General features: G+C 41.5%; 1 protein-coding gene and 6 long non-coding RNA genes across 20 annotated transcripts; 5 read left to right on the forward strand and 2 right to left on the reverse strand.

The window, feature by feature from the left end:
• The first annotated feature begins 81,831 nt into the window (after positions 1-81,831).
• Positions 81,832-92,346, forward strand: LOC311444724. The gene is made up of 3 exons (XR_014698016.1): positions 81,832-82,066; positions 87,910-88,014; positions 90,792-92,346. It is a non-coding gene; the product is annotated as an uncharacterized lncRNA (long non-coding RNA).
• Positions 92,347-105,456: 13,110 nt separating this feature from the next.
• LOC311444732 lies at positions 105,457-118,099 on the forward strand. Its single transcript, XR_014698026.1, has 3 exons — positions 105,457-105,558; positions 106,481-106,587; positions 117,166-118,099. It is a non-coding gene; the product is annotated as an uncharacterized lncRNA (long non-coding RNA).
• A 36,046-nt stretch (positions 118,100-154,145) lies between these two features.
• LOC311444734 lies at positions 154,146-221,539 on the forward strand. The gene is made up of 5 exons (XR_014698028.1): positions 154,146-154,368; positions 196,312-196,371; positions 203,628-203,743; positions 219,627-219,687; positions 220,780-221,539. It is a non-coding gene; the product is annotated as an uncharacterized lncRNA (long non-coding RNA).
• Positions 204,812-479,692, reverse strand: EBF1 (EBF transcription factor 1; the record flags this gene model as incomplete). Of its 14 annotated transcripts, none has more annotated exons than XM_084536052.1 (16): positions 204,812-208,015; positions 213,715-213,909; positions 216,644-216,823; positions 218,341-218,518; positions 219,122-219,187; positions 238,255-238,343; positions 271,180-271,306; positions 279,145-279,278; positions 300,879-300,996; positions 308,904-308,985; positions 460,660-460,728; positions 467,148-467,221; positions 476,522-476,577; positions 476,828-476,891; positions 477,197-477,353; positions 478,720-479,688. In XM_084536052.1, 16 exons carry the CDS (start codon positions 478,851-478,853, stop codon positions 207,984-207,986), a joined length of 1,755 nt encoding a protein of 584 aa, XP_084392178.1. In that variant the 3' UTR covers positions 204,812-207,983. The 14 variants fall into 14 exon arrangements, with proteins under 14 accessions (XP_084392178.1, XP_084392179.1, XP_084392177.1 ...); XM_084536053.1 differs by having other exon boundaries at positions 279,145-279,275; positions 478,720-479,687; XM_084536051.1 differs by having other exon boundaries at positions 279,145-279,275; positions 300,855-300,996; positions 478,720-479,687.
• On the forward strand, positions 390,931-392,097 carry LOC311444826. Its single transcript, XR_014698091.1, has 2 exons — positions 390,931-391,232; positions 391,765-392,097. It is a non-coding gene; the product is annotated as an uncharacterized lncRNA (long non-coding RNA).
• LOC311444729 lies at positions 424,019-445,721 on the reverse strand. Its single transcript, XR_014698023.1, has 3 exons — positions 445,451-445,721; positions 444,097-444,886; positions 424,019-424,771 (listed from the first exon to the last, which is right to left on the reverse strand). It is a non-coding gene; the product is annotated as an uncharacterized lncRNA (long non-coding RNA).
• On the forward strand, positions 468,132-469,873 carry LOC311444733. Its single transcript, XR_014698027.1, has 2 exons — positions 468,132-468,360; positions 468,791-469,873. It is a non-coding gene; the product is annotated as an uncharacterized lncRNA (long non-coding RNA).
• Positions 479,693-487,587: the final 7,895 nt, after the last annotated feature.

The following is a 487,587-nucleotide window of genomic DNA, read 5'->3' on the forward strand; positions in this document are numbered from 1 at the left end:
GCCAGAGAAGCTTCTCGCCATGCTGAAGGGGGCTGTGGTGCCCTTTGTGCTGCTCTGGCCAGGACTGGCCTCCTCCAGGGAAGTCCCTCTGGCTAGGTGCTGTGGTTTGGCATGGCAGTGAAGGCCTCAGTAGTCCCAACGGAGAGAATGTGAGTGCCTTCATCACAGGAAAACATTTATTACAATATTTGGAGCTTCTCAGGAGATGCTCCATTCAGAGTGGATTGTGATCAGGTGCACTGTTTTGACAGAAGGACGTGCAGCTTGTTTTCCCCAATTCATAGCCTACAATGAGTAAATGAGTTCAGTACAGAGGACGGATGCTGCACTGTGATGTTCAAACCATGGGCTGTTGACTCCCATGGTATTCACAGGAACTGTCAAAAGGATTGGCAGAGGAAATCAAGAAAAACAAGCCTAGAGCCACTCGACTCACATGCAGCCCTGTCCTGCCATATCTTTGGGGGGATGTGCAATGAGAATAAAGTTGAAAACCACAGGTAGAGAATATCCCACAATGAGGAAGAACTGGGGCCTGGGGAGGGGACCATTCTAATGTTCTCAGGTACGCTGGCAGGTCTCTCATTCCCTTGCACGTACCCTTTTTGCCTTGCATATAGCAGCATCCCATCAGTTTTCTTTCCTTGAGGAGTCCTCCAAACATGCCAGTATGGTTTCACAATTACTCAGAGCTCAAGACGTGTTTTAGGGATGGTGATCCAATGAAGAGAAGTATGAGGACATGGTTCAACCTGAAACCTGTCTGTGTGTTACTCTTGAGGTTCAGGCAGAATTTAGGTAGTGCTCAAGGGTGAATCCCCATGAGATGCTCCTCACTCCTAGTGCTGCATGTGCTGCTGTTGGGTTATGGCCATTTAAAGTGCAACGCACTTTTTACAAAATTAATGTGACTTTAAATAGAAAATGACCTGTTTGTTGCGATGTGCTTCAATGGCCAGTTTCTGGTATATTAATACCTTGTTTCCCAATATATTAAACTGCCTTCCTTCCCAATAGGAAATGAAGGATTTCTACAAGGACGCCAAATCCTCCCTGCTACAGTTGCATTTCTTCCCACAGTCTTTGCTGTCAGGGGAGGAGGGGAGAGGAGAAAAAAAAAAAAAAAAAAAAGGAAAAAAAAAAAAAAAAGAAAAATGAAAGAAAAAGAGAGGGGAGCCTGATGGACTGAGCACAGAGCAGGAGCTGAGATTGTTTTTTCTGGCTGACACACTTCGTGTTGCTGGTGCGTTTGCTGCTTCCTTGAAAGGCCAGTGGGGGGAAGAAAAAGAGATTAAGGTCATCAAGATAATGCAAAGAATATTCAAACTAGAAGCAGAGGGGAAATATAGAAGGTCTGTTTTTCCAATAGTAAGTAATCAGAGTACAGGAGGATGTAATTTGCAGATTAGGAAAATGAACAAAGACTATAAAATTAACTTTATGACAGAGAGGAGAACAGTCCATTTGAAGGGGGGGGATAAACCAACCTCCATAAATCTTTATGGCTGATACAATCAGTAGGTTGATTTAAGCTAAATAAGAAATATCAGCAAATGATCAAACATGGGGCGGTCTTCAAGCCCTGGTTGTGTTGTAATCTGGCTTGGATGTGGCACAAAGCCCAAGGCTGGGATTTTGGGGCAGTGAAACCTCCTTGGGTTGCCAGTCCCTGCTGTGCGGGCGTGCTTGGGGTGGGAGCAGGAGGGGAGAACAGACGTGTGCCGAACCTGCCGCTGGCGGCTGTCAGTCACCCGGCCTCTCTTCCTCTGGTGACTTTTCTCTAAGCAAACACAAGCCCGACCCTGTAAATGTGCTTCCTCCACAGTGAAATCAAATTGTCTCTCGCACTCGTGCCAGCCTGGGAGCAGCTCAGTGGGTGGATCGGAAACAAAAGCTTTTAATTAGCAAGGGGACTGCAAGTTAGTTACAGAGCAGGTTGCTATAACAGGGACCCCCCTGTCTCAGCATGATAGAAACTGTGCTCTGCTCCGCACAGAAGAAACCCTAGACATCACCAAGAAAAATGTCTCATTTTCCTCACAAGAGGAGCTCTCCACTCCTCTGGAGTCAGTAGGCACTAGCTCCCACTCCGGCCCAAATGGATGGCACTGTCAAACTGGAGCTGAAAGAGATTTTTCTTACAGGACCTTCTGTTTCATCCTAATTTTTATTCTTTTCATTGTCATTCTAGTTTCTTCTTCACTTTTTTTTTTTTTTTTTTTTTTTTTTTTTTTTTTTTTTTCTTAAGGTGAAAAGAGGGGAAAGAAAGAATAACTTGCACTTGGTGGATTCTGTTGTTCACATTATTCACGCCTGTAAATAATGTTTCCAGTAGCCTACGAGACTACAGCACGTTTTATAGGACTCAAATGCAAGCCCTCAGAGGAGCTGTAACTCCAGGGCCATGTTCTCCAAAGGACAATTCTCTTATGTCTCTTTGCTTTTTCCACTTCCTAGCAGAGGGGAAAATACAAAGCAAATTAGCAAATATAACAAAAAAATGCAATTGAAGGTCTGATTCTGCTCACATGAAGGCAGAGGTAAATAATTAGGAGGAGCTCCAAAGGTTTCAGCGAAGTTGCCTGGATGTTAAACTGTTGTAAACTGCTTAAAAAGAAGGAAAAGCAAGTTTGCCCAGGAAGCAGGTTTGCTCAGGAAGGGAAATCTCACTCGTGTGACACAGATCTCACAAAAAGATGCCCAGCTGTATACACTTTTTTCTCTTCATTTTCAATAAAATACTGGATTGGGAGGTTTCATGGTATTATCATTGCCAGGGTCTATTCACTCTCTCCAGAAACAGCGAAACTCTTAATACTTGGGAAAGGTCAAGTGACCTCAATAAGATACAAATAGACTCAAATCGTTGCTCAAACAATGCAGGACAAAAGTATAAAAACCTTGAAGAACTGAATAGTTATTTTAGTAGGAATGGGAAAGTTCTGTTTCTAACATTTGTTCAGTTTGCTTTACTTTTTATCATCCCCAGAGTTGTTGTTGTTGTTGTTGTTTTTCTCAGATTCTAAAAGCACAAGGGGCTGGAAGCTTTGTGTGAGCTTCCCTTGTCTTGAGCTTTTGGGTTTGGTTTTTGCAAAGTGCCTACCTTCAACTTTGTAAGCAGGATTAATTGAAATTCAGGAAAAATCTTTCTCTAACAAATTTTGAATTTCCTCATAAAAAAAGAATTTTTCAAATAAATATTTAACAAGCTCTGTGAAATCCTACCTAGTCATCAGCAAAAAAAGAAAAGTATAAAAACACAGCGTGCTTTTGAAAATATGCAACCTGCTTTCTTTGTGCAAAACTTTTGGCAAACATGGAGCTGTGTTTAGAATTAAGAAAGTGATTTTGTCCCATTCAAGTCTCAGCGAAACATTCCGAGCCACTTTTATGGTAGAGTTTTTGAAGCTTTGCTAGTTGGGTTTCATTAAACAACCGTGCTTGTCACTTAGATGTACATCGTACTCCTTTCATGGGTCGGCTTGCCCCTTGTGATTAGAGGCGGAAGCGGTTTGATATATTTGTCAAAAAGGCTGTCCTTTGTGAGCCAAAATAAAACGGATTCTCTGATATGCAAGAAGTTAAATACTTTTACACTGCCTTGGCTTGGGATCTGACATCTTTTGCTAATACTTATTTTTAGGTGGAATCAGTAGTCAGAGACCTTAAAGGCAAGGGCAAGATTTTAAACTAGATTTATGCTCTCAAACACTTTTAAAGTGTGTGTGTGTATACACACATATATCACTGCATTTATAGTACCATGCCGTAAGTATCTGCGATACTCCAGCTGCAAAGCATCTGAATGCCATGCGGTCTTCAGTGCTTTTCACCTTCATAGCTCCCCTGGGAGTTAAGGAAGTGCTGCTTTTCCTATTTTACAGATGGAGAACTGAGTGGTTCGTGGGCAAGTAGGAAGATTGTGACAGTGTGGGGCATTAAGCGTGACTCTTCTGTGACACGAGCTGCTGGAGTCTGAGTCTCGGGATCCCAAAGATTGGGCTTCTTCACTTTGAGGTGGGAAGGGTAATTTGAGAGGCAAAAGAAGTCCCAGGAAAGTTCAAGATTTATCTGCGAAGAGGCAGACCCCTCCAAAGAAATAGTAGTGTCAGTGCCCCCCAGAGCCAGCTCTCCCTTGCTATGGATGATCCTGCCAAGGGGTTCAGGGAGAGGTGGGGATGTGTGGTCACGGGGCAGGAAAGGAAGAGCTCCCTGGTGTACCCGAGCTCAGGATCTTATGTTGTTTCATAACCTGGTGGTTCTCCCACTGACCTCCAGAAGTGCTGATGTTCATGTGGAGAAGTGTATTTGAAGAAGTGATGATTTTAAAGAAGACGACAAAAAAAAAAAAAAAAAAAAAAAAATCCAAAGCTTCGATTGCAGATGTAATTTATATAATATTGATATTGCCCATGCCATAAGTCTGAATGTCTCAGTGAGACTGAGTATTCAAGCTGGGGTTGTGAGGAGCCAGTGGGACATTTGCACAGAGATGGGCAGAAGGATTTTGCACCATCTGTAGTGCAGCGCCGTGAGCTTGGCTGGCGTGCAGTGCCTGGTCACCCAGTAACGAGTGGCTCGGGACACTGGGGGGACACAGGACAAACCAATGGCTCCAATCCCAAGAGACCGCATGCTGAATTCCTTTTTTCTGGCTTTAAGGTATATAAGCGTTGTTAATTTTTCCAGTCCTTCCCAGACTATTATTTCCACTTCAAACGTAACACATCTGGATTGTTTGCGTGGAAATGTACATAAACCCAGGCCTTCCACCCTGCTGAGATTTTCGCCTCATTTGACAGCACAACGATGCAAGTCTATTTTGAATGAACCTTAACAACCCCCTCTTTCCTGCTTGATTTAGCCTCTGCTCGTACTGTTTAGAGCTTTGGCTTGACTGACTTAGATACTGACTTGCATGCTGACTTCTTCCTCTTGAAGAAGCCTCTCAAACAACAAAGAGGTTGGGTTAGCACCAGTCCTCCCCACTAATGTTGCCATTGTCCTCCCTGGTGTCTTGATCCTGCATACAGATGTTGCACAGATGATGAAGCAGTGCCTGTCGGAATTGACTCAGCACAACCAATTGCTTCCAGTCCATCTTCACGGGCTGTAACAGGAGTGGCATTGCGGCCCTCTGCAGCTGACAGAGGCAGCACGGTCCTCTGGTGGACCGGGATGGGCCCCTGCCTAACCCCTCTCTTTGTATTATATACATGGTATTTCTGGACCTTAAGGGCAATGATTTCATGGAGAAGCAGCTGCTGCTGGTTCTGCTCTTCTTTGGTACTTCGGGAGGATGCAGGCAGCGAGCTGAGGCCATGCAGGGGGAGAGGAGGGTTGTTAGTGCCTGCCGAAAGCCCAGGCAGGCAGCGCTCGCTGCAGCACGCAATACGGCAATTCATAAAATGTGACATTCATGTTGGCGGGACACTGCTGGGAGCCTATTTTACTCCGTGATAAAGACTACATCTGTCAGGGTTCATCTCCTCGTTGCCGGGTCTGTCGGACGATCACGCAGGGCAAACTTGTTACGTGCAGGGGACAGGATTGGCTCCGCGGCGCGTGCACCCCGAGCGGTGGTAGCGCATTATCTCCTGGAGGAGTTCCTGCTGCACAGCCCCGTTACACAGAGCCTCATCCTGCGGGGTGCTGGGCGGGATACGATTATCTAAACCTCATTGGGAAGCAGTCAGCACCGCGCTTCCTCGTGGCTTGAAACGAAAAAAAAACATTGTGCATTTCAAAGCCAAGATTTTAGGAACAAAAATGAACCTTTTAATTGCATTTTTCACATAGGAATGTGAAGGAATCACTGCGAACCTTGAAAGTTTGATATGTACCAGACCAGTAAATAGATTTGGCTTTGTTTTTTTTTAATGTTTTGCATATTTTGTTTTTCAAACTTTCACCAGCTCTGCTTTGTTTCAGTTAATGAAATTCTTCTATTGCAGCACTGGGACTTTTAAAGCATTTTTCGTAACCTCCCGTCTTGGTCTCCAAGGTATAAACATTATTTTATAATTAGCCTTCACAACTATGTTATACATTTGAAAAGGAAGAAAAAAAATGTTTTTCCCCCATTTTTATATAGGGGAATTACAGTTTCTATCTAGGGACTGAAAGAATGTGTGTGTGTATGCGCGCGCAGAGGAGAGAGAGAGAGATTCAATCTGTCGAAATTTCATCTCCTGCCAGTTACACATGAAATCATCGTTTAGGAGAGAGAGTGGGAAATTACTGAATACATTGGAAAAATCCTCACTCTGTTCTTAATGAAACTACTTTAAAATAGGGTGGGAGAGGGAAGAGCTGGGGACGTTTGCGTTCTACCAAAAAGACACGGGAAAGCAATGCTGACTTTTGCCCCCCTGTTATATAACTTGGCATCGGGCTATGGCTGGCTGATGCTGATGGGAACTCATTTGTCTCTTGGCCTTGTTCCTGCCAATCCCCAGTGGTGTTTTCTTATGGCAACTTCATATCAGAGTAAAGCTGTCACCAAGGTAACCAGATGTGCATATGCACAATCATGTACGCGCACGGCGCAATTAAGTCCGAGTGCAAATGACAAAACTCACCACGGTGCCCGTGTTTGAGCAGTGCTGCTTTAGGAGCCCTCGCTGTTTGTCTTAGAGGGTTAAACCTCCCATTTTTTACAAGATGGGGAAACTGAGTCACAGAGGAGCAAGGGAGACCCATGGGTGCAGGGAGAGGCAGAGCGTCTATCCAGCAGGGACCTCGGCCTCCTGTGCTGTGGGGAGAGCACCCAGCTCTTCCCATGGGCACCCTGTATTAATGCAGCTGCTGATCTTTAAGCTTGAGTCCTTTGAAGTGTTTCTGCCAGGTTCCCTCTCATCCAGGCACCATTTGTTGTGTGTGCAATTAGTTGCAGACAGAAAGGCTGCTCCTCTGCCCAGCCTGGGGTGGAGGCCCACAGACTCGTGTAAAGATCCGTGCCTTGACTTCGGTAAAATTTGGATTCAGTCCCAGTGACAAGAGCCCCACACAAAGAGAAGCAGCTTTGAACCACTTTTGAAGTGGTAGCTTCCCTTGCTGTAATCAATTTTCAGGATGTTTTCAATGGAGAGAATAAATCCATAGGAGAGGGATGGCTTAATGGATTTTGAATTTTCAAATAAGGAATGTGACATGTCCTTCCCAATAGAAATGTCCCCTTGAATCTTTCATTCAGCTATATGACAGATGCCTGAGCTATGGTGCATTTCCAAATGTTTTTTTTTTTTTTTTTTTTTTTTTCCTTGATTTTTTTTCCCCATGGAGAAAGCCACTGAGCCGAAGCCTAATGTAAAGCGAAGCCTTTTCAGATGAAAGAGCGATCCTAGGAAGGGGAAGATGTGGGAAGCAAGTGGTTAATTTCTGTCTTCAGCAATGTCATAGAGAAAATACATGTGAGCATGGAAAAATATTAGTCTATCTCTTTTGAAAGCCTCCAAAAAGATTTGTCTGAAGCGTGCATTTAAATGGGAAGGATACAGGTGTTTTCAGAGCTCTTCTAGCCCATGAGCAGGCCTGGGGCAAACCTGAGCATTCGGTATAATGTAACGAGAAACATTCCTCCATGCTTCAGTGGGAAAATGCAAATAGGCTCATTTCCTCTTTTGAGGAGGGCTTCAGATAAGGTGCTCCTGGAGCAAAGTAACCTGCTCGGTGTGCTCCCTGTCTGCGACGGTGGGCAAGCACACACACCGAGCTGCCGGCGGCACGAGGATGCGGCCCCACGAGGAGGGATGCTTCGGCCAAATTCTCCCAGGCTCAGCTATCCGGGAGGTGTGTCAGGTGCCAGTTTTGTGCTGCTGCCTCTGCCCGTCTCTGTTTCTCTCTGCCGAAGTCGTCGCGTGCATTTGGGAACCAGTGCAACTTGAAAATAAGCTGCCCAAGTGAGAGGCGCAGCAGGGACGTGTGCGCCCCGAGACTGCTGCCTGCTGCTGAATGAAGCACCCGTGTGTGCTGGAGCCTGCACGCCTCCTGCTCCCCCTCCTCCTCCCACCCTAGCCCTTTCAAGGAAAGGCTCTGAAATATGTTTTGATTTCATTTTGCAAGCAGTCTGCTAAAAACATTTCTTCTCAGCCTTTTCTCTAAGTTTGTTTTCTTTGCTAGTTCAGCCTTTAGAAGAAACAACAGAAACAACAAGTTTTTTTTTTTTTTCACTTTTTTTTTTTTTCCTGTAAGCATTAAGAATAATATTTTCAGAAGTTTAGGCAGAAACCAATAGCATAAGCTTCATTGCAAGCACTAAAATGGGAAGGGAGCTCTTTTAAAAAAGCTAGCCCCAGTTGTGATTGCTAAGCTATGCAGGTAACCAGCAAATAATTAAGGCTACCACTGAAATTCACTATCAGTTGGGTGACAAAATTCCCTTTCCCCAAAGAAAATCCCAGATGTAAAGAGGATTATTTTAATTACATTTTTTTTTTTTTCAGAAGGTTTACGAAGTATTCCCCCTTCACCTCTCCCTGAATAATTTTAGTAACTGTTGGAAAATAACCATTACCATCAGTTCCTGACTTTTTTTTTAATAATTATTCTGGCATAATCCATGGCCATAGTTGTCCGAGTAGTTAATAAGTTTCCTAAAGCTCCAGCTCCAGGCACCATGTAACTACCTGCTTTCATGGAAAAGCAGAAAATATGCTAGCAGGGGGAAGAACTATGATTAATCCTTGTGCTACCTTAAATAAAAGCAGAAAAGGTTTCTAAATATTTTTAATTATATTTTTTAAGCAGTGCTCATCAGATCTGGGGACCTGATTTGTGGTGCCTGAAGACTTGAGCTTAACAATGCTACGTTGATTGTGGTATGATTTTTGTCTAATAGAGCAGAAAAAGGACTAGACTTGAATTTTGCTTGCCTAACTACATGTTGATGCCTTTCATCAGAGAAAAATACTGACTTGCTATTTCGGGTTGCACAGTTGAGTTTACAAAGCAAGCCTTCTATTTTTAAAAGTTAAAATATTTTTCGTATTGCTTTAAAAATAAACTGACCAGCAACCAACTAACCAACCAGTAATACATCTAATTTGTACAGACGTTTCAAGGAACTAAACGAAAATGGTAAGCTGAGTATAACTGTTCCCTTATATAAAATAAATCTTTTCAGTGCAAGTTTCCAGCTGCTTCTGAAATATAGGAAAATCAAAATTATCACTGGCATTCACAAGCCAATTATTGAACTCAACGGCACGATTCTGAATTTCCACTGATTTAATTAAGAGCAACATTTGGCCCTAGCTAGAAGCAATAATAAGTGCTTCTTCATTAGGTATTTTCAGGGTAATTTCTTAAGGGAAAAGATAGATGCTTCTAAACCTGTCATTTGGTGAACTGTTCCATGTAATATATTAGAGCCATTGATTAGTGTAATATGGCAAAAAGCAAAGCCTGATCGATCATCCATTGCAGTCAATGGGTGTCTTTGATTAAGTCCAAAAAGAGCAATATAAAATCACTGTAATTCCAGGCAATATAGAGACGCGCTCTTGGCTCGCATCCCTAATTCCACTTCAGGGTCTGTTGGTACCTAATCTGGACTTCCCGGGGAGCAGCAATTCCATCTCACGGCAGCTTTCGAGGCTGCAACATTTCCCTTTTGTTCTACAGAGGAATGAAAACCGGACTCATTAAAGTAACACGCACACGAGCTGTGTCGAGGCATTCATTGGCAGCTGCTAAAGGTCAGGGGATTTTGTTTCGTGGGAACATGGAGGAGAAGGGCCCTCCTGGGTCAGCAAGTCAAATCTCCACCTCTTGTGGGCAACTGAGCCTTGAAGTCTTGGTCTTCACTGCTCTGAAGGTGTCTTGGAGCTCAGAAATCCCCAGGAGTCCATCTACAGGAGGTATTTTGGCTTCTGTGCCGGTGTTAACATCCGTACACCACATTTTGCACCGACAATGTCATGACCCGCTCTTCCTTGAACCCTCCGGAGTGCTGCGGGCTTGAGTGAGGCTGTGTGTGGTCACAGCAGGCGTTAGCACATCCTCACACGGGACGGGATGTGACCGCTGAGAGCTGTTGCCTGTCCGCCCAGAGTGCTGAGCAGGGCCGCTGCTGTTACATAATTAGTTTGCTCAACAAAACTTCAAAAATATTTAACCTGGCCTTCTGCAACCACATGGCCTGGGTTCAGGCTGCTTGGTTTTACATGGGCGCTCAGATGGACATCGTTAGCCCTTCACCCAGCTGTCTGGTCATGCTTTTTTCTGATGTGCCGATGGAGCTAGGTTTTTTTTTGAAGAGAACACAGACCCTTGCCAACAAGCAGTTACAGGTATTTACAGAAGGGTTAAGTGAATTAGGTGCCTGATTTCCCCTGCTGTTCATTTAGGATTAAGCACTTACTTGCCAAGTTGTTTTTGCACATCCTGCTGCATCCTTGACTACCTACAGACCTTTCTAAACTGGCTCCGTAAGCTTTTGATCTGGCCTCTCTGTTTTTCTCTAAAGTACAAAATGTTCCTTTCTGCTAAAGCATCGGTATGTGCTCACTATCTGTCTGGATATTGTGTGACGAGGAGGGGAGGGAAATGGCCAGTGACAATGATTTCTCTTGCTGATTGTTTTTTTTTTTTTTTTTTTTCCTCCACATAATTTAAATCAAAATATCTAAACCTCAGACCTGAAACCAACTTCACAGTCTTACTTTGTATGTAAAAATATTCCATTTAAATCAGCAGTAAAGCTAACATGAAAGTGCCAATAAATAATATATGCAAAGAGTTTTTTTTATCAATATATAAAGAAATGTGGAGTTGTGAAGCTGCTGAAAACAAGCATTAGGAAATGTAATGAAGCAAGAATTAGAACAGCATAGTTCCTCTGGCCATTATAAATGAGAACGCCAGGTACCTGGAGAACAGGAAAACTGATGAGTACAGTCTGTTCAGGAGAGAAGGAGGAAAATTTCCCCCAGGAACACATTTCAAATTACTTATTTATGAACTGATGAACTGGGAGACCACCTATAGAGAGACAGGAGCAAGCAGTCTGCTGCAGACAGCTACAGAACTCCAGCTAATTGTGCTGCTGTTTTCTGTTATAACTCCTGCTCTCCAGCTGGGCTTTGGAGGCAGGAAATTTAGGCACTGACTAGAAGTTGCACTTTCCCTCCTTCTTGTCGGCATAAATATATACATGTATATTTTAATCTGCCGGAATAATTCAGCGAAGGCTTGAGAAAACAGCTGCTGCCTTTGTTGTGACAGGGCGTTTGTGGGGTAGGGCATCCAAGGGAAGAGTTCCTGAGCATGGGTCCATCCGTTGGCAAGGGTCACTCCAAAATTCAGATGCATGGCCTGAAATGGGAAATGCAGAACATACCTTTTAGGTTCTTCTCTGCATTTAACTTTCAGGATATTAAGTACAAATAAATGGGCAAGGCAAGGTGCACGTATGTATTAACAATTAAGTACAATGTGCATTAGATGGCTGAATGTATAAGTGTGTAGGAAGTATATCCAGATAGACTTCATATACATTTCCTAAATACATGTCCCTGATGGCACATTTTTTAAACTCTCCGTGCTCATATATACATAAGCATCAAGATGTTATTTCATTTACATTTGTATAAATATGGAATGGCTCCAGTTTGCTCCAGAATATGGGAGATCAGAATGTAACCCAGGTTAAAAGAATTGTTTAAGCCTATCAGAAAGAGAAAGTAATTTTAGATACTCATTAATGCGGTATAAAAAGATAGGGGAGAGAGATTTTATTTATTATATATATTCAGTGGTTGAGAATTAACTTCAGTAGACCTCATACCAGTTGAAGCATGGGAGCGCTTACACACAGAATTCAGTCCAGCAGCTTAGACAACAGAATTTGTACAGATCATTTGTGCAGTTCGACAATCTCAGCCCGTGTTGTGTTTTAGCACGTGAGCTCTACACAGTGGTGTCCAGTGACTTGGTTCATGGCCGAGTAAAAGTCCCCCAGCCAATGGCTCGTAGGACATGGCGTGTGTGGCCAGCCTTGAGGTCAAGCACAGAAAGGAAAAGACCAGCAGACTGGGGAACAATGAGCACAAGACCGTATTTGCCTTCCATGAGGCAAGCAAACTTGATGCTCCAGATGAAAATCAGAGCAAACATCTTGCTACTTTATCACTGAGGGTGCTGTGCTCCCAGGAGGTCCAGGTGGCTGAAGGTTGGTGGCTGTGCACCATGACCTTAGGCTGTTCCTGGCATTCATGTGGTGGCCAGCGCAGGTCACAGAGCAGTGGCACAATGTCCTGCCTACATGAACTGCCTCCTAAGAAGTTGTTTGCTGGATTCAGCCCTGGCTGCAGCTTTCAAATGCAGCTCATTCAGGGTGCACCACATTTAGACCTCGGCAAAATGATGAAGGCAGAGAGCGTAGTGGTGGGAGAGATGTCTGAAAGAAGAGGATGCAATCATTTGCCATGTACTGTGTAATAAGGTGTGCTTGCTGAATACTGAAACCTGGCGCCCTAAAGAGGGTTAGAAGAATGTCAAGGATTCAAACCTGCCAAATACTGAGTGTGTTTTCAGTGTGAGCACAGAGACTATATTCCTTTCTTCCTTCCTGTAGCTACATTGCTAGTCAGTATAGAGAAAATGTGCAGGGTGTTGTTGGTCTTGCATGTGTTCCTTGAATAGAGAATTCAATTTCCCATTCTGTCATTTATTATAAGATGCTATGGGACTGCATTTATTTTTATTATAAAATGAATGGGACTGGAGTGACAAAGTGGATCTATGCCTTTTCTTCATTATGTTGGACACGAAGAACATTTAACAGTTTGCTGCAATAGGACCTACAAAAACTATTAACCCCAATAAAACCCCTGTAAGAATATGCAGAGATAAAAGGGAACTTCAACAAAGTAGGAATTTTTATAGCAATGAGACAGAGGGAGAGAAGGGCATCAAGATTTATTGCAAATGTCTCCAGTAGCAAGAAGTTCAAGCATTAGCTAATCTTTATTTGCTTCTTTTATCATAAAAGTAGCTGCGTTTCAAATAATCAAGGAATTGGTGATGATATTAACACCGCTTCAATGAGGCAACTTAAACACTTTCATTTTTACTTCTATTCTTAAAAAAAAAAAAAAAAAAAAAAGAATCCTGCTGAAATGAATATGTAACAGAGTCACACCTCAGTGAAACTTTTTTCTTTAAGTATTCAGAACATTTTGTGAGGCTGATCAATTGGGATTTTTTTTTTTTTAATACCTGACTTGGTTACACTGGCAGGTATTCACAAGTGACAATTATTTCAACATTAATTTGATAGCTCCCGACAGCCTCAGAGATGGGATAGAATCACCTGGAAGCTGGCATTTTGCATTGTACCACTCTGTCTATATAGGAACTGTCATCTTCCATTCAATATGGTAAATGCTATCTGCATACAGGCTTCTAAAAAGTTATAATTTCTTCTAAGTGATTGAAACTCATAGATCTCTCTCTCTTTCTCTCTCCCTTTTCAAGCTACACCTGAGAGGTAGCAATGATGACAGGCTGGTTTAACGCAGCTCTTGCCGAGATTAAGTAGTTGTCAGCCAGATATCATTGGAGACTAAGGGATTGCTTTTGGAAGTCATTCTGAATTGCTAACTAACGGGGAGCTTGTTCCTAGACGGGTGTCGATTCTTTTGTTTCCAGGGATTGACACATCTGCAATAACAATGGAGCATGCTCTCGTTGCATGGGATGTGATTTATGCTGGTCACCTTTCTATCTGGAAAAGAGGATCTAATGAATGCCCCTTTCACAACTGATTTGCAAAAGCAGAAAATGCCCAGAGCTGCTATTTTTGGACCACTGGTTTAAGAAATGTTATTATTTATAGCTCTGTAAAAATGTTTGCAGCCATAGAATTAGTCTGTTCGAGCAGGGTTATATATTGGATGAATCTACATGAAGGTTCAACAATAAGCTCTCCGCTGTCAGCTTTGCCAGTTTTTAAGGAGGCTGTTTGGAAGGAATGTGTGCATAACTGCCTGGTGTATTCCGCTCACCTCCTGTTTCATACACAGCCAGTGACAGACAGCCCCCGACGAACAGGGAGTAGCTGAGGCTGACAGGTCAGCTGTAACACAACAAGTTGTCACTGTCATGGGAACATGGCAAGTGAAAAGTAGATGAAGTTGCCTAGAGGATGTTTTCATCAATTTAGTGTTATATACAAGCTAATAAATCTGCAGACACTCTTGTTTCACCATACACAATGTGTGTGAGAGAGAAAATGACTGAGGTTTGGCTGGGCTGGCATTTACTGGACCAGCTGCAGTAGCCACTTGAGCTAATAGTGTGAATGATTTAACTCACTTCACTCTGCCTTTCCTAACAAAGCATTTCCCATGAGACTTTAGACTGAGAAGTTTATTTTTAAGCATGGGAGAGAGATCAACTCTCTAGAGAGCTTAGGAAGTTGCAGGGGGACTGTTTCATCAGAAGACGACTTTGGGAAGAGGCACGGGGATGCCTCCACCACTGGAACCAGAAGAAGAGACGACTCATGGGGCAGGGATTTCTACTCATTTGTCGGAAATCCTGGACAACACCCCGGACCCACAGAACTGCCCATGCTGTCTGTCTGGACATTCTTAAATTGATCCAAATTTCCAGACTCTTGTCATGAGACATTAGTAGGAATGAGTAGTTTTCATCCCCCCAGCCTCAGATATTAAAGGATAAACCCCGGTGTAGCAGAAACTAACACACTGGGGGATAAGGATATTATAATAATAACCTAAGGAGCACTGCTGGATATTCTGTCATCCTTCTGGATTATTTGCAATGTGTGTGCTAGTTTATTAAAGTATATTCTTTATAGAACAGTGGAGATTGTTTAAATTATATGGTGAAGTGTTTTACCTTTATGAACAGCTCATGGGTAATTTGTATCAAATATTGAAACTTCAAAATTGTGCTGTGTTGTGTTCGTTTAATAAATTGTACAGTATCATTTCTCTTTCCTGCATGGCTGACTACTTATTCAGTTGACACAGTGCAAAAATTGAGTGATGCAATCAAACAGACAATTTGCAATCGGCTTTCAATGACTTTTGAGTATTTATGCTGCTGGATGAATGTAGGAAAACACATTGCTCTCTGTTAGATTTCTGTACTGCTGGCTCCAGCCACCACCAACTGATTCATAACATGTATATTGAGCATTATCACTTTTCATCTATTAGCATTTTTTTGTCTACTGGAATCCTGTGATTATTTCAGTGGTAATAAAACTTGCTCTCAGCTATGGAAGGGTCTTGACCGACCCTTGCACTGGCATCAAGCAAATGGTTCCACTGATTTCAAATAGACATTGGTAATATATTCACTGTGGCATTAGAGCTTTGTTCAAAAGAAACCTAAAATATCCCATAATTTAAAACTTTTTTTTTTTTCATTTTCTTTTTTTTTTTTTTTTTCTTTCTGTAACTCTCACCTAGGTCTCTTCTTGGTGCAGAACTTAAGCAAGTCATTAACTCTCAGTTGAAAGTTATGTGCATTGAATAACTTTGTGAATAAGGCTGAGATTGCAGTTAAATATGCAAATTCAACCTCAATATTCTCAAAATGCTCTAGTAAATCAGTGTTAATGATAGTAATTTCCCATAGAACATACCTAATTCTTCCTCCTCAAAGCATTTTACAAAGAAACTCCATTTTACAGTAAATATACAAAAGTGCATATACAGAATACAGAAAAGAACAGGAAAAGCAGAGGGAAAAGTAAATCAGTGGTCTAAAGAAATGGGGTTAAGAGGTTTAGAAATAATTTTCTTAGAAGAAAAATTGAAAATTTGAGATTTTAATTATTGTGACTATTTCTAGTTAAAAAATGAAGATCACAAAACAGTTTGGAAAATTGTCTTAATTTCTACCATAACAAAAATGTGAGAGCACGGGTAGGCAGACTGATAAGTGTGGTTTCAAGTGGGCATTGGCAGTGAGAGCCAGCCACTCCCATTGCCTGTAAAATAGCATTTGCCTTCAGAAATGTCACAATTTCAAATAAGAAAGAAAAAAAACCACAGCATATGTTAAAATCTCTGAAAATAAAACAGCCTATTCTGCTTAGACACTGTTCAATAGTGTAGCCTTACAAAGACCGGCCATGCTGACATATGACTGCTCTATACGGTACTGCACACTGTAAGCTAATCTGCATACGTCAGTTGACACAAGACAATAAGCATAATTATTAAAACAAACGTGCAAATTATGGATAGCTAAATAGTCATAAATAAGCCTATATTGTCTTATACCAGTGAATTTAGTGACACCAGAAGCGGTTCACTCCAACTGTTTCTATTGCCAAATGTTCTTTTAGATCTCAATTCCAAGGCAAAAAATAGCATTACAGAGTAACTTAATCTATCTCGTGATTATGTTCTTCTAACAATACCTTCAACACACCAGACTAAATTGTCTTTGCCAGTGAAGATTTTGTCCCTCATAATCTACCAAATCAAGGGCATGCAAAAACCAGCAGCTTTCTGCTATAACATAAACAAGAGAATGCATTCAAAACCAGCAGAGCTTATGTATTTTAGGACTCCCTATCAGACAGTGCATGTCAGAAAAGATTTAAAGCTCTGCTAACTTTTGTTTGGGTCACTTTTTTGCCCATTGGCCTATGGGCGGAACAGAGGTGGTTACAGCACTGACACAAACCCATTTATTCTGCTTCTCCCTGCTCCCTCATGAAGTAAAAAAGCAATGCCTGAGCCTTATATTTGAATTTTCTCTTCTTCTATTTTTCACTGATACTTCCAGAAGAATCACGTTATGGCAAATGAAGTTTCCTAGGGAAATGTTTATTTTTTGGCAAGGAGAAGGTCTAAAAAATTGTATTCACTTCATATTCGTTCACTGAAGGAGTCTGAAATTTGCTCCTGAGCATTGCTTCACTTTCACTTTCTTACTCTTACCCCAAGTTTCCTCCATTAGGATGGTTTATGACAAGAAATGGCTCAAAACACAATCAATGTGGGACTTCTATAGTTAAAAACCAGTTTGCAACAACAACAAAAAATAGCTGTTGTTTTGTACCTCCCTGATAAATGGATGTCTATTGTTCTTCTACCCTGGAAATTAATAATAACTGGACCAGTTGCCTTAGAGACAGCCAGGCAGCCATTAGCAATCAGTAAAAATTAATGTACCGCAGGGAATTTAGCAAGGAAATGTGTTTAAGTGTGTAGGGGCACCTTAACCACCCATCCAATACGGGTGAGCGCCGGCAGTCTCCACGTCGTTACTGCTGCCTTGCCGTACAAATGCCCTTCGATGCAGACAAGATGCTCTTACAAGCGGGGGGATTTCCACCAGATGCTCGTGCCTTGGTGAGGAGCGTTGCCTTTTCAGTGCTTCCTTTGCCTTGCAAGCACGCCTGCTTCTTTGGGCAGCGTCGTAACACTGAGTTTTCACAGGCAGAGGTGAATTTGGAAATGCGGAGGGGCGACAGCTCTTTATTTCCCTGCAGCACTCTGGCTCTCCCTGCCTGCATGACTGCAGCTCCTGCCCCATGAAATGTTCTCTCAGACGGGTTAGCTGTGCTTTAAAAAGTCCCTGAGTGCTTTTAAAGCTGTCAGCACCATTATCATTCATGATGCAACTGGTTTCCAACCCTGCTTCTGTTTTTCCAGTGGGCAGCTAAAGTCCCCCTAGATAATTACCTTGGTTGTGCAGTAGCCGGGCTGCTTCGACCAGGCCAATTACGGGAGGTTTCTGTGATGCCCCAGCCCCTCCCAGCTCTGCTTCCCAGCAAACGATTGCATTTGCACTGCAAGGAGTCCCCTTCCTGCAAGGGCAGCAGCGAAGCCTCCTACGGGGTTTGCATTTTACTCTCACCTCCTCCTGTTATCGTGTCCCTGATAAGAGCACGCTTGGTATGGGTGCTTGCTGTCCAGGGGGTTAGGGCTGAGCCTGAACCCTTGGCTGCCTGCTGGTGGCTGTTCTGCCCCCTGGTAGGTAGGACAAGCTGTCATTAAATGGTGACAGAGCGTAATTAAAAGATCTGGTTTGCAGGGGCACAGAGAGACCCAGCAAAGGATAACCACTGCGTGTGTTATCTCGCTGCCTCCCTCCTCAGATCCTCATGGCTTTGGGGAGAGGGTTGGCCTCTGCTGCCACTTCACTTACAGGGGAGTTTCAGCTCAGTGTTGACCACATGAGGTTTAGGGATATAACAAACCTGCTGGCAAGTGTCCTCCCTGGGGAACTCAGTGCTGCACAGGAATGAGCACTTCTGTACAGATGCTTGGGTCAGAGCTAGGCTGATCCAATGGTAACGCATGCAAAAGTGCTGGTGAAGTCAGTGGGAATGGTGAATCAGTAAATGATGATGGAATTTGGCACTTTACTGTCCAGAAGGAGGATTGCTTTAAGCAATGGCTGGGGTAGGTGAGTTAGTAAGGGAAGCGAAGCTCTGAGAAATAGGGAAGCAAAAGAAGAAAGTTTTCAAATGCAAAACACTGATGGGTTGCTGGCGGTCACTGCTTCCTGTGAAATCTGGCAAATGGGCAGGAGGTCTGCATCAAATTATCTTCTAATTCTGGGGAGGACTTAAAATATTAACAGGAGAGTGTAGTCCACAGTTCTTCAGCAGAGCTAGAGAGCAGCATCCAGAAACCCCTGTCCTTGAAAGCTGGGGTATTAGGAAAGAGTATCTCCCAAAGCTGATGGTTTTCTATCATATGGCATCAATGGACCAGTCACTCAGGAACACCAAGAAGAGTTAGACTCACAGAAGGGATCTCTGCCACATTCAACTGGCAAATGTGCTGGTCTGAATGGAGATATTCTCCCAAGAACCACATTTTTTTTTTTTTTTAGTTTCTTGGAAAACTTCTTGTGTCATTGGTGTCAGACGAGCCAGATGGGAGTTCTGAATTGATGATCACATTCTGAGGCTGGAATGCAACATCTGGAGTTGATCAGCATTCCTCACAAACTGATCAATCATTAGGTGGAACTGATTACTACCATCTCCTCCTTTTACTCTTGAATCACTTAGAACTCTTTTTTTTCTTTCTCTTTCTCTTATTTTTTTTTTTTTAATGAAAAAAAAGACAAAGCATGAAATGCAGCTGCTTTATAGGGACTGAGGTTATGTGAGTCACAGTGACTAACTCATTACACATATCTCTTGTTGCAGTATCAAATGGAGCAGGGATGAGATAGCTCTGCTCTAGTAAATATAAAATATCATGGGTCATATTACTCAGCAACAGTGATTTTGCAACAGCAGCAGTTTTGAAGCAAGACCTTTTCTCTTCAATATCTTCAATTTCTCTTCAGTATACATCGAAACATTAGGACTGGTGCTACTAGTCTCAGTCTGAGATCAGGTTTATTTAGGAGTACGCTAGGTTTGGTACAAACACAGCATTGCTGCACCATGCTGTGCCAGCCCCACCACAAGTTAAAACAGAATTGCAAAACACCCGAATCATTTTCCAGCTTCTGAAAAGTCTATTATCTTCCTTGCATTTGTCTTCCAGAAAAGAAAAAATGACAAGGCAATGTGCAAACCAGGCCACATGTGTACTCCACTGTCCTCACATGTGTTTCGTATATCAGCACTATTGTCAGACACTCTGCAACCACTTCCCAAGCGGTGATAAAACTGGCTCCAGCGCTGCTTTCCAGGAGAACCACTGCCTTGCCTCTCTCCATGCAGCCCAGGGGTGTGCTGGAGGACCAGACCTTTTGCACTGCCAATATGCCATGTGGCACAACAAGTACACACTTCAGGTCTGGGGTCTGTGTTTTCCAGTGCCAGCATGTGACTCTAGAAAGTGAAAGGCTGAGAGAACTTGCACGAGCCAAGTCTAACAGTTGGGTCCTCTGTGCACATCTGCCCTGAGTTTGGACCTCCATTGTCCTGGTGGATGTTCCTGCACCCAGTAGGGTTTGTGGAGATGCAGATAAATACTTAAGAGAAAATAGACTATAATTGAAATTGTGCAAAATATCCACTGTGTTCAACCAGAAAGTGATGCCATTTTAGGACTATCTTGATTTGACTTATTTACTTTCGCTTCTTTCTTTTGTGATCAACAAGAAACTCAGGCCAGGTTCACTGCAAAGTTCCTGGGTACTGTCAACAAGGATCTTCTTTGCTTACTGTGGCATAAATCAGGAGTTTCCCACTGACATTAGGGGAAGGTTTGATTAGCATCTTTTGTTAAGCCAGCTGATGTTTTTTTCATAGAGAGTGCAAGCATTTTGTGGATTTTCCTGGATTTAAAACAAAGACCAAAGAAATGTGGTGGTTTCCAATGAGTTTCACTTTGAGGTTCTGGGTCTGTTCATCATTTCATGCCCAAAATGAAACATGAGAAGTGAAAAAACATAACTCGTGTCGTGAAACTAAGCAAAATGTTCCCATGAACTTTATGTGAAAGAAACGACAGAGTAACCTGCAAGCTTTAGAGGGATGTGACCATGCAACTCGCCTCCCGCTGCTGAGTCAGGGTTCCCATGCGGTACTGCAGTGCCGAGCGTGGGTTGCTCCACTGAACCTCCCTGACCAAGTCTCTTCCATCTTTTCTTTGTGCTCCTGGCATTGACTGCTTGCATTCTGGGAACCCTGCAAGCTCTAAAGCCAGATCTAAGTTCCTTTGTGTTAGTGGCTGGATGTAGAGAAAAGTGCTCCACAAAGATCAAAGAATTTATAATTTAAATATATATATATATATATATTTTTTTTTTTTTCCCATCAGTAAACAGTTATCTGAATAATTTTCCTGATAAAGACTCAGGCATTTCTTGTGAAAATAGTTGTATACTGGTGAGAAGAGAAGGTTATTTATCTGGTTCTAAAGAAACAAAGAATAGAAAAATTAGCAGATGTTCAATGAGTCAGCTAGGGTCACTCAGGGGGCTTTTAGCAAAACCAAAAGCCAAACTCTATTCCTAGCCCCTGCCTGCTGCCTTGTCACAGGCACATCTCTCCATCCACATTAATTCTGAATTTGATGCTGTGCATTTTGAGTTGTACATTTTTAGCAGTTCAACTTTTCAAACCATGTACTATTCTAGAACAATAACCCTGCAGCAGTGAAGGCAGCTGTAAGCAAGGAAATGCAGTGATGTTCCTGTGAATTCCTGCAGCCCATTCTATCAGGATCTTCATGTGCTAGCTCTCCAAGAGAGAGATGAATTAAAACATTTAAGTCAAAGCAAGGATTTTCCCAGGGAAAGGAAAAGGGTTATGCATAGTTTTCTCCCTTATAAAGTGACTTTGTTTGTTTATCATTCTAAAATGATTGCAAATGGTTTTCAAAAAAGGGATAATGAAGTAGCAGGGAAGATGACAAACAGCCGATTGTAGATAAAAGCTCCTTAACAGCAATATCAGCTAGAGCAAAAGGGAGAGAATGGTGTTTAGGGACATTAGTTGGCATTGGCAGCTTGCTCCTCTCCAGAGATTTGATCCCATTCATGCCTAAGCTGTGATTTCCCCAAGAGGAGAGCCTATCCCCATGGTGCCCAACACAAGCATCTGTCTTCTCTTGTAGCATCACAGTGCACCCACAAATTTCCTGGCCAGGAGTATGCTTGGACAACATGCCCAGGACATCCCTAAGTGCTTCATGTTTCTGGCAGTCTAGGAATTAAGTGATTTAGGATTGCCATGCAGAGCAGGGGGTCCCCTTAAGTGCAATATGGCCAGCACTGACCCATTGTGAGGTGTAGTAAAGTATGTCTTAGATCTGGAGTTAGGAGGCTTGGGTGTCTTTACTGATGAAGCAAAAATACACAGCAAATGTAACCAGTAGTGTGCACAACCACGAGACAGCCTACAGAGCGCAACACATGGGATTCAAACATTCCTAGCTGAGTGGTTTTACACCCAAAAGCTCCTTCAGCTCTTGTATTCACAGTCATATGTGAAATTCATCTGAATCTTGTTTCCTTGGCCTATGGGGTATTTTCATGTACAAATTAGGCTGGCCAACATTCCCCTTCTGCAAAAATTCCCAGGGGTACAACTTAAATGTTATTAAAAAGCCTAATAAAAGAAGAGTGCACATTTAATAATGTTAGAATAACACAGCCATTGCAGCATTGGTGTGCCTGCAGTTCAGGCAAAGAGAGAATATGGAGGCACTTATGCACTTACTCAGATAAAAAAAACAACATAATTATCAACTGCTAGGAAGGACCACTGATACCGTGTGGAATGCAGAGAAACATTTTCTGACCCCTGGTCTGGAGCTTGTCTATGACCTTCTGAACGGGGGCTGTCCTGCTCCTGTGGGACTTTAAGAAAAGCCGTGGCCTCTGAGGCCAAAATTAAAGTGTTTTCATCAGCTAGCAATGCTGTAATATTACTCCACACATTTTTCTTTCACCTTTGCCCTGTCATGCTACCATCTATCTGACCCTGACATCTATACTTCTGCTACAACACGTAGTCCTCTCACTGCTGTGTCCTACGATGACGTTTCTCCAGGGCACAAGGCCCACCACAAGGCCTAGGCCTCAGCTCAGGCCCACTTGTTGGAGTGCTCAAACAAGGTCCTTCCTTGACATTAAGGAGCAACCACTCCTTCAGTGGGAGCAATGAAATCATGCATGAAACCTCCGACAGGAGGGTGGGTGGTTTCACTGAAGGGACGGGAAGAGAGGCTGCGGGGCATGACCTGCCCCAAACCACAGCTCAAGTCTCCATACTCTACCCAGTGGCTGTGCCCAGCAGCCCACACTGTCTCCCCAGAGCAACAAGCAACATCCTTGGAAAAGCGAAGCCTCATGAACCATAAATTATGCAAATAAATACCCTATGTAAGAAACAAACCTTTAAAAAAGAAAACAAAACCTGGAACAGCGGGGCAGTATCTGAGTTTTGAATAGAAATGGGTTTAGTTTGGCTGCGGCACAAGGACAGCAGGAGCGTTCAAAGCGCTGCGAGCCACACGCGGGGACTCTGGTGGGGATGCTTCCTTCGAGGCAGGCATTTTCGCGCACACAATGCCATTGTTACGCATTAGGCAATTTTTTTTTTTTTCCTCATGGGGTGTGGGGGCGTGATGGGATTCAGGAAGGCTTGCTCGCTCTTCGATGTGGTCACATCAGTCATGCTATGTTTGCTTAGAAATGACTGCTCCCCAGTTTAGTGCCGCACTGTTTTTTTGTTGTTGTTGTTTTCAGATTAAACGGAGAACAGAAAAAGAAAACCCCGCTGGCTCACTTTGCAGGAGGCAGGCCCTACATGCTGGTGTTTCAGGCTCTTAATAAAATCCTTAAATTTGAGGAAACTAAATGAAACATTGACACTTCGCTCCTGCAAAGGAGAAAGGGAGGAAGGAATGGGACAGTGAGAAGACGCTTGCATTTCCTTGTTGCTTCTGTGGTTCAAAGTGATGAAAATAGAGAGCAGTGCAACAGGAGAAGGCCTTGTCTTAGCAGATGCTTCTCTCAATGATCCCATATGCGTTTTTGCCATGACATACAAATGGTGGAGTTCCATAGTTCAGACTGCAGCAAGCCTCTACAGCCTGTTTTTCTTGTGTAGCTTCATATAGCTATTTTTTTTTTAGAACATTTTTGCCTTACCCTCCTTCTGACCTGCTAGTTATCTTCTGCAGAAAGTTAAATAAAATTAAAATGTATGTATGTAGGAAGCCAATCAAGCTGGTTTTGAGTCACAGGTCATTAAATCTCACTGTAAGATGAAATTTTTACTGTATAAACACTCATAAAACCTAGACTACCAGCCAAGTTCACCCATGAACCATAAGAAACCTAGAAGCTGTGGAAGCAGGTGAAATTCATCAGATCTTCCGTGCTGGATGCTTGTGTGATGCTTTCCTTGTTTGTTAAATGAAAAGAGCAGTCAAAGACACTTAAACATTAAAATGGAATAATATTGGGTTTGGTTACTTTAGGTAGACAGGTTGACACTTCTTCCTGTAGGCTTTTTGTGCCTAGTAAAATCTAACCACTGAAGGATTTTTTTTTTTTTTTTTTTCCTCTGCTTTTACATTTCAGCTCTAACATTAGCAATTGCAAAGGTAATGAGATTTTCTGTCTTTTGTAAAATGAATTTTACAAGTAAAGTTCCCTGAATTATTTGAATATGTCGCTCAAAGTTTTATGGTCATATCCTCCGGGATTATTTAAAACACCTTAGGTTTGAAGAATATATTTTCTTTTCAAGCCTTATTTGTAGCAAGTATGGGAAAGAATGGGTTAATTTTTTTTTTTCTTTTCCTGTGGCTTATATGTAAGTGAAATGACATTTTAACAATCTCTTTAGTATAGCCTTGCTGTGCTGGGACCTCTGTTGCCTGCTGTCTTACTTCTTGGCCTCTAAATAGAGACTTATTTTCAATTTCTCCAGTTCCTAATGTTTTAAATGGAACTACTGTTCCCCTTAGAGCACCCAGTGGCTGGCTGGAGACCTTTATTGATATATATAAATTACTCCAATCCCCAGGGCTGGCTACAGATCCAATCATATTGAGCTAATGCGCATATAAATAAAAACCTGGAAGTATGGTTTATGGCAATAAGTAGTGCAGTAGAAGTTTATACCATCCTGCAAAGACACCTTGATACATTGCTGATAATCTCTATAATGTATTTAAAGCGGCAGTCTGTAGATTCAAGGCTGAAAATTTCACTCATCAAAGTCATAAATCTCAGTGAGCTTCTGTTGATTGGCCTCAGAAAAAGAAGGAATTTCCCCAATCCAGGGAAGAGCCAAAACGAAAGGCACCAAGCAGGGTGATGCCAGTGGGCAAGTCAAGTGCATCAGGCCCAGCAGCTGGGCAAGGTTAAAGATCTTCCCTGACATCCTGATGCTCGTCCAGCTGCCAGCTTTTGCAGTTCACAGACGGTTCCCACTCTTGAATGGAATGATTTGCGACCCTCTAAACAAAACAATAATAGTCTGATGTCCAGTTGATAAAGCTGACAGCAACTGAATTATTCAGGCAAGCAATCATTTCTCTAGACGGGTGAAAACAAATTTCAAGGGTTAGGCGGAGCCTTCAGGCTAGCCCTGGCACAGAGAGCAGCGGGTGAAGGATTTCTGCATAGGACTGGGAGGAAGTTCAGTGCAGCCTTGGAAACATGAGGCTGCTTGTGGCAAGGCAGGAAAATGGGTGAGGGTGCTTCTGTGCCATTCATCCCACCATCTCCCACACATTTACTGAGTCTGGATCTCACTAGGTTTGAACACCTCATCTGTTAAAGCTAATTAACAGAGGGGCAGTGATCTCCTGGGCAGGGCAAGTCCTCTTGAGTGACCTGTGCCACGTCTCAGTGCTGAGTTCTGGGGAAGAGACTGTCCTGTGCTTCCCTGTAGCATCCATCAGACTGACCATGGTGCCTCATCCCTGTGGCTGTGCAAAAAGAGAAATGGAGGCAAACCTCCAACTACTGGTGGCGATGACAGTAATCCTTCTTAGTAACCAGAAGTGCCTTGAGCAGAAAAGGTCATGGGCAGTCCCAACATCACTTCTTGGGAAGGTCCTGTGAATGCCTGGGGGCAACCGAAAGGAATCAGAAGGGAGAGGGAGAGTTATTGATATGGCAGCCCAGGCGATAATCCCATGTTTGCTCCCTGTTTGCTGCGTTGGAGTCACCAGAAGCAGATCAGTAGCTTTATTATTAAGCTTCTATACCATGGCACAGCAACTGGGTCATGAGGCAACTTGGGCATTGCATATATAACTGATGCTCCGTGAGCACTGTAAGAGACTGCCAACTTCACACAACTTTGTTCCTTCATTTCTGGATCCTTCAGGCACCAATTTTACTGCTTCAGAAAAATGATTGTAACTTAAAGGAAAACTCTGGTATGAGTTGTCAAAGCAGCCTTTAGAAATACTTGTCACTCCTTCAGTATCTTAGTCTGTGCTGCTGTCATTGCTGTCTCTGGGTGCTGCCACTGCAGTGTCACCTTTTTGCTCTCTCTTCAGAGAGCCATGGAGAAGCCAAAAAGGAAAGTTAAAAAGTTCTTGTTAAGCCTCGTGGAGCGTCGAACCCAGCAGACTCCAATGAATGTGAGAGCTGCAGAGATTTACACTGGAAAACCATTTATCATCAGTCCGTTGCAGAGAACAATTAAGAAAGCAAATATATCAATTTTGGAAGTGATTCTAACTGAGTGTCAATGAGCAAGGTTCAGCTTATTTAGCTGGATGCCGTGTCACTATCCTATATGTAGTGATTTTCCTGTATTTAAAGCTTTTGCTGCACTTAAATGTAAGGTGGTTTGACTGAAATTGAGTTTAAAACTTGTTTTAGTTAATCTTGGGCATACTACTCCATGGCTACTTGCAGAACAATTTAAAGTTAGCACAGTTTAATTTAGTAAGAAATCATGAAGCCAATTCAATTTAAAGCCATTAAAACAATTTTAGAGTGTCTGCCCAAGGGTTTTGCATGTTTTCACTAAATGAGTTTTAAAAATACATTTAGTTAAACTGATGGAACTTTAAGTATCAATAAAGGCTTTATCTTACAAACACTAATGCTTGTCTTCAACAAATCCTTTGCATGTGCTTAGATGTCTGTCTCCAGGATCAGGGCTTTATCAGTTTTTGTATTTAAAAAAAAGCTTGTTTTTGATCTCTTCCAACAGAAATCCTTGAAAGAAATGTAGAAGTGTCTCTCTACTTGCCCTTCCTTTTTTTTTTTTTTTTTTTTTTTTTTTTTTTTAAGGATCAAATCTTTGCTTTCCCAGGCTAAATTTCTTGCACTGAAACCTCTGTCTTGCTTCTAGCTTACGTGAGCCTGACTGGCATGAGTGGGCACAATGCCCAGCAGCTTTGGACCACAGTGAAGGTAAATAACTTGGGCAGAGCCTCTCCAAAAAAGCGGTACCTATTTATCCAAAAGGTGATAAGATACTTATATCTATTTCTCCTCAATAAAACTTTCCTCTTCAGAGTTTTCTTAAAGCCCAATTAACCTAATGGGTGGTTGGAAAAGACTTGCTTGTTTCTGCAACTCATTTTTACTTTTTCTCATCTGCCCAAGGCAACTCACTTCGTGCAAGTTATTTTTTGGACATGTTTTTTGAGCCTGGGTCTAGATTAGGTGTAGGAAGAGTGGCTCTTGCTGGTCTGGATCTCTGAGATTTTGTCTCCTGACTGCTGCTCTGCTGTGAGCTCTGCATGTGCTTGAGAAGGGCAATACTAAGCAGGTGAAGTGAGGTGTATTTATGAAAAATAATGTAGCAACTCAATCTTTTGTGGTCCCAGTTATTTTCTTCACTTCCAAAAGTTATTTTCTTGACTTCTGAAAAAAAAATAAATAAAAGAGAAAAGTAAATATGAGTTAGAAAAGGAGAAACAGTTTTTGTGTCCCTGGATCCTTGGGCTCCCACAGAAACCTGCAAGATCTCTGAGGGATTTGTGTATGATAAATGTTGAGGACAAGGGAACCAGCAGCTTTTCTTTCAATTAGCAACACAGCAGCATAAGACTGGAAGGCACCTCCTGAGTTTCTGAGTCCGGTGCTTTGTGGTTGCAAACAAACAATGACACATAATCCCTTTTATAAAATGATCATGTCCCACCTTGAAAGCCACTAGGTTTTGGGGGCAGGACTGATCCCCACTGCTAGCCCTGTGAAGCCCAGAACAAATATCCAAGCTCAAGATAATGCTACTTACAACAGGATTAAATCCCTGCTGGGCGCTCTATAGTTGCAACCACAGGGGAACTCTGCCAGTAGCAGCATGGCTTTGGCACTCCATGTCCATGTAAGGGTATAATTTGCTCTATTCTTCCTCATAATTAGGTGCAGTGACTAGCCCAGGCTTCATATTGCATCATACTTGCTTCTATGCAGGGGCAGATGCAGCATTACGTGGAGAGTTGAGCAGCCACATGACATGGGGACACGTGTGGTGAGAGGCAACACAGGGGGGATGCTCCCTGTTTTTTTTCAGCACCCTCGGGTTCACTGTGCTCACTCTGGGTCAAAGCCATCAGTTCTTTTTTTTTTTTTTTTTTTTGTATCGCCTTCTTATGAGCAAGGCTGGCTCATGGTCACGGGGGGCACCTGTACAGCAAGCGGGGTGCAGGCAGAGGTAAATGCTTGCTTTCTGCTGGAGACGTTACTTTTTTCTCCTTCTTTTCTTGAAGGACCAGATCCAAATGACACTGAAGTCTGCGGGAAAAGCTTCCGCTCTCGCTCAAGGCAGATTTGGATCAGTGCCCGGGGCTCTTCCGCTGCGGGAATTCCTGCCATGCCTTCTCAGACAAAGAGGGCGACCACATCCTTGCATCATGCAAGTTGTTTAGTTTGGACTGCAGGAGCCAATCTGTCAAACAGGCAAGCAGGGGGGCACGAGCCAAGGACTGGCAGCAGAAGCGGGATGACCCAGTGGATAGGGTATCGCTTGGGCAACAATGTTCCCTATAAGACCATATGGAAAACCCTCGTTGACTTATGGTCCAGTTTAAAATAGGGGCAGCAGCAGTCCCATATCCCATCCGGCTCAATATGAGCAGGGGTAGAGGGAGGGTGTGGAGGGATGCAGCCCACAGCGGGAGCACGGAGAGCTGTAGGGAGGAGAGCACAGCCCTGGTGCCTCCTGGATGGAGCCCAGCATCAGGTCTGAGTGCTGGCCTTGCTCGTGCCACTGCAGTTAAGGCACTTGGCAAGAGTTTAAAGGCATGGAGAGCAGCAAAGGCAGCCACAGGGCCTAATGGCACCTGACAGGAAGCCCACACGGTTACCATGGCTGCTGGGTTTTTACTGCTGTTCTTGAAGGCCTAGCCTGCTGCCCTGAGCCCGGCCCTGAGCTCCTCACACACCTTTCTGAATCACTACCCTCTGAGTTGCCTTGTTTGTAAGAGAAAAGAGTTCTGGACAAACAAAAGCACTGCTTCTTCTCCACCCTGAAAAGTGGAGTCCTGCAGCAGGGGTGGGAAGTGGGTGCTGTGACTGCAGGCCTGGCCCCGCTGCCAGGGAGCAGCTTGTGGGGTTTGGGGTCAGCTCAGGGGAGAACACAGGGACTGGGAAGGGTGCAGGTGCTGGTGGTTTTTAATGAAAGGTGATGAATGTGGGAGAGGAGAGTTAGGGGTAGGAAGTGTTGCCATGACCATGCACTTGTTCTGAAGGTGAGCAATTTAATAGAGAGAAGCACAAAACCTCTCCTACTTCAGTGGGGACAGCCCACCAGACACCATCACTGCCACACTAGAAGGCCTCCTTCAGTTGCTCACACCCCGCACGAGCATTAAACTCATGTTAAAGGGGCCAAGAGGGAAAGAAAATGAATATTATACACCGCCTGGATTTCAGAGATCCACACTATCTATCTGTATCCCTCAAACCATCACAAGCAATCTTGGAGCAGTCTCCACAAGCGCATGCAGACCCAACCATTAACATAATTCTCTCTTTTATTCCTCATCATTGTGGTACCGTATGCTACAGTCTTAAACATTATTTGTTTTACCCACTCTTCAGCATTTTAAGCTCATACTATGCTGGCTAAAAAAAATAAAAAAAATAAAAAAAAATCCCATTTTTATCTCATCTGATTTGATATTCATCTGTCCCTCGCTGATTTTTTTTCTCCCCCTTTACCATCATTTTGGTTGGTATTTTTTTTTACCTCAGAGAACATTGAGAACTCTGTCTCAAGGCTTCCAGATTAGACAGAAGACTGATAGGATAATGATGATAGTATGTTAAATGCTATCTATGTAAATCAGCTCTCTCCATCAATGGATACAAGATGCAGCTACATTAGATCTCTTTTTGACATACATTTTCATTTTTTAAGGAAGAGAATATTGGATTGTTATTAAGCTACTTTAGAAAAATCTTTGCATTACCAGGCACATTACTATTGTGCATAAAGTCATATTAAATTTTGGGATGATGTACAACATCATTTTCTTTTAAAGGCTGCTTTTAACCTCAAAGTATCTTCTTTTTAGCTTCTGCTGAGGGATTTGTTTATGATAACCAATGACTGGGGGAGGGGGAAAAGGGTGTTTTTTATTAAGCTTCTTGTAGTAGATAAATCTGAATTTGCACCTCTGATAGGAAACTGGCCCTGGCTAGGGGATGAAACTGCAGTTATATCTCATCTGTTTCAATGCCTGGGAAAATAGCTCAGCAGATAGCCTGAAAGTCAAATTCAGACTGCCTTGGACTCAGTTGGAAGCCAGTTGCAAAATCAAGACCCATTCACTGGAAACATCTTACCAACTAACCCCTCCCACTTCAATTTTTCTTTTTGAAAAAGGCTAATTTTGTTTTCCCCTTTGAAGTCAGAGATGGATGAATGAATATATTCCCAACAATAACAAGGAGTGATGTGGTGAAATTCAGCTTTGCTTTCTTCACGCCTTTGGAGTCATGCTGATTTTCAGTGGCAGAGGAACTGGTCAACTGAAAATATAGCATTAAAATTCATCTTCAGCCTGTCACCAACACGGGGAATTTCACCTCAAATGTAGGGTGGGCTTTGTTTCCTAAGTTCTGAGAGCATGTACAGGCAACTCTTAGAGTTATCTTTGGCTGTGGTGGCCCAGATCAAGCTCTATCCACATTATATAATTTTCCCACAAACAGCAGGATTGGTGGAGCTGAGAGTCCAGCATTTCTTTTCTACATCGACTCGCTAATGTCTAATAAAGGGCGGGGTTATTAGCATTTTCTCTGTGGGAGACATTAATAAGAGCAGTTTCCTCTATCCAGGAATCTTTTTTTTTCTTTTCATAAAACCTGCGTGAACTTCATATCTCTGAGACCTCAGCTGCTTTGTCAAATTTACTTTAAAATTAGCCATTGCATCTTAAAGTTATTAAATGGAGACCTACAGAGGTGAACACCCACAGTTGCACAGTGTGATAAATCTCATTTCTTCATTAGCCAAGCAATGAGAGCACAGCAGAAAAGAGGAAAGTAGTAGTACTGGTGATCCAAGACACAACTGCCAGACTGGTGGTGATCTGAGTGGAGACACAACCTAATGGAAATACCGTGTACAGATGTACTGTTTCCAAGGTAGGCTCATATTAGTCAGCTGCAATCTCCTTGCATTTGTGATGTCACTGTCCACAAGTATTAAGGCTTGGTGAGGAGGGAGAGGTGTGGTAATCCAGGCTAGTGGTTTCACCTGAAAGGATAGGAGGCTTTAATAGGGCTAAGATTCAAAATGCAGGTTGTGAGTGAAGCTGAGCTTTGGAAGGAACTAAGCAGACATAGAGCAAGAAGCTCAGGTAGGTGTCAAGCTCAGGTGGATGTTGCTACTCTCCAGCAGGTTTTGTCTGCCGAGTGGCCCCATAAATCTGTCACTCAGGGACGTGGTAGTGGCTTGAATTAATATTTTGCTTTGGGCAGAGATATGCCTGAAAGTAATGTGGGTGATCTATCAATGAACGATGAAGTGTTAAGTAAAAATATAAGACTGTTTAATAGTCATGGCAAGCATGTGTGTGTATGCATAGCTGTGTGTATCTTCTGGCACAAGGCTACGTTTCCATTGTGATTATACAGCTTCAAGTCTGTAAGTTTGAAGTGAAGTTTTTAGGCATGTAAAATCTTCACTACATCTCAGGAATACTGAACTGAATGCTAAGATGACTGCAGCAGGAGATAGTCATTTCTAGCTTGGGGGGGGGGGAGAGAAGAGAGGAAGAGTGGAGATATTATTACCTTTCCTTTTAATTTATTTATTTATTTGTCCCTTAACTAAGAAGGCTCCTATGAGCACCCGTCTCTGCATCTGAACCCAGCCCTGTCGTCCTGTCTGTTACAGCTGCGCATCCAGCTGTGTGCCGGGGTTCCTCAGGTACACATGCTCTTAAACCATGGGCCTGCTGGTGCCCTTATGTCAGAAGGGATCCAAGCTGGAGTCACTCTGAAGGCATAAGTATTTTTCTTAACACGTCCTAAGTGGCAAACTCACATTGAATAATTTTGGTAATAAATGGCAACCTAAATATGTCAGGAATGATTTAGTACCCATGAACCATGTAGCTGAAATGTAGATGAGGCTAATTAGCTGATTCCTCATTGCAGCCCCCCTTTCCTTCCCTCTCTCCCCACCAAAATGTCGTCTTTTCTCTGCTGTTCTCAGAACACACAGGGTTGGGTTACAGCTTTGGCACTGCTCTGGTGATTTTGTCCATGTGTCCTACTCTTAACACAAATAAGTAGAGACATGAGGCTGGAAAGCAAGGTAGGCAGCCAGATTCAGAGTGAGTAATGCAGGCATCAAGGCAAAATGAGGTCAAAAAGAGCAATTGCAGGCAATGCTATGCAGAAAAGATGCTTCACTGCTACCTCTGCGCAGAGCACCTGCCGTTAGCCGCATGATGCTCTCACGCCTTACCCAGTTATTATATGCAAAGGTAAAGCAGGATCAGGAATCAATTGCTGACTAGGTCTGATTTCCACCGTATCTCTGTCTGGGCCCGAACTGCGCTGTGCAGTCTGTGTTTTAGAGATGTGTGAATAATTAATTTTTCAGCTTGTTCACCCTTTTAGGAGAACATAAACTGAGTGTTTTTTTCTGAAATAACTCTCACTGCTGTCATCTCTTCTGAAAACTATCACTTCGAATTATGCAAAACATGTTGTTTTGTTTCTGTTTGGAAAAAAAAAAGTATACATCTATATATAAAAAGCTGGAGTTTGAGCAAATTTGGTCTCAAAACCTTCCTGCTGAAATATGGAACTATGACATTTAATTTTTAAAATGTCAAACAAAATGATTGGACTTTTTCCTTAAAAAAAAAAAAAAAAAAGATACATTTTTATTTGGAGCCATGTGGGTAACTTCTAACTGCATTTTTAGATGAGCGAACTAATTATCTGAAAACTTGTCATAGCATCTGTAGCCACAGCTCTCACCTGGAGAGTGGAGGAGTCTCAGGGAGGTGCTTAGGTGGGGTTGCAAACACATGACCTCTGTGTTGCTTAGGGCATTTTCAATATGAATGTCATACAAAGGGACTTATCCACAGTGATTTGTAGTGCCAGAGTGAAGGAGGCTCCAATTGCTGCCTCTTGGCCAAAATAAGGGGGACTGGAGACATCTACAGACCTGCATCCCTTTCATTGTCTCCCCAAAGGAAGGGTGGTTAAGCCAACTCCATAAAAAAGACAAGGAAAAAAAAAATCACGAACAAGGAAGAAATCCTTTTATATATATATATATATATATATATATATATATATATATAATTTCTTTCCTACAAGGCTTCCCTGTCAGGTCTGACTCGTGCTCACCTGAGATCCATGAGCAGTGGCACCAACTAGCTCAATACATCTGTCATGCAGATGTGTGATGCTTGCTGGTGACAGCCAGCAGCCACTGAACTTACATTGCAGTGATGCTGCAGCAAGCCAAAGAGGAGGATTTTTGCATGAACTGGGGCTTCATCTTTTGGAATTAAGTCTATGCCCTGAGCCACAGCAGCATGTCCTGTTGCTCTTCTCCAGCGCTTAGCTGAGGCACAAGAACTGGCCTGGTTAAGGCATGACAATAAATAAGAACAGGAAGCAACTCTTGCCAAACAGCTGGCTGGCATAAGACGGAGCTCTTGCTAGTTGGAGGCTTGGGAACAAATATTTTTGTTGTGCTTGCTCTGCTGAGCTATGTGGTTGATCCTACATTGGCCCCACTGCTTCCAGTTCAGCCGGCTGGAGCAGTGCTGCTGGCCCCAAATGAATCCTCTTGTCCCCTATGGTGTAGATGCAGGAGTGATGATGACTGGTGGTATCTGCTCATGGTGACTTCGTGTAATGTATGTGCGGGGTGCTGTCCTGGATGTGGGATTTGTTGTGGGTGCTGTCCTGGCTACCTGTCACCAGCAGCTGCAGGTGGGACCCATGTGTGCTCCCCAGGGCTTGGTGGCACCTGCTTTTCTCTCCAGTGGGAAAGGCTGGGGCACTTTGATGCTTCCAGCTTTATTCTCTGCCTTTTCAATGGTGGTGTATGGCAGGAAGCTGAGTTGGGGCTGGTGCCACTCACAGACTGCAGAGTCTGGGATGTCAGAAGCAACGTGGATCCCTGCTGGCTCCTGACAGTGCTTAACGAAACGCTGATTAGGGACAAGCACTGGTTAGAGACAACCACCAGCAGCCATGCTGCCTCCAGAGGGTCTCTGATGGCTTCAGCTCCCAAATCCCATCCTTTGGGACAAGCCTCTGTTCCCAGCTGTGGTACAGAGGAAGCTCAGGCAGAGCAAAGGGTTTGACCATGGGACTTTAGCAATGTGTTGTCGCCTCCATCTCCTGTGATCCATGCTTTGAGGAGCCGGGAGCCCTGCATGTAAACAGAAGCGCATCAGCTGATCCTTCTCCGAGCATTGTTTATTTGGGCCAACTTATCTCCTTTTCAAGAACAGGATGTTTAGGGTAAAATAAATAAATATTTAAAGCCTATCTCTAATAGCCTTAATTGTAAGCCAGCTTCTGTACTTTTAGATTGGAACCTAATTAATCATTGGCTGTACAGGGAATTGATTAATTGCTTTGCTGCTCTTTCCTTGTATAAATCTTTGATTTAGTGATTACTGCATTTTGATTTATCACTTACTATGCAAGTAGTCAATATTTATGATGAATGGATAAACTTAAGTACCACCCATTTTGTAATATCATTTTATATATAATGTGGTATATGAAGCACAATGTGCTTTCAATGTCTATTTCCAATTATCCAGACCTGAAATATGTATCTCTTCACTCACTGCACCGTCTCTTTACTGTGTTTTACAATGATGTAAAGTAGGAGTAACACTACTGAAACCAACACTGAAGAACTGATGAAGAAGGATCAGGTCTAGGGTTTGAGACAGAAAACATTCAGACAGGAAAGGAACTTGTGGAAATAAAAAACTAATGGCGGAAAGGGCTGCTTGTTTTTGCTAAAACCCTTCTAGGGACAGACCATTTACTAGTGTTAACTGCTATAGATCCTGGCCCAATTCTTGTTGCATCTCTCTTTCTTCAAAGTCCTTCAATTCAATGTGAATCTGATCTCGGGGATTATTACACAGGAGTCTGACTGTCTGCAGTCCTTCAGAATTACAAACTAATTGTGGGATAAAAGCTATATATAATTTACTAGCTATGGATTTGTTTTCTTGCTTTCAGAAGTCCCTTCTCCCTTCCACCCCCAGTAGCTGAACATGGTTTGGGTGAGGATGGGACCACAGTGGGGTCAACTCATCCACTGCCCAGTGCACGTGGTCACCCCAGCCCCTGGAAAGTGGGGATAAGATGGAAAGAGCCTGGTTCTGGGTCTGACGAGTTTAGAAGCTCTCTAGCAATAAGATAGGGTTGAGAACACCTTTGTTTTTATCTCACGAGTGATGAACAAACACTGGAATAAGTAGAATTGCCACAGCCCTCTGCTTATTGACAAAATACAGAGGAGGGAACTCATCTGCATGCACCCCAACCAGCTGTGAGAGCAGCATCTTCTCTCTGTGTTTTTGAGGAAAAAACCTCACCGATGAGTCATTGGGCTGGGAGGCCTGGGCTGGATCCAAGGTCGCCTGAAGTTGATGGAAGGACTCGTGCCTTCTTCAGAGGATTTGTGTTGGGGCTTTTGTGCTTGCAGATGCTGTCCAGGAAGGGATGATCCCCTCTGCTCCTCTCATTGCCACGCTGCCACTCAGGCAATGGAAAGCCCAGCGGAAGGCTAAGGCAGGACTGTGCTCTGTGTCCTCTTTCAGGGTTTGTGTTGAAGCTTTGATCCATTTGTGGACTCCCACACACAGCCAAAGACCAGCCTGACACATTCTGAAGCTTTTGGGAAAGCTGGGGAACCAGTAGACACTTCCATCTCACTGCTGCATACCAGTTTGATTCCAGCTGAAACCAGGACACGCTCTGATTTTATTGGGAATTAAGCGTGTGGTGAGAAATGCAACATCTCAGGTTTCCTGGGATCTGATCCACAGTGACAGTGGGACTGTTGGCAGTTTATATACAAGGCCTAATCCTTACCTGAAATAACTCGGTGCGACTTGCATGGTGTTCACATAAGCATGAAAAATTAACCTGCTGCTCATTTGGAAAGATGTGGTGTTCTTTGCTAAAGAATTTCAGTTAAAAAAAAAAAAAAGTGAATGAGTGTTTCTTCACCTTTTTCACCTCCCGTAGCTGTGCAGGTAAAACCAGCTGCTTTCTGTGAGCAGGAGAGGGAAGCTCCTTGTCTGCAGCACGTTTGGGCTCAGCTCTCCTGCTCCAAGCAGCTGGTGAGCCCTGCACGCCTCGTTATTTATTTTGTTCTGGCGCACTGTCCAAGAGTTATGACCAACGTTCTTCAGATACTGATATATATTACATGTGCTTAGAGGAAACCCATTCATCTGTCCCTTGTCTCTCTCCCCCAGAGCCCGGATTTCCTTGATTGTATAGCAAGATAAAGCTGCTATCTTGACTTTAAAGACTCTGGGAAGAAATGTGTTCATGCTCTCCCTCTGTCTCCAGCGTACTACACATCCCCCTGTGATGGACACAATTTTTTTTCTCCCTCCAGTTTCCTCCATGCCTGTCTAAATGACAGAGTTTTCCAGCTGAAGAATTAGGAGCCTCTTTACTCCATGAAGGAATACGTTTCCCACCCCTTTGTTTTTAGATGAGGCAGGTAGCATGTCAGTGTTCCCCTGGCTTTGCCTTATCTCTCCTGAAGCGCAGCTGATGCCCCGCTGGGGAGCGTTAGCCTGGCACGTGCGATGGTCAGGTTACAGCTCTGGTAAAGCAGTCAGGATATCCAGGTTTTAGTTGTATTTGTGGTGTCCTACAAGCTAGAGGATGATGAAAGGGGCCCGTTCTCCGTTGCATTATCACACAAAGCATGACAGCCGCTGCTGTTGTAACCAGGATGGAGAGCCACAGAAGTCTGCCTAGGTGGCGTTAAGGGAGGGAAGGAAAAAAAAAAAAAAAAAGGAAACAGTGCTAGAGTAGCTTTTGCAACTGGAAAAAAAAAAATAATAAAAAAATAACATAATAAATCCATGAGCTACACATAGCCCTAGGGCTTTGTGACCACGAACAGGCATGAGGGAATGACTTGAACTTAACCAAAGCCGTTAATTACCTGGCTGAGATCAAAAGCATAAGTAAGGGATTATATTTACGATGCACCTTACAGGATATGTTTCAACTTTCTAGATTTTTTTTATTAATTGGTTTGATTAAATAGATTTAAAGAGCCTGGGCAGAGGCTCCTAAATCATACTCCGTATTGATCTAATGAAATACTCAATAAATTTACTAATATGGCTCCTTTGCTTTGTGCAGTCTGAAAGGAAATGCCACTCTAAATGGCGATAACTCAATGTGGAGCCTTGGTAGTGACTCATGGCGAGCGGGGAGGATGCCGGGAAGAGGCTCTCCTGCTGTTTTCAGGGGGGCTCCTGCCTGCTTTGCCCACATCCAGCTCCTGTACCAGTTTCCCATCGCTTCCACCAGCTTCTTCTGTGACTTGCACACTTTGCTGGTGCTCGCCAGCTTGCAGGAGTGTGATTGTTCAATATACGGCTCAGCTAAGACCTCCCGGAGCAGAGCTGTATTTCAGAGGTCTCTGCTTTATAAATACACCACACAATGTGTGGTCTAAATAAAATAAATCCTGCTCGGCTCAGGCTAGATCTAATGTAGAAAATGTATGATGTTTATTCCCTCCTGATGCTATAAATTGAGAATGACTGGATGGAAAGTTTAGTTTTTCAGCATTCACTTATATTGATGAAAACCAAGAGTTTGGGCAAGGACAAGCCCAGGGCAGGAGGCTGTTAGCACGCAGACTCCTCATGCTATGGTTCTGCTGGCGGGGGACACTGCCACCTCTGCACATCACTTCCCTCTTGCAGATCTGGCTGTGTCCCTGAGCAGCACCCAGCTGTTTGTATGGGCGATCCTTGGATGTTTTTCTGCCCAAATCAGCTAGCTTAGTAAAAGCTTACTTAAATGGTGTAAGATGCCCTGGCTAACCCTAACTGTGCTCTGCTGGGATTTACCTGAATTATTTCACTCTAAATTTTCTGGGTTTTAATACGTTAATGTTCACTTCCAAACATCTGTGTGATTTCGCTCTTTCCTATGTATTCTTTTTCTCCTTTTCTCTCTCTTTTTTTCCCTTCATCCTTTATTTCTGGGACGAAATTGATTTTTAACTATAAACATAAATCCTAGAGAAGAGATCCCACTGGTGATGTATTTACTAATGGCTCTGAAAATCAGAACCAGAGAGAGACAGGAAAGGAGGAAGATGGCAAAGACAAATATATTTGGAAACAGCTAACTGAGGAACAAATTAAAAATGCCCTTTGAGTAAAAACAAAACAAACAAAAGAGGCTCCCCTCTGAAGAACATAACCTCAAATCTTTTGTCTGCCTTTATTGCATCTGCATCCCCGGATCTTGGGAACTGCTTATAATTTTTGTCTGGTAGAAAATAACCCTTGACATTAAAGAAAAAAGTCACAGCTTTCTGGGTCTCACAGAATCCGTAGTCCTCTCCTCTGAAGGGGTGCAGTTTTATAATAAGTTGTGATGCCTCAAATTCTGAGAGTGGGAATGAGAAGGGATGAGGATGAACCATATCTTACCAGCGAGACAACTTAAGGCCATAGCTTTGAGGGGGACAATGCAGGAAAAAGCCCACCCAGGCCTGCTTCTGCTTGCACTGCTCTGATGATCGGTTAATTTTGGCACGATGGATGACACCAAATGTATCCCATTTGGCCCCTGTGTGGCTCCACACCTGCGTGTTCCAATGATTGTGTTGTGGCTCCCGAGGTAAGGAATGGTCACAGGGACTCTGGTGGCCCTTAGTTCCACCTTGGTTCCACCTTGTGCCTCCATCTCCACATGGGTTTCTTTGCTACAGCATCCTGAGAAGATGAGAGCTGGCTGTGCCTGTAGTGAAAAGCCACAGCAGTGCCCTGAATCCTTGACGATCCCCAGGGAGTCGATTACAGCTGGAGCAAGTGCTGCAGATCTCCTCACTGGGGTCTTGCCGATATTTGGCTAGACAGGGCCAGGATACAAAGAGGCACGAATGATCCCAGGCAGTGAGCGCTGCCCACATAAGCAAGAGGGCCCAGGAGGGAGCTGGAGGCACTTACATGGCTTGGTCTGACCCCGATCTTTTCTTGTTCCATGTCCTGTTTATTGCACACCTCGTAGTGTGCTGCACCGGGGCAGATGTGCCTCTGTGTTCATACAAAGCTATTCCTCTGCTGACTCCTTGCAGCAGGTGTTTCCGTGTGTTTAGTTTTCTTCCTTCTACTCTCAGTTGTTACACCTGAGCGGACAGCTAACCACCCTGCTCTCAGTCCTTTATAGAGAGCTATGTGATACCCACGCTACTGATGCTCTTTGTTTCCTGGCTTCTTTTTTCTTGGCTCATAGAAACATCTATTGCCCTTCTTCGTATTCCCTCTGTATGGGAACTGTGGCTGTTTGGAAAAAGTATTAAAGCAAAAGGAAAAGATGACCTTGCTAGCACTGATACATGCAGCAATGCCTACCGGTGTCAGGGGCTGGCAGCAGGATCAGAGTCAGAGCAACGCCCTCTTTCTTCTTGGCAAATGTGCCCTTGCCTGGCTGTGCGTGGTACAGCCCTTCCTTTCCTTTTAGCACCACCGTCTCATTCCCACTGATGTTATCAAGAGCAGAAGGGCCTCTTGTGTTTCCAAGAAACAAAACAAAGAGGGTTCCATAAATACCATGCCTAGGTATTTGTTACAGGGTCATTTTAAGTTTCCGAGAGAAAAAAGACACGGAATACACCTGAAAATAATTTTTGGCAGCATACAGCTTCTCAACATGTGATCAAACCTTTCTGTTTCAGAAAGTAAACACAACAAAAGTCATAGGGGAAAGAGCTGATGAAGTTATCGGATTTTTGCATTCCAAAAAAAAAAAAAAGGCAGGAGGATGCTCTAGCTGTGATCTCAGGGTACGTGACTGCTGCGTGGGTCATCAGGGGATGTAACACCTGGACAGAGCGTGGTCCTGAGGAATTCACCGCCTGCCTGTGAAAGGAGCCAGGAGCTGTAATCGACTTACTCACTGCATTTGCTCCTGCTGTTCACTAATGAATGGAGACAAAGCAAACAGCACACTTTAAACTCAGTCATACTGAGATATTTACCTGTAGCCCGTGAGTCCCTAATCAAAATTAAAGCAAAACAGGAAAAATTAGCTTGTTAGCATTTTTTCTGTTAGCATTGGAGAAATGTCACTTTTTGCCTAGGGCATTTTTGGTAGCTTTGCCATGAAGGGAAAAGCTATTGTACTGGCTAAATCCCTAAACATTTAGTCCTGGGCAGTCAAACGTAGCAATAGTGATGATATAACAATTCTCTATTAATTTATGCAGAAAAGGAAGGAGACTGGGGACAGAGCAGACTGGTCCTGAGCAAAATGTGTAATGTGGCTGGCAACATACTAGCACTTCTCAGTCTCTTTTGGTGTATGGGTTTCTACCTTGTTTTTTATAACAGGAATGATAGTCTCTAGGACAAATTTTAGCCAACTGGAAATGGATTTGCTTCTCTTAGTTACCTTTTCTATGTCCTTTGGGAGCAGTGCCCACAAGCTAAGGATCTGATTTTTTCCCTCCTGTTTATTACAAGAAGCAGCATGCAAGTTAGGGCTGTTTTGGGAGCTGCTTGTCCAAGGCCACTTGAGAGCCAACAGCAGAAGACCTGTGTTAGTGCTTAGGGAGAAGACCTGTCTTGGGGAAGGATGACCGAGAACCTGTAAGAGCTGTGTTCAGTTCCCATCCCTGCTGCAGTTTCCCAGTATCAAGCTCAGGCGAGTCCCTTCTCCCTCCATGCTACAGCTCCCTGCCTGTAACACGAGGAGAGCACCAGGTCCTGTCCCACAGCCTGATAGGCAAGTGAAACAGCCTCAAGCGATGGAGGCTGGTTCAGCAGATGTGCTGATTTTGGGGATGTCTTCTGGTGAGGATGCTGAGGTTGTTCTATCACAAGAGCTCTTGAGTTTGCAGACTGGTGCAAGGAGAAACAGAGAGGTCAAAAAGCAGCCTGAGTGAGGTGAAGCTGTAGAAGGTGGCATGGATTTGGGAAACCCAGAAATCTAGGTTAAACCAGCAAGAAAGAGTCTTTGTACACAACTATGTTGGCATTCATAGTTAAGGTAGAGACCCTGCCAGTCCTAAGTCACCCAAAAGGACTCAACCCTGCATGCCAAGTCATCTGCTACCAGAACAGTGATGACAGCAACTTCTTTAGATGTCACCTTATCGAACTGTTAACTATGAGAGGGGTTTCTGAAAAGACAATGCCAAGTCCCAGTGTTCGTGATGTCAATGCCACAAGCAGAATAACTTTGTGTGCTTAATTCAGATCACTTCTTCTACAAATTGCAAACGTGCAAAGAACTGCTGGGTCTCTGTGAGCAAATACTGCAGGAGTCGTAGTGACCACTTTGCTGTAGCTGTAACTGCTCTAGTGTCTTATAATATCAGCAAAAACATCGCCAAAATTGGAGAACGCCATGTGTAAGGCACCCCTTTGAAGCATTGTTGCCTGCCTAGCTAACTCTACAGCCGGTTCATTATATAGGGTAACAGAGGGCAGGGGGCTGTGGAAAACTCAGATGAGGGCTCTGTGTCCAGGTGAGGAGAAGGATTCTGGGTTTGGGTGAGTGAAAGGGTGCAGCTGAGTTCATAAATGCCTGCATCTGAGATAACATCAGCCCTGCTGAGACCCCAAACCAGCCTGGGCAAGCAGCTGGGGTGCTCAGCCCTTTGCCTGGGTGATGCACAGGGCAGAGGAGCCCCTGGGGACAGCAGAGAAAGGATTCTGCCTGCCTCTTGGTGCTGAGCCTACTCATAGAGGCATGAGGTCTGTGCCAAGACATTTTCTTCCAAAATGAAGCCCTGTTTGTATTACTTGTCCAAAAAACAACCAACCCTAAACGTTCCCTGTTTTATATATTTTCAATAGCAAAGTTGATATAAAGGACTTTCGGAATAACATTAACATCTGGGCTGACCCCACCTCCCTACCAAGTTTCAGCCTGATGTTAATTAAAACAGGCAAGTTATAAACCCCAGGAAATGGCAGCTGACCCTTGACTATGAATGTAATGCTGTAATAATATGCAGTAAAAAAAGAAAAGAAAAAAAAAAAAAAGGCCTAGTCAAACCGCTGCCCAGCTCGCTCCTAGAGTGGTGATCTTTCTTTCTCACCACTGCTCTGAGAAGTGAGACCATTGCCTCACCAGCACCTCTCCTGGGCTGCTCTCTGCTTTTTGGGGCAGCTGGTGGCAGGGAGGCTGCCAGGGCTCTGAGTCCCCCATGAGGGAATGATCCCAGATTGAGGGATCTCTGCTCTTGGAGAAAATTTTCCCCATGGAAATCTGGGATCCAGTTCACAACCACATACGGTCACTGAGGATCCCGTGATGCTCTTTGTCAGGGTGGAGTTAGCCAAAGCAGCCCTAATATTTGGCAAAATATGGAGGATTTAGTATTTTTTTTCTTTCTACCCCGTATTCCCGGTGGTTTCAGCTGGATGTGCGTGCGGAGGTGGAAGAGGAAGGCAGCAGGAAGGATGGATGTAAGCCCTAGAGAGGAGGGCAGGGAGAGGTCTGCTCCGTGCCGCCTCCACAGGTGCCACCTTGGCTCTGAAGCAGCAAGAGGCAGAGGTTTTTATTTGTATGCAGCCATCGTGGTAGCACGGGCGGCCTTCTTGTCATGGGCCGTAGGCGAAGGAGCCCAGGTGGCTCAGGGCTGAGCCAGCTCGCAGCTGGGAGCCAGGGCGGTGAGGTGGGGTTAGGGCAGCGCTGGAGAAACCTCCCGGCACATTGCCACGCTGCGCTGCCTCAATGGGCCACGCGATTTGGAAGTAATTAAAGGGACCTTTTTGTTGTTGTTGGAAAATGCCGTGCTGTTGAAATCGGAGTGTTTCCTCTCAAGATGTTGCTTTGTGTCAAGCTATGAATGAAAAAGCAAACAACGAAAAACCCTCGCAAAACAAAACAAAACAAGCAAACCCCAAATCTAAAAGGCTCATTGCTCTGCAAACCCCTTCGAATAGACCCTACAGGTCTCAGTTCCCAGAGAATATGGTCCCACTGTTTGTAAACAAATTAAACCGGCTTTTGAGCAGATATATTTTATCTTCTCTGTGAGCTGAAGAAACCAGGATATGAGCCTTCGAAAGGCTGGGTTGTAATGGATACACCCTGCCCCTTCTCTCTTTGAGGCATGGGAAAGGTCAACTTTTGTCCTCTAAAATGTGTCACTGCTATAAATATGACTGCATAATTTATTGCAAATTGTTTAGCAAATTTATTGCAAACTATTAATAAACCTCCTTGAAACAGCACAATGAGCGCGTGCAATAAACAAGGAAAATATTTGCTTGATTCAAACCACATTGGATGATGTTAAGTGACTGCTGGATAGATACATTTCGAAGGCCTAAAGGGATGAGTGCGACCCACGGCCGGATGCTGCATGGCTTGCCCAGAGCACACATGTCAGAAAATGTCGGGGAAGTGACCAAACCTTTTTGTCAATGGCTTAGAGCTGAGATAAGCCCCGAGTGTTTAAATTGGCAATTCTAATAGCTACCTGAATCCAATTCAATTCGCAGCAGCCTGGCTTGTAAGGCAATCGGTGATACAGTGTTAATGCCAACTAATCTGATAAAAATTGACACAATGACAACGTTGGGCCATTAGTTACCGGCAGTTTTTATGTCTGTGTAAATCCATCGTGTTTTACAAGGTACAAGGGATTCTGGGAGTCAGGGAATCTTTTTTTTTTTTTTTTTTTTTTTTTTTTTTTTTTTTAGATCGGTGGAAATAAAGTGGTTTTGGCGGTGCAACAAACTCGTCCTCTTCCCGTGTACACCGCCTCTGAGCGCGAGAGTGTTAAATGGCAAAATTCATCACAGCTAATTTCTGTTTGCCGTCTATTAGGCTACATTGTTTTGTCCTCAACGTCAGGTTAAATAATGAACCTCTCGGAATAGAGTAAATTAACCTCCACTTTATGTTCATGTCATTGTCAAATGGAAACATCACTTGTACAAATGAAAAAGATTCATTAGTAAAGCTAATGCATAGGCTCCACTCCAGTAAAAGATAAGAGCGATTGAGGCCTTGTCATAATGCAGTGTCGAACTGCTGGCTTGTTATTTATGATGCCTGCCATAATCTTTGGAGATTATTTTCAGCAATGGTAATTAGCACACAATGCATCAGGAACAATTATGGAACAATGTCTTAGCTTGACAGGTATGCCACCCTGCTGCAGGCGAGCTATGATCCATGAGAAATTCAATCAAATCTGCATGCTGCAGGGAGTTTATTAATATTTCTCCTTCCGAGGCAGTTTGAAAGGCAGCTCTGCTTGACCGGCCACCCAAAAATACTTAGCAGCGTGATATGAGTGTGCTCCTTGTTAACACACGCCTATCTGCACAGAGCCTTCCTATGCACTTAGGGCTGATTAAAATAATATCTGTAAGTTTGCTGTTTACCGCAGCGAAGAGAAAATTGCTGCTTCTCCTAGCTGACCACTGGGCCTCACTCGGGGTAGGCTGTTGCTGAAGGAGCTCTGTAACGAAGTGGCAAATTCCTGCACTGACACAGATCCTGTGCGTCTGCTCAGAGCGGTGGGACTGTGCTGATTTACAGCTTCTTACATTCCAGCCTAGCAATCAAAGTGTCCCTGATGAAGGCAGTTTTCTATTGAATAGCACAAATGGAACAGCATGGAGGTTTCTTGTTCCAGGCACCCACACAGCCTGGTGTGAGGCCTCCCCAGAGAGACCTGGGGCACTGGCAGCTCACTGGGGAGGAGGCTGAGGAGAATTGTACGTGAATGGCAAGTGTGCAGGAGGTTAAAGGCTGCTGTTGAGGAAAATGATCTTCCTTGGAGCAGTGGTGGCTATTGGGCTCCTTGGGCACAAGCAGGGTAGACCAAGAGGAGTCCTTCACCTTTGCTGCCTGTTTGAGCTCGTTTCTTACAACAAAACCCCACCCCATGGCCTGGTGGCTGAATGCAGCTCCCAGCGCAGGATGCCCAAACCCAAGGCCCCGTGGTGTAGCTATGGGAGCCACCAGCTCCTGTGAAAAGCTCATGGGAGAGGAGGAGGAGCAGGGAAGTATCTGAGATTCCCTTCGTAGGCATGGGCAGGAGTGGATTTCTTCAGCCTTGTAGATAAAGACATCCCATGTGGATGGTCAAATCCGGACCTTTGGGACACCAGGAGAAATTGTTGGCTTTTGCTGACCAATTCACACCCACATCTCCATGGCCTGACGGTGCCTGGAAGGATGGCTATGGATGAGCTCTGAAAGATGGACAATGCTTCTTCCTTCGTGGTCCTCTGCAGACACCTTGCCCAGCCATCATCCCCAGGGTGAAACCCCATCAGTGCAGCGCGCAAGCACTTCCTAAAGAGACAGATACAGAGATCATCCCTGACCTGGGAGTGCCAGCAAACAAGTCGGGGGGTCTGAGCGGCAGATGGAAAGTGGTGGCAGAGTCACTGCTTAGCATAACTTAGCAAGGGTAACTTGCCAGCAAGTGTTAAGCAGCACAGGGCAGCTTTTTATTGCAACTTGCAGATTCCTGAGAGCCAGGACCAGCCATCTGCAGTAGCTGTTGGTCGCTGTAGCTGCAGATAACTGCGGCTGATCTGCCAGGAGTAATCTTTCTCCCTAGGGCTGCAGAGCTGCTGCCACGGGGCTGCTCGTCCTGGCACTTCCCTGAGCAGTCACAGGGCTGCTGTGAGCATGTGGCACGTGGTGGTTCTGGTGGGCTCAGTCCAGTGTGTACACAGCCTCTGTGGCTACAAGTGATTGTAGTACCTGATGAGTAATTCCTCTGCTTTTTTAAGGAAATCTTCATAGGATTTTTTTTTTTCCAGTAGTCACATGAGGATCTTCCAGCCTACTTCTAGATCTCCCCATGAATACACAGCAGAACTGCAAAAAAAAAAAAATGGGACCGAGCTGAGGTGGTCCTATACACAGAGCAGTGTTCATAAATATTCTTGTTCCAACTTTTACTGAAAAATAAATCTACAAAGCCAGAGAGTTCTTTGGCCAGGTCTTGCAGGACTTTGGTTTCATGTCTTCGTGGTATGCAGATTGAGAGAACCTCCTGAGAAATACTGTTTAACATCTTCTTTGGTTACTAATAGACTGGGATATACTTAATCATCCCCATTTAGTAAAAATACATCAGTCTGCCTCTTTCTAAATACAGAAGTGGAAGTGCTAACTGCATGTTTCTGCCCATTCTGCATCATTGTTAATGATTTATCATTGTCATCCTTTAATAGGCTTATATCATGATTAGGTTTTCTTTTGTTCTTAATAATGCTTAAGGATCATTAAGAAAGCGAATTCATGTGCACATGTCACTGGGTGAAGAGACACCCTTAAAGCAGGGGAGCAGTTCTGGGTGGATGGTGGGAGTGTGGGAGGGACGGCTGGTTGCATTTAGCAGCACCGACCATATTATAAAATCATCAGTCAGAGAGGAATTGTTTCTTTTTGTTTATTTTAACATTATTTTCCATGGGGACTGCTGCTAGGGGCTGAAAGGCATGTCTAAGTTGTTTTTATTTATTTATTTTTTTTTCCTAACGCAAACATTGTTTGGTATTTCTGTTGCACACAAGCTCTTCCCTTCCTCTTGTTTGGTATTTAAATGTATGGATGGCTTGTGATTAGGAGCAGGTGGAGGGGGAGAGCAGGACAAAGTGATTTTAAGTCACTCCTCTTTTGTGCCACCATCTGTTCCTGGGCTGGAGTGAAACTGAATGCACAAAAAACTGATCGGCACCATAACTTTCCCAAAGAAAATGAGGATGATCAGGAGAATCCCAAGGGACGTGGGCCTGATGGGAGAGGTCACACCCTCCTCCTCTATACCCTGACAGATTGCTGCGCTGCTTTTCTGCTCGGAACAGACAAGCCGCCATTTATTAATTATGGGTTGTTCTGCTGCTGAACCTAAAAATCAGGACCCCCCTGTGCTCGGCGCTGTATTAACACAGAGCTCAGAGGCAGTCATTGGCCCCAAAGACCTTACAGTTTGCATGTAAGAATAAAGAAAACAGATGGATGCAACAAACCGACTGCAGGAGCATGAAGTAACCATGAGACAATTATGATCCGTTAAACTATTCAGGTCAGGAAATGCGCTGCAATACTATCCTCAATTGAAACACTAGAAGGATGCTAAATGGGCAGAGGGCAGAGTGTAATGATTAGATTTGGGACAATGGATCGAACGTTCTATTGCAGAGACTGCCACAGGATTTTTAATGACCAGTTGTGATCATGGTTTGTGTGTTACATACTACCCAAGGAAATCCCATCTCCAGCTGCTTTATACCGTCTCAACGTGCACCTTTCAAAGGCCTGGAGGGCTGGTATTTAACAATTACATTAATTTTGATGGGATAGTGTGCAATAACAAAGCAGCAATCAGCACTGACTGATCACTGCAGCTCGCACATCCTAGGAGTTGAGTATCTCACTTCAGAGAACAGCTTTTTCATTGCTGCAGTCATCTTTGCAAAAATACCAGCCACTCAGAGACCTAAGAGGACTGGAATTTTTGGGGGAACAGGCTCAGGATGCTCCAAGAGCATTTGCTCACCATGTCTGTAGGTCAGCTCTAGGTAAGGGACCTTTAGAGGGCACTTAAAATACCTAGCTGAGCTTCTAGCTTTGGCAGTGATGTCTCATGATGCTATGGATGTTGCACACATCTGTCCACCCTAAGGGAGTCTGAGGTCCTTCAACATCTAAGTGTTGGCTCCTAAAAGGACTGCTCAGAAGGTGATGCTGGTCTGAGGTCTTTAATGATGCCTGATACAAATATCCAGTTAATTAGGACTAAGCACTGATGGCCCTACAGGCTTTGGATAATTCCCTGGTCAGAGCAAAATGCCTGCCTGTTGCTGGAAAGAGCCTGCCCAGACCGTGGGGTTCAGTGTACTCCAACTCACCTTCTATAAATGTTGGAGTTGGCTCCAGCTTATTGTTGCTCTCCAGAGTTTTATGCCTTTTGGTCAGGGACTCAATGGTCTTTAGACTCCATGTTGGTCCACACAGCCCAATCCTGACAACAACTGTTTAATGCTTTATGCAAGTATTAACAATTCCAGCCAGAGATGCTGAGTTGAAGAACCAAGCTAATTTCATGTGCTTCTCCAACACCCCATTATGACATTTATGACATATTTTTCTGTTTAGAAGGATGATTTTTTCCAGATGCTAGCACATCTAAAACTACCTAATGAGATTTCCACAGATGTAGAGCTTAAAACCATCTACGGTATTTTTATTTTTCTCTCTAAGTGATGATGCTTTCCAACTGAAACATTTCTCAAATAAAGCACTAGAAACAGTTGAATGTCTATCAGATTCGTAGACAGAGGAGCTCGCTCATTAGAAGGCAGGTATTGCGATTGAGTCTTGGCTTCTCTGCCACTTGATTTGAAATAAGTTTTATTTTCTGCTTCTTCGGTGTTGGTCAAGATTTAAAGAATTTCAGAGCCAGAGTTTAGGGTTCAGGGAGTAGTTGAAAGGCTTTGCAGCTCTTCTCTGCAGTACCACCACCTCCTTCCATGGTGCACTTTCAGCTTTGCACGCTGCAAGGCAGCTGTTATTGACCATGTTTTACACTGGGGAAAGACAGGAACAGAAAGATGAAATGACTTTCCTGGGGTCACCAGGAGTGTACAGCAGACCTCAGTAAAACACAGGACTCCTCTGTATTGCTCAGAAAGTCTGGGAACAATTCACCACCCACACAGCCTGTGCTTCTTACTACTGCAACTGGAAGCTCGCAGTGTGTCCTTACAGGACCAGTGGAAATAACAGCACTGCCCAATGGGTGAGTCTTCCTCCTCTCTTCATGAGTGGGAGAAGCCCGTGTTTCCTTGAGAACAGTTGATGCCTTCTCTGTTTTGTTCCTTTGTCCTTTGGGGAATAGTGATGATGAGTGGTTGGTTCAGGATGGATTCTACTCCTCTTCTCCGCTCCTTGCTCTTCTCCCCTTCCCCAGTCTGCCCACTTTGTGGGAGGAAGCCAGGCAATGAGTGTGCCCCCACCAGAGGAGGGACAGTGCAAGGTCATTTAGGGTCCTCAGAAGAAAATGGAGGAGATTTAACACAGTGGATATTTATCTGAGCCTTAGCAAGGGGGAATGTTTATATCCATGCTGGATGGCCACTTTCACTGCTTTTCTTCTTCAAATTTTTATTTCCTAATGCCACTGATGAGACATATAGTTTGTTCAGGATCAGGAAAAACATTTGACTCCATGAGAGCCATTCCCCTTGTGAATATTGAACAATACAATTAAAGGATCCTGCATTATCCCGTGGCTGGCACTGGGCTTACTGGCTTGGGTGGGATGCCCAGGATGCTGAGACATGGGAAAGCTGTTTAATCTTCCATTGGGTGGGTATAAATCTTGCTATCTACTGCTTCTCTACATTTCTCCTGCTTTCACACAGAACAATTATTATATTCTTTCAGTGAAGAATGACCTCTATTACACTTAAAATAAATTGCAGCATTGTCTGGAAATATTTAAGCTGAATCTCTCTTGCTCTTGTAAGAGCAGAACACCCACAACCAAGGAAGGGAGGCCGGGCTGTTCCAGCACTGAACTCAGCCGTGCAGATGTCTGTCACCTGTTTCTAAGGAAATGTGCAAGTGTTTGGGAAAGAGCTAGGCTTCGTTGTTATTGTGGGAATCTGAAACCACTCTGAACTTTGCCCTTCTATCCCCTTTCCAATTTTTTTTTCCCTTTTTTTTAAAGAAGAGAAATTGCTAGGCTCGTACTTCACTAACTGGTTTGCATTAGGGCTCTATTCTGCAAAATGCCAAGTGATCTCAGCTCTTGCCCAAGCTGAAGTTGCTAAGGTCCTTGCCAGAACTGAGCCATGAGATTCAGATTTGGGCCATGAGCTAGAAGTCAATCTCTAGCTCATGTTAACTGATCTCTTCGGACAACGCCCCACTCCTGGCTTGGGAAGGGTGTCGCTTGGCACGACACATGGTATTAATACATAAGAACAGACTGTACCTGCAGCAGCTTTTCATCCGTGGGGCCTGCACCTCTTGCTTGACCAGGCAGTGTGCTGGGCAGGAGGGTAATGGGGAGTGTGCCTCCTACCTGCATGGTGAGGGCTGCGAAACAAAAACCTCTTCTGCCCCCATGGAGAAAGCCAAAGGCTGGATGCCTGCAGAACTGGAGCAGAAATCTGAACTTCTGATTCTGAACCCGCTCTTCTTTCAGAATAGACCAAGACTATGCTACTCCTTTTGGCCTTGCACCTACAGCACACAACTCCTCTCTCCTCTCCATCTTTAGCATTGCAATCCTTCACCCCCAGGCTTGGCACTGCTCATCACCAGGAATCTTCCCAAACTCCAGCTACTGTTACGAAGGAGTCTGTCCTTCTGAGCCCTAGTAAAATGATGTCTTGCAGGAGCTGCTTTCCAGGCCCCGAACTGTGTGGGCAGAGCTCAGCGAACTCCACCTCTTCATGGGGAGCACACTCTGCAGAGCTGGATGCTGGTTTACAGGCGAGGCGCTCCACATCAGGCACAACCTTATGGACACCAAGCTTAATAAATGAAGAGCAAGATCAAGACAATCATTCAAATGCTGTATTGGGTGGGACTGCCAGCTGAGATCATGTTGGATCCAGAAACAGGTTCATGGCCCAGCTAACAAAAGAAGTATGGGTTTGCTTGGAGTTAAAATCAGCTTGAATATCTGCCTACCACTCACTCAGTGGAATGTTTTTAGTGTTAGAAACCATCTTGAAGAGGGTGTGAATATTGTGCACCTTTGCATTTTGTGTAATAAAACAGTTCCTGGTCAGCTACCCTGTCAGTGAAGAATTATGCATCCACTGCTTTGCATGATTAATCAGATGTCAGGATGTGTGCGCTCTCCCAGCATATCATCCCATGGCAGGCAGCAGCACATTTACAAATGTAGAAAGAAAAAAAAAAAAAAGCAATAATAGGAAAAAGAATTATTTTTATGTGTACTTGTCTTAAGACATATTTTTCCATTCAGTAATTTGAAAAAAAATAACCATCTGGAAAAAATCATATTATGGACAAGGCGTGTCATGACATTTACAGCAAATATTTTTGCTGCTAGTATCAAAACCAGCTCTTTGCTCTATCAAGGCCTGAATATTCATACACACATAAATGTTCAGTAAATAAAAGGGCCTCTGCAGAAACTCACTGCTGGGCAATCCTGTGCTCTCAGCATTCACATTCTCATTTGTTTATACTTCTCCCCAAACCATATTTTTTGCATCTCAGATGTAAGTGCCTGTAGTTCCTTTCCCTTTGCCTTTTCAAGGCTCATGAAGAAGTCCTGGTGTAAGTAAAGGTATCAAGAGTTTATGAGTTTATCAGCACAAATGAGGCAAATTTTCCCAAAAAATCACCAAGATGATTTATAATCATGGGCAACCTTGTTCAGCCAGCAGGAGAAATGAAATGTGTGCCACGTGCACCAGGTTTTGAGGGGGAGAAGAGAAGGAAACCAAGTGACTAGAAGCTGGCTGGAGCCTCTTTGGCACTCCTCATACTGAGGAAGAAGAGGCTCAAGAGTCTCTGTGCTCCTTTTAAGTCTGGAGGCTAAGATATGGTTTACAGGAGGTGTAAGCCTTGCTCAATGTCTCTCCATGTAGGCAGGTTTTGTGCCCGGCGTCCACTCTGGGGGCTCTGCAGGCTGTACATCACACAGGCACCTTTCTCCTTGGGGCACCCAGAGCACATTCCTGGGGTGTTGCAGTCCGGTATACCTGCATCCACAGCCCTCTCCAAAACAGCAGCTCTGAGGCTACCATTTCAATAAGGAACGTGCCCTGAAAAGGTGAACGGGAGTGGGCTGTCAGCTCTGTCAGGGTGGCAGAAGGAAGGAGATGATGTCTTTGGCTTACAGAATAGGGACAGGGCAATGGTGACGCGGACAGCCAGGTGTTCCCAGGGTGTTTGGATGCACAGGTTTCCCTAAGGCTAACCTCCACCTGTCAAGAGGTTATGGACTGCAATGTCCACGACTACTTGTAATGTCCATTTAGTACAAGGACTTTAAATGCAGATACATCATAGGCTTTAAATATCCTTATAAAAGTGTAATCTAAAGTATTAAATAAAACTACAGAAACCATAGGATAGTATTTATGTATTTCTTTATTGTATGTATTATCATGCTTTTAAAATCTAAAACGTTCTAGAAATTGTTTTGCACAGATTTTGAACATAACCTACTATTTTAAACAATGTATATAGCAAATATTAAAGTTAATTTTAAATATATTGCTTTTTAAAATCTCCTGAGTACTGTCTCTTAAAGTGCCTTCAGAAAACATGGAGGCAGCAGACAAGCAGCTGTTTCGTTTAGTCCAGGCTCAGAAACCCCGGATATACCAAAATCTCCTTGAGATGGCAACGTGGTAATTCTGAATCGCAGCATGTTACTACTTTGACAGAAAGGAAGAGTGTTTCTTTCTCTGGGAGGAGGGTCACCTGAAATGAATCTCCTTAACAAAAATCAATACTCCAAAATTTGAAATCAGTTGATGCAACTATCTGCTGTTCAACTGGCTTATTAACAGACCCGGCCAATCAGCTCTGTGTGCTCCCTGTTGCCAAGTTGCCTCCATAAACAAATTGATTAATTGATTTTTTTTTTTTTTTTTCCCAAGGCCTTTTAGTGTATAAGCAGGTCAGGCAGCTATGATTTCATTTTGCTCATCTACTCAGCACTGGCTTTGTAAATCAGTTTGTAATCCCAGTTCTTCATCTCAGAGATCAGCAGTGTCATCTGCAAACTCAGGCGGAGAGGTGGCCCCAAAGATAAACTTCAGTTCCCTGGGAAGATGGGGGCTGGATTTCAGTGTGAGGCTGGAAACCCTCCACACCTTCCCTGAATTTGAAGCACTTGGGTCAGAACCCATCCTTACGGCTTCAGGTTTGGGTTGAAACTCAAAAATATTTTTATTATTTATTTTTAATTTGAATTTTTCTTCCAGCTGTTTCTGAGAGACCTTGACTGGAAATCTGTTTGAACAGGCTAATATTAACCTGTTTTTATAGTTTGAGGCCAAATTCGAGTGAGAACAACTCCTGAGATCTTAGAGATGTCACACACAGCCCTAGGCCTCAGTTTGCTTTTAAGTCTCATTTAATTTCACCTATATAGTAAGGCTGTCATTGCAGAGTTGTGGTGGCCTTATTGCTGGGCTTGCATAAAAGCTGGGTCTGTTTTGCTCAGTATGTGTCTGCCTGAGATCTCGCTGCTGTGTTTCTGAACCTGTGCTCACAGTGCCAGGCAGAAAGGCCACCAGTGTCAGCCTGTTGCAGTTTCAAAGTCAGAAAACAGGAATATTTCCCCAGTATCCAAACAAAGTTAGACAAACAAACCATGGGCAGAGATAGAAAGAGAGAAAATCTAGCACTTTCACTGGGTCAGCAATAAGAAAGAAGAAACGAAAGGCCAGGTCTGGAGTTAGCATAGCCAGACAAAAATGAAAAGCAACCCCCAGTACATTTATATCTCCTTAGAAGTGGGGAAGGAAACCTACTTTTAAATGGAAATGGAGATACAGGCTGGGCTGAATGACGCACAGCTGCCTTAAGTCAGTAATGATGCAAACTGCTTGCATGCAACCCTTTTTATAACTTCCTCAAACCCATTTTCTCTTCCTCTGATTCTACCCTACAAGATAGCCTATCTTGAGAGGTAAGAAAAGCACCTTGCTGAATGGCCTTGGAGGCTTGTTATCATTAGCAGAATGCTTAAATCCTTCAAACCAAAGGTTCTTTAGGCTGCTATTTATTTATTTACTTAATTAGTGCTAGTTGTATTGAATGAATCCCTCGTCTTAAAGCTGGAAGGAAAGCAGCTATGTTCAAGGACACAGCTACTGCAGGCCCAATGCAAATGGCAATCGTCCCTGTGGAAATCTGTGAAGTTACTGCTAGTGTGTGCCTTGACAGGTTGTTAATGGGGGAAAGCATTGACCCAAATAGATAGTATTTTAGGAGACTGGCGAGATGGGTTTGTGTCTACAGGATGTCCTAGTAAAGAGATCAAAGCCAAAATGTTTTACCCAAAGTTTAGAGTGCTTTTAATGGTAGAAATGTATATTTTCTGTATCTAGTAACACGATAAATTGGGTATCCACTGGATATTTGGGGTTAAAACAACAATTTGGCTATGTTATTAATTTGTACATTGACACTTCAGATATTTTTTTCTTTTCTTTCCCCCTGCACACTATGTAGAATAAGCAATCAGAAAATGCAGTTGTATCCGTATAGTTTAGGAATGGTTCCCTCTCTGCCTCAGTCTTTTTTAGTTTTCTTTAAAAATGAAAGCTTTTTTTTTTTTTAAAAAAAAAAAAAAACTCTTCAATTGTATCCAAACTGAAAAGCAACAAATAGAGAACTAGAAATAAATAAATAATAATAATAATAATAAACCAAACATGCAACAAACAAAATTGTGGAAGCATCAGTCATTTCATCACGTTTGTTGGTAAAACCTAGTGGAAAAAAGAAAAAAGCAAAAGTCTTAAAGAAAAAAAAAAGACCCCAAATATTTCAAAGTGAAAAGTTTTGGAAGAAAAACCATGAGATTTTTTATTTTTAAGTCTTTCTATTTTTTTAAAATCTGTTCTACTGCTATCAAGTTAGCTTAGAAACATGAGTGTTAGAGTCAAGAGGTTCAAAAATCAACCTTTTCAACAGAAAATTGAATTTCCAGAAGGATTTCATGGTTTCTGGTAGAGCAAGATTGATGCTCTTTGGGAGTTGAGGTTTGGACTAGATTGGGGGTTTTAAAGCTGAAAACTTGCACACTTTGTTTCTGTTGATTTTTGGCTCCACAGCAGCGAACATCTTGATCCATTATCTCAATTTGCAAAAACATCACAAAAATAGTTGCTTTAATGAACTGTTGGTCCTTTTCCCATTTTAAGTTAGATGCAAAACCAAAATACCAGTGGCTAATTCTGTTCTTGGGATTTCAGCCTGAATTTATCCCAACATTCAGAAGTGTTAATCTTCAAATATTTGGCTTTTACCTATCTTCAGTCAAAATATGTTTCACATGACTTCATCACTTAGCTAAGTAAATTGAAGGCAGTTAATTGTTTGTTTCTTTCTTTATTCTCAAAGTAATTAAAAGTTAATTCGCTCTGTAGCTGAAACAATACTATGAGGTGGAAAAAAAAAATAAGTTTTTTTTATTACTACCAAGGGTTTTGTTATTGATCCTAACAATACAATTATGCCTGTCTTCAAGGTGATTCAAGGTAATAATGCCCTTTCTCTGTGGATTTGAGGTCTCACCAAACATTAATTGAATACCTGACCTATGAAAAAAGATGGACTAAAATTTGTGCACTACAGTGTGTGTTAGTATTTCATCAGTTTTAAATCTAGACAAACTGGGAAGTAGTATTGCCAAAGGAGATCTATAAGCTTTGCTCTCTTGGCATCCTTACAGACAGCCAAAAGAAGTTGTGCAATAGCCCTAGGGCCAGTGCTGGTGCTGCCTTTTCCTTCAGCAAGACCACACTGGTGGTCTAAGGGCCAGTCTGGATCCCACCAGCTGGGACAGCTCTGGGCTGTGCGTTGTTTCACATAGCAGGCAAGACCCAGAGCAGAATGCAAAAGAAAGGTGACAGGCCTATGTATGTTCAGGAGAAGGGAAATGTCTTTCTGTTTCCCTCCATCCTTTCCCAGGTTGCCAGCAACAGCATCAGACCATCATCGGGACACGACATGGCTTACCCCTCCTACCGTATGACACAGCTCCAGCCTTCCCTGGTACTTGCTATGTTTTTCTTCCCTCCTGCCATTTTGACCCTCATATACATATTTTTACTGTGCTGGAAGTTTCTTTTATATAGCAAAGAAAGGAGCTTTGAAAGGTCCTTTCAAATGCCAGAACATCAGAAACAGTGGAGAAATGTAGCGTGACATTCAAGTTTAGGCATGTTTTTCCTTTGACTGCATTTTTCATCTCTAGAGGAAAGAGGGACCTTTCAATGTGGGTCTTGTTGGGTGTTCATTTTCTTTTCAAAGGTAGGGTACTAGCCCTGCCATCCCCAGCAGTCTACGACCTCTATCCCTCAAAAAATCAGACAGAAAAAACCACCCATCATCATTAATCTTAAACTTTATCTCTGATTATTGCGTCAACAAAACAACCTTTTCTTATACCACCCTTTGATATGCTGGACATATGTCAGAAAGACATGGGCCATCCATATCTTATCTTACATTAAGAAGAGTTATCCAGAAATGTACCTTCATTACTGCGACAGTCATGTCAAAAAGAATCGATTTATTGTCAACGCATCTAACCTAACAATGTTAATGGACTCTTCAGACATCTTCTCCTTCTCATTTGTTTCCTACATGCCTATCAAAGAGACAAAGCAAGATAGTTACCAAGCTCTGGGGAGTGGTGTGTGTATGTGCTAAGAGAGTCCATGACAGCTCCTTGGGCTGCCTTTAATGAAGTGAGATGGGGCTGGAGGAGGAGGAATCGGGGTGAGGTTTCTCCAGCGCTAGGACAGACCTAGAGTGCTTCTGCTGCTGCTATATTTTCCCAAACTTTAACAGTTCTTTTGGGGATTAGTTAACAATGAGGTTGGTTGCTCTGTTGGTTAGCAATATGTGGAAAGCATTTACCCGTGTTTCACCTCTACGTATCTATCTGTGGCTCTGATGCAGCCAGAGGCTTAGGCCAGTGGTGCTCAGTGCCGCTGTGAAGGATAGATGTCCTCTGGAACTGTCAGAAGGTGAATGTTTGATATTGGGCAGAAGTGTTTTCTACGTTGTGTCTTTGCCAAGTCAGTCACTGGGAAACCTATTCTGAGAAAGGCTCTGCATTCCTGTTATGAATGAACTCACTTTTTGCCAAAGTCTGACTGGCTGTCTGGTGCTAATCAGTGGTAACAGGATGACCTTTGCAAGTGAATAGAGCAAAAGGCAATTTGTCTTATAGAACTTGTACAACTGTTATGTTTAATGAAACAACATGATTATAATCTTCCCACAAAGGCACATAAACAATTAAAGTAAATCTCCCTCACATGTTGCTAGGTGTTTACATAACTCATCCTTCTCCCTTATCGAATGATGTGTACAATGCACTCCTGACTTGCAGAACTTGGATCGCATAACTTTAATCAAACCTGATAAACAAATGTGTTTCCTATAATGCTGGAACAGCATCAGCACAAGTCAGCACACATTTATTTATGCACCCAGATTCTGTTTTAAAAAAGGCTTCCAGTTGCCAACATGCAGTATTTAAACAACCGGGGGGAATGCAGAAACATATACTGGTTCTAAGAGTGTAGATACTGCTCACTCGGTGCCTGTTATAATATTCACTTTGTCCCAGCTGCCAGTTTGGGGCTTGAGTTTGTAATCTGAAAGATGATTGAGAGGGCCAGGTTGTTGGCACCTGTATTTTTTACTTCAAGTCAAATCTATCATGAACTTATTTGTTTACAAGCATTTAATAAACATGCACTGAAGGTGGAATGTGAAAATTTTTGCTGTCCACCTTGATGCTGTGCTGAGCTTGGTTCATTCAAATGTCATTTCACAGGGAGTGAACAGAATGACAAAAATGCTCATGGAACCTGAAGGTCTGAGCCTTGAAAGTTTTCTTTCTCTTTCTTTCTGTTTTTTTCCTTCTTGCTTTATGTGGGAAAACTACAGAACTTACTTTCAGCGGACAGGAAGAAGTGTGTTAATGTGCCAACATCAAGTGAATTCCTTGAGTCTTCTATTCATTAAACTCCCAGTTCCTCCACATATAATTTATGTTAGTTCAGTTATGCTCCTCCAGGGTATGCTACTAAGAGAAAAAAAGTAAGCGGTATTTAGCCAAAAAGAGGTGTTTTTGGCTCCAGAAATCAACTTACACCTACTGACAAAGGAAAAACAGACATGTTTTGCCAAAAAAAAAAAAAAAAAAAAAAAAAGCCCACAAATAGCCAGGCCTACTTTTTTAAAGCCTGCAGTTAGAAGGCATAACATTTACATTGTTCTTTAGAGATTCCCTTTTCCTAACATATGCAAAACAAAATATTTTTCTGCATGATCTGCCTTGTACATACATGATCCTGTTCATAACAACTAGTGGTGACTTCATGCTTGCAGAGGACTGCTCGGTGGCGAACCTGAACCAAAGCTGGGGCGCAAAATACAGCACGGCAGCTGGGAGCAATCAGCTCTGCCCCCAGAATTTGACTTGGGCTCGCTGATAGTGAAGCTGACTATTGGATACTGCAGGACAGAACGAGTCCAAAATTCCTAGCCAAGTAGAGTAATGTTAAAAGCAAAGGACTAAATTAATTCTGCTCATGGAAAGTACTTCCACTGCTAGTGAAACTTTGAGATTTCTGTTCCTCTCTCCCCTCACTCTGGCCCCCTCCCCAAAACCAGCTGGGTCCTCCTGGGTTCCCTTGAAGGCTGATCTGGGGGCTGGGGAGAGCGTGTGAGGCTGATTCGCTTGGAGGCATCAGGTTGCACAGTGCCCTGTGTGAGGCTCATTCTCTAAGTTAATTATGCTAATTGGAGCACTGAGATTCCTCAAACCTGCCATGTTCAATACGTCTGCTTCCTCTTTGGCACAGCCCAGACCCAGCACAGTACGAGACCCTCTACAGCCATATGGATGCAGGAGCAGATTTATGCTCGGAGAGAGGGACTGGCCGCTGGTCTGCCTTGTGATGGGGGGAGAAGGAGATGTGCTGCGAGAGTATCTGAACCTCATTTCTGAGGTTCTGCCTGGATTCGTGTCACTTCCTCCATAAATTCTGGCAAGCTCTAAAGCCTCCTCCATAAAAGAATGTGAGCTATGGAGAAACTCTGAAGACAGGTTCTGAGTGGGTGGGAGGCTTGATTAATTGCAATGTCTGACAAAAAGAGAAGGACGTATTTTAAAGTAACAACAAGGCCTTTCCACTGAAATAAAGTAATTCTTAAATCTTCTCCGTTACATGGGCATTAATCTCCAGTCCCTCCTAGAAAGCCAGTGGAGGTGATGAGGGCTGGTCAGAGGGAAGTGAGCCCAGGATCTGGCACGTAAGCTCAGAGAAGCAAGGTTAAGGAGAGGAACATTTTTTCTTTCTTCGAGGTATTTCATTGACAGGCAATGGGATAAACCCTTCCTATTGAAGCAACATGCCACGCTCCAGCCTCTACAGCCTCTTTTTTTTTTTTTGTCTTTTGTGCTTTCATCACATGCCACCAGTACAAGTAACACTTTCAAACTGAATTCATAAAGTCAAGTTACTCTTTCTGGTTTTAGTATGTGGAACAATCATGTTTAAAAACAAAAAAACAGGGAATGTAATTTTTTCAATATCAACTCCTCTATTAATTTATTTTAGGGGAACTCTGTTATGCAGCATGAAGGAAACTATATGATGAAGACTTTATCTCTTGAGGTTGGAGTCCCCCTCCTTTCCTACGTGTTCATTCAATAAGCAGCTACTGAAGGGGTGGGTGGGGGAGAACCTTTCTTACTTCTGTTAGTTGTGTCCACAAAAGTCCCATCTCTAATTTCTCATGGGAGGAACTAAGGAGTAGCTCTTTGTAATGTTTAGAGGTTTATAGAGCTGGAGACAGTGAAAGCATTTATTGTTAATGGGTAGCATCATTTGCAACAATTGTCTGTGCTTTGGGAAGTTACATGGGTAAATCTCACTGAACATCAAATCCCATTCCTGTGGAAACAGTGGTGTAGACTGCTGAAGCGAAAAATACGCTATGGGAGGAAAAATGTGTTTAATTTCAAGAAACTTTACCCAAACATGTACAGGTTAAGAGGTTAGAGTCCTCTACGGTTTAAATGCCATTTACCTTGCTAAGGTGCCCTGGTTTTGATTTAATTTTCTTTTAATGCTTTTAAGGTAAAGCTGGAGATAAAAGAGCATGGTTCGGAGATCATTGGTGTCAATGGGAATTGCTTAATTCACTTCAGTAGGCTTTGGTGTCAAACTTAAATGAAGACATCTCATGAATCGGGATGCAATCTACAGCCCACTGAGGCCAGTGGAAAGACACTAATTTTATCAAACTTTGAAGAGGACCCTGAACACCAGACCAAAACAGACTACTGGGGTGGGGGAAGTTAAATGCATTTGTGCAGTCTTGAGGAGCAAAGCTTAAAAGCATATTCAGAACAAAAACCTGTTTTTAATGAAAGTCCATCTGTCATCAGACAAAACCCCATAGATTTCAGTGGAACTAATCCCAAATTGATGGAGAGTCAATATAGCCAAATATCTGAACAGCACTTTCTCCTTCAGTAATTATTAATCAAAATATAGCCTCAGAACTGACTTTCCAGCTATTAAGATACAAGTTCAGGATGAGCTTCCCCTGTTCACGCTGATGATATGGTCTGTACTGAACATGCCAAAGGAGCTGTAGAAGAGTGCTATCCTTTAGCTGTTAATCAGCTTACCAGTTCTTGCACAGAAAATGCTGTATTCTGGACTATGATCCTGGCAAATAACCAAAGGGGAAGTGGATTTTCAAATGCTTATTTTATTAATCTTTAAATATCACCTCGCTAGGGCTCCAGGTGCTGAGTGGTTTATAATACTCTAAATTGTAATCATGGATAATTCTGAATCCTGTGCATACATTCCCTACTGTAACTGAATGGGGATCTCGGATACTGTAAAATGCAGAAGAGCTGCCTTCTACTGATCTGTTTCTACTCTCTGGCACAGCAGCACAAAGGACATTTTCTGCTAACCCATCAAGTCCTTGAATGATTGGTAAAATACTGTAAGAATCTGAGAGCATTTAAAAGGAGGAGAAAGATACAGAATCACACGTTCCTGCCCCCAGCACATCAGCCAAATGGGACCTAATCCAACCACCCCCTGTAGTTAAATGAAGAACTTGACTAATTTTTGGATCAAACCCAGGTAGTGCGCTGCCTCACATTAAGAGCAGTTCCACTTATCTTTGAGTTGTGTTTTCCTTACTTTGTTTCTGTACAGCTAGCTATTTGCTTGAGGGCTGGAGGATTCACAGAGCAACAATGTTTGAGTTTTTCACTGCTACTATCTTCAGTTTCAGGCACGTTTTTACAAGGAACTTGGGAGCTTTGCATTATGACATTAAGTTTATTAGGTTGGCACAAGAGATATTTACAGAGGACTTTGGCTCACCCTCTTTTCAACATTTATTAACTCAGGGGTACAAGGCACAGCCCTGGTTCACCCATTGACTGTGGCTTCCTTCCAGCAGAGGAAAGCGGGTGTAAGTGATGATTTTTAAATTGCGGAAAGCATTGGATATAGGTCTGTTTGATTGAGGAATAAGTGTTCGCGGTAAAGGAATGGGTCTGGCAGCTGGCAAGGTTTGGGGAGACGGGGGAGAATTTCACTGCAAATTAAATTATAAGAGGATCTATGTGATAAAAGGAAGCCTCCTAATGGAGGTTAGTGCTCATTCCCTGTGAAGAGCCATCAAGGTTTGGATGGCTGGCATTTCTAATTCTGTTAAGTGTCAAAATCAATGCTTGATGGGTCTGTGGGAGCCAGGCAGTGGGCACGCCTATGCTGAAATATCAATTTGGTACGAGAAAGGATTCAGGAAGGGACTTCCCAGAATAAGAGTGAGATGTGTCTTCAAATTTAATTTGCTTAATAAGGTTTTAAAAGCATTAAAAAAAATAAAAACTCTAAATAGCAAGGCCATTTCCACCCTCCTAAAATAAACCTCGAGCTTCGTTTGCAGTTTTCCACTTGTAAGCGACACATGTAAGCAGAGGGCCTGTTGTTGCAACCCTGGAATGCTCCCAAGCAAATGATGCTTCTTTATTGAAAGCAAATGAAGAAAAAAGAGAATCTGTCAAGGAGAGAGAACGGTTTAATTGGATTAAAACCTATGAGCATGTACAGTAGGGGAGGAGAGAGCTCCTCTATCCCTGATTCCTATGGAGAAGGCGAGGAGATTACTGGGGGGTGAAGCGGGAGCTACGCGGCACAGCACAAGCAGCCATCCAAAGCCTGGAGTTAGCCAGTGCAGGGGCCCCGGAGGAATTGCCAGCTTCTCTTCGGTGGCTGGGGAGTTCTCCCTGGAAAAGGGTGGCTGGCAGAGCTCATTAGAGGTAGCGCGGGTCTCCTCCGGCACTGAATGCAAATTACAGAGCAATGTTTGTGTTTGTGGTTCATTAGCAGTCAAGTGGTTTGTCCAAAATACATTTTGCTTTTTCTCTAAAGGGACAGCCTGTAGATTCAAGCCTGAGATGTCTTATGCATTTCAAATGACTTACTCCAGCCCTGGTCTTTCATCCCCACACTGTTATTTAAAAGAACCCTGAGTTTTGGATTCCTTTTCATCGGCTCTGGAGGAAGCAGAGACTTTGCAGGGGAAGGTACAGCCATGCTTTACAGTCAAGGTGGGAGGATGCAAAAAGTCACCTGGTGTCTTGCTCTTGGGTTAAAATTCGGACAAAGAGGATCTTCACAAATTCAAAATCTTATTGCAAAGCCACAGCTAATGACAGTCCAGAGTGAAATGACTTTGCCAAAATATTCCTGAGATCTTGGGCTGCTATCTCACTGTCAGACCCTGTAGATGCAGTTTCTGAAGGGCTCAGCATTTTGTACGCTTTGCTCAGCTGTGGGTCCAGAGCCTTGGAAATGTGGGTCCTGAGCCGTCTCTTGGATAATGCTTGGGGCACATAGAAGACCATGCCAAGGTTGCAATTCTGAAGTCTGGATGTTAACGTAAGCTGAAATTTTGAGGCTGGGGTGTTGAGTATGAAACACTTACCCCACACCCACCCCGTGCCAGCAGAAGGGACAGAAAGTAAAACTTGGCTGGGTGCTTGCCCAGGACACAGGGACAGGGAAGCAAGGAAATTCTGCAGGTCGGGTGGGGGGAAGGGACTTTGACTTGAATACGAAGAAGCATTTGGAGCCAAACCAGCAGCAGATTGTGGTACCTTCTTAATTCTGTGAGCCACACATGAATGACCTTTTTGTCTGCCTCCGCCTGCCTGCAGTGGGGGGTTCCCCCCCTGCCTTTCCCCACCACACACACTCATTGATAATATACATGTGCTAAATAGGATTAACTCTCCCTCATCTGCATGAGTTGTTCCTCTCCCTTGCACCACTCAACCCCCTCTCCCCTCCCGCACCCTTCAGCCCCCCAGCTCCTTCTGGAGCTCCATGTGGGCCTTGTGTGGAGTTTAGCTCCCTCATTGTAGGGCAGCTGGTAATGTGAGCGGGGCTGAAAAGCCGGCTGTCAGGCTCAGTGCTCAGGAAGAATAGGCGGACGTCTGCTCCGCAGCTTTCCCTTTGATAGACGAGGATAATCCCTGCTATGAGAAGACTGAGTCAAATGGAAAGGGAGAGCGAGTCCAGTGCCCTCCCACAGCCCCGAAGCAGCACAAATTGCAAATCCTGGGATTTGAGGGGGGGGGACAGCTCATCCCACTAAGCACCTTGTGATGGATCCATTTCTTCCCGGAGAGGGGAGGGAGGCAGCTAAGCCCTTTTTGCAGCCCAAGCAGGGAAAAGCTCTTTTCTGCCCAGGAGCTGTGGGCAGGGTGCAGGGGACAGGACCGTGCTCTCTCCCTTTGTGCTTTCATCAGACAACATTCGTGGCTGCCATGTGGAGGGCTGGGACACGGGGTGGTGGCCAGGACAGGAGTGAGTCTCAGGGGAGATGTGGTGGTGTTTGAGGGCCTCCTGGGTGGCCAGGTCACAAGGCCCTCCAGCCAGTTTGGGAACAGGACAAGGGGAAATACTGCTGCAGAGGTGGGAGCTGAGTTTTTGAATCTCAGTCCCATTTAGTGAGATGTGAGGAGTTAATGGTACCCTGCCTGTTAGGGACCGTCCCAAAGAGGCAGAACCTCTGTTCAGGGTCCCTTTCTAACCTGGACAGTCTGGCAGCTGGGTTTCTGTCCCTTGGGTGAGTGCCTCACCTCAGTCAGGTTGGGTATCTGTGACTAGATCTCACTTTCTACAAAACAGCTTTGAAAAGCCTTGATTGAGACATTCATCTGTCAAGAAATGGTGACTTAAAACAATCAGGAGGGGAGGGAGCCTTGTTCTTTTTTGCATGGAAGTCGTATGGGGCTGGCATTCCTTAGCGTGTACCCAGAGGTTTAGGACAATGTTGAGGCAGGATATTAAATAACTTTATTCACTAATATTTACAAAAATCTATGGTTTAGCACTTGGGACAAGTGTTACCATGTTGCTTGGTAACACCCCTGGCCCACTGAGAGAAGAAAATGAGGCAGAGCCAGAACAAGAAAGGATAAACCAGTGAGAGGCAACCAGGGCTGAACTATGAATTTCTTCTGCCTGTTGTTAAATCCGTTTGCCCACTCTGGGTGCATCCAGTCCTTAAGAGGTACAGAGTTGAGACCCAGGTTTAGGTCCAGGTTAAACAGCTTGTTCCCTCACCTTATCCAGTGCTGAATATTTACCTGTACTCAGAGAATCTTTTTGATGTTTATCAGCTTCTCGTTTCCACAAGGCAGGTTTCCTGCAAGGTTTGCTAAGCCCCTGCTTCCAGCCCGGGAGGGCACCGCAGAAAGATGCTCTCCCAGCGTTTTAGGGCCCATTCTGCCAGATGGAGTTTGAAAATGGAGAGGCAAATGGGTGGCACTGACTGAGCACTTGAGAACCTGGAAGGAACTTTTGTTTCCAGTTCAGCTTTCAAAAGAGGCGAAAGGCCAAAGGCTTTTGCATTATTTATTCCAACCCATTTTCCCATCCTTACTTGAGGCTCAAACAAAAGTGGCCCATGCCGAGTCTTGCAGATGGATTAGCAATCAAGCATACAGCTGCACATACCTGGCACTCAAGCACTCGTGCTAGCCAGCCTCGTAAGAGCCGATCTCATTTTTGCTTTTTGGGTGCGGGAATGTGGGAGTGGGTGGAAGAGCCAGGATGTGAGAAGCATCCACAGATGTTTTACGAGAAGGAAATGAATCTATAGTTTAGGCAATCTGATTTACTTGAATCTCCAGATTGTTTTCTTGGAGGGTTTGGATTTTATTTTTCTTAAGTTTCCCTGGAATTTCTGATGGAGGTTTGGGCTGTAGCTTATTTTATTAGAATTGATTTTCCCATATCACTTTATATAGCCTTTGTCTGTTCTTCTTGAGGCCATCTTGTTCATCTGGAATTGAGGCACTGACCTTTCTGTAGAAGCAATGAGAGATATGGCAGCTTGCCTCCAATATAAAAGTCTCGACTGCATGAACAGCTTCATCTTTATCAACATCAATATACCTTGGAAGAATTTCCTTAATTAATTTCAAAATGTTGAGCTTCCTTATGATTAAGGACCTACCAACTGAATACCAGCTGACTACAAGCAGCTCTGTCTATCACCTTGCTCTATTAATCTAAGGGAACAATCTGCTGGACAGCAATCTCCCCACCAGAGCAACGAAGAGCTTGAAATACTGTCAGCAATTCAGGTAAAATTTGTAGGCTTGCTACAACTGTGAGCTTAACGTTGTTGAAAGACTTGCATGTGAAACCTGGCTGACAGCAGGCTCAAAACCTCACGCTCCACATATGGTTCCACCTAGCGTGGACAATGAGCGCAGCAGTGGCTGCCAGGGTGGAGTGAGATTTCAGCTGAGATTTTGGCATTGTTCAAATCCAGACACTTCAAAATGCAAATTCAGGGAACGTGAAATAGAGTAAGTTGGAAACAAAAGGCAAGGGGCTGGATTTGCCCAAGGAATGTGATGTGGAGAAGTGCAATATGGCTTCATGGCAAGTGGTTTTCTGCTGGCTTTAAAATGCCCAATCCAACAGAAATGCTTTGCCACTGGTTGTACTGAGCGAAGACTGTCGTCCTCCGGGTTTGAAAGACAAACATTACAACAAGATGCATAAGGTGCTCTTTCTGCAGCCAAATCCCTGTCTTTCTCCAGGTGTTTTGAACTGAGGTCAACAAAATCTTTCAGGAAAGATGCTGCATGCCTGTACGCACACACCAAGTTGTAAAAATCTGTGAAACTTTCATGGAAAACTAATGGACAGGCCTCCCTGTAATGCAAAGCAGCCTGTGTTCTGTTTGCACTTGGAAAACTTGGAAATAAGAGTGAGGTCTGTGTTGGCACAGGGAAAATCTTGAATCCTCACAGCCAGCAGTGCTGGCAGCCGGAGATGATCATTGTCAATAATATGCAGGAAGATTGAGCTCCATTGTTGCGGTTCATTATTAAATTACATAATTTTCATTTTTTCCATCCTTAAGATTTACCACTTAAAATGGTTTGTCCTATGCAATCAAATGTGATCCTTGAGCCTCAGCTTAAAAAACCAATAACAATAAGCATTCTGTAGAATGGAAAAATGGAAAGAAAATACAGGGACTATATAGTAATTCAGTTAAACATGAGTAGAATCTAGCAAAGATTTAAAAACAAACAAACAACAAAAAACACCAAAAAAAAAAAAAAAAAAAAAAAAAAAAACCGAACTGCATCCAGATCACTGCTTTGGATGCACAGATATAACCTCTTGGTGTGAAGGTCAACCCAATCTCCTCACCCCAGGGAGAAATACCTCTGACATGGAGGTGGGTATTGGAAAGATAATTTTCTCAGGGTCCCTACTAGCTGTCTGATGAGAAATTTGGTTACAATTTAATCTCCCTATCACAGTGTTTTGCAATGGACTTTAAGTTTTGACTTGGTGGCTCCCTATGCCTCAGCTGGACAGAGGTAACTTTTAAATTTTAATTAGTACAAACAATTGTAATGATGTCTGTGAAAGCCGGGATGGGGATACTCGTGTTATTAGTTCAAAGCCCATAGAATTGCTTGATTAACATGGCTGCTTTTCACAACATAGGAAGCATCCGTGGGGGGACTAAGTTGAACACTAGTGGGGAAAGAATCTGAACTGCCGAGTTATAGCTTCAAGCAGCTAAGACCAGTTCTCCTGCTCCACCAAAAATTGAAGCTAATGGCTTCATGCATGTGTCCAGATGCATTTTTAAATGCCAGCAGCTCTCTGTTTTACAAACTTGTGTGTTGTGAAACATTACTGCAATTCATTCCCTGAGATTTCAGCTAACCAAGACTCTTGCTGTAGTTGATGCCTTTGGATGCTCTTCCTTCTGGATCCAGTTTGTGCTGGTTTTAATTTGGGAATTTAAATCCAACATCTCTGCTTTCTCCCACACTATTAATGAAAGGTCTTATGGTGGCTGAATTTGGATTTCCAACCTTGATCCATCTCTAATTGTGGAAAAATAATGTGATTGTGCGGATATTGGAAAGACAGGCTCTGAATACTTATCTTTAGCCCCTCAGTGGCCATGCTTGTTTGGCGTTTTCCTTATTTTGTCCAGCTGGAATGGAAGATGTGTAGATGAGTTGGTGGTGAAGGATTAAATTTATATTCCACAGACAATGTAGGGGGAGAGTAGAACAGATATACCACTGTGGCAGCAGGTAGAGATGGGAGGAAATGCGTGAGTTTTTCCAAAAGCTGTGGCAGGGATCGTATGTGATTGATTTATTTATTTCCCTGAATGGGGAGATTCTGACCCCGGAAACCCCAAATGAAGAAAGGAACGAGGAAGCGAGCCCATGTATTCTGCAAGGGGAAAGCAGGGGCAGGGTTTTGCCAAGGCAAGCAGCTTTGCAGCAAGGATCTAGATACAAACTAGTGGTTTACACAGGAAAAGTTATTCCACTTTTTCTATCTTTCTTCCACCTCCTGCCTCTTTGTTTAGTTTTGTTGCATTGCTCCTGGGATGTTCAGAGTGACAATAAGGCAATTGTTCCTTCATGAACAGGGCTCAATGAAACAGTGCAGAAAAAGTGACACAGCAAGAAAATATGACAAATATTCTTTACTTCTGTGCGGAATACTGCCATTTCCTCAGTATGTATTCCTGAGCAGAAAAATATCCATCAAGATATTGATTTTAAACAGGGTGTTACCAATTGTGTTTCTCCTTTCTGGAAGTATAAAGCTCAGATCTCTCCTGCCTGCCCTGTAAAGAGAAAATGCACCTAATATCAATTACATTTTTAATCTCTAAGACCTAGTCTGTGAATGTGTTTGTGTCTATGTATACACACAAACTGTTTTCCCTTTGTCTTCCTATCCAAAATGCAAAAGCATCTCAGATGTTGTGATTCCTCCAGGTTTTTCCCCCGTGGGAGGATGGAAACATGTAACATTATCTTCTAGCTGCCTCCTGCCTGTCTCTGAAATTAGCATTTCAGTGACTGAAAGGTAGTTAGTTTCCACACACACACAAAAAAAGAAAGAAATAGAGGGTTAGTACAAGGCTGACACTAATAGTAATAGGAGATGAGGGAGAGGGTACGGGACATGTTCGATTACTAAATGAAAACCGTGATTTTACCAGACGTGCGAACAGAACAATGAAAGGGGCTTTTACAGAATGAATTAACTCTTTGGGTTTCTGTAATTAGCTACCTCAGGAAGGAAAAGCCTCAAAGGGCACGTTAACCATTAACACAGAGTTAAAGGACGGCTCTTTTACCATCCTAAATCTTTTTTTTTTTTTTTTTTTTTTTTTTTAGTATTTTGTTTTTTATTTCTGGTATATTCTCTATATGAGCAAGGGCAGAGTATATATGTATATGCCCCTGGATGCCGAACTGAAGAACAACGCTGATGCTCTGATCCCACGTTAATTAATGGAGTCTGTTGTTTATGGCTGTCGTGCCAACAAATCACCCCTTGTGCAAAAATTAATCTCATCTCCTGTGTGGGGCTGTGGGGCTGGGTGGCTTGGCTTCCCCAACAAAGGCTGGAGCTGAAGCGCCCACCTCCTGAGAGGGAGCAAGGGCTGGAGCTGCGGGCTGGCAGCCGGCCTGGCTGGGCTCAGAGGGGCAGGAGGCGGAGGGCAACTGAGGACAGGAGGCTGCTGAAAATGTTTTGTCCTTCCTCCTTTCCTACAAGTCTCCATTTCTGTTTTTGATGGCTGAAGACGCTTCTGTTCCAAATCGGTAACAAAAGGCTTCCAGCCTTCTCCTTTTGCTGTTAGAAAGTTTGTTTCTCTTGCTACCGAGTAGCAGAGAGGGGAAAATGGTGGAAATCTTGGTCCTGGCTCTTTCTTCCCGGCTGAGTTCTGTTCAGAGCCTGTAGCCAGGGGGGAAGATTTGTTCTGTGCAGCTCTTCTGAGCAGAAACCCTCAGGGAGCTGCCGGCTGCCTATGGAGATCAGAGGGACATCCCCGGCGTGCGCCGGTGTCCTTCAAGAAGCTTCACAGACTGGCACTGCTGGTGGCCAGCGGTGTCATGTCAGGCACCGGGTAGTTACTGACAGTGAACATCCAAATAATGCATCAGGGTGGGCTTAAATAGCTGTTCCTGGAAGGGACTCGGTCACTGGGATAAGAGCAGGTGCAGAGGTGGGAAGTCCCTGAGATTTTTCTTGGATTTTTTTTTTTTCCAGTTTTAATTTTAAAAAGCCTGAAAAACTTCTGAAAAGATCCCAAGCCAAACACATAGGGGATAGAATTGAAAGGGGAGGGACCATATTTTTGAAATCCCACAAAAAATGTTGATGACGTTGAAGGAGGAAAAAAAAACACAACAAAACAAACTTCTTTTTCCCCGATGTGCTTATTAATTAGGCAGCTTTAAGATCGGTCCTTGCACAATCCACCCTGCTCCAGTAGATTTCAGACACTCCAAGAAATAAAATGTCACTGTAAGGATACACAAACATGGTAATGTTTCTACTCTTGGATGTTCCAGTTCCAGCCGGGTTGGTGTATGGGTAGAAATACTGTGAAAAGCTGGATCCTGCTGTGCTCTGTGGATGGCTGGTTCGCTCAGGCTGAGCTTGTTCTGCAGTATATGGTGTACGAAATTGAGTTTCTCTGTATTTTAGGAAATGAGTTAGAACAATAATAAATGGTTCTGAACTTTGAAATATTCAGAAGCTAGGTCTGTATGCAAGTTTCTTAGAATTACTGCTTTACTCCGTGAGCTCCTGCCCAGTAGAGCCTCAGCCTTGGGTTCTGGAGGTTCTCCAGCACTGTCTGTGATTCAGGAGGTGGGATGGGGGAGGAAAAGGCAGTGCAGTCAGTGTCCATAAAATAAATAAGTAAATAAATAAAATCTTTCTGCAAGGTGTGGAGAGGCATGGGATATTGCGGGGCGGGAGTGAATCACTTTGGTTTTGTGGGAATGTAATAGTTTCTGGCCTGCGGTGGAAAAACAATGAGTCTGGCTGTCCCCTTCTGGAGCAGAGCATTTTCCTTTTGGTTTTGCCACTGTATGATCGTGGCTTACCATGAAGCCTGAAATAGACCTCAGCCCCTTCTCTGGCATCTCGTATCAGGACTGGGTAACAGCCTGGCAGCAACTGGGTGAGACTGGCTAACGCAGCATGTGTTATCCCTGCTGGGATGGTGGCTTCCCAGCTGGCCAGCAGGGACAAGCCGGTACTGTCAGCTGTCTTAACCTGTTACAGGCACCCTCCACTGGCTGCGCTGCAAACGCTGCTGACGCAGGGGCTCTGCAGGCTGCGGGCACTCTGCATCCAGCAGCAGCCCAGGGCTGGAGCTCTCATGAGCTCATATCCCTCGTGGGGCAAATCTTGGCACCAGAGGTGAGAAAACCCAAGGGAGAGAAGGAGGGAAGAGCCCATGGGGGTGGTTAATGCTCTCTCCTGCAGACAGTGTCCCCTGCAGTGGGAAATGGGGCTGCTGGCCACCAAGCACAGGCAGATGTGCCCTCTGTGCTCAGCTCCTACAGCTGATGTAAAGAAAATCAGTGTTACCTGCCTCTAGCAACTCAGGAAGAACTTTGGGGGAAAAAGTAGCTTTTTAAAGACTTTATAATAGTACATCACTTTTCACCCAAAGGATTTAAAAATAAATGCCTGTTTAGTGCTTGAATCCAGTAGGTAAGCAATGGGTGGTGCGTTTATGTGTACTTCTGTTGGGGGTGGATGGCGCTGTTTGCTCTGCGTGGTGAGGAGCCAGGTTCAAAAGCCATGTGAGCATAGTGTGGGGCTCGAGTTCTGTTCACGGTAAATAAGCAGTCATCTGCTTACAGAGATTCCTTTATTTTAGCTGGACCAGGATTCAGATGCCTGATTTTTAGGCACCCATTTGGGAAGTGAGTGGGCTGGATGCAAGACTTGCAGCTTTCACCAGTATCCGAGACCCAACACAAAACCACAGCTCTGGAGGATGTTTTTTAGTTTTCCCTGCCACAGTTAAAAACGTTGCATTTAATATTGAACATACATTTATTTTAAATCCAGAAGCCTGTCTTTCTGCTCTCAAATAACCCATTCGTAACGGGTTCTTCATCCAAGCAGGGGAAAGAAATGCTTGGTCCTGAAAGCCAGCTCCGTAAAGAAACACAAAGAGCATCTTTCTGAATAGCACACGAGTGTGAAAGGAAACGTGCGTTTGCTGGAGAAATTGAATTATTTGTGCTCAGAGAAGGGAAGGAAAAAAAAAAGCTTTTCAAAAGAAGATCTGTGACTGAAGCTCTCCAGAACTGTTTAACCTGTTGGGGATATTTAGCAGATGAATTCTGACCCACGTTCTCCACTTTGCTGTACCCTGCGACAGAGCGACGCAGCATCTGCCGCTTGTGTTCCTCTCCAGACATGCTCACAATGCCGGAGGAAACGGGGGAGAAAATTATGCAAATTGCTCTGAGCAGATTACTTTGACCAGCTGCTCTTCTTCCTCCTCAATCAAAGGTCTGCCTGGGAAAGCCAATCTAGATTATATATGTCAGTCGCATACGCTGAGGCTGCTCCTCGGGCTCTCGCTTTCTTTCTCCCCAAACGGGGAGAAGTGAAACATGAAGCGCTGAGGCTATCAAATGCTCCAAAAGGGGCACAAGGGGATGGGAATTCCTTTTGCTTTTTTGCTTTTGCACTGTAGCACCTCGCCAGGCCACTTGCTGTTGTTTTTCAGGGCTATTCCCAAGGAAAGGGGTTCATCTCCATGCTAGCAATTATTGAATTTTATTATTAAGCATGATGAAATATAGCAGAGAAAAAAAACTGAGCAAAAAGGCTCCCTAGACAGTGTGTTCACAGCATGGCCTTAGGTGGTGTTATTAAGCACATGGGTTGAAAGCTGAGTAGATTTACCCTATGCAGCCAGGGGTGGTGTTGTGGCTTTTTTTTTTTTTTTGGTTGCTCTTGCAAAGTGAAATTTATTCATGAACACAAAGCGAAGGCCAACCTGCTCCTGCTGACGTGTGCCCAGCACACCCGCCAGATGTGGCCGTGACGTTGCTCCCACACAGACCCAGAGCCCCAGCCGTGGCAGGCTGCAGCTCCTCTCCCTCCCTGCCCCTCTCCTGCCACGCGCTGCATACCCTGCACCTTGAACAGTGTTTGCCATCCTGACGAGACTCCACAGCTTCATCAATGATTAATATGTTTTTCGTTTACAGATAAATAAATAAATAACATGTCACCACACCAGAGAGCACCTAACCCTGGCAGAAAAAAAAAAATACAGTCCTGTCACTGCCTTGTGGCGAGCCAGATTTCACTGCATTAAATCACCATTAAGGTTCTCTGTAAGTTTGATGGAAACTTCTTCTTTTTTTTTTTTTTTTTTTTTTTTTTTTTTTGAATCCCATATACAAATCAAAGAAAGTCCCATGTTAGCGTGTGATAAAACACACACGCATAAATATGTGAGCTGAACGATGCTGCAGATCTGTTGGGATGCATCCTCCAGAGGGTGCAGTTCCAGTAAGAGAGCCCTTACTGTGGTTTAGAGAGATTAATAATTCTGTTGCCCTGGTTTATTTTCTATCGGTCCCATCCCATAGATTTTTCCCAGCGGATGCTGGGGTTGCTGAAGATTTTAGCATTTCAATACCCATCCCCTCCCCTGAATTTCTAATCTGATTCAGCGAGGCGCTCGGCGGGCGCTGAGGAGCCTCCCCCAGCAGGAATACGCAGAGCCTGAGAGTAGCTTTGCTGCTGTGGGGTCTTGGAGTGCGAGGTTTGGCAGTCTGGCTCACTTTTTGCTCTTTTTACCTGTTCTGTGATCCCCCAGTTAGTACGGGAGTGGGTGTGATGAGTGTAAAGAGAAGTTAGTCAAGCAAGCAGCGTTTAGTGAGGGGGTTTCTGACCAAAGCTGCGTGTGCCAAGATGCTCAGGGCAGTCAGCACGCCAGGGCACACCTCTCTCTACTTTCCACCCACGCTTTCCAGTGGTGAAGATATTTTTTTTAATTTGAACAAATGGAAAATATTTTATTTTTTTGAATCATTTGATGCGAAAATATGCAAAATAAGTAAATATAATTGAATGCAAAATTCCTTTTCCTTCTCCCCATCTTAAGCTATGTTTTTAAGTGGTACTTAATGAACCCTAATATTTTTCAAGAGTTTAAAACAGCCAAGATTTGATTTTAGCCTAAGGAGTATCCTAGTCTCGTTTAGTGGGATTATCGGTTGTTATTTGTTTCTTCATACCATCCTCTTACCATTCTGTGCAGAAAATCTTTATAAAAAGGAGACAGTGACAAATAAAACCTGCTGTATGCTTGCCCTATTATTTCTGGATTGCCCGTAGCGCTTGCCTTGGCGGCACGCAGGATGCGCGCTGACAACAGAGCAGTCCGAGGGACCGGCTGCTCCGTCTAATTTCTGCTTGCTGCCGGATGAGTCTGAGCAGCCCGAGCTCAGGGAGAAGCTGCAATTATAGCTGTGATCTTGACACCAGAGTTCACCTGCTTTTCGGGAGAAGTTTGCGGAGGTTTAGAAGCTAATGAGCTGCAGCTAAAGCAGGGGGAGCTCTGCTGCTACTTCTTTCGGGGGGTTTAAGAGCTCCTCAGCACCTTGCGGTCTTCAGTTTTTCTGTCTTGCTCTAGGCCCGCAAAGTTCCCTTTCTCGCTTTATTTCACCTAGCATTGGCTCTATTCTGCTTTAGCATGACTGTGTTGTACAAAGAATTGCTGCAGTACATTGATGGAATGAAAGTTACTAGTTAAAAAAAAAAAAAAAAAAAGGGAAAAAGAAAAGAAACAACCCTTGAGATATGACGAATTAGCTGCAATTTCGGTGGTAAAAATGGTCTCTCGTAGCTGGCTATTAACTGCACTCTGGTGAATACATTTTCATGCAAGAGATGGTTTGCTATTTTAAAGGAGTCTCGCTGAGACTTGATCAAGTTATTTTCCAAAGTTTGAGGTATTATGAGAAGGTAAATCGTACTGCTCAGTTTTATAGACACGTATTTTTTATTTGCAGTTGCCTCTCTGTGTACACTCACTGAAGCTGTCTGGTGGGTACCGGAGGAAAAGTGAAGCTAACTTCCCTGTAGAAACTGGAAAAAATAGACATACTTTCCTGTTACACTAGTGTAGAGGAAGTATGACCTTGTATTTCATGGTGCTGTGGAGTAGGCTGGAAATCTCTCCCTTGCCAGCACGCTTGCATTTTTAAGCTGCAGCCAGGATTTTCCTTATCTTTTACGGTGCACAGTCACTGATGTGCCATTATGGGTCATTTGTCAAAAAACTCCGCTTGCTATTTTTGACACGCAGTCAAGAGTTTCTTTTTGCTGTTGTTTTATTTTGGTTTTAGGCTAACAATGAAGGGAGAAATCAAGCCAGCTTGGTAGCTCAAAGTTAAGCAAAGTGATTGCCTGTCACATCAACATCTCCAAAAGAGGAAGGATCAAAAGAGCAGGGATCAGCAGAGCCTGAGAGCCCATCAGTGGGCACGTGGGAAGGAATGACCGGTCCTGAGTGAGCATGGGAGATGGGCATTACTCAAAAGCCACCGATCAAAACCATTAGTAATTGGCAATTCAGCGGAGTGGCTAATGAGTTGTGTGTAAAGTAGCAACCCTCTCACCTGAAGAAAGAAGTTTCTTTCAGGATCTGTACTAAAGTAGCCCGGACTGTTCCTGCAGATGATACGAGGGCATCTCAGATGCACTAATGCCATCGGAAATTTGAAATCCGTAAGGTATTGGATCAGCCTGTATTTACTGTGTGTCTGCAGGGAACCTTAATTGCCAAGAGGAAATGACTTGCTGGCATTTGCGCTTGCCTGCGTTGATGTTGTTTCATCATGGGCAATGTTTTCCTTGTCTACTTCCAGTTTGTTTGGGCTGTGACATCAGTGGATCGCTTGCTCAATCCCAGTTAGCTCAGGCTGGTGCCTGGCTGGGAGACCTCCCAGGAAACTGAAATGTTGCTTTCATTTATGCCGAACCAAGGGGATTTGGGGGACACATTCTTATTGGGTTTGCTGCCTTTTGAATGATACGTGGTGAATTACTTGTTTGCATTCAGCTAGTAAATGTAGGGTAAGCTTCTGTACTCTACCTATATTCTAACTCCTGCCCTCCCTGAAACCTGTAATTTCAGGCAGATAAACTGTATTTCAGTGATCTATGGCTATTTTTTCCTGATGTCAATTCTTCTTTATCTTCCCTCCCAGAATTTACTGCATGTCACTATGGAATAGTCACTAAACAGATCCATAAAGTTATAGACAGCTGGATGATGCTATGAGCTTGTTTTTTTTGTTGCATACAAGCATTAAAAAGTTGTGTTTTTTTTTTTTTTTTTTTTTTTTTTTTTCATACATGGTCTTGGGGAAGGTGCTGACTCAATACAGAGCTGCCCAGTTGAAAAGCAGTCTCAGGCCTAGCTGTACTGCTGGATGGGAGCACGGGACATGCAGAAGGGCAGGAAATGGAAATGGAGGCTGGTCGTGTTGCAACAAGGATGACCTGGTGCCCCTTCTCCTTTCTTCTGTCCTCTGAGGTGTCCTTTGGATCTAAAAGCTAATTTATCACGGTGGCACATGGCTCTTGCTCTCAGGGTGCCTTGTGACTTGGACCCAAATAGGATGTGAGTTTTTTATTAATTCAGGAAGCTGTGTGTGGCACTGTTTTGCTCAGCCTATCACCCTGAAGTGCACCACAGTCTGCTTGCTGAGCTCCTCACTGCTTTACTCTAGTGCTGGAGGGCAACGTGGATTTTTCCCATCACATTTTCAGATGCACAAACCGAACTTAGTGCTGGAATCAGTGGATGCAGCTTTTCCTGGCCTGCAGAGTGAGCTGGTTTGATAGGAACATCAGCAAGAGAGAATAAACATAGGCAGCACATGATCACAGTCACTCGTAAAGCCCACTTTGTGATGCTTCTGAGCGGGATCTTGACAAAAGCAAGTAAGCAAGGTGTTGTCCCTCAATCTGGTCCCATAACCCCCTCCCTCTTGTTTCCCTGCCCCCTCCCCAAAATCCACAGGAAGGCAGTGAAACCTGATAGGCAGCGAAATCAAAGACCTGTCCTGTTACCAGGTTACCCACAGCTAAATCTATGAGGGACTTGGGGACATTGTGTGTGACTGAACAAGTGACTGTTCTGTCCTGGGGGTATAAATCTAATGTGAGCTTGTCAGCGTAAGCCTTATATATTTATGGGAAGCTTTCAGAGGAGCTGCATGGGATCAGAGTTTCTGTTCAGCTCTGAGACAGAGCTTCTCCTGGCGTGGCTGTGAGGGGAGAGGCATGTCCCAGAGCTGAGCCCTGAAGAGCAGCAGTGCATTTGTACTGATTTGTCGCTTCTGCAGCTAGCGTAAGGGACCTGGAGTGGGAGCATGAAGGATGGAAGGGACACCGGGGTAAGGGCAAGGAACATTCACACTATATTTAGGGCAGGAGCTGATAGTGGTAACAATTGCAAGGATCATATATAATGCAGTAAAACTGTCTACCTGAAATATAAACAAAAGCCCTTTCCTGAGGCGCTGAGGGGTGATCAGTCATGTTGACAGTCTCCTCAGCTAAGCAGCCAGGACATCTCATTCAGAAACACGGACAAAGTCTAGGACACGGCTTATTCCTTTAATAGCATGCTGGAAATGCTGTCTTTGCTCTGGTGCAGAGTAATGAGTCCTCTCTAGACATTTACGTGGGCTTCATGAGTGCGTGCCAGCACCTTCGGTGTTTGCTGCACCCTGGGCAGGATGAGGATTGTGCACGTGCTGGGATGCACCAGATGATGGGAGATGCTGACTTAGCGTATGCTCTCACTGAGTTGTCTGAGGACATATGTTGATCAGCTGTATGGGATCCCAGGTCAAAAGCTGTTAATGTAATTCCTAGATACATTCATTTTGCTTCTTGGGTATTTCCTTCACACCCAGCAGAACTTAGTCCTGCACAATTGTGCTTGAGACCTGAGGAATGGGCTCTGTTTTGATATGTCCCTTTCATGTATTTGATTTGACATATTCACATATGTCCCTTTCACATATTTCTTAATCCCACATGGAGCAAATGTACCGACAAACTGCATTTTTTACCCTTCCCAAGACATCTGGTTTTGGCTACTCTTGGTGAGAAGATGCTGGCTCAGACTCAGTTAGTACAGTTTTACCTATGCTGTGCTAAGAAGGAAAAGTGTCCCTGTTATTCAAGGAGTGGAAAGTACACAGCTGCTGCCCATTGCTTCACATGGTGATTCCCATATTCTGGAGAGCACCGTCTTTTCCAGGCACTGCCAACAACAGTGACAGAAAGCCCTCTGAGCTGCAGGCCGCTTGGTATGCTCCCTGTTTCATGCTAATTCTTCACTCGGTCTACTTCTAAAAGTCTCAGTAGAATGAAATTCCACTCTGAGATATCCAGATACGATTCAAGAACAAACCCTTCAAAGTCAGAGATGGAAGGTAAGAGATACAGGGGGAACCTGATCCCAAGCCTCGGCACACAGGAGGAAGGCATTTGATTGCAGCTGTATTGTTCTGAATGTCAAAACTGATGGATTGTTAGGAAGAAGGAGCTGTCTCCAGGGAAAAGCAGCCCGTGGCCAGGCTACCAGTGGCTGCTCCGGGTCCAAGAGAGGCAGCAGTGGGGCTGGAGGTGGCAGCGCCTTCCTGCAGCTCCGACGAGCAAAGCTCCCTACTTCCAACCTGCTCCCAGCGTTGGCTCCCAGCCCATAGTTTGCTCCAATAATAAATTCCCTCATTAATTGGAAGAAGTAACTCTGATGAGCTTTTGATAGAGTTCAAAGGAGCAGCAGCCAGTTTCTTGATTCCCAGGTTGGCAACTGTCCTTCCTGGGTGCCCTAAAATCAAAGCACAGCACTTGCTCCGGCAACTGCAGTTCTCTGACTTCTTTTGATCTGGATGCAGAAAGGTAAAAAAAAAAAAAAAAAAAAAAAAATTACAGCCAAAAAACCTGTTTGGATCTTTTCCCCCTATTATCACATCCATTACTCAGCAGAAGCCTTGAATGCCCTTTCATTCTTACACAAATACTTCCTTTTGGGATTCATTTGAAGTTTCCCTGTGCGAGCAGTGGTCACTTGTCAGCTCTCCACCTGAAGGGGTGAGGCAGAGAAAGCCCAGTCAGCGAAAAAGGAACTCTGACTTCAAGCATTTAAAATGAATATTGACAAAAAGAGGGGGCGGGGAAGAGTGGAATCAAAAGCCTGAAAATTGCTGACTAGGCCAAAGCTGGCTGCCTTCTGCCTAGGGTAGGAAATGGCATCATTAGGAGGGACACAGCTCCTGGTCGGCAGCAGCGAGAGCACAGCAGTAACTTCCATGGTGGGCACAGGGACCAGAAAAATAGAGGGTTGTCCTTTGGTCTGGCTTACAAAATTTTAGCCCAATTTTTTTCCAAAGCCACCGGCTATGGCAGATCCCATGCTGGCTGACAGATATGGTCCGTGCAGTGCAGGCTCTCGTGCTCAGTACCGGGGGGCAGTAGGCACACTGGGGGTTTTTCATCTCCCTGTTGCAGGTTACCTCTAGCCCTGTGTTAGTTCAGCCACAAAGCCCAGTGTTTCTCATATTTTACTTCTAATCTAAGGGTGCCATCACCAACAGACCAGGTGACTCCAGCTCTGCTGGCATGGACCAGAATGGAGCAACACTTGTGCTGCTGGAGATGGGGGCTGAGGATGTGGAGAGCTGAGCATCCTCCAAGAGCTTTCTGCACCCACGCAGTGGTATGTAGGGCTGGGGTGCCAGTGATGATCAGTTGGTATGTGTTATTAGGTGCCTCACTGCTAATGAACGGTGCTCTCAGGCTGGCTGCATCCAAAAAAATGTAGAGGAAAAGCACCAGGACTGGCATCTTCTGGCTTCGCAGTGCCAAGAGAGAAGAAAGACAGAGTTAACCATTTTTTTTTAAAGCTCCAAGCATTTACTGCAAGTCAGGGCTGAGACACTGGGGGGAAAGAAGCAGCATTGCTTCCCGTGTTCTCTCTGCTGTGCTGAGCAGACCCGGGCCCCTGGGATATGGATTTCAAGAGCAATAAATTCATTCTAAAAATTTAAAGAGGATGATGCAGAAAACTTTAAACAAATAAACCAAGCAGCTCCACACAATAAAAGCCCCTTCTCTCCTGATGCCTCTCTCTAGTGACAGCGTGACACATCAAGGTTGGATACCCTGTCCCACAGGAGCACGGTTTCGTATGGGGTGAAAATTGTCCCCCGATGGGGTGTGATGTCTGCTGTTTCGTAACGATAAACCACTTACACAAAACCCAAGGTACTCATAGAGGAACCTCATTTATAGCAAGCATTCCCTCTCACAGGGCAAGGAAGCGCTGAGCTGAAATGCCTTCAGGAGGTAGGAAGTGTCAAAGAGATATTTAACCTGAAACTGCTGGCTCCTGTTGTCTAACTCCTATATCACACTGCCTTCCTCGTGCAGGGGAGGGCTCACATCTGCAGCTCAATAAATTAGCCATTCATACCAGGAGGTTTCTTTCTGGCAGAAGCTGAACTCAACAGCAAGAATAATAATCCATATGTTTGTTATTGTGATCAGCTCCTCTGGAAGATAAAATTTAGAAAGCTCTGCTGGAGCATCGTGAGTGCCGCAGTGCTGAAGGCCTCCGATGCTTTGCGTCAGGAGGGGGGAGAGGAACAAGCAGCCCCTCCCTGCCTGGAGCTCTTCCACCCCACCAGCCACTTCCATGGCTTGTTCAGCTACCCTCCCGTACGGATTTTCAGAAAAATCTCATTTTTTTTTGCTTTTAATGCAATGGCTTTGCTCGTGCATAGTCTCCTAAATGAATGCACAGGCTGTTTCTGGCGTGCTTTAAACCTTCATGCATTTTTAATGATTTACAAGGAAAAGAGTTTTTCCTCTCTCTCTCCCTTTTCTCTACTCCCTCCCCCCTCCCCCCCCCCCTTTCCTCCTTCTTGATTCCCTTTTTCTTTACTTAAAAAAAAAAAAAGGAAAAAAAAAAAAAAAAGGAAAGAAAAAGGAATGACTTAATACATATCAAGTGGAATTGTTGGTTTGTGGTGACTGCTTCATAATTCCAGGTTCAAGTTTTTCTATTTAATTATGCACAATAATTCTCAGGAACTATAATGCAATAACAAAAGCATGCACCAGAGTTGGCATAAGTCTGTTCTTTATTAGCATGGGTACGGGTACTGTGCTTTATGTGTGAAATAAAATATTTGGAGCTAATGCTGAGTCTGTTTCTTTAGAATTACACAGAACACTTCTTCCTTTAAAACACTGAAACTGGGGCTTTCTGTTCCCTGCTTGGCTGGCTTCTCACCTGATAAATTCAATTTTACTTGCTTTCATGATGCCTTACTTGTTTGTAACTGCCTTTGTAATACCTTAATTGAATAGAGGGTTCCTACATTAACCCGAAGTCCTCTATAGTATCTTAATTTATGAAGGTTAAAAGTGATTAACTGATGAAAGGCTGCTTGCTGTAAATATTGACATTCCTGCAACCTGCCAGGGTTTTGATTAGCTCCTGAAGTTGCCTTAACATTTTTGTTTATCGGGTTATCAGCGGTTCCAAAAGCTTATGAGCATCAGGACTTTCCCCATGCCAATTACCACTCATGTTTCAAACACTGCAGGCAAACGCATAACAATGTATGGTTGAGTACATTCATCAGTTTTGAGTGGGAATATGTGTGTAATATTAAGCTTCAGTGTAAATATTTGCACAAATGGGACTAATTTTGCAAAAATTAATTTCTCTTTCTTGCAGGCACTTTATTTCCTTTCCATTCAGTTTTGATGATAGTGTTTGTAAGTCATTCTGGGTTTTTGGAAAGAAGTGTAGTTTCTGAAGCAAGCAAGATTGCTTTTTACAGCTGCAAATGGTTTATGTGCAAAATTCTGCCTTGCCCAAAAGCAGCCTGGATTTGACAGCAAGTGCTGGTGAACTTTGCAATGGTTGTAGCCAAAGTATTAGAGAACTTCTCTGAAATCTGCCTTGGTCCTGGCTCTGACCTCCTCAGCGTTTCCAAAAGCATTCCTGGCAATGAATATTTAACTCTTCTGTTGACCAACATGCTCATAGAGATTAAAATCTTCTGAACCTGTAAAAAGTCAGATTTTTTGAGACAGTTGCCTTTGAAATGCCTTGTAGGTAGCAGAGCAATACCAGGTGACTTTCCCTCTCTTGCAGCCTGTAAAGCAGGGGTACTAAAGAGGCATACTTTCAATTCTCTGCACTACAAACTGCTCACAGGTGACTCAGGGGCTCTGAAACCTTCCCACCATCAGCACTGGTGCCAGGGCACATCCAAGTGGGGCAGTGCCTCTGAGTGACCCCTAAAATGGGGCCATGGAGTTGTCAGCACCTATGCTGGGACCCTGCCCTTCTTTGGCCTCCAGTGAAAACCCTCCCTACCCTTTGCCAAGTAATTCCCCTCAGCTATCAGCTTCCTTATTTATAATTTTATTCACCGATTGCTGGTTAAGCATCCACCCTTTGCACACCTGTTCCTCCCATATGTTGTGGGGAGGAGGCTGCCTTGCTTTTCTTCTACCTTGGGAACACCAGGGTGTGCTGAGGTTGAAAATCTTGTGATCACTGGGATGTGCTGATGGTTTTAACCATCTCTAGTCTTCTTGCATGGCTTCTGTCCTTGTAAAGTATGCCAGGCTGTTTCTCGCCAAGCAGCAGCCTTAAAGCAGGTGATGAGGATTGTTAGCTGCCTCTTATTTTTATTTTCTTTTCACACGGAAGTGATATTTCTTAGCTATAAGAGGTAAGATGCTCTTAACCATGAAAATGGGTATTTAATGTTATTATGTTTTACTTTACAAACTGCGACTTGGGTTGTGATGTGGCCAGCCTGAAGGTGTTTTCCTTCACATTTAAGAATTCTGAAAAATCTTTTTACTGTACTTGTGGTTTTACCTCCAGCCATGGCAAAGGCAGGTGTACACAAGCAATATTTCTAAAACTTTGTACAAGCAAAGCAATTTGGAGTAAAAAAAAAAAAAGATTTAAGACAATCTTCACTTTCTGGGCTAGGAAGTCCCTTTTTTTTTTTTTTTTTGAGGGGGATTTTATTTTTTATTTTTTTCCTCAAGTTACTATGCATGTGTTTGCTTCTCTGATCCTGGTCTGAACTTCTCAAGGGCTTACGTTGCACTAGAGGAATGAACGCTGAAAATATTAGTTATGGCATTCATAAACTTCACTCTTAAAAGCTGTGAAACGTTGCAGACCCATCTGTGAGTGAACAGAGAATTTCCCAGTGAGTCCCAGACCTGTGGCACCCTTAAAGAGCGGTTGCAAGCAGAGCTGTGTGTTGCAGCTTACAATGAAGCATAAAATCCTTTGCTTTTTTTAAGGAATGCAACAATAGTTTGGGTTCCTGATATTTCACTGATTCAGTGCTGAGAACACAGGACAACGCTCAGCTGATAGCAAGATGTGACAGTTTTGGCTGAATTCTGCTCCATCCTTGAGGGGTTTTACTTTCCCACAGCTCCTTAACTTAACTAAGCCTTCTTTGTCCCCTGCATGTCACCTCCATTCAGGCAAAGGGCATAAACAGCTGGACAAGATACACTTCAGCTTCATCAGCCAGAAGCGTAGGCAAGCAGCAGGCAAAATTCTCCAGCCCACGCATTGTCCTGTGGCCCTGGGGAAAGGGAGGATAAATAAATCACCTTCTTTTTATGTATAAATGCCATTCACACTGAAACAGCACTGCATTTTAACAAACACGCTATATGGAGTGCCACTTTAATCCTAAGAGGAAAGCAATTTTTTTTTTTTTTCTTTTTGAACATACTGCATGTTCAGCTGCTGTTTTATTTTTGATGGGGACCATTTTGAGAAGAGCTGAGCTCTCCTCAGCTTTGATGCCCTTGTTGGTGTTTGTGCTGAGGCTTTAAGGGAAGCCTGTGGGTGAGTGCAGGAAAGGTGCAATGACTTCCAAAATGCCAGCTTTACATACATGGTGCAGTCATGCCACTGGTTGCTCTGTGGGGTGGGTAACCTGATGTCTTTGCCAGAATCTTCCTGGTGTTAATCTCAAGCATTTAGGCAGAGGGTTTCAAAGGCATCAAAACCAAGTTCATCTGACAGCAAATTGGTGTGTGCCATTTCCTTGAAAAACCTAGGCCCTGTTTGTTGGGGAAAGGAAAGACACTGCTTTGCATCAGCACCATCTCCTTCACCTCTCCATGATGCACTGAGCAATAACCCTGTGCCCCCTGCAAGAACAGATCTCCCTGAATCTTGCAAAGGAGAACATCCCAGTTCATCCTGCAAGGGGGAACCACTCACATGATGATTGCTTACAAGAGTAACGATTGCAGAGTCATCTTGTCCCTTTGACTGAAAGGTGTTTAATGAATATCCTCTTACATATATCTTGAATGAGTAACAGCTGGGCAGATGAATCCACACTGCTGCTGGGTCTTGCAGGGGAGCACTTTATGCATCTGAGCCTCTAGAAGGATGAAGCCAGGATGCTTCCCTTGGAGCAGAACTTGTGCTCTGCCACGCCGGATGGCACTGCAGCTGCAGCAGCCCCATCTCATCCTGCTATCTCACCTGGCTGGCAGCAGTGTGACACCCCACGGCTTGGTTTGCTGCGGCATGGCACAGCCTAGCCCGGCAGGATGCATTATTGATGTTGAGGAAATGCAATAGCTACAAGGGCTTTGTTCAGAGATGCTGAGCCAACTAACAGTACAGAAGTAGCTAAAAGCAGGGAGCACCCATAAATTCACAAATGCTCTCATTTAGCCATTGGTTTAGATGCCTGGACCTTTGCTCCTGTTGCCCAAACCTCCAGTTGTGTTTTTCTTCTCTCTGAGATGAGGACTGAAAGTGTTACAGGGAATCTTGTGAGGAAAGCAAGACCTCAAAGGCAGCTGCAGAGAACTGGCTGCAATGCCAGCCTTGGAGACTAAATAGGAGTGAGGAAAGAGGAATGTGTGTGTGCCCATGAATGTGTTTCTAGCCACCAGGGAGGAAAAGGATCAAAATCTACAGCTAAATAAATCTGTAGGATTTCCAAGTATATTTTAAGTTGGTGAGGGCATCAAAGCCCAGAGAGCATCCCCGAAGAACTGGCAGAAGTGCCCAGGTGTGCCAGCAGGTTCCCAGGACGCGTCCCCATCTCTCCACGTACCTGTTGGTGCGTGGTGCTGGGGAGCTGCTGCCTGCTGCAGGGCACATGCTGCTTGCTGCCGAGATTATGAAAGTCATAAAAACGTCAGCTTCTGTATTTCAGTTCTGTAAACTACCCGTGCACAATGCTCTCATCTGATCCTTTACAACCAGTGAGGGTTGCCTCTGGCTTTTGGCTTGAATAACGATGAGGACATCTCCCACCTGCCTGGCAGGTCTCACCCGGAGGGGACAGGGAGGCGCCGGTGCTTTGCTCCTAAACACGAAGGTGTGGTCCCTGCACTGCTGCCACCATGTGTAGCTGTGTGTGACGGGGAGCACCGAGCCTATCAACCCCTTAAGTGCATGCTTATGTTAAAAGTCATTCTGTGTTTAGGAAAAAAACAAAAACAGAAGGGATTGAAGTTTAGACAGATGCTTGTTGGCTTCCTGGGCTGGACATAGCTGTCGTGTGGGTCGTGAGTATGCTGCTGCTCTGCCTTTCATGCATATCTGCATCAAATAGGTTTGGCAGCAAACCACACTCCCTTGATCCCCCAAAGCACTGGTAAAGGGGAGTTGAAGAAGTCAGGAGCATGCACAACTGCTGCACAGGAGATCAGGTCTTTGGAGCCTGATTCGGGTTTAGACTCTCCTCATGAGCCTCTCCATAGATTTCAGGGCTTTGCATTGGTCCCCTATCTGCGATTAAAACTTTTTTTTTAATGGAATTTGGCATGAAAACCAGGTGTGAGTGTAATGTTCCTGGCATGCAGCCAGTACAGCCCCTGTTCTCCAAAGGTTGGTGGCCTTGGGTTTTGCGTTACTTTGCCTATTGTTAGAGCAGCGTCCTTCTGTTACGGACAGTTTTTGCTATTTGCAGAAGTAACTGGCTTTGCTGCACACATGGAAGTTTTAATAATTATTCCCAAGCAGCTCTGAGAGTTTTTTAACATGGAAACAAGTTCTACATTACTCGTTAAATTGGTCAAATTTCAATAAAGTCAGGAAAACATCTTGAAAACAGCATGAATATAATTTACAAAGAAAACAATCCAAGCGTTACTGCCAAAGAGTTTTCCAACAGGAAGGAAGAAAGAATTTCTCTTTCCCCCCACATAGAATGACTGTACTGTACATTAAATTAGTGGTTTTTGGAGTGAAGGAAACCACCACAGGACCCACAATGTGAATAAGAGCGAAGCTGGTACCCGACGTGAAGATAGGTCTTGCTTCTTTGTTATCTCCCAGGCAGGTTGTACGAATCCTGGCTGCCAATATTCATGTTCCTGTAAGTAGCTCTGCTGAGCCTCTTTATCCTAGATGAGCTCTTGCTTGCTGTGTTTTTAAATCTAGCAGTAAAACTCCACGCAGGGGCTGAAGCTTGGCAGAGGGGGTCTGGGTTGTCAGCAAACATGGAAGTGATGAGATGACCTCTTTCCCCTAATACAATGCTTTCCTCGGAAGTGAGGAAAGGACTTTGTACATGTCTGACACTTCTCTGTACACTGCTGTCCATCTGACTGTGGTGTGGTAAATGGGGATATCACATCCCACAACCCAGCAGCTCTGCAGCCCACAGCCAAACCAGTAGCTGGGGTTACCCAGCAGGCAGACGGACTTTGGTTCAGCGCAGAGGTCTGCCCACAGTCAACCCCCAAGGGCACGGTCTCCTGCTTGGCGATCACAATAAAATGCTTGTCCCAGAGGAAGAGAATGGGACCCAAGACTGAACTTAAGGATAGGCTGGAGGAATTTGTTGATTCAGAGCCTGCATGAGCCAAGTACAAAGCTATGGGCTGGTCTGCCCACTGCAAACCAATTGGGGTTCCTCAGGACCAGCACCATGCAGCGAGGCTGTGCCTGAACCACTCAACAGTAGCCTTGGTTAAAGGGTTTCATTGCAGATGAAAAACTTGCTGGTTTTCCTACTCAGAGTTCCTAGTAAAAAGATGGGGAGCGTAGCAGACCATTGACGGCAAATCTCATGCATATTTCTTAATGAAGTAGATTTCAATGTGTACAGAGGCAATGCTATTCGCATGTACATGCCCGTATGAAGGAATTGGCTGGTAGACTTTGACTGGAGACATTATTGTTATAAATGCTTGTACTATCAACTCCACTACCTGAAAGGGAAACATAAAGCAGACCCAAGCTTCCCTGATGATAGAGCTGGATGTAAAACTACAGCCATGTCTGGTGACCACATTTTGCAATTTTGAGATTTTTCTGCGCTGACATGAAGAGAAATCTTTCCAAGTTGTTTGCAATATAAAACTCAGACCTCAAGATCAGGGTCTGGACTGACTGCATGTTCTCCCCTGAAGTTTGACCAGAGTCACATCCTGAACTTCAGTATCTTTTCTGTTTCTTTTCTGTTGTAACCTCAGGCAAAATCAAGATAATTTTTGCAAAGCATTTTAGCTTTGGGAACAGAACTTTTTTTTTTTTTTTTTTTTTTTTTTTTTTTTTTTTTCCTAAAGCCACAAATTATAAAAACAAAACAACAACAACAAAAACCACCCATGCTTTCAGTAGAAACAGCTCCAGCCCATTTTCTGTGTCAGTTTGTATATAATCTTCCCCTGGGGTTCCTTTGCAACTGATATGAATGCAGAGGGTGTGGGGGAGATCCGCTGCTCAGAGCCCACAAACACATTTCTGGAAGTGCTGCGTTTTGAGATGAGGCTGCTGCATTGCTTAGTTTGACGCTTTCAGAAATTTTGTGAGGTTTAATTAACTAAAGCACTTTATCATCATTAGAGAAATGGAGTCCTAAGAGGTTATTGGTAGATTTTTTTTTTTTAAGGGCCACATCTGTATAGGAAAAATTAAAATCTCAAGCTATGTTTCTTGCCAATAACATTGGAGGGAGAAACATGGAAAGGGCACAGATACTAATTAAATTATTGTGCTTTTTTTTTTTTTTTTTTTTTTTTTTCATTCACTGTTAGTTTAACAGCTGTGCTTCATCTCTGAGGCATATTTGTCTTTATCTTTGGCCACTTTGTCAGAGTTGGCAGAAGGAATCTTAGGTGGGGTTGTTCTCTGAGCAAATTAAACAATGACCAAAACTTTGCTCATTTATTCCATCATTATTTCAGATTTCCATGCCTTCATTTTGACTTAGCAATATAGAGGCAGTATGTCTCTGCTGTCAATACGGAGCAAGGGGTGGGGACAACTCAAGGGCGGTAGGTCCTGCGAGGGTCTGCATTTTTCATGAGAGTATTCAGAAGGGACTGCTCCATGCACCGCACCACCCACCTATGCACAAAGATAAAATAGTGTTTTTACAGCATTTAAGTGCACAGCAAGTGCCCAGGTCTGTAGCTTGTGCTCAGGCAGAGTAATGTCTCGGTGAGTTGGATTTTATCTGAGATAAGTAACTACTAGGAGTAGTAAGTACTATTTAATGTGAATACAGGCTATTTGAGATCCATAGTTTCAGTATTTTCTTTTTCTTAATTTTAGTGCCAAATGGCCATCAGAGGATTTAATTTGTCAATAGGCTGCATGAATGCCCAGGCCACCTCCATCTGCTGCTGTGACAGAACACAATTAACAGGAAAATCCCAGGTACTTGCCTTCACTAATTTTTCAAATCTCTTTCTGGCTAGTTTGGAAAATTTGCATAAGAAATCTAACTTTGAACCTCGGGCTTATGTTCAGGCTTTATCTTTCGGTTGTGTTGGTTGCAGTGGAGGATGCAGGCGAGTGGGTAGAGCAGAGCAAGAGAAAGCACAGAAATGTCACAAGATGAATCTGAGCAGAATTCAAGGAAGCAAAATGGTCAGATAGCGGGAACGGTGGGAGGAGAGAAGGGAGTGAGGGCTGGAGCATGGAAACCTGGATGCTTTGTGTCTGTTGGGCACAAAGTCACAAGTCTGTTGTATGCTGGGGACCTTGTGGTGATGGCATGGCTGCTTATTGCTGTGGATGACAGATTTCAGGGATGTCCCATGAAGACTTTTCCATCTGACATTCAACTGAGCAGAAAAGAGAGCCAGGTTTGTGTTGTCTAAATAGAAGCAGGTCCGTGAGCCCTGGTGTTAGCAGGCCTGTGTGTGCTGGGTCAGGTTTGGATGAAGTGTGTGCTCTGCACTCGCAGCATTGGTTTGTGGCTGCTGAGGTCTTGGGCTGAGCTTGATCACAGGGTGACAGCTGCAGCCTGGGTTTCCCTTCCTTTCCCTTTCCTTTGCAGAAACTTCAAAAATAAATAAGCATAACCTCCTGGAACAGACAGATGAAACCACCCGCAAACAGCTCCAATTTTATTTTTTTATTTTTTAACACTGAAATCTGAAAACATCTCTGGGTGTGCTAGGCAAGGTTTTCTGGGCTTAATGATCCTGATAGTTATGTTGGGGTGTATGGATGGAGACATCCTAGGAGGCTGGGGCAGCACACACTCTGATGCAGTCTTTCTCCAGCTGAACTTGATGTAAATCTGCAGGTAGCAGGAGCCATCCCACTCGGCTGCTGACAAGCACCTCCCTGGGAGCTATTTCCAGCTGAACTCCCAGAGCTGCAGGTTGGCGCATCCGTGAGGATGGCAACTGGTCTGGTGGCATGAGACATGCCCATCTCCCACTGAAAATACAGCCAGTGGCTTCACATGACAAAACCACGCTGAAATAACCTACTCACCCCCTGACACTCTCCAGTGTCCCCTATCACTCTCAGTGGTGGCGTGCTGAAACGCCAGGTGGATGTTATGCTGATCTTTTGGCAACCCCCAATGGAAGAAATAGAACACCAACCTAAAACACAAAGAAAAGGCTTGAGGAATCTATCATTATTAATCCTGCTGTCAGTTTTAATTTTGGGGACATTACCTCACTCAACACTCATTGGAAAGAGCTGCCAAAAATGATGATGTCATCATCAGCAGGCACATCTGACCCTGGCTGCTGATTGCCAGTGTTGAGTGCAAGTTAATAAATCCCCTGGTACCTGGATGCATGATGGGATTTTATTACAATGCAGGCATTCCATGATACCCTGGTAATTAAACGGTCTGGGGAGGAAAGAAACAAGCCACTACTTTCTTCTATTTAGAAAAGCTGTGAATATAATTGTCTTGTGGATCACCTTCCTTCAACTGTCCTGTAAACCTGTGTTTTGGTTGAACTGAATGGCCTGGTGGAAAAGCTGGATGTAGGCAGGAATGGGAGATAAAATCGGGAGTGGTCAGTTTGAGCTGGGACCAAAGTGGTTCCTAAGTTTGCGGATCAGGGCAGAAGCCTGCCATCCCAAAGCAGTGAGGTGGTATCTGTGGGACCTGCTCGGGGCAGGGCAGCTCTGGGACAGCCCCCCGTGTGTCTGTGAGTGCAGGTGACCACCAGCACCCATCAGTCTGTGAGGTTGGTGGCTGCTGTTCTGAAACCCCGCTCCATGAGGAGATGTTGAGCGATTTTGTGATCTGGCTGGTGAAGCCTCATGTGAAGGCAGTCACCCCTTGTCAGCCTGAAGCCCCCCTCATGCCCTGATACCTACAGATATCCACATGGTGTGGTGCAGGCAGAGCTGGGCCATTCCCTTGGGCCATTTCCTTGGACTCCACACCCACCATCATGCCTGTGCTTAGTGGTGCTGCCTCAGGTTCTTTGCCTTCACCCTGCAGGTTGCAGGGTCTGGCTCAAAGTGCTGGACAGGTCCAACTTGTGTTGTTCCCATGGTCTGGGCAGAAACAAGAGCTTCCCTTCAGTTAATGAGTGTGTTGAGTCTTCGTTCCCCCAGAATCATAGGCAACATGGTCCCAAACATGGTTTGGAGTGGCCTCATTGTGTGCCCTTGGGGACTTCCAGTGTAGGTGGTGAGGATGAGCTGTGAACCAAGTCCGACAGGCAAGGCACTGCACTTCCAAGAGCTAGAAATATTCCTTTTCCTATTGAAAACTGCAGTTTGGGCATCTCCCTGTGGGCTCAGGGCTAGTGGTCCCACAACAGCCATGCCTGTACCGCCCTGTCTGTCCTTAGACTGGCCTGCAATAGGAGAAATAAATATTTCTTTTAAGTAGTGGATCTGCATTTTTACTCTTAGTCCATCCCCAGACAGAGCCACAAGATGAGACAGACGAAGTATTCATCAGGTTGCCACATTCCCATGGCAGTAGCAGCATAACTACTCCCAAATTTATAGAGCTCATTGAATAAAAGAGCAATTGAAAGAGAAGTCATGTTGATGAAGCAAAGCTTTAAAAGTGGGAGCAGAGCTGGGGACTTTCATGCTGGAGAAAGCTTTCAAGTTGTCCTCGTTTGGAGCTGACATCTGTTTACCTTTAAAGGTCTATAAATAATATTACCTCTTCTCTTTGCTGACTACTAGTGATGATACTTTGCTTCTGTTTACAGACCCTTTCCTCCTCTGTCTTGATACTGGAGTTTTCTGGCTGAGCGATTTGACATCATCATCATTGCAGACGTTTCCCCTATCTCTATAGCAACGCACGATGATGCCACAAACAGAGGATTATGCAATCTGTGTAGGCTCAGATGGAAGGAGAGGCAGGGCTGGGAGCTCTGATTTATACACAAATGTCTCTAATAGCAGCAAGGGGAATACAGAAACTTCTTGGCCAAGGAAATGGTTTTTGTGTAAACATTCTCATCTTCCAAGTTTCTCTCCGGTGGGAAAGTCCCTCCTTAAAGTCCTCTTATACATATATATATGCTGTATATACACATTCACACACAGATATGTATATTTGTGCATGACGGAACGTAATGATTATGCAAATGTAATATTGTTCCCAGCATTGTGCAGGCAGGGATATAGCCAGCCCCCTATACACAACCTCTGACATATCCAAGTTCAACCGTGCTTTGTTCACCCCAAGCACAAAGGTGCTGTGGGACTGCCCAGACCTCGTGCTCTCTCTTCAGCAGAGGGCTGGCCTAGAAGATGCTGCTGAATGTCTTTTTTAATACACGCTCTGGGAATGTTTGGGTCCTTGGCTAGATGGGATCAGCATCCTTCTTCTTCAAATCCACTCTATCATTTCTCTAGCAACTTTGTCCTGTGGTTAAGGCACAGGAGGAGAAGCATAAGGGCAGTTTAAAATCTCTGCCTTCCCAAAGGCTTTCTAGCTAAGCCTGTGGAAATGTCTTTGAAGCCCTCCCTGTGCCTCAGTTTCTCCTGCAATAGGACAAATATATCTCAGTTCTTAACGAGGTGGTGAGTCTCAGCACTCTCATCTCTGAGTGCTCAGACTCTTCAGTAAGGGGGTCCATGGAGACTCTGGAAAACACACTTGTGGGTGTTTCTTCTCTGTTTATCTAATTTTTATTGAACATACAAATGAATCCTATCTAGCACATGTCAGAATCAATAACTGTGCCTTGTTAGCAGTTTTTCCATTTATGGCATGTTGTCCTGACATAGCTGTAAAACCTCAATGAATATGGTTTTAATAACTCAATGGTATTTAACGTACAATCGCTGTCTTATTAGGTCTAAATTAAATCCTTACTTGAGACACTTAATTTAAAGTGTGACTGATCTTTTCCTGGCCTGGAAGGAGATACTTAAATGACACTTCTTCCAATTTGGCCACATGGCTGAGGGGGTGGGATTTAAATAATGTATTTTGATGATACTACTCATCTGGTTAAAGCTGAATTGCATCATTTTATGAACACTCAGAGAGAGGATCAAATTAAACCCAACTTCCCACCAAGTTAACTCAGCTGAGCTTTGGAGCTTAGCACTGTATTCAAAACACACACTTATTGTGACTATCCACTCATCAGCATCTGCTTGGCTTTTCCAAAGGAAAAAATGAAGTGCTCCATATTTTTCTACTCAGAGCCTCTTGTGGGGTGCCTTTTGAGTTGACAAAGACAAGGCTTACATTCTGCTGTGGGCACACTAATAAAATAAACCTAATAAAATAAACATTACATGCAATAACGATGCTACTAAATCTCAGTTCAATGAGTAGCTAAAGTGTTACCCACAGATCTATTTAGAGTGATGTGCCTGGACTTCCTTCCCCAACCCGGAATCACATAAACATTTGCTAAATCAAAAGCATCATCAGGACCAATGGGGGTTCCACAAAAAACTTCAACACATGAGAAGCTGAGGAGGGTATAGAGCATATATAGAAGATGTGCCATTACTTCTGCATGTTGAGGCCACCACTGAAGAATGGCCACTCTTAAAGGTCTGGAAGAAAAGTATTGAATAAAAACGTGTGGGAAGACAGTGGAAGTTATTGAGCACTTTGCTGCTTTGCGTTGTTTGGTTTCACACAGTGAAGTTTTTGTTGAATTAATGCAAGTTGTGCAGTTGAAGGTGCACAGGAAAGGACAGCATCCTTTAGTATAGGTACATACTGGGTCTTCAGGTCAGTCTCTGGAAGACAGCACAGCCAAGTGATGAGGAAAGTGAGCTGGGAGCCTGCAGAAATAGGGGCATTGGACTGTGGAGTGATTTCTGGCAGGACTTTGGTTTCCCCTTCTGTTTAGCCTCTCAGCCTTTGACAGCATTGATGGAAAGTTAGGCAGTGCTATTAGTATTGAAGCTTGCAGCTCAAATTCCAGCTGCATCCTAAACAAGTCTCTGCATTATTTATTGGAAATAAATTCTGGAATATTTTAGTTCATTTTCAATACAAAGTGGAAGCTTCTTCCAAAAAGAAAATAGGATAAAGCATGCCTGCAGTTTCAGAAACATTTTTATCTGTGATTTCAACTTTGTTTAATAAATAAATAAATAAATCCTCTGCAGGTTTAGCTGCTGTTGTGCTGAATGAGATGGGTCAGCCCCCAAGCTGTCTGCCAGGTCCCTGCTCTTGGGCCGCCACTGGGAGGACAAGGTGGCATTCACAGAATCGCAGAATTGAAGGAGTTGGAAGGGACCTCAAAAGATCATCGGGCCCAACCCCACTGCCGAAGCAGGTTCCTTAGAGCAGGCTGCCCAGGTAGGCATCCAGATGGGCCTTAAATATCTCCAGAGAAGGAAACTCCACAACCTCCCTGGGCAGCCTGTCTCAGTGCTCCGTCACCCTCACCATGAAGAAATTATTTCGCGTGTTGGCGTGGAACTTCCTGTGCTCTATCTTGTGGCCATTACTCCTGGAGTTGCTGGGGCAACACACCTCACCTTCACAAGGTGGTCTGGACAGGCTCCGTGTCACAGTTATCTCTATATTGAAAAAATTTGTGGTTTGCGCTTGCTTTCCAGTGAGCCTGGTGGCTTTGCCTACCTTTAGAGTGAACTTGTGCTTTGCAGTACTTACAGATCTTTTTTAATTGAAGCCCAAGCTGCTGGATTAATAGGATTATACAAGAATTTCTGCTGTCATTCAGAAAACCAAAGGGAAGACTCAAGTCCAAGTGATGCAGGGGAAGGGTTCAGAGTGTGACCAAAGCCAGAGGTAAAGTATTAGGATAATGTGAATGTATTCCTCCTTTAAAGACCTCAGATATCTGTGAAGCATTATCATGGATACTGTAGAGGCCTGACTCTGGTGTCAAGCACTTAGAATTGGCAGCAGGGCTGCTGCAGGGAAGTCAAGGGGCAGGACAAGGTCCATTCATCGCAAGGGTCCCTCTAAGGTGGCTCACTGGAAAGGTGCTTGGAGGTCTGCTTGCAAGGCAGCTGCCAGAGAATCATTAGGGTTGTCTCTCAGAATTAAGAACTGGGGTTTTGCAATGCCTTTTACCAGGTGCAACCTCACAAAGGACTCAGGATAAAGAAAGCAGCATTACTACATAATAGCCTTTAAAACGCTTGATAGTCTTTGAAAGTTTCAGTCCGTCCTGAAAGCAAGGACAATGTGCATTGTTTAACACCACATCCACTACAGTCTGTGCTGAGGGCAGCATAACACTTCAAGTTGAAATACGTGTATTTCTGTTATGTCCTCTATCCAAGAATTTAACTGCTATTTAGTTCAGTTCAGTCCTGATGATTGATTTCTCCTGGATGCTGGGGTGAGAATTGTTTTAACAGTTTACAGATGGGCAAATGAAACAGGGAGGTGTCCGATGGTTTGCCCAGCATTGCAAACTATGCCAGTGGTAGAATGATTGTATCCCTGTTTGATCCCAGCCAGGCTTGATCCTACTTTTTCCTTTTTGTAAAAATTTGACTTCCTCCCCAGCGTGTGTATACTTTAATAATTGAATCACAGCTGTAGAAAATGATGAGACTGAAAACACCAATGAAGACCTTTCAAAGTGATATTTATTCTTCTTGTTCTAAGTCTGGAACTATTCGTATTGCAATAATTCCAGCACAGGGAGATATATTATCTTTGCATTGTTGTTGTTGCTAGTGCTGAATCTATTTATTTAACAGTTTTTCAAATAATGTACTGAAGCTCAAAAGTTTTAAGAGTTTCTCCAGGATGAAAGAGAAAAGAAAGGAATGTGTTCACCCAGTGTTTTCTCTGTATTGCTTTTGTCTCTCATTAATTAGGAACAGTTTCAAGTGATAAAACCAGCTTGTTATTATAAGTCATCCACATGCTAAATTAAAGTGGGCAAACTGACATGGCAGTTAAACCCTCAAAGCCCGAAGTCAATCAATAAAATCTATGGAAAATTACTCTGAGCACATTAACATCCCTTAATACATGAATGCAGATTTATTTATTTATTTACATATCTGTGCATAATAACTACGCATAAATTTCTTGCTCATCCCAACCCAAGCAGCACGCTTTTCTCATTCCACCAGTAAAACTTCACAGGAGGGAACACCTCCCCAAGGTGGAGTGGAAGCTGGGGTAAAGCAAAAGGTCTACCTGGGATCATGGGTGCCCCAGATCTAGCCAGGCTGGCTGTGGATGCTGTGCCCCAGCTCCTTGGCATTCAGTGCTCTCAAAATGGTCATGTTTAGGAAAACTTGCTAAGTATTGGAGCTAATTCAGCTCTTTTTGACAGAGCCAAGCTACACAGCAGCTTCAAGCAAATGGGAACCTTAGGTGGGCATGGAGGGGGCAAAAAAAGGATGATGCCCAGAGGCAGGAAAAATTCCTAATATGTGTTTGCTGTGCTGCTTCCTGCAGAATTTGTGCCTGTTCTCTGTTAATATTTGTGTAAATCCATGGGTGGGCACAGCAGAGAGGAGCTGGAGGAGCAGGCTGTGGGGAGCCAGCCATGGAGCCCAGCAGCAGCAACCCAGCCTGGGCCCCTCACCACCCCCTGCCCTGACTGTGGGCTGTTCTCGCTTTCTGGTAGATTTTATCCAAACCATCCTTTTGACTCTTTCCTTAAATTTGCTGGTTCCAACCTCAGTGAATGCACATGCAGAGAAGAAAACTGGATGCAAACAACGTTGGAGAAGAAAGCCGGGTTTGCAGAGCAATGGGACTTAATGGTTTCTGGGGGCTAAGGACACATACTATCTATCTTTCTATGTACTCAGCATTAATATCTGAGGGCCTTTTAGTGCCACTGAAGAATTTGTTCTCACAACGCCACTGGGAGAAAGAGGATTTCATCGCTCTTGTTTCAGTAGAAGCAGGAACTGAGCCACAGAGCTATTGCTTTCCACTTAGATCCTGTCTATGGATTTTGTCAAAAGATTACTTGACTAGATAGATGAACAAGAAAGTATCATGAATTTTGTTCTCTTCCTAGGCAAAAGCATTTCTAGAGGACTCTGAGTATACGTAATTGTTTCAGATCATTTGGGCTAAGTGACCCCAGATTCAAAGTGCAATAGGCCATCAAACTAAGGACTTTGGGGTATTTTTAATTGCACTGTCAGAAGCTAACAGTTTGCTGAAGGAGAAAGACGTCTATGGTTGTGAAAAGGGGCAATTCATTTCTCTGCCACTGAGGCTTTGAAATGGGCTTTCTAGGTGTTTTCAATCAAGAAATTGAACTAATAAAAATTTGTCTACACAAATTGAAATTTTCTGCAGGAAAATTCTGACTTTGCTGAGTAGTCCCTGCCCCTTGGGAAAATGTAAACAGAACTTCCTGGCTTCCTGTTGGGAAGATTTTTGTCAATTTTATTTTCTGCCTGAAGGGAGAAAAACAAATTTATGCAAATTTTCCAATGGCCAGCAGGACTGGGAGGAGAAAGGGAAGGCCAAGTGCCCTGTCTGTCTGTCTGCACAAAGCACAGCCACCTCTGTCCACTGGGGTAAGGGAGAGAAAAGGGAGGCAGGGGTCCTGGAGGCCTGGTCTCCAAAAGCCTACATAAAAGTTTACTGTTGGTTTGATTTTTAACTTGTTTTTTTTTTTTTTTATTTTTATTTTTTTTCAGGGAATGGAGAATGCTTTTTTTTTTTTTTTTTTTTTTTTAATTTTCTTGAAGGGGTTTACGTCTTCTAGCCTGCTCCCCTCACATGAGAGATACAAGAAAGCTGAAAGGACGATTGTTTTTGAGCAGAAGTTTGCAATATCTTGGCAGCTGGAATTCCATCAGATAAGCAATATTTGATTAATATTGGACAGTAGGAGGAGACAAAAAAGGATAGTATGGACGTATTGGAAAAGCACTCACAAGAGCTACTCATGGATTTGCAATATTCCAGTACAGATTGCCAATGTTGCATTAAAATATTGCCATAGAAGCATTTCCCCAGACCCAGTGCAGGATAAGCTGATGAACAACTCCCTCCCCCCACAGTTCCACTCCCTTCTGTGATATTTCCACCCATTTCCTCCGTCTATTGCCAGTGGCTTGAGCAAGGTTGGTTCAAATGAATTTAAAGCAGGGATAAATATTGTCATTTCAAATCACAGCTTTCCAGCTTGTCCCCAGGATTGTCCCTAGGGCAGGCATCCCTGGCTGAAACAAGACATATTCTCTCTCTAGATGAGGCTGTTGAGTCATGAAGAAAGAGGTGAGGGGTAGCAAGAAAAAGGGAGGGAAGGGAGAAATCCAGTAAGCAAGCAAGCAATTCATGGAGAAAGGAGGACATTCGAGCTTTTGTGTTTCTTTCCTCATTGTAGTTTATTCTGAATCCTGTCACAGCCTTCCTGGAGGAGGGGGAAGGGCCTTGCCTGATTTGCATCTTATGTTACTGCTGACAGTAGGAGGTCTTAATTGGGGCACCAAAGAGCAGGTGTATGCTAACGTTAATCTTCCCTTTCACCTGTCACTCATGCAATGAATATGATCTTTCCCTCTCATTAGCAGCCCTCTGTCACATGCCGGAGAGCTTTGGAAGGGTCCCTCTGAAACTTGTTGGGATTGATTTTCCTGCCTGCTCTGGGTTATTACCACCAAACTGTGGACAACCACTCCCCAGGAGCACATCTGTCCAGCAGGGGTATGGACGAACACTCCTAATAGTCTCAAATTATATGTGCCTTGGAAAAATGAATGTTAATTCCTACATTGGCCTTACCATAAGCAGACAGAGACTGACTAATCTTGAAAATAACACACCGTGTGCTTGAGTGTTGCGGAGATGACCTTAGGAGGAAAGTTAATTTAGCAAAGATATTCAAATTGGTATTATCTCCAAATGTTGATTCCTGGAATCATTACTCACTATTTAGTCAGGCAAAACTTCCTAGGATTTTAAGGACTCCAGCTGGAGCCAAGAGGAAATTGGCCTCAGAAAGGATAAAATTGTAACTCCAGAATTTGAACCTCTGTCTTGCAGTTCACCTATAGCAGCAATAAAAGGCTAATCCTTTGCTTGAGAGATGCAGAGTATTAGGAAACAACCATGAACAGCCAAGAGCAACTAAACCTGCTTTGTTTTGCTCTCCATGCACTAAAGAGCAAGCACTGCAAACCCTGAGTCTTGTGAGGAACCTGCAGAAAGGACCATGATCTCCATCTGCCTGCCAAGTACTCCCTGCAAAGAGAAGGAAAAAAGGATCTCACAAAGAGTTTATCAGAGCTTTTTACATTCTTCTAGTGCTGCTCTGGAACAAGTTCTGCTTTGGTTCATTTGGAGGTGAAATAAACAAATAATTGTCTTCAGGGGAAAATATTCACATATTCTGAGAACAAAATTTGTTGGCTTGAATGTGATTCAGGGGGATGCACATCAGCTGCAGCCCATGCTCTGACTCAGAGCTGTCCCACGGGAATCACGGCTGCTTCAGGGCCCTGGTGTCAGTGGATTTTCTTTAGGGTGATGGTGATTGGCCTCTTTTACGTTTATCATTCTCATCAGTTGTTGGGAGGTGGCTCTTTTATCATCAGATTCCTTCCAACAGCAGTAATACTGTGATTCAATAAAATGGAAACTGAGAAACAAATGGGACTGACACATTAATAATGTAATGCTAACTCATAATCTGGTTTTGCTTTGCTGAGATTGGGTCATGAGTTGAGACATTTTTCTAAGATTAAGAAAAAAAGCCCGGTAGTAGTAACTAATTCCTTAGTCATTTTGGGGAGCAAATACCTCTGGCAAAGCACTTGGAGGAGCACTAGCTTTCCCTTCCAGAGAGTGGATTTGGGAGCAACCTGTCTTGTTCAGAAAGTTTGTCAGCAGTGCAGAACACCTACTACTGCTTAACTAGAGAAGATTCCCCATCAGCCACATCCTAAATTTAATTACACTCCCGATTTGCAAGTGTGTTATTTGGATCAAACTTTCCAGGACTAATCATGTGTAAAACTGAGAGTAATTACATCCCATAATGGTCCGATCCGCAACAGTGAGATGAAGTGAAGAGAAGGAAAGTGAGCTCTCTTTAGCTGTGCAATTGTCTTCCCCAACGGTCTGGAGCAGATGTCCTCTGCGCCTGCATCTTTCTTATCAGCTTGGCAGATACCGACGTCAATGCACATCTTCATACTTACGTGTTGTTTTTTTTTTTTTTAATTGCCATAAACTGGCCTGAAAAATGGATGTAGGAACCTTTTGGCCTTTTTCACATGCAATTCCAGAAGGCCGGTGTTGATGTGAGAGCCACTGACCTTACAGAGTGCTGCAAAAGAAGGTGGGGGCCACAAACTGGCACTGCCATGTGCTCCGTGAAAGCCTATATGAAGGAAACAAATATTTCCCATGAACATTTTGGAAAGAAAGGTGTTGTTTTTAAACTCTTTCATTTCGCTTTTCTCCAATGAAAAATGGAAATTTCATTTTTTCTTTTTCTTTCTCTCTCTTTTTTTTTTTTTTTTTTTTTTTTTTTTTTTTTTTTAATTTTTACTTTCAGCTCTCCAGTAGAGGGAAACATGAATCTTTATATTTGATTGAAGGCAGGGGGACCAAAAGTTTTAAGACAACCCTACTCTATTTGTCACTTCACCATCAGACAATGGAACATATTTTATTTTAAATTCATAACCTCCTTGTTGTCTTTTATTGAACTTCAATAAGCATGCTCTTTGATTCCTGTATTTACCTAGTGTTCTCTAGTCAAGTAATTACCAAAATTATGTGGAACATTCAGAATCACATTGCCTAAATGCAGGAACTAAAACCCCGTGGTTGATTTTAAGCATAAGACTACTTTTACAGATTTCATGTGCCTGGCAAGGTGGGGCAAGGCAGTGTCAGATGGAGAGGGATACCTCCTATGCCTAAAGTAAGCATGCACTTAACCGTTTTCCTGAACTGGGAGTCTACAATCTCTGTTATTGCAGTCTGTGAATGTGTTGTCTTGAAATGTACAAGCTGCAATTAAGAGCTATTGGATAATAACCATGCCATGGAAATGTCCTAAACTATTAAAGAGCTGAAGATGATAGTGTGCTTTTAATGTTTCACATAAACCATTTGGGATTTGGAGAACTTTCAGCGCTCATGAGGAAGTCAGGATATATGCTTGCTTGGGTTAAAGGGAAGGAAGAGAAAAAGCCCTGAATTAAATTTTTGAGCTTGACACCCTCCACTTTTCTACATGTTGCTCAATTCTAAACAGGGAAAATAAAATCAGCTTTGTTCATGAGCATATGCTTTTGACATTTTTTCTTCTTGGAGCCTGTGAATTATTAATAAACTAATTTCTCTTTATAGTTCAATCTTTGGAGACTTAAAGTGCTCACTCAAATGCACTGAACAAGAGGAATGCTTCAGCTCCAATCAGCTCCTGTCTTCTTTGGAAATGCTGGCCTTGAGGTATCTTTGAGTCTTTGAAATCAATCTTTTATTCAACCGGGAATTTCTGATGGCTTGGAGGTCTAGCCTGTTAATTCAGCCTAATGCCCTGTTTAAGTTTGGGGCATTTCAATCACCTGATTTTCTGCTTTTATTTTGCTAAGGGACTAAGCGCATCCCTTTTTCCTCTTCACCTCACCCGTGTCTTTTTCATCAAGTGGAATCCAGAATGTTTATTGGGTTCTACAAATATGGGGGAAAGGAGAGGGGCAATCTAGAAAAAATCCAAGATAGCACCTAGGTAAGATGTCATTAAGTTTTCATAGCCAATTTAACACAGCTTGATCTTGAGGGGCAGTGAATATTAGCATGGGGCATGTAAAAAAAGTCTGTTTGCCAGTAATCTCAATCTGTAACACTATCAATGGGACTCTAACCATTTGATTTATCAGAAACAGGAGCAAAGCCATGGTATTGAGTGGACAGGAGGTAAAACTGAGAAATCGGTGCCATTAGAAGATATGAACTTGGTTTGCAGGACCCCTAGTGATTGTTGGCCTAAATTCCCTTGAAGAGGATGACAGAAAGGTAGCAATCTTTCCCCCCTCTTCTTTCAGTGTCATTGCACTTGAAGGAAGTGAAGGGTGCTCATTTTCCATCAGCATCAGACGTTCTGCAAAGGAGGCTGACAGAAGCCCCTGGTCAAGGAAGCCCAGAGGTTTGCATCCCTGCCTGGCAGTCCTTTGCCACCACTGCCTCAACTTGGAGTTTCTGTGCTTAACCATAGGATAAACACGCAACATTTTCCATACAGTGCAAACCAGAAATTACAAAATTGGGAACCTTTGGGACTAAAATGTGATTTCCTCTTCACTCTTCACTATAGTCTGGTCTGAGAGCTAAACAAATTCACCAGTAACCCTGTGCACATGTGAAAAAAAGGTCTCAGTGATAAAATAACATTGTTTGGTCCTCCCATTCTCATGCTTCTAAAAAAAAAAAAAAAAAAAAAAAAAAAAAAGGACTGAAAAAGGGCCACATGAAATTTAAAAATAGGCTAAGGGACTACGTTACAAGTTGCTGAGCTCCATGCGGTCAAATAAAACCAACAACAACAAAAATAACAGTGCTAAATTAAGCTGCACAACAATTTCATTTACCAGAAATATTTAACTGGAGAAAAGCACATTAAGGCATGGCCTCATTAACAAAAACGTCCTATGCAGAGATAGCTTTCCAGTTAACATTTGGGGAAAAAAAAAAAAAAAAAAAAAAAAAAAAAAGATCTCTGAAAGGAACTAAAAAAACATGGTTAAAGAAATAATGTCTGTTTTTCTTTTACATCTTTGATGTATTTCTTTATGTTAGTCCTCATTTCCAAGGCTATTTTCATGAAAATTGTGGTCCAGACTCGTGTTCTCCTGGGGTAAATATGGACTAACTGCGCCAGGTCATGCAGAGCTCAGGGCAGTCTCTGAGCTCCGCTCGTGCACACTCAGAGCACAAGCAGAGATGATGATAGCACAGAGGAGCACAGACCTGCTTTCTGCATGTGATGTGCTTCCGAGCTGTCTCTGTGAGGTTGGGAAAACACCTATGAACCTGAGAAAGGGACACATTTGCTTTGCTGCTGCACAGGGGGATTCCAAGCGAGTGACAAAAGAGATTTGGTTCCAACCTCCCATTGAAGTCAATGGGATTTGTGCACCTCAGTCCATGAAGGTCTTTAGGAAATTCCAGCCATGAAGGTTAATTATAAGCCTTTAATTAATCAGACGTTCACTGTGGGCTGAAGTGGTCTGGCTCTCTGAGCACCACCCCGGGAGCTCCTTAATTAACACCACTGGCTCCCTGCAGCAGGCGAGCCGGGGACTCGGAGGCAGCCACGGAGCCCCTGGGCAGGGCAGGCTGCGTGGGATGGGTGCTGGAGTCATGGGGGTGAACAGATGATATTTAGCAGGAGAATGGGTTGTAGAAGAAGCATAAAAAAATGACCTTTTTATTATGCCTTATGCACCAAAAAATTAGAATAAATGGGTAGCTGGAATTAAAAACCCAAACTGTCTAACTTACATAAAGGAGCTTTTTAAAAGAGGTTTCTTATTTTAAAATTAATTAATATTGCCAAAAATTTGAGGTAGCAATAAGTGACACCTTTGAACTATTTTTATTTTTTATTTTTTAAGTGTAAAGAATAATTACTGAATTACACAAGAGCATAGGAGCATAGCACCCATGGTTCTCATCAGCCAGCAGATGTGTGGCTGATGCTCCAGAGTTACCTGCAGCAGGGAGAGACTTGGCTCTGTCTGCAGAATATTGCCTGGGAGAGATCTTCTGGCCTCCCTCAAACTGATGGCAAAGTAGCAGTGACTTCAGGGGATCTGGGATTTCTCTCCAATAATAATATTACCGATGTTTCAATACTCTTTAACTTAATAAAAACAAAATGGTGGCACTAGAGAAAACTGCTGCTGAGGGAGTAAAAAAGCCATTTTGCTTCTCCCAAAATTACAAGAACTCTACTTTTTTTTTTTTTTTTTTTTTTTTTTCTTTAAACATATGCTGTATTTCTTAGCAAGAAGGAAAAATATGACGTGGGAGAAAATAACTTTCAGTTGATGAAATGAAACATTTTTAACTATCAAAATGATGGAAGCCGCATCCATGAGAAAATGAACAAGGACTTTTAAAACAATACAAGGCCAACAGGAAAAAAAAAAAAAAAGAAAAGAAAAAAAGAAAAAAGAAATATCCCTATTCCTGGAGGATGCCTGTTTCTTTAAGCAGCTGTTTCTTGTCTCTGAGGTAACAAAGTTGTCATGTGATGCATCTGTTACCATGGCAATAATCTGTAATTGTGCAGAAAATCCACCAAAGTAGCGTGCAACTCCTTAGTGAATTGGACGGAGAGAAAAATCACCCCTGTGCAAGCCTTGGATTGATGATGTTGTGAAACTGCATTGGCCAAGTCAGCCCAGTTTCACCTCCAATGAGATCCCTGTATTTATTTGCTCAGGTTCTGGTGTCTAGCATTTCCTTGGTCCTTAAATATGCAGTTCACTTCATGCTTAGGACTGGTAGATCGTGTGCATCTTCCTGTGCACTTCCATCCTACCCTGTTGCATTCAGGGCATTTTCTTTAACGTATAGGATCAGGGAGCTCCTACTATTTTGGCCAGAGGTGCAGGACCAGGAACTATTGAGCCATTGTTTTCAAGCATAGGTGATAAAATGACATTAAGTATTGTAAAAAATTACAGTGGGAAAGGGTTTTCTATGTTTAATTCATGTTACTATCCCAAAGTGGCAGCCCCCAACACCTGCACTGTTTCTGTTTCTTCACCAGGATGAGTTCTACCAGTACCGCGGGAACAGCTCCCTCCTCCTCCCCCTGTCCCGCCCCCCCCCCCCCCCCCCCCCACGCATGCACTTGAAATATATTTATATATAAAATATACATTTAAATAAATTTTCTGCTAGCAGGCCAAGTTCAATGTCCTTTAAAACTAACTGGAAATAGAAACACAGAAGGATGAGAAGATGAAATCTGCAAAACTTTCTTCCCTGCATTAGTCATAAAATAAACTGCTGGAATTTACAAAGAAAATCCTTGAACATTTTGAGTCATCTGCTCATGATATCATTGGGCTAAAAGTGCTTGCTACTATCCAAATCAAAATGCCAGAGAAATCTCATGAGAATATTCCTCGTGGGCAAATCCCAAAAGGAGAACATCTGGATTTAAGATGCCATTGCCCTGTACTTAACCCTAAGCCACTGAGAAAAATGACTGTTCTCCTGCTCTCACTCTCTCTCTGTTATTAGTAAATATTTATATTATACAAGCACCCAAAGGCCTCGATTGAGAGTAGATTTCCATCCTGAGGTTTGTGCAGGCCTAACAAAGAGAGGAAGCTCCCTCTGCTCTCAAGACTTTGCTCTTTATTTATTTTCCCTTTCAGCTCTGGTGTGATAAGATGCCCCATGCACAGTGGCTGATGATTTCATGTTATTGGCTACTAGATAAGACCTTCAATTCTTCCATAGGATAACAACCACAAAAAAAAGAAGGTGTTTGGTTCAGTAGTGTTGGTTCAACTGAGGCAGCTTAGCTTCAGTGTAAGCAATATTTAAATTGTGCCCACAATGGCAGTGCCAGCCTTAACTTTGCCTACCTATTTAGTCTTCATTAATAGCATGCAACTGCTTTGTCTTCCCTCCTAGTTCAGAAGGTGTTAATTAGATGTGGATGATTTAATACTGCCATCAGTGTTGTCATCACACTAAAACTCAAGCCTAAAACCATAACTTCTCACAGCCCAGAATTTTTAGTGAGTAGATTAGGTTTTCCCCCACCCCTGCAAGTCTCTGCCAGTGTTTTCAGGGTCAATGCAAGAGCCTCAGATGCAGAAGTCGGGCTCTGCCTAAGGTTTGCAAGACCGTACAGAAGGGCATTTGCTCACTCGTAAGTGTCCTGCCAACTGAACCCAACCCTGCTGAGATCTGCCTTTTTGCGGGCAATTTTGAAAGAGGGATTCTGAAATCTCAGTTGTGGGAGCTGCATCAGATTGTAACCTGAGCATCCTGCATCCCTTTCTGAAGGGGAAAGGCATGAACTCAGTATGAAACAGGAGCTTCCAAACAGCCACAGCACTTTTATTTCACATGGAGAGTTTGCCTCCAGACTCTTTTACTTGATGATTTCTAATGAGATGAAAAAAAAATTAACAGAAACATCCTGGAGCAATGTCCCCACTTCTAAAAATGTCCTGCATTTCTGTACTCCTCAGCACACCTGACAGAGGGAGGGCACAATTAAAATAATTGATTGGAGCTGGGCAAGAGTTGTGCTTCTTCATCTTGGTTAACAAGAACCCAATAAGCCTAATACCTGAGCAGCCTGATCTTATAAAGGTTTTAGGAGGAACAGAAGGGAGATAGCAGCTGAGATGTGCTTCTGGGAGGTGTTTTTTTTTTTTTTTTCTTTCTTTTCCTTTTTTTTTTTTTTTCTTTTTTTTTTTTTCTCCTGTCTATGAAGTTTTGCTTCTGCTTAGATGTAGGAGTGTAGAGAGGTGCTTGAGAATTAGCCAGCCATCGTGTCATTAAATTCTTCTTCCCCTGGGGAAGCTGCAGAAGAGGTGAGGGGGTGGCACGTCTACATGTCAGGTTTGTGAGGTTTCAAAGGAAAGTGTTGGCTTGGAGCAATGCAGGACTGGGTCCTCCTGGGTTCCTAATGGTCACCTTCATCGTGAGGGTCTGTTCCTCCTCTCCCATCTCTTTGCAACTTTTCTGCTGGGTATGCTGGGACTTTTCACCTCTGGAAAGAGCCCCTTGGGATGAGTCATTGTGCCCCCCTGCCCTGTGAGATAGGAAAGCTAGTGTGGCTGCTGTGGGAAGCCAGGAAGTGGGAGCTGAAGCGGAGCTATTCTGAAATAAGTGCTTAGGAATGCTCAGACCTCTTGCCTCACTGAAGCACCATTTTTTTTTTTTTTAATTTATACATTTTCTTCATTGAACACATTAAAAGAGCTGTTTGTACATAGCTTTAATCTGTGTACACACATACAAAAATTCAGCCTGGGAGGGGGGAGAGGAAAAAGGATCACGGTTCTGCCAATTGTAGGCGTTCTGGGCTCTAGACAGCTGTGACAAACTGCAGCCTTTTTACTACCTTAAAAAACATAATGGACCACTTTTGTAATTTTAGCTGTAAATGCACTTCTGCTGTATCACAGGACAGTGCTTCAGTACGAGAAAAGAGAAATACAAGAGCTGCAGAAATAATGTGGTGACAGGCCAAAGAACAGAGCTTATAACACACCCACAGAGTGTTTCCTGTGAAAACAATATTCTCCCAGTTCTGTCTGAGATGCTCTTGCTTGCCTGCTTTAAGGAGTAATTTCTCAGAGCTGTATTTTAGATGTTCAGATCTTGTAAACTCTTCACAGTTTAATACATTGCAACTTTTCTGTTTTCTGAGTTTGAGTCACTGGATTAAAATTGCACCCACCACCACAGTCATCAACATTACTGTTAACTTCCCATCTTCTCTCATCCCAGGCTCTACATAATAACCTGAGATCAAGATCCCAGCTACATGCTGCACAGGCAACTAAAGATGCTCATAGATTTGTCTTTCCAAGATATGGACAAAGCAGATAAATAAGGTGAGAGTTGCATGTGCATAAAAGTGAATTTACATGAAGTCTCATGAAGCAGCAGAAGCCCTTGTGGCATGTGGTCATGGCCTGAAAAGAAAGGTGAAGACTGATGGTGTCCCCAGTGTGGGACTGGGAGAGGGAAGGATTGTAGGAAGGGTGTCTGCTGATGTCCCACAACCGCTGTATAGCAGAAGCACAAAATCCTGGGTTTTGTGGAGCACCTCTGAACTGCAGCCTGGGGTGACTGTTGAATCTAGTCAGGAAAGAATTCTCCTGGATGAAGTTACCAGGGTTGTTGCCATTGCAGATGTAGTACTCAGGTAGGATTTCCTGGGCACATCTCACCCACTGAATCCCTGTCCCTGACTGGGTGTTGCTGGCACTCGGTCTCCTGTTGCAATCGCAACGCACCGACGGCAGATGCCACGCTGCTGGTGGCAGGTGCTGTGAGGCAGTGCAGGCCCCGTGAGGCATAAAGGGCTCAACTGAGGCATGCGAGGGCTCCTAATTTAAATCTGTCAACTGGAGGTCGAAGGAGATATTGACTCAAACAAGAAGCTGAGTTGTGGCTGTGTTGGGCTTTATGTTGTCACTTGCTGGTCAGTAGAGACTGATTGTGAGGTAAGCTGTGAGGCGGGAAAAGGCTTGGGAAGGGCTTCATTAGCACCATTGAAGTATGAGGCCCTGCTGGCCGTTAAATGCTCTGGTAATTTATGCAGTAAGGAAGGTTGTAGTTTTGGTGGAGCCTGAAAGTCCAACACTGAGCTTTGGGAGGCCCTGGTGTTTAAGTGAGACCAAGTTGGGCTGTGCTAAATGGAGCTTGGGATGTGGGTTCTGAGCAGGAGGAGATTTTAGGTTGCTTAAATCTTTTAACAGAAATCTCAAGGAAAAACAGCTATAAACTGAAACATTTCACTCTAAGTCAATAAAAACGATCTGTTTTTTGTTTGGAAAAAAAAAAAAAAAAACACACACACACACCTTTAACCCATTAAAACAAACATCTCAAATTCCATAAGGAAGCCCTCTATGCAGACTTTTTTTTCCATAGGCCTTACTGGCAAATGGTGCCAGTTGCCTTCCCTGTCTTGTTGAACTTCTTGGCTTTTCTGACACCTATTCCTGATACAAGTCTTCCTAAAAGTGTTCGGGTCTGCACGCAATCTGAATGGTAGTGGCTAAAGTATTCCATGTAGCTCCTTGTCAGGAGAACGCAGGGCTGGGTGTCCCAGGAGGCCATTTTGTCCCCCGTTCCAAGAAACTCCCTGTTCTACCCCAGGCCTGAGCACCTGCATTAATCTGCCCCTGCTGGGCTCTCCGTGCACTCTGATTTGGATGGTAGAGAAGGATGGAGCTGCAAAGGATGGAAGAGAGGGAATATATTTCTTTCCTCCCAACTTACAGTTTTGGATACTTACAGACATCTGTAATTTACCCTTCTCCCCTTTCCTCCTAAGCCTTGAGGTTTGGGCATAATGTTTTTATATTGCTTCAGAAATCAATCTGTTTGGTAACCTGACTGGGAATAAGTAATGCAGCTACATACTTCTGAATCGTTATATGTGCACGATCTGTTTGTACGATATGCTCCAGTCTTCCTAACATCTGGTTCTAGCCAGTTGCTATCAGCCCCTTGGTTTTATAAGCACTAAATTCACTCAGTTTTTAATGCAGGGGAAAAAAAAATACAGCCCAAAGAGCATAACATTTACAAGCATTTTCTGTGGGAGTGGAGACAGGAGGCCAAGTTCTGCTCTCAGACAGAGTCCAGCCTTTGCATTTTTGGGTGGGCCTCTGAAACCTTTTTTTTTTTTTTCTTCCTTGAGATGCCTCCTTTTCAGCCAAACTAAACCGATTCCTGTCAACTATTATCACTCCAGTATGAATGGGTTTGGCATAGAGACTCGAGGGAGAGTCAGTAAGATGGCTTTTGGGGATGTTCATCAAATAATAACTGAAGTGTTATACATAGAGTATGCATGTGTGCCTTGACTTCTGGGAAGGGGCAGACAGGGTTCATGTGGTTTCACATTTCTGGTGGCCTCGCCTGCCTCCTTTCGCACCTGATGTACATTAGCTGCTGTGTTCAGTGGAGATGACGCATGACTACCACAGCGGGCTGCACAATTTCTGCCCATCAGGGTGTGCCTAGGCAGGCTGTGGCATACTAGGGCACATCCCTGGGTGGCTTTTTCAGTGTAGCTTTGAACATGCGAGGGAAGAACTGTGTACTCCAGAGACTTATGCTTAGGATCAGCAGAGACAATTGAGGCTGGATTTTCATTGAGCACATGTGGCAGAGGATGATCCAAAAGCAGAAGGCAGCCTGACAAGTTCATTGAAATCTCTCCATAAGAAACCAAGCATCAACAAACCTGCTGCTGCCAAGCCAGTTGCTGACACAAAGATAAAAAGCAAACCCATCAATAACTAGATATGCAAAAGCACTCAAATCCTTGGAAAACCCAAACCCACATTATCCACATACAGCTTACAAAAGGGTTGAACAGCTGCTGGATGGCTTGCCATTGAAGCAAATTTACCTTTTTACTGTTACGTTATCCTTTGTCCCCTCATCCCAGTTTGGTGTTCATCTTCTCCTCTTGTGTTGAGACTCGAAGGTCTGAATAAGACTCAAAGGGATGAGAACTATCCTTAAATAATTTGAGTAATTACTGCCCTGAAAATTTTGAATCAGATCGTTAAAACTTAGCACTGCTAATTCTAATACAAATATCAACCACCAGAGGTTGGTTTGCTCAGCAACTGGAAGGGGAGTGCATTTGGGGGAGAGAGGGAAACAGCAAACCAGAAATTGCTTGTACTTCAAGTCACTGAAAGGCCACATTCACATATGGATGAAATTTGGCTCTGGAATAACATAATGTAGTTATAAGTGGAATAAATCTGGCCTACTAATTCTTTTTCTGCCTGTTTTGTTTTAAAAGACAAACTGTCTTCATTTCACATATGCACATAAAACATGGGTAGCTGAAGCAGGTAACTGTGTAAGTCTCTGAGAAGGACTTGCTGGGTTATTTTGGCAGTGCTTCACTTTCTGCAGAGGATCAGAGTGAACAGACACGACCCTTGTAGAGGTCCTGCCTGACAGTTCCTGAGGTGGGACTGGTAATGGTGTGGCACTAATTCAGCTGCTGCAGAATTGCATATAGGTTTCCACAGTTATGTTTCTGTTGTTACCAAACACTCAAAGTAAGGCTGTGCTGTGGTCATATAGACAGGAAAATGACATCATGCTAAAAACCACTAATTCAAAAGCTTTGGAATCTGAAAGGCAAAGTATTCTAATTAGGAAGAAAAAACATTGACAGTTGAAATGGAGAAATTTCTTGGATTCTTGTTATTATTTTTAAATCCTCCCCTGGCTTCCCTTCCAGCCAAAGCTGTGACAAGTGCATTGGAGCTGATAATAAACATACACCTCTGAGGTCACTATTAGGATTTCTAATCTAAATAAATAAATAAATATGGATGAAGTTTCCTGTCTCCAGGGATCCAGCACTTGAGAACGTGCAACACAGACTGCTCTACAGTACAGGGTCACTGTAGAAGTGTTTTTTTTCTTCTTCTTCTTCTTCTTCTGTTTAGCATAGCTATTTTTTTCCATTATATGAAAATACAAATCAGCCTTATTTTACACTTCTCCTCCCTCCAAGATTGGTAGGTGGTAATGATAGACTTGGGGATGGTGATGCTTTGTAGGGATTATTCACTGTGTGGGAAAAAACAGAATTACTCACAGCAGCCACACTGCTTGAGGAGGTCAGCAGATGTGACCAGCTCATCCTGCTGTGGATGACTACAGCTGGCTAGAGAAATGTTGAAGAAACCATATTGTATTGACTGTCAGGTTCTGAGTGTCTCGATGCTGCTGTACCTTCTGGAAGCAAGTCAAGTTTGTTTTGGGAAGAAAACAGTGGAGGAATTCCAATGATTTTAAAAGTGACATTGAGACGCACATAAAAAAAATGTTTCTTAATCTGAAAAAACATTAAGTTCTCAGTATTTTATTTCAAGTGTTCTAAATGGAAATTAATTGAAATAGAAATGAAGTATTTCACTTAATCCAGGAAAGCTGCTTGTACTTTTTTCCATAGAAACTTCTTCTGCAGAGAAGTGAATTTTGAGGGAAGTGGAGGGTATTGGCATTAGAAGAAAACAACACTTTGAACTCAAAATTATAATTTTTTTTGAGAAATGCACTTTCCATCCTTGAACCTGATCAGCTCATTTCCTTCTTGAGACAAAGTCATTGCTCAAATCCAACAGAGCCTACCATCATTTTTCACATTCTCCCAAACGATATACCCATAATTCCCAAAGATGCATTGCAGAAGCTGGTGCCTACAGAGACACTTGAACCAATGCCATGTGTCATCCCCACTCTAGAAATTCTGTTTGAGTGGCCCCTTGTTTTTGCATGATCAGTTACATTGCAAGTTAGGCAAATGGGCTCTCCATCTCTATCCTCAGCCCCCGCTCACTTTACCACTATCCCCATCTGGAGAACAATATAATGAGAATAGTTACAGAGGTTGTTGCAAGGAATCACCTACTATCGTGCACCTGCCGACAGGGTGGATTAACTGTCTGGTTCTTTTAGGAATAGAATAAATCCTGACATATTTTGAAAATGCATCCTCACTTGCTTCTGAATTTCTGTTCTGCTTGGTTTCATCTCAGTCATAGCTGGTTTTCTGAAAGTGCCACTATTCATATTGAATTTGCACCTTGCAAGCACCTGCAGGCTTATTGCTTGGCGTGGACTGTTCTTTATTGATTTGATTTTTCTTTTTCTTTTTTATTTTGTTTTATAACATTTCACGGTGTAAACAGCAACTTTACGGGTCCTGGGCCAGACAACTAATTGGTTTCACATCTCTTTGAGTATGGATTTAGCAGAGTCTTTGCTGGTTCTTGCTTGTTTCTTTTTCTTTTCGGAAATGAAAGCAAGAAGCAGCTTGATAATGTGATAGTACCATTCATTACTTCCTACAGGTGAACAGATTCTGCCCCTGTGCAGACCACTGAGGTCTTTTTGTCACTGAGAGCTGGGAGAGGGCAGCTCACATGAGGTCCTCTAGGCTACCTGTTCCACGTAGCAAAGAGGGTCTCTTCCAGTAAAAGTGGAAGCGAGACCAGGCCCAGGATGGGATACTAAATGCACAGATAGATTTGAAGGGCAGCACAGGAACTACAGCTGTGCCACTGTAATAAAGCAGATCCATAGAGGAGCAGGCTGGGTGTGGAGTACACAGGCTCTGCAGGACAATGGGCAGGCATAACTTAAGTTATTAAGTCCTTAATATTTTGGGGATCTAATTAAAAACAAATAAAGAAAACAGGGCTATTATTGCATATTTGCAGGTGATCTGACTAATTGAAATAAAGTTGTATCGCAGTTATATGCATCATGTTTAATGTTACCAATGTTTATTGAACTACTCATATTGCAATTAGAAGACAAATAATCAAAGTTCTGCCTACTTTCCACTGCTGTTCTTTTCAAATTGCTGTAACAGCTACCAGCACACGTAAACAGTGTCCCCTTTGTCAAATGATTGTAGCCCCTGTTTGGAGACATGATTATAAATTAGAACCCTTGCAATTTTTACATATTTATTTTTTTAATAAATCGTTGGTGACTTCATGTATCTTCCCTTATAGCAGTTCATTCTAACTGCTAGAGGGCGAGATGTCAATGGACCTGATCTGATGCCAGTTGAAGCTTATGGGAATCTTTCAATGGATGTTAAATTACTTTGAATCAAAATGATCAACTCAGTGTTTCTTCTATGCTTTCACGGTGTGTGAGGTAAACTGTCAAAAGCTTTGGCTATAACGTGGGGAAGGGCTGTGACAAAGCTGCCTGGATTCAGGGCAGTCATGCCTGTTACAAACAGTGCTTCAGCAAAGTGGAGAGCTCAGCCTTGTTACCTCCAGATGAACAAGATGTTGCTTCCCAGTGACTGCTGTTCCAGTTCTGATGGCAGACTTAATGTTTTCCTAACCTTTTCTAAAACAGACTTTTTAAAAAGTGAAAAACAGGTTTCTGCATTTATAAATTGCAATTAAGTGATGAATTTATGCATACCTGCATGTTCATTTACTACAGTTACTGTTTTGGAAAACTAAACATGCCCTGACAATATTGTGTCTCCAGCTTTGACGTATGTGGCAAGCAGGCTTTTCTAGAGACTATTTAAGAAAATGAATGTTGGGATTTTATCACTAGTTTACTTTTGCCATCTGATAATGACAATGGTGCTTGGTTATGGGGAACAAAAGTCAGACGAAATAAGACATTCTAGTTAATAGCATATGCTGTTCTTCACGGTACTTAAGACACACACGAACAACAATAAAACAGCTTTAGGTGAAGGGCCAGTGAATGAGAACACTAGGCTTCATTCTTTTTCCTTCGGAATAAATTCCCTTCTGTCTGCAAGCATCTCATTTGCTGTTTGTACAGAAAGTCCTTTGTTAGTCATTTCTCATTACAGCTATTGATAAGGCTTGTCCAAAAACATGCCAAAGTGCTTTTGTAAGTTAGATATTTTACATCAAGTACCAACAGCTAGTAATCATATAGTGGGTCTCTCTTAAAAACTTTTTCACTCTTGCATTTTTATTTAGATAACATTGCCGTGATACTTACAGCAAGGGAATAGAATGAATACTTCAGTGTGGTGTTTAGTCAGAAAAGCAGCTGAGAATGCTTTAACTGTTATGAAGGAAACTTGACTTTAATTAACATGATTTCAAATTGGCTGCTTCTACAAGAATGGGTGTCATGTATTACAGGGACATTTGTTTCAGTGAAAATAGCACTGAAGATAAGAACAACTTTTTTCTTTGTTCATAAGGTATGGTCAGAGACAAAAATATATTTAGTGAATAGTATTTTCTCACATTTATACAGCTTTAAGCCTATGAAAATATTAACAATTCATTTGAATATTTATATACATATATATGCAAAGTAACTTCTCTAAGTCTGGTCTCTCTTGCAGACCTTTGCACATTTGTTTGCAATTTGCAATTTCTGTACTTTCCAATATTGTCTATCCATTGCCAGTCTAAAATCAGCATTGATATGGAAAAGCGATTGTTGGAAATGGTTATTAGTTATTTCTCATAATTCTAAACAGTACCAAATGAAATGATTGCGCAACAGGCTGCAAACAAACAAAACCCACTTTTTCATGCAATGTGTAATTAAATTGTGGAACTCATTGCCACAGGATGTTTCAGATATCTAAAGTAAAAAGTTCAAAAAGCGACTAAGTGAATGGAAGCAAAGGTCTCTAAAGGGCTATTAAATGAGATGACGCAGATGTAGGCTACAGCTCAGGAAGTCCTTAAACCACAAATTACTTGAAATGGAGAAGATACGGAGAATTTCATACTTGCCTCACTTCTGATACAATTTCTCCTAAATGCCCATTACTGTCCACGGGCAAAGACAGGATAATGTGCTGAGTGGGCCTTTGGCATGACCTGGTCCATGCTTTGTACAGTGACAAAAACACACCCTGTGCCCTGGGGAGCACGAGAAGGTTCATCCTCAGGCACAGGGAAAGGAGCAGAGGTTCTCGTTCAGGTTAGACACAGATATTTTTTTCAGATTTGAATAGTGTAAAAAACCCTCTCCTTTTAGGCACATCAGATGTCTTCAGGTTTCCAGCTGCCATGCAGTGAAGTACCTTGGGCTCTGCCAATTCGTTTAAGCTCAGCTGTTTGGGGAGAGAAAATTAGAGGATGTTATGTATCAGGTTGGAAAATGGCTGTGTTCTTGGGAAAAACCTCCAAGAGTACGGTGTGAGAACCACAAATGGAAAAATTGTGGTAAGCTGTTGCTGTGCTAAGAACAAGGGGAGGTGACAGCCTGGCTAAATTACTTATTATCTCTGCTCTGATGGCCATGCTATGGCACAGAGTCCTTCAGGTCCCAACTAAAGTCAGGTCCCATTTACTTCAGTAGCACATCTGTCTCCCAAGGGTTTCCTTGCCTAGAAAAGCTAATCATGGGCTGAAGAAAAAGATGAGGAAATAATGCAATCCTTACCCTTACTTTAGAAGTTTCAGTCTCAAGCTCAGACAATTGAAGTGATTCTAAAGAACATTGGATTTGGGGGATTTTTCTTATTTTTTTTTAGGGAACATGAGACATTTTCTTTGGCAGTAATTGTGATGTAGAGTAATGAAGATGGTATTCACTTTTATTTTAAAGCAAAACCATGCATCTCCCTTGAAGAAGCAGGTTAGGTGTATCAGCCCCCATCAAGCCTATTTTAAATTGACTTTAAGGAGACCAATTGTGGGAAGCAAAAGACCTCCTCTCCTGAAAATAGATGTTAAGCTTCCCCCGTTGGCTACGAAGCAAAACAGTTACATTTTCAGCCTCCAGCTGCCAAGGGCACCTATGAGCATTTTCCTACCACAGACATTTTGCAGGCAATGTGGAAAACATGCCACATGCCAAAGGCATTAAAAGAAGGAGCCAATCATGAATAATTCATTTGGAATCCACTATAATGGCATTAGTCATAATGAAACCTAAGCTGGTATTAACATGTGGGTAATAGGTACAGTACTTCCTGAGGAATCACTCTTAATGAGGAGAGAGTATTAGAGAGAGCTTGGAAAAGGAAAGCTCTTTCTACCATCACGATGCGCCAGTCTATAGAAAGGGGTGTCTGATCATCTCCAGGCAAATATACAAACTGTGTTGGTTATGTCTTCAGGAGCCTAGTTTAAAAAGGGATTGCTTACAAGATGACTTTATGGCAGCTGCTCAGAGCAGCAGTAGATGTGCCAGTAGAAGTGTTGGTTCAAATGAATAAGCAATCTGATCATATTTCTGTTCCCTTCTTGTTCTTCTTCCAGCAAGCTTCCGTGCAAATGAGGTGTTTTTGCATTTGTTTCACAGCTGCTGGGGGAACAGGAGCATGTGTTGTTGCGTGGGGAGCGAAGAGGGTTGGTGTTTGGGGCTGGCCTTTGTCCTGGCTGGTCTGCAGGGGGGCAGAGCCTGGGGTCCCCAAAGGGAGGTGAGGCACTGCTCTGGCACACAGTCATTCACCGCAGTGAGTGACTCACCAGGAGAGGAGAAACCTGTACTGTACGGCTTTAGTAATGAGGTGATCCAGGATCAGTCAAGCCCTTAAGGATGTGCTTATGCCCTATTGAAAGCCTGTGATGATGAGTTTGGGGCTTTGCTGTAGACTGAAATACCTGAGCAGTAAGTGTGTGTTTAGAGTTCAGTGCTCTTGAACTGGGACTGTAATCAAAGGCAGAGGAAGGGTAAATGGCCTTTCACAGGCCACTCTAGTTGAAATATATTTGCATAAATTTGTTACCAGAGTCAATCCACAGAACAAGATGTGAATGATTCAGAAACAGGTGTAAGGGCTAAACCATTGATGCTAAATAATTTGCTTTGCTTTAGCCAAGACTGTTCTAAATCTTAGCTTTGTCCAGTCGTGTTAGACCAGCACAAGCTCTTAGTTCACTGAACAGACAGGTTTACAGCACAGTTTTTGTCATTCCTTCAGTTGCCGTAATCCTTACACACTGACCACAGAGCACTTGCTGAAGATGCCTTGAACTGAGAAAGCAATCTGCGCAGCAAATGAAGATCCCACAACATGCAATTACAGGACCTTTGCCTTATGAGGTGGAACTAATTAACACAAACACTAAAATCACCATAAAAGTTAACAATAGTTATTTAGTACAATCAAGCCCTGCAAAGTATGCAGTTGTAATACCACACATGTAATTCTCAGGTGCACCAATACACATGGCTCAGTGTGCAGGGCCAGGAGGATGCCACACCGGTCTGTTGGAGTCTTCCCTGCTGCACAGGATTATTTGTGCACCAAGCAGTACAGCTCTATTTCTTCAGTTTAAGAACTTGCAAAATAAAGGAGAGAAGAAAGAATATTGTTCCTCTTTCCTTTATTTTCTGACACCAGAACTACAGGTGTGAAAAAAACAAAGGGCTTGACATTTACCATTCATAAATTCTGCAGAAACAGAGATCCAGGCTCTGAAGCTGTAGGAGTGAAAGAATACAAAGTTCATCACCTGCTGACACTTGTCTTGAAAGGAGAGCGTCAGAGACAAATCCTGACAGTTAGGACTGAGTGCCCAAGAGAAGTGTCAGGTTCCAGATCTTTTACAGCATGAATAAGATAGGTCTTCTATTGTGAGCCTGCAGAGATGCCAGGACCTGCACATGTCTGGACACAAAAAGGACAAAGCCCTTTTTTCCCTCCTTGAAGATTATGACTCAGCTGGGCTTGGTAGGGACCCTGCGGTCATCACAAGGCTGCCCCTCAACCCACCCTGTTCCAGGCGTACCCAAGGGCCATTCATTGCCGTGGAAGTTTTTTAACATTTTGTTTTTAATGAAATGATCCCAGGTTATGATACCTGCTAGGATACTTGTTACAACTAGTGGAATGACTTTCTGTTCACTTAAAAAAATGTGACTTGCTCAGAGGTAACATTCTGGGTGGATTCTCCATCGTTGATGAGGCTCTGTGTGTGTGTTCGCAGGGGACACCCGGGCTTCCTACTTGAGAGCATCCTGCATCAGTGGTACCAATGCTTTGGGAAGACCAGTGACTGCAAGTTCAAGAATGCTGAATTTTCTAGTTCAGGTTTTTATGAAGTACTGTATGATTTCCTGTTTTATCTTCCTCATCTTCACTGTTAGCAATACAACCTAGCTAGCCCCTGGGGTTTTAAACAGTTCAATGTCAGTAAATCGAGGTAATTCTGATAATTTTAAACTTTTATTTTTCTTTGCATTGTCAGTTATGGTATGATCCTTTACTAGATGACCATATGATACAAGATACAAGCAAGGCATTCTTTGGAGGATGTTGAACCTGGGTGGGGTTTGTTATGGAGTAAGGGCAAATGAGGATTTGGATTTCCTTTCTTTTGAATGCAAAATCCTTCCCTCTCCCCCCTCCCCCAATGGGAATCTACTAGAACTTTCTCCTTGCTACATTCACTTTGCTTTGCTCAGATTGGCCAAAAATAGTTGAGATTGTTACTTATGCAAGTAATTCAGACCTACTACTGATTACAAAAATCATATGTAGCTGTAAACATCTTTAATTCCAGTAACTTTAAACAAAACAATTAGCAGTTTAACTGAGCTTCACAACAACTTTTTAAAAAGCGATGGCTTTCCCAATTTTACAGATGTTAATTTGTGGTGTACAGATGATATGATTTACTGACGGTGACACACTGAATGTGCAGTAGAGCCAGAAAATGGTTCCAAGACTCTGATGAGGACATGAGCAAGCTGTCTCAACAGAGAAATATTTGCACCAAAAATAGAGCTCAGCCAAACATTATTTTGGTGTGGGTGGGAAAGTGAGTTTCATTGCATTTGTCATTTATGGGGAAAACTGTAACAAAAAGTAACCTAAATCATTATTTTAATGTCAAATTTTAATTTTGAATTTTGAGAATAGTTATGTTAATACTTTCCCATTTATCCAAGTGATTTTCACCAGTGGCTCTGTTGGAATGAATTTTACTTTGGAAATTGGAATCTTGTTTCCTGTCTTTCATTCCCATAATTTCCATACACTACATTATTTTTTGTTTCTTTTTCTAAATTGCTGCATGATCCCCTCTGTGTACTTGAAGATCTCCAGTAGGTTTCCCTGTGATGGATGTTAAAAAAAGGTGGTTTGTGTTTTTGATTTTTGTTTTTTAATGTTCTATTTAAGTCTTTTGAATGGATTATATTATCTGAAGAAAGAGTTTGACATTCATTTAAGGCTAGATAATGCTGAATCCCTTCAAGCTTGTAAAAATGGCAAAGCTAGCTAGTGTTCTGTGTAGCCTATTTTCTTTACAGGGGTAGAACTTGGGCTGTCTCCTGCTCCCATCTTATAGTGTGCTAAACTTACAGCTTCTGGCCTTTTTGATACTGGAGATCTGAATTTTGTGGTAAAACAACTATAGATTGGCTTTTTGGATTTACTTCAAAGGTGGGCTTCCTTGCTGTCCTGAGGAAATGTTTTAGATGAAAAAATGTTTTTTGTTTCCATCCCCAGTGTTCAAGACACTGTCCCTCTGTGCTGTGCAACACATCAAGTAAAAATTCAGAATTTTCACTGAAATTCATGCAAAGTATCTCTTCTTAAGACAGGTTGCTTTGTTAGTAAAGGGTGTGGCAAATGCATAAAGCAATTTCTAGGTCAGTTTGGGAAGCAAAATTCAGAGACTCACTTGACTAAAATGGAGGAGTTCCTATTCGTAGAGTGTTACTTTTTTATAGCATATCTCTTAAATTTTTATTTATTTATTTATTTTAAGTTATATATATTGCAGTTGATGCCCTGTAGATTTTTTTTTTTTTTTTTGTACAATGGCATATGTTAAGGAGCTGTGCTTTGTAATGCAGAATGGAGTACAGGAATGTATATTATCACTTTATTTATACATGTGTTTTGGACATCCTCATTTTATTTATATGTAGCCTAAGAAAAATGACACTTTCAGTGCTGCCAGCTAAGAACTGTTGGATTCCTGTAGTGAGATTTGAAGAAAAGTATTAAATTATGTAGACACTTCACTGAGTTCTAGTAGAACTAATAGTGCAAATTCACGCAATTTGCATGAGCATGATTAATTTTTCAGTTAATGATCCTGCTTGTTATGCTTATAGATTCCACATGTGCTTTGTATACAGCACACAAGCAAACAAAATATACATATGGGAGTGCTGCAAAAGCATACATATACATGCAGTAGGTTAAAGGCCTGATTCCATAGCTGCCTTTGAATGGAATTCCTGGGAAATTTGCTTTAATGGTAATATCATGGGAAGATGCAAAATATCTGCGGAGGAAGGCTCTAAGCTAATGTAGTTCCAGGTAACTCGTCAACTGCAAGGCAGAACAGTAAAATGACAAAGTTCAGAAGCCATCTTAGGAACTGATAACCATGTGGCAAAGCTGTACTCATTTGGAATATTACCAGAAACAGAGAAAAGTGTGTAAGGATAATCAAGTATTTCCTCTGCTGTGTATTGTATATTTAATGGACCACACAAGATTTTACCAGAAAGGCCTATTTCACAAATGTTTTAAAGCCACAAATGCCTGGTGATGACATAACCATAAAATACAGCTTTTTAAAATCCTCCATCAAGGGGATAGGTTCTCTGATGCATTATATCAGCAGCATTGATTTAAGCAATGAAGAATTGATTACAAAATTGGATTCCAATTTGAACTGTGTGAGTAAATCCAGATCTTTGCTCAAACCTCAGTTGAGCTGAGAGATCTGGACTGTGTTTGGTTTGGGAAACAGAACCTCTGGTTCTTCAGTGAGGTCCTGCTGCCACTGTTAGGGAAGTTGTTTACATAAAATTAAATGAAAATTAATCCAGGCAGAATTTATGAGAAATCAAGTTTGACTGGATGGTGGGTACAGTCTATAGGTGGATACCTATAACCTGCCAACGCTTAACCATCTTTTGTAACACAAGTAAGTGTTTGTAACACCTTGATGTGTATTTAACTTAAATTTGGGAAAATACATTTCTGTATTGGTGGGGAACGACAGCTCTGAAAACTTTACATCTCGGCAGTTGCAGGCTCCTTCTCAGAGTTAGCCCCTACAGACCCCAGGGCGGGCAGACAAAAGGTCAGAGATGAAAGGACAAAACTATGATGTGCCGACAGCACGTTGCCACCCACAGCCACGGGTTGTCTTGCAAGTGGCGAAATTCTACCCAAACCAATGGAGCTTTATGGCTTCTTCCATCTCTTAACACCATGGCATGGGTTTTTATTGCACAGGTAGCCTGACTTCAGTTCCAGTTGTTGCACTTTTTCTGGGGAAGCTCCTCTCAAATGTAAAGTTGTCAGTTTGATTCTCAGGTTGCTCCTGGACCATAAGCTCCTCCCGTAACCTGTCATCCCAGTGCGGCTTTAGATGCAGAGTGCTTTGCCTGTGACAGCTGGCTGCAGCAAAACTGCTTGGTGTGACATTTTGCTGCATGAATCAAGTCTTGTAACGGTTGGCAGGCGGTGTTTGGTCACAGCTATGTTTGTTGCACGACTTTGCACTACATTTAAAATACCTTCCTTTTCTTCTTTGGGCCAGCATATTCCCAGCTGCTGTGCCTGTGTTTGCATGCAAAGAGAAAAGGTAGAATGTCCATCATCCTTTACCTAACCCAGTTTGTTTGTATAGCTACCATCTGACATGCTGGGGAGGAAATCTGTGCTTTCCAACACTGGTAAGGCATAAGCTGCCTTTCGTGGTAAGCTAAGAAAAGCCCAGAGTCTACAGCAATTAGCCCTGAACTGGCGGGGAGCTGTAGGAAGAAGTCTGACCCTGCCAGCCCCTCCTTTCAGTGCACCTCCAACAGCTACAAGTGACTTTGGCAACCCAGATGAAAATCTGGTGATCAAAATGTTTTTATTTGCCTCTGCTGGGCGCTGGATCAGCTGGCGTGAGGCAACCCAGAGAGGTGCTGCAGTGCAGTATAACCAGCTCAGTTAAACCTACCCATCTGTCCAGGAAGGGAGTAAATCTGGTGGACCTTCTGGTCTTCTGTGCATCTCCAGGTGTGTTGTCACCTTCTCAGCATGCATTGGACTTTCGCAGCAATCCAAGGTTCTGCAAGTGGTGAAAGGCAGGAATTCATTCCTGACCCCATGAGTCACCCTCCTATGTCAGGGAGCATGCAGTTTCATCACCCTGGCCATTATTTTACCTTTCAGCTGAGTAGTTACAGGTACCATTAATCTATAAAATAGACGTAGGCAGACAGGAGGACGTCATGTAAAGTCTGCAGAGACACAGAACCAACAGACAAAAAAAAAAAAAAAAAAAAAAAAAAAAGAAAGAAAGAAAAGCCAGCTTGAAAACATGACCCCAACTTTTACTGTTCTGTGTTCCAGGGAAATGATTTATTGTTGGCATGTACCCATGTCACACTGGTACTCAGGACAAAGTAAAAGTCATGGTAGTCACTCAGGCCCTTGCTTCTGTCATTGTATTTTCAGATATTTCAAGGAATGAGGTAATGACTTTTAGATCAAGGTCATTTTCAGCTGCATCAATTATTTCACTTTCTCCTGGCAAAAGCATCTGCATACCTCTGCACAACGTTAACTACCAGGCAAATGTTTCACTGGAAAACCTGACTGTTCTCAGCCATACGGAGTGCCTGGTTCATACATTAAATGAGTTTAATCATTTAAACTTCTACTATGTAACTTGGAAACTGGTATGGAGCAACGCTGCATGTTCCCAATTTAATGCATTTAAAACAAATTTTAGTGGGTTCCGATGTACTTAGTCACTGCTATACAAAGGAGAGACCCCATATTTCAAATAACAGGGCTTCAGCACAGAGATGACGTTAGTGGTGGGTAATAAGCTGAACTATCTATCAAGATATCAAGTATGAAACAGATGGTGAGAAAAAAAAAGGTCCAGATACATTTACAAGCCTCTTAACATGCTCACCCATTTAACTCACCGCAAGGTCACAACTCGATGTCTTAGACATACGATCCCCACTTCAGCTAGAAATGAAAGCAGGGTTAATAAAAAGGACCGTTATGGAAGACATTGTGGGGCTTAGCCAGCCTTTCTGGAAGGGGAAAATGGTCCATTGTCAAACCTTTCAGGTCCCTGCTTGCCAGCACCGAGTCTTGAATACATGATTTGTAGACCTGCATCTACTGACTGCTCCACTGGCTCAGTATGTTAGGAGCGATTTGCTCTAATGACTTAGCTCTGAAAAAAATAATTCTCTTCCTTCAGTAATTTGGGGGACCAGGGTGTTCTTGGTTGTAGCTTTTGTGGTTTTGTAATCATAAAGATTTGAGGTTAATCAGTCAAATTGTCCTATATCCAAATCTCATACACCACTGTAACTCAGTCATGTATCCGAGTGCTTGTCAGCTGGCCATGAAGGTCATCCCTCTCTGTTTATGGGGTTACCTCTGTTACACCGCATTCTTGAATTCTCATGCAATGCAACCTGACTGTACATACTTTCTTACAGCATAGATTAAAATGTTTAAGAACCTCTGGTAAAAGTTATACTTTTATTTAAAGCCTTCATTCTAGTAGCTAGGGAATTGATGTCAGATAGAAAATGATTTCCCAATGGTTTGGTTTTGTAGCAAAAGTCTTCAACTTTTATGTAGATAGTCTTTGAAGTTAGAAATTGTTGTTAGACTATCAAATATTGTTTGAGGTGTCACTCATTTTTTTTTCTTTCTATTATGGGAATGGGATCTTAGCAAAGAATTATTGTGGTAGAAAATGAATGTATGACTGACACTGGAAAGAAAGGTGTTTATGGGGCATATACAAGGGGAATTGTTGTGGAACCTAGACCTGTCAATATAATCTCAGTTAATTCTCTAAGTGTCTGGTTTCTCACTGAAAGAAGGCAGGGTTAAATCTCCAAAGACATAATACTTGAATATGTCATCCACGGTGTGGAATATTTTCTAAAATATATTTCTGCTTGTGTAATTTCATGTTGCTGGGTTATCTGAGCCACACCCCTAGTTTGAAACGGGGGTGTGACTGCCTTTTGGGCTGCACTTGGCTCAACCTGCCGAGAAAAATACACTTCCTTTCCCTGTTTTCTGGATAGTTTGGTCGTATGCGATCTTTGGCCTCCCACCTCCTGTTTTCTGGCCCCGTGTGACTCTTCCACCACTGTTTTCCTATGAAGAGGAACTGAGCATGGATTGGACCGATAGGTGGCACACAGAGAGCTATTAGTAGGCTAAAAAAAAAAAAAAGGAAATAAAGAGAAAATGAAAATAATAAGACTCCAAATACCACAAAAAAAAAGATTCCAGTTCTGGGTTAGTTTTTCTTTTTTTCTTTTCTTTTTTTTTTTTTCTTTTTTTTTTTTTTTTCCATTTTTTTCCTTCCCCATCTTCTGCATTTTTATTTTTCCTTTTGTTTTAAAACTTAAGTGGGGTCTGGTTATCCCGACAGGTCATTAGCACTGTTCTGCTTGTCGAAAAGTGAATGTACGTCTTCTGTGCAAATAGCCACAACACAGCTAGTGCCTTAGATACTTACTTGTTATGTACATTGCTTTGGCATCTCAAGACAGATACTCAAACTGTAGAAGCACACACTGCACAGTCCTTTTGTCCTAAAGAGTTCACCAACAAGATATAAGTCAAATGGTACAGGCAGGAGGAAGAGTACAAAGAAAAATATGGGACAGTTGTGAGCAGCATAATAGGCATTAAAAATATTTGGGTTAAGCAACAACCCAAACCTCAGAACTAGTTATGGGGGGGGCGGGGGGTGATTTAAACTATTTCATCAAAAACAAGATTTGCAAGCTCTAGGGAATGTCCTGTTGCCCTGAAGTCCTGCAGAGAACAAGAACACTGGTTTGGATTTTTATCAGTGTATCAAATTCTCTTCTACGTCTTTAGCCTTCCTAAATGGAGCTGGAGCTTAAAGCAGTACCGCCAGAATCAGAGCGTTTGATAATCTTTTCTCTGACTCCCATTGAACATGGATGGCCAGAAAATGCATAAACCAGTCAGCCACATAAAGGACATAAGAGCAGCTAAATTTGGACAAGCAAAGTAATAAGTTGGTGGAGTGTATGCAGATTAGACTAAATATGAAAGAATATCTGGGTTCAGGCAATACCATCCCTAAAGAACCTACATCACAAATCTTCAAGAGCACTGCAGAAGTTTTCATGCCATTCTCTGTAAGCCTCCTTGGGAAGGAGTGCAGTCAGGCTCTGTGTATTTTCACATCTCTAAAAGCACAGGAGACAGTCAATAAAAACAGGATGGCTGTCTTGAGATTACCCCCCCTCCTCTATGTTCTGAAGGCGACAGAACGGAGTGGATAGCGAGCAACCTGCTTGCCTTGGGTGCAGATGGCTTTAATTGTCATTCCCAGATGTTCTGCCTCTTGAAGGTCAAATTCACCTTGTATAAATCGGGCTGGAACCATCCAGAGAAAGCACAGACATTTTATTTGAAAAAAAAAAATGTAATAAAAGAATGTCCTTCTTTCTTGTTATTTCCTTGTAAATTTAAAGGGAACAGATTGAGAGGGAGGCCTGGCTGGCACAGGTCATGGTAATGCGATATAGAAGCTTTTGTCTGGAAGATGTGTGTTCAAATCCAGCTTTATATCACTGCGGTTAAAATATTGTTATTTTTTTGGCTGGTGGAGCTCAGCTGTAGGTGTCAGTCCAGATTCAAGACTCTTGCTGCCTACATTTGACAGCATTACTTCTTAAACATGGTGATATGAAAGCCAAGCTCAAAAGAGAACTGCTGAATGAAGAATCTGTTGGATCAGGAAAGGATACATGTCAGTAAAGCCAGATGTGCAAGGAAACTGATGAGGCCTTTACCAAGTCTCTACTTGTTCTGTAGTGGTGGAGGTCACTTTGGTCTCCAACCTGGTCATGTTGTGTATTTCCTCCACGCGGGAGACTTGCATTAATCTTAATATTAGAATAATGCAGGCTTCTGCCAGTCTTGCATAGATGTCACTACTTGATCAAAAATTGCCCTCCTCGTGTACTGGGTTATGTTGTTACCTCTGCCTGTGCTCTCATCTGAAACCATCAAACTTAGTGCCAGTTTTACAGAAGTAGTTTTGTACATTCTGCCTTGGGACTGTTCCCTTTTAGTGCAGGTGGTTGCACTAACTATAGTGCAACTACTTGGCTGACTAAAGCTTTGTAGTGTTTTACATTTTCAAGGATTTGTTTTGAGTTAGCTAATCAAAACTGAGGATATATATAAGATATATTTTTTTTAATATATAAGTGAGAATGATGTCTTTTGCTCTCCCTTCAATGACTTTTTTTTAAAGCAGATGTTTTAAATATCATGAAACACATCCAATTTTGTTAACTATAATAATAAATGTATAAAATACTTACACTGCAGGAACATGAATCACATGGACTATCAAATACATTCCTTTGCTGTATTACCACATCATGTAATCCTATTCACAAAAACGTATCAATCTCCATCGTGAAACTAGTCTGACTGTTCATTTCTCTTTCCTCTCCTTTTTCTGTCAGAAGTCTGGTCTATCAGCTCACTCCATTGGGGTTGGAAACATTTTTCTTCTGTCCAGTGTAATTTATTAGCAGACAGACATATATTCACTTGTTTTTGTGTCAATAATGCACAGCTTATTTTTTAAGTGTACTGTAATTAGGTGGAAACATACTGTTATGTCAGGCATCACCAGATGGGGCTTTTACACATAGTCTGCAAAGCTTTTTTTCTTTTTTTTTTTTTTTCTTTTTCTTTCTTTTTTCCATTTTTTTTTTTTTTAAAGCACATGTGCAAGCTTTGACTCTGGGGAGGACATACTGCAGAGTTGTTTTCAGTTATTTAGGCAGCTTCGGAAGCAAGACCGTTGAGTGAGCATTAAGATGTTATTTTTCTTGAGCTTGGATTAGAATCAGTTACTGAGACAGGAACCAAACTTCAGTTTTAGAAGTCCTCAGATGTCTCAAGCAGCACCAAGAAGTGAGAGGCAGGCAGAACTACCAGACATCTTTTGAAATCTCAGATAAAACCTGTATTTTTCCAAGATGATGTTGTATTCCTATATCTTCTCATTTTTTTGCAGAAGCAAAAGAAATGATTTTTTAGGATTTCAGCCTTATCCTTTGATGATTTCTCTGGGCAATTTTGGAAGAAAGGAATGAAAATTATACATGTGATAAATGTGTATTTTAATGGAGAAACAGCTAGAAATTCTAAAGGTGATTAATTAAAGGAAAATTAAGGTGCCATTAAGCAACTGTTCAGGGTAATTTCACACTGGAAAATTTACAGATTCAAACACAGCACTTTGTAAATATAAGCCATGAGATGAATAGAAAATTTTCATACGTGACATTTATTCCCTTACTTTTCTTGTGGACTGAAATATTTTGCCTCCATGATCTCAGAAGTTCTGAAATCCCGAATACCTGTGATTCATATTCCCATATTTTATGCTGCAAGCAGCGAGCCTTGGAATGAGACGTTTGGTGGATAATTCAAGACACTGAGAAAATACATCAAAGTTGTTGTGCATGCTAGGTCCTGTACTGTAAGTTGCATTTAGGGCTGGAATAATCATTGTCTGCTACATACACAGATCCCAAACGCTAGAGTGCTTTTTGCAGCCTGAACCCAGGACAGAGAGATGAGTATGAAAAGCAATAATGTCAAATGCTGAAAATCTAGAGAGGATACCAATCCCCAGTAAAAGAAGCCTTATATAAAGTAATGAGCATGGAAGTAACTGTATGAGAGTGCAACCAAAACTAGGAGCAAGGTCAGAGTTTGGAGAAACACTTCTGGGTGTGTGGAAACTAGGAAAAATGGAGTTTGTTGGCCAGGTGCTTGCAATTTAGCCATCTTCCACCCTTGGTCTGTTGATCATGTTGGTGAAGAGATTTTGTGGGGTTTATTTGCTGGGAGGCTAAGTTTAGCTATCATTAAGGGTCTACATCATGCATCTGTGTGGTGCAGTGGAAGCTTGTGAGTGGGGTCGGTGTGGATTTGGTTTGGATTAGAGTTTTAGGGGAAGACAAATGCACACAAAAACCAACCAACCAACCAACCACTGTCTTACTGATCTGTTGTACATTCATGAGGTGAACTGTAACACTTGGGGTAGAAGTTTTTATTCATGCCCATTTGTCAGCAGAGAAGAGGACATTCACCATGGATTCCAGGGTTCATAAAACCTATCTTCCTTTTCGTCTTGATCTTTAAATCATATCAGGCAGGCTATGGTCTCCTAGCCTTTACCTGGACTGACATCACGAGTAGAACTGTCATTGTATATGGTAATACATGAGTGCAAGGGACGGCCTAAATTAGAGTCGAGCAGTCAGAGGGGCCCCTATGCACACACTACACACCACAGCTCTCATTGCTTTTGCTAACACTGCAGACATATGAAGGGGACAGGTTTATTCCCAATACTGCTTGGGAATGTTAATGTCTTTGCTAAGCTCTTGTTACTTTTAATGTGTGTTTTAAAAAATGCACTGGAAATGAACTGGCAACCTTGGAAATGTGCATTTCTAAACTGAAGTCAAACAGGCTAGCACAGCAGTCATCAACATCAGCAGATTGAAGTTCACCTTTTTTGCATTGTTCCCATAACAGGTTAGCAATGGTCCCTGTAGTTCCCCAAAAATCTCAGCTCAGTAATGGTGAAGCCACCATGTGGATACTTTAAACTAGTAAGGAAGAAAAGACAGGATGGAAGGAACTAATAAGTACACAACAAAACTGTTCTGCTCTGCAGTGTGTTTGAGGAGGGGAAAAAAAAAAAGATATAAAAAATAAATAATAAAAAAAAAAAACAACACAGAAGAAACAGATGTATCTGCCAGAAGTTAAATACACATCTGTTAAGGATGCTCTTCTCATATTTGGGGTCAGAAAAATATGTACAAATGTAGCACCTTGCTGATTGACAGAAAATCCTCAGTTCTGGCACTGAGAATCTTGTTTTCTTGACAGCACTTTGTTTTAAGGCTAGAGGCAGAAAAATGTCTTATGCTTGTCCTTAAACTGGAAGGCCCTTTGTTCAGGATACTTATACCATTTGCAGATAATGATGTGCATTGCAGTTTCAGCTGTCTGCATATGCATTTTTATGTTTTTTTATGACAGCTCTGCGTACTGAACTAAAAGGCCATTTAGAGCTGTCAGGAAGTGACAAGCATTACCCTTTACATTTACAATTCTGTTAGCATGCGTTGTCAGGTGGGCTCACCATTCCACCGACATATGATTTTCTTTGAAACCTATGTATGACTTTAATTTAATACAGCAGTCTCAAAAAAAAAAAAAAAAAAAAAAAAAAAAAGGAAAAGAAAAAAGAACCTTATTAAGATTTCCTTTTCCATTTATCTTTTTTTTTTTTTTTTTTTTTCTTTCATGTAGTTCTTTTTTCCACTCTTTTTCTTTTTACTGTTTTCTTAGGCAAGAAACAGAAAGAGACAAAAGTAGCTGTCTAGGCTAGAATACGGCAGCAAGCTCCTCCATTCTAGCCTGTGATGTTGCACAGAAAAGAGTTGATTTTTAGTCCATTGACTTATGGAAAAAATAAAATAAAAATTGCTACCAGCATATGCTAAATATTGAACCAACTTCTGAAAATGGAAAGATCAGAATACCTGTGGCTTACAATCATGAGATGAACTACAATAAATGTATATGATTTTCTCTTAGCTAGCAATTCAACAATCCAGATGAGACCAGTTTCCATCCCTGTGGGTCAATTTTGAATGCGCTTACTCCTGTTGAGGTGCCCCACAATCTTCTTTCTGTTGGTACACGTTACTTTCTAATACAACCAGAGAAAAAGTCCTGCTCCTGAAGGCACCGACCATCAGAGCCAGGATCTCCTCTGCTGAGCATAACGGTCCGAGTCAATAAGCGCTCGAAGCAAGGGAGGGAAGCGGAGCCACTGAGCTATGGGGAAGGTTCAGCTTTATTCTCAGTTGGATAGAAAGTGGTTAGGAGTATCCAAGTGACAATTAAAGCAACAATCTCCGTGTGAACAGATTTTTGGCTGTATTTTTATATGGTGATGATACGGATATATTATTTAACTGCTGACAGTATGTTCAGTCTCTCACAGGCCCCAGCAGAAGATGCATCCCCAAAGAGCTCATAGTCCGGGCAGCAGAGGCTGTCTCAGTCGTGCTCCCTGGATTGCACAGATTGTGACTTGTTATTGAGGGTAGTGTTTGACTGACTCATACCGCTTCAGATCAAGTCATCAGTATTGTGTGGCTGGAAGGACTGGATAATATTAAAAATAACACAAACATTTTTCTTGGTAGGGTTTCAATTTGCCTGTTACATTTGTCCTGATTTCTTTTTTCTATTTTTTTTTTTTTACGTGTTATATGCAGGCCAGCTCAAATGACAGGGCTATTAGCTCAGTAAATCCGGTTGTTATTGATAGGTAGTGTGGAGAGATCTGTATGGATAGTTTTGTAGTTCAAGGAGGCATCGGAAGAATTAAGGATCAGAGCACAGTGTGCTTTGGAGTAAAATAACATGTGGCTAAATGCTGAGGCAACTTTGACACTGAATTCCTTTCCTGTCATTGCATAAAGGCAAACCCTAAACATTATTTTTAAGCAGCTGTTTTTATGCATACTAACTGACACATCTGAATCCATGTTTCTATACTTCCTAAGCTCTTCATCTGTCTTGAATATATGCTACAGACATGTTGCATACCCAGGCAGACACAGGCTCACCGAGGTCATCTTTGTCTGTAAACTACCCTCCTTTTCTTCTGAGGACCTCCACTTTACAACACCATAAGGTATTTTTTTCTTCTTCTATTTTGTGAGTGTGCACAATCATCTGGGGCGTTTGGGTAGGTAACTTGATTCTGATTCACCTGAAGTCACCAATAGTATCTCGGCTTCAGTGGAAGGAAGCCAGATCCTTCATGTTTGAAGAAGGAAAACAGAAATAAATATCCAACAATCTTATTGAGATAGAGATTGGCAATGTAATTTACTGATAGAAATTCCCCAAGGGGGCTGGCACAGGGAGTGATGATAATAAAACTGGTATTTTATAGTATATCCTCAAAGACATAGTCTGAACTTTGTGATCCCCTGCCTCCCCTGAGCCACTGTGCAATTCCCATTGGCCAGCACTGAGATCCCCACATAGTCTCCCTTGAAAGTTTCTTGGGCAGCAGGAAAGTAAGCACTCTTTTAAATTTTCTGACTCTTATCTTGGTCTCTGCTTGCAGGAAGAAGCAAGAACCCCTTGTGCCAGCCTTCCCTGATCCTGCCTGGGCTGGGACTTGCTGTTCTTAAGAAAAGGGGGGAAAATTCCCATGCATTCATCCCTTCTTTTCCTTTGTCGCTACCTAACATTTTGCCCTAACCTGTAATACTCTGCAGGGACCAATTACATTATGCCAACATAGACATTTTCCATTAACTGCCTTTACAAGGTTTTCTTATTCTCTTCATCGACATTCTGACTTTATATCAAATTTAAGCTCCATGCAGGTAAAGAAATAGAGACTGTATGTGCACATAATCCTGTCTGCATATAAATGTGTATATTGAAGACAAATATTTGTCTTAACAAGGTAGTCTTGAATATGGACCAGATTCCTTCTTTGCAGATATCCATTCCTAAAGGTCACAAAGAATTTAGCAATGTTTTTTTACCTTTTATATTTTCTTATGCCTTTTCATACAGCTAATTCTTAAACTTACATTTACTTGTTTTGTTTTGTTTTCCCAAGAGTTACTGAGCTAGTCTGGTCTTTGCCAAAGTCCTGAAGTTATTAAACCTTCTCTTCATTCACTACATTTTACTCTGGAGTTTTATTTGTTATTGGATCTTCTTCTATTCACAGTTCTCCAAAACTGTCTCAGAAGTGTGACCTCAAGACAGATTCTCAGAAGTGCTCTAGTGGCATTCTTCCCTTTTAGTAGATGTCTAAGCTTCAGAATATATATTTTTTTTAATTGTATGACACTTTTGTAGTAAGGCTAGAAGCAGAGCCTACATCTTGAGACTCCAATGCCAAGCTGCTACTCCTTTTTGTCACTGTCTGGGATACTTAGCTCCTGTGGGACTCCAGTGACACAAGGGACTCTGTTGCCCAGTGTAGACAAGCTACCAGTCACCTGAGAGCCAGCTGTTTCTGAGATAGGGCTTGGGAGCGAGAGATGTTCCCAGAAGGCTTCTCTCAGACCAAACTGGGGTCCCAGAGAGAAAGGCCCCCATGGAAGATCCCTCCCCACCTCTGCCAGTCCTTCACCTCTTTCCCCTCCTGCTGGTGCTGCAGCCTGCTGCAATCCTTAGCGTGTGTTTAGCAAGGACAAGGACGTCTTCCATGTAGGAACAAGACTGAAATAATTATTTCATATAAGTTCGCTAAAAGCCAGGCTTCTCTTTTATTGCTGAACCACCAAAGAGACTGGTTAAGGTTTTCTGTGACTGAGCCCTCTGTGACATCAAACTGTAATTTTAATTGCATCTCATTTTAACAGCCTGTGCAGGGATGCACCCATAAACTGGCAATCCACACCTAAATGGTGGTGATGACAGTTGCAAAGAGGTTATATGATCTTTTCTCTTGGAGACATCAGTTAACCTGCATTAAGTGTGAGAGATATTTCGCAGCAAATCTGAATTATTCATGGCATCTCTATGGGATCATAGGAATTGCCATGGTGGATCAGATTGCTTGTCCATCTAGTTCAGTATCCTGTCTCTCATCTTGAAGAGTACAAGACAAGACATTTCAGAGAAGGATCCAAGAAACCTCAGGGACAGCAGCCATGGGATGACCTGCCTATGGGGAAAATTTCTTCCTCCCTACCTTCCCCTCAGGCAGCTGGTGGGTTGGATATGCCCTGCGGCTTAATGGCTTTTATCACATATTCAGATTTAATCCCATTATTTTTATTTGTTATTTGGATTGCAGTAGCTCCTAGAGGAAGTCAGATGGTCAGGTCCCCTGATTGTAGGCACTGTACAAACACAGGGAAAATGACAGTTCCTGCGTAATATCTTTGTAGATGCTCTCATTATTCATGTTATCATCTCTACTTATTCATCATTTAAGCTTCTTCTGGAGTTGCTTCAGCAATTCAGAGAAATTCATCTTGCTATATCTCTAAGACTCCTTAAGTCCCTTGGTATTTTGTTAGTTAATCCCTCCCGTTTGCAGACATCCCTTTTAAAAGTTTGGATGGGAGGAGCAGTGCAGTTGTGGTGGAAGTGCATCTGTGTTTCTGAAAATTTAAATTAAAGAAGGAAAACACCAAAACCCAAAACCTGTGATGACATTTACTCACTTCAGAGGCCCCTTCCGTGTAAGTGGACTCAGTCTACAATTGAAGTGACAATTTTCACTTGTTGATAAATAATTCCTGTTCAAAGTTTCTACCCCTCAAGTCTTCTTTCTGGATGCAGAGGGATTGTTGTCCTCAGTCCTCTTACAGAGTGAGCTTTGTGTGCAGTCTTGTTGTTGAGTTTGGTTTGGTGACCCCTTTTGCGCAAAACCTATTACCCTGTTGTAAAACTATCAGTTGACATATTAATGCTACCTCCTGGTAAAAGACGCTGTAGCTTCATTTTAGCTACAGGTATTACCAAGCAGCTTGTAAAATGATCTTTTTAAGAACTCTGAAAATTCACTAGGAGATTGTGGGGAAAGCTTTCTGAGAAGGCAGCAGCAATGCTGCACTGCCAGTTTCCTGAAAGAAAATCACAGCACAGCCTCTTTCCCAGGGGTGTGTGCATCTACTTCCAGAATAGGGATTGCCCTCAACACACAGTATGCTTGTGCTCCTTTAAGTGCCACCATGGAGAAGGCTAGGAGTATAAGTTCTCCTGAAGTGAACGTTGATCAGATCAATGTTCTGATTTTTTTTTTTGCTACTGGGCTGAGAGGATTTTATTTATTTATTTTTACAGTTTATCAAAATATTTAATTTTAATGCCAGACCAAACCACAGAAGCTGAAATAAAACCTGCTAAACAAATCCCAAAGGACTTCCCCTTCTTGAGTTTTTGTCTTTTCAATTAGCTGAAATCAATTTTTTTTTTATTATTTTTAAATGAAGGAAAAAAATCCTCATGTTTGAGATTTTTTTTTGTTCCTAAACCACTAAAAGTTTTTAGAAGCTTTCAACCAATTCTACAGGTGTTTTGCTGGGATTACTTTCACAGGGGACTTATTTCTCAGCTGTTTCATCCTACAGCTTTTGGCATTACATGTTTCTGTTGGCCTCCTGTTGTCCCCATTCAAAGTTATGCAATTATAAGAGGACAGAATTTTTAAGTTATATTACTTAAATATTAGTTGAAGCAATCTCCATCCCGCTGCCTTCCAACTGTCAAAACTGATGTCTTGTAAATGGTGAGCATTTACAACCCTTTATTCCATGTCCGAATATGAATTTCAATTCAGCTAGTAAGAAAGAAATTAAACATAGCAAGTAGAAACAAGACCCCAAATATTTTAGATACAATCTGTTCGGGTAGGAATAAGATAGAAAATAGTGATAGATGCCTGAAGTCCAAGAAATGTGAACTCCTACAGTAGCTGTAAGTCTCTTTCAGAGAAAAAGGGGGAAAAACAAACAAACAACAGTGAAGCTTTTTCTTTTGTGAAATTTCACTGGAGTCTGAACATCAAGCGCACAGAAAGCAAATGATTATTTTATAGGTTTACACATTAAATGACATGTATTTCCACAGCTTGTCAGAGCAATTAGAGTTACAGATAAGATGGCTGAAGACCCCTTGATGTTAAAACAAGAGGTTGGCATGATGCTCACAAAGCAGCTTTGGAGCATCTACTCAGGATGTACATGGGTGCTCAGGATTGCAGCAGTGGAGCATGGCTTCCCTGGGATAATGTGGCCCCAGGAATGTGTGCTGCTTCCAAATTGCTACTCCCTAGGTCAACCTGAACTTAGGCAGAATATTATAATGGCTCAGACTTACTGCACAGTGATCCTGTTCAGCCTCCCTTATGTGTCACAGGAGCTGGGGAAGCAGGGTAGAGAAAAAATTTGCATTGCCTGATGGGTCTGGTACACTGTGTTTGGGGACAAATATAGTAAAACCTTTATTTGCTTTAGAAGACTTGCTCTCTGTTTGCGTTTGTATTTCATTTCTGCCTGCTCATTTTCAGGCACTGTTCTATTTATATCCACATCTTTTGGGAAGCAGAAAATTGCTTTACTTGGACCTTTCAATCATGATCTTTTCCATATGAGTTGATCTTTGCAATTTTCCAAGCGCAGGTAACTCTTCCTGCAACCGCCAGAACTTCTGTCTGATAGCATTTTGTTGCAAGGAGAGATCTGAAGGTCTGCTGCAACCGATGGCCAAGCACAGGCTTAAGTAGTCTCTCTTCTTGTCCTCTGGAAAAACTGATTGGCACACTAAATTTACTATATAGGGTGTTCATAATAAGTCCCATGCTCACAGATTGCCTGGCTGATGTAGAACAGAAATTTCTAAACTGTGATCTAAGAATTAGCACTATTTATTTGTACACTGCAGCCCTGGGCTAAATTCAAGGTCCCCCTGTGATAAGGGCCAGGCAAACACACTGTCAGCCCGATTCGCCCCAAGGTTCTGCAGCCTAACAGGAGACGCTGGAGCCAGGGCTGGAGGAGGGCTTGCTGGTGGTCTTGAGAGCACTTGCTGGAGTTCCTCAAAGCTGATTGATCACACGGTGCTGGCAGGCCTCCTCCTTTCCAGCTGGTAAATGTCATTAAAAGACAGCTATAAATACATTAAATACTTTCCTAATATTAGTTTTCCATGTGATCCACGGCTGCTGTTGCCACAGGGAAGCTGATCAAGAATGTGAGAGGAGGTGATGTCGGCAGCGATGAAGACGAGAGGAGGGCTGTGCAGTTCTGCCTCTCCATTAAGACGTGATCCACGTGGGGCAATAACCTGCGAAGGCAGAGGAGAATTAGTGAGGGAACATTTATCTGTTGGTTACTACTCATTGATTACTTAAGACAAAAATCTTGGCTCTGGGTCTTTGCTCAGCAAATTATGTCATTCTTGCTCACAAAAGGGAGAGCTCACAGTACAGTTTCTAAATTAAAGCTGGTGTTTCAAAATTAAAAGCAGACAGGGCAGATGTGCCTAGGAGAAATTTATATCCATATCTTTTGGGAATCAGCTAATCACTCTGCCAGGACTTAAAATCAACCTTTCCTGTGTAGGACTCAATTGCACCACACCTATATAAGCCACATTGAATAACGTGGAATTAAAATGTTACCAGATATTTCCTTAACTTTGCCATGTGAAAAACGAGGGCAAATACTGATGAAACCCAGAAATTCCAGGGATCCAACAACATGATTTAATAATACTCAAGATGATTTTACAAAGAAAGAGAGGGTTCAGAGTCCAAGTGATCGTCTCTGGCTTAATAGGCAGACATGTAAGATACTAAAAGATTGATTAAAACCATCTGAAACTGGAACATATAGTATTACTGATAATTCTTGTAGAGATATTGTGAGACAGATGCATTTATTTTGGATCCCAGGTACATTACAGTGATGCTATATTGTTTTATAGGAAAACTTGGCCAGAACAGGTCAGAGAAAAATCATTCTTCTCCTCTTTTCCCCCAAAACAGACGTTTTATGGAAGATGTTAAAAATGAGAATCTGCTATTAATTTGCAGAGTTCAGAATGGACCCATTTGATGTTTCAGTTATATTTTTCTTATATCTTCCCCTTTAAGAATAGCCTAGTCAAACTCAGGGTTCATTAGTGAATTGGGACGTAATTGTGATAAAAAGCATTAATAAAAATATCTGAAGAATTCATTAAATTAGGATTTTTTTTAATAAGGTCAAATATATTTGGAAAATGTTTCACCTACTATAAATGACTTGTTATATTCCAAGAAAAAACTAATTTTCTCAAAAATTTTCCAAGACCCTTGCCTGCAGATGTGTTATATATCAATGTATGAGTTCAAAAATAAGCAAGCAAGTATCATAAAAGTACACAGTTATTGGCTTCTGATGTTAAACTTGTCAGCCATAGAATCATTTAGGCTAGAAAAGACCTCTAAGATTGTTAAGTCGAAATGTTAACCTAGCAAACCTAGTCAGTCAACTCTTGTCACTCAGTCACTGAAGCTGGCTGCCGGGCTCTTTCAAAGGGCTTGTGCTAAGAATTTTATTCCAGCTCCCAGAGTGTATTGGAGGGGATAAAGTGACTTAGCAGTGATGAACATCCATCCTGCCACAGACCTATGCCTTCAGGGGCCCTCGGTGACTCCTTGCTGTAGCGTGGCTTCTGGTTGGAAATGGCTGGGGTCTGGACTACCTCGTTAGCAGCCTTCATTACAGACCTCAGGATGCCTGATCCGCAGCAGCCCAACAAAGGATGAGGTTTTCTTCCTCTTCTTGAGCATACACTTCATGTATGTGTTGCACTGTGTTAAATCACATCCTTCAGAATTATTTTCATCGGAAGTATTTTTATTTTTTGTAAATATATTTTTTAAAAAGTAATCAGACTGGTTTTTAATATACCTCCTTAAAAGTTGTGGATTGTTCTGTCAGGGTGCAAGGGATGGAGAAAAATGCTTGTTAAACACCTGAAAAACAGCATGAGATGGCTTCTTTATACGGTAGAGATGTCACAGCTGTAAAGGTAGCTAGCTTGGATCCTTCTTGGGGATCTCTTCTTTCCAATAATATAAAGTTTGATAAAGTTTCTAGCCCTGCCATTTCGTGAGATTTTGAACTGTAAATCTATTCCTGCTTCGAGAGTCAGACTAAATAATCCAACAGTGGGCCCCCGGCCAGTGTGATTGCTGGGAGAGGAAATGGTACTTTTAGAGGACGAAAAAAGGAAATATTTCTCCTGCGGGTTTTCTTTATTATTCTTATTTTATTTCTGAATTGCAGCTGTGTGAATCTGCTGATGAGCTTGGAAAGTTGGAATCGGCCCTGGGGGAAGGGACTTGCGTGCAGCACACAGGTGGAGCAGGTGGCGGGGGGGACATGTGGAGCCCTGCGCGCTCCCAGCACTTGCCTTTTCTAGGGGTGCAGCCAGGAGGGTCCCCGTGAGCTGTGTGAGGAGCCTCTGTCATCTTCTCCAGGGTTTCCAAAGCACAAGGACCTGGATGGTGCAAGGACACCAGCTCACCTTACATCTTCTGGGATGCTGCCCAGTGGCAGCTCCATCATGGGAAATGTCTGTGCTCCCGTGGGCCAAGCGGGCAGCATTGCTGGGCTAGTGCTAGGGGCAGGGGACAGTGGGCTCTCTGTGGCTCTGCCGGATGCAAACTGGGGGTGTACTCATGGCCCATGGGCAGCCCGATCCCATTAGGAGGTGGGCCTGGCCCTCATTGGCAGCACAGGGAGGTCTGTAACAGTGAAGGTGCACAAAAAAATAGGAGCTAAAAGGGCCTTCAGGCCCAGGTCATGAGAGTTCCTCTGTAGGACTGATCTGCTGATGTTGCTGAAGTGCATCCAGAAATGCTTTTTGGTTTGGTTTGGTTTGGTTTTAAGGGCTTTTCATCACCAGGAGAGCTGTCAGTGGGGCTGCCGTGAGAGCAGGAGAAGTGCAGTCACCCAGCTCTGCAGCATGAGCGCTGGCTGCTCATGCTGGCAGCAGGACAGGCTTCAGAAGCCACAGCATGCAAACCCCCGGGCACTGTGCCTCCTGTTTCATCCTTCGGTATAGAAACATCTGACTGAAGTCTGAAGGAAGAATGCACATGCCCTTTGAGTGGGCAAAGAGACCTTGCCAAACCTTGCAGACTCAATGGAAAGAGGGTACAACACACAGCAGAGGGAAAAACATTTAAAAAAAAAAAAAAAAAAAAAAGCCTTCCAAAGCCTCAGTACACCAAGCTGAGGCCAAAATGAAACTCAATGGGCAGTTTGTGTGTGGGTGAGCCCTCACCCCACTCTCCAGGACAATCAGGTGTCACAAAGTGGTTGTTTGTGGTTTCATTTATTACCTGGGACACCCAAGGCACAATATAAATCAAAGCAGCCCGGAGGGACTTGCACAGGGATCATGGCTATCCCTTGCACAGCCCTAGATGTAGGGAATCTAAACAAAAGAAAATTTAGTTTTCCTTAAAAAAAAAGAAAAAAAAAAAAGGTTTAAAATGTCCCTCAACCCAACAACTAATTACCCATGCAATGGTACCAAGCTTGCAGAAGTTGATAAATACAAAAAATTGAGTCCAAATATATAGAAAGAACCACCTAGAACTCTGTGGTGCCCAGAAATAGGGTGAGAGGTTGGACTAGCTTGTACCCAGCAATAGGGAGGTTGGACTAGGTGATCTCCAGAGGTCCCTTCCAACCTCAACCACTCTGTGATTCTCTGTAATGTCAGATCAGAGTTTGGTGATTGTGCTCTTCGTCTCCTAGGGGTCGTGAGGAGTCTCCAAAAAGTATGGTTTGGACAGCAGATGGGTGACTTTAGACAAGAAAGACTTCTCTGAACTTGTAGAGCCCTGCTATTTTTCTAGTCGTGTTAGTTGTTTTCTGATAACAGTATTATTTGCTGTTGGTCTTCTGGGAGTGCCACCGGCATCATTAATCAAAACCCCACGTTGCTTACCGGTACCGAAGGATCCGTACTGCATCATCAATCATAAAAGCAGCGAAGGGTGCGCTCTGGATAGCTAAGGAGAGCGAGAGAGCATGCTGGGGTGAGGGGAAGGAAAAGGGAAGAGGCTTAATTATCCAGTGGTCTTTGGTCCATCGCTCATGTTGGAAACATCTCCACAGCTCTATTTTGGTCGTACCTCCCTTTTAAATCCTTGTAAACAGCAGTTAAGATAGAAAGCTTCATTCCGCTGCGCAGGGTACCCCACTGCTTCTCGAGCTATTATTTTAATAAGGCCTATTTTACAATTAAGGCACCATGGGCTTTAAATTACATATAAAATAAAATGTGGAAATTGAAGCATTAAGCACGCGGCTGCCGTCGGAGCCTCGGCAGCCTCGCATTAAGCGTCTGCCTGTTCTTCAACAGAGCGACAGAAGGTAGAGGTTTTGTGCTGCGGAGGGAGACGAGCAATAACCACCCCTTCCCAGGGGAAGGCACCGCTGCAGGTTTTGCTCAGGGATGTGTCCCCCCGGGCAGGGCTGGATGGGCTGGAGGCAGCAGGATGGTGCTGGGGCTGTGCCGTGGGGCTGGGTGAGGTCCCCGGCACGGCCTCGTAAAGCCCGGCGGTTTCGGTTACGCTTGTTGCCATTGCTGCGGTCGGCTGGGATGCGAGGAGTGACTCTCGCTCCAGATGGTTGTAAAGGTTAACGAGGAATTTATGCAGAGCTATATACAAATCAGACTGAATCTTCTGGCTGGGAACAACAAGCCACCGACATAAATTCAGTTTGCCGAACATATGTAGCTTGGTCACTAAGGGAAACTGGAGAACGGCAAGCTGCTCTGCAGAACGTCACCTCTCGCTGCTGCCGGTGGCAGGGAGGGGACAGCATCGCCCATGGCACGGGAGGGGGCCCGGGGCTTCGGGAGCTGCTGCAGAACAGACACCTCCCTGGGGCCCCGGGACCTGGCCTCGGGTGTGAGATGCGCAGGGGCCTCTCCTGACACAGCACGTGGAGGAGGCGCAGGAGCCTCCCTCCCTGTGCCCTGGTCCCACAGCTCCCTTCTGATCGTGCTTTACCTTCTTTTCACTATGTCCATTTGTTCAGGGCGTTCATCAGCTACCCCACTGTGCCCAAAGCTTGCCTGCTCCTCTCAGAAGCAGTGTTGTTTATGTTTCTGTGACTTTGTTTCTGTTTTCCTATATTTATTTATTTGTCAATTATAAGCAGATTAAAGCAGGGTGCAGCAGAAGCAGCTAAAGGGTTTCCCTTTTCATGTCACATTCAGGAGCTTTGAGGGACAGGGGAACCTTTGGCTTGTCTCTGCTGGAGGTGTCTGGTGTGTCCGCACAGCGTGGTCCTCTGCTGAGCAAGCTGTCGGGTAGGGGACAGGGCAGCTGGCTGGAGTTAAACCTCTGGGTTGTGTCTTCTCTGTGAAAGCAGGGAAAGAAGAGGCAAAGCTTCTGCTTTGCCCCCTCTTTGTGGTCTCCCAGGGCATAAAAGTGTTGGCAAGCCCTCTGCCCACTGGAAAAGGAAAGCATATGCTGGTGCACCTTCTGATACACAATAGGACATACGGGGTGTGCGTTGCTCTCTGCCTGCCTGGCTCCTTTTTTGATGAATGTTTTTCCAGTTTGATGGAGCATAGTTCTTAACTTTCCTGGGTATTTTAACTCCTTGTCTCAAGTGCTTTATTGAATTCATAATTTTGCTTATTTATATTTAAGACCAGTTGTTTACGGTTCTCTCCATTGCCTTGCATGCAGCAGAATGGGGCTGGCGGTGCTTTCCCATTCAGGTACGGGGCACTGACGGCTGCTGGCTGGGGCTGCAGGAGAGGCTGAGCTGTGAATCCTTGCTGCTTCATGCCAGTGGGATGGTGGCTTTCATATAAATCAAAAGCAATGAAAACATTCAGTGCAAGACTGCCCTCGTGATCAATTTTACCTTGTGCAATAGTCTATACAAGCAGAAACACTGTGAGCCTGTTTTCAAGCGTGTGCTCCCCATACACTGATCCCCAATACTCACCTTTGGGACCTTTTCAAAAATGTTTTGCCATGCCCTGTCAGCTTTCCCTGTGGAGCATTTCTTCCTGCTGTGTAGCCCTATGTGTGGAGTCCCCGTGGTGTCAAGCATCGCTGAAGTCCCTGGGTATAGGTGGGATTGACGTGGTTGTAGATCCAGCACTGACCATCAGTACAGGAAACAATTTTAATCCCCATGTTTGAGGCTGGGAAAAGCGTCCCACGACCACACAGGCTGCTTATTATTGTACAATGCTCTGGGCCACAAACCAGATTCATAAAGAGCCCAGCTCCACCCTGTCTGGGCTCATAAGGCTTTTTTGGCAGCATCTCTGTCATTTGAAGATGGGCTTGGGGCAGCCTGGAGGAGACTCCCAGATCTCAAAGAGGCACCTCCAGCAGGAGTTCCTTCCTGAGGAGTGCACAGCTGCCCACAGGTAGCTCTGCTTCTGCTTCTCTGGCACTTTTCTTCTTCTGCATCTGAAGGAAACGACAGACGCCATAAAATACCCGACAGCGCTGGCTCCTTCCCCTGGAGCAGAAAGCCCAGGCAGATTTCCAGTGGCTAACATTTCCATACATACTCTAGTTCACCAGGCTTGAGGCTTGTCAACCCAAACAAGACTGAGGCTTTCCCTCTGCAATATTAAAAAAGCAAAAAAAAAATAATAAAATCATAAATCCTCCTGGCACCGCTGGCTCACGCCACTAAGCTATTCCATGCCAATCCTATTGTTAAACTGTAAGCATCAGTTTCAATACTGTAATAAAATACTGCATTTGAAATTTTACAGTTCCCCATTAACCTCCTTTCTCCCCCTCTCACCCACCTATTACATCATCTCTCTCTCTCCTGCAGCCTGACATTGCTCTGACATAAAACTTGAAGCTTCCCCACCTTTCACTTTTCCATTCTTCCCCTCTTTTTCAGAGCCTTTTGCTGTCACTTGTGCAATAGAACAGCTGAGCCAAAGCAATAAAAGCACTGCACACCGTCCCCAAACACCCTGAGCGGATTTTAAGCCCTCCATGCCAAATACCATTGCTTCCCACAGTCTCGCACACATACGCCCCATCTTGTCCCCAGCCTTGATTTTCCCCAGTATGTGTACTTGATACCCAGATTTTTTTCTCCATGCAGGCACTGTTGGTCTGAAACCAGCCCTGCTTTCACAACTTTCCTTTCCAGGGGAGCGTTTTGTTCTGTCTGTCTGAGCTGCCAGGCTTTTTATTCCTGGGGACGCCCTGTTTGAGGACGCTTTGTGGTCCCCCAGGAGCTGGGTAAACAGCAGTTTCACCAAGTGCCATCTGGGTCCATCGCTATGCTTTGTGCTGTTCTCTCCATCCCTTGGCCTTATTCCTCAACACAAAGGTAACTTCTCTGAAGTCAGAGGAGTCACCATAGCAGAGGAACTCAGCAGATGGCTGAGATCTCCATAAATTATCTTTCACTGAGTAAAGGCTGCATGTTCTTCCCCTCTCCCCACCCCTGTAGTTTGTTGGATAGGAGTTGGGCATCCAGGGAGGTGCTGGGCACTCGGCTGTAGCACCAAAGCACTGAGTCAAGAGAAGACTTTTCCAGTCCCAGCATAATGTCACAGTTGGCCAAATGTGGTACAAACATTGCCACTGATTTTGTTGGTCTTTGTGAAATGAGAGTCTCCACTGCAGTCTCAGCAACTGAGAAATCAGGGAAATAACAGAAGTGGTCCATGAGGAACAGAAAGTGGTTTTGAATGAATGATGCTCGAGTGGCGTTTTTATGCTCAAGGAACCATGTGGATATTGCCTGCTCAGTGCTAACCACCCCGCGGGGTGGCCTGTGTCAGCTGGTTCCCTCCCTTCTTCTTTGGATGCGTGACCTGGGACAAGATGGGGAGTGGTTTGCCTCGGGTGCAGACGAGGGTGCCCATGCTGGGGGTGCCCGTGCTGAGGGTGCTGCTCCTCCACAGGCTGCCACCAGCCTCTTGCCATCCTTGGTAAGCACGGTTGCAATTTACACGCTTAAAAAAAAAAAAAACACAAACCTGTAGAGTATGCTCTGACAGTAACAACAATGTAGAGCTTGTGAAAGTGCCAAATTGAGTCTTTTTCTGCTTTTTATTTTTTTTTTTTAACTTTATCTTCTGTTTGGTTTTCTCCTACTTTCAGTGTCAAATAAGATGAGATTTTTAAACTGCTGCTATTTGAGTTTTGTTTGTCCTGTATAATAATGTGGATTTCTGATGTTTGTTCCTTGCGTAAGAGCTGGGAATATCGAAGACTGGCTGCATTGTGAGCTCTCCCCATTCCTGCTTTTTATACATGCACACACACCTCGAGTCTGACTCTGATCCGCCAGTGATCTCAAGCCTACCTAGACGGACCACGCTCTCTAGGGATCTGTCTGCTGCATCCGCCTCAGGCCTTTCCTGAAGAGAGACAACTAATTGGGAAAAATTATGTTGCATTACGTGTGGTGGCTCTCTGATGTGGGCTCTCGTCTGCAGGGAGCTCAGCTGAGGCCTCCCAAACTTGCTGCAAGCTGATGGCTCAGGAAAGCTGCAAGGGCTGGCAAAGCATCGAGGCAGACGTTTAGGAGGTGGAGGGTTTTAGAGATCCAGGTGAGGGTTCCAGTTTGGCTTCATGATTAATTAACAAACAAGCCCAGTATGTGAGCTAAACTGTTAACATTAGATCTGACAATGGACATCCACGCTTTTCAAATGCCTAATTGATGAGTTTATTTTTTAAAGGCTCAAGGGTCTTATTTACCTTTCAGAGTTTCAGCCTACACGCTGTTTTTATTTTGGGTGGAAAAAAAGTGCTTTGACATAGAGGGTGAACTTAGCTACCTGCATGCTTGCATTTAGCTTGCTTTCCTTCCCAACCTCCCTAAGGGTGCAGGAAAGAGAGGGGGAGAAGACGAAGGAGGCAGTGACTATCAGATTAATTACAGATGCTGGGTTAGCTGCAAAAATAGTGGAGAAGGAGGAAGCGAGGGAATAAAGTCTGACCTCATCCCGTCTTCTTTAAAAGAAATGAGCAGGTAGACTGGTACAGAGGCTGTGAGCGAGACCCCAGCACCCCTCTGCTGATTTCATCGGAGGATGCCCGCTTACACGAGCTGAGATTTAGCCTGCAAAAGGTTTCATAGCCTGTAAATACAATTTAAGGCAAAGAAGATAGGTTTGGGAAAGGGGAGAGCTTTCCCCAAACAAATAGAGACTCATCTAAAAATAGCAAAATAAGATATGTACCTCCTCAATTGCTTTCAAATTCTGTGGCAGGATCATATTTGTCCTCACATTGAGCTTGTCCCCTGTCAGTGACTGGTTGTGGCTGAACAAGGGGACATTTCAGTATTTATTTTCTTTCTGTTGATTTCAACCAGATTGCCCGTGCTCTGCTTAATGTAGTGCCTGCTGTAGAAGTGGGGCAAATATTCAGTCACATTAAAAATAAATCCAGAAATAGCAGCTTATAAATTTGGATTTTTCTCCTATTATTATTTATGAGTGAATCCTGTCAGATGCATAAATACAATATCTTTGTAGGCCGATGCTGGGATTTATATCAAAAGGGTTCTAACATATACTTCATGTACTCAGCTGCAACTATTATAAGCTATTTCATGTACAACTAGAGACAAATGATCTCTCCCATGTTTGTCTTAACGTAAAATGCAGTTGGGTTGCTTGAATTCACTTCCAAACCTTCAGTCTGGGGGAGGGGGACAGGAGATTTATGCCCCTTTAATATAATCAATTCTAAACGTATCTTTAGACAAATAATTTTAAAATCTGTGCATCAAGAAACACCTCTATTAATTTCAAGATACACGATTTTATGCATTTTTCCTGTGCATTAAAAAGGGGATTAAATTTAGAAAATAAAATAAAAGCTCTTACTCTGTTCAGAAAGCAAGTTCTAACAAGAACATTTTGAAATAAAATCCCAGAAGGCAACAATCCCTCCAACAATTAAACTGGGAGAAGGTCCCCTGAGGGCAGACCAACAAAATTTAGTAAAAATAATTGCCGTGCTGGGTCCTTGCTCTATTTTAGCTGAGTATAAGCAGACACACAAAAAATAACCTACTGAGAGCAAGAACATTCCTACATGAAACAGGCTAACAACAGAGCCATGTAACTACCTGGCCACACCACTCGGCTTTTGCTGGCACGCAACACAGATTTTTATACTTCAGCCAATATAAAATAACAATCAGGCTATTTACAAGGCTCTGCCAAATATTAACCTTATATCCAATTCTCTTCAAACCTTTCAAAGTCTCTAATGTGAACCATACAAGTTCCTCATTACTTGATAATATTCTGTAACTACGATGTTATGGGCTAGTTATATTTTTTAAAAGATGGTGTGTTTATGCAAAGATAATGGAGCGGTGCATTTTATGCTGAGAAACTCAGCAATTAATTAATTTATAATCCCCCTTTACTCTTGCCCCCCCCCCCCCCCCTCCACGAAATAGAATAAAATAAAAGATTAATTTGCTGGAGAAAACAGGTTCACGTTTGCCCTTAAGACAGAGGACAAAATGACTTTAGCATGTGCGAAGTTGGATGCTCGCACACTCAAAGCCAGGTGAGAGCTCTTGCAGTTGGGAATGAAGAAAGTGCGGAGCTAACTCTTAAAGACTAAAAGGTTCTCCCCAAAAGCGAGGAGCTCTTAGGGTCGCTAATTGCGAGACAAAGGCATCCTCCCTGACCGTGGGCAGCACCGCACGGGAGGGCAGCACCGACAGCAGAGCTGCAGGGGAGAGCAGGATGCACGGCGCGATGCTCCAGCCCCCTCTTCTCTGTGTCGGACACTGCCCTGCATTTTCCTTTTAATTCCTCTCCTTCCATTTTTTCTGCCGCGCTCTCCCAGAGCCGCTCCGTTATTTGAGGAGCCCAGCGGCAGGCAGGGAAGGGGCAGCGAGGCCGAGCACCCGGCAGTGCTCAGGGAGATGCAGCCCCACCTGGCTCCGCACTGCCCCGGCCGGAGCTGGGCAGGTGTCCAGGGACCCCTGAGCCTCTGCCCAGCCCTTCCCAACCCTCGCCGTGAGTCCCCGGGGGCTGTCGCCTCGCAGGATGAGCTTCTGCCTGTCACAGCCGGGCTCCTCTCTTCTTCCGCAGCATCTGTGAACATCGGCCGGCAAAGGCGCTGCGAGGATCGCCGGGTTTCTTCTCCAAGGGAGCCCTTAAGTCTGTTTCTTTAGACACGTTTTTACCAGCAGTGCTTTTAACAATAGGTTACCAGATCCATCACACAATCTGACTAAAAGCCCGTATTTATTTCCCTAATTTTATAAACATTTAATAGGTCCTTATTAAACACATCAGCCAGCATGATTTAATAACACAATCAGTCTAGAAGTTTAAGAAAATTGAAAACAGGATTTGAATGTAATACAGCCACAATTACCGGAGATTATAGGCAATCATTTCCATATGTCTGCAATGGGGAGCTGCTAATCTCTGTTTGCGTGGAGGTGATTTCCTCTGGAACACTTCCCAGCCTTCAACAGCGCTAGTGCTGAACAAATTAGATTTGAAAGTCCCCAATTTTATGACTAAGGTAATATACTCTGTGTATTTAGAGAAACACTGATTTCCTATTTTAACTGGCTTCCAAATGCTGGACAGAGACCTCTGCTTCATTTAGTTTGGCTCCGCTAGGTATATGGTAAAAGATTTTTTTCTTTCTTTCTTTAAAGGGTCAGCACATGTATTTTTGGGTGTCTCGGAGATATACCACGAGTTCCCTCCGTCCATAAGAGGGAAAGAGTTAGCATCACGATCTAGTGACATCATGGCTGAGGAATGCACGGCAATTAGCCCTGCAGTACTGCAGGCAGCCTATGGCCAGGGGACAAGCAGCTCCCTCCTGCTAAACTTTAGGAGTCCTAACACCTTATTCCCTGACCTACCGCTTATGAGATCCTGAATAGCGTCACTTGTGTTTTGTGGGAATTCATCTGGTAAACTAGGCTTTTTGTGCATGGCCTTGGCTCGGCTTTGGCAGTTACTGTTGAAAATAGGACTGCTGTTGGGAAAGATTTCCTGTTCGGGGCAGCCAGGAGCTGGGCTGATTTCAATAGGAGCCAGTGACTGGTGGAGATGGGAGAGCTGCAGGGAACTTTACAGCTGTGAACGTGCCAGCCCCGTTGGGGAACATCGGGGGGCCTGGCCTGATGGTGTCCAAAGCATTTTTAGAATTTATTTTGTCAAATGATTCACGTTTATGAAATGTTTATGGCAGAGTCATACCAGAGAGCTCAAGAAAGAGAGCAAGACAGGCGAAAGGAAATCTGTGCTAGCCAATAAGGAGGGACGAACAAAGGAAGGAGTGCATTCCTCCTATGTGCACACATTTGCAAACAGCATCACTTGCTTCACCTCCCTGTCACCGAATCAGGGCATTGGTGAGCTCCTTGAATGAACCTCCGAAGAGAGACAGAAGTAGGCTGGGTGGGGGGGAGGGGGGAAGGAAGGTGCACATGCAGCTGAATATCTGCTGTTCTTATCTGTCTAGTGCTCCCATTTTTGAAGCATGTCGCGTTCTTGTACTGTTACAACGGGCCTTTCTTCAGGGAATGTGGCCCCATGGACCAAGAGTCACCCCGCATGACTTCACTAAATCAGAAAGAGGATGCTATTGGGCTGGACTAGGAAATTTAAAAGAAGGTGCCTCCTCTGGACAGACTCATCTGTGGCTAGGTGATCTCCTTTCTCAGTTGAAGGAGGGAGATGTGGCCCAGAGCAGCCCCAATTCAGGACTTTAGCTCATGCTTAACTCCATCACTATTTGAGAAAGCACTTAAGGCACATACCTGATTTAAAACACATGTTTATTTCACCTTGACTTCAATTCACTTGTGGTGCAGAACAATACATGACGTCTGGACACTGACTTTTCTTAGAATGGCATGTGGTCTTTTAGTTGAGCACATGCTTAAGGACTTTCCTGAACCAGAGGATTCCTTAACCCCAAATTTATAATTTCATTTTACCACTTTTGGTTGCAGCAAAATTTAGTATACTTAGGCTGAAAATTTGTAAAAAAATAAAATAGAGAGAGAAGGTAACTTTCACAGTATTCTTGCTAAACAAAAGCAATCAACTACCCCCCAAAAAATAAAAAATAAAAATAAATAAAAATAAATAAAAAAAAAAAAAAACAAGCAAGCAAGCAACCAAAAAAACCCACCAACAAACCAAAACAAACAGAAGAAAAAATAAAAACAAAACAAAACAAAGAAACACCACCACCACAATAAAAAACACAGAATAGAAAACGCAGTCTGGACATACATTTTGATTAAGAGTTGGCTTCTGACAATTGTAAGCAAACTTTTAAGGTTTGGCAGTGCCAGCACTTGTCAACTGCAGTGACACCATGGAAGTCACCAAAGTGGATTTTGTTACCTGTTGTCCCAATACAACAGTTGAAGTGTCGGGGTGACATGGTTTTATCCATAAAACCTGACATGAACTGACCTTGGAAATAACAGCTGAAATTCTATATAATGAATTAAACAAACAGTGACAGGATTCAGTAGATAAAGACTTAAGTGTGTCTTTTTAGTTTCCAGATAGCACAGAACAAACCTGGCCATGCAATGGACAGCTATACTGCAGTACTCATTTGCAAAGCTTGCTTCTAAGGTCTGTCTTCAGCATGGTTAGACCAAAAGGAAAAGAACACATTGGTTCTTGTAATAAAATAAATGTACAATCCCTGCACATTACTGCCTTTGTAGTTGCTTTTACCCTAAAAAATCCAGCTCTAATGCACAGTATATTTTTCATCATAAACTTGCTCATGTATGCATTCCAGATGGCGTGAAGAAGGGGTTCAGGAATTCTAGTGGCAACCGCTACTATTACGAAAATAAAGGTAGGGCCCAGTTTTATGATGAACCTTGATCTTAAGGAGTTTATAACTAGACTGGCTCCAAGTTATACTTGGAATACATGGATATATTTATTACATCAGTGGATTCCTTCACACACTTAAAAAAAAAATCTGCCTTGTTCTTTTTTTTTTTTGAGAGAAGAGGTTGCTTGCAGTTTTAAGATGTTTCATGGCCTTCATTCCATATAGAAAAAGAGTTGATTAAAAGGAAGTTGGCAAGACAGCAGCTTCCACTATATTGTAATCACTCTCCATTTGGAAACAAAACATTCTCCCACATTCCAGCCATCTAGGTTAATTAACTTTGCAAAACGTTATGGTGTACAATAGTGCAAACTCATTTGGCTGTGTAGTTTTGATATGAAATACCTTTTGATATGAATAACTTTTTCCTTGGAAAGGTCCATTAATAAGTATTTACATCAATACACAAAAATATGGCAATTAAGGATGCTAGAGTGGTCTATTAAGCTCAACTTTTATAGGAAAAGTGTTTTCCTTCTTTCCTTTTTAAGTTCTTGCCAACAAGAAATATGAGCTCAACTGAAATAGGTTTTAAGAAGAGCAAGGCAATAGGCCCCCATTCAGGAAAGGCTTTCAGCACAAGCTTATGCTCCATTGCTTTCACTGGGATTTAAGCACATTCTTAATTTATTTGTGAACAGAGTTGTTTTTTTTTTTATGGGGAAATCTTTATGGTGGACACTTTATGCTAACTTTTCTAGGGCTACAGCCCTGTAAACTGGAATAAGGGTGGCATGGTGTGAGGCAGGAGACAAACCTGAGAGACAGAAACTGGGATGTGAGGCTGGGCATGCCCAGAAGGAACACAGGACAGAAAGTCCATCAGGAGAAAAGTCAGGGGTATGGCCATGAGGGAGTACCACCGTGGGCCTGAGAGAGTTGCACTGCAGAGGCACTGCAGGTAGAGGTAAATTCTTCTACTTTTAGTCAAAGTACTTTTCTAGACTATGCATAATCCAGAGGGAACTCACCCCACCTGAAGGTGATTGTGTCTGAAGTGCTAGCAGAACATGCATAAGTTGCTTCAAAAGATGTTACTCTTTTTTTATTATTTTATTTTTTTTTATTTTTTTTTTTATGGTGAAAGGAGCATGGTTGGTGGCTCTGGTGGGGAGAATCCCATCCCAGCTCTCTGACTTCATAGCTCTTCTTCTTGTTTCCATGAAAAAAAGAATCTGTCAAAAATGCTTGTTTACTCCTCCAGCAGTAACAAGAGCATGGTAAGGAATGGCATTATTTAGTAAATTATTTTTTGCTACACAGTTAAGTGGATTACCTTGAAACCAGCTTCTATAGAACTGGCTTCTATTGAGTTCAGCCTATACTGTTGAGCACGAAGGAAATAGAAGCTGGTCTGTCTGTCTGCAATGCTTCCTTGATTTCCAATTTGTCTTCTATGCTGTGTCGTAAAGATTCAAGCACATCTTGGAGTAAGGCACAAGCGAGTGAGCTAAACATGAGGCAGAAGCCTTTGCAGTAAATATCCTGGCTTGTGTTATTTTTTTGCTCTTTGAACTCTAAAAGCAGTTATTTGTCATTTATTTGATATCCCTTGACAATAAACATGACGTTTGTGAAGAGCTAGTTACTGATAAGCTATCCAATAAGGTCAAAACATGCAAACAAATGACAGCAACAATAATACAGATGTTAACCACTGTTTTCTTTTTTTTTTTTTTTTCATAACTTTTTAGATTGTATACTACTGTATTTTTGTTGGAAGCATGTGGTACTATTGCTTCTACAATAATTTGTCTTCATGCACAGAAAACAGAAAGGATTTCAGGCATTTTATTTCCTTGTCAGCTACAATAAATGTAAAATGATTTACCTTAAAGAGCAAAATATCAGGACCAAATTTTTCAGAGCTTGTTGTTGTCGTCATTCAGAAAGCAAGCTGTAACCCTGTAAGTAGACAAACAAACAAACAAACCCCTTTTATGCATAACTCATAAGCTCATTTCCTTTGATTCCTGCGAGTGATGTCATGGAGCCCAGCTGTTGTGTTTCTGTGATGATTTCCCTTACTCATGTTTCACCCAGCCATTTCAGGCCCTAATGGAATTATTTTGAGTGAAACCTGTTTTTTTCATGGTTCACCTCCCACATCAGCTGATACCAGGAACAATTCTCTGGGCTGTATAGAGGGTAGATACAGGCAATTAAGTAGATTTTAAAGATTGTTTTCCTGTTTTTTTTTTCTAATCACCCCATCACTTTGATGCAGATCAGCACACTGTGGGTGTGAGGGCTCTAAAGGTTGCAGATATTAAGTTTGATGTTGTCTAGTTTTTATACACTTAATATCTGCAGTGGCGTCCAGCAGCCTGGACATGTGCTTTGGTCTCCTACCTATTGCAGGAGAGAGCGAGGTGCTTCCTAGTGATATTTGGTGTGAGGGAGGGAATCTGGATAAATACCTGTGACCAGTTTTATTGGCTATTCTTTGCTCATAAAAAACACTGCACACGGGGATGGTCCTTGATTCATACCACGCAAGCATCTTTCTGAGCTTCAGTATGGCACCTTTGCATACTCATGAAGAGATTCTTCACTGACAAAATGCTTTCTTTAAAAAACAAAACAAAACAACAACAACAAAAAAACACGGTGATGGAGATATTACCTTTCCATACCACCCCCTAAAGGTGACAGTGCACCCTGGGTTAGTGGGGAAAATAGTTCAGTGCTCTTTTGGTGTGGTTCAAGTCTACATGTCCACTCTCCCAGGAGACTGTCCAGTGCCACTTGGGTGCAGTCATCTGACCCCATGCACAGCAGATAGGCAGCAGCTAATAGGATTATCTGCCAGGTGGCAGGATTAGGGACCCACAGAGCTGTTTAGACGTGGTGCTTTTGGTGCCTGAGACATTTACAGAAAAATTAGGCTTCGGTGAAATATGTAAGCGGTGCGTGCTTTCTGTTGGAGTAATTGCATGAGAAACTCTGAGATTAAATGCTGGTGTCATTTCTGTCCCTTGTGACCACCTTGTGCTGATCTAGAGCAAGAATTCTGTGGACTTCTGAGCACTTAAATTTGTAACACTCTTGGTTTCTCCATGGAGCCATTGTAGAAGAAACAATCAATTGTGTATGAGTGTGTGTGTGTGTGTAAATGTATGTGGGAAAGTATCTTGTTTTCATTGCTTTTTTTTTTTTTTTTTTTTTTTTAACGTTGCTACTGTTTGTTCTTTACCTGCTGCTGAGATTTTATTTATTTTATTTTATTTTATTTTATTTTATTTTATTTTATTTTATTTTATTTTATCTTATCTTATCTTATCTTATCTTATCTTATCTTATCTTATCTTATCTGTTATTTGTACTTCCATATTGGTTGGAGGCATGGAGAGATGCAGGGGGACCACTGGCACAGGGTGGTGCAGGGATAAGCCAGTGAGTGCCGAAAAGCACGCATCCCCCCTGTAGTGCTTTAGCCAAGGGGCCTGTATTAAGGACACACTTACACTTTGGTTCCTGCAAAGCTAGGAGGCAGAGGGGCAGCTCCAGACTGACTTAGCTCCATCAAAGACCTGATTTGCAGATGCTTCTCTTTCGCCCCAAGTAATCTGTCTGTAGTGACTCTGGGGCTGACTTGTGCAGCCCAGCCTGCTTTCACATCCTCTCCCACCCAGTCCCTACCCCAAGTGAAGACCCTTTCAGCCTTCCTCCCTCCCAATTTAGTGTGGGGCCTCTGCCCTGCTTTGCAGAGAGAGAAAATAAAATAGATTACTATTAGAAAAAGATGGAGCATGAGGAATTCCAGCCTGAGAGGGGAATGTAAGAGAATTAATCTCTCCTGGTGAGGAGGAAATTATTTTTGTTACTAGCAAAGGTTGTTTTTCATTGGAATTTTTCTCCCAAAGCTTTCAGGCATCCATCAAAAACCCAACAGCTTAATTTTTGTAGATACAATGTTTCACTTTTTAGTTGCCAAATAACCTCATATATTTAATTTTCCAGATTTTTTAGATGCTTTCAGGAAATTGTCAAAAACGACCCTCCTTGGATAAATTTCCTCTTCCAAGAAAGACACACACACAAAAAAAAAAAAAAAAAATAGAAAGGAACAAAGCTGATTCAAGCAGTTTTGTCCTACTCAGAAACAATGCTGCAGCAAAGCTCTGGCTGCCTTTTATTAAACTCAGTCAGAATCTTTCTGGCCCTTTTCATGTGCTGGGGTGGGGCCCACTGACCTGCCCTGCTCCCTCCGCAGCCCAGCCTAGCCTGAGCAGGGACCCCTACTCACCACCGCTGGGCTGTGCTTCTCCTCCTCTCCCCCTTTCTTTTCTGTTAAATGGAAGTTGACGTAACAGAAGAGAGGAGCCTGCCAGGAGGGTGTCAGAGTCAGCAATGATCACAATCAGACATTGCAATCAGATTGCTCTACCAACTCCTAGGAAGAAATAACCATCTGTTTCGATGGATGCGGGGGAAACAAAAACAACATAAAAAAATGGAGCCATGTCCAAGATTTTGCATTCCAAGCCTTGCTTGGTCCTGAGTGGAAGCGTCGAAACAGGGTTTGATACTAGTGAAGTTTGGGATCTTTTGTACCAGTGGCGAACACCCAGCACTCAGCTAACATGCGGTACAATTGGGTATGGTGCATTCCATTTTCCTTCTGGGACCCGCACTGGCTAGTAGCCTGGGGCATCTGTGGAGTAGCCTTAGCCATTTGGCCAATGGCTTTCCACCTTTTTTTTTCCTTTCTGCATACACTGAGACAAGTCAGTTGCCATAATCACCAGCAGCTTGGTCTGCTGGGGTAGGCAGGGGTCCACCACCTGCCCCTCGCCTGCGCCCCATCCTGCGCCCTTGGCTGCCTGGTGGTGCCTGCACATTGGCCTCAGTGTATGATGTCCTCAAAGCACGGTAAATATTCCTGGCCACAGAGTGCTACCATGCATGCTACAGAGGCAAAATTCATTTATTCACTCAGGCAGGTGATGGATAGTCTGTCAATGTTTATACAGTAGACACAAGCCTAATTTTCGGGTATTAGTTGATTAACACTTGAGTCATAGTGTGTGTCCTGTGTCCAGTAATGTGGAACATCAAATGTGTGAAAAAGATTAATAGTGTGCACAGATGTTACTCAGAGGATCAATTTGTCTGGAGTTTGAAGAGGTGGTACCCTGCAGATCAATAGGAAAGGAGAAAATTAGAGTAATGTGTTGAGAGAAATCACAGCTGACTCTCTGCATGGCTGGGTTATCTGCTCCAAAAACTCAGCTTCTTGTAAAGACTTTCAAGGACTGCAACAAAACATTAAGCACTTTCTCCCATAATTTTTTTTGTTACTTACAGACCTACAGCTTCCCCAAATGGCAAGCCCTTAGCAAGGGACACAAAGCAGCCCTTGTGCGACGTGCTGAGCAGCCCAGGAAAACTTTTCCCTGGCATTTTGTATGAAAAACGCTTCCCTATATTATAAATAGCAACAGGCAGGAGGGCAATAGGAATAAATGTTGCTCTGTAAATAAGGGAACCAAAGCTGGACGGCAGAAGGGCCCTTTCTGGATAAGCTCAACTTTTCCTAAGTTTTGAAGGAGAAATGTTGTGGCACCACTTTTCCTACTGCCTCCAAGCTCTGATGGATGGGAGCTGCAGAGCACTTTGAGATCTGTAAGTCTGTGGAAAGTTTCCCCCTTGGGAGAGGGCCAGATCCCTGTTACCCTGCGTATCTACACCACGCTGGGCAAAGCAGTGGAAGAGAGTGCAAGAAGAACCCTACATCTCCACATTCACCCCCTTGCTCTCTCCTGTTTCTTCCTGGGAATGGGATGGGAAGTTGGAAAGGTTTAGCAAGGAGGGAGGAAGCGTTTGGGGCGAGTTCTCCTGTGGGTGATGCTGGTCCCATCTCCTGCCTGGCCTTCCGAGGTGCCGAGGCTGCACCTCCACCCATGGCTTGGCGCTGGCGGCAGGACAGCTGCGGAGCGAGGAGCAGCCTGCTCGCGGCTGACGTGCACGCCCTGCCAAGGAGCGGCGCAGAGGTTCTGCACGTCTGTTTATCTCTGCTATTCAAAAATGGTTCCTTGCCACTGAGATAGAAAGCAGCTTTGGACAGAAATTTCAGCACATGATGGGAATGTCAGCAGTGTTATGCTCTTTCGTATTTTTTTTTAAAGCCTGGCTTTCTGCAAACTGACATATTTACATGCTTGCTTTATAACATTGGCATGGGATTTATGAAATCTCCTTAAAATTAATGTCTATTTCTAACAAATTTAAATTAGAAATGACCATACCCACATGAGGAATAGGATAGGAAATTTAATTTAAGGGAAAGCTGGGAATGTGTATATTTTTCAATAGACTATTTCTGTTGCAACCTAATAGCATGTGTGACTGAGTGCCTGATCCTTCAAACTTAACCTATGGAGGGTTGTGCTTGCACAAAAAGTTGCTTTGTGAAATTAGCAGGAAAGCTCAGAAAGTAAGAATTATATTTAGTAGCAGATTTTCGCAGAAATCTGGGGCTCGCTCACCCCAAAGAGAAGGGGGGAGGAAAGCAGGGTGAGGAGGGGGGTCAAGGGCCCAGGCAGGTGCTGGGCTGCGGAGAGTGGGAGGAAGAGGCAGGGTTAACAACAGGCTGGGCAGAAATGCTTTTTTCCTTCCCGGCAGCAGGTCCAGGCCAGCTACTCGGTGTAATTAGGAGCCCTTCATATATATTCCTGCTTCCAGAAACAACCATAGCTTCCTTGCTGAGGAATGGAGTAAGCTGCTCTGAACCATCATAAAAATGGTATATGCTCAATTTCTCCACACAGCCAGTAGCAGCTGAGCTTACATGCCCCAGACCAAAGTCCAGAAGCCACGCTTGGCAATAGGTTTCCTGCACAATATATTTCTATAGACAGCTAGCCCATTGCTAGTCTGCTGGCAGTTTTGCATTTTTCTTGTAAACTGTTCTTATGTGCTACAACACATCTGGGCATTCTTAATTCTGCGTCTCACTTCATTACCTTTCATAAGAGACTCTGGGTTTACAGCAAAAGAATCAATAGTTTGAAAGTTTTTAAAAGTGCAATATTAAAAATTTAAAAGAAACCAGGAAATCGTAGTCTCCATTCAGGGGGAAAAAAAAAAAAAGACAAAAACTTTTTCTTTGGGTAAGGATCGGGGGTCAAAATTAATTATCTTTACACATAGCAGTTTTGGATTTCTTCAGATATTTTACTAAATCTGTGTGTGAGTGCGCTTGTCTTCTGGAATCCACATTAAATATATTAGAAGCGTTCAGACACTGCACGGTTTGTTGGCAGGGGTAGTGTGAAGTGGACTCCAGCACACAATCTGTTGCTGTTTACGGGGCTGGGAAGTGGGTTTGGGGAAGCAGGAGGGCTGAGCAGCACGTCCCGCGGCCGAGCCCCCGCCTCCCGGCGCAGGAACCCCAGCACGATGTAGCTGATTTCAGCGGAGGATCAATTCCCCGCTGCAGTATTTCTTTCCCTGGAGCAGATCTAATTGAAATCAGATCTTTGTGCTGCGTTAGGATTCCTCTGGCAGAGCTGGTCTTGGCATTGTTTTCTTTACCATTTTTCCTATTACTGTTAGTACCAATCACCAGAACAAGGCAGCATGGAACAGAAGAGAAAAGCAACATGCTGTGAAATTGTTGAAATAATTCAAAGGTTTCCACAGGAAACATCATCTCCAAATGCTTGAACGCAGCCTCCCAGATACAAATATAGTGCAGAGAAAGAGCAGAAGGGGGTGATAAGGGAGGGGAGAAGGAGATTTAGTGATATTAAGAGGCTAAAGCAATGGTAATGATTTGTAAATCATACAGCCGGTCGCGTTCCGTGTATAACGCGCTTCGTGTAGCACTAGAGAGAGGAGCAGATGTCTCAACAGCGCTGAGCAGCCTCTAGCCTGGCTCTGTGGTCTGCGGCACACTCGGTGCTTTGTTTTAAGCACTGTCATTAGCCTCTTTCTGTTTTTTTCTTGTGGAGATTGAAGTTTGAAAAATAAAAGTTGATTACGGAACAAAAGCATGTCTGGTTCAAAAGGGAACTACAGCTCGTGCAGAGGGCAGTATCAATAACACCCAAGTATTTATTGATCAACATTGTTCAGTCATTCAAGTAAACATTTTGGTTTTAGCAGATGGCATTCTTTCAGTGTAATCCATTCAAGCTGGTAGTATCTGTATCATTTTACTGTCTGTAACACTAAAATACGTTTTACTTTAAAGTTTTAAAATTCAGCTTAAGACAGTTTAATTATTTTAAGAAACAAAGCCAGCATATATATATTTTTTTTTAATCCTGAATAGGTAGGTTAGGCTTCCAAATTAATATTTTGGTTCTTAGCTGTAATGTATTAGATTTACAGAAATGTACATTTTAGGAACAGTTAAATAATTTTACATCACAACTGTTTTTAATGGAGAAATAACTATTCAGCTAATCAGGATTTCCCAGAAGTAACGCTTACACTGTTTGGAGAAAATCTGGCTTTGTTAGCAGAAATGGAAAAGCTTTCTGTTTTTGAAACCAGCATTTTGGAGTTTTCTTAGTTCCGTTTGAGCAAGAAAGATATATTCTACACAGGACCATTTTAATGAAATTCATTTTTTATTTCATTTGGCTGCAATTTTATAATGAGAGGGAGGGGATCTTTCTGCAGCCAGTGCTTCTGATCAGCCAGAAGTCCCCTTGCCGTCCGTGGGAGTAGCTGACACTTTGGAAATTAGCCGTTCGTATTTAGGTATTTGATGGTAAACAGCCAGGTCTGAAGCATTTGCCATAGGAAGTTGCCTTACAAGAGCAGAAAATCCCTCTCTTCTATTGTCTTTGGGAGCTCAGCAATTTCTGGGAGCTCCCAGCGCCCCGCACACAGGCTCCCTTTGTCTGTAAACAAACTTCAGCTCGGCTCCCCCCCTCCAGCTCTCTAATCCTTTGCATGAAATCATTACCAGCTACTTGCAATGAACATGCCATTCTTCAGCTCACAATTATTGTTGTCAGCTTCACATAACAGTTCATCCCTTTTCTGCTTAATAAGAGGCATTAGATTTCAGGTATTCATGGAAATGGAGAAGAGTTTTGAGGTTTCCAAATACTTCTCTTAATGAATCTTGTGATATTTTTAACAAAGAGGTCAGAAATACATATTTTCTTCTTTTCTAAATGTTAACAAAATACAGAAAAATACAGAAAGAAGGGGTGGGGGGAAGCAAGTTTCCAATGATTTTAGTCTGGTGACTGGATGTCCTTTGTGCATCTGTTCAAGTATTTTGTGGTTTGCATTTACGTCTGTATTTGCCCAATTTACAGCTTAAAAAAAATCAATAGTAATGTTATATTTTCATGAAACCAGCATTTTTTTCTGAGATCTCATGAGAAAATTAAATTTCATCCAAGCTGGATTACATCCAAGTTGGATTACAGTTGCAGGCCCTGATCCTGCAAGTGCTTGTGCACATGAGTATTCCTGCTTAGTCTTCACCTTGGGCTGGGACATGGGAGACCTGGAACCAAGTTCTAGGTTTGCTATCAATCCCCTCTTGCCACAGTCCCTTATTTGGTCTGATTCTCTATTTCTATTTACTTAAAAAAATAATTTAAAAAAAGTGTTAATATTCCCAGTCAATTTAATGGTGATGTTAAATATATTTATCAACATTTATGAAATACCACTTTCTATGGTCATATATGAACTATAAAATCATAAAATATATCAAATATTACAGTAAAAAAGGCCTCGATAACTATGCTAGGCCCCAACTATTTTGAAAACTATCATTACCCTGTGACAGAAAAGCTCCTGTTGAGGGTTCTTTGCTTGTTCTTTGGTATCCTGTTGTTTCTGCATCCTTGTTCTCCTGGCAGAGGCAGACAATTTAACGCAAGCAAGAGCATGGCTAAACTCTTCCATGCAGGGATACTCTTTTTTTAAAAAAATCTACTTTTTCAGTGCCAACAAGACAGCACTGCCATATTACAAACAAATACTAATAATAGGAATAAATTCCATCACAAAGCTTCAGAGAAGCAAATAGTATGTCAAAAAAAAAAAAAAAAAAAAAAAAAAAAAAAGACTCATTGGAGCAGATGGACACGAATGCTATTGCACAATGTACAGAACAAAATTGCCCATGTAGTTGAAAGACAATCTTTGCTGTAGGCAGTTCTCTAGGTTACTACATAAGGTAGTACATGAATTAAAACTGGATCCTAAGCCTTGGAGACATTATATGTGACTTAATATATTATTTTGTGTCAGCTGATCTACTGTAACTGCCTGCCTATGCCAACTCTGCTTCAACACCTTTCATGCCAGGCTTGGGGAAGTGGTACCACCCTGCAACTGCTGTAAGGGCTAAGAGATAATATATTGACTGTTGCCATAGCTCAGCTGAGGTATGCCAATTTGTTCTGCCACAGTAATCTGGGCTCGTTTCTGAGCCCCTTGTGATCTGTGAAGGTGTCAAAAGTAGCTTGAGGGAAAATGGGGAGAAGGAGATTTACCCATTTGTTCCTTTGCAGCACGATAAAATAGCATGCCAAGCCATCTTTAAAAAAGTTATCGGTGGAGAGATTGCCTACTGAAAGATGGAAATATCTTAAGAATGATGTTTTTACCATTCACCATAGCATAGGTCATAGCACTTATGGAACAAGTGAGAAGGGGTCCCACTGCAATAGACCCCGTGCAGGCAGAATAGTAAAAATCCAAATCCCTGAAGAGCTCACAGTCAGCAATGATTAACCAGCCCAAGGGCCTGGGAAGTAGGAATGAAACACACTGCTTAACCCTTCCCTGGTCTGGAAGCCAGCGTAGCATTTGGCATGCAGCAACTTTCTTTTGAATGTTCAATAAGGTTACTGTGTTCCTTTGCAGTTTGCAGTGTTCATTGTGGGTGTTCTGTGACATGGCAAACCCTGGACACTTTGTCCCAAGGTGGACCCAAAGTTTATCTGATCAAGCCCAAGCTCTAGAAAATGAATTTTGCAGATAAATAATTAAATGCAAAACAGAGGCAATGAAATTAATTTCACCAAACATTTTACAATGTTGCTATCCTTATGAGAATGAACTTTGCAAAGTAATGCAGTTTATCAGATATTGGACATTATGTATACCAAAGTACATGCCTACATTCTTCACTGTAATAACAGATATATATAACGACAATTTCTCTATAAACCCTACGCATCCGACACATCTTTTCCAGTGCATTACATTGCTATTCCTCCTCACCAAACATCAATGACTGCAGGAGACAGACCTCCCTTCCAATCAATGTATGCACATCCCCTCCTTGAAAGAAGACCATTATCCTATGGTGTTTAGGTGAAAAAGCACCCGATAGGATCTTAGAGTGGTTGTGGCAAAAAAAAAGATCCACTGTGATTTATGCGAGGTGCATTGGGAACTGTCTGATGTGAAGTCAGCAGCTGAAGGGCAATGAATAATTCAGCATTAGGATCCGTCACATCATCTCTCTTCCCATGTTATTGCTGTTTTTACGTAATTGCAAAGTGAAAAATAAATTGATGTCATAAAGAAAGCTGCATCATTTGTCTGGAAATACACATAAGAGTTATAGGTACATTTCTGCTGCTTTGTGAGCCCTGTATGATCTTACTGTGTGCAAAATTAAAAATGTGTCTTTATTAACAACTTCTCTAGGGTTAGATGAGTGATCCATGCAGCATGTCATCTTTTACGTTGGTGTTAGCAATCCGCATTGATAGAGCATGATGTCTCTGAATTGCTTCCTTAGAGCACTCCAGTGCCATTGCCCTTGCTCTGTGCTTCTCTAGCAAAGCTTTAAAGCAGACCTGGAACTGAGGAGTCTGCCTGTATCACAAGGAAAATTTTGTTTGTTGAACTGTGGACAAAAATAAAGCCAGGTGGCAGAGTTCACCTGCCTCAGGGGAGATTCGGTAAAAGAAGTTGTGTATAAAGTTGCATTTTTTTAATCTGTGAATCAGAAAAAAAAAAAAGAACCCAACAAAAAGATGGCATTTGGTAAGCGGGCATTCATGTACTGCACATGGAGCTCAGTGGCTGGATAGAAATATACATATAGAGATATACACATCTTGTGCTTTCATTGTGTTCTTCTTGCTCAAAGGAAATGGCAAACAGAGGAACCATTTCAAGGGATGGTTTCCTTGTCAATGGATTGTTCTTATGTCTGGTGCTGGCTCCCTGCACAAGGTTTAGGTAGCATGAGAATCTGAATTGCCCTAAAGTTCTTGTATTTGGAGCTGGAGGTTTGAGTTTTACCTCTAACAGAAAAAGGTCTGAAAAGCAAAGTTCAGATCAGAACCAAATAGATCTCAACATGGGCTGGGAAAAGGTCTGACTTTTTTTTTCTTTCTTTTTTTTTTTTTTCATCTCCAGTGGTGGAGAGTGCATTATTCATCATTGCATTTAAGTATGACTTTTGCTCTATGTCTTTCTTACTGTTATTATTTCATGACTGGAGGAAAAAAATGACTTTGGTGTATTTCTGCCTTTTAATCTGAATTGTTCCAAAACATGTCATAACCAGCTCCAGCCTCTGACTCTCCTCTCTACTTATAAATACAGTCCCTCCTCTGTTCTTGACTTTGTCCTTGCCTCACTAACACAAGGCTGATGTGAGCAAATGCTATTTCTTAGGAAAGTTCTGACTCAACAATGTAAGCTTTTCAAAGGAGAATGAATGCAATCTGTGAACTGAATTGGCAATGCAGGCAGATTAGAAGAAATGCTATGCAATACCCAGATCATGCCATTTTAATATCTAAAGATGATTGCTTTTAGGAAGGAGACAATAGGTTTAGCATAGAGGTGACAAAACATATTCTTTTTGCCTTTCCTCTTGGTAAACAAACTTCTTTCAGAAATGAAATGAAGCTGTATTATGCAACAGTGATGGAAAGGGAAAGACATGGCATGGGGGCTGTCCTCCAGCTGATAAGATAATAGGTATTTACCAACGGGAACCAGCGGGCTGCTGAGACCTCCTGATACCTTTCATATTGCAGGGCTTCACATTCTTTAGGTTAGGTTGTCAAAACTGAAGGGCTCTGTGGTGTTTTGTTTTTTGTTTTCCCCTTCATATTACTTGCTTTTCTCAAAGTTCAGGTCAGCTGGAAAAGTCTTCAGCTTTAAGACAGAGGTCCTTCAGAAGTCAGGTTCTAAAGAGACTTGATTAATACTCACAGGTTTATTATTTCTATAAAATGTTTCAGATCTTTAGGTATGCCTTATAGGCATATATTTCTTACTGGAGTTAAATTAGGACAGAAAAAGAAAAAGAAGAATATTATAAGTTTCTTTTTGTTTTATAGCAATCTGTTTTCTTTTTCTTATGATAATTTTTTTTTTTTTTTTTTTTTTTTTTTTTTTCCCTGCTGACGCTATTAGTTTAATGCTGCAGCTGTGGCCTTCTCTACCAGGTCATCTTCTTCTTGCTGGCCCTTAGCTCAGCTTCTCCCAGTTCATTCAGTGCTCTCAGGTCTCTCTGGTTTTCTTTCTCTCTATGGCCTTTCCAGACAACATTAGTAGGTGAGCATCTTCTGGATCCTGCACTGTCATCCCCTTCCTCTGCTTGCAAAGATAGCTCTGTCCCATCTTTCCTGGTCATCTACTTCCCAGCATGGAGGGATTAGCCAAGGCATCTCCCATTAAAGGATGAAAGGTAAGGGACCACCTTGATTTTCACTGGTCTAAATAACCCTGCACCAAAACTATTTTATTTCTGAACTTTCCCAAAGACACAACAAAATGGAGATCCAACACAGTGTTTACTACAGTGCTAAGTAACAGGAATTACTTTCCTAGTACAAGCAAAATATTATTTTTGTCCATGATTCCTGGAAACTTACTGGTAATCGAAGCAAAAATTTCCCCATATGAACAGCTACAAAATATTTTTCCAAGGAAAGAGAAAAGTGACACATCTAACAAGAAAAGTTTGTAGTTAGCCTCCAAAGACATCTTTTTTTTTTTTTTTTTTAATGTAATGCTAAAAAAAACCAACAACATAACCCAAAACAACAATAATAAAAAGCAACACTGAAAGTGTCCCTTATATCTCTGAAAAAAAAAATCAAAAAAAAAAAAAAAGCTGCTTTACGATCTTGAAAATAAAATCTCAAGCAAATAACAACCTCCTCCTGATCACCCCCATAATAACAATCTTGAATATTTCAGGGACTGTAAATAATGAGGACTCAGTTATCTTCATGGAGACAATGATGTTGTTCTTGAAAACACTTAACTGGGGTCTTGGTTTTAAAGAGGAATATTCCTCAGTGCATTATTGCTGTGAATTGAAGTGCTGAGTTTCCTAGTGTTTCCAAGTGCATGCTTCACATTAAAATGTAGGGTTTTCTTCTAATTTCTTATCCATTAATGGATAAATTCTACTGGGGTTTTGAATGCAAAGACATCAGAAAAGCACATTGATAATTTATTGTAGTTTATAAGCAAAGTTTTCCTGAAGTCCTTCACATATATTATCTTGTAGTTTGTCATGCAAAAAGTAAACCAGAAGTGTCACCTGAATTCTATTTCATTACATGTACCTTTAACACTGAGGAATTGTATAATTCAATATAGGACATAGGTGAGAAGAGTCTAATCCAAACCAGTAGGTGATATCAGATTCCTTTTTCTGATGCTTAATGTCTAGCAGTTCCATGAAAAGTTATGTAGACGCTTTCCTGATGTGGATAATAAGGTCAGCTCAAGTGCATGTTACCTGGACTGTGCTCTTCTGGATCTGTTTGGGATAGTGGAAAAAAAAAATACTTCTATCTGTTACCAGAATTGTTTTGCACAAAAGTTACTGGGGCAGTGGAGGTGAGGGGAACCAGCAGTTCAGCAGTTGTGTTCTTGTGAGTTTAATTTGGAGAACAATCAGATGTTTCCTATAAAACCTGTTATAGCTGTTGGGGAGGAGACTGGGGAAGAGGTCTTGTTTGCTTTTATGCCTGGTTTAGTTTCAGAGAAATGCTTTCCTTTCCATTTGGACAAATAACTGAAGAACGGTATTACTGAAACCTGAACACCAGTGAGCTTACCTGGCCTACTCTTTCCAGCTCCGTGCAAGTCCCAGGGATAAATAAACGTAATTACTGAAGTTTGGTGTGCCAAGAAAAATCTACCAGGACTGACCATCACTGAATCGGAGCTTTGGGAACAGAGCCTTTCCTCTTTGACTGTGTCTGACCGAAGCAGAAACAAGAGGAGGCTGGAGCGGAGGCTTTAAGCTGGGACTTTATTGCTTCTGTTGCTGTTAACATATAGTATTACCACAAATTGCGCAGCCCAGGCTGCTAGCTTTGAGGCTCCAGTCTCAGCCTCCGTGTACAGCATTTTCATTGATCCTTATCTAGACGAGCAACTTGTTCTGCTGCTAGGATTATAATCTTCTTTAAGAGAGTGATCAGCACAAGCCATGTTCTTTCCTCCAGCGCAAAATATACACTAATTAAAAATGTTTCTAGGCAGCTGGCACTGGTGTATGAGACTAAGAGAAGTTCACTTCCGTGGAGAAGAAGAGGAATCCCAGTAATAGAAGAGTTTATTGTCAATCATTTAAGGTCAACATGAAGGCTGCAAGATTTGGGTCTTTTTTTTCCTCTTGTTAATAAGAACCATTTAGAATATGACACTTTAAAGCAAATTCTATTCACAGAAAACACAAAACAAATGAAACTGGAGTGTTCAGTTCAAGCCTATAATGTGGCATACAAATTAGTGTATAAAAATTAATTAGTGTAAGGAGGAGTAACATACTGTGGGCCAAATTCTTTGGTGACTTCAATGGGAGCAGTGCCTGTATACCTGAGGGTAGCATTCAGATGCCCCTTTGATCTTAATTTCTGGAGCTCTAGTGCCAAACTTTATTGAAGATTAATTCTCAGAGCCCATTTTTAGATCAGGGACAACCATTCCCTGTGGCTGATGGATCCAGCCTGTGGCTGGCGGGATGTTGACTCTACAGACCTTGCAGAAAGCAGCTTCACAAGGGCTGGGGACCTTGGCAGTGCTAAAATGTAGCTTCAGACCCAGTAACGCTGCTTCTTCCAGCAAATTCACAGCTGATTTTTGTTCTCTTGAGACAGCCAAATGGTGCCACTCTTATGGACAGTTAGACAAATAGGCAAGACTCTAAACAGTTGTCCTGTTATGTCAGTCATTAGTGGACATTTATAATTAAAGAAAGAAATACAACACCGCATACAGGCATCTCAGATATGGCTCTTCAGTGACAATGTGTTCATTGATTTTTACTCTCTGTTTTTACCTGGTTTACGTTTTTTACATTGATCTAACACTTTATTTCTCTCCTCTAGTCCCTATGTCACACGCCCATCCCTACCCCTGGGGCTGCTGACCCACAGCTGGGACAAATGCAGAGTCAGCAGCTTGTGTGCCAGTGGCCTTGTGGACACAGAAGGCTGGTACATGGGGGAGTAACAACAAGTTTTTAAATGTCTTTCCTTTCAGATTAGTTCTCAGTTGGGTTTGCGGGATTTAAATCTCTGATATCAGGCAGTTGCCTTCCCGCCTCCCTCAAATGCTTCAATAAGTCCCCTTCCCGCCCCCCACAAGAATGATAAATTTGGGTATTTATGGGTAAAGATATTTCACCGTATCATGGGTGTAGTCTCAAATATAGTGTGGTAATATGTGTAATCTCAAATATAGCGTGGCAATATTTGATGCACGTGCTGTCATCTGTCTTCTGGGTCCTACTGTTATTCCTGTTTTACAGATGAGAGGCCAGGGAGGGACACAAAAATCAAGGGTTTCTGCTCTCACAGAAATCAAGGGTCAGGTGCTGAAATATTTTTTCTGGCTCTCTGTGTATGTAATTTGACCATGGTGATGTGGGAAAAGGGGGACTGGGAAGCTCCTGCAGAAAGTGTCCTGGTGTCTGCTCTGTTGTGCTGGGAGATCTGTCCCAAGAAAAGCTATCTCATGATCTCGGAGTTTTATCCCCAGACAACTCCACTACAGGCATGGGGCAAACTTTCTTCTACAGCAGGTAGAAACAGATCCATTGCATTTTGTGTGCCCAGCATGGTGAGGTCAGATGGGTGAGATATGTGAAAATAAGCACCTTTGGAAATACCTGACTTGGTAGTGACATCATTCTTGCCTGTGAATGAACATTTCACTTCTTCAAGAAAATGTTTTTGGCCATATGATTTTCTGGAATATGTCTTTTATTTAATAAAGGGAGTTTTATTTGTTCACCTTTGGATTAATGTAATTTGAGCTTGTGACTCTTCTCCAAATGGTGTCAGAGTAGCTGCGGTGGGTATGGAAGGTCGGAGAGGTTTGGGCGATGCTCTCAGAGTCCCAGCAGAGATGTGGTTCTGTGGTTCAAGGGCTGTCCTCTTCTTGTTTGGCAGATAGAGTATTGGATGCTGATCCAACATCCTAGGAGAGTGATCCTGTTCTTCCTTTGCATATCTCCTCAGCTGCTGAGCAGCTGAAGAGCTGACAGAATTAAATTACATTGCTGCTGCTGCTATTAACAAAGAGTAAAGAGAAACTGTTACATCTGGCTCCACTTCTTTGCCAGAGTCTTCATTTAATTGTTTTCTAATTTGAAGAAAACCACAAATGACAAGATGAAACTGCTAGAAATGTAAATACAAGAGTCAAATTGCTCTTGTCAGATTTCTAGTTCACAAACCACGGTAATGTGATTCTGCATATCTGACCAATAAATAAGGGTTGCAGCAAGTGGATGCTGTTGATTTCTCTCTCCGCATTCGCAGTCCCCTCACTCACAGTCACAAAAATGCTTTCATTTGAAAGAACATCGAAGATGCTGACTTTGAGGATCCAGCCTGACAGCTGCAGACTTCCTCAGTGTATGCTCCAGGACAGCGTTCCTCCTTGGCAGTAAGTGGGGAATCCAGATTGAGCTGGCTGGAAGAGGTTTCATTATTTATACTTTGCTACTTCTACAGCGATGTTTTTTTCACCCTCAGTTTTAGTGAAATGGTGAAATATATTTGAAGAATACAGAAAGTCTCACAGACTGTAGTATGAGGGTTCATCCAATTTCTAAAATGCATGATCAAAAGGCAGTAAAGTAAATCTAAAAACTCTTGCCTGAAAAATACAATCAAAGTAGTACCACTGAAAAAAGATTTTTCTTTAGCAATTTTTAAAAAAGATTGATCTTCAGACACAAAAATTAGAGCAAAGTACTACTGAACAGGTAGTTGATGAAGAAATAAAGTTTATCCTTTGGAAAGTTCCTGTGAACAACAAAGTAGGTTAATTTACAAGCAGCTTGTTAGTGAAAAATGCAACGAGGATCTGCAAGCTAATGCTTCTTTTTAAATTAATGTCTGACACTTAGAAAGTTACAGGCATGATCCTGAGCTCCGCTGGGCACATTTTCACAGTCAAACAATGAAATCAATCCCTACCACGGGATTCCCTGGCTAACCGAACTTCCCAGGTAACGTAAGGCCCCTTTATTCCTTTACAAACATGTCGCAGCCGATCGGTGCTGACAGTGTCTGGCAGATAGCTGGCCCTTTTGTGAAACGTCCCCATTGCAGCTTTGAATGACACAGTTGGCCAAGCTGCTGAAACTCATATATTTCCTTTGAAGCTGCCTCATTGTGGAGGCTAACAACCTTGCTAGATTGATCCCTATCTACCGCTCGGGTCAGCTGGCAGGTCGGTTTGAAGGACAGCTTGTTGGGGCTGCAATGTCATGTGTGGGGTGTTATCAAAATGCTGCGTTTCCAATCTGTTTGAGCTCAGTTTGTTTGCTGTGGAGTTGTTGCAGCAAAGCTAAACATTGCTCGTGACGTGACTTAAACACAGAGCTGCAAGGAAGGAGCAGAGCCCTGGGGGGGCTGAGAGGAGAGCAGCCAACAAGCACCAGTAGAAAGTGCAGCTGTCATGGAAGAGAGAGAAGTTAAAAAGGGAAGGGGAAAAAAAGCCTTGACTGTCCCTCAGGGGCAGGGGCTGCTGTCGTTCCAAATGCCGACAGCTTTCCAAACCTAAACCAAAGCTATAAAATATGAAATATAATGAACAAAAGTTGGCACCCACCCATGTGTAGCTGTCAACCTAATAAAAACAAAACTATCTGGCAGCTGGCACTTAGGTGCTCGGAGATGCCAGCTCCAGACTCCTGCAGAACAGGCCCTGCCTTTGCCTTCTACTTCTGAGTGTTTGCTAGATTTTAAAATGTGCACCGGCTCAGCTCCCACACAGGGCACAAGGAAAAAGAGGCACTTCCATACCTAATCAGCTATTGTATCTCCAAGTGAACATCTCCAAATGTATCCCCTCACTCTTACCTGCTTAAGAGGACAAGCATGTCATGGAGACTGGATGTTACCATATTTTGGTTCCACCTTCCCTGTCTTTTACTGGTTAAGCACGAATCCAAGTTGTCAAGCTAGCCATGGTGAGTGGATCTGACTTGCATTTGATGTGGGCCTCTAGCAGATCTGATGACACAAAGCTGGCACAGGGCAAAAACTCAAATCCAGGGCTTTTATCAGTTTCCTAAAACAAATCTTAAAATAAATAAATAAGATTAATTTCTAGATGGTCTATTAAAATAAATCAGAAGTGGGCTTCATGGGGGAAAGGGAGTGACAAGCCTTTCCTTATACCAGTGTTGGAATAAGTGTAGGTTCTTTCTACATTAAAAATTAATTCTGGATAGTTTGTTAGGTCAGTAGCTCAAAGCAGATGATGTTGACAGCCCTACATCTCCACTGCATTACAGCCAATATTTTACCCTGGATTAAATTTAGTCTGGGTTAGATGTCCTCACTGCATATATGATTTAAAGAAGTTTGAAGGACCAGCCATCAATGTGGATTTTGTGTTCCACAAGAAGTAGAGGCACATTTGGCATGTACCTGGTCTGAAGATTCTCATACAGTTTCCTGTAAAAGGGATTTCACATGTGGACAAACCACTTTTTGTTTAAAAAAAAAAAAAAAAAAAAAAAAAAAAAGCAATGTGTGATGGATGGGGATGAGCAAAAAATGCACTCCAGAGCTGCACTGTTCCACCAAACTGAAATACGAGCATAGACACAACCAGGGTGTTGCACAATCCTTTAAGCAAAGAACATTTCAGAATCAGTCATTTGGGAACTTAGCACATTGTGATGCTCAGCTTTTTTAGCCTGTGCTCACTGGGGAGGCTGGCTCCCCAGCCACGGCTGAGAAGCAGACTGTTTTCCAAGTCTACACTAGCAGAGTGAGGTACTGCGTGTAGGAGGAATCGTGGCAAAACCAGCCCTTTGATTCCTAGGTAATCCTAAGATGTTATAACCACTTTGTGCCCCCACACTCCAGGAATAAATAGCTACCTGCAATCATATTGCAGGCATATTGTTTTACATTTTCTTTGAAAACTCCTCCTTATTACAAAAGAGTCTACCTTGAATGCATCTCACTCGCAAACAAATTGTTTGATGAACTCTCCTGTGAATCTGCCCCTCTGCAGGTTAGGAAGTATTTGTTCATTTTTATGAAGGGCAGCCTCTCGATATTTAGTGCAAACAGGCCATCCCTCAGGCACCTGACACTCATGGCAAACAGACAAGTCTTTCGGTAAATGACAGTGCCCCTGAAGAGTGGAGAAAGCAGCTGGTTACAAACAGTCAAGGGCAGACAGCAAAGCTTTCCATCGCAGGGACAGCACGTTCATGCCTGGATGCAACTTCCTCTGCTTGTCTGCCAGCAAGCCCACCCATGCTTTAAGGGCCTGGGAGTTGCTCCTGTTTGTAATAAAATAGGTAACTTAGGTGCTGGGAATTGGTCAGCCATCCCCTCCCAGCTTTCAGTGGCGTTGAACCATTCTATACCAGTTGTCTCAATGGTTTGTGGGCTTTCGTGGTGGTAGAAGCCAAATTTCTGGTAGGAAGCATATTGCCTAATAGTGTATGCTCCAGCAGTTATATGGACCATCACAAAAAAAAAAAAAAAAAAGGAAAAAAAGGAGAAAAAAAAAATGATTCTCCATTGAGAGAAAGTGAAAGGATTTCCTATCATCCTTTTGAATTATAACATTTGCATTGAATGTGATGGTTGGACTTAATTGGACTTAATCATCTTATGGATCTTTTCCAACCTAAATGATTCCGTGATTCCAATATTTTAAAGGCACCTCAAACAAAGGAATTCTGAAAACAGACACAAATGCAGCACTTCATGTGGCATCAAAACAATGGTAATGAACAACTGGTTCTCTTTCCAACACATACACACCATTAGATGTGTGTCCACATACAAACATACATATATAAATACATACAGTTAATCCTATATAGCTGTTTAGGAGCATTTATGTGAGCTCAAAGGTTTTTATGGCTGAAAAGAAATTGTCATTAAACGTAACCTATGTGAAGATATAATCTGTCATAGCCAGCCTAGTAATGGTTAGTTGCAGTACACCTAAATAGGTGTGCTATGTATTGTTTATCTGCCTCTTATATGTAATTAGGGTTGCAGTAGAAAGATTTGCTTCCAATTAACTATGCCTGTAGGTCTGTCTAATGTCTGCTGAGATCCCTGGTTTATGTCACTCATTGCGACTGGGAGGCTATCAGAGTCTGCTCTTATACTTCCATGTGCTCTTGTGTCAAGAAAATAAAGGAGCAAAAATGGACGTGTGCTTGTGTAGCAAACCTGGAAATCCAGGTGAAACTATAAAGCCAGCTAGTCTAGGCTTAAAGCATAGATCCTTAAAATTGGCATTTTAAACACCAGATACATAAATCCTTTTTTTCTGACACCTAAGCTACGTGTCCCTTATCCTACAAAAGCAAGCACTGAGAGAAGCACCTTCAGAGTCAGTCCAGCCAATCTATCCTGAGATCTGCTGAAATCTGTGCAGAGCTGACTTCTAGATAGTTAAACTTTAAGTTACATTGAGTTAGTCCTGCCCATAGAGGCTTTCTTGGTCATGTTTGCTGAACCACTAGCTTCCTGGTTTAGGTGCCTAGGTTGCTGACTGCATGTGTGGGATGTGCAATACAGCGAGTCAGGTTGGATAGCGGGTCAGGTAATCACCGTGGTCCCTTCCATCCTTAATAATTTCAGATTTGAAGATAGGGCCTGAACTATTGTAAGCAACTTGCATGTTCCTTTGAAACAGCTGGAACTGAGAGAGAAGTATGATCCAGAGAGGTGCTGTCTGAAGCTGCTGATGCTTTTTCAGATAGGAGATCCGTATATGGGGTGAGCTCAAACAATAGACCATTCAGGATGGTTTCTCTGGGACAGCACAGTGGCTGTTTTGGCTGCCAAAAGGATCTCCTTTGGAGAAGATATTATTTTCCCACTCTTGAGAAGGGGAGACAGAGCAATGTCACTAGAACAATGCCTTAGAAAGACCTTCTAGGGAGGTTTCTCTTTAGTCCCATTTGAAATGCTAGCAGCCCATTTTTTTTTATTATTATTTTTTTTTGTGTGTTTTTGTTTTAATGATACATTCTTGCAAGGACTCAATCTGTCATCAGAGGGTGTATGAAATTCCCTTTGACAATTATGGGGGTTCCACCCATAGATCAAAAAAAAAAAAAAAAAAAAAAAAAAAAAAAAAAGGAAAGAAAGAAAAGAAAAGAGAAGGAAAGAAAGAAGAATAGCTCCTTGTTCATCAGCAGTCCAAGCCCAGCAATTGCACTGTGCCAAAGGCTTCACAGCATGTAAGTTTTTGTGATCATTCCCATCAGAAAACAAAATTGTTAGCTAGAAACAACTCAAAAGATTTTGTATGAGTAGCACTTGCACGCACCCAAATTAGTAGCAGGTGTTCTAGCCTATTGTATGTTAGTTTTGTGGTGGAAAAGAAGCGCTGCCAGATCAGACATAGAAGGGGTTCATGTCTCCTTTCCCCCCAACCCATCCTTTAGCTTCCAGTCCACACAGATCTCTGGCTTGGCTCTCCTGGATGCTTTCTTGTCATCAACACCATCAGTAATGGTTTCCTCGCTTCGGGTATGAGTTGGGTTGTGCTCCGTGCCAGAATGCTTTGGAAGGAAATCATTCCGAGTCAGCCTAATGCCATAACAAGCTCTGCAACAGCTGCAGCAGTGATATGCTGGCAAGCTGTGTTGACCTTTTAAAATGAATAAAGAATGACTATTTCCACAGTACATATAACTCTTGTCCCAGCCCCTATCTGTGTGCCCAGACAGTGCAGGCATGCCGCTGAATTTGCAAGGAAACATTTTATTTTTTTTTTGCTTTTTTAATGTCAAATTTTATCAAAGCCTGTAAAATTATTTTGCACAGATTAATCCTCAGAAGTTTAAAGTCAGAATATCCCCATCTAGGAGATGGTATACGGGCTCTGGGAGGTTAAGGAATTTGGTAATGATCATACAGTGCACTTGCAGCAGGCACAAGAATATAAGCTGGGAAATCTCAGTTCTCTGTTAATCCAAGCTTCTTCCTTTAAAGCAATGTGTACTTGAAGAAACAGGTTGTGTATACAGTGATCTTTCCCAGCAGTTTAGATGTTTTCCAAGACAAGGCATCGAAAACACAAATCTGTGTTTACCACAGCTGGTAATCTGCCACCATACTTTGCAGAAGAAAGTCTCTACTGAAAAGCTCCAATTAAAAACAGTTGTGTAATAATTTAGGGACCTATCCTAGACAGGAGGTTATGAAGAAACTGTGTGGTGTCCCCAAGCTCCTGATTGTTTTTCAGCTCACCTGGAAAGGTTTCCAAGGACCTCAGCCCTACAGTAAACCAACAGGGAGACTGTCCTGGTGTTCAGGTCCCTTGGGGTACCCAGGTACCCATTGCCCTGCAGGAACCCTTTGGGCTGGAATGCAGTACGTCCTTTCATGTTTACAATTTTGAAATCTTGGGATCTCCATTTCAGTGTAATACAAAACCCAAATATTGAGGTAGTTTTTTCATCAGTGAGCGCTTACTGATGAGAGCAACCTGGGAGCCTTCCTTTCTATACCACCAGTGATGATTCAGAAATTTGGAAACCTGGCTGCTGCTTTCTGCTCAGTCAGAATCTTACTGCACAACCCAAAGGAAAGCACTATTTATACTCCTCAGTGACTCTCGAGGAAACAGGAGGCACCATAACTTCTTCACCTCACTGAATCATGGTGATGTACTTAGTAAGGCACTCAACTTCTAGGGCTGCATAGGGTTGTACAAATGGCCTAGGTATTTTTTTGAAATTTAGCTATTTCATTAATGTAGTAGGAAAAAATCCATCTATTGATCCAAAGCATAAGATACACCATGGTTACGGGGAATAAATACATTTCCATCAGCGTACAACAAATATTACAACTACATTCAAAAAATGTTGATGAAATTGCTACAACTGAATTGTTGGAAATGTGGATTCATAGAAACTGCTATTTTTTGCTGTAAAGAAGGTGACTTTAACTATTTTTAATTACTAACTATATATTAGCTACTATATTTAAAACTGTTAACTATATTTTTTTACACATTTGAAATTAACAAAGTGCCTTCTTCCAATATTTTCCAAATGCAAAAAATAAATCATTGTTTCTGGCTTTTTTGTTTGTTTGTTTCAAAAGGTCACTCAATGACTCCAAAAAAGTAATAATTAAATTAAATATTTTACAACAATTTGAGACATAATGTTTCACTTGGCCTTAACTTGTATCCCACTCACAGCAATTGTCGTGTTAGACTTTCATCTCAATTCAGGATACATCTTTTTTTTCCTAAAACTCTGATTATCTTCATGGATGAAAAAAAAAAAAAAAAATCTTGCCCAATATTAATGTCCTCTTAACAGAACAAAAGCTATTTTTCATGAAGATGCACTAAAATCAAGGCTGTTGTCAATGAATCATGAAAGTGGGACTCCTTGTTGAGGTTTCCACAATTCTCTAGGAAATCTTATTTTTCTACCTCACTCTGTACAGGCAAACAATGTATGCTGGAGACACTGTGGTCCATATGGAGAGGAATGTTGAACCCAAGCCAGATGTTTGTAAACCTTAACTTTGAAATGTGGCACAATACCACAAGCTGTCAAGTTGTGTAAAAGCTTAAGCAAAGACAAAAACAGAACGTAATATTTACCAGATGAGATTTCTCTGTAATCTTGTTGGAATTTTGGGAGTATCCAACTTTCATGGATTTCGAAATGAGCCCTGTATCATTTTTTCCCCCCCTCTCTCTTATGAAGGATAGAGAAAAAAAAAAAAAAAAAAAAAAAAGAAAACATGGTAATAAAAGGGAAACATATTACATGGGCAAACAATGGATATGAAATGGCCCTGGGCAATTTCAGATGGGTATATATTTCCTTGAAGACTGGATCCCATGGAAGATGCACATTTTTGGCATCATATTTAAAGAATTTTCCTGAAAAAAAGTCTATTTCTGGAACAATTTACTAAATTGGTAGTAAGTAGGACAATACCATAGTATTAACAACATTTTTCATAATGCCTGAATTATTGCAGTAACATATGTTAAAACAGTGCAGGGCTATCCAACACATTTTACATCTTCTGCCAAAAATAATTTAATTCATCCATATAAAGAGATGAGTAAAATATTTCACTACTTGAATTAAAGACATACGACTCAATCCAGAAATAAAATACTAACTCAAGGAGTCTAAGGTGATATTTTTTGCTCTCTGCTGAGAAACTTCTCACACTTGTTGGTTTCCTGGTTTTAATATTTGCCAGGCCCTGGTATTTCCAAGGTGTTGTTCTCTATGGCACCAGGCTGGCATCTGCTTAGACACCCATTATGGTGTCTAACAACATCTAACTCCACTAATTAAAAGCTAAGACCCTGTCTGTTGATGAGATCCCAGAGCTTTTTGCACTGCTTACCTGACCCCAGAGGAGCTGGGTTCTGGTTGAAAAGGAGCTGCTGAGACCCACGTAGAGCAGGGAGTTCTGAGGACAGCATTCCCCAATTTACAGAGAGATTATTACCTCTCAGCCTCAAATTAATAGTGTCTGTTGGGGGGAGCAACTGGCTTCTGCCATGTCTCAGCTGGCAGAAGACCAGCAAGGGACTCTGTCCAGCTGGCATGATTTATTGCAGCCACTGGGCTGCTCAGTATCACCCTGGATGGGACTGGCATGGATTGTGCTGTAGAATCTGGGATTTCTCCACTGTTTTGACACACCTCCATGGTACTTACATTTGCTGTAAGAGAGGTGCATAGCATGTATGTGGTGGTGGTGAAGAAAACATTTGTTGAATGAGTGACTGAATTGGTGCCAGTAGTTCTGTCTTTTCCAAAATAGCCTCAAGATCCAAAAATAGCAAATGCACAAATCTGCAAAGAATGATGGGCTATTTTGAGGGTAATGTTGGAGCTGGTTTCCAGCATCAAGGAAATGAGAGCAGTGCATTCTGTTGAATATCTGTTAAAACATAACTGGGAACAGTGATTTGTATCACTTTACACTCACCAGAGTCATAGAGATTGTTGTTTGTGTTGCTTTGTTTTGCTGTTTGTGCCAACAGCAATTGAATTTAAGGACTTCATTTTCCAGGAAGTCTCCATCCAGCTACTGAATCAGTGTGCACATCATTTGCATGCTCAAACAATAGAATGTGAATATACAAATAGTTTTTGTGTGCACAAATCAAGTCATTACCATGTTAGATAATTCACACTGCAAATTGAGTGTCTGGCTTTCAAGATTTGGCTCTCTTTAATGCTATAAGGCAGAGGAATAGAAAGAAATACTGAAATCTTGAGACTTTCTTTTCTGAACATAGTAAAACAACACCATTACAGACATCTCTTCTAGTGTATTTAGTTGCATGGAAAATGCAGTTTATGGGTACATATTCATACTAATCTATTTCAGGCAGTCGGAGACCAAAGTAGATGACAAAGTTACTTATGAAGTCAATATGGGAACAAATGCATCCCCAGGTTTTTTATTCAAAGCACATAAATTAGATATCTAAACCAGCCAGAAATGTATGATATGATCACGTCTTTTCTTATGACTGCATTGAACCAATATTGAAATACAAAAGTTTGTCAGCTCTCTCCCTTCCGCCCCCATTTTCCAAAGCATCAGGATGCTGTAAGATCAACTAACAGCTAAGTAGGTTTTTTTCAGCACATGACTGTGGACACAAAGATATCCCTCATTCTGAGTAAACAGTAGCTTCCATTTTCACCAGTAGCTGCTGGTTTGAGATTGTAATGAGAGTTCCCACATAGCAACCCCTCAAGGTCCTGGGTAAGATTTCAGCTGAAAAAGTTTCCTCCTAATGGAGCGCAGTCCTTTATTTGAATGTTATTCGCTTGATTCCTTCCCTAAAGACCTCCCAGTGGGAGTTCCACAAACAAAATTCCTGAAAGAATGTAGCCTGTATTTTGCCTGGAAAAATGAATATTTGCTGAATGATTAGTAAGTCATATGTGATCAACAGGCACTCACTTATGTTATTTTCAGTAAGAAAAAACAACAACAACACAACAACAAACCAAACCAAACAAAAAAAAAACCCTCCTGAAAACTCTAATTCTAGGAAAGGATTAGGATTGCCTTTTCTGGTTGTGCTTGATGAACAAATAAGACTTGTCAGGTTGGATCAACCTTACATTTCACCCCACCTGACACCCAGAATTCCAGAATATTTCCATACGGAAGTGAGGAATTTCTGATGTCTGCAGATGTCAGGTAAACATTTTCCATCAAGAACACCTGGGGATATCTTAGTGCCCAGTATGCAGCACTGGGAATAAGCCTGCAAACAAGAAGTGCAACATCCCTTCTGGAAGCTGTGTATTTTTAAAGTACTTTGTTAGCACCCATTACAGATGTGAGTATCAATGTAAGTGCCTTTCTTATTAATGAGGAGATAGAGAAAAAGGTCCAAAATTTCTGTGTTTTGAAAGTTGGCTGGCTTGGATCACTGCTGTAGGTATGAAGGTGGAAGATAAGTGTTTGAAATCAGAGAAAATTTGGGTGTGAATTGCCTTTGAAAAAAAGGTTTCATTCCTCTCAAGGTGAGCTAATACAGCCTGCGCTAAAAGGATATTTAGAAGGACACTGCAGATGGAGAGTGAGGTGGAAGCATTGCTGTACTAATGCCTTTAAAATCACTTTCTACAAAGTAGATTGTTAATTTAGACTTGTTTTCTTAGCTGCTATTTTTTAATACAAGGCAGAGACAGAAGACACATGAGATGTAATAATTACCCATCAAGACTTGACTTTAAAAAAAAAAAAAAGCAAAAACAACCTGAAAACAGAAATAGAAGTTGTGAGGAAAGGGGGGGAAACAGGGAATGCAATTCATTTATTCAATGCTGGTATTAAGGGAAAACCAAGGTTAAAAAGAAAAAAAGTATGTCTTTGCAAAGCTTTAATAGATATGCCAGATCCTCTCTTTTGCTTTCAGCAATTGTGGTGCATATTGTTGGCAGTGGTTCAAAGAAATGAAGTGTTCGTTCCCTGGGAATTGTCTTTCACACAAAAAAAGTAATTAGGGGAATAAAAGAATATGATGTATTAGAAAATGGGAGCCATAACAAACTACCAAGTAAGCTGCCATGGCTAATTCTTCTTAACATTCTTTTAATCGCTCTCAAACTTGTAACTGCATCCCAAACATTTCACATTTTCTATCTTGTTGAAAAATTCTGTATGGCCCATCTGATGAGGGCAGAGATGTCAAACATCTAAGTGCGTATTGTGTGTCCTAGTGACAAATATGTTCCCTTGGTGTAGGAAAAGGGCCGGAAGGTACAAAGGGAGAGAGAGTAATCTATTTATAACTTTTACAATGCCTTGTAAGAGGAGATCTTGGGAACTCTTCTCCTGGGGTGGCTGATTGTGCTCTCTCTGATGTGGACTCTGCTAAGTACGGGTAGGAATCCTATTACTGACCACTACAAAGGACTGTGTGGTTTAGTTCAGAATATAAAATTCATATTATGAATGCTGTATGGGGGTGGAGGGGGGAGGGAAGTAATATTAGCCTTCTGAAGAAGAGGAGACTGTCATGAATAATGCAACAGTGGCTCTCCGGGAGTCATACAAATGGATCGGATTTAAGATTCCTTTCCCAGTGATAAGGTCATCCATAGGGATGCTTTGCATTTCTGCAGCACTTCCCAGGTACAGGTTTCAAAGCACTATGAAGACCGTAAAAGACTGAGGTTTCACAGAACCTGAGAGGTTAGCAAGTGTTAATACACCCCAGGTCCTGATGTGGGGAAAGGACAGGGAGAGGAAGGACAGAAAAGCAGAGCTGACCACTCTCTTGGCACGTACGGAGCCAGCCCACTTCTGACCCCTGGGTTGTGCTGGTTCTTTGCCCAGGCCTTGTCTGAGTGCCGACACAAAAGTCTATGAAGACAGATGGAAGTTTATGTCAGTGTCTTTGGCCCAAAATAGGCGCTTTGATAAAATCTAGGGCAATTTGATACCTAAAACCAGACACTGGGTCCTCAGCGCTATCAATGTCATTATCACCAACGATTTTGCACAGCACCATACAGAGGAGAGCAAAGGTACAGCCTGATGGCAGTTTTTCACATCCCAGCCATCTTCAGCGTGGACCTGTCAGTCCACAGCATCCCTTCCCACAGTCTGTTTTGAACCTTTGTACCAAAGGCGTCCCACGGGAGCTGAGATTTACCAGGTGAAGCACACAGGCACGTTGGACAGTCCTGGCCACAGCCCTAGGACAGTGGCCAGTGGAGCAGCATGGGGACACCCTTCCCGAGGGATGAGCATGCCTGGGTCTGTCAGCCACCAAGCCAACTTTGGGCACACCTTCTGGTGTCAACCCTGTCTATTCAGCATGGATAAACTAGAAATATCAAAGAGAGCCTGTGTACTGCTTTGCTGGTAGTGCTACAAGCACCTTGGAAGTCAGTGCAGGACACAAATGATGGATTCCAGGGAGAAACACATAACCCTACCGGCTCAGAGAAGGGACATCAACAGAGCCTCATTATGTGTGAACCAGGGCTGTGGCAGTTGCATGCTGACACAATGTTTCTGTGTGTTTCAGGGAGAAAAACAATTTTTTTGCAGCTTTTCTAAAAGTTTGAATTAATGGTAGCAATAACCAAGTGGCAACACATCTTCAGGTTAAGAAATATCCTTGGTAGTTGCTGCTAATGACATCTGCAAAAAATTCATAATGTAATGTGGAAAAAAAAATAAAAGGATATCATCTTCAGACAAGGTTATAACTTGCTTTCTCCTGTGGAGCTGAGTCTATAAGAAGCAAGACCATTTTCCTAAGAATAAGCATTTGACCCAGGAGAGAACTGTAAGTAAACACTGGTAATACAATGTGCTTTAGAAAAGACAGTATTTTTCTGCCCCTTGATCTCACTCAGTCTTAAGCCAATTTTGGCAGGTACTGCTGTATTAAGTGGTCAGTACCCCGTAGTGGTCACACACTGTTTTACTGGAGGTCTGACAGCAGCTATAGGAGAGATAAAATTAACCCTTTGGCTCCAATGGCTTCAATGGATCTTATTGGCCACAACAGGGAATGTATCAAGAATTTCTAGCTCTTGGCCTCATGGGGTTAATGGCAATCTGTTGCTGATTTCCCTGGACAATCAGAGTAGCAAACACTGGGCTTTTTAATGAGCCCCAGAGGACAATGCTGGCACACAAGGCTGTGAAGATCTGGACAAACCAAGGAAAAGTAAAATGAAAACAAACATGGACGTTTATTTTCCTAACTCACCAGTTGCAAACAAAATTTCATTTAATAAACCATGAAATGATTCACAGAGTTTCTGTATATTATTGTAAGAGCAGCTGGGTAATGTAAAAGTTATTTTCCTTGTGCTTTGTTATGCCGTCCTGTATCCAGTTCTCATCCAAACAAAGCTGTATTTATTTATGTGTTAATATATTTATCATCTTACTCCTTACCATGCTTTTCTGAAATGAGTTTAGTTGTGACTTAAGTCATCATCATGTGTAGAGGATCCAACACGGAGAAATCAATGCATCACTGAGGTTGGAAGGGACATCTGGAGGTCTCTAGTCCAGCTCCCCTCCTCCCCTGCTCAAAGCAGAGCCAACTTTGAAATTGCATTAGGTTGCTCATAATAGAGCATGAAGGAAAATCTTTTTCTGGTCATGGACTGGGACAGATTTTCTGGTGAACCAGTTAGAGAAAACAGTTAGCTGAGTTTCAGTTTTCTTTTTCCCCCCATATCTGAAACAAACTGGAATTTACATAAATGTTTTTCAATTATCCTAAGGGAGAAAAATCAGCATGTATTTCCTATATCAGGAAATTATCCCTACTCAGGGGAACACATAAAAAAGTGCTGAATTTGAGCATGTACTTGAGTCCCACTGTGGTAAACGAGCACATGCTTTGAGTTAATCTCCTACTGAAGTACTTTCCTGATTCAGGATGACATACTGCTTGTGAACAATTTTTCTTGTACACATCCTTGATGCATACATAATGCTTCATACCTGATTTTTTACTGATGCCCCCTGTTTTGTTTTTGTTCCTTGATTGGATGAATATAAACTAGTGGAAAGGGCAATAAATCAAGAGAGATTTCAAGATGGCAGAGAAAACATTGTCATTGTAAATCTACGAGCTAACATGAAGTACCTGCAAGACTGCTCTGGCTTTCAGTGAACCAAAAATTCTGTCGTGTGAATTCAGGGGTTTCTCTTGATCATATGTTTGCACACGTTGTACTGTTTGGTTAAAGCTAGTTTGTAACAAGCTGCTGTCCAGAACCAGTGAATGTCAGCTTTGTCTCACATGGTTTATAAGGTTGCATTGAATTATGGTAGAACAATTAGTTGCATTCCAACACGATGAGATTCTTATTTCTTTCAAAACTTCCCTCACTGCCAAATATGCTAGCACATCTATTTAAAACAATACAATTACAATTGCAATTAAAGTAGATTTTAAAAAAAATAAATTCTAGACTTTCAGCCAACATCTCCAAAACTTCCCTGTAAAGGGAAAAAGATCATTGAAAAGATCAATGGGTGCATTTGTAACAGTTCTGTGTGCTTGAGAATGTGATACTGATCTAATCGTGTGGTGTTACTGAAACCCATTCCCACACATCTGGGCATATGAGATAGGACATGAGATAGTCCTGTGCTTCCCTTTTAAACACACGCTGATCCCGCTGGTCTGAGAAATGAAGCAGAAGGGAATTGATTCTATGTAGAAAATTCAGATAAGCATCATGAAGGCATTAGCACCTGTGATTTCATGCACAATGGCAAATGAATGACCAATTAGCAAGAGGGACAGTGTAATGTGGCAATATAATTATGGTCATTAATGGCACTGCAGGATCATATCTCCACTCAGTGGCTTCTATCTTTTGGAAGGGAGCAGAGCACAGATGAAATGCAGCAATTGGAAATGTTTTTTATAGGGATAAAGATAAAAGCAAAATCAGGACTGGTTTTCAACAGACTAAAGATTGGTGAAAGCAAACTGTTGTCAGTAAGCATGAGCTGCTGGTTGTCTGCAACACAGAAGGGTCTTCTGTGCAACACAGAAATATCCTGGGCACTCTGTGGATATGGGTAAAAGCAGCAGCAAAGAGCTCCTGTTTGCCAAATGCTGGATGTGGCGATGGCAGAGCTGGTTCAGCCCAGGTTCAGCCCCAGCTGTGGCAGCAGAAATAGGTTTGTGGTTGTCACACTACATGTCAGTGAGGAGGTTTCCCTGGTCTTCTTATTTGACAGCACAGTTGACATTTCCTAATGATAGTCTTTGATTTATTCTTGAAGCTGCGTTGCTTGCAGTACCTCATGAGAAGCCAGGCTCCAAGCTGCAGAGAGGAACCCATGCCCATGTCTGCCATGGTGGTGGCAATGTGCTGGCCAGACACTGGCATCTTGGTTTGGTTCCTGCACTGACACACATCATCACATCAGGTTTTAAGGCCTCACTGGGAAGAATTTGGTCTACTTCTTGTAGTTTTAACCAGTTTTATATACCTGGAGGAAATGACTCACAAAAGACCTATATCTAATTCTCCTATTTGGAATCACTGCTCACACTGTTGTCTCAGTAGGAAATTGTGCTGTTCAGCAAGAAGAGGTCTAACCTGCCCAATGGACAGCAATCAAATGATGTGCTGGTGGCTCTGGAGACTCTAAAACTCCATGGAGAAGCCAAAGTAACCTTTACAATTCTCAGCTCAGAGGACAGCAAGAAAACTTCCCTGGCTCTCCATGTTCACCTTTAATTTAATTTTGTAATATTTAGTAAACACAGTTGTAGGGCTTCTCATTAACTTTAGAATCTTATAGTCATAATTTTTGATACACAACATTACTTACCAATTAGCTTGTCTTGTTCGTTTAAATTTCTTCGCTCATATTTTAATGGGAGCTAATGATGCCTTTGTTGACTTATTTAATGTTATGTAAATGTGGCTATAAACTGTGAAGGGTTTAAAGAGCAGCTCTTTTTTTGCTTACTCGTCAGTTTTCAGAGAATGTTTGGCATCCTCACAATCTGCACACATCACCCTGATGAATAGGAGTAACTAAGAAGGCAAATAATAATAATTTTGTAAGATAAGCAGTGAAAAGTATTCAGTGTGAAATTTGATTTCTCCTCTTTACTGATGATTACTCTTTCTGGTTTTTGTTTTTGTTTTTTGTTTTTTTTTTTCCCCCTTTTCTTTTATTTTTTGTGAGCCTAAGAGGATGTTGTGGAAGTTTATCATGATATTAAGAAACTGTTAAACATAGGTGGATGTTTAGATTCTGCCATGTTCAGGTTGCCAGTTCATGAGGACACCTTGTTTAATTGTGCTTCACAGAACAGAACCACTCATGGGATTGTACATGTACTTTTAATTCAGTGTATTTTTCATGTTAAACTGAGTTATGAATACATACATATAGGTGTCTATGGAAAATACTTGCATGAAAACACATAACTATATATGACACACACATTTTGGTGTGTTAGATGCATTTAGTTACCTCTACTATATATACATATATACTTATTAGACATAGTGTTTACTCTTGCACATGTCTCTGACATTCAGCCCTCTGGAGAAAGCAATGCAGCATATTCAATATCCCCTTTCTTCTCTACAACTCGGTACTGCTTCCCTTTGTCTCCTTTTCACCATCTTTTACTGGCTACTAAAGGTCAGCCAAAGGGGATTCTTAGAAACTTAGAGAGAAGCAGCCAGTGCAGTCTGTGTTTGGTTACAATTACACTACTGCATGTAAAAGCTATTCTGATTGCTAATGAGTAGAAGGTGGGGAGAAGGGAGGCTTGTGAAACTCTTCAGCAAGGAGTTTGTAACCAATTCAGTACTGGTTTCTCAAATCTGATGATAATGCTTTGAAAATGCACTTCAAACATGTCATAGGAAATTTAAATATTTAAATATTCATTTATTCTAATTTTCCTTTTGATAGGTACCAACCACTACGCATACATTTCAGCAACTATGAAGATCTACAGCTCTCTGTCTATCAATGTGGATTTTAGCACAATTCACTGTAAATTAGGGAATGATTCTCAGCTTCTTATCAATGTTCCAGGAACTCCTTTAAGAATTTTGATATTTAGCAATTGGGGGCTGAGAAGGAACACTTCAGACAATGAATGAGCAAGTTTTACCTCCTATTACTATATAGATCTGTTCTAAAGGTTGGTGAGCATGTGGCTGTCTTTCTCTAGAGCAGATGCTATTTTTACCGGTGTGGATTTACACAGATGACAGGAATAAAAATATATTTGTCATAAACTCTTACAAATTCTTTAAGGATTTGACTTTAAAAAAAAAAATCAAAGGCAAGCAGATGTGACATTTAAATGATCTATACAGTTATTATGATACATATAATACCAAAATGTAATAGTTTGTTGTTAGAGCGTGTCCTGCAGTATGTTGTCAAGACTTCAATAGGCTTCCTACCCCAGCAGTCATATAATAATGAAAGTAATATTAGCATATTAAATTTGACATAGCATATGTGCTAGAGAAACAAATTTAGTGCAGGAGATGTCAGTGGTATTATAATAATGTTATCTTTGATTCCCTGTAAATTGTTTCTTGGATTTTCACTTTCTTATGACAATTGCCAATTCTTTTATAGGCATTTTCAAACTTTCACACCGCTTTTTGTTAAAGGCATTGTTCTGCTGAGCACTGAAAGCATACTTCATTTTTTGATTTAGTATGGCAAACAACAAATATATCTGCATATTTTAGTAGCCAAAATGTGTACATGTATATGTATTCTTCTCTTTGCTTAATTGTTTGGGTTTAGATGATTTCAAATGCTCCTGTCAAATGCACAATGGTGCTATTAGTTTCACTGGTGCGAAGTTTAGTTTAACAGCATCCATTTACAGGTGATACAGTACTCATCACTGCTGGGCTTTGAAGCTCATCTCAAGTGAATGATGCTGAATCCTTTATATCATATCCCAGTAATCCTTAAAACCACTTTGGCATAAAGAGACTTCCTAAGATGTGTTGCTCTATTTATGTTTCCCCTGAATGCAATAGGAGCTATGCTGGTATGAAATTCAGTTCTGTAATTACTGGGAACTATTATCTTGGACCCTTCATTGTCTTTTATTTGTGTAACACAGACATGGTGCCAATTTTATGTTGTGTCTCTTTAGCATAATTCCACTTTCACTTTCTTACAAGCCAACTGATTTCTGGGGTGTTTCACAGTTGAAAGGTGGCTTTTTGTGAGCACATCATCAATGTAAAGTTCTACAAGGTGCGTGAAAAGATCTGAACAAACTGACTGCAAAACATGAGTGCCTTCTGAACTGAATGCTATGACAATGATCCATCTATAATTGATATTTCAAAGGTAATTTTCTCCTTTTTTTTTTTTTTTTTTTAATAATCCAGAAGTTTCTGAGTGTGTGAAATGAAGTTTCTTCATAAACACCCTTCTCTCATAATAAGAAAATAATTTCTAGGGAGGGTACTATTATGGTTTCTTTGTGCATGATCTCTTTGATGAAGGTAAAATAAGGATGCCTAGGTATTAGTTTGAAAGGGATATTTATTAACCTCTGTGCTGACTGGAAGCAGATGTTGGAATTACTGTTCCTTGCTATCAGATTAAATTCATTCTGCCAATCTCACCTGCCCAGCAGTCACTGGCAGAACATTATATAGTTCTGAAATAAAATGGAGTTCCAGTGCATGGTGAAGGGAAGTCAAGTTTATTTAGCTCACAGTTAAAAGGAAAATTATCAGGGCTGTGACTGAACATGCAGATTTCACAAGGTCACAGAAGTTATAAACTTATTTCAGTCCCTATGCTTTTTCTTCTTCTTCAAGCTTGATCTAAAGTATCTTAGTCTCAGGGATCTTTCAAGTAGGTAGAAGAACATTATGAAAACAGGGTTCTGTTATGAGACTACTTCTACTAGCTCTTGCTGAGGTTGCAGGTTAGTAAATAACAAATTCATCTGCAAGCTTGGTTGTAAGACTAGTATTGTTGTATCACCCTTTGCTTCAAAGGGAAGGGTGAAAGAGTGTGCAGAAGAGTTTAATGACCCAGACCATGCATCACAACAAATACAGACCTGTTTAGGTTTGTTACTGGGACCAACCATGCCTTTTGTGCTGAGATCACCTGGTGTGTGCTGTGCAGATACACTAGCAGTCAGGGAGAGAGAGATAGAAGGGTGGGTTTTCCTTCAGGCAGGTAGAAAGGAGGGTAAATCACCTACTCAAAGGACAGTGACAGATAAAAATACATTAAAAAAAAATCCACAACTTCTGCTGTCAGTGCTGAGAAGCCCTCTGCACATACCCCCTTCTTTACTTTTTCCTTCCTTTGTTTGTCATACTTCATCACTGAATTCACTTATATAATGACTTACATTAATTAAATCACGGAAGGTTTAGCCGCTTGTGCCTTACCAGAGCAAAACACCCTGTGATTTTAAAACAAGCACTGTTCAAAATATATGAAAAAGACAATATTCAATCTTACTTCCAATTTAGCAAAATGCAGCTGAGATCTGCAACAGGCCTCTACGCTTCAGACCCAGCCCTGCTTAGCCCACTCCATCTGCAGTTGCTGGCAAGCGAAACCAGAGGCCATTAAGAAAGCTAATGCTTAGCCATTTTTGTTGATGGATTCAGCACTAGAACAATATTTTGCAGGGAAGCTGGACAAAAATGCTGTTAGTTCTCATTAGAGATGGAAGAACTTTGTGAAGCTAGAGGTTTTTGCAAATCAATCATATTGCTTTTTAGGTACGCAAACTGAGTCTGACTTCACAAACCATTTTTTTTTCCTGTCATTGAATTCTCAGGGGTTTTCCCCCTCCCTACACAACCAATGATTAATAAAAAGAAAAAAAATCCAAATGTTTTTCTAGCTCAGGGGAGACCTATTCCTTGTGTTAGCAACAGTAATGCTCACCCTTTAAAAAAGCTAGACCTTGCAGAAAATAGGGTAGGCTCTCTTTTTATTTTTATTTTTATTTTTAAACTTCTGTTTTTCCCAATTATGTTTTTAAATATTTTTCATTTTCTTTGTGATCACTCTCTGTTCCCAGTTGTATGCTAGCCCAGCTCCTCTCCTTTGCACCCATGCTTTCCCCACTCATAAATTTCCCATTGAGGTTTCCATTTGAGTCCAATTTCCAGTTCCATTTTTTCATACAAAATGAGTTTGTCTGCTTACTAAATCTTATGGCTCGTTAAGTGCCATTGTAATAAGACCTCTGTGGATAATGTACATGTTCTCTAGAAGCTCATGATGCTGTTATTATAGCTGAGTACCCAAGCCTCCAGTAAGAGGAAACTCAAGATGCAGGAGAGGGAAGGGGTAAACACCAGACAGATTTACTGGGGGGGCTAACAGGCCTTTCGAGCCCATAATACTCCTCATCTCCTGCTCCCTCTCTGCAGTGCTGGCAGCCCCATGCTCCCAGCAGCTTCTCTCTGGCTGCTCAGTCCCATCAGCTAAATGCAGCTGACTGGCCCGTGACCAATGCATCTGGCACAGGAGTCACTGGAGCAGAGAAAGTGCAGCGAATGCCTCTTTTTCACCTCTCTCTTGATGCCCCCCCTCCAACTTGGCTGAGCATTTCTCCCAGGAGGGAAACATGCCTTCCCCTAGCATTTCATAGGCTGATTTTATCCCATACCTTTGGCTTGAGCTTTGCGTACCTGACCCAAAAGGTGAGCAAGTGGGCAAGCTGGAGAGATGGAGGTGGGTGGCCACACTCTTCCATGGTGTGATGGGATCATGGCCATGCAAGTGAACAGCCCCATGCCTCTTCCCAATAGGGAATAGCTCTGTCCATCCTATTACACAAGTCTCATATATTCTATGGTAGCCCTTATGCTTTGTTGCTCCTGGCGTCCTGATACAATACACATCCTGTGCTGTGATGGCATCGAGCACAAATCATTGGATGTGGGGTTAGAACACACTTCAGCTTTGCAAAACACACTGTTAAATATTTATTCTAAGTGTATCTGTACCATTGTGTGATTAAACCCTCTCCATTATTCACAGCAATAGATCCTCTTATCATAATGACACGCTTGCTGTCTTTTGAGTATTAAATATCTCCAAGTTGCTCTTTGAGTTGTTGTTTGTTTTGTTTTCTTTTTTTATTATTATTATTATTATTTTAACTTTTTAAAGATACAGAGCTATAACAGCGTGTTCCTTACTGAACAAGTTGCTGCTCATAAGTGAGCAATCAGCATTATCTAAATAAATGAAATATTCTTTGGGGCTCAACAAAACGCTTGTTAGATTGAAACTAATCTGCAGGAAATGAATGGTGTTTGTTAGTCTTCGAGAACACAGAAGAGATTCAGTTCGCGTTAGTATTTCCAATAGTGCCAACATAAATGTGCAAGTCTCTACGATACAGAGCTTGTTATTGTTATCAGATGAGGGGTGGAAAGGAATGTGGCATTATGTAATTCAGAATTATTATTCAACATGGAAATGGGCAGACTGCAGAACATACTCAGAAAATCTAGTTAAATGTACAGTGGATGCTCTTTAGTGGCAGAAGAAACAGCACTGTGCTGGGGGATCCCAGAATGCTGCAAACCCAAATTGCTCTGCTGAAGTCCATGGAAGCTGCTTGGACTCAGCACCCTTGAAAGTCAGTCCAAAATGTGATTTATTGAGTGGCTGCTCTCCTTCACGTTGTGTGTTTTTCATTATTATTTTTGCAAGCAAAGACTGGCTGATAGGAGTCACTCCCTTGAGAACCATGAAAAGCGAATGTTCTTTGATAGCAAAGCTGGCCTGCACTGCCAAGGCCTCAAAACTTCGAGAAAGCTGCACCACTTTTAAACCTCGTAACTTCCCAGAGACCACCATGCAGCTTTGTCATAAAACTTTTGATTGAAAACATGCAACATCTTTCATAGTGCTCCATAGCCCATCTTTGGCCCTTTTAACATCTCTTGGACTGCTGCTCACCCACAAAACACTGTTTAGATATGGACAGTGAACGTGCTTGGTTTACTCTCACATTCCTTCCACCAGCATGGGGGTTTCTATGTGGCTTCTTATTTCATTTTCTGTGTTTCTTTTTACTTCCAAAAGACTTTCTTAAGAGTAATGGGCAACTTTGTATTTTGGCTGTTCAGGGACCAGATGCCTCACTACATTTTTCAAGGACTAGTGACAGAAGATCTGCTCCATTGCTAGGGAACTACGAGTAAGGGGTACATCTTGCTTGACAAGAGCCTCATGTGGGACCTTGGAAAGTCATTTAGGGTGAAATAACCAAAAGACTAGGAAGTTTGAGCAAGATGTGTTGCTCTTTGGAGCTTCTGCTTCCACAGCAGCTAGAAAGGAGGCTGTTTAAATTGGTTGTCTGAAGTTAGACATCTGGAGATGAACCCCACCTTCAGTAATTAAGAGATGGAAGTGAGAGACCTGGACTGGTTTCTGACTGTCTGCCGGGGTGAAAAGATCCATTTTCCTCATCAGCCCCTGTGCAGCTCTGAGCTAAGATATTTTTGGTTATAAACGTTTAGGTGCAAAAGCAATTTGTAACTTGGAGGGGAAAAGACCTGACATTTTAAAGGCAAACTATCAACTAAAATAAAGTGAAAGGATTATTATGTGCATATGAAGGATGGGGAATAAATGAGATATTTGTAAGTGACATATACAGATTGTTCATGGAAAAAAATGATTGCTGTGAGTAACATGAAAATTAGCGCTGTACTGCACTTTGGCATGCTCATGCTTTTGCTTCTATCTTTAGAGCCTGCTTTTATAGATGGCCATCTCTGTAGTGCCTTGCCTGTCTCTTACAATCACAGAATATCCTGAGTTGGAAGGAACTCACAAAGATCATCAAGTCCAACTCCTGGCTCCACACAGGACCACCCAAAAATCAGACCATGTGTCTGAGAGCATTGTCCAGATGCTTCTTGAACTCCAGCAGGCTCACGGCTGTGACTATTGCCCTGGGGAGCCTGTCCCAGAGCCTGACCACTGGGTGCAGAACCTTTTCCTCACACCCAGCCTGACCCTCCCCTGTCCGAGCTCCATGCCGTTCCCTCAGGTCCTGTCGCTGTCCCCAGAGAGCAGAGCTCTGCACCTGCCCCTCCACTCCCCTCGTGAGGGAGCTGCAGGCCGCCATGAGGCCTCCCCTTGGCCTGCTCTGCTCTGGGCTGAAAAAAAACAGGGCCCTCAGCTGCTTCTCTTACTCTGTTTTTGAGGACACTTCCTTTGTGCTTGTGAAGTCATTTGTTTATGCTAGGTACCACAATTGTTGATACAGAAGGTGTCAGAACTGACCCGAACCATACAAATTATTATTTTTTTGTTCATTTTTGAGAAGCCTGAAAGATCAGTTGGCAGGATTTCTTGATGGCAGAACAGGTAGTGGACCAAGTCTCCCTTCTTTACCCCCATTCTACAAAGTTTTAAAATGCACCCAGAAGTCCAGCCTGTGCCTTCAAAGCTTTGCAGCTTTCAGCGATGTCTTAGTTACCATCAAAGCCAAATTAAAGCATATCCCTGTACATTTTGTTGGGCAAAGAGCCTTCAGAGGTGTCATTACAGTCCCAGACCAACAGCTCTCTCTTTCCCAGATGTGCTAATCTCCCTCATCAATCTGTCCCTCAAAAATAAACAAGCACCATGTTTCTTAAACAGGAGGATCATGTTGGAAAGAGGACAAAAAACCTTGGAGGAGGGAGGTGTGAAAAAGGATGGTTATTAGGAGTTCGAAGCCAGAGAAAAATAAAGCCACATAGTACCCAGACAGCGTGTTTGTGCGAAGAACTTCCAGCACTGTTTAGTTTTGTTTTGCTATCTGCCATTGACTGTCACATTTCACAAGTTAAGAAACATGTTATTTCTTTGTTTATTTTGTCAGTCTTAGATAGTCTCTGGAGGGAAATTATATCACTGTTTCAGTGGAATAGGTTTAATTTGTTTGTGTCTTGTTGTCTATAGCATCTATCTAACTACTTATCTCTGAAGTTACCTCTCAGTCAAAGGTTTTCTGTTTTGTTCACATTTTAACAGGAGAGAATTTGCACTTGATTGCTTTGAACACTTCCTAAGTTTGGTCAGCTATCTATGTATTTATTTTTCTGTTCTAGTAAGAGAAAATGGGAATTTAAAATGTATGGAGCCAGCAAAGGTTTAGCTGCGATTTGTTTCTAATGTAGAGGAAAATTGCCCAAGTAATCTTATCCCATTCATACAACTAATATGGCTATGAGGCTCTGATGTGTTGAACGGTAAACACCATGCAACATACCCTTAAGAACTGTGGCTTAAAAGATTTCTTATTTTTCATCACACGGTTCTAGCTTTCGATGAATAAATATCAGGTCCTGCTTGTATTAACATCCATTGGAGTTTTCATGGGTTTAAACAGGAATAATATAAGTTGCTAGTTTATAAGTATATTTTATAAAAATGATAGTAATAATGCATTATGGATTTAAATGGTACCACTATGTAGCTGTCTAATGAAGAATATTTTTGATGCAAGCAGTCTACAAAGTGAAACACAGCCTATTCAAATTGAGAATATATAAACATGCTATCAACATTTGGGCGAGGGATGACATCCATTCTCCAGCAGATTAGGTGATGATAATCCAGAATAATTTTTTACTGTATTCTCTAAGAAACAAAAATTAAGAGACCCATGCAGGGAAATCCTGCATGCACCTTTGTAGTATGGAAGATGTATTAGATGAATATGGAAATTTATTTGGGCTTAATATTTATTGGTTAGCTCACCCGCACCTTTACCAAGCAACATGATCTTCGGGCAAATTTAAAAATATACATGTTTGCACACATCAAAATTCCAGGACTAAGACGGAAAATGTAGAAAACATGGGGAAAAAAAAAAAAACAAAAAAAAAAAAACACATACATAGTATGTATGATCTACCATACTGAACCCTATCAACTCTGAGGTAAAATCCTGTCCCGTTCTCATTATTAGTATACTTTTAATCTGCCTCATGCTTAAATATGTTAGTTTCTTTAATCAGAGTCAGTGTGAAGTACATAGGCTAAGTTTGAATCCAGTCTTTGTTTAATTTTAGTGAATCTCTCCTAATCTTCTTTATGATCAAAATATCTTGTAGCATTTGGCTTTGGTATTTCACAGCTGACACTAAGCACATTGTTAAGTGGCAATTTAATTCATCGTCTTGCAGTATTTTAATGGATTGGGACTCATGCACTGCCTCATTCTTCTGCAATGGTGCCATAAACTAACAGTTGGTTAACCTGAGGCTTTTTTGGAAGGGGTGCCTATAGACACTATCCCCACCCTATTTTACATTTATCTTTTATATATTTTTTCTCTGAACATACAAAATATAAACTGTTGCTCGTTCATATCTACACATTGCCTGACTACAGTTCTTTTTCTTGTATGTCACCTCCTTCCATTGCCACTTCCCCACCCTGTCTTTGAATCTTCTCCAGATCCAGTGGTTGTTGAATTTACATTCTTCTCTGGGCTGTTAATGAGTATATTGATTAATACTGGCTCCAGTATCAATCCCTGTGGGAGACCAATTGATACTTCTCTCTCTTTTGACATAAATCCATTGATGATAACTCATTGGTTCCTAGCTGTTGGATAGATTTTTATCTACCTTATTGTATTATTATGCAGGCTATGCAACTCCAGTTTTCCTATTGAGTTCATGTATACTACTAAACTAACAATTTACTAAAAATCCCACTATGTTATGTCTGCCTTAATTAATTAAATTCTCAGTATAATCGGGCCTGAGCTTCCATTCACAGACCTGTACCATCTATTACATTTCTGTCATTTCTGCTTCAAAAAATCAGGATAATTTCTGTTGGAAGGGATGTGGAAGTCATCTGGTCCCAGTCCCTGCTCAGAGTGGGTCTTATTAGATTAGGTTGCCTGGGTCTGGGTCTGGTCAAGTTTTGAGCATCTCCAGTGGTGGGGATTTCATAGCCTCTCTGGGCAACCTGCCCTAGTATTCGACAACTTTCATGGTTAAAAAAAAAAAAAAAATACAACACACACTGATCTTTGTATTTGATGTTCCTTGTGTTGTTCTACCGGGTGTCCTTGCCTCTTGTTTTATTGCTGTGCACCTTCAGAAGGTACCTGGCTCCATCTTCTCTGTGTCATGTGGTTACAGACAAGGGTATGGTTTCCCCTTCATCTTCTCTTCTCCAGGGTGGACAACAACGGCTCTCAGTCTCTCCTCACACTGTGCTCAAGCTCTCAACCAGATCTGTGGCCTCTCTGAGACTCACTCCAGTGTTTCTGTGCCTCTCTCATAGTTGGAAACCTCAGACTGGATGCAGCACTACAGACATGGTCTCACAAGTGCCAAGAGCACTTCCCTGGTTCTGCTGGCTGCTCTCTTGCTAATACAGCTCAGGATGTGGTTGGACTTCTTTGCTGCTTCCTAAAGAGTCAGCCTGCAGTCTGTGTTGTTGATATTTCATCACAGATATCAAGACTTTGCCTTTGGTTTTGCTGAACTTCATGCAGTTTCTGCCAGCCTGTCCAAGTCCCTCTGAATTGTAGCCCTGCCATCTGGCCTATCGACCGCTCCCCCTACTATTTGGTGTGTCTGCAAACTTGCTGAGAGTGCACTCCATCCCATCATCAGTTCGTTAATGAAGACATTAAGCAGTATTGGTCCCAGTATTGATCCCTGAGGGATGCCACTACTTACTGACCATTCTGTTTAGAAGCATGCAATCAAATTTACTTCTCATGGTGGTAAGAATGAACAGTGTGAGCCAGGCACAGTGGAAGGAGATCCTGCCCCACTGGCATTTCCTTGTGAATGAGGAGCTGTGACACTGCTTCGCTCAAGGCACTCAGGGTCTGCCAAGAGAGCCAGGATGAGGCTGCTAGCTGAACAGATGGATCTGAGGACAGACGTGTTTTGGCAGAGACAAAATTAATGTTGCCTGAAAGGGCAGGTTCAAGCAATTTAGTAGATTGGAAATGTGATTCTTTAGATCTGGCATTTCATGGTGTTATCACACACCAGTTCCAGCCCCCAAGTTGAGGGGCAACAGATATAGCAGGGACTGCTGCCATTTCTCAAAGGCGTTGTGGCCCATGCTAGGGACCAAGTTCATATTTCAAGTTGTATGTGGACACACCAGATCAAATGACTGCCCAAGATGTCCATGCTTTCTTCTGTGAGCACAAGATTGCCTTCTGGACCTGTTGCCATGTCAAGCACGCTTAGCAGAGCTCATGTAAATATTTGCTCACGTTGGAGGCTGCAATGTTGCTCCGTATCTGACTGTCTTTCTAAGCTGCCAGAAGCTAGGAAAAGAGTCTCTTTTTAATACATCCAACACAATAAACATCCAGCTCCAATAACTGAAGCCCTGATTCAGGAGGAACCTTTACTGGGGAGGGCTGCTTAAGCAAATTAGATCTCAATGGAATCAATAGGACTTTGGCACATGCTGAATGTTTAAGCACATGCTGAAGTGTTTACTATTCAGCCTCTCTTTTAGTTTCTATTTAATTAAACAGGATCAGATTCTCAATGGAAGTAAATCACTAGAGTTTCTCCCAAAGGAGTTCTCCCAGTTTGCAATAATTGAAGAGTTGATCTAATGTCCCAACTCTGCTTCTTTTTTTTCAGATACCTAGGTATCCATCTGTCTGTCTGTCTATCTGCCCAACCTGTGTTATTTTTACCTCCTAAGTGATAAACTATTCAAGGGAGAGATGCTGTCAGAAGCAGCCCAGAGGGACAGAGGTCTCATTAGTTACAAACGAAGTTCTGAGCCTGTGGTAAATGAAATGAAACTTTTCTGTTATTATTGTTGTTCAAGTCTAAGCTGATATAAGCATCTCTGCTTCTCCTAATACAGGCAAGGATTTCTTTGGAAGTTTAGTGCTTCCACTCCAGATAAAAGCAAGTCATTTGCTTCTTTCATCATGTCGCTACTAATTTCCAAACAGTCAAAGCTGCTGCTAATTTATTTACTGAACACTGAAGCCCTGTTAGCAGGGGCTGCTACTGAAACTGCTTTCTGGCCTTCGGCTTTTGTTTGTTGACAGCCTGATTTCCCAGTAGGCCATTTCCACCTGTGTTTCTGTTGTTTTTAGTGCTTGTCTTTCTTTCTTCTTCCCAGTGACTGTCTCCCAAATGGCTCCTGAAGGCTTTTCTCATCTTCCCTCGCTCTCTCATCCCCTTCTCCCTCCCAGCTGCAAGGACTCTCAGCTCTGCTTTCAGTCATTCTGCAGTTAGTGGTTGTCTACACTGCTGAGTTCCCATGGGGCACTAATTTTTGTTTCAAGGACAAGATTCAAAAGAGTTTGCTACACACAGGTTGCAGGGTGCACCTTCAGATGTGCCTTCAAATAGACTTTGGAGATTTGAATATATGAGCTCCTGAAAATCAGTTTTTAAATTGCAAGGGAGGCCTATTAAGTGCTGTAAAAAAAAAAAAAAAATAATAAAAAAAATTTTTTTTTTTGCTTTTCTATTTTAAAAGCTGCATTAAAAAAGTGGTGTTTTTTTTTTTTTTTCCTTTTTTTTTTTTTCCCTTCCTCTCTCCCATGACATTGGGTGGAAATAGAAATTAGGAGACTGCCATTTCCCTTTAACTTCATGCATATCAAAGGAAGAGAGATGACAGGATAAAATGATTCATAGAGTGGCCAGCATACTCCGTATCTGGAGGAGCTACTGAAGAAAGATATTGAGATGTTGCAATAGTTTCTTTGCAACTAGTCAGTGTACCAGGAGCTTTCAGTGTGCAAGAAAGGTTCTAAGATGTTTTCCATGAATTGAAAAAATTGGTGGCTGTACAGCCTTCAGGATTTATTTATTAAGATATGCTTTTAATTTTGCTGCTTAAAGTTATCTAGCCTCTCTTGTGAGTGCATGCATTTATTGATGTGCACTTTGTTTCCTACAAAACTTCTGTTTTACTTTATCTCATTGGTGGCAACCTGTGCATGTCTTTCTGAAGGCCATTATGAGAAGCAGAGCTGTGGCTGATGTCTGCTACTCCGGGCTTCAAAAATCCTTCCTAGCCGTCAGATTACGTTCAAGTGGGATTTTACTGCTTCAGTTTTACTTGAATATTTGGATTGTAATGAGCCCAGAAAACAAAATACAACTGCTAACCTCCTGACTTAAACTAGGAATTGCAGCTTGGAGGTGTGGGGGTGGTGGAGGGGGTCTTTAGCTAAAACTGTGGGGCCATTGATTTCTCAAACTGGATGGTCACAGCTAGTGGGTGTGTTGGATTTTTTTCCCCTTTGCCTCAGTTTTCCATTTGTAAATCAGGTGTTAGCACTATCGACCCCACACACAGGCACTGTGAAATTGTTCAGAAATAAATATTAATGGGAAAAATTTTGAAACAGTACTCAAAGCAAGGTTTGAGTACTATGCAAGACATCTCCAATGTCCAAAGGTATGCACTTTGCTAGGAGGCCACATTCACAAACAGAGCTAGAAGGTAGGCATTCAAGCTATCATCTTGTGTCCTTGAGGAAGTCTCTTAGCTGCTGTGTCCCTCCATTTCCTAATAATATTGCAATAAGACTAATATTTACTTACCTCACAGTCACATAATAAGAATGAATTAATGTTTATAAAGTACTTGGAAGTCCTTGGATAAATGGTCTCATAGAAGTGCTAAGCAGAGCATGTATTGTCATTATCTTGTAGATAAATATGTAACATCCACATGGATGTACGGAGCTGTTCACACAAGCATATGCAGCGTCTCATCTGACTGCACTCTGGTTAGCACTGGATGTAAGAACAAGCGCAACAGTCCTTGACAATCCGTGTCATTTTCCTTTGAAACGAGTATATTTTCCTTGAGAACAGAGCTTATCATGTAATCTCCAACGAAAGTTATGTTCTGCCTTTTACAGTTGCCATGATGCAAATGTCATTTGTACTCTCCTTCTTTATGAAAGTTAACAGTTATTTCAGAGATCAAAGTTAATTATCACTAAGGAGATCATTTTTACCTATCAACCCACTTTTGTAACCCCACTATCACAAGTAGAAGCTTTATGCTAATCAGTTTTCTAATTTCCATAAATTACTGATAGAATTACTTTTTTTTTTTTTTCCAGCATGAAAGTAGATCTGTTGGTGAAAGCTCTTGAGAGGTAAAGAGACAGAGAGAAAATGAGGTAAGGCATATTTTCAAGAGTTCACCAGCTGAATGTGGTACTAAGAAAATAAAATCCCAATCATTAGGTTCATCACATCACAAAACTTGTAGATGCTGCAGCTTTCCTGCACTGCAGAAATCTGATGCACACACATTGTTTCAATTTAACATGGTGATAGGAATGGAATTGAACGTGAGGATCACTGTGTGACCCTATTACATGTGAAGTGTCTCTATTAGAGCTGCAAAGACAGCATGCCAGAGGAGCTGAAATGTGTTGATAGAAACAAACAGATATATCTTTTTAAAAGCAGCAGTCAGAAACTCTGCAGTGTGATCCAAGCGTGTTCTGCTGGAGAGGGCAAGATAGTCTATCCTAGGGGAAGATGATATTAACAAAGAGAAAGAAACCCCTTCCGCTCCATCGCAGCACTTTCTGTACAGTGAGCTTGCCAAATGGAAGCTGCTACTATGGAAGTTGTTACTGCTATGACTGACAGGTACCGTAAAATAACTTCAGCTACAGCACGGAAGGAACAACAAGAAATCAAAATGAAACAGATGTGGATATTTTGGGTATCCCCTTGGTCTAAAAGTTGAGTAAAATAATTGCTTAGTAATTAACAAGCTTGTTGCTATGCTGCTCCAGCCTTTTAGTCTGATGCTGATGGATTCCAGCATAAATTAAATCATCTTCATTCCAGAGACTGATCCTAGAACTAAAGTTGTATCCCTGCATCGCTTGAGCAACACCACACATTTGGAGCTTCATTTTGACTTAATAACTGGGAAGTTTGTCCACAGTGGGCATCGGTAGACTTCCATTTGACTACTGCTCCCTACAGTAAGGAGAGTACTGGGCTGCCAGTTTGATCCTATTGAAGTCCTAGTGACTTCTGTCATTGCCACTGTATCTATGGCATTTTCTAAGACATCCCAGGCTTTGATGGTGTCCTTGGTAATTTCTCTTAGCAGCAGAATTCCACTCTTCAGTCCTGTCCCTTTTTCAAAATCCTTTATAAAGATTAACAAGAAGAGCTCAGCAGCTTTCTGCCTTCATGGAGTTAGTAACAGCTCTGTGAAGACCTCCTGACTGTAAAATGCTTGTATTTTCCATGTTTTTTAACAACATTGAGAGTTTGCAGGGGAGCTCGCTTCTGGCTTCAGGGAGAAATCAGGAGTTGTGGGTTGAAGCCAACCAAATTGCTCAGCATTAGTCTTTCAAGTGCCTGGAGCACTTTCCTTTCCCCCAGCTGCAGGAAGAGATCTGCTTAGCAATAAGGCAAAGCCCAGAGAGCCCATAACCAGTGCCACGTCCCCCTCCCAGTCACAGGATCCTGCATCCCTCTGCACTGTCTGTGTAGACCTTGGCAGCCCTGTAACCAGGTGGGCCTCCAGAGCTAAATGTAGGGGCACTTGAAAGCATCCCAGGAGCAGGCAGGCACAAAGGAAACTAAAAGGACCTTAGCTTCCCCATGGCTGTGAGTTCTTGTGTTCCTGCTTAGGGAAAAGCAACACAAAATTACATTCCCTCTTGATTTTTTATTCTTCGACCTTCACGTCTCCTGCACGCATGCATCCATTTGTCTTCAAACAGGAGCCATCCCACTGAAGTCAGCAGGACTCTGCTGGTGCTCTAAGGAAAGCATGCATATGCCTGGATCAAGTTGATATTTACAGAAGGTTCCTTTTGAATTGGCTTTTGATTATACACCTGTGTCAGAGGGTGGACAGTGTGACTCTCTGTGACTTGTTTCCATGCGAGAAAGATGGTGAAAGATTGCAAAGATAACCTTTAATATTACAGGCCTTTTTAAACTGCCACGTACAGCACTGAACTGGGTATTTCTGGTTGAAAGGGAACATAAACTATGATGCAGAACACTAAAGGATTTAGAAAACATAACCTTTGTGCATATGGTTTGGGTTTTATTATCCCATTTATTTATTCTGCTGGATATCTGTAGGATAATATGATCAATGAGTTGGAATCCTTCCTTGTTTCTACCAACAACAAATCAAACCATTAATAGGCCAATAAAATCCTGGGATTTGGAGAGAGGGGAGGAGGGGAAGTAATTGCATTGTTCTGATTCTAACGAGCCACATCTATCTTAAAATAACTGATTAAAGCCGATGCTGGCACACAGCCCGTGCACAAAAAAGCTTGTTGCTAACAGGTGTGTAGTGCAGGGGCATGGGGACATGAAGTCACGCTGCGTTTGCTGCATGCTCTGTGCAAATGGGACATGGAAAGCCCCTCTGGCTGGGGCAACATCCTCCTGTTTGACCCTTCCTATACACATCTGAAGCCACGGTGACAGGCTTGCAGCGTGGCCGGCCAGGAGCACACAGGGGTTTCTGGGGCACACTGTGCGGCTGATAAATAGTTCCAGGGATGCGTGATTGCATAATGATAGCCACATTCATTCACCTGTCTATCAAAAGAGATGCATTAAAGTTTGAGCTCTCTTCCCCTGGGTCCACGAAGAGACATTTGAGTGTTAGCTTATAGTCTTTAACATTCCTCCTAACAGTGGGCTAAGTGCAGTGGGGTTAAACAGAGTCCCTTTTGCTTAGTAATCCATTAGCTAATGGGTGTGTAAGCCCATCAATTTTCTGTTTATTCCCTAACCCCATTAGGGTACACCTGCTGTGCATAAAAAATACACCTGACAAATCAGAGTGATAGTTGAAATAAAATAAATATCAAGTGTTGTTATAGCTGATCCATAGTGTTTAAAGCAGAAAGGGCATAACAGTGATTTGTGAGGGCGGAACAAAGTACAGCTTGCTGGCTCATGGTTGACATCAATCCCCTCGCAGTCTCGCCGCTTCACCTGTAGACTCCAGCAGTTGACGTCCTCCTTCCCCAGCCCCAAGGGCCGCTCCGCAGGGCTGCCGTTCACCTTCAAACGCCGTCTCCAAGCGCCTTCCGCAGAGCCCCAGCACTGCTAAGTGATAAATTAATTATTTGAGGGGGGGAGGGAGAGGGTGTGAGAGCTCGCAGGCTGCTCTTCCACGAAGGCAGCCAGAAGCTTCAAATCTGTCTCCGATACCAGGCCATTTGTTTTGTCACTTCATCGGCTTTATTTATTTATTTATCTTACGGCTCCCCTTGCGATTAAAACTGTTGAAACAGCTGTTAGCTGGTAGCAACTTTCATTGTGCTATTTCCTGACGTCAATCAGGTGGCCATGGGGCTGCAGCAGTGATCAGAGCTGTGCCGGGTGCGAGGAGAGGCAGCAGCATCCCTCGCACCCCTCGCAGTCTGTCCCCGGCCCCTCGAGGACCCACGGGGGCTGCCAGTAGCAGCTGCAGCAGCCACACAGCCTCGTGCTCAAGGGGTAAATCAGCTACGAACCTGTGGAACTCACTGCCAAAAGCCAACACTGAATTTAAGAGATGATTGGAAAATTGAATAAAATGCAGATTTATGTTTAAAAAAAAAGAAAAAGAGCACCTTCACACCGACTGGGGAGGCTGATGAGGAGAAGATGAGCAAGGTGCTTCGTTCAAGACAGTCTGTAAAGTGTGGAGAAACTCCTCAGGGTAAATGAATGAGCTTTGAACAAGCAGGTCTTGGCCTTCATGGGCAGGAGCTGGATGCCCTCTGCCATCGGGGTGAGGATGCTGAGCAGCCGGGGCAGGCGGAGAACAACACAAGCAGAAGGGGCAGTGGTGTCTGGGGAAGCCTCTGTGCCCATCAGCCCAGGATGGGGAAGCTTTGCAGTCTTTGTGGCTGTGGAAATGTGGGTAGAAAGCCCCCTGAATGAAAGAAAACTTAGGAATGACTTTCAGGGGCCAGGGGCACACAGCCTAAGCTCATGTGTGAAGGGGGCTGTGACCACAAACATCGCTATTCCTTATGCTGTTGAAGCAAACAAACATTGTGCAGGTTTTCTGCAACACTTCAGGTTCCTCGGGGCTGAGTGTGTCTGTTTGGGGCTGCTGAATCCACAGATGAACAAGCTGAAGAGCTCAGCTTAAGCCTAGCTTAAGGCACATTTAAAGAAAAAGAAAAAAAAAAGAGAGAGACCAGGTGAACACAATCATGAATGGAGCCCGAGAATTGCCAAAATCTTCAGTCTGAGTAATGCAGAGGAGGCAGGGTTTGTGAACATGGCCTGGATTGCCCAATTCCTTAGACTGAAAGCTCTACTGATGGGTGAACAAACAGCGATAAAATGAACAAAGCAAGTCATTGGTGTTGAGTTGTATTATCCGCAGGCTTCAGCATTTTCCAGCCGAATGCTTGCCACTTCTTCCTTCCCAGCCCACTGCTGCTATTATTTTTACATCATGACTGTTGAGGAGTGTATCATTCATAACATACCTATCACAGAGAGATTCCTTTTTAAATGCTTAGGGAGATAGAGGGCTACAAACCCTGGGAAATCAGCTATGCCTAATATATTATGTAGAAGTTCTGTAATCATTATTGAACTAAAGTGCATTGAGTAAGTGGATAAAATCAGTCCCACTGTAGCATAAGTCTCCAGAGAGCACAGATAAAAATGCCTTGTACTTAAGTAGAAAAAGGTAACAAAATATTTCCAGTCCCAGCAACAGCATTTTCCCCCCTGTATAAATAGGGAACCCTCAGGAGAAGGCAATGATGCAGCAGAGGTTGAAGGCAAAGTTAATGGTGGCGCGGTGGGGAGCGAGGCAGTGCCTGGGGCAGGCTGGTGATGAGCAACATGCCATGGAAATGCGAAGGCAGAGCCCTTGGTGGCAGGGGCAGAAGGCAAGGAGGCAGAGGGGCAGCAGGCAGGCCCCCCATGCAAAGCTTGGGGGGGGGCAGCATGAATCTGTGAAAGCATGGAGAAAGGCTGCAGCATGACAGCCTCCAGATGAGCCTGCTACAATGTCTGAGGTCCCCTTTCCTCTAAACACTGCAGGAAAGTGAACGTTTATGTCCAGGGTTCACCGCAAGGCTTACTTTCCAGAGCTTGTCATGGCTCTTGCATGGAGTGACTGGCTCATGCAGTTTCCCACCCCTGACATACACACACCCCTGCAGTTTTGTGCCTCCTGAGCTGTTGCCTTTCTACAAAGCACCCTCACTGGCACGTTTTTCTTGAGGTTATTCTCAAACAGATAACCTGTGCCCCTTCAGAGAACAGCCGTATGTAGCTACAGACACAACTGGCCCTTCCTGCTCTCACATGCATGGTCAAGAGCTGCCAGGCTGCGGTGAACCACCACGACATGGTGCCTCTCTTGTATACCAGCTGCAGCCCCACTGGATCACTTGGAAAGGATTACAGTGTAAGGCAAAAAGTGACACGAATAAATGTGGGAGAATTAGAGCTTCATATACTTTACCCTTTCTGTGACAAAGCAAACAATTTCACTCCCTCTTATAGAAAACTGGCTTTGGCTGGAGTGGACCTATAGGACAGAGTTTGTTCTATGTTTCAGCAAAGGAGTTGGTGATTATATAAATATATTTTTAGGTGAGATCTTCAAACATGCATTCACATTTATGTCAAAGTTAAATGAAAATAGAAAGGAAAAATGTGTTAGAGCACTGTGTTTGCTGCTCCTGTTTTAAGCCTACAGAGAAAAGCCACCTAGAGTTGCAGTCCCTGCTGTTAGGCTGCGACCTGGATAGTCATCGGCATTCGAGTCCTGGAATGACTATATTAAAGTTTTCAAAGATGTGTGCTCTTTCACATGACCTGCCAATCATGTTGGAGCAATGCCATAAGCTCTGGACTAGCTGTATCCTCAAGGGCACCAAGGAGAGGAAGAGAGAACACTGTTGCAGTGTTGGAACTATTACTTATTTATCTAAAGTATTGACCTGACCTCCCCTACTGAAATATCAGCATTAGATGCTGGGGGAAAGGGATGCCAGAGCCAGACCTTTCTGGGAAATAGGGGAAACAGAGATAAATGAGGCCCAAATCAGGCAACAGCCCATTGAGAAAAGGGGGGTGTTGGTTGGAAATAACACAACAAAGGCAGGCAGGGAGGTGGCACTGGCTCAAAAGAGTGTGACCGGTGTGTGGGCAGCAATCAAAATGACCAATGTCTCAAGCACTAGCAAGCACCGGTGTCAGACCACTTCACAGCATCACCGAGATGTGCCCATATTGCACAGGGTGAAATCTGAATGCTTACAGTTAGGTTTTGCATGTATTTGTCACCACATGATAATGAAAAGTGCTTGTGAAGGCCGAAAGAAGCAAGTAGAAAGTGTTGCTTAAATAAAGTCATAGCGGCTGGGGCTGAGCAAGCAAAGGGTCACAGCTCCGAGATGATGAGATGGACACTCCTCTTGGACTCCCCACTTCCCTGTCTGAAATATGCACCCAGGCCCAAGTGAGGAAATTAGCTTGAAGTGGAAAGAAAAAAAAAAAAAGAAAGAAAAAAAAAGCTATTTGGATTCTCCAAGAAAATGAGGGCAAGTCTTCTGAAGACACAACTGCTAGAATTTGTCTTGCTTAGCCCAGCAAAGCGAAGATTGCCAGTGGCAGCATTTGTTTGCTGTGTATCCAAACAGGAGGTCTAACACAGGAGAGCAGATGAGCAGATATTCAGGTGCGTAACCAAGTGTGTAACATTTGCCGTGCACCAGAGGACCACGCTTCAGTGACAGCTTCCCTAAAAGGTGAGGAGGGTAAATGAGCTAAATGCTCATAAGATGCAGTGGATGTGTTCCTGAAAAAGCCTGGGCAAAATTGCCTTTGATAAAACTCTTCTAAAACTGTGAAACAGGAGGTGTCTGGAGCTGAGCTGGGGCCTCCAGGCAATCATGAGAACAGAAGCCTGGTTTGAACAAGAGGACCAGTGAACAAGGGGCAGAAAACAGAAAGGAGCTGAGGAAATCAAGTGTATAACATGAAGTATGTCTTCAGCTAATCCATGAAATGGCAGAAGATACACGGACTGTGATGCTAAGCAGAATTATGTAAATGATTACATGAAGCAGCTGTGGCATGAGCCTGTAGATACAGAGAAGGGCTCCAAAGGGAATAAACAGACACAGACAAGGCCAGGAAACTAACAGTGAAGGGAGCTTCTTTTGCTGAGGTTTCTTTAAACTAGATAAAAAATTAGAGGCATTCCTATACAAAAATACAACCAAATCCCACTGCCAGGCAAATTCTCATAGGATCCAAAAGGCTGCAGCAGAACTCTGGTTCCAGACAGAGAACCATTATGTAACCTAGAACAGGTTGCCTAATATTACATCATTTATTTTATAATATTACATTTTTCAGACTGCTTTTTAGCCACATGTGATTTTTTTTTTTTTTTTAACAGTGCACCAAGTACTCAGAGAGCCCTTGGCTGCAGTGAAGCCTGCCAACATTCACACCGCCTGAACGAGGACTCGGAGAATTATCTCAGGCAGAAGACAGATCTCTTGCATGGACAGAGTAAGTAATGGGCCAACAGCTCTTTTCTCTAGTAACTACTGTGTTGGATTTGCTAATATTGAAGAGGTAGACAAAACTTTATATTGCAAGAAGCTACTTGCAGCTGTTTACATTTGTAGCAAGTTTAAATTTTGTAAGTAAATTTTAATATAATTTAAGCTGAAATCTCAACATCAATATTCCTACAAAAAAAAAAAAAAAAAAAAAAAAAAAAAAAAAAAACCACTCAGAGCCTTGCATGGCATTTAAAGGTTTTCGGTTGTCTGCAAAGCCTTCAGTACGACAGCCACTCTTGAGGCCTAGCTGAGTGCCAGTGTGTCAGCCTTCCTCACCTGAGAAATAAAAATTCTTATCATCCTCTCCCAGTAGAGAAGTATAAAATAAAATTAAACACCTAGAGCCAGTCTAGTGGATGATGGATGTGCCATTTAGGAAGGGCAGTAGAACAGAAACAGTTTACAGGAGCCTCCTTCGTGGTCAAGGAGCTTGTTACAGCTCAACATACTTTGATGCACTTCTTGGAGCTGGCCATGAGGTCCAGGTCACTGAAGATCTGGCCCTGAGTCCCTAAGGAAGTGTTACCATTAACTTAAATGATACCAAGATAAAAACTTAAATCTCCCTGGGTGTCTGGCAGTGCATCTAATATACCTTTGTCTCGTACTTCATTATCACTGTGTTCAGGCAGCGAGCTCTTTGCAGTTGGGTACCTAACACTAGATATAGCCCTGAAAGCCACTAGAAATATAGGTGAGCTCTTCAAGCAATTGATAGAACTAAAAAAAGAAAAAAAAAGAAAAAGAAAAAAGAAAAAAAAATCAATAATGATAATGATATAAGGGTGAACATACAACATTATGTGCCAGCATCCTTTGACATCCATTCGTTACAGAGTAAGAGGAGTTTCAGAGCACCAGTATTTGCAGTGTTTCACCATGAAATTCCAAGAAGTTCTGCTTCTCCTTAATTTCAGAAAGACAACTCTGTAGCCTCTGGCTTCTACATTTTAGTTTTTCTCATCTACTAGCCAGCAGAAGCAGAAAAATAAACACACAACTAGGAGCTGTATTCACAGACAGGAAGTAACTTTAATTAAATATTGTGAAAGTTGAAAAGTTTTTACAGCTTGAATTTCTGCAAAAAAATTATAACAATCTCTACAGTAGTTAGTTTCTCTAACAATAGAACTGTACAGTGTGTGTGTCTATTCAAAAAGATTTAGATAAGAAGGTGAAAGGTTAGTAGTTTCAGAGATGACTTCATTTTAGCTGCATCCTAGTACAACTGTGAGGAAATAGGCATACATTATGCAATCCAGTCATTGTGAAGCTTCACCTTTTTAAAACCGAAATCTGGACGTTTCCACTTAAAGCCATATTCTGTAAACAGCTGCATCTTTTACTTTGTAAAAGATAAGGGTGGTGCAGGGGAATTTTTATAAAGTCCCATTCATCAGATCACTATAAATAGCGGCAACAAAACAAAATTATGCACATTGTCAAAGGATCTTTGGACACTGGTGCAGAAGAAGACTACAAACATAGATGGCTAACACTGGTGTTAAAATCGCTATGACTTTGAGTGGAGCTCTACAAGAGTAATTGATGGTGTCACTGGACAAAATATGGCTTTAAATTTGATTACATTGTCGTGCTGTTGCTTACTATGTGAATTAGAATAATTGCTTGGAATACACAGAAGTAATAAACTGATGTCTCTCACATTTTCCAGTTTTTTCTCCTTTTATTTTCTCACCATGAAAAAAAAAATCCTGTTTTTTTCCCTTCCCCTAAAAGATCACACTGTGACGTTCTAGTGAAAACCATTGCAAAATTCATACAGGAAGCATGCACAGTTGCAGCATCGTTGTAAATGATTTCTTGCTCGACTAGAAAAAAGTTATATTGTTTTAAGGTAACAAAACAGTTCTTTTGTGCTTTTCAATTCCTTTTTTTTTTTTTTTTTCTTAGAATGTTAGTGATGATTGACAGTTCTGGTGCACAGTACAATGTACAAGTGAAATGAATATGATTTGCATTGTTAAGGCATCCAATCTGCTGGTTTATATTTATGTGAAAGACAGAGAAATATACAAGCAGACTTAAGAAAGAAAGTATTTTCATTGAGTTCTATGAAGTTTCTCCCCATATTTAATGCACAAAAATGCGTCACTCCAAAGAGGAGAAATCCCATGCATATTAATAGAGTAAAACAGCATTAGTTTTTGTTAAGCTTCAAAAGCAAAGGATACATTTTTTTTTTTAAATCTACATAACTAAATGCTACAAGAATAATATGCTACCTTTTGCCATATATTGGAAAAAACTTCTTAACTTACAAATAATACAAAAATAGACAATGGCTTTTGGGTGGAAATTAAAAAAATGGAAGCATGATTTTAAACAATACTAAAAAAAAAACTATAAATGAAATGTTTTAAAATCACATTTGAACAGCTAATACAACGGTGAATGACCAAACAAATCAGCACTTTTCACATAGCAAACATACACAATAAAATAAACTGGGGTAGGGGAAAAAAAAGCAATGTACAAATTCCAAAGATAAATACATTATTTATATGGATATTTTACAAAATCCCCTTTAAAACAAACAAACAAAAAAGAAACCCCAGGAAACAAAAAGCTTTTTTTTTCTTTAATTAATTTTGCAAGTATGTGCAAGCTAAAGGTAGTGAGCTCTTTTTGCAAAATATGCAGTAAAATTCTTTATTGTGATATTGAAAAACTGTCTTAAGACATTAAAATGTATAAATAGAACAACAACTTTGGCAAAAAATCACAAAAATCTACAGTATTTATAACTACATACAAAACACAACAGCAAAGAAAAAATATCAGGTAATGTATCTTCAGAGCTTTGCTGCCTCTTTGACTAATAGTTTTTAAGAACACTTCCCAGATAATGATAGCAAAAATTTTGTAAAACAGAAGCTATGGTTCGGATTTGAAATCTTCCTAACAGCCCCACCCCCCCATGCCCCAAACTTGTGTTTTCATTTGACTATTCAAAAGCAGTTACCTGTTGCTTAATATATTATGATACAAACTGAGAGGGTCGACCAATACAGGACATATCCTAGCAGGAAGGTGACAAAAATGTGTGCTTTTACATTGGGAAGATACAGACCTGCAGATGGACCTTTTCTCATTCTGCCCCATAAAAACAAGGGGAACCAAGGTATGACAAAGACACCCAAAGGGTGATGGCCACAGTCTGTGTCTTGTGATGGCTATGCAAATTTTACATGGCATTTTATGCACAGCTCCGGTGACACTAAACTTCAGGAAGGCCACTCATTTAGAGAGTCTGATATATAAGCTAAAGAGAGCCGTGATAATCTAATCCTGCAGTTTTAGCAGTATATCTAGAGGCACTGGATTCTGAGCTCAAGAGGAAATGTGTTTGTTATTTGTGTCCTTACCTAATCTTTCAGCAACTTTTTTTTGTTGCATTATTCACACACTTATTTAGCCCAATAGTAAAGACAGAGGTTACGAATCCCACCACTCATCCCACCCTCACCATTCAAAAATACCAGCTTTCTAGGGAGTGATATCTATTTAATGAGAACATTAAAAATGCATCGTATTAGCAAATCACCACTGGATAAGCAACATGTATGAGCCGACCCTTAATTAAATGGCCATAATTCTTCTACGAAAAACTAACTGGCACTTCTATTCTGTCCCATACAGACTTGTATGTAACTGACACCACTTCATTTTTCTTTACACAGCTTAAAAAAAAATCATAAATTAAAAATGTGGAGTTCCATCACTAGTGTCCCTCGCATAATTGGATGATTTATAAAAGACAAATGGTATTGAGTTAAATCAAGCCTTTAAAAAAAAAAAAAAAAAAAAAAAAAAAAAGAAAAGCCCCCAACCCCAGAAAACAAAAACAAAATGAAACGAAACAAAAAAAGGTGGATTTTTTTTTTTTTTTTATCAACATACAATAAATATATCTCCCAGTTATTTGGGATGGACAGCTTGAATCAACACCTTGCAATTGCAGATTGTTAATTTCAGTATTTGCAAGGATGGTGATTTTTTTTTTTTTGTTTAAAAATCCGCAGTTATTGTAAGATTCTTCTTTATTTCTTTTTTATTTTTAAAAAGGCCTGAGTAAAAAGTTCCACTCTGGGACTTGTATCAGATTCTCTCTGAAGCAGAATTCAACCTCTTCATTAATAAAATTCTTCAAGGCAATTCTTTCACATGGGGGGAACAATCATGCCAGATATAGCTGTCATAAGGAGAGGAGAGGGGGGAGAGAGAGAGAGGGAAAAGAGTTACTTTTGTGCATTCTGAAGCAACTTTTAAAATCCTCAGCATTTTTAAACATTTACTAGCAACATACATGGCCATACTGTGAATTATATTTACATATAAGCATGATGCAGTAAAGACAACTACATGCACATTAATCCCAGGAAGCTTCATTCTGACTGGGAAATGTTGTCAATTGCTCTGCTGAAATCAGTGACCTTGCAGAGTAAATGCACTTCGCCTGATGTGAGAATCATCCCCCAACTTAATTTTCTCATTTTAGTTTCGAAATCTCAAAATGTTCAGGAGACATAAACCTGTCCCAGCCATTGCCACACATTCTATTTTTTAAAAAGAAAGGTATTTGCTCTACATATGAGCAAATGGCTGAAGTCCCATAAGCCCCAAGTGTTACAGATCTGGCAGTGTGTTTGTTGCATTAGGCAGAGTAACAGTGGTTTGTTTTCCTATGCCAGTTTTCTCTTCCTAGTCCGCTGTTCAGCCCTGAGACGTGTATGCATTTCCAGGTGCTCAGAAAAGGACTTAAGCCCTCAAATCCATTTTTTAAGTTGAATATGCCCTTAACTAACTGATGGCTTTGCAGACCAGCAGCTCATGGTTTTATTACACTTGTAGCATATTTCACCAGCTACGTTATGAATAGTACGTTAATGTTAATTTAGAATGGCCTCTCTTTTGTTGGGTAAATTGCATCATCAGTATTCCTTTATTATGCTTTCTAACCTCAGTTTCTATGGAACCACCACCTCTCCTAAAGAAGAGGCATTTCTTAAACGTCAATAGGTATGATCTTCCACCTAGCTTGACCCCCAGGCGGGTCTGGAGTGTCCGAGTGACATACTGTGAGCAAGCACATCATTACAGGAGATAGTCATGTAAGTTAATGAATAGTACGTTAATGTTAATTTAGAATGGCCTCTCTTTTGTTGGGTAAATTGCATCATCAGTATTCCTTTATTATGCTTTCTAACCTCAGTTTCTATGGAACCACCACCTCTCCTAAAGAAGAGGCATTTCTTAAACGTCAATAGGTATGATCTTCCACCTAGCTTGACCCCCAGGCGGGTCTGGAGTGTCCGAGTGACATACTGTGAGCAAGCACATCATTACAGGAGATAGTCATGTAAGTTAATGATGAAAGCTGTAACAACAATGCATCTTTAAAACACCACTTGTATGGTTATTTGCAAAAAGGTAGAAAACAGATTCGCCTTCAGGTTGGCGGCACTTCATGGGCACATTATTTAAATGCTAGAACTGCCTGCCATCTCAGACATCTGGACATGTAATTTCTTAAGGAAGAACTCAACCCTGTGACTGGTGCTGATTCATTGTGCTTTAATTACAGCTGCAATTATTTGATAAGAACAGAGCCAAAGTAAAAGGCTCACAGATTTGGGGTTGGAGGGGGAGAGGAGGGAAATGTTTTCTCCACAAACACCACCATATGTGCAAGAATTACAAGTCTAATCAGCAAGGAGAGAACAGCTCGAGTAAACTGCACTGATTAAATGAAATAAAATGAGAGGAGAAGGCGAGAATGCAAAACACATCCACATGTTTGCAGCAGGCCATCCTCAGAGGTGACATGTTGCAAGTATACAGCAGAATTTTGATTCCTGAATTTATTATTCAGCAACATTTTTATGTGGAATCACTGTACTGATTGTTTTCACTCCACATAAGGGCTCTTCAAGGTGCTGGAAATTAAGATAAAAGGGATAGAGAGGTGAGTTAAGTTGTTTATGCCCTACAAGAAGACACTCAAAAGTGAATTGTATAGCATTTACTGACATAGGGTGTTTTTTTTTTTGTTTTTTTTTTTGTTGTTTTGTGTTTTGTGGTTGTTTTTTTTTTTTTAAGATTCCTTGCCAATTTTATCAACACTGGATAAAACAAAAACAGCTTTGTTAAAAATAAATAAACAAATAAATCCCAAAAGATTTTGTTTCAAGAACGTCTCACATAACAAGCCCTGAATGCTCACAAGTAGGCCTTCCCCTTGTTACGTGTGACTGAAAATGAAGCAAACCCAAGTCAGGCAATGCTCTCACTGATTTTGTATTCAGCTGCTCCCTACTCTGTTCCTGGGTTCCTTACGCTGTAGGCCAGGGTGTGGAGCCTGGTCTACGGACACCTGCTGACATCCAAGGCATCAATAAAATAGGCAATGACAGCGATGGGTACAGTCAACAAGATTGTAATTCTGCTTGTGGTAGCCCTGTGAGGCAGTCACCCACAGCTAAAGGTGAGAGTGTAATTTTCCCTGTATGAATAAAAGCAAGGGACATGGGCAGGGACTTGAGCCACAGGTTGTGGTCCCAGTTCTTCTAACTCACTGTATTACATTGAGTAATTTGATTTGCTTCTGTCTCTTACCTGTGGATAAGTTTTATCCCTACTAGAAAAGCACTTGGAGATTTCAGGGTGGCACTTACTTAGTAGAACACTGAGGTGGAACAGCAGTGTTTGGACATCAGAAATGTACGTTACAGCACAAAGAGCACTGCCAAGAACAGTGCTCCCTCCTTTACTGCTCAGATAAGCAAGGAGTTAAGCAGATGGAAATGGATAGAGTCTTCCTGTATGTGATGAGTGCAACTGAACAGAATCAGATGGCTGATCAATCCTCTGTTCACACTACTTCAACATGCTGTCCTTTTCATACGTCTAAATTCTAAATATAGTGAAATTTTAAAACAAAATGTTGTTTTGCTTTAGAAAAATTGCATGTACTTCAGAAAATGTCAAAATATTATTCCAACAACAACCAAAAAAAAATCAATCTGAAAGATTCATTAAAACCAAATCGATTTCACCAAAACGGCCAAGAATTGCCTCTCTCTTGGGCCAACATAGCTGTCTACTCTGTAGGATCCCAACCAAAGGTGACATAACTGCAATTCCCCCCTTCATGACTTAGATATTTTCCCATAGTTACATATCAGCTGTGCACCTTTTGCCATTGGAAGCAAACAGTACAGATGCAGATCTTAGCTCATTTTTTCAAAGCATTATTGCCTTTGAAGAGCTCTGAAATTCTGAATTAAATTACAAGGCAAATGACAAAACGATCTCTTTTCTGCCTAAAAGCCTTGATATTTCCATTCTTTCCAAGTCTTCATTTATATCACTCTACTTTTATTCCATAAGTGCTACATCTAGTCATGCAAATTCTCTCAGCTGTAGCTTGTTATTGATCCTGAAAACAGAGATAGCAGTGGGAAACACTGTAGGTATGAGATCACAACACCTCCAAAAAGAGAGGGCAGAGACTAGAAAAAATCAGCAATGGGCATTATTTCTTTTATCGTACACTAATTTGTATTTGCCATGAGCAAATTACAGAAATAATGTATTTTGAGTTTTACAAAATTGCATGGCAAAGAGAACAACAGATAAGCCTAGCTGTTGTTTTAGTGAGTTCTGCTGATATCTGAGCTACATAAGGAAAGCTTGATTGCTTTCTGATGTATCCAGAAGCCCAAGAGAGATAAGACAGCCTCCTTATACAAGGTTGTTTATTTAAGCAATAAGGCACAACAGGCAGTGCATTTCTGAGTCATTATTACAAGCCTCGGGTGGTGTCAGAAGGCATGGGGCTAAAGGCTGTATGTCTTTAACTCACCAAGAAGTTCAGCAATGACCTAAAAATGAACCATCTCTTGGTGGCTCATTCCTATTATAAAAACTGAATTGCTAAATAAAAATTAGGGAAAACACTCAGATCTGTGTGGTTTCTGGGCATTACAGATCTGGATGTGACATAATGAGGAGGCAATCAGCAAGCCCCAGTTGCATCCGGCACTCAGCTTATTCCATAATTGCTTTCCATAACCCAGTAGGCGGAATCTGGGAATTCTGTGTCTTGTGAAAGGAAAAACAGTGCTTGAAAAAACCTTCTCCTGTTACTCGCTTTTTCTCTCTAACCTCAACTGCATACTGGGACAAGTAGAAGAGATGACAAAAACATTAATATGTTCAAAAGTTTCTGGCAGTCAACTCTTACCTTCTTTTTTATTTTTAATTTAGAGGCAAAACATTTTTAGCTGCTGCCTTTAACATCTGTAGCATGTCAGCAGTACCGAATTTTTAAAACGCATAAAAATTTATATTCTAAACACCACAGCTCGTCTGAAAACTTTGTTGTGTATGACTCTTGATGCAGTCTGTATTTATAGCAATTCTTATTGAAGGCACCCAAGTGCTGCTTATGTTTTCCCAGTATTTTCACAATTTCTGTGTGTGCTTGTGTGTATGCATACATCTCCAAGGATTCATCCTTCCAATTCATCGGTGTAAAATGCACTGAGGACAATGCTTCCCTTCAGTCACAATGGATCCCAGCTTTTATGAATGAACTCCTTGCGCTCTGCCTGCATATAGATTTTTCAGCTGTAACAGTGCTATCAGCATTATGCCTGCAAGCCCAGTGTCTGTCTTTTCAGAGGCTGTAGAGTGACATGTGGAGTCTGTGGAGCCATCCTCCCCCTGCTCTGTGCAGCTCCTCCTGAACACAGCTTTGAAAATGAAGGATTTTGTTCCCTGCTCAATGCTCTTTGGATAATTTGCACAGGCACGTGGAAAGGAAAATAGACGTCAGGTCTGGGGGGAAGCACAATGCATACCGCAAAATCTTTCCCACCTCTGGCACAGCTGGAGGCAGCTGGCTGCATCTGCTTAAGAAAACTCCTTGGTCTAAGTGAGCATGAAAACATCTCTCAGCACACTAATGCACTGTGAGGTAATTATACAGAGAGGTTTAGGCACAGTGTTGGAAAATAGGCTGAACCAAACAATGAAATGGGCAGTGCTGGTCTTTGCAGCATCCTCAGTTTGACAAGCTTTTGTCTGCCACTCCCTGCGTCAATGCTCCAGAATGGATTTAGGTGCTAATGCTGGAATACTTTGTAACAAGAGGGGAAGGGATAGAGAAAAGGAGCAGCCCCTTACTACCAACATTTGAAGAGGCTTTCAAAGATGCCCTGCATCATTTGTGGAAATTTATTGCCACAGAAGTATATTAATCAGTGCTAACTAATAATTGCCCTGGTATGAGTTACACTGGAAAATGCTGCTGTTAGTTTGTAATGTGTCTTCTATTTATGAAAGGCAAAGGTTTGTGCCAAGCTCTGTAACGGTCTATTTGCTCTCAGTAGAATCTCTGCACAAGTGTACTATGACAAAGGAAAAAAAGGAAGGGAAGATTGAGTGACGTACTTCAGGAGAAGGCCAGCCCCTGGAGAGACCCTGCAGTGGAGTACTTGCTAGAGTCCACAAAAGACTGGTCTGATAATGGACGACAACAGGGAATAAGAGAGGAAAGAAAGAAAAAGGATGGTATTAGTAAGCTGAAATATTACTCGTTTTTATCATAACAGTAGGTCTGTGCTTTAAGAGACACAGCCTCCCAATTCATCAGTATTAGTCGAGTTAGAGGTAGGGTGGTTGCCAAACACCTGCAAGGTACTAGGTGGGCTGGCGGTGGAGTCCAGTTACTCTTTTGGGGAGGAAACTTTAGGACAGAGGCCACCAGGGATCCCCCACTGTCTCCTCTCCCCTTGGAAAACTCAGTGTCGCTTAGAGCCTCTCAAGGCACTGGGAACTTACGGTTTTGAGAGCAGCCTTCTATGTTCTAGAGCTGGTTTCACTTACCTTGCAGGCTATTGCCGTTGGTGCTGGTGCAGGTGGGAGGAGGAGACGTTTGCGGTCTCACAACTGGCGCAAAAGCACTCTTCTGTTTCACCGCTGAGACCATGTTGGCTGGTGAGAAGGAGAAAATCCCAGACGAACTGCTACAGTTTGAGGGGAGGCTAGTGGAGGAGGCCATTGTTGGACTTGATGGCACAACTAGAGGAAAAGAAGACCCCCCCAAAAGGCATACCTTAGTATTAGAATGTCAGCACTACCATAGAAACAAAATAATCCTGCTGCTTGGATGTACTAAGTCTAATTTCAAAGTACCAAGACTTTTACTGCAGTTAGAGTTCTGGTTGCTCACAAAGTGGAATTGGTCACTGGAGGAAGCACTTTTTAAAAAAAAAAAAAAACAAAAAAAAACTTTTTTTTCCCCCTTCTAAGTGCTCTCAAGGACTCCCTTAATTCTCTTTCAATGCAACAATTATTCTAAGGTTTGGCATCAGCCATTGCCCTGGTCAGAACAAGTGAATAAGGAATCCAGATTGTGCAGGCAACTGAGGGATTAGAAAACTGATGGGTGAGGAGAGTGGTACAAATTTGGATCCGGAATTTTTAATGTGGAAAGTTTTTAACCAGCCTCTTAACCAGCATTTTGAGCAGAACTTTTCTTGCTGGAAGATGGGTGCAGAAAGATCTACACTGTTTCAGACACCCTGCACAAGGTAGACACACCCTTAAAACCTTATTTTACCATATGATGCAATAAAGAGCTTTGGTTCATGTACTTATTATTGAGATTTTAAGTGTATTTTCATGAAAATAAAACCATCTCCTTTTATTTTCAGACCGCATTGCTGACTTCTCCTCTTTGAGTACAAAAAAAAAAAAAGTCATTAGTAAATCCTGTGTTTTCACTCTTTGTCCTGTTTAGAAACTGCATATATAGAAGATGGGGCTATGAATAATTGCGTATTACAGAGTAAAATTAATATCATCTGGGCTTTGCATTATTATTTTATTTGCATTTATGTAGATAAAAATCACCCTATTTAAGTTCTTTTTTGTGAATCTGATATCATATTTGTTAACACTGAGGAAATCAATTAATGGAAATTAAATGTTCAAAGTTTCACAGTCTGACAGATACAATCTTAGTCTGAAGTCACTCTATGTCTGGAAGTACTTGCTAAGGGAGAGCAATCAAAGCACCTAAATTGAATTGCTACTATACAGCAATTAGTTTATTGATTTAATTAAGAATGCCACCTTTTAATTTTCAGGTCATGATTGAAGCATTTTCTGATTCAATGGATTAGGCATTAGCAGAATGACAGATCTACCAAGAAAACCTCCCAAAATATAACTAGAATAAAGAACCAGGGCTGGAAAGTGAAGTGCTATTCTAAAGAGGACTTTGTTCATAAATATGGAATTATACACTGCTTGAGTGTTTTAAATGCATCACTGGCATCTGCTTCCAAAAAGAGATGTCTCATCAATCATGTTGTATTATGAATTCAGAGAGTGCAAATTCTATGACAGTAAATTCAACTTAATAAGTAAGTAAGGTACTCTGCAACATTATTTGTTACATTATTATTAGAGTAAAAAATAATAACTGGTTAGCAATTCTTAAGTTATAAGTATTAATTACATGGGTAAATATTTTATTCTAAATTTGTGGCAGCTAAGAAGCTTTGGAGGTAATTTTTTTGATCAGAGTTGCTCCTCCTTTTCAATTCTAAACTCTAGCAACGCAATTCAAAATAATTCATTATTGCTGTTACATCACTAAACTTAAGATTTGATATGTAAACCATGGTATGTCCAGCACTGTTTCTCCTGTCCATGCTAGGGTCTCAGCCTATAAACCTTTTTATATGACAAGACCTTCTGGCCCGATTCTGCTTGTAGCTTTCTGCAGATGTCTGTGGAATCTGTTATACAACACGAGTAATGTCAGAGGAATTGGGCAGGTCCTATTCATTTAATTTTCTCATGTGAATAGGGACTACTGAGCTGTGGCAGGAAAGGTTCATAGGCATTTACCAACAGAAACATATACGTATATCTATATGTGTATATATACATATTTAAACAGGTTGTTAAATCTTTAATATTATAATGCAGAAAGTTAGTCCTACATATAAATATTTCCATAACTGGGACTGTAGAACATACGCGCTTTATGCCATGGGATGTATGTTTTGTATGACCTGAATCTTTATGGCATTCTCTGTACAGTCACTAAAATACAAACTCTAAGAGCCATTGTCACATTTTACTAAGTTCTCAGTGAAGTCAATATACTAGTTACAAAGCAAATGGCATATAAGCAATCAAGATTAGGCCCAATAGTAATTCATAATGTGTATAAAGGTTATGAGCACATTATTTGCTCAGAGGTCTTGGAAACATCATCGTGCAGCTTATGGAAATGTCAGTCTGTGCCAGTATTATAGCCAACTTTTCTGCCCTTCATATCTTACAGTTGGAAACACTATTTTTCCTGCAGCAAATATACTTAGCCTCCTTCCATACTCACTGCAACAAAAAGTGTGCACCAATAATATTTGATCAACTCCAATGGAAATTAAGTCAGTTATGCCATCCCTGCTTTCTAAAATTGTCAATGTTGAAGACAGCATTTCGTATTTAGAGTACAAGGTAAGTTATGAGACCATCAGCCCAAATCATGAGAAGCGTTATTCTTTTTCAGCCTTTATGAGACTTCCAAATAATAACAACAAAACAGAAAAGCATTGCTGGCAACACCAATGTCTTCAAAGTGCTTCAAAGGTCAGTGGGGGAGTGAAAGAGGAGAGAAATGTCCAAGCTCTGTTTCAAATGCTCAGAATAGAAACTAAATATTGAGTATTACAGAAAAGTCACCAACTCCTTGTAATAAAAATGTACAAATACAGAAGAATCATATAATACTCACTGGCATAGGGAGAATTGGCAGCAGATCCATTCAGGAAGGTCGGAGAACCGCCTAAATTTGACATTCCAGCATTCCCATAGCCATTCATGCTTGTTGTGACAGAGTTATAATTTGTCTGCTGAGGGGTGGTGCTTGGCACATAGCCATGAGGTGACACGCTGCTTGAGTTGCGAGTAAAACCTTTTGTGGGGAGGGAATACATTTAGAAATTGGTGTTAGCCCAAGAGAAATTTCATAAACAAACAGCTACAGACAAGTAATCTGGGGCTCCTAAGGCAGCCACGGTGTGCACAGGGAGGGGCAGGACTGACCACTGCTACCACCAAGTAACCCAAATTGTGATCCCTCACTGCCTGGGTCATTGCTTGTGGGAACTCAAAGAGGGAGGAGGAAGGCTACAGCCTTCACAGGCAACCTGTTCTTTCAAGGAGATGACCATTGGGTATTCTTGGAATACTCACTCTAAAAGAGCTGTTTGTAGGAGATGGAGCAAACATGACCTATGTTTTCCAAGTTAGCGGTACATACTGATTTAAGGTATGTTAAAAACATGTGATTTCTGTTAAATGTCTTCTGACGTCTCTCATTTAATGCATCTCAAATTAGATGCTACAGCACACTTTAGAAAACACGGTAAATTTCTCAAAGTAGTGGAAAATCCTAAGTCTCCTTTTCCTAGTCTGATCACTATGTTGGTAGAGAATAACAAAATTTGATTCCAAGTTAAAATTTGAATTTCTACCTAATTCTGGAAATGATGTTTGGAGAAACTCATATCCAAATACCCAAAAATGAGGATTTGTTTCTAGAAGCACAGGAATACAAAATGTATCTCCACTCCCAGAAGATGAAATATAAACTTCTCTTCCCATTGCATAGCATGTCCATAAAATATTATGATCTGAAAATCATTTCTATTTTTTAGTATAATGCAAAATAATTTTTCTGCCCTTCTGAAAAAGCAGATTCCTTCTACTATTTTATCATTAAAATGGAATTTAAGTTTTGTAATAAAGGGAGCTGAGCAAAGGAGAGTGAAAAATGCAAAGATTTTTTTTAAAAAAAGATGTTTGTCACTTTTTTAACTATAGAAATTAAAACAATATTGATTTGATTTTATGTAAAGTGAAAAATGCTCTATCTTAAAAATGAGAGAAGCTCTGAAAATGTCTTTGTAAATATTTCTATTTTTACTCACTTTTAAAATTAAGAAAAGTCTCAACCTCTGAAAACAATTAGCGCCAATATAATGTCTCTTCCAAAACCAAATCAAAAAATAATGAAGTGATACTTTTGTGTTAGAAAGAAATACTATATAAGGCCCAGACTCAGAGATCATCCATGTTCAGGAAAATATGTAAGTATGTACTTAAGATTAAGTACATGTTCAGGTTATAGAAATTCTTTTCAAAATAGCGGGATTTAAACACAAGTGCAAGTGTTACTCTGAGCAGACAGAAAGCGGTCTGATACATGCATAAGTGCTTTTCCAGAACTGGGGCTGAAGTCACTAAAGAAAGCCCCATCTCATGACAGAATTGAGTAATTCAAAGTTTCTGCATGCAGGTGTGACGATGTCTGTCTGGATGTGCTTCTTGCATTTGGTTTTGAACCATCACTCTCACACTGTTCTGTGTGTTTGCCTGACTTTTATCAGAAAAGGTTCAAAAAGAGAGGAAGACGCGTCTTCTCCTGACCCTGATTGGTGGCCTGTGAGGCTTCGGAAACATTGACAGCTAGTTGACCGCTAAAGGAATTCACTCCCATCATTCCTGCGTGGACTGACGTGTTAGCAAGGGCGGGGAGCTGGTTGTGGTTGCGGGGGACACTGTAGAGTGCTTCTGCGATATCTGCTGCTCTTTTCAGGATTATTTCCTAGGGGACAAGAAGGGTAAAAAAGAATAAAAGAGTTACTAAGTCTACTCTGACAAACCTTTTCTTACATAATAAAATAAAACATTTCCCCGTCCAAAGGAAAAACTAGATGCTTTTCTTTCTAAACCAGCTAGCTGACTGATAGCTGATGCTTATAGATCTGCTTCCTTCATGATAAATCCTGACAACTGTGGTAAGAGAGTTGGAAGCTTCAGTCCCAGTGGCCACATTTCTGTATAACAAGACAAATAGGCAGAATGGAACTGAAGCCTAGGCTTACTCCACCTTAAAGCTAAAATATCTTTAGGGTAAGACTGAAACATCACTGGTGGCAAGAAATAATGCATATCATTGCCCATATCATACAGTCTCTGGTGACAGTGGGCAAATGCCCCCAGGGTTAATAACATGTTGCTTTTGCAAGCACTAAATTCACATACTTTAAAAAGAAAGCAAGCAAACTAAACCCCATTCCAGATATAGCATTGCCCTACATATTTATTCTTGTCTCACATTATAGTATCATATACCTTTAGCCCCTGATCTATCTATACATCTAAGAAATAGCCATGTTTTAGAATTGCTGAAGTAGAATGCATTTACCTGGTTATTATGTGGCATACCATAGAGTGCTTCTACTAAATCAGCAGCCCTCTTAAGTATTACTTCCTGTCAATATAAAAACAGATGTGTTCCTCTGAGTTCAATAAACTCTTTGTGGGGGAAAACAAATATTAGAATCTTTTATATTGTTCTATCAGTTGCACTGTGTTTTGTATTGGTTTTTTTTGTTTGTTTGTTTTTGTTTTTTTCCTCCCACCAGGTAGACCTTAATTTTAACAACTCTCAGCAACCACTCAATGGTGTTAAATCACTAGTTCATCCTATTCACACACACGCTTAATCAAGTCAAAAGGTGAGAATCATTGGTGCTGCAAAATAAAATACATCACTCAATTGTCTCTACCATCTGCACCATAAACCACTCATCGGTTTATTGCAGAATACAATCCTGAGGTCATTTACTAGATTACTGCAATCAATGTCATTCAGAGCATGTTATGAATCCCTTCAATGTGTTTATTTTTTTCTTAATTGCATACTGCAGGAATTGTGACCTTACCCAGCAGGCCACGTTCAGAAGATACCCAATCAGTTCTGTGCTACTGGTAATGTAACCTTTCAACTTCTTTGGTTTGTATCTTGATATGACAGGTCAGGGTGGGAGCCATATACACGAATACATGCAATATGTGAGAATGGCCCAGTGCCATGAAGTGTTTCCTTGAAAAAACCCCAGCATGGACAGCAGAAATTAGAGCAGTCTTGGATATAGCTTTCATTTTGGGACATAAATTAACTTTTTATTCCTCTTTCTTTCTCCCTCCATTTTCCTATTTGTTCTTATTTGTACAGCATTTTAAATGGGCAGTCAAGTAATACTAGCATTTCCTGTGTTCTTACATTTTAAAGTGTGGAAAAATCTCTATCAGGAAAGCTGATAGAAAATGCAAAAAAAAAAATAAAAATAAAAAAAAAATTCATATTCTTTAAAAACACCTAGCAGATTACCAATTGCCTAATCAAAAACAGTCCAGACTGTCCTTTAAGCAAAACACCATACTTTTGTAATTACCAGCCCCTGCATGATACCCTAATAAATTAACATGATGTTATTCATCATGGTATATTTCTGTAGGTAGCTTACAAAAATAGTAACAGTTCTGAGTATTTTACAGTTTTCTACAAAGTTAAACTTTTAGAGTTAAAATATTTTACACAATAGCCATATTTTATACCAAAAAGAAACAGTAATGCTCAATTTTCATATACTGTAGAGTCTGATCAGAAAATAGAGATATAATTGCGTTCATTTTGCTGTCACCATAACCTCTTCAAAAATCCTTGAACAACTCTTCAAATGACAAGCTTTTAGATGCATATTAGCATTTTTTTCAATTTTAAATTCTCTATAATATAAGATAAAACAGTTGTCATACTGCAGTAACTACTTATGACATATATAATGTCCTAAATTCAAAAATGAGATGGAGGATTTTTGTACTCCCAGTAAACATTTAGGCTTGCCTTTGCTGCACACCCCTCTCCCAGAACACACATTTAAATTATTTTCCACATATGAAGTGAGATGTAATATATAGATAGATATAGAAAGATTTTTGAATCACTACATTGAAACCAATTCTGAGGAGTTAGTTTGCTACAGCCTTTCTTTTCTTTTTTTTTTTCCCTTCACATAGCTTGACCACAACCATTAGCTGTATAATCATGGACAAGCAGACTACAAGTAACGTCCAGGTACAATCAATCCTTATTGCTTTACCAGAGTCATCAGAACACTAAGTAGCCCTTTTTTCCTCATGTTGAAGATACAAACTGGAGAGTAGAAGTGTTTCTGAAAAAAATGTTATCTTTTTCAGATATGATTGTAGATGGAAAATTACTACACAGGTGTTTGACTTTGCAAACTAGGATTTATTTCACTTCAGTAGAAATTGTTTGCACTATATATTTCACTAATGCAAAATTAAAATGTGATACAGAGCCCACAAACCGCTTTTGAATATTGTTAACCTAAGCTGTCATTATGCCAAATTACTAAAAAAAAAAAAAAAAAAGGAAGTTTAAATAGTCAATTCTGCTCCACCTGACTAATCATAGTTATTTATGTTATGCTGAGCTAAAAATCTCAGAATGCATCTAAAAAGAGATTGAAGACCATGTTAAAAAATTAGGTAATTACATGCAATCTTACAGCTGCTCTACCTAATATCAAATATATTCCAGTTCCTAAATATTGGAAGTTATTTGATGCAATATTACGTTGTATGTAAATAAAACTAATTGTCATGATGTTTTACTGAAGTATGCTTGACAAATAGCATTCAATTTTCCTAGCTAGTCAATGGTTATCTTTTTCCAATATCTTTGTAGCCTGTAAATTTGAGTTTCATACTTTCTCTAACAATATTTTCACACAATAAAAGCATTTCTTGTTTATGACATTTTCAAATCATACAAAGTAGATTTTACACAAAAACTCCTGTGTCAGAAGAGCTGACGGTAGTTCTTACAGACACAAAGTAGCTTTAAAGATACACGGTAAAATGCTGCTACAGGCATGCTCAAGGCATTAACTTTTTGTTTTCTGAATGCAGTTAAACCTTTTGCAGCTCTGCCTAAATTACCGTAGAAGCTACCATTATGACTTCACGTACAAAGGAACCCCCAAAGTCCTCTATAAGTTAGAGCAACAGACCTTGCAAGGTGCTTGGATTGCGGTGACCAGAAAATTGTTCTCACCTCCATGTCATTACGCTCACAGTGAAGCAGCCCCCGAGCATGTTTGTGTTCGGGATCTAATATATTGCCTTTCAATCAGAGCTGAGAGCCACTGAACACATAGACAGAACATGACGAGCAGGTCAGGAAAGCAATAAAGATTTTACAGAGCTGTCCAAGGTGCTAAATTTACTCAATAATGGGTTTGGCACCATAGTGTTAACCTCTCATTTACTACCAGTTTGAGGGACTAAATTGAAGTAGCTGACTTCATTTACCTTGAAATGTATATTTTATGACATTATGTAAGTAGATTGAAAGGGCACTGCAGTTTTAACAATTTAAAGGCTAGAGCATGTTTAAGATGAAGCTTGAATATTTATTGTATATTGCACTTAAACTATATAGTATATTAAAATGCATTGATTAAATTTGTAAAAGGTATTATAAAAAAGGACAGCTAATATAAAAGATCTATGTCTTTTAAAATCCAATTGATACTGTATGTTACCACTGCAATGGTGATAAACAGATAGATAGGTGGACAGAGAAGCAGACAGACATCAAAAAGTGAGTGAAACACATCCTACAAAAAGAAATGACTGCACAAGCTCAAGGTCTGTTATTCCAGATTTCTTTTGTTCACAGAAATTATTCTTTGCCTTCATCACGGAAACATAGATTTTCCTAGCAGTAAGTGGGCATCATGTAAGGTCCTTCCAATTGAATATGCAAGTGGAAATATTTCCTGAAGAGACAGAGTTTGACTAAAGCTAATATCTAATTTATGGGGGCATTTGTCAAAAAAGATCCACTCTTCTACTAATGTTAAAAGTCTGACAGCTTTTGGGTTAGAATAAAGGACTATGCAGCATTTCGTTTGAGGACCTTCTTGTCTTTCATTTTTTGTCAAATGACCATCATTTTATTTCTACAAAATAACAAATGAGAAAATATAGAAAAGAGTAAAATGTTATAATATACTACTTTATTTAAAATATTACTTAAAATATTATTATAGATTATTTAAAATATTATTTAAATTATCATCATATATTACTTTTTAAATTATAGTCTATTACTTTAGAGATTAAATACGATGCATCAGAACTCTGCCCTTCATACAGCTACACAACACAGATCCAGAGTCCATTTCTATTCCAAAGCTGAAGCTGATTTTCTACTGATGGATTTGTTATTATTATTATTATTTTGTGAAACAAAAATGCAATGAACTATTTCTATCAGATTTTCTTCCTGAAAATAGTAAGGGATGTTTACATTAAAAAAAAAAAAAAAAAAAAAAGAACAGGTGGGGTAGTAAAGTCTGCTGTGACTTTGCATATTCCAAAATCACTGTAGGAAGGATTATATAAAGCATACAAGAATGACTGTGCTTTTAAAGCATGATGATTATAATTTAAATAAAATCCTCTTCTGACTGAATGTACCCTGGACCAAAGTTACAGTGACTTTGCATGTTTTGTTTGTGACATGCATTTGTTTTAGTAGGAATTCATTAATATCATAAAACTTTCATTTCAAGTTTTATTACGACAGACACATTTTGTGTCAAGTTCTATCATGATGAACAAATTTTGTGACAGCTTTAAAAAAGATATCTGCTGTTGACATCTGCCTTTTTAAAAAAAAATATTATTATTATTGGGTGTCTAGTGAATATATCCACTTTTGTCCCAACACTGCTGTGAGTCTAATCAGGAAAAGGGTATCTAGAATTATAGTGAGTTATTCAGCTTTGGTAACTAAATTAGACAGTGTTCAAGATACTTGTTAAATGTAAATGAATTTTGTCAAGAAAAAGCTGGCCACAATATATAATACTCATCAGCCACATATTGTATTATTGAGACCACCAAAGGATTTATGTACTTGCGGAGGGCGTGGGGGGGAAGCAGTTCTAGCGGACTGTGAGGCATTTATCTTATGTGTTGTCTAGATATCATATCACCTTCTAATGCTCTTTAGCATTGTAATACAAGAGAGAGCTCATTCATCTTCTGAGAGGGTACTTAGGGATGATGATGTCATTCATACTTCCTTGACTCTTATGTCTGACCTCCTGGCTCTGCCTTCTAACTTCCTACTCTCATGGCTACTTGCAAGAAAAAACCTCTTCTACAGAGTCAAAATACTGAACAGCAGACTCCAGTTCCTTTCTTCACCTTGCAAAGGTCACTTTCTGCAAGTTCAAGTAAAAATTAAAATGTTTTGTGCTCAAAATTTGCCTTTCTTTTTCAATGGGTGAAACTTTTGATATACTGATGTAGGATATGTACTAAAACTAAGTTTTAAACTTAGAATTTGTATATGCACTATACAATAATAATAATAAACGAATAAACATAAAGTTGTGAACACATCTTTTTAATTCTAATGGCAAAGATAGCATTTAGGTAGAGAGCCATTTAGAAGGATGCCACAGATCTAAAATGCCAGTCATCTAGCTTGGTATACAAGAGTTTCAGCCTGCCCAGCACCTCCCATCTTTCCATATCTACAGGGAGCATTGCATTATTGTATCATTCTCAGCAATTATATTTTTATAAAAGACTCGTAAAAGGCATTCAAAATGTAGAGATACTCCATTTACTGTAAAACCGAGCAAACTAAGCCAGCTTCATGGGAAGTATAAAATAGCAGGGCCATTTCACTAGAAAGATTTTTGTACTCACATAAAATGAAAACTTTTCTACTAAACAAACAACTGAATTGTTTCCATATATTATAATTTAATCATACTGAAGAAGTAAACACAATATCACAATGACAGGAAGCAAAATGAGAGAAAGACAACATAGTTCAAAAAAAAAAAAAAAAAAAAAAAAAAAAAAAAAAAAAGCAGCTTCTGCTTACCACTGCCTATAGGATGGAAGTGCACTGAATCAGTCCTGTTACTGAATTTCAATGGCAATTTCCAGAAAATAAGTCTACAGTGGGAGCTAGAACCTTAGTTTTTCCAAGCCATTGTAGTCTCATCAGCCTCCACCCAGACTGAAAATCACAGCCTAACTCTACAGCACTAAAAACAGTCATGCATGACCTTACCACCTGCTCCACAATGAGCCAACCTTATAAATAAAATATAGAAAGCCTATATGAGGCAGCAGGAAGAACAAACACTGATGTGCAAATGTGAGCAGGCATCTAGCCATAAATGTTGAGAATCAATGATTAAAACACCTCTTAACCACAAAGGTGATAAATGAATAGCAATAAGGAAAACACACCCTATTCAAAAAACCTCCATTGGAAATACTGATGACAAAAGAAGGAACAAAATGATGGTGATCATCTGTAAGTCTGTCACTGCAAGTCTCCCATCTTACCCCTGTTATCCTCCCGTTAATTTGATGTACTTAGACACACACAAAAAAGTATCAGCCTCCTTTTTTAATCCACACCACTCATGCCGCTGGCCTTCATTTCCATAAATGATGGGCATGTAACAATGGCAACTGAATTAGTAGCTGGCACAGATGTGTACCTCATCTAGATACACAGTAACGTGGAATAAACTGGCATTAATATAGTTGCACTGGAATAACCCTTTGAATAAACTGACATTTGAGAGTCTGGATGCTCCCACCATATTATCATCAACTGAAGCATCTGGCAAGTAATTTGGACAGTTCTGTTGCTGAAAGCTCTGGAGTTCTCTGCTAATGTTAGGTCTCTAAGTCAAAGAGAGAAGAGTGGATGTGTGAAAGCTGATAAGCAGAACTAAAATCACTCTGCCAGCGTTTATAAAAGTGTCCCTCTTTTAGGGAATTTAGCCAATGGTGATTGAATTATCAATTGGTGATTGATAAAGACTCTCAGCTATATCTCTCAGGTGGCTGCAGAACTTTTGATTTTCCTAAATATGTTTCCAGTATGGATTTCCCCAGATAAATACACCAGACAAAGGCATTTATAGCATTTAGAGATGGAACTATTCAGAGTTGTCAATTTTTAACCCATGAGGCCATACCCACACAGCACAGGATTGGTAGATATTACTACATTCTATTCTCATATCTGTTTACATCCTATAGCACATCAACTGGTGTCTGGTTGCTGTCAGTCATATTTGGAATTCTCTAACACTCTTATTAAGAAATTGAGTAAATGGTAATTCTCTGGCACCTTCTATAGCATTTCCCACGGGTTATCTTGCAAGCTCACACTGTGAGGATCTAAGGACAGATCCCCTCAGTATGAAACACAGCAAAAGCATGAAAGGAAACACATTTTCATGCTGTACAAGAGGTTGCAGAATTTATCCCAACAATGCAAAGACCATTTTCTTCTGCACATGCTTTTCCTTAGTTATGCAATCCCCTCTTTCAAACTATGATCAGTTTGTCAGATCCAATGAATCACTAGAAGACAAAATAATCTATAAATTAATCTATAATCTAAAAATTATCTATAAAATAGATCGTGAATGGATAAATCCACGTAAGTACAATTCAGTGGCTAACACTCTTCACCACCTTTCTTTACAGAAGTTCCTCCATCCTACCAGTTTACAGTGACTCATGCTATTCCCATCTGTTTAGGTTACAAAAAAGTTTCCCAATTTACCCATGAACACGTGAACAATAGAGAACATTAGATTCTTCTCTTCCATCTGATACAAAGGTTGGCCCGAGTGACCTGAAAGCATATTTCACACACTAATTTTTTCTTATATGCCACATCCACCTGCAGTCCCTGGGCAAAACACACAAAGAAACATGCACAGAACAATCTCAGATAGGAAACTCAAGCACTTCTTTTTGAAAATTTACCCCAAACCATTTCTACCAGCACCTACAGTACTTTGAAACAGATGTTCATTATTGAGTTTAATGAGGTTTTAGTTTTTTGTGTCTTTATTTTTGCATATAGAAGACTTTGTGATAGTTCTTCCCCTGCTCTCCATAGTATTAACATTCCTGTCTCTTGAAAACAGATGAGAGTTGCAAGGAAAAAAAAAAAAAAAAAAGAGAGAGAGAAAAAAAAAAAAAAAAAAAGAGTTATTACTCACAGTCTTCTCCTGACCATTTTATACCCATATATTTTTGGAAAGTTGTCAAAGTCCCCTTATGGAAGAAGAAGAATGTTTTAAATTATTTGAAGGGTCTGGACTTAAGCAAACTTAAAAAGAATTTGGTAAAATGAACAGAGACACTAAATTCTGAGACTGTCGTTCAAAGATCCTGCACAGGCTGTTTTAAAAGCTTTATTCTGCAGATTATATTCTTGTGCCAATTAGAAAAATTCCTGAGAATACTGGGGATTAAAAAAGATTAAACATGCCTTGTAATTTTATATGTGGTACAATGTAGATATCCAATTATGTGTTTGTAACAGTGAAAAACATTTTACTTAGCAAATAGGCTGATATCTTTTTCCTGTCATTTTTATGCACAAAGAATTTCCAAACACAGGTCAAGTTGTATCCCTTTTAAATTGTTCTCCTATTAGGTCAAATCTGGAATGTATTGGGTGGCATAATTCACTTGACTGCATTTAAATCTATAAAGATATATAATTATGTTTGGTATTGCAAGGCAAGAATGTAATCTGAATTCAATCAGCAGAGCTATCTAGCAATTAAAGTGTAACTTGTATATATATGTGTTTTGTCTGTTTCATTTTCAGAATTGTTCTGTATTAGTGCTTTTACCCATATAAATATCTGTCATATGTACACCAAACTATGTGTTTTCTGTAAAAAACACATGCTCACCTATATGAAATTAATTAAACAATCCCTCTGCATTTTGTTTTAATGAAGACTGAAAAAAAAAATGACAGAATATTTTTAAGATCTGTGAAACTGTCACTCTGTCAAATAATGAAGATTTTTCTCGATTGTGTGCTTCAGGTAGGAAGTGATAGTAGCTAGAAATTGAGAGTTCAGGTTACTTTTAATAACAGGAAGAAAACTGAAAAATAAGACACACTGAAATTCTGACCTACAATGATATTCCACTATGTTCTGTAGAGAGAGAGTGCATAAAAATGTTGAAATAGAGACTGGAATAACGTAGGTAGATTTTAGTATTACAGTTAAAACACTGCTCAGTCATAACCTCTACAAATGACTACTTTCACTTACATTTTATCATCGGTATAATTAAAAGAAGTCTCTTGAAAGGGGCATTCTCATTACAACGGAGGACCACTTCAGACCCAATTGAAATGAAAAGACAGAGCATAGATTAGGTGTAGATACCAAGTGGTAATTTCTAGGGAAGCATAAAATGCCAAATATGTAACAATTATATTTTATAACTATGTGTTCAAAAGACTTACAATATTTTATTATACAAAGAGGCTTTAGCTCAGAGAGCTTCATTGAAGTGCCTCCTAGTATATATGCTAAAAAGCATTCAACTTTTTTTCATCAGAAGAAAAAGGTATTTTTCTCCTGATATCATTTTTTAAAAATATTTGTCCTTAAAAAGTCAACTAAAATTATCCAAAGTGAGTATAAATGTTGAGTAAGAGTATATGTAAAATATTAAATTTATCTGACATTTCACAGTCATATGAATATCCTTTCCTGAATATTCCCATGATATAAAAGCTTGTACACCATTTTATACTACCTAGGGCTCCTTTTTAGTGGTGAGTGAAAAGATTACTATTTCCATTTCACCACATATTTTATGGAATTGCTTCAAAATTCACCACTGATTTTTCAAAACACATTAATATTTCAGCAACTTTTTTGATCATCAAAAACTCTTAGTTTTAAGCTGCAAAACTGAAAGAAAATTCAGATTACCAAAACATTCATAAAATTTCTTTCCTGTTTATAAAATAGTACTCTTGCACACATTTTATTTGTCAAAAGCTCACACTGAAAAAATTAAGCACTTCTATTCTGAAAAATGCTAGGATTTCCAGAGACAGGATACTAAGTCCAGATGAAATTATGACTATAGAATTAGTAAATACTCATCCTAAAGAACTAGTCCTACAGAACTAAATTAACTGAGACAAATTCCAAAATTTCTGTATCTTAGATCTCCCATATATGAACAAAAAATGTGCAATATATGTGTGGCACTGCTTTAAAAAATACTTCTGTTTTGTTTCCATTTTCTTCTCAGCAAGCATATCAAGTGTCATCTATAGTCAGAAATAGATTCCAAAACATTCCTTAAAACAAAACTAAAATGCATATCTGTGTTTACACAAGTAGCATGAGATTGTATGCTATTGTACTTAGAGGACATTTCAGTCCAGTTGAGTTATATCAACATAAGTTACATGATTGACTTTTACAACAGAAAGAAAAGGTTGTACTCCAACAACGGTTATTGCCTCAATGGAAAAAAAAAAAAAAAATCAATGAAAGTAAAATGAACAAGAGATTTTGTCTGAGTTGCAGTTAATACTACTGAAGAGCTATGGATATTAAAAGGTCAACAAATAAATTAGTCCAAGTGTTATGAAATGAATGATTTGGCTTATAATTGTATTGAGTGCAAATTGTTCACTGCCTATTAGACCAGGTAATTTTTAACCATGGAGCCTCAATTACTGTTCCATAAGCAATAATATAGTTGTAAGAGCCACCGGTTCGATCGAGTGACCTATGAGACGCGCCAGGACAGCTGACTTTGCTATGATGGATCACTGAGCCTGATCTCCAAATGGTGCCAAACCTTCCCTTCCCGTGAGGAGATCTCATAAAAGAAACATTACTGCTTGATTCATTTTACCAAAATGTTTGAGTTTTCAAGTGTCAGCAGTTAAGTATAGATTGTTAAACTCTGTATTTCTTAGAAGAATTACGACAACAGGCATCCTATTGCTTCCAGCACTCTGCTAAATGGCATCATGATGGTAAGGAGGATGCTTTTTCTGCTGCTCAATTGGACTGTGTTGTGAGAAATACACTGCAATCACATTTTACATCACCACGTAAACCACTGCCTAACACCTAAAACCAGGCAAGAAATGGAAACAGTAGGTGAGATTATAGACATTACTTCACACTTCTGCAATGCCCTGCATTCAAAGATCTCAAAGCACCACTTTAATGGGAACCAATTAAACTTCACAACGTACTCTCTAGGAAAACATTCTCTCTCCCCCATCTTCATCAGAAACAGCCTTAACAGGTAGCTGTTTGGCTGAAGTCACAATGGTCTGTGGTTACAACCGAGGCAAGTTTTGTAGGGTGAGGTAATATCTTTTATTAGACCCACTGATACAGGTGAGAAAAGGTACAGCCAGCATGCAGGAAACAAGGCACGTGCACCCAAGAGCTTGTCTGTTTTTTTTTGTTTGTTTGTTTGTTTTTCCAGTTATATCAGTTAGTTTAGTATGAGATTACCACTCCCTACAAATCATGATAGCCTTAAACAGGGAAAAGGAATTAATCTGATATTGCTTTCATGCTATGAAGTAACATCCATGGCACCTCATGAGGAGGAAAGGCAGTAGCTGTGTTTCCCCATTGCTCCTAAGGGCATGGTGTTCCTTGAGAGTCAGTGCTGGAAATACAGCAATAAAGGTCTCACTACACTTCCCACAGGACTGGGCCTTAAAGGACAGCAACTGTGCAATAACTCTGCGTATCTGCTCTTTCTTCACAGATACAATAAATTGAAGACGTAAATGCAATTCCTGAATAATCACATAATCTGTGTAGTAGAAACTAAGCTAATAAAAAGCCTAATTAGAATAGATTGTACCACATACAACCAAATCCTGTTTATATTGTCACTCTGCTATATTTTTGATAAATCACTACATTCAGTCTATTGGGAGGGTGATTTTCTATTTCATCTCTCCATTGAGCAAAAAAGTGCCATGTGACTGGAGTCTGAATTTCAATTTTACCAGCATACAGTTGAACTGAATATTATTTGGCACAATGCAGTGTACAACTGAGCCACTAAATGGCTGATTTACTAAATTATTATTAGATGAGCCCTTGCTGTTCCAAGTGAAAGTGCAGTCACTGTCTCTCTTCATGGTGTGTTCAAATTGTTCTGTGTTTAAATATTCAGCATGAGGCTAATGTGAACTGATGAACTGAGACTACAAACATTCACTTTCAATACAGACAGAGAGACAGAGATGCAACATATCATGTGGCCTGCGGAAGTGAAAATGATTTATATTTAAGGATGCTGCTGTCTACTTCCATTACTAAAAGATATTCTTAATTAGCTTTGTGTTTGAATCAGGAGTTTGGAAATGTAACTAAACAACTCCAAAAAAGAAATAGCTGCATGGACATGAAGGCTTCAGAATTCTGGTGAAGTGGTACATGAGCCTGGGTCTCTCTGCCAGTAAAGCACATGAGCTGCCACTGCAGTTGCATACTTCACTATCTTTAGTATTTGAGTTGCAATTTAAGAGCATCACTTGCAATTCTGTCTGCAGCAGCAGAAATCCTGCAAAATGAAGATGACTGACCATGATGTGCAATCTATGACTTTTTGACACAGAGGGGAGAGGAGGGAGAAAAAAGAATATATATATATATATATATTAAAGAATATATATATATATATATAAAAGGTTAAAAAAAAAAAAAATATATATATATATATATAAAAGGTTAAAAAAAGAAACAATTTCTTTACTGCCACCTGCTGGAGTAGACAATAACCCTTTGTCATACAAAAACAACAAGCATCTTCACTTAGAGGACAGTTACAGCAAGCATTTAAAATACTGTGATCCCAGACACTTACAGTAGATTAGAATTTTTTATTGGTGCTGTGTTGCCATAACAACATAAAGACAGCAGATGACTTAAGCTAAGCTTGCAAAGCAAAAGGCTGCTCATCTGGCAGTTAAAATGAATACAGTTCACTTCACAAGTTCCCCATATGGACCCTTAGTGTATGGTAATGAGGATACCATATGGTGGAAGAAAATGCACAGAGAACAATTGTGCTCTACTGGATGAGTGAAGTGAGCAGGAAGTTATGAGGAAACACAGGAGAGAGATTTCTATGTGCTCTCTAACTCACGGGTTTCTTTCAGAGGGGGGTTCTCTCTCTTCTTAATCTTCCTCTTAATATATACATGCATAGAAATGACAGAGAAACATATTGTACATTTTGCAACATCATTCATCATAAACTGTCAGCTGTGTTTGTAAATCAGCCTAGTAAGATCTTATAAATTTGTAATTCTTAAAAGGTAAAAGTGCTAAGTTTTTAGACAAAGTGCAGGAAAATTTAAGCACTTCTGACAAGTAGAAACATTAGTGGTAATCATTTTAAAAATGCTTGCATCTTTCTGCCTGCATGTTTAGCTGTAAATAATGCCGCAATGAATAAAAGCTTTAAAAAGGGGAGGGGGGGTATGAAGTAGAATAAATATTTTTTATTTCCAAAAGAATAACAAGTAATAGTTGATCAGAACCATATGCATGCTAGATTCTGCTGTAAATGTACATATGCTATACCCTACACTGTACTAACCGGATCCTAAACCTGGTAAGACAGCTTGCTAAAGGCTGCAAAGTCAATTTTGTACTACACATGCTTCATAAAAGATGAATATAAATGCATTAGTTAGACACGGTGAGCTAAATTAGAAGGTCAGGCAGGGCTGGAAGGGCTGAAATATCACACAACCAATGACTGTAATTACTCTTTTTTTAAGTCTATTAAGTGGTGTTGTTCTATCAAGGCTCAGGGGTATAGGACATGAAGTACAAGATAAAGTAATGTGTATTTATTACTCCCACGGGATCAATTTACTAGATATTTTCAGCTCCACAGAGCAAAATACACAAATGCAGCCTTTGTTACTTTCTTCAAACTGTGGTTTGTTCCTTCAAAGCTCTGTTCCTTGAAGAGACCACGTTTACCTGTTTGGTGCCTTCCTGCCACCCTCAGTTCATTGTTGCATTTTAAAATAATAACAATAAAGGATACAGGACTAGACAAAGACAAGGATCAGTCTTACAGGATGCTCAAACAAGTGGTTTGAGTTGCTCAGACGGAATGAGCAGTCTAGAAAATCCAACCCCAGGCATGATTTTTACCCCAAGGCAAAGCAGGAATCAGGAATGGAGAATGGCACAGAGCTCCTTGTCATCGTGTTAGCCCTGATCTATTAAAAGTTTTGTCATAGATTCTAAATTACACCATCTGCTCTAATCATTTGCTGAGTAAATGCTGACCCACTTATAAAGAAAACTCACTGAAATGTGCATGCACGCTGTTGACCTTCAGAAAGGAACGGGCTCCTTGCCAGCCACTTGTACGAGGCTTTGCCCTTCAGCGAGCAATGTGGCTGTCTCTCAGCTCTCCCTCATTTCGGACTCTTTGTGTATTCCCAAAGATGCCCCTTCACCTCTGACATGCAGCACCCCATAAGAAGGATACTTCCATAGTGGCAGCAGACATTTTGGTCATCTATTTCTCAATAGCTTTGAAACTCAAAACCCAAACTTTGAAAACTGAATATTTTCAACAGGATAAATTGAAAATCAAAACCAAACAAGCCTTTCAAACAACTAACTGCCCAAACTGTTAATAAATGAAGAAAAAAAAAAAATCCAACTGTGAAGGATTCAGTGTCAATCTTAAATCTTGTCTCCCATTCCTAAAAATTTTACAGTACAGCATAGAAACCACCAAGCACATCTGATGCTTTCCTTGCTATAAAGATGAACTCCATCAGCTCCTCTTCACATGCCTCCTCTTCCTGCCTATACTCATTATACAAGTTTTCTATGAACCCCTTTGTTACACTGGGTGGAAAACATATACATATGACTAACTTAGGTTAAAATAGCATGAAAACACAGTATCTTGGGTGAGCAGACGGAGATCCATTCAGGAATTTCCACCAGGTCTGTCTGAAGAAGCAAACCTAAGTTGCTTTGGCTTCATTGCTATTTTAACCTCAGCCAGCAAGCCTAGGCCAACCCACCCACGTTCAGAGACAACCTCTGTTTGTAATATAAACAATTCTCATGTCACAGTGGATAAAGGGCAAATCTCTGGGATTTCATGGGGGAAAAAGACAACTATATTTGGCAGTCACTGGTTCCTAATAACCACCTGTCTTCTATTAGTGTCCTAATGAGGAGGTGGGGTATGTCTTGGGGTCTAATGACTGACCAGAGGAAAGGAGCTGAAGGGAAGGTGGAGCCTGGTTACGTGTGCTCTCTGCTCAGCGGGGAGGCCCCTGTGTACTAGAAACAGAGGCTCCACTTTCATCTACATGAAGGGAAACCAGAACTAAAGGTCCCTTTCAGGAAGGATGAGGGGTCTCTCAGAGAGCGCATTTAAGCAGCAGACTGGGAGGGAGAGGACATCAGATCATGGAGGGGGTCGATGCTCTGACTTGCTTCTCCAACACAGAGTGAACAATCATGAGCTTAATTTAAATAAAAGTGATGAGTTGTAAGAGTGGTGAAAATGGCAAATAAATTCTAGGAAATTGCATATAAAGAGGAATCGTTGTTATTAAATCATTTAGGATGGATGTGTTTCAAATCTAGCTCACAGTTGAAACTGTTTTACGGCTGTAGCTGTGGAGTTCTAACAAAATTACAGAATCTCATTGTATCTGCCAGGGATTTATTTTAAGGATTGTAGGATGGTTACATAAATGAACCTCAATAGATTCAACATGTTGTTGTGATCTGAACTCTTCAGTGATTTCCACTGCAGTTATGTACACACGAACCAACAATGCATGCGTTTTTGTGTGCTCATATGCAAAAGCAGGAGACTGGGAGAATGCACACGCACACATGCAGACTTTCTCCCCAGCTCCACAGGCAGCCTTTTTGCAGACTGCTCCTCCAGGACAACGATACAATTTCTTAACATTAGCATCATGGTTTTTCTTTTCACTTCTCCCAAGAGATCTCTTGTTTCCTCTGGTCTGCCTCCTGTCTGTATTAGAAAGGAAAGACTATACTACCCAGCACACTCCTGGTACTTGATCTCACTCCAAGCTTTGGGTGCTAATCCCACCACCCCTGTACTGCTTGTTTCTCCTCTTGGTGCATGCATCTGCGCGTGTGTGTGTGTACAGACAGGCACATCTGCTAGTGACAACCCTAAACTGGTTACTTTTTCTGCTCTGTACACAAAGGGAATGGGACTGTGGCCCATAGCTACCAACATAGCTGAGCTGCCAACATCAGCTCCCACTCTTTCTTCAGAAAGTATGTATTGCATTTCTACTTTAAACACATCTCTACTTTTCAACTGTCATCTCACTACAGGAGGATGTTCTCCAAAGGAATTTGGCCACTCACTGAAGCCAAATTTGGCCACTGGGAGAGACAAAAAAAAAAAAAAAAAAAAAAAAATCAAAATCTGGCTTTTTTCTTTGCCTACTTCCAGCAGATAGTTGGAACATTTCAAAAAGTTCATCCCATGCATGGACACTGAGTGGTTATGAAAACTGCATTTCTAAACTAGCGGAGATCAAACTTCTGAAATTCAATGCCTCAATGGTTTTAGAAATGCCTGTTGACACAAATATGGCTGTTAGCTCCCAAGCTCTGTAGTAGAGCATGTGCTAACATGCAGTTGGTGGCCTCAAGAATTCTCCCTGACTTCAGGATAACTCACACAGCAGAACCCTCTTGTTGGTCTCGTTGGGAAGTACTGCATGGCCTTTTGAACACAAACAGCGTATCCAGTTCTGTTTCTTAAAAATCTCTAACTCATCAGAAACGTTTCAATGGAATAAGAGACACAAACCCTAGCAGCAATTATAGAAATGTGTTTTGTTTTACTTATTTAACAAATAAAGTACAACATTTTCAGCGAGCAGAAGGCAATGATATGCACTGGCAGAACAATGGGAAAAATGGAAGAAAGGATATTTAAAGCTCTGAGCTCTCCTCTCTGCTGTCTTACTCTCTGTCTCTCTCATACATTTGCCCTCTCTGCCCGTGGTTCCACTGTGGAAGCCATATGGCTTCCAACTCTTTTCTAAGTAGCCACTGAGAATTGTCTATAGTGGAATACTGCCAAAGCCCTTCCTGGTTTAATGACATGGGGAAGAGCGCTGTGCAGTGCTCACCCAGCACAGAGACTCGCTGCGTCCTTGATTATGATTCTGGAGCCAGCAAGCGATGCTGGGAATTGAACCATCAGTGCCTCAAATGCAGAAGTCGACATGTGCCAACCCCTGCTGCATTCAGCCTCTGTGTGTGGCATATTAATGAGTCTTGAACTTGAGGTCCAACCTTCAAGCTTGCACACAAGGAATTATCCAAAGACAAAAAAGAGAAAAAAAAAAAAAAAAAAAAAAAAAAGGAAAGAAAAAAAAAAATGGTCCTCTTCATCCCTCTAACCTTGCAAAGAAATACTAGTTTCTTCCCGAAGTTTGTTCAGTTCTTTAAGCAGTAACTTTTTCTTTCAGGGCATCAGTTGCACTTCTGCCTCTATAAATACAATTTATCTTGATTTAAAGACTTGAAAATCTATCTCGAAAAAGTACTCAGAAAAAATACATTAAGCCAAAAGGGTATGTGAGGGGACAGATGACTCAGTATTAACCTTCTTTCTCATACACTATCCATAACACCTGCTAAATATTGGAGTCAGGATATGGAGCCAGATGAAGCTTTCTTCTGCCTGTTTTTATGCTTTATGACACTAGATAGCAGAAATGTGTGATTATTAGTGAAGGAACAGTCTTGGTCTAAATGGGAAAAAGGAGGATGTAGAGCCTCATGGCTACTTTCCCATATCAGGAAAAGAAAAAAAAAAAAAAAAAAAAAAGCGTTGCTGGGCAACCCCCTCAATGCCATGAGCATCTGAAAGGGAGACCAATACCTGTGGAAATCAGTGCTGCATTTCAGCATCCATGTGCATAACCCAATCTGGAATTGCTCAGTCTTATTTTACTTGAATTTTCTCATTTAGAAACAGAAGCCACAAGCATTTAGTAGTCAGCTGGAACATTGGGTACAGGGAAATTTGCAGCATTTCTTTTGGTCTTGCAGATAGCTGGTACGTAATGAAGGCTGACCTCTAATTTTCTAAGAAACAATTCCTCTCTGTGTGCCTGTTTAATGACAGAAGCACAATACAGATGAAAGATCCCCTCCAGAAGGATGCTCTCTTGCTTTGGAAAGGGTTGCACCTCTGGAGGGAAATCTGACAACTTAGGAAAGCTGTCCTGCTGCAAATCTGTCCAAAAGTCAGAGAAAGGGACAGCTTGTAGAGGATGAACGGAGCCAATGTAAAATGTAACTCTCCAGGACAGCATGTTTTTCTAGTGGTAAGAGGGAAGGACAACACATCATCAACCCCCAAACCACAGCCTATAGCCTTCCTAAGCAAAGATAGAAGACTTAACGTGCCTTTAAAAAATCACATCTTGAATTTCATTTTCGTCAAGAAATAAAGTAAGTTACAGTGTTCATGATCTCTTCTCACCTTAGTAGCACTTTAGAAATGTTAACTAACCAAAGCCCACAAGAATCCCCAATAAAAGCCTACGTACAGCTCGGGAAGCTATGGAAAGAAGGTCATAAGATTTATCCAGTCATGCAGGCTATACTGGATGTGCGTTATTTGAGGGGTCTGGCCTGAAACATCAGCTAAAGCACTGTTCTGTGGCTCAGGTTTGCAGCAATGAACAATGAGCAACCCTATTTCAAATACCCCCACTTTTTCAAATACCCCCACTTTTTCTGCAGCATATCTCAAAACTCACTGCAAATTCTTGTCTGAGCAAGGTGCTGTGAAAGCACAGTATGGCAAGGTAGCAAGAAGGGATGTGAGTGCAGACCCAGATAGCATGTTCACAGTATAACACAGAAGTACCAGAAGCCACATGAACTACCCTTTTTTTACTCAGCTTTTACTTGAAAGAAATCGACAAAGAAGTCTCCCACTTATTTTGATGTGAATGAACACCAAATCATTTTGCTACATATTGCTCTAATTATTTTAGAGATCCTGAAATACATCAGTACACTATTATTATCTTAAATCAACACATGGTGCAGCAGCACTAGACACATATTCCCTGAAGACCCAGATTACTTAATTTCATCAATGGTGAACTCAAAATTATGCAGGTACTACTGTGACACCAAAACTGAGAAGCATCGTTCTGCTATGAGTAAGCCACTCAGGTTCTAAAATACCAACCAAAAATATGCTATTTATAAGGTATTTCAGAAGGCAGAGTAAGATTTGATTTTAAGATAGGTAGGAGATTTTTGAGTCAGCAGTGACTCAGAAAGTCAGAGAAGTCTCATAAAGCCTATAATGAAAGTTACTTGACTGGGCTTCATTGGCCATGCCTCTCCTTCAGCTTAACTGGTTTGGGTAGCAAACTTGGACTATAACATTTACAGAAAGACTTGCATTTTCAGGGAAAATTTCAAAAAGGGCTACTTTCAAACAAAAGCATGCAGTAAACAGTTTTGCCATATTTAATAAAACAATAAACTTTGTACTGACCTTTGGCAAGCGTTCAGGGTCACCAGGGTGCCGGGGGATAACCTTCTGTAACCTTTGGAAACCATAGTCAATGGTGGGTTCGTTCAGAGCTGAAACAACAAACAAGGTGATGTGACAAGTGCATAGCAAGCAGGCTCTGTTGCACTGGAACAATTGGCAATGCATTGCAAACCAAGTAAAGGATCACAGCAAAATCTCCTTTTACTGAAATCAGCACTGACTATGAAGTCTTGGTTCAAACACTGTTTGAGGTTACAGAATCACAGAATCACAGAATTTTCTAGGTTGGAAGAGACCTCAAGGTCATCGAGTCCAACCTCTGACCTAACGCTAACAGTCCCCACTAAACCATTTCCCTAAGCTCTACAAAGGTTGGTTCTGAAGCTTTGGTTCAAACGGCAATGCAAACCTTCCCCCTTGTGTGCCTATGACAAGGTTGCTAGAAAATTTGTGGAGGTTGTGTACACACAATATTTCCAAATAGAAAGCAATTATGATCTCTGAAAGACATGATGGAATTCATCTGATAAGTGCTTTGCACCCTGTGTTTCATGTTACTTTTTTCCTCCTGTTTTCTCGTTATGAGGAAGATCCTTTGCGATGGGAAGACAAAAGAAGTAATGACTAGGGTGTCTCTCTTGTTCCAAATTCTATGATACATTTTATATGTTCCATGTTCAATGGTCATGTATAATTTTGTTGTGAACTACGGACATTTGTCTTGGCAGAGGCTTTATTTTTCACTCATCAAAATGAAGTAAATGACATAATTCCCACTGATTTCAGCAGCCCAGGTCAGACCCAATCAGTGCTAAACTGTTCCAAAAGACCTAATGAATTTAAAAAGACTCATCTTTCTCTCGTCCTTGTCCAGTAAAATGGAGTAGAGAAATGGTGGAGGTAAAACACTTGAATCTTCATGAGAAAGCTGGCCTCTCTGCATTAATCACAGCTCTGACTGTGCCAAGGCTTTAAGCACATGCTTATCTGTAAGCACATACTTAAACCCATTTGATTTCAGCAAAGCAAATTTGAGCATATTATATTTTTCATACGATTGCCTGTAATTACAGGGGACTACACTGAATGACCTTCTAGCTATATTTCCAGTCATATGATCACTTTAAAACTCAGATGTTAGTGAGACTTCAACATGTGCTTAAAATTTCCTAAGTGCTTTGGTGAACTAGAACAAGAGTCAAGCATTCTCAAGCATCTCTAAACTGCAGCACATCACGACTCTCCCATGCCAGTAGAGACAACTAAACTTTCTACAGCAATTTGTTAGCTTTTTTTTTTTTTTTGAGTTCAGTGAAAAAAAAAATAGTTTTTGTTTTTGTTTTTGTTTTTTTTCCCAATATGAAACTTTATATTTTTAGTCTTTTTTTTTTGGTGGAAAGGAAAAACCTAACAGTTTATTGTTGTTGTTGCTGGGGGGAGCGGGAGATTCACTTTAAAGTTTTTCTTAAACATATTTTGCCTTACCTTATTAATCACATTTATTTTTATTTTTTTTGCAAAAGCTCTGCCTATGAAATTATGAAGACATTTTGCACCTTGCATTATGATGGTTTTATTACGAACTTTATTATGGGGCTTGAATAATACCATCTGATTCATGTGAAAAGATTTAGCATCAGTGTACCTTCCAGTCTCGCTTTGTGTAAGCACTTCATTGAGGCTCAGTGAGTTACACAGCACCATCAGTCTCATCAAGTGTGGCACAATTTGTCCATATTCCCACTTTTTACGTGAAGAGCGCTTTTTTGTTGTTTTTTTTTTGTACTGCTAACATTAAAGATTGTCAGCAAGACCATACTGTTGTCATGAAAGTAATATCCTGTCCCTGGCTTGTTTTTAATTTAAAGAAACTGTTCCATTTAAACGATTATTTTCAAACCACTTTTCTAGAGTGGATAGTTGTGCTGGCAAACAAAGGATCAGATTTTTGTCTTCCTGGACTGTCAGACCATCCCAACTCTGTGAGCAGGCCCAGCAATGCTACTGCAAATTGAGACAGAAGGAATGTGATGTAGGGAAATCCAGATCTACCCAACAGCGGTCAACCAGAAGTGTACAGCTGATGGGGGATGGCTGGAGATGTACACAGTCCAGCAGAACCTCAGCATTTCTCTAATACCGGAAGTAAATATTCTGAGCGTATCTTGAAATGACTCAGAGTATTATGGTAACACCAGATTAGAAATCTTTCAGGGTGTTACCTTCTGGGCTATTGTCAGAAGTTCTTGATTACCCCAAAGATCCTGATGTTCCTCTAGTCTTCTATTTCTTTTAATGCATTTCCCTTTATCGGATATATCTGAATTTGATCTTTTGTTTATATTCAGGTTATCACATGGAACGGGTGAGAATAAAGCTTTTCCCTTGCTTGTGCCCTTTTTTGAATGGTTGGACCTATCTTTTATTTTTCCAAGTGTTTCCTTTCACACCCTGGCCATACGCTGTCCACTCTGTTCTGTAGTTTTGCAGAAAATATCATGGTACGTGTGTTTGTAAACATCTGATCTCATTACCTTTGAGTTTCCTTACATGGCTTCCTACTGCTGACCCATGTAGTTTAGACCTTCTTCAAATTTTACAGTAAATTAATTTACTGCTCTTTATATTTATTATCAAAACTAGATATCTGAGAAGATTAAAATCTGAGAAGATTAAAAAAAAAAAAAAAAAAAAAAACACAACACTGTTCTAATTTACATTTCTTTTGCAAATACGTTAGAAGATTTTAGTATGCTTCTGTCAAATGTGTTTCTTCTTTAATTCATTCTGGTTTATGGCCATTTTCCCCTTACATCCTTTGGGAAAGTAGTTACTAAATTCTGCAATATTATAAATGGAGGCCAGTTTTGAAATCCCCCCAGAGATAGCAGTCATTTTCTCATATCTTCCCACACATTCGACACATTTGAAATCCACAGAGTATTTCCTGTGAGTATTTTCTGAACTAAATGACCAAAAAAAAAAATGTTAATTTTATGGTCCAATCTCACAAGGCATCAAGCATCCTCTGAGAGATATTGAAAACTTTTTCTGCCTCAAATACCTTAAGCTTTGCTTTAGTTGTGGGGAAAAGGCTGCACACAGCAATTTGCTAGAGTGGGTGGGTCCTAAGCAGTAGTTGTCAAATATCACTCATTAGTCCATATCCATTCAACCCTTGCAGTCTTAGATATATATATTTAAAAAAAAAAAAAAAAGAAAAGAAAAGAAAAAAAAGAAAAGAAAAAAAAAAACACTTTACTGCCTGAACATCCAGCCACAAATTGGACAATATCAACCCTCCATTCCTAATGTCATTGATAATCCAAGTCAAATGCAATTAGTCATATCTCAGAGAAAGAGCCTTGTTTAAATATTTAACCCCAAATTCAGCGTGGAAGACACACTGGTTCCTGAATCAGTAGCTAGCAAAACTCCAAATAAAAGGTTATATTCTAATCTCCTGGCATTGCAGAAAAGCCAGTTCTCAGCCCACCACTCACGGCAGCTAACATGCAAGGTGAGATACCAGCTTCATGCAAAGTTTTCTCTCTGTCTGCTGGGAGAATAAGGCTGGTCTCTGCCTTTGAAGTCCATTCACAACACTTTTCCCAGTGCTCTAATTCAAAGAATATTTTATTTTCCTTGATTGGAAAAAGGAATCAATAAGGAATACAAACTCGTTGTTTATGATCTTGACATCCATACATTAAAAACAAGCTAACACATGCTGTACTTAAAATGCATTCCAATTACCCTAAATTTTAAAAGTACTATTGAAAGTACTACTAACTTTAAAAAACTGTATTAAATTCAAATAGGTCCCAAGGCTAATGGAAGCAATTTGTATACCAACCCAAACTGACTGGCCCACTTTTCAAAATACAGGTATGATAATCTTGCGGTTTTAAAAGGACATTTAAATTGAAAGACTGTGAATTTAGTACATAATTATACCAATAGAACCCTTTAACTTGTCAACTTGTAAATCTAAAAGGCTATCAATCATTTCTAAAGAGGAAATAAACCTTAAAATTCTTTGATTGACAGTGCTTACTTTTTATGTGAAAAAAAAAAAGGAGTAAAGTGGCCAGAAATCCATTTACAAAAGTACATTGTTTTACATAGGTGAGTAAAAAGCCAATAATTACACCTCCAAAAGACATATAAATCAAAGTAAGTACTTTTCCCTCACTTACATATTTTAAGTTGCAGTAAACTTCAGGTAACTTTTTATTAAAATACTTTTCCAAATGCAAAGCTTATTGAAGCCATTAATAGAGTAGCATTTTCATTTAAGCTAATATAATCATTTTTGCAAATACAAGATTTAAGCCATTTTTCTCCTTCCAAACAATAAACTTCCAGCCTGTCTCTTGTGTGAATTAGCTAAAATTACACCCAGGTGTACAAAATCTGTCTATCTATCCTAGTGTATGAGTTAAGGCACAATATTTATTATTCTTACCATTTTATGAATTACTTCTTAAACCCTTGAGGAAGAACTTTCTTTCAAATTAGACTCTAACAGAATAAGCCATGAAGCTCTTTATGCAGTGAGTCTAAAGCCATAACTCCCAAAATCTAAGGCTTTTAATCAAGAAAATGTACAATGCCTATGGAAATAAGGATGCGTACATTATATTCATCTTTTCAAAGTCCAACTTATTTTTCAACAGAAATGTTGCTTATACCTCTGAGAAAAATATTTCCACCATAACTATAAATTCAAATTCTGCTCAAATAATTTTAATAACTGCATGTAGATAACCCACCATCTTAAAAAGTCTTTCTCTTTCTCCTTTTTTTTTTTTTTTTTTTTTTTTTTTTTTTTGTTAAACTAGGCAGTGGAAGATTTTTTTTTTTTTTTTTTTTTTTTTTAATATTTCACATAATGAATTCCTACTGTGTCAATAAAGCTTTGGTCGTTAATTGAATGACTGTCTGATGTATCTGAGAGAGGAATTTGTTTCTTTGGCCATGCTGCCAACTTACAGCAGAATGATCGACACTTAATATCAGCAATTAAAAGGACCTGTTCAAATATCATATGGAATTCGTAGCTTGGGGTAGTGTAGGAGAACTCTTCACCGAGGAAAACTCATTCAGTGAATGCAGAGAGTAATTGAATTAGACACATTTTAACATTATTATTCAAAGAAAAATAAACACACACTACATAGAAGCATTATGGAAATATTTCAGAACGTAAACCATATCCAGTTAATTTGTTTCCCATGCATTCATGGTTTCATTTATTCCTTTTATTTCTCAGCCCTTGTTTCTTTTTCATCCTGTTTGACCCAAAACCAATGAGAAAGTAGCACTTAGACCTATGAACTTCCCATTTTCTTTTCCACTGGAAAAGGCTGCAAGAGGAGAGAAGGGACTCTAAGGGCTCAAATAACAGAAACGAAAAGATACCACGAAAGTCTGAAGGTTACAGACAAATTGGCCTTAGGTCCACAGGTCTATCAGTCCCTATTCCAGATGAGAAATCTGGTCTTGGTTGTTTTAAGTGAAACTCCCAGGGAAGGGCTGCATGTGGGAACTAAATGTCCCACACTGCTTGTTTCTGTGGAGCCCCAGAGAGTTGCTGGTTTTCTTGGCAAGACAGAGGCATCATAGGAGAAAATTTGCAGAAGGCAAAATAACCTGCAGAAGTGGAGTGCTATAGTGGCTGCAGATCACACCACAGGTTATGGCTAAAACAATGGCACAGAATAAGATTATTTAAGCTCTACCTTTGTCTGTACTAGAGTTCACTTTCTTTAAATTTGGCCCTACAACAGAAGGATGTTTCAAGTCCTGAATTATCATGTCAAAGAGACAGGGCTTTGGTGTCTTCAGTGCAGTTGTTTTGAGTTTTTTCCTGTCTGCTGTGAGAATCTTCCCCAACACATAAATAGAAGTTGACTCTGCGTCCAAGGCACAGTTACGTGTCTCAACACCTCAGAGCCATAAAAGACTATGAAGAACTCCATACAAAAAAGCTGCAGCAAACTCATGGCAATAAGGGCCAGGAACAGATTTAACATTTCTGTGCCCAATAATTAAATTAGGCCAGAACATTTGAAGGCACAGAGAATTAACATTTTAAATAAAATCAAGAAATCAAGGGCAGCTAAGGACTTCTTTTCTTCTGGAAACATGGATTCACCTCCAGCAACTCAGATGCCAACCTCTAGAATCATCTCTCTTCTCTTCTGATCTGTACTTCTGACTATTTCCCCACTGTATGGTGTGGGATGCATGTGGCACCAAATGAGAGCAATCTCTTGAACAGCTCTGGGTTCTGACTCTCCACTCTTACTGAGCATGGACTTAACAAGGAGACAGAAAATGGCAGCTCCTGCCTGTTGTAGAGGCAAGATACTGCCACAGAGCTGATCCAGGGCGTTTGTGTTTGCTAGCAGCCTCTGGCTTCTGCCTCCAGGCTTTGGGTGATTTTTGCTAGAAGCTCCTAACAGAAATAAATCCTTGACTCTGAGAGACAGCTGCCCGGAATAGGACAGGATAGACCATATTTTTATCAAGCTCTAGGTGCCAAAATGTCTTGCTAGGGCCCTGCAGTACAGCAATACTAACAATGGATGATATTACAAAGCAACATCTTGATGTACCATGTTGTAAGCAAACCCTACCCAACAACTCATGCATAGTGGTCTCTTTTTGCCTGCTATACAACACAGCAAGAAAAAACCACTTCAAAACCCCATCATCACATATAAATAAAAGTCTGTTTTGCAAATCTCCTTGCAAAGGCTATTCCTTTGCTAATTAAAGATCGTTAAATGAAAACATGCAAGCATTTGAGCTATTTGTTGTTGTTGTTGTTGTGAATTTGGCTTGCTTTTTATAAAGTTTCCTTTCCACTGACTTTCCCTGGAGTGTTTATTCCCACAAGCAATGGAAAACGGAAGTGGGTGGGACAGTGAGAGCCTGCACAGAAAGGTTGGAGCTAGAAAGGCCCTTCCAGAGCTAACTCAGAATTTCCTTGCTTTTCTGGCCTCACTATTCCCTCACTTAAACATATTCTTGTGCGCTGAATTTCCCTTTTAAAAATCTAACTGTGACACGATATCGTATTTTTAATTGGAAATAGAGAAAGCAATATTCAAAATGTAATTCTCATATCTTATTGCCATCTTATGTCCAAAAAGACAACATGTGTATGTACCAAGCAAAAAGAAAAATGTAGAGACCTGTCAAATAATAAATCTAACACCTAGATCTCTTGAGTTTTCCTAGTGACTGCTCTTTACTTGAACTAAAGATGCAATAGGCCAGCTTTTGAGGCAGCTCCAGTGTGTTCATCAGTGTTATTACAAACATGATAGACAGCGTGATATTTTCTTCCCGATAACAATTTTTCTCCAGCAACTAAGAACCAGAGGAGACATTCCCTGCCCACCTAGCCCAGTCTCTGCAGGCAGTGGGGGTGCTGAAGATGCAAGGAATGCATGTCTTGAGCCCAAATTTTGTTATGAAAGTTATGGAATTAAATTACTTGATCTGTCTAGCAAGGATCATGTGTTGGTTTCTCAAAATACATCAACTCTGAATGTTCACTCTTAGCAACCCGCAGCCTGGCTGGGGGGAAAAAAAAAAAAAAAAAAAAAAAAAAAAAAAAGAATCAAACAATTTGTGAGCTTCACAGTTTCTTCTGTCTTTAACTGCACCGACCTCTTGTCTAATGGAGAAAATATGGACCTAAGCGAGTCTGAAACAGAGTCCAGTTTCAGGCACTGGAATTTGAACATACCAATTTCAGAACAGGCTGGTAGAATTCACTAGGGATACGTATACAGAGGGCCAGGAAATTAATGCATCTTGGTTACTTCATCTAGTCATCTGGGTTAATTGATGCATCTTTAGCAGCCATTATAAAAAGGGAATAAACAGCATTTGCACGTGAACATTCTCCTATGTCAGACACATTCTGGTAATATGTGAGCACGCAGCAAAAAAAAATTACTGAAAATGCCTAGATCTCAATGGATTACTGCTTCTTTTAAATAAATGTGCTGTCATATACACAAGCACAAAAACGCATACAGGCCAAGATTTAAAATAATGGCTGCCTAAGGTTGGCTATAAGGTCTATATTTAGGTCTACTTAAAAACATTTAAAAAATAGACCCTGTATTTATTTTTAAACTGTTGGCTCAGAAACAGATACAGAGATGTACCATAGGAAATGCTAAAATGTCACCTCATGTAACCTTTTCTTTCATTTTTAATATGCTTATTTTCAACATCTTTCCTGTGCATGGACTCCTCAGATTCCACAATGAACACACAGATGCCTTTAAAATTTTCATAGAGAGAATTTGGGGTAGCGTATAGGAAGTCGTTTCCTTTTGTTACCCTTCACTAACTCCTTTGAGGTAGACAGCATTGAAAACCATTGTTGTAGCATGTTGGTATGTGGAAGTATTTTCTTTTGAATAGTCCCCTCTTTCTCTTTTAACCCTGCTATTTCTCGTCTTCTTTTCAGATTATAAAAAAGATTATCAGGGTATGCAATGCATAAATGAAACATACAGTGTCCTGCCTCAGCACCAAAGCCATTCCTATTATAAACCATCTTAGCATAATTTGGCTGTTTCTAAAAATTGTAGACTTCTGATGTACAAATGCACTATTGTCAGAGCAAAAAGAATCTTCATGAGAGAAAACTGGAAAAACACCAGCTAACACAACCAAAATGTCTGCAAATGAGATTCATGGAGAAGAACAGGTAGACCTGAATCACAAAAACGAGATGAATTGTGCCTAGGTGTAATGAGCATTGTGTTCTCAGAAGAGACTGACCTCCTGTGAGGTTTAATTTAAATCTTTAATCCTTCTTCATAACTAAGCTTAAATCCCTTGAGAAAACAATAGTTTCCAAACATCTTCATTGCTAAACATTAACTTTGATTTGTCTACATGAAATAGCGATAAGGCTACTCACTCGAAAGTAAAAGGACCATTTTGGCTGTAACCTGGGTGATGCAGCAAATTGTTTTAAATTAAAACAGGTTTGTTTTTTGTAACATTTAAATAGCAATGCGCAATTGGAGAGCTCTCAGTAGTCTCTGATTTTAGCAGCCATTATATCACCTGCTTCTGTAACTGTTCAGACTTTTTTTTCACAAAAATTTTGACAATAACTGTTATCAAGGATAAAAAAAAAAAAAAATCATACCAGCCTGTCTGATAAACATGTTTCCCTGCCCTCACACCCCAGTGAGCACTGTGACACTATACTTTTATCATCTAGTGTGTGCTCAGAATGAGCTTAGAACAGCAATTGCCAGGAATAGGCAGGCGATAAACTGCATTGATTTAACACATCTTGTTTTCAATCATGCTCGGATTTTCTGAGCACGCATTTTTCCTGTACTCCGGCTTGTAGCTTTTATCTGACGAGCTGATCCCTTTTCACTGGAAAATGAAAAGGTCGCACAATAAGACACGGTTTACTGGAACTTGAGCACGCACCAGGGAAAGTATTTTAGATAAATACTGTCAGACATAGTGGAGCTGAATTTCAACAACACAATTGCTAAACAACAATACTTATTACTCTCTAGAACAAGCCTACAAGCAACTTATGGCTCACAGCAGGGGAGATCTCAGAGTTAGGCTCAATAGTTAAAGAAGCTTTATTCAAGTCTCTTTAAAGATGCACTATTGCTTTTGCTTTACACGCACCGACTAGCCATACCTCAGGACCAAATTAAATGCCTCTTAACTGCTTTCCTAGGTAATTTGTAAATGGCAGCAAACCATATCAATAACTTTTTTCTTCTTTACTTATTTATTGGTGATAGAAGTGCAGTAGACTACGTAACTCATTTAATTGAATCACACGGGGCACTGGGCGGTGTTCAAAGTGAGAGTAATTTAACCGAAATTGATTAATTAGGCAAGGTGAGTTGCTGAGGAGGTCAGTAAACAAACAAGGAGTAACGTGGCATGACCTGTCTATGAATGACCAGGATAGAGCAAACACATAATGATAATTGTAATTTGTTTTTCCCCCCATCTGAAGCAACTGTAATGATCCTGACCAATACAACACTAGAAGCAAAGTATCTTTAGCTATTCCTACCAGGAGGGGCAAGTGCACTTACTGCAGCACCTAAACCTACCAAATCCACCTCTTTTTTTTTTTTTTTTTTCCAGAAGAAATTTTTTTAAAACTCAGAAAAGTGGCCTTTCCATCCTCTTCCCCTTTTTAGACTTTGGAAGCGACTTATCTTTGCGAATGCTTCCCAGATTGCTCTCCTTTTCCAGCAATCTTTCTCAGGAGCAGGACCCCGTTTTTCATGGACCCCAAACCTTCTCCCTCATTTACAGGTGCCAAAACTCCTGCCCAGCTCCTTAATGAATAACACAGACTGCAAGTGAGGATGGCAGGTTCAGTAGAAGGATTCCTTCCACACAGGCTATTTGCTGTGGCGGCAGTGGGTTCAGCTGTACGGTGTTATTCTGAACAAATTGTGCCCTGCTAGTGAATAGCACAAACAGTTGATATTCACAGGTGAAAGCAACCCTTCCTGCCTTTTCCCTTTTCCCTGAATATATCATCACTCACTGTTTTTCATAATACTTGTACACAGTTCTTCAATTTCTGCAAAAATAAACCAGGGGTGAGGAACTCCAGCCCAATCCCGTCTGCAGTTTAGAAGAAAGAGACCAGCCTTCCCTGGGCTCTGGTCACCAAGACACCAGCAGCTGCTGGCTCAGCTCAGCCCTGACAGCTGAGATACAGCAATACCTCCCAGTCCTTGTGGAAGCCTGCAATATAAAAGGGATGTCCCTAAAAGACAGCATCATCCCCACAAGCATCCTTCCCATTTTTCAGCAAGGTCAGTGTAAAACTGGTGTGAAATATTTACATTTTCTCTGCTTCTCCTATATGATTACTGAGATGGGGATGTTCTCCTAAGGATTCTATGATTCTCCTAAATGCACTTATTAGTCACTCAAGCCCAGCGTAAACTCATCGCAAATTCACTTTGCCCAAGATCCTTAATCAGTGTAGAGCAGAACTGTTTTGTCAATTCTTCTGAAATGACACTGATTTTTACTGGTTGGGGGTGAGCTTCTGTTTTTCATATACATATCAGATAGCCAAGCCTCTGCCTCTAGTCGGATACATCCATCTTTCTCGGATGTTCTGCTCACATTGTAAGACTGACAGAATGAATATGGTAAATAATATTTAAATTATGTTTTGAATTATAATTTTAAATAGGCAAGTCACAAGCAAAGCGATAGACCTCAAGACAACTATAAAGTAAAATTCAACTTCGTATGCAAGGCCACTTTACATTCAGCCCTGTGAGCCTATCTGCAAGAAAACTCATATAAGCATTGATTTCTCCCTCTCACCTGGCAAGTTTTTTGGTTCTGTTTTTTTGCTAGACAAGGAAGTTGAAAATCCGTGCTGCATTTTTAGGATTATCTCATGCAACACAGGCAGAATTCTGATACGTCTTCTTCATTAAGTGCTCATAATCCCAGAAATGAAAGTAACTCATTTCTTCCCAGGGTGCCTGTTAACTGAGAAACTCATCTTAATTGAATGCACAGATCAGTTAACCATCTCCAGATTCGGAAACCATTAGTGCCCCATTTGCACAGCAGCACGGCTGGCAGGTCTCCTCCCTCCACTGCGCTTGAGGGGAATCTGGGATTCTGCAGAGGAGGGGAGGTGCTGGAGGTGATGAGCAAGCACTGGCAAGGGCTTACACTCATGACAAAATGAGTGCTCTGGGGCCGAGCAGGCCTTTGCTAAATTGTCAGCTCTAGATCACCTTGCAAGTCAATTACAGAGAAATCAACAAATCCTGCAGTTCTGCCCCCGAATACTAGTTAAGGAGCCTCCAAACATGCCTAAAGAGAGATGGAATCTGGAGCCTCACAGGCATAAGAGAAAAGGAAGTAAAAATAATTGCCTATTTCACTCCCTTCTCATCCTGCCTCTCTCCTACCATCACAATTTACCATCTAGAACATACTCAGTACACCAGCAAAGATGCAAATGGAAATTAAAAAAATATCCCATGCGCAGCTGTTGGCCTATATAGCTGATGGCTCAACATAAACAAACAAACAATTGTGAAAGGCTGGGGCAAGTGAGGAACCCAATTGAAACCCAGTGTGCTGCTATGAAACACTTGTGACATTACATTTATACATGTGAACTGACCTGTGGTGGTCACTGCTGAGTCTGGGATACGCAGCAAAACATCTCTGCTGGTTGGTGTTGCTCCGAGGCGGTAACCACATCCTTCTACATTTGTCTGCCAACTGACTGACGCTGTTCTGAGACAGCTGAATTCTTTGCATTCAGATAGGGCTAACCAAATTAGACATTTTTCTTTTAATAGGATTTTTAAAAAGTATTGTGTTATTGGATTCATTTTTCCTAAAACAGAAATATTACAATTTCCCCAACACAAGGCAGAGGTAAAATAAAAACTGTTTAAAAAAAAAAAAAAAGACTGTTAAAAATGTTAAAAACTGCAAGATGATCAGAAAATAGAGTAGAAGATATAAAGATACCACCAATAATCATAAATGACCACAGAGGTTTAAAATCATGCATTTGTGTCTGTTTATGTCTTAATTTTCTACGCATCATTGACAGCCTATAGGAAAAATCATATCTCAGCTCTGAAGTTATCAATAAAATACCTTCAGAGTGACATGGTATTGCCTATTTTCTTGTGTAAAAAAAATAAATAATAACGTCCATGCAATTCAAAACAAAGCCCAAACCTCACAATAATGGATTACATTATTGTTTGGAAACTATTTGTTTCTAGTGGATTTCATGAAAACTGTCATCATTATAAAAAATTGCCACCAATGTGCATCATATTAATATGCCTTAAAGTCCAATACTGACACAAACAGTACCATCAGGTGATAAAAACAAAGATGTTGCAAGTGTGACATGAAAAAGAATATTTCAATGTTAAAATCTAATTTAGCAATTTGCAAATTGCTGGTCTAAAAGGAGGAATTTAACATTAATCATGCTGGAAGTGGCATACTTATCAGTAACTGATTTGTAGCTTTCCAGGCAGTAAGCAATATATATAAATATATTCCTGGGTCCATCAGCAGTATGCAAGAATGCGCTTAAACAGACAAACTCACTAAGGCCCCGAGTGAGCAAAGTATTAAGCACCTGGCTGCCAGAGTTAATTAGTCTGTGCAGATCAATGCACTAATGCTGCTGCTCCTGCTCCTAACCAGCTCTGTCATAACCGGCCAGGGCATCTCTGCTGGAGCTATGTAACTCAACAGCGAAGCTTTCTCTTCCTCCCCCATGACCCGCAAGCATGCCAAGCCCATCACCTGGGTGTCTGACCACTTGTAAGGACACCTCAGCTCACCAAGGAGGACACAGGGACAGAGGCAGGAAGGAATGGCTTCCCGTGCTGTCCCCCAGCTTTGCACATTTAAAAGGAGCTACCTCTTTTTTGGCCCAAGATGCAATTTTCTACAGCGCAAAGCAGCCACCGAGGCTATCAGAAACTGGCTCCACGCACTGAAGAAATTGCCAAAATATGAAAGATGTGTTCAGTTCAATGCTTTGGACTTCCAAACAAAATGCTTTCATTTTGCACTGAAAAGACAGTGTTGATGCACTTGTATCACCAGGCTGGCAGAACCTGGGGACAGCTAGGGGGTATGGACCACACCTTTGATGCTAATCCAGAAAGGAGAATCCTACCAGTGGAGCTTATTACTTCATTGCTATTGATTTTTACGTCCTGTGTGGTCTCTAACCGAGCACATGACACACGTTCAGTGGCAAAGGTAATTATCCAAAATGAATCTAAGTGTAGATGATTGATTAAAAATTGAGACTGAAAATGTACTGTGTCAAATTAAACCCTAATATGCTAGCATAATTATTTGTCTTAAAACATGAAAGATTTGTTTGTTGTGGATTTTTTTGTTTGTTTGTTTTGTTTTGTTTAATTTTACTTAAAACAGGTCTAACAGCCTTCTCTTAATGGAAGCCACAGAAAAATGTTGTGTATGCATGTGTGTGTACAAATGCTTATGTGGCCAAAAATGTGTTATCTGCATCTCTTAGCACATAATTCCAATAACACAAAATAACACAGTAATATCCTATATATGCATGTGTACAGTGGCTCAGAAAGAAGACAATCCTTCCTCTGACCTGTAGCAAGTGGTAGATTACCAATGGAGCAGATGCATCCTAGCCTGAGATAGATAAAACTGAGAAAGACACAGCAATGTTATACTTAGATGTGGACTTGCAAACTGGTAGATGCTTTTTTTCTGAGCAGCAAAGGAAAATATAATGTCACATTTTTCTGCCAAACTTTGTCACACAGAACAAAAGTGAATGAGCAAGAAAAAAGAGGCAACAAATTCCCAAGGGTTCTCCTGCTCAATTCAAGGCGACCCAGACCTGTCATTCCCCTTCGTTCCCTTTCCTTCTGCAGTCTGCCCACACCAGCAGTGTGACAGACAGAGAGCCCTTCAAAAACTACTGTTTTGTTAGTTTGTCACAAGTATAAAATAAAACATGTAATGAAAGACATAAAAAAGGAAAACAAATATATCATCTCCTGTTCCCCTAGAACAAAACTGGACCAAAAAAAATTTTTTTTTTCAACATTCAAATATTCAGAAATGAAATGACTGAAAGGGGAGAGATGGGACTAATCCAACTCTGTTCTAAAGCTTGTTGTACTGTGACATACCATAATATTCCACAGGCAACATTCATCTTACTTCAGCTAATCATGTATGATGGACACCGACCCACCAAAGGCTGGTGCAAGTATCGGATGGCAGAATTCAGTTTCAAGTACTCTCAAAAAATTATTCAAGTTTGACTTTTATTACTTATAACTGCTAAGCATACAAAACATTATTTATTATTGGTTAGCCTCTTCAATCCCACTGGATTAAAGAACACATTACATGATTGGGTCAGATTTTTTTTAAAGCATTAAAATCTCAGTATTTCAATCAGATTATAACTGTGGTGCCTCTAAATTTCAGGGCATTACCCCAGTGTAGATATAGCAGTCAAGATGTTGATGTAATTTTCAATAGCAAAAGTGAAATAACCTCTCAGCAATATTTTTTGCCTTACGATCAGAGCTCTTTCCAGATTATTTGACATCATACATCCCCTGTAATTTACAGCAGTCCTGCATTGGGTCTCGATTTTGGAGTTGGGGAACAAACAGCCATAAAGCCATAAAATTTAGTTACTTATGCCTACCCACTTAGAAATTCTCAGTAGGCACCAAATGAACTCTAAAAGTTCAAAAAGACTCAAAAAAAAAAAAAAAAAAAAAAAAAAGACTCAAAGACTCAAAAAAAAAGACTCAAAGACTCAAAAAGACTCTAAATATAATTCAAGTTCTGACTGTAACTAACAGAGTCAAAATCACACTGAAAGTCTGAGAGATAAAAAAAAAAAAAAAAAAAAAAGCAAAGCAAAAAAAAAGTCTTTCTGCAGTAGGAAGACAGGATACTTTGCTGTTATGGATCTATAGTTTGCAGCATCTGGTAAGTGGTCAGTAGTAACTTCAGCCAATATACAGACCCTGTTATTATTCATGTTTTAGCTGGCTAACGATGTGAACAATCACAAGGAACAAGATTCAAAGTTCTGTTACTCTGTGTTTGCTGGACAATGTTAAAAAGTCACCTACTAGGAACAATTTTTCAGTAGCAAACTGCATAGGAAAGGAGCTGCGAATCAAGGATTTCCTCCCATTCCAAAGCAAATCAAATTTTCTAACTTCACCTTAAACCAATGAGTACAGATAAGTATCAACCCAACATTGTATTATCACCTTCAAGTAGAATTTATCTCATTTGAGGTTTTTAAGTGTATTTACACTCTTAATTTGAAATCTTTGGAAACATGTAACAGCCCAGAAAATTGACATTTAGAGACCATCACTAATTTCATGTTAAAATAACAGGATCTATGACAGAAAATCAGTATTCTTCAATCTGCAGTGTACAAACTCAAGATCCCAGATATTCTGCAAGCGGTACTTGGTGGTCCATGAAAGGGAATCAAGAGAGTCTATTGTCAGCAAGCTTAAGTCTACTGAACAATTAATTGCTCAAGGGTTTGAATTTCCACTGGAAAATATTTAGGTGTCCACAACTCTGAAAAATGTTTAAAAGACACTGCAATAAATGGTTTGTTAGCACAAGCTCTCCTCCCGCTGGAAGCTTTGCTACATACATTGAGGCACCAGTTTGGAAAGCTGTGGATATTTTCTGCTGAATGGGGCCCTTGGAGAGGAAATATTTGATTTACTTCAGAGTTCTCATTTCCTTGAATTGCAAATAAAGTGTAATTTGATTAAATGTAAATGAATCCTACAATACTTTTGGTGGCTTGTCTGAAACAATTGATTGTAATGGGCATCCATCATTTGGTTTGATTTTAATTCAGAGACAAAAAAGGCAAAATGAGGAAACTAAAGCAAGTGGCACTAACATTCTAGAGCTGGAGCAGTTGAGATTTCTGGTGCTGGACTGTCATTTCCATTGTTCTCAGCGAGCAAGCAATATAGAGGAGGGAAATGCAACAGCAAAAGGAAAAGAATTACGTGAAACATATGTAGGAATAGATCTAGAGGAAAATTAAGCTTTTTGACAATGTATTATGTTTGATTAGCTTAAAAAGCACAGATTGTTAAATTTATTGTAACACTGATATTCTAAAATGAATAAGTAAATAAGATAGATATTGTTCTGTGTTTCTCAGTTATAAACAGAAGCTTCCCTTTTTTTTTTTTTTTTTTTTAATAGATCACCCAATTCCTTTTTTTCATCAATATAATGTCCAAATTTCCAAGCGTACAATGCTGGTTTCAGCAGTTCTTGTGGCCTGAAATAATAAAAGGGAAGTGAAATTTCTAATGACACAGGCTTGATAAACTTTTGGTATCACTCTCTTCAAAAGTGGAACTACTTCAACCACAGAGATAATTATAGATGACCAGATTGTAACTGCTTTATTGCTCCTTTTTCCTCATAATTTTTCATTTTGGAAAGTCAAGTGAAAAATGTGGTTTCAATTTCCGACAAATTGCACACAATTTGTTTTTAACAAGAAAATAGAAAGAGATGGTATGGTCTTTGAAGTAAATTACAGAGATGAGTTTGTTTCTTTGTTTTTCAGCATCATCAGAATAACAAAATACAAAATGCTGAAAAGATGACTGTGAAAAAAAGGCAACTGTACTAAGGAAAGCAGCACATAATTCTTTATCTAAATATCCTCTGAGCAATTTAACAAGGTAATGCAATTGCTCCAGCCTTTTTCCCTCTGTTTTACCAGACTGGCGCTTAAAAGAAATCAAGCTGCATACACGTGTTACAGGAAATCTTCTAATAAGAAAATGCTGTGTACATAACTATCTTGCTCTCTCAGAAGGTAACAGCAATTGCCAAAGTGCAGTGCAAAGCATCCCTATTCAGACCATATTAAAAAGGCCTGGATAAATACTTACATGGAACTAACAAAACAAGGGGAAAAATCTAAGCCAATAGAAGACAGAGCCAATATTTGTTTTGCCCAAGAGGTATGTAGGACTCAAATTAGTGCGTGGTTTTACCTACTTTACCCATACCTATAATTACAATACATATATTAGGATCCTAAATCAAATTAAAGGCTACCGAGCTTTACTTTAGCAACAATGGTCCAATAGAGGTTTTAGAGGAGTTGGAAGATGCCCTGGAGCAGGTAACAGCAGCATAAAGCAGACATTCAGAGGGAATCCTGCCAGTGCTGCCAGCACAGGAGCAAGCAGGCTGAGCTCAGGACATACAGGTAGACAACCCAGGTTCAACCAAGCCCATCAATCAGCAAGGCTATGAAATGGGTCAGTGGAGATTAAAATACAAGATGGGAAGTCCAGCAAACATTTGAAGTCAGGCAGTCAAGACTAATTGTAAGGACTGTGGGTACTGTAATTCTTAGTATAATCCCTAGGAATTTTGCAAAGCTTGACATTTAAATTCCTAATTTAATAGGGCTCTTAAGTGACCTGAAGAGTTTCTTCAGCTTTCACTGTGTTATTTAGCTGCTTCTGTGTTAATATGTTCTTGAGACTTAAAGGGTAATAATTGATTAATATTGCTTTTAACCGTAATAATACTGAAAATCACTCAACGATTTACACAAGTATGAAAACTTTATCAATTTTCTTTATAATGTTGAAAAGTGTGCAGAACTTTTGAAAAGACATAGTAAACAAAATAGACCTATTTTTAACAAATTTTAGTGCAAAAATTTTTTGTTCTGAAAGAACATGTGAAAAAGTCAATTTTCCTTCAAAAAAAATAAAAAAGTAGTACTTTGAAAAAAAAAAAAAAAAAAAAAAAGGAAAGAAAAAGAAACAACCGTCCATAAAAATTCAATTTACCAAATTTGAGAAATCTAGAGGGATAAAAGTTATTAGGGAATTACTGCAGAAATCTGAGAAAATAACTGTGATGAATTTCATGCAGCTTCAGACTTTATTACACAAATCCCTAGGAAATTTTTTCATTAGAAAACTTCCATTGGCCGATAACAGTGCAAATCTCAAACTGTTTTCTAAAAAAATATGTGTGCAGCCGCGAAACTGCATAACTGCTCTACTGACACCCTTTGTCATATTCATTTCCTGTGTTAGCCATAATATGCAGTTTCTGTCTGTCCTACGGCTGTAATCAGTACAGAGAGAAAAAAATACCCACACAAGTATTGCCTTGGTTTAAATGGATGCTGCACTACAAACACCTTGACCCTCAAAAAAATAATTCTTTCAGTGGGTAGAAACATGTGGTCCTACTTCTTTCCAGAGGCTGGTGCTCAGCAAGAGCATGTCTTCAGATTGCAATTGTCCCTTCCTGACTGCAAATGCAAAGAGTTTAAGAGAAGAGGGTTTTCTTCACCCCGCATGTCCCCGCAGAGCCAGAACGCACACCTCAGTCATTTATCATCATGCCATCACAACCTGCCAGCTTGACAATGATTTTTCCCCCGGGGTTTCTAGACTAGAAATGTTATTTAGGTTACAAAAACAATTGCATGTTTTCTCCTTCCTGAGGCAGTGTAGACCTGTAAGCATGCAAATGAAAGGACTGAAAGCCTCCCAGGGCTGCAGCCACTGCTCACTCCTCAGCACTCTCACTCCCTGCCCAGGGAAATATACGCTGATGGAGGAAGAAGTTGTGCCCAAGCACGTGGTGCATGGTGAGATGTTATGACCACCGTAACCTGTGCTTGCTTTGGTATCAATGGTTCAACAGTCTTACTGCGTGATCTTACATAAAGCAATTTTCTTCAGCCTCCAAATCAGCTATAAATTATTTTCCTCCTTTCATTTTTCCTCCCCTTCCCCCATTGCTCGATCAGAACTGTCCGTTTCACTCCTCCACCTCCTCATGGATTAAAGGGGAAAAAAGGACAAAACTTGCAAACCCAAGCACATTTGTCTTCAGAAGTGCTAGAATGCTGCCCCGTTCCAGGACTGAACTTTTTTTTTTTCTTTTTTTTTTTTTACTTTGCACAATTTCTTATTATTTTACATAGGTAAATATTACCTGTGCTCATTATAAAATTCTTGCTGCTAATATATTTTTGCCAACCAATCAAATATAATAGCTTTGCAGATATCAGCAGATAAACAGAAATGCAATGTTGCATGATGGAGTTTAATGTTGTGGAAATGTTGGGGCATTTGTTCTAAAATTCCACTGGCCTTTGCTGACCTTTTTTGAATCTTTGCTTATTGCCACAGTAAGGAAGCACTACAATATGATTAGGAACTTTTATACGTAGATCCTGAAAATCAATATTTAAGTGGATATTTCCTCAATTACATCATTTCTGATTACATGCAATCAAAAAATACAGTGTAGGGGTCCCAATTATACAGAGCATAGGAAATATATGTGATACAGAAAATAGATCAAAAGCCACACTATGGGATTGTTGTAAGATAAGCGGAACATGGTAGGACAATGTCTGCACATTGTTACAGCAGGATACTGTGACATTAAGATGTTATAGGTTTGTGGTTATTTGGGGGGGGGGGGTTCCTTTCTTTCCCTGCTGGCAATCCTGGTTCCGTGGGACTTGTGTAAGAAGGCAATAGTGTCTGTGAAATAATGAGCAGGGGAATGCAGTGCTGTTCTTCCACTGCAATGTTAGGTGCAATGTTGCACACTAAAGGACCAGATCAATACTTCCAGCAGCAAGCCGTTCAATACCTCTGAATTATTGCTTCATTTTTCTTCTTATTATAGATGAGTTGTGTTATTATTTTCCCCAAATCGATATTTTACAACCTTTTTTATCCGTTTCTCCATAAATTTTGTGATTACTTTAAACTGGGAATTCCGGTACACTAAATAAGATGCAGTATCTGAGAGGTAGTGAATGTACCAACACGATTTTTTACTCAAGACACTGCTTAAAGGCAGATCCTAATCAATAGCTAAGTAGGAAAATTTTTACGTAAGAAAGTTGGAAGCAGCGCCATTCTTACAAAATCAAAATTCATATTCCTAGAAAATACTAGCTACAAAAGTACACTATTTTAGAAACAGGGGGGAAAGAGAGGTCTGATGGGCACATTGCATGGGAAATTTAATTCCAAACAAACATGCTTTTTATGTTCCCTCAGCTAAAGGGCAACCATAATTCACTAAAATTGTTTCTTACAAAGCAGATAATCCTGTGCACCTTAGAGTGATTTAATTAGCTTCCGTAGCTGTCTCCTGCTAAGTGTTTAAAGCATCTGCAAATCAAATCATGTTAACTCATCTGCTGCACCACTTTCTTTGTTCTATGCATAGGACCTTCCTAATAGCATTAATAGAAGCATGAGTTTCCCTGGAGAGGGGAGTAGCAAAGTGAGTTAATTACATAGTTATTGTAAAATTGTGTACATTAGTCCATAGAACATGCAGGCTAAGTATTACGGTGCTGCACGGAAAGTAATGATAATTTTGGGTGATCCCAAGGACCGCAATTTTGTAATACAAAAGGATAATGCAGATTCCCACTGAAGTCAGAGGAATTCTGCTGAACTCCAGTGCTCAGTGTGCCTGGCCTGCCACTCACAGACTGTAGCACAGGATTCTGGCTGTTCCCCATGTAACAGCTGCAATTTCTACACTCACATTTACTGCAGAATTATAAGACAAAACAGTGGGAGGTAGAGTAATCTTCATTCAATGTGTTATAACACTTTAAAAATTTTTAAAGGGAAAAAAAACATCCCTGGGATTTTACGCTATAAATTGTGTGGATTTCTGTTCATATCTATATGTTCTAATTATGCATACCATCTCAGACATCTCAAAAAGCAGGTCCAGCAGCTCCTTTGGACATGGGCATCAGTACTCCACTGTGGCAAATAATTCATAACAAATCATTCCTTCTCAGTAACTGTCCAGAGACATTTTTCTCTAGTGAACTAGTTAGCTGTATTTGTCAAAGAGTTTTTCTAATCAACCTTAGCCTTACAGATAGAACATTAAGGAGTTGATTGTTACACAATTCCAATTTAAATTCTCCATTTATAGCCTAAGCTCAGGGAGGGCATTACCTCACCTGTGTGTTTGTTGGTTTTGAGTCATAAATATTTTCTGTTTCCTAATAACCGACAGTAAGTTTTACATCCCTTTTTTCCAGACATACGCAAAGTTCACTTTCCATAATACACTCTGAGTTTTTCTTAAAACGAACTGCCTCAGCTAACTCACTTGTTCAAAGATTCACAGGGAGCAAAACACTACAGGGAAACTGGAGGAAAATCATTGCCAAAAACCAAGTGAATATTCACAGTCCTCAAAAATACCCCTATTTCCCAGCTCTAATCAGCATGAACATCTGTGAGGAAAAAAAAAAAAAAAGTCTGAAGGGGGAAATTGGAGAGGGGAGGGGGTAATTTCCATCCTTTCCCTTAGGCCCCAGTTTAAAGCAGGTTCATCTGTCTGTTTAACAGAACTTGCGAGCAATGCAAGGATGAACAGTTTTGGTGAAGAAACGATGCGCAGACTGGCCTTGTTTTTGGGAAATCTGAACTAAGTTTTTCATTCCAGAACAAAAGATACTTAGCACAGTTTCTTGTTTCTGTCCCTGACCTGCCAGACTTGTACCTGGTACTGACAGCCCCTCTATCAATAACAGAGCCTGAACTGACAAAACTACCAAGGGAAAATACAACTTAAGGTAAATAGGTGAGGCGTGTTTCACTCTCTTCCTTTTAAATAAATGGCATGCACATTTCAATGCAAGATTTAAGGGAACCAAAAGTACAGCAAAATTAAAAACAGGCAGAGAAAATATTACTGTTTTTCAATATGAGGGCTACTTGAAGACTTATTTTTAGGAACAGCAATGTAACTGTTATTTCTAGTTGCTGTGCACAACATGCCTGTGAACTTTGGGGAGAATTTTTTTTGGAGTGGCGAAACTAGTCAGAGATGTACCTTTCAAAAAAAATATTTCCCTTGCAGACGTGACCTTTCAACACGTATTCATGCTTATTTCTAACAGTAAAAACTCACCTTTTATTTTCACAAATACAAGCTTGCTGCTAGGACTGCCTGAGCATAAAAATTATATGTTTTTATTTGACACTTTTTAGCTCTCTACAGAAAGCACCCCACAGAAAGCTAGGAATGGGATATAATTGAGGGGGGAGTAGAGAATAAACACATGTATTTCAGAAAGCACCATGGGATTATAATACCTGGGGCAGCAGTCACATTCCTACACAGCACCTAGCACGTGGGGTCATGGAGGGAGCAAATCTTCTCATCCAAGTGAATGTTTGAGCACTTGTTTAGAGCCCATCTATAGTCTGACAGCAGAGAGAAGAGTTTCCTGATGGAGATTCACACAGTGCTAAAATGGTGTCTGAGACAGTCAGGGGTTTGTCCCCCAGAGCTCCCAAGGGAAGGTAGATTTCTAACTCTTTATGCAGATGATGTAAAAGAGGACCTCATCATGTTGAAAAGGGACAAAGATCACCACAGAATATGTCACGGTCTTAAAAAGTGACAGCAAATTGCATAACTGTTAATAGACATCACAGGTTTCCCTCTGCAATTTTCACTGATTTAAAATTGAGAGGTTGATGCCACTTTCTGTTTTAACTAACAAGTATTTTCACTAGACGACTGTTACAACATCTTAATTTCCATGTGCACTTTGTTCCACGAGGACTCAAAAAATACCATTATTTGTTGGTTTTGTGGGTTTTCTCTCTGCTTTTTTTAATTAACCCTTTGTCTGCTGGGAATGGGGTTTCCTCTTGTTAACCACCAATGCTAACACCTGGTGCTACGCAAGAGCAGTTCAAGTCCGCAACTTGATTCAAAATGTTAACCACAATTTATGCCAACAGGAAAAAGGTGAAAAATTACATTCAGGACGGAGGGGAGAGGAGAGAAAGCAAAGAAGATAATGAAAGATGAGGTAACAGTGAGTATGGCCATGCAAATACTTTAGTGCAGACTATGCTGTAGCTCTACAAGGGTAGCTGTCCAAATCCAGGCTCTTTAATGCAATACCTAACAGATGTTTCACGCTTATTTCCTTGAGGTATAAACTGTTATGAGCTGTCTTATACTTAGTAGTAAGTACAAAACAAGTTCACGCAGAATACCTGATGCACTGCAAAACCACAGTGCAATTTAGATCATGCTACCATGTTTGTACAGTAAGACACTAAATAACTTCTGTCCTACCTTGTGGAATAAAAGATCTGCATGGGCTTGGTTGGCAGGATGGTTTTATACTTCTATAGTAACTGTAGAACTCAGAGCAAACCAACAGCAAAAAAACTTTCAGTGAAGATTATATAGTTATACATAGACTTCAAACAATGGAACTTGAGATTTTTTGAAGGGGAAAGGGATGGAAGAAAAAAAAAATGCAACAGAGAAGACAGCACTAACTCTACCATGTTCTTCTTTAGCATGAGCAGTAACTGGGTGATGATTGATGTCTGCCAGAAGGCTCTAGGGAAAGTTTGTTAAGATTGTTGAAACTTCCGTGCAGTTTAAATCTTTAACAAAATTGTATTTTATGTAAGACATTAGTCAACCATTATCATGAAATAAACTATTGCCAAATGTATCAGATCATTTAAAACACCTTGTTTACAATTCACTTCCTTTCTGAGTTGTTTTTTTTTTTCTCTGTCGGCTCCTGTGGTGCCAGCAATACAACATCTCTCCAGATACCAGTGCCTACGAGGGCATGTCTGCACTGCAGACTGCAATGTTACACACAGAAGTATTCAAGCTGACTTTAAGTAAAGTAAAAATGGACATTACAACCTGTACCAGGAAGGAACTCTGCAGTATTTTTGGCAGGGCTGAGAAGCTGTCAGGATTGAGCCTAGTCATTCCGGGACAAAACTGTTTCAGCATCTCTATCCAGACACCATGGCAGACCACATAACTTATGCACTTGATATCTTCATAACTAAGCAGAAGAGCCTGTGTGAGTTCTTGCAAGATAGCAGAAAAGTACAAAGAACTTCACACTCCATGCAATAAATTGGTCTTGCATCCACTGAGATGAAAGGCTGCAAGTACAAGATTTTCCTTTTATCTGTATATTAACAAAAAAGCCACAATCTGTAGACATGGGCTGTATTGGGGCACATCCACTCTGTAGTCACTGCTGTCAGCAAGATTTAACCAGGCTAGATAAGCATTACTGGCCGGGTAGGGATGCTAGTACAAAGCTCAAAGCAAGCGAGGCTGCCCAATTCCTGCCTCTGGGGAACAACAGTTCCACGCCACACTGCCACAGTCAGCTGTACAGCATTCACCGGTGTAAGAAAATGCCTAAGTAAAACGAACCCCCACTAGCAAGCACCTCAAAGGATTAAGCACAGTTTAAAGGGGGCTGTTTCGCAGGCAGCGCTGTAGAAGAGTGTGCCGCAGGTGGTCGTGCACTAAATTCACATTCTGACGTCCTCCCCAGAGCCAGCATGCTGTGCGCTCAGGCACCTCTGACAACCTGGCCCACAGTTTCGCCTTTTCTCAACAACACACAATAAATCCTGCACACGGTTCCAGGCAGAAATCAAAAACTGCTGCACCCCATGAGAAGCGCAGGAAGGATGAGATAGGTAAATATATACCCACAAGATTGCCAAAATTCCCAGTTAAGTCTGCAAAACATTTCAGTGGCAATGCAGAGCCGAGGACCTGGCTTTTTGGTCCACCAAGAGATACTGCCTTGTCCCCCTTTTCAGGGCATGGGATCAAAACACATTAAAGTAACTACAGTAGTCACCGCTGCTATTATTAGCTGCCCATTTCTGTGGCATTTGTCTAATCTGAATATCCATACATTAAGAAACAAGACAGTGAAGCCATGTGTAGAAAAAGAACACAATTGAGGCTTTTTAGAAATTCATCTCATCTCTCTGTTTTATTGGCCATTTTTTTTTCAAGTGGGAATAATATCTTATCAACTGACACGAGCTAAAAGGAGAATAAAAAAAGATTAACAATTTTAGCATGGAATAAGAGAGTTTTGAAGCAAAGGCATGAAAATTTAAAGGTTTTGGTGTGGGGATAAAGAAAAGAATTTACAAGGCTTATTTTTGTGAACCCAGAGGGTTAATTTATCATGGAATAAGTCTGGAACTTGAAAAGCAAAACATGGTTTATTGGCTTTGAAGGTCAGATAACTACGTTATATCATATTCAATAGGTTAAGGTTCCAAGGGTCTACAGGGTTGCATGACAATTGCAGGAATCCTTATAAAGTCTAGTTTATACCTTTATCGTTAATAGCTTTCTAATCCTTTACCACAAATTTATAGTTTAGAAATGGCAACACATCTTAAAGATTAAAGGTATGTGACAAACAGTTCATGTCCTTTAATAATCAAATCACATAGCTTAGATTGGGGGCTTATCAGGCTTTTTCCTACTCTATGGTTTCATAGGTAGAGAATACTTTATATCCCTATTACATGAATGATGAATGGGACCATTGGTTATGGGCTGTTATTTGCTTGGCTGTAGTCAATATGTTTTCTTTGGACAGGGACTTCAGTGATTTATTTCTCTTTTGGCCTTATCACTTATTAACTCAGGGCAGACAGAAAAAGCCAAGGTTGTGAATAAGGACTAGTGCCCATTTAGACTTCTAATATCAGAGAAAATATTCTTTTTAATGATCCAGCTACCCTTTGCTCTGTAGACTCTGATTGCACTTCCCTCTAACTAGAAAATAAAGGTCATATTTCTTGGAAAGTGTATACATAAAATATGCAAAATAATATGTTTCCTTCTCAGCCAGCTTTATTCTGACGGTTGCTGTAATTGCTTCCATTTTGCAGCTGTCCTACAGGTACACTGCACACTTTTAGTGATTGTTTCTTGCAGTGTGTTATGGTGCTGCCAGTGTTTGCGAAATACTAAAGATATAAGGGTTCTGTGTTCCTATTAGCATACAAAAGGGATTTTCCAGTCTACCTCTGCCGCCTCCTCACTGTCTGATAACACCCTTTTCCCCGCAATCAATTCTGATTCCTCCCAGCTTCCATTCCTGAATTGCTGCAAACCAAACCAACAACCCTTCCTAATAATATTCCTAATATTCAACCCTGATGACTGTCCACACTTTACTGTGCAAGTCCTAACAAACACCAAAACAACTACCTTTGTAATGAAAACCAACCCCACCACTAAATAACAAAGATTCCTATATTATTTCATATAGGAGAGCTTGCCCCAAAACAGTTGCAACCATTTATTAGCTTATTTGCACTAAAAATTTCCAGAGAGTCCAGGCAGGCAAGCTATTAACACTGACTCAGCAGAGTCGCTAAGTTAATGGACTGGATCTCAGAAAGGGCCAGGTTTAAGCTTAAACTCAAATAGATTTCCTGAACAAAACTTCTTTTTTCCAGGGAAGGTAACATCCAAGACCAGACCACTGGCATGGGTGCACCATTCCCTCCCATGTTTTCCCATCCGTATTTTACCTGCATGATGCTATGAGGAAAGACAAGACACCAGCTCTTATTTTAAACTTCATACATTGATTTGAATTGAGGGATTTTATTCTGTTCTTCTGTAGCACATGGTGGCTGACTAACTTTTAGACATCTGAAACTTTTCATTCTGCCACACCTATAAATATTTACTAGTGAAAGGCAGATAAAAACTGCTGTTAAGACCAAATGGCACTCATTTGCTAGATAGCAGATCTCGAAGCTGGTAACTCTTCTGGAGAAGTGATGTGCTCTATATTTCATTTCAGATTAATGATCATCATATATTTGAGGGTGAATAATTTTATAAACACATAAGATAAAACACAAGACAGCATCTGAGATGCTGTCTTTATTTTATTTTATATTATTTTTATTGTTCTGTTGACGGTGTCCTTCTCTCCTCATTTATACTAATCAGCTATTTCAGTGTTCATGTTTTAATAATAAACACATATGAATAGGCCATTGTAAAACTAATGAGCTTGTGTAATACTGATGTTGAGAATAACTGTCACTAGGTTTTAACATTTCTCAGGAACTAGCAGATATACAGCTATGGCCAAGGTTAGCTGGTATAAGGGTCAAGCTCTAGCCCAGAGGGATCAAGCAAGGCTCCAGAGGGGCTACAGAAATCTCTTGACAGCCAGTCTGTCTCTTATCACTTTTTTTTTTTTTTTCCCTTTGGTTCTACAAACTCCAGAACTCTCCATTCTGAAATCTGATTGCTTAATTGATTATGTATCTTTTCAACCTTGCACAGTCATTGTTGCCTTCTTGAAAGCAGAAATCATTCTTTGCAAAGGGATCACTGAAGTTTACCAGGCTGGAAACTTTAGGGATAAGTGGTTCCAATTCTGAACAGAGCTGTGAATAAGACTTACATCTCTGCTTCTACAGCCACAGACTGAAATTTCAAATGGCAATGAGCAGTTTTTAGTCTCTTACTCTTGGAGGTATTTGACTTAAGAAATGAGAAGGGAATGATTCTCATTAACAATTGCCCCTACACTTCTGTAAATTAAATCATTTAAAGAGACAAAAGTAAACTTGAAGCTACCTAAAACTGAGGATCTTGAAAATATCACTCAAATCATCTGTGATCTGCAAGGCTCTTCCTGTTTGTACACAGATGCAACTGTTTTTGGAAGTAAGTAAAGGGTGAAATGAGGATGGAGCAGGGATTTTTCCACATGAGGCTGTTTCTTCTTTGTAGCAACTAGGGGAGTGACAAGTTCTCTGAGAAGCCCTATGACATTTCAGAGAAAGATGCAGTTTCCCAGAAATTCTGCAAAGACCCTGACCTTCACAATGCTAGCGTTTCTACACCACTCTATACACAATGGTCCAAAAGTATAATGCAAACATGACCAGCCTTCCCAGTGCTCCACTCTGACCTACTCTGCCTTCATCACAATTACTGCAGTTGGACTAAATGATCTTCCCTTCCTACTGAACTATTCTGTTCTGTTCTGGAGGATCAGCACTCAGCATCTGGGTTAGTCACATTGCACAGCAAGCCCTGTTTGATAGAGACCATGCTGACCCTACATCCCCCTGATTAGAGTCATACCATATCCCAGAGTTTATAAGAAACCCCAAAGGAACTGCAGGGAGACGTGACTGTCTCTCTAGATATGCTGTCAGCATGCAAATGGTTTAGCCCACAGCCTCCCTGTAAGACTAATATACAAAGGAAAATGGTCCCTAAATTCCAACTGGTGTCCAAGCACATGACCAATTTTCAATAATAATAATAATAAAAAGTGTTTGTAGGTAGTACACAGACAAGAATCTGAATTAATCCCACGTCCATAACTTTGTCACTAAGTTGTGAACTTCTGGCTGCCATATAATCCTCTGCTCTGGTTTTGGAACCAAAGCACAAAACCTTACACAAAGCAGGTGGTAGAAGCATAATGCATTTTTTGGACATTCCATACATCCTTTCCAATACATGGTGAGATAATGCTCCTTTCACATACACCCATACATTCCACTCAAATCTCATCATCTAGTAACACCATTCATAGTAAAATTCATCTGTGAAAATCATGCTGTCCATAATGCATTTTTTATTTAATTTGTGCTTTAAAATAAACAAATAATAAATAATAATTAAAAAAAAAAAAATAATAATGATAGAAAGAAAAAAAAAAAAAAGCTCAAAGGCCTGACTAGGTACCACAAATTTGTGTCAATTCTTATCCCTTATTTAATTCAACCATATATGCCCTGAGTCACCTTGGCAAAAGGGATTTGTATACATAATGGCTTCTTAGTTTCACTGCTCCTAAAATACTGGTAGTGACACATACCTGATTCATAAGTTGTGATGTGAAGCCAAATTCATTCAGTGCTCTTCAGTACCTGAAGAGATTTACGGATGAAGGGTGCCACAGAAAAACACTGACCAGCATGATGCTTCACTGGTTTGTGTACTTCTTTCTGCAGTATGAACTTCCAGTACAATTCCAACATGAACATACATATCATATGTGTTCATACTTTTGTATTTCTAGTAACATTCTCTAAGAAATGTCAAAGATCAAAATTTAAGCTCTGTAAGTGCATGCTATTAGCTTGCTTTGCAAATGGGAAATAAAAAAAAAAAAAAAAAAAAAAAAAAGCTATGCTTCCTTGTAAGCACAGGGTTGACACTGGTTTATTTCTTTCAAAAAAATATTTGAAAAAGCCAGGATTTCTCTGTATATATGTGACCTTGATTCCTAGATGGCACATGGACTACTTAGAGATCATGTTACTAAGTTATTTGCAGTTAAAGGGGAAGAAAAAGGCTAAAATTAATGGGTCACTGGGTATTTTCTTCTGAGAACTTAAGTACTTAACAGTAAGAAAAAAACAGTTTACAGCCAGGTGGCTTGAGGGGATATTTTGTTGAACACTGATTAAAAATAATTTCTTCTAAATGAGACCTGACCACAAAATGGGACCATTAACGAGCAGGGACATTCTCACCAGAAAGGAAACTACGCTTGATCGACTCCTGCACCGCCCACAAACCCCAGGTCTTTTTCTCTCTCTTTCTCTCACACACTCTCTCTCTTTTTTTTTCTCTCTTTTTTCTCTTTTCCCTTTTTTTCCTTTCCCATTTTCTTGTTCCTAATAGCAGGGTAAATAAGCAGCAAGTGATGCTGAAATGTTTTCGGCCAAAAACAGAGGCCAAACTCCTCTGAGAAAACATTTGGCCTCTGTGGTTTTGTAATATGTTCCAGAACACTGAGTTCACTGAAGAACATTGTGAAAAACTCCCATCGGCTGGAGTGATGCTGGGGAATGTTACTGTATCCCAACTTCCAATTGGTCCATTTCCTGCAGGCCTTGTTAAAAAAAAAAAAAGAAAAAAAAAATAGTGCTATGTGGGAGTTAAAACAAGTTCTCATGGGAAAAATGAATGGCAAGAAATTCTAGCTTTAAAAGAAACAGCTAATCTGCTAGTTTGATTGTTCTTCAAAACTTACAATGAACCAATAATCCTAATTAAAAACACTTGGCCTAGTTCTCTAAAGCATCATAGCTTTTTCTATGCTTCGTTTGTACACACCATAGACTATTAGTTTTTTTCTAGTGCTCACTAACAAAGTGCTGACTTTGTTGGGATGGCTGAGCTAATTTCGTGAACTCAGTGTGAAACCTTAGCTAAACAAAATTGTGGTAATTTTCCTTAATTTGTAAAAGTGATTGGAGTGCAAACAAAATTTTCCTCTTGGGTCAATCCTATAATTTTCAATTAACTAAAACTAATCGGCAGGCATGTACTGAACCTGCATTTTGTTTAAAGGGCTGGAAGGCACTTCTGAAGGTCAGGATGCATTAATTGTTTTTATTTTACTTTCATTTAGTCCTTAAAAAAAAGACACATTTAAGTTCAGGCTGCCTGTGAAAGAACTGCAAAAAATGCAAATTGTGTGAGGTATAATTTCAGTCACAATAGCATTTCTATATCTACCATAGCTCCATAAAAGCTGCATAAGTAAGAGAATTGTCCGTGGACTGGATCACCTTTGATTTTATCATTGTTGTTTAGTATTTCATAACTTTCGTTTATTGAATGAAAAATAATGTGTTTTAAACACTAATCTGAAAATGCATAGATGGAAACACTTTCCCTACTGGGACAACTTATTTCCACATTCAACCTTTTTTCCTAGAAAAGCTATTTAATAGTGATCTGAAAAGAAAATCAAAATGGGTCCAAGTCATTTGTACATTTTTTTGTACAAATTTCTTTAATTGCATAAGAAAGTCCCCATAAATTTCTTTGAAAAGTTCAGGGGAGTCTGCTTTCCTCCCTGCCTTCTTTGCAAACATGTTTGCTGTTTCACTGGCCCAAGATGCTGCCACCCCAGTGGCTCAACAACTAGCAGAAGGACAGCACAACTTATTGTACAAAGTCCAGAAGGGAAAGGATTCACAGTCAAACTGTCCAGAGCTCTGGCTGACACTTTGATGTGGTATACACTGCCAGTTTGCACCAGCTGGCAATTTGACCCTTTGCATTTTCTTGTTCTTTTGTTCCACCACATTCAAATCCTAAATAACTTTTTGATATGGTGCGTTCTTGTTCAATATATGAATTTCCCACAGATTGCTGAAATCATAATGCTTACAATAAATACACATACTCCCCACCAATGCCTTCTGCTTAGTGAGCAAAGCGATATGTGAACACTTTAAGACCCAGCTTAAGGAAACCCAGTGCAAAATCCTAGCCAAATGAGCGGGTATTTGGAAGAAGACAACAAAACTTTATATGGCACCTTTATTCAACTTGCTCTGTGTTAAGGAAATCAAATGACAGCTTCTTTACCCAGCTGGAGCGCAGAAGTCCATCCCCTGCCTCGAGTCCATGTTTGTACACTCACAGTAGGAGCAGTACACGTGCCCAGTGTTAATTCAGTGTGCCCCGTAGCCACAGGCATTTATGTTGCATTCTTAAAGTTTTAGGGCCAAACAAGAATGAGGAAAGGCATTGCATTGGATTGTGATGAAGCACAGTTCAGGCAAAGTTACAGAAGCAGTAGACCTGTCTGCACTATAGGTCAAACAACAAGCACATCCAAACCCAGACCAAGACGTTAATTCTTGAAGCATGTATAACTTGCAAGGAATCAACAACACATGTTATTTTAAAAATGGTAGGCTGCTTCTTGGTTCATCTCCCATTTCCTTATCACTACTCAGAGTGGTTTAGCATTGACAGTACCTGTAACATCTTAGCAGTTTTGTTAATAACTCTTCAGGCCAGAGCTCTCTACTCAGTGGTCTCAGTGTGGATACCACCCCAAAACATTGCAAGTCACTATGTCTGCAGCATCAACTGGGGCAAAAGCTACTTGGCCTCCCTGGAAGGCAGAGACAAGTATGTTACAGTGAGATGGGAAGGCAAACAGGCTGCTGCTTTCAACACTTGCTGGGCCATGTCACTGTTACAACACAAGATGCAGGTATTTAGCAAGATGCTTCTGGGAAAGTAGGTTCATGATCACACCGGTGTGTCTGGCTCTTGATGCTTGCACGTTTCCTTGGTTCCTTTAGGGACAGGAGCATCTGTTTCTTTCCTTCCTCTACACCCCCAACCCTCAGGTAAAGAGCTGTCCTATTGGGAGGACAAACAAGTAAACAGAAGTCCCACATGGGTATGCTTTCAGATTCATCTCAACACAGACCTCCATTTCAGAATCCAGCCTTATATTGGTATATTCAATGATGTGATCAGCCCAAAAAAAAATAATAAAACATGGTACAGCTTTTAACGATGAAAGCTGAAGCCCTAGCAAGTGTGATATATTGCCTGCTCTATTTCTTGATGTTATATCTAGCACTAAAGTATCCTTACCTGTGTAAATGAATCTTCCAGGTGTTCCCTTACAAAACTGCTTAGACTTGTAGGACAATGTGACTTCTACAACCCCTGGGATATGTCGGGGAGGCGTCTGTACACGGATGGCATGAGGAGTAATCAGCTAGAGGAAAACATTGAGAAGGGAAAAGAGAGAAGAAAAAAAAAAAAAAAAAAGCACTATTAGATGCTGAATACTTCTTTAATAACACTTTCCTCTCAGATCACAGTAAACAAGCTTTGAAACATGTAATTAACCTGTCAATGTTTGAATACAATCTTGATGTAACCCACACAAAAGCCAGTGACTACAATATTTACAAGCATTCTCTTTCTCAGCCGTAACAACATTATTTCTGTTTTCATACATGGCAGGCACTCACTTCCTAGTACAAGCATCAGCCCTGGTTTAATGCAATAACTTTAGCTTACACCAGCAGGATGCCTATGTTTGCTCAAGTGAACATTGGGGTCATGACAGTGTCCAACAAATCTGATTGATAAATGATACGCAGTTACGTGTGTGAACACAGCCCTTTAGCTGAGATTCACTGCACTGTGCAAACCCAGGCAGGCTTTTAAACACACTGGTCCCCAGCTGACATCTGTATACTGAAAAAGCACCATGTGCTGCAGTTTTAATTAGAGACCCTTTCCTATTCATTTTGTGGAGGCATAACTGATTACTGCAGAAATGCTAAGTTTGGTTTCTAAAGGAAGCCGGGTTTTTCTTTGCAACTGATCAAAGTGCTCAAAATACATGTACCAAATATAAGCATTTACCCATCAGTTCCAGTTTGCCTCCACTGCAGTGACTGACATATATCTGAGAAATCACTTGCATGTGTAGATTTACACATGTAATAAACAGACATAACTTTCTTGCTAACTGGACTGGGGACCCTGATACTCAAGACAAAATGGATGGGGTGGGCCAGTGCTTTCCTTTCTGGTATCTATTAGGATTATGGACTGGATTTAAGTAGTGTTTATACTGGTTTCAAGTAGTTCTTGAAACTAATATTAGAGCCATTTAGGAGTTCACTAATTTATTGCAGATTAATTCAAATCTCTGATGTGTTCAGTAATTACAGAATTGACCTCCCCATCACTGAAATGTCCTTTTCTCACCCATTATGCTCACTTAGACAAGAACAGGAAAAAGAGGTACAGAGAAAAAGTGAAATGATTGTGTCCAGCAACCAAGTTATGGCTCTGGTACGTGGATAATCCTTCTGTAATTGACTATGGCACCCTAAAACACTACTAGAGAAGCAAACAGCCACGATCAAACTAACCTTGACAATGAGCAAAGCCATAGCTACCCAAGCAGACAGTCAGCTGCTCAGTGCTGTTGGTTGCCTACTTGATTACGGAATACAATTTCATAGAAAATACTGTTTGTTTGTTTGTTTTTTAAAGATGTTTTCCACTTTTTTTTTTTTTTTTTTTTTAACAGGAACCAAACATTTCAAAATCATGGTAAGGTCCTATCAAACTATCAGCCTTCTTAAGCACATCTTTGTTTAGGACACAGGACTATTGCTCCTAATTTATACTACAAACTGCCAAGAAAGCTAAAATTCCCAAATAAAGCAGTTTGGGAAAAAAAAAAAAAAAAAAAAAAAAAAAAAAAAAAAAGAACAGAGGAGAAAGGAATGTCTGCCTGAGAGCCATCTGTGTTACTGCAGCAAATGGCATTCACAGTAGGAAATTCTCCATATTTAAAATAGGAAAATTAGTATTAGATCAAGTTGAAGATTAAAAACAAAACTACCAGCATCAAATACTCCAAACATTATTCAGATCCACATAAGTCATAAGGTCAGCCCCCAACTCATGCCATTTTAAAATGTTCATGTCAGGAACCAGTCTTCTAGTTTGTGAGCTCCAGAAAGCACGTATTCAGGCTCTGCTTTGAAATTACGTGATTTAGAAATGTATTTATTTTTAGAAGGACCCTGCTTTTTCTTTTTCTTTTTTCTAAATGACTAACAAACTTTTTTTTTTTTTCTAAACAATCAAACAAACAAATATACACACACTTCCAAAATTCCTTTTAGTTAAATTGAGTTGCCTTAAAGTTGGGTCTGACCAAAGTTGTGAAGTCTAGGCTAATTCTCTGCATGCCCCCAATAGTCAGCAGAAGCAGAAAGCACTGCCGAATTTATTTCCCAGGCTTCAGACACCTCTCATGTTTGCATAAGCTGCTCCCTGGAAGCATCTACCTTTCTCCAGTACGCTGGGATGACAAATTTAAACTAGATGCTTAACTGTAGGTAGCCAAGCACAATTGAGGTAAATCCCATCCTCAAGCAGTCCTAGTTAACTGGGTGAACTGGCAAGATGAGAAAAGTTTCATGCCATTTTTAAGGGAAAATACTTGTAAAAACAGCCAAGGATTTTAATACTGAAGTTTAACATGCTAGTCTTACTGCATCAGCATGTGCCTCATGCCCCTCACCCCCATTCTGGCATGAGCTCTACAGACAGCTTCTGGTTGTATCTTTGAATTTCCCAGCATTTACTGGTCTGTCACCACTTTAATGTTCTTTAAACATAATTTGTGGCATTTTCCAATACTCATCTTCCCTGGTTCCCAAGAAATGTCTGACCTATTTATGGTCCATTGTTAAAGAGAGCTGGGGAGAGTTAAGCAAGTTTCCTGGTTTGTTCTCCACAAACAGTTTGGTTTTCCTTTGTGCTCTGAAGTAAATAAGTTTAACTGTGTTTAAAACCACAAATATACAATACTGTCGCCCACACATTCCCAAAGGGTGAACATTATGTCTGAAGTCCTATGGTTTAGGATACTCGGTATATATTTTACTCCTCTCTCCTCTGGAACTGAAGCTTGGGAGATACAGTAGAAGAACACATATTCCTCTTCCTTTAACTTTTTTCTCTTTGCCGTCTACCACTGCCCCTGATACAGTGCTGAGCTAGAAGGATCTTTGCTCTGTGTCAATATTCAGTTCTCATGCCCACAGAAAGGAACTAGCTAACTTGGTTACCTACCAGTATTCCCCTATATTGTTGCCATCTCAAGAAATAGGTTTTAAGGGACAAAAAATGTCACTGCACTTTAAAATCTGCCCTCTGAACCCCACCTCTGGTCTTGACCTCTGGTTCCCCAGCAACGCCAGGATCTTCATTTTAGACTGGGACCAGCTCTCTGAATCACTGTGACTCTGTTTTGCAATTGGAGTGACTCAATGGATGCTGCATGGGCCTGGGTTCATGGCCAAATCTGCCCCTGACCCCTTATGACTCCAGGATTGTGGGATGTATTCCTGTCTACACTACTGACCCATGACCTCACCTGGCGAACCCTCTCCTAGCACTCTTTCTCCTCTCATGCCGACAGACTATGCCTTCTTCAAAGCAGAGTCTGTCCAGTATTTGCATGCAAAGCACCTGAGAAAGGTAAGATGTTAGCATCAAAATATATTAAAAATAAAGGCAACACTTCTGGAGGCCTCTAAGACCCAAACTGTTGAAGGTTCTGGGGAGTATTCTGGGGAAGCATCATTATATGATCTCCCACTTGTTTTTTATGCATGTCTGCCATTTCCCACTACCAAACATAAGACACAGAGCTAGATGAACCTCCATGTCTCACCCACTTAAGCTATTTTGATACTCCAACCTCACGTGAGAACACTTTGTGCATTAACAACTAACGTGCCAAGAAATAAGGATTTGTAAATATGGGTTACCTACATTTCTAAGCATATTTTTCAGATGTAAATCCTGAGCAAGTCATTAGCTTGTGATTTGGAGATGAACCTGCCAGCCAAAGTCCTAGATCCAACTTCCTTTTCCAGTATTTGATAAATTGAGATCTGGAGCTGGATAGAAAAGTAGCAACAGGACCCTTTTTACCAAGGGATTTTCAAGTGAATCAGTCTGGTATTTGGCAACTGCATTAGCTGTTTTATATAAACTCCTACTTGTCAGCCGGGGACATGCTGTGGATTGGATTAAAACCTGAATTAGAGATATTCAGAATGGAGGGAGGTGCGTGTCCTTCAAAATCCAAAACACATTTAGTTTGAGTATGTACAACAAGCCTCTTTCTGTGGTTTGCTAATATATTCTAGACATTCTTGTGTGATACAGCATCATTTCACACACTGAAGAGTGCCAGGTTACTTTCTTTTTTTGAAAAGTGACATTTTACAAGAAGATGTCATTAATCTGAGTCACTAGTTTATTTTTGCATGCTTGAGCTCTGGTTTGTGGTTAGGGAAATGGTGACAATCAGCCATAAATTTAACTTGGACTCTGTGTGAGAAGGACCATTAGGACAGGAATGAAAAAAAAATAATAATAATCCTACCCACTGAAGGTAATGAATGGCTTTCAGTGGAAACAGAGCCCTCAAGGTATCTATATTTTCAAAAGTGACCAGTGACTTTGCATGACTCAATACTGGGCATCCAGATGCTGATTAATAAGTCTTGGTTTTCAGAAAGAGGGTGCCTACCCATTTTTTAAAAAATGAGTCAGGCCTCCAGAATAAGCACACAAAAAGAAAGACTTCCAAAATCAATAATAAACATCAAAAGCAAAACAAAAAAAAAAGTCACAGAATTTGATTCAGCAGCATAAAAAAATCAGCCTCTGTTTTTGTGCTGTACAAAGGTAAAAGAACTGATGTTTCAGTGGTTCATCTTTTCTTAATAGAAAAGAAAGAAGTTGTTTCCAGCTGACTCTGTGCAGCTGGAGGAATGTTCTTGGCAGGAAAATGTTTGAAGAAATAGCTCATTTTAAGCAAATATTGTGGAATATTTATAAGAAACTAATTTTGTCTTCATAATCATGTGTGTTTGTCCTGAAACTCGACTCTTGGAATTACAACCCCCTCCACCCCCCCTCAACAAGAGAGAGAAACAGCAGAGGATTTTATCAGCAGCTCAGATTTGGAATATTTGCAGCAATGCACAGAACCAGAGTGCTGGGTAAAAACTGTAAATAACAAATCCTCCTGTTTGTGGACTGGGCAAACAGAAAGGCAGAGTCTATCTCACAAACAGACTATTTACTGGGAGCTGTCTGTCCAGATTCAGCATGTGCACGATATATCAATATTATTTGTCTACCAGTCATGAAAAGTCCCTCGAAAAAAAAGGCAATAGATGGTCCATTTTACTGTATTCTAAAAATATCAACGGTGGCTCTTAAAGTCGTTTTTATGAAGTAATATTGGAGTTAAGGATTAATTGAACCCACTGGCTTAGGGTATCTGCATTTTTGCACAAAATTAATGTGACAAATTAAGTTTTTATTTAGTTCTCCCTGGCTGAGAAAGGTTGTAATTATGTTAGAGTGTTTACAACTAAAATATATGTTTAATAATAAATATGTGTTTCAGAAACCATTTTAAACCTCCTTTTTTAACACAGTCAACTCCATTTCAAGCATATAAATATTTCAATTACAAAACTTGAATACATGTAAAATAAATTAAAAATATATTATTTACATTTCAAATTATTTATAACATATGCTGCTTGACAGCAACAAATACACCCTTAAAATGAACAATGTTTTTTGGCTTCAAATTTTGCTTCTGAACTGTGGTAGGATTTATACTTTAAATATCCATGCGTCTCAGGTACTTACATGGATTTTGCTATAATAAAATCTGAGTAATATAGAACCTTTAGGATAATTATCTTCCCAGCACCTCTCTGAAGAAGGTGACTAATCTTATTATAATGTTAGAGAAAGGGAATTGAACTTTAAGCAGATTATGTGATTTGCCCAAGGTCCCATGCAAAGTCTGTGGCAAAATGATGCTTAATTTAAATATTAGACTTCATCTCCCAAACCGCTTGCAATTACAATTTGAAGTGATGCTAGACAAATCCATGGGAAGATACTTTGCAACACTCATTATTTTTCTTTAGCTTCCTGCTGTCTAGTTTTGTTTTGGATTTTTTTTGCAGCTTAGTGAAACAACGGGATGAAATTGAGAATTCTTCTTGAATTCAATTACAAAATAATTTGTCCAAGTTTGCTCAAAACCAGGCCTGACTGGCAGCTTGGTATGAACCTGCTCCAGGTTTGAAATTGTACTGAATTTCAGAAATCAGTAGTCCAATCCTACACTCTGTTAAAGTAAAACAAAAATATTCTTCCTGAGTATCAAAAATGTGCCAGACATTTTTAGACATGGGAGGGCAAATGAACAAATTTTGTATGTGGCTTGTATATGTAATTTGAAGTATTTATAGATCACTGTTATTTAGGGTTCACTCAGCTTATGCCTTTCTGCGCTTGTTTACCATGTTTGTCTGCTTCTTTTAGAAGTAATTTATTTTCCCCTATAGAATGTCTGTCACTCCAATAGGTTATGAAACCGTGAAGCAATTCTTTAAGGGAGAGACAGTGAAACAGTTTGGAGTCAAAGCCTACTCGCAGCCCATTATAGCATTCACAGCAAACACAGACTTTGATCTGGAGCCCCTCTAACATTATTAATTTTATGGCAAGGACTTGTGACCATCATCAACAATATTTTTACCAACTCTCACTTACCTGAGGTTAGAAACTGCCAATTAAAGGCTTCCACTAATAAATAGAATCAAGATTTATAATGAAAGATCCAATTCTGCAGTACCAAAACCAGAGCAATTTCCTCCCAGCCTCTTCACCTTTCCTTTTTAAATGTCTGTAGCCATAATGGCTTCAATCCTAACACACAAAATGCTTACACTGGACCCAGGGGGCACTTTCATGATCACATAAGGGCTTCAGAATAGGGCTCATTTAAAATATCTCCTTTTCTGGAATGCCCTTTCATCCACACTTGTCCTCAAGTGGAAGAATGAGAGAGACAGAGAGAGCAGTGAAGCCTATGAAGGACATTAGAGGATACTCTTCATATGGGGGGAAAAAAAAAAAAAAAAAAAAAAAAAAAAAAAGCTGCTGTATATGCAACAGAATCAGTAAGAAAAATGTACTGGATATGAATTAAATATTGATTTAATATAAGATATAAGGCAAAAGATCAGAAGATCCTCATGTCATTAGGTAAGCTAGTTTGGAAATGATGGTTTGTTTCTTAACTTATTTATTTCAGTACTAAACTCCTGAATATATCAATTTCTTATAAAACTTCCCATTTCCTTTGGAAAGCCATAAAGGCAACACTCAAACCTTTCCTTTGAGCTGCCTTTCCATGCTAGGGAAGCCAGTGGGAACTTTGTCCTGCATACTGGAATTGACCGTTTAGGTGATGCTGCCTGGGATTTAATATTCCACAGGCTGTGGGGGAATATCAGACTCCATGTTTAATAATGTTTCAGGAGAAGAGAGGATTTAGGTAGCTGGGAGAAACAGAGAAAAAAAAAAAAAAAAAAAAGGAAAAAAAAAAAAAGGAAAAAAAAAAAGAGAGAGAAACAAGCAAACAAACAAAAAGGGTTACTCTGAAACTATAGAGGACATGGCTGGATATGATAAGGCTGTATTTTCCACTGTGGATACAATATTGTATATTCAACTGCAATTATGTGGCTGGTACTTACACCGAGCACCTACACTTTCAGGACATTTTATTCAAAGATGCTGAATTTCTGCAATCCCCACCTCATTTAGCTGCAGCTACAAGTAGCCAGTTTCCCTAGACAGTAGGGCCTAAACACTTATTTCCTGTTGGCCCTTAGCTAATTGTAGTGCTAAATGCAGAATTATTCAGAAAATCATTTATCCTTTCCTTTTCTTGGAGTAAAAGACACTGAGGTAAATTCTAGGCCAGTGAGAGGAGATGGAAATCCCCTGGCTATAATGTACTTCTGCCACAGGTAAATTTGACTAATTATTTTCATAAAACTGAACAAGGAAAGGATTCACATCTAAAAATTTGTTGCTGATTTAGCATGTGGCATAGAAAAAGGACAGGCTAGCTATAAGCTAGACAAAGCTATTAGACATTACCGTTCAGACAACACCTACCTCACTCCAAACCAGCATGGTGCCGAATATGACCTGTAACCCATCAAAGAAATTGTCTCCTATGATGATGACAGTGGCACCTCCTGTAGTCCATCCTTCACTTGGACTGATGGCTTTGATACATGGTGTAGCTGCTTTTCAACACACATGAAAAAGAGAAGTATTCTGCTGTTAGAACCAGATTTTAATGATAGAAGACTTGAGAAAAATAAAATAAAAGGAGCTTTCATTTTCTCCCCTTACTAACACAAAGATTTCAGCAATCGTGTTCTTTCTAGTACATGTGCATGACTTCAAACTGTATCTTTGAAAGTATTTTTTTTTTTTTAATCAATTAATTTGTTTGGTTTTGTTATCCACTTAAAAACACACACACCTTAAACCTATATCAAGAACAACAACAAAAAATCATAGCATAATAGGCAGAGATCAATTGAAAATTAGAAAAAATCCAGGCCCTATCTTTATTGTAGATGAAATGTGGAATATCTGAGTTAATAAAACAACCTCCAGTGAGCTTGCTTTATTATCCATCATAACCTAAACTACTCAAGGAAACTCCCATAAATATTATGGAAAATATTGGCTAAATAACAAAGGGTGTAACCTTCGGTATTTCTTTAAGTCTTTTGCAATGAGATCCAGTTTATTCTAGTATTAAACCACCCTGCCCTGCTAAATGCTTTAGCAACTACAAAAAAAAAAAAAAAAAAAAAAAAAAATTAACCACAACCCTGCCACCTTGTCACCCTGGTTATGTTGCATCTTCTGGATAACTAAGAAACACGTGCAATGTATTTTGCCTTATTCATAGAGTCTGTTCCCACTTTCATGAGCCACTTTCTTGGCATCATATGTAGTAAGTGCCTCCTGAGTGGATGTTGAAAATGTGAGCAGAACTCAAACCAGTAAACTCAAATCTAGGTGTAAGATCATCTGTATTAAGACTATGTAAGCAGGAGCAATGTCAGCTTTATATACTGGTGGGGTAGGGCAATATAAACATCCACAGACTGATTCTCCTCTGCAGTACCGGCATACATCATAATTTAACTGTCTTGAATCCAGTAGAATAACACTACTGTAAAAACAACCTGAATAAGCCAAAAAGGCCTGGATGACTCTCAGCTGTTGAGTCTCACATTGGCCTTACAGGTTGATGAAAACAAGTAATTCCAACTCAAATACCACCCATTTCTCCTTGCTAAAACTGCAGGAGGGAGAAATATGACACCACGCCATTAGGTACTGCTTTAAGTAAAAAGGGTAACTCCACAATTTCATTAGCCACAAGAAATGGATACCTTAAGGAGCAGCAAAACTCCATCAGTCAGCCTCAATGTTGAAAAGACTGATACTTCCCTTTAGCTGTGAACCCACACCTCCGCTCACAAAAGAGGCTGGATCCACTGAAATCACATGAAGGGTTGCACCATTGCCTGCACTGAGGCTTGCAATGTCATTCAGGTGCCAGTCAGCAGGACTTCGTTAGCTACATGCAAATATCTGCATATATACCTCTTGTAAGGTTGCTGGCGTTTGGTTGTCCATTACCACTTGGTCAAAAGGCTGTCTGAGCTGCTTTTTTGGTTCTAACTGAGTATTTGGTTCTATGCTGAGTATTTGCTGGCATACCCAAGGGAGAGCACTCAGGTACTTTATTGGGTAAGGACTTGGTAGGAAAACACGAGTGTGAAAGCCACCCACATATGAGAACAACCCAGGGTAACATGCTTGCACCCATGAATTACTTAACATGGTTACGTGGTGGCACAGCCCCTGTCCTGCTTTCTTCTAAATGTAAAGACAGTAAATTAAGTAATTCACGAAGTCTGCTTTAGAATGCTCCAGCCACAAAATGTTTAAGAGATACTGTGCATCTTTATGATTATTTAATGAAGTTCTGGCTGGTTGGAGCTAATGGCAAGAATCAGTGAGGCTGGCGAGAAGATTCCTTCAAGCTCCTGGGCAGGACAGGCAGGCACGAAGCTGGGGAGCAGGAGTGAGCTGGAAAGTGAGCTGTTGAGTCACCCTGAACAGTGAGTGTTTCTGTGGGCAATGCTACAGTGATGGAGAGCATGCACAGTGAGCAAACAGAGCCTGTTCCTACCTACAAAAGGTTGTAAGTGTCAGGCACAAAGTTTTCCACTACTTAAGCTGATGGGGATGCCAGCTCCAGCAAAAAACACAAACACACAGAAAAAAATCACTACTCTGCTTCAAACTTGGCAGAGAACAGCCGTTAACTTTTACATGAGCTAACAAAAGAAACATCCTAACATTACCATCATGAAAATGCAGTGCACACACAGAAGTAACTTCAATATGTTTAATTTGGATTCAAGTTACTTGCATAAAACTGTACATAAAACCATTGCAAAGTCCAAACCAAATGCTTTCCTTTCAGCCGAGCTCACAGCAATGGATTTACAGTGAAAGCAGCTTTTCAAAATGCCATCTAGGCCTTTCATAGAATCAAAGCTTTTCATAAATAAAAAATAAAATCACTTCCAAATTACACCCTTTCCAGTATTTCCAGTTGATTGTGGACACACACACCACAATAAAACCCAAAGATAATCAGTTTCCCATGTGTTAGAGAACAAGCTACTTTTCTTAAAGACTATAGGCAACATTTCTTTCCTAAATACCAGTGAATAAAAGCTGTTTGAGACCATAAGCCATTAACAGAAAACATATGCAAGCTTCAAAATTATAGATTCAATTCATCTTTAAAATGAATGCAAAATACTGTTGTGCAGTTGCAGGTCCCCCCTAAAGGTCTTGCTGCTTATCCTGCGATGTTCTTTGTACTACCTACACTGCGCTACTGAGTGCAAGGTGCTGCACCCCATGTGTTGTTTGTGTATTCAGTCCTGACTTTTTATACGTGTAAGCGTTTGATATCAAATCTCTGCCAAGTCCCATCGTGATCAGCGGGGCTTCAAGCAGATGATCAGGTCCCTGTGCTGAACCGGAGCTGTGGGCTTTTCACTGGGATACACTCACTCACCAAGTCAAGGTGACTGCATGTACATGTAATTTTATTTAAATATAAAGCCAATGAAACTGCTGCTTAAATATAAGCTCAGTGAAACTGCTGGCAATGTCCCAGGACATCTCCTCTGAGGAGACGAAGTCAGGACTTGGTAGTTTAATAAGCAAAGCGCTACCTGAGAAGCAAAGAGAGTACTACCTGCTCCCCCCAAAATTCAGGGTGTTATTTTCACTTGAGACCGACACAAAAACCCAGGGGGACTTCCCAGCTTTCCCCACACAGCTCTCCCTTTTATCTTAAAACACAAATCTCTGTAAAGACTGGAAGGGCTGCAAGAAGGTGCTGCCCCACAAGGGAAGCCGCACTGATGGCTGCATCCCAAGAACGCCCAAGGAGACACGCTGACGGAGGCACCCAGACTGCTACCTGTTTTTGGAGGCACAAAACATGTTTACACAATGACGAATTTGTGACAACCAGTGTTGTTTGAGACACTGGTCTTGCTAAACCTTTGTGTTTCCCAGGCCCTTTTCTTGGAGCACCGGGAAGGATGATGGAAGTATCAGGTCCCAGCTGCCAGCACCACCAGAGGTGACACTGGGAGGGGGCAATGCTCTGAGCTCAGCTCTGTTTATGCCCCTGCTACACACGTCTGGCCAGCTCAGGCCCTCAGCTCTTCATAGTTCTTCTGTTAATCATTTGGCAACTTGCAAAGTGCAGTCTGGAAGGTATTTACTTCTGTGCAACCCTAGGAAAACAGAGCTAGGCAGAATAATCTTTTCATTGGAGACTTTAATTTTTCACATTTTGTTTTGGTCACAAGAGAAACCAAAGCACAGAACTTTTTTTTTTTTTTACTTTTTTTTTTTTCTCTCAGCATGCAAAGCTCCAAAATCTCTATCTGAAATTAGCTATTACACTTTTTAAAATTTCCAAGAAAAAATAAATATTTTGTTTCAAAATATTATCACTTTAGGTGCCTTTCTGTAACACCAAAGCATCATTTATTAAAAAAAAAAAAAAATGCAGTGAAAGACTTTAGGCCACTTCAAATAAAGGCAATGAACTAAACATTATTGATAACACAGACTTGCACAGACAGTCCAGAGAAGAATTATAATAAAAAATAATAATTACATATTTTAACCTTTTTTTTTGTTTTTGTTTTTTTTTTTTTTAAGTGAAGAGTTGGAATCTCACTGTAACTGGAAACAAAAGAGTTTGGTAACTATCAGGTAAGATTTAAAGAAACTCTGTTTCTGGTTTTATTAAACCATATTCACTGTATGTTTTCCAGATTCTCTTGGACTAAGGAAAAACTATTACCCCTCAAACATGCAGCTCCTCACTGAAGGTGATGCGGCCACATCCTCCACCTGCTGAAATGGCATAGAAGTTATGAACCTTAATGAGCTGCTCTCCTTTGCATAATACCAAGACAACCCAGTGTTAACATCTGACACATTTTAGTGCACTGCTTTTGTGGTTTGAGTTAACTGACAGATTTTAGAAGGAGCAGTCCCAAACTTACAGAAGCCAGTGGGAATTTTGCTGCTGACTTCAAAGCTAAGGTCCCTATCAATAAATTGTAAGGATTTATGAGCAAAAGCATTTTTAATGAATTTCAAGAAGAACAATGTCCTTCTGAAATCTTCATCTTTCCTTAGCATATATGCTGTTAAAATCTTGCCATCATCCATACAGAGGATCCTAGGTACCAACTTCAGCTCATGGGTAGCAAAAAGGAAAAGTTTTTTGCTGTGTGTATGCACCAGTGTGTTCCAGTGTTCCCCTGCTCCCCTAGCTACCCATATACAGGGGATTTTTCTTCCTTCAAACTGTGACAATAAAATGATTACCCCGCCACAGTTTAGCATAATGGTTCAGAAATGCTTGTGGCATATTGCAGAGTTAAAGTGGAAATTATTAGGTAGCTCTTCTTTGTTATAATAATGATCACTCCACAAATAAAAGCTCTTCTCCCAAAGGTACTGCAAGGCACAAAATGCTAATTCTGAAGATTATGTGTGCGCTTTTATTAAATATTACTATGCCCTGTCTGTTTGAGGGCTTCACTGCTCTGATTGTTTTATGAGTGCCATGTTAATGTCAGCCCCATCTTGCTAGCAGCAGGCACACATTTTAGCTTTTGTATGAGAGTTGATCAAAGGCCGCGTGCTGAGGGAATTGCTGAGAAAACACGGACAAGCGATAAAAATCTAACAGATTAATTGGTTTAAATTTCATTTCAGGGCGTTGAACTTTGGCTCAGGACACTAATACTACACTACCAGCCAGGGCCTAATTACCACATTTCCAATTTGCCTCTGAACAATGCTTAGAAGGGAGAATAATAATGGTACTAATAATACTAATAACAATAATAACAACAAAACAACAGCTATAACGCCTCCTCAGAGCTTCCTGCACATGTTTAACAACCAACTTGTGTGCAGGCAATTGCAGGAGGAAATCCCTCTCCCCCCACATCGCCATCCGTCTGCCTCCTGGGCATTTCTACCTGCCTCAAATAGCAACCAGAGACAGGAGCAGCAGCAGATGCCCTCAGGAGCATCGAACATCCAAAGTCACAGAATCAATGAGCTGCTGATACACATCCCTTATACACCGGACCTCTCCTATTCTTAATGAGGGACCCATGTTTATAAGCAGAGAGAGCATTTTATCCCCCAACAGAAATGATCTATTCCATTGATAGAAAGCAGAGGCAGGGGGAAAAAACGTATTTACCACAAAGTTTATGGGTGGCCTTGGAATAGGGGTTAATTGAGCTTAGAGGTACATTTTCACCGAGGTGAATTAGTGGGATGCACAGCTATCAGCAGGACTCTGGGACTGCTCTTATTTAGCTTCTGAAATGTATTTGCACTATGATTAATATCCAGTTTGTGCTAGTGACTGTAAGAATGACCTCGCCTGCAGTTTTTATCATGAAGTGTGGTTTCATTCTCCATTATTCCACAGATGAGGCTCTGACAAGAGTTGCTGCATCACAACAGGAGTTTAAATGATGGGGTACATGCTTTTATTTTTCTTCTCTTTGAGAGTATTGTGACACGCAAGGAGAGCTGCATAAAGCCAGTTAAAATTGGAATTTCAGAGAAAGAGAAAACGTATATCTTAGAGGAAGTACTGAAAATATTTGGAGTTTAATTTAATTCTTTTTCCTTGGGTAAAACCCAATTCCAGACTAACTATATAAATGCGCCACAGATTAAGGATCTGATCCTGCAACCTGTTAAACACTTTTGCCAGGCTAACAATTTTCAGAGCATCAAGACAAATCAGTATTAAGCACTCAAAACCATGATTATTCAAGTTGCAATTCAACAAACCACTTAAGTAAGCACTTAAAAACCCAGCTGAAGAAGTTGCAGAATAAGGAACATGATTTTTTTCAGATAGTTGGGCAGTGCTTTATGCAGTGCTGCCAAGAGCTATGTAATGGATATGAAAATGGGTTTTCCCATTTTAAGACACTTAGGTTACATGTAGACCACCCCGTGCAGCCCAGAGCCCATTCATCGTTGTACAAGAGCTAACAGCAGAAATACTAATGTCAATCTACTGATTTTAGGAACAGAGACGCTATGACTACTCGGCATTGCAGGGAATCAAATGGATAAAGCAGCAACCCAGTGCTAACTCTGGGATTTCTGAAGCTTTCCCATATCATCTTGTGTAGATCCACCTACAGGTAGCCCATAGCCACTGAAATCACGCAGAGCTTGCACCTCTGAGTAGGGCAGTGACCAGGAACGACCTGAACCTAAATTCTTTTCCCATGGCACTCTGGAGCCAAAGATGTTCATTGGAGTACATTCAAGCATGCTGAAAAAGAGGGAACCCTAAAAAGTTTCTGTGCTTGTACCATGCCAGAGTGAGGAGGCGTTGCTGGAGTCGTACCCAGCACAAGCAGTTGAAAGCAACTGAACCGAAGTTTACCAAACCAGCCTGGATGGGAAAAGTCTGCAGGACCAGCCCAAAGAGTTAGTCATAGGCTAACTTCAGCAAAAGGGAATGTGGCAAGCTTTTTACATATTGTACCAGAGCATTAAATCTTCACTCTCAAGCTAAACAATGCATTTGCTGTTTATCTTAGTAAAGTGATGATCTTCCTGCTTTCCTTTTCATATCACAGCCTGCTCTCTCTCCTATTCTCTCCTGACGATAAGCAGCTGCTGTGCAGGAAATAGGGTAACAGAGGTTTCCCTCTCAAGGAGATAACTCATGCAGCTTTATGCAACACAGGCATGAGGATGTAATGCCCCACCACCCCTTCCTAGCTCCCTGTTCTACAGCATCTCAATATTTGGGACTTACCGTTTACAAGCTGTAAAGATTACAACACCCTGCCAAAAATGGAAACCTCCCCCTGGTACTTTGTGACGTCTGCACTGGGTGAAATCACCAAACCAAAAATACATGCATCGTGTGATTCCTCCAGGTTGGGGGAAGGGACGGAAGTTTCCCTTTGTGTCTGTTTTCAAGTAGTGAAATTAAAGGTATTGGCTGTGATTTTCTGCCTAACCGTTTGGATGGTGAGTTCTCATTAATGGGAATTGAAAATGTAAATTACCTGGCATAATATTCCACCTACAATCAATACCTAAGCCAGTGCTTCTCTTTCATCCTTGCTGATGCCTCAGATACCAAAGTTGCATTTCACTGAGTCCTCTGTGTTTCTCTGTCCTTAAGAATGTCCAAAGCTTTCAGTTGTTGATAGCTGTCTGAAACATGATTACATGGAGGAAGAATGCAATGCTGAATAATGAGAGATCTGTTGCAAAAAATTCCCAAATACGCTACACATTTTACTTAAAACATTTCCATAAAAAATAATAGTTGTAATCTCTATGTGATTGCAAGAGATGCACGTTCATTCTTTCTTTTAAACACCTTCACATCAAAGAGGAAGTTTTGGGGGGTTCGTTGATTGGTTTTGACTTTTGGAGGTACTTCCTGCTTTCCAAAAATGAATAAAGCAGTAAGAGTCCTTACTTCACTGCAACTCAGTAAAACTTGACCAAATATATATACATACATTAATAATATATATGCAGTTACTATTGAAATATATATGCTATATATATATATTTCAAGAAACCTAACAATTTTACTGTGATATTTTCAATGGACTGTTCTGACTTTATATTTCAGAATAAGATTTGCATTTCAAAATTTATTTTAAAAGAAGAAAAGGAAATTTCAAGAAGGTTTAAAACTATAATTTTTGCATTCATTATTTTTATGCCAAAGTTAGAAGATTATTATTTTGAGTCGGCCACAAGGGACTGGTTGTGTCCGCTCTTAACCAAGCATCGCACTCTGCCTGAACCGATGCAGCTATTTGCTCCAGCTCTAGGGCTGACACACTGGTACCCTGGGCAGCCCAGTCGTGCCAGGGATAAACACACAGGATTGGAAGGAGAAACAGTACATCCCGAAGTATCACATAGGGTATACAAAATACTGGCAGTGCTTCCATCTCCTCAAATTGGGGGGCAAGTTTGCTCAGACCCAACGGCAGCCCAGTGACTGCTGCAGTGCATGCTCCCCTCTCAGGATGAACAAGCACGTTCTATCCCCAGGTGGGAGAAATGTTTCATGATGAGCCCCCAAATTACTGCACCCCTTTTTCTCATTCCTTTTCCATCCAAGGTGCAGGAACAGTGTTTGTTTCTAAAAGACTGGACACTGAAAGCAGTAGCATGCAAAGGGCTAAGGTGTGACACACACACACAAGATTGCGGTGCTTTATCTGAAGTTGGGCTTTAAAAGTTACATTAGTAAAACAATGAAAAAATCCCATATGCCTCCCCTGTTTCACTTTCAACTGCTTCCTATTGATTTAACTTCCGCTGATAAAATTACAGGGCTCTGCTAAGCCAATATGACTATTTTAAAAACAATAAACATGTCCAGAAAGGAGACTGCATCTGTTTAAGTGCACTAAAGTTTAAAAATAGTCACACTGATGCAATTTCTGGGTGAGGATGAAGCCAACCTTGCGAATGAAAGCCCAAAATGTGTAATATAAATCAACCCTAAAAGTTTGTCAAAACAAACATCACCACATAGCTCACATACCCCAAACCCTACTTAACTGCCTGCCCCTTCAATGCTGCAAATTGGGGTCCTGAAGCAGTGAAGCATTTTATAGGACAGGACCAGTCATTTCCTTAATGTTAACCCTATGGTTTACTGTTTTGCTGAATCCCAATCTAACAGAAGAGCAAGTGGGCACTATTTCTAAATGTATGCTTTGTTTAACCACTGCCCTGGTTCCACATACTTTATTTTTTGGTGATGCAGAGAGTGAATGAGGGCTATATCAAGCAAACTGGGGAAAATTCTCTTCTTTAATTTCCTTATCAAAACTGTAAATCTCTCACAGTAAATCTTTCTAGAAGCAGAACACTGGCCTGGACAAAAGTTCTGAAGTGACATCATCTAGTCCCTGCAAGGTGTAAAAATCTCAGCATCCCAAGCACAACAGCAGCAAGTCTTGATGTGCAAATGTACACTGGCATGTGATGGCCACGCTGGCAAGATTTAGTCAATGATGCTCTGCAACACAAATTATCTAAGACGAAATGTGGGGTTCAATCTAAATCGTCACTACCCCAAACTAAATATTACCGCTGATTAAACTTTAATCTACCTCCCCAAATCTGTTACAAGACCCCTGCTATGTTACACAGCAGAAGAGTAAGAAGTTCACCTGAGATGGATTCTACAACAAACAACTTATTTCATGTGGACAAAACCAGGAGCCCTGACTAAAATTAGTTTCTAGCTGAAGTCTCTTTGTTCAGCTGAATTGAGAAAGTCTGCCCACAACAGAGAGCTTGCAGTAATCGTCTTTCAGAAACAGAACAACCCGTGTAGAAACACAAAGCAGTTGTGGCGGGGGCAGGGAGTGCCAGTAATCCAGTTTCTTCGAGGAAAATTCAAGTACCCTAAGAGTTCTTATTCCTCGTTTGATTTCTCTCACAAATCACAGGCTTCTCCCTAATGCAATTTTCTGGAGCCTGAGAATCATAAAGTCAAATACAAACAAGTCTAGTGGAAAATCTCTGACGCTAATCTTGGCCTACGACGTATTTTTAACAGGCGCTGAATTTGTGCGCCGGATTATCCAGATGGCCATACAGGAATCATCCTGATAGGATTAAACCTTTGTGCTGAACTCTGCTCCATCTGTTCTCGGAGGTTTGCCTATCGCTATCAGAATACGAATTTTCAGCCTATGTCTAGCACCAAGACTGAAAGCGCCTGCTCACCATACACGCACACACATGTGTATGCACAAACATATCCTTGAGTACTTGATTAGTAATGTGAGATGAAGTTAGCCTGAAGTTTACCACTAAAGAAACATATTGGTTTTATTATTTGTTTGAAGAACAAAGTACGCAATATCTAAATTCAAACAAAAAAGCATTTCTGTTGTTGTTCTGGGACTTGTTCAATTCATTAAACCATAATATTGCCATAAATTTATAGATGAAGGCATGACTAAATATAAAGCAGCAAGGCTCTTCATCTTTGAAATCTATTAGTGTATGAGAATGTATGACACAATTGCACTTTGAAGATATCATGGTTAAATATTCCAGATTAAAAAACAGCCAACAACGAAACACATGCGTGCACACAGCTTTGGTAGCTGTTATTTGTGCCTCGATCCACTCGCAGGCCAAGAACATAAAAGTAATAATCAGTCCCAGTAAAGAAAAGCTTATTCCCATTACTGTTGCTTTCTGCTTTTATTATCTATTAATGACAGTCTTCTGCATTCATTGTTGCAGCCTGCCAGATGCAGCAAAGATCCATATTCATCATGTGCAAAAACTGTGCTCAGCCTGTCTCTGTGACAGGTTAGGCGGAGCTGCCAACCGAGAGACCCAGGTCCGATGGACGGCCTCAGGTTTCCAGGCCCTGGGCCAAGGAAAAAGGTAGGAAATCTGGCTCTTCTGTAAGAAAAGCATCCCAATGGTCAGAAGGCTTCACTAAATTGCTGTTCTGGCCAGAAATATACTACAAAGTAGTGACTACCCAGGGTGGAAAGGATGGATAAGAAAAATAAACAAAATATTTTTTGTTACCGTTGTTGTTGTTGTTGTTATTTGGGAGGTTTACTTCAGGAATGCAATATATGCTCAGCCCATGTTTGTGATGGCAGCGGGACAGAGATGGAGGCAAGGTAACCTGAACTGAATTTCAAGCAGAATCTCTCGCTGCGCTGCAAAGACTGAGACCCCCTTGTCTCTCCTGTGCAGTGTCTTTCAGACCGTTTCCTCCTCTGTTCTTTGTGTTGCACTGAATGCAGGGTCAAGCTCCCCCTCCCAGCCATTTAGGCTTTACTTGCAAAAACACCAGCATAAAAATATATTTATAGTTCATAGTATCTGTCCAGCAATGACACCACATAAAACCAGCATGCTGAAAATCTGAGGAGGGAATACTTTGGACTCAAGCCTACAAACGCTTAGAGAAGTTGTTCTTTCAATGTGTCTGATAAAGTCAAGCTATGTTTATATTTATTTATTTAGGGCCATATTCAGACCACCTACTTCAGACATTGCAGCATGTAAAAAGCCAAACTCCAGCTCTAGCTGAGTCAGGCTGCCTAAATTAGGATCCCCTTTCCTTTATACAATGGGCAGAAATGGGCAGTCACCTCTGGACTTCTGGAGACCCGGGAGCTCCCCCTTGGCTCCCAAAAGCACCAAGGGACCACAGCAAGATGAAACTGTAATACCAGAGGTAGGAAGCAGCTAGAAGTAAGTCTGGAAGAAATATTCAGCAGCTGATGTTGACCAGGCACCTGACTCTGGGCTTTCCAGCAGATGACTCTGTCCTCTCAGATGCACAGCTGGATAAAAGGGCAGCACCCCCAGTAACCCCCGAGGTCATAACCCTTGGAAGGTTTTCTGCTGCACAAGAAGCAGACCTATTCTTCCCCAAAGGGCTCCTAACCAGAGTTGCTTTACTTTTCAATGCCACAAAGGGCTGTATCTGATCAGATAATGTATTTTTGCCCCTTCACCCCCTCGAATAGCCCAGGAAGTTCAGCAACGCTCTCACCTGAATGTGCTGCTGCAGAGCGCTGTGACCTCAAACCCCAGCCCACAAACTAAAGCTGTAGTTTGGAAGACAAGCAGCTCTGTGGTCAGGCCTGCAATTTACCTCCAAGTTCTGGCCTTCCCTCTCAGCATGGATCAGATAACACCAAACCTATGAATTCCATATGTAGGACCGGGTTTTCAGCAAACTGCAACACGAGCTGTATGTGCAGTCCCCAACAGCAGGGGAGATTTAGCAAGCCTGCTGCCACTGCACAGCACAAACAGGGACCTCTGTGGGAAATGCATTTTGTTCTTGCATGGGGTAAGTACAGAACCTCTGGGAGAGTTGCCACAATGCCATAATGAAAAGGCATTAACCAAAAATAATTAATTCTGAATTTCCTTCTACTCCTATTGTCAATGGACACTGAGCGGTAGTACACTAAAAAATACGCATTTTAAAACTATTTGGGATGAGAGTTTTGGAAGCATCCAGCTAGCCAGTGATTCCAATCCCACCAGACACCTAAATGCAGCTTTAGACACTTTAGTGCTTTGAGTTTGACTTTATGTCCAAGAAAATTCCAAATGATTACTTTGGGGTACCTACAATTTGGGGTGACTTTCTGACCCACAAAAACAGCGCAGAAGTTTAGAAAGTCCTAACACCCACTTCATGAAGGACCGCATCTTGTTGAGCGACTCACAGTGCCCCTCACACCTTCACTTGCAGATCTAATTGTATAAAATACTTTTGAGAAATAAAGTCAAACTGCTAAACTTTAGAGAAGTTTTTCATAAAACTTTTTCTTGATCTTTTTAATAAACTTCCTAACCCTACCCACTTCACTCAATGAGGTCATAAACCAGCATTGCTTATATTACAGTCACTTTCACACTAAGGATTTGTTTTGTCACAAAGTGAACTATAAATTCATGGAATGAAGGTGAGAAACAGAAAGGACTAATTGTGACACACAAAGCTTTCTGGTTATGCTCAGCAAACAGTTTGGGCTGAGATTTTCAGAAACACTTTATGAAGTTGTACCCCTGGCTTTAATGAAAGCACACTTTTCCCAATGCTAAGCACTCCTGAAACTCTTGTATTCTGGATTTGGGCCAAACACAAAGCTTGTCTCCATTCCAATATTAATTATTAGTAGTTTATTTTTATTCTTTATTACTAACATTAATAATTTTCAGATGGCAACCCAGATTAGAATAACCATTCCAAACTTCCCACCCTGGTGGGTTCCATTTTCTGCATCAGTTTCCTAGTTTATGCTATTAACTCATTTCCTTAAATGTGGAGGAACTTTGTGAAATACTCATTTTGCTGGGGAAACTCTCAGCAGGCACCCTGCAATGGAAGCAAGAGACTTAAGTGCTCACACTGGTCTTCTCAGAGTTCAATGAGAAGACATGCAACCTGAGATGCAAAAACACTGAGTTGGTTATTTGTGAAGTTTTCTAATCAGAATGTTCCACGTGACAATTTGGTGGAAAATTTTCAGCTACACCAAAATTAAATCCTTAGATTGTCAGCACTCAGCTGATTGATAGCTTTGGACATAATGGGAACAGAATCCTCTCAACATCACTGATTGTTTTGGCCTGTTCAAATACTGGGGTACAACTCGTGTGAAAAATTTGGAAGTGTCCAGATACCGGCAAAGTTCTACGAACACTGGTCATTGATAGTCATGATCTTTTACTATATATTCAGATGAATAATCCAAAAAATCACAAGTTCCTGGCCTTTGTTTACAAATCACAATTCACAAAATCCTCTCCTTTGTACTTTGCCCATGTCAGTAGGGGACTGAAGTGGGAAAAAAAAAAAAAAAAATAAGAAAAAAAAAAAAACTTTGCCCAACATAGTAAAACATTATATACATACATAATATACATATATAACAAAAACATTAAGCTGGAGCAATTTGTTTAGAAATAGTATTAACCATATTACAGTAACATAATGTTTTGTAATTTACTGGTATGCACATTTTGGAAGATTAGAAAAACAACGTTTGGCAAAACTTCACTGCCATACGGTGCAACATCTAGCAAACATTTCTCTAATCCTAATGTCATTCTTCTCCCCTAGATGCCATTGTATTAGTGACATGGTGGCCAGCAAAGCAAATTGAAATGTAATGAATGCTCATTATCTATGAATATTCATTGCCTATTTGAGTGCTACTGAATGTTCTCCTGTATTGCTAGCTGTGAAGTTTCTGCCAAACAGAGCAGCTAAGGTTGTTCTACATGTATTACTGTACTCCGATTCCTCTGAGGTCTCGAGGAAAACCTCAAACCTTTAGAAAGCAGTTGGGCCAGCTCTACAAATACGAGTCAACTCTCATGGTGATTGGAAAATTTCCATCTGAACTTTTCTCTCTTATCTGTCTGTTTTGCTGTAACAAAACATATTTTTACACAAATCTCTATCAAATTTTAATGCCAGTTTTCCCCATGTTCTCTTCTCTTTTGCAATTTTGGGAGCACACTTCTGAAAGCTCCTCTGGGAAATTCACAAAATGCATTCTATCTTCATCCAGGTACTATTTTTCCATGAATTCATGACATTCTCGTAACAATAGAGGGTAACAACATATCACAGCGTGACATCGTTTAAATATTCTGGGGGAAGGGATGTTTTATTTTTCATGTGTTTTAAAAACATAAAGGGCAGCTGCTCATGGGTAGAAACTGCCACACCTTATCTGTTTAAAATTAAGGTGTCTCCTGCTTGATGAGTGACTGTCAAGCAGCAATCCTTTCTAACTGTGGATACCTGAGTACCCAAACTTGACTTTTCAGGAGACATTTCCATGGCCATTACATAAAACCACCTCTTTTTCTTAAAGATTAAAATTTTTCACTTGGTTTCTCTTAAGTCTCATGTGACATGGCAGCAGCAGTGTTAGTACATACATGTTATGAAATAATGCCTCAATGATGAAAATTATCACAAGCTCAGAACTCCTACTTCATTGAACACTTACAGCCTAATGGCAGAAGTTAAGTTCTCGAATCTCCTTCCCAAATCTACCATTAAAAATATGCCTCCCAGGAAATTGTTTAAATCTTGTTTTCATTTAGCTTCAGACTAAAAATAAATTTTGAAGCATCAAAATTGCTGCAACCAGATACTCTAAACTTTTAAGCACCTCTCCTTAATGACTGATTTATGACCTAGACAAATAGAAACAGAATTTTCTGCTTTCTGTTTGACATGACTGGCTGGGAGAAGGGTAGCTCCACCCTCCCACCCACCCAGTTCTTGTGAAATTCTCAGTAATGGCCAAAGAAGAAGCAGGGTACGAGCCTGAAGGCAGCTACTCAGCTCTGGTGAAGGTTACAAAAATCATCAGCACAATTCAGTGGGGCGTAATTTAGTGAACACATTTTGGAGTTGTATGAATCAGAATTCTGCTGTGTTTTGCTAACCTGATGGATAGTGTTTTCACTCCTAAAGGAACCATTACAATCACACAACCTGGCATCCTGCAGAGCACCAGCCAGAGAACCTCACCCAGCAATTCCTGAGCGAGGAATTACTCAAGCCCGTAACCTTTCCCTGACCTGATGTATACCATTTAGGCAGAGACCAGGTCCTGGTTTAATATTGGCAAACTACAGAGAATCTGCCACAGTTTTGGCATTTGTTTCAACGGTCTCTGGAGGTAAAATATTGCTGAGGTCATATTGGAGTCTTTATTTACTTAGAGATTTTCTAACGTGTAGCACCTTAACTTTCTGGACGTTTTGTCTCTTCAGAGGGACTCCAGCTCCATCTGAGTACACATACTGGACTAATCCACCCCTGGTATGTTCGCTTATATTAGAAACGTACAGTAAGACCACAGGGCAGTGAAGAGGTTAATATTATACACTTAGTGAGGTCAAGCTCCAAGAACACATAGCAGGCCATTATGTAAAAAAAAAAAATGCCTGAATTTATGAGTCACTGCATTTATGAAGGAACTGATATGAGAAAGACAAGTTGGCAAAAGTAAAGAAAATGATTTCCAGCTTGAAGTTTTGCAATCCTTCAGTATATCAAGGCTCACTTACTGTTATTACTATCCATGTTGTGCAATGTTCTGAAAGTCACATTTTTTCCCTTGTGTATGCATAGAGATGTCCAACAACCCTAGGTACTCTTCCCTCATAGAAAATAAATTAGAAAGCAGACGTAACTCAGAATAACATACAAGATCCCCTCAAGTAGAGTGGTAGGAGCCTAATATTTTTTTTCAATATTTTCCTTCTAAATAATAAATCAAGCCAACTGCATTCCTCTATATGGAATGATATGGTGCAGAAAAAGCCTGTGTGTTTATATTTTTCACATAATCATGAAAACATTCCTAAGTGAGGCACTAAGATATAACAGGTGCTTCCACCCATAGATGCAATGAGACGAACATGAAAGTTTTTTTGTTTAAAATGGGTCAGTTTGTGAATGCAGTAGTCCCTGACTTTGCTGGACCTATATCATCTGAGGGATAAAATGTAATAAATTTTGGAGATTAACCTTATTTCTTGGCTTATTAATATTTTTGCCTTCAGACAATATTCTAATATTAACAATTTCTTCAACAAGCACAGTCACGTGCAACACCCAGGCATTCCGGGTTGAATCAAAATACTTTATAAGATAGGGAAAAAGCTTTCCCTCTTATTAACCAAAATAGAAAAAATAGTCTACTAAGGCACAGCCTAGCATTTTTTATTATTATTATTTTGTTGTTGTTGTTCTCTCATTCTAAAGGTTTAGTGGCATATCTGTGCACATGCACACTGTGGTGTCCATGAGATCTCAGATTGCCTGGGTGGGCAGGAATGGCAAGCAAACCTCTTTAAATGCCCCACTGCTCACAAGAGGATCTACCTATGTACCCAGCTGAGTCACAGCTACTACTACTTTTCATTTACTGTGGAATGTTTTGCACCTGCAGGTAGCAAATAGTCTGAATCATTCATTATTACCATGAACTAAAACAATATAGCAAAAGCTTGATGGCTCTGGGTGCCATAATATAAGGGCCAAATAATCCAGCTATTTTCTATAATTTCTACTACAAGGCAGCCACTAACAATGGCTCTACATATACATATAAAGATCGCTATATATTTCATATTAAAACAATGTCTGGACACTGTTTTAGAAATCATGATTGTCTTTGCTTCCATCTTCAAATTCTGATGCCACGTCTCATAATTTGTCTCTTTCTACCCTGAATCTTTTCTCTTTTGCTGCTGTTGAGCTGACTCAGAACCAAATCACCACCAAACCTCAGCACCGCCTAGTTCTTTGGTGCTCTCCTACAGATGAGGAGGAGGAAGAAAGAAATAAAACTGTCCCTTTAAAAAAAAAAAAAAATACAAGCATTTAAGCTGCTTGTCAGTCGTCTTCCTGACAAGGCCACTTGAATGTATTCAGGAATATTTGCATAAATGCTCACAGTGAGTTCACCGTGGCAGCTAGCGCTAATGGTACATAAAGTAATTTAGTCACTTTTCTTAGGCATCCTGTCAGGGTGATAAGCACCCCCTTCTTTGCCTTGTTGCATATTAGATCATTAGATAATAAAGTGTTAGAGCATGCAAACTGACAGGGTCTCAGGGACTATCATTTTTCGAGGGCATTGCATTCTGCCAGTGAGGAAAAATAATAGAGAAACTGATGCTGCAATTGGCTTTACATTTTTTTAGAACCATTCAGAGATTTGGGAGAAAAAGATTTTTTTTTTTTATTTTGCAGTAATAACTGAAAACTTTGCAGACATCTGCAGTAGTGGACTTCATGCTGGTAAACTTGAAAAGGGTTGTTGCAAACCCTGTCAGAACTCCCCCTTCCATAAGCTATCACTTAAATTGCATTGGAAAGATTTTGCTTTTAAAATTGACACCCTGGGACGAACTACAAGCTGAAACATATTCTGCTGGTTGGGGCCTATTGGCTCTTCACTATATATCTTAATATATGTGTACAATTTAGAAAGGTCAACCACACCAGCCTTCTGGTTTACCATAAATATAAAACAAGTGAGGATCCAACTATTTGTGAATGAAAAAGTGATAATTACTGAAAACCACAGATTGCTGTGGCTTACCCTATTTATACCACACAGAGATGCATGAAATAATTTGCCTTTGCCAGCTATTACTCTTGAAAGATAGATATATTTATTTGAAATATGAGCTTCTTAACCCGCTGGTTTCAAGGAGGACAGTGTGTGGAAATGAAACCATGATCTAGGTTCCTAGTTATATTCAGAGATATGAGCTACAAAAAGGAACTTTCATTTTACTGCCTGACAAGCAAGATATAAATAGAGATGTGTTGCATGTCCCAAAAATAATCCAGGCTACCTACTAATGAGATGGTAAAAACCCAGATGTGGAGACACTAGACTCCTGAGTGGCTCAGGAGGTAAAGCTTCCTTTCTAGCTTTTTGGCATTCAAAGGTTTTTTTAGGTGTCACTTAAGCTGCAGCTCCATGTTAAAGAGCAGCATGTCCCAACACAGCTTTGGAAGGAAAAATAAACTGGATATGATCTAATGAAACTAGGCAACCAGCACACCTTCATCATACATCCTCTCTCCTCTTTCCCAGTCTCAGTCCTCTCACAGTCAGGTATTCATCACTATTGTGATAAAATAATTAATTTAAAGAGTCAAGTATCTAGAAAAGTGCACAGAAATACATCTGGTCAAGGGCATTTAATAGCTAGACTCCAGCATTTCAAAACCTGTGACCAGAAGTTGCTCAGCAGAGCCGTAAACCAGAGACAAACAAGCCACGTCTCTGTTAGTTTCTGATTCACCATTTATAAATATTGTTTAGGTCAATCTGTCCTCCCCCCTGAAGGAACAAGGAAAGCTGGAAAGAGGAAAGACAAACAAGCAGTCTCTTCTACTTACACATGAAGATATTAAAGATAAAAATTGCAAAACCAGGAGGATAATAATATACTTTGAGACTCAAAGTAAAACTGAAAATTAATTTCAGTGAAGGAAACTCTCATATGTTCCAACAGGTCTGAAGTTCTTGGTGGTTGCCCAGAATTCAACAGCATTAAGCCCAGTTGAGACTTTGCCCACTTTTTTCATTCAGTTAAGTGTTTTAGACATTCGATACTGACATTTAAAACAGTTACTGGATTTTTTTTCATTATTATTATTTATTTTGCCATCTCCTGGGACACAAATATGCACAGAATTCCTGGAGAGATGGATTAGAAGATTTAGCTTAAAAAGAAAGACTCCACCAAGCCTTTGGGAAAAGTGTAATTTTGTAGTACGGAGGTTACATTCAAAAGTAAGAATTTATTAGTGGTGGCTTTATGAGGTTGCTTAAGAGGTGTCTGAGAAAGTAGATCAGAAAAATCACCTTTCCCACCAAATGTACACATGGAGATAGTTTGCAGATGTTAGCTTTTAATGGTAGCACAGTAACCAGAGTTTGTATAAATACGTAAGCATTGTATTATCTTTTTTTGCTTCTTTTTGCTGGCAGAATCTTTCAGGTAATAGGAGTGGTAAAATGGGATGCTATTACACCATGCACACAAATAGGAATGTTTATAAATATGAGAAAATAAGTATTGCCTTGACCAAAAGCATGCGCTGAGAAGACTGCAATGGGGAAAAAAAAAAAAAATCCTACACTAGCAGGAATATAAGCTAAACATTAGAGGGTTTTGAAAGACTAGACTTAATGGAAAGATTACAAAGTTGCACAGAGTGAAGTTTCCTTTTGTAATGTTCTGCCTCCTGGTAATTAATAAAGACAGAGTTTGTACATTCCTTAAAAAAATTCAGCAAAAAAAAATTATGACAGTGGTTTGTTTATTAAATTAGGTTGTTGGCAGGATGAAAAAAATTCTATAACATGAATTATAGCTGAAAATGGCTCATAGCCTACATAAAAAGTTAGAGCTAAATAAATACAGATGTAAGTTATGTTTATATAATGAGAAACGCTGCTGAGCTAAGAATTTTAGGTTAGTAAGTGTGAACTACAGACCTGATTCTGCAAACACTTATCAATACCCTCAACTTTACTGACACAAGAAGCCTCATTGATCCCAACAGGACCATATGTGCACATAATCTTAAATATATGCATAAGTGCTTGAAGGACTGATGCTTGAAAGCAGGAACAGAATAGAAAGCTATTTCTACAGGAATCCACTGAGTAGTAGAAATTCATACATTTGCCCATTTCTCACTATTAATAATTTCTTTTAACATATCTACTGAACGTTATTTCTGAGTGGCATTCACTTTCCTGGAGAAAATTTTATCTGGTTTCTTCAAACTCTTTGGAAAAATCTATTTAATTATTCATCAGATCCTTGGCAAATATTTGTGAAACAAACCAGCATAAAGGACTAGAGCCTTCTACACTCAACAACTTCAATAGAGTCTGAGGGTACACATCTCTTAGAGGGAGCAAGCACCTATTGAATTAGGATTACAAACAGCTTTGAAGACAAAGAGCTTTTCTACCAAGCTGGAACAGGGAAAAGGGAGTAAAATGCCCTCTGTTTTTGGTGTTTGTTATTTTGTTGTTTTGTTTTATTTCCAGTAGTAGTCAAAGAGGAGAAAGAGCAAAACAAAATGTTAATCAAATCCAGATTTTTCAGAGTGCATTTGTACTCAACAACTCCCATTTTAAGCACCTACATTCACCAGCAGATATTCTCTTCCAGGACCAGTTGATTTTCTGGAAAAGTTTACTATCCTCAAGGCTACTCCCAGTCACAGCCCCCATTCCACCCTTACTGCTGCTCACTGTGCTTTCAAACAAGCCAGCCAAATTGCCTTGCACCATTTCTCCTTCAAACATTTCAGCAAAATAAGCCAGACTGGCAAAGAGTTATTGCTGAAACTGTTAAACTCAAATGGACTACTTTAGATTGAAGGAGATTAAGGAGTGATCAGACTATCTTGGCTGGCATGTAGAGATTAGCCTCCAGCAGGGAGGAGAGGCCAGCAGCTGTGGCATGCGAGGAACAGCAACTTCCTCAGCTGGCACAGCTGGAGCCAGAAGAGAACATTCGTCCATGGCTTGAGTAAGCAGATGGATTTCCAAAAGGGCTCTGCTTTCATTATAACAATTCAAAGAAACAGCTGGATCTCCTAGAGAGCCCTGCAATCTGTAGATAGTAGTAATCCAATCCCAAATTCAGGTGCTGAGCACTTCAGAAAATATGCAACATCCTTTAGATGCACAGTCAAAAATCAAGGCATTTTGGAAAAGGTCAGTTTTGGGTTCCAAACAGACACAACCATAAATAAAAAAAAAAAAATAAAAAAAAAATAAAAAAAAAATAAATAAATAAATTAAAATAAATAAATTAAATAAATAAAATCACCGTACTTCACAAACACACAGAATAGATTCTGCACCCATATTTGTCTACTAGTTTGTCATTTAACTACAGTTAGTGCTGACCTAGTTGAAGAATTCCACTTGGAGGCCAGTCCCAAAGGGAATGATTGTTACACAACAACTTGAAACCAGTAGTCAGAGACAGAAACCAAATAAATCCACATTTAAAATAGCAATGCCAACCAATGAAAATGATATGCCTACCATGTTCCAGATAAGAAGGCGTACCTTCCGATGGATCAAGTCTTCGAGCTCTCCGCCCGTGTTTAGAATTGTTGTGCACAAACATATTGTCCGAAACTGCCAACACATGGCCATCAACATTGACTGTTGTAGACACCACAACCTGCAAGCACAAGAGCAAAATGGAGGAACATTCGGATACATATGTATGTTTTTTAAGCACAGAGTGTAATAAACTCAGTTAAATAAATAACAGCTGGGAGCTGTAGAAAATTGCATAGCTATTTCACATAATAACTGGTGCTTATGCTGTACAAATCTAACAAGAGACGCTATTGATGAGTGGGTCTTTGGCATCGAAAGCTTTTGATGCAGTTTTAAGTCAAATTGCAGAGTTTGTAGCTGCATGGCAGACGGCACACTGTTAACCATCATTTTAACAAGAGGATCTTTATTAAGTATTTTTCCCGTATGTACAAGGGCAGCTGTGTTTCACCCTAAATTATCCTTCAGTTTCCATGCTGAAGTAGATAGAGCTGTTGACATTGCAAATGAGAATCAATTCAGAATAAAAGAAAACAAAAGTGTAGTTTGTGAAGTTGCAATTACAGTTGTTGCATTCCTCCTCCCTCCTGCCCCCCATCTACACTTCTCCCTACTCTGTACAGTCACTACAGGTTGTTTTTCCTGAGCTCTATCTCAGAGGGTACTCATAAATGTGTTCATATATGCACGCACACTTGACAGTGTGTATTTTATCTGGGAAACATAAATCTATTCAACCAGCGTTAGCATTATTTGTATTTCCTAGTTTATCTCAACGTCAACACCTGTGACTTGGTTCGAGGTGAGGTGGTGGAGCCCTGCCCTGGAGACAGGGCCTGATTCTTCTTCAACCTGGGGTCAACCCAGGATGGGAGAGGAGCCAGTCTGAGGGGAGCAAACGGGTAAGTGTTGGGAGTTAGGTGCCCCAAGTGCTCGCAGGGATCCAGAGGGACCTCTGAACCTTGAGGCTCAGCAGACACTATCCAAGAGGAAATCCCTGTTCAGGCTGAGGGCACCATCTGTAGTGGAGGAAACAGCAGGGGGTGAGCAGGACGAGTTCCCAACAGAGCCACAAAATCATCACCCCAAGTTTCCTCCTAACCCAGGTCTCCTTCCACACCACTCCAACCGTGCAATGTCATGGTTTTCGTTCAGCTGCCCCCTCCTACTGCCTTTTCCCAAGAAAGTGCATCATTATCCGGGTTTTACCCCAGCCAAGGGTTTGGCCTTCAGCCGGCTGCTGGTTTGCCAGGAGCACACGCTGCCTTCGAGAACTTCCACTAAAACAATCAGAAGAAATGACCTACACTTCTCCTTACATTAAACAGGGAAAGGGATTAAAAACTGAAACCCACAGAGATATGTTTATTCATGCGACCTCTTACAACCAAATATAATAATTGTCTGTTAATTGCAGTTTCAGCTCCCACCTCATGCTTCGACATGTGAAACAGCAATCAGCAGCTCCTGTTTAATCCACCTATTATGTTGACTAATTAACTTTGCTCGACAGTTTATTTCTTCCTCCATTATCAGCCCCTGTCAGCCGCAAGCACACTGCCGCAAAGGGGGACCTCAGCCCTTTTGATTGATCACCGATAGATTGACATGCAGATTAATTTAATTAGAATCACCTCACTTGAGAAATGAAAGACAATGGCAAGGAGGCTAATAGATCTGCTCTTATAATGAGGCAAGCCTCCAGAGCCATGGCAGAGGATTTCTGATTTATTTTGCTGAATTCCCCAGTCGCTCTGAAAGGCTCTTGCTTTAATTGTTCTTGGTTTTGAGAGGCTTTAGCCTCTGAAGAGGTGAAATGCTTTACAAGGATTGGCAAACATTGCTTCAACTCTCTCAGGAAGCTGCTGCCTCTCAAAGTTGGTCAAATGGGGACACTTAAAGGATCGCTTACAACATTTCAATTTCATCACTTGAATAGGATTTAAAAATTTAAACAAAATATTTTCCACCTACTTCTGACCACCTATGTAATGCTTAAAAATATAAAGTAAGTGAAGCTGCTCAGATGCCTATAACTAATCCCAAAGTTTTGTCTCTTAAAAGAGGAATACAAAAGAGAATAGTGTCTCTTAAAAGAGGAATACAAAAGAGAATAGTTTACATCTAAAGGATCTTAAAATGGTCCCTCAGAATGGCATTCCAAGCAATAGATTTTTGCGTGTGTTATAAGTGAAAGATATTAAAATACAGAATAAATGATTCAAGACCTCTTACAGATGGAAATTTGGGAAAAAGAAAGCACCAAGTACTGTAGGTAAGTTCTTCTGAAATCAAACTAGGAAAAAAAAAAGAGAGAGAGAGAGAGAAAAAGCCCTATATATAAAATTCCAAAAGGGATTTCAAAAGTAATTTATCCTTTGCATTCCTGAGGGATAGAATAAAGTTTATGATATTTTCAATAAAATATGATCTTATAGTAAGTGGCTCAGGGTTTGCAATCTTATTTGTGCACTTGCATCCATTGTAAATTCTTTGCAACTGGGATTTTGAGCCAAATCCTTAGCTGACATTGCCTGTCATAGCTCCATGATTTATACCTCCCCCTTATCTTATTCTATGGGTCTGCAAAGAAAATTAATACTATTGCAATTAATAAAAACTACAATGTCAAATATTTCCCCCAACCCAAAACACATAGAGGTACATACATATTACCCACTGAAGCTGATCAATCATGTGATGGAACCCAAACTTTTGAACATGTCTAGAAAAGGCATTCCAAAAACTAACAATTCAAGAGTAATAATAGCAAGACAGGTCTCAGACTTGTGAAAGACATGTATGTAAGTAGCTGTCTCTATCCCTGCACATTTCTAGGGAAGAACTCATGGAAACAATCCTAGTGAGGTCACTTTTATGGGAGTAAAGCTGTATTTGATTTTTCCCACTCAGGTATCCAAAATTCTTGATGTGACAGATTTTGAATTACTTAACAGTGTCTTCCTACCTGCCTCCTGAGTTTGATTTACTACAAAGAGACCACATTGGTGTGGTTCTTCAGTGTCGTTAGCAGAAGAAACTATAAAAGGAATCCCCAAGAGAAACTGTTTCCAGTGTCAGGAAACGCAAAAAAAAAAAAAAGTGGTTACTCTTATGTGTCTGTCTGAAAAAAAAAAAATGATTATTCATACTGCACTTGTAAGAAACAGCAAAAACTGCTTACTGCTTTAAACACAAAATCTCATTAATTCAATAATACTGAAGATATACTGCCCTAACGAAATATTAATACCCTTAATTATTAACAGAGAAAAAAATACACCTTGAATATTGTGTGCCACAGTTACATACTTGGATTGCTGCAGAGCACTTACATACTTACAAGTTCTGCTCATATTTTTTAATCTAAAAAAATACTACACTCTCCTCATTTTGATTTTGAAATGATTCGGATATGTTCAAGTCAAAGCACATGCTAAAACTAATTTGTGGAGAAATCATAAAATTAGGGGGAGGGGAGAGCCAAAGTAGATGTGGAATGGGCACTGAGGCATCCTAAAACACAGACCATAGCAAGAGGGAAAGGCACACTACAGTTTAATAAATGATTAATGAGGTGCTGACACATTAATGTAAGCACAGGGACAAGCAGGCCTGCCAAATCTCAAACCTTTCCAAATTTTGTCAACAAAACACAGTTTTAATTTGGGACAGGCAAACACGGAAAACGATTTTGAGCTTTAGCTTCAGCCCTTCATAGATTTTGAATTTAAATCCTGTATCAACATCGGAGGAGACAGGGGTATGAAAGAAACACATTGGTTTATAACTTTGTTCAATGAAGTTGGCACTATCAACTGCATTAACGTATCACAACTCTATGAATTATTCTGCCTGCCATTAAATAGTTCGGTTGTGAATGCTTTGGAGCTTAGTTAAAAAAAAAAAAAATATTCTGAGACCAGGAGCCTGTAGATCAAGCTATTTATCCACGTTTAGCACTCAGCCTGTTTATTTGTTATAGTACCTCACCTAATATATCAAAATTAAGCATTGCATGACTCCTCATTTTTAACCACAGCCCATTAAGCTTTGCTAACTGATTAAGACATAGCATGTTCCTTGTGCTTTCAATTTTCTCCAGTGTATAGTGAGGGTTCTGATATTTTTGTGATGTCCCCAACATCCAGCAGCAAAGGCAGAGAAAATCGGATTAAGATGATTTCCAGCTTTAAACTGTGTCATTAGTGTTAAAACTGTAACTCCTGCATTTGCTGCTCTTCTGAAAGCTATGTAAAAATGGCTTGAGCAACGTCTTTATTTTTACCACCACTTGGTGACCTCTTCCTAAAATGTCTTGACTTCTTTATACTAGTAACTAAAAATTTCTTTCAATTTAATAAGACACTTGAAAACGTGTCTAACTTAAAACACATAAGTACAATACATTCAGTAATTTTGCTTGCATGCACAAGGCCAGGCCAGGTGCTTAATTATCTTGTTGAATTGGGCCACAACTCTCACTGCTATTTTCCAGACTTTTTTTTTTTTTTTTTTTTTTTGGCCTTTACCTTCTCTGGGGATGAAGCCTTGCATGTCCAAATTCCATTATCAGGGATTCATGAAGCATCATCTCTTTCTCTTATGCAAATTTGCAATAAGACACAAGTGGCTTCAATTCAAACATGAGTGGCAGCATCCCATGGAGGCAAACTAGCAGCCTGGGCTGGGGAAGAGCTTGTGCTAACAGCATCAAACAGTGTGGCAATTTCCAAGTGACTTTCAAGGTTTTCATAATAAACAAATGTTTGGGGTTTTATACAGTGACTCAGTCTGAAAAGTTTCCTCTAAATTAAAACTTGACGTGTCAGTTTGCAAGCAGTTGCGCTAAAACAAGAACAAGATAGCTGGGGCACCTGGGTTTCATTAATTACAGTAATACACAAAACTGTTTAGGTTGTGTGAGTGCTGAAAAACAAAATCTGGCCAGAATTTATCCATGATACAGCCTACTTATTACTATTACTGCTGCCTGGGGCTCTACAGCCCATCCCACCAAGACTGATGACTTGTGACAAAGAATGCACAAACAGACTGAGCATCTGCTCCATGGGGTTTTTGGAATAAAAAGGTAAGGTTGGAGCAAGGAGAAAATAAGTGGCACTGCCAAATGTTTTGTGTAATAGGACTGACGAAATACAGAGATGAAGTAATTTTCTTGAGAACAAATGAGGAGTCTGTAGCATAGCTGAATACTCAACTCAAGTCTTGGGTCCTTGCATAGACAGTACTTTACTTTTTCTCTCTATCTCTCTCTGCTGCTAGAGACACAGCTAACACAGCCAGGGCAAGCACTGCTCCATAACACACTTCTGCTGGCACTTGACCCTGCTGATATACAGCACTGAGTTGTCACATGCCTGGGCATCTCAGACGTACAGAGAAATTTATTTTCTTCCAGGCCCACAACTGCTTTTATGCTAGGCCTATTTCACTAGTATATTTGCAAGCAAAGTGCAGGATAAAACTTCCTAATTCACTTCTATACGTGGATGAAGACTCACATGCAGGTCTTCTGAATCAACACATACTCTGCCTCCTCCCTGTGCTTTCTTAACCTGTCTTAGACCATACTACAGTCAGACAATTCCATGTTGCAGGAAATAAAACTATTAAGAAACGAAATTTTCAGCATGACCTATTCTTAGATGGTACAAGACTCATGCCCCTGGCCCTTCACTGTCTCCCCACCAAAACCACAAGCTCTGTTCTAATAACTCCTAGCAAGTTTGGGAGACTGGTAACTGACACCATGCCAAAAGGTGGAAAAGTCTCCAGGCAGCTTGACAGTCCAGCATAGCTGAGGGAATAAAGTAAAGGAAGGGAAAGTCTCAATTTTTCTGTGAAAAGTGTGTGCTACTATCCAAAAAGTATTTGGAAATGCATTAGTCTCATGTTTTTAACCATACCTTTGACATAACTTTAAGACAGAATTTTTGAGTCACTGGGAGTATTTCAAAAGCACAAAGCAGCTGATGACAAACACTCTACTCACTTCACAAGGGCCTAGATTTCATTTGGTTCCTATACAACACTGTCTCAAACACCTAGGTGCATCATATTATCAAGATACTATGTGTATACATGGTCCTTTTCACCCCAAGAAATAAAAAATGAAGTCTGGATTCTGTAGTGTGGTTGTTTTATTTTAAGAAGTCTGTTGCTAAAAGAACGAGTTTGACATTGGAAAAAAAAAAAAAAAAAAAAAAAAAAAAAAGGCAATGTAAAACAATAAGCCTGGGCACTTAACAGAATGCTGCAAGCTTCAATACCACCCTGTATTATAGTATGAGTGGTTCACTCTGCTGAAAGTGATTAATTTCTTGAAAATGCTAAGGTCACACTAATTGACATGACCTGTGTAATTAAGCAGTCTCTGTTTACACACGAAAAGCTCAACTGCTGTGAAGCTGGGTTTGTATGACAGAATGTCTTTACAAGTCAAGAGATCAACAACCTTTCCTATGTCCTACCTACTCGCCGACACAGGCTCCTGATTGCTGCTCTGAGAGAACACGCAAAGGCATTACCATATGAAAATCAGCCTCTAGCCTGGACGAGCACAAACCCAGCAGAGTGTACATGTTGCGAAGCAAGCTCTGACAGGCCCCAAGGGTGACTGCTTGGCCTAAATCCCCATGCTGGTGAGTCCTTTTTCCACTTTCTCCTTCACTGATAATGCCCTCTCGAATCATGGGAGAAATGTGACAGAGGGAAGAACATGGGGTGAGAAGTCAAGGGCTCTGCCATGCTAATGCTAGCTTTTATACTGATTAATTTAATCCCTGCGGCCACATCTCCTCCCTTCTGCACATCTATGCTTTGAGGGGCAAATAACACCCTTCTGACTTCCAGTGTTGTTGCAATTAAGCAGTTCAACAAAAGACATATGTTTTACATGTAAATAATATTGCCATTTACATATCATTTAGCACTTTCAAGCACCACAGTGCCATGAAGAAACAAACAAAAAATCTGAGATACTGCAGAAAGCAGCAGGTATCTTTTGGAGTCTTCTTGCTCCAGAGACCCATGGGGTCAATGGGACAAACCTCCTATTTTTTCCTCAGCTCCCAGTGGCAAATCCCCACTGAATGACTATGTCGTGTTTTCTCTTTGTGCTCTACCTACGCCTCCCATCAAAAAGAAAGGTCCTTTGGCTGTCTATACCATATTTTAATTCAGCCGATACTCGGGTAAAGCATCATTGGCACAGTCAAAGGACCACATATCCAATACAGGGCTTGGAACAACCACTCTCAATGTTGCCACCATACAATTCTCTGCTGCCAACATTGAGAAAGGCAAGCACAGGTTGTCTTTCCAAGGGATACTGCTGTTCTTAAGCACAAAAGTGGTCATGGGCGTATGGGTACCATAAGAAAATGTCTTTGGCCACCTGAAGCCGTGCTGACACCATAGCTCCTGGGCCCTACTCCAACATGCTGCAACAGTGGGGAAATTTCAGTCCAAAATATCCCAAAAAAGATACACATAACAGTATTGACTACAGGGATGGACCATCACTACGTTGATACACATTTATGAGACTTCAGTGCTGCAGAAAAAATAACTCCTGAAGTGTAAGCAAAATCATGAGCTTGATTTTGTTGATGAATTACTCTTATACCTTCCTCTGCCCTTTCCAATAAAGACAATGCTCTCTTAGTTTGACATGTTTACATGAAGGCAAACAATTTTCCAGGTAGAACAGAGAACCTAGGAGCTAGGTTGCCTCATAACTTAAAACAATAGCGAGGTCATTTTGTTTTTCCTTTTCAGCCTTTCATTTCGTATGGAGATGACTTTATCTTCAAGAGTTTTCTTGCCCAGAGGAAGAAACCCCAACTACTTCCTGCCAATTCTGCTGTGATGAGAAGCCCCTCTGTTGCCTTATTATTTATTTTTTTTAGCATCTCCCAGTGAATTACTCAGTTAGTTTGGGTCAAAGTACTTCTATCCCTAACAGCTACTGATTTTTAAGAGGAAGCACATCCAACTGACCTGAAATCGACGCATGTCTCGAGGGTTTCCTGCATTTTTTAGGCAATTTTGGTTACATTTGAGAAAAAATTTCAAGAAGAACCTGTGGAGAAAGAGAAATGGACATTAACATCTCATAAACAGTTTGCAGTAGTAACATGTAACATCTGCACGTTTGGTCCAACAAAGCCGTGTTTACATTAGTAATCCCAACTCAGACAAAGTCATCCTACTGACTATCCACTGAGGGAGCAGAGCTGGTACAGGCCCCAGTACAGCAAAACATGTAAGCACATCCTAAGGTGTAAGCATTAGATCTGTTGTGTCAGAGCCATTAAAGCTTGCAGAGTTGGTCTCTCTGTCGCACTAAGTAACCAACTTTGTGGTGCCATCAACAGCAGCAGGGAAGTACAAGACATATATTTTGGTTCAGCAAAAAGAGGACAGAAAAACGCCAGCCAAGAAAATTCCCATATCTACCAGTGGAGTTTTGTTTCACCAGTTTGCTTTAGTGTGCAAATTTTGATTTAATACAAAAATAACTAAACTGTTCCATACAATCAAAATCTCCCTTCCACAGTTAAACTTGGTTTGTACATAACACTAATTCTCAAACAGTGGCTAATGAAAGACCAAAACCCGGTGGAGGAGAGGGGGGGGAAGTCTTAGTTAAAAGACTCACTTCATGGAAAAATGAAATCTTTTCAATGCTGTCTATTTCCTGACCATACACAGTTCACTGAAGTAGCTATATGACCCTGACATATCTCTCTAAGAAAAGACATTGCATATTACAAAGCCAAAGAAAAAAGCAAACATTTCACTGAAAATATTTCCTTCGGTGTTATGCATCAGTGGACTGTAAACTCATAAAGACAAGTCAATGAATAATAGCGGGTTTCAGATTCCAGGCTTCCTCCTTGAGAGCCAAAGTTTATCAACCTTTTGTCCAAAATAAACTACAGACTAAGGCCTACTAAAGCTCAGCTGTGCAAAATGTAATCCTACAGCAAGTTTAAAACCTAGTGCAACCAGACAGAGCAACGTTACATTTGCAATAACCATCAGTTGACTAAGCAGAAACTAATCTGACCTGTCTCCATATACAAAAAGCAAGGCAGGGAATTGTTTGATCCTGTTTTACTTGAAATTGGAAAGTTAATTTTTGCAATCATCCATCTTTTAACACCCAAACTGAATGCTAAGTCAGCAGAATTTGCACATGCTGCCACCAGGAAAGGCAAAACTGGAGGGTAAACAGCTTCAGAAAATCCCTTTTTGATGAGCAGCATTCTTTGCCCCGCTCTAGTTGTGATGCTGCCCTTCAAAGAGGCAAGTTTTGGTGCTTGCTCCTCCATGCCAAGAAAAGCATATCAGGCAAACATCTGCAAGGACAAGTTCAAACTCCAAGGGACTGTTTTCATTAAAGAAGAGTAAGGTAATGAGGAGGATTATAAATTGCAATGCTCAGGATTATCAAGGACTGGATCTCCTGACCCACAAAGTCCCTTCTCATCCTGTGCTCATAAATAATAGCACACGATCAGCAATCAATATAAAATAAACAGCCGCCACACTTGAACAGGGCTTTGGAGACACTGCATTTGTTTATGCCAAAATAAAGAGTGGTGTATGCTGTTAGGTTTTCTCATCAAGCAGGTTCTGATATTCAATAACTGAAAGTTGGTGCTATTTGTTGTACGTGTGTGTGTCTTTTTAAGCCTCTAATGGCCAGCTGTGACAGCCTGATTCAGATTGTGTAGAAGAAGCTGTCAGCACAAATCTTGGCATCTCGAATCCAGACAACTGCTTGCCACCAGGCGAAGGTTTGTACTCGTGCCAGAATGGATTTTGAGAGACAAGTAAATAGGGCATTAATTCCGCCAAAGAAAAGCGAAAAGTGGGGAGAGTTCAGGATCTTACACTTCAGATGATGGCTTTCCTGTCAACAGCTCATCATTTAGCTCGTGCGCTATGAAGGGCACGGACATCAGATCCCTCTTGCCCTAAGCCGGCCCTGTCATGCAAAATGCTGGCAGGATCCAGAGACCACCCCTCCATGCAAGATTGCTTGCTGAAATAAAAAGCCTGGCCATCTGTTGGGAGGCAAAGACATCCCTGTCAGCTGGTGCCTCCAGCCTCGAACAGGCCCTTATGTGGCAAAGCCTCAGTACCATTTACTCTTTGGGGAGAAGCCTGAGCTCACCCAGGGTTTGTCGGGGGACTGTTCACAGCTCTGCTGAGTGCCGAGCTCAGCAGCTGTCTGCTCGGTCTGCTGCAGCCAAAGTACCACACCACAGCCCTGAGCAGAGCTGCGACGTAGGAGAATCAAAAATATCAGCACTGAAAGATAACAACAGCCATGAGAAGGTGGGAAGAGCCTTCCCAGGCTGGCACCGTGCAGCACGTGCAAGCTGTGCAGCTGGCAGCTCCACACACGGCTCCCAGAAGAGGTGGAAAGCTCCTCATGGAGCTCTCTGGAGAAACGCTTCGCATTCCAGCTCAAAGGCTGGGAGAATCACTATGAAATACATGAGCTGGGTTTGGGGGTTTGCAAACTGACCTACAGTTTCAAAGTCCTACTCCATTTCCATTGCACCATCTCCCCCAAATCCTACAGAAGTTTCAACAAAAATAAACTGTAGAAGAAATTAAACTCACCTATTTAAATCTATTAAAAAAAAAAAAAAAAAAACACTCAGGCAAGCAAGCAAACAAAACTTCCTTTGAATTAAATCAACTCTAGAAAAAATAACTTTAAAAAATCCTACAATATTTTCAGAGGAACTTTCAAGACATCATGCTTACACAGCCAAGTTTGTTCTCTGCATTTTAAGTACAAATTCACCAGTTTATAGACCATGCCCTGCCAAGCGCCATATTTTTGTTCCACTGAAAGACAAAACAAAGTATAAGCTCCACTTTGTTTGGAAATGCACTAGAGCTGGAGCCCCCCAGATCCACGGAAACTTCCCATGCTCACTCAAGCAAGAGGTAAGAAGCTCCTGAGCTGGCATGGGGTGCACCAATCAATGAAATCCCTGCTCCGACAGGCAGACAGATTTGTATGGATTAGGGCAAGGGCAGAGCAGCACTGTCTGGTCCATGGGGTTCACCCTAGTCTCTTGATTCTCCCTCAATTCCTGCTTGAAACCTCTTGCCCAGGTGCTTTCTTCACCTCAAGTCCAGTCCTGCCAGCCTTGCTCATTAGCAACACTTCACTCTGCAAATATTTCACATTTAGATTGACAGGACTGGTCCAGGAGAATTGCCAGCAGAGCTGAGCCCTTTGTAAGCATAAACTTCCATCCTTGTTTGTTTGCATCTAGCTTCTTCACAGTGTGCTTTTTTTTTTCCAGTTTTAACTTTCTCCCCATTTGGCAGGGCTGTGTAGCATTAATACTAACCACAGAGGATATATAGCATTAATACTAACCACTGGGGTCTGAAATTCATTCCCAAGATGAAAAAAATGTGCAAAACAGAGGAGCGTCAATAAAATCTTCGCCTTTAACTCTCTCTCCAAACTTATGTGACTGCTAAACACCAGCTCTTCCGCCACACACGACTCAGTCATCAATTACACTTATTGCTACCATTAAACATTTCTTTTTTGCATGAATCAAAGAGAACGTATTTTCCAGCTCCCTTCCTGACTGCTAACATCCCTGGCACGAAGACCACTGGTGCACATGGAACAGAGCAACACAAGCTAACTCCATGCAAGTCAGCTCAGGTCCAGAACATGGAGACTTTTACAGAGCACCTGGATTTACTGATTTACACTGCAATTAAATCAAAGGACTCTGTGCTTCACCCCTTATCCCATACGGGCATGGTTGGACAGTATGGGACTGCAGTTTGGAGGAAAACTAGTTAATTTTAGGTTTTATTTAGCTGCAAGAAGATGCAATGCTTGCTGCAAAACTGCTCAAGCAGTGAAGTCTCTGAGCAGATAATCCATGCTGCAGTATAATGCTACTACAAACCTTTGAGAAACTGCAAGGACCAATGTAGAACCATAACCTTCAGTTAAATACGAAACTCCAGTGTAAATCAAACAAAACAAAACAAAAAAAATTGAACTTCTGTCTTCTGCATGCCAGCTGGAAGCTCTAACAGATGGGTTAGTAGCTCTTCTGGAAGGGTTCTCTCCTTTTCTTACAACCTGATAGAAAATTCCCTTTGGAGATAAAGATTTTTTTCTTATAAAACTGCTGCATTCCCAGAAAGGTTTTGGTGTCACAGGACTCACCATTTGCTCTCTAAACAAAATGCTCTCACCATTGCCCTCTACTCTCTGCTAGCAAGGGGCTCTTTCCCCAGTCCTCTCTGGTTGCCCCCATTGCATTCCCGCAGTGCTGTGCTGCTTCTGACACCTGCTCCATGACCCTGCTGGCTCCTTCCTGACGCCCATCCTCTGATTGCCCTCCTTCAGATGAAGATCCAGAGAGCACACCAGAAACTGGAGGTCACTCCCCTTGTACAACATGCTCCCTGCCACTCACCACTGCCCACCTTGTCCAGCCCACTGCAAAGCTTCTGGTTTGTGCAACATCCACCCAGCAGCATCCCACTCTTTGTCACTGCTACCTACCTCAGTGATTCAAATCAAATAAATAACAGCAAAAATCAAAATACTAGCAATAAAGATGTAAAAGGATTTTGCCTTCTTAGTTTTCTTGCCACCACAAATTAATACCCATGTTTATTAAAAACAAACAAAGAGTTAAACTAAAGAAAGCAAGCCCTGACATAATGTAGGTCATTTCTCCTGTCACTCCCCCAAAGGAAATTTAAAGGAACTCAAACACGAAGGCTAAGCAGTAGGATTTTCTTGCCATTGCCACAATAAATATGTCTGTGGAAGGAGAAAAAAAAAAAATAGTTGGAAAGGGAAGACCTGCTGCATTCCTGATGGTGAAGAAAAGCTTGTTTGTTCCCAATACATTGGAGAAGTTGTTCAGGAACAGTTCATCCATGTGAAAATATGACAGCTGTCGGGCTGCCAAGGTCAGCCAGAGCAGCGGCTATCCAGAAAGTGAGTGCCAGTTATACAACTTTAACCTGTCTAGGGCAAAACTGAGAAAACCCAGCTTCTCTGCAGTGTAAACGCATTTGTTAGAAGAGGGCAAATTTAGACTCCTGGATGGAGCACAGAAGTATATGTGGGTTTGCGAAATTAGTAAATACAAAATACGTGGGTCACTGCAATAACTAGCAACTGTCCACCAGGCTAAAGGACTGCATGCCCGTTCTATATGGCATACCGATTCAGCAGAGTACTAAATATGTGCATAAATTTCAATACTGAAGCAGTCCTGTTGGAGACAAAGGTACTACTCACATACTCCAGTACCTTGCAGAACCAGCTCCACTGTCAGCCTCGCTCCGTTCTTTGGATGTCTTCCCAGCAAGAGGATGCTGGGGATGTGACACTACAAATACAGTTCTCTTAAACAGTACCTGATGGATATTTTATTTCTGATGAAAACTTGGCATATAGAGAAGCCAATACAGGGGTGAATCCACAGGTCACTGAGAGGCAGCAAGGGCACATACTTCATCTGCTTCATTTGCTTCTTCAGGGTTTTCTATGCACTTTTCACACATACCTCACTTTCTCAATCAGCAACTTCTATTGCATAGACTGGTAACTAAATCTAGTTTGCAGTGGACTACTAAAATCAAAATATGGAAAAAATGCATAATTTCATGCAATTTTAACTTGAAAACAAATAATCAAAATGTAGAAACATCCTTTTAGAAATTTCAGAAGCACTAGGTACATTTCTTTCCTTTACAAGATGACTTCTCTAACTAAAACTCCTATATTAAAATGGAAAATTCCCAACTTTTTAAAACTGATACCATAATGTACTACTTTTCCAGCATTTCTACACTTTACTTAAAAGGAGCATTTTTTTATTCCACTTTGCCACAGAAAAAATGTTAAAATAATGGAATTTCCTGCACTGTAGAAAATCTGAGCACAGACTAATTCTACTGATAACTGCAGAAAAAGTAGGGGGAAGGGGTGTGTGTACTTGGAAATCTTATTATTTAAAGTATGCAAACTCCCATTTATTAATGAATCTATTGTTGCACAGTTTTGTTTTGTGTTTTGTTGTTGGTTTACCTCCCAGACCTTTTCATGTGCAACTAACCAGTCATGTCAGCTACTCTATTCACAAAAGAAAAATTGAGCCTTACACTGATATTTACCAGCATGAGGCTATTCATGGAAATCAAATATAGGCATGGGGAAAGCCTCCTATTACCCACATGTTCACAGCTGGATTTTACTTGGCTCTTTAGTCAATAAACAGCAGTAGCTACCTTTGTGGCATTTTTACAACAGGAAATTTATTCTGCAGAAGAGAAATTAAACACCAGATACAGTCATCTAACTCTCTTCTAAACACAACCTTCTTGAGTTGTCAAACATCCTAATTAAGAAGAAAAAAAAAAAAAAAAAATCCCAAACCTGCTTTCACTGGATTCAGTGTTCTTAGTGACTTAAAACTGAAGCTGAACCAGACCTGTATTTTGTATTTATAGGATGCTAAACAATTCACTAGGGAAAAAAAAAAAAAAAAAAAAAAAAAAAGCCTGGAAAATTATTTATTTTACTATAAAATATATATCTCCCTCTTGAACTGCAGAAAAGGTACAAGGAAGGCAACGTGACAGAGAGAATAAGCCTCAAGCAGTCAGAGTCTATTGACTGAGATTCTTCAGGCAATGCCATAATAATAGAAACAGAATAGTCTACATTATTTTTGTGAACTTGCTCTGACTCCTGGAGCTAGCATAGCTGGAGCTTGCTGTTATCAATATAGTAAATATTCAGTTCAGTGCAGCAAATAAGCGAGGAGGCACCCACATAATCACCAAATCAGAGGGTAGGAATGCCCAAAACAGCCGTAAATTACTCATTGCTCACTTTACCAAGTGTTTCCAGTCGTTTTTCCTTAGGTCTGCATGTTCTGCACAGTGAAGCACAGCATATCAATTTTTCATCTTGCATCTTTTGGATCTAGCTCTCTGATACTGTTATAATGATTCAGAGAAATTTAGAGTACTTTGGGAAAATGTGTTTGGCATTTTTGCCCATGAGTGAGTTAAAATCCCAGGGAGACGGTTTTGGTTTCTTCTCACGGATTTTTAATAAGAAAAGAAAGAGATAACACCACCCAAAAACATCATCACAAAACAGAATTAAACAGTCCAAAGGCAGGTTTGAGTGCTCGGTTTCTGTAATTTAATTTTGCCCCCAGATCTGACTTTTTAATATTTTTTCCTTAAAGTAGTGAAAATCTGAATTTTCTTATATCTCCTTACCTGCACTCAGCTCTATTATCTACAATTTTTATTAAATTTCAACTGCAGTAACCCTCCTATCATAAAACAAAGTTGGAAGGAGTTTATGCCATCTGTGTACAGTGCATGCAGAGTGCATTTGGTTTATGACAGCTAGATGCAAGATAACCAAACATACACACACCAACGGTATTGTTAGAACACAGTGAGGTAAGCAGCAGAGCTGCGCGCCCATGCCCCACGCAGAGCTGCAGTTGTTCGTTTACACAGCACAGAAGCCTCCCGAGCTCTGCCTTTCTTTGCATGCTTCAAATCACAGCCTGTTCTTTACGAGCTGATGGGCTGTGCTTCAGCTGAAATTGTGACAGACTTTCCAGTATTGGAGTACTTCATCACCCAGCAAGTACAGCCACATAACCAACAGAATTTACTCTTATCTATTTCCTAAAAGAACCAACATTCAATCAATTTCTTTCAGCTTAACTACTTTTCCTTTCACTCTTTTCCCATTTCACCCCTCAAATACTAGGCTATAAAAATGGGTTAACGATTTCTAATTTTTACTGAAGATGCTCGACTTCAGTCACTGGAAAAAATGTGGTCTGTCATAGTTCACACAATGCCATTGAATTAGCAGCCCTCCCAGAGTCATACTTTTGCTAAAAGAACCTCTGTTCAGTGTAAGCGATGACAGATAACAGCATTACTGTTATTGTAATATGATAGCAGTATTTGGTCGCCTGCTACCTCAAGGTAAACTACTGTAACTTTAGCACGGTTACCGAAAAGCATCAGCAGTATCCCAGTCATGGTATGCTGGAGAGCAGTGCTAATCCAGCCAGCTGAAGCTGTTTCTCCCTTAGCAGATGTGGGACCCTAAAACTTGTCACCTGGAGCTGAGGATGCTGATGACATATTTCTTTCGTCTGCTTACAAAGAAAGTTATAAAGATTCACGTTGTAAATATTTCACGTGTGGGAAACAGCCACTTCCTTTCTCCACCCCCCCCCCCCTTTCCCTAGATCAGACATATATAAAGAGCTCATATATAAAACTGCGTGCAACCTGCCTGCACATACAATAATTAACGATTCCTCAACTAACCTGACACCACTAATAGCCTTAAATAACACTGACGCAACAGCATGATCATCTGAACCTGCAAAACCCAGAGGGGCAGGCTATTTAAAGGACATGTGTGAGCAGTGAGCCTTCTGGCCAGAGCCTGAACCTCTCAAGCACAGAGAAAAGTTTCTGTACAAAGAGATGCAGAGTGTTACTCAAAACCCTCTGAGCAGAGGTGTCCTTGAATAGTTGGGTTAGGTGTAGAAATTGCAGTAATGATATTCCTTCCCATGACCTGGCTCAAAACCTGCTCTGGTTTTATTTTCAAGATTTTTTTTCTTTTAAGTGGAGAAAAAAAAAAAGACAGAAGGGGAGAAGGTCTGGTAAGACTGACATGGAAAAGATATTTGACCATATTTATGCACAGGACTGATGAACGAGAGAAAGGATTAAGAAAGATGCCATTTTAGATCTCTTATTTACAACAACACACAGCGTATGGCAGTAATGAATCAGAAGCGCATGAGAAATGAAGAAAGCGATTATTGAGTTCATTCATGTCTCACAATCATTAACTATACACAATTCCAAGGAGTCTCCAGCCCCAGGGAAATGTAACAGAAATCTAGTGCACATGCTGAAGTGTGCCCATGACATGCTGACTCTGTGCAAGCTCAGGGGCTCTCAGCTTCAGCTGTTCCACTGCCTCAGGACCATTAACAGAGAGAGAGACATGTGCAGGACCATGGGATTAGCTGCTGGGGTGACACCCCAGTCTCAGCTTTTGTATCACCAAATCCTCAGCAGAACTGTAACAGTGATGACCAACTTAGAAACGAGACTGTAAATCTCCTGTGCACACGGTCCTGCTATGAAGATGAGTGCAACTTACCTCACCCGACCCAGCTGGGTAATTACACAGAACATGGAAAGTGCCAATATTCTGAAGGATTGATTGCAACCCCTCGACAGACAATTTATGCTTCAAAAACCAAATGAAGAGTGAGTTTCAAATCAAGTAATAGCAGGGAAGGACTTTATGTAGGGAAGGGAAAAAAAAAAAAAAGCAATAATGTTCATAAGTTGTTATAACTTTTAGTAACTTAAACACGTGAACTAAACTGGGATCCTGGTCAGAGTTGGCAAGGAAGGACAATCTGAAAAAGATGCTACTGTGAGGTGTGATCCTTTTTTTTTTTTTCCTGAAATAATATTTTTTTTTGTTTCAGAAAACATCTAGTTAAAAGGAGTCTTTTAAAGAAGGCAGTGAGGGTGAGTCTCGAATTAGCTGCCCAGTAAATAATGCAAATGTATATATGCATATGTACCTTTTCTTTATACAAGAAAAGATCAAGCATAAAAATGCTGTGGAACAAAGTCAAATCCTGCCCTGAGCTCTTGCCCACGAGCTGGACATTCCACTCAGGGGTTCCCATTGTTTCACGATATTTAAGAGAATAAAGCTCTTGCTTCCTTTGCAGCGGGGAGCTCTGGCAATGAGGACGGGATCCAGAGTATTGTTGCTATTTTGAGTGCTGGAAGGAAGCAAAACGCTGTTTTGTGGAAAGGCGGAGGCACTTTGAGCCGTGCATGTGGTGGTTCAACAAGAGAAGATATTGCAGGGTGTTTGAAGGGGATGCTGAACTGGCTCTTGGTATAAAATTCTGCAGAATTTCTGTACATGTGTGCATGCAAGCAACCCAGAAACTGTAAAATATATTGTAAGTCACCACAGAAGAGGAAGACTGAAAGAGAAAAAAGAAAATTTGTGATGTAACACAAAGAAGATCACACTAGATGTAATGGACATCTGTGTGCTACCTTTAACACGACATTAGAAGAGTTTAATTAATTTTAGAAATAATGACCTATAGGTATGGCAGATGTGTAGAATCAAAACATAGCTTCTAAGTTTTTGGATGAAGTACAGCAAAGTTTTAACTAAAGCAATGGGCCTTGAACATACAAGAAAAATGCTTTTGCTGATGGCCACTTCTATGTCACAGAGACATGAAAAGGCATTACAGCCTGTAGGTAAAGGTAGTCTTTTGCACCCATCCAGAAAGGTGATGCAGTGAACAAGAATATTTTTGTCTGCCCTTGAAGCCACTCACCCAGCAAGGCTACCCAAGCTGGAGGATAAAACCAGATGTCCTAAACTGGAGTAGAATTAATATCAGAATACTGGTGATGAGTTATAGGTGGTATGAGGCAAGGACATAAGTGGGTTACAATAACATAATTATGTTTATGGCACTGTCTATTTGATTAGTTGGAATGTTGAGAAACAGCATATTTAGCATAGAGTTCAAGTGACTCAAGACATTGTAAGGATAGAGGGCACAGCATCAGATACGCTTACACAAGGGAGCAGGGAACAATGTGCCTTGTTATCTTTGGGAAAGAAGGTGACCTCTGTTAACAGCAACTTGCATCCTCCATGGGCTGTAAAAAAAAAAGTCAAGAGTTGGCCGCTCTCCTGTATTTGTGCCTGTGTCACCAGGATGCCTTTCTGTGTGAAAGCAGGGCTTATACACGTGATCAATAGGATACATAGCCAGAAAACACACTGCATGAGGGTTCACAAATTCCTACATAAATTCTGCATAGTTATTATTTCTCTGTACCACCATAGAGCAATGAGGACAGCAACAAAAACAGGAAAAAGTGGGTTTACAATGAGCAACTAAGTAACCTTGCCAGACTATCAGGGCAAAAGGGCTGGAGTTCTTGTTCATCTACATCATACCAACAAAAGCCACAAATAAGTCAACGAACTAGGAAGTGCTTGAACTTCACAACTTTTCACTCTCTCTTTTTAATATTTTACTATTCTTCATTTGAGAACAATTGTGCTGGCAACTGGCAAAGAGTAAAGAGGATGAGCAAAAACTCACAGCTGGCCCCATTCTAGCACTTCCCTGGGAAAAAAAAAAAAAAAATATATATATATATATATATATATATATATATATTTCCTCACTAATGTAAACATACCAAACAAATCTCACCCCAAAACTTTCTAACTAGACAATAGATTAAAAACATCAAGAACACGAGTGCAGAATATTGATTTTTTTTGTGTGTGTGTACTCAATTCTGCAGCTCTCACAAAGTTCCACTAAAGACTTATCTATTAAGACCTAATTGCATAATAATTGGCTTAGATGTTGAAATATAATACTCTTTCTATAATACATAGATATCATTAAAGGAAATGCTGAAATCCTTTAGGATGACTGGCAAGACAATGTGGATATAGAGGACAAGATCAGGGGCTGATCTCAGAGATATTTGTATAAATCTAGAGAAGACATTAATTTTGATGTGTTCTGGTGAGTTGACACTCTGGGCCCAGAGTTAACTAATACTGGAAACAAAAACACAGCTATATGCACAAAGGCTTAATTAATCTCATTTGCTAAGTACACAATGTCAAGTTTTAAATCCCCACTCAATCTCCAAGTAAAAGCGAAGAGGGAGTTTGAAGAAATACTTTGCAGTTCCAACAAGAAGTTGTAGATAACATGCTGAAATATGCTGGCACCACCTTGTCAACAATAACCACCAACCAACAGACAACACCAACAAAATACTACTACTGGCTTAATTCAAAATGAGAAGGAAAATACAGTTAAATGTACATTATGTAATCAAGCTGTATGTGACTTCAGTGTATATTAAATGAAATAACAGTTCTCCAAGTTCAGCAGTTTGAATCATTCAGATTAAAACTGAATGACACTGTTTCTACCCTCAAAGTTTTCTTGGACTGAGCAGAATTACTACAGCAGGTACAAACAGATTGCTCTGTTCCTGCCTCTGCAGTGAAGTTTTTCTGCTGCCCTGGAGATGCAGCATTACCTGTCTACAACCAGTTTTAGCCTTGGCACTTTTTGAGTGCTTCACTAACATTTTACAAAGTTCATGGATATAAATAGGCAGTTTTGGCTCACTGTATTTGGGAGAGCGTGAGGATCCCTTCATCTAAAAGATTCCTGATGCTCAGTACAAGCAGCTAGCTGGAACTAGCAAGGACACTGAGGAGAAAACTTTCATCCTTGCAGAAAGTGTCTTGGGACTTGTTATGACTACAGGTGGTCAGACACTTGATTTTGTGTCTCTCCTGAAAGACAGCACCTCCACCAACGCAGTACTCTCTAGTGTCACACCTCTTCAGTAGCATCTAAAGGGGAAGCATACCTCCTACTGAGTCACCAAACACTGCTTCCCACAGTAGCAAGGCTTTTCCTTAGAGGACTCTTCTTTTTAAATAAAACTTGTCAGTCTAGTGATGCAGTGCCAATAACTCCATGTGGTTTTGCTTTTCTATATTCTGAAGGTTGCTTTTAAAAAATGGGTTTCATTACACAACTGGTTACAGCCAAGCGGTATGTCAAAAGTTTTAAACTGTTTTTTTTTGTTTGTTTTTTTTTTTTTTTTTTTTTTTGCAACTGGTCATAGTCTTCTTGATCTCCATCAAGTCATTTAAAAGGCATATTTCTAGTGTTCACCTACACATCTCTTTTAAAGCAACAGACAGATACAGCCTGCACTTCTTGATGAGAGTTCTAGATTATTTCATTTCTACCTCTAAAGATCACAAAATCATGACATGAAACTTTTCTTTTTTTTTTTTTTTTCCCTTTAGAAAAAGGAATCTTTGTATTGAATCATAGGCAATAACACACTTGGGATATGAAAACCAAGAAGGAAAGTGGAGCTGGCAGAACACCCACTGAAAAGTCTTGCCTTCATCCCCGGGAAGATCATGCTTTTAAGATGTTCAGGCAGAAAATTTTCTGGAATTTCAAGTATGTTAATAGTTCAAAGTACTTATGACTCCAAGCCAAAACCCCAAATTAGAACGTTCCTGAGTTCTGGGCAACATTCAGTCTGCATCCTAATTCAGTGGCTGGACACATCGTTGTACGAGACTGAAATACAAATTCTGGTGCAAACAGCCACACCTTCTGTCAAGTTCTAACCTGAGGCTGCCACCTGACCAGAAACAACCAGTTCAGACCCCTAAAGACCAAGACATCTCTAGAATGAAATGGAAACATCTTCCCTAAGTGTGCAAGAGGCATTTCCAAACCACGTCCACCCGTTACTTCTTAAAGGACATTGGCAAATGGCACCCCTTAGGCTATATAAATCTCTGCAGAAGGAACAGCATAATTTTTCTCCCATCACAAACCTTCCAGACTAATATTTGACAGCCTAGATCAGGTGCTGTCCAAACATTTATTAAAACATTTTAAATGATGAATATATCCAATTATTACTATTAATGCAGCTAATACTGACTAATGAGGGGGAAACATACTAGCTTGTGTCCCACAATTCATTACCCCTGCCTTGTCAACAATTCAAAGCCCAAAACCTAATCATCCATACCGGGCCCTGTTATATTTCACACGTCACATTTAATAAGTCACTCAGTGCCTATAAATTAATGTAACATGTCGGCGTTTATGAGTGCGGCTTTGTCGCTGTTAACAAATGATGTGCTGGCCTAGTCTGCTGCAGCTCGGCAGTGACGAATGATGGAGGATGATTTCTCTCCAAACTATAAACTACACGCTGGGGACCACAGCAACACATAGGTACACGTATGGGTACGTGTGTGCTCACACATGTGCAGACTGTATGGAAATGGTAGCTAATATAAAGGATGTGTGCCTGCATATGTTTTCATAGGCGCATTTCATATATTTTTATGCAGACTATTTTTTAAGCCAATCGTTCTGTTTTATCAATATACCTATTCATAAATGCATATATATGCACACTATATACTGTATAGCATTCTGGGAATGTATACACAACTCTTCAGCAAGTTTAACAAAAATATATCTACTATATATATATCATGTTACAGTTTCACCTGTATTACTTTAAGTCAACCACGTTTATAGAACAATACATACAGGTGGAGCTGAGCTGGATTTACAATTAGTCTGAACACCTGTAAAATTTCCATGCTTAGTGCTTTCATAGCCAAACACAGCCTGAAACAGAAATGAAACACTGTAGGCTTGTATTGAAAAACATGCTGAACTGCAGATGACTGGCACAGCACCAACAAGTTCTGTTGGATTTTTTTTTTCTGAGCAAAACTGACTTTTTTTTAATAGCATTAATAATTCACAAGGTAAGACCTTAATAATGTACAACTCATGAGGAAAAACAATACCTGTGTTGTACACCTATTTTTTAATATGGGTCTTCCTATTTTCTTGCAAGAAGTGTAAGCACTGGAAAATAACAAGCAAAATGTTGGTGTCTTTTTGGTTACTTCAGTTACAGCTGTGGCAGGTTCAGGACTGATGAAAGACATCTGGATCTACGCACGGCTGCATTAAGTACTAGATGCAGTAATAAAACTGCATGTTGCAAACGTACACTGTGGCCAGGTGGGGAGTTGTCACTGGAAATAGCTTTTATAGAGCTCAACTGGTTTGTCAGTGGTGGAGGATGACAGCAGATAAGGAAAGGACGTCTGAGAGATGAGCTCTTACCCATTGGGAAAGCTAAATTTTACCAAATCACAGACCAGGACCCCGGGTTTTGGTTTTGTAACAAAGCTGATGGTAATGCCTCTTTCCCCCTCTGTTCTCTTTCACAAGAATGATGTATATCCCATGTTACAGCAAAGATTCCCTAGGAAATGAAACATATTCAAATACATGCAATAATTTGAAAAGTTTAACTGAGATGTGGATGCATCAGTGCTGAGCCCACAGCCAGTCTGGGAGGAGCAGATCTGACTGTGAATTTTCTGGGTACTTTTTTGCCTGTGTTGGGAAATGACAGTCTGTAAAACAGAAACTTTTGTGGGAAAAAGTCTTGTCTGAGGGTCTGCCAATATGAAAAAAATGTTCAGAAAAAAATCTCCAGTGTGTCAAAACATCTTCAGATGGTTTATAAATGAAAAGCATCCTTTCCTGGTAAAATGCAAGACTTGCTTGCAAATTTTCATTGAAGTTAAAAAAAAAAAAAAAAAAAAAAAAAGTTTAGCAGTACATTTAAAAGTTGACATGGAAATGACTGAACTGAAGCATTTTAATTCAAGAATTTCCCTGTTTTCTTGGCCCACTAGCCCACAAATAGCTTAGTGATTTATTTTTGTTTTTCTTTATTATTTTAAACCTGGTTTCAAACCTGAAAACACCTAAAAGGTCTCTGGACCCGGTAAAACATTTCCTGCATAGGTGTAGCAAATACGTTTATGATATAGGGCTAAGCCCACTGAAGCTGAACCCTTCTCAACAAGAGCACCACCCTTCCAGCATCACTGTGACTTGGGAATCCCCACCCAGATATGTTGTACTGAATGTGGAACAAAACACAGGTCCTGAGATGTAAATTCACCTCTTAGGAACAAAGAGCAAAGAACAAACTGAGCGGTGCTGACACCAAGAGCTCCTCTGCCAGCTGGATTCGGGAGGCTTTGCCAAGCTTTCCGCCCAGGCAGCACAGACAGAGATGGGCTTCTCTGGAGGCCAGTTCTGGGCAGGATCCCAGCCCAAGTGCTCCGAATTGTCTTTGGAAAAAGTTTGTCTTTCCATAGCCTCCATGGAGGGTGGCCAGCTTCCTGATTTGGGCTTTTCCACTGTGCTCCAGGACTAAGTTGTGCAAATACCCCCTTGAATACTTTCTTACAGAATGGGAAATTTTAACCTCTCTATAAATACTGTCTCCAAAAGTTATATACTTAAGCAGTGTTCAAAACACTTTAGGTTTCAACTGCTGACAAAGGTTTGTTCTTCACTTAATGTCAGCAACTGTGACTCAGTCCTTCCATGTCCTATTGAAGCAGCAATACTGAACAGTAGTGCAGCAAAAAGCCATACTTCTTCTCCAAAATCTCCCCATCTTGGAAAGGCCATCCAATGGTTAAAGTACTAGACCAAAACACAGAAGACCTAGATCCATATCTCTGCTTGGCATACATTGTAAGCTGCCAAGTCGCTTTTAGGCTGCTAAAGATGCAATTAAGCCCTCTTGAAAGTCCTACTGCACATTTTACTGCATCTTTAGAAGTCAAAACACCTTTAAAAATCTAGCTTTACATCTCTCTGTGTCTTCTTTTCCCATCTTTAAAATAGGGATCATGACACTTCCCTATCACACAGGTACAGTAAGGATAGATAAAGACAAAGACACTTTCTAAAAGGTGTCATACATATCTAGGGTTGTCTCATGTATTGTTGGCATAAAAAAAAAATCTCAGATATTTTTAAAGACTTCTGATATATAAAGAGGGAAACGATTTAGGATTTCATAGACTTTTTTTTTTTAACGTCTCTAAGAAAGTTATTCAGTACAGGCAGGATCAGAGAAAGAAGCACACTTACCAATTTGTTTTTCTAGGTCGTGTACAGGGTGGGTTTTTTTTTTTTTTTTTGGTACTTCACATCTCTAGACTAATAGATATGGTAAAAAATTTGTTCAAAGGCTTGAGAATCCCTGCTCCTGCACTCTACGTAATTGGGCAATACCTAGTGCTGAAGGAAACCGTTTTGGAGTACAGTCTGAGGTCAGCCACGGCGCAGCAGCGTGCAGAGCCTAGCAGCAAAGGTTAGTTGACCAATTAAAGCTAAGTGATGCCTCGGTGTCCCAGCAGCCTGCCATTTGCACAATGTGAAAGGTAATAAAGATCCTGACAAGCCAGGACCACGTACCAACCAAGCAATACAGAGCCCTCCTACCAGAGCAAATAAGCAGGGGAGGAGAGGAAGAAACAAGATCCCCAAGATATTTAATATTTTAATAATTTCACTAGAGAAAATTTATTTGGTAATTGGCTATTAAAACGTGCATTATTTTGCCTAAAAGCAATACTATAATTCCAGCACCTAACTCAGAAACTGTATGGCACAAACCCTGCGTTGCAGTTTCTTGAAAGGAAACTCCCAGGCAAGCAGAAGTTGAGACCATTGTTCCCGACTGAACACAAATCGTCTGAGCAGCTCTGCTGTTCGGCACACCCCCATTACTTTTTGTAATCCCATCCTCCTCCATGTCCTGTCATTCATTTATCATTTCTAGTCCTTTCAGTCATAAATTCCATGTGGCAATACTATATTATTTGTACAGAAATCTGACCTACTGGAGGCCTCCAGGTACTACTGCAAAATACACAATATACAAGAAGAAACTTCAGCTTTTTTTTTTTTTTTTTTTTTTGCCTTTTTTTTTTTCCTTACATACACACTGAGCAGTAAATGGGCAGGAAGAAAAGCAAAAAGTGAGCTGAGTGACTAACAGGAAAACTTAGTAACATACGCATGCCACAGCAGTCACGCTTCGCTCTGAAAACTTAGAGAACTCCACGAGAAAGGTGGAGACGCTGCAATAAAGCTATCACACCAGCGCTGCTAGAGACGGCTTAAAAAAAAAAAAAAAAAAAAAAAAAAAAGCAAAACAGTAGAATTACCCTGTTGTAAAGGATTCATGGAATCTCTGAAATCTTGAAGAAAAGAAAAGAAATCTGCATGACAATAACAGTGTTTCCTTCTCTGAGGGACCCACAGGGCTCAAAAAAATCTTACAGAAAAAAAACCAGCTCTTTTCAATTCAGTCCATTGTATATAATGGTGAATGTCGCAAGGTTTATTTTATAATGATTTATTATCAAGAAAAATAAGGGCTTAGGCTTAGACATATTTTCTCGAGAATTTATTGTTCACCAAAATGGTTTGTTTTGCAGAAACATTTCTTTTTCCTTTTTTTTTTTTTTTTTTTTTTTTTTGCTTCATCCTAGAATTACCTCCATCCATGTTTTCCTCTGCATTTCAAGAGGTAAATTTTAAATCTTCATCTGTTCTGCTACCTGCTGCTCTCAGACTTCCCCTGCACAGGGATGTTGTATCCCTAATCATGGCTAAGCCCCTATCCTTTCTTCTTTGCAGGATACTGGTCTGCTTTCTCCCTCCTGTAATTTCAGAGATCACCCAGACCTCTAGAGAGCCAAGAAGGGAGCAAAGCATGGCCAGCGCCACCCAGAGACACAGCCACATGCCTGAATCCCACTGTAAGGGATTTGCTGTGCCAGCAAAATCACTGCTGGGGAACACCCATGTGGCACAGGAGGGCAGGAGAAGCCCAAGCCCTTCAGCTGGAGCAGAGGCTGGTGTTCAGGAACCAGCTCCCAGAGGAAAACAGCCCAGGCTGTTCCTCAGCTGGAGGAACATCCCTCCTAATCCCTGTGCAAGGAGTGAAATGAGCCGCACTGAAATGAAGGGCTTTAACCAGCTCTCCTTGCCACCTGCCTGTGCGAACCAGCCCTGGCTAGGTGTGCTTTGCATGATCCTGTGCTATTTCAGTGCCACCATAGACTGATAAAGCTTCATCAGCCTGCCTTTCCCATGTGTTTGCAATTCCTTATTACAGCAGAGGGATGACTTATATTCTTTATATACTTAGTTCCTGTAGCCCTTGTGCAAGTTAAGGAAATGCCAATATTCTTTTCCACAGGGGAGGAGAAGAATTGACTCAACAAGGCCACACAAGCATTTTGGGGAAAAGAAGGGAAGGTGTTCCAGTGCATGAACAAGTATTCCAGCCCTGAATTTCTAATTCAGTAATTATCTGTAGCAATTAGAAAAGCAGAAGTATTAAAAAATTAAAATAAAGTCTACCTCAGTCAGCTGTATTTTCTACTTAGAATGAGCACTTGGTTCAGAAAGTAAAGTAAAAACCAAGTAGGTGATGAAAAGTCAAAGTATGTTGTATGTCTAAGCTAAACTGATGCAATTCCACATATTCAGTAAAAAAAAAAAAACAAAGTCAAAAGTAGGTCAGAAAAGCTGACAGAATTAGTCACAGAAAAGAAGAATAGAAAAACTGATGGGAAAAGATCGCTTTTCATGATGAATTCCTAGTCAGTGTTTAATTGAGTACAATGAACTTGAAAATACACTTGGTGAATGTCTGCATTAGCTGGACTGCTGCATGTTTGTTAGCAGTTAAGATACAAAAACTGATCAATAGTGTAAAACAAAGGAGCTCAGGTATGCATGTGTACTCATACATCACTCCAATAAATTATTCTGGGTGTTACAACCAGAGGGAAGGAAGGGGGGTGGATTTAGAACAATCATTTTGGGATCAAGAGCTAAATCATTTCAACCACATCTTGATTTCTGCAAAACTCTGCAGGAATTATGAGGCTTAACAGCATCTCAACAATTAGCATATTATAAATACAAAAATGATATATTAAAGCGAGAGGAGAAAAAGGCCAGCATTTTACACCTACAGTAATATAATTCCACTACTTAATGCAAAGTAACAGGCATTAGAGTGTTTGGGATCCTCTTGTATAGTGTTATCTGCTCTATCAGTAAATGAGACTATGTGAACAGTACAACCTATAAATAATTCAAGGCCTGAGATGGCAATTATAGAACCATGCACAACCAGCATGAATATTTTATGAAGGCTAAAACAGCCCTCAGAATGAATCATGGATAGATGAACACACACACATACACACACACACTCAGCTGTTGGCCAAGTATTGCTTCCAGACATGGCTTATATCTGATCCTTAGTAGATCTGAAAAAAATCTTGAACACAGAAGTCAGAAGTTACATCTGTATTTTTATATATTAAAAGATATTAAAAAATAAATAAAGTGACTAGAAAAATGTTTTATTGGTGAGAGAAAATGTTTATTTCTTTTCAAAGATTCTTGTAGAAATTCTAAACAACTTTTTCGTACACACAGAGTGCGGTTGATAAAGCATGAGGTCCATACCAAGGGCCTGCAAGGGCTTATTGCAGGCCAAGTACGTTGGTCTGCAAAATCTGGCACAACACAAGGACCTGCCTACATGGAGATATGTACTAGTAGAGATATACAAGTATAGCTCATACTGGTATAACTTCCCATATGGGCACTATTATTGCAGCACAAGAGCATTCACATGGGAGTTACAGCAGTATAACTACTCCAGCATAATTATACGGGTATAATTATGCCAGTAAATTTCCCTGTATTAGCAAGCCCGGAGAAAACCTCCGGGTAAGGAGCACTGCACCACTGCAGCCTGCCCCAGCACAAGCCAAGTGCCTGCAGCGAAATGCAACCTGGAGCAGAGGATCCCAAACCCTGCTTCCAAGCCAGGACACTCAGTGGCATAGGAGCAAATTAATAATGCACTAACAACAAAAAAAAATAATCTTATATTATGCACATACACATTAAGACATGTGTACATATACACACTATAGATATATTTATACTGTATATAAATATGCATACAGACGTTTCTACAAATTTATACTTTAGAACATGTGTTATAAACACTGTCTGATTAGTCCACAGATCACCTCTTAGAAATGAGGTTGTATAATTTCTCCCATTCTCTGGCCGGTAAAACTAAAATACACAGTTAAAACACCACCAGCTATTAAAAGAAACTGGGCTGGAACCTGACTGACCATCAGATAACTCTTCTATGCCAAATATAAACAGATCTTCGATAGCTTGAAGATTTCACATATGCAAATGCATCTGACCTTACTGTTTCTGGGTGCATGACAATCCATAGACATGCGTGAGAATTAAAGATTAAGACTGAAAACAGGAAAATGACTGGGATAAGGAGACAGCATCAGATGTTTCTTACTAATCTTAATACTTTTGTTGCCTCTTTTTTATTTATTTTTTTAAACTTTAATTGGGTCTTTCTTTTCCATCTAAAAAAGGATCTTCTAAGGCTGCAATTTAAAACGATGCATTGCAGACAGGCTGCCGAGGTCTCCTGGAAGGATGTGCCCATGAATAGGGTCACAGTGTCACAGACAACGCAGAGAGCACGAACTCACCCATCTCGCTGCCTTTTCCTGCATGACCCCTATAATTTTGTGGGTTTGGCAAACACAAGGGGCAATTGTGTCAGCCAGGGTCAAGCTGCCATTGTGGGGGGTTTGTGGGCAGGTTTGGGATCTGAGGGAGAGGGGTTGTGTCATGCTGGGTCGAGATACTGCAATTTGGCAGCTACGAGGTGGGTTGCAGTTGTTTTCCAAGGAGGGAAGAGTGGAGCATAGAGGCAGCCCTGGAAGATGTAGTTTGAACTGAAGCTGTTTCTAGAAGGTTTGGGACTCAGAAGAAAATGAAGTAGGTTCAAGGAAGTGGAGGAGATTGCAGGGGCATGAAGCACCTGGGAGCTGGAATAGTTTAGGTTAATTGTAGGGGAAGATGCTGTATCCAAAAGCATCGGTGCCTTCAGACTAATTTATCACTCCAACTGTAGTATCACAATTAACAAATAGGTGCATTTTTTCAAGCAGAAGAACCCGGAGAAACCATACATCCCTCAGTGTGCATACCCATGAGAAAGGGGTGTACTGGGGGGAAAGGTTTCACAGGTGGCTTTTGCAGCCTAGTTCTTCTTTATCTACGACCACCTCCTAACTCAGCCTTCTTTCTCTAACCTGCCAATGCATTTGTAGATGTTGCATTTTGACTCAAATCATTAACCTGAACATGATCAAAAACCTGGTGCATATGGATGCAGCAAAACAGAACTGTTGAGTTTGTTTTTCCTCATTTAAAGGCAGTGAATAAAAAATTATGAACAGAAACGCATACCTGGAGACCACAAGTCCAGAGGAAATACTCTGCTAATTGCAAGGGTGTATTAAAGTCATGAACTAAGTAAACTAATTTGCTCTTGGCATATTTTCTATACCTCCCAGGTTTCTGTTTAGAACCTCTGTTTAGACATTTCACAATCTAAATCTGGTGAAGTCTGAAAAAGGCCTTCAGAAGAAGGGAGGAAAAAAAAATAAAACAGGCAACTGGTGTAGTAAGCAGCTTTGGAACTTCATCTGGTTTTCTATTAATTTGCAATATAGATTTGATTTCTCACTAAAAAAAAATGAATGGTTAATCTTTTATTTTTATTATTTTGACATTTCTGTTTACCTTTTAGAAATGCTATCAGAGGCACAATGTGGCATTGGAAAGCTAAATGCTAACACATGGACTGCTCTACAACTCTGCAAAAATTTCTCTCATACTTTTGCAAATACCACAGCCAAAATCAACAGAACAAGTTTGATTTTTTTCATCATGAATTGACAGCTTATTTATCTCCAAGGAAGAACTTTCTAAACCCCTTAAGCTTCCAAACAACTGAGGAAGGATTCTGCTGACTATTCAAAAATATTGGTGCCTCATAAAATTATAAGCTAAATTATTCAATTCACTGCGTGTTCCTTCCAAAAGAAAAGAAATATGCACTATGAATTGCAACAGACTTCATGAAAACCAAAATCAAAAGACCGATCTGCAAGAAAAAACACTTTCTTATTAACATAGCATCTTTCATCTGATATTAAGCCTGTGTTTATCCATGCCATGCAAAAAGTCCAGCTAAACACTCCTCATGGTATCAGCTAATCTTAAACACATATAGATCTTCAAACACTTGGTCAAGTCTCATTAAAGTCAAACTTCAACACGTGCTTCAGTATGTGCAGAACAACGATGGATTTACATTAAATGTTCAATTGCTTTCTTGAATTAAGGCCCCAACCGCTTCATAGTCCAGTGAAGGTAAACACGATCCTCCTCCCATTGCTGGATAATGCCAACGCTCTGTTACAGAGAGAAGGGGTACTGCCAAATTGCCATTGCTTTCAGCAGATCTAACGCTCTCTGGTGACCATAGGCTGAGCAAGATGGTACAGCAAGGCTGGCCCACGGAGGACAGCACAAAGCATCACCCCACTGCTGTAGCATCTGCCTAAAGCCAACCCAGCTGCCGTCGGCCCCTCGCTGTGCATCTCCCCCAGCCGCTGCCTTCCAGCGAGCTGACTGCATGTTTGCAGTAGAGACTTTAAATCAATACATGGGAACGAAAGTATCCAGCAATGCTAACAGATCAAGTATTCAAATACGGAATCCAAGTAATGTTTAGCTTGCCAGTAAAATGCCCAATGTAACTCATTCACCCATGAAAAGAGCTGTGTCTGAAGTCATCTTTATTTACAATGTGTTTGTGCCATGTGTTTGTTTGGAAAGCGGAGGAGGAGTTGGAGTAGGTGGCATCTCTCATAGGTTCCTTTTCACACACTCCGAAGGTCTGGGCCTCACAAGGCCGTCAGTGAGGAGCAGAGCCAGGCGCACGTTCAGTTGCAGCAAAACTACATAACGTAGCCACTGTGAAAGCGGTCTGTTAGCTTGAGATTGTAAATCAGGAATTACCCTGTGCAAAATACAGAGTTACTCTGCTCTAAAAGTGATGTAACGCAGAAATCAGACCATGTGCCACTCTATCTTTGCCACCCAAATAGAAAACCGGGTATAAAAATTACAAATCAGCCAAGAATATCCTAATAGGTTATAAGTTTTATGAATCTCAAGCTGGCAAAAATTTTGAAGCTTTCTTTCATGTGGAAGCCTGAAATTTTGAAATGCATTTTCATCTAGAAACAAAATAAAAAGCAAGATACTGTTAAAATAAAAAATAAAAAAAAAAAAAAGAAATTGTACGTGGAATATCAAAATCACCTTAGGTAAAGCACTGTAGAAATACAAGATATTGTGGGAAATCTGTAATTTCCTCAGACATCCTGCTGGCCGCTGTGATGTATACCACGGTCAAGTGAAACATGATAACAGAAAAAAACACACTTCAGGTTTTCCTGTCTCAAGCTTTCAGACCACCCTATCCTTGGAACTAATGGAAAAATCTCAGATAGCAGGAAAGATCCCACAAGGAAAACATAAAACTGCCAGGAGCAGGAGGTATCTCCAGCTATGTCATACAAAGTATCGTATAACATTTTCACCCACTTATTTTTGTGAAGTAAGAAACCCTTCTCCCACCAAGCTGCAAGTAAAATTTCACACCATAAAATTAAATACATGTTGAAATCCTGTTTGAACATATCAGATTAAAAAAAAAAAAAAAAAAAAAAAAAAAAAGATATTCAAAGCACTGCTCCACCCTGAAAATGGTATTTTTGTAAGCAGCTGAATCCAAAAGGGATGGCTCGTTTCTAGGTTACTCTGTAGAGTGGCTGTCTCAAGAGAGATGAAAGAGCAAAGGTAGGTCTTTCCTGTATATCCCTATCAAGATATTAATGGATGTGATGGGAGAAAGCCTGAAGTGATGTCACTGGAAGCAGAGTGTGCAGTGTTATATGGATCCCATAATGGAGCAGGAGAGATGAGCCGCAAACATGAGAGAGGGAAAATGCTGATGAAAATCAAGGAAACAATGGCCAAATGGAAATGCAGTTGGAACATAAGTGTTTGTGAAATGGGATAAATGGATAAAGTTAAGTTCTCACTAATGGGACTTGGATCCATGAAGGAGCAGAAGAAATAACAACAGCATCTAATACTTCACAAGTCTTTAGAAGAGGCTCCATCATTAGAGGGTCCTAAACCCACATGTCCTGCTCTATGAGCCCGTCAAGAAATACCATCCTGTAGGGTCTTTCTAACCTACCGCAATGCAACACACACAGCGTTTTTATATGTCAGCAAAGCAACTCGTTTTTAAGGATCGTCACAAAAGCAACAGGAAGTGCATCTTGCAGCATAAACGGTCATCCAGAATAGAAAGGAGATTTTGTGTTAAACGCATAAAACCGGTTCCCTGGGGTTAGAGACATTACACAACACCCCCACCAGTTACTAAATGTGATTTCTGTCTCACTGAAATAAGTGAAGACAGGTAACTACTGTAACTGCAGAATCAGAATAATGAACTGGCCAACAGATGGCAGCTGAACCAAATCACCTGATTTAAATAAGATCTGCATTCTCTTCAATCGGGCAAGTTTTGCAAACGGATTTAAGTCAACTGGCAGATAAAAATCAAGCAATTTCAGAGTCATGCTTGCTTGTAATGGATTATAACTTCATTATGAATTATATCTCTGAACCTTAATGTTTACAGAAACAAACAGTACTACTGCAGCAACTGAAAGTTGAGGGGAGGGGGGAAATATAATCGCTTGAATTTTGCTCATCAATGATACCATTAAAATAATAAAATAATGTGCTGCGCATGAATCTGGCTTCTGATGGCAGCACTTTGGCGAGAGGCTGAGAAAACACAAAGCAGAGATGGAGTCCTCAGGCAGTCAGTGAATATGAATAAAAAAAGAAAAAAAAAAAAAACACACCAGAGAGCTTTCTGGCCTGAGGTTAGAGGCAGAGGTTGGCATTATTTTACATTAGAAACAATTCACATTCAAAACTGTAATTGATAGCAGTGAAGTGTTAGGGAAAAGAGACTGTGGTGCTCAGGCAGGCTGACCTGCCAATCAAACTCAACCTTTCTTTGAATGAATAAAAGCTTCATTGCTCTATTATGTGGATCTGGGCAGGCAGCACTAAAGTACCCTGTTTGTCAAGTTTATGTGCACTGCCCCAAGCTACTTAGACACCCATGCTCAATAATAACTTGAAATCATCAGTGATTTTTGATAGGGTTTCTTTTAAAACATTTAGTGTTAATTTTACTAAGTCTCTGGAACTTAAAGAAACAGGAGGGCAATATTTCCACTCTGCTTTGTACAAAGACTGACAGACAATTCTGCTGCTGCTATAGTTAAGGTAGAGAGAGGCTGTTGGCTTTTTTTTTAAAAAAAAAAAAACATCTGTGAAACCGTGTAGTCTGAACGCTGCAGGCAACAGCTCCTTATCATTACAGGGAGGAAATGCTTGTCTTGATACTTTTTTTTTTTTTTTTTTGCCTCTCCTCCAGGCAGGAGAGCTCTTGTAAATAGAACAATTGGCCCTTTGCTAACCACTTGATGGGAGACTTTAGTTTTTCACGATTCCTTCTCTCTCCCAATTGCTGCCAGTCCATTATGCCCCTTACAGCACCAAATCCACTGCTGCTGTCATCCAGATGCACTCATGAGCACGGGGGACAACAGAATTACTTGCAGCAATCATGTTTGTCTTTCTGTTTGCAAACCAACCACCTTTAAAGGTCTGCCTGTCTCTGCTGAGAGGTGCAGCAAGTGCTCAACACCGAGTTTGGCTGACGATGGTGATAACCTAAACCACAGGGTGCTGTTTCTGCTCCTTGTTTGGAGAAGACAACCTTTAACTCATGCAAATAATTAGGAAGCTGATCTTTCAGGAGGTGTCTAAGAGAGGATTTCATTGCTCAACTTTATGATTTCCTCATTTTTTTCTTTCCTGCTGCTAGCAGTCTTTTGCCTCTTAAATCAAAAGTAGGTGTCTGACCGCTATGGAGTACAGGTCTGGATTTCTGTGCAATGAGAAGAAGTGAAAGATGTCTGCAAAGAGAGGTGAGGGCAGCCTTGAGTCTGGTTCTGGCACCTCTGCCTGCTGGGGGAAGCACTGAGAGCTCCTCACCCTGCACTGGAGCACTGGACAAATATCCTACAGGCAGAGGAATCTGACTGCACACTCACCCCCCATTTTACTTGATTAATGTGTGTGAGAACTGCTTGTTCTCCCAGCCTCTGCAGTTTGTTTTTACCTCCCAAGTCTCCTTATTAACAAGTGTACAAAGTCAGTTTAATGCAGATGTGTACATATTTAAGTTTCTTGTAAAGATGCAACAGAAATTGTTGCTGGGAAATTAGCTCATTGAGTCCAGATAGTGTTGTTGATACACAAATATGATAAACTATGCATAAATACAAATAAGAGCTCCCCCCAGAGTAGAGGAACAAAGATTGTGTCACCATAAGAAAGCAGCCCTCCAAAGACAACTCAATTTCGAAACCTGACTTAGCAAGCAAAGTTTCTGATTATATTCAGCCACTATTTTTCCAGTTCTCTACACAAGTGATTGTGGGAAAAGCTATTTTTGTAAGTGATGACAACGTTGCAGCAAACTAACTGGGCAGTTCTATATGGCTGTAAGTAGCAGCAGAGAAACCTTTCTTAAAATGTTTACAGAGCTATTAAAGGGGAGACAGAAGAAAGTGAAGCAGAGAAGAGGAGCATTCACACAACTTCTGTCTTTTAAACCGCCGTCCCTCTTCCTTGAGCCCATTGTCTCCCAGGTTTTAAATTATCTTCTTAGCTGTACTTTCAAAGGCGAGGCTCTGTGTACCAGCGAAGAGACAAGTTGGTTGAAAATAGATTCATCAGGCTTCAAAGGATTATTGTTTGCAAAGAGACAGTACAAACATTACTATTTCACAGTACAGCTATGACATTATTAACCTACTGTGCAAGGATTTTATTGCCAGATTGGTTCATTTATCAAAAATAAGGGAAATTCAAAGCACCATAAGGAAGCTAACATTTCAGCAGGCTTGGCTTTCACTTAACGTCATTAATCTATCTATTTACATGAGAGGCAAAAGCATTCGTTTAGTGGTGTCTTGCCATTCAACGTAAGAGCCTTGATTCAGTTTCTGAGCATCAGTGCATCAATACCGCACTTGGCAGCAGAGGAAATATTAGTATTTGTGCTATGATTTTTTTTTTTTTTTTTTTTTACTTGCAGTGTCCCTTCCATTAAGTGCTGGGTGGAGGATGACAGTTGCTGTGTGAGAAAAATATGCATGTGCACAAATACAGCTAACACTGGAGAAAAGATATTAAAATTTTGCGATATACATGTCATTAAAAGAAAACTTTTATATGTGAGAATTTGTGTCTCTGTGTCATGATATCACAAGGTAAAAGCAAAGAGTATGCTGGGGGAGGGAACATTGAACAATGACTCCTTTTTTTTTTTGTAAAGAAACTGATGGCAAACATCTCAATAATTCATGAAGAAGCAATTGATTTTTTTGGCTGGAAGGACTGGCTCCTTTTGACTTGTCCTCTCCAGAGGAAAAGCTCATTAACACAGAGGTGTGTGTGTGTTGGGGGGAAGGAGGGGTGCTTGTGTGCACGTGTATGTTCTGTTCTTGTGTGCACACTATTTATGTGCATATTTTTATCAAACTTTTAGACATCTCATACAAATGTGATATTATGTCTTTATATATACACATACTAGAGAGAAAAATGCACATACACACAGTTAAAATGCCCTTATGGGTTTTCATTACCATATTCAGACTTCCCTATTCCCAAAGACTTTCATGAAGACCCTAAATTATAGCCTTTTAATTGACCCACCTCCAAAGCATGCAGACTGCTAAGATCCCAAGATGCATATAGTATTTTTGCAATACATTATGGGTCAAATTCATTTCAGGTACAATCCCTCTGCAGTGACTAGTTATGTCTTTTGAGAATGTTAGCCCCCAGAGTACATTGACAGCAATTACCCTCATTTTCCTTCAGGAAACATTACAATATATTTGAATGCTACAGAAAGCAAAGGAAAATGTGCTTATTGTCATGGCATCCTCAGATTCCTTCTGGAAATTATAATGTCTCCAGTTCAGTCTACTAGGTTTTGACCCCAGTGGTAAAAACATAAAGGAAGGTTTTTAGTTTTTCATTTGTTGTTGTTGGTAGTGTTGCTGAACTCCTTTCTTTTATCATTTTAAAGATTTTTAAGAGCTTTTTCAACTAGCTCAAAATGTACTATGCAGCACCCAGTACTTTATGAGTTTTAACCCAACAAAGCCAAGGTATAGAAAAGTTAAACTAAAGCTGTGGCTTCGTCCTCATGCCTGAACACTGCAAGTTCACAACCTTGCGTATGATGGATAGCATATGCTGCAATAGGTTGCCACAAAAGCGGGGAGACAAAGAAATGTTACGAGCCTTACTCTTGAAGGATATACTTTCTGCATGGTGTGCAGAGTTTAGGTAGTTATCCTCTATGAAGGATGTGCAGTCCAACCTCCTACAGTAGTCTGAAGCTTCAGCATTAACTCGTATTATTGAAAGTCATTCTAGCACCCAGTGATCCATTAACTGTGAAACCAATGAGTTTACTCCTCTGCCACCCACCGCTGTGCAGTTTCCTCCCTGGTTTTCCACCTCCTTCCATTGCTCCCCTTCTCTCCTCCCCATCTCCTCATTTCAGCCTCACAGATAGAAAACCCTTTCTGACGAGAGCACTGCAGTGAGCTGGATGGTTGTACTACCCAGATTTTCCAGATACCTGCAAACAGGACTGACAGCAGCCCACAGCATGGGACTATTCAACATACACCACATACCTAAGACCTATTGCTGGACAAAGATGCCCCAGTTCCCAGCCCACTCTCCAATCCACAGTAAATCTACCTATATTGGAATATATTCATTATCCTTAGAAGCAGGCATGTCAAGTCATGGCTTTTGCTGTACAGAACATATCAGAAAACAAAGGTGAAGCTACGGATTTTTTTCTCTTCTTTCCCATACACGACCATACCACAGCAAAGCAAGCAGAGCTTCACTGTATTTAATACAAGCTCTTCTTGGCATGTACTTTTGTCCAGAATTACATATTTTTAAACATTATCAAGGGCCAAACAACAACATTGGCTTTGAAAGTTTAAATTTTAGCAGCATGTTTTAAGACTCAGAAGATGGCGAATTATTTTGGTTTTTGCCAGCTATGAATTGCAAACCCAAATGATTAACCTCTCCACTGGGCTCCCTGTTTCCAGGGGAAACAGCAGAAAGGATGATTTCTATGCTTAAATCTCTAAATCAGATTGCACAGAGTAGTGCTGGCAGGTGATAGCTGAGCAGAGGATACATCCTTTTGTCATCAAAACCTTACAAATAATTTATTTGATCAGGAAGGAGAGCTGCAAAAGGCATCATATATTGACAGTTACTATTTCAGGGTGGGTTGCCATCCTTTCCACTTGCTGTGAGAATAAAGAAACAACTCTTAAAATACACTCAACTCTCCATACATTATATTTTTGGTGTGGATGAACATTGAACTTACAGCTCAGACCACAAAGCTAATACATCTCTCTGTAATGGATTTGTGCAGCATATGATCCTATCTGCTGTGCTCCAGAAACCCTGGGCTTGTTTTTTGGCTTTGCCATGGATCTATTGTGAGAGTTTGGGCTCATCACTTTAACCAGTTGTGCCTCTGTTCTCTTCTTCCCCACTGTTGCCTGTCTTTGACCACTGATGTACAGTGAGGATGGCTGAGAACAGGACTGGTTTCTGCCACGTCTAGAAAATGTTATGTAGCATCCCAATTTTTGGAAAAGCCATTATATGCTACTTCAGAAGTAAATAATTATAATCTATCTATCCATTCCCATTCAAACCCAACTGGTATACCACGGTGTGTATTCACAGTAATAACTGTTTTACCTGTTCCATATCATATCATCCATATCCAACCCATTGCAAGACTGCAATAAGAGAAAACAGTATTTCTACATTGAAAGATCTTATGATTTCATATGCAATCTTATTGTTCAGGAGGGAGCTAGTGTCAGAGCCCCTTGGATTGTCATACACTTAATCTGATAGATTCAGGGTCCCAAGGAGACAAAAAGGATTGTGAACCCAGAACAAACTCTCTTCAAAAGCAGGCTTTTTCTTGGAGCCTTCCAAAGGATAACACCTACGAACATAAAGACTTCCATCAAGGCAGATATTGTGCCAAGTCTCTGTCTCAGCTGTGGTCAATGGTAGCTATTTAATAAGACAGAATAGGAACATGGGAAGTGTATCTGAATGTACTCTCTAGCTTCCAGCAATGAAAGTTTCAGGGCTCTCAGAGCCCAGAGATTCTATCTGAGACCTCATATTTAATAGGCTTTGTCAGATCTATCCTCCCTGAACTTGTCTCTCTTTGAACTCATTTACAGTGTTGACCTCCACAACATCCTGTTGCAATGGGTTCCACAATTTAATTATGCACTGTGTGAAAAAGTACTTCCTCTGTTTGTGTTAAACCTGCTATCTGATCATTTTACGGGGAAATTTTACTCCTTGTATTGTGAATTGCAAAGACTCATTCTATATTCCCTTTGATGATTTCATAGTCTTTATCATATCTTCCTTCACTCCTCTCTTTTCCAGCCTTATGATTCCTGGTCTCTATAATCTCTCCTCATACATGAATCATTCCACAGTCCTGAATATCCCTTTTTTATTTAGGTATTTTTGCAAAATATACCTATTTCCTTCACTTATTCATGTTCCTCTGATCACAATGTTGGAAGTGAAAAAGCAGAAGCCACAGGTAAATTTTGTAAAACAAATTTTGTAAATTTGTTTTCTTCATGCAGCTCAATTCACTATTAATCTTTTTTTTTTTTCCTGGAGAATTTCTTTTTTTAAGAATCAGTAAAAGAAATTGTTTTCTTAAATTGCTGTCACACCTCTCAAACTTTATCCCAACTGCTAGAAATTTATAGAAGTCAAATATAAGGTTTCAAAATCATATTATGGCCATTACTAATTTGCCAATGAACAGAAAGATGCCAAATGAAAGGCAGGTATACAGAAGACAAGTTCTTGTAAAATGTGGTTAGAGAGACCCTGGAGTCCAGGGCTTATCAGTGAACGGATTTTACTAATCTTGGTTACTTTCCATTTCCTTCCTTTAACATAGTAAGTGATGCTCCGTTATTTGCTTGTGCTACTTGAGTTTGATCCTCTTGATCCCCACCATCTTGACAGCCTCACACTTGCTCCAGTTTTGCATTATGAATAAAGATAACGAGGTTTGTGAAATAGCGTGAGTTATTCATTCTGTCTTGAGCTTCCACTACAGAGACCTTCTCAGCCACTCGCTCCTGACCATGTTGTCAATAGCTATCCCATGTGCTAACTCTGTAATTAGTTGCTTTTGCAAAAAGCTAGTTAGAGTTCACATCTGGAAACAAAGTTCTTGGCTAATCTGCATTTTTAATTGTTATTTTGTACATATGCTTAACCATTTTATTGGAGTCTGATCCCTGGTCACAGGGGCTTAAAATCAGTTCATTACCTTCTAGCTGCTGCCTTACATTTAATAACACATCCAGGGCAAGTAAGTAAATCAAAAAAGCCTTCATGAGCAATCTGCATAGCTCATAGCTCATCAGGAGGGGGAACAACAATGTCCATAGAGCTGCTCCTCTGCTTGGGCATAGGCATCACCAATATCCTCCAAGCAGCGCAAAGGAGAAAGGAGAGGCTAAATTCATCTGTGCATATATTCAGCACTGAGAACATCTCATTAGTGGCCCTGAGTTAAAGGTCTCTGGCCTACTGCAGTACCATGTAGTGAGATTCAGTGTCCCTTTGCTTCCTTCACCAGATTCCAACTTTCATGTTTTTGCTATGAAGAGTGTTGAGAGCGTTTCCCTGCTGTAGGTGTCAGAGCTTGTAGGGTGCAGTCACCTGGAGTGCCTTTTTCTGGATTGTGATAAATGAGCAAATTCTTCTCAACCTTTCAGACTTCAGGGATGCTGTCTGACTTGTCCAAAGCTTCAGCTACTCTTTGCGTGACTCGTAGAAGTCCTTCCTATTTCTCATAGCTATATGTATGGCAGAAGCATACAAGTCAATGCCATCTCTCCAGGATTTCCTTTTTGGTCAACTGTGAGGAGCAAAGAAGCCTTTCAATACTTTATAACAACCTCTCAGTCTTCTGTCAAGAAATTTCTTGTCATGTATCAGAGGACTCTGCTTTCTCCTTCGTTTCTTTTTTTTTTTTTTTTTTTTGGATGTGAAATATTTCTGACTGTGGGGGCTTTGGGAGCTCTAGGGACTTTTCTAAGCAGAGAGTTCCTTTACCAGCTCTGCTTATACAATTTCAAACCTTCCCTCTTGCTCATTCTGCAGTCTCAGCTGCCACTTGGCAGCCCTCATGTTTCCTTATTAGTTTTTGAATTCTCTGGTTTATTTGTATTGCCCTTTTTTATGCTTAGCGTATTGATTACAAGAGGGCACGCACAACTAATTCCTCTTTGGCTGACAGCAGGGCTTGCAGACAGTTTGGAGCTAACAGTGGAACCTTGCACAGCTTGAATCAAAAAAAGACTTAAAATGCCTTATCTGGACAGCCACAAGATGGGGACAAAACCCACAGTACCTTCTCTGAATGGGTCATACAATTTTTAGACATTACACTATACCAACTCCTGTTACTCAAGTGTCTCCCTACATTGCATCTTCAGAAATCCTCAGTTTTTCCAAACGACATTAATGTGAAGTGTAGCATTAGGCCCCTCTGTTCAGTCCTCAAACAACACGGTTACAACATATCCTCCACTTCAAAATAAATCCCATGCATTACGTCAACATTCCTAACTGAATTTCTCTCTAATTTCCTCTCACACCAGACTGTAGTATGACAAAGTAGCACAAGTGCGAGGAAACCTATGCACCAACAAAAATGAATCACAAAATGAAAAACATAGTAAGTGTATTAATACTACACAGAAGCTTTTCTGTCATCTGTTTTGCCACTGAAGTTAAATATATTTTATGCTGTCTAAGAATTTTCCATTCCTGATATACCACAGATTTTGGCACAGGAAGGAAATGCTTCTATCAAGAGAAGATGCAGCTAAGCTGGCCACACATAGCAAAGCAGTGAAGATCACTTGAAGCCATCTAAACTGAAACCTGAAGCTTCTTTCCAAATGACAAGCAGTGAAAGAAACGATACTCATCAGCCATGGTGCCCTCTTCAGGTTTTGGAGTCAATTGTTGAGCTAACTAGAACACTCTGCACTTCTCAAACTTCGGTTTCAAACTCCTGGGCAAACTCCAGCAGAAACCTCTGCATCGCTTTCCACTCACTTTTAAATACAAGAGTTACCCCTGCCAGTTTAAGAACCAAACTCCTACTACTAAAGAGACTGAGAAAGATAATACACTCTAATATGAAAGAAGTAAAGGCACTTTTCAACCTGTAGGAAGCAATCACAGGAGACACAGCAGGCACAAAATTTCAACATGGGGGAAAAGATTGAAATAATAGATTTGTGTTCACTTGGCAATGCCAAAGCAGCTGAAAACATGAATTCAGTGAAGCAATCTGAAGTAGAGAGGAGAATCAGAAGAAGGAAAGTAAGAGGACTGTCTCCAAGGAGAAGATTCTCCAGTTTCTAGCAGATCCTCAAAGAGGTGTCAGTAAATGAGAAGATAAAAGACTGGTCTGAGACTCAGAGCAGGAACAAACAGCTGGGAGAAAATGAGCGGATCAGGAAGGAATACGTGTGACTATTTTGAATATGGTTAATGGGGGAGAAGAGGTCCTTGAACTTGTCTAGGGTGAGGTCACTATCGGTGACGTTAGCCCTAGAGAGCAGTACCATTGTTCTGCCTGAGGTCTTCCCCTTTGGACGCTCAAAAGAAAATAACTGTTTTCACCATCTTCTAATTTCAAGACACGGTGGTTCAGCTCCAGCTGTTTCCACACCCTGCTTTACATCTATGGTCCATCTGACCTTTTCTCCCTCCCCCGTCCCCCGGCCATTTCCTCTCTTCTGAGCTCTTCAGAACAGCTTATACCAAACAATATTTAGCCCTAATTCATTCTTGCTCCATTTGGTTACCTGTCTCAGCTACAGAGCGCAAAATAGCTGCACTTCTCTGACCTGACAAACACAAAAACCTTATGAAAATATTGGCACTTAAATTCTAACACAAAAGTCAATGCTGCCCCAGCCCCCTCTCCCTCATTTTCAATCTCAAGCATATATATTATTAACCACCTTTTTTATTTTGCTGCTTATGAAGGAATACATGGTCGATGTGATCTTGTGTCCCTGGGATTAGGAGTTAAGACATCCCCTATAAATCAGTGTAATCTTTGTAACAGGACATTGTTGCACTGAGCATTCCTGTCTGTATGATGCATTTTCAATTACTCTACATGTTTTCTACTTAGTAAGCCAGCTTAATTCTTCGCTATGTCACAATATTAGAACATGTCCCAGGTTAGAAAAAAGGAGCAATCTTAGAGCCCTTGTAAGTTGTTTAGCCTCTGGCACTTATAAATCCAAAAACACAAGGGAAATCCCTTTTCCTTGCTTGTAATATGCCTTTAGATTTATTACTTAAAGAATCTGTTCACTTAATCCTCTGTTGAGGTCAGGGTTCATCTGCATTCTAATAAAGGTTTTAGTAAGAGTAAGACCAAATAAAAAAATTCAAGGAGCTGTATATGCCTGCATAAGCAAGCAATGCTGCAGACAAAGTATATTCCCAAGTAAATTCTCCACCAGGAAAGAAAAAGCAGGAAAAAAAAAAAGGCAGGATGCTTTAAATTACTCTACACAAATCCAGACCATCTATCTTGGGCTGCTCTCTTCGACAGCTTGGCCAGGGTGGGCAGGCAAGGCAGAGGCTAAAGAGCTCTTTAGGGACCAAATTACTGTTTCAAAATGGGCCTGCTGCTCCAAGTATATGACAATATTATCTGAGAAATGTTACAGACATTGTGTGTCCTTCAGAGTTCTGCTAACACATCTCCTGTGATTGGAGGCATGTGTCACTACCAAAAAAAAAAAGTTCATTATAAATAGACCTCAAGGATATCTGGATGTAGAATTAGGAAAATGACCAAACTATGGCTACAAAACTTATTAACATTTCATGTTGATGATCACGTTTGGATTTCCAGAAATCTATTGCACAGATGTTTTATGTTGTCTCTGTCTTTTCAGGGGGGCTTGTTTAATTTATTGGATTTTGTGTTGGAACAAAACAGTGCTACAAATTCCCTAAGAGGTACAACAAGAAAGAAAGAAACAAGATGATGCAGAAAAGTTATCATAGCCTGGATTTCTAACAATCTGTGTGTAAACAAGCATGTCTGTGTACATCTGTGTGTACAATAAAAAATATTTTTTCATTACTGCAAATGAAAAAGTCTCTCTAGCTATTTCTCACTCTCCTGTACAACTTTTACACCATAGCAATAATTTTTATAGACAGTGTAATTTGGAAAATAATAATAAAAAGCCCGCTTTCATTTTCTCTGAAACCCTCTCATTATAACTTGATATCATTTCTGACTTCAGCATCTGTGCAGCATTTTCAGGATTTCTTTTACTTATCAATCTAGACCTAGCACAGAACCCACTACCCTTAGTGCTACAGATATTTCATGAACACAAAAAAAAAAAAAAAAAAAAAGCCTGCAACTATGAGCACTGATTGAAAGAATGTTGTTACACAGCATGCTGAAGGTACAAATCCAACTGCATGCAGTTTGCCCTTCTTTCAGAGATGTTACTGGATGGAGCACCCCTCATCCACATTACTGTGACACAAAGCAGTTTCTGAAGTGCAAAAGAGGAAATACTGCTTTACTTCGCTCTTCTTAGGAGACCACTTCTTCCTGAGATAGTAAAACCTCCTCCAGACCAAGTGTCCATAGAAGAGGCAGGGAACAACGTTGAAGGGACAAGAGAATTTCCTTCACCTCTTTACCACTTGGCCTTGCCTTGGTCTGGCAATGTGATACTGTGTTCATTGGAAGTCTTCTGCATCAGCACAAGCAACACAACATAGGAAGGGGAAGATAAGTTTTAAGCTTTCCAGGAAAAGGACCTGTATTTAATCATGTTTGCTTCAGTGCAGGCCCATTATCTACAATAACAAACAAGACTTATGTTCTTGAATTATACTACGCAGAAGAGCCATTTATTCACCAGGTTGGGAAAATTGCTAAGTCGTCAGAGGGCTGTAACACCTACTGTGAACGTCTGCATAGATCTATGTTCAGCCCTGTGTACAAACAAGCTAGGAGGATTCAAAGGAAAGTTTCCATACCATAAGCTCCTCTTAAGATTATTTGTTCTGCTAGCATACTGTAACTTTTTTCTTTACTTTAAGATCTAGGGAAAAAAAAAAAAATCATTTTTGGTGGAGAGCATCTCAAAGATCTGATGCTAAGCTGAGAACACCATTCCTGCAGCAGCAGCATTGGGCCCTCAGTTGAGTATGCGCTGATATTGGAAAAGGCTTTTCCTTTCGAAAAGCTAGAAATAGAATCCATTTAAGATGATCCATTGCCAAATTCAGGTGTGGGGACTGGTGTGCGTATGTGTTTGTCAAAATTTTAGATTTTTTTTTCTTGGACTGTGATAAACAACTAAACCCAATTCATTCTTATCCAGATTTATGCCATCATAGCACTGCTGACCTCCATATCTCTTCTGTTCACTTACACCACAAGATATTAAAGGCAAGCATAGCTTTTTCCTTCTCATGTGTGTGGTCCTCACTGGCTCACTTATTGAAAGCCATTGTATTAGGACTAAATCACCCCCCATGAGGTGAGGTCTCATTGTTAGCTAGCACTCTCCAGAGCTGTGTGAATGTATGAGGTGATATTTCTGTGTCATTGAGAAAACAATTGATTAGTTGGACAATAAATTAAATTCCTCAACTCTTTGACCAGGTAAGCTCTTGAATAATATTTCCTCTGCATATGAGCAAACAGTTTTCTGAGGTATTCCTGGTTTTCTGGCCATAGTTTAAAATACAGTTCTTCCTGGGAAGCAAATTATTCCTATTCTGGTCAGAGCTCGTGCTCCAATCCTAAAAGGAGCTAGCTGCCTTCTGTTGGCTGTCTTTCCCCAACCTCTAAAGGCTTAACTCAAGCCACAAAAGTTAGTGGCTGGAAACCAAAGGCAATCACCCTTCTCCTGACTAAATCCCAAATTGCCATCTAAAGTTCCCCACATTCAGCTTTCCAATCCCTTTATTAGACTATTTTAAAAGCAAATCACAGTGGGGTTCCAACAAAGACCACATCTCATTGTTACAGGCTCGACTGTCAGTAACTAAAGATGTCACGCATGCAGAGTGTGCTCTGTGATGAGCAACCGTGTCAAAGAGGGTTCTCTGTTAAAACACTGATACTTTAAGAGTGGGATTTTCAAACGCCTTCAGCATTCATATAACTGTTCAATGACATTGCTCCCCAGTTAGGCCAATATTGAACACTTTTGAAAATCCCATCCTACATGTTTACACAGTCTTTTAATCATCTCTGTCCAGGCTGGCAGGCCCTGGGTGAGAGAAAGAGGAAAAGGATTTAACAAAGCAGAAATAAAAATAAGTAAAAGCTATCTAAGGTACAACAGTTCCTTTAATAAAAGGTTGTTGCTTTTTAAGAGTAAAATAACGTATGTTTTCAACACACCAAAAAAAAAAAAAAAAAATCAGCTTTTTCCTGATACTCAAAAACTAGAAATAATCTCTAAATAAAGCAGTATTCCGACAGAATCAAACAGTCCAGTCTGGATACACATATTTAAAGCCTAAGGTTTAATAAGCAAACCAACGAATACTATCATTAGAATCGGAGACAACGTGGTCTGTAACATCAGGGAGAGCTGATTAAATGGGCAGTTTGTTCCACAATTTGGTCAGTGGCATTTTGGCAATACAGTATAAATGGGTGAGGATTAAGTCATTTCTCAGCTTTCCTTGGCAGAGTCTTTTATTATTTACAATATTTACTTCAGGGAAGTCTTGGCGTATGTCATATTTATCTTGCTGAAAAATGGGCCCATAAATGCATATCACCTCTTGAACAAAGCAAAGCATTGTGGTGCTAATTTGGTTCATGAAGTGTGTAATTCAGCCTCTTTGCACAGGGGCAACATTTGTCTCCTGCTGTATTAAACAACTATTAAACCTTTTTTTTTTTTTTTTTTTTTTTTTTTAAACTCAATACTGAAACAGGCCAGACTAATGCCACATATCCCTGGCCTTCTGGAGGGCTGCTTGCATGCAAAAATTGTCTTCAGCATGCATCCACCAGAGATGGGAGCACAGATGGGACTGCAAGACCGGAAGGCATGTACAGATCTAGCACTTTCAACAAGTGGGTAAGAGGGCAATGAGTCCACAACAACAATGCAAAGAGAATTTTTCTGCTAACCTCTTTTCCTTATTCCCCAAACTATCAGCTTTTCCCACCCAAAACTCCCCGCTCAGACAACAGCTCTCACTGCACAACGTCTTGCTCCAGAAGGTTAGGACATGGGGTGAACACACAGCCTGCTCATTTCCAAGAGGTAATTTGGGGATAGCAACAAGTAGAACCATGCCACATATTCCAAAAGAATCAGAAAAAAAAAAAAAGGGGGGGGGTTGGGGGGGGGGGGTGGAACATTACTGATTGCACCTTCCAGTAAAAAGTTCCTCTCCCACCAGCAGAAATGCCCAGTATGAACACCCACGGGATCTAGATTTGCCTATATCACAAAGCTCTGGTGTTTTACTTTTCAGTAATCACATCTCTGATGACCAATTTCACCCGTTGAGAGCCCTTTCATGCTTCTTTTCAGACCAAGTCCTGAGTGAGGTCTTTGCTATCTGACCTAAAACATGTGTCTTTGCAGCTCTACACCTGCCTGGTGGTTATCACCACCTGCACTATGATATACATAAAGTGCTATAAAGAAAAGACAGAGAAGAGGAAACAAACAGGCGATCTCCAGTTATGCACCTCTTTTTCTAAAGCAGGCATCTTATACACAAATGGGTTCAGAGTAATTTGATATTATAGAGGGAGGGAGGAATGATGTGTGCAGCTTACAAATGCAGAGAATAAATACACATTTTTAGTGAATTGAGAGTGTTTAAAATAATTTCACAGGCAAGATTCACTTATCACCACAGGTGGCCTGTGTAATAGATGTTTTAGTTGAAGATGCAAAAATTCAGAGTCGCAGGAATTGTTGATTACAAGCAAGAGTGTTTGCACTTAAAATCCTATCAAAACTGATCTTTGTAAGTAAATAATATTAGACTAAGCTATTCTCCAGGGGTTATTAAGTGTGTACTCAGAAAACAGCATTGTCTTAATGTTAATTAATTTGAGCAAATGGGGTAAGGAGAAAAGGAGCTGCTTTCATGAAAGTTTCTCATTTCATCTTCAGATATACACTAGAGCAAGAGGTGATGATAATAATACTGCGTTCTTAAGTACTGTTTTCCAAGAAAAAGAACATATGAATAATTTCCATGTAGAAATACTGTGACTGATATTCTAGGCAGGAGATCAGCGAGGAGGAGCCCAGAAACCCTGAACAATGGCTAGATGTGCTGCCTCCTCTCATTGTCCTCACTGTAACCAGTGCACAGTCAGGCACCAGCTTGGGCCCCACACCTGGTTTTGTTCTGGGACACTGCTGGGGCATACGGTATCCCCCACAGACAGTTACAGGGTCAACAGCCAAGCTACCAACAACCTTGTTCAGGGGCTGCTCCTAATGAAGCAGTCACCTCTCACCAAGACAGAAAGAGAAGAGGCAAGAAACAATAAGAAAAGAGCCCTTAAAATAAAGGTATGTGTTTTAGGATTTTCAAGGAAAGATATTGCTCTGGTTCCCTTTCATCTGCAGCACCTATTTTGTGCAGCTGCCTGAGCGATGCTGCTTTTGGGTCCCAGGCCAAGCAAAACAAGCAAACAAGAATTACTGAGGTGCTGTCTAACATTTTGCCCTTCTGTACCACAGCCTGACAGACCTTTTTCCTTGCTTATTTTGCTCCAAAGTTAGGATGCCATGCTTTCCTTAGCCACACTTGAAAATGGTCGAATAGCACCTCCTCTTTACCCACAAGCCAAAATATATTAGAATAGCAGTTAAAGCCGCTAGATACCATTATAGGAGATCTTCAATTTTTCTCCTATTTGTGCTCCATCCTATTTCTTCTTTCTATTTCTCTACTTTCCTTTTAAAAAGAGCATTGTCCTTCAAAGCTGCTATTTACTAATGAGTATGCTGTGTCATAAACTTCCTATGCTGCTTCAATAAGCCTCTCTCTCTTCAACCATTTATTATTATTATTATTATTTATTTATTTATTTGGTGCTAGGCTACCTGGCATTTGTTGCACCCAGCAGGAAAAAGCACTGGCTAGCTGACGGTCATCTAAACAACAAAGACAACTGATACTGCAGGGTGTTTTCCCTGGAGTATTGTCTGGGATGATGCGGCAGTGCTAGGGAGAGCCTGATGGATTGGTTCATGCACCCAGTCACTTGCAGAAAATTACAGGGGACAAAAGCACATATAAAGAAGTAGCATTAAAATGCAACGATGTGTGTGTGTATGGTAGAGAGAAGGGCAGTTTAGTCCTAGGAAGTTTTAATTGCCATTTGTCTGAAAAACTCACATAACTCAGCCATCACTTCTCAGTACGACAGCCTTCCTTAACAGAGAACGACAAAAGCCAGATAGCCCCCATGACATCCTTAGCATCAAATACGCTGACTTGTATCAAAAAAGTGGTCCTGTTTTTTCATTGTGTTCTACACATATGGAAAATGTCATGAAATAATGGCAATAATGCTACAAAAAGATGACTTCTGGTTTTTTTTTTTTTAAAGTGTTATTAAAGCTACAAGAGGAACCAAAAATTTCCATTTGACTAGAATTCATATATCACAGAACCAGTGTCTGGAAAACAAAACAAACAAAAAAACACGTAAAAGTATATCGATAGTTTATGCCCTACTTGGTTCCCATGCTCTTGTGTAGAGACTGTAAGCAAATATCTAATGTAGCAAAACCTGTTATATGCTGCTCAGGTGATATTAAGGACAGATACATATTACTTGCAAAGATAAGAAGCAGTACAAATACATATAGTGGAAGTGAGAAAATACAGATTTATTATTAATATGTGGTTCAAATCCCGTAAACTGCTGCACAAACAGAAAAGACAATCCATGAAAGTTTTGTATCTACAGACACCATACGGGATTAGCTTCTACCACATTTACTAGTGCAATGGGTGCAGGTTTTTCCCTATGGATTTTACCATAAAAACCTAATGTGCAGCTATTTCATGCAGTTATTTTCAGCTCCCAACAACCTGTTGCTTGCTACCAGCTTGTAGTGACTACACAGCAGCTGTTATATATGCGTGGATATCCTACACCGTGCTTTCAGTATTCTGAATGCTACAAATAATAATGGTGGGGCACAACAAGCTGACAAACTTTTTAACAGACTGACATTAAGACTAGGAATTTTTCAAAAGGAAAAGAGGCATATACTGCCTGCCTAAGAAAAACATCTTCCAAATGGTGCCTATCCAATGCCAACCGAATCTACACTCTTTCTTCCATGCATCAATGCCACTTCGTTCAGACTGGCTGGCTTTCTCGGCAGTGACCCCTTCTTGCCTTCTGTATTATTTAAGGAGATTTATAGCTGGGTGTCTCGTGTGGTGAAACATGAGCTCTGACCCCCAGGCTTGGAAGTCGTCAGAGAGAAACATTAATATTATGCCACATTAGGAAAGAAAACTCATCAGTAGCAGCAAACCAAATGACAAAGTGAAACATGATGCTTCTTGTCACACATGACACTGAACAGTTAAATGCACCCAAAAAGTTGTGCCCTCTAATGTGTCACCTACTATTTTGCACCAGTGCGATGACTGGTGGTCCAGATCTCAGCTGCTGTGTCTCAGCTTGGGCTGGGGCTGCTACTGCTAAGGCTGATACCCAAGAACCAACAGTTACTGCAAACAGGCAAATCTCACTGCTATGCCAAAGTGAGATACAGACAATTACTGTAAAAAAAAAAATAATAATAATAATAAAATAAAAAAAAAAAATCTAGATACTCAGGATGAAGAACAGGAGGTGAGAAATAGATACATAACCTACAAGTAGGGCATGAGGAGTCATAGCACAGAGATGTGAAATGGCTTCTCCAAAAACGCGCTTAGAAATCTATGCCAGAGGAAGGGACTCTCCTGGGACCCCATCCAATAACCTTACACCACATCACTCTTCACCTAAGTTCTCTACAACTTTTATTTACATAACCAGCCAAACCACTTCATCAACAAATGTCTGGGTTTCAAGATAGATCACTGAACACAAAACAGCACAAAATCTTAGCAAATTTTGAGAAAGGGCTGGCTAATTTTAATGATTTGTAAAATCAATTATGATGCTTTATGCTAAAAATAGACAATTCCTTGAAGCTTATGTTTCTTATCACCTTAGGACACAGACAAGCAAGAATTTTCCAATTCAAATCCTGTGGACAGAGCTTTGGCTTGACATACTATTGGACATAAGCACACACACATATATATGTGGGTATCTATAACTTTCCCTCCACCTTCCTAGACACTGCTATCTGCAATATGTAAGACCATACAGGTTTAATGTCTGTATAAGGAACGCAGAATTTGCTACATTGCAATGTAGTTACTAAAGATACACATGCATTTTCCTCAGATGTCTGTTTTGCACGTGACCCTATTTGTCAATAATTAACTGAAATAATAAATTTGAAAGAAAGGGGAAATGAAAGGAGAAGAGGAAGGAAAGAAAAGAGGAAGGGAGGGAAAGGGACAAACTCTTGCTGTTTCTGCTTCTTAGAATGGGTCTCAAAGACCTCGGCACTTGAGCTACCTCGATGAAATCAGAGGAGTAAAGACATATATGTTTAATCACTAATGCAGACATGACTTTTTAAAAACCATATATTTTATTTAAATATGATTTCCTTTTCATAATAAAAAATGTATTAATATGTACCTTCTGACTAATCTCAGCAATACCTGGTAATTTTCCCATATCTTTAAATATTTCTTAGAACAAATGGTCTTGGGTCAAGGCATACACCATGTGCATGCAAGTATGAGCTTGAAGAAAGTCCTCTTCTTCATTTGTGGATCCATGTTTGTTTTTTATTGGACCCAGTCATTTTATGCTCCTATTTATAACATATGGAAAACCAAAAACTGAGCAGGCAAGAGTTTTCTTCACAAAAACTTTGATTCTTAGGGCAAAATGAGGCCCTGGCAGGCATTTTCACTAGCTTCACATATAGCATTTGTACCTTGCTGAGCTCTTCTAAAATTCTGACATGCCAGAGCAGTTGTGAAGCCCTGTTATAATTTGTACCTCTCCTGACACACAGCTAATACCATAACTTATATGCACCACTAAGCATGGACACAGCCCCTCTTCTTCTGAATGGTCTGCTCACTGGATGCTCACAGGGACATACATAATGCAGAATTCTGCTGCAGCAAAATTGGAGTATCAAGAGTATTTCTGGTCTTTATAGGGTGTATGGGAAAAAAATATATATGATCATCTTCGCAAGGCCGAAAACCTGGCTTCTGTAAAAGGTATACAACAGTAATGGCTTACATGTTTCTTTCAAAAAATATCCACTCACTTTATTAGAAATCTAAACCAGCTTGTGACATAGCATGTAAACCATGGAAGTGCTGGGGTAAAACTTTGGTTGCATAAATATTGCAAATTTGCTAAAGAAAACAATATGGGGAAAAAAAAAAAAATATATATATATATATACACGCATATATTCAACACGTTCTCCCATCTTTTAAAAAATTTACACAACCAAAAATATTCTAAAAGGTTTGACCTAAGTCATGCTCACCAACACAGAGGTTGTGGAGCATGTACAGTTTTCACTTTTCTAGAAAATAAAAGAACACAAAAGAATATGAAATCTTCCTGGTTCATTCAACCTACCAGTTTCAGAGCTATGCTCCTATGCTTGTAAGATGAGTTTAAATTTACCTTCTGACACAGTGAGAAGTTTTAGATATATACACCATGTAAATAAAAAAGAGCACTATAGAGAGAGAATAGAGAGAGAAGCAGGGAATAAAGAGAAAATGCATATAACTAACACAAGAACAGAAGTCTAAGTTGCCTTGAGATAACTGCACAAAAACTGTAGTGGGTTTTGTTTTGGGCGATTTTTTTTGTTGTTTGTTTCTTGAGTGTGCAGACTTGCAATTAAATGAAGATATAATAACTGCAAATACATTAGCAAATATCAAAAACTGAAATCAGAATACAAACAGAAATGAGGGGAATATTTTCAACGGATCCGTTATTTGTAAAGGACTGTCAACTGTCTACACAACAACCACAAGTGTTCGGTTGAAGTTTCACAAATGCTAATCAGGGATGGGGCTTTTCAATGAATTTTGGATCAAATACATTTAGAGCTTTGGAGGAACCTACTACATTGTAAAGTCTTTTTGGCTGAGAGGAATTTGTCGCTCTGGTCTAGAGGCTTTTTTTTTTTTTTTTGGTCAGGACTTAACACCCAGCAAAGACCCAGCAATTACAAAACTCAAAGACGAGAGTTTCACAAAGTTGATGCCATCTTCGTTGTGCATTTAGGAAGGGCAAAAAATAAGACCTACCACAAAACTGATCAGAATGCGCATGTAGCCTAAGGAACTACACATAAGGCCAAGACTGTGAATGTTCCAGCAGAGTTTGAGACCACCAAAAAGTGCACATGCAAGTCTAAGTTCACAAGGACTGGGATGTTGAAATATCTGAGCCTGCAATGAAGCAGGCTCATTGGTAAACCGAATGCATGGAACGCATGCCCTTCACCAGCGCACAAACGTGGGAGGGACAAAAATCAGGAAGAACTATGGGGTATATAGGTTCCACACAAGGAATATTGCCCATATACATAATACAAAGCACAATTCCTCCCCCTGAGATCAAGACACCTTGTTTCAGTGCACCCTCTCTCCCAGCAAGGCTCATCCCAAAGCTAAAGAAACTTCTCCCCCTGCAAATGGAAAGTCCAGGGCACAGCAGAAGCAGCACCATAGTGGGAGGTATCTTTAAAGAACCCTGGGTCTGTCCCAGGGCAGCTGCCCAGCACTGAAGAGGATGGCCAATCTCCTCCAAAAACACGGAGTCAAGGCGAGATAACTTTAAAGCTACCTCTAGTCTCTCAAATGGGTTGCACTATTTTTCCCATGTCTCTAGCTGTCCAGCAAACCCCCTTATCCCTGAAAACAGCTCTGTCTGATGCTTCATCAGGAACAGAGAACTCCTATAAAGATAATATACCCCCTTGCGAGTTTCAGAGTTCATGCAGAAAACCAAAGTTAATAGTTTTTCAACACTATTTTCATTTCCTGCTCATGATCCCAGTGCAGCAAAGTATTTAAGCATGTGCTTTAAACTTTGCCCTAGAAACGCATTTAAGCATACTCAAAAATGCACCGGTACCTGGTGCTTTTCCTGACTCCAAAAAGAAGAGCAGAAGACAGGCAATGCCAGATAATTAACATTTGCAGTACACGTTCCATTTATTTGAATTTCACTTTCTGCTCAAAAACACATTTATAACTTCCACACTGCTATTAAGAGTAACTTTCAATCAATATGACAGTTTCAAAAATAATTTAACATGATATATAAACAGCCTGAAGTAAACGTGTCCAACAAAAATAAAATATTTGCAAATTGAAACACGAAAGATTTTCACTTCAGAAAAATGACAGAAACCTGCTTAGAAACAAGTTAAATGAGCAATGGATTTTTTGGAAGAATTTTATACATATATATATATTTTTTTTTTCTTTTAAGATGAATGAGATGACAGATGTTTTACTAAAATCGTTAAGACAAGTTGGCAATAATTTCTGGGTGTGTTAACTAAACTATTGCTGTCTGGATCATGTGATGCATGACAAGACAGTTTTCACCTTAGGTGCAGAAGCAGCTGAACAGTTTGAAAGTCAGTCGTGAGCTAGACCCCAGTGCACCGGCTTTCGTATTCCTAATCTCGAATACCATCAATAAAGGGACAGATATAAATATACCTGCACGTAACTTTAGCAATAGATTTAAGGTAGGCGCTTATTAATATCATGAAGATATGATTCTTAATGATCTGGGAGCACAGCCTTATATAGGTTTGAATAATGACATTGTCTCATTGCATGCATAGTTTGTGCTTTTGTCTCAGACAGGTTCATTTTTCACTGGAGGGGAAAGGTTCATATCGCACGAGGGGGGTAACCAGTTGATGTTACAAGGCTGACGATTAGCCCCCTCGCTGTTCCACATGACACTGGGAAGGACTCCAGCAGGCATCCTTAATGCCTGCTTCAGCATCTTGAAGAAATTAATGAACACAGCTTCGATGGCAAAACATTTCAATCAACCCCAACCAGCTGTGCCTACCATTTTTTAAAATATATATCTAATTTATCTATTTATTGAAAAACTGCCTTATCAAAAGTTTCTTCGAAGGATACAAGTTATTTCGGAAGTGAGAGAGGGAGGAACAGAAAGGAAGAAGGACAATGGTGGTTAGTGCCAAAAGATGTGCGATGGCCCCTGTGTTTGTTGAACAAATTAAGCACGTTCTGGTTTTTCACCTGCTGAAGTAGCAGCAGTGCATATGGCCCAGAAGTTAAAAATAAGGAAATATGCATACATTACCATACTTAATGGACGACCCTCTCCATTTAATATGCAAATTTCCTGAAATATTACTGAATGCCGTCTGTTCTAAATGAATAAATTTGAATTGCAATTAGAATAATCCTTTATAATTAATGAAAACTGTCAATTTTGGTTCATAAGTAATTTGATTAACAGGATGATGGGACACTTATCAAGTTCACTGGACTGCTAGGGTATGAGAAAGCTGACAGGGAAAATAAGGTGGTCCAGGCACTTAGGCACCACTGGAATATTATCCTAAATTATTGATAACACAAGCTAATGAACTTCAGAAAGTGAACTCTGCATGCTTTATTTAAAGGGACAGTGCAGTGGGGTGATAAGCACTACTTTGGTCGTGATAGCCTTCTCCAAAATACAGCCATGCCATTATCAGCTCTCAGAGAAAAAAAGATCCACAGGCAACAACATACACCTACTTAAACCTGAAATTTACACTTTCCAGCTGCTTCCAGAGAGGGAAAAAATGTTCACACAATAAATGCACGAAAGGGACAATGCAAGCCAGGTGGAACACATTTTTATATAATGTACCACAGGCACAATTTTATGTTTTATTTCCACTGTTTTAAAAAACGGCACCCACTACACCTGGTTTTCCATCTCTTTGCTTCCTATCATCAACCTTGGGATTGGCCACCATATTTTCCTTTAAATGTGCTTTAGCTAATTGAAAGCAGGAGAATGTTAATGCATCGGTTTCAATTCTATAAGAAAACTAATTGGTGGGGAAAAAAAAAAAAAGACTACATGCCCAAGAAAATTAAAAAAAAAAAAAAAAAAAAAAAAGACTCTGAGCCATCACTTCCCTCAACCCACATGTTCATTGACATCAATATCATTCTGCCACTGATGAGGAAGATGTCTGAAGGCCACACCTCTGGGCTGATGCTCCTTTCCCACTGTAATTCCATTAACTTCGGGGGTCAGGGAGGATGTAATCCAACACAGAAGTTGCTCATAATGGCATTTTAAATCAGTACACCAACAGGCTGCAGCTCTGATAATCTATTTAATTATCCCAAATGTGAGTGTATAGGTGAACATTAGTAAAAATATCAAATATCCAAAAAGTTTCCCAAATCAGCTTAGTTTTTGAGAGAGAAGTTCAGCCAGCCACGCTACCTGCCCATGAGATGGGTAGGGTGAAATCAGAAGGGCAGTTCTTGATTTTGCCCTCAACCAAGCCTCATCCCATATGCGTCATTTATGTCTCTTATGGAACTATGTCATAATGTGTCTATTGCATACGGCGTTTATCGTACAGAATTATTCCGTATCACCCTCACGCAGCCAATGGAACAATTCTAGATGTAACTTCAGAGTGTGATCTCTTTCTAAACATCCTGATACAGCACATCCTGGATACACCCACACGGTATAATTGGAATCCAATGCAATCCGGCCTTTTATATTTTGCAAAACAACCCAAGTTTAAAATGGTGAAATCACATGCTGAACGAAACTACCCTTCGTCTGAACACAGGCACGGTGCCAGTGGATTCTGGGAGATCGTTTGTAAGAGCCTGCTATTGTATAACAAAAGCCAGTGGGCCTGAGCAAGGTATGTTTTTAAACCATTACTGCTCTGAGAACTCAAAACAGATTTTCAACAAATCACTGAAAGACACTTTGCAACCTAGGGACTAAATTTCTGCTAAATGTCAAATGCATATGCTCTAATCACCAAGGCACCAGCACTACCTACAACAAGGCCACAACTTGGAGTAAAATATATGTGTGCACATACTCAAGAACAATACCCCATTTCTTAATCAAAGTTTCTAATAATGTTCACATCTTGTCTAATGTAGAGCTTTTTGATGCAAGAGGCAATGTTTCTCAGAAGTACAAGCATCTGGGAAAGGCTTTTTGAAACTGCAGTGCTCCAAACCACAGGTGTTGTTCTAGGTAGACATTATTAGACACGGTGCCAAGACAGAATTGAGCTCACCAATATTCCTACATAGCCATTGTAGCCTGTTTCAACAAGAAAAGATTGCAATTAAAAGTTACTTCAATGTTGAGCAGAGTCAGATATACCCATACACTTTTGTTCTGATATTGGAATAGTGTTCATCAGTGTGGCAAATAAACCACATTATAAAGAAAACAATGCCATAATTGGCTAGTAGGCCAGTTTCCTGTCTTCTTCCCCTGAGGCAATCAGGACATTTTTTTAGGCTCATTTCCTAAGGAAACGAGGATCTATGAGATCACATTGTCTACTCATGAGTCCCTCCCCCGAATAATTTTAACCCCTTGTCCATTCACGATATGAGGCTCAAAAAGTTAAGATATTTTCGTGAAAACGTATACATTTGTAGAAAAAGAAGGAAGCTCATCTGTGAAAGGAACAAGTACAACTCAAGCACATAAGCGGCAAATGTATCCCAGTACAGCTCAGCCCAAAGGGAGCACAGGGTACGAGATGTGCAGTTAAGGGACCGATACAAAGGCAGGCAGGAAAGGACTGGATGTTTGCAGGGGAACTGGTTCAGAGGAAAGTAGTGAGAATATTGGAGTACGGGCTATAAAGGCTATGTCAGTGATCAAAGAACATTATGGTGACAAGGGGACATGATGAATGGAGTTATTGTGATAAAGGAGCACAAGAAACAATACAAATCTGTAGAAAAACAGGGTTTAGTTTCATTACTTCCACTATTCATGGAACAAATTTATTTCAAAGCTATATTCTTCTCGCATCTGTTTCTGCATTCCCTTCATTGCCCTTTTAAACTTCTATTTTTTGTTGTTGTTTTTATTGTTATTTTTGTTTTTTAAATTGCTGCTTTCACCATGGCTAGGGAAAAGCATCCTTTGCAAGCAGTAAGACCCATCAGACTTGCATAAGGAAGTGCTGAATTATCAGTCATGCATGTGAACATAAGAAAAGGTTAAATTTATGTCACTGACTTCATTCCTCATTGGGATGTGGAAATTACATGCAACTCCATCATGCCCTTTTTCATTATCCTCTAAGTTTCATAAACATTTGTCCCTGATCTTAAGAAGAGACGTTCTTTGAGAATCCAGCAATCACTTCAGGGACTCTCAGTGAGTATTATTACTCCAATTTAGGAACAGGATAAATGAGGCAGTAAGATGCTTCTAACTACTCACCATGTGACTACAGCAAGGCTAATAATACAATGCAAACAGTGAAGTTGAGAAGTCCTGTGACTAGACCACAAGACCATACTTCCCTTTCCCCTAGAAATCTACCACTCTATAAAGCAGGAGACCAACTAGCATTATCCATCTGGATTTATGAAGGCTCAGTGATGATAGTCTGGGCAAGTAAACACTACCCTAACAACGAGTGGGAAAGTCTTCCATTCTGAGACTGTAGTATCTTCTACTACAGGCAAGGAGTGCAAGCTCTTCATGATTTCATACAAGCCATAAAGGCCATCTAAATGAGGAAACACTTCAGCTGAAGTGCAGCTAAAGTCTCCTAGTCCAATCTTTTGTTTTCTTCATCAACACAACATAGCTTCATTTAATATAGGGCTAGGTTCTGAGGTGCAGTAAGGCTGAACGATCCAGTAAAACCACTGGCAGCCACATTAGAGAAGTAGCTGAACATACCAACGTGTTGGACAGAAAAATGCTTCTACTTAATTCTCCCTCACATGAGCGGGAAGTATAAACGTAATATTCTCCTGGTAAAGGTTTAGAATTGTGATGGCAAAGAGCAATCCTCAGCAGGTAAGAAAAAATATCTGTTAGGAAAATAACTGAAGTTTGGAAGTTTTTCCCTTGGGTGATATCAGTAACCATTCTATCAAATATAACCTATCTATTCTTATTTTCTGCCTATTATCATGGCATCCAAGACCCATTATCATTTGCTCTTCTTGGTGACTAACACTGAAACAACCATGGCAAGGGGAAATGGAAAATAAAAAAAAATGATTCCAATGCGGGTATTAGTGGCATAAACCCTTCTGGATATGGATGTAAATAACACACTTGTTTATTCATGCTCCTTAAATATTTTTTTTTTCTTCATTGCTTGCTCAGCTAAGAAAATGGATCTCCTTCAAACTGTTGAGGTTGGGAAAGGAAGGTTGAAGTAGGGTGAGCATTACTACAAGACTTTGCCCCAAACAAATGAAACTCTTTGAGTGAATTATGGTCTGACTAGTTTCTTTTTTAAGACACATCAAGGCATTTCAGTATGTGTCAATAAAAGCCCACCTGGAGGAAGAAATTACAGAGCACTGGAAAGAACGCCAAGATTACTCAAGTCTTTGTGTTTTCATTTGTTTTAAATCTGTGTGTTGTTAAAACAAATGTAGAAATTAGCCATATGGGAACTTAGTTTTGGTGCAATATCTTCATCTGTCACCGCATTTGGAAAAAAGCGCACACACAAGATCAGTGGCCAGGGAGGGAGGGTGAGAACAGCACACAAGGAAACAATGCTGAACATATGCACAGGATTTCGACCTCGCAGCATGGTGACTAATGATTATTTCATAAATATTGAAGCTGTGATGGATTATTATTACTGAAGGGGCACATTTTTAAAGATTATCTAATGGTTATCATATAGAAAGGTAGCTCACGCATCTCACTGGGACAACCTGCCCTCATGTGCGATGTATCTTACCCAAACAAAAACCACATACTATTTTCAATTCAAACCTTAGACCCAATGCATGTAAGACAGGGGCATAATAGCTTTCCAAACTCTCATTTGGCCTTAGTTATACAACCAGCTGACACTGAAAATAATTAATGCCCTTTAGGACTCGCATCTGCTCCTATGGTTCCATGTCAAGGTTTTTAATTGGGCTATTTTGGCATTTGGAGACAATGGCAAGGTGAAATAACCTTTCTTTAATATTTCTGAGGTCAGAAGTTAGTCCTGCCAAAGGTCATCCTTCAGGTTCACAAATGAGTCATTTGTATCACCTAATGCAATCTGTGACTTGCAAATTGCACTGGGAGATGTTATAGTGCATTAATTAGTCCATGTGGTGAATACAGAATTCATCATTACCAGTGAAGCCTGTGCAGGCGTGCCAATACTCGTTTTGGTGGGCTGCAGTAGCTGACTATGTGACATATTCTCCTTCAAACTGTGGTCTTTAATAATATCAGGCCTTGTTTGCAAACAAGCAAAGACAAGGCCGAACCAGTCCTCTCCCACTGAACAGTGCAATGTACAAAACTTACACAGTAAGAGTTTCCCAAGCGAGCATGCAAGCCACCTCAGCCCATTTCATTTGGCTTCTACTTCACAGACACTGTCAGGTAGTGCTCCCACACCTGACACCATTGCTGGATTGTACTCTGAAACTTTAGCAACTGGACAGCTAAGACAGCCCTCTGCTCTTTTACGCCTAAAGAGTCGTTTTTTGTTTGTTTGTTTAAGGTTTGCTTCGTTTTCTCCATAGCTGTAGGGATTACAAACTTTAAAAAACAGACAGGCATAAACAGCAATTAACTGCAATTCTCAAGTGACTGCTTGTCTACAGAAGCACGGCCTTTTGGAAAAGCACGATAAAACTGCAAATGCAGCACTATCATCTCCTGGTGGGGACCTGGTTATCAGACAAAGGTCCCAAGTTACCTGGATTTTATTTCCAAAAGCCATATGTTGCAATCAACTTGTAGAGGGCATTAAAACCCAACAAATGCCCCTGGCCATTCGGCACGTGTTAGAGGTACGACCACCTCAGTAACAGACTGCCTGCAGGTGCAGCAGAGTTACCACCACAGCCTTTGCCCTAAGGCCTGAGAACCTCTCCAGCAGCCAAGGTGGGTCTGTCACCCAATGGGCCACCCTGCCCCAAATCTTCTCCTGTGCCAATGTTCCACAGCCAGTGCTGTGTTCCCTCCACTCCTCGCAGCAGCCTGCCTTATAGCCCTTCTACATTTAGGGACATCCTGTGCCCAGAGAGGTTTTATCAATCCCAAGTCCACTTTTTAAAGTCAATACTCAGTCAAGTTTCTTTCTTGCAAAGAAACCTTGCAGAGAATTTCGCCCTAAGACTCAGTCTGATCTTTCAGCTGGTTGGCAGCTATTGCCTATAATGAAGGGATTATTAATTTCTGTTTCAGAGGGATAGAAGATCAGGATATGGACACGGCATGACTGTACCATCTGTGCGTTTGACATATATTGATTCATACCATCTTCCCATCTGTCCTTGACACTACAGAGCATCAGAGGTCACAATCAACTCTTTGCTGGAATTTCCCCAAAAAACAAGTTTTCGTACAGTTCCATGTCAAAAAACACTTCAAGCCATTTTTACAGAAATGGATCACCTCTTCATTGTCTTATGAAAACCTATACGTTCTCAACGGTTTGGCCTTCAAAGTATATACCAAACAAGAGGTATAATAATGACCAATATTACCAAACAATGACAAATAAGATCTTCTATGTCCCATAATGAAAACGTCAGGGTAAAATATAGCTCTTGAAACAACAAGGGGTTGAAGAAGCTAAATTACTAAGGCTCTCAAGATTAACATACATACATTGCATTAGGGACTAGAAACAATCAAAGCAGAATGTTGGGAAATGCGAAGTTTGGTTGCATGTGCTTATGGAAAGTGGTGGGGAAAAAATGAAAACCTGCAGCTGAGTAAATCATGAAGTATATCAGAGTCTCTGGAGAGGACCCAGTTTTGTTTTCATGATAGGCATCTTTTTTTTTTTTTTTTTTCCTGTCATTCTATGCAAATTGCTAATAGCTAAGAAATGAAAATTTTTGAAACGACCATTTCTGGCTTTTGTCAGTGTATTTCATCTGACATAGCCCACAATATAACTGGCAGCGTCGTGTGTAATCTAGTCTTAAAACAGTGCTCATGTGAAACTGTATTTTTAGTGAGTTACAACTGTCCCAGAAGAGCCTTGGGTTAAAACATGTCAAGCTTTTTTCTCACTCCAAAGAACTGGTTGAAGAAAATCCAACCAGTTTGAACAAGGCTGGAATTCTAAAAAGTCTGTGGTAGAAAGGAATGGCAATTACACAATGACTTTTTTTTTTTCTGTTGCTGCAGCGATGAATGCACAAGTTAATAATCAAGCTTAATAATAAAATTTAGCCTTCGTGCAGTGGTCTTCTTTTCAGGCTATGTTACCAAGCTAAACCAAGTAAAATCACAAAAACCTTCACACTTTTTTCACATGTAAAAAATAGGAAGGCAAGAGGACAACTCGGTATGCCTAGATATCAAAACTGAGGTTTTAAACCATATTTTGATTTACGGCCATAGCTAACACTACTAAACTCTACCAGCATCTGTTTCATTACTCAAAGTGTTAGCAAAATCTGAAATTTCTCTACTGTTGATGGAGGGTAATAGCGAGTGAATGAAAGTCACAAAGAGTTCACACAAGATCCAACTTGCTAGGCCAACATGGCAACCTCAGGTGCTTGGCCAACAGCAACTTGCCAAAAAAGCAACGGATCTGGCTAGCTAGGAACTCTCCAGTGACAACAGCATCTTGGCAGGTGTATCTCTACCTGATTACCTGTCCCCATTTGCCAGGACAGTCTGTATTAGCCAAGAACAAGTTTACATACTTTACAGGAGCCATTCAGGCACTTTTTTTTTTTTCTTAAGGAAACACCACAAGCCAGCTCCTGAAACCTCAGTGCAGTGTGCCATTGTTGTGGTTTGCACTTGATACCTCACATCTGCATCAGCTGTGCTTACCCAACTGATGAATTGTGTGAATTACCTTTTGAGCACATGGATCCAAAGCAGGTGACAGCGCACCGGGCCATGCTGGCTGCCTGCCCTGACTTTTGTCTGTGCCAGACATCATCTTTTACTCACTCGCTCCTGCCTTGAGCGTGTGGTGGCTATATGTAGGATTTCTCCACATCTTTTTCTCTTCTGGGTAGGGCCACACGGTGCCCCCTACTGCACCCCTATGACAGAGCCACCACCTGCGTGGCGCTCAGGGACTTATGAGAAGACCCTGAAAACACCACAGGGAATCTGCCGTGGCACAGAGACCACTTATGCTTTCTGTGGAACAAACAAAAGTAAAAGATGGGCGTTGGAGTGAGGGAAAATGAAGGAACTGCCTGAACAAAGGCATGTTAGCGTACTAAAAAGGCTCTGACACCAGGCGAGGGGGTCGCCACAACATGGCGCCTCAGCCAGGCTCCGGCGGAAGGTTCCGGTCCCCGCGGCCAATGGGGCAGCTGCGGTGGCGCGAAACCGCAGTGCGCTGCCACCTTGCGGCCTCCTCCGCGCACTGCGCCCGCCAGCTCCCCGGCCAGGGCCGGGTCCCCGAACACAAAAAAGTTCCCCACACACACTAAAACAAAAAACACCACCCAAGCGTTTCTGTTGTCCCTCCAACGCCAGACACCCGCGGTGGCGAGGGCGGGTGGGGTTTATACAGTCTTGAAGTGTTTCTGGATAAGAAAAGAGATGATAAACGTGGGCACAGACCAACTTGCCCACAGGCTTCCTCGCCCCTATTCAGCCCCTGAGGCCTCACAGGGTGAGGGCAAACGCTTAAAATGGGAAGTAAAGGTATTAACGTGAGATAAAATATTAAAGATTGCCACATTATTGTTAATAAGTACATTGGAAGCTGGATATCATCCCTTAATAACTGCCCTGGAGTTGGGATATTAGAAGACAAGATATCTCCACATTAATTTACTGTGTCCTATTCAGGTAGTGAAAGGATATCGTCAAGCAGCCAGCTTAAAAGTACACATACAAAACGAGGCTTTGGGATTTACAGTTTGACTCCCTGCCAACTGTTGAGGTTTCACAATCACATTCCTGTTCTGTGCTTTTTATTTTTTCCTCACAAATCCTTTTTTCCTCCACTCCCACTGTGGCATGTGAAAGAGGCGTACCAAGAAACAAGGAAGAGTGGAACCTTGGTCCATCTCCCATGAAAGCTCTGTGTAAAATCAGACACTGTATAAGGCTCTACTTGCATTAAACAGAGAACTTATCTAAAATGAAATGTTCTGAAAGTACTGGGTGGTTAAGTACCTTGAAAATTGTGTTTCAAGGGTATATCAGGGGATTTATCATTGCTGAAGTAGATGAGAAGCCAGTCCTTTCAACATATTTGCTGTAGACATCACAAGAAATCAAAGTCCTGGAGCCTATAGGAGCTGAGACACCATAGAGGCTGATCAGAGCCACGGGGATTTACAGTCGCAAAAGTTACCGACAACGAATTTTAGGTGCTGTGCAAATCCCCACGCTTTGACTAGCAAGTGGTGGCTGATAGACAAGCGAAGTACAGGGGTTATTGTGGAGTGTAATGCCAATAAGACTGTCTGAAATTATAGCAAACAAACCAAACAAATACCTGTTAAAAGGGGATAAACCAAATGGGTCAGCTCCTGTTATTTCTCATACCTGAGTCCATGTTTTTTGACTCTATAATAAGAGGAGACCTTTGTATTTGTTATACTGAGATCAGAGAGGGATACATGCATCTCGAACAGCCTTCAAAACCAAGCAGCAGGAGCATTACTGATCAGCTCAGAGCTCACCTGAGGGGAGAAGCCTGAATTTGATACCAGATACTTTACTAAATCTGTTATGACGTCTGCTGGTTCAGTCTCCTAGTTTGGGTATGGCTTTTACCTGTTCAGTCTCATGTGTTTATTCTGCATGTACTTTATTCTGTCTCCTTAATGCAAATGCTTGTGCATGTGGTTTTAAATAAAATATGAGTAAGCACGAAGACACAAATTTCTGTGAATAGGAATTCATTTTTACCTTTCCTCTACCTCAAAAGCAATAGGGCTATCCAGCAATCAACCATCACTGATCCTTGTAACTTCCTGTAACCTTCCTGTCTGGGCACAGAAAAGATAACCTCTGCCCCAGAAGGCTCAGAGTCTAAAGTGTTTTGTCCCTTATAACCTCACTGCAGTAACCCTTTCTGCATCTTCTTTCTCCATCTCTTTGCCCTGCACGCTTAAAAAAATAATCTGAAAAGCTTCCCTACCTTCCTCTTTTGCGATTCAAAGGGAAGCAGAGACGTTTTGTGTGTGGTCAACAAGTGAATCTAGCAGAATCACAGTATCTAATGCTTGCATCTAGAACAAAAATACCTCTGGTATCTTCCTGCTTGCTTTAAACCAACAAGACATTCCTACAGCATCTCATGACCACTGCTTCATAACACAACAAAATCAGTTGACACGAGCAGACTAAGCAACCATAACACTGTTTTGCCTTCCTTGCAGACCTTTGAGCAGTGGCAACTGGCAGCAACTAAACTACATAATTCTGTTAAATAGGTTACTAGAAAATAAAAATAGATAGAAGTCTCGTTACTTAGCATATTCATCCCCACATCTGGATGATAAAATATAATTCTTATGGAAAAAAATATAATTTTTAGGCGCTATGTTCCCTATCTGCAATTACATCAAAATCACATTAATTGAGCTATAACACTGTCAGGCCCGGCAGCTGGGAGGCACATCCATACATTCTAAAGAGATGGCCATTAATTCAGCACTTCGCAGTGTGGCAATGAAGCTGGGATGTCCGCTCCCCAACGTGATTTACTGTCTTTCAAGCTGCTTAAGTGGGAACCTCTACAAAAAGATTTAAGTTAAGTGACTCTTATGCCGAGCTGGAGCTCATTTATTATTGAATTAAGTTTTCATTTCTTTTAAAGGGAAAGAGAAATATAGTTTTATTTGAAACAAGGTAAAACAGTTCAAAGAAAAACTATTACAATTCAGAAAGCAAGAATATATATCTGTGGGTGACAGTGTCGTTTTGGTTTTGCATTGGTGTAAAGGTAAATTAAAAATTTTATATACATACACACTCTTAAAAATGCACGTGTATATGGTTTATGCACGACTGCTTTTAGGTATATATTTCCAGATGCATATATATAATACAAATCTATATAATTACAAACATAGGTACGTACAGATTACATGTAATACATTTATGAGCCGAGATCCTGAAACTAAATACGTGCTTAATTTTAAGGCTATGAAGTAAATTATAGGGCAATGGGACAGTTCTGCATATAGAGCTTGCTACAACATTCATCTCTATAAATTGTATTTTGCCTCTTACCTTAGCACCATCTTTCATACTGTAGCACTTGCCTCTCTTTAAAAAATGTATTTAATAAAGATCTATTTCTGAAATTATATTAAAGGTGTTTTATTCCTTAAAAATTAGAGAAAAAGTCTTATATCTGACATTGAAGCACCTTGGTCAAATGGGGTAGAAACGGTGGTTGTGTTTCTGTGTCCTGTACTAAGGACTGGGTCTGACAGAGAAACAAATTTATCCTATTCAAACAGCAGGTACACAATTTCTGCCCTGAAATTAGAACATCAGAACACAGCAATCAATGTAATATTTGGCCCCTGTCCTCTAACCACATGAAGGAAATATATCGAGCTAAGTTTTCTGCCAGCTTAATTTTATTGAAATTAGTGGAGATTATCCAACAAAATACTTGGCATGTTGCATATGATGGGTAAAACGTGCCAGTGCGGGGACAGGGATTTGAGGGAAGGCAGTTAGTCTGCATACTTAAATTGGCTAAATATTTCTGAATAAAATATATTTTTAAAATAAATAATTAAAGTTTGCCTGGACCCCTGTAATGGTGTCATTTACACTCCAGTCACATGAGTCTACAGCACAAGACCCTTTCATAATTAGGAATGTACACTATATAAGCTCCCTCCCTAATTAGCAAATTATGTTGAAAATAGCATCCTGCTAATTAACGGTTATTATGGCATTTCTGAAGCTGAAACTTTAATTATCACCAACCTAATGATTGTGTACAGAAAAAAACAACTTTTTTTTCCTTAAATTATCAATAAGGGCAGGAGATTATTATCAGGCGAATCTGCTGACAGCTGATTAATTTGTTTGATGCAAAGTTGCTGTGTGTTTCATATTATTTTATCGGAGTTGCAGGAAAAAGGTACATAATTTGGTTTCATTAGCAACTACTGCTATTTATCACTAGAAGATACCCCTCCCTTTTTAGTTGTTTGTTCAATTCCCTCTGTGTTTTTGCCTGCACCAGCATCAAAGTCAAGAGCAGGAAGTTTTAATTAAGTGACACTAATGAGGTCGTTGAAAATGATACTTCAGCAATTCAGCATGCTGTTAAATGTGTTTATTCTATAATGTCATCAAAGGTGATTGTTTTCCCTTGTAATAGATAAAATTCATTACCATAAGCATTGTACTTTTGAGTGTTAGAGATACAAAATGTGAGTTAGTCAGGTGTGTCTGTCGCACATTTCATCTCATCTACCTCTGTAAATGAATTTGCATCTAAAACTATCCCTTAAGAAGGAAATGTAGCATGAGCTGTAGTTTTAAGGTGGGTTTTTTCGTTGTTCAGAAATAGCGAGCTTTGACTAACCAACTCGGTTATGATGAGTGTAGCCCTGCTTTTCTGATCACCGATCCATTCACAAGTGCATCCTGAAATTCTGCTTGCAGCCTATTTTACAAGTCCTAATGAAACAGCTTGTATGAATCATTTCCATCTTGTAAAATATATGTAAACCAGTTGTACAGTTAATAGTATGACTAAATGAATCAAAGTGTTGTAAAGATGTGATCACGATGGGCTAAGGTTATAGTAAGGCATAGGTTGTAAGGAGAGGTTGCATCTTTCATGGTAGCAGCTGAACGAGGTGGAAGAAACACAGTCGTCTTTGGGCCCAAACTAAGAGCAGTTTAGAAGCCTTGCTGCTCTCCACTGATAATTTGGCTGTGTAGGAATATTCTTTTAGTCCCACATCTGAACACACACACACAGACCTGGAAATGTTTTTTATAAGATACTGACCCTACAAAATGCATAAAACACACACACACACACCTAAACCTGCAAAACAGTGCTAGTGTATATGTATACTCATGCATATACAATTTGGAAGAAAGTGGAGCAAGAATTCAGAGTGCTAGATCTTTCTTTAATAGAGGCAGGGGTTGTTTAAAAGGCACCATTTATGCCAGTGCAATGTCTGGGTGGATCTGTCCTGTAACTGTTTGATTTCTTGACAACTGTATTTCAGACTTCAGAAACTAACATACTAATCTTAAATTCATTTTCCAGAACCGTGCTCACAACAGCAGGTGACTTAAATAATCTCAACAGAGTAATGGAGCAGTAAGCACACTACATGTGCTTCGTCTGTCCTACAGCCTTGCAGTAGGTTAAAGACACGGATATTCAGCTTTACTCAGAATATAATATAGACCACAGTACTTCCTGGCAACCCACTTCAAACTCCAAAATTCACTCATATGATTAAGAAAAAGGTCAAAATGTTACTTCTCTGCTCTTGTACGCTGAAAAATAAGGAACTAAGTACATGTTAATTCTATGGCCAGTAAAAATATAGCTAGTATTTACAGTGAATATGTTCTTTTTAAACTACTACAGTTCTAAGATTATAAAAAGTTTCCCTTATTTAGATTAGCATGAAACCAAAAACTAGGAAAGTGAACTTTATGGGAAAAATCTTTTCTTCACTACAGAATAGAGGCAATAATTTGTTTTAAATTAAATTATTTTTTTTTAAATCAGTTTCTAAGAAAAAAAAAAATAAGAGTCAGATGAGGCAAACCAAACAAACTTCAAATTATTCAGTAAAGCCAAAGCACCACAAAATATTTCACAGTGGAAAAAGTCCACTGTTTTCAATAAATAGCATTTGGACACTACTCAACTGCTAAGCGAAATACAGCATGGCACATGCAAGCATAATACTGGAAATCTTTAGAGTTCAAATTTAGAGCTGCCATTCAAAGCTTTGGTCTCTAGTCAGATCCCATTTTAAACAACTGGCCCATCCTATATTGCTTTCCATCAGGTTGGAGGGAGAATGCTTAAGCTTAACCAGCATTAGCTTGACTGAGTCACCAAAGTCACCAAATTCACCTTGTCCTTCGGCCCTTCCCTTCAGGGTGACAAAGGCAGCCATGGCCATTTGTATCTGTTGCTCAGAGCAAAGCCTTTGGACAACCCAAAGAGCACAGCATTCCCTGATGCGATGTTGCAGAAAGATGCTCCATCTCGGGAATACGATTTGTTTCTCATGGCGCAAGTCACTCACTCTCCACAGTTAATACCTCCTTTTATCTAACACTGTAATGTGAATACACTGGAGGTAGGTGTTTTATCCTAACTCCTTGGAGGCAATGGCAAAACTTGATTTCAGTGGGGCAGCACTAGATATTTAATAAGGAATTTAAACAGTCCCTAAAGTCATTTTTAGAAATAATATCCACAAAGGCACCATCCAACGATTGCAGCTTGTTTGTAAGACACAAAAATAATTTTTGGTTTACAGCCAGAAGGAGGGAATTAGAAATTGCCTGAAAACTCACCCACCCACCCCCAAGGCAGGAGCCATAAATCATCATTTTGTTCACACAGAGCAAAAACCAGGAATCGTAGCAAGATGCGGGGAGAGCCGCCCTTCATGCGGACAGCAGGGGACACGTCTGGGTCACATGACCCCTAACCTTATCTTTATTTTTCCATCAAGCTCTGTGACATTTGTCCTTTTTCATTCAATAAGATGCAGGACTATTTGCCATTTTCAAGTAACCACATTATACAGTATTTCCCATTGACAGACGCATCCCCTCAGTGCAAGGTGCTTTAACTCTTTCTAATAGATTTCTTACTGGCTTCTGTTTCCCGAGTGGGATTTTATGTTTTGTTTGCTGTGACAAAAAGAAGAAAGGAAAAAAAAAAAAAAGAAAGAAAGAAACATACCCCCTGGGAAAGTTAACCTCAAAACATAACATTTCTAAAGCAGGATAAACCACTATCGTAACTGCAGAGGACAACATAATTACAGGCAAAAGCATAGAGAAACAGATGTACTGAGCAAGCAGTCTTGGCAGTCCAAAGTTAGAAGGTCAATAGGTTGGGTTGCCAAAATTGTACCTTTTTAAAGCAGGCATTAGTTTCTTTCTGCAGATTAGCCACTTGCTGAATTTATGCTTTGTATGAAATCACAGACACCTTCTCAACCAAGAATACTTCTCTACAAATTTAAGAGATGAAACAAAACCTTATCCCACCTAATACAAAATGTTAGGAAGAACTACACCTAGAAATTATTAGTTTGCATCTCCAAAAGGTTTCCACTGGCTTCACAAAATGCCTGTAAGCAATGCTTGGAGATGCATTGTCCCACAGCCTTCCTGAAGTACCCATCCTGGTGTCAACCTTCCCAGTGGGAGAGGACATCCCATTCTATCCCTTATCTGCCCTCTGCAGGTTAGGAGTTTCCTCATGAGACACAGCACTGTGGTATCCGAGCTCTGACACATTTTTCTTGAAAACCAGAGGATGTACCTACCTACGCTTCCCATGGTGCTTAAAATTTCCCCACCAGACCTATTTAAGAGCAGTGCCACTGCCAATTTTATTACCTAGCAGTTAGTAGAGAAGGGCTACTCTTCCTATTTTATTGATAAGAAACTGAGTGCTGGGGAAGCTGTGTGTAAAGAAGGTATCCTGGCAAAGCAGGACACTGAAGATGAGTCTTCAGGTCACTGGTCAGCAGCCTTGTGACTTTTAGCAACTTTCCCCTAACTCCACATCAAACACATATGGCCTTCTTGCACATAAATGTCATTGACGGCTTCAAGATGAATGTCACCATTGCCAAGACTTGGCAGCAGACTCTTGAGTAGAAGAGCAAAACCTTTGGCACCTGCTCTCACTGGTCTGAACCATACCCTTGCTTGTAATAAACATTCATCTGTTCCATTTCAGGATGCTGATGGTAAAACAACAATAACAGTGTTGTATCAGACATTCCAAGGGCATCTCCAAATCACTGAAAAGTTTTTAAAACCCCTTGATGTGAACCTCACTTATTGTATTAAAGTCATGTACTCAATCTCTACAGAATAGACTGGAGAAAAAAATCACACACATGCATGGCACAAAACCTGATGGAGCAGAGGTGCAGTTGACATCCACAAGCACTCAAGAGAGCTTCAGCCATTGCCTCTGAAGGCCAAACACCCTCTAGCCATTGCTTGGCTCCCCTCCAGTCTCACCTCTACCCACTGCCCCCACCCTACCAAAAAGGGAGAAAAGCATTGCCTCCCAGCACAGAGGTGCGCTCAACACAGTCTGCTCTTCTCCCCCACACGCAGTAACCATAGGTCACAGAGGAGACAGGATTTCAGCCTGAATGCAAACATGAGATGTCGACCAAGAAAATGCCCCGCTGGTTTCTCCCTCCCCCCATGTGATTATAGGCACATTCAGATTCTCTGAGAAAGGTGACACTCTGTTTAGTCACTGCAGAGAGGAAAGCACCACTGGAGGCAGCGTCACTGGGGTGTCCAAACCACATATTCAAAGAGCAGAAGTTTAGTCATTTATAGCTGACTTCTAGCACATTGCTCTGCTCATGTGAGTAGATCCACCTCTGTGGCCAAAATCATACAAATAACGCCAATTCTGGTTCTGCTCTTTACTTAGCTTATATTTGACACATCGCAGCCTCAAATGTGAACTTACATCATGTACTGTAACACAAGAGATGACGACAGCTATGGGAAAAGGCTTACCGCTAATTCTCAGGGCTCGTTCTGTGCCAGTCCTTTCCAGTACCTTCCTGAAAAGTGACTGATTTGCATTAGCAATAGCTCCTAATAAGGCCAATAAGGTGGACTTGAAAAAAAGAAATACTAAGAGAAGCACAACTCCAGATCATGCATGATACCGATAACTAAAAGCTCTCAATGGTAACAGCTAGCAAATCCATCCCATATGGTATACGTCGTAACATTTTCTGAAGGACAATTGATGCATGCATGCACCTGGAACAACTGTCAATGTGATGACTTCCAGAGGAACTTGTGAGATGCTGTAAGGTCCATGTACTGCTGGTGGACAGCAAATTAAACATGCAATACGGCTACAAAACGATCAGTGAGTTGGAGCCAGATGTACAAAGGTGCCACATGATGATGAAATGGCACCGATGGGTGTGTACCTACAGCACTACGCTATCCCCAAACAACAAGGTTAGAGAAGTGGTATTGGAAAATTAGAGGGAGATGAGAGAAAAGTGACCAAAACATTCAAAGACATTCATGGGAAAAATAGGTAAAGTGTCAGATAAATGAATGCCTACAACTCTGCAGCTTATTTTTCTAGTGATGCTAATTGAATTTGTAGATTTCTTTTACAACTAAAAATGTCAAACAACCATTTTATGAGAATGGAGGCCTTGATATATGAACTCTTAAGTAATGTTGGAGCCAATGAGAAAAGTTCTCAGAAAAAGACTGTGGTATCTTTATCCTCAACTCTGACTGCAGCTCAATGGTTGTGCAGCACTTTGAGGATCTGGATAGGCTGGACCGATGGGCTGAGGTCAACTGCATGAAGTTTAACAAGGCCAAGTGCCGGGTCCTGCACCTGGGGCGCAATAACCCCAAGCAGAGCTACAGGCTGGGAGAGGAATGGTTGGAAAGCTGCCAGGCAGAGAAGGACCTGGGAGTGATGGTGGACAGTCGGCTGAATATGAGCCAGCAGTGTGCTCAGGTGGCCAAGAAGGCCAACGGCATCCTGGCTTGTATTAGGAACAGCGTGACCAGCAGGGCTAGGGAGGTGATCGTCCCCCTGTACTCAGCTCTGGTGAGGCCGCACCTCGAGTACTGTGTTCAGTTTTGGGCCCCTCGCTACAAGAAGGACATCGAGGTGCTTGAGCGGGTGCAGAGAAGGGCGACGAAGCTGATGAGGGGCCTGGAGAACAAGTCCTACGAGGAGCGGCTGAGGGAGCTGGGCTTGTTCAGCCTGGAGAAGAGGAGGCTCAGGGGCGACCTTATTGCTCTTTACAGATACCTTAAAGGAGGCTGTAGAGAGGTGGGGGTTGGCCTGTTCTCCCACGTGCCTGGTGACAGGACGAGGGGGAATGGGCTTAAGTTGAGCCAGGGGAGTTTTAGGTTAGATGTTAGGAAGAACTTCTTTACAGAAAGGGTTGTGAAGCATTGGAACAGGCTGCCCAGGGAAGTGGTGGAGTCACCATCCCTGGAAGTCTTCAAAAGACGCTTAGATGTAGAGCTTAGGGATATGGTTTAGTGGAGGGCTGTTAGCGTTAGGTTGGAGGTTGGACTCGATGACCTTGAGGTCTCTTCCAACCTAGAAAATTCTGTGATTCTGTGATTCTATAGAGGAAATATAATGCAGTCTGCTTGCAGGATGCACACCAGCTACATCCAGCTGTGGGAAGACAGTCTACACGCCTTATCCCATGGTCATCAGAACTAAAGACTCATAGGAGCATCCATCTGCTGCTCCATTTACCCATAGGAAAGCAATGTATGTTGAGGTTTTGTCCTGACATACACACGGATCATGTCCATAGTATGACCCCCAAGAATGAGGCAGAGCACAAAACTGCCTCACAGTGGAGACAGTCCTACTAGAGTCAAGGGAGCCTCAGTCATTCGACGTGCACCAGATATTCAAAATGCACGTCAGAGATTCTCAACTGATCACTAGTGTTTCACATTGAGTGAACATTTCTTGATGGCACTTCTTGCAAATCTTTCTTCAAATTTTTCATATCTTGGACAAAGATCTTTGAAGCAATAACATGGCACTCTGTTTAGAAGAGTTATGGGGCTGAGAACTGCAGTGCAAAATGCTTAAGAGCTGGATTCAAATCCTTGATCTTAGGCACAGCAAAGACTAGAGTCATGATGAACTGTGCTCCAGGGCAGTTTACTATCACAAAGGTGTGATCTATGTTCATAGTCTTGAAATTATATTTTCATTTAAAAAAAAAAAAAAAAAAAGTTTTCCTCCAAAAGCAAAAGACAGTTAAATGGGAAACCTTCACCTTTTTGTAATTCTTGTTTTTCCAGTCAACACTACTGACCTTGGCTGGCAGGGTCAAGCCTTTCCAAAGAGCTCTGGAACCAGTTGTTCATGCCAAAGCTCTTATGACCCCACTCCCAGAAGCCTACTGTATCAGATATATGTTCAAAAACGCACAGCTCTTAAAAGGATATGGTACCACTCATGGCAAGTCCTCTCAGAAATTCAAATGCATCCCTCAAAAGAATGTCAATGTCCAGTCCCAGGCCAGAGGAATGCACAGCTTGCGTCCATCTAATTTCTTTGTGTCTTAATTTCCTGTCCCTCATTTTTAAGTTTTATTTTCTCTCAACTTCCTGTCATGTTCTCAGCTTGCAAAAGACAGGATGCCATTTGCATTCACGAACTATGGTCAGATTTTTACTGAACTGTAAAAGTTATGCTGTTTGATATCATTTGGACTATATTGACACTGGTTTTGATATTTAAAGCTGAAGCTTATGATACAAGATTAGGTTTGGCCCTTTCTGGTACTTGGTGTCCATGTAGCAAAAGCTAGTGCATAGCCCAGGAATCCAGAATCAAATCAGAATATTAAAGGATGCCAACATGAAGAAATTCAAATTATTATGGATGGGAAAAGCTTCCAAATAGGAAACATACATCGACACATTCACTAGCCGTGTTTTTTTATTTTATTTATATTCAAATGTTAAGATCTATGTTGCACAGTAACTGTGCTCCATTTCCACAGTTACCAGTGACTTTACTACATGCAAGTCAAAGGCAAAATAATATTATACCATATCAAGTTGGTAACTAGTGCAGCTGCAGTACTAATACCAATAGCTTAGACTCCGCATGCATTTTTTGCAAACAGTGCTTGCCTGTAATGAAAATGGTTTTAAAAATCATGAAGAGCTAAATGTCAAAGCTTGGAGAAGACTTTTTTTCCCAAAATTAAAGATGATTTTTAAGTTTTTTTATTTGTTTTTCTGAACCATAAGTGCTAGAAACTCTTATAAATAAGGATTGTAACACTGCAACCAAAGAACTTCTCTGTAGTCTAGCAAAAAGTAGATTTTACTTTAAACCAAGTATTTGATACTGATAAAGGACTAAGATACTGTGACTGAGAAGACCAAAAATAAGAACCTAGCATTTTAAAATAACTCTTACAAATGGGTCATGCTTCAGTGGCTTGAAATGCCTTATTTGTATAATTTCCCCCACTGGGTGAATACAATTTTAAAAGGAAATGAAGCATCATAATATAAGCTACACACTACCTATATGCCTTGTGCTTGGATGTGGGCATTATAAATATTATCAGCTGCCAAAAAAGCAGCCGATGTTTTTCCAAAGCAAGACGACATTTTTTGTTTCATTCTTTCATGATCTATTGTTGTGACCCTCGCTTTGATTGACAGGTGGCATTCTTGTCTTTATGGATGGAGAAGCAAAGCCCTTGATGGTTATCGACATAAGGAAATGTCATGTCTGAATATGTTTCAACAGGACCTTTTCCCCCCTCATTTCCTGCTCCTTCCCCTCACTTAGTTTATTATATTTAATGCCACAAAATTTCTCAAATATGAATTCATAATCCAAACACTTAATTGCAGTCAGGAATCCAAAGCTGGCATTTAATTGCCATTTGGTATTAAAAGTCACATTTGCAACAAAAGTGTCCTTACAGGGTAAAGTTGACCACATTCCCATTTCCTTTACACCTATGCAACCAAAGCACCTCATGGCCTCAGCCTTTCAATACAGTGGCAGAAGTGTGCTATTGAGTGATGGGAGTAGCTGTGTAACCAACACATCATTGTAAATTACACATCAGGTGTAATTCATTCAGAAACCAGAAGTAAGTGGGTGGAAGTGGTAAAATAGCTCTATTTTGCACTGCTCTGACACAGTGCAACGTGAGGACAATTTGTGCTCAGTGGCAATACACTCAGTCCTTGCAAAATGGGGATACCACCCCCCTTTATATCCAAAATAACTCTCCAGTACTTCATCAGCAAGAGGTCTGATGCAAAACTAGAGCTGAGTTCATGGACTGTGCCCTGCCACAAAGCTTAGGTTTGGCTGCATGATGCCAGTGTGTTGACGTCCTTTAATTTTTATTTCTTCTCTTTTCCACTGTTCTCTTGCAGATGTAAATTATGTATTATTGCAGGATGCCAGACTTATCTGCTTCTAGTCACTTTACCCCTCCACACGTACACACTTTTCACCCATGACACCAACCAGTACCTGCCACTAGTCCATCTCTGCTTGTTCTGCCACAGTATCAGTAACATGGACCTATCAGTAACATGGACCATCCTTCCTGTCTGACCCTAAAGAAGGGTCCTTATTTGGAAAAAAAAAAAAAAAAAAAGTTTCTTCATGCTATGCACGAGCTTCAGACCAACTTTTTCTTAGCAGCTATTCCTATTTCCCTTTTACATCCTACCTCTCCTTGCTTTGTCCTCTTTTTTTTTGTCCTCAAATTAACCTGTCAATCATCATCTCAGTGAACATCTTTTTATCTGTATTGTAAAGTAAAGTGTCCTAACAGAACAGAAGTTGCATCTTCGGTGATGCCAATTAATAAATAACAAAAGGGCAGATTAGAATATTTTGTCTGGGATGGCACATCATTGCTTTATCATGACCCTGCTTCATCTGCATAAATTTCCACGTATTTTATACGCATGAGGCTGACAAAGAAATTTTACTTAGGAGCTGGTGTTGTGCAGCCAAAAATAGGCATAGCTAATTAAAAAAAAAAAAAAAAAAAAAAAGAGGAAACTACTCCCAAGGACATGTTTGCACTTTAACACTCAGGTTGGTGTTGCATGGAATCATTACCCCCATCTGGGTAGCAGATGCTGCAGGTGGTACCAATGGTACCTGTCAAAGCTCCTGAGCACAGGTGGACTTCCCTCCCCAGCTCATTGTCATATATTCCCTGACTTTTTAATCCATATGCTTTTAGGCATGCACAGGACAGATGTTTCCCCTAGAAGAAGGAATAAAGAACACCCAGGTAATAAGTTATATTACTTATCTGCCATTGGATCCAATCTCATAAATGTAAGGGGAACAGGGGAGAGAAGAGCCTGTCATGCTGCTTCTTCTCCATAGCAAGGGAGCAGAAAGCAAGATCAGGGCCAGACCTGCCCAGTCTGCAGTTACAAGGCTGGCCACAGATGCCAGAAGAATCCTCCAAACAGCACAACAAAGATGGAGAGGGACTCAAGCCAGCTCTGAAACAATTACATTACTTCAATTGAAGGAGTATTTGGAAAGACAATCAGATGTAGGATGCATGAGCATTCCTATTTCTTCTAGTTAAGTACTTCTGATTTTCCCTCATCTTGTCTCTGAATACATTTCTACTCCTTTATAGCTAGCCAAGCTATAAAATTCAGCATGAGCTTGAAGTATCCTACATGCTAATTTTGCATCGCCCTAATAATGCTCAGATTTACTGGGATCTATTCTCTCACTGATGCATATTTGTAAGTACTATTAGCGTTAATGGGAGTTACCAACTAATTAGAAAGGAGAACAAAATCTAGGCTATAGGATGCAAATTAGAATAGCGTCTATGTCACTTATCTTCAAGCTGAGGAAACAGAGTAGAGCAAAAGCAAGGACAGTGACTCTAAATGCTGTTGACTATCGCCCAATATTTTGCACAAACAAAACAAAATATTTGAAAAGAAACAGCCAGCCAGGTTACTGAAATCTGTTGCATAATAGCAAGATCTCCAAGCTAGTTCTCGAAAAGAAAAAGGTTTAAAAGTCTCTGTCTTGTTCACTTAAATACACTCAAAGCTCAGTTGTGAGGTGTAGCCAACAATTAATATTTTTAACAAGCTGGTCAAGAGAGCGTAGCTCAGAGTCTGTGTATTAAGAGGGCATTGTTAGCACACTGCTTGGCTTTTATTAGGTGAAACAATCCAAACCTACTTCAGCGCGTGAAGAGGTTTGGAGGGGTTTTATTTTCATCCTTAAAGTCCAGGGTGGCTTTGGCATAATAAAGGTCATATCTCCTAATCATGGTAATGTTCGCACACAGCAATATGAGCTCATTGCAGAGAGCTCCAGCACTCAGAAATCCCCGGTTAGAAGGTGTCACCGATTAAACTATCGCATTTCAAAGGCTTCCATACAGTAAATAGGAAAGAAAAGAAGAAAAGGAACCATGGCCTTTTGTTATTCAAAAAGCTACGGAGAGCGATAATTAACCCATTTTTGTTGAGAAATCATTTGGACAAAAGTCAAGGGATTGCCACCCTGTCAATTGTTAAGTCTAGATAAGGACATTATATTCCACTGTACAAAGGGTGACTGAAGAGAGTGAATAGAAAGTAGGCCACTACTATGACTTTCCCTAGTCCATCGAAAAAGAGGGCTATTTTTTTTGCACAAAAGAAGTAATGTAGTAAGGGATCTCTTCCTACATTAAAAACATAACTACAGTGATTGTTTTTGCGTTTTGTTAAATATTCAAAGGTACCATGCAATTAGCATGTCATTAATGAATTATTAATTACTGCTAAAACAGCCTTCAGATTTTTTTGCAACTAAATTATTTAAAGAGCAAATAAAATAATGGAATACAGCCCCACCCCCTTAACTCTGTGTTTTCATCAGTGCACTGGGTTTGTAGATGAACAGGGGTTTATTAACTAAAAAAAAAAAAATTGGGGGAACATGGAAAGAGTCAGCGTTTCCCTCCTTTTCCACTGCTCTCATCTTCTCAAAGAAAGCCAAGGCAACAAAGTGTTGTGGCCCTTGTTAGGAGTCAAAATACCTGAGATATGCTTTAGCATACTGTACTTGGACATGCCCTGCCAAAAAAAAAAAAAATATATATATATATATATATATATATACACACACACACACACCTTTTAAAGACTGGTCCTACCACTACTTCACAGCAGTGTACCCTGAAATTTAGGGAAGGCAATGTATTTTTGTTAATTGTTATCCACCAGCTCTAAAGATGGTTCTGTTGTCAAAGTCTACTTCACCATACAGCCAAGAGTTAAAGAGAAAGTAATTTGTTGCCACTTGCAGATATACATCACTAGTAAGACGTTAGTTTATATTTATAAGCTGCACATCTGTGGATCAGTTGGCCTACCCATCTGTTAACTGCACCAGTAAACAGTAAGTCTGTGAGCTGCGTATCCCTGCATCCATCACAAATTCTTTCTTTAATTGTGTGTTTATGCAACAAACCTCCACTTAAGTGTATTTGAGAATGTTTTGAACAGTGATAATTAGTTTTTATGACTCAATACTACTCTAACACTGATTCAACACTATTATTTTAAATAAAGACAGCACTTTTCTCTGACAGTGTCAAAGCAGGTTTTCTCCATGGAGCTGAATTTGCCCCACAAAGATATGCTGGGAAAACAAATCTCTTCCCAGTGTTCCCAAGCTCCTGTTGTGGTATACATTTGTGACACCTCAACTCTTCATAAACTTTTCTTTTAGAAGCTGGTACCTGAAATAAAATCCATTAAGAGCTACCAGCCCAGCACAAATAGCTGTGAAATACCTTGGATTGCACCAGCCTGGATAGCAGGGGGTGAAAATTGTAGTGTTGGACACACATTCGGCAAGGTGCAGTGCAATTAAGACATGCCAGTCTTTATGCTCATAAATTTGAACAGGTGAATGGTCTCATTGACTCAAGATAGCCACTTACATCTACTGTTGATCCCAAGTGCCGTCTCAATTCCAAGCAGATTTATGCTTGGGTACTTCACCTAATTTCTGTAAACAAAAAGCTAATGGAAGGAAAGAGAGAGCCATGAAGTTATACCTCTTACTGTATCTCATTTTACTCAGGAAATATTGCATGCACCTTTTTGCATAATAGGGGATTTTCACAGTGTTTTTTCTAATAGCCTCGCAGTGAAGTTGTGTACAATATGATGTTCAACTTCATAAAGCATTTAGTTACAGCATTTATTTTGTTTGAGGAACTGAAAGTACACTTATCTATGTATCATTGTGCTGATGCAAATGGCAAAATTTTCCACATGATTAAACATCATTTTCTCAGGGTATTCTGTGTCCAACTGCCTGCTACTCAGTAAATGTTTAGATCAATGCATGGTTGATCCCAAGTCTTGCAAGCCTAAAATCCTTTCATATCTAAATAAACACATAGGTTTACTTAAGGCCAAAAAAAAAAAGGACTTATGCAGGATCTGGAAAGAATCAGCTGGGTTAAGAAAATGCTAATTTAAAAAAACACATATGCTTGCAATAATATTTTAAACAGTGAGCTACGTTTATGCACATCTCTTTATTTACTCCTTGCCAGGAAGGTGTTTCACTTAGCAGCTCTCAGAGCAAGAAGAGCCAACCAGTGAATGACGGTGCTCTGCAGAAATCGCCATTGACTGACAGTAGTGACGCCTACTGGCACTGGTGGCCCCAGTAGCTGCCAGAAGCTCCCCTGTAGTTGGTCTTCAGCCACCAAGCTGCTCACAAGTCCAGCATCTGCTCTTTGCTTAACATGACTGGGAGCCGTATGGACACAGTCCTCCTCTCTCATTCCTAGGGGCAAATGCCAGCGTGGTCTTATGTCACTTCCAAGAGAAAAAGCCTTGACCTACACAGTAGCCGTCAGACAAACTGCAATCTTCAAGAACAGCAGGCTTAGCAAACTGCAACAATAGTTTGTAGAGGATGCGGCAGCTCAAAGAGACTTTTCTCTGTAAATATTATTGTGATTTTCTATGATTACAGATATTGAGAAGTCAGATTGAAATAAACTTACTGAGCATTTGCAGAAATAAAGAGAAGAGGGGAAAAAAAGGAATAACTTTTCCTATCTCCTAAATCCTTGGCCAGCCAAGCACTCCCAAATACCCCAGCAGGAAGCTTGGCAGGTCACTGGAGCTCAGTGTTAAAAATCATGCAGTCCCCAGCTTCCCTATGAAACCGATGACAAGGGCATCAAATTGATGTTTCTGCCAGAACTGGCCAGAGTACAAAATCTCATTCCTGAGCAGATGTCAGGTAGGGCGAACATTCAATCTCCACAAGGCTTGGACAAAAATGTAGGACAGCAGCACAGAGGTGAAAGAGGTTTGGTGAAAAGAACAGACCCCAAGGCTTCAGCCAAAATATTTCAAAGCAACTTCTGCCGAGGAGACACAATCCACAATTGCACTGAGAAAGAATGTCAGCTTCAGCACACACAAAAATCCTTCCACTAACACCCCCAAATGGAAAAGATATTATAAACAACGTTCACCTCACTATCCTCCCTCCCTGTCACAGAAATGACCATGATTCTTTACTACATACCTTCAAAAACTGTCCTTTACAGATAAAAAAAATAAAATAAAATCTAACCCTAAGAAGTACATTCAGAGACCTCCTTTATGCTACCGCTCTGTGTTACGGAAAAATGAAGGTAGAAATCTGTTGAAAAACATTTCCCTGCTGTATTGTGATTGACATCTGACAGTGCTCAGTGGTGTCCTAACTTGGATGAATTTAAATGACAAGCTTTCCTTTATAAGTAACAGAGCTCTTTTTACAATAGAACAGCACGATTACTTCATGGAAAGGAAAAAAAGGAAGAATCAAAGTTTTCCTTCAATCCCTAGGGGCACCCCTGACCTGTCACCAGGCTATGACCTTCCCTCGTTAATCCATGCAAATCAGATGGCTCTAATTTGCAGCACCGGTTGCTTTGCCACACCTTTAAATTCAGGGATCAGCTATGGGATGACGCCCACATCACACGGAGTTCAGATCACCTTCATGTTGCTGGCATTTTCAATACGATGACAGATGACTTCCCCACCATTCTGGGACAAGGCAGACCACCTAGCCCTCCAGACTACTTTTTGATTAACATCGAGACAAAAGCCAGCGGTATTTTGCCTCTTGGTATGGGATTAGCAGCATTGCTGCCATAAGCATTCCTAAGCAAGAACCCCTGGGAAGAGTATCAGATCCCAGGTCAAGGCACAGACTGCCAATATCACGGCTTCGCTAACAGTCACCCAATCGCTTTTATGGACATGAAAAAAAAAAAAGTATTCACTGTAATAAGCACCAGTTCCAACTGCGAGATATTATGTCAAACTCTAAGGCCTGTTTCAAAACTTTCTCCATTCACGTAACTTAATACACTTTGTAAGCCAGAGAGGGCAATATCACAGAAGATGCTCTATGTTCACCTTCCACGTCACACAAAGGCCATGGAAGGTGTTTTGTCTGGGTTAGTGCAGTATGGGAGTTAAACTTTTTGCTTTAAATTGGGTCCTTGTCAAGGATAGACTTTTTATTTAACCCTAGCCTAACTTGTGTATAATTTTATCCCTTTTCTTCTCTGAGACTCTTGTCTTCATAGCCCTGAAAAACTGGGGATTTTCATTTATAATGAAAAAATGCCTTAGTTATTCCTAATATCCACATATACGTGCACATCTACCCATTCAAAAGTAAGCAACTGGATTGAAAACTTGAAAACCATTTTCATGGAAACAAAAAAGCACATGGGAGTGTCATTATTAATAAAACATTCAAAGAGTTTAATACATGGCCTGTGTGATACATCCATTTAGTGCATCTAACAATACACTCTGCGTGTAATAATCTTATTTGCTTATGCCTTGCAATTCTGATGACGCTCAAACCTGTTAACCATCTTTTCAAACAAACAGTGAAGGTTGCCAGTTGTGACAGATTTGGACTAATGTTGATGGTAGCATGGGAGTTAGTTAAAGTGATTTGATAAGCTTGTAGCAGCTTGAGGGGCGGCGTCACTCCAAATATGTAAACAACATTGTCAACAACATAGCCCATCAATAAATGCAGCCGCTATCTCACACAGTCATTAAAAAGAGGAGAAAAAAGAAAAAAAAAAAAAATGGAAAAACGGGAAGGAAGAAAGAAAAGAAAAAAAAGATTTTCTTTGTCTTAGCAGCAAGTCAATGACATATAGCATCAGGGTTCACTGAAACACTGACAAATATGTCAGGAACACTTGTTTTTAGCATTGCTTTGTTCTTTACAACTATTAGGAACCAAGTACAAGGTTATTATAGGCAACAGAGGCTAAACATACAGTGACATATTTCACGAGCTCACTCATGCTTTGCATCAGAGCTTTCACTTACTATAGAAGTGGATTATCCTATTTTCCCATGCTGATCCAAGTGATCTCATTACTTACAGAAGAATCCTGCATACAAGGATCATTTTGCCAACCATCACTTACAACATCTCAACAGACTATTTTTAAAGAAAAACTCTCATAGTTTCCTTCTAATGGCTCTTCTATTGAAAATAAAAATAAAAACTGAAAATAGCTTCCACAGGGATAGCAGCTTCCACCACTAGGGAGGCCAAATGAAATTACAAAGCCAAAAATTTTAACAGCTCCCACTCTGATGGCCAATGAAAAACTTGGTATTCCCCCATCTCCATCCCCTAAGCAAATTGCTATATATAATCACTGGTGGGCTGCCAGAGGCTTTGCACCACAAGCATGCTCAGTGAATCCTGGCCATCTGGTTAGCTGGCTGGACCCCTGCCTCCACAGGCTGTGTCTTTGGTAAGAACCAGCCCTCAGACAATCTGAGATCAATCTGGGGAGAAAACCATTTTAGGGGACAATCTACCCATGCTGATTGATAAGCAACCTCTTCCTTCCTTCCATCCTCAAGAGCTTTTATCAGAGAGTGGCTCCTGAAGGTCTTTCATTGTCTTCTGACACACACAAGCCCTTTCCATAAGGTAGGGCTTTCCATAGCGGATCTCAAGAACAGACCTGTAAATTAGCAGGGGAAAGTGCTTTAAAATAAACAACAGCTCTCAAAACAAACCTAAAAGCATCCAGGCCCCAATCCAACAAAACACTTAAACACTTGCGTAGCTCTAGAGAGGGAAAGCGGCTCACCAAATACACAGAGATGCTCAATAGCCAGATTCACTTTTCACAGCTCTGCTACAAACTCATCTGTAACCTCACAGAAGTGATTCAAGCCCTGCCCTGCTTCATTTCCTCCAGCTGTAAAACTGGGAAAGTAATCCTGGGTTTCATCACTACAAGTATAAGCCACTGGGTGTTTATGCAGTGACCAGATACTGGAGTAATGAATCACAGAGATGCTTATACATTTAGCTACACACAAATCCAAATTTCCCAAATACATGGACCACCACCCCTGCCAAATAGACCCCCTTGTATTTCAGTGAAATTTCCTCTCTGCAAAAGGGTTTGCTGGGTCTTTAACTCTTACAGGACATTAAGATATCATGGTTTAAATTAGCTAGGAAAAAAGATAATTATTGAATTGTTTCTCTGATGGGCAATCCTCAAATTCTTTAGGGTTCTATAAAGTGGTTTAAAACAAACTTTTGAGGAATTATTCCTTTAAATTCAAGGGACTTTTCACTAAGGACACAAACCATATTGGTTTCCTCCAATTTTAAGATGCATAAAATGTCCTCAAAACACTCATACATTAGAGAAAGGGCGATCCTGCTAGGTTTAGGAAATAACTTGGGAAAAAAAAAAAAAAAGTGATTTCTAAAGGATTAGCTTCAGTGTCAATTAATATTCAAAGGGAAAGATCTGGTGGATGGGGAACTGCCCAGGGATTCAGGCAATGTGAAATCTGGTAAAGGGTACTGGCTTAAATACAGAGCTCTTTGAAGAAAGGGTTTCATCTCACCTGTAAAATCTCAATAAAATAGCTCATCACTCTACAGAGGGTACAAAATCCATCAAAATATCCCAGGTGGATTTTAGATTAAAACTGAAGTAACAGGTGGTTCATCTGCAATACTCACTTTCTTTTCCCAACTTGCAAACTGCACAAACCCCACCTATTCCCAGACCTCTGCCCAGACTGCCAGTAAGGTCACCTTGACAGTGCAACGACAGGATAAAGACACCTGCTGATGCCAAAAGAGCAGACAGCCCACATTGCCATAAGGGCTTAAAGTTACCAATCAAGAGCATCGGCCTAAGATGGTTCAGGAAAAGCAGAGCTAAATCACAGCTAAAGCAGCCTCCCAGCAGCAGCAACGGGGAGACAGACACACACAGTAAAAGCCACCCGTGCAACTGAATAATGCTGCCTAACGCAGCTGCCAAAAACTACTCAAGAAGCAGCAAAATTTACCATCACAGACTGGAGCAACAACGCCTGTTTCCTGCAATCAAATGATTAATCCTGCTTCCAAGCTAGAGCTGCGGCCAAAGCACTCACACTGCCAGTGCAATCCCAGAAAGCAATCCAAGGGGGGACATGCCCCCTTTCGCCCCACTGCCCCCCAGCACTCCACCACTGTGCACTCTGATAACACAGCTGGAGGGCTGCGTTTCACAGGCATCCACACAGAAACCACTGCTGGTACCACACGATCCACACATGGGAAAGCACTGCGATTTAAGCAGTGGTAATTAATTGGTATGAAGCTCTGTTCCTGCCCCTCCCATGGCATCTGAGCTGTTCTTACATTTGAAATAGCAAGGGGTTAAGATTTGCCACAAATGTACCACCTACGCTTTTAAGGTTATAAAAATGGGGTGCTTACACTTTTCCTAACCCCTCGCCAATGACCAGACCCATATGTAAATTTCACACAGTAGTATTTAGTAGCATAATTAATCCCTACTTTATGTTATGAGTAATATTTCCTATTCCCGACCCTGCAACGTCCTTTAAGAAGATCCATGTTCCAATTAGACTAGCCCATCGGCACTCTTTTAATGAGCAGATTAATCATTCAGATGGGTACAATGGTGTCATCACAGGTTTTAAATATGATAATCTACATCCTAATGGTGCTGCAAAAGCCTTGGCTCACAGCAAAAAAAAAAAGGTAGGCAAAAATTGGTGATACTTTCTTTTTTGTTCTTTCTTTCTCACATGACACGAGACATGAGAATACTTCGGCAATGCAGGAAGTGCAGCAAGAAGACAGCTCAGAGAAAGGGGCTGCTGAGCAGCGTGGTAATTCAGGTGCAATAATTGTTTTGCAAGGACAGACAGATCTTCTGGTCCCCAAAGAACCTTCAGCCATGAGTAGGAAAAATTTCAGGTCTTTCTTGTAAGCCTAAGACATCAGCTCTGCCCTTATAGCCTTTTCTCGACACTTATTTAAAATGGATCCAAAAATGTAACACTTTCATACAGAAAGTCATTTAGACTTTCATAAAAATAAAGGTCTTTTAAATACTCTACCATTTCCAAAAGGCAGCCTGGATATTTTTTTTTTTTAAAGCCAGAGAGAACCTATTATATTAAAGAAGTTAATTTTTTAAAATACCAGACTTGTAAGCTGCATACTATGGACTCAGTTCCACAGAGAGAGGAAAAAAAAAAAAAAAAAGAAAGCTGGTATGGATACTGTCATTCAAGTGCAATCCACAAAAAGGATTGCAGCATCCTACCAAACCACGACCCTCAAAACCAGAAGCACCAGGATTGGAAAACCAAACCATACTCCATCCCTACTCTTCATGCAACTGTTACAAATCTATGTGCTTCACCACTCCTGAATTGCGGCTGTGTATTCTTGGGGCTTGTTTTAGCTACAGGTAGGAGTTAAATTGTTTTTTCAACTCTTAGTAAGACAAGCCGTGCAGAACACCAACTCCTTTACACTGTAGTTGACTTTAATGTAGCCAGAAAAGATCCATCAATTGCTGATTTCTCTAAAGGTTGCCTTTTAAACCCAGCAAGAAGGGGATGGTGGTGGATCCCTGTCTATGAAAATGCCAACTATAACCAGTGAACCAGTTCTGACAACTGTCCTCTTGTGAACAGTCCCCATAAAGTCATGGCCGAAGTCTGAGTAATTCTTTCTTCACTGTCTGAGGAAGATCTGAGTAAGGCATGTAAAATTTGGACTTATCTCTAGTATGTCATGTTTCCCCCCACCCCCCAGAAGGCAACTAAGTTCTGCCTCAAAATGCCTTAACTTCATTAAAACACGTTTCTGGTACAGAGCCATCTTTAATTTGTATCATTAAAGAAAATCTCCTCTTCAGCAGCCAAAAATCTACTCTCTAAAGTCAACAGTGTCATTGTATTTTTCAAACCATATTTTTCAGCTAGTTTTTGTCCAAAGCCTCCTTGTTTTACTTGAATATGTAACTGTAGGAATCAGTCGTGCTACTCACTCAATTAAATTGTATCCATCTTGGCCCTTCATCTTTTAGGACCTGATCCAGCTCTCCTCGACTACGAAGACTATTGGATCAGAGCCACTTTGCATGAAATCAGGAGAGGATTAGGTATTTCAGTCAGGTCTTTAGGTGTGCTGCCTGAACTCAGTCTGAAATTGCCTGTATCAGATAGACCGATACAGAAAACTGTTTGCATATAGGAGGAAGCACTGAAATTATAAAGAGCAGTCTTGTGCAGATGTACTTTCTGGGCTAGGAGACATTACTCTTGCTAATGCACCTTTGCTAATGTCCACATCACAAGGATTATTTTTATTTTTTTTTTTAGCATAACACTAATGTTAGTTGTCCATTAAGGTACCTGGAGTCATAATGGGCAAGGAGTCCCTACAGTGAAGGAGCCAAAGGAACAACATTCAGAAATGAACTCCTACATTGGTTATGGGGATATTGCTACAGCAATTTTTAATTTTATTTAAAAAAAAAAAAAAAAAAAAAAATTGCAACGTGTTAATTTCCACTCATTTTTCAAATTCAGCAAAATGTTCAGAAGGAAGCATTTTAGAAACACAGGAAAAAACAGCACCATCCATCAGATGGTCACCATGATGTCCCTTTTACAGGAACCCCCTTATGCCCACCACCCGGGTGAGCTTTTCCAGAGAGCCACAATACTAGTCAGCGACCCATCCTTCTGCACCCAGCACAAGAAACTGATTTTGGCTGTCACTCTCTACTGAGTCTTTAACTAACACTATCTGTGCAACTCTAGAAACCACATCAAATTGCAGTTTTTCCTGATTTTATAGTAATTTGCATAACAGGTCACTGTTAACATGCTGTGCTGAAGGAGAAACAGGTCAACTGAAATCTACCTTGAACGTTTCCATTAAAATGTATTTAAATTTTTCCATCTACCCTCAGTTCTGCCAGCCCAGGATTGAATTAAGGAAATACACATGTAAACAACGATAAAAAATGCAAAAAATTATTATAAAATTAGTTCTAGATGCATAATCCAGTGTGATTCATGTTATGTTCCCACCGTGATCCCAGTTCCAGAAGAGTTAATCAACCATAGCAACCTTCTAATCAGAGCAGTGAACTAATGATCCTATTTCTGAGTAATACCAGTCAGATAAGGCTCTCAAAAGGTAGTTAACATCACTTTGGTGGAAAGGCATGACAAGTGCAAGTTCTAGCAGTGGGTAATGCATCATTCATGCCCCCTCTCGTTCTGACATTTTAACGTTATCTTGTTTTACTGTGTCGGCCTAACACTGCCACTGCTGGCAAATTAAACTGTGAACTTACAAAGTGGGTGGCAATAAATACAAATTATGAGAGTTCAAAAGATGTCCCTGGAGGTGTACTGCCAGACATGGAATGTCTCTGGCTTTTCTGTCACATAGCAATAGACAAGACAAAGTGTAGCACAAGCTGAAAAAAAGAATTAACTACATCATGATGAAAAATGAGTCGAAAATGAAAAGAAAAAAGAAAAAACAAATAAAAGGGAGATGTACAGAAAGGATAAGAATGAGCAAGAGAGCACATCCTTAAAATATAAAGCACAACCATTTTACCTTGCAGAACGAAAGCTATGTAAATTAGGAATCAACAAATGCCTCTTAAAAGTACAGACTAACTATAAAATGCTGTCAGTATTATTACAAAAGTAAGCGGTTCTTCCTAAAGAAACTGCAGCACAGAAGCAGTATCAGCACAACATTACAGTGTTTGTATTTCTAGCAGAAATTCTGAATCTCCCACTGCACTTTCCCACACTGCCAGAGATTTCACATTTTCTGTTGACTTAAATATATAGGGCAAAATCTGCTCCCATAGTCAAGAAAAAAAAAATACGGAGAACTGCCTGAGGTGACAACAAGGAAATCACAGAAAACACAAGCACCTCGTATAGCTCTATACCTTTCTATTTTGCACAGAGAGCAGGCAGAGAGCAGGGAAAGTGGGGTGACCCCCACGCATCCCCTACTCTCAGGAGGCTGGTGGCCCACTCAGCTCCCAGTGCCAGGGCTCACTGCACACACTGCATTGATCATGCTGCAGATTTAACATGGGCAAAACAGCAAAAAGTTAACATTTCTTCCTTTCCTTGGAAAGACAAAAATTTGCACGCTATTACTAAGGTCAGGAAAAAAAAAAAAAAAAAAGAAAAAGAAAAAAAAAAAGATTTTTAATATACCCAAGCTGTGAAGCTTATTCAACTTGGTCTAACACCACTAATGAATCTTATAAAACATTTTATCTCCCCCTCCCACATTCGCAAACCACTCACATGAGGCTTGAAAATCACAATAATATCTTCCCAAAGTGCAGATATCACTCACACCATATGCAGCGCAACTCTGTTTATTTTTCCCTATAAACCATTGGTTTCATTGAAACTCATTAGCATCACCTGTGTTAATTACACTAGCAAACCAATCAACAGCTCCTTCTTAATTAGGTTTTCTTTATTAAAGCCGGAAATTGCCAAGGAGACAAAAGTCAACTGGGGAAATTATGTGAAAAGGAGTGTTTATGCCAAATTACCATACAAAATATAATAAGGAAAGGAAACTCAGTTTGTTTACAGGAATAACAAACAATATTAATTTTCAAGGTCACTGGCACAATTATTTATTACCTGTCGTATGTAGTATTGTGATAGTTTATTCTGCAAGCGTAGGGTGTCTCATAAGTAATCTTGCAGTGTGTGGCTGCATTGCATTTCAGCTGCCCTGGTCACTGCCGATGACACGCGCAGTGTTTTAGGAAGTTACTTTCATGATGGAAACTCTGCAAGGTACATAAAAAGCTACAAGGTTTGACTGCTACTTTCCTCAGAGATCCCGCAGGAAGCAAGAACTCAGCTAGTGAAATCTGGGTTGCTCTTCCCTAGTGGGAGGCATTTGTGGGTACAGGAATGTACCATGAGAAACCTCACTGCAGATCATAAGGCCCCGCAGAGGTGCCATGCCCCCTCCCTTTACATCCCCTGCTACCAGTTAAAATGAATCCCACAGCCCTGGCGATCAGAGCTGGCATGGCCTGAAAGAAAACTGGGTTTTCTGAGGCTCGGAGGGGAACACCGGAAGTCAACCCTAGGGAAACCTGTTGGCGCGCCCAACCTCGGCCACTGCACTGCCACTAGCGGGCTGCCAGGCTTTGCTTCCACCTTGAGGGTCGGGAGCTGGAGCCAACCGCATCCTGCTCGGGCTGGGTGGGATTGGGCTGACGCCAAAATGAGGTCAGGGTGCTGGGCTGTGGAGCAAACACTGTGGCTGTTACCAGAGGAAGTCTGCCAACTGCTGCTTCTTAATGTGCCCACCTACCAGGAGAGCCCCCTTTGAGCATTCGTCACCACACTGCATCTTCTCTGCACGTTTTCCTATGTGCGTACATGCGTGCATGCTTCTCTGCGGGACCATTAGGTGGTACTCTGAAGAACCATGAGATGTTACCAACACAGCACTTGTTTGTTGACAAGCCTCCAGACTTGCAACCATGATGAAACTTTTCAAGACAAACTGTATTAGAAGAGCATCATGCAATCTTTTGGACTCCTCCCAAGCTTCATTTCTTTTCAGGTTGAACACCGTGCAACATATACTGATTTTTCAGCTGGCCAATATGAAAGCCAGTGCTTGAGCTCCACATTCTTGACCTGTCATGTCAAAGGGAACTACTAAAATAAGCTGTTTGTGAAATATAGATTATCTAATGTCAATTTACCTGGAAATGTATTTCCAAGTAACTCGCTGTGCTGCACAACAATTCAGTTTAGCTTTCTAAAAATGAGATGACTTTTCCCAGCCTTGCAGTGTTTGACGCATGTCTTCAACTTTACAGAACCCTACTTAGGAAACACCTTATTGATTCCATTGAATGCTCACATCCTGCATCGTCCTCATCTTCACATTTTGTTTCCGAAATGGCCATGAACAAGTTCTTTGGAAATTCACTGCAGAATTAGTGCAGGATAACATGCATACATGCTGCTGCCACATTATATCAGATGTCCTTCTGTTGTCTTGCAATCACTTCTACACTGATTGCAAAAGCATATCTAATTTTTAATTTATCTTTGTATTCTGTCCTACTCTTTCAGTACATACATCCTTAATTCCTCATCCATTCTATTCTGTACTGTCAATACTTACCTTTGTGAAGAATAATTTTCGGTAGCTTTGCAAACATCCAACATCCTAGACAAAAACTAGTCTACTTCTCAGAATAACTTTTCTTTAACCCAGTTATCTATTACAGCACAAACACCTCAGTCTTCAGTAAGTCCAATTATTAACTGTTCAAATGCACATAATGTTAGCTTTATTGCACAGATCTATCACATAATAGGCAATTATCTCATTTCACAGATAGCTGCTTGTAAACTAAGAAAATATGCTTTTCCCATGAATTATTCTTGTATGGATCATGGTTTCCTGTATATTTTGTGAGCCTTGCTCTTACAGTTTGCAGTCCCCCAGTGACACCGCTGGAACATGCAGCAGTCACCAGTGCCAGCACACCTGCCACATCTGCTCTCTGCTTGTACAGTGTCTGGCACACCAGGGCTTCAGTGATCAACTGGGGTCCCAGACGTGATCACAGTACAAATATTTCACCTTCTCCAGTTTCTTTGCATTGCTACTTCTTTCCACCAGCAAAATTTGGAAAAGATACAACCCCTTCTCACATGTGGTGGTGAGCGTGGTGCTGGCCGGAAGGTATCTGTGTAATTGAGGACATCTCACACAGTAGAAGCTTTCTCCTCTCCCCACTCCCTGTGGACATTTCCATTCAGCTAATCCCATTCCTGACTCTAATGAAAGCAACACCTAGAGTCTGCATTCAAATCATGCTTTCTATTGAACCAGCTTCAGTCAGATGATAAATCCATCCTTACTTAGACCCTCACCATAGGTTGCTGAAGAACAGGTACTCTCCAGTAGCTCTCAGGAATCGTCCTGACTTTTGGAGTACAAGAATAAGAGGGTCTGTATATGCCAAGAAGCTGGCTGAAAGAGCCCCTCAGGTGAACATCCTGCTTGTGGAAGTGTCCACACAAAGTTGTGGTGGCTCTCTAGGCCTTTTTCACACCTTATGTTACAAGGAAATAACATGTCAATGCAGACAAGTTCCTACTCAGCCTTTCTGATCAATGAACACCAACAATAGTCCAAAAAATATTAAGATGTTGCCTCTTACATCATCTGTAGTACCAAGCTGTTGCAAGACAGGGTTAACGTCTTGCAATATGGGGAGGCTGTCTCAGGAAAGAGTTACACATCAACAGTCCTTTATAATGGACTATTTTAGAAAAGCAAATTACACCCTAAACGTGGAGTTTCCAAGCTTTGACCATTTAAACAGACCATCACATTCTGTTTTAGAAAGAGTCAAGCATGTAGAAATGCTCATTTCTTACATGTTAGTAGGGGGGAAAGGAAATACTGAAGAAAATAAATCCCCTCCACTAGAAATGCATCATAGTTGCAACAACTCCAGAATGTGTATTTAAAAGACAATTTAAAAAAAAATAAAAGTATGCGATTTCCCTGATAAATCATAATGGCTCTTCAGAACCCATCATTGTCTACCATAAAAAAATCATATTTAAAACAGTTTTAAAATATGTATTATAAAGACTTTTTTTTTTTTTTTAAATGAACACTATTTACCCAAAAGGCCATAATGGATGTGAAATGTAGTTTGTAAATCTGTATGCAGGGACTTTTTTTGTTAAAAAGGATTTTTTTTTTCTTGGCCCAAGAGATCTTAAACAGCTTCTATGGAGCTATCAGAATTTATTGTTTTAATAGGGCTGAAATGGAGTTTGGAGCAGGCAAAATGAGAAAGGGGAAAAAGGAGGAAAGGAAGTAGAAGTGGAAGACAGAAAGGAAATGGAAAAGGGAGCTGAGAAGATGGGAGAGTGTCCACAGGACTAATGCCTAAGTTGCTCAGGCACAGAGGAGCCCCAGTCCTGGCAGCAGGGTAGTGAGGGGAAGGTCCAAAATTTGCAGGGAGTTTGGGCCAGGGGGGTTAATTCTCAGCTCAAGGGAAAGCACTGCTCCTGCAAAGTGCTGCAATATGAGACGCCAGCTATGAAGGAAATAAAAGAAATGAAAAGGTCAATTTGGGTGAGCAGGAGCTGCAGACCTGACAGCTACCCTGGGTAAATGCTGTAAATTCCTGCACAAGAGCATCTTGAGTTTAAATAGCTGGGGCTCTTAGTCTTCTCCTGTGCCTGTTAGGCAGACAGCCCACACACTGGTCCATACCACAAACTAATGATTTAAAAGGAAAGAAAGTGAAAGGCAGAGCAGACAGCAAAGGGAGCCCGTCCACGTCAGAATGAAGGGACCAGTTCCTGCTCCTTAGAAATGTTCTCCAACTGATTACTCTTAATCATAGTGATAACAACTGCGTGGTGCTTCGTATCTTCAAAGCACAGCAGCAGAGACATTAACCGATCTGTCTTCAAAGTCAGAATACAGCAAACCCCCAAGAGAAAATTATGGAAGGGATAAAGACCCTCACAGAACAAAATAGTTGTGGCTGCACAAAAAATCCTGAAGCAAATAGCAAGTTCTGCACATGTATGCACAGCCCCACACACACATATACACACCCAGCACAGATTCCAGGAACCATAACTGGTGCTACCAGATGCCTTTGAGATACTGCTTTTGACTTCTGTTATCTCAGTACGTCAATTCTCACTTGGGAAGAAAAGATTGTGCCCAGAATGAAACTTGGGGGTGCAGAGTCAACTATTTCCTTACACATGAATCAGACTCCAGTTGAAGCACTAAGAATGGTCCTCACTCCACACAGCCTTCCAGTGACAAAACTTTGCTCTGCTTAGAAAATCCAGAAATCCAAATGTCCAGGACAGCAAGGGGCATTATAACACTGCTCTAAGCACAGTGTGAGAGCACTGGTCACAGCACCAAATCTAAATCAGTTCTAAAATGTTAGGTGCCATCCTAAAATGTTATGTGCCACACTTTTTTAATAACTGGAATTGAATATCAACTAAAAGCTAGCAGACATGGTTTGTACCGTATCTTGTAAATATGTCAGCAAATCCAACCTTACAATAAGCCAGCCAATACTACAAGAGGCATTAGTTTAACTAAAATAGTGCAAATGCCTAAAACAACACATTTAAACCATTTTGATCCTTGTTTAAATAGATTCAAATTTTGAAAGAAAGACAGGACAGTTCTTGAACTTCTTATGGAAGCTATGGTAACTTCTTAGTTCGATATCTGTAACTCACTACAGTAAGATTTTCTGTGCCTGATCCTCTCCTTACATTAGAGTATTGCCACTGGTGAGGAGGTGGCCACTACTGGTGTACAATTGTGGAAATCACCCTGCTGGAGTCACTGTGAATATGTATTCACATGAGGGGTCCAGCTGACCTACCACTGAAATACCCTCACCCTCCTAAGAGACAGCCTGTTTAGGTTCCGGGCAGATGGGGGAGTGAAGCGGTGACTGTCCCTGAAAAGGGCTGAGCTGAAGGTCAGATGTCTCACCCGTGGTCTCTTCCAGACTTCAATTCTCTATGCCTGCAAGCCAGGACAACTGGTGTTAGCAGACAAAATTTGGAGTGCTCTGCGCCTGCAGGCCTGGTGAACTTCTCCTCTCTCTTCCAAGGGACTGGGGGGCCATGCACCTGCAGAGGGGAGACTTCTTTGGCCAGAAGCAGCCTATCTGGCTTAAATTCACAAAAGACAGTTTTTGTAGCCAGTCTTCCCCATAATGCTCCAAGAGCTTAAAATACACTTTGAGGAGGGTTTCAAACACTTTTTTCCCTCTCAAATCTGTCTATGCTTTTTCACTGTGGATTCCAGAGAGATGACCTGGATTTCCTTGCACACTTTCAAACTAAATTATATCAGTCCCAATTAGGTCATCTTCTAGCTACACCTACAGCTCAGACTGTAAAATTTCTTCTCCTGTGTGTCTCCCTCCAGTTAGGACTCTGGACAGGGAAGCCTTCTGTGTTAGAATAACTACTATAAAACCATATAATGCAGCCTAAAAATGTAATTATAATTGCGATGCCAAAAGCAAGCCAGTCAATATCTTCAAGATTCTAATAGTTTCAAGCACTATTACCTTAACGGTCTCACATCACAGTACTGATTAAAGAAACATTTTGTCTTTTTATCTGTATTCAATGGAGAGTGTAATCATTGGAGCGTGGAGAGCTAAAACATTTATTAGGAAGTATACATCTCGGGTCAGGCAGCAGAAGACAACTCCAAAGTGGTGAGCTGCAGGTCAGCATCCAGCCCAATTCACAGCCCCATCCCATCACCTTGGGACCACCTGCTGTGTATAGACCAGCACCCGCGGGGAGACTGCCCTCAGGCGTTTCGGTTGGCAGCATCGCTCGTGGAAGAGGGGTGTTCAGTAAAGTCAGTAAGACTGGCACACAGAGATGAGATAGATAACTGGTCTCAAATCAGGAAAATATGTTTGTTTGTGTGGGTTTAGTTTATCATATTTTTTTCTTAAGTAAGCAAATCTACCTTTATTGAAACTAGCACTGCTTCTCCTCCAGAATGAAAATAATGAGGCTGTGCTCCCATTCTCGTACTGATAAATTTGTTTTTTCTTTTTGCCTAATTGCTTAACAATAAATCCACACACACTCTATTATCCATAGCCTAGTGCAATATTCCTCAGGGCACATGATCAGCAATCAGAAAGCTTGAAAGATGGCCAGCATAATCTTAAATATCCCAGTGTATTACCAAATCAGTATTTCAAATTTAGTGGACATACTCAGATATGTTTTCCTCTCTGCAAGAGGCATCATGTAAGTGGCAAACAAGATACAGAAGATCGATTATTTAGCATAATTGCACAATCTAATTGTATGGATTTTAAATGGAACAAGGAGGAGAAAGATTAAAATCATACAGCACAGCAGTATACTTTCACAGAGTGCATGAAATATATTTTCTCCAATTAGTGGAACAATGGAAATATTTACTGTCAATTCAGTGAAGATATTCTGAAACAAGAGTCAAGCAAAATCCAGATCAGTGCAGGGCAGGGGCAAACCATTTTATCATTTAAAAAAAAAAAAAAAAAAAAAAAAAAAAAAAAAAAAAGGGGGGGGGTTAACAACAACAAAAAAAAAAAGAAAAAGAAAAAAGAAAACTTGCACGTTCTGCTCTCTGGGATGCTTCATTTCAGAAGCACATTAGGGGACCTTATGAACACAGGATCAAGCTGACTTCCCAGAAGAAAGTAAAACATCCATGCCATATGCGTAAAATTTTTACACGCATGTGCCTGTGCCCAGCCCGACTCCTGTGCATTTTGGCACCAGTTGCCAAAATTGAGCCAGCGGAGTATATTCTGCAGATTAACCAAGGTGGGAAAGGCTATCTAGTCTCAGAAATTAAGTGAAAATGCTAACCTTGTCACACGCATTGGGCAAACAAAGGCAGGGGAAGTGTGGCTTCACTCTGCCGTACCATGGGTTAACTGGCATTTCTAATACTTTTCACCTAGCCTGGCTTGACAGATGCCTAACCTTCGCTGCGGAGTGGAGACAGCCTGATGGGCCTCGGCCATACAGGGGGAAAATTTTTGATGCTTCCCACTTATGACATGATTGATTTTCTTTCAGCGGCCCTTCACTTTTGGCTGTGGCGAAGGCTGCCTGCCTGAGCCCCCGCGCGCCCTGACCTCGACATATGGCCGCTGCGAGGCTGAAAACTGATGACGGCAGAAACCTAAAAAATCAATAGGCCCTGTCAGTCAGTGGGGAGGCGAACGTCTTTTAAAAACCCAATCACGACATGTACTTGCTGCATGGTGTGGATCTACTGCACACTTGAGAACACACTGAATTTCCAATATTTTTTTTTTTTTGTTTGTTTCTGTGTTAACACACCATTTACCTATTTATTCCTTAACCTCTTATGCTGCAAGAAAAGTGAGCAAAGCATCTTGTTAGGATCAAATCTCCATGATATTAGTAAGAAAAAAAAATCCCTGGGAATAGTATGAAATAAATAAAGAACACCTTTCCATTGCCAATATAAACACTGACATCATTATTTTTGACATTATCTGGAAAGAATTTAGATATAGGGAGTTCTGGAGTCTAAAAACATATGAGTATGAAACTGTTTTAATTTTCTTTGCAGGGAGTGAAGCATTGTTTTTGTTTGTTATGATTTTTGTGTTTTGTTTTGTTTTGTTTTCTAAAATATGTAAGAAAAAATTGAATTCACCATTGGTTCTACATCTCACAGACCATGTCATCCTCCTGCACACCAGAGAGAGGAAGTTATTAGGTCCACTGACATCAGCTGGAGATCCTGGTGCTCTGTGCACTGCACTTGGCCATTGGCACTCCACAGGATTGGGCCAACAACATACAACTGATTCACTTTGCTCCTGCCAGTTCATGAAAGGCAAGCATTTTATGAGAGAGACAAGCAATATAACATACACTGATTTGATTTCTACATGTTGCCCAAAAACAAACTGTTGAAATGCCAACAAACAAACAAAAATCCAACCAACAGAGATAAAGAAATATGTTTCCAGTGGGTAGAACCAGTTATACTTTGCACTCTTGACTGGAGATGATAACATCCAAACAGTTAACATCGCTGTATGCATTACCTAACCTTGCTGAAGTTTTAAGAAGATGGTCATTGTTTGAAAACCATGTCATCATGGAGAGAAAGGGAAAGAGGGAGAAAGAGGGAGAAAGAGGGAGAAAGAGGGAGAAAGAAAACCAAATGGATGAGAAATCAATATATTGCTAAGTTGCATTTTTTTTAAATCCACCAAAAGCAAGGAATATTAAAAAAAAATAATCAAACAAATAAACAAAATCTAATGCTGAATTCCCAAACTAAGACCAATTAAAGCGTTCTTTATGACTGCAAACCTGACAAGCTTACAATTTCACCCTGTTGCAGTGGTGTGTGTGTGTGTGTGTGTTTTAATGTAATATTAATGAGCCAGGATGGAGGGTCATAAAAAGTGATAGGTTTTTGCGATGGTAAATTATAAATCGGTATTGATTTTTCCCGGCACTAATGCAGCCAGCTTATTGTAAGACACCACAGGCAAAGTGCACTTTATCAGATTAGACTGGAGCCTGGTATCAAATATACATGAGAAAAAGGATGCATTTGTGACTTAGACTAGACTTTTTTTTTTTTAATGATACATGAAATTTTTAAGGAAAAAAGTCTCAGAATATTAAGAAATTAAATACCATTTTAAAAGATCTCAGATGGTAGCAAATAGATATTAATGTCACATTAGGGTAATTTGTTTTTGCACTGATGGAGTATAGGCTTATATAGGAACATTGGAATAAGTATGTGAACTAAATCCTGCTCAGATTTAACCATGTGCTTAATCAGTCCAATTTATGATTATCTCAACTGTTAATGATAAAAGAGTCCCTGATTTGCATAACATGCCTGAAGAATCAGGCCCTGCATCTGCTTATGGGTATACATAAGAAAGTCACACATATATACATCTATCTGGTGAGTATCGATTCTGCCTGTGTTACATTTTACATCCTCCACTGCTTTGAAGAAATTGTTTGCTTTTTTTCCCCCATACATATCACCCCGTTATGCCAGCTAAAGAATATGAAAGAGCTTTTCCTTGTAGCACTTTTATTGCTTAAACGCTGTGAAGCTTTCCTTTCCCTTTCATCTCAAAACGCACTGGGAGTTGGCCGCACAGTAAAACTGGGCGTTATTTTTAAAATCAGCTCTGCTTTTCATCTCCTGACCTTCCTGCAGTCGGGATTTCCTCATTAAAACATTTTGATGACGTGGATAATTGAAAAAAAAAATATATGTATATATTTTGGGGGGGGGGGGTGGGGAGAGGCAGGGGAGAAAAGAGAAGAGAAGAGAAGAGAGAAGAGAAGAGAAGAGAAGAGAAGAGAAGAGAAGAGAAGAGAAGAGAAGAGAAGAGAAGAGAAGAGAAGAGAAGAGAAGAGAAGAGAAGAGAAGAGAAGAGAAGAGAAGAGAAGAGAAGAGAAGAGAAGAGAAGAGAAGAGAAGAGAAGAGAAGAGAAGAGAAGAGAAGAGAAGAGAAGAGAAGAGAAGAGAAGAGAAGAGAATACAGTCCTAACAATAAAAAACAGGGTTAATTTCTTTAAAGTTGCTGTGAATGAGGCATGAGCCACCTCAGCCAACATTGCTGTCACTACTCCAAAGACGGTAAGGGAAGGGCTTGCACAAGAGCACACACAAGTTCATCCCTCTGCAGCCATGCCTCGAGCCAGGCCCTGAGGCCTCTGACCGCCCTCACTGCCCTGAGCAGCCTCTGTACAAAACTCACCCTTTTTCCCCCAAGACCTTGTGTTTTGGGGCAGCTCATTAGCAAACAGCCCCGGCGCAGGCACTGAAGTGAAGAAGTGTGAAACTAAATAAGTGACAGAGGAAGGATGGGGAGGAAGCAGCTGGGTGGGTTTGGGGAGAGTTTTCTGTCGGGAAGGTGTGCACTCAGGCTGACAGGGGCCTGCAAACGCCCAGGAGGTGCACGTGAAGGACATGGTGGCCATGTCCCACAGAGAGGCAGGTGCTCCCGCTACCGAAATCCCTGCACCAGCCATCACAACACGGCCCCACAGGAGCTTTTGTATTTCAGTTGCCAAAAGCAATGCTCAGCATTATGCTTTCAAAACGTTTCTGAAACTATTTGCCTTCCTATATTTCAATTTTATTATTTCTGTAAGCAAGATAAGGAACAGATGAGGGCCTAAGAGAAGGAGAAAGGGGATACTTGTTTTAATTTCTGATATATGGGTACAAAAAGCCCCCCAGAAGCACAAACCACTCAGTGGGAGCCCAGAGGAGCCCAGTCCACACCTCTCTGAGCACAGACACGCAGGTCGGGCCCACCATTGCCAGCCCCACAGAGCACAACCCTTGCTGACACCACAGATCAAGCCCACAGCAAGCTAGAGGGTCTTGTAAAAATACTTATGATTAAAACAACAAAGCCACACAAACACAAAGAGTCTCATTAGCAGATTGCCAGCAACCCTGTTTGTCTTGCAGTGACGCATTATATCACAGGAGAAAAATTTGAGGCCTGATCTTAACAATCCTTTCTCAAACAGAGTTACTATAAACTCTAGTGGAAATTTTGTCTGTCTCAGGACCAGCTGGGCTTTCTCCTTGCAACTCTTCATACACTTGAAGTAATAAGAGGAAACTTTTTTTTTTTTTTTTTTTTTTGACAAGACCTCGTCAGGTAAAACCTAATAAAGCCAAAAAGGAAATTAGGAAAATGGACGGTTATTCCCAGAGCAGCCTGATCCTGCCTCAGCTAAAGCTCTGGCCTAAACAAGCCACATTCCCACTACCACCCCAAGCTGCCACCCATGGGGTAAATCAACGGTGTATATCAGTGCTGCACCACCTCAAAGCCCAGGATGCAACAAACAGAGGAGCACAGGGCTGTGCTGAGTAGAAGATAAACCACAGCATCAAAATCTGGTCCTCCCCTGCCTCAGTGCAAGCTCAGTGCACTCCCAACCAAAGCAGCACCTTTAGAGTTATCGCTATAAATGTTATTAAAGTGAAACAACCCATTTTTTAAATGTATGCTAATTCCACTTTATTAGTGATGCCAAAGCCCTCATTTACATTTTTCATAAAAATCACACAGAGGTTTTTGCTGCTTTAGGGATAAAACTAATAAACAAATACATAAATTAGTATATTTTAATTAAATGTTATCCCGTGAAGTAATATTGTATCCTATTGTCTAAAAAAACAACAAAAAGAAAAACTAAAAAAGCACCTCTAACTTGAAAATTTGTGTTGTATTAAAATATTAGAACTCATTAAAAACTAATTTGAAAATTGCTTTACCTAACAACCATAAAAAATTTTGAGTTCCGTATTCTAATATGTGTTATTTGTTTTGGTACAGGAGATTATCACTGTAGCATGCATTACTATTAGAATACACATACATTAGAGGCATCATAATGCACCCAGATTCTCCTAGGAAATAACAAAGTCAAATGTTACCTGCAAATGTATCACCATGCCATTTCCATTTTAAATACCATATTATTTCTATTCTGTAACATCAAAGACTCTACATAGCAAACATAGACCCACAGCAGCACACACGTTAATTTCACTTTAGGTGCATATATCCCATCTGTATGCATAAAAAATGTACGTATTTTGGGGTGGGATATTGCATGCTATTATTATTTTAGAATGTTGCTCACATTACAAGAAATGGGACAGTTTAAGCAGTAAGGTGTGGCTGGAACTGCAGGGGGAAGTCCAACAGGCAGAAAACAATCACATCTTATTTCAAATTATTAAAGTAGTCTGCAATAATAGCTTAACTATTAAAAAAAAAAAATCTAATATGCATTAGAACATGTTCACCTCATTAGGAGGATTTCCATAACCCCGTTTTTCCTCAGAAGGGGAACATAGACCTAGACTCCACAATTGCATTACTCTAACCCCCACTGTCGTTTTTTTGTTTGTTTGTTTGTTTGTTTGTTTTTTCTAAATGTAAGAATATTGCTTTTTCAAGACAGGTATTTAAAGAAGACAGGCACTCCATTTGGCAGTTTCACTCAAAAAAAATTTTGTCTCCTACTTGGTTATATTTTCTGGAAATTGAAAGTTTTGATAATAAAATAAAAAAAAATAAAATAAAATAAAATAAAAAAGATTTTTTCTGTACATAAATGTGCTTTCTGAAAAGATTCATTTATTAGCCTCCCTAAAAGTGTCATTGACTGTACATTTTTACTAAAACCATCTTAGAGTACAACCTAAACCACTCGGCAGCTACAACTCAAGGAATCTATTTCCAATAACAGTGAATAATACAGACTGCACAGAGATGGGGAGCAAAGAGACAAAACTAAAGTAATTAAGCAGTAGGCTTGAAAACTACTTATCTTCAATACTCTTTGAAGGCACAGTTAATTATCATGTGGATGCAACAACATGGAGCCATTCAGGCAAAGGGACCACAGTGCATGGGTGGGAGGACAGATTCCCCAGCAGGTTAATCTCCTTGAGGCATCCAAAAGAAAAGTAAAATAGAGAAGTAGTGAATCCATGGGGAGAAATCTCAGATCATTCAGGTGTGTGTTGTTTGTGTTGTTTTTTCCCTATGAAACTTAGGGGTTTCTTATCTGCCTCAAAAGAGAAGTTTCCAGCAGCTTAAACTCCCTGAATCCTCCCCTTCTAGAGGGCTTCAGGTATTCCATCAGGGAACATGTGTTTCTGGCAGTACAACCAGCATGTGAGAACCTGTCCAATTCCCTGCTGAATAGTGATAATAAAAATAAATAAATAATGCTAATAATAAAAAGCTGTCTCCTGAACTTCTCCAGGTATTTTAAAGACTTTAAAAATATTTTGAAAATGTTCCTTTTAAACTGGGAAGGCTCATAAGCCACTGTAAGACTAGTCATAATGTGGAGATGTGACTCATCTGCAGTGACATCAGAAAGAGTCCAATGTCCTCTCTCATTTTACAGTCAGCCTTATCACCCCCTTGCCTCACCCCGAGTCTTCTCCATAAATATTTAAACAAGAAGCAAAGTGATACATTATGGATATCATATTCAAAACCGCTTGAGTGACTTGCTTTGAGCCAAGATCAACAAAGGTATTTAGATACCTAAACTTCAGTTTAGGTGCTTAACTTTCCTTTCAAAGCAATGGAAAAGCAGCTCCTGCAGAGCATCTAAGATCACATTTTTGTGAATTTGGCAGGCACTGGATTACTCACTAACACAGCATTTAACATCTTAGTCATCACCTCCAGAGCTGTGAACGGACAGGCTAGCAAAATCACCCCAGCAGAGGTGTAGCTGCCTGGTAGAGCAATGCTGAAGAAGCATAAGGAAGCTCAGCCCCAAGCATCCAATGCTTTTAAAAGCCTGCTCCTGTGGTACTGAGTCCTGAATTTCCTTTCCCCAAATGCAGTGCAGCTGGATCAGCAGCCACACAGCTGTCTGGCATCAGAAACCACCCCTTGCAGCTCCTCAGGGTGGAAATCCTGGATCACAGCTCACGCTGCTCCAAATTTTATGTGGAGGAGCTCCTAGGGGACGCACTGCTCTCACAGCAGCTACTCTGAGGTGGTCAGGTCTCCCTAAAGCTTTGTGAAGCCTATAACAAGAGTGAGGATTGCCAGATTCTTGACGGTAGTTGCGAGTTATCCCCCCATTTCACGCACAGATTTCACACCGGCAATCCGCCTTTCCTCTCCCTCTGTCCACATGGCAGAGCTTTAGGGCCCTTATCACAGACAAGGCAAAAAGAAGAAAAAGGCTCCAACTGTGTTATTGCCACCAGGAAGTCCACTCTGCCACAAACTTCTTGAACATAGAGGAAATGCAAAAAGTCTCATTCCTTCCTCTCTTGCCCTCACTGATTCCCATGGGATCACTCATGCACTGGACACATAGTAGATGACTGTGTTCAGCTGTGCTTGTGTTCAGCCCTGGCCACCTCATCCCAATGGCAGGGGTTGGCACTGAACCTAGAAAAATGGAGGATTAAGCCAGGCCCTCTACTCAAAAATCATTCATGTCAAACTGTTCTTTGCAAAAATAGGTAGCTTTAAGCTTTCTAGACTTTATGTAGTCTAATGTCCTTATGTCTTTCCAACTCCAAAAACAAGAGAATAGTCTCACAGCAAAAATCAGACTCCAGCAAGACATCTCTTGTCATCTGCACAGTGCTGATTTTGTAATCAGTCTGGAAGTTTTATTTTTAACTGCTTTTTCAAGGCTTTACAGAGACACAATTGTTCTTTTGAAACCTTGCTAATAGGGCTGATCACTAATACTATTACTATATACAGTGCAGAAAAGCACAGTATAATGAAACTGTACTATGAGAAACTATGAACGAAATATTCTTTACATAAAATGAATTTTTAATAAAATATGCAAGGACTCCAGAAATTGCTCATCACACTAAGATGAAGAGAGTGGTTCTGCAATTGGTGGGTGCTCAAAACCTCCCCAACTCCTTCGGGCCCCCCACTGCTATTATTCCCCTCTGAAAGACTGCATATGAGAAACTGAAGATGGGGATTTTTCCAATCTACTTTCACATTGAACATGTGCTGTAAAACTCAGAGCCTGTTCCAAGGAACAAAGTGAGTAGAAATGCTCCTTTTGTCACTCAGGTCGAGGTGACGAGCCAATGACACATTTAGGTATTCTGCACAGATTGCTGTGATTTATAAATTCAATGCCAGGATCAGAAATTCAGATGTGGATCTCCACAATTTGCATGCATCCTCTGCAAAACATCATTTCCCTAAGCACACTACCTAAAAGCTTATTTACAAAAGCAGTTCTTAATATGGCATGTATACAAACTGAAGCCTACAAGCAAACATGGACTTTTGTGGCATGCGATCATTTGAGGAAAGTCCATAGTTTCTCTTCCCTGAGAAGTTTGTTCTGGAGGAGCCACTTCAAAATGGAGAGTGTGGTTCCTGCCATTTCTTAAAACACATAGGAAAAGTCAATACTATGAGACAGTGTTGTTTGCTGGGACAAAATTTAATAGCAGTGGCTGGTTTGTCAAAGGTGACAGGCAAGCCCTTTTGTCCAGCTTCTAGGCTTTATGGCATGACAACTCCAAAGAGAATGATTTAAATAATTCACATTTCCAAATTAACTTTAGAAAGCAAGAAATAAGCTAGAATTGCCCATTGATACACTGACCAAGCTCCAAAGTTATTTGAAGGTGATAGGGTGCTCATTGTCCTGAGCCATAAGATTTACACTTGTTTTCCTACAAGAAATTTTGCCCCATAAACTTTAGAAATTTGCTACCGCTTCTCTGCTAAATCTTCCTGAAAAACTAAGAAATTTGTATGTATATGACTCAACTCTCAGTGCAGGAATGGGAGCAGGGGCTAAGCCTTAGTGGCTTAGACCATATCTATACTTTTGCCTTGTTACCATTGTCTAGAGTTACTGAACAGAATAGTGTCTGCTGCCAGTTCAACATTTCTTAAGAATTTAAAGATTAAAAAGTTTAAAAGTATTTGGAAAAGTTTAAAAAGTGTTAGAAAACTTTGCAGACAGCACACAATTTAAATCCCTTGCTAGACTTTGCGTATATTTCTAGGTATTTCTCTGATCCTCACCACTATGCCATGCAAGCACTTCACAGTGATTAGTGGATTTTAACCTCATAGCAATGAGGTGGAGGCACAAAAAGATTCAATGACTTGCCTGCATCCATGCCAGAAGCCTGTGGCAGAGCCATGAGTCACACACAGGACAGCTAGCTTCACTGGGCAGTGACCTAGCCATAAAAGCAATGTTCCTTGTCACAGAAAAAATAATTTTTTTCAAGTTATATTGGGAGGGGTCAAGAAAGAAATGTTATTATTTAGCACAATTGTAAAAGGGCACAGCTAATGACCCCAAAAGTTTTCTTTTTAAAATGACTACATTTTGAATCTGAATTTATCTATTAAAAAGTCATCACATATACAGTCCATTTAAAAACACCCTGTATTTGCCACTGCTGTTTTTCAAGGAGGGGGGAGAGGAGAAACAGACTGAATTGTTTTGTTGTCAAGAAAAATACATCTAGCATAAAATGTTAAGGTTGCCAAGAGATGACAGTATTTGGCAGCATCCTAAAATGTTTGTCATTTTAAAAGTATTTATGCTAAGGCAGAAAATAAACTATCCAACATTTTAGTCACTTTAAGTGATTAAAACAAGTCATTAGAATTTTAGTTTAAAATACTCTTAGATAAAATTTTCCCTTACCTAACTAGCCAGCTTTCCTTCCTTACAGAATAATAACTACTTGCAGTTCTTTGCTCTTAAAGCTTGCGTCTTAGCTTTAAGTGCTCTTGTGTGATGTAGGTAAAACAAAATGTGGTAGAATATCGTTTTCATTTTTATTGGAAACATTTTCAATTATTACACTGATGAATAGAAACAACAGGAAAAAAAATGGTTAGGAAAACTTTAAATGCTCACCAAAAATGCAAGAACAAGTTTATTCGCCTTACAAAAGTAAGTGCACTTGGTTGTCTAAGTTTATATTCCAACATGAATTTGGCAAGTTTTCCTGATAGTGACTTGCTTTACTTCTATTTCTTGTACTGTGTTCAGAGTATTTACAAATGCACATTTCTCATGAAGTTGGAAGTAAGTTTGGATCTATTTTTTCATTTTATAAAGACATTGATGTGTTTTTTCTGACATGCCTCATGAACTCAGTCAATCACAAGTCTTTCTTAATGGAAACCACATGTCTGCCCAGAACTGTGTAATTACAATGCTAGGATTCTTGGCACTGCCAGGAAAAGGGGCATTGTCAAACCAATTACAGTTTATTTATTTACATACCATTTCTGGATGAGAATGTTCTTTCTTTTATGCTGATGCTGAGAAAATATATATTTCATCGAGTAGCTGTAATTTTCGCAAGATACTGTTACATTTTGTAGCAATTACATCTCTAGTTTTCAGTTAGTTTGCACGTAAGGAAACTTTCCTTTAAACAAAACAGCTGGGAATAGCATCATGAATTTTATCGGCCCAGTTTTCATTTGTTTCAGATGATGAAGGAGATGCGAGGGCAGCTGTTTCCCTAAGCTCAACGGAGTCGGTATTTCCACCCACTTCCACCCTACTATGAGCTTTCCAGCGTACCAAATGCGGCATCGGTGCATTCATCCTACGCCCCCTGTAAGCCACTACCTGCAGCTGACCCTGGTGAAGACACACAGCGTGTCTCAGCAGAAAGGAGCAAGGCTCCAGAAAGGTGATCTGCTATTCTTTTCTAAGGTACAGGGCTTGGACAACAGAAAAAATAAAAATAATTTTGAAAAATAAAGTTATATTATGCCTCAGGAAAGCCAATCACAGTCCCACGGCAATGCAGCTATAACCTCACACCCTGCAGTGTGGCCAGAGCAATGCAGGGCTGGATTTGGGGATGCAAACCCTCACCCAGGCATCATCTGCCCCTCATGGGGCAGAAGGCATCATATAATGCCATGTGAGACCAAAAGGTATTTAGTAAAGGAGATACTGGCCAAAACCTGGCCAGCTGAACCAGCTGTCCCTGCTGGGATGCTCCGGTCACAGGAGACACCTCCTACCCTGAGGTTGTGTTAAGCTCTTCCACTGAAAATGCAGAGGAAGGGAAACAGCTGTAAAAATCTCCTATTTAAAGCTCCTGAATCTTCAGATCCTTCTATGAAAACCGTTCTATGGGACTCTTTTTATTATTATTATTTGTTTTTAATTGCTGCTCCAACTTTTCATGACTTCCTTGTCTTTGGAAAGTTCCAAAGCATTAAAAGGAAACATTAAGTTCTGACGCCCTCCGACATTATTTTTCAGTTTAATCATTTTTCCCCATTTTCCTCCTCTTTCTCTGTGCTGAGTGAGGGTGGGAAAGAGACAATTAAGGGAAACTCAAAACTCTCAGATGTTTCAAAAATGAAAAAGTTCAATAAAAGTTTTCCCACACATCAGCAGAGAAGTAGGCAAAACTGTTTTCTTATGAAATTCTCAAAGCCAAAATGACTGAAACATTCCTGGGTTTTGTATTCACCACTCCCTCCTCCATTTCTTGAGCCAGAAGCCTCTGTTTTATCTTGTGTTCATGCCCAAGTGCAGAGCCCTGCCCTGATGATCTTACAGCTTATGGTGAGCAGACAGATGCAGGGTGAGGGCTGAAACGGCAGCACAGAGAGGGGAAATGACTTGCCCGAGGTCGTACAGCGGGGCAATGACTCAAGTGATTTCCAATAACATAGTTGTTTCTGTAAAGGTTTAAGGAAAATGGGGCTTGATTCACTGCCATGCAGCCCCAGCCCTGCACTGCTGAATAACACAGCCCCAGCGGCTAGACAGGAGCTGCAGGCACTGTTGGACCAAGCCTTCAAGCAGAAGTGGGCCTTGGTTCATCCAGGAAAGGAGAAAGATGGGGACCTGGGTTTTGAACGATAGGTCCTGAAGAAAGAGAGAGCCCTAGTACAGGCATCTAGGTGGCTATTGAAGAGATGGCAGAGGTGACCCATGTCCTCCAGACAGAGCAAGTGTGGGTGAAGATGAGTTGACACGGGGCAGTGGTCAAAATGTTCTCCTTCTATGTTAGGTGACTGCTTTTATTCCCACGGTGGTCTGGGTCCCAGGACATCCTGCCAGCTGGCTCTGGGTATCCACATCCCTCCATCCTCTGTACGTCAGGTGGCTCATCACCCTGCTCTCGTTACCACCACCTCCCCCTGGGAGGGGGAATCCGGCAGCTTATCTCTGCTGGAAGCAAGTTGCCCAGAAAGATGAGAAAGGAAAGAAAAAGATGTCCTTGGGGAAGATAAACTGCCCCATGGAAAAGGGGCAAGAGATTTTCTGCCTTCATAAGGGGACACCAGGGAGAGACTGGATCATGACCCAAGTGATATTTTCATTTCTGCTCTGTTCACAAGGTGCTGCAGCCCTCAGGTGAGCTGCTCTGAAGCAAGGTGCATCATCTCTTCACCAGGAGGTATCAAGAAGACAGCCAACTTGCACAGCAAAACCTCGAAAACAATGCTGCGGTGGCTGGATTTCAATGCTAACTTCGAATTACAAAGCACAGGAGCAACTTTCCGCACGCAATTTCTGATTCTGCTTTCTATTCCTGTCTAGTTGCAGCCAGAGTTTTGCCAGTGAAAAGTGCTATAAACAGCCCTGGCCTAGCTGAAAAAAGCAATATGCCGTCAGTCTGACATCTACCTCGCTTTTCCGCTCATTGTCAGCACTTTGATTGATGGTGTTGTTCATTAATGTGGGACGATTGTCAGCTTTTCCTGAATAAATATAAAAAGAAACAAAGAAATCCCCACCCTTTTCAAGCCAGAGTGAATTATTTCCTATTTTCCTTTGCTGAATTCAAGCATGTAACAGTACACTGCCCTCAAAATATACTGGAGCTTTAACCACAAAGTAGGAAATTGGACTTTGGATAGGGGAACCAAAACTTTACTTAAGTAGTAGGTATAGTAATTAAATTTTACTATTATTTATTTTCCAAAAGCAAAAAAACAATGGTATGCCCTAAAGGCTTCTGCTTTAATACAGTACTTCAATTTTGTGCAAAAGCTAAAAAAAATCTATTTGGTGAAGACTAAAATGACATGTGAAAAGCAGAGGCAATCAGAAGCGCTGCAAAAGATAGGCAGAGATTCAATTTAGCACAAGGCTGCATCTTAATTCCTGCTGGGGAGAAGGGAAAAATCATGAAAATTCCAATACATTTGAAGTATTTAAAAGCTGGGTAAGTTTTCTTGGGTCCCCAGTGCCCCCCAAATACAGCTCATGGCATTTTGGCTGCTCATGAATCTCTGAGATATTTGTGAAGTTGGACGTCCCTGTTGTCTTCTCTATATTCCCATAGGCAAACTATGAGAGGGGAGGGAGACACCATAAAGCCTGTCCTAAACTCTGCCTTACCATTTGCCATTTTCACTACACATTTCCTCTCCATGACTTTTCCTTGCGCTGGCACCCTTAGCTTTCTGCTTGATGGAGTCTTTCTAATCAGGTCATTGCTTACATCGTTAGCGATAGAATCATTGCTCAACATCTTTTTCAAATTGTACATTGCATCAGTGTGTATGAAACACAACAACAACAACAGCGATTACAAAATCGTAACTGGGCGTGGGGGGGGAAAAGGGGAGAGGAATGTAAATGGGTGACCAATGATGAATTCAGCAAATTAGGCTTTGGCACAGATTTTCTTTAGAAGCAACACGCTAACAATACTAATATTCTCGGCAAGTGCTACATTTGTAGAGTTGAATGGCAAATTATTTTGAATACCTCTGTAAAGAACAGGAAACTGAGAACTGTGGAAAAACTGGCATTATGCCACAGATTGAAGATTCAATCTGACTGTAATAGAAGGTGATTATTGGGGACTAGCAGGCAGATGATGGATGATTTCCTCCTAAAATGACAGCTCTGCTGTGTATCAGCAATCCTCATACAGCACAAATGTACAGGTCGGCTTTTGTGGCTTTTTAATTCTTACCATTGTGGGAAATGGATTTCAAACCTGTGGCGAGCTATTTCAGGCTGGCAGGGCACATTTGGATTGTTCCGTGCCTTTCTCTTTCCCCTTCTTTTTTTTTTTTTCTTTTTTTTTTCTTTTTTTTTTTTCCTTTTTGCAAACCTAACGCCAGACGCTCACTGAAGTTTGCCAGCCGTTCCCCTTAGGCGGTGGGGAACAAAGGGCAGCACCGTGCAGCTCGAGCTCCGGCCAGCCCCAGCTCCCACCCCGCAGCACACCCAGGAGAGCCACGGAGGACAGGCAGAGGGGCCCATGGCCACCTTTCCCCCACCACAGCCCCAGTTCTGGGGCATTCTGAAAAGTAAAACATCCTCCAAGAGTGCCGTGCCTTGTTTAGTTCCCACCCTCATCTGCTTTGGTTGAAAACACACACACACAGAGTGCAATCCACATGCTAGAATCTGATGCTCTGTACCCTATTTTATTTCAGAAACATCAGGGTTTCCCAGCATGTGGGCAGCCCACCAGCAAGAATTGCACTGGGGCCCAATACGGCCACCACACCAGCACATCTTCCTTGATTCCACTGCAGAAAAAGCAGCCCAGAAAGTCTGACAAGGTTAGAAGACAAAATATTTTAAGTTCCTTGCATGAAGCTGTAAGCTCTGTACAACTCCACTTAAAAGACAAGCTAATCAATAACCCCATCCTTTATTGCTGTGCCCCTCCACGCACTCCATTAATAACCATGCAGCACTTTCAGTACATCACGAAGTCACACAGAGCAGCAATAGGAAAGGCTGGCTTCAAGGAGCAGTGCCACCCAGCAAAGCATAGCCTCCTGCTCCATGTCACGGCGGGCTGGTGCCTGACAATACCCCGGCTCCCTGGCCCTCACAGCAAATTAGGCCGGACATATGTTCTGGTGTCTGTCAAGACCCAGTCCTGACACTCTGCCAGTCCTACACAAAAGGACGGGGTAATCCACAAGAGCAGTAAATTTATCAATCAAATCCCGTAAGTGTTCCTCGCTGATAACACCAGCCCTCTTTCGAATTTAACAGGAAAGCGTGGCCTAGCTCAGTGGGACGTCACAGGCATGTTCCGCCTACCAAGAAGCCCTTGTCAATATTTCACAATGTGTTTGTCACTCTCCTGTCTATAGTCAATCCAATACTAGATGGGGCCCTCTTTTAAAGATGTGGTGTTTCTGTGCCAAAGGGGGGAAAAAAAAAAATATTCTACCTACAGCTGGTTAATACTGAGCCTTTTTTTCCAGTAGGCTGCAAAGGAAAAATCATATTTTGGCCTTTATTTAGGTCTCAGCAATGGGCAGGTAATTAATTATTAATTTTATATTTGTGTGCGATCTGCACCATTTTTCAGTTTCTAAATGCAATTAGGGATGATGGAATAAAACAAGTAGGCCAAAGATGCTGCATAAGAACTGTGAATTAAAAATGATGCATTTTTGCCTCTCTCGTATCGCAGGTTGCGGGCACTCATTTTTTGCAAGAAAACCAAGAGTATGATCTGCTGCAGTTTAGAGTCATGTTGTTGCACAAAATGATATGCCAATAGAGTAGTAGCTAGTGTTTATAGTAAAGGAGAGCAAACCATTATCAGTATGCAATGTCAATTTAAATTTTACTGGAACAGAAACCTTTTGACCCCTTCCAAACTTGATCCATTACTAGGTTTATACATGAAAGCTTAGGAGAGAATTAAATTAGAAGGAACATTGCAAGAGAACTGTATTTGCATCTATTGCACTTAAGACTGGAGATTAGTTGACCTTTGGAAAAGGGGATTAAAGCAGTTTCACCATCAAGAGAAGACAATCTGTGTTCTTAAAGCAATCAGATTGGGAAGGGTAACAACCTCTGAAAGATGAATTGAACTGAGGAAGAATCCATGCTAATTTGCATGGTTTACATGTCACTTACAAATGAATTTTGCAGTGATTTCTGCAAAAGGAATTGTACAGTGTTTGAATTATTCCACGAGTTCTTCGGTGCTGGCATGTAAATGTGGTAACTGTGTCCATTTTTACAATCTAATTTTACAATAGATTAACCTCAGAAAGGGTATCAGTAGATAGTAAAGATGCTGTGCAGTGCATACGCCTGGAACAGCAAAATGCAGTCACAAGGAAGTTTCTTCTTTTTCCACGGAGAAAAATGTCAAGAACAATAATCACCAAACCACAGCATCGCGGAAGTGCCTGCTCCAAGATAATCCAGGGCCAGACAACAAATAACACCCGCGCTGCAAGAGGGCCTAATGTGGGGCATAAAATGAGGCTTATCACACAGGTAGCAAGCATATCTTGAAAAATATATGAAGCTGTACACATTCCCTGACAGCGTGGTCCCTGGTGAGTGATGGAGAAGAATTTGGAAAAAAAAAAAAAAAAAGGAAAAGGTGAAATGATGTTCTCTATTAAGTGTCATTAGCACTGTGGTTATACACAGGGAAAGTCTGTTCTTTCCCCAGGTCAGGAAGATACCTGTTAGCCTTATTATCTGTGCCATGAAATTTCACAGGAGAGCTCATCAATTAAAGCATAATCATATTCTCATTGAAAATTAATGACAGAAAAACCATCAAAGTTGGCTTCTTTCTTACTTTCTCATAACCAGGAAAAAGGAGCAGTGAACGCAGGTCTCTTACAACCATTGTGTATCTGTCCAAAGTTGCAGGTCTTCTGAACACCACTGCCAGGGAGAAGCCCCTTCAAATGCCATAGGACGATATCATTTTCTATCAACTCTATTTGGGCGTTGGGAATATAATATGCTCTAAAATGACCAGTGCCAGTACAATTTTTGCACAATTATAAGAACCAAGCAACGAGACTGCTAAATAAGATACCATCAATGCCATAAAGCATCATGGCACTCATCACCACGCAAATCAAGAGCGAGCAGGGGTAAAGAGCAAGAGACAAGCAGATCTCTTGGGAATCTTTGCTAAAATAAAATATCCCCATTTTCAGATATAGAGACAGACACAACCAGACATGCTTAGGAAGCCATTTCCCAGTGTAAAGCTATTCGTCAGCAGGCTTTTAAGAAATGTGACAGAACTTTCTGTGCTGAGTATTTTTAATTTAAAGGGGTATTTCACATTGTCTTAAAGGCAGATTGCCCTGTTCAATGCCTGTAGCTACACCACCTCAAAAATAACATCAATAATCTGGATGACAACACAATTTGCAACTTTATGTCATGAAAATCTTACATTTTGTTTATGAAATTTGGGTTGCTTTGTGTGAGGAAGAGAGCAGAGTGCTGTCTGAGAGCAAAGCAAGATATGGGTCAGAAAAGCATTTGTTAAATGCATTTTCCCCGCGAATGACCAAATGGCCATTGCTTTGATACCTGAGGGAGTACATAAACCAAATAAAACAGAAAGAGCATAAAATGGAACATTCATACCTTGAAGAGGAAAATATGTGTCAATGAAAATAAAATGTCTCTTTTAACAACAAAAAAGAAATTTCCTTCATTAAGGAAGGTTGCTGGGGACAGGCTACTTACATGGTGACATTCCTATGCAAGCTGAACACAGCTGGGAAATCAAGTATTTGGGGCTGGTTTAAAATTTTAAGCACAGCATTCCTGGTTTGTAAGGAAAAAACTGGTCTGGACATGGGTCACTACCGGTCTTGCACCTATGAACTTATGGATCCAGCAGTGAGGTGTGTGGTTGGGGTGGGCCCACTCCAGGACATCAGCCTGGAGATAGGGATGAATCCAGGGACAGATTTCCAAGTGCTTGGGCACAGCAGCCACCTCAAGCCTTTGGCAGTTCTCAGTGCTTTGAGTTCTTCATCTTTTCAGAAGAAGCTGGCATCTAAAATCCTATGATTTTCTCAGGAAAACCTGAGGGCAACCATCTGCAGCCTAGCAGAAAAACTAGAGCAGGCATAAGAGGACATCTCCAGAGTCCTGGGCCTCATAGCACATCCACTGTCCCCTTCCAGCAAAGATTCACTCATCAAAACCCTCTGCACTGAGAATGCAGGCATAAGACGTAAAGGAAAAGCAAGCCCTACAATGCACAAACCATTCCAGAGCTACAATTTCTTCTATTAAAAGGACTCCTGTCTTCTAAAAGCAAAATTATTCAGTGGCCCTAACTTTGCTCTTAGAAAATTTTAATAGAAAATGGTTAAGATAAAAATGATAGGGAAAAGCGTCATTTTAGAAACCTACGAAGTGATGGCTTTCTCAGCCTATTTATTAAATTATTCCCTGAATGCTCAGAGAATTCACAAAGAGGCACTCAGTTGTCCTTTGCAGTACTGGCCCCTACATAAGTTTTACAGCAGCTGCAATCATATGATGAGTCCAGCTCCAGGCCAAATGAACAAATAAATAAAATAAAGATGCACCCCTAGGCTGTGTCTGACTTTTCCCATATAACTATCTCCAGGATGCCACCTCCAAAGAACCTCAATGTTTCTTTTATATTCACCTACAGAAAACCCCTTCCTCTCCTTGCATTAAAGATTCAGCCTGCTCACAAAGACACACAGAAGGGGTCTCGCACACACACACATACACACTGCTTTTTCAGTTGCTGATTTACAGCTTGGTAGCACAACGGGCTTAGTCTGACACTTTTAAAGAACCTGGGAACCTAACCCCTTCAGCCTCCTTGGAAAATCACAGTGATGTCCCTAGCAATAACAACACACACTTGCTCAGCACCCCAAACCATTTATTACACTTGGAAAATAGGCTGGGGGAAACCAATTAGAAGCCCGGTTCAGCATCCAGGTAAAGCATCGGCAGCAAACCCAGGCTCTGTAGGTAGGTTTGCATGTCAGCTTCTTCCCAAGGGAAAAAATTATAAATTTTAAGCACTGCCAACTGCCCCTTGTTTGTGGCTGATGGGTCGCAGCTGATAGACTGGGAGCTGAGCTGGCAACCGCTCCCAGTCCCTGCAGGGTGATGCTCAGGGCTGGGGGAGCAGCGTGTGGGCTGGGGCTGTGCAGCTCAGCGGGTGATGTGCCATCCACACAGCTGTTCTGGGCCTGCCCCGGCTCCTCCCTGCTGCAGCACATCCCAAATTCACAGAAGGTCTGGTGCTAAGAAGGTGTGCGTCTCTGAGAATGGGTGGGTGGACTGACGGATGGATATGGACCAAACAACTGATCGATTTTGAAAACAAAGCTTTTGTGATCTAGACTGTTCACACCAAGAGTAACAGGCAACAATTACAGCTGCTAAACATGAGCTAAAGGAAACAGTAAGCCAGCTTGTACTGAAAATAAAAGCCATGCCAACTTTCAAATCTGTTTTCCCTCTCTAGCCGCTTATTAAATAAATGCCCTAAATACCCACTACATCCCTTTTTCTAATATTAATTTGAGACCACCTGGAAGCACAGGGCAGCCTTTCCTTCTCCTCTCCTGTTCACCTCAAGATGCTCCTCCAGGGGTTGCATTAGCACATCATTTTTGGAAGTGCTCCAGCAGCATCCACAGACCGTCCCCTGCAAACCTCTGCCAGGGATCCCTGGGCTGAGCACCCAGGGACTCACTGTCGCCCTCAATCTTTCAGCCCTATAATTTGGGATCTGCTGTTGCTCTCTGGTTAACTGTGCCCAGATATGAGCAGCTGGGGCTAAGAAACTGGTCATTTTGGGTCCATGGCTCCCAGCGCTGGAATGCTCTTTGACCATCAGCCCATCAGTGAGGGCATTGAGTTTAGGACTCAGCTACTTGCCTAGGTCCAATTTTGGGTAGAGACAAAAGGGTTTAGTGTTGTGTTTTATCCACAGGTGGGAGCACTTCGATAGACAGCTGTCAAAAGTTATGCTTGTTGTTTTAAATATTGGTATACAGGAGTATATTTGTCACATTTACATCACTTTCTGATTAAAGTGCTGGGGGAGGGGGGTTAGGGGGGGAAAGGATTTAGCATTTCTAAAAAGACATGTCTGCATCCACAAGGTAAACTCCCCTTGAAAAATGTTCAGTGCCTGAATTTAAACCTTTGCATATTATTCCACTGAACATCTGTTGACCATGAAACTTCAGATAACCAACATTAACATATACAGACTGTTTGTTTGAAAAAAAAAAATAAAGAAAGAAAGAAAGAAAAAAAAAGATTATTTAAAGATTATTCACACTGAATCAGCAAAGCTCCTAAACAACTATTTTCTGTTGTTGTTGGTTTTTGTTTTTTGTTTGTGTGTTTTTTGTTTTTGTTTGTTTGTTTGTTTGTTTTATCCCAGCAGCATTTAAAAGGAAAATAAAAGAAACTTTCAGAAACAAAAAATATTTTTTAATGTAAGAAAAATGAGGCTTTTGGATTAGAACTGGAATTCCACACGGCATTCAGGATCACATTATCAGTTTTGTGGCACCCTATTAATCTGTTACAATAAAATAAGTTGCTTTTTTTAAAGGGAAACTGTCTTTCAAAAAGGGAAAGCAAAATGTCCAACCTTGGTAGTAAAGCTTGTTCTTACTGAAAGTAACAGGAAGATCCGTGTCATCTGGTCATCTAATTGAAGAAAGATGCTAAACACAGCACAGAACCAAGCATAATAAACATGATTTTTCTTCTAACTGAGTGTGGAAATATTTTATAGATTTTTTTCCTCCTTTCTGTAGGTGTGTGTATGCCTATCCAGACATATATATCTATTTTATAAATATTATTTAGTACTTATATAAAGCTGTCAAAGAACACTAACAAACCAGCAGGATTCAATTAGCTTGCACTTTTTAAAAATGGCCCGAAATCAGCGCGCACCCCCGCTCCATCCCAGTGCCTGTTCCCAGCGCATAATTTCAGCCTGTGCTAGGGACAGAACACGGCTTTATAAAAGAGAACCTGAAATATTAATGCGTGTTTTGCTAAGGAAGTGGAAGTCGAATCAACTTCCTGATACCCAGAGTATCTGATTTCTAAAACGGTCTGACACTGATTGTCACGGCCCCTCCAGATGTGGGGCGAAGCGCTGCAGCGGAAGCCCAGGTTTGCAGCCCACTGCTGCGTCGGACGCCGAGCTCAGCGGACTGCATCCTCCCAGAGTATATTTTTGTTAGCTGGCTGCCCGGAAGCCCTCCACTGCTCGATTTGTTTTGTGATCCTGCAAGGGCCTTCCCGGCACCGATGACAGCCCTGAAATCAAGAGCGTGTTTGCTTTGGTGGGTTTGGGGACCAGTGAATGCCTGGCGATTTAATTTATCCTGTGCAACAGAGGTATCAGGGCCGTGTCCTGAAGGATGGGGTCTATTTCGAGAACTTGTCGTTGCAGCCTGTTGTTCACCACATACCGAAAACAATGCCTTTTTGTTACCATTCCCTCCTTCTTTTATTGCTTTGTTTATTGACATTTTCAGTGTGGGACTTTTTAGGAGCATTTCATCATAAGAGGAGCAAATGTCACAAATACCAAAATTCGAGAGAGGGAGCGAGAGAAATCCCAAGAGCACTACTGATTTCATTACCTCAATTTTGGCAAAGAAATTGGAAAGGAAAACTTCTGCATTTTACTTCATTTTGTCCCCTGCCTTTCTTACTGAAAAAATACTGGGGGAGAAACACACACACACAAAAAAAAAAAAAAATACAAAGACATTTGCTTTATTCGTCCCCAAAAACGAAAACATTTTTAGGAGCTGAAGAGCAGAAGAGGCAATGTCCATAAAAAGAAAACACCAAATACAAAAACTATCCTGTCGCCCCTTCTCCCAGTTTGGAGCTGAAATGCCGGACACTGTTACAAGGAACAGCCTGTCTGCTCCAGAGAGAATTACCAATGCAGCAACGTCTTGGCAAACCAGTCCTTGTGTTGAGCTGCAGACTGGTGCACACTGTCTTTCTTGAGTTCTCTCTGAACTGTGCCTTAAATTTCATTTTTTAACTCTTTCTGTGTTTATATTCAAAAATTACCATATGTCATGCATGTTGCTCACAGAAGTTGCCTCAGTCATACAGAAGCCACTGAACTTTTATTTTTATGCCTTTTTTTTTTTTTTTTTGAGGAGTTAAAATGTATCATTGTCTACTTAAGCATTTCTGATGGCCTTATCACTGTTATTTCTATGCAGTGACACTTTTTTGGAGCTCATTAAAAGGGATGAAATTCTTCTCCCCGTTTTAGCCCACGCCTCAAGCCGCGTAAAGCAGAGCCAGCTGTCTCTGCAGATGCTCAGCCACCCATCGCACTGGAACACCCACCAGCACAGCAGAGACGTACCAAACTTTAGGGTGAATGCAATCTAGCCATCTACCACCTCATCGACTGGATGAATGCTGCGTGTAGAAGAATAGGAGGAGAAGATGCTGCAGGAAGAACTCGGAGCAAAAAGTTTGGCAGCTCACTTCTAGACTCATACAACCCCACGGCAGAAAATCCCTCCCCATGTTTCCCCCTGTCCTCCTCTGCTCAGACTCACTTTGCAAGACCAGGACATGTGTTTGTGCAGCTCTCTTCCCACCTTGCTTACACAGGCACTGGTCTTTCACTTGGCAGGAAAGACAGCAATCAGCATAAAAATGCACTCCATATTCATAGGTCTTGCTCCATAAATACTTAGGAGTGAATTCCTCCTCCACTTTCCAGACCCCCCCAAAAGAGAACAGCAACTGCTCTAACGATAACACAGGTCAGGTTTTGTCACTTTGCAATCTCTGAAGACGACGCAGTTCCAGCTGGTTAAAAGTCAATACATGAAATGACACAGCAGTACATGGCATGACAACAGAATCCAATTTAACACAATGTAACATATCAGAAATGTAATTTTTTCCCTTTTCAGATTGGCTGTCTGATGGCATTTCAAGTATCAAATAGCCAACAAAAATGTTTTTAGATCGAGGAGCTGTTCCATTAGCATTGTCTGCAGCACTTTGGTATCCGCTCACCGCAGCGTTCTTGTTACTGACGACACAAAGCATATGTGCATGAGTACGCGGCTAGCAGCGGTTTCAATTTCCAAAAGAGAAAAGAAGCTTTTTTCCAAACTTTTGCCCTTTTTCATTGCAACACATAAAGTAAATCTGGTTACTATTTTATTTATATGGTTTAAATATATTCAACTATATTCGAACACACTGTTCATATTCTCAGCTAATAAACTCATTTAAACCCTAGTGCGTGCCATCCGGAGCACACGCATTTAAGGAAGCCACTGATTAACAAGATAACATGAATAAACCACATTTCTCAGTTATTTAAATGTCTTCCTACAACTATTGAACATCCATCATGTGGAAAAATACAGATTTACATGGAACGGCAGACTCAGAAAAATCGGTTATTCTTGATTATCACTAAAGCAATACAGTAAAATTAGTGAAGTGCTATAAAAAAAATCCACCAGACCACCGTGCCAAAAAGGTTTTTGCTCGTATGCTAAATCCACAGATCAAAAAAGGACAAGAAGGACTGAATTTCCAGATAACCTCCAGAAATATGTCCATAGCACATGGGGGAATCTGCACATCCTGACACACCAGCACAGCCAGGTCGTTGCAGCCTTCTCCTCAGCTCTGCCCTCACTGACTCAAACAGGGTATTTAGCAAATGAAAAAATTTAGAGAAAGGCTTCTGTGTATTTTATTTGAAGAATTTGGAGTATTTCCTGGAGTACCGCATACAAAATCAGAAAGGTACACTGACTAGTGTAACACTTCAAACAAGGCCTTAGGAAGCAGAGGAGATGGGGCTGAACACACCATCCCAGTGACATACTGGACCGTGCATACTGGTCTTCATCCATGTGTATTGGTCCCGGCCATGGGTCTGCCCTGGACTTGCACCAATGTACATCTGATGTTCACCGGTGAGAAGCAGAGAAAAATCTAACTGATATCCTTAGCCCTCCACAGCCATGTAAAGATGGACTTATATTTCTTAGACTTATATTTCTTAGAAATAATCCTATTTCTTCTCCTGCTCCAAAAATGCACTTTATTAAAAACTTATTAGGCCCAATTCATTTATATTTACCTAATTCTCCCACAAACACATTAATCTTTGCACAGTTCCTCCCAGCATTTACCAGACGAATATTTGAAACAAGAGATGTCTTGTGACCATAAATGTCATGCTTATTTGTGTTGTATAACTAATTAATATCTCAGACTTCCTGCATGTATCTGGATAATGGTACTGTAAATATAAATGAAAAATAAGTAATAATTTATGAAAACCGATTTGCATTTTCAAATATAAAATGTGCAAAATCCAACTAATTAGCAAGAGTGAAGGCCAAGGTGTTTCTATAGCAACTATAAAAATGCTTTAAAAATGTTTTATATCAGGCTCATTAATGTTTGTACTCCTCACTCGTTCTGTGGGTATTCCCTCAGACACAGATTCTGCTTCGCTGCTATGTTCTGATCAGGGAGCACCATTTAATATGTTTGGCAGAGCTCTGATCCTACTTATTTATGCTGACATTTCTGTCACATTCTTAACAAAATATTTGGTGTGCGGTACAAAAAGCATAATAAAACGAGAATGGGATCCACCAGCACAGGGGAAACAGCCCAGAAAACTGAGAAACAGCCCAGAAAACTGAGAAAACTGAGAACTCATCCTCTTTCTCCCTTCTTCAAATAGACCTTTTTAATTCAGACCTGCCACACGTTACAGACAGACAGACAGCGAAGTTTCTCACCGCATCCCACTCTGGGCTGCTGCCAGGGCTACTCCTAACTCAGCGCACAGCACCATCCAGCTTAAATGCTAAGCAATTCGGATTTCCCCTTCCCAAACCCTGCCTTGCAACTTTTACTTCGCAAATTAAAATCGAGAGTCTCATTTCCATCTACATTGTACGCGGCTCCCAGGCAGATCGATTTCCCCGGGGGAGTGTGGCCTGAAGGTGGCAAGGCCTACCGGCCGTCCCCCGGCAGCCTCGCTCAGCTGGGCCCCACCGGCTGCTGCCGAAAGGTGGAGAGGTGACAAATGTCCTCATAACGCCGGGAGAGGGGGGACGGCAGCAAGCCATTCTTCTGGGGTTTAATTACTGAAAATCATTTGAAACCGAGGAAAAGCCCATCACTTCCACGTGGGTTATCTGAATGGAAAATAAACTTGTGCTGAATGGCACGGAGAGAGGCCACCAAACAGCATTTATTTCCAAGCCGGCTTTAATCAAATGCTAATTCCCAGCCCCTCTGCTGGGTATTAGTAATATTTCATGAAAAAGTACATAGCATTAAGTCTAAATTATCACAAACAATTGAGATAGTCATGAAGTACTGCAGTGTTGACAAAAAAGCATGCACAGTGGCTGCTCGCATTCATGGGCATTAACTTGTAGTGCCACGTGTGTGATCCCTGTAATAATTTAATACCATCAGACTGCATTGCAACTTTAAATGGCCTTAATGGACCCTATAGTGTTTTTCAATTATAGATACTGGGAGAAGTCTAGTCAGCTCCCATTACTGATGCTAATTGTAAAATACTTGTATTTTATACACTGAGGGCACTAAAATTAGTGTTTTTAGTTAACATCCAAAACTGCACATCCAGGGTACCAGAGTACCAGTGCATTTTAAAGAGGCCTTTTTTTTTACAATGCTATTTCAATTGAGTACCAGAGTACCAGTGCATTTTAAAGAGGCTTTTTTTTTTTTTTTACAGTGCTATTTCAATTGCAGCACGGGGCAGAATATTGCGATGCTGAAAGGCACCTGATCTGCATATCACACTTGCAAGAAAGCCCCATTTCTTCCCAACTTGTTAACACAAATCTCCTCAAAGGCTTTATTTTGATAGTTCCTGAATGGTGTTGTCGTGCAGCTCAATTAGAGGCTGCAGAACCAGCAGCGAAGCACACTTCAGTGCCACCACTCCCCTGCACCCACCGCTTCCCACAGGATGAGCTCAGAGTGACCAGCTGCTTCCCCAAATTTAACACCAGGCACACAGAGGAAAGGCAGCCTGGGGGTACTGAGCTCCAGCAAGCCATCTCTGAGGATCAGCAGCTCTGCCTCTGCACTGAGGCCACAGCCATACCCACCACCACGCCAAGCATCCTGCATGCAATAAAACTTGCAGGGAACCAGCTCAAGTGAAACTCTTTAAGATATATGATGAGGATTAGCCATAAAACACTAATTAAGGATGTGCTGAAGAATTAACGGGAACCTATCAGGCTCTGCGTTTTATTTCCCCATCTAAAAGTGTTGCTGCTCTCCATGTAATGAAAGGAGAAGTTGACCAAATGGATTTGTTTTTTTTTTCTCCTTTTTTTTTTTTATTTTTATTATATTTTTTTCCTTAGCTTATTTTGTAAGGGCAGGTCATTAAAGAAGGAACACAGCCAGAAAAATCTCTTAGTGAAGGCTCATTACATTTTTCAAGCACAAATAAAGTGTCACTTTAAAAGGAAATCCAGTTACTCTGAAACATTTGTCGCTTTACTTCAGTGCGTGTGAAATGAATACAGGGCCCAATGCTGCCCTCGGCTTCTGTAATTTCCGAGCAGCTAGACGCACAGAGACAGCACTATGTAAAAATATGTACATTGTTTAATTTATTGCAGTACGTTACCATTTTTCTCATGAAAACAAACAAACAAAAAATTCTAGCAGCTGGTTCCAATACCGCCCACTTTGTTTAAATTTATAGCGAAAACCAGCAGCATCATTAAAAACAAACATATTGCTCTCCTCCAAGCATCCTATAGGCACAGCTCACAGGGAGATGTGTAACTATTGTAAGAGGTCCAGGAGCAACCGGCCAGCTTGGAGCTCAGATCTGAACCTCAAGCTAGGTTTTCCAGGACAGAAATAACTAAAATTTTATTCTTCAAAACAGTTTTCTGGAAAAGAATGTTTTGGACAGAAAAGAACATCTTGACAGAAAATTTTCCATTTGCTGAAATGTTCCAATTTTCAGCTGAAAACTAACAATGCATCCTGTAATTGGGTTTGGGAAGCCCATGCACTGAAGGGCTGCTGCCCACTGCCAGTCCCTGCCCCGCCAGCCCTCCTTCCCTACGGGGAGGATGAGAGGACAGGAGGACGGATGGAAGAGGGAGAGAAGGGAAGCAAATGAAAACAAACGTATTTTTTGCTTTCAGTTCCCTCCTCCCAACTGATAAATGATGTGAACATTTTCCAACGCTGTTTCGGTCGGGCTATTAATCAGATGTCTTTGAATGAGATAGATCCTCAGGCTCCTTCACGGAGGAAATAAACACGGTCTTTTCCTCATTCTTTCCTCACTGAAACTCCCTTCCACCGAATCAGTCTCCATGGACAGGAACCCTGGCAAAAGCAAAGAGAGGGCTCACAAAAAAATTGGGGGGAAGGGGGCAGAATCTTCCTACAGCTGCAAAAATACCCAAAAATACCCATCACTCTGCAGGGCCCTGCCTACAGTAAGGAGCCGCTCACACTGGGTGCCTCTGAGAGCTGTCTGCAGCCTCATTCTTCCAATAAACAGCATTTGAGATCAACCATCACCTGCCTGCTGGCCAACCCAGCAGCCAAAAAGCCAGAGCTATGTTTGCAGCCAAAGATTTCCTTCTTGTTTCCATTTTTTCTCATCGATTCTCAACCTGACACCTGACTGTCGGTATTCTGCAAGCAACCCTGAGAGGACTGACCAAGGGTTCAAAGGAAAACAAAAATAATTTAAATGCTTTCATGGGTATTCTGGCGAGGAAGTAGAATGGGGAAAAGCAAAAGGAAAAGCAAAAGTTTAAAGTTTAGTGCAGCTGGTACTTGGCTGTAATTAAAAACATTTTGGCAACAATTCATAGGATGGTCCCTTGGACTAATATTTATTTCCAGACAAGACAGGTGAAAAGGTTGAGCACCACTACTTAAAAAGGCAAAATAACATGCTGTGAGACCCACCAGCAATCACACCAAAAGTCTCAGTACCCACCGAGCACATAGAAGAAAGCTAAGCCTTTTTGCAGCTCTCACCTGCAAACATTTCCTTCAGCCTTAACTTTAGACAATGGAATACTGATCTCTCAGAACAACTGAGTGCACAGAAATGAAGCCTAAGGTTGAAGGAGAGCCTGTACATAAAGAATAGCAAAACTCAGTTTTTTTTTCTAAAAAAAAAAAAAAAAAAAAAAAATTGTAATGTGAGCTTCAAGTTCTACCTTTTCCTTTTTTTCTTTTTTTCTTTTTTTTTTTTTTTAATAATATAGGTACAAAGTACTTCAGAATTCAGGTGCAAAAAAAGCACTAAAGCTCAAACCATCTCAGAGGACAATGTCAAAACATGGTTCATATCTAACTCCAGGTGCTTTGCTCCTGTTTCTGAAGTTCTCTTTTTTAATTAATTAGTTCATGTATGAATTTATTCCCTCTTTTGCAGCCCTTCATTTATACTTAAAACAGTTGGGGGATTCATCTACAAAGCTTTTTTTTTTTTTCCAAATATCTGTGGGAAATAGTGGAATTCAGTTTTGCTATGCAGCCAGCATCACATGCTGCATGAAGTTAGCCATACCACCAGTACAAGAGACGTAACTTCGTATTATCCTGCTTCACATTTCTGCAGCTGCTTTGCTCCCAAGTTACAACACTAGTTTCCTCCCTGATATGCCGTCCTTTATTTATTACAGCATATTTACCCATGTGTTTTTTTTATTATTATTATTTTTTATTGTTGGCCTGGTTGTTACTTCTTCTTTAACCTTATTAACCCTTGCCAGTATTTGACAGCTTAACACCCTCCATTACTCCACAACATTTGCTATAAGAACTGACATGGAACTAATAGCAGCCTTTTTATATCCAATCTATGAGGTCACATGAAACTGCCCTCGTCTGAACCCTGCAAGATTTCCTATAGGAGGCTCTTCTTTTCCGTGGATTTTCTACTTAGTATGTCTTTACAGGTCTGTCTGAATGTAAAAAATGGAATCAGATTCCTGCTAACTTTCGTTACTGACAATGGATAGCTTAAAATAAGAGTAAGTTTTCCCTTTGCCAAAAACTGCCAGTAATGTGATTTGAACAACTTTGTGATATTCTTTTCAAGTATTACGTGCCACTTTTTAAAGGCACACCCACAGATCTCCCACTTAAAGGGGGCTTTGATTTTCCCAGCAAAGTGGTCATACCCATCCCCTGAACCTCAGCTCTAAGTAGGAAATTAAAGCAGCAGCACATAAGGTTGAGGCGTCTAGCTCAGTTGTTCAGCAGGTTGATTAAATGTAATGAATTTAGGTCTGGATCTTCAGGGGACACTCATCACACTGCACTGTGCAATACCAAGCTGTTGTTTATCCTCATTACTAGGTCTGTTGGAGTTTTCCCCCAGCCTGCATAGTTGGCTCTGCACTAAAATTCATGACAAGATTCTTCAGATGCAGGAGGATCCGTGTCATCAACACACCAGTGCAAAACAGCTCAAGCACTGCATGGAGCAACAGCAGCCAAGAAAGTTAAAACAAACTTCTGGGGCACTGTTGCTCTGAAAAGATGCAATGAGAACACCAGTTATTTCTCTAGTTTTCCTTCTAATGGGACCTAAATAGCGAGAAATGTGTTTTGGTTTTGTTTTTTTGATTTGTTTGTTTGTTTGTTGTTTTGTTTTTTAAGCATTTATCCTTAGCCAGTACAACAAATTAATTTTTACTAAAAGGAAAAGAAAAGAAAAGCACGATGAGATCTACATTGCTGAGCAAAGAAATACATGGAGGACAAATTGAAATTTAGGAGAATAAGTTTTAACAGCCTTTCTTGCAGATGTAATACCTGCTTACACTAGTCTCCAATTATCTATTTTAAATTGAAAAAAGAAAAAAAAAGTATTCTTTCCATGCAAATTCATCACCCTTATTATTGCTATTCTAAGTGCAGCAAAGACCCTGGGAACTAAATTCTTGAAACTTCTTTGGGGAATGGCTCTTAGTTCAGAAGTCCACCGTTTCCCCACCCAATTTCAATTTAATAGCATATAGAGTGATAAAGTGGGAAGAGACAGACATCTGGTAGAGCTAACTAGTCATTTGCTGGTTCTGTGAAAGTTTGTGCTTCCCAGTCAGTGTCACATATGAGAAATACAGATGGTCCCAAGATAGAAAAAAAGAAGTGTTGAAACATATACAAATGTTATGAGGACTTCAAGTGCAAAATGTTAACCAGCTGTGAATGTGACATCTCTAGTTTTACTAAATCTACTGAGATACATCATTACTGCACATGAAATCTATATATTTTCTGTACTGATGGCAATTTCCCTGTTTTCCATTTGTTTCTCGTTTGGGGCCAAAACCATCCAGATGAGAATATTAAAAAGATAAGAGTCCAAAACGAAAAAGCAAAGCGCTCTTCATTTCGAAGCGCTGTTTGTAACTGCCCCAAACATTTCCTGTGATACAAGCTATTTACTGGGGGGAGGACAGAAGTCACAAACATCTAGAGTTAAAAATATTATATAAACGTTAAAACAAAAAAAATCAAAAGGTTACTAATTCACACAAAGTCCTAAAGATTTAGAGTCATCCATTCTATATACAGTTCAGTAATGCATGGAATGCAATAAGACATTTAAACCACAACACAGCAGTGATCTTGCCCTGTTGCTGGCAGTATCAGTTGTTTCCCACACAAGGGCCTAAATCTGACCCTTTTATGAAAGTTTTACATTTGTAAAAATAGAACAGTTGGGAAATCTTGGGCACTTCTAGTTAAATTGCAAACAAAATAACCCTCTCTCTGCTGCTGCTTAAGCTTTGGATAATCATCGCATATCAAGACAATTACTTTTTCCCCTCATATGAGCTGTTTTGACAGAGCTTTTCAAATGTTATGTACAATGCAACCTAAAAGGAAAAGAAAATGTATGCTTCAGGATGCATTAAGGTGTACGAGGAGGAGGAGAGGCAGGGAAGCAGACAGCGTTCCCCTCCCTTCTCCGTGGACAAAAGCACCAAATTGCAACGCCTGACTTGGGCATCTCGCACCAGTGCGCAGCATCGCGACTGACACAGGGCAAAGAAATCACCCATGAAACAACACACAGATGCATTGCGACTTGTGAGGGGGAAAAGTGGCAGTCGCAAGGAGCTGGCCACATCCCCTGCATGCGTGGTCCGTTCCCCACCTCGCCCCATCCCATCCAGGGCCTCCTGGGAGAAGGGAGATGGAAAGGATCTCATGTCTGGCGGCGGCACGGGCAGGAGCTCTCGGCAGGAAGGTAGGAGGGCTGCTCTCAGCCTTCCACCCCTGCTCCTCTCCTGCTCAGCTGGAAGGAACCACTCCCTCCCCAGCAGCGGGTGGCACTGAGCAGGGAGCCACTTTGGGGTTTTTTCTCTGGTTTGTTTGTTTGGTTTTGCTAGGGGTGGAGCAGCACTGGAAGAAAGTCAGATTCCCTGTGCCCCTTCCTAAAATGTAACTGGGAGCAGGGATCAGCCTCTCTCACCCTGAACTGCCGGGAGGCTTTTCTTTTCTATTTTTATTTTTCCTTTTTATTTTTTTTCCACAGAGGGCAAAGAAGAAAAATAAAATAAAATAAAATAAAAAAAAAAAAAAAAAAGAGAGAGAGAGAGAGAGAGAGAGAGAGTCCCAGTTTTAATTGAACTTGTAAAATATTATACTTTTGGTGGAGTTTTAGTGGAGTTTTACACCCACCATGGACCAGCCTAGGTGACTGCAGACCACAGAGCCCTGACCCAGGACCAGGACATTGTGGCTTTGATGCAAGGGACAAGGAGAGTTCCCAGATGGCACAGGGCTGGGGCTTCAACTGCAATGCAAACCCCATTTCTGCAGGGAACAGAGCTGCCGGTTTGGGATCCTCTCATTAATGGATTGTTTGCCTGTTCTTATGGACTTTATTATGACATTAGCTTGCTTTAAAATGTTATTTGTATAATTAGCTTTCCAAATGAGACTGTTCAGCTAACATATTTCTTTCAACACCCACAGCAAAATTATCCTGAAATGACATCATAAACTTTTTTAGATCATTTTCCTAGTGATTTGTGCATCCGAGCCAGGAAGTTTTTACCTGAACAAACGGATGGTAGCACAGGAAGAGGTGAATTTGCCTTTTCCTATCAGTCACAGAAAGATGCATTTCTTAATCCTCTGTCATGTGGTAGGGCAGCATCCCAATGACACCAGTTAACAGCAGGAAAACACACTGGGATATCCCTTGAAGGAATAAACCCCTTTAATGCAAACTGGGTGCATAAACACATCTGTGTGCATGAAGTTTAACCAAAGGCCAACTTTGTGCAGGTTATTTCTGCACCTAACGACAGGAATGAATGCCTGCCACCTCTTGCAGCCACTTGGGAAGCAGCCAAATCCCTCTGCAAACTTCACCCACAGGCTCAGCTCCCACCAGGAGCTTCCAGCTGGGCTTAACATGGGGAATGACCCCTCTGAACCGAGCAGCCCAGGAGGAGGATGGCTGGGCTGCTGCTGAGCCCTTGTGGACACCCACTGAGGTGGGCTCCACTCTCTGAGCCCAAGGCAGAGCTCACAGCCAGACAGAGCCGCTTCCCAGCAGCACGCAGGCGCTCCAGCAGGCACATTATCCTCTGGAGGTTGGGATGGAAGCCAGCTCGGCCCTCCCCATGTGCCCGGGCTTCCCCACTGCCCCCTGCAGCATGCGTTACCCCAGGGATGGGCCAGGACACACTTCGAGCTCCCTGAGATGAGTTGGGGTCTGCAACGTGCTCGGTGCTGCTGCCACCGTTCGCTCAGGGCTCAGGAAGCTGGCCACCTGGGTAAACGTTAGAGGATCTTGTACATATTATATCCCCATTATTTTCTGACAGACTTTTCCTTCCATTATGCGATACAGGAAAAGAGGTTTAGTATTATAACACCGAGAACACGGGTTACAAGCTCCCGCTAACTACAAGCCCAGATCCTGGATACAGACACACATAGCTATCAACAAAACAAGGTAGCACTGAGATCACATTAGGTTTTTCCTTTACATTTCATTAAAAAGAAAAAAAAAAAAAAAAAGAAAAACACCAAAAAAAAAAAGCTTCACAAGCTTCACATAGCTTCCTCCTCTTGACCTAACACAAATTCCATCAAACTTCAAAAACAATACTTTGAGATGCTGGAGGATGCAGGCCGGAAACTGAGGAAAGACTTTACACAAAGTTAGGAAATCTTTTTTGGAGGGAATACTTCAAGCTACTGAACAATTTTATCTGGATGACTAGATCTCATGGTAAATGAGTATATAATTAAATTTAAGAGCTGCGCTATTGTCTTTGAGGTATATCAGCTCATCAACAAAAGAATGGCTGTTTAGCTATGCTAAAAGCAATATGTAAATACCATCCTCTGATAAATAATTGATTATTGCCTTAATGTTTGACAAAGCCATAAAATGCCCTGCAGATTATGTCCAAAACATTTTAAGGTGATGCGAAATCATTTTTATTGTAATGACAGTGAGCTGTCCATGGTTGACTGGTTTAAATTTTATCTTTTCATGTTAGGAAAGGTTTCTGTTTTCTTTGAGAATTTAATTATCAGAGGGTGTTTAATATGATGGGAAGATTTATGGCCTTCAGGAGCTATCCAAAAATAGTGCTATAAAAACGGACTGAGATCCCATCACAAGCAATGAAGCTGTTACACAGACTTGATGTTTGCAAGGAAAACTTTGTGTAAGAATACATTTCACCATTGCGCATAAAAGTTCCATTTGGAGGATTTTGAATTTTGACCCTAAGAGCTGACCTAAACTATGGGGCGAGAATTAAAAAAAAAAAAAAAAAAAAAAAAAAAAAAAGGAGAAAGGAAAAAGAGGCTAAGAGGCTTCATAAAAGAAAGCCAAGTTATGCTAGTACGGATGTGTTAGTGTTTGTTTTGGAAAATGCTCCTCACTATCAATAAATATTTCTTTTAACTTGTTGCCATTAAGATGCAGCGGGGATGAAGTTTTCCAGGAGGAGATAAAAAGAACAACAAAGATACTCTCCTATTGTGTAATAATCAGTTCACATTTCAATGAATAAGTAATATTTCTCACAAGCCAAAGTTAGATAGTGGATTTATTTAACCTCTGAGGGTCAGGTAATAAATACTAAGTGAATTATTCAGACCAATGGCTAATCAATACAATTCAGTGATATATTTTTTGTGTTTCATAAAAGGTTGTACACTAAAGGCAGTGAGCAATTATGGAAATTGGGCCCGAGCGGCACTCAATTCTTCTCTTACTTGAAACCCCAGCACCACTACCTTGACAGCAAATCGATTAGTGTGCTAGTGAAGCAGCTCAGCAACCTCTGACCCCTTCCAGCTCTGTCCAACAGCCTGGAGAGTATTTTATATTTATTTTATTGAATTAACCCCCTCTTGCCTGCACAGTGTTTTACACATACGGTTACACCACAAGAGGAAAATGACAGGCGTCTCTCATTTAAATGCTTCTCTGTAGGTTGGAGCAAGGCAAACCAAACAGACGCCTTTGTTCCAGCTTCAAAAATGCAGATTTTGCCACAGCATAGGGTTTTCAAGTCCATCCCAAAACTAACATAATTAACTGGATGCAAAGAAGTGTAGCACAGACATTCAATCATTCCCATTCATGCCAGCCCTTGTGCACAGCTACCAACTTCATAAAATGCTGGAGTCACTGTTTTGCCCCCAAAATAAAAGCTCCTCAATAAAAGTGAGTTAATATTGCTATAGGTACAATATCCTGTTTTACACAGTGTAAGGGAGAACACTAGAGATTAACGACATTTTCCACCAGGAAATTAAAACTAACATAAAGCCACATAAAGCACTTTTTTCGTATATTTAACTCTCTAGGCACTGCGCCTGCATCCTTTGCCCACCCAAATCCTGTCTGGTCCCAGTGGTAATTTGCAGATAAGCAAGGCAATGCAAAAGAAGGCAATTTTAGGTCCAAGATCTGAGGGTTTTCATTTGGAAAGCACTGTGCAGGGTGTTTGCCAGTGCCATGTACCAGAAGCCCTTGCCTAGCCATCGCCACCAAGGTGTCACCTCCCTTTAGCTTTCTGTCCAGACTTCCAGGTGGAAATGGGAGCACAGAGAGCAGCCCTGCAAAGAAAAGCATCTTCCTTGCCCAGCAAGCATCTGCCTCATGTCTCCTTCTTATATATGACCAACTGAAAATGATGTACCATCTCTATTTCCAAAAAAAAGTAGCAGAAACACACAGAAAACATGCTGAAACTAGTGCCGTCCTACCCAGCCTCAAGCACGCGAATAAGAACCTGACTTTTTGTGTCCTTAGCTGGAAACATAAGTGCTGCAAGCCCTCAAAAGGGCTCTGGATAAGACATCCCTCCGAAGTCCAAGTCTGTTTACCTTCTCAAGTGTATCGATAGGAATAAGCTGGAGTTGTAGCTATTCAAATGCTCTCCATATCACAACAGAAAAAAATCCCCCATTTCTAGGGAATTTATTCACAATGTACACTGGAATAGCTGAGAGAAAGCTAAGATACCCAAGCCCTTAAATCAGGTTTCATTAGTGCTCCGATAACCAAAAGATCTAACTCACAGGTAAATGCTCCAAAACTTGCCAGTATTACATCCCATCTGTATTATGAACTCTAAGCTGAAACATATAACAGTAAACTATATGCAAATAACAGAACGAGAGATCTCAGGGGCAGAAATCAAACTCCAAAATAAAGAGTGAAGACATGATGCTGATCTCATTGAGGCTAAGAGGAACCAGATAAGATTTCAAATGCAACCAGCCTGTGCCACTCCAAACAATGATAATCAAAGCAAAAATGGCATTTAGTAAGAGTCCAGAAGCTCGTGTGTTCTGTCTACAGGTCAGATTCTGTCACTTCAAGGCTGAATAAAGACTTTGTGCATAGCAAGATACATCACTTTTAATAAGACCATTCACGGAAGAAGGTACCACTCAAAGTTCACCACATCTGACTGTGAGCAGATATCCAGCATCATCTCGAGCAGTGTGTTTTATGAAACCCATATATGCTTTCGTATAACACTGCATTGAGTTCTGAATTATTCTTTTCGTCTCTTTTGCTCTCAGAATCCATACAAAAGTGATTACTTCAGTCATTTTTCAATATTACTTTCATTCCTGGAAAATGCATTTTCAAAAGTTATTTATTTTTCACAGCATGTCATGTTGTTATATTATACTAGTTAAAATAAAACCACTGTAGACTTCGGCTTGCATTTATGTTTCTCTTTCAATGGTGTGATGTAGGATTTTCAGTTTTTATGCTGAATGTATTCTACATATTACATTATCAATCCTTTATCTTAGGTTCGGTGTAGATTTAAAAAACAAGCTGTTAAATCAAGTTACTAAAGTAATTGAGCTATAAAACTGCCTTCTTATTTATAATCACTATTTCCCTCCGAAAAGGAGTTTTTAAAGATCAGCTGTGGTTTCTGTTATGCAATTTTTTACACAACTTTATGCCACTGCTTCCACTTAAAACCCAATTAAAATGCTGAAGCAGATGTATGGCTCCTATGCAGGCAGTGGACAGGCTCTATCGGCACACCAGGGACTGCGGCCTGGGGTCCCTGCCCTACATCCTCACCCCAGGGCAGTTGGCCTTGATGCTCCACCACAGTTCCCAAACCTGAGCACCTCTGTCCCCCACCAGCCTGACCACCACAATGAGAAGCTGCGCTGGGACCTCCTCACCTGTGTCCATCTCCAGCATTCCCACAGCCAGGTGTATGTCTGACTGGGAAAGTGTCTGGAATGTAATTTATTTGGAGGGTCTTTGCTTGCTGTAGCTGACATGTGATAGTAAGCTCCCAGTCCCTTCTGGCTGGTGACTTCTTTACAACCAACTCCACCAAACATCATGAAAATGACTGTCCAGATCTTTGCCCCCCCCCAAAAAAATAAAAAATAAAAATTAAAAACCTATAGTCCTCTGGCTCCATGGAGTGCTACCTAAGCAAAGCACAATGGCACTGCAGCCCCACCACTGATTTTCCATGGGGGCACAGCCAGAGCTGGGGACGCCTTCCCCCATGTGAGTGCTGCCGCCTGTAAAACCAGAACCGGGTGAAAATCCCATGCCCTCGGGGCCGGGATTGCTTCAGGAGCAAGATGCTCGATTTTCTTCAGGACACTTGATCCTCTAGAAAATCCTGCTTTCATTCCGGCAGGGTTGAATTAGAGACAGGGGAGAAAAAAAATAAAAAGGAAAAGCTTAAATATTTAATAAACAGTTCCACAAAAACTCTGAGTGCAGCTCTGAAATTACTATCTGCTCTACACCCACAGAGGTGGCCAGGAAAATGGCTGAGGTCCAGATTACAGGGGACTTTTTTTCTGAAATAGCGCTGGCAGAGGCCTATCAGGAAATCTTTCAGAATTGCTTTAATCTTTCATTTTAGTTTGGTCTCTGGCCACACAAGTGTGTCCAGCCCTCAGAGACCCTGGAGGTCACTATCTGCGAGTGTTTAAAAACAGGAAAGCCATTACAGAAAAATCAGAAGAGCAAGGGGAAAAAAAAAAAAAAAAAGTACTCGCTGTAAATATGTACATTTTTAATACAACACAATGGTGGTTACATTTTTCATTCTGCTATTGCTTTTAACTAAAAAGGAAGGGAACCTGGAATGTTATAAACACCTCTGAGTTTTTAGCTCTCTGCCAAAGAATTTATCCATTAAACGCAACATGAACTATAAATCTGAATTTCAGATCCTTCTCACAGCATATGAATCTATTCTCCCCTTTGATATGCATGTGAAGTTCTCATTGACACTAATGGGAGTTACACGTGCTTATTACGGGATAACTAGACCTCTCAGTGTGAATATATACCTCTAGACAGACAGCTCTGCTCAAGTTTAAAAAAAAAAAAAAGAAAGAAAGAAAAAAAAAAAAAAAAAAAAAAAAAAGAAGAAGAAGATACCAGTGGGGGGAAAAATCCATTACGGGTGTTTTGAAAACAAAAGTACCACTCTGTGCATTTTTGATCAGCAGGCAGCTTTGAGAAAACAGACATCTACAGAAACACACATAGGTATGCGGTTGCATACACGTACCTCGTCCTCCCAGCACACAGGGATGCATTTGGAGACGTTCACAAGCACACGTGGACCCGTGAGGAAGGGAGAAAGGCTTCGCTCTGACCTGGCAAGGCTCGTGCTCACTGCCAGTCCCAACCCTCTCAAACCAGCCCAGCCCCGTGATTTTGGCCAGACCAGCCCATTGCCACCAGTGGAGGGGTGGCACAGGGCTGTGGGAGGGCTGGGAGCCCTGGGTCTCGCCTATGGGATGGGCATAAGGTAGCCACTGCTGATGGGGCAGGGAGCACTGCTATCAGCAGTTATGTCTTTTATGGGAACGCTTCCTTAGATGCGTATTTATTTTTCAGCTTGCTGGCTAGAGGTGCTCCCAGGGACGGCAAATAGAGAGGGAGAGTCATGTTAAATTCATAAACACATGCTGTAGAAAGTAAGCGAGCGTAGAAGGATAACATACGAGTGCATACACACCATGCCCGTGTTTTATAGCACAAACGGGTGTGTGTACCTGCACACGTCTGTCCGTGAAACATGTGTGCAATAAACTTGAACAGTAATAGAATATTGGCACTTAATGTCAAATTTATAAATTGACCTACCAGACCAGATATACTCGGTATTTTATTTTTTTATCAAGACCCTTTACTGGAAATATTAGTAAAGGGTCAATTCCCTTCTGTGCCCCATGTGACACTTTTGAATAACTGTGCTATGCACAACGCCTTAGGAAGACTTATAGGACTGTCACAATATTTAACTACTCATTTTTGCTTGCATGATTGTGGTTGATATGACCACAGAATACTGATCTATCCAAAAGAGAAAAATTATAGAGTGGAACAGTGGGATTTATGAATGAGATATCTTTGGCTGCAAAGCATTCCCATTTATAGCACTCAGCCACCACAAAACTGCTGTGTAATTGGAAGAGAAATTTTTCCCATGTACTGAAGCTACAGTCAAACTGCCAAACAATAAGAGACAGCCTCGTCTGAATTGGAGGAGTCACATACCTGATTTTTCTCCCACTCATTTAGAACCAGACCTTATTTCCCATCTCCTCCCCTCTTATGCTATGACTGGGGGTAGGAAGGCTGCATTTTGCGAGTGCCAGAGCCGAAAGCTGATTCCATTTAAGCATCTTCTCAGAATAAATGTGTGGACAAATCAGTAGGACTAGTCAGAGCTGCCAATTTTAACTTCCTGAGTATCTGCATGCGAAAACTGTTATTTTCCCAAGAAGGCACATGGGCTATTGTTATGATTATTTATTTCTGCTATAACAGGCCAAGGAAGCCACCGCAAGGGCCCTGTAATGTGAGAGGACACACACGGCAACGCTGCCCCAGGGCACTGGGGAGGCGGAGGAACGCCCCTAAGGACAGATGGACACCCCCAAGGACAGATGGATGCTCCCAAGAGCAGACAGACTGACGCTCACCCACCCACTGCCTTCACACGAAGGAGCCGGGTGAGTCCCGCTGTGCTCTTGCAGCTTACTGCAAGCCCAGGGCTCCTGCTTGCCGGCCCACTGGGGTACAGTGGGTACATTACTGGCTAGTAATGTGGCCCCAGAGCCTGGATGGACACATGGACACACACGTATGAGATGCTTTGCCACCTCCCCGTGGTGCCACCTCTGTCCTCCCCATCTCTGCTGCCCAGCCAGGCTCTGCAGGGTCACCGCAGGGCCCCTGCCGGCACCACAACAGCCACTTGACGGCATCACGGCCACGTCTGTTTTCAGGAGCAGCAAGATCTTGGGCAGCCCTCTCTATGAACGGGGCGGAAAGCGGCACAGAGTGAAATCTCATCATGAGCTCCTGCCGGGAAGCACGTGGCAAGCGCCGCGGAGCAGCCCCGCAGCCTTACACCCCTATCAGAAAGCAGAAGTCAGGAAGCAGGTTTACTTGCACCGTTATGGTGTGATTGCTTCTGGAAACACCTTCCTGTCAAGGTCCCTGCGACCTCATCCCCAGCACACGCTGCTCCACACAGCCACCAGATCACAGCGCCACAGGAGGCAGCGTGGCCGTGGCACTGCTCCCTAGCAAGTGACACAAATGCTCAATTAAGTGACTGCAGCGCTGCAGGGGAGCAAACACCTCCCTGGAGAAGTCCAGGTGGGGTCTCTCCAGCAGGAAGGCCTTTAAGCTGCACCCCTAGGTGAGAGGGGTGATGGTCACCGCTTCTGCTCTCCAACCGGCTCCTTCGGGGGGCTTGCTGGCTTTGGGAGGCAATTTGCAAAATATGGACCATGGGAATGAAATCTCCTCTCCAGAGCTCAGGACTCCACACAAAACTCAGGTCTGGGCACCCAAATAAATCAAGCACCCCAATCACAAGCTTCTCTGCAAATGCTGGACAACATTGTCTGCAGATGAGCAATGAGAAGGCTCAGGACAGTTCTTCTCCCTACCCATCGATATGTTGTCTCAGTTCACATTTTCTCTTTTCACCTCATCCACAAAGAAAAATCAAAATACCTGAGAACAAATGTAACATAACTTTATGTTTTAAAGGGTTTCATAGTTTGTCAAGAGTTCTCCATTTCAAATCCCCTTTTCAAATCCATTTCAAATTCCCTTTTAACAACGGGATTTCATCTATTTTTGCATTTGAACTGTGGCGATTAACAACAAGCAGCAGAAAATTAATATGTTAAATTCAAAGCCATAAAAAACATAGATAATCTCATTGCCTGGTGAGAATCCCAGGAATCTCTGAGTTTCCAGGAACAAAAGCTGCAGCTCACTCAGACTTAGGTCTTAGCGGAATTAAAGTTGCTCAACAGTAAGCACTGACTGTGGGTATTTTTACTAACCTACAATGCAGAACTTGGCTAATAGTTAAATAAATAAATAAGCCTTATTTATATTAAACAAAAAAAAAAATTTAGAGAGAGGTCACATGTCACAGGAAGTAATGAATGCTTTGGATTCAGAACCACATCTGAAAACCTCTTCAAGGTCCCCAGAGAGATTCACAGGACGCTTTTCTGAGTCCCTTCCGCCAGCCAGTCAAATTATAAATGCAAACAGTGACTTTGGCTTTTCTGCTAAACCGTGCTGCTTCTATCGGCCTGTCCTCCTGGTCTGTGCACCCTCTGCTCTGCTGCCTGGTGTGCGGACACCTCGGGAGTCCTCCTTTTGCTGTGCTTCTCCATAGCACACCTTGCACATCGACATCCGTGTGGGCAAAGGTACAAAAAAGTATTTCCCTCTCCTGCTCAGTGGCACATGCTCATAGTGCAACAGAGCTCCAAGGCCTTACCAAGATCCTCTTGATGTAAAAAGAGGATTTTCCTCCACGTAATGACACAATAAGCATACCTCCTTGATGGAAATACATGGGCAAGGTGGAGGGACAAGGACCTGAAGGAGCTGAGATGCTGACAGAAGTGATCCCAACTACTTATTTGGAGGGGAAAAAAAAAAAATGCAAGTAACAAGTCTCTGGAATTCCCTTCTCTGAAAACTCCCTTTTCTTTGGGTCTCTACCACAGTGCCCCATGGGTCCAGAAGGTTTGTAGGGGGAAAAGGCAGAGAGGGGGGCCCCCGATTCCTCTTCTCACAGCAGCAAGCTCAGGGCACATTCCTGCTTTGGGTGGAGAGGACTGGAACTGGGGACTAACCACTGACAGGAGCAGGGAATCCCCTAGTCCCTGGGCAGGAGGAGCACATGAAGCATGTCAGGGGCACGAGTGTCCCTCGCACATGCTATGCCCAAACAGAAATCCACAAACACAACACTCAATCAGCCTCCAGATAATTGATATTATCACTGGATCAGCCTCATAGCTCCTGCTTTGAGCTCAGCCCTGCCATCCACAGCAGCCAGGCACAAAGCTGACAGCCAAAGCAATAACATTCACCAATTTCCATATGTATCCCTTGAATGCCCTATTGATGTCCCTGTGAGAAAGGACTCAGTAAAACACTGCAAATTAACGACATAAGAAACAAAATACATTCTACATCGCATGGTTTAAACAAAAAATAGCCTCAGACAGGGAGACATGAAGCAACAATATAAAGGCAGAATGAAACATTTTGATCTGCTGAACGCCTTTATAAATATTTGAGTATCATTTATTTATGTTTTCCTTCTTTTCATTGTAAAGCAAGGTTTTCTGACAAAAGCCCTCGTTTGGAGAACACTGTGCTTTATTATTTAACTTCCTAAAAGCAACATCAAAGGCTTGAGTTTAAAGCTTTAAAACAAATGAACTATTTGCAATATTTTAAAGATTTAGAGATGAGAAGAGCTGGAGTTCTCCACTGCTCAGATCTAAAGGCCTCTGCGGTCTGTGCTGGATGGGAAGACACAACAGCCCTGCCAAATGCCGGGGAACAAAATCCCTGAGATCCTTTCACAAGCACCAGCTGTACCATGTGCCCGGAGCTGCCAAGATGCTTCAAGTGCAGCCGTTCTCCTTCAAACCATGGCATTTCACCGCTCTGCTGCAATCACCCCACTCCCCTCTTCCAGCCCACCATCACTGATGGGAACCACGTGCGGGTACTGGGAGTCACCTGAGCCACCAGCAGTGGTCCCCAGCAAGGATGCTTCACATCCCTTGCATTGCTCACACCCTGATTGCTTCCTGTCCTGGCACTGCTGTCCTTCAGACTGAACCATCCTGCCAGAAAAAAACTGGCCTGTGCCAGGTCTGGCACCTGTACACATCATGGGAACATGTGGGCATTACTGGCATTTACACAATGGATAATACAACAAATTGCTCCTGGTTTTCAAGGTGTCAAGACAAAGTCTGGAAGCTCTGCTTGAGGAGCCTCAAATGCCACCCTGATGGAGCCAATCCATAAGACAAGGGATAAGACAAAAAAAAATACGCCATGCCTCTAACATTCAACCAGCTCAAGAAACCTTTCTCCATGAGAGCCCTGATAGCCTCAGGGGGACTGCACCCAGGAGACAGCCATGCTGGAGCCCAGGGCTTTCATCCCCTCACACCTACCGCAGCTCCATCCATTTGAGGCCATTTCTCCAGCATCTGGACTCAGCATCACTTGTCAGAGGTCACAGCTAATAAAATGGCAAGAAGCAGAATTTGTTCTTTGGTAGCACTTTGGACCACAGCTACAGCGAGTGTAAATCTGCACAGCTCCACCAGTTTCAATTTTATATATAATACGAAAAAAAATAAACCACTTTCATTAGGTGTTATGCTGTTTTCAAGAAAATCCCCAAATTAATTTATTCTGGGAAAAATCTTTTTAAGAGAATATTAATTTTCAACCCTATGCCAAGACTATTTCCTTACCAGTTTGCACTGAGACAACCTACTTTAGGTTCTACAAAATTAACCCCACACACAAACACAGTTATGGGTATATTAAATTCCACCTAAACTGGCTGAAATTATGCAGGCACCTTTAAAAAAAAAAAAAAAACAGTTTGTGTTTTAAAGCAGAATGGACTCAGCCATCCATTAAATATGACAAGGTCTGCATTTTATTTAGACATTGCCATTAATAATGAAATGATGTATGATTTCCATTCCTGCAGTTCTTCCTTCCCTACACAATCAATTATGCATTTAAGAAAATATTTACTTGATATAGAACTATTCTAATTAAGCATTACTGGTACACTAATGTGAGTTTGAGCAAATCAAGAGATGATCTCCAAGACGCACGAAAGAATAAGATACTCCAAAGAAGCATTAATTCCTGTCTGGCAGGAAAAAGAAATCCTTACAAGTTGGAGCCACACAAGGTTCAGTGCAGCGCTGCAGATACAACCATCTTTTGATGTAAGGAGGCAAATCCTGCTCGTGAGAGGCTCCTTGGGGCTACTCACGTTGCTAAAGCAAATAGAATTTGACCCAAGAAAAATCCCACGTGAAACTACGTGGATATGCATGCTGACAAGGAGAGGAAAGCTCTTTCCAAAGCCTCAGATATTTCCAGGTTGCTCCAGAGTGAAGAAAGAGATCCCAAAAGCCAATTTAAGAGCAGTGAGATCATTGCTAACGTGGGGCTGTGAGCTGCAGCCTGGAGCTGCCTTTCACCCCCAGGGTGGCTGTCAGGGACACCTCTCAAATTCCTCTCCCAAATACAAAAGTAACCAGCTGATTCCTGGTTCATTGATGCACTGTGGTCTTATTGTTGGTGAGGAAAACACCAAGGGCAGCCCAGCAGTGCAGATGGCCCAACTGTGCCCCAAATTCCAAGCATGAGCAGCAAGCCCACGGCATTTCCAGCTCCAATCTGTTCCACAGGGTTCACCAGAGGCCCCAGAAAGCAGAGCTCAAATCACAGCAGATTTGGGAAAACCTCTCTGCTCCAGCACCTTGCCCAGCCATAAGCCTGCGGGGCCTAATCCTGGATCAGCAAGGTGGCAGCCGAGGTACGAAGAGAAATGGAGAGAAAGTGGCTGGGGGCCAGAAAGCGGCAGCCAAGGAGATAGCAATTAGGATGCAGGAGCAGCCAGAGATATGGCATCACTGGAGATTTACTGTGCGTACACACCTCCCTCTCTGCTCCCAATGTACTCGCTCTTTCTTGCTGTCCATATACATCCAGTAAATCTTCAGTGACTCCTTATCTCCCAGTCTGCTTCTCGATCCTAATTGCTATCTATCTCTGTCTGTCTGCCTGCCACTGCCAGGGCTCCCACCCCCAGCAGCCTCCCGGGCTCTGCCTCCCCTCCTCTTCCTCCGCCTGCACGTGGCACTCGGCCGGGCAGTGCTGTGCTGAGCCCCAGTGGGTTACAGGTGTGCCGGGACACTGGGCATGGGTCACGACACAAAACTCCCCCAAAGGCATCCACCCAAGCCGCCTCCTCCTCTGGAGGAAGAAGCTTTCCTGAAGCTAACACAAAAGGTAGAGCCTCAGCCAAAATTCCCCCTTCTCAACTCAACGCTATGCCCCAAGAGACACAAGGAAACGTTCTGCTCTCAGCAGCATGACGACACCCGACCTGGTCAAAACAGGGCTCCTGGGGCTGCAGCACAGGGGGACAAGGCTGTGCGGAGGAGACAGGGCTCTGCTGTTGCCTGGCCTCTCCCCGTGTCCCAGTGCCACCCCAGCAAACTGCCCCTGTCCCCTGAGCCCACTCTGCCAGGTGAGGGGTGCCTTCCACGAGGCTCAGCATGCCGCTCGCTGTATTTCATTTTTATTTACTACTATTCTTCACTACCATTTATTTATTCAATCCTATTTTTATTTCACTTTGAACATGGCCAGCTGTGTCATCTTGGTTTTGCTGAAAATGTAAACAAAAAGCTGCATTCAAATGCAGCCTTTCATTGCCTGAATACATTTCCCATCCAACACAGTTCCAGTGCTCCCACCCTGAAATTAAAACTTAAAAAAAAAGAAAGGCAACATCATCACTGTACATTCCCCCCTGACGCTTTCTTTATGCACGCTATTTATTCTTTTCGAAAAACAAACATATCAAGAGTTTTAATAGCTCAGTTTGCTCTCCGCAAAGCAGGAGAAAAGAAATAAATGTAAATAAAGCTAATTTTATATTCCATACGGTAACAAACCTGAATGCCTCTGCTTTTCCCTAGCAAAATATCATGCCTGGTTTTACAGTCTGTGACACATAATTGGTCACCAATTATTTTTTTTTAAGTACTGACTTCAGTTTTTGTCCGATGAAATGTAAAACTTTAGTGATCTCTAACCCTGAGGCTTTTTGGTTTGGCTTAACAGTAATTATATGGATGTTGAGAAAGGGAAAAAGTGTTATACGTTCCTTACACTTAGCATTTTTCCATGCTTCTCAGCTTCTAACAGAGCAGGAGTATTTTCTCTTTCACAGAGATGACGATCCAAGAGGAAGATACAGAACATACTGTGCAGAAGAAAACACCCTCAAAGAATGCCATAAACCGCAGTGCCAAAGCAGCATTTTTAATTCTGTCTTTGGCTTTTAGCAAGGGAACAATTAGAGAAAGGGAGAGAGTGAGAGGAGAGAGAAGATGAGGAAAGAAGAAATGAGAAAGGAGAGAAAAAGAAAAGAGAAAAGGAATGATGAGAGGGTGAGAAAGAATGAAAGAAACGAGAGGAAGAAAGAAAAGAGAGAAAGAAGATATTGGAAGAGGTCGTGATGCACAAGTGCCCGCGGCGCAGCTCGTTGCGACGCTGCCCACGCGGTCGCTGCCTCCCCAAGCCACGCGCCGGCAGCGAGCGCATCCCCAGCTGCAGGCAGGGCCAGCTCTCCACACACGCACGGCTTCTGTTTCTGCTTTTGCTGGCGACAATCTGGAGCCAGCGCTTTTCCGTTCAGGAGGAGCTCTGCTACGTGTCGCTAACAACACCACCCCCAGCGCCTGCCCCTCGCCCCGTGCCCTCCTGCCCGCGGTAAGCACAGCCCCACGGCCGGGATTTATAGCGAGGAGACAGCGATCTGAGCCTTAATTCATGGCTACCTACAATGCCACTACTGAGAAGAGAGAGGGGGGGAAAAAACCCAGCAGCGTGTTCCCAGGGCTGCTGCCATTCTCCTAAAATCTTCACCCGCTCCCTCCACGTCGCGCACCGATGGCTTTGCGCACACAGCGGGAACTTAGAACAGAGCGCGCTCCCAAATTAGCTCTGCCATAAATCTTTTAGGCGCTTAAATAAATAAATAAATAAATACCATCGCTCCCTTTTGCCCTCTGTTGTTGTTTTTTTTTTCCTCTCTAACTTGCTGCTCTCTTCACCAGCTTCGAGCCGTTGGACTTTCCTGACAGTGGTAACAGGAGACCCGCTGATAATTTTTTTATATATTTTTTTGATTTTTCTCAGCAGCAACATGCTGCTTTCAAACTTTTCACAGGGCTTTGGGTTTGTTTGTTTCCTCGCTTTCAAATGACATTATGATTTTAATCAAAACAGACTGGTTTTTGGAGAAGGCCAGCACGGGCTGGGAGGCAGATTGCTCGGGCGGTTTATAGCAGTTCAGAAGGAGGTTTTGTAAACACACGCAGCTCAGAGGTAGAAAAGCAAATACGGTGGGTGAAATCTTGGCCTCCACCGAAGGCAATGGCACAGCTCAGCGAGGCCACTAGTTTCACATCCACACAGAACTTTTCCTCCAGCAAACACAAAGCTGACAGAGACGCAGGTAACAGAAAACAGCTCCAAATCGGTATTATTGTTGTCTAAACAGCTTGGTGCTGTCAGGGGCTGGGGAGAGTGGCAGAAACGTAAGCGTTGAGTGCGTATGGGGAGCAAACACCCAGAATAGCTTTCAGGCTAATGGAGAGCTGCTGCTGCTGCCATCTGCCCCAGGCACGGGACAACACTGTGGCCCCTGAGCCCCCGACCTCAGGCATCGCCCCTGGTGCAAACCACGCATCCTGCAGGGCTCCTGCACACCAAAATCTCAGAGGGGCTGAACACAAGGGTTAAGTGTCCTGTAATCCCAGGCAGTTCACTTGTGAAGCCTGGGGAAAAAAGAAAAAAAAAAAAAAAAAAAAGAAAAAAGAACATAGGGGAGAACTCCATGAGGGGTGGGAGGCTGCATAACTGGGGAAATAAGCCAGAAAAGTTCACCCAGAGTCAGCGTTAGCCAAATGAGGGCACCTGAACGTGTCAGAGCTCCTCAGGCTTTTCCTTCCGGCACTGAAAGCTGGCTGGCCATAGCCCACAGGTCATTACAGGAGCAGGGACCCAAGGCACAGCAATGCTGCACGCTGGTGCTCACCCAGCGCAGCTGCAGCACCCTGGGGTGCTGCTCGTGCAGGTGCGAGGCCCGGAGCAGCTGCAGCAAGGAGCTGCCATGCCCCTCAGAGAGACGCCTGAGTGACAAAGATAAGGTTCTCCCAGGAGGAAGGAGGGCACTTTCTTATTAAAAAGTAGACTTTAAAGTCCCTCTGCCTGGGATAAGCCTGTCCCGTTTAGTTTCTATGCCACCTAAGTGCATAAAAACACACTAAAGAACTGATGCTGTTGGTAAAAAGAGGGTCAAACCATGAACCCCAAAAGACCTCAGTGCATAAACAACTCACCCAGCTGTGAAGGGCTCCCAAGGCTGCCCCTAGGTCTATGTCAAGTCCAGGGTGAGAAGAAAGGTGAGGCCAGAACTGCCAAAAAGTGCATGGTGGATCCTGCCAGTGCTTCCATGACGCAGGGCGGGCACAGGGAGCTCCAGCCCTCGCATCGCTGCTCTCTCAACTCTTTCTGCTGGCCCTTACGAGCTAAACGAGCTGAGCCCTGAGCCTTTCACCAAGCACACAGCTGCTCAGAGCCCAGGTGTGGGTGCCCAGCCCTTGGTGCTGCTGGCAGGGGGTGTCTCAGAGCCAGGGAGATCCCTCCAGACAGGGCCAGCCACAGCACAACAGTTTTTGGCATCAGCACCATACCCCATCTACATTTGTCCCCTCCTTACTACAGCATGGGAGCATCAGATTTAAAAAAAAAAAAAAAATCAAAGGGAAAACATTAATAAATAATAATCAAGATCATCTGCAGTTTTAATGATAAGCTATTTAATGAATTATAAAGTACCTATAACTCAAAGTATGAGACTGTACATTGTCAAAACTGGCATTAAAGTGTATGGAGATAATTAAGCAATAATGACCTCCACAGAGGGCTTTTCCTGGGAATTAATGACCAGTCGGGAGGAGCTGATGGCTGAAGGCACAAGCAAGGGCCATTAACCCCAGCTGGTCATTAATACTCAGGAAATACCCCACGCTAAGGTTGTTATTGTGAGTATATGATAAAATAAAGGGGGAGCGATTATAAATGCCTGAATTTGGGGGCTGCTCGGTTAGGTGATGGTTTGGGGGTACTCAGCTTCATGCCCGCTGGGTCAGCCACCCCTGGTGCCCCCACGCCAGCAGCACTTTGGGGTGCATCTCCCAAACCAGCCCACTCTGGACCCTCTGGCACCAGCACTGGGGGTCTCCACCAGCACAGAGCCCACAAGGCATCTTTGTGACCAGGGTAAAGGCAAAACATCCCAAGGGCAAGGCAAAAACAGAGGTTTAGTTTCAAATCCTATTTTGGATTTGCAATCCTCATAGTATAGCAGCACCAGAGCCAGAGTCTCAGGCTCATCATTAAGCAACACCAGCCAGTCTTTAGGGGTATCACAACCAGCCCCAGCCTCTGACCCGGCCCCAAGTCACCCACTGCTTGCAGTGGGAGCCCCCAGGCTCAACCCAAAAGCCTAGGCACAGAATAGCCTCTTTTCAGCCCAAACCTGCAGGCACCTCTCCCCAGCCTCACAATGATGTCAGAGGGACTTGGAGGAGCAGGATTGTCACCTTCTGGTGGACAGAACAGCTAATGCCAAAATGCCTCTATGCTGGAGCACAGCTGCTTTTCTCCAGGGTTGTTTTAAATGAACCCATGGGCAGCGAAGGAACTTGAGTCCCCCACTGTAGGCCCTGCGGACATTTATTTACCCCAGTGCCGTCTTCCTGCACTGGAAATGCTTAAATGGGCTTGGAGGTGGCAGTTGTGTGAGGCTTTGCCCTGCAGGATCACAGCATATGTACGTTTTCACCTACACAAACAAATCCACAACGGTTGTAAACATTCCCAAATTATTGTCTGTAGCAGCCAGAGCTGGTTGCACTGTCTGTGAGAGCACAGCGGCGATGCTTGTTGGCAAAATAAAGGATCCCTTTAAGTTTCCTGCAATCTGGAAAGCAACCCAGCTCAGCTCCTCTGTTGCAGCATCTCTCCTGAGCTGTTTACAGCCCCTCAGAAGAAAAATTAAGTGCCTCGCTGGCAATACGGAGTTTCCAACAATTATATTTTAAAAAACAGCTACTGGTTAGCAGAATAAAATCACTACATAAGGAAAATTAGCGCTTGTTAGTACACGTAATATTCAGAATCATGAGTAGAATAAAGGCAGCAGTGCAGAAACTGTTATCAGCAGAGAGAAAATTATTCAAGTATGCATTTGAGTAATTCTGCATTTTAATTTAACCCTTTGAAACATTAATCAAACCATGGCTAATTATAGGAATTAAGGAATTAAACGATGGAATCTTCTAAAAGATATTATTTAAAAGGCAGTTTACACAATTACTTGTATAGATGTTTGCTTTAAAGAGGGAAACATTTCTACTGTAATGAAAAGGGTCTTAGAAAATTAAATTAACAAGGGGGGACCAGGCTGATATGAAACTAAATTAGCATCAAATGCAAATTACAGGGTACTTAATGGTAGAAACAGGTGCAGAGCAGGTCCCTAAATGAGATAAATGAATAAAACATCCCTCTGCACAAATGTGGAAGCTGACACAAAGTCAATGATATGAATAATTCAGCAGCCTCAACACTGCTGTTGAGGTCAGCTTTCCTTGACCTTTGAAACAGGAAGTAAAATTCTGTCCAAATTTGAGTGACTGGAAATGCAGCAGTTATTTGTTGAAAGGAAAAAAATATATAGAAAATCCAGATTAAAAAAAAAAATACAAAACCACACTGAGTATGTGTATACATATATATAAGACAATAAATTGAAACACTGAATAAATGTATCAGCAGGAGAAAGTGCAGAACTGAAAACCTATAAAATGTTAGATTCACGGTGGCTGCAGAATGTTTGTTTCAGCCTAAAACCCTAAAACAATGTATGTGTGATACATGAGCATATTTAGGTCATGGTATGATCTAAGCATGTTCAGAGCTAAATGGTTTCATCTTTCAAAAAAATAATTTGGTTGTGCTAAAGGGGATATTAATAGAGTCAAAGTCATTATATTTCAGGCATTACAGAAATCAAATCATATAAAAGTATCCGTTCAAAGCTGAGCAATCAATCATTTCCTTTCCTATAAACTTTTTTTTCTTTGTAATAAAGGAACTGGAAGACTTCTTTTCTGGACTTTCAACATGAGCTACCGATTGAGTCACTATTTCATTTCAAAAATTCAAAAGTCACACTATGAGACTATTTGAAATGTAAACCATCCCAACAACAGTTTGCTGCAAAGCACAGGCTGTTTGCACGTGTGCCAGTGTGAGAGAACCCTTAAATGTTGAAACTTTATAGATATATCTGTATTATACCGCTTTTTAATATGTAAGTAAACTATAAATACAAATTCTTGTATTCCAAAGAATGAATGCTTCTGTCTCTTAAAAACATGGAAATCCAGAGCAGCTACCTTAAATCCAGTGAAGTATCTCCAATTTTACATCCTCATAACCAAATGAAGATTTCTGCACCTTTCCCTGTGACAAAATACTCAGCCAAAATCACAGGTCATATAATTTCTGACTAGATGTATGGTCCTAATTTCAAATTGAATTTGGCACTAAAACAGATTAATAAGGTATGACAAATAAGTAATTTCTCCAAGCTGGAAAGAAAGGAAGAGCATCACCCCTGCAGCTTGTCTTCTATGGCAACAAAAGATGTTAGATAAGAGAAGTTCTCTCTGCTGCCTCTTTTGTTGTATCAATCTCTTTAGGAGTTTACCTGCTTACCTGTCATCTGCAGAACACATGCCTAATATCTCTTACCGGGAGGCTAATTTTATTTTCTACATTTTAGGCAGGTGGAGCCCAGCAATGTCCCTGGCAGGGCAAGTTTTTGCACCAAGTTTTGCGAGGCGCTAGCGCGAGCTCTGCCTGCAGCCACCCCGAAGATGCGTATTGATGCACTAAACAAAATCAGCCCCAATATTGCATAATAACATGTGGCAAACTCAACGGCACTTATCTGGGGGCTGGGTTCAGGGCTGCGCTCAGCGCCGGGCTGGTGTGCAGCATGGCTCCCTCCAAACACCAGCGATGAGAACCCAGCTGGTTCTCATTTTGAAACAACCAGTTTCTCTATCCCCAAGTGCTAAAGAAAATAATCCCAGCAATCCATGACTACACGCTTTCACAGGGACAGCAGTGAGAATTTGATTGTGGAGATAATTAAAGTCATTCCTGAAACTTCCAAGGAAAAGCAGCCGGGGGGAGGGGGCAACAGAGGCACTGATGCTTAAATTGAGCCAAGCAACCAGTTTGGTTTGGGGAATGGGGCTGGGGGGCTCCACTTTGGGGGAATTTGTTTTCCTGAAAATTCTCTCTCCTGCACTCTAATGGTTACAATATTTGCAAAGAAAATGTAATAGACTGCGGTGAGTAGGAAGATTAGAGCGAGGTTTGGAGCCTGGATGTTCCTAATTTGGCAAGAGCATCCAGAGGGAAATGCTTTCGCATTCTGGTAAACTTGAATAAAATTATGTACAGCCACTTCGATTAGAAGGGTTTAAAGGGAAATGATACCATAAAAGCAATAAAACCAACTGCTATCTGCTTCAAACACTGAAAACATCTTTTTAAAATTAATGTTTCCTGCAGCCCTGCCATGAGTTAGGTCTGAAATAATTTTAATATTAGCAACACTTGGGAGCAGGTCAATCTAGAGCCAGCCGTGCGACTGGGTTAGTCCTCTCCATCGTTCCAAAAACGGTGGAGCAATTTACACCACCCTAGCTGGTGTAAATCAGTAGGGCATTGCTGGCATCAGGAGAAATGCTCAGATCTGAGGATCTGGCAGTGCTAAGAAATAATCATAATTACGATGACAAAAAATAAAATAAAAAAATAAAACACCTCGCTCCCAGCAAAGCTAAATTGTACAGCCCCTGTGTCACGCATATGCTCTGACCTTCATCATCCCAAAATGGGTGTGAAATTCAGAGATGGCAAGAAAGAGTTTAAAGCACTTGTAATCTCTCTGTCTGCACTATCTGCCTTGAACAGGAAGGAGGGATCCGCTCAATGAGAGCTATTCAGGGCCTCTCAATTAACCTGATTAGTTCAGCACGCCGCTCTCATGAATGACACCTTATCTTGGAAACCAAGGGGAAAAAAAAACTTCCTTCCTCCTGGAGACACCCGCGTGCCCGAAAGCCGGAGAGCAGCACCACAGGGTCAGCTCCCCCAACCCCATGGGTGCCTGGGGACCTGCAGGTAGGTGGTGGGGTCCAGCCCTCAGGTGGCCCCGAGCCGGGGGGAACCCCACTTTTTGGGAGCCAACCATGCACACAATGGGGTCTGTGGGAGCGGGCTGCAGCCCTTAACCCTTGCAGTACTGCCGGCAGGTTAAAGGGAGCGCAGGCAAGGAGGCGAAGCCCCCGGGACCGCCGCCGCACTGAAGTGTGTTGTAGTCTGGAACTTGTTCCATACGTGACAGATTAATGAGCGATAACTGTGTTTCCATGGCAAAAAGCATTCCCAAAATTCTCTTTTGTTTCCCTGAGAACAGTCTCCTGTATTTTTTTTTTTCAAATCATGCCACTTTACAATAACGCAAATATTAACTAACGCCGTGTTATTCTTTCAAGTGCGGGTGGCTGCGAATGTCAACAACACTGACTGTTATATACCGACTCCAAGAATTAATCACGGAAAATAGGTGTCTCAATTACAATTATCATACTGAAAACTCAAATTTATGAATGCCCAGCCGACTTTGAAGGCATTTATTAGAAAAACTCCGATGACTCGGAAAGTATTAATGCACTAATGACGCATTAGGGCATGATGTATTAATGTTCTTGTAATTTCTGACAAATTAAGTTACCATTGTCACAGCAGGGCAATCCTTTGGAAAGAAAAAGAGAAGTTCCTCTCTCCTGCCACACAGGATACAAGACGACAATTTGCGTACACATAATGGAGTTTTGTGAGGAGTTTTCCTCCTACGCCGTGGTACAGTTTATTCCATTTTTCAGAATGCCAGAACTAGTGTTGAGCTCACTATGCTTTAAAATAAATAAGTGTATAGATAGATAGATTAGAAGATAGATAAAAGGCACGTGCAGCCGAGGTCTTGCCTTTCCTGCCGAAGTCCTTAGGGCAAGGCCGCCTCTCAATACTGCTGTGCAGCCCCTCCTGCAGCATCAGTGGAAGCCAGGCCAGCCCAGCAGGGCCTCCAGACCCACCAGTGGCACCAGCCCATGGTGCCAACGGAAACCCAAGACCAAGAGACAAGAGAAAAAAAAATAAATAAAAAAAAAAAAAGTTTCTGTCAGAAACCCCATCTTGAGAAATAAATTCTGCCCCAGAGGCCAGAAAAGTCCCAGGTTACACAGGGAACTCCGTTGTAATGCATGGGACTCCCTTGTTTTTCTCAAAAAAGCACCAAATCCTGACACTGGCAGTGGGGCACAAAACATGTCCAGATCCTTCCTCTCTCCCCCAGCCAAAACATGCCACAGGGCAGGCACACGTCTGTGGCCAAATCCTGGCTCAGGCAGGAACGTGCGAGCGATGCAGAGGCGCACAGAGCAGGCTGGGGGAGACGCTAACATCAGGTCTTAATAGCTCTGAGTGTGGCTAATTTTCTTCTTCTTTTAGAGCAAAGAACTTTATAATGAATACAGAATACATTTCTCCTCTTCTTGTGTCATCTTTCTACAAAATCTGAGCTAGGTAAAGTGGTTTTTAACATCCACTTATCAAAGTGACTTAACATCTGGGAAGGCAGCCAATGGTTATGTAGTGATGCAGATGCCAAAAAATCCAACTGAAAGATTATATTCAGGGAGATTACAGAGAAGACCTGACTCAACTGGGTGGAAGTGGATAGTTATCCTGGTCAGGAAAGCCTGAGAGGCTCCCGGCAAAATCATGGAGAAAATTAAGGAAAATGATTACATTTTGAACGCAGTTTCCTTTTAACCCACTATAGCCCCTGGCTGTGTCCTGTACCAAGTAGTTTTTCCAAAGCCAAGTTCTGGAATCAGTAAATGAACAGCTTTTCTCTCTCCAGCAGTCATTGAGACAGCACTAACAAGAAGCAAATCCTTTTCTACTGCTGGACACTCACAGTGGGATACTAATTCTTCCTAACATTTACTTTAGATAATATTTAGGCTTTCCAGGGTCACAATCACGTCACTTGGGGTCTCTCTCTTTTTTCCCTTTTTTTTTTTTGAAAAGATGAAAAAAAAATTAATCTTCGAAAAATGACCTAACCATTGAATGATGTGATTAGCTGAACCGGTTTGCAACTCTGATGAGAGAGTCAAGGGAAGAGGAGAGCCAAAAAAAAAACAAGTGTGCAGCTGGCTTTTGGACCCTACGGCACTAAGGCATTGCAGCATCACCTTTTTTAACCCCATTTTTCATCTCTTTCTGGCCTGGTATAGGCACTGGAAGAGTTAAAGAAAACAATAAAAGAACAACTGAGTGTACAGGGTAGGATTTACTGGCATTTACTTTTAATCTATGGTCCTTTGCTCTGTGGCTTATCAGCCCTATGTCAGCCCTTTTTCCTCCTTTATATTTCACGAGGGGACCCACATGCTGGTACTGAGAGACAGAGCCCAAGTGTCTGTAAGCTTTTTGTCAGGTAAAAAGAGAAGAAAAAGGAAAGGAACAAGAGGAAAAGCAAAGCTAAGAGGCATCTATTAGATGTCACTAGGCTTTTGTATTCATGTCAATGATTCAGGATTAGAGTATTTGAAATAATCTTATTGAGAGAACTCAAAAGCCCCACAGAGGGAAAGCCTGCTCAGGAGCATATGGCAGAGCAGCGGACAATATCTTATTAAGGATGTGTTAGCTAACACCATTACTTTTTATATTACATTACAGAACTATTGTGCCTCAGACGGTTAGCAAGATGCCGTAGTTGAGGAATGCCACTTTGGACATCACTGCATCGGTACAAAGCCGGCTGGACCCAGCCAGGTGCCTGCTGGGGGCTGTGGCTCAGCTGTCCCCCTGCCCCGACCACCAGGCAGGGGCTGGGGACACCGCTCCTCACCACGCAGGGACACCAGGTCCCAGACCACCCCATCCCATCACAGCAGGGGGCACAGAGCAGCTCCTGCTGGCTCTCTGTCCAAAAATCCCAGCTCAGTGCCAAACTCGGCTTCTTGTCAGATTAAAGGAATTTAATTTTGTTATAGTGAATGCTGCTAGACTAAAAAAATAAAAAAATAAAATAAAAAATCTCTCTTTTCTCTTGGACAAAAGCTTGTAATTGGAGAAATCGCTCTTTTTAAAGTTATCTTCATCTGCCTACACCTTTAGAGGCAGCAAGAAACCAAAGACAAAACAGCACTGTTCATAGCGCTTCAGTGGCTGCAGTGAAAGGCTCTATATCTGGGTCACCTTACGACTGTCCAGTATGTAATTTCAGTGACTTGAAATAAAGCCTTTTAATAACTAATTTCATATAATTCGCATATTAACTGCACCAAAAAATATGTTTTCACATTTCCTATTTCCAAACACTATTTTTAAAAAGTGGGTAGAAAATTATTCGTTGTGCTTTAAAAACCTCTAAAATACTGTCTTTAGGAAAAAAAAAAAAAAAAGTAAACACTCATTTGATACAGTAATATACTCTGATCACAAGCTACCTATGTAAAGTTGCTAATGGGAAACACTGGGAACTTTGTATGGATTTCTGTACTTTTCCAGAACTGTTACAAAAAAAAAAAAAAAAAAAAAAAAAAAAAAAAAAAAAAAACCACCTTGATGCTACAGAGAAAATTCATACCAGTATTTACCATTACTGCTACAGGGACGATGTAAAATCCATTTCTAGAAAATTATCTCAGTCGTGATTTACACAGAAACCTACAATTGTTTCTTCCTCTCTTTTAACTTTATTAGTTGTTATATTAAAAATATTTACGTTCAGCAGGCAAAAGCAAACTTGAATTTAGCATAGATATTTTGGTAGATGTGTCCAATTACTTATAAGAATACATTTCAGTGGCTAGAACATGCAAACATTTATGACTGCTCACAGGAAGAAAACCACTCATACGCCTGAGCTCCAGCAGAGCAGAGCGGGTTAGGTTCTCACCCAGTAAATGCTGCAGTAGATATAAGACACTTGTTTCACATTCAGAACAATTTTAGCTAATCTGCATTAAAACTGAGGATGATCTTTGCAAATACCTTTTCCTATTGCTCTTATTTGGCTAGTTATGTGTGCATTACCGTTGCAGCAGCAAATGCAGAAATAAATCAGGTGTTAAGATGAGACAGGAAATTTACCCACACTAGAAACGGTGTGTACGTCCATAGGAGGAAAAAGCCAGTATTTTTTCCCCAAAGAAGTCCCCATTCTTGAAAATAGAAAACCTGACCCTGAGCTGTGCAGGGTGGCCTGTGCGCCAAGCACATCCTCCCTGATTTGGGACACAGGTGGAATTGATATTAAGGCACAGTACACAAATAGCACCCTTTGTGAGCAAAGGGAAACATGTCCCAGCCCATGCCCAAATTCATGAGGTCTTCACAATCACCTTCAAAGGCAGCAGGTCCAGCACATCCCACACACACACAAATAACCCCTCTGGACTGACAGAGCATGGGAAGCACAGCTGGCCCTGTCCCCAGGAGCTGTTGATAGGCACTAAAGATGACAGCCCACTGCCAAAAGCAACTGAGTAAACCGGTCTTCAGCTTCCCTAATCCACAGAAATTCAATGCAAGACTAAGTTTTTTGTTCTCCACAGAAAAATTTGTAAACTGTGTCAGGAGAGCCACTTCAGGTATGGGCTCATTGACCTGCCTGGGGAGCACACAGTGCCCAGCACAATGAGCCTCCTGTGTGACAGGAGCCCCTGTCACAGCACCACCATATTAAATAGTAATAATCAGGCATAAGATCATGGTGAAATAAAGCCCAAAATGCTAGCTGCAGATTCAAAAGGCATCACTGAGAGAAGCAAGCAACTATTAGAGTAGTGTGAAATGTTTGCAGTGAAACCCAAAACCACATAAAACTTGCCTGGTTTGGGGTTTTATAACAAACTGAAAACTCAGAACAGGTTTTCTGAGAAATTCACAAACCTCCTGAAGTGAAGCTGAGACCAAATTAAGGTTTTGCATAATAGTTTTGAAATTATATAAAAATTCCTATACTCGGGGGTGGGGGAGGAGAAATGAAGCAAACAATAAGTGGGAGCTGCTTTGACCCTGACCAAGTTCACTCAACCCCAAGAGCAAAATAAATGAATTTTGAAGCAACAGAGATACATGCCAACCCGCAGAGACTGAAACCGAGAGGGATTTTTGCAAGGGCCCTTGCAAAGTTATCCCCAGCTCTGGTGATTTCTTCACCACGAAAAGGACAGACACTATTAGGAGCTTTGGAAGAGGTGTGAGTATTTTGGCCTGATTCACCGTGAGAGAAGCATCTACTGATCAGAGTCTCCCATGTATCTCACGAAGTCTCAGAGTGCCTTTGGCTGCCTTAGTCATGTGGGAAATGTTTAGGGTAATGCTTTTCAGATGCGTCAATCATAACCAAGTCCTTGAGGATGTTTGCTGGCGTCCCTCCCCTCTCAGCAATGTACGGGTTCACAGGCTCCGGGAGCTCACGCGAAATGCTGCAGGCCAAATTCTGCCCATCCTCTGTAGGGGCCCAGAGGGTTTCACCAGCACAGCTCTGAGACAAAGCCTCATGCAGTGCCCAGGGATTGAGGTGGGATGCAGCCCCCAGCCTCCTATAGCCCCGTTCCCAGGAGGGGAGCGGGACACCAGCACCTGCCCCCACCCCACCACAGCTGGGTTCAGCACAGAAAGCTGCTGCAGGAGGCAGTGATTGCCACATCCGCCCAACAAGTGCCTTCAGGGGGAGGATGCAGAGAGGGCGATGCAGCCCTGCATGTCACTTTTCCACCTGCCTGCTATTTAGGATGAAAAGATGATCGGGCCCGTAAAATACAATCCACTGCGCGATGACTTGTAAAGCAGTAAAACGGAGACATTGAAAGTCATTCACGCCTCTTTTCATGCCATTGCACAATGAAATCCTACCCACAAACATAAAATTTGTCAGGTTAAGGCCTGAAAGATCTCAGAAACATCTGTAGGAAAGCCAGCTCCCTCTGTAGCCGCAGCGGGTGGATGTGCTGGGGAGGGATCACAGGCGGCCCGGCCGAGCATCCTGTACAGCAGGTGTCGAAAGTGCACAGGCCTTTCCGACACGTGCAGCAGCAGGCCGTGCATTAAAACCCCTCCGTGTCATCTCATAATAAAGCAGAAAGAATATCACAGCCTGCAGTCTGTAAGTTCCCACCCCTGCTCCACTGACAAGAGCTCTGATCACACTGGAAATGCATCAGCCACTTCTGCAAAGCCAGAGGGAGCCTTATTCCTCAGAAGCAGCACTTGAATTGGCATATGAAGAGCTTCAATGCCTTGGCTAGACCAGGGCCAGAAGAGCCCCTTGTCCTTTCCGTGCTGGGCACAGAGCCCCTGGGCAGCTCCTACACAAAGCTCAGCATCCTGCACCCCAGCCCAAGGAAGTCTCTCCAAGCAAGAAATTCCTGAAGTAGGTCTCATCAGTAAACCTCAGCAAAGTCGATTTCAGGTCACGGCATCAGCCTACTGACGTACAGTGGGAAGAAGCAAGATTTGGGATGGAGCAGCAGTTGCCACACAGGCTGTTCACAGCCCCTTGTCCCTGAAGCATCGCACCCTGGCGTGCAGGGTTGGGGAGCAAAGCATGATCCTCAGTGCAGAGCCTTTTCCGCCACTATATTTGGGATTGCGGTGCTCATTTCTATTTTATCTGTCAATAGGGCTCCTGTTTTACTGGATCCAGCCATAAAAGGTAAGGAATCCCCCACAGGCATGGGTAACACCACTAAATACTGGTCCCCACAGTGGTAAATTGGGTTTAAGAGTTTGGAGCAGAACGGCGAGAGAGGAGCCTCTTTCCTGAACCAAGGAATAATCTAAAGCCCCACTTTCTCCCCTATGTGACTTTTGTCATTATCATCTTTTCTGATTCTTACAAAGCAAACCTAATTAGGAAGCTCTCTCATTAGTCTTCCAGAAAAATTAGCACAGCTTATGCTAATTACTCCTGTAAAATTTAATAAACTCGTTGAAATGGGAATAGTCTAATGAGGTTTTATTTATTGAACTAAGATAACTATAAGGAAAAAGGTTAGGACACCAGGATATCCAGAGTGGTAATAAAACTACAATTTATTCAATTTCTTCACAGGAATTTTATTGCAAACCTTTTAAATTCAAATATGAGTTACAATTTGAATGTTAAATCAATCTAGAATTTAATTTAATAACAGGAAGTGCTCTGTGTTTTCTTTAAGTATGATTACAATACAGCCCTGCTACTGTACTTGTAGGAGGAATTGTGCATTTGTATTGTGACAATAATACCCCTTTTAAAATGAGTTCCTGTTCATCAGAGCTTCATCTGAACACATGTAACTGGATTAGTGATAAAATATACAGGCTATGCTAAGGAGATGATTCAGACACACACAGGTTTCCAAGAAACTTCCTTGAAATGACTGCTCTCTATAAGCATAAGAGATTTATTTTGTTCTCCAGAGAAAATTTAGATCGCTCTATGAGTATAAATTTCTTTAGGTCCCTTTCACTGCTATATCCGCTGATACTATAATGGGGCAAACTATAAAGCAATTTTACAAAGGATAAAGTCATATCCTGTTTCAAACGCAACTACAGATTTTTTTTTTTAAATCCCACATTTTGATTAAATAAAAATATGCGATTTACTTTTCATATACATCTAGGGTTTGAAAAAGAACACAACACATGTAACTTTGAAGTTGCCAGAGAGCCTCTTCGCCAAGTTAACTAAACCACCACAAAGACTGAGTTCCCTCTATCCCAAGTTTCTCTAGCCTCATCAAAGAGAATTAATCAATCCAGAATAGTATTCCAGCATGTAAGAAGAGGATAGCATTTCCATGTAAGTACATATGTCAAAAATCCCATAGATAGATTTTATTGTAAATTCTATGTTAGGTCAGACTCTGTGGATTCGTAGGATTTGATGCAAGAGCTAGATTAAATCCATAGGCGAGGCTTTATCAGACTGTAAGGCATGTGGGAGTGCTTTAGCCCAAATGGTAAATGAATTCTGTAAGCTCACATGCAAATAAAAATAGCTAAATATGGTTTTGCATATCAATTGACATAATAGTTTAAAATTGTGTGCATGCAGAAGTGACAATAGAGTACAACTAAACACATGTGCTGACTTGTGCAGGCGTTTCAGTGTTAGAACAATTTTAACGGACTCATTTTAAGGTAAAAAGGCTCCACATAGATCGCTTCATCCTTTCCAAACCAAAAGGGAGGAAAAAAATGAATAGGATAAATGTCACAAGAAGCATCACTAAAGCCACTAACTGTATAAAGCACATACTTATTTGGCCTAAATTGTTTGAACTAGCCCTGGCCAAGAAAAGGTTTTAAGTACCCTACTGGGACAGATGCGAAGCGGCAACAATAGAAGCCACACTAATGCAATCCAGGTAACACAATCCTGTTTCAAAAACACGGGGAGGGCTAATTACAGTACTGCTGAGTCAAATTTCTTATACCACTGCAACCCACAGGAACAGGTCAAAATCAAATGTTATTCAAACCACAGTCATATCAACCTCCTGTATCAAAGTCACAATTTAAAACCAAGTGAAGAACTTAAAAGCTTAACCCATTCACCAGCCAAATGTGATTTAGTGCAGGTGGTGAGGTAAAGCTTGTAAGATGAGCTTTAAATCATGTTTAGTTGTGTTTTAAATATAATTTTCAGAATTTGAATCTTTTGCATCGATTAATGTAAATACTGATGAATTGATCACTGCTAGGAAGCTAAGTCTGATTTTTCATGTTAGAGTTTCCCTCTGTTTATAAGAAGCATGTAACAGACAGCATCTCTGGCTTTCATAATTTTAAATGATTTGCAACTAGCAGTTTTGCATACTAGATAGTTAAACAAAATATTTCCGTAAACCTGCCATTAGCATCTTAACATCTCACTTTCCAGTACAATGAAAAATTCATGTGAATTTTGTAGCTTTCATGTCGCTCAAAATGCCACTCTAACACCATGTTTATAGTGTTCAAGTCTGCAGCATGCTTATAAAACACATCTCTATACAGATTTCACAGTGGGTTTTTTTTCCCCTGCTTTCCCTGGTGCTACCTAATGCTCACAGAAGATGAAAATACGCCTAGTTAAAATAGGTAGATACATCTGAGATTTAAACATTCTCGGGATTACTGATTATAGCTAATCAAAACATCTGCGATAAGCTTCCAATGTATGCACTTTCTTAACAAATTCAACCCAGAGCTATCAATCTGGCAGCCTGCAGCAGCACAGTGCCCAGCCAGGCTCTGCCACCCCCCTCCTCCCTGCCTGGCACTCCGCACACCGAACCCCTTCACCTTTTGTCATAAAACCAGGCACGCTGGCACGGAAGGCGCTTTGAACCTCATATAGCAAACATTAACTCAGACAATAACACCAGGAGAAGCACACCACTCCATACTCCCGCTCCTGTATGCATAGATAGTTTCCCTTCAGGGTCCCTGTACGCGCAGATTAGCGTAGTGGTATTGCTTTCCCCAGCTGATGACAGACAGATTCAGTACTTCATGGCCATTTAACTCTTATAGAGTAATGCTGCATAATAACCTGGTTATTGCGCACAGCTTCGTACAATGATTTTTGACAATTAAAATGTAAAAATGACTATTTGGTACCATTTTGCATAATTTGCAAGCTCAGAAACTGCACATGGCTCAGAACAACTAAAATAGATGTATTGTGCTACAGTGATTTACTCAGTGATGTCAGATTAGCAATATGGATCTGTTTAAAAACACAATAATTAAGATGGGCAAAAACGAATTAATCAACTGACAATACAGTCAAAATAGTATTCCAACCAAAGAAAATCACAGGAGAAAAACCCCTTAGTTTGCAGATCTATTTTTTTTTAACTGTTTTTATGCATAAATAAAAACCTTAAAATGTAGATGGATTGCACCCAACAGAACTACTGTAGCTAAAAGTGATAATGATTCAAACATTTTTCAAATAAAAGTTAAATATTTATAAGCACCCAACCACATTTCATAAATCACAAACTATTATTATTTTATTCCTGAAGCTTCTCTGGCACAGCATGTGAATTGAGCCACAGAAAGTCAGAAAGAAAAATCTCTTCTTTATGCACATGAATCAGTTGCAAGCACTGGAGCCCTCCAACGAGCAGGTCGCTCCGTTAGCCTCCATATGGCCCTTCCATGGCAATCGCAATTGCAAAGCACAACTAATTTGGTATCAAAAACAAAATTTCCTCCATATATACTCCTAATTCTTACCCATTAGCAACACAGGGCAGGTGTTTCATTATAATGAGGAGGAAAAGAAAAAAAAAAAAAAAAAAAGCAAATCGAAGGAAACAATAGCAGTCCTTACCTGTCAATTATCACTGGATCTGATGGAGTCTCATTTCTGTTGCCACAGCTTTTCTTGTCACAACAGCGGCTACAGAGCAAAAGTGAAAGGATTTAGTGCGACCATTACACTGTAAAATCATCATTACGAACATGGTGGGTTCAAATTGCCGGCTAGAGTTACCGCTCCGTCCCTGCCTGGAAATCAGTCAAATGCAGCAGGTCACATATGGGTTAATTACTGTGTTTAACTTCTTGCACAGCTGGTTAACAATGGAAAATATAAAAAGAGAGGGGTTTTGCCCCTTTCACAAATAATAATTCAAGGATCATCCGAAACAGGGAGACCTGTCTATTTGTGGTCTTTTATCCATGGGGTTTAACAGTTGTCCCATACAGATATGCACTCAAAATAAGGTGGCTTTTTCTTCCCTGAACACAGCTTTTACCTTTGCTTACCATTTACATTATGTGGCCACACAGTTTTCCTACTTTTACACAGAGCTGAAGTCTCAGCTGCCGGGAAACCTCCCCCCGAAATCCAAAAGCACAATTATTCTCCCTTTAAGAAATATTGCTGCTAAGGGGGGAACTAAAATGCAAGCACTACTAAGCTGTTATGTGGGAGTTTGCCCATTTCCCTGGTTTTTGGAGCACGCTGGTGTCTGTTTGTGCCAGGAGAGCACCGTTCTGTGGCTGGTCCCTGCAGCAGGTCGGGTGCAAAGCCGGCACGTGAAGCACCAGCTCTGTCTGCCAAAGCCTGGCACTATCACTGGCCTTAAGGCTAGGACTTTGAACGAAGGTGGCTCGGCATTTGCACAAAGATGCTAAATGGCTGGGGACAAGCCTTTGTTGTGAGAACTGGACACCAGCTCCTGGCTTTTGCAGGGTGAGGGCTTGGGGACAGGAACAGAGATGCCGGGCATGGGGACGGCACCCCGTGGTGGCACCAAGTGGCGGAGCAAGGGGCCACCCCCTCAGCTCTCCCTGGCCAGACGTGGGTACACTTTGCTGCTCAGCAGAACTCCTGGTGAGCCCCAGCTGTGTGCCACATGCCTTTGGGAAGCACCGTGCTCATTTCAAGCGGTGTCCCAGGGCCTGCACATCGCCGTGTGTCAGCAGCCGGCTTTGTGCATCCCGCAGCAGCCACCCGCTACTTTCCCTCCTGCTCGGGTGGACTATTTTCTTTTTCCCAAAAAGGTGGAGGAACATCAGCGCAGGAAGAAGCCCGCAGAAATGCCATGCTATATAAATAGCCCTGTTGGGAGTATGACAAAGGTTCTCTTGTGTTGCTGAACAATAGAGTGAATAATATACAGTTACCCACCAAGATTAGCAATAAAGCAACTAACCACACTAAAGATAACAAAAAAAAGGGGGGGGGGTGAGCTTTTACAAAAACAGACTGTTTAAACATGGTTTCCAAAAGAAGAAAAAAAATTGTTTTCAAAGAGAGGAAAATACATAATTCTTTTCACCGCAAAAAGCTTCAAGGCAACTATTCAGGGCTGAAACTTTTCACAGTTAACACATGTGCGGTATCTTCATTTCGGTGGAAGTTACATTGTTTAGGATTGCCAAAAAAAACTGCTTAATTTTACAGCACAATACCACAATTGATCCACCAAAAAAATGCAAGAGCCTTGGCACCCAGAAAGCATTAAAATTTAGGAAGGAATAAAATATGCTGTAGGTAAATAGTCATGTGGACGTTTGGGGGGCTTTTTTGCCTATAAAAGGACTTGTCATTGGAGTGCAGCTAGAATGTGTGGGGTGAGAAAATTTACCCACAAACAAGGCAATAAAAACTGCTAATCATTTTTAAATGATTAAAATGTAATTAGAAACAGAGTTGGCACAAGTTAAGACAATGCAGTTCTTGTGACTGAAGCGAATCAGGGCTAGTCCTGACATTCTCCCAGCAGACTGCAGGGACAGAAATTGCCACACTAACGCAGGCGAGCGAAGGTTCCCAGGCTCCCCGCCGCGCCAGGCGGACCCCCGCGTCCCCCTGCACCTTCCCGGGTGCTGGCCCAAAAGGAGACGGGGCCAGGGATGCTGTAGCCCTGAGTGGGACAGAGCCACGAGGTGGCCGCTGGGGACAGTCTGGCCTGGAGAGCAGGGAGGACACGGCGCTGCTCATGGGGTGGCCTCTCCGCTTGGCTTGGGTGCCCCAAGAGGATTCTCCAATAGGCCTGAGCAAAAGGCCTTTTAAAAATAAGAAGTCAAGCTAAGGTTTATTAATTTATTAGTAGTAGTAGCCTCCCTGTCACCAGCAGAATTACAGGCTTCATCTACCTTTGTTTTTCCATGCAGAAAATCAAGGCATTGCACAAACCCTGAGTTTTAGATCACTTCTCATGGCATAAGCATTCAACTTGCTTTGAAAGCTTTGGATTTTAGTGTTTACTGTACATTTTGAAAAAGTTCTTAAATGTTCAGCACCTTTTCAATCCTTTCCCCAAAGGAATCTTAAAACTCCCAGGAGTTTCTCCATGTCTCCAAGAAGTCCTCCAGCTCCTCACAGGCTCTGAAGGTGCAGTGAGAGGCTCCAACTGCCAGCTCCTGGACTGTCTCTCGGGAATGTCCCTCCCCGGATGGGACAGGGAGCCAGGGCTCAGGCAACATGTCACTCTGGATCACAATAAAAAACTGCAAAAACTGCTTGGTTTGTTTTTAAAACAAATAGTCCTCAATAGTAACCCAGCACTCTGGGGACCTGCTGCCCTCCTGCTGCCTTGCTCCGCATCGTCTTCCTCCCTTTCTCTTCCCCACGCTGGAGCATCCCTTTTCCATGCCACCTGGTCCCCACTATGGGCACACAGGAGTTTTCCACCTCACCCTGGCACCCTGCACCCCAAAACCTCCCCATCCCCAAGCTGGCAGAGCAGCCAGGAGCATCGCTGCCCAGAGGAGCCCTGCTTTGTGTATCTGCGCGCTCGGGCTTTCTGCGGGGACAATGAACAATGAGAAATTACGGGGCGATGGCACGTGGCCAGCGCAAATGCGACTTTCCGATCATTTAGCTGCCAGGCTCTAACAAGTCGTTAGCGAGTCCGCGTGGGACATCTTGCAGCAGCTCCCGGCGAGGCAGGCTGCAGCCCACAGCCATGCGGCCCCTGCCCCAAATGGGCTCCTCGCTCCCGAGTGCGGAGGTGCGGGAGGTTCTCGACAAAACAGCTGTTAAGATTTTATTTTGCAAAGACAAAAACCATATTTTACTCCGACCTCATTCTCAGAAATCACTGAACCATTTTAGCTGAAACTTTCCAAAGAAAGTCAGCCTCGGGCTGACACCCTGCAAAGGACATTTCAGCCAGAACAGTTTAAGTTTGGCAAAGCTGTAAGCCACTGAAGGTTTCATAATGGAAATTGTTGAGGCAATATTAACTATAGATGTCCCTCCCCATGCTCCTACAATACTAATAAATTCCACCAAGGCTGTGAATTCTCCCCAGCTATTAGCATTTTTGCCAACAGCATAGATTTTATATTTGACAAAATACAATGAAAGCCTTTGAAATAAACAGCCACCTGAAGCAAACCTCAGCCCCGCTTCCCTACCGCAGCCAGGACGCTCCTGTACATTTGAATTCTTTGTCTTATCCGTGCCATAGTTGGAGTATACTATAAATACCCAGCTTTGTCACATAAATGCAAAGTTTTATTGTGCAGTTAGCCTTGATAGAAAGCACTGCTGAAAGTTGTTTAGAAATTAAATATCTAAAACAAGCTATTTTAAAATACAGAGCCCTCACTATTTCATGTCTGAAATGAAGAAATTTCATCTTAGGGAGAGCAAGCTGTCTTTCACACCATATGGCTAATGGTAGTGCATAGCAATTAGCTGGGCTGATTAATGGGGAACAGACTCTAATTTTATGCTTATAATTGAGGCTGCATTTGCACCCCTGGTGCAAATTCAGCACATCCCAACTTCCACTTACAACAGGCAAGAAATCAAGAGAAACAGAATGGTGTGGAGAGAGATTTTTTTCCCCTTCTAGACCCCTAAAGAGCATCAGATTTGCAATTTAAAAGAGTGTTAGCAGCACAATAGATGACAGATTTGTGCAATAGGGTCAAGCGGCCTGGTAAACAAACAGCACCCTCTTACAAATGTATAGGCAGAAGAGGAAATGGGGAATATCTAATATGAGCTGTAAGAAATTTGAATACATCTCCCCCACCCCGTCAGACACACATTTGCCTACCGTGGTCAGATTTTTTTTTTTTTTTTTTTTTGCTACCCTTCCACCTTATGCTCATGAAACACAAAGCCAGGACTGGCAGTAAACAAATCCAAGGAGAGGAATAAAGCTCCTGATTAAGCGAATTTCGAGAACGAAAAAAGCATAAAGTGCTTTAATAAAGGGAAAGACAGCTCCAAATGACGTAGCAAATCTTTCCATGTTCCCAGAACGGAAATAATTTTATCTCAGTCAAACTATATTGACACGGCTGTAAATCTTTGATGTAGCTCTTCTGGTTAAAACTCAGCCTCCTATGTAAAGTTTCCATTTATTTATTACTCTTGATGTTTCTAAAGTATTTGTAATAAAATTAATGCATTACATAGGTGCAGCACAAGGGCTCTGTGAGAGCATCCTGGTGCTGGCAGGGAGGCCCGTGGGGCTGCTGCAGGGAGGGATGGATGCTCCTCTCCTCTCCACCAGGCACGACCACAATGTAAAGCTGCAAAGGCTCTGATTCTAAGTTCGGGTGCTCAGCCAGAGTTGCAGGCAGATTAATTCCTACCTTAAAACTTTGCAGTCTAAGAGCCAACAGAGCACATCACCCAAGGCTAAGAGCACATTCAGGCCCCGACGCCGCAGGCACTTGTGCTTAATTTCACCCACTGTTTCACTGGGCTTCTTACAGGAGAAAAGCAAAGCATGCACTTCAGCCTTATCAGGTCAGGGGCCTCCTTTAATATTTCCATGAATTGTTCCTAGCTAGGTATCTAGTGCGAAAGTGGTGCTAATTGGGCCAATGAATTTTAGGGCAATTATGGGTTGTCAGCGTGACTGGGTTTCCATTTGGAAAGGGAGAACTGGCTGGGAGTCCTCAGCAAAGCAACGCCCCCACTCCCAGCAGCGGCAGCAGCTCCAGCACCTCTTGGAGGTCCCCGTCTGCTCTCGGGTGGCTCTCAACGGGCTCTCTGGTTTCCCAGAAAAAGCCAAACCTGCTGAACGAAGCAGCTTGGAAAAATAGGATATGGAAACTAAAATCCCTCAAGTCCTGCAAGTTGTGGTGTTGCGTAGGGTTTCACTCAGGCTGGCAAAGCAAGGAGAGCAGCTCCCTCCTCTCTGCCAGCATTGCAGGGAGCTGCCCTCGAGCTGGGTTTTATCAGAGAGGAGCTGTAGGGAAGGACCAAACATGCAGATCCCCAAGAATGAAGAAACATAACTAAAAAAAAAATAATAAAAAAAAAAACAACCAGCAGAGAAGTTTCCATCTGAATATTTTGTCTAAGACTCTCCCCCACCAGGAAACTCTCATCCAAGTTTATTCTCTTAGAAGTGGGTACCAGTTTTTACCCTCAAGTTACTCCTTTTTAGTAAATGTGTTTTGTAAAAGTTACAACGCATGCAATGGCATTTTTACAGTCTTAAAACAACTGATTGTAACAATGAGCTTATGCAAGAACCCCTCGTCTTCCACCAGGGAATTATTTTCTGCCATCGAATAACATGTAACAAATGAGTTTTTCAGACATGCAAAAACACCCACTAACTTTAATGAGACTGCAAGGTCAAGCTCTCCTAGGTGTCAGAGGGGTCTTTGAGAAGATGCTGCCTTCCCTGCAGTGGGAAGGAAGCAGAAGAGGCTTCACCTATCGCTACCAGCCAGAAAGAAGAAGGAAGTAGCTGCCTGCGGCAGAAGCGCCGCACCCGGGGGAGAAGATATTTGACTGTCCTGAATTTAAGCAACCAGCCCCAGGCGGGAACGTTCAGGGGAACAGAGCACAGGGCAGGGCCAGATATGCCTGGGGAAGTTTGATGAAAAGCAAAAAACAGCCAGTGCTGGGCTGGGGGAGCATCGCCTGCTTGGCTCAGGCTGCATGGGCAGTGGGTGAGCAGCTGGAGGGGCAGCCCAGCCTCAGCCAACAGCCCAAAAGCCTCCTGGCTTCCCGTCCTCCTGCACATCCACAGGCAAACAAAAATGACTGCTTTGTCATTTTACTGGGGACATATTTTGGGGAATATTGTGGGGGGACAGGCAAAGGCTACAACTGACTCTTAATTTTGGTGAGGAGACTTTTCGTGGGCTACGGCGTCTAAATGCAAACCAGTAGCGTGCTGTTAAGGAAAACTCTTTATAAATTGAAAACTGCTGTGACGACTGAGACCTTGCTGCTAATTACACACACCGAACTCTGTTATTTTGGGATTGTTTAATGCAAGAAATATAAATTTAAGTCCTAAAATAGCTGCAGGTTCAACCTAGATTTTGAGAGAGAGATTCATCTTCTCATCACTAATTAGCTGGAAGCAGGGTAGCTCTTACCTGCACATTATTTCATGCGTGAGCAGAACTCGGCACATTTCTGGGTTCTTGTCTTGGCCTTCATACACTATCGCCTAGAAACAAAACACATTTTTAGCTATGCATCAAGTGGAGTTTGGAGAAAACAAAAAAGGCATCGCAGTAACTGAGCGCGCAGCCGGCATTGCAAGCTAAGTCGCGGGGTAGGGAGACGGCGTCACCGCTGAACCTGCTTAAGATTTGTGGTTGGAAAACAACACAAGCTGAGTACAGCTAAATTCCCTCCTCGCCGCTGCACATCTCTCAAGCTGTGTGTAGGATGGGTTTTTTTAGTAGTCAAGACAACCACAATTTTCTTTTCAATTCAGAATAAAATATAAACCTAATAGCATTAAAAGAAAGAGAAAAAAAAAAAAAAAAAGGAAAAAAAAAAAAAAAGAAACAACAGCAAGGCTTGGCATACTTTGGGTCCTATTCATTTTTAAAAAAAAAAAAAAAAAAAAAAAGGACAGAAAGAGAGAGCTCATGCATTTTTAATTCCAAAAGCTGCACACTGCGCAGCCCAGGCGCTTTCCTGGTAGCTCCTGGAAGTGTTTGGGCCTGATTCTGCCCCTGAAGCTCGCAATCCAGAGAGCAGCTCTGGAGCTGCAGGAATATAAATAAGGGAGAGGCAGGCCCTGCCAGAGGATACCAAAACAAACAGAGGATAAACCAGCCTGGGAAATTTGACTCTGAGATAGCACGGGGAGAACTCTTTGAGTTAAAACTGTGGAAAGACGGGGCATTCGCCTTTCAAGAAGAGTCGATTTTTGCAGCCCTCCCACCAGCAGGACCGGGAGCGACGGCGAGGGATCGGCGTCACATACCAGCAGAGTTACCGCTCGCTCTAGAGAGTTTCCATTGGATCCGGACAGAGTTTTGCTTTCTGCCCGCACACACACACAGCCCTGGCTTGTAACTGCTGATTCACCCCCTAAATACCAGCAGCTGGGCAGTATCTGCTCCGGGTTGTCCCATTGCCCCCAGCAGCAAATCAAGACAGAAAAGAAATTGCCTTTGCAACAGCAACTTTTGACGGCACTGAGGTTCCTGAATTGTTCAGGGTGCCAGTGCACAGCCGGGATCAGATCAACAAGCCTGCTTCCCAGCATCAGCTCTGCCTTCAGCACGTGGTGGGACCCTGCCAGCCTCTAAAACACAGACTTAGGAATAAATCAGGAAAACAAACCCGCAGGTAAAATGACATCTGATATAGGTATCCCTAAAGCTAACATTAAATTAGTTTTTGAAAGTTAAAAAAAAAAAAAATAGGTTATATGGAGGAAATATATTTTATGGAATGAGACCGTTCTGATAAGGAAGTGTGGAAAATACCTTGTTTTTTTCTCATTAGTATCTTGATACATGATGGAGTGAGATCATGTGAACTGCTTTCCCAGTCCTTGCAAATATAACCCGTTAAAGGTAAGAGGTGTCATACCTACAACGGAGGCAGGACTCCCAGGACACACAAATCTGAAGAGGCATGAGCTGATTTTTTAACATCATTATATTAGTAGTACTCAATCTTAATATTATGCATTATAAAATGATTTAGCAATTCTATAAACAATATTAGGAATGGCTCTGTGTTGTCTCTGCTAATTTAAATCATTCCCTTTCAGTTTTCCTGCGTGCATTTCCCCACAACCTGGAAGCCAGTATAATTTTGCTGCTGAGGAGAAAGAACAGAGACCTCCGGTGCCATTGCACCAGGTACAGAGCATCGCCAGCTTCTGGCCCTCAGTCCCACCAGAGAGGGACACAGGCTGTGAGCCCAGCACATGCAGGAGACACAAACGTGGCTGTGGGATACATGCAAAGCCCTCACAGCACAGCCACCAGCAAAGCCCTGACCCAGGCTGGGACCTCTCTTCCCTGGCAGCTGCTGGATGCAGTACATAGGGATGCTTTCCCAGTGGTGGCCCAGGGGCCACAGCTGGTTTGGAAGTTGCCCGTACAGATGTGCATGGGGGTGTACGTCAGGAGCTGGGACAAATTCAGAAGATCCTCATTCCCGTGCCTTAAAGGAAAAGACGGGATGAAGATTCTAGCCAAAACCAGGGAACCAAAGGAACCAGCTGACAACAGCGGGATCAGCAGGGACGCTGCAAAGACTCCAGAAAACCCCAGAACAGGTTGTACCTGGCAGTGGGACCGGCCAGGTACAGGCAAAGCTCAGGGCTCTTGTTGGACCTAATCAGCAAATAATCAAAAAATAATCTGCTTCTGAGAGCGCAGCGCAGATCTGCTCCTGAGGCCGTCAGTGGAGACAAACACCTCCGGTCCCCCCTCACCTGGCACAGCATGACATGGTACCCGAGAGAGGACTGCTGGGCTTGGCTCCCCCTTCTTAGACTTTCAAACCTTAAAATAAATTTGCCCGGCCTGGGTTACCTTGTTGCCAGTGAATTCAAGGCAGCAGTAGAAATGACCAAGCAGAACACAAAACCTTTCTTTTCTCCCCTCCTCTCTCTCTTCCCCTTCTCTTCCTGCTGCTATGCTTACTTAACCTCCAGGTACCCGCTTAAATAACTCAACTAAATAGCAATAATGAACGGACAGAGTCAACACTGTGGTACATAATCACCTTGTCTGTTGTGTTTAACGTCAGTGATCCCTTCTTTGCGTGCATGACATTCTTCAGCCTTCGTCTACGTTAAGGATTTGCTTTTCACTTTGTTTGCATTTGACTACTAATATTGCACCGATGCACACCGCGGTTTCTCACTGTTAAGTGCAGGTCCTTCCATACAGCCTATTCCACCAGGAATTTCTAGGGAATTTTAGGAAGCAGGAGGAATTGCCCAGTTCACTTCTCATCCCCAACTCCCATTCCTATTTCCTAATATACTTGTGCAAACGGGTGTGCAAAGCACCAGCTGTTTACTCCCATGAGTGACTCCCTGAGAGCGTTACAGACCCTCTACCGCCTTTCAAACGGTGCTGCTCTAAAACACCAATTCTACAATTAGTTGCAAAAGGGAAACAGGAACTGCTAAAGTTTCACATCTTTATAGCTGCCAGAAGTATTTTTACAGGAAGGGTCTACGATGTTACCGTTGTGAAAATATTTAACTTTAAGATTTGAAAAGAGACTCTTTTAACAAAGCCATCTGATTTTTTTTATTATTTTTTTTAATTAACGTTCAGGCTTTGACACAGGCTGACTGTGGCAGGAGTCCCCGCCACACGAACATCATCACAATTTTGTCAAATAGAGATCACATTAATAAGAGATAAAGTGAAAGTTACAGTGTATAAACTTAGACCACAGCAGAGCTAAAAATAAGCCTTCAAATACACATCAGAGTTGCACAACAAAACACCAGCAAAGGAAATGAAAATTATAGACTTTGTTTTTCCTTTTTGTTTACTTCTTGTAGTTTTGACTCGGTGCATCCCATAAGCATTATGAAATAGATTTTATTCTCCTGAACTTAAATATTTCCCCGCAAAACTCAGCTTACATTTGTAAACCATTACTCACATAAGTAACCTTTCTACAAGAAGCCTCAGTGAGTAACAATCACTCATGCACAAATGAATTTCAAAATCAGGCCCCGAAAAACTAATGTCGAAATATAAGACTCCTCGCTTCCATTTAAATAAAGCTGCATAAAAAAGTTAAATCAAATGCAATTCACTACTTGCCAACACATAAAAATTACTAAATTGAGCACATCCCAGTCATTTCTAGACAAGTGCATCCAACAATTTGAAAAAGTTTTCAGTGAGAGTTCATAAAAAAATAAAATAAAGGGGAGGGAGGTAATATAAAAGCCAAGACTACAGTTCTCATTTAAACCAGTTTTTCACGAGTAAAGACGGCAGAATAAAGCAGTAAAATAGTTGACAAGTAAGTTGGAAAGATTTAAAGGCAGATTCCATCCTTAGCTATTCCTGAATAAATCCAGATTTATGCTGGTACAACTGCGGGCAGAATCGCCTCGTAGCATCAAGTTGCCAGTCAGGCAATCCTGCTCTCTGAGCTGGATGAGAAACAAGCTTGAAGGACTGAGCTCATGGCCATTATAGTATTCAGTTATGTCACAGCCTTGATTTTAAAAGAGGGACAGAATGAGAGAAATCACCAGCGTGCATCTAAATCCACTCGCTTTCAAATTCCTCATCTGTTTCGCAAAACAAACTATCTCCTTTACTGAAATAAAGGAGGAAAAAAAAACTCATTAGAATGAGGGTCTTTTCAAAACAGAACTAAAATGATTTGCAGTGACGTATACAGACATACACACAGAGAGAAAATAAAATCCTGGCCCCACCGAATTCAATAGGAGTTTTGCAATTGACTTCAGATGGGCCAGGATTTCACCCAGCGAGGATTAGGCTTGTATCCGCTATATATCTACACAGAGAACGCTGCAAATTCAGTGCATTGCATTTATTTGGCTTCGAGTGCTTAACCCCTAATTACCCAAGTTTTTCACTCCTCGCCCAGGCAGAATTTCTACCCTTCCCAGTCTGGTTTATGCCGGACAAGCAGCACAGCACTGGGTCCCCAGGAGAGGACGTTTAGTTCGTGCTGCGTCTCAGCGCACAATTCAGTAGCATCTAATTATTTTATCCAGTCTCCCCCTGCCTTTGATACACAGCTTGCTTATCGACGTATTCACACAAATTAAATAAATTTATCTCTCCTAATATGTTCATTTTTAATGGTTTTCAAACATTCACATGGAAACAGCTCTAGCGTAAATATCCCAGAACAAATGGCTGTATATTATACAGGAGGGAGCAGTTGGGCTGCCAGACTGGGAATGCACCAGGCCATCTGGCTCAGGCAGTCTCTCCAAAATCCTCAGCTTTGTTTTCACCCTCAGACTCCAAACAACACATTTTCCACTGTGATGAGTTTACATTTTCCCAAACACAGGTCCTGATCATGCATGCAAATTCCAAACTTCTCCGTTCCTCTCTGTACAAGAAAATTAAAATCACCTGCGCTTCTGACATCTCACCAAAGGAACAAGAAAGCTGCTAAAATCTGGCGCAATGTAAACTTTCCCCGTCACAGGGGTTAGGTTTTGTTTTATGTTTGTGTGAAATTTCTCTGAGTCTGCTGAGGCTCCTCTGAACTTATTGATAACATTTTTTTCCCATGCGTGTAGCTGCCAGAGAAGGGCCAGGCTATGCACAGAATAGAGAGCTGATCAAATATCTGCATACATCAGAGAATATCATAGAGAAAGCAACAGAAAAACCATTTGCATCCAGAGTTACAGTACTGAAAAAAAGCAAAACATAAACAGAGCTCAAGTCTGAAGGAAGGATTTTTCACTCATGAGGGTTCTCAACAATAGACAATAGCTATCTTGCAAAACTTATGATTTTTAAGATGCCTGAGCTATATTACCATCCGTTATATCTTATGAATGAGAAAGGCTGAAGGAAAAATGGGTGGGGAACAAGTATTTCAGATTTATTTCCTCCATCTTTCCTAATAGTGAAATATCTCAACTTTATGAAAATACAGCTGAAGAAGTGGAAGGCATCTCTTCTCTGTAAATACATTAAAATCCTCAGACTTACCTAAAAATTCTGCTTTTATTTGAGCAGACATATTTCACATTTTGCAGACAATTTCAAAATGCATCACCGTTAACGCCAGACCTACTGCAGTAGAAGCTGCCGGTTTACAGATAGCAACAGCTATAAAGTTTGGGATCCTACGGGGTTTTGAACACATTAGGAATGTGAACCCAACATAAAATGAGGTGCCAAGATAACATAAAAGAAAATTTAATTAAGACAGCATTGACGCTGAGTGTTGTTACCCTAACTGAAAAGAACTTCCCCCAACATAAACGATTTATGCGCAGTATTTACAATTTTAAAATGACGGGCACGCATTTTAGAGTCGGAGCAAGACTCCTCAAAGGCAGGCAATTACCATCGTACCCAGCACTTCTCCGGGGCCACCACCAAAGGCCAAGCACATTACCCTGGGTATAACTGGAAACGATGCATTTTGAGCCCAAACCTGACTGAGTTTCCCATTCAGAAGTCCCACAGCCCAGACCACCAAGGAGCACGCATGCAACAAAAGCTCGTGTTTTGAGCGAGCGCATGCATAGTTAATACATACACCCTAGACCTGCCCTGGGATGTAGTCGGTGACAAAATTTGTGGTTAGTTCAGTAACGCCACTACCCAGCCCTGCTTCCCATAGTGCATCGCAGCCGGGAGAAAACGTACACACACAACAGCACACGGCCCTCCCCGTGCTACACCTATGGCAAGGCTCGTGAACTAGTTTCATAGTCAGGCATAGTCACACAAACAATGATAAACCCTGACTTATTCAGATCAAGAACCACAGAACAAGGAATATCTGCTATTTATTACACACACAGCATTCACAGCATTCAGCACATGAAGCCCTGTCCGTCTACCTGCTGATATAATGCATGCTGCTTAATGGGACATTTAAGTTAAATCTACAAGTGGTCCAACATACAGAAAGCTTGGTCTGATTTGCAGAATAAATTTTATTTTATCTTACCTAACTTAATAATCCACAGCTGTGCAAAACTTTGTAATTTATAATTGTGAGACAAAGAGAATATAGTTAAATCTTATTTGTCCACACATACATATATGTATGGACATATATATATATATGCATACTATAAGGAAAGAGCCACAGATACTTTCCTGTACGATCTAGGGAACCTAACTCATTCAAGCTTTGCTTCTGTGGGATTTTTAATTTGCCACCAGAAACCTCAGAGTAGCTGTAATTTCAGTCTGGGAATTCACAATTATTGAGTGTGTGAACATGCGTGTGTGAGTATTGAGAAGCTACTTGCCAGCTGAAACATGTATGCTTCTGCAACAGTTTCATTTAAAAGTAATCATTTCATTATCCAATTTGTTCTGAGCGTCATGCACTAAGATACTACACCTTCAAGTAGGCTGACAATATATATTTAACTTTCATTAAAAATTAAAGAATTTTCAGACAGTCTTTGCAATATTTAATTACAGTTTGATGATTTGAAAGTTACTTGAGATTCTTCTATATAATTCACTGTCGTAAAATATAAATGATACATTCAACATTTGGGTGAGCTTCTGTCATGTGTTGTACTTCGCTTCCTAATAAGCATTCACTAACCGAAGCGATCAGCACTCTGAAATAATTTCACTTTTAAAAAATAAAGAATTTAGAAAAAATAAAGAAAGAAGACAGGAGGGGATTTTAGCCTCTGGCTCCTCAGAAATATGGACTGGCACATGTCACAGTTTTGACATGACAATGCCCTATTTTTCACAAGCAATTATAGACATGCCTAAAGAAATTATATTCACAAAACTAATATGTAAGCAAACATGTTTGTTTAAAACATCCCTTCGCTCCCTGCTTTCTAATACAAGTTCAGAGAGCTTTTGTTTTCAGATCCTCGCTTCTCAACTCCCTTACACTTTACCCAAAATCTGTAATTTGTACTAACTTTGTTTTTGTAAGACTTCCTGAAATCAGACAGATTTTTTTTCATTGTGAATGCGCTTTAAAGCTACATGGTATGTTTTACAAATAAACTGTATCTCGGGGTTTCTTTTCCCCTTTCTCTCCAAAGACCCTCTGATGACTTGATAATAATGAGAGACCAAGAGGTCAAACAGTGCCTTAGGATGAACTCTTCATATGCAAGATGCCTTTGTTAAGAAAATTATTTTGAATCCATTGCTCTACATGAGTTCAGGGATCTGTTTTCAACAGGATTATGAACAGAGGCTTTTGCATTTCCGTAATGATAGGAAAGCTATTTAAAGATAATATTTATTGATGGTCTCTCTCATACGGTCTGCAGTGAAAGACCCAAGCTCCAAAAGAACTAAAGAGAGTTCACATATTAGAAAGATTTTGTTTCTTTTAAGACAAACTAACCTATCCGTGCCTGAAAAACAAGGAACGGCAGCAAACACTTTCCAAGGCTTGCTGTGGAAAAGGGTTTATTGCTGCTGTTTTAATTCCTACAGAGAATGGGCTCTGTTTGGAAGTGTATGGTTTAACAGAGTTCAGATGCATAGTGGATTGTCCAGTAAAATTCATCCAAGTCCCCCCCCCCTCCTTTTTTTCCCCTCTCTGTTGAAAGACGGTCTTCAATAGCAGGAAAAGATGTTTTGGGACCATCAAAGAGAGTTTTCTAAAACAAACTTAGCCCTTGGAGCTTTATGTTTTGCTGTAGAAAAAGAAACCCAAGTAGAAGCCAGGAGTTTTTTTCCCCTGCAGACAACTGGGTTTGAAAATACAGTGATTTACTTTCTATCAGTGAAAAAAGAAAAAAAAAAAAAAGAAAAAAAAAAAAAAAAAAAAAGAGAGAGAGAGAGAGAGAGAGGAAAAAAAAGAAAAGAAAAGAAAGGAAAAAAAAAAAAAGAAGAAGAAGAAGAAGAAAAAAGCGTATTGTTTTCCTTTTCTTAGATTAAATAAAATTTAAGATTTTTTTTTTGACTAGCAAAACAGATTTAGGAAAACAACACATCTTGAAGATAAAAGGGTTTTAAAACGTCCCCACTATTTAAAAGAAATGCATTACAAGGCAAAAAGATTCTGACAGGAGCAGAAGAGAAAGCTAGAGCAACGTTTTTTTAAAAAAGAAGGGAGAATCGATTTGTTCAGACAGTCTCTTTGTAAAAACCCTGCTTTCATACCGAAGTGTGGTTTTTTTTTTTTTTTACAGGTAGACGCGCACGTTATTACTCTGTTTGGAAAGCTAAAGAGCAAGCTCCAAATTCGGGTTAATCCATTTACAAGCTCTGCTGCCCTACAGCCCTCCTCGAAGCCGCCCAAGGCGCTCGCCGCTCCCCGCGCAGCTTTTCGGGGGGCCCTTCCGACATGCAAATCCGCCCCGATCTCATCGCTCCTCCTTTACACCCAGCGCAACTGAAGCAAAGACAAATCCGAGCCCCGGCGCCCGAGCAGCGGCTTGTGCTCCCTGCGCTTGGTGGGCTGGGAAGAGGGGAGGGGGGGCCGGGAGGTTAATTCTGACAATTAAGCGGCTAAACAGCCCCCGGCTCGGGCCGGCTGGAGAGCCGCCAGGGTTGTTTTTTTGTGTTGTTTTTTTTTTTGCGGAGCTTCCCCCGCAGCCCGACTCCGGGCTGCTCCCCGCGGGGACCCTCCTCGCCTGCCCCGCAGCCCAGCCGTCGGGGTCGGGCCCCCCCCCAGCCCGGCCCTAAAACCCCCGGCGCTGCTCGAGTGCGGAGCGGGGAGCTCGGGCAGCCCCTTTACAACCCAAGGGGGAACCGTTCCGCACCGCTCAGCACCGGGGGAGGGTTTTTCGCCTCCTCGGGCTGCCCCGCCGAGCCCCGCCGGCCGCCCCCGCAGCACCCACCTGCTTGGTCATGGAGTCGATGAGGCGAACGTAGAAATCCTGCTCCGTCCTGATCCCTGAAACAAGGCAGAGGAGTGAGGAGCGGGGCCGGCCGGCGGTGGTGGGACCACGCTTGGGCTCGCCCGAGGGCTCGGAGCCGTCGGGGGTCCCGGCCGGAGCCCCCCGCCCCAGCCGGGCACCGAGAGCGGGGATGCGCGGAGAGGAGGGGGCCGGGACGGCGGCTCCCCGGGTCCCCGTCGGGTTTTGCAGCCCGGGTTCCCCGAGGTGGCGGTGTCGGGGCTGCCCCCGGGGGCTCCCAGCCCTTACCGTTGCTGTAGAGCAGCTGCAGGCGGTAGTGGATCCCGTTGTTGGTCTTTTCGCTGTTGGCTTCCTGAATTCGAAGAAGACAAGGGAGATGGGGAAAGGGGGGGAGAGAAATGATAAATACATCGCAGGAAGCTTCTCCAGCGCTTGGGTGCCTGGCGGCCCCGGGGCTGGAAGAGGCAGCTCTGGACAACTTCCCCTGCCCCGGGCATACGGGGGGATAAGGGAGACCCCCCCAGCTGCCCTCTGGGCCGAGGGGAGATCGAGGCGGCCGGGAGGCGGCGGACGAGCCGGTGCCGAGGCCCCGGGGGAACAGAGCGGGGAGGGCCCGGGAAAGGTGGCCGGGTCCCCGCGGGGCCCCGGGTTACTCACCTTCTCCTTCTCCACGAAGCCCACGAAGGCGGTGCGCTCGATCTCCACGGGCTGCCCCTGCCGGTCGTACAGAGCCAGGACGAAGTGGAAAAAGTTGGATTTCCTCAGGTTGGAAGGAGGCTGCTTCTCGAAGTGAGCCCGGGCCAGACCCACTCCGCTGGGACCACAAAGAGCCGGGTTAGCGGCAGCCCCGACGGCGCGGCCTCACGCCCCCCCGGCCCGCTCCCGGCCCCGTGCCTTCCCCCGCAGGGACCCTGTGGGACCCCGATGGGTTCCCCGGGGACCGAGCATCCCTCCCTGACCCCTCCTCAGGGCTCTTCCCTCCGGGCCGGGGCAAAGTCGTGCTCCAGAGCGGCCACGTCGGAGCCCCGCGGGGCCGGGAGCGCGGCACGACCCCGACCCCATCCCGCCCTGCGGGCAGCCCGGAGCCCCGAGCATCCCCCCCGGCACCCCCAGCCGGCACCCACCAACCCTCCCCGGGGGCCGTGGCGGCTCGCAGCCGGCCCTGCATGGCGGGGAGCGCTCAGCCCCTGCGGCGCGTTGCCCCGCGGAGCGGCATGCTCCTGCCACTTCTCAAAGTCGGCTCGAAGCTGTCACCGGAGCGCCCATGTGCCTTATCTTTCAGTTTCAGTCCTGCTGAGCCTTTCCTCCCCTCGCCGGAGTGGTGGGTAAACACCGCGAGGGCAGCCGAGGAGACAACTTGAAATATTTCAGGGTTGTCCCTGCACAACTTTCCCTTCCTTAGAGGGCTCCAAAGGGAGGGGTGCGGGGCGAGGTGGGAGACACCGGGAGATGTCAACACCAAACTTCTGGGCTGCTGCCGGCTCCAGGGCTCAGGCTGCGGTTCCGGCATCGGTTTTTATTTTTCCCGGGGAAGAGGATGGGGAGAAGGAGAAACGAGAGAGAAGGCGAGGCTGGGTGCAGCTCTGCCAAATCCACCTCCCGGTTGAAAGGATTTCTTTTTTAGAAATCTAAGATAAGTGGCAGTGGTTTTACAAAGAGGCTTCGAATTTAATTTCTCCTCGAGAAAGCTTCGCAAAACTCCCCGCTTATCGGGGGAGAAGGAGGGAAGCTGCTGATGCTGACGAGGATAAGAAAGAGAAGTAAAGAAATATATTTTGGAGACATCCGTGCACAACTCGGGGCTTATCGGAGGAGGAAAGTGTCATTTGGAGATCTTAAGACTAAATCGGCAGCAAACATAGTTTTGAAAACTCCTTCCTCCGCGCGAACACAAGAGGCTCGAGAGATTAAAACCTATCTATCCCTACCTAGCAGGACTCTCCGCTTCCTTTATTGTTACGATGCTGATTTTTTTTTTTTTAAATAAAAAAGTCCTTCCTACGGGACGAGAGGGAGAAATATTTAACTGGCCGCATCTACGCGCGACTCCCTGCTGGCAGCAGAGCTCCGGAGCCGGCTTTTTGGTGGTGCTGGGGGGGGGGGAAAGGCGATGCCCGGGGGAAGCAGCGCTGCAGGAGCCCCGGGGTGCGGAGCGGGGCGCGGGCGCGGAGCCTGCCTACCTCTGAGCGGCCGTGCTGGCGTCCAGGACGCCGGCTCCCTGCATCCACGTCCGCACCGCGTTCATCCCCGCGCCGAGGGGCTCTTCCTTCATGCTGCTCCCACTCCGCTGGATGCTTTCCTGAATCCCAAACATGAATCAGAAACAAGAGCGCAAATCTTCCTTCTTTACTCGAAAAAAAAAAATAATATATATATATATATAGTGATGAAATCGCCAGGCGGACTGTTATGTGTGTTTTTGTTTCTCTCTCTCTTTCTCTCTCTGCAGCTGATCTCGGGAATCAAAGCAAGTCAGAGAAAGCAAACACAGGCACGCACATTAAAAAAAAAAAAAAAAAATCCAGAGGCAATCAGAGCCCGGTTTTGTTGCTGCTGTTTGCTGCGTGTGCAGTTTGTTTGGGTGCTTGGAGGGGCTTGCGGGGTGCTGGGGGCTGGCTGCAGCGCTCACAAGCCGGAGGAGTACTTGAAGTCCCTTTTGTATGAAGACACCCCTCGGATGGCAGCAGGAAAAAAAAAAAAAAAAAAGAAAAAAAAATCTCGGCTGGCAGTTTAAGAAACAATAGGACGGACGGGAGCTGCGGCAGGCTCTGCTACATCAAGTGTCATTTTCCAGTGACAAGAGAGGCAAGTTTCCCCCCCCTCTCTCTCCCTCTCCTTTCCCCCTCTCTCTTTTCTTTCTTTCTTTTCTCCCTCTTTTCTTCTCTTCTCTCCCAGCCGAAGCGCTCTCTCCTCCCTCCTTCAGCAGCGCAGGAAGCGACTTGGCGGAGCCGGGCGCACGCCGGGAAGGGAGCGAGAGGGGCGCACCCGCGGCGGCACGGACGGACGGACGGACGGACGGACGGACAGACGGACGGAGGGAGACCCTGGGGCTCCCGCTGCCCGCGCCCCCTCCCTCCCTCTCCCGCAGCGCCGGCCCGGACCCGCCGCCTCTCCCTATGGGAGCCACTTTGACTGGCCCCGCCGCCCGACACGAGCCCCGCAGCCCCGGCGCCCGGGGGGCGGGGCCTGGGGGAGACACGCCCCCTCCTCATTTGCATCGCGTCACCTCTCCCCCTCCCTCTTTTCCCTTTCAACCAATGGCCGCCCGCGCGGTGCAGCCGCGGGGGCGAGGACACGCCCCCCTTCATTAGCATAGCCCCGCCCCTCCCGCCCAGCCCGCACGGCCCGGGGGAAAGTTGCCCCGCGCCCCCCCCCCCCCCACCCCCCACCCGGAGGGGGGTAATTAACAGAGACGCGATCGCGCCTTTGTTCAACGAGGAGGCGGTGGCGCTGCCGGCCGGCCCCCCCCACCCCACTGCCGGGTACCGGTGCTGGGACACCCGGGGGGAAGTCGGGGACATATAGGAGGGACACAGCCCCCCCCATTACCCCCCACCCCGGGACCCCCCGCCCAAAGCCGGTGGTGCCCGAGCGAGGCACGGAGCGGCCCCCCCGGGGCATCCCCGTCCCCTGTCCCGGCACCTTCCCCAGCTGCAAACTGCCCCCCCCACCCCCGCACATCCCTCTCATCCCTCTCCCTATTCCCATCCCCGGGCAGGGCGCGATAGGAGCGCACCGCCTCCCAACGGGACGGCCCGGGGGAAAAGTCCGCTTGGGGTTGGTCCGTTTTCCTAGGGGAAACAAGAAAATAATCATAATCATCATCATAACAATAATAATAAAAAAAGGCAGCCCTGCCCGCGCTGGGCTGGCCGCTCGGAGCGCCGCAATGCCCGCACCCCTCGCCGGGGGTCCCCGCACGATCCCCCCGGAGCCGCTCCCCCGGTGGGTGGCTGCTGCCGCGGGGGGGCCGCCACCCACGCGAGCTCTCGCCGTGGAAGGGAGCTCGCTGTGCCGTCTGAGAGCAGGGTTCCTCCCCCTGCACGGCCCTGTGCGGTGCTTTAGGTAAAAATCCCTGCAAGTGTCCCCAGGGCACTGTCACCTGGAGGAGATGGGACTGGGACCCCCCCCAGCCCCGCTTTGGGGTGGGTAATCTGTGAGTTGTTCCGGTTAGGTCTGAGCTGTGCCTTTGCCCGCTGCCCCCTTTGACTCCCTAAGGTGCAAGTGATGCTGCTGGGGAGCAGAAGGGGGCTGTGGGGGGAAATGGAGGGGCTGCCACTGCTGCTGCCCTCCCCCTCCAGGCTGTGCCCAGCACAGCTAAGGGCCTCTGAGCTGCCCCCCAGCACAGGCAGCCTGGCTACAAGGCACTATAGACACTGGTACGCATCCCCATAGGCACCCTGATCGTTCTATAGGACCCGCTTCCAGCTGCCTGTACAGCACCTGGGGGGCAAGGGGCACTAAACCTCACCCAGGGAGCTCTGGTTCAAAAGTTGGCACCCAGCCCGTGCCAGCACCACACTGACACTAAAACATGTGCCTGCTCCTCTGCCTGTAGGTGAGTCCACTCACAAAACACTTGCATCCGAAATATGCCACGTTCTCATGCATGAACTGCCACAGAAAGCAAATTTTCACATTCCCTGCAGCTGATATTTGAATTTTCACATAAGCCGACTGTGGCACAGCCCAGGGATAGTTGGAAGAACACAGCCAGGCAGGCAGCCGCGAGTATTTACGCCATAGGTATTGCATAGGAGCAGTTTGGCCCCTGCAGTGCTCTGGCTTATTGGGCTTCTCCAGGCTGCTGCTCTATCTGTTGTATCATATCCAGCCTAAATGCCTCCATGGTGAGATACATTTTGCAATTAAAAGCTATTTGCACCTGCACTGATTGCTCCTTTCCCAGGGCAGGGATCTGCTGAGGGAGAAATGATGCATTTGAATCAACAGATTGAGCAGTTGGTGGATTTTGCCCTCCAAATCTGTTTGGGGGATCGGGGGACTGGTTCTGTGCCTTCTCCTGGCTGCACAGGGAGCAGCAGCCCAGCAGCAGGCTGAGGGCACCTCTGCAGGGCAGAGACAGCCACACCAGGAGTGACAAGCTCCCCGTTACTTTCTTCCTTGCACGTGCCTCCGTGCCCAACAATCGGGCACTGGGCAGGGGAAATGCCTCACAGCTAGTCCCAAAGCTCCTAACTAATTGCTGCAAGGATGAAAGGGTTAAACACCGGCTCGACCCCCACAGGGGGAGTGTGAAAGAAAAGCAGAGCTGAAACGAGGAGAGGGTGAGAAAGTCAGGACTTTGGGAAAGGAAAAAAAAGTGCGGGGGGGCTGGTGGCAGGCGGTGAGACTTCTGTTCTCCATCCACCCCACAGAGGCCAACCACTGTGTACCATGTACCAGGGCTTTTATTTTAAAGAATTCCCAGCTGCATTCAGCACTCACTTTCCCCACAGTGTCCGGACAAAGCCCACCTCATGCCAGGCTCAGGTGGGAAGCTGGACTTGTCCTTCCCTTCATGTGGCAGGCAAACCAAGCAGGAAGAGGCAGCCACGTGCCACGGGGGGGGTCCTGGCGTGGCTGGTTGGGACCTCAAACCTCAGTGTCCATCAGGAAACCCTGTCACAGCACGTCAAGGCTTCCTGCAGCCCCACACTGAGTGCTCTCATAGCACAGCATGGATTAAAACACATGCAGATTCTCAGGCTGCAATTTGCTCCTCAGGGTGGGTAAAAGCTTTGCTCCCAAAACAAGACCAACCCAGAGCTGTGGGTTTCATCCCCGCAACACAAACCCGCAAGATACAACCTCACAGCAGCAGCATGAGGGGCTTAAAAACAGGGCCGGGAGGGGAGGTGGTTGCGGTACCCCCAGTTGTGGCAGATAACAGGGAGGCCTTTGAAGGAGGGGGCTGTGGAAGGAGATTGCACACCGGAGGACACACACAAGCCCTGTGAGGCTGGAGATGGAGGTCCTAGAGCACAGGAGGCTCCTGTGTGGGGAGAGGCCTCTCCCCCTCCCTGACCCCATTCCCAAGCGGGCCCAAGGCCCCTTGAGCATACCCAGGGTGTTGTCCCCCCCCTGCTCCCACTGCCCCAACTCCCCAGGTAGGCCCTGAGGGGGGAAGGAAGGGTTGGAAATGGAAACTGCTGACAGAAAAAGCCTTCAGCTCCCTCCTCCCTGCCCTCACAGCCTGACGGGGCACCCCTAAGGGACCGTGCACCTTCCTGCCCTTGGTGGGAGAAGGGAGATGGGCACGGATCCATGCTGACAGGGGGATAAGGGAGAAGCAGCCTCTGGCTTCAGGGCGGGACTGAGGGAAGCAGAGAACTGGGGGCTGAGCACTTACCCACACTTTCTGCTGCTGTGGAGGAGAAAGGGGCTCAGGAACTGTTCGCTTGCACCCTCCCAGCAGAGATGCTCTGCCTGAGTGTTTTTCCTCCAGCCACGGTCCTGTTGTGACCTTTGCAGCCGCAGGTGAACCCGGTGCCTGCCCCCAGCAGGTGAGGGCACCGTTCAGCTACCCGGGGCCTTTTATTCCTCCTGACTGCCTTGCTCCTGAGGAGAAGGAAAGAAAAAGGCTCAGGGGACTGAGGACTGGGATGCGATGCTCTGCTCGCCCTATGAGGGGGGGGCAGGATCTTGGGTGCCTCTGGAACTGGACAGAAGGGTGCTGAGAGCCCACCTTGACCCTGGGTGCTGTGAAGCAGGAGCAGGAGACATGGATGGAAATGCTGTGTCCAGGAGCTTCCTCCTGCAGCCCCCCTGCCCCTTGGGGACTGGGGAAATCCCGGAGCGTCCCTGGCTGCGATGGCAGCACCGGGGCTCTCCCCCCTGGGCCCATTAACCCATACGGGTGGGAAGCAGCTGGGCACGCAGGAAAGCATTTGCTGGGGAGGGCACTTCAGGGTGGGGGTGCAGGACCCCAGGCTGCTGCCAGACCTCAGCAAGACCCTATCAGAGCAGACCCTTTTTTGGAGGGGTTCCTCACCACAACCAGAAGGATGGGACAGGACGGGGAGGGGTACACGGGGAACCCCCAAGAGCTCATCCCCTCCCGCTGCCCCCCACAACCCACCCCGGGATGGGGGGGGGCGGCGAGAAGAGCCGTGCAGCCCCGACGGGGCGGAGGGGGGAGCCCCCAGCCCCTCACTGTGCCGGGGACAGCCCTCGCTGCCCCCAAATCCTATACGGGAGAGGGGGGGGAACGGGTCCGGGGGCGCCGCGCCGCGGGGTCACGGCGCCACCTGGCGGCCAAGGGGGGGGGCTCCCGCCGGCGGCTGCGGGGACCCGGTGCCGGGAGCTCCGGGAGGAGGCGGCTCGGGATCTCCCCTCCCTAAAATCCAAGCAGGCAGCGGGGTTAGGGCCAGAACCGCTAAAATTCCCTGCAAAGGGAGAGTCGTCTCCCCCCCCCCCGGACCGGTAGGAGCTGCGAAGGGGGGGCTCCGTGCAGCACCCACCCCAACTTGTGAGGGATTTAATGCAAGCTTCTATTTATTTGCTTGTTCTAGCAGGGACAGGACAGGCTACGGTTATTTTATCGCACAAAAGTTTTGCCGTGATTTTTCTATCGTCAATTCGGCAACATGTGTAAACATTGAATCAGCCACTATCGACCCCAGGGGGATGCAAGTGCACATCTCCCACTCAGCAGGGAAGGGAGAAAGCCAGAGGTATTCACTCCCTGCCTCCGAGAGGGTGAGTTTAAACATGGAATGGATTTAAACAGCTCCTAAAGTTGTCACTTGCTTTACTGAATCAAGGCTGAATATTACCAAAAGTCTTACAGTGATTCAGGAATCTATATCTGCTTCTAAACACTTACATAGTCTGAGAACTTTACATTTTGGGATCTTGACCTTCTAGGTACACAAGCCCTTTTGAGCCGTCTACTCCCAAATCTTCGAATCCTCCTTCACATAGTGGAGGGAGAAGAAATGTGAACTTGCCGGCTTGGCAGGCATTAAGTTCATTATTTCTAGGACCTGGTCACTCGGGATTTGGCTGCTCATTTCATGCTGACCATTTTGAAACATCTTTTCTCTGGAGTCCATGTTAACAGCAAGAGGCCTCATGAATTCTGCAGGAGCAGAACTGAGTTCATCATCTGGGCTCAGACATTTTGCCTGGAGCTGGATGCACACCTGCGAGATTTTGCCAGATTAGAGCATAGAAGCACCTTGCTTGCAAAGAAGTTTAAGATACAAAGAGGTACTTACTTATCTGTGTGCTTTCCTGGGCTTTGGACAACTCAAAGTTCAAGCTCCTGCTTTGCCAATTTAGAACAGGGAATTTCCTCGGTTTTGCCTGTTTGGGATCTCTGTGAGTTAACACAGACCAAAGGCATCCACCTAGGCCTCCCATACTCCTTCTCAGGAACTTTTCTCAAAAATACTCAGCCTGTGAGAAAAAGTGAAAAAATAAAAATAAAAAAGTTGTTCTAGTAAAGAGACAACCAGACAGTGCCTATGGCGTGGGGAGGATGCACCACTTCCTTTAGGAATGCTGCATTATCCTGTGTTAGTTACACAGTCTGTAGCTATTTCAAAGTCTGCATTTCATCAGAGCTAAAACGGGCTTAAACACTGACCAGAGATCTTTCGGAAGGCGTTCTTCACCACCTACCATAAGCAGAGGGAACAAGACATTGTAGTCCTTATTCAAGCACAACTCCCCATGACTTCCATAGGAAAAGAGTAGCCTGTGTGAGCAGGCATCTGTGTATTCGTTCCATATGCACACCCATTCATTATGGATGATATACAAATGCTGCTTATGCTTCCCGAGCAGATTGTTATGGTAAGGCTCACATCCCACTGATCTCACTGCAGGGCTTAGGAAGCATTCAGAAGCCTCCCAAAATGTGTTACAAACGATGTATGGAGAAATTACTTCCTCCAGCCCTGAAACACAGTCATTGTCATGATGTGATGGAGGAACTGTTAAACAGACACAGCAACAAAACCAGAGCTGGATTCTAGCCAGGGCATTTCAAGCAACTTGTAAAAAGTTCCCTGATTCTTTAATGACTCCACCTGGTTCGAGCAGGACCTCTGTTTTATGTGCCTTCCAGAAGATATGTTGCAAGAGAAGTGTGTCTTAGATGATATGAATCAAACCGGTTCTTCTAACATCATGTTGGTCTGGAATAGCTGTTGACCTGATGGAGTGTTAATGGGAACATTTATTTGTTTCTTTATCACTACAAAGATGTCATATATACTTACCCCGCTGCTGCCACTGTTCCCAAAGGGCTGTCAGCACAAGAACCATTATAACATGACTGCCGGAGGTTTGTTTTTTTTTTTTCCACGCATTATTTCTTCAAATGATTCTGTAAAGAGAGAAAGAACTTGGATATAAAAATTGCTGGTAAAAGGACAGTGCAGTGCAACGTGAGCCAGAGAAGCTTTTCTAAATGCCTCTCAGTCTCCTCTGCTGATGCTTTTGGTGTGCATGCTGCATGGGGCAGGAGGATGCAGTCTGCCACTGGGATGTCGTGAGCAAGGACAGTGCCTGGTGAACAACCAGGTTGATTTCACGTGGTGCTGCTGGAGGGCGAGCTGCCCTGTGGGTGACATGCTCTGCTGCTGTATTGCCCTGCATTCCCGGATTATGTGAGAGCACAAACAGTTTAAAACTGTTTTGGTAACACAGACATTAGTAAATAAAAAATAGACAGAAGCCGCTGCTTTTACCTGTGGACAAAAATTTCCCGTTGCATTTCATTTGTGTTATGCAACGACTTGACAGTTTAAGGAAATTGCTAATGGGACCTTTTACTGCTAGGTCACTGGTTCAAATCTGGCTCTGTCAGAAATGACCAAGAGTATCTGATGAATGTTTGATGACATGAGATTAAAATATGGGTCTCAATCAATTTATCAGTAGAAAAACCCTTCAACAAGTTAATGCTAATCTCGATAGCAAAGCCTGCAACAGTGGAGCACGACCGAGCCCTCTGCAGCCCTACGGTAGATCAAGGTCAGGGTGGGGGCATGCAGATGGAAAAGTTTACAGCACTGATGTCTGGGCCGAACCTTTCTGTGCAAGAACAGATCTACTATTTAATGCACTGAACTCCCCCAGTAACGGTACGGTGCGAGAGAGCCAAATCCGGTATTGTTCTCCAAGGGAAAATGATCCTGGCGTATGGAGGAAGATGCAAACATTAGGAAATCCAGGATCAAGAACTGGTTTTAACTAGTGCCAAAACTGAGAAATTCACAGTTTTGCAAGCCGAAAAGCTGTCTGGATTTCTCAATATTATAGCACTAACAAAGTTGAAACACAAATGTCAATGTAATGGGTAAGTTACTAAATGAGGTCTTTTTTTTTTTTTTTTTTTTTAGACAAACTGATCCAACAGAAAAATAAGTTATTGCCTAAGACAGTGCCTTCCAAACCACCCCGTGCACTGAGAAAGCCTAAAGCACTGCTAGAATTGGGCAGCTGCTGACCGGTAAAGACAGGGGGCTGGTGTGTGACCGAGAGCCAGCTGCCTGCCCTGCTGATCCCAGCCTGCTTCCAAACCAACGTGGGACCAGGTGCTCGCACTGGACAGGGTCTGTAGCACACGTGTGCGAGGGGCAGCCCCACAACACCTTCAGGACCAGCTCTGCACCCTGCTGACACCCACCAGCACCCTGCTTTCAAGGCTCGACCCAGCAAACAGGGGCACCACCGCCAGAGGCAGGGGGAGCACCCGCGAGGTGCTGGCACAGCCCGGGGGGGGCCGCGCTGCACTTTCTGAAATAAAAAGGCAGGGAAGTCTCACATCCCTTGCAAAGTCACCGAGCGCTCGCAGAGCGCTTTCCAGCAGCGTGGAGAAAAATTTTAAAAGCATGAGAGCCATCTGGTGGGAGCAGGGAGGGGGTTTGATTTTACCTCGTCGTTCACTGTGCTTTTGCCACAAGCTGCAGAGCCCGCGGCAGGGTGCTGAGAAATTGGGGGAGGCTGGGGGGGGGGCGTGCTGGCATCCCTTACCTCGACATTGCAACAAAAAGCACCCTTCTGGGGGGAATTAGGTCTATGACAACCATGTC

Source organism: Aythya ferina (genome assembly GCF_964211825.1).
Source record: "Aythya ferina genome assembly, chromosome: 14".
NCBI lineage: Eukaryota > Metazoa > Chordata > Aves > Anseriformes > Anatidae > Aythya > Aythya ferina.